Source organism: Panonychus citri, unplaced genomic scaffold (assembly GCF_014898815.1).
Source record: "Panonychus citri isolate SS breed McGregor unplaced genomic scaffold, ASM1489881v1 Contig00140, whole genome shotgun sequence".
NCBI classification, from domain to species: Eukaryota; Metazoa; Arthropoda; class Arachnida; order Trombidiformes; family Tetranychidae; genus Panonychus; species Panonychus citri.
Window position 1 is genome coordinate 1,430,486 of NW_026515545.1, and position 407,707 is coordinate 1,838,192.

General features: G+C 30.9%; 68 protein-coding genes, 3 long non-coding RNA genes and 2 pseudogenes across 85 annotated transcripts; 33 read left to right on the forward strand and 40 right to left on the reverse strand.

The window, feature by feature from the left end:
* Positions 1–2,571: 2,571 nt before the first annotated feature.
* LOC128395032 (uncharacterized) lies at positions 2,572–6,061 on the reverse strand. The gene is made up of 5 exons (XM_053355426.1): positions 5,348–6,061; positions 5,072–5,250; positions 3,539–5,011; positions 3,277–3,461; positions 2,572–3,210 (listed from the first exon to the last, which is right to left on the reverse strand). The coding sequence occupies exons 1-3, from the start codon at positions 5,582–5,584 to the stop codon at positions 4,792–4,794; spliced, it is 636 nt and encodes a 211-aa protein (XP_053211401.1). The 5' UTR covers positions 5,585–6,061; the 3' UTR covers positions 2,572–3,210; positions 3,277–3,461; positions 3,539–4,791.
* Positions 6,062–6,607: 546 nt separating this feature from the next.
* LOC128394883 (MAM and LDL-receptor class A domain-containing protein 1-like) lies at positions 6,608–7,559 on the forward strand (the record flags this gene model as incomplete). Its single annotated transcript, XM_053355254.1, has 2 exons — positions 6,608–6,755; positions 6,826–7,559. Coding segments are annotated over 2 exons (882 nt in total), but the record flags the coding sequence as incomplete, so codon positions are not given.
* A 1,617-nt stretch (positions 7,560–9,176) lies between these two features.
* LOC128394884 (MAM and LDL-receptor class A domain-containing protein 2-like) lies at positions 9,177–16,006 on the forward strand. The gene is given in 4 exon segments (XM_053355255.1): positions 9,177–9,381; positions 9,452–13,514; positions 13,517–15,661; positions 15,735–16,006. Coding segments are annotated over 3 exon segments (6,408 nt in total). The 5' UTR covers positions 9,177–9,381; positions 9,452–9,523.
* A 5,162-nt stretch (positions 16,007–21,168) lies between these two features.
* LOC128394625 (uncharacterized) lies at positions 21,169–50,805 on the forward strand. The gene is made up of 5 exons (XM_053354970.1): positions 21,169–22,180; positions 44,491–44,703; positions 47,460–48,084; positions 49,069–49,592; positions 50,043–50,805. The coding sequence occupies exons 1-5, from the start codon at positions 21,659–21,661 to the stop codon at positions 50,340–50,342; spliced, it is 2,184 nt and encodes a 727-aa protein (XP_053210945.1). The 5' UTR covers positions 21,169–21,658; the 3' UTR covers positions 50,343–50,805.
* LOC128394626 (uncharacterized) lies at positions 42,900–44,421 on the reverse strand. The gene is made up of 2 exons (XR_008326436.1): positions 44,091–44,421; positions 42,900–43,487 (listed from the first exon to the last, which is right to left on the reverse strand). It is a non-coding gene; the product is annotated as an uncharacterized LOC128394626 (long non-coding RNA).
* A 1,769-nt stretch (positions 50,806–52,574) lies between the features above and the next one.
* Positions 52,575–62,156, reverse strand: LOC128394789 (spectrin beta chain-like). Its single transcript, XM_053355158.1, is given in 7 exon segments — positions 52,575–54,736; positions 54,739–55,764; positions 55,767–57,067; positions 58,037–60,704; positions 60,865–61,057; positions 61,244–61,317; positions 61,999–62,156. Coding segments are annotated over 5 exon segments (6,912 nt in total). The 5' UTR covers positions 61,001–61,057; positions 61,244–61,317; positions 61,999–62,156; the 3' UTR covers positions 52,575–52,955.
* A 110-nt stretch (positions 62,157–62,266) lies between these two features.
* On the forward strand, positions 62,267–64,051 carry LOC128394795 (uncharacterized). The gene is made up of 2 exons (XM_053355163.1): positions 62,267–63,003; positions 63,079–64,051. Exons 1-2 carry the CDS (start codon positions 62,843–62,845, stop codon positions 63,959–63,961), a joined length of 1,044 nt encoding a protein of 347 aa, XP_053211138.1. The 5' UTR covers positions 62,267–62,842; the 3' UTR covers positions 63,962–64,051.
* Positions 64,052–64,252: 201 nt separating this feature from the next.
* On the reverse strand, positions 64,253–67,702 carry LOC128394791 (cilium assembly protein DZIP1L-like). The gene is given in 5 exon segments (XM_053355160.1): positions 64,253–65,407; positions 65,410–66,580; positions 66,691–66,898; positions 67,050–67,235; positions 67,412–67,702. Coding segments are annotated over 3 exon segments (2,367 nt in total). The 5' UTR covers positions 66,838–66,898; positions 67,050–67,235; positions 67,412–67,702; the 3' UTR covers positions 64,253–64,358.
* Positions 67,703–67,809: 107 nt separating this feature from the next.
* LOC128394793 (elongation factor G, mitochondrial-like) lies at positions 67,810–71,178 on the forward strand. Its single transcript, XM_053355161.1, has 6 exons — positions 67,810–68,008; positions 68,105–68,715; positions 68,808–68,958; positions 69,024–70,089; positions 70,190–70,350; positions 70,897–71,178. Exons 1-6 carry the CDS (start codon positions 67,949–67,951, stop codon positions 71,077–71,079), a joined length of 2,232 nt encoding a protein of 743 aa, XP_053211136.1. The 5' UTR covers positions 67,810–67,948; the 3' UTR covers positions 71,080–71,178.
* A 253-nt stretch (positions 71,179–71,431) lies between these two features.
* LOC128394794 (ribosomal protein S6 kinase beta-2-like) lies at positions 71,432–74,615 on the reverse strand. Its single transcript, XM_053355162.1, has 3 exons — positions 74,417–74,615; positions 72,851–74,203; positions 71,432–72,414 (listed from the first exon to the last, which is right to left on the reverse strand). The coding sequence occupies exons 1-3, from the start codon at positions 74,504–74,506 to the stop codon at positions 72,403–72,405; spliced, it is 1,455 nt and encodes a 484-aa protein (XP_053211137.1). The 5' UTR covers positions 74,507–74,615; the 3' UTR covers positions 71,432–72,402.
* Positions 74,616–74,846: 231 nt separating this feature from the next.
* Positions 74,847–76,960, forward strand: LOC128394796 (cyclin-dependent kinase 10-like). 2 transcript variants are annotated; one of them, XM_053355165.1, is made up of 6 exons: positions 74,847–75,120; positions 75,192–75,288; positions 75,370–75,442; positions 75,562–75,818; positions 75,906–76,473; positions 76,559–76,960. In XM_053355165.1, the coding sequence occupies exons 2-6, from the start codon at positions 75,217–75,219 to the stop codon at positions 76,624–76,626; spliced, it is 1,038 nt and encodes a 345-aa protein (XP_053211140.1). In that variant the 5' UTR covers positions 74,847–75,120; positions 75,192–75,216; the 3' UTR covers positions 76,627–76,960. The 2 variants fall into 2 exon arrangements, with proteins under 2 accessions (XP_053211140.1, XP_053211141.1); XM_053355166.1 differs by having other exon boundaries at positions 75,195–75,288.
* On the reverse strand, positions 76,961–81,735 carry LOC128394790 (solute carrier family 26 member 6-like). The gene is made up of 3 exons (XM_053355159.1): positions 80,466–81,735; positions 79,076–80,348; positions 76,961–78,074 (listed from the first exon to the last, which is right to left on the reverse strand). Exons 1-3 carry the CDS (start codon positions 81,286–81,288, stop codon positions 77,303–77,305), a joined length of 2,868 nt encoding a protein of 955 aa, XP_053211134.1. The 5' UTR covers positions 81,289–81,735; the 3' UTR covers positions 76,961–77,302.
* A 789-nt stretch (positions 81,736–82,524) lies between these two features.
* LOC128394639 (GATOR complex protein NPRL3-like) lies at positions 82,525–85,123 on the forward strand. Of its 2 annotated transcripts, none has more exons than XM_053354988.1 (3): positions 82,525–83,043; positions 83,262–84,442; positions 84,519–85,123. In XM_053354988.1, the coding sequence occupies exons 1-3, from the start codon at positions 82,752–82,754 to the stop codon at positions 85,101–85,103; spliced, it is 2,058 nt and encodes a 685-aa protein (XP_053210963.1). In that variant the 5' UTR covers positions 82,525–82,751; the 3' UTR covers positions 85,104–85,123. The 2 variants fall into 2 exon arrangements, with proteins under 2 accessions (XP_053210963.1, XP_053210964.1); XM_053354989.1 differs by having other exon boundaries at positions 83,283–84,442.
* A 16-nt stretch (positions 85,124–85,139) lies between these two features.
* On the reverse strand, positions 85,140–85,722 carry LOC128394640 (mediator of RNA polymerase II transcription subunit 11-like). The gene has a single exon (XM_053354990.1). The coding sequence runs from the start codon at positions 85,592–85,594 to the stop codon at positions 85,223–85,225; it is 372 nt and encodes a 123-aa protein (XP_053210965.1). The 5' UTR covers positions 85,595–85,722; the 3' UTR covers positions 85,140–85,222.
* An 809-nt stretch (positions 85,723–86,531) lies between these two features.
* Positions 86,532–94,780, forward strand: LOC128395028 (fatty acid synthase-like). The gene is given in 9 exon segments (XM_053355420.1): positions 86,532–87,160; positions 87,438–87,590; positions 87,678–88,716; positions 88,718–91,812; positions 91,908–92,138; positions 92,141–92,398; positions 92,494–94,452; positions 94,455–94,507; positions 94,601–94,780. Coding segments are annotated over 9 exon segments (7,038 nt in total). The 5' UTR covers positions 86,532–87,027; the 3' UTR covers positions 94,718–94,780.
* A 117-nt stretch (positions 94,781–94,897) lies between these two features.
* Positions 94,898–98,138, reverse strand: LOC128395030 (lysosomal acid phosphatase-like). Its single transcript, XM_053355423.1, has 6 exons — positions 98,051–98,138; positions 97,445–97,564; positions 97,260–97,358; positions 96,861–97,190; positions 96,583–96,796; positions 94,898–96,507 (listed from the first exon to the last, which is right to left on the reverse strand). Exons 1-6 carry the CDS (start codon positions 98,093–98,095, stop codon positions 96,020–96,022), a joined length of 1,296 nt encoding a protein of 431 aa, XP_053211398.1. The 5' UTR covers positions 98,096–98,138; the 3' UTR covers positions 94,898–96,019.
* A 293-nt stretch (positions 98,139–98,431) lies between these two features.
* On the forward strand, positions 98,432–125,775 carry LOC128395029 (uncharacterized). Its single transcript, XM_053355422.1, has 8 exons — positions 98,432–98,915; positions 115,366–115,583; positions 116,381–116,513; positions 118,599–118,732; positions 118,936–119,155; positions 119,245–119,393; positions 121,452–121,692; positions 125,201–125,775. Exons 1-8 carry the CDS (start codon positions 98,831–98,833, stop codon positions 125,323–125,325), a joined length of 1,305 nt encoding a protein of 434 aa, XP_053211397.1. The 5' UTR covers positions 98,432–98,830; the 3' UTR covers positions 125,326–125,775.
* A 4,662-nt stretch (positions 125,776–130,437) lies between these two features.
* Positions 130,438–131,609, forward strand: LOC128395002 (NADH dehydrogenase [ubiquinone] flavoprotein 2, mitochondrial-like). The gene is made up of 3 exons (XM_053355387.1): positions 130,438–130,705; positions 130,817–131,018; positions 131,121–131,609. Exons 1-3 carry the CDS (start codon positions 130,550–130,552, stop codon positions 131,471–131,473), a joined length of 711 nt encoding a protein of 236 aa, XP_053211362.1. The 5' UTR covers positions 130,438–130,549; the 3' UTR covers positions 131,474–131,609.
* A 154-nt stretch (positions 131,610–131,763) lies between these two features.
* LOC128395000 (3-methyl-2-oxobutanoate hydroxymethyltransferase-like) lies at positions 131,764–133,175 on the reverse strand. Its single transcript, XM_053355385.1, has 2 exons — positions 132,811–133,175; positions 131,764–132,732 (listed from the first exon to the last, which is right to left on the reverse strand). Exons 1-2 carry the CDS (start codon positions 132,865–132,867, stop codon positions 131,788–131,790), a joined length of 1,002 nt encoding a protein of 333 aa, XP_053211360.1. The 5' UTR covers positions 132,868–133,175; the 3' UTR covers positions 131,764–131,787.
* A 51-nt stretch (positions 133,176–133,226) lies between these two features.
* Positions 133,227–133,684, reverse strand: LOC128394885 (uncharacterized; the record flags this gene model as incomplete). The annotated part of the gene is made up of 1 exon (XM_053355257.1): positions 133,227–133,684. A coding segment is annotated over one exon (450 nt), but the record flags the coding sequence as incomplete, so codon positions are not given.
* A 102-nt stretch (positions 133,685–133,786) lies between these two features.
* LOC128394997 (protein farnesyltransferase subunit beta-like) lies at positions 133,787–135,553 on the reverse strand. Its single transcript, XM_053355380.1, has 4 exons — positions 135,392–135,553; positions 134,321–135,223; positions 134,025–134,239; positions 133,787–133,933 (listed from the first exon to the last, which is right to left on the reverse strand). Exons 1-4 carry the CDS (start codon positions 135,429–135,431, stop codon positions 133,829–133,831), a joined length of 1,263 nt encoding a protein of 420 aa, XP_053211355.1. The 5' UTR covers positions 135,432–135,553; the 3' UTR covers positions 133,787–133,828.
* A 152-nt stretch (positions 135,554–135,705) lies between these two features.
* LOC128394998 (basic salivary proline-rich protein 1-like) lies at positions 135,706–137,927 on the forward strand. The gene is made up of 3 exons (XM_053355382.1): positions 135,706–136,000; positions 136,291–136,513; positions 136,613–137,927. The coding sequence occupies exons 1-3, from the start codon at positions 135,935–135,937 to the stop codon at positions 137,503–137,505; spliced, it is 1,182 nt and encodes a 393-aa protein (XP_053211357.1). The 5' UTR covers positions 135,706–135,934; the 3' UTR covers positions 137,506–137,927.
* A 63-nt stretch (positions 137,928–137,990) lies between these two features.
* On the forward strand, positions 137,991–161,711 carry LOC128394996 (uncharacterized). The gene is made up of 8 exons (XM_053355379.1): positions 137,991–138,460; positions 145,277–145,494; positions 146,288–146,423; positions 150,857–150,990; positions 154,105–154,593; positions 159,503–159,655; positions 160,482–160,617; positions 161,270–161,711. The coding sequence occupies exons 1-8, from the start codon at positions 138,388–138,390 to the stop codon at positions 161,341–161,343; spliced, it is 1,413 nt and encodes a 470-aa protein (XP_053211354.1). The 5' UTR covers positions 137,991–138,387; the 3' UTR covers positions 161,344–161,711.
* On the reverse strand, positions 156,051–158,246 carry LOC128395001 (uncharacterized). Its single transcript, XM_053355386.1, has 2 exons — positions 156,543–158,246; positions 156,051–156,468 (listed from the first exon to the last, which is right to left on the reverse strand). Exon 1 carries the CDS (start codon positions 158,057–158,059, stop codon positions 157,067–157,069), a length of 993 nt encoding a protein of 330 aa, XP_053211361.1. The 5' UTR covers positions 158,060–158,246; the 3' UTR covers positions 156,051–156,468; positions 156,543–157,066.
* Positions 161,712–162,092: 381 nt separating the features above from the next.
* LOC128394999 (acyl-coenzyme A diphosphatase NUDT19-like) lies at positions 162,093–164,533 on the reverse strand. Of its 2 annotated transcripts, XM_053355384.1 has the most exons (4): positions 164,082–164,533; positions 162,829–163,868; positions 162,511–162,718; positions 162,093–162,416 (listed from the first exon to the last, which is right to left on the reverse strand). In XM_053355384.1, the coding sequence occupies exons 2-4, from the start codon at positions 163,504–163,506 to the stop codon at positions 162,202–162,204; spliced, it is 1,101 nt and encodes a 366-aa protein (XP_053211359.1). In that variant the 5' UTR covers positions 163,507–163,868; positions 164,082–164,533; the 3' UTR covers positions 162,093–162,201. The 2 variants fall into 2 exon arrangements, with proteins under 2 accessions (XP_053211359.1, XP_053211358.1); XM_053355383.1 differs by having other exon boundaries at positions 162,829–164,533.
* Positions 164,534–165,259: 726 nt separating this feature from the next.
* LOC128394739 (NADH dehydrogenase [ubiquinone] 1 alpha subcomplex assembly factor 2-like) lies at positions 165,260–166,140 on the forward strand. The gene is made up of 3 exons (XM_053355096.1): positions 165,260–165,417; positions 165,556–165,768; positions 165,841–166,140. Exons 1-3 carry the CDS (start codon positions 165,407–165,409, stop codon positions 166,061–166,063), a joined length of 447 nt encoding a protein of 148 aa, XP_053211071.1. The 5' UTR covers positions 165,260–165,406; the 3' UTR covers positions 166,064–166,140.
* On the reverse strand, positions 166,107–167,384 carry LOC128394736 (ER membrane protein complex subunit 7 homolog). Its single transcript, XM_053355094.1, has 3 exons — positions 166,966–167,384; positions 166,537–166,876; positions 166,107–166,459 (listed from the first exon to the last, which is right to left on the reverse strand). The coding sequence occupies exons 1-3, from the start codon at positions 167,190–167,192 to the stop codon at positions 166,322–166,324; spliced, it is 705 nt and encodes a 234-aa protein (XP_053211069.1). The 5' UTR covers positions 167,193–167,384; the 3' UTR covers positions 166,107–166,321.
* A 120-nt stretch (positions 167,385–167,504) lies between these two features.
* On the forward strand, positions 167,505–169,618 carry LOC128394730 (COP9 signalosome complex subunit 3-like). Its single transcript, XM_053355086.1, is given in 9 exon segments — positions 167,505–167,681; positions 167,840–167,969; positions 168,043–168,155; positions 168,250–168,345; positions 168,348–168,814; positions 168,879–168,906; positions 168,909–169,036; positions 169,125–169,238; positions 169,305–169,618. Coding segments are annotated over 9 exon segments (1,233 nt in total). The 5' UTR covers positions 167,505–167,626; the 3' UTR covers positions 169,407–169,618.
* A 283-nt stretch (positions 169,619–169,901) lies between these two features.
* On the forward strand, positions 169,902–171,842 carry LOC128394886 (chromatin assembly factor 1 subunit A-like). The gene is made up of 3 exons (XM_053355258.1): positions 169,902–170,005; positions 170,153–170,259; positions 170,307–171,842. Exons 1-3 carry the CDS (start codon positions 169,902–169,904, stop codon positions 171,512–171,514), a joined length of 1,419 nt encoding a protein of 472 aa, XP_053211233.1. The 3' UTR covers positions 171,515–171,842.
* Positions 171,843–171,977: 135 nt separating this feature from the next.
* On the forward strand, positions 171,978–191,040 carry LOC128394724 (mitogen-activated protein kinase kinase kinase 11-like). The gene is made up of 9 exons (XM_053355081.1): positions 171,978–172,468; positions 172,721–173,135; positions 173,436–173,774; positions 173,857–174,037; positions 174,114–174,262; positions 187,522–187,816; positions 187,999–188,258; positions 188,339–188,527; positions 188,671–191,040. Exons 2-9 carry the CDS (start codon positions 172,721–172,723, stop codon positions 189,639–189,641), a joined length of 2,799 nt encoding a protein of 932 aa, XP_053211056.1. The 5' UTR covers positions 171,978–172,468; the 3' UTR covers positions 189,642–191,040.
* Positions 191,041–191,080: 40 nt separating this feature from the next.
* LOC128394728 (calcium-independent phospholipase A2-gamma-like) lies at positions 191,081–193,251 on the reverse strand. The gene is made up of 2 exons (XM_053355084.1): positions 192,780–193,251; positions 191,081–192,663 (listed from the first exon to the last, which is right to left on the reverse strand). The coding sequence occupies exons 1-2, from the start codon at positions 193,075–193,077 to the stop codon at positions 191,261–191,263; spliced, it is 1,701 nt and encodes a 566-aa protein (XP_053211059.1). The 5' UTR covers positions 193,078–193,251; the 3' UTR covers positions 191,081–191,260.
* A 1,426-nt stretch (positions 193,252–194,677) lies between these two features.
* LOC128394732 (cysteine-rich with EGF-like domain protein 2) lies at positions 194,678–196,769 on the reverse strand. Its single transcript, XM_053355089.1, has 5 exons — positions 196,425–196,769; positions 196,227–196,358; positions 195,979–196,135; positions 195,089–195,445; positions 194,678–195,011 (listed from the first exon to the last, which is right to left on the reverse strand). The coding sequence occupies exons 1-5, from the start codon at positions 196,635–196,637 to the stop codon at positions 194,689–194,691; spliced, it is 1,182 nt and encodes a 393-aa protein (XP_053211064.1). The 5' UTR covers positions 196,638–196,769; the 3' UTR covers positions 194,678–194,688.
* A 179-nt stretch (positions 196,770–196,948) lies between these two features.
* LOC128394731 (reticulon-4-interacting protein 1, mitochondrial-like) lies at positions 196,949–198,503 on the forward strand. The gene is made up of 3 exons (XM_053355088.1): positions 196,949–197,451; positions 197,668–197,792; positions 197,857–198,503. Exons 1-3 carry the CDS (start codon positions 196,975–196,977, stop codon positions 198,431–198,433), a joined length of 1,179 nt encoding a protein of 392 aa, XP_053211063.1. The 5' UTR covers positions 196,949–196,974; the 3' UTR covers positions 198,434–198,503.
* Positions 198,426–202,010, reverse strand: LOC128394733 (protein FAM76A-like). 2 transcript variants are annotated; one of them, XM_053355090.1, is made up of 6 exons: positions 201,874–202,010; positions 201,337–201,716; positions 200,843–200,962; positions 200,403–200,707; positions 199,977–200,292; positions 198,426–199,875 (listed from the first exon to the last, which is right to left on the reverse strand). In XM_053355090.1, exons 2-6 carry the CDS (start codon positions 201,427–201,429, stop codon positions 199,660–199,662), a joined length of 1,050 nt encoding a protein of 349 aa, XP_053211065.1. In that variant the 5' UTR covers positions 201,430–201,716; positions 201,874–202,010; the 3' UTR covers positions 198,426–199,659. The 2 variants fall into 2 exon arrangements, with proteins under 2 accessions (XP_053211065.1, XP_053211066.1); XM_053355091.1 differs by having other exon boundaries at positions 201,337–201,512; positions 201,874–201,991.
* A 416-nt stretch (positions 202,011–202,426) lies between these two features.
* LOC128394726 (uncharacterized) lies at positions 202,427–205,518 on the forward strand. Its single transcript, XM_053355083.1, has 4 exons — positions 202,427–203,344; positions 203,437–203,682; positions 203,967–204,727; positions 204,840–205,518. The coding sequence occupies exons 1-4, from the start codon at positions 202,566–202,568 to the stop codon at positions 205,001–205,003; spliced, it is 1,950 nt and encodes a 649-aa protein (XP_053211058.1). The 5' UTR covers positions 202,427–202,565; the 3' UTR covers positions 205,004–205,518.
* A 26-nt stretch (positions 205,519–205,544) lies between these two features.
* On the reverse strand, positions 205,545–206,467 carry LOC128394737 (transcription initiation factor TFIID subunit 10b-like). The gene is made up of 2 exons (XM_053355095.1): positions 205,991–206,467; positions 205,545–205,907 (listed from the first exon to the last, which is right to left on the reverse strand). Exons 1-2 carry the CDS (start codon positions 206,345–206,347, stop codon positions 205,650–205,652), a joined length of 615 nt encoding a protein of 204 aa, XP_053211070.1. The 5' UTR covers positions 206,348–206,467; the 3' UTR covers positions 205,545–205,649.
* Positions 206,468–206,547: 80 nt separating this feature from the next.
* Positions 206,548–208,128, forward strand: LOC128394735 (proteasome subunit alpha type-7-like). Its single transcript, XM_053355093.1, has 4 exons — positions 206,548–206,760; positions 206,961–207,087; positions 207,284–207,511; positions 207,772–208,128. The coding sequence occupies exons 1-4, from the start codon at positions 206,656–206,658 to the stop codon at positions 208,059–208,061; spliced, it is 750 nt and encodes a 249-aa protein (XP_053211068.1). The 5' UTR covers positions 206,548–206,655; the 3' UTR covers positions 208,062–208,128.
* Positions 208,129–208,252: 124 nt separating this feature from the next.
* On the reverse strand, positions 208,253–209,545 carry LOC128394740 (uncharacterized). 2 transcript variants are annotated; one of them, XM_053355098.1, is made up of 3 exons: positions 209,237–209,545; positions 208,988–209,145; positions 208,253–208,869 (listed from the first exon to the last, which is right to left on the reverse strand). In XM_053355098.1, the coding sequence occupies exons 2-3, from the start codon at positions 209,094–209,096 to the stop codon at positions 208,538–208,540; spliced, it is 441 nt and encodes a 146-aa protein (XP_053211073.1). In that variant the 5' UTR covers positions 209,097–209,145; positions 209,237–209,545; the 3' UTR covers positions 208,253–208,537. The 2 variants fall into 2 exon arrangements, with proteins under 2 accessions (XP_053211073.1, XP_053211072.1); XM_053355097.1 differs by having other exon boundaries at positions 208,988–209,542.
* Positions 209,546–209,854: 309 nt separating this feature from the next.
* Positions 209,855–211,343, forward strand: LOC128394734 (vacuolar protein sorting-associated protein VTA1 homolog). Its single transcript, XM_053355092.1, has 4 exons — positions 209,855–210,195; positions 210,274–210,401; positions 210,600–211,060; positions 211,128–211,343. The coding sequence occupies exons 1-4, from the start codon at positions 209,986–209,988 to the stop codon at positions 211,277–211,279; spliced, it is 951 nt and encodes a 316-aa protein (XP_053211067.1). The 5' UTR covers positions 209,855–209,985; the 3' UTR covers positions 211,280–211,343.
* Positions 211,344–211,367: 24 nt separating this feature from the next.
* On the reverse strand, positions 211,368–213,825 carry LOC128394729 (equilibrative nucleoside transporter 3-like). The gene is made up of 6 exons (XM_053355085.1): positions 213,586–213,825; positions 213,420–213,501; positions 213,169–213,311; positions 213,010–213,104; positions 212,618–212,901; positions 211,368–212,520 (listed from the first exon to the last, which is right to left on the reverse strand). Exons 1-6 carry the CDS (start codon positions 213,735–213,737, stop codon positions 211,903–211,905), a joined length of 1,374 nt encoding a protein of 457 aa, XP_053211060.1. The 5' UTR covers positions 213,738–213,825; the 3' UTR covers positions 211,368–211,902.
* A 265-nt stretch (positions 213,826–214,090) lies between these two features.
* LOC128394725 (double-strand-break repair protein rad21 homolog) lies at positions 214,091–216,906 on the reverse strand. Its single transcript, XM_053355082.1, has 4 exons — positions 215,463–216,906; positions 214,838–215,383; positions 214,595–214,747; positions 214,091–214,526 (listed from the first exon to the last, which is right to left on the reverse strand). Exons 1-4 carry the CDS (start codon positions 216,750–216,752, stop codon positions 214,383–214,385), a joined length of 2,133 nt encoding a protein of 710 aa, XP_053211057.1. The 5' UTR covers positions 216,753–216,906; the 3' UTR covers positions 214,091–214,382.
* A 2,274-nt stretch (positions 216,907–219,180) lies between these two features.
* Positions 219,181–224,052, reverse strand: LOC128394591 (prostatic acid phosphatase-like). The gene is made up of 3 exons (XM_053354931.1): positions 223,678–224,052; positions 220,770–220,841; positions 219,181–220,699 (listed from the first exon to the last, which is right to left on the reverse strand). Exon 3 carries the CDS (start codon positions 220,603–220,605, stop codon positions 219,304–219,306), a length of 1,302 nt encoding a protein of 433 aa, XP_053210906.1. The 5' UTR covers positions 220,606–220,699; positions 220,770–220,841; positions 223,678–224,052; the 3' UTR covers positions 219,181–219,303.
* LOC128394592 (uncharacterized) lies at positions 222,671–224,950 on the forward strand. Its single transcript, XM_053354932.1, has 5 exons — positions 222,671–223,090; positions 224,144–224,239; positions 224,298–224,372; positions 224,487–224,580; positions 224,660–224,950. Exons 1-5 carry the CDS (start codon positions 223,068–223,070, stop codon positions 224,822–224,824), a joined length of 453 nt encoding a protein of 150 aa, XP_053210907.1. The 5' UTR covers positions 222,671–223,067; the 3' UTR covers positions 224,825–224,950.
* On the reverse strand, positions 224,401–226,416 carry LOC128394593 (uncharacterized). 2 transcript variants are annotated; one of them, XM_053354933.1, is made up of 3 exons: positions 226,277–226,416; positions 225,437–225,641; positions 224,401–225,169 (listed from the first exon to the last, which is right to left on the reverse strand). In XM_053354933.1, exons 2-3 carry the CDS (start codon positions 225,639–225,641, stop codon positions 224,955–224,957), a joined length of 420 nt encoding a protein of 139 aa, XP_053210908.1. In that variant the 5' UTR covers positions 226,277–226,416; the 3' UTR covers positions 224,401–224,954. The 2 variants fall into 2 exon arrangements, with proteins under 2 accessions (XP_053210908.1, XP_053210909.1); XM_053354934.1 differs by having other exon boundaries at positions 225,437–225,697; positions 226,277–226,414.
* Positions 226,417–227,449: 1,033 nt separating this feature from the next.
* On the reverse strand, positions 227,450–228,701 carry LOC128394615 (regucalcin-like; annotated as a pseudogene).
* Positions 228,702–230,176: 1,475 nt separating this feature from the next.
* Positions 230,177–231,343, forward strand: LOC128394887 (4-hydroxyphenylpyruvate dioxygenase-like). The gene has a single exon (XM_053355259.1). It carries the CDS (start codon positions 230,177–230,179, stop codon positions 231,341–231,343), a length of 1,167 nt encoding a protein of 388 aa, XP_053211234.1.
* A 22-nt stretch (positions 231,344–231,365) lies between these two features.
* Positions 231,366–232,448, forward strand: LOC128394616 (receptor expression-enhancing protein 5-like). The gene is made up of 2 exons (XM_053354960.1): positions 231,366–231,990; positions 232,050–232,448. Exons 1-2 carry the CDS (start codon positions 231,519–231,521, stop codon positions 232,136–232,138), a joined length of 561 nt encoding a protein of 186 aa, XP_053210935.1. The 5' UTR covers positions 231,366–231,518; the 3' UTR covers positions 232,139–232,448.
* Positions 232,449–232,488: 40 nt separating this feature from the next.
* Positions 232,489–233,266, forward strand: LOC128394888 (receptor expression-enhancing protein 5-like). The gene is made up of 2 exons (XM_053355260.1): positions 232,489–232,951; positions 233,031–233,266. The coding sequence occupies exons 1-2, from the start codon at positions 232,489–232,491 to the stop codon at positions 233,264–233,266; spliced, it is 699 nt and encodes a 232-aa protein (XP_053211235.1).
* LOC128394614 (ubiquitin carboxyl-terminal hydrolase 14-like) lies at positions 233,080–235,633 on the reverse strand. The gene is given in 9 exon segments (XM_053354959.1): positions 233,080–233,501; positions 233,579–233,653; positions 233,728–234,291; positions 234,367–234,597; positions 234,600–234,656; positions 234,659–234,711; positions 234,799–235,006; positions 235,102–235,281; positions 235,493–235,633. Coding segments are annotated over 9 exon segments (1,473 nt in total). The 5' UTR covers positions 235,509–235,633; the 3' UTR covers positions 233,080–233,412.
* A 9,240-nt stretch (positions 235,634–244,873) lies between these two features.
* Positions 244,874–247,585, forward strand: LOC128394598 (ornithine decarboxylase-like). Its single transcript, XM_053354938.1, has 3 exons — positions 244,874–245,319; positions 245,450–247,065; positions 247,229–247,585. Exons 1-2 carry the CDS (start codon positions 245,008–245,010, stop codon positions 246,578–246,580), a joined length of 1,443 nt encoding a protein of 480 aa, XP_053210913.1. The 5' UTR covers positions 244,874–245,007; the 3' UTR covers positions 246,581–247,065; positions 247,229–247,585.
* A 3,045-nt stretch (positions 247,586–250,630) lies between these two features.
* On the forward strand, positions 250,631–251,940 carry LOC128394542 (uncharacterized). Its single transcript, XM_053354866.1, has 3 exons — positions 250,631–251,082; positions 251,181–251,238; positions 251,359–251,940. Exons 1-3 carry the CDS (start codon positions 250,972–250,974, stop codon positions 251,574–251,576), a joined length of 387 nt encoding a protein of 128 aa, XP_053210841.1. The 5' UTR covers positions 250,631–250,971; the 3' UTR covers positions 251,577–251,940.
* A 1,109-nt stretch (positions 251,941–253,049) lies between these two features.
* On the forward strand, positions 253,050–254,796 carry LOC128394756 (torsin-1A-like). Its single transcript, XM_053355116.1, has 4 exons — positions 253,050–253,662; positions 253,737–253,906; positions 253,967–254,249; positions 254,325–254,796. The coding sequence occupies exons 1-4, from the start codon at positions 253,171–253,173 to the stop codon at positions 254,421–254,423; spliced, it is 1,044 nt and encodes a 347-aa protein (XP_053211091.1). The 5' UTR covers positions 253,050–253,170; the 3' UTR covers positions 254,424–254,796.
* Positions 254,797–255,413: 617 nt separating this feature from the next.
* LOC128394944 (uncharacterized) lies at positions 255,414–269,332 on the reverse strand. The gene is made up of 7 exons (XM_053355322.1): positions 269,082–269,332; positions 268,406–268,583; positions 268,229–268,313; positions 267,727–267,790; positions 267,443–267,575; positions 267,073–267,191; positions 255,414–256,287 (listed from the first exon to the last, which is right to left on the reverse strand). Exons 1-7 carry the CDS (start codon positions 269,175–269,177, stop codon positions 256,135–256,137), a joined length of 828 nt encoding a protein of 275 aa, XP_053211297.1. The 5' UTR covers positions 269,178–269,332; the 3' UTR covers positions 255,414–256,134.
* Positions 269,333–269,868: 536 nt separating this feature from the next.
* Positions 269,869–271,649, reverse strand: LOC128394943 (uncharacterized; annotated as a pseudogene).
* An 88-nt stretch (positions 271,650–271,737) lies between these two features.
* Positions 271,738–274,308, forward strand: LOC128394940 (putative lipid scramblase CLPTM1). The gene is made up of 5 exons (XM_053355318.1): positions 271,738–272,746; positions 272,844–273,082; positions 273,150–273,436; positions 273,517–273,652; positions 273,744–274,308. The coding sequence occupies exons 1-5, from the start codon at positions 271,890–271,892 to the stop codon at positions 274,118–274,120; spliced, it is 1,896 nt and encodes a 631-aa protein (XP_053211293.1). The 5' UTR covers positions 271,738–271,889; the 3' UTR covers positions 274,121–274,308.
* Positions 274,309–274,524: 216 nt separating this feature from the next.
* Positions 274,525–277,104, reverse strand: LOC128394941 (zinc metalloproteinase nas-6-like). Its single transcript, XM_053355320.1, has 5 exons — positions 276,394–277,104; positions 276,124–276,223; positions 275,919–276,039; positions 274,961–275,843; positions 274,525–274,881 (listed from the first exon to the last, which is right to left on the reverse strand). Exons 1-5 carry the CDS (start codon positions 276,577–276,579, stop codon positions 274,813–274,815), a joined length of 1,359 nt encoding a protein of 452 aa, XP_053211295.1. The 5' UTR covers positions 276,580–277,104; the 3' UTR covers positions 274,525–274,812.
* Positions 277,105–278,058: 954 nt separating this feature from the next.
* Positions 278,059–280,791, reverse strand: LOC128394942 (alkylglycerol monooxygenase-like). The gene is made up of 4 exons (XM_053355321.1): positions 280,331–280,791; positions 279,800–279,948; positions 279,047–279,150; positions 278,059–278,968 (listed from the first exon to the last, which is right to left on the reverse strand). Exons 1-4 carry the CDS (start codon positions 280,567–280,569, stop codon positions 278,123–278,125), a joined length of 1,338 nt encoding a protein of 445 aa, XP_053211296.1. The 5' UTR covers positions 280,570–280,791; the 3' UTR covers positions 278,059–278,122.
* Positions 280,792–280,926: 135 nt separating this feature from the next.
* Positions 280,927–282,350, reverse strand: LOC128394946 (40S ribosomal protein S3a-like). The gene is made up of 2 exons (XM_053355324.1): positions 281,899–282,350; positions 280,927–281,708 (listed from the first exon to the last, which is right to left on the reverse strand). Exons 1-2 carry the CDS (start codon positions 282,218–282,220, stop codon positions 281,209–281,211), a joined length of 822 nt encoding a protein of 273 aa, XP_053211299.1. The 5' UTR covers positions 282,221–282,350; the 3' UTR covers positions 280,927–281,208.
* A 325-nt stretch (positions 282,351–282,675) lies between these two features.
* Positions 282,676–284,080, forward strand: LOC128394945 (40S ribosomal protein S3a-like). Its single transcript, XM_053355323.1, has 2 exons — positions 282,676–283,133; positions 283,318–284,080. The coding sequence occupies exons 1-2, from the start codon at positions 282,812–282,814 to the stop codon at positions 283,815–283,817; spliced, it is 822 nt and encodes a 273-aa protein (XP_053211298.1). The 5' UTR covers positions 282,676–282,811; the 3' UTR covers positions 283,818–284,080.
* Positions 284,081–284,186: 106 nt separating this feature from the next.
* LOC128394947 (ubiquitin-conjugating enzyme E2 A) lies at positions 284,187–285,225 on the reverse strand. Its single transcript, XM_053355325.1, has one exon. It carries the CDS (start codon positions 284,770–284,772, stop codon positions 284,257–284,259), a length of 516 nt encoding a protein of 171 aa, XP_053211300.1. The 5' UTR covers positions 284,773–285,225; the 3' UTR covers positions 284,187–284,256.
* A 9,316-nt stretch (positions 285,226–294,541) lies between these two features.
* On the reverse strand, positions 294,542–297,264 carry LOC128394965 (zinc transporter 9-like). The gene is made up of 6 exons (XM_053355345.1): positions 296,861–297,264; positions 296,065–296,762; positions 295,896–296,007; positions 295,403–295,806; positions 294,931–295,044; positions 294,542–294,848 (listed from the first exon to the last, which is right to left on the reverse strand). The coding sequence occupies exons 1-6, from the start codon at positions 297,141–297,143 to the stop codon at positions 294,804–294,806; spliced, it is 1,656 nt and encodes a 551-aa protein (XP_053211320.1). The 5' UTR covers positions 297,144–297,264; the 3' UTR covers positions 294,542–294,803.
* A 445-nt stretch (positions 297,265–297,709) lies between these two features.
* Positions 297,710–301,308, reverse strand: LOC128394964 (catenin alpha-like). The gene is given in 6 exon segments (XM_053355344.1): positions 297,710–298,247; positions 298,355–298,378; positions 298,517–298,609; positions 298,703–298,956; positions 298,959–301,032; positions 301,140–301,308. Coding segments are annotated over 6 exon segments (2,664 nt in total). The 5' UTR covers positions 301,200–301,308; the 3' UTR covers positions 297,710–298,088.
* Positions 301,309–301,610: 302 nt separating this feature from the next.
* Positions 301,611–303,839, reverse strand: LOC128394967 (uncharacterized). Its single transcript, XM_053355347.1, has 5 exons — positions 302,923–303,839; positions 302,749–302,841; positions 302,403–302,687; positions 302,185–302,329; positions 301,611–302,083 (listed from the first exon to the last, which is right to left on the reverse strand). The coding sequence occupies exons 1-5, from the start codon at positions 302,975–302,977 to the stop codon at positions 301,858–301,860; spliced, it is 804 nt and encodes a 267-aa protein (XP_053211322.1). The 5' UTR covers positions 302,978–303,839; the 3' UTR covers positions 301,611–301,857.
* Positions 303,840–304,283: 444 nt separating this feature from the next.
* On the reverse strand, positions 304,284–306,302 carry LOC128394966 (TAR DNA-binding protein 43-like). Its single transcript, XM_053355346.1, has 2 exons — positions 305,840–306,302; positions 304,284–305,565 (listed from the first exon to the last, which is right to left on the reverse strand). The coding sequence occupies exons 1-2, from the start codon at positions 306,078–306,080 to the stop codon at positions 304,781–304,783; spliced, it is 1,026 nt and encodes a 341-aa protein (XP_053211321.1). The 5' UTR covers positions 306,081–306,302; the 3' UTR covers positions 304,284–304,780.
* A 2,490-nt stretch (positions 306,303–308,792) lies between these two features.
* LOC128394963 (uncharacterized) lies at positions 308,793–321,390 on the reverse strand. Of its 4 annotated transcripts, none has more exons than XM_053355341.1 (13): positions 321,214–321,390; positions 320,921–321,111; positions 320,281–320,542; positions 319,194–319,914; positions 318,910–319,073; positions 317,340–318,175; positions 314,181–314,270; positions 312,800–313,642; positions 310,992–311,326; positions 310,736–310,900; positions 309,984–310,110; positions 309,590–309,694; positions 308,793–309,484 (listed from the first exon to the last, which is right to left on the reverse strand). In XM_053355341.1, exons 6-13 carry the CDS (start codon positions 318,120–318,122, stop codon positions 309,029–309,031), a joined length of 2,904 nt encoding a protein of 967 aa, XP_053211316.1. In that variant the 5' UTR covers positions 318,123–318,175; positions 318,910–319,073; positions 319,194–319,914; positions 320,281–320,542; positions 320,921–321,111; positions 321,214–321,390; the 3' UTR covers positions 308,793–309,028. The 4 variants fall into 4 exon arrangements, with proteins under 4 accessions (XP_053211316.1, XP_053211315.1, XP_053211317.1 ...); XM_053355340.1 differs by having other exon boundaries at positions 320,831–321,111; XM_053355342.1 differs by having other exon boundaries at positions 320,255–320,542; positions 320,831–321,111.
* Positions 321,391–325,175: 3,785 nt separating this feature from the next.
* On the reverse strand, positions 325,176–370,037 carry LOC128394605 (eyes absent homolog 3-like). Of its 2 annotated transcripts, none has more exons than XM_053354950.1 (12): positions 369,481–370,037; positions 360,650–360,784; positions 360,050–360,562; positions 358,117–358,203; positions 357,191–358,045; positions 355,605–355,765; positions 329,023–329,112; positions 328,719–328,777; positions 328,468–328,634; positions 326,873–326,984; positions 326,557–326,779; positions 325,176–326,029 (listed from the first exon to the last, which is right to left on the reverse strand). In XM_053354950.1, the coding sequence occupies exons 2-12, from the start codon at positions 360,729–360,731 to the stop codon at positions 325,952–325,954; spliced, it is 2,427 nt and encodes an 808-aa protein (XP_053210925.1). In that variant the 5' UTR covers positions 360,732–360,784; positions 369,481–370,037; the 3' UTR covers positions 325,176–325,951. The 2 variants fall into 2 exon arrangements, with proteins under 2 accessions (XP_053210925.1, XP_053210926.1); XM_053354951.1 differs by having other exon boundaries at positions 360,344–360,562; positions 369,481–370,033.
* On the forward strand, positions 357,915–359,364 carry LOC128394606 (uncharacterized). Of its 2 annotated transcripts, XR_008326429.1 has the most exons (3): positions 357,915–358,054; positions 358,138–358,328; positions 358,398–359,364. It is a non-coding gene; the product is annotated as an uncharacterized LOC128394606 (long non-coding RNA). The 2 variants fall into 2 exon arrangements; XR_008326428.1 differs by having other exon boundaries at positions 358,138–359,364.
* Positions 370,038–372,458: 2,421 nt separating the features above from the next.
* LOC128394589 (uncharacterized) lies at positions 372,459–373,137 on the reverse strand. Its single transcript, XR_008326425.1, has 2 exons — positions 372,985–373,137; positions 372,459–372,867 (listed from the first exon to the last, which is right to left on the reverse strand). It is a non-coding gene; the product is annotated as an uncharacterized LOC128394589 (long non-coding RNA).
* A 17-nt stretch (positions 373,138–373,154) lies between these two features.
* On the forward strand, positions 373,155–374,645 carry LOC128394588 (glutaredoxin-related protein 5, mitochondrial-like). 3 transcript variants are annotated; one of them, XM_053354929.1, is made up of 3 exons: positions 373,155–373,496; positions 373,714–373,956; positions 374,379–374,645. In XM_053354929.1, exons 1-2 carry the CDS (start codon positions 373,296–373,298, stop codon positions 373,945–373,947), a joined length of 435 nt encoding a protein of 144 aa, XP_053210904.1. In that variant the 5' UTR covers positions 373,155–373,295; the 3' UTR covers positions 373,948–373,956; positions 374,379–374,645. The 3 variants fall into 3 exon arrangements, with proteins under 3 accessions (XP_053210904.1, XP_053210902.1, XP_053210903.1); XM_053354927.1 differs by having other exon boundaries at positions 373,714–373,909; XM_053354928.1 differs by having other exon boundaries at positions 373,714–374,645.
* LOC128394587 (F-box/LRR-repeat protein 15-like) lies at positions 374,448–376,689 on the reverse strand. Of its 2 annotated transcripts, XM_053354925.1 has the most exons (3): positions 375,982–376,684; positions 375,069–375,891; positions 374,448–374,874 (listed from the first exon to the last, which is right to left on the reverse strand). In XM_053354925.1, exons 2-3 carry the CDS (start codon positions 375,821–375,823, stop codon positions 374,694–374,696), a joined length of 936 nt encoding a protein of 311 aa, XP_053210900.1. In that variant the 5' UTR covers positions 375,824–375,891; positions 375,982–376,684; the 3' UTR covers positions 374,448–374,693. The 2 variants fall into 2 exon arrangements, with proteins under 2 accessions (XP_053210900.1, XP_053210899.1); XM_053354924.1 differs by having other exon boundaries at positions 375,069–376,689.
* A 17,233-nt stretch (positions 376,690–393,922) lies between these two features.
* LOC128394889 (uncharacterized) lies at positions 393,923–403,435 on the forward strand. Its single transcript, XM_053355261.1, has 10 exons — positions 393,923–394,550; positions 397,831–397,908; positions 397,987–398,156; positions 398,593–399,720; positions 399,788–400,411; positions 400,798–401,231; positions 401,308–402,015; positions 402,104–402,497; positions 402,634–402,888; positions 402,976–403,435. The coding sequence occupies exons 1-10, from the start codon at positions 394,539–394,541 to the stop codon at positions 403,178–403,180; spliced, it is 4,008 nt and encodes a 1,335-aa protein (XP_053211236.1). The 5' UTR covers positions 393,923–394,538; the 3' UTR covers positions 403,181–403,435.
* LOC128394563 (dynactin subunit 4-like) lies at positions 403,272–406,293 on the reverse strand. Its single transcript, XM_053354898.1, has 6 exons — positions 406,078–406,293; positions 405,834–405,904; positions 405,276–405,454; positions 404,609–405,140; positions 404,215–404,475; positions 403,272–403,737 (listed from the first exon to the last, which is right to left on the reverse strand). Exons 1-6 carry the CDS (start codon positions 406,213–406,215, stop codon positions 403,512–403,514), a joined length of 1,407 nt encoding a protein of 468 aa, XP_053210873.1. The 5' UTR covers positions 406,216–406,293; the 3' UTR covers positions 403,272–403,511.
* Positions 406,294–406,479: 186 nt separating this feature from the next.
* LOC128395044 (uncharacterized) lies at positions 406,480–407,503 on the forward strand. Its single transcript, XM_053355435.1, has one exon. It carries the CDS (start codon positions 406,563–406,565, stop codon positions 407,256–407,258), a length of 696 nt encoding a protein of 231 aa, XP_053211410.1. The 5' UTR covers positions 406,480–406,562; the 3' UTR covers positions 407,259–407,503.
* The last annotated feature ends 204 nt before the right edge of the window (positions 407,504–407,707 follow it).

Sequence of the window (407,707 nt, forward strand, 5' to 3'; positions counted from 1 at the left end):
AACTTGATTTAGTTCATTTTGATGTTTGTGGTCCAATGAAATTTGAATCTCTCGGTGGAAATTATTATTATATTGTATTTCTTGATGATTATTCCCATTACTCTTTCATTTATTTCATGAGAGAAAGGAAAGAAGTTCCTGAAATATTGATCAGATTTGTTAATTTCGTTGAAAATCAAACAAATAAGAAAGTAAAAATAATAAGAAGTGATGGTGCTCGTGAGAATACAAGTAATAAAGTCACTGAATTTCTGAGTTCAAAGGGTATTAAGCATGAAAAATCTTGTCCCTACACACCAGAGCAAAATGGTAAGGCTGAACGATTAAATCGAACCATACAAGAAATTGTTCGATGTTTGTTACATGAATCTAAGTTGGATCAAAAGTTCTGGGCCGAAGCGGCTCATACCGCTAATTATATTCTTAATTTAAGACCTTGTTCATGTATCGATTACAAAGTCCCATTCGATCTTTGGACTGGGAGAAAATTTGATTATAATCGATTGAAAGTTTTTGGTTGTAAATGTTTTGTTCATATACCGAAAATATTTCGAGATAAGTTTGGTGATAAAACCAAGGAAAGTATTTTCATTGGTTATTCAGATGATCACAAAGGTTACAAAGTTTATGATCCAATCGACAACAAAGTATCAATTTCAAATGATGTCGAGTTTATTGAAAATTATATAAGTGAAATTCATGAAATTGATCAAAGTAATGTCGCTAAAACTGAACAAAATTTTCCAAGAACTTTCTCAGAAGCAATGGAAAGAGATGATGCTAGTGAGTGGAAGAAAGCGACTGTTCAAGAATTAGAATCATTGAAAGATAAACAAACATGGACATTAGTTGATCGAACTGATGAAATGAAGTTGATCGGTAATAAGTGGGTATATTGTATCAAGTACCATGGTGATGGTAGTGTTGACCGATACAAAGCTAGACTTGTAGCAAAGGGTTATACTCAGACTGAAAATATCGATTATCATGAAACTTTTGCTCCTGTTTCAAAATTAACTTCAATGCGATTGATAATGAAATTATCATTGATAAACAAAATGGTTATCAAACAATTGGACATTAAGACGGCATTTTTAAACGGTATTATTACTGAAAATTTGTACATGAAACAACCTGAAGGATTTGATGATGGAAGTGGGAGAGTTTGTAAATTAAATCGAAGTCTGTATGGACTTAAACAAGCTTCTCACAATTGGAATCAAGAAATTGATAACTTTTTCAGATCAAATGATTTCATCAAATGCAATGCTGATAATTGTATATATTATTATTCAAATGGTAAAATCAAATCATTTATTATTCTTTATGTTGATGATTTGATTATATCAGCAAACGACGAACAATTTATTGATGATCTCATAAAGAAAATTGGAGAAAATTCAAGTGAAAATTAATGAAAATTTTGATTATTTTCTTGGTATTAATATTATTAATAATATTGATGAACAATCAATAGACTTGAATCAATCAAAATATATTAATGAAATACTTGCAAAATTCAATATGACTGATTGTAAATCAGTCGTTACACCAATTGATCCCAATACCAAGTTAATTAAAAATGAAACTGAAGGTGATGTTGATTTGAAATCAAAATATCAACAAATTGTTGGATCATTACACTATTTAGTTACCTGTACTCGACCTGATCTTGCTATTTGTACAAGTACTTTAGCTCAGTTCAATCAAAATCCCTCTGATGAACACATGACTGCAGCTAAACGGGTACTCAGGTATCTTAAAGGAACCTCTAAATATGGTGTTCATATTGATTCTGATCATAATGGTGATTTATTGAAACTAACATGTTATGTTGATGCTGATTGGGGTGGAAATTATGAAGATAGAAAATCAACAAGTGGATACTTGTTCTATTTGAATGATAATTTGATCTCTTGGTCAACCAGAAAGCAACAAACGGTTGCATTGTCCACCACTGAAGCTGAGTACATGGCTGAATCTGAAGCTGGTAAAGAAGCTATTTGGTTGCAAATGTTTATTAATGAACTTGGTTATCAAATCGAATTGCCAATTATTATTAATTGTGATAATCAAGGCGCAATTAAACTAGCCAAGAATCCAGTGTTTCATTCTCGTACCAAACACATTGACTTTAAGCATCATTTTATCAGAGATCATGTTGCAAGTGGTTTATTTGAATTGAATTATGTTCAAACTGAATTCAATTTAGCTGATTTGATGACTAAACCATTACCTGGCCCAAGATTTAGGAAATTAACTGATTCAATTTTAATGAAAAATTAATTTAAATGATCAACAAGAGAGGGTGTTGAGGATTATGTTAATTGTTAATCATTTAACTTAATCATTTACTAAATTTATTAGAATATTAATCATTTGTTTTCGTTATAAAATCTTAATTATTAATTTGATTGCTTAATCACAATTAACTAATCCAGTTTAAACTGAGACTAGACAATTACTAAATTGTCAGGATAATAATTAATCATCTAATTGTTACAATTTATACTTAAACCATTACAATTAAATAATAAAAATTAATTAGAGTTGAATCTCAATTCAGTAAACATCAACGATTCTTACAACATAAACAATACATAATTACGATTAATCAATAATAATTAATGATCTATCAGGTGGCCTTAAACAAGTGAGGTTCATCATCAAAATTATCTCGATAACTATAAAGGTCAATCAAATTGGTGCTGTAAATGGCTCTATGTTGACTGACACGTCGCTGGTTTATATTGATAATAGCGATTAATTAATGAATTACAATCTAACAAACACTAAGTCTCACACATTTATTGATACAATTATCATTAATTATCATTAATTATCAAAGGCACGATTACAATTACCATCGCCATCTCTTGTTACACTACTAAATTATCATGTTTCGAGATATTTTCAAGTTGAAAACTTGAAACAATTATTAGTATTTATCTAGAATCTATTAGATTATTTTGTATCAATAGATAAACGAAAGGTCAATTCACTTGTATTCCTAAAAGTTCTGATATCAATTGGGAATGGAACATTTTGCACTTTGTAGTGACCAGAACTTTTTGTCTTCCATTGAACAATTTGAGAAAATTGCTCATCTCATAAATGAAGTTCTTGATTTCCTGATTAGCTTGTTCTATGGTCATTCCATTTTGCTCCAAATACTTTTGCAATAAGTGAACGGTCACAATATATTCCTTTCTAAATTAGAACAGTAAATTAATGAACAGTTTATCGAATTATTGAAAATAAATTTGTTCGATTTACCTGACTGTGTAATGTGACTTTAACTCGGGCATGTTGGCATCAAACATGAAGATGAATACAATAAGTAAATTGACAACCGGATCCGACCGAAAAAGTTTATTCATAGATGATAATAGTCGATTAAATAGAGGATTCGTAAATAATGGACATTTACTCATTCTATTGGTCAAGTCGATCCTATTCATCTGAAAGACAATCAACAATTAATGGTGTAAACGATTGATCTTCAATTGAAATGATTAACTTGATTCGCTTATATTACCTTTAGATGGAGACTAAGTAAGCTTCTGATTATGTACAAGTCGACGTAATTTATTTTCAGGCACGAAATTTGATCATCGACGCAGATATTTCTGAACGAGGAGACTTTTTTCAATGATAGAATCCAATTTGTCTCCTGATTGTGAAGATGATCCATAATAAACTTGTATTCTTTGAGCTGAATGATTTCCACTGTTTTCCTTTCATTAAATTGATCAACAAATTGATTTAGCTCTTCAAACTTTTGCTGTTCGAACTGTCTCATTTCGATTCCAAGAGCTAAAACTTCATCATGAAAGCTGATTGTTAGAAAATTGTCCTCCACCAATTTAGCGAAAATGTTGGAATTGTATGAGCTGACACGATTACGATCACTTTTTGAGTGGCCAAGTTTCCGTGATTTAATTGGCGATGACGATAAATTTGTTTCCTCCAAATCATCTGATTCGGTAAGATCAATAACTGTCACATTTGTTGGACTTTTCGAGGTTTTCAAAGGATTTCCTCTAATTGGTTCATCTTGTACCTTTCCAACGAGATGTCTATTCACTTGATCATGGTGACAATTACATGAACACTTATCGCTGAAAAGATTCAAGGATTTTGAGTTGTCACCTTTCGATTCAAACTTATTAGAACTCATTTCTCAATTTCTACCGTTGTAATTTAATAGGAATAAACCTTAAAAACACACTTTCTTCACTTTGCTAAGAAAACAACGAGAACTATGAACAACCAGCAAACAAGTAATATACTAAAGTTAACCTCCGACATTAAGCTATTTTATATAAGAAAATTTTCGACTGCAATATTCACTCTGAAAAAAGCTATAATATTACCTTTGTTAGTCGACTTGATTTCTTTTTAAGTGTATCAATATCAGCGGTTTGTTTACTAAGTTCAATTTATTATCAAAACTTTTATGATCTGCTACTAATTTGTTATATGTATATCTTGATATCACTTAATCCAACCTTGATAATTTCAGTCTATTACATGATAGATGTGGTGGCAATAAATTTAGGGACAGGTATCTTTTTGTGATGATCTTTATGGATGATTATACAAAACTTATTCTTTATATATATTTGGATAGAGATTTATAATTTGTATCTATTGGTATAAAATACTTCCACCAACTAATTATGAAAGGAAAATAAATGAAAACTGACCTGGCAAAAGTGATAGAGACAAAAATTATCATGAATGAAACAGATTTTACTTAATCTTTAAGGATTGATGCTCCTAACAATATTAATCGATTATTTCTAAAATCTCCGACAATAACTGCGACTGACGTTTAATTGTTTTCAGTGAAACTGAAATAACTTTTTGTTTGCCCTTGAATATAATGAGAAAATTGTTTAAGGAACCAATGAGCTTTGATATTTCAAGATTGGCCTGATGAGGGGATAAGCCTCGAACCTCTTCAAGATACTTTTGTAGTAAATGAACGGTAATTATGTATTCCTTTCTAAGAGAAAATGAAAATGAATTAGGTCAATAATAATAATCGATATGAATTTCTATTTACCTTATATTGTAATTAGAAGTTAGATTTGGTGTAGAGGAGTTAAAGAGATGGATTAATACAAGAAGAATGTTAATTATTGGATCCATACGAAGATTAGAATCCATTGAGGATAATAAGTTGATGAATCTTTGATCCCTCATCATTGGACATTTTTCCATACTGAAGTTGATTCCATTTCTCTGTAATAAGAATAGGATTTAATTATTGAATCATGAATATATCCTATGAGAGTCAACTTTATCTGATTCTTAATTTGAATTCGAGTTTGAATTTTACCTGAATCGATTTTGTCTCTGGATTAATGATCCCAAGACTACTGACAATACACAGATTAACGAATTGTGATTTAATACACAAAACTTGATCATCCAGACAAATATTGTTAAAAGATGAAATAAACTTTAATGATTTAATCCATTTCTCTGTATGACTTTGGATCCTTTCAATGGTCAATTTCAAGATACTATTTGATTGATTACCATTGGAAATTGCTGGTTGTGTCTCATTGAACATATTCACTACTTGTCTCAACTCTTGATATTTGTTGTGCTCAAATTGTCGTAATCCAATACCAAGAGCTAAAAGTTCATCTTCAAGATTAATTTTAACAAAATTATCCTCAATCAATTGCTCAAAAACAGAGGAATTAAATAATCCGCTTGGTTTACTATTGGATGGAGACAAAGGATTATTATCCTTTTCTGAGCTGGTTAATTGTCGTTGTTCAGGTAAGTTCCTACGAACTGATGTCGAAATGTCCAATAAATCATGAATCGACTTGGATTTTATGCCGTGTTGTGTGTTATCCGCAATTGTCACATGTTTTTTTTGAATATTCGATGTTCCAGCTCTTGAAATTTGTCCATGTACACATGATGGTAAATGGTTGAATCCTACACCTCGGTGAGATTTGTTGGTACCAATACAGGTTTCGAATCGTTTTTGAGCGTTTTTGTTCACTTTGCTATTCTTTTGCTTCCAAGTGCGCGAATTCAATTTGATTATTGTCACTCTTAATTGTCTCTAGTAAGCTTAATTGTTACAAAAACAAATGATTTTCAGGTTTGAATCTGTTACAATTGTTTTAATCAATATATTCATAGTTGCTGATTTCAAGATAATTACAATTAACAACCAACAATTAAATTAGATTATGTTATTAGTTATTGATTGTTTTCTTTTGTTTATCTTGTTTTCATTACTTTCCTAATCTCGTAACAATTAAGGTTATCAAAACTAATCAGTAAAAAATCAATATCACAGTTAAACACTACAGTAGCTAATCTAATCTTTGATTAATAATCAAGATTTAATTTAATTTTTTTCCTAATCAAGTGCTTTAATCAGTGTCAATGAATCTGAATTAATTTTAATTTGATAGAAAATCAATCTCATGATTTCATTATAATCTAATCATTAGTATTGAATCAAATTTTCAAGTACAACTCAAAGTCATTTGATTGTTACAATAATAACACACAAACCAATGATGAATTAAAACTCTAATTGTAACTGTTGCTAATTAATTTCTAACAATTAATAGATGGATTTGCTACTGGTATCAAAGGATTAGAATGTCAATTTACCGATGGATTATGTGATTGGTTAAATGATACCAATAGTTGGCTACTTGGTGATTATAATGATGTTTCCTTTGGTAAACCAATTGAAGCCTCTTTGAGTGGTGAGTTGATTGATTAATTAGTTTGTTTAATGATTGATTTTGATTTAATTAACTTTCCAAATCTTTGCAGGAGGTTATGTTTATGTTGGTGAAGATAATGTCAACCATTTCCATCAACTGGTGTCACCCATAATAGAGGAAGATGTTGGTCCTTTTTGCTTCTCATTCGGATATTATATGTTCGGGTCAAGTGTTGGTCAACTTTCCCTAAGGCTGATTGATGATAATGGGTCAAAGTCTCAATGGATTGAGGTTGATGATGATGTTTGGAAGAGGCAAGGTTCACAATTTGATGACTGGTCCATTGGTAAATATCATTTTGACCCAAAGAAAAAGGTGAAAGTCCGAATCGCTTTCGTAGCTACAACCCCAAACATTGCTATTGGTCCCATTAAGGTCACACCAGGTTCATGTGATTATGAAGATTTTTGTGATTTCGAAGATTTATCTTCATGCTTTTGGACTATCGAACCAGATTATCGAAGTAACTTTGCCTGGTATATTTCGGATGGTAAATCAAGAGATTCGGTGAAAGTTGTAGACACAACAACCTTAACGGACTCAGGAAAATATCTAAGAACACCTAATGATGGTCAGAAAGATAGTAAAAGTATACTGGCCACAAACGTCAAGATGAGTTCGAATAATGCAAAATGTTTAACCTTCAATTTAGCCAAACCACATCAAGATTCTGATCTTGTAGAGGTCAGCATTTCGAGAGGCAATCAATCCGATACGGAGTTTATCTGGACTTCAAGTTCAATCAAAGCTGAATCTAAATGGTTGCCCATTGAAATTGATTAATTAATAGTTGTCTACAATTAACGCCCTTCACATGTAACATATGAAATCTAACAATAATAATCTAACGTTTGAGTAAAAAAACTGAACAACAAATGAATTTAAAATATTTTTTAGCTAAAAGTGAATCATGATCAAGCTAATTAGGTCAAATTTGTTACAATTAACCTTCTCATCATTGTAAAAGATTCAAATTAGTCAAGCTAAACAATAATCAGCTAAATTGATCAACAAGCACGTCATTCAAGTAAAAGCCAATAATAATCTAACGTTTGAGTAAAAAAACTGAACAACAAATGAATTTAAAATATTTTTTAGCTAAAAGTGAATCATGATCAAGCTAATTAGGTCAAATTTGTTACAATTAACCTTCTCATCATTGTAAAAGATTCAAATTAGTCAAGCTAAACAATAATCAGCTAAATTGATCAACAAGCACGTCATTCAGAAGTAAAAGCTTCCATTGAACTTATCGATCAATAAATTTTAAAATTCAATCAAAACTTGTACAATCAAATTAATTTCAATTGTGTACCTTAAAGAAACAGGTAAATCAGGCAAAAGCTAAAGATCAAGAGGATCAAACTCAATTCTGAACATTCATACCTCAGAAATTCAGAGACTCCGATTACAGAAAATGACCAGAAATTTTATCAATAGAATTCTGATTCTCTCATTGATTAGCCAAATTTCGCGCGTTTTTTCTTCCCTCTCTTGATTTTTCACGAAAAATGGACTGTTCGAGTTTACCTTCGTTCAGATACTACGATTTTTATACAATTTTCAGATAGAAAAGATTGGAAAAAGTAACAATTAAACTTTGATTAGAGAGGAAAATTTTATCAAAATATCTCTTTCCCCACTAGAAATTGAATAATTTTGTTGAAATCAACAATTAATTTACATAAATCGTCATCGATTGTTAATCAATGAAAAAAAAAATCAAAACTAATCAGGTACACAAGAGGTACCATCATAGTTATTAATTGTTGTTAACTTTTACTATTAATTGGTTGACTAATTATCAACCAATTTGTTTGGATTATCTCCTATTATTATTAATTTGCTAATTGTTTTAACCATCGGAATCAAAGGTAAGCCAATGTCTTTATTATTAATAATTGCGACAAATTGTGTTTAAAATTTGATTATTGTCACTCTTAATTGTCTCTAGTAAGCTTAATTGTTACAAAAACAAATGATTTTCAGGTTTGAATCTGTTGCAATTGTTTTGTTCAATATATTCATAGTTGCTGATTTCAAGATAATTACAATTAACAACCAACAATTAAATTAGATTATGATATTAGTTATTGATTGTTTTCTTTTGTTTTCATTACTTTCCTAATCTCGTAACAATTAAGGTTATCAAAACTAATCAGTAAAAAATCAATATCACAGTTAAACACTACAGTAGCTAATCTAATCTTTGATTAATAATCAAGATTCAATTTAATTTTTTTCCTACTAATCAAGTGCTTTAATCAGTGTCAATGAATCTGAATTAATTTTAATTTGATAGAAAATCAATCTCATGATTTCATTATAATCTAATCATTAGTATTGAATCAAATTTTCAAGTACAACTCAAAGTCATTTGATTGTTACAATAATAACACACAAACCAATGATGAATTAAAACTCTAATTGTAACTGTTGCTAATTAATTTCTAACAATTAATAGATGGATTTGCTACTGGTATCAAAGGATTAGAATGTCAATTTACCGATGGATTATGTGATTGGTTAAATGATACCAATAGTTGGCTACTTGGTGATTATAATGATGTTTCCTTTGGTAAACCAATTGAAGCCTCTCTAAGTGGTGAGTTGATTGATTAATTAGTTTGCTTAATGATTGATTTTGATTTAATTAACTTTCCAAATCTTTGCAGGAGGTTATGTTTATGTTGGTGAAGATAATGTCAACCATTTCCATCAACTGGTGTCACCCATAATAGAGGAAGATGTTGGTCCTTTTTGCTTCTCATTCGGATATTATATGTTCGGGTCAAGTGTTGGTCAACCTAAGGCTGATTGATGATAATGGGTCAAAGTCTCAATGGATTGAGGTTGATGATGATGTTTGGAAGAGGCAAGGTTCACAATTTGATGACTGGTCCATTGGTAAATATCATTTTGACCCAAAGAAAAAGGTGAAAGTCCGAATCGCTTTCGTAGCTACAACCCCAAACATTGCTATTGGTCCCATTAAGGTCACACCAGGTTCATGTGATTATGAAGATTTTTGTGATTTCGAAGATTTATCTTCATGCTTTTGGACTATCGAACCAGATTATCGAAGTAACTTTGCCTGGTATATTTCGGATGGTAAATCAAGAGATTCGGTGAAAGTTGTAGACACAACAACCTTAACGGACTCAGGAAAATATCTAAGAACACCTAATGATGGTCAGAAAGATAGTAAAAGTATACTGGCCACAAACGTCAAGATGAGTTCGAATAATGCAAAATGTTTAACCTTCAATTTAGCCAAACCACATCAAGATTCTGATCTTGTAGAGGTCAGCATTTCGAGAGGCAATCAATCCGATACGGAGTTTATCTGGACTTCAAGTTCAATCAAAGCTGAATCTAAATGGTTGCCCATTGAAATTGATTTAAAAGACGAACCTGATAACTTTGATATCTTGATTACTGCTCACAAACAATCAGACGGAGTTCTAACTCAGATCGCTATTGATGATCTTCGAGTTAGTCCAAGCCCATGTAAAAGTACCATTGATTGTACATTCGATAATATTAACTGTCACATGAACATAATGTCAGGGCCGTTGCTCGTTGGTTTCGGGCGTTTATCTAATAGTCAAGCTCTGAATTACTCGATAACATCAGCTGATCAAGATAACTTTTTCCTCTACACTGATACACCCGTTGAAGATAAATCAGTTAATTATAAATTCGTCAGTCAAATTGTTCCTAAAACTAATGTCGCCTGTTTATCATTACGATATTTAATTGATTCAATCGATTCCAAAGCGATCGCCAACTATTTGTTTGAAATTAACGTTCTAACGGCTGAAGGCTCATCCAGAATAAAGTACGAACCAGCGGTCATTTTCGGACAATGGTCACAAGTCGAATACACGGTTTCTGATCCTTATCAAATTGAATTCAGCCTAATTGCTGAATCTAAACTGTTCGCCGGTTTCGATGATATTAAATTAGTTGATGGTGTTTGTGATCCACAGATCAAACCAGATGAGCCCAATATTTACCTTCGAGAAAATTTCAACGACAAAACCAATTGGGTAATATGGAAAACAGCGGAGATAAAAAAATATAGCAATACACTAAAAGATAACTATCGAGGTTATCCCCGGGCTGATCCGTTCGGCGACATCTCTGGTAATTACATCTCACTTTATGGGGACATCGTTGGTGTTAAACAGGCGAAAATTGAATCGAAACAACTTGAGAGTGGATCTTATTGCTTTTCTATTTGGTCGTGGTGCACATCTCTCAGTAATAGTCGAATCTTTATCAGTTTAATTGATTCATCTTCCGGCAAATGGACTCCAATATTGGACCGATCTTGTGATTATCCTAATCATTGGAAGATTTTACAAGCAAGTTACCATTCTAATAACAATTATTCCATCAATATTATCGCTGAAAGTTCAGAGGGTTTGGTTGCTCTCGAAGAGATGACAATTTTCAAAGGTCCATGTTATCAGGATCATGTTATCGATGAGACTTGTACCTTTGACGATGGCACTGATTGTGGTGTTGATGTTGTCACTTCACCATTTTACAATTGGCGGATCGAGAAAGGTTCATCTTTGTCAACACCGATTGTCGATAAATCAACAAATACCTTGAATGGAAAATCATTGATTCTTGATTTGAATCCGACGTCAAAAGTTAATTCAACTTCTTACTTTTACTTGGCTAATTTAAGAAAAGAGGACAGTTATTGTATCTCATTTGCATATATGATTAAAGGTGAACACAGTTTGAGCATTTGGAAAACGGAACGAGAGGAAATTGACCTTTTAGCTGATCCATTGGTCATTTATGATGGCAGTTTTGGTCCAAATTGGTTTCAAGTTTTATTTCAGGTTAACTCAGTTAATCTCGAGTCAGACATTGTCTTTGGTGGTTCTTATTCAGTTGGATCTTCCGGTTTAATTGCCATCGATGATTTAAAAGTATCACAAGGAGAGTGTATTTCATCAGGAGTTCATAACTTTGACAATTTGTTCCATTGGACTAATCTGGACTTAGGGACAACTTTGAATGTCGAAGGTCTCGATATTGGATATAAAGTTGCAAACATAATATTAACTAGCACAGCTGAAAACGCTAAGACACTTGGCTACCCAAGAAAAGATCACACTCTTGGTACATCTGATGGTGTTTATGGGTTTTTATCATCTATGGAAGATCATCGGACGATAATGGCTTCTCCTTTGATCTATCTTGGGACTAATGAACCAACACTCTGTCTAAAATTTGCTTATGCTGGTGAAGAAAATAACATTGAAATATTGGTTGAACAACAAGAGGATAAAGCTTATATTTTCAAGACTCTTGATGCTAAGGAAATGAGAACCTGGACAGAGGCTAGTTTGACCATTCAACTTCGACCAAGTCCATCACGAATGGCTCGAGTGTACATTGTCTCATCGTCTAAGGGATTATTAGCTCTTGACGATTTATCTATTCAGGTTGGCTCATGTTCAACGGGTGATACATTTTTCACCTGTTCCGATGCAACCAAAATTCATGGTTATTATCAATGCGATTACAAGAAAGATTGTCCTAAAGGTGAAGATGAAATCAATTGTGGTGGTTGTGAGTTTGATTCCGATGCTTGTGGATATGGAAGTATAAATGCTTTTGCAGCAAATTGGAAGGTTAGAAACAATTACATTGAATTGGAGCAAAATCGACTGACCTTTGGCATTGAGGCTACTAGTAGTATCGCGAGTCCACCTATTCAAGAGACTTCATCATCTTGCAAGATTAACTTTAATTATGTTAAACATTCAGCTGATTTGTTGGTTGTTTATCTTTCAATGAATTCAAAAGAAATCCAAATTTGGGACAGTTCGATAGCAATTGAGCATTCTGGTTGGAATCAGGTCACAATTGAACTTGGAAGAATTCGAAATGAATTTCAACTTGTCTTTAAGGGAACAACTTCTTACCGAGTATTTGAATATCAACCGTTTTCCATTGATTATGTTAGATTTGTTGATTGCGATTTCAAGTCAACTGATTTAGAAGATCCAAAAATTTTCGTCTGTTCTGATGGTCAACGTCTATTGTCCAGTTCAGTTTGTGATTCTACTTTAGATTGTCGTTCAGGAGAAGATGAAGATAATTGTAATAATCAAGTTTATTCTTTTGAAAATGGAATATTATCCCCATGGTTCAATGGAATAAGCCCTGATAGTAAAAATCTATGGTCAGTCTCTTCAGGTAATGGGCTTGTCTCCAATAAGCCAACACTCGATCACTCAAGAAGACTACCTGATGGTTCATTTGCTTATGTAACTGCAATAGCGATTTCACTTGGTGCAACTGAGCCATTTATTGGACCTCAACTTAATTCAACTGAAAATTGTATCATCACTTTTTATTATTATTTGTCTTCTTCATTATTCCAACTCAAAGTTTTCCTTGCGAACTCTGAAAATGAAGTTTATCTTCAAACGATCAGCCAACCATCTGATTTTGGTTTCAAAAAGATTTCAATTCCCTTGGAATCTAAAATTATTGAGCCACCATTTCAAGTTAAATTCATCGGAGATTCTAAATATCCTTCATCATATAGTTATATCGCTCTTGATGATATCACATTCAACGAAGGTTGTTATGGTATTAAACCAGTTGAACCATCGCCTGGACCTAAGCCCGAACCTGAACCTGAAAAGTATTGCAAGGGAAATGAATTTCATTGTAAAATCGATGGTAAATGTATTCCTATTGAGATTCATGTAACTATATCTCCGACTGTTCTGATGGTGAAGATGAAAAATATTGTGGCTCTTGTACTTTCGATAATAATAATCTTTGTAATTGGATCAACGAAGGTTCTAACCAATGGATTCCAATGAATCTTTCAACAGCACAACAAGAAGGTTTTTCTAATGAGATAAAAGCACCTAATAATTTACTCGTGGCAACGGGCTCATCATTGGCGGGATCAGCGGCTATAAGATCACCCTTGTTGGGGAAAACAAGTTCGATTTGTGTCTTCAAATTCAAATATCATTTATCCGGAGAATCCAAGCTAACACTGAGAATAAGACAGGAAAATTCTGCTGTATCAAAAGTTATCGAAGAGCTTAAACATCATTCATCATCAGATTCAAATGAATGGCTCGAGGGTCTAATAGAATTACCTTCTCTCACCTTTGGTCATTATCTCCAATTCGTTCTTGACACTCCACCTTCAGATACATTCTTGACCTCTTCAGGCTTATCAGATTTCGAGATGTCACATTGTGACCCTGGAAAAGTTAATTTGGACTCATTTAACTGTCTCTTCGATGAGAACTCCTGTGGTTGGACTGATTCGGGTTCCAAAGGACTTTCTTGGAGTCTAACGACGAACACTAGTCATCAAGATGATCACAAATTCGGCTTCGGTTCTTATAGTAATAAAGATCATCCCAATTTCCTTAATCTCGACATCTCAAATGATCTTACTACTCGATCGATGCAAACTTTGACCTCACCCTGGCAATATGCGACTGATATATTCTGTTTTTCTTTCGATTACCGTCTATTGGCTTTCGATGAGACTAAATTTATGCTGATAATCAACGACGGCTCAATATTACGAACTCTTTATATGAAGAACGGTGAACCCAATTATGGTTGGAATCATGGTAGTGTCACAATTAAGGGTGTCAGCGAATTCCGTTTGATTTTCCAAATTGAATTGAGTGCCAACTCAGAAGACACAGTAGTCTCTATTGATAATCTCGCTCTTTCAACGGGATCGTGTAAGGAACATCAATCGTCGTGTGACTTTTCAACTGGAACTTGTGATTGGATAAATGATGGTTGGTCGATTGTTGAAAAGCAGCAAGTTCCTTCAGCCGATGGTCTGAATCGTGAATACTATCTAAGAAACTATGGCTCTCGTTCATCAAGTTTGGTACTTAAGGCCAATAACGATGAAGCGAAGGATAAATGTCTATCTTTCTGGTATTTGCACACATTCAATTTAACTTCAGATCTTGTGGTTAGCTCAATGGAAAAAGAGGAAATTTCCGCTTCAGAAATTGTTCCAAATCATGAATTGGCCAATATTTGGTCTTATTATCGAACCTCAGTTATGACTGGAGGCGATTATGGAGTTGAAATTCAAGCTGGACCTTTAGAATCATCTTTCGATACAACCGCAATCGATGATGTGACAATTTACAACGAACCCTGTAAACCTCCGGGTAATTGTGACTTCGAATATGATTCATGTGGTTGGCAGAGTAAAAATGTCATTAAATGGAGACGTAACTTGGGTGTCACTCCATCAACTGATAATTCACTTGCTGATAAAATGAACTTCGATTCAAGAAAATGGTTTATATTTGTTCGAGCAGCTGATTTGATCAATGGACAAATATCGACACTAGAAAGTATCAGGTTAACATTCACCTCACCTTATTGTATTTCATTCAATTACCTATTCACTTCTGGTACCTTGAGTGACACTAAAATCTCAGTCAAAATCCTCGATACTCTTACCGATAAAACTAACGAATTATTTATTTTACCTGATCATGGTACAAACGAATGGCAAACAGTTGAGAAGACAATTAGACAAATCAATCCATTTAAAGTACAAATCATTGCCTCCAGCAAGGAAAATCAATCAGGTGATATTGCAATAGACGATATTAAGTTTACACAAGGTAAATGTTCAAGTGATGTAGAGACAACAACACCACCACCAGCACCAACAACAAAACCTTCAACAACCCGACAAGAATCAACAACTCGAACCATTGAATCGACAACAATCAATGAACCAACCATAAAACCATCAACTGAATCAACGAATCATTCAGAAAATCGTTCAGCCTCCGTGTTAACAGCTAACACAATTATGTACATAATCAAGCAAAGTAAGTTGATTGTGGATATAAAACTTTGATTAACTATTGCTTACTCATTAATACAAATTGATTTTATTTACAGACTCTCACATTATAATTGGTACAGTTGTCGCTGCGATCATGTTACTTTTCCCAATGGTTTTTGTTGCTCGAAGCTTAATGAGGACAAAGAAAACGTATCAACCTAATGAATCAATCTCTGCGAGTAATAAAGTCTATGATATTATTTTAGGAAATACCAAAAGTTTAGATCAAATCTATGAGGAAGTTGATTCTTCAGGTTCACCAGTTCAATTTGAGATGCGAAACATTTCATGAGCTCAACGATTTCCAACTCATTGTAATATATATTAATACCCTGAATGTACAGATTATTTTATTCGTATTGTAATCAAAATAATACTCCAATCAAAAGTTAATCGTTAATCTGATTAAGTCTAATGTAGCACATTAATTATTAAACGTTTTTCATCATGAATCTCATGAAGATTGATTTGATTGTTATTCTTGAGTATCATTGAGATTCATCAGATGGAGCCAGATTTTTGGTTGTCTCCAATGTGATTGATCAGATAAAGTTTTCCCCAATCAGCTGATCTTAACTTGATTCAGTAATTTATCACGATATTGAGGGTGAATAAGAGTAGTAAATCTTGAGAAATTGACAAAAATTATCCGTTAGATGCTTCATATGAATGACCCAACGTGGTTCCATTTAGATAACTGTTCTTGAAGTTGAATATGAGTCTACATTTAAGATGGGATAATCTTACATTTTCCTAATCGTTTCGAGTGAATCTTGAACTTTTCGTGATGGTTAACGATTTGCCTCATGTAAATCTACAATTACCATTGCAATTTAATTTACATAAACATGCAACGTAATCATAATACTTGAATTCTGAAAGTATTAACACAGGAAGATCAGCAATTCACCAACCAGGAAAAAGAAACTCAACGAGTAACAAAATAGCAAAATAATCCAAGGAAAATGTCAGAACTGAAATGGGAATAAAAAAATGCGAACCAAATGAACGATAAATGGTAAAAAAAAGTGATAGAAAAAGAGAAACTTTTGTTTACTGTTGATCTGAACTTTGAAAATTCGGATTCATCACAATTCTCACAGGAATCGGATGTAAAGTTCTGATACTTTTGCAAATGTGTCTCCTTTTTTGGTAAATAGAAACAAAGAGAAAAAAAGTTTCTTTCAAATGGTAAGACCAATAAGATTCAGATTCCATTATCATTTGTGTGAGTATATTTTTTCCTCCTTGGATCATGTTTATCATGAAATAACAATCAACTGAACTTGATTCATTTCCATTTTATCCCGAATAATAATAATAATGATAATAATAGTTTCATTCAAACCCTCAAAGGCATAGTCTCACCTTTTGTTGCTATTGTCATTACTTTAAATGGTATATGTGTCTCTCCAGAATCTGAATCAGAATATAACCAGGAATTTGTGCTTATACACCATGAACAAGATCCAGGATGAGGGAGGGAAAAATTTGATGAGTCTATGTGAAAAAAAATATCATCATTTAACCAGTAGAAGCGACAACAACAACATCAAGAGAATCGCATTTTCATTATCCAATCCATTCAAACTTTACCCTCAAGTCTCATACATGATAATAGTTTCATCGTTTCAAAAATATCATCCATTAAATTATGATTACATTATAATCGCCATCATAAAGGGTAATTGACTTACTTTAGATACTTAATATACTTTTTCATGATAACAATCAACTTGATGATATTCACTTAAATCAATTGTCCTACCGCATAAACTTCAGTATCTAATTAAAGTATCATAATTGTGGGATTAGATTTTCTCACCATTTCCATGACCAGGATTCTCGAAGGAGATGAAATTTCAAGAGACATTTAATAATAATAACAATTTAATGAACTATTCTCGGAGAATCCAAGACCAATATTTGACTAATTCAAGTTCATAGTTACATTTTAACTCACCGATTCAAAGATTATCACATGCAAACGCTAATTATGCGACAATTTTCTGGTATAAAGGATATTATGTATTAATATATTCGTAGTATCAATTATCAGCACTTTGCGAGCGATTTGAAATTGAGCTTAAATTGAAATTGATGTCTATTAGTAACACATTTAGGTTTCATGTCTGACTCATTTGATTGAAGATTGTGATTATTTTTACATGATATATATAAGGATGATGGCGATGAAACAAAAAATAATCAGAATTTCAATGAAATTTTTGCTTCATCATCATGATTACCATGATGATCACCACCATGAACATCAAACAACATATTTCTTTACATCCTCTATCCACTCAAATCTCCCTTACTTTGCATTCCCAAACTCTAATATGTTGACATATAATTTGATGGATTATCCTTTGGCTCACAATTGACTTTCATGAGATTCTCAACCTTTTCATATTCACATGCATTAGATTATTTTTTTTTATTCTCATACATTGTCTACCCTTATTATTATTAATCTAAAGCAATCAACACCATGCTCATGATGATGATGATGATATTTACTATATATAATCATGTACAAAGTTCAGTATAATGATTGTCAACAATTACAATGTTAATGGTTGAGAAAAAGGTTCCGTAAATTGTTGCTAAAGTTTAGATTGAAATTATATTTGTGCAACAATCAATCAAAAAAATATTTACGAATAAAATTGATCCTTAATTTTGGCTCTAATTTATTTCCATAGAGATTTTTTTTTCACTCGCTCTTGAACTTTATCCATGTTAACATCCATTTGTGGTCTCATCATAAATCACATTTTTCAACTGAATCAAATTATTCAAATTAGATTGTTAAATCAGAACTTTATTTTTAGCTACGATACTGAAAAAAAGTTCAGTAAACAAAGTTAACTGATTTCATCCAGAATCTCAGCTAATAATCAGCACTTTCATCAAAGGTTGATCATTGAATAGATGAATTTACATATTCAGTTTATTCAGGGAATTTGAATTTTCACATTTTATCCATAGAAGGAAATGTTTACTATGGTTAATTGCAATTAAGTCTCACTGATCCTGAATGTGAATTAGCGAGCAAAAAAAAGTATTTGGATCGATCGGTTTTTCATCATTTCTTTAAATTATCATCATCATGATTCTGAAATGTTTTCTCATGGATTTTAACTCTTGCCATGAATAGGAACCTGTGAGATAATATTATAACTATGGTGGTTTATGAAATAAAAGAGAATATAAAACTGAATTTAGAACAAGTAACAAAGAGAGAGAGAGAGAGACAATACTCTGGCTTTCTTGAACCTTTTTCGCCATTACATGCTGAATGTTGAACAATATTCTGTGGTATTAGGATAAGGTTGAAAAAAGAGGAGATGTTGGAATAATAAGAATTGGTTGATGATGATAATGATGAGAATGAGAATGATCATATAAAGGGAAGATAAGTGTAAGAATGAGTCCATGTTATGCTTAACATGCAATTTACTTGTGATTTATGGTGATGATGATATTAAGGTGCAAAGGGAATGGGTGAAAATGCTCGTTGACAGTGAAACTTTAAAGGTTATCATTCACTCCCAGGGTGAAAATTTTGATTCAAGATTGTTGAGATAAATTGTATCAAACAATTTCATCATCACCATGATCGCCAATTTCATCATTTAACTCAAGTTTCATATTTCATATTATCATTAGCAAGTAAACTGTTCATTGTGATTCGATTGCGATTCAATCAGAAGTTTTCCAAATTTTCGCGAAAGAAGCAAGAAACTTTTACTACATTTTGATTATTGATTCGCGATGACCACAATTCCAAGAGTAATTAGTCAGGACCACTAATTGGTACCAAAAGAATTTAAATTAAAAACCTCATAGACAGTGAAAAGAAGATGAGAAACAATTAAATCATTCGAAATCATTTAATCATCTAATTGTTTTCTCTTCAACAAGTAATTCAATCCCAATTGATTTCATACGATAATTTTGACTGAATTTTTGTTTACCATTAGCACAACTTCATAATCAGTGTAGCTAAAAAAGTTGAACACTAATTATTATTAAGACTAATAATTTAATTTTCTTGGCTTAATTGTTTCAACAATATAATAAACTGCCTGTTAATTAACCAGAAAAATGATAAAAAATTGATTAAGATGCAAAATACCAGCAGAGATGTTTTTGTTGGCTCTTAGCTCATTTTCATCATAAAGGTAACATTAAATTAAAAGTTCATATCAGAGATAAATATTTAATTATCTTCAGTTTTCATGGAGATGAGGAAGTAGGTGATAAATATTAGCAACAATACACCAACGAGATAATATCAAAATTAATAAGATAATAATAATGTCTATCTAATGAGAGTTGTAGTAGTTTTCATGTGATAGTTTCTATTAGATTTTTTTTTCACTCTTGGTTGAACTTTATTATCTTTCTCATGTTATTATTATCATTATCATCATCATCTCTATCATTATCCTCCCTTTTCATTCACCTTATCATCTTTATTAGAATAATTTTTTGCTTCTCTCTTCTTCTTCCTCTTATCATCTTTCAATCATTTTCTGTTCACATTAAAACCATGAAGATGATACCATGATGTGTCTTCATTATCATCACTATCACTTTCATGTTTCGTCCCAATATTAGCTTAGCACAGCATTATTTTATCTAAGGTTAAGCTCAATGCTGAGCTTTTTTATTCAGTTCTCCCTGTAGGGTTGGGCGATTGTTGGTTTGGCTGTTTTTTTACTCTTACTTGTAACTGGAATTGACAATCAATCAAACACAGATATTGGAAATTATTAATATATCTGATATCATATCACAGAAATTGTAGCATTATATGTTTACTCTTGATAATTGCGATCATAATTGGGCGTGAAAGGTATGGAAAGAGAAATGCTCAAGAAAAGTTGAGCTGAACATTTTTCTTAACCTTTCATTTTCAATTTTCACCCAATTCTGATTCTAGAGAAATTCCTTGATAATATTTTTATCGAATTCTTTTTCTTACCTGATTGATAAGTTTCTTTTCATTAGGGAAAAGTGATTAAGCTTTTGTACTATTTTCACTTCGATCCAATTGAGATGAATTAATATTGTTCTAATAGTGGAAAAATAATATTCTCTTGATTATTATCATTTTCTTTTTTTGTAACAACTTTAACCTCAGGTTATTTCGTTATCATGGACAGAATTATTTTCTTCTTCACCATGATTACATTCTCAATGAATATTATGATAACTGATATGAGTTCTCTCTCTCTCTCTCTCTCTCTTTGTAGTAATAGTATTCCAGTTGATAACCAGCATTGTTGAGCAGAATCTGTTATTAATTTTCATCATATTGATTTGATGAAAATTCCGATAGGAAAATTTTTCCATTCATATTCTCAACGTGATACTAGAAGTAAAAAAGAATCGTCGAGAGTAGAGGTCACCACTGTACAGAAAGTTTCCACTCCTGTATTGATGTTTTTCTGAGATGATTCTGATTCTGAGTGAGAAAAAATTTCATGGAAAGGAAGAAAGTAAACATTGTACTCATGAGATAGAAAAGCAGTCACTTGTTCAATAGAAACAGGGAAATGTTCAATATTATCAAGGAATTTTGCTCTGATTCAAACTCGAAACTTTGCAACTAAACAATAAAGAGAAATCATCTTCTCATCAACTCAACTCTCTTTAATTCATCTAATCCTTTCCTCTTTAATCTTCATCTTCTAATAATCCATAATCTATCTTCATTCATGATCCATTCTTTGTTTATCTTCATGTAAATTCAAATTCTAAAGTAAATTATATACACACACACTTCCAAAGGAACTTCATTTCTTTACTAGTGTTCATCATCTTCTTCATCTAAATCATCAACTTGTGAATCAATCAGAACTTTTTTCTTTGTACTAATTTCTTGAATTTCATATTTCGATTTCGTTTACGAAAACAAAAACAGCTGATTAAGTTCAATTTAAGTTATTCTCAGTTTCAATTCTCAATGAGAGACGATTCAAGTGAAAATATGTCTCTATTAGCAAATTACCGTTCGTCTCGTGGTGAAGTTAACGATGGATACCGAAGTGGTTCAATGGATGCGAATCTTTTTACATTCAACCAACCATTACAACCACCACCATTTAGTACATCATCTTATTTTGCAACATCATCATCATCATCATCACCATCAACTGTTTCCTCTCCTTCATCAACATCCAAACCATCATCAACATTATCACCTCAGGATAACTCAGGATCATCATCAATGTTTGCAAAACTATCTAAAGCAATACCTTTAACTATAACCATAATGCTGATATTATCAATGATTGGTGTGATTACTTTAACAAAACATAATTCATCATCATCTCATGTCCCCCAATCTTTACATGATGCATCATCAGCATCCCTTCAGGCTCAATCTGATCAGCTATTTGAATCCACTTGGAATGAAAGTCTTGTCGTTAAAACTGAATGTGGTCAATATTTGGGTCTATCTGATGACGATGGCTTTGAGTTTCGGGTAAGAATCTCATGAAAAAGTTCATACAAATTGAAATTCTCTCAATATAAAGACACTGGCCAAATAGAAAATTTATCTTTAAAGTAAATTCATAAATATATATATCAAGGATTAAGTAGAATGAAAATTTTCATGATAAACTCTGAAAATGAAACAATAGTTTCTTCAGAACAGTTCAAAGATAATCCATCATTATGGTTGATTAATCTTTTTTTTCTGTTTATTTCTACTATTTCTGTTTCTATGAAATACACTCAATTCTGTCAGAATCATGAAAAAACATGGAAACAATTATTATTATATAACAAAGTATCAATTCTATCAAATTAATGTAATATAATCCAATTAAGGTTATGTAATAACTGTGTTTTCTGTTAACATCATGAAACTTAATCAAACCAGAAGCAAGATGAAAAAACTTCCCATGTAATTACAATTGAGATGAGGAATATAATTCAGTAAAAATGAATAAGTATGAGCCTGAAGAAAAGAAAGAAATTTCAATCATCATCATCATTCTGATTTACAAGTTCATCAACCGGAAGAGGGTGGTGATGATTTTTTCTTCATCAAATTATAAGAGATAAAAAAGTTTTGCAAAATATTTTGGAAAATTTGATAAACAGATAAAAGCTGAATAATCTCAGTTCCATCATCTGAACAATTTGGATGTAAAGAGAAAAAGATTTGATTGAAATATTTAACTCTTAATGAGGATAATTTATAATGAATCAAATGTATTAGTGATGAATGATGATGATGAAAGTAAACTTTGACAATAGAATGAAATTGGCTCCGAATTACGGATATTAAGTAGTTTCCCATGTTCTCTGAATTCATTGGGAATCATTATTATCATCATCACCAGTATCTCTTTATATAACTTTCTTATCATCTTACACTCAACTAACAATTTGTTGAGTCAACCTTTTATCCAGATCGTTACCTGGTTTTCAAATATTTACGAACTCTTCTTATGTTCTAGTTCATTCTCAATGTTATCTTTTCTTTCACATTTTTACTCAGAACTTTTTCTCTCGATTTTCTTTGGTATCATCAGTTTTACCTTTTTTTTACCTTCCTTCATCTTCCAATGTTATTGATGCTTTTTCTGTCTTTTGTATCGTTATATTTGTTTTCCTTTTCCTTTTTTCCTCTTTCAACTTCCACCAACATTTTTCTCAGAACATCCTCTCTCTCTCTCTCTCTCTCTCTCTCTCTCTCTCTCTTCTTTACTTGATCCAATATCTTCAATAGTTCTGGTTTCTACCATGAATACTTTTGAAGATGCAAATTCATCATGAAGGCAAAATAAAAGTTAACATTATCACCTTTACCATTAATGATCTGGAAGTATTTCTTATTCTTAATTCAAAAAAAAGTGTCAAAAATTAACTAATTAATAAAAGCTGGAAAAATTAAATCAATTGATTATCTTGAAACTTATCATGAAAGATATCATTAAAATCGTTAGTGAAATGATGATGAAAAAAACGAGTAAAACTTTTGGTGAATTGTCATCATGATTTACTAAAACTATTTGATTGTCTAAGTGTATAATTATAATCGTTAACACCTTATAACTTACATATGAAAATAATAATAATAATAATTCATCAGCTAATTAATTATGCAAAATGATTAAGAGCCCAATGTCATCAGGATAATAATAACAATCTAATATAATATTCATATGTATATGGAAACATTAACATGCTTCATTCATGATATTATCTCATTCTGGTAATTCAATAAAATCTGATAAATACCATCATCATCATCGTCATGATAATATCATCATCACATTCAAGCTTTGCAGTTTTTTATCACTTTCATGATGTGTTAAGTGTTGCCTGTTAACATGAACTCCTTTTTGCTCAGATTCATTTCTTATCTTTCATTTTTTTTGAAGTAAAACAAATTGTCATTCAGAATTTTCAATAAATCAAAAAATTTCCAATTTCGATATCAAGATATCTTCCATTCTCATATATAAATAATATTTATCTGTAAACAGAATTGTTGTTTACAGAACTCAACTGATTAAGTTGAGTGTGTATATAAGAAGTGCTGAAATTATCATGATGATGTTGATTATTATCCCTAGACTAATGTTGAACTTGTCAGAACTGAATTTTGTCTGAATAAATATATGCATGAATAATATGTTAAGGTTTTTTTTTGTTGTGAGAAAAATAATATTAAAAGAATAAAGTTTTCAGCAATAAACATGATGATTGTCATGGTAAAAAAAGGAAGGTAAACAGAATAGAAAGAATTTTTCTTCTTCATCTCGAAAAACAAACTATACGAATTTAAATAATATTCTGATTAAGAATAGAATACTTGATTTTTAGATATTCTTTAAGATGAATAACATGATAATGAGTTTTCAATCTTCAACTAAACTTTTTGTAATCAGAATTTTATATAAAAAATTCAGTCAACATTCATCACCATTCTTATTTATTGTCATGGAGATTAAAACAGCAGATTATCAATAATCATGAGAGGATTACACATGAAAATAACTGGACAGGTAAATAGACTTTGATTAGATCACATCGATCAAAGGTAATGAAAAAAAAAGAAATTGAATTTACCAGAATTTATCATGAAAATAATATCTCATTGGTGGTAACTTATCATGTAACCTGTCAAGGGTTAATTTAATTGAGTTTGAATCTAAATTCCATATCCACCTTAATCATTTCTGATTTTTTTCCTCCTCCTCATCATCATTTTTTATTCATTATCTCATTTAAGGTTATTCATCATTATTTATTTATACTCATTCCAACAGGAGGATATTCACAACTATTTCATAACTCTTATAAACATCATGAAAAGATGGTGATGAGCATTTTTTTTTGCCTCTTCTTATTTGAATTAAACTGCAAGTGTGACAACCTTGTGTCATACAAGTTGAACATAACTGAATCTCCCCTGAGACCTCGGTGACTTAATGAATACTGAACATCAAAATTTTTCCTAAGCAATAGATTGAGTTGATACAGAATAGAGAGCCAAATTATTATTAGATATTTTCTTCATTCAACTCCAATGAATTACAGTAATGTCTTGACAATCTATTTAGTAACATAATGAGCATCCATCAGAGAGAATTAGTTAAAAGAGAATAAATAAAGAACGAAAATGAAATTATTCTCAAAATTGTGTTGATAGAGAGAAAGTTCTGGTTTCCATCATGATTAATTCTACAGAAAGAAATCCAATCACCATTATAATTATGTATTCAATTTTCTCTTTCTCTATTGAATGGAATAAAATTTTCGTTAGTTGGTTTCGAAATTCTGATTTTATTTGTTTTGTTCAATATTCCAAATTTTCTGTACCAAAAAGGTAATAACTTTCATAAATTCTGGCTAATTTCAAGTGCATTCTATTAATAATTTCAGCCAGAGGCTTAACAAAATGTTCTGATGATGAAAATTTTGTGTATCAAATTTTTCTGGTTCATAATTTATTGCATTCCTAATGTGTTTTTATTGGATTATCAGAACTTTTGGAACTTTTATCTTTCTTTGCTCAGATTCATGTTCCAAGTTGTTTATTTCTCTCTCCATTACTTTTAACATTTATATAAATGCACGAAGCCGGAATAAGAAATATCCATTTACTAGGAAATCCGGTTAAGTCTATAGACGGAAATTCATTTTTGACCAGAACGGAAATGAACAGTAGCTCATATTTGTGTATAAAAAGTGCCATCATGATGTAAAATAGTAATAATGTTTCATGCACTTAGAGTATTCTGATGAAAGATACTTTTGATTCTGATAGTTTGAATTGTCTATTGTAAGGTATATATATTTGTGAATGGATGAAGAAAATGTTGTATGAGTTTATTTTTCTTCTTTTTTCTCCATTTTTATTCCAAGTCAAAATGTTCCATTAGAACTTTACTTTTACTCTTCGATAGTAATGATAGTTTTTTGTTTTTTTCCTTCTTTCCTTTTGTTATTACTGAAAAATTCTAACAGTACAATGATGATGATAATTCTTGAATTGAACCAATTAAAATTGTAATCAGAAAAAATCTCGATGCTCTAACCGGATATCCTGTTATCTTTACAGTTTCACCATCTCTTTGCAATAGAAATCAAATGTTTCCATTCTGATAATGATGATTAAGATGATTCTGTTTCTCTCTTTTTTTCAATCTTTTTTTTTCATCTTCTTCCTCCTCAGTTAATCTTGTAAATGTTACCAAGTCTGTTTACTTTTCTCACTCATTTTCAACATGATGAGAATCATGTTGATACAATTTGAAACAAGAAGAATAAGAAAATAAAACCGTTAAAGAAAATGAAGATGGAGAAACTTTTTTCATCTCTTTGATTCAATTCTTAGGAATCATCATCTAGAGATGAAGTAAGACAGAAAGATGATTCCGATAATAGTTATTAAAAGGTAGATAACAAAGGTAACTCAATATCAATGATGAAAATGATGATGATTGGGGAAGAAGAAAGTGGGTGAGGATAAAAGTTCCGTTATAAGAAGACAAAAGTATCCAAAGAAAGAGAGAGAAAATATTAATTCTAGAGAAGATGAAGAGAAAAAAATTCTTTTCCTATTATCATTATTACTTGAAGATTCTGAGAATTATTTCTTATTCTTTTTGAATCGAAGTATTCTCATCAATGTTTCATTCATCTATCATGCTGGTTGAGAGAGAGAGAGAGAGAGAGAGAGAGAGAGAGAGAGAGAGAGTAGTTATATACATTTATTCAAGAATTGATACTTTGTTATATTGAATTTGATGATGAGAAAAAAATGGAATGAAAATATTATCAATATCAGATTATCAAAAGTTCATTGTTGTCATTTCATCATCATCATGCTAACAAGGTTATCAAATTTCAATCAGAGTAAAAGGTATGTTGTTAAGGTTATTATTAATCAGAAGGTGCAATGAACAGAGTATAAATATCATGTTCATCATGGTGAATCCTTGAAATGCAATTTCAATTTTGAACCATGTCTATTTGAAAAGATAATCCTGAGAAACTTCCTGAGCATGTATCTTCTGGGAATAAAAGAAAGTAATAAAAAAATTCTGGTAATTAAAATCTCTACGAGTTCTGGTGAGTTTTCATGAATTTCAGAAGAAAAAATAACCTTCTTAATCTATTACGTATACGAGATTATTGCTATTCATTGAGAAAACTTTTTCTCTCGTTCTCAAAGTTTCGTTCTAAATATTAGTCCATTTATCTTAATCCTTCCTGAATCTGGTTTCACCCTTATTCCAGAAAATGCTCTTATCGATAATCAAATCGGCTTAATATTTTGGTTAGTTGACATTTCATTACCTGGGGCTATCATGGAAAGTCAATTATAACTTCATTGGTTTATTTTAAACTCAGAGATAAAACCAAGAAATGATTAATATCGACACAGTAAATGGATAAACAGTCAACCTCAGAAACTTTCACACTGATCCTCATGAATTTCATATGACATTAATTGTTACATGAGCTATTTTTCATTCAGTTGCATCAAAATTTGACACCTAAATTTCAAAGCAATTACATCAACTGAAATTGCTATTAAAATTAACTCGACAAATTTGTAAATTTCAAATTTGTCTCAATCGAAAAAGGATAAAAATAATAAACATTGACAGATTAAAAGTTCTGTGGATGATTTTGTCAACAGAAAATATTAGAAATTCATTGCAACAATCAATAAGTAAATTATTGAAACTTTTGACCATAAAATTACATATTTCATAGAATTGGAAAGAAAGAATAAAAATCAAATAAAGTTGAACTTTTCCATTGAATCGATATTCCAAAGTTCATGAAAATGTAGTGATGGACAATTCATATGAGTGAGAGAGGAAATGAAATACCCTGAAGCTTTATGAATACCCTTGCAAAATATTGGCCTCTTTTGCACTTACACATCATTATTACATATTTTATGTACACTGAGGATAATAAATATGATGATGATGATAGAGATATCATCAAATGGATAACCGTTATTACTTGGGATGGAAATTTAAATCATCATGGACAATGATGATAATATATCATGAATTGAAAATGAGATTGAATAGACATCACAACTTAAAATCTTGTCCATTCCAAGATGAAATTTGATTATCATAATCATCTCAGTTGGTATTATGTATTCACCCATGATGAATATTTCTTTTCCAAGTAATAATAATAATACTATTGGAAAATTTGTAAATTTCTCCATCGAAAATGTTGAGAGAAAAAAATTTCCTTTCATGATATCACATTTCTTTTTCTTTATAATGTTTGCGTGACAATCAATTATGAATATCAAATACCCTCTGAAAGAGACCAAGAGAAATGTCATTTCAAAATACAAAAATGCTATCATTTGAATACATAAAGAACTAAAATGAACTTACAAAAAAAATGTGAGAATACTTTTTTGTCTCTAGTCAATTTTTTCATGATAATTTTTTGTTTCTGCTGAAGTACAATTTATATTCTGAATGGGAATTGTTTTCATATCTCACTCAGAATTCATATAAATACATTTATATGAATATATTTTCACAGTATTGGTAGGGAGACAGTAAAGAAATGACATATTAACATTCACACTGTATATTGATGAATGATTGTGATTACATGAATAAATTGTACAGGATTTCCTTAAAATCAGACAGCCTAAATATTAATAATAGTAACAAAATTATGGCATAGAAATCAATTTTTATAACTGATTAATATAATCCAAGTTACTGAAAATGAGAAAATGAATGAAAATTATATAACCTGAGGTAATTAGTTACTTTCTTCGACTCTGAGTTTTCACCAATTTATTAATCATTTGCGACGGTCATTTCATCAGTAAGAGATGAGTTCAGATCTGGATTACCAGCACAGTTCGTAGGAACAAAAAAGGTCACAGTGACTTTTTAGACATTATGATCAAACGCATAATCGAGCTTCAAACATGGCCGTGTTTAGTTTTTTTTCTATTGGCACATCTCCTATGATGTCAATTAGGCCATTAACGGAACCAATTCGTTCGTCATTATTTTCAATCAGTCAGTTTTCAGGGATAGATTTCGGGTTATCACGTCGTTTCGCCTTGATTTTCAAAGTTGAGGGTTCCGGACAAATTTTTTCAGAATTTTTCGGCACAAAAATGCAAAAAAGTGAAAAGTTTAATATGTTAAGTTTCACTTCGATATCAAATGACTTTTAATAGTTCGTATAATTGACTCAAATCCCATGATAGCTGAATCGAATGCTATCTACAAGAGAGAGAGAGAGAGAGAGAGAAGTGAGTAAAAAGTGAGTGATTGAGTAAGTTGTAAAAGTCAGGTGTCTATTTCAGCTCATGTTAATCAGAAAAAGGAAAACAAAAGTTTGATTTTCAATTTGTATTCTCAACAGAATTTCCCATCTCTTTTACAATTGAACATTTACTGTTATTCAGTTTCATAGTCATGTAACTATGGAATAAATAGTGAAATGTTTCAATGGAAGATATTCAATCGCTGGGTGAAAGCGAAAAAACTAAGCATTCCCAGGAAGAGAAGAATGGAAAAAAAATCTGTTATCATTGTTGAAAATTCTTCATTTGACCAAGCAACCTACTCCCAGGGAATTCTGGATATGATAGAATTGGAAAGTTTGTTGATGAAAGAAATCAAATAAACACATAAGTTCAGCAACAGGGAAGTTACTAAAGTGGAGAGAAAAATTGTCAAAAGTTCTGTAATCATTTTTTTCACAAGATGATTCAGATTCTCCACATGATATTTGCTGATTAAAACATCAAACAAAAAAAAAGCTGAGCTGAAATTTAGATGATATTATAGTTGACAAGTAGCTTAGATTATTATTATAATCATGAAACAATGTTATCATTTAGTAGAGTGAGAAAAAGAGACAAAAGCATCATGACAACAGTATTATCGTTTTCATGGAGATGATTCAATTCTGTTTATTTAACCTTATAAGATGATAAGAAAATAATCAAGAAGCAATAACTCATAATTTCAGGGTAATAACATGGTATTAGTAGGAGAAAATACTTTAATGATAAGTTTTATTTAAAGTGATGTTTATCTTAATGATTAAGATATTAATGGAACTCAAGTTTAAATCTGTCAAAATTATACACTCACCATGAAGTATTCGTGCTGATTTGGAATGAATTTCATTCTGAATTTATACTGAAAATTGATGAAACTTTTGATGACAAAATTAATGGTAAACATTAAAACTTTGTCTCATAATTTTGGATTCATTTTTTACCTCTAAATTTATTCACAATAATATCAAAGGTGTTGGTCCAATGAACTTTTTTTTCACTCCAGTTCTGTGTGCTAATAAACCTCAATAAACCAACCGGAAGTGGTAAGATGATGATAGAGATGATTATTATGATAAAGGGGAAAAAATTGCAACTGATTCCAATTGATGAAGCAAATAACATAGCGTGTAAATATACACACAGTGAACACAAGATTTCAATAAGGAACATGAAATAATATCATCTCCATGCTGTAGAGAGGCTGATTCATCATCTTTATACTCATCTTCCACTTTCTTTCTCTCTTTCTCTCTCAGTTTCTCATCTCTTTTTGCTTTGCTTTTTTTTCTCATCATCTTCATCTTGGATGGAAGTTTCTTCCAAGTTAATTAGATTGATATCGATCGCCTTGAAATTACAATTCCACAAAACTAACCAGAAACATTTATCATGCTAAAAGTTCAGAGTTCTATCAAAAATGATGATAAGAATGAAGATGATTGAGTAAACAAACCGAGTGAGTCGTGGAGGAAATAAAAACAATCATCTTGAAACTTAATCTAAACACTGGAAGAGAAAGAGATATTAATTTAACCTCTTTTTTTACCATGATAATGATTAGATAATTTCCATTAATTGAATTCTATTGAATCAATTTATTGGTGTATTTTGTTGGTGAAAATCAGCTTCATCTTATCGAGTAAAACTGAACAATTATCTTGCTGATCTGTTGATGAGAAACTGTTTCATTACATAAAAATAATTACGATTAAATCGATATAATATTAATACCTATTCTCAGGATAATATTTTACTCCATAAATGGTGATCATTATTGTTATTGAATTAGTATTTGGATGATAAATATTAATAATGGAATATGAGTATTGTGTCTCCTTCAGTAATTCATGTGAATTCTGAATGTTACTTAAAGTTTCTCAACACGGGAAACCTTATATTCTGTTAATAATAATGATGATAATGATTATCATGATTCTCAGCTGAGCCCATGGCTTTGATGTTCAATTTAGAGAAACTTGGAATTGGAGGAGAAAAAGTGTTATAAGATAGCTAATAAAAAGAGGGTGGATAAGAACAGAATGAAGAAAATAATAATATCTTCAGCCTGGGAATTTATTGGCCCGAAAGAATCCATTAGAATTCCTTGTTCATTTCACCATGTTGTTGATTCATCGAACTAACAATTCTCCTTTTCCGGAATCAGTTGTTTTTTCTCTCTCACTTTTCTTACCTTTAAGGTGGAAAACTTTCCTTCCTCTTCTCGATTCTTGTTCAGAGTACAAACGAACTTTTTTTAACGTTTTCACGAAGAAATTAGAACGAGGTAGAGTTTCGAATTTGAACTGTTCAATCTAAAAGAATTGAAGTTCTCCAAGTATATGAGTTTCCCGTGCTTCGAGTTTATATCTTTATGAAAGCTAATAAATCGAACTGAGTTTCGAACTTGATCTAATTGAATATAATAGTATATTGATCAGGATAATTGAGTTAACTTTAATTTTTCATGGTCTTTCATGGCATTTGAACTTTTTTGTTGTTGATCAAATAAAAGAAGATGATAGAGAAAAAAAATTCTTATACAACGAACTGAATGTTTCCTATTTCATTTCAATAATCATACATTTTTCCTCGAGTAATAATATTTACCCTGAAATGTCAAAATAACTTTCAAAATTCACTCCCATTTATTTGATCATATTTATTATTTGGGTTATTTATCATGAGATATCATTTGAAATAATAAATGAAAACTGAGAGAAGGGTGAAATGTTATGGATAATATTTAAATTGATATTGAATTTTAATCATAATACTAAGTCATATCATGCATGTAACATCATATATACATCATGGTAACAATGTGATCATCAAATGAAATGAGTTGACTGTTGAAATGTGAAAAACAAGTTTACCAGTAGTTAAGTTTAATTGAACAAATTATTTTCATGTAATTCAAGTTCAGTGTATCATTTAATGTCTCGAAATGAGTTTGATTCCCTGAAATTATGAGAGGTCAGAACTTTTTCCCTGACAGAATATCATTACAAGTAACTTAGACTTTCTTTCTCCCTCTAAGGTTATTGAACATTTTCAGCTTGAACAATTAACGCAATGTACTTTAGCTCTTTGTATGGTGTGGATATTTATGGTCATCATGATACTTGAAAGAGGGAGTAGGAGGTGATATTATATAATGATTGTGTCTCAATTGATGGACTCAATGGTCTGAATGAAATGTAATGGCAATGAAAGTGGAAACCATGAAAAACAGGCAACAAGAAACAACCAGAAGAAAAAAAATATAACATTGAATTCTGGTGACATTTAATGTTTCAAAGTATCTACACCATGTAATCGTATTCCATTGGGATCATTTATATAAATAAATTTATTACCGTTATTTTTTTCTCAACACCTAAAGTTTTGTCACTTTAATAAATTGCCCTCACCCCTTTGTCCACTTTTCTCAGTCGTGGTCATCTTTTATTTTACCTCGTTTTCTCATACCCTTTGTGAAATTGATCCATATAAGATAAACTTATTATCTATCACAGTTGATTTCCATTGGGTTATTTATCGTTATCGAGGTTTCATTTGCACCCAATGTTCAGATTCTGATTCATGTTCGATAACGACATGGAAACAAGACCAGAAAGTAATGGAAAATTGTTGTAGTTATGTAACTATCATAATTCAAACTTTTCTTTCTTTCCTTTTCTTTTTCCATCTAAATGAAATTCGATGTTAGTTTTTTCTTGTCATTCAGTCTCTTGACCATAGCCTGTTGGCTATAACATCAATTTATACCAATCTAATGATCATCGATTCATCAGCTGAACTTATTCCAGTTCTATTGATGTGTTTTCTAGTTATATCTTTATGAGTTCATTTCCTGGTGATGATAACATGGATTCACAAAACCATGAAGATGAATGAAAAAAGCTGAAAGTTTAGCTGATTTGTTTTTGCCTGGTAATGATTAAATAATGACAATAATAAGTAATAATAATGTCCAAGAGTTATTATTATTTCCAATTGAACTCAATCAACTGAAGAAAATAGAGATTGAATTGTTGAATTATTATGAAAATTTCATGCGATTATCATGATAATTTAACTGAGGAAAAGTAATAAATTGTTTCTGTTATAGTAAATACCAATAATTAGGTTTGATGGTCACACAATTAACTACAGTAAAGTTGATTACTATTAATAAGTTAAAACGATTATCCAATGGACACACCTTAGATTGTTTATCAGGAAACGGAAATGAGGATACATGAGCTATGTTGTGACTCACAATCATCATTTATCATCTCTATCTCTTTTCCCTTACAAAAGCATAATATAAAATGGTGAACATGTAAAAACATTCAAGTCCTAATCGGATTTCATGGCGATTTCCATGGAACCGGAAATATTGTTTCAAATGTTCATGAGATTATTTTTCATTAATCTTTATCCATGTACATTTATCATCCTCATCACCATCATGAAACTAATAATGATTACTTGATAGGAACCTGGAGGGAACAGTAAAAGAGAGCAAAAAAGTTCAGAATATAAATTCTGAGTTTTCATGAAAAGAATGAAAAAATATTGAAATATTATCACATTCTATCATTCTAGCATTCAATCTGTGACATTTTCATATTGAGATAATTTTTTTATTTAAAAGAATTGAAAATGAATGTAAATATTAACAGAGAATAATATTTTCAAATATCATTATAATCACTATTATTATTACATATTATTCAGAGTTTGAAACTTATCGAGATATTTACTTGTCTATTACCACCCAATTCATGATGATATTCATTTGAAATTCAGAATACAGATTATCATTTATATATTTAATTCATACCTTGATTTTGTAATGACATTTCATCCAGACTGAAAAGTATTCATAAAGTTTGCATGTAAATTATTCCGGAGTTCATATTAACTTTTAAATTTTCATCTAATTCCGGTTGAAATTTTTTTTTTCATTCTTTTCCCATCTTAACATTAAAACTGGTCCAAATAATGGTTAATTAATTAAAGTCCAGACTTTGATAGTTTAATCAAATGCATATTAATGAACTTAATTAATTGTGTGCAAGTTAATTTCCCACTCAACCTCCTCATCCTCATGATTTTTGATAATATCAAAATTGCTTTACATTTGTATTCACAGTCCATTCTGATAACTTATTTTCCTACAAAATCATGGTAACTTTTTCATTCCCTACCTCTAGTTAACTGTATTCATGATAGTTTATCGTAAATACAATTCTGAGTTAATTCAACATTTTCCTCGGAGTTTTCTGCTTGTTATTATCCTTTCAACATTTCTTTATCTTTTCTGTAAACTCTTATAATTGATAACTACCAACAACAATCTAGATAAATTCTGATGAATAGTGAATCAAATTATTCTGATGGATAATATTTTCTAACAAATTTCCAGAATTTTTCAGTTTCCTCTGGAAACTTATCATGTCTTTCTTATGGAAAAGTGAGAACATTTTTTCATGTTCTCAAATTTTTTTTTCTTTTTCGTAGTTTAGATGACTAGTTTCTCTCTCACTCTCTCATGAATTACCTAATATTCATGACGATGAAATAGATTCAGTAAAAAGAAAATAATTTCATGATAACATATAATTTCAAATCCTGAACCTTAATCAATCTTGTTCACAATCAACTATCAACAAATTTTGAAAATGCTGCTCTTCAGTCTTGAACTTTTTGTAGGAAAAGATGATAAATCTGAAATAACTTTTTCTCCCTTTTTCATTTCCTCGGGATTCCCATGTTACCCATACATGTTCAGTAGTCATGATCTCATGTAATGGTCAGTTTGATTTGAAGGGAAAAAGATGAAACATTTTTATGAGAAAACTTTGAAATCTATCAAATTATATGAGAAAGAAATTATTCCTCACAAGGAGAAAAATAATATTACCGTTATCCCTTAGAATTTCATCTTCTTCGTCTCTCACTGACCTCTTTCCAACCTTAAACTGACCCTCGACTCTTTTCCCTCGTTTTTCCCCATATTCTTATTTGTTAACATTTCCACTCTTCTCATAAGTAACAACCGCCATAAGAAAAAAAATATGAAAGATGATTTTTCATATTCTTTTCCCCTGAAAATATGATTTCATGCATGATCAATCATTACAATCATCTCAATGTACATGAAAATTTATATTTATGAAGTTTTTTTTTCATCTTCTTGTCTGTCCTTTCATGATGCTGATGAAGTTTCCACTGAATTTGTCCACTGAATATTCAGAATCTAGTAGATAAGCCTGAGAATGATTTTTTTGTTGTTGTTGTTGTTGAATTCATCTCAATATCAAACCAGAAAAACGATATTAGCTTTTTAATATCAAACGATTGATCGTCAAGTCTAATCAGTCAATCAAAATGTTTTGATGTAATATTTTTCAATAAATCATGACGATGATGATATTATCATGGTAATCGAGTGAATCTATTCAGTGTTTGGTATGAAGGAATAGAAAGAGATAACTTTGTATCTTTTGTAGGTTTTTCTTTGCTTCCCCTTTCATTATGTTGTTTCTTATTTCATCTTCAATGAATTCATTTGGAATCAAAAGGTGAGCCAGGGTCAGGGAGAGTAGAGAATCCAAATGATCATGAAGATATAATGATGATGAGTAGGATGATGGTGAATAGGAAATAAATCTTTCTCTTGAAAATGTTATCTTATTTTTAGCTTCCCATTGTATGAGAATAGAGGTTTCACCTTACAAGGTTGGTCAAATTTCATTTTCACTCCCAAGAATAATCATTATCATTCCCTGTTACTTGTTAGTTTTCCCTGTTTTTCTTGTTATTTTCATCATTCTCAGCATCTTGAGACTCAACTTTTCTTTCACTCATCCAATTCCTATTTTCACCATAATGTCAAATGTATAAACACATTGGAAAATAAAAGGTATCAAACCAAGTGAAACAAAGCACACAAGATGAAAACCTGATGATGATTATAAGGCTTTTTTAGCTGACCAAAAGTGGACAGTAGACTGAACCAAGATAAACACTAAAGACCTCAAATAAGAATGGAAACTTTTTTGTATCTTAAAGAAATTTTGACCAGAAAATCATTGTTATAAGGTTCGAAAATAACAAAGTTCTCAAAGAGAAACTTCCAAAAAATCTTTCAAAATTCGTAATATGATGATAGATAAGAAGAAATTTTCTTTCTCATGATATGGACAATTCTCGTTTTTTCAGGACTTTCAGTTCGCACGGAACTTAAATTATTCATGGAAGTTGTGGAAAAAATAACACGACCGTTTTGATTGAACTGTTCTGAACTTTTGTGCTTGTTAGGTGTTTCGTTAAGAATACCCAGAGTTAATTTCAGGGCCAAGGCTAACTCAAACAAGATCTTTAATAGATCAAGTATCTCAAACCAGAATAAAGTCAAAGACTTTTAAGGTTAACTGACCACATATACAAAGGAGGGCAGAACGTAAAACTTATTAATTCAAATGTAAATTTAATAACACAAAGGTAATTGAGCACAGAATTGAAACAGAACTAAGGTGATGATTATAACAGTAATTAAGGAAAATAAAGCTAATTGTAATTGTAAGGAAAATGAGTAAAATAATAGAAAGGGCAAGTGACAAGTAAGACTTGTGTGACTTATCAGAGGGTGAGAGAGTAAGTGTTTTGTTAAGAGAATAGAATTTTTTTATATTCTATTCTAAATGGCAGTTAAGAGCGAAATTTAAAATGATTAACAAATCAGATTTAAATGAGATAATAAAGAGAAGGGGTCGAAAACAGTCAGATGACTGTACATCCCTTACATGCTAAATAAAATCCATTTTTCATCCTACAATTAACCTCTAATCATGAGATGAATATTAATTCTTGATATAAAGTTAAATCAAATGGATTTTGGTCTCAAATCAACAATCAATTTGATCAATGAAAAAAACTTCCTTCTAATCATAACCTAACATATTACTTGATTATCATATGAATCTCATGGGTAATCATCACCATCATCGTTATGATGATGAAATGATTGAGATAATTTTAGTTTTCTCTTGTAATATAATCATGAATAATTAACATCTTAATCGCCCTGAAAATTGCTAAGAAATTAAATTAACAGAATATTAATTGTTTACAATCAATGAACTAGAAACAGTTAGGAAAAAAACTTTCATTTGATTAACATAAACAACAAAGTAGTTTTTTTTTCACTCGACTCATAGACTAATATTGATCTAATCAAATTGTTGTTAATCATTTCTGATTAATGTTTAACATGTTCACTAATCATTGAGACAATTAATTATCATGATTATGAAATTAAATATTCAATGTATCTAATGATAAGAAGATTATCTTTGGGATAAAATAGAAATTTTTTTCATTCGATTCATTGAAATTCATCAAGATCAACATGATGATAATTATAATGAAAAGATTTGACTACTAATGAGATTAATTAAATCAAATTAAGTAAAATTAATGAAATAAATTGTTTTGATTGAAGATTGAATTGAATAAAAATCAGTCAAATTGGAACTTAAGTTGAGTTAAGATTCAGTTTGTTCTGAAATTCTGATTGAATTTGTTCAGATGAATTGCCCTGTAAATCAGTTGATCATTAGGAATCTAAATTATTAACAATCGTAAACATTTATTATTTAAGTGCCATTAAATTGCTCACCTGAATATTTCATCCAATTAGAATATTGTTTTAATCATAATCACGGAATCAATCAATGAGAATCGTTATTGATTTTGTTGATTCTTAAAAAAATCGTGGTGGTTATTTGTTTTTTCCCCTGTCATTTGATTCAATATTTTCCTTCCTGTATATTCAATCAAATTGAGTTCATTTTTATTTCATCTCCCATCATGATGATCATCATATACTATTACTTATCATTCACTTGAATTCAACTTTTGAATTTGTTTGAATTCAATTGAATTTCATTTGGAACCATGATGATGATGAAAGAAAACTCTATCAACTGTAAGAAGAGAGATAAATGTAAAGGGAGAAAGAGATGAGGAAACACCATGATAAGTTCAATGAGATGATGAAGAAACCAATTCAGATGATACATAATTTATTCAATTTGATTTGATCAGGAAAATGTTTATGTTGTCTTGATGAAGCCAATCTATTTGTAGGAATGTTCAGTTTATGTAAATGAATAGCATACATGGTGAGAGAGAGAGAGAGAGAGAGAGAGAGAGAGAGAGAGAGGGGAGAGAATAAAAAAGTTCTGAAGAAACTCAGAAGAGATGAACAAGTCGAACTACTTTTGCTTTCTCATTAGTGAAAATTCTGTTTAATTTCTTAACGTTATTCATCAAACTTGGACTCTTTACAATTCGAATCAGAACTTTTTTCTCCTTCTTCGATTTCGAATTAGTTTCATCATCAATCTCTAATTGTGGTTATCATTTTAATTCCAAGAGATTATCGATCGAAAAACTTTCTCTGTATCTCTCTCCTTTCATCCATCTCTTAATTTGTTTCTCGTTCAATGATAATAATCAATTCTAACTGTCCATGTAATTCAGTTTAATTCTGTAATCCTAATTATCTTAAATGCTTAAAATAACAATCATCTGAGCCTCTTGATTATTTTTCATTGGAAACAATTAACTTTTCCCTTGTAAAATAATTATCCATGATAAAACATCAAGTTAATGAAGCTAAAAGTATCAAGTAAATGAGATTTGGATGCGCTAGTATCACAATTAGCTTGGAGAAAATTATTCTCAGCCGATAATTGATATTATGATATTATTTCAGACTCATTGATTCTCAATCTGCTGAGGAACCATGAGCTCAAGATGATGATGATGATGATATTCATTGAAATAGAATCAATGGAAATCGATTAACGATTTTCATGTAAATTTCATTTTCTTCATTTTTCTAATGATACAATTTTTCTTCCAGCATAAATGCTCATATTCAGATTGATTATTATTGCAAATAATAATAAAGATAATGATGAGGATAATTGTTATTTGGAAATGATTTGAATACTTTCTCGAATATGTTGCATACAAAATGATGTATTCTTATGTATTATCTTATATTGAGAATGATTTGATCATGATTACGATTACTGTTTCTTCAGGATTCTCTTTGTAAATAATAATCGTTATATCCTGATGACTTGGGAAGAGTGAAGATTATTCAAGATAAACTGAATCATCATCAAGAATTTCCTCCTGATCCATGAATCTCACCCCTTTTCCCATGATGTATTTTCATGATTATTACTGTTGAAGGTAAATAAATGTATTCATCCATAGAAGTTATTATTTTGTTTCATCTGATGCTCATGTTATTCTTGGTTTATCATTATTATTATTTTCCATCATGGTAACAGCCGGTTCTTGATTGAGGGAAACAAAATCATCACAATCAACGAGGTTCATGTAATACTTGAGACTACTCAAGATCCTGAATACGAGCCATGGTGAAAATATTATTAACTGGCCAGTTTCAAGTAGATGATTGAAAAATAATCTGTTAATTTTCATGATGGAGTAAAAGATTTTGCTCAACATTCAAGAAGTTCAATAAGTTGATAAGTTTCAAAGTAATTTTCAATTATGCTCATATTTGCTTGAGGGGCAATGAAACTGAAGCATTGATAGTGATGATTATTGTTATTATCATGGTGAATTGATAGTTATAAACATGAGTTCAACATGATTATCAATTTGCTTTTCATGAGATAAAAAATGAATGCTAATGAATCTCATGAGGAAAATGAATCAACTTATGAAAAATTATCATCATCATCATCTTCTTATCATAGATGATAATAGTTGATATTATCTTTTGATGTTCATTTCTTTCATATTTTCATCACCATGACTTAGTTATGTTTACTTAGGGGAGAAAATAATTTCTCGTTAGGCAAAAAAGTCATTAACACATTCTCATGTTAATCATGTTGATCACCATGATGATTACAACCACAGGGATTTAAGATTATTATTATCTATGATCATGGTGATGATTATAATCATGATAATTTTCCAGTTAATTAATATCATGTCCAAAGAGATCAAGCTTTATGTTTCCAAGGTATTGCGATTGTACATTTTGTTAAATCCTTTGAATCTGAGTCTTCAGGTATCAGAACTTTTCAATTTTCAAGATTGGAAACTTTTTTTTTCCTTCAAATTCAGAGCTTTATCATGATAAGTTATGAGTATTTCTGTTTCTTTATCATCTCCAGGAATTGAATTGAGTTGGAAATGAAAAGTTTACAATGTGAAAAGTTTCATGAGATGTTTCAGAGATTCCTATGAATTGTTATTCACAAGCTTCCAATTGATTTTATCGCTGAACTGTTGATAAATGTGATTGAAACTTGGATGAACTTTTTTATTTCTCAAATGTAATTGTGTATAAAGTTGATATTGATAAACATTCATGAAAAACTGTTGATATCTGATGTCCATCCATGAATCTATTGGAATCAATTCAAAGATTCATTTGGTTCAGTCTCATGATATTAATACAATTCTTGATGGGAGATTATTTTTTTGTTCTCCCATCAGTTCAACTATTGAAAATGAAAGACAAACTCATGATGATAACGAATGAATTTTGTTGATTTAACTTCGTCTTCTTTTTCCTCTGAATCAAGAATCATGAGAGTTTCGGTTATATTGGATTTTTTTCTTCTTTTTGTTCCTTGTTCTCATTAATTCTGATCAACATTACGAATCAAATCACGAAATCAGAGTCCCTTTTTTGCTTTCAGAACTTTCTTAGAACTCGAAGAGCTTCATTGAACACTTTTGAATACTGTTTACTTTCTGAAATTTTTGCCTCAGATTCTGATAATTTTTCATGGGCTCATGATGAAAAATATGATTCAATCAACGAGAAATGCTTGGTAAACACAAGATGAAAGTTCAGTTGAAACTTCAGCTCATGATCCAAAATGAGAACAAGAATCTAAAAGAAGAAGCTAAAAGGTAACGATAGGTCAATATAATAAAGTGAATGCTAATCAATAAACGATGATGATTTAATAAATTGTTCTGATGATAGAGATAAGTAATGATTCAGATTTCAATCTCTTCCTTTACAGGGGGACATTTTTTTTCTTCCATTTTACAGTAATTGACTTTTCACCCTTGTCTTTCTGTCAGAACTTTTTTTTCTCTTGCTTCTTGTCTTTCTTTTCACTTTTTTCAACTTGTTCTGGTTTTTCTATTGTTCTGAATCTGAAATTCTCTCTTCGAATCTGCTTAAGGCTCACATGATTGAGTGTTCAATCAAGAATTTTTTCCATCTCTCTCTCACTCATTCATTCACTCTATTTTTCCATCTATCTTTTTTCTTGACTTGAGAATTCAGTGGAAGATGAAAAAAAGTTCATCTTAACATGTTCATCCCCTGAAAGCACATAAGTTATCATCTTTTAGAGGCCTGATGAAGATGATCATGGAAAGTTCATTCCCTGAGGGCTGAATAAACAAAGTCAACTGAGCAAAAGGAAAGAAAGAGAGAGAGAGAGAAAGAGGATAAAAAGATGATAAAGTTTCGTTCTCTTTTTGTTTTGTTCTTCTTTTCATCATCATTATCTTTCGTCAGATTTTTCATCCTCATCTTTTATAATTTTTCCTTCTCCTCATATATACATTATCACTTACGATTTAGCGAAAATTTATTGATTGCAATTATAATAGTAAATGGAACTTTTCATCGTCCTGATGATAAATGATGAGACGACAAAGAAGATGAGAAAAAGTTCTGATCGTATGAATTTATCTTCATTTTCGAAAAAGAAAACGAACAAAAAAAAGAGAATAAGAAAAAGTTCTGACAAACAAAAAGTTCAAATCTCTAAGAAATGAATCACAACTTATTTTCCCTTCGTTCCAACGGAGATAAATTCATATTAATTTGATTGCACCAAGAGAATTGGAACCCTTTCTATTTAATTTAATTGTCTCTCATCATCACAATCATGTTTCTTAATTCAGTTATTTTGATAACTGAAATAAAGAGCAAGTTAATCAAGTCGATATCGTTTACAGTTTACAATTAAATTTACATGATGATATCAATGTCTCAATGAATTGAACTAATTTTTAAACTAATCAATTATGACAAAGTAAATTTGTAACAATCAGATCAAATTAATTCAACTACAAATCAACATAACAAAATAATAATAGTAAAACTTTTTTACGTTTCAATCAGTTGATTTAAACTCAACTTTTTGTTTCATAATTGATTCAATTAACTTTAACAATTGTTTTATACTCTTCCGATTATTGTTAATCATGATAATATTATTATAAATATATTATATAATATATATCGAGTGAAAAACAATTGATTTATATATTGAATTTAGTTGATTATCATCGTAAATATTGGGTGAAGTGTTATTACTCCTCATGGTTGGTATTATTTACGATAATGTAAACACTAAATCAATTATTAACAATAATGAAAGGATATTAATACAACTCAAATCTATGGAGTTAAAAACAAACCCTTTGGATTAGAGGTTCAGTGTTGGTGTTGATGTTGGGAGGCAGATGTTGAACTCATCATTTGCCATTCATCATCATCATCATCATAATCATAATCATCCATTGTAATAACCATTTAATCCATAGGAAGTGTTATTATGAGAGAGTGGAGGTGGAAATGTTGTTGGAAATATTGGAAAAGTAGGAAAATGATATAATAATGATAAAGGAACAGAATATAATCTATGGATAAGAAATGGAATAGAACACAATTGAAATAGGGATTTGATTAAAAAGGAATGAGGGTATTAGAATTATGATGATGATGATGATGATGAAAAGATGATATTCTTTTCTTTTCTGGCTTGTGTTCCCTTCAGTCTTGGTGTGTTGGTGAATTTGTATCAATTGGGCCTTGGATTTTGGTGTTATTGTTTTAAACTTGGTTCCTTTTGTCCCATGTACCTAGAAGGATATTAATGATCTTGAAAACAATGGAATTAAATTAATGTTGTTGTTGTTGTAATATTAAAAATATAACAGAGGAAGATAAAGAAGGCAAATGATGATGATGATGATGAGAAAGATCTTTTCTTTTGTTCTTGATAAATGTTAAGATAAATTCTTTGATATCTGATTGTAGTAAACAAGGCAAAGGGAGAGATGAGAAGGATGATGATGATGACGAAAAGAATGAGGGAGGATAATGGCGATGATGATTTTTCTCCAATATAATCACTACAAGTAGAGTTAAAATCAGAGAAGAAAATTCTTTTCTCCTGATCACCCAAAATCTACGCCTTCTTCATTTTTTGTTACTCTCTTTTTCTCATCTTTCTCCTTCTTTGTATCACAAACATTTCCTTTTCCATCCTTTAGCTTGATCATTTTTTCTCCATAGTCATCAAAGATCATCTTTCTTCCTGGTCTGACCTTTTGAACCATTTTTAATCGATAAATTTACAAAACACAGGGCAAAAACCATTGATTTCTTCCTTCAACACAACCATGGAGATATGTTTACATGAACTTAGATGCTGAAAACAGGAGGAGAAGAACAAAAAAAAAGAAAAAGAGAAAAACTTACAATAGCCTAAAGCTATAAATCATTAACCATGTAGATATTACAAGAGGAACAACAATCAGAATCTCAATTCTGGTTGTTGATGTTGTTATTTGGGTTTAATCTTGTTCTTTGTTGATCAAAACAATTAGACAATTGAAACAGTAAAACAGTTGAATATACACAAATATATATATTTATAAAAAAAAAGGAAGGATCCAAATTAATTAGAATCAATTAATTATCAAAAAAGAAACAGAAAATCAAATGTTTACAAAAACGAAAAGTGTTAATTACTTTAGTTCGATAACGTTACCGGTAGAGGGCGAAAAAGAAATTCTCTTAATTGTGATTGGTCAGTTTGTCTTTATTATTAATTTTGAATTAATTAATTAATTTCTTTTCGTTAATTTTTGTTGTTCAGGGAATTCGTTATGGTTTACCTCCGATTGATTCTCTTCGCTGGTCACCAACTCAACCTGTTTGGAATGATAGTAAATATTGTGATCCGTTGGTGAAAAAAAGAGCAACCAAATTTGGATCATCATGTTTCCAGATTAATCCATATACCAAAAAGTATCAAGGATTAGAGGATTGTCTTTATATCAATATTTGGACACCGACATTAAATGAGACAGTAAGTTTGATTTATTGTTTATTGTTCTTCATCTCTCTATTTAATTTGTTACAATTAACAATTAACTACAGAGCATTTCACCGAGTTTCCAACGATATATCTCTGCGACAAAAATGTTCAGAAGCTGTAAACTTGTTAGGAGCCTTATGATTGCAAGTATATTTGATTGTGACCATCAAATGACCTTGAAACTGTAATATGACAATCTTAGTGTAACGGTTGTTAATGTTAATATTTCACTCTCCAGCTTAACCTGAAGGCTTAAACATTATCATCAAGTTTAAATATACATGTAGTTAGATTTGATTGTGTGTTCTTGTGTTATCCTGAGTAAATTATGTTAATCAATCAATAATCTAAATATACTTAGTTTAAGGAGTGAAAGTGAGAGAGTGAATTCAGTTGATTGTTGAATCATTAAAAAAAGATTTAAGTATCTCCCTTGAAGTGTTGGTTAAGGTTAAACCAAAGAAAAAGAATAGAATTTTTTTTTCTTCTCTCTAAACCAACATGAGAAAATTTTCTATTCTAATTGAGGTTTAATTTGCTTTAACCCTTTTTACTCTAATTTTTTAAACAGTAATAATCATTAATCAAGCTAAAGAAACAAAAAAACTAAAGACACAATCTAGAGAGAAACTTAAAGTCATTAAAAAGATCAATATACTCACCAATTTAGTTGGAATCAATTAATTAGAATGTCAAATGTAAATGAATTAATGTTGTTTCTTCCTCTTTTCTTATTCTTTTCCCTGTTTGTTACTTTTTCGAAATTGTAATATTATAATAATATAATGAGAATTAGAATTAGAATTCTCTCACATGCTGGTGGAACATTTAATCTACAAAATGGATTATCGCATGAGAAGAGAAACAAAAGATAATCGTTTCTCTTATATTTTCTTAACTCATTGTTCTATCAATAATGAGAGAACATTTATCCTCTGTTCAAATTAATTTTCTCGTTCATCCAATGTTGACATTTACTATTAAATCATGGAAATAGAGAGATAAAAATCAAAGATGAAAATTCTATTTGCAGATGAAACGTTCATCTCATTCGTTAAGAATTAACCTTCAGGTGAATTACCTGAGAATAAGATCATCTCCATTATATAAAATGAGAAATGGTTGATTATCATTAAAGAATCTCTCTCATCTATTTCATCTTGATCATCTTTCCTTTTTCATGGTTAGATGAACATTCAAACTTTGTCATGGTGATAATGATAACCAGGGAGTGTGAGAATTGATATTGATTCCAATTGTATTCTCAACCAATTGTTAACAGTTAATCAACTGAAAGTTATCATTGATAAAACCAATTCTAGAACCAATTTATTCCTAACAGGTGAATCTCTCTCTCTCTCTCTTTCCGTTTCCTTTTACAATAACTGTAATTCTGTTGCTCAGTGATTATTAATCCAAGCATTAATCTTATTCATGGTTAACCATTAAAACTGTGTAATTGGTTTTATTTATATTGTTACCTTTCTATTTGATTATTGGCGATGATTAATATCATGTAACATGGTAAATTTTCTCGTGTCTTGATTACCCTGAAATCATGTCACATTTTCTTGCAAAATTATAATATAATTTACGTTGATTACGATGTGTAAACATTATTAATGTCAAGATTTTTTTTCTTCTGCTCTTCTTTATCCATGTAACAAAATACAAGGATAAAAAACAAGGTTAAATCTCTTCAGTTAATCCAATTTATTTGATTCTTATTTTTACTCTTCCTCTTGTTGTATCGTCCATTGAGATGAATTTATGTTCATATACACGAGATTCAGTAACCTGGAAAAATTGGAATACAGTAACAGACAAAAGAGAAACAGTATTACAAGATTGTCAGAACAATTAGATTCACCATTGGAAGATATAAGATTTTCAGTGGATAGAAAAAATCATATATAACTGATTTATCTCTGATTAAATATGATGAGCTCAAGAAAGATTATCTTCTCTGGTGTCTGGTTAAATTACTCTGTTGATTAACTTTTAATTGATCTGTATCATTATTCATATGAAATATAATAATGATTCCAAGTCAAGAATGAAAGTAGGTTCATTTTTTCTCTCTCTTTTCTTAATCTGTTCCAAAGATGAGAAACAAATCCAAGATTAATGTGTAGTCTCTTTTTTTTGCTTCGTTTTCTGAAGGGTTAAAGGTTCAACTTTTCGATATTGTTCTTGGTTAAAGAGAGAAAGTGATCAATTGAAGATTATAATTCTCATCATGATGTATAAACAATAATAGTTGAATTCTGAAGGATTGAAGCGTTGGAGGATCGACAGACAAAGGAAGATTTGGAACTTTGGAAATGTATATAAAGTAAAGATTTCAGGGAAAAGAATGACGAACAATAAGATGAAGTGGAAAATTAAGGATGAAATGAGAAAATGAGAGAAAAAGAATCTATTTTTCTCAGGTATTAATTCGATGATGGATTGAGTGAGACAACTTGTTCTTCATCAACCTGGAGAATCAGGGATTCATGATGAAAGAAAAGGTAGACGGAATCTGAGAGATTCCAACATGAAATATACTTTACAATAGATGAGAAAATGTTACAGGGATCAACTTTTCTCACCACTGAGATATTATGATTATCTGGATCTTCTCGTGTTTGAAAGATGACGAAGGAAAAAGGAACTGTCCGAATAACGGATTTAGAGGTCACTCATTGGAGATTATCTTGGTTCATTTTGATCTTACTAATAATTGTTTTTTTTTTCTTTTTCAGGCTAATCTTGATGTTATGGTCTGGATTCATGGAGGATTCTTACAGTTCGGAAGTGGCCATGATCCTGGTTTACGTCCGTCAACTCGTTTAGCTGTTAACATGAATACGGTTTTCGTTTCATTAAATTATCGTTTATATGCTTTAGGATTTTTAAATCTCGCTGATTTACCTGGAACAAGTAATTCAAATTCAACAAAAGATTTAGATAATTTAAAATCTATTACTGGTAATTATGGTTTATCTGATCAACTGATTGCTTTCCAATGGATTCAACGTAATATTGGTAAATTTGGTGGATCTCCTGAAAAGATAATCACTTTTGGCTCGGATGCTGGTGCTGCATCAATATTAGCTCATCTTACCAATTCGATTGCCTCCAAAATAATAACTAAAGCTTGGATAATTGGACCTACTCTATTTATGAATAGAACTGCTGATTCAATAAGTCACATTCAACATTTTGTTAATCGAACTGGATGTAAAACTATTGATTGCCTGAAATTCATGTCCCCTGAAAAGATAACCCAATGTTGGCTTGGTGATAATGATCCTTCATTTAGGATTATTGATCAAAATGATTTACCAATTATTGGTATTTATCCTGAACAACTTATCCATGTTGATGGTAAATGCAATTTACTTTTCTATTTTGTCTGTTTGCTTTTATAACTAAATAGATTTGAACTTTTTTCTTTTCTTTGTGAATACCCTTCATTTGACCCAAGGTGATAACCTTTTAGATTTAATTTTGGAAACATGAATTTAAAATGAAGGAAATGATTTATTTTCTCAATTGAAAATCATTTGATCATGAAAATGTTCATCTTCCCATAATGTAGCTTCATATCTGTGTATCCTCATGCTATTCAACTTCTCGTCTTTCCAGCAATTTAATTATCACTTTGAAAAGGAAAAGATGAAAATAATAATAGATTCCAATGTATCATAATGATGGTTTTTCTGAGGATAATATATCAAGAATTTTCACCCTGAAAACGATAAGAATCCATATGATTACTACCTTATCTTTTTCTCTTTCCTTCCTAAATTTACCTTTTTTTTCTTATTCTTTTTCTTGGATCAGATCACTCTCTCTCACTCTCGTTTCATTATCTTTCTACTTGTTATAGTCACAGAAAAGCTCAGAGATTCGAAAATCCTGAATCCGGAAGTGGTAAGATGACAATAGATTGCAATTGATTAGTTCTCGACAGTTTCCTGGATAAGTTTTTTTCTCTCTTCTCCTTCTACTTTCAGATTGGATTAGCTAAAGAAATAGGATGTTATTATCTTCCTTATTTTCTTTCCTCATCATTATGACGATGGTGATAAGTATTATCTTCATCATCTCGATCAACAATAAGCATCATTGAAACGGAACAGAGAGAGAGATAGAGATAGATATCATCGAAAGAAAATCAGCTTAAAGTTACAAATTATCTATGATTAACGATAATAATAGTTAATGAGAACAGTTGATAACAGAATAATAAAAATCCTCTTGAATCAATTCCTTAGTAATCATATTAATCTTTTGAAAATTATTCGAAATCTTAATTATTATCACAATCTTATTAATTTGCTTATTAATTTTCATCAAATTTCGTAGGTTCAACAATAACTGATTGGCTTCCCTTTCATAAGATGGATTCAATTAATCAAATTCCCTTGCTTGTTGGAACGGCAGCTCAATCGATTGAACTTTGGCCTGGAATTGAACAACTTCGTAATTGGACCTGGGATGAATATAAGAAATACGTTACAACTTCATTGGACAGTTTCGGTCCAAATTTAACTGAATTAACTTTACGACTTTACCCAATTCCCGAGAAAAGATCAGAATCAAACAATAACATGGACGATAATACAATTGAAAATTCTGCCATATTAACACAATCCAATTCCAATTATAATAACGATAGTAATAACATCACTGTTAATAATCATCTTAATCATAATAATAGTAGTTCCTCTAATGTTAATAGTAATAATTTAACACCCGAATTGTTATATGCAACAATGGTGTCCGATATAAGACAAAACTGTCCAGTCGATGCCGTTTTTGAACAATTGTCCAAAAAGTGGAAAAATGATATTTATCGATATGTAAGCTCTGGTCAACCTTCGTGCCCTGTAAGTAACAATTAACTGTCATTCATTTATTAATAGATTGATATTCATCCCCTATTGTTGTTGATGTTCAATCCACTAATCAGCTTAACATTTAACATGATTAGCTAATTAATCAAATAAACATGAAGAAAGAGGCAGAAAAAAATATATACACCAATAGATTGAATTAGTTTCACTCTAATTGATTACGAGTAAAGACTGAGAAATATCATTACTCTTAATTGAGTTACATTATTGTTGATTAATTTGGTTAATTATATAAGATGTAATCTAATCTATTGATTAGTAATTACTGATATTCTTGATGACAAATTGCTATCTATTTGTTATCATTATTATTATTATTGTATTAATCTGATCAACATTAATCATTGGCAACTTGTAATTGTATTAGTTATCTAATTGTTTCATTGATTTTGATTTTTTTTCTTCTTCTTTTTAATTATTTAGATTCGTGTTTATGAATATGAAAGTCAATTCAGTTTCCATCTTTGGGATGCAATCGTATTTTTTGACACAATTAATCAATTTATTCATCATCCAAGTTCAGATGATCTTAATTATCGTGATATTGTTCAAGAGATGGTTAAAAATTTTATTTCCAATAACAAATCACTTCTTCCTAAACCATATCCTGGTTCAGTGGCGATTTTATCAGCAATTAATCAAACAATTGTCTCTTCCTATTCAACTGAGAGATGTAATTTCTGGAAAAAGCAAGGGTTAAATTCATACGTTTGGACTGGTTGATTAATACAATCAATTTCTTAATCATTGTGACCATTTCTCCATCTTCATCAATAATCAACATGTTAATTGTTTCATTTTACTTTTGCTCATTCTCTCTCTCTCTCTCTCTCTCTCTTTCTACCAGTGATTAACTTAATTTAATTATTGTACAGTTAACAATTCTTACCATAACAATCATCGTTGTAAACAGAATCAAAGAAATCAACATTTTTGTATAAAATTAATTAATCAAAATCTTACAGTTGTGAACAACAATACAAATTGTAACATAAATAACCCAACAATTTAAATTTGCTCTTCCCTCTTTGAATTCATTTACCTATTAATTACCTTTAATTGTACAAATGATGAAACACAAAATCAAACAAAAATTGTTATAAAAATTAAAACTTTCCCGTTTACAGAAACAAGCACTTTGATAAGTTTAATTAAATTGCGATTTTAATTACAACCATAAGATCATTTTCCGAATCCAATTCAAGTTCGTGTTTGAATTAAAAATAAGTTACAATAAATGATCTTAAGTATTGAAGATTGATTATTTCGCTAAATTACCGGCGACAATTCCACAATTAATCAAGGGTAATAATCGAACAACGTATTCGCAATAAGCTTCATCTATACAGACCTATTCAACTTCACTTTACGCAGATTTTCAGTTATACCACAAACGACCTAACTCGCTTTAAGAATGATCTTATCTAATCGAACCGATATCGCAATACAGTCCCTAAACTAAGCCCGCCTCCAACCATCATCTAATAGTATTTAATGTGAAAACATCAATTACATTTGCAACAATGACTTATGAATTTTGTTCCAATCTTCACTCTGTTCATATTTCCTCAACAGTCCTAAATTCAATTGACTTTACAAAGCTAAAGAAGGAAATGCCTTATCCATTAAAAAAGGTTCAAGTGAAGATGGCCTGTATATGGTTCACCAGAGATACGATAGATATGTTTAACACCAAAACTGATCATGAGATAATTTTTTGTTCTTTTTTTCAAAGAAAAACCTTCAAATGACCTCTAAATGGGTTTATCGTAGAATGACCTCAATGACCTTGAAACTTTCTACACGTTTAATTGTAACGATTAGGTGCAATGAATTGGACAGCTATTCGAGATCTATTCTATTCATTTTTTATAATCATGCGACATCATTACAAAAATTTGCTCTCCACCAAGAGTTTAATTTAATCTTTTTTTGTCTCTGCAGGATTGGTCGATATATTAACCAATGGTTGACTTCTGTTAAGAAGTCAAAAGATTTAAAGTCATATAAACTATGTATTTTCATCACTTTCAGTCATTAACTCTCATCATAATTCACTCATCATTTCTCATAACTCTAATCTCAAATTCTTTCATTATGAGTTCAAGCTAGTCTCGTGAGTTCCCCTTTTTCAACCACGTGTATCGCTCATATTGTTGAGTTTTTTTCAATTATTTCGATCATCCTGAAAATGAAGATCAATATTATAGTGAACTAATTTAAGTGTTTGCAACTCAATGAGTGAATTATAGCCAGAAACAGATACGTGAATTCTTATCCCAGGTTAAATTGATCTTGAGACTTTTCGTATGGGTAACACGTTCATTAGATGAGTTTTTCTTTAAAGGCACAGCTTTAACGGTATGGATTCTAATACAACTTCAACCTCATCTCCATCTTCACCTAATGGAAGGGACTTCGGTCTTTTCGAGGTGGAGAGAGGTGTAAGGCCTGGAAAAAGGTATAAACTTTATCGATTTAATCCAGAAACTCTAAGAAAATGTAAATAGTAATCATCGGAATCAGGATGAATTTAAGATTGAGATTAGGTCCTATCGACTTAAAGCAATTTACAATTTGTAATTATATAAAATGATGGGCAAAAAGCTGCTGATTAAACCCATAAATTAACCTAATTAACGTCAAGTTTTATGATAATTTATTATCAGACCCTGGACTGACGATCATTATGTCAGACCCTTAATATTAAATTATGACATTTATCACATTGATTTGTTGTCAGGTGAAAACGTTTGATCTATGAATCTAGTGCGAAATTTTTACGAATTGGTTATTGCCACTTATTTACAGACCTTATTTTATTTGTTCCAAACTCAATTTGATTTTTTCATCGCCCCAGTTGACCTTTAGATTGTTGTCTATGAGAAAGAAATTGATATTTGGAAAGTTGATTAAAGTTAGAATTGTGATTAATTTTATTGGAAACAATTAAGCTTTAAAGTGCATATATTTTATTTTAATAACTTTTGACTTGTAATAGAGGGAAATAATTATATTTCTTGTCTCCTCAGTGTCTTTCAGGAGAATCAACTGGTTGGTGGGTGAAAGGGAAATGATTTGGTGGGAGGTTGGGTGTATATTATCATTACGATTAGACTTGTCATGGAATAAAAGTTTTCTTGATTTCTTGTCCCCATGTTAGTAATGAATTATTTGCATTTGGGTCTCAGGATTAGAGCGGGAAGATTAGACAAAGAGAGAGAGAATAAGGAGAATAGAATAAAATTTTGAATGCTAGAATTAAATTGTTGGTAAATGGTGAACGAAATTTAGTTAAAGATGAACGAAGGTGAAAATAATCATAATAATAATCAATTATGTTTTCTTGATTAGAGTGAAAAATCCGCGCTTCTTAGGCTCATCTTTAGGGGCTCCACGACCGGCGGGTAGAGTTTGTGATCGTGATGTTTGCTGTTCTGAAGCACTTTGATTAATCTTGTTGATCCAAGAATTCAAGTCCTCAGAATTGGCAGCTTCATAAAGATATTCTCCACCATCAGGTAATTTTAATCTAAATACATTCTTTCGTTTAGTATAATCGGCAGGAATTTCAGCGATTGCTTGCTTGAGATCTACGGGCTTTTCGTTACGAAGATATCTATCTGGTTCTTGTCTGAAATGCTTTTGGTCCTTGAAAACGCACAAAGATGAGCCTCTGAGTACCACATAGGTTCCCTTTTCCCAGGATCTATTGGAGGCTTTTTTGGTTGTTGATTCCCAAACATGTTTACGATTGAGAATAGATTCAAAAACAATATCTTCATCGCTTGTACCAGCCGATGTTCCGGCACGTTCTTTGGATTCCAATTCGGATAAGGCTTCTGAAAGTGGTCCTGCACTTCGATCGGAAACATCTCCTTCACCATCAAGTCGATCGGATGGAGGTTCATCGGGAGAAGGCGTTTTCTGTGCTATTAACTCCGCCAGTTCTTCTTGTCTCCTACGTTCTTCCATTTCTTCTTCTTCTCTACGTTTTAATTCACGCATTTCAAAGGTGGTCAGTCTTACAAGAGCTGCGAATCTTTCCTCTTGGGCAGCTGCGGATTTTTCAAATGCTTCATGTTTCTTAATGAGTTGATCAACTTCATCAATCGTATGTCCAAGTTCACGACTTAACAGGTATGGTTCTTGTGCGATTAGCCAGGCTTCGGCCACTGCTGCATCTCTTGCGAACTGATAAACTTCTAGGATAAGTTGTAAATGATCCCATCTTTCCTCCCATCTTTGCATCATTGAACCTCTTTGATTGTTTAGAATTAACAGTTTATCTGAAATCTCTTCTGAGGCATAATGATTACGTTTCAACAATTCTGTACCCAATTCTATACAGGTAGCGAAATTATCTTCTCGAGCATCAATCTCTGCTTTTAAGCTTTGGTGATTGTTCATAAGTAATTCAACACCAGATACATCTCGAGGTTTCTCCGAGGTGTTCATTTGTCTTACTACATCTTCCATCCAGGCGATCAAATCACGAACCATGTTAAAGAATTTAAAGAGATCACCTGTATCGGCAAGTTTCTGTTTACGAGCCTCACAGTTGTTCAACAACTTGTACCACGAATTGACTACTTCACCTTCCCTACCAACAATATCTCGAGCCTGTTCACCGGCATAAGCAGTTTGAAGTTTAGCTGATTCCTCTTGGATACCCTGTACAGCCGATCGAAGTGTTGCCAGGTCTTTTTCGAAGTTAACATGTTTCCTTTGTAGATTAGATACCGATTGGGCATCTCGTCCCAATTCATCTGACATAGAATTATATTTCTCCTGGATTCGAGTTAAAACATCTTTACAATCATGGAAGAATTTAAATTTCTCCCAAGAAGCTGCAAGTAGTAAATCTCGAGTCTTAATCAATTCTTGAAGGTCATCCCAAGCTTCATTCAAACTATCCTTCCATTCAGCAATCTGCGCCGAATCTGAGTGACCAGCATTGATTAATGAATCAGCTGCACTATTAACTGTTGATACTCTCTCTTTACCAAGGGACTCAGTGTCACGAGCGAATACCTTAAAACGTTCACGAAGTGTTGTAACAAGGTCATAATCTTGTCCCAATTCATGAGAACCTGCGATAACTTCCCTTTCTTGATCCAAAGCATAACATCATCAAACTCTCGACTAAGAGAGTAGAGAGATAATGCTTCGTCCAATTTGGATTGACGTTCGTTGGCTAAATCTTTTAGACCAGCGTAAAGTTTATCCACTTGTGATTGTCGAACAGCTATTTGGTCAGCTTGAGGATGACCTTCAGCAACAAGTTGCCTTGAAGTTTCACCTAGTTGACGAACGGTAGCTGCATAATCTTCAACAGCATTTTCTAGACTTTCGTGTTTCTTCATCAAATTTTGAACACTTGGTTCGTCTTTTCCTCGGTCTTCAACCATCATGTATAACTCTTGTTCACTCATCCAGGCTTCGGCCTCGGATGCATCAAAGTAGTATTGTTGTGCTCTCTCAGATTCGAGGAGTTTATTGCGACGATGATCCATTTTGTTCTTAAGATCCTCCCAATCGCTTAGTAATTCATCAATTAATCTTTCAAATTCAGCTGAATCAGCATGACCATCTTTGATTAATTTATTTCCATTGTCACAAATGTTTTTAATTCGAGGTTCATGATTATCGATTTCAGTTCGAAGTGATTGATTCTTTTTGATCAACATTTGAACGCTGAATAAACTGTTACCATAATCGGTTGAAGTGGCAAGAGGTTCTTTCTCTTTTATCCAGAGTTTCTCATCCTCGACATCTCGTCGGAATTGGAAGGCTTCTTTTTTCTTCATCAATTCCTTCTTCTTTTCTTCCAGAGGAGCTTGAAGTTTCTGGAACTTTTCGACAACAACTGCCTTCTTAGCTTGAATAACTTCCTTTTTAGCTGGATCAATTTTCTCGAATTTACTTGCAATAGCTTCCAATTCATTAAGCTGCTTGGATTTGGTTTCAATTTGTTGTTCAATATTTTGCTGCTTCTGAAGGAAATGATTAACTGTTGTCAAATCTTGACCAGTTTCTGGCTGCATAACTTGACTCTCCAATGATCGCATCCATTCATCGAGCTCATCGTAAGCATGAACACAGAGCTCCTCCTTTTTACCTTCAAACAGACGAGAACCTTTTCTTTGGTAGTCTTTTCAAGGGCATCGAATGAATTTTGTAGCTCATCAAGTTTAGGTTGAATCACATTAATAAGCTCAGGTTTTTCTCTTACAAGTTCTTGACCTCCTTGCATTACATCATCGAGCCTATCCTTATTAGAAGCAATTTCAGCTTCGAAGGCTTGATGACGAGTCCATTTAGAGTGAATTGTTTTAGCGCTTCGGTAAGTTTCATCTTGGGCAATGATGTATTTCTCTTGGATCCAATCTTGTAGCTGCTCAACATTTTGTAGAAACTGTTGGGTTCGAAGTTCATCTTTCAATTTATCGGCATATTCATCGGCTCTTCGGCGATTAGAGTCACGTCTAGCTGCAATATCATCAGCCTTTCTACGAACTTTATCAGCGTTGATGATATTATTTTCACAAAGTGAGTGGGCAAATTTGATGACGGCATTGATTTTCTCATCATTGGCTTCCATTGTTGTTTCGAAAGCATCATGTCTTTTACAAAGTTCTTCTGCTTGTTCAAGACTAGTTGGTGTCTCATCTTTGGATAAGAAGTTTTCTTGTTGACTAAGCAATACTTCTGCTTGTTTGGCGTCACGATAGAACACTTGCAAATTAAGGTTCTGTGACAGGAAGAGCTGTCGGTTTTCATACATTTGATGCAGCTCCTCCCAACCATTCTTCAAGGCTCTTAGTCTCTCTCGGAGGAACATATATTGTGGATCAGTTTGTCCTTGAGTAACTTTCTCTCCATATTCCATCATAGAATTGTAATCTTCGGTGTAATTTCTTATTTCATCTTCAATTTGTTTATGTTGATTTAATAATTTTTCTGCTTCAGCAAGACTTGTGGGTGTATCTTCAGAAGCGACATCAGTCTGAGTCTTTGTAAGCCAAGCTTGGAAGTGATCAAGATCTCGTAAGAAACGATGTAGGTCACCAGCTTCTTCCAATTTAGTCTCTTTGGCCTTTAATACTTGAGTTAATTTATCCCAAACTGAACGTATTTGTGCTGTTCTTTCTTCAATCAATGGAACCTCTTCAGGATGATCACGTCGAATCTTTTCAGACTCATTTTCAAGTGTATTCAATTTATCTTCAATAGCGGCAAGATCTCTTTCCATGCCACTAAGACGTCGTTGTAAGGTCATTATTCCAGTTAAATCATCACCAAGTTCTTCAGTAGCTTGAAGAAGTTTAGTCTTCTCTTCAATCCAGGTAATAGTTTCTCGGCATTCAATATGATAAGTTTGAACTCCATGAGCAGAATCAATTTCTTCTCTCTTCTTTTCAGCCTTATCTCGAAGTTCAGCCCATCTAATGAAACATTGATTGAAATAGGGAGAAAAAAAGTAGACAAGACACAATTAAATGGAGAGTAGAAGAAAAAAAAATACAATAAAGTATATATATTCCGTGAAAGGTCAATAATCTGTATCATATATTGGAAGAGACTAATAATAATATATCACTGACTTTCCTTTTTTTGCTTTTCCTCAATTAATAAACACGCAAGGATCAACCCTTAACAAAACAAAGTCTATGTGTTATGTTTTCCTCTTCATCTAAACCTAACTATTTATAATACTAAACAAAATAATAGTTTCCAGTGTCAAGATGATATAAATGAAATGATAAAATATCCCTTTCTATCATAATATATATTTACTTTATAGAAGATGAATTCAAAACGATTAAGGGTAGAAAACTATCAACAAAAGGAAAATCAATCAAGGTGTCGATATAAACAAAAGCATATCTTTATATTGCCGAATCATGGTTGATTAACTGGTGGGAATAAATTTTTTCTTTCTCTTATTGCATCAAAACAACAAATCAGGATTTGAAATATGAGTTAATCATCTGAAACACAATTTCAAAATCTAACGGTAAACAAAGAAGTGCATAAAGAGAAAGAAAAAAAAACAAGAAAATAATTGTACTGACATAAGCAGAAAGAGAGTTAGACAGAGAAATGATAAAACATTAATGAAATCGCTGATAGAAAGAGGCGAAAAAGATTAGTAATAAAATATAATGAACCATTCAGCTAATACTAAATATTGAGTGTGAAATCATCATCTTGTTGATTAGTTTATATTAATAAGATTCTAAACGGAATGACGTTAATCAATGATTCTATAGATTTATAATTTATCAAGGATAACACTAACACAAGCGAATGTATAAAAAAGTGTTTACCATATCAACAAGTACAATTTATCCGAATTAAGAGATTATTGGTGAATGGATAGAGAAAAATAATAAATTGTTTTAATAAAATACCTTTGGTTTAGCTGATTCTGTCTTGAAACTATCTTTTCAGAGTCTGGATGTTCAACTGCAAGTAATTGTCGAGCGATTTGATTGACAGCGGCCACTTTAGAGGCGTTTGCATTCATTTCTTGGTCAAATGTTTCGAAACGATGTTTCATTACTTCAATATCTTCCATGTCACGATTTAAGCTCATTGAATCAAGCATTTTCTCTTTTTCTGCAATCCATTGTTCAACACCATCGGCTTCAGTAAATAATTTAAATAATGAGATGGCATCACCAAGACGAGATTTTCTCATCTTGGCAAGTTCATTAAGATCTTTGTGACGAGAATCAATTATTGCCAATCTTTCTAATACTTCGGGTGCCTCTCTATCTGCAACACCCAAATTACGGGCTTGCTCTTTAAGACTTTCAATGACAGCTTCGTGTTTTCTCAATTCTTCAGCTGCCTCATTATGTTTCTTTGACAGAGCTTGTGCGTGAGGCTCGTCAAAACCAACATCTTCGCTTGAGATCAATTTAGCTGAATCTAACATGTAAGCGTCGACATCATCAGCATCGGTAAAGAATTGATGATATTCAATTGCCTCTGTTAGACGGGATGTTCTTAATGCTTGAAGTTCCTTCAATTTGTCCCACAAATCTTCAATCTCTTTAATACGTTGACTAATCTCTTCAGAGCCAAAGTGTCCTGCATGAATTAAATCTTCACCAGCACGAATTACATTAAGAAGTTGATGTTCATGTGCACCTAATTCATCTTCAAGAGCCTTATTTTTGCTAATTAAAAGATGGACGGTTGTCAAATCGTGACCAATCTCAGCTGAGGAAAGAATTTGCTCTTTCTCTTTAATCCAAGCCTCTTCTTCTGCCATATCCCAATAGAATTGCCAAAGTTTCTTGGATTCTTCAAGTCGATTTTTACGTTGATCAGCAAGAGCAACTAATTCAGCATAAGATGATTCCAATTTTTTGATGCGATGTTGAATTGCTTCAGGTTCCATTGGTCTATATCCAGTAACTTCAAAGTTTTCAATAAACCTTTTAGCTGATTGGGTATTTAGGCGGACACGTTCACCAATTACATGGATATCAGCCTCTAATAAACTATGCTTCTGGAGTAGGTCAACAACGCCCATGAGATGTTTACCATAATCTGGTGACTCGAAGCGACTTTTGAGAGCTTTCATATCATCTTCAATGTATAACATTTCTTGAAGAGCTTGTTGTAGAGACAAAGCACTTTCCAGGCGAGTTCGCCGATTCTTAAGTAATTCAAGAAGATAATTCCATAGACGTAGAACATTGTCTTTTCGGGCATTAATTCGATCAATATCATGGTAATTTTCAGCTTCTAATTCCTGAGCAACAGCAACAACCGCTTGAACTCTTTCTTCATAAGCAAAGATATCAGTTTCAATTGCTTCATGTTTCTTAGCAGCAGCTTCAACTGCCGGAAGATCATAGCCAAAGTTATCTTGAGAAACCAATCTTTGATTCTCACTCAGCCATGTCTCTCTCATTCCAGCTTTACGATCAAATCGGGCAGCAAGTTGCTCAAGCTTCTCTTGGCGAATAAGTTCTTCTCTTAATGCCAATTCTCTTTCATGTTCAGCTTTCTCTAACCGCTCCCAGGCTTTGTTGACATCAGAAATCATTTTACCTTCTTTTGGTGTATAAGCTTTCTGATTATTTGCTCGCATCTTTGATTGAAGAGAAAATAATAACATTTCCAGATTACTTTTTTCCTCAAATTTCTGAGGTTTCTCAATAGTTCGGTAATTGTTAAATTGGAGAAGTTGTTGTTGAACACCTTGTAGACTGTTGGTAAACTGTCGATCACCAAGGGTATCAATTGTTTCTTCAATCCATTTCAATAGGTCAGAGGTCAATTTTTCATAGTCATCAACCATTCTATCGGTTTCCATGGCTTCACCGACAACTTTAGCAATTCGACGACCTTGTACAGTTTCTGCCTTCATCTTGGAGAAGTAGTGGTAATAAGTTACTACATAGGTAATGATAGATTTCTCATCGGGATTATCGGTGTAAACATCTTCAGCGTCAAGTAGTCTCATTAGACCAAGCTCTTTTTCGGCAACATTGAAAGCATTGTTGAGATTGTGAATAGGATTGGCTTTGCTTAATTTGTCATATTGGATGAGATCAGGACGATGTTTATGAATGAGAGCATTAAATGCTAACCCATCCCTCCAAGAAGTTGTAAAGTTTCGCACATTGACACTATGATAGCCGGCAGTTTTCATTTGACACCATAAAAGAAGTGCATCTTTGGCAGATTTTGTTTCCTGGTTGTCAACCTCTTCAACCATAATATCTTGAATTTGGAATCTAAGGATAATTGTCCAAATTAAACCAAGAGTTAATCTTGAATTACCATCGACAACATCATGAGAGCCCATATTTTCCAGGTGAACTCGTTGTTCTCTCAAAAGAAATTGTAAAGCTTTGTCAACATTTTCTAAACAATGAATCCTCATTTTACCCTTTGTTGGTTTGGGTAGACGTTCACCTGATAAAATTTCTAACAGTTTGAGTAACATTTTACCATCACGTAAATCAACGTATAGATCATTAATGCGGCAGTTAGCTCGAACTAGGTGTGAGTTGACCCATTTAGTGAAGGTCTTTTTCTGTACTGATTCTCTTTCATCTAAAGACAGATAAAAAGATACACAAAGAGAAAGGAAAGAAAGTAGATAGAAACAAAAAAAAACCATATTAGAAAAATAGGGTAAAAATTGATAAAATAGACGAAAAAATAATTATTGATTATCTAAAAATATACAAAATGGAAAAACAAGACAACATACCAGCTAATGCTTTGATTCTTGATCTTTCAAACAATCTGGACGAAGAGTTTCCACCATCGTATTCATAATCTTCCATGAGAATTTCTTGTTGGGTCACCGGGTCCCAACGGGGACCAACCGAAATATCGGTAGTCATTTTTAATTGTTTTAACCTTTAATTAACTTCAGGTATCACAAGTAAATCAAGCAAAGACTATTGAAGAAGAAGAAGAAAAAAAACAGAAAATATGAAAGGGAGAGAGAAAAAGAAACAGACATTCAGTGATTGATGTATACACTTTTCTATGTGAATTATTGGAAATAGATACAAGGGGGTTAGGGGAAAGGTGGGTAATAAAAAATAATTAGACAATATGAGAGAAGAAAATGTTATAATTACCAGGTAACAGAGAGACACAAGAAAAAAAACAGGTTAAAATTCACACTTAAATCTAATCAATTTGATGGTCACGCCTGGAGAAGTGATGATGATGATCCAACCATTGGAAATATGAAAGAAACAATCAGACGAGAGAGATGGATTAATGTCGATTAAGATACCATTGTCAGGGGGAGAAGGAAGAAAATGATGATGAATAAAATGATAGAGGAAAAAAAGAAATGAATAAGATGGGCATGTCACACATAAATAGAATATATATATAAAACAGAGAGATAGAATTTAAAACAAGTATAGCAATAGAAGTAGATGAAGATGAAGAAGAAAAAAATTCTACGGCAGTGAAAAGGCAAAGAGAACAAGAAGAAAAAAAAGGTTGATTAAACAATTGAATAGAATTTAAATTGGTGAAAATAAAATGATAACAATCCAAGGGTTGATTGGGAATTAGAGATGAGATGATGAACCAAATTATCCAATATTATTGTCCCAATATAATTAATCTGAAAGATTTAAGCTTGGGTGTGGCCGGTACATTACAAGGTTACAGGAAGATTTTTTCATTCACTATAACATATACAAACATGATATTTTTCATACATAAAAACTTAATAGAGATGATGATGAGTAAGAAAGAGAGAGAGAGAGAGGAAGAGAAAGAAAAAAGAATGGGAAGAGAGAGAAAAAAACAGAAAGAAAGAGAAGAAAAAAATAGAATAGAATAGAAAATAGAAGAGAATAGAAAAAGACTTTACCTGATGATTGGAAAATAATTTTTCGATTGTAATCCAATTGTATCAATTAAATTATTTCTAATTCGAGAGACAGAGTTGATCATGTAAAGGGAATGATTAATTGTTGATGGTTAAAGATGATCAGTTAATTGGCGCTTCATGAATAGTTAACTTTAAACAACCGATTCTCATTTAGAGTTTCAACTCAATGAGAGAGAGAGAAAAGGAAAAGAGAAAAAGAGAGAAAATGAAAGAGAGAGAAAAACAGAGAGAAAGGTAACCTTGTATCTCTTTCTAACCTCACCCAATTCTCTTTCTTTTTCTCTTTCTTTAGTCGCTATTCATCTGCTTCCAATTAACTTATTATCTCAATTTTGTGGTTCCATTGTTTTAATCATCATCGTAACCATCATCGTCTCTCTCAATTGTTAATCAACAATTAACGATTATTTCCATTTTTCTTACTCTTTTATTACTCACCAATTGTTTTCATTTTTCCATTTTCGTTTTAATTGTAAACTATTCATCAACAATTAACTCTAACCTTTCTCTTCACTGACAGAATTATTTCTCAGAAACAAAACATCAAATTTAATTACAATTCTTTCCGACTAATTAACCGTCTTTCTGTTTACATTTTAATTGATTCATTTTAATTGTCAAAATTTGACCCGAAAATCATTAGCCAAAGATCAATAAGTGAGTCGATTTAATCGGCTTAGAATTTTCTCTCTTTTAGTTACAATAGAAATCGATAGATGTCACTAGTTTTTATTCCAAGCCAATCAACTGATCGGTCAATCTAATTGTCTTCATGTGTTTTTGATTTGATTTAAATTTGTTTGTTTCGTTTTAATTGTTCATTATGTCATCGGGATTTTTTAGAGTAATTAATAGATGGAAAGTTCCTGTTGTGATTTCCTTTACTTCAGCTTATGTAGCTGTTGACACTTATCGTATGAAAATGAGGAAAGAATCAGAAATTTGTGTTAATTTAAATGGTAAACCAGTGATTGGTGTTCTTGGGTAAGGTAATTTGATTTATTTGTGTTGATTGTTCACTTTAATTAGTTTAATTTTGATTTAATTTACATTTTCCAGAGATGTACCATGTGTATCACCCAAATTACAAGAGATAATAGATGATGTTAAATCAACATTAAATCTACCCCAATCCAAGAAGAGTGTATTGAATTACTATGTGACTCCTTATCCGAAGCCAATAATTAATGGTTACTATTCATCTTATTCAACCATTGATGTATTTTTACCTGATTATTTAAACATCTCCAGTGGTGAACAATTAACTGCATTAGCCATTTGTAATATCATCGGATTAATGGGTGAAAACTTTGAATCACTAGCAGCGGATGATTGGTTAACCCCGGATGGTAAATCTTTCATCAATTCTTTCCTTCTCAGTGAAAGAGCAAAGAAATACCTGGTCACCCAAACATCTTATTCAAATCTAAATCCTGAATATCATTTGAAATATATTGTTTTCTCCCTGGTATCAGCTGTATTTCTCGTTTGCATGGCCATGGTTGATGAAAGAGCTAAAGGAGGTATCGCTAAAATTGGTCTCCTTCTATTGTTGGCCATTCCAATGGGTTTACTTAAGAATTTACTTTCTGGTCATTCTCGACTTTTATGTGAATCAAATGGAGTCGCTCAGGCGATTTCGAGGAACATGTTAACTTGGAGAGAAATGATTAAAACCCAAGATGAATCGCTAATCGATGAGGAGATGTTACTTGGAGCATTGGAATATTATTCTAAATTACTTCAGAGGAACAAAGCTTCTTATAGATTATTTAGTTCTGGATTTAGAATCTCTAGAATTTTAAATGATGATGGTGAAGATGTTAATCCATTCAACTTAGAATTACCTAGAGCTGAACTTATTAGACAATTACAAAGAATTCAAACTCTATTGAATTCTAAAAAATCACTTGATAGCTCATCAAATGTTGATTCTCAATGAGATTCAATTAAATCAACTGTTTTCATAGTTTAATCCAAACTGTAGATTTACAATTTGTTACCATGGAAATAAATGGCAGCGAGTTTTTGATTTTTCGCTAATATTTATTATTAATTCTCACCAAGAGTTGATTAACCTCTAAATATGTTTTCTCCCACCAATTGATTGTAATTGTGAGAATTATTTGATAAACAATTAAGTTCTTTTCTTCCTTTTTTCTCATTCTCAATTTTTCCAATTCCGTTGACATTGAACTTTTCAGCAATCAAATCAATGAGAATTTGTGAGAGATATGAGAAGGAGGAATATCAATTTATCTGTTAATTGTTGTACGATTGCACACGAAGATATTTAAGTGATACATTTGGTTGACTGTTGATCATAAATTGTCGATAATTTAATCCGAATCAGAGTCGTAATTAAGTGTCCCAATTGCTTTAACATCGTAACTGTTTTTGCTATTAGAACTTTTAACTTTTCCAGTTACAGTATCAACAGAATTAATTAGATTAGGTTTAGTTTGACGATTGTGTAATTGCTCCTCGATTATTTTAGTTAATTCAGTTACACTGATTCGTTGATCATCCGGTTGATTGTCAACATTATTCAATATTGTGGTTGAATTGAATCTACCAGTTTCCAAATTGTCTCTATGGTTGATGTTGACATTTTTATCTGATTTAGATGTTGATTGTGCCTTTTGATTGTCATAATTAATTTCGTCTTCACTTTCATCTGAATCAAACCATTTTAAATCAGCAGTTGATAAATGATCATCAAGAGTTAAAGCCTTTGAGTGTCTAGGCTTAGGTAAAGGAGGAATTGGGTCATATTGTTGTAGATTAATTTCAACTTTTTCTTGTGATTTATTAGATGAAATTGATGAATGAGAATCTTTTTCATCTTCAATTGTTTCCAATGATGAATTTAATTGTTCAACCTTTAGGTCTTTATCTGGTTCCATTGGTGCTGTTTGAATTTCACTGGACATCATTTGATCAAAATCGTCGTCATCACTTGAATATTCTGGACTAATTTCAATTCGAGTATCACTGAAACTGATTCGTCTTTGTGGTTCTTTCCAATTTGAATGGTTACCAATTCTATTTCCTTCAGCATCTCTACGAATTAGAACTGATTTAGGTTCATGAAATTGTCTTTTAATTGCTTTGTCTTTATTGATTTGAGTTTTTCGACTTTCATCCAATTCTCGAATAGTTATCCCTCCAAAATGAACTCGAGTTTGTTTCTCTTGTTTCTCTTGTTGTTTTTGTTGATGTTTCGATGAAGTTTCTTCTAAACTGTTCTTAGCAATTAACCAAAGTGATTTGGATGTTGGTCTTTTTGAATCGGCATTTAATTGCGCCAAAGTTTGTCCAATCCCGCGAGTTCGTATCTCGTAATCAATTGCGTCTTTTAATGAATTAACTTTCTCCTGAAACCATTTCGTCGACGTCTCTCCTTAATTACCTTCATTGCCTCAACAAATTCACTGCTTCCGATGTTAATTTTATCCTGGATTCCAAGAGCCTCCATGTATCTATCCAGGTAAGATAGAACTTGATTTCCTTGATTCTTTTGGTAATCTATTTCTTCATCATTATCAAAATCATCACTTTGATCTGATTTATCGGAACGCGTTTCCTTTGGCATTGGCGATGAACCGATTAAACTTCCTGACTTAATCCTTTTGTCTCTAAGCTTAACCAGATCACTTGTTGAATTATCATCAACCTTTTGTGTCAAATTTTCCTGACTATTAACGGAATCATTGGACCACAGTTTGTCGACTAATTTTTCCAATCGAACACCAAGATTACGAACTTCTTGAGTGTGAACCATCAACAATTCAGTTAAATCTTTAGGTTCATCCAAATTTGAAGCCATTCCTTCAGATTGTAACTGTTCATCATCATCCTCATAATTACTCTGATCATGAACATCAATTTCTGTTACCCTTTGAACATTTAGGTCTCTGATCATTTGATCATTTTGATTTTTCTTATTACGATTGACTAGTTGTTCAACAGTTTCATCGTTTTGATTCATTTTCAACAGTGAAGTTAATTGTTTCACCTTGACTTCCAATTCTGAATCCATTCGCTCCTGTAAAGCAAGTCGAGATTGTTTCTCTTCGGTTAATTGTTTCTCCGTCTTTTTCAATTCGTCCTTTAGAATAGTCAATTCTTTCTTTACATCATCAACAGCACCATTTGATGGAATCAGAGCCGATTGGTATTGATTAATTCGTTGGGTCAATGGGAATAAACCTTTCGATAGAATTGAGTTTTCCGGATGACGACGATAGATGTGACTTTGAAGATACATTGAATTACCGAAAGCTTTTGGACAATCAGGGCATTGGAATAGGAGAGAAGAGTCAGAATTATCGGTTTCAGAATTGATGGAACGAGAAAAAGTTGCACCAAAGGTGAATGCTTGTTTGTAGACACCAAGTAATTTGCGTAATTTCCGATTCTCCTCAACAATATCCTTCACTTTGTCAACTTTGTCTTTCAAATTCTCATATTGATTGTAATAAATTTCCAGTAGATAGGCGATCAAAATTTGGCTCAATTTAAATAGTTTGACAAAATTGGTGTCGACCGAATGTAAGTCCTGGTGAAAAGAAACACAACAATTGAACATTTCAGAACTTTAGACCATTTTACCGGAAGAAGATAATCAATCAATAAGAATAGAAAATAAATTTTAAACGTTGTACATACAAATTCGGAATCGATGAACGAATAGGCGATCATTGGACCGATTTCGGAGATTGGCCACCGATTAGAATGAAGCTCCGATTCAAATGTATTCACATCAATGGCTGACAATTTACGCCAATCAATTCGAGTCAAAGTTTGACTTGGCATTTTATAAGGTGAGAAAAAGGAGAATCTAAAGATTCAATTAAAAAAAAGGAAGAGAAAAGATCTGAAGAGAAATACCAGGAAATTAGAAATCAATAAAGTACAAAAGGAAAATTGATTCGAAAAAAAGAAATGACAATTAGATGGAATATCCAATCTAACCGAACATAAGAAATTGAGCCTTCAACCATTGGAATTAGAGTGATTTCACTTACGCTGATAGAACGGACTGAAGAAAATGAAAATTAATCAATGAAAGATTAAATTTAATCCACAATTGCAGAATCAAGTTCACTTATTGTCACCATAATTGTAACTATGATTTGTTTTTGTTTTGGTTCCTCTTTGGTATCCGAGGAGATTCAACTTGACAATATCACAAAGAACCGACATCATGATAACTTTACATGGAGTAGAAGATTAGAAGAAACAAAGAATTGATCAAAGAATAGAATTTAAATTGTGTTTAAATGGAATCAGAATAATCCAAGTGCTGATTAGCAATTAAACTAATTAAATATTAGAATCTGATAGTTGATGATATTGTATAAATAATAATAAGGAAAAGAGACTTTACCTGATGATTGGAAAATAATTTTTCGATTGTAATCCAATTGTATCAATTAAATTATTTCTAATTGAGAGACAGAGTTGATCATGTAAAGGGAATGATTAATTGTTGATGGTTAAAGATGATCAGTTAATTGGCGCTTCATGAATAGTTAACTTTAAACAACTGATTCTCATTTAGAGTTTCAACTCAATGAGAGAGAGAAAAGGAAAAGAGAAAAAGAGAGAAAATGAAAGAGAGAGAAAAACAGAGAGAAAGGTAACCTTGTATCTCTTTCTCTATTACCTATTCATCCTCTCCCAATTAACTAATTGTCTCTAAATCATCAGTTAATTGTGATTCCATCATCAACTTGAAGATCCAGTAGATGTCACTACGAACGAGTATTGCAACATATGATTGGAAACACATGTAATCCTCAATCTCGTGTTGATTGTTTTTCTTTTATTATGGTTAATTGTAATTAGATTTGTTGATTAATGGAACTTTTTTTTACTCTATTTAGGTTGATTAAGTGATTCTCTATTTGGTGATCAGTTGAAAATGATCATTTCACGGTTTAGAAATTTAATTTCTCCTTTTAATTGTAGTCACATTTACCGGGTAAGTTTCGTTTGATTTTCTGTTGACATTTTTTTCTTTCTTGAAATTAGAATTTATTATTTTCTTATTAATTGTGTATTTTGTTGTATTGTTTAGGTTTCGAAAAGGTTTGCAAGTAATCCACGTTTTCAAGAATGGAAAAATGTTGAAGATATTCGCAATATCGGTATTTCGGCTCATATTGATTCTGGGAAAACAACGTTAACTGAAAGGTTATTGTTTTATTCTGGTAAAATTGATGAGATGCATGAGGTTAAAGGAAAGGATAAAGTTGGTGCTGTTATGGATAGTATGGAATTGGAAAGAGAAAGAGGAATTACCATCCAATCAGCTGCTACTTATGTTCTATGGAAGGGAAAAAATATCAATATTATTGATACTCCAGGGCATGTTGACTTTACGGTTGAAGTTGAAAGAGCTTTAAGAGTTCTTGATGGGGCAGTTCTGGTTCTTTGTGGTGTTGGTGGTGTTCAGGCTCAAACATTTACAGTAACACGACAAATGGCTCGTTACAATATTCCAACAATCAGTTTTATCAATAAATTAGATCGTAGAGGAGCTGATCCATTTAGAGTATTAAAACAAGTTCGAGAGAAACTTAATTTTACAGCAGCTTTGACACATATTCCTATTGGAATTGAAGATAATTTAAAAGGAATCATTGATCTGATAGAGGAGAAAGCAATTTACTTTGATGGGCCAAATGGGTAATAAAACAAGGATCGATCATTTGTCCGTTAGTTGGCCTCATCTGTCAATTTTTATTCTAATGATTTGAATATTTGCGTTTTTACTTTAGGGAAAAGGTTCGATATGATGAAGTGCCAAAAGAAATGAGAAGCGAAACTAATGATCGAAGGCAAGAATTGGTGGAAAATGTATCGAATGTAGATGATTTATTAGGAGAAATGTTCTTAGAGGATAAAACGCCAACGAATCAAGATATTAAGGTGATTAATTGTTGACTTGATCTCGAATTTGATTTACTCAATCAACTCTTCTTTTCCTTTAATAGGCTGCAATCAGAAGGAATGTAATTGCAAGGAAATTTGTTCCAGTCATTGTTGGTTCAGCGTTAAAAAATAGAGGAGTTCAGCCTCTCATGGATTCTGTTATTGAATATCTACCGAATCCTTCTGAAGTTCCCAATTATGCTTTTAGAGAAAAGGCTGACGGCAGTGAACCTGATAAAGTTTTATTGAATCCCGCTCGTGAAAAAGGTCATCCCTTTGTTGGTTTAGCGTTTAAAATGGAACAGACAAAATTTGGCCAATTGACTTACATTCGAACTTATCAAGGAAACGTTGGCAAGGGTGACATCATTTTTAATGTTCGAACAGGTCGTAAGATTAAAATACCTCGATTGGCTCGAATGCATTCAAATAACATGGAAGATATTGAGGAAAGTTTCGCTGGTGACATTTGTGCCTTTTTCGGTGTTGAATGTGCTTCTGGTGACACTTTTGTCACTGATCCTAGTCTAAAATTATCAATGGAATCGATTCATGTTCCAGATCCTGTTGTTTCAATGGCCGTTAAAGTAAAAGACAAGAATCGAGTTCAAAATTTTACCAAAGGTATTACTCGATTTGTTAAAGAAGATCCAACCTTTCATTATGTTTGGGATGTTGATTCAAAGGAGATGATCATCTCTGGAATGGGTGAACTTCATTTAGAAATTTATGGCCAACGAATGGCCAATGAATACGATTGTCCAGTTGAATTGGGTAAACCAAAGGTTGCCTTTAGAGAAACATTAATTGCTCCATGTAAATTTGACTATTTCCATAGAAAACAGTCTGGAGGTGCTGGTCAGTTTGGACGAGTTGTCGGTATTCTGGAGCCAATGGGTTCACCACGGAACACTGAGCTCATCTTTTCACCCGAAATCGTTGGTAACAATATACCAAAGCAATTTTTAGCCTCCATTGAAAGAGGTTTCCGAATGATGTGTGAAAAAGGTCATCTAACGGGAAACAAAATTCGTGGGGTCAGATTTCGTTTAAAAGATGGACAAAGTCACAGTGTCGATTCCAATGATATCGCTTTTGCCTGTGCCGCTGTTGGAGCAATTAAACAAAGTAACTTTTCAACTTTTTCTTTCAATCAACAATCAAAATTCAGAAAAAAATTCATTCTAATTTTCCAATTTCTTTCCTTTCTCTCTTCAATATCTTTTAGCTCAAACACTCGGTAAATGGCATCTAATTGAACCAATCATGAAAATCGAAGTGACCGTTCCTTATGAAGATAGTGGGTCAGTTATCGCTGCAATTTGTAAACGATTTGGTGTCATTACCAACACCGAGGAATCATCTGGATACATGGCAATTTCAGCTGAAGTAAATTACGCTTTCGTTATTAACACGAATAAACTTGTTAACTTCTATCAATCAATTAACTTACAATTCTAATTAGATTAGATTAGATTTAATTAACAAATATTCATTCACTTATTATAAGTGTTTCCCAATAACCTCAGCTAATTACAAGTTGAATACAATTTCTTGATTTTCACTTTTATACACTTCGCAACTAACCTTAATTTGATCAACTTTTGTCTGTTTTTGTACTTACTTTCAGACAAGGCTTTTCTTTTATTAGAAAATGATTTAATCATGAAGGTTGATTAGCAATTAGTAATTTGAGAAATACATAAAAATTTAGTTTAAGGATAGAATTGATAAAATTCAATCTTATCATCTAATCATTATCTTAAATTGATTCTCAGTTTTCACTTTTTAGTTGCTTGTCAAGTTTTTTTTCGCATTTTCTGGTTTCTTTATTTTTCTGCCTTCAAATGATATTAATAATTTCAATTTTCTTTAAAAAGAATCATTAATTAACTAATTATTTCACAATAATCTTGTTTTTCTCATCATCTTTAGGCTCCTCTTAGTGACATGTTCGGATTTACCACCGAGTTAAGAACCTTATCCCAGGGAAAAGGGGAATTCACCATGGAATATTCTAAATATGCTCCAGTTCGAGGTGATGTTCAACAAAAGTTAATGTCTCAATATAACGATAGTGAACCCGATTCGCACTTGGAAAGAAATATTATATTATAATAGAAATTTTTATTATTAGAGAATAAGTTTCATTTAATTTGTCTTTGTAACTTGAAGAGATTGATTAAATTAATTGTTCTCTTTTGTTTTTTCCATTAACGTACTTACAAGTTCATCATTGACAACGTTAATTATCATTTGTCATAACCTCGGACAATTGTTGTGATGGTAACAAGATATACATTTAATAATTCAACAATCATGTTATCTGATTAACTTATCATCAGTAGCATCGTAAATATAAGTGTTTCCATTAATCAACTGATTAATATAATCAAATGATTTAAAGAGTTTTTCTTTTCGCAATTGATTGTTTCACTTATTCACCTTAATTGATATAATTTTCTCATGATTGGTAAATAATATCAAATTTATTAGAATAAAAATGAAAAGAGAAACAAATTACTACGTATTAGATTAACAATCAAAACAAAAAAAAACTCTTGTTAACCCAATTTAATAAGGTTGTGTTAATTTTTTATAATCACGCTTGTTAAATTGTTCAACCTTGAAAATTTTGTTTCAGTTTCAGCACTTTTTAGTTATCAACAATGATTACAATTTTTGTTTAAATGAACAAAATCAGAAATGATAATCAACAAAAAAAGGTAACATTTTTGATAATCATGATTTGATCTGATTTTTCTGATGAAATGATTGATTTCTGCCTCTTAAATGATTGTTAAATTGGTAAATTAAATATATAGAATGATAATTAAAGTGGTAAATAGTTTTGGTAAGATGAAAAGTATTACGATGTAGTTAATTAATGTGTGAGTGATAGTAAATATATATTATATTGCAGTTTGTGTTGATGGACCAAGTGAGAAAAGCTAAAGCAATTGTTTTTTTCATGGCTTAGTAAGGTACCATGGTTATGTTATGTATTAATATTTTAATTACATCGCCAATTTCATCAATTAGTTGATTAACTGTTAAGAATTAGGCACTTTAATGTGTGTTTTCTTGTTGTTATCCTTCGCTTGATTGCTCCGCCATTTTTTTTGAGGTGTTTAAATTTAGTGATAGTTTGGTGTTTTCGATGAATTGGTAAAATGTATGAGAGAAAGAAGCAGAATCATTTTTGTGTCTTTTTCTGCTTCAGACATTTCAATCTATCTCATCACCATGAATCCTCGTATCACATAGGGAAGCATATGGAAAGAGATTGCAAAGTTTGATTTGTTAGTATGTGTGTGTGTTGGTTGATTGGTGTAGGTTGAATGATTACATATATTTATGATTAATATAATAAATATTGTCACAAAAAGGTAAAGTATTTTTATATGTTCTTCTAAATTGCCAATCTAAGTTCTATTTTGGTCAAATTTGGATCTAAGAAATAGATGAGAAAAGAGAGAAATGATAAAAATGAATTAGCTATGGTTTCGGGTTTTTTTTGCTTTGTTGATATAAAAACAAGAGATGAATTGATTTGGTTTTCTTGAGGATGAACGAAAGATTAGTTCAAATGGACTGGATGAATGAGAGAGATAATAACAAGAAAGAGAATAGAAAAAGAAAAGGGTGAGAGAGTTAATGATATCGACTGTAATCAGAGCAATACAATTGTACCAATAATTCACTTAACGGTAAAGAGAGAGAAAATGAAATGATTGATGATGATGATGATGTAATAGTAAAGATAATCTTGAAAAATCTACAGGTAATAGATTCAATTACCAGGTGAGAAGAATAAATAATTTCTTTTCTCTCTCTCTCTTGTTTCTCAATCAAGATAATTAAAGAGTGAAAATATAAGCTGTCATACCTTTCTCATTTGTTTAACTGGTAACGATGGAGACCTTAATGTAGGTGCAATTGATTCACTATTCTCATTATTATTAGATGATTGTTGTTGTTGATCATTGATACTTGTTGCTAATGGAGGTGTATTGGTAATGTCCATTTGCTCAATTGTTTCACATAAAAAGGGTGCACAACTTTGAGAATTTGCAGGTATCGATGATGAAAATGTATTTCTACGTGGTGACCTAGAGGTTTGCTGATTCATTTTATGAGCGTCATCTAATAGGGAGGGAGCAACATAGGTAAAACCAAGGAAGGATCGATTGAAACTTTCACTGATTGACGATTCATCTGGACTATCAATTGGTGGTTGACGAGTAAACCTTGTATCAAATAATGATGTATCCTCTTCACTTGTTAACATTGGTTTAATTGGTGGTTCACATCTTTTGGCAAGAACATCTTCCCAATTAACATTGGAAAAAAATGGATGCCTTCTAATTGGCTCGGCATCTTCAGTATTTGAGCAAAGCCTAATTTGGGGTTTTCGTTGTAATAATTTACGAATTAAATCTTTAGCATCGGGTGTAAGGTATGGTGGTAAAATTAGTTTGCCTTTCAATATTTTATCAATTGTTTTACGCCTTGAATCAGCTGTAAATGGTGGATGTCCAACCAACATATCATACATAAGAGCACCTAAAGACCACCAATCGACTCCTCTTGCATGTCCAGTTCGAGTTAATATTTCGGGTGCCATATATTCAATGGTTCCACAAAAGGTATGAGTAATCTTGTCATTGTTAAGTGTCTCTTTACAAAGACCAAAATCAGTCAATTTAATGTGTCCTTTAACATCTAAAAGTATATTCTCAGGTTTAAGGTCTCGATAAATGATACCACCTCGATGAAGATGTTCCAAGGCAAGAACTATCTCAGATAGATAGAAACATGCGGTATCTTCCAAGAAAATACCTTCCCTTTCAAGGTGCATAAAAAGTTCACCGCCAGAAAGATATTCCAAGATAAGATATAACTTATTGCCCGTTTGAAATGCGTAAATCAGGTCAACAATAAATGGATGTTTAACTGATTCAAGAATACTTCGTTCAGCCTTGGTATGAGCAGTATCCTTTTGACTTCGGCATAAAGTTGCCTTTTTAAGGACTTTCATGGCAAATATTTTCCCGCTCTCTTTACCATTAATTTTACGAACCTGGAAAACTTTACCATAACCTCCACGACCAAGAACTTTTAATAGTTCAAAATCTTGTGGTCCAGTTTTTTCTTTACCAACATTAACCGTATGTTCATTTAGTTGAACCTTTTCCATGTCAGCATCTTCTAGGATAGCACTCATGTCCGGTTCACTTATCTGTGAGTCACCCAAGGGAGGTAAAAGAAGCATTTAGAAAAGAAGAACAAGAGAAAAGGTAAAAAGAACAAGAAAAAGTTGGAAAGAAAAAAAAAACCAGAAGAAAAAAAGAAAATGAAAGGAGTAAAAGGGTAAAATCTGAATGTTGTGAGAATGGAAGAGAGAGAGAGAAAAAAGCAAAAGAGAAAAAAAATTCTAAATGAAATATGTTACCTCCTGATCATCAACATCAATGGAATCCTCATCAGAATAATCATCCTTTGAGTTGGCCTCATTCAGTTCTAAATCAAAGACACCAGCCATTTCTTATTTCGTGAACAAACGTAAAAAAACACGTAAATACAATAAGAACTGGAGTCAATTTATCAACAACCGACACGAAATTAAAAAAGACAAACAGAATTCAGGAAGATGAAAACTGAATCGAAATAGAATTTGATTAAAATCGATTGTTGGAAAATCGTAGGAAAAAAGAAAAACAAATGAAAGAGAAAAAAAGAGAAACCGATTAATTGGAATCGATTTCGAAAAGAGAATCTAATGAATCGAATGTTTATTTTCGAAAATCGAACGTCAATTTGAACAAATTAGAAAAGCGAATCGAGTCGATTCGTGTTAATTCAGCCGATGTTTCAACTAATCAGTTAAGCTGATGGTTTGTTGTCATAAGTAACAAGCTTAGTTTATTCAATTCAAATGTTAATTGCACTTTGCTATTTGTTTAATTGTTCCTCTTTTTTTGTTAATTGAACAATTTGTTTGTTTAATTGGTTAATTTGTTCCGGTAGATTCAGTTTAGAATCTGAAAAATCTAAGCTTCTATTTTTTTTTCTTTCATAGCAAACATTTGATATTTTTAGCTTTTTCTATTCTTGGTGATGGATCAATTTACCATTTGGCTTATTTATTAATCATCGGTAAGTTTTACCTCCAATTTTCATGCTAAAAATTGAATTAATTGATTGGTTATTATTTTCCATTTATTTAGAAGCTTAACTGGTCCAATATTTATCATGGAAGAGGAAAAGTCTCTTAGGTTAACTACGTTCTTTGGCCAAACAATTGAAATACCTAATAATCAGCTGGTAAGTTTGGTAGAGCTTTAGAAATTTAATATTTTATTGTAGAATTTTGATTTTTTGTTCTTTTCTCTTTTCTTTCTCAAGGCTGGACTATCAAGATCAATCCATGAATTTGATAAACTTGATAGAGTTGGAGAAGGAACTTATGGAATCGTTTGTGAGTCTCTAAGTGAAAATAAAAACGTTTCGAATTGGAGTCTTTTCTATTTTTTTCGTTCGTTTTTGTTTTGTCATGTTAAAAATAGATACTAAACATATTCGGCCTCTTCATCATAGATCGAGCTAAGGACAAGATTACAAATGAAATTGTGGCCATCAAAAAGATTCGAATGGAAAGAGAAAAAGATGGAGCACCGATCAGTGGTATTCGTGAGATTAGTATTCTCAAGAATGTTCGACATGAGAATGTTGTCCATTTGAAAGACGTTGTCGTCGGTCGAAGTCTAGATTCAATTTTCTTGGTGATGGAATATTGTGAACAAGATTTAGCTTCTCTATTGGACAATATGCCAAATACATTCTCAGAAGCTCAGGTAATAAATTGAATCTACTCGTGTCAAACTAATACAAAAACTCGTATTAAGATAGTTCTCTTTCAATCTTTCACTTTCATCTTCTAGATAAAATGTATAACTATTCAACTTTTCCGTGGACTTGCTCATCTTCATCAAAATTTCATCGTCCATCGTGACCTGAAAGTTTCTAATCTCCTATTAACCGACAAAGGTTTCGTAAAAATCGCCGATCTCGGGTTAGCACGTAGATGTAGTGTTCCAGCTCAACAAATGACACCTCAAGTGGTTACCCTTTGGTATCGAGCTCCTGAACTATTGTTACAATCAAAGATACAGACAACAGCTATCGATATGTGGGCAGCGGGTTGTATTCTTGGGGAGCTTTTCCTTCATAAACCAATGTTCCCTGGTAAAACTGAGATTCATCAACTGGAATTGATTGTTGATCTTCTTGGAACACCCAATGATCAAATTTGGAACGGATTCTCTGATCTTCCAGTTCTTCGTAATTTTAGCCTTAAAAGGCAACCTTATAATAACATTAAACATGTTTTCCATTGGTTATCACCGGCGGGTCTTCGGATACTCAATTTCCTCTTCATGTATGACCCAACTAGAAGAGCAACCGCTGAGGAAGCGCTACAAAGTTCTTACTTTAAAGAGCAGCCACTTCGTAAGTTTCCCTAAACCGATAGATTGTTATCCTTTTCCTGAAATTTTCTAATCAAATTATCTACATATTGGAATTGATATTATAGCCTGTGAGCCCGAAATGATGCCATCATTCCCTCAACATCGAATCCGTCGAAAGCGGAATATTAAATGATTCCAAAATCCAGACAAACGGAAGAGGAAGAGGAAGCGGAAGAAACTAGAAAAAAGGAAAATAATATTTATTTTCTTTACTAAATTGTTTCATTTCCTTTCCATGATAAATTTTATACCAGAACGAGAAACGAAGCGCAAAAGTATATTGGAGAAAACAATAATTCTCAATGATTGTCAACAATCAACAGATCGATAACATTTTACCTGTGTCATGATCTAATGAATTACTAGATTAATCATTGAAATTACATGGAAACAAAAGACAAAAGGGCAAATCGAAACAAAAGTTTCTAAACCGGAATGATGGGAAATAAATTTCGATTGCCGGTTAATTAATGATAATAATAATTAATTTTCTATTACCAAAACAAATCGAGTAAAACAATTAATTGTGATCAATTAATTACAAAACAGAAACGTGACATATCATTCGTGAGGCGATTGATTTACAAATTAAAACAATTAAAGTGAATCGAAAAAAATAAAGAACCAAAATAAAAGATAATACAAATGGGCGAAAATAAAGAAGAGAAGAAAAAAAAAGTACAATCAATCAACTCGATCGTAAATAATTGAATTAACGAGCAACTAATTGATATGGATAATTAATCTGTGACAATTTAACCTTCGCAATTAAATTTCTTTCTTTTCCTTCAATGGTTAATTGTTTGTTCCTAAGGGGAATGAGCTTTTGGACAGCAAAGAAATTTACTTTTCTCGCTGAGATCATCTTCATTAGAATGATTTTCATGGTCCAAATGATCATTTCGATTGGGAAGGCGTTTCAATGATCGCTGATTATGGTAATTAATTGGATGATAATCTGGTAATTGTTGTGATTGGTTATGATTCTTGTTGTTGTTTATTTCACTTTTACCTTTAAAAGGTTTTTCATCAATCTTTTCCTTAACCTGATCGATTATATCATTGGAATCAACAGCAACATCATCGTTGGGTGAATGATGATGATGATGGTGATCATCATGGTTCAGGGTGAATGTTGAGCAAGAGGCTGAACCCTCATTAAGAGATGAACTTTGGGATCCTTTGAACGCTGATTTAAATCGTGACTGTCTCACTTTCAGGGCATTGTCAACAGCATCATGAATGGTAAGGTAAACATGAGAAGGTGGGACTTGGATGAAGAATCCATCTTTCTCTAGCATCTTCTGGACATGAGTGGCCACACAGGCGAGAAAAGTTTCAACCCCAATGTGAGCGTACTCTTGGATTGTTGACCTTAACTGACGGACACCGGCAACGTCAATGTAGGAAAACATTGAACAATCAATGATTATATGAGATAAATGAACTGGAATTACGCTGTTCAATGAACCATCAAACCCATTCAAACCTGGAACGAGATCCAGTCTATGGGCTACTTCACATGTTGACCATTTCTTATCTCGTTTCCGTTTCCGTCGTTTCTTTTCAGTTAAAACTCCCCTGAGGCGAAATAAATATAAATAAAGAAAACAATTAGTTCCATCTAATAGTAATTATAATAATAAAGTGACCAATGGATCGAAATCATTTTCTGAAATATTGTATTAGAAGAAGAAGAGAAAAGTTTTCTTCCTTTTTTGATGGTCAACTAATATTGACCATAGTATTTTAATTTAACTGACCAATAGAAAGAAAATTGAATTCAAGTTAATTGTCATCAGTAGATTGTTGAAATGAATACAAGGTTAACTTTTTATATCTATTTCTATGTATCTGTTATCGTTTTTTTTTTCATAAAGAATTTTTCTTTCGCAATGAGAGGGAGGTACAATTTGGAGATGGACAATAGTGGACAGTTGATGAATATAAACATCGAAAAGATGAACAACAACAACAACAAAAAGTTCTTTTAAAACCTAGAATATTGAATATCTCTGTAGATCTGAATTCTCATATAATCAATATCAAGATTCTTTGCTCTAATTTACATCATCGACTCTTCTTTGCTTTTCTCTCTTTCTCATCTTGACATGATAACAATATGAAAGATGATGAGGATGATAAAGACCAATACTGTTTCCTAAAAATAATATTCATCTCTCATCATCATTATCTTCTTTTCTTATATTCGAAAAGTCGCAAAAAAAGAACCTTGAAAATCTTTTGAAGGGACTTTTCTTTCAGGGGAACATTTTAAATACCACTCGAAACGAACTCCCACTTTACTCCCTTTTGCACTCTCTCTCTCTCTCCTCTCTTCCTTGAACTGGATGATTCTCAAGAGACTTGGAACTTTATTCCCCATGTGATGAAAGAAATTAAAAATAATATTGAAAAGAAAATGAGAAAAGAAAAATTCATCTAAAAGTAAGTTATTTTCGCTTTTCGTCACATGTCAGAGGTTTTACTCTGACGAAAAGAAATGATCGCTAATCAATAGCTAATTAGTTGATTAGTTGATTAGTGTTTTAATCTGCAGGATGATCAAATTAATTTCTTACTTTACTGAGACTCCGGTTTTTCGTGTTAATCCTTTGTGAAAGTATTCGATGTTAGCGAAATGAAGTGGACCACAGAATTGATAGATTTTGACCCCTGGGATTTCATTGGCGGAAGCGTAACGATTGATGGGAACGTAAACATCGGAATTGTTAACGAAACCAAGAAGGTACATTTTGGGCCTTTGTGATTTGTAGATAAGAGTGAGTAAAGAGTATCCTAGGCCAACGTAAAGGCCAATGTCAACATCGAGTAAAAGGACAGCGAAAAAAGTTGTCAACCAAATGGAAGCGTCAAGTTTTGAGATTCGCCAATAGTTAGCGAAATCTTTAACCTGAGCGAGAAGAGTTTTCAACGCGACAACAATGATCGCTGCTAGAACACAATTGGGTAATTGTGAGAGAAGTGGACCTGCATAGAGAAGGACAAATAATAGGCCGACACAGTTGACCAATGAAACCAATTGTGTTCGTCCACCTGAACTTTCCTGAACAGCTGATCGAGAGAGAGACGCTGCTGATGGGATGCACGAGAAAAAGCAACTGATCAAATTTGTGGTTCCAAGTGCAAGAAGCTCTTGATTAGGATCAACCTTATACTTATGACGATTGGCAAATATCTTGCCCACTGAGATGGTCAAAGTATAAGCGACAATAGCCAAAGGTATGGTTGAGATTGAAAGTTCACGGATCAGATCAAACCTTGGATGTCGAGGTAAAGGTATTCCCCTTGGAATGGGGCCAACTATTTGGACACCCCAACGATCATAAATGGACAGAAAGTGTGAGAAAACTGTTGATAAAATGACCAAAACCAATTCAATTGGAAAGGGTATTGAAAGGTTAGTGTGTCGTGCGAGAAGCGGATTGATTACAAATTTAAATGCTAAAATGATGAGACAACAGGTAACCGAGATGATTAAGGTTGGACCATTGATGGAATCAAGTGAATAAAATAAATCTCTGTAAGTGTAGATCAATGCCAATGGGCCTGATCGATATGGTAAATGAAGGCCAAAAAGGTAGGATATTTGGGAGGTGAAAACGTAAAATGAACAAGCGGTGGTAAAACCGGAGATCAATTGTTCAGACATGTAAACGGAGAAAAATCCAAGGCGAAAAATACCAAAGACCAGTTGATAAAGTCCAATTAGAAATGAAATGGCCATGGCAATTTCGACCGCTTCTTCGGGCTTATCAACAGGTCGAAAACCCTGAGACTCGAGAACTTGGGATATAAGACTACCCGTCATAAGAGAAACGACAGCAAAAGTCCCTGAAGAAAAAGATAGAGAGAAAAAGAAAGAACAAGAAAAGATTATCTAATAATCGAAGAAGAAAAATAATAACAATAGAATTGCGAAATAAGTTCGAATGTTCAAACTTCTCTTACCGACAGCACAATGTCTCGATGTTCCCATGAAAGAGTAAACCAAAGCGGGAAAGAAGCTCGTGTATAAACCATGAACCGGTGGAACTCTAGCAATTAACGAATAGCCCATTGATTGTGGAACTTGGAAAACCAGAATAGTCAGTCCAGCGATCAAATCGACGATCAAATTTTTACGAACATTATAATTACGAAGCCAGGCAAGAATTGGGAACAATTTAACTACTTTATGATTGATATAATCAATTGAGAAATGAGGCTTAATGAAGGAAATGAACTTATTTCCCATCTTAAGGCTTGTCTTATGGGAAGAACCTTTAATAACCTCATAATGTTCATTAAATTCTGGTAAATTGTAAGACTGTCGATTAGAGTTACATTTAATTTCTGCCAACGATGAGCCAGTGTTCATTTCAATTGTCGATTCAAACAAAACACCAGGTCGAGGTTCAGCTGATCCTGGTCGGGTGATTGAGCCTCGAGGCTGTTTAAGAATCGGTGATAAACCAATATGATTATTACCTTGATCATGTTGATTTTGTTTTCTAATATCAATGTTAACCTGATCATCATCAATTATCTTGTGATAATTGTAACAATTAGTTGATTGCTGTAAATGACCTTCACTAGAAAATTTTCTGGTCAATTTACCAGCATTTGGTGATGGTGATGATGATGATTTAGATGATGATCCATCCTGATTACCCAAATTTAATTGGCTTGTTGGTGAAGTTACATAATTATTGGTAATTGTTTTTCTGACACTATTGTTGACATTTAATGATACCAAAGAGTTGATTGTTTTATCATTGTCACTATTATCCATTTGATTTGAATCACTGGGATGATTAGATTTACGATACGATCAAAATTATCATTGATACCAATTGGAGATATGATTTAGATTAATCTAATTGATGATATTGTTAGATGATGAGAGGAGAAAAAAAATAAGAGAAAGTTAAATCACAACAATTAAGAGAGGAAAACAATTTGATTGATTGGGGAACTCTCTTGCTTTATGTTAACACATAGAGAGAAATGTAATTACTGATGAAGAGATGAGAAAGTGTTGGACAATTAAAGGGAAATAATTAAGAGAATCAATTAATTGTGGGGAAAGAAACAATTGATTAATGATAATTAACAACCGAATGTGTTAATTGTTTAAAATTCATTTAGAATTTATAAAAATTAAAAGACAATCAGGTAACAATTACAATTAGATTGATTAACTTGGTGTGTTAACTGTTGATCATCAACTGTTGATATAAAATAATCAAAAATGATCAAGATGATCAAGATGATGACGATAATGACAATGATGATGATGATGATGATGATGCTAAGGGGGAGATGCGCAAAAATTGACAATTTAATAAGAAAATTATATTGACTAAATTGTTTACAATTTATCGATACAATTTAAATTATTCAAGCAATTTAATTATTTTCCTATCTCTTGACGATAATTGTTGATAATCTGTGTGAATAATTAAAACAATTGATTTTGATTACATTCACATCATTTCATGGTTGATTAATTGTTGTTTTTTTTAAAGGTAATTGTTTAGTCAATTAATTAATTTCATTGATTGTAGTAAGTGAAGTTGCTAATTTTTTGATTCATTTTCATTAACTCAATTAACTTTTTTGTTTAAATTAATTTATTATTGAATTTGATTTTTTATTTTGCTTAAACAATTAATTTTCATGTTCAATTGGTGTGTTCAAATTGGTTACACTGATTTTTAATCACAATTAATTCAACATTACCTCGGATTTTTAATCACAATTAATTGTTTACAATCAATTAATTTATTCATTTTCTTTTGCTCTTGAAGAATTAATTTAATTAATTTCTGCCTCTTATCCACTTATGCCTTTTAAATTGTTTCTTAATTTTGCATAAATTTTTTACTCCAATTAAATTCACTCAATTAAAGTTACTAATTGTTTGGAAAAAAATTAAAATTAAAATTTTTCATTTTCTTTTCGCTCATAACCGCCACCAGATGGCGTTCGTCTCAATTTCTCAATCTTTGTTTACTAATTTTTTGATAATCTGTTAATTAATTTAATCCTTAATTAGGATTTATTATTTTTTTTTAATCTCTTTTTTTTACTCTAATCAGTTGATTAACTTGTTAATTAACCATCTTAGAACATAAACTCTGTGATCTGAATCTATTCTTTACTTTACAGAACCATTTTTTTTTCTTCTCTTTTTTTTGTTGGATTTGTTGTTTTATCTTCAATTGATCAAATTGTGTTTTTGTTTTTCTCTCAATGTCTTCATCCTGTAATCGCAATCAAACTGATTATGGTTCAAATTTAAATTCTGATCGTGATGATTTTCTTTTAGGAATTTTTCTAGTTAAAGCAGGTTCAATTGGCGATAGTCTATTATTCCGATATCCATATACAATTGACGATGAAACCACAACCACAACTCCCAATGGAATCGGAGTATCACCATCAAGACAGGATAAGAAGAGTAAAAATCCATTCGCTTTAATTGTGGAAAATGTAAACACTGATTCCAATTCTTCAGGTCCCGGTGAAGATAACTGTCGAACAGGTAAAATTAAATTCACTTCTCCAATGCGATTAATTGTCCTGATATATTATCTTTTGCCTCATTATCTCTCATGTATTCATTTGTATATGTGTTTGTCTTGGGCTTTTGTTTTCTCTCTCTCTCTCTCTCTCATTTATTTTTTATTTGAAAAAAATTCTTTTCATTTGGTTTGTTTTATGCTTTAAATTAATTGTTTCTTGTTGCATTTATAATCAAAGTTTTCACACATTACACTTTAGGTCCCTCATCGAGACCCAATAAACCTTCAGCCACTTATTGTTTTGAATTGGACCCGGTCTCAACCGTGGCTACAACCACGACCGATGTTAACTTGGAAACGGTTGTTAAACTACCCGATCGTGTGGTGTCCACTTTATTTGCCGTTAAAAATGAGCTTTGTGGTAAAAAGATTGAGATTAAAATAAACGATGTTCGTTTTGTTGGTCATCCTTTATCAATTGGTGGTCCATCATCACATCAAACAACAACAACACCACAAGATCAACAACATTCATCCTCATCATCATCTTCCTCATCTTCTACATCAACAACCCCACAACCAACATCTAAAAGCAAAGATATTGTCGCTTTTAATGTTGTCTTTGCTTTAAGAGCCAATGCTAGTCATGAAGTTGTCAATAGTTTCCATAAATGTAGTAGTGCAATTGCCGCTGCATTAAAGAAAGAGGAAGATGAAAAAGCTTTTCTTAGTAAAGAAGCTAAAGGAATATTAACTGTTTTCGATGAAATTTCATCTCCTTCCGATGAATTACAGACCTCACCCTACTCAATGATCCTCGAGAAAAGCCGCCTTGCCATTGATTTGAAAAAAATTTTCGAAGATCTTAAAAACCTTGGAACCGTACAATTGAAATTGAACAAATCAACCGATTTAAACCTTTGTATACCTCAAATTGTTCACCGTTTAACTTTACAATATCATCGATCAGTACCATTAATTGGACCAAGAGAATTGACTGCAAGCTTTGGTACTCTTCGACCTTATCATGCACTTCTACTTTTAAGAGATCCTGTTACCATCTTAAGTTCAATATCAGATAATCGTTTGATCTTTAAGAAAATACTTTCCGTTGTAAATCCGACAAAAAATCTGATCACAATCGCTCGTGAAGCCCAATTAACCTACGAAAATGTTATGAAAGCAACTTGTCAACTCGTTTATTGGGCAAAAGCAACATTAATCTTTCCATTAGCTGAAAGTAATGTCTATGTAATTCATCCATTAGCTCCAACTCAGGTTGATTGTCCTTTGGTGGAAAAATTTAAACAAGCTTTCACCGATTCTAATTTACTTCGATTTTTAAGTGAATTTAGTCTTGGTACAAGTATTGATCAACTGCGAAATCCTCTTCACAATTCAGATCAACATATTCAATTGGTAAGGTAACTTAATTTCTCCATTTAAATTGTTTATCCTAATATTTTCTTTTTCTTTTCTTTTTCAATCTTTTCAGGTCAATCAAATTATTTGGCTTCTAAAGCATCGGCTAATTACTCAATTACACACTTATGTTTATTTGTTACCAGTTGATTCTAGTTCCAGTGTCAAAAAGAAATCTAATATCGTCAGGAGCACCAATGACACCGTTAACAGCGACGATCATAATCATCATCAAATTGCTTCGAATGATACCTTTAATAATCGACGATTTTCCAATTTTCACTCAAATGATTCTCCAAATAATTTCTCTGGCATTGATGAGACCAATGAAGATTCGGATTATTTGATGAATGATGCATCATCTTTATCGATTAACTATGAGAGAGCGATTCACCTCTTAAGGGAACTCGGTCTTCGAGATTATGAATGTGAATCAATCTGTCAAGTTCCAGCTTCTAAAAAGCATGAAGATCTTACAATGTTTGCCAAATTATTTCGTTTTTTTGATGGAAAACATCATCTTGAACATATAATGCATTACGAGAATGTTAAACGTTCACAACTTTTGGCGATAATTGATAAATTTCGTGATGTCCTTTTCACTTGTCAACACGAAGATAAAACTATTTTTCAATTGTGTCCTTATCTTTACGAATAAATTGAAATATTAAACAAAAAGTTTTAAGCTTGACGATTATTTTGCTTCAAAGATTAACATTTAATCGATTGAGCTGGTTAATACAAACAGAAAATGAAAAAGAATACAATTAAATCATATCAATTTGGAGAGATTTTAATCTTGTTCAATTCACTTGTGACATGAGAAAGTCTATGAAAAGCCATGTTGTTGACCTTTTTAACTGAATAAACGGAACCTTCGTGAGTTTGTCCAGTTGAAATTTGATTTATTCCAACCAAATGTTGACACAAATTGGCTTCAACTGACTGTAAACTCTTCATGAAAGCATTTGTATTCAGTTCAACTTGCTTCAAACTCGGTTTATCTTTTGCTAATTCCTGAAGTGCACTACTTGCCGATTGCAGGCCATTACAAAGCTCTTGTTCAATATGTCCCAAAGCTCTGATTGAATCCTGAGTGAAACCGGAATCAAAGTTCATTGGATTGAAACGACCTCTTGTTGGATCCATGGCTAGAAAACAGCTAATCACTAAATCAAACAAAAAATGAAAAAGAAAAAGTAAAAGATTTCAAATTGATGATACAAAGAGACAATCAGACAAAACAACAACAATTAAGAAAAAAAATTCAAAAAAGTAAACAAATGATTCTGATCGATAGTTACGCCATCTCTTATTCTCGAATGGAACTATTTTCTGTAAAGTAATTAGTTAATCTCTTTTATTAATTGTCGATAATTTGATGAATAGTGATTAGTATTTTTAAAATTTTTCAAAAATTATTCGGTATATTTGAGTAGAAATGAAAATTTTCATTCAATTTAAATCAAATTTCAACGATAACCTTTTTTTTCTGATCGTTTATCGTTTACAATTAACTACAATTTACAGCAATTGCAAAAGTTGATTGTACAATTAAACATAAATCAAAAAAAGATTATGCAAAGTTAGAAATGAAAAATTAATCAATGACAGTTAAAACAAATCATAATCATGATCATTTACTGATTTGATATTAAAATAAAAAATCAAACCTATTTTTCAATGAAAAATGATCCAATTACAATTAACTGAATTAATATAATTTTCAGTTAATTGTGTCAAATGATATGATAAACACAATTTCCTCATTCTAATAATATTCATCTTGTTGTTAAACTCGTGAAGTGATCAAATTTTAATAGTGATCATAATTAATAATCAAATGATAAAATAATGTTAACACTTTTGGTAAAATTTGTCAACAATTAAAAATTCATTTTTTACCGGAAAAAGTTTCAATTCTGAGACTCTTTTAATCAGTACAAAAGTAAAGATTAAAAGTATCTCAATATAATCGTAACAATTAACATGAGATTGATTAGTTGACCAATTGATTAGAATGATTTTCTTTTCATTTATTAATATTGAGTATCATTAATTGTGGTCCAATAAGGATAATTAAAGGTTGAATTGTTTAAAGTTAATTAGTCTCTCTGATATGTTTAAAGTTAACCAAGAGGAGGATCAATTTTGTAATCAACTAATTTAGTAATTTAACTAACTAATAACAAGTCAATTAACTCATCATCGGCAGCCAATGAATGGATTACCTTTTAAATCATTGGAATGGAAAAAAAAATTAAATGAATTGTTGTGAGAATTCAGAACTTTTTTTTCCTCCTTCATTGATTAACAATTTATTAGACACAGGAAGAGACAATTAAACAATTGTTTCGACTTCAGGTAACATCAAGTTTCGAGTTGAAAACTTTTTTTTTTCTGTTTTTGTTTTATTCTTTCACCAAAAGTTTCTCATTAATTAGTTTTGTAATTTAGAGACAATTTATCAATAGTTAATTGCAATTCAATTGTTTACCTTTCTGTTAGAAAAGTGATAATAATTAGTAAATTGATAAAATACAATTTCTTTGGTTGAAATAAGTTTAAACAATTTGATAATCATGAAAGATAATCAGGTAATTATATCCGGTGTTTCTGGTCGATTCCCTAAATCTGATAATGTTGAAAAGTTTTGGTCAAATTTGTTCAGTGGTCAACCACTTTATGGACCGGATACTTTTCCATATCCCAAAAGTAAGTCAATTGTTACAACAATTAAGATCACAATTAGAGATTATTGGTGATCAATTGATTCGATTCATTGGTCAGTTCAATGGAAATGGTCATCGATCCCTGAGCTTAAGTGTTGATTGTTTTGTTTTATTTTCATCACTCCGAATGTGCAAATATTAGTTTCAATAGATTTAAATTCAGCTAATTGTTCATTGAGAATGATCAATCTTATGATAGAATATGATTCAATTAAGAATGAGAAAAGTTATTTAGTTAATTTGTTGTTTTTACTAATTAGTCTTTTCCAGGTTACCCAAATCCAGAGGCGCTCTTAATGATACCAGATTATTTGATAACACTTTTTTCAATTACACAATTAAGGAAGCAAATACCCTTGACCCACAGATCAGAATACTCTTGGAGGTTGTTTATGAATCTCTTTGGGATGCTGGTGAGTATTGATTAGAGAATAAAATTGTTCGATATTTTTGAAATTTTATTCTCTTCTCTTCAACGATATTATAATCCGCTAAATCAGGAATACGACCTGAAGAATGGAGAGGTACTCGAACGGGATTTTTTCTCGGCTCTGCTTTCGATGATACCGGATTATCTGTTCGTTGGGATTATAAGCTCGATTTGCCTCAATATTTTGCTCAACGGGTTTCCTATTATTATGATTGGAGAGGACCGACAATGATAGTGGACACTGCGTGTGCTGCAAGTTTAAATGCCCTTCATTCAGCCTACTGGTCAATAATGAAAGGTGAATGTGATCAAGCCGTTGTTGCCGGAATATCAATCCACTTGAAGCCAAGTATAACCGTTTGTTTTGGTGAACTTGAGATGCTTTCAAAATCCGGTGTTTCTTGGTGTTTAGATGAAAAAGCTGATGGTTATATACGAAGTGAGGCCATTGTTGCCGTTGTCCTACAGAGAAAGCCCAATGCCCGACGTGTTTATGCCTCAATTTTAAACAGTTGCACCTCATCCGATGGATACACCAAGGAGGGTATTACTTTCCCTCGACGAGAGGTACAAGTTGAAACAATGAAGCAAACAATCAAACAATCGGGTGTTAATCCATTTGATGTTACCTATGTTGAAGCTCATATAACGGGAACCGCTGCCGGTGATCCAATTGAATCTTCAGCCATTATGGAGGCTTATCGAGCCAATTCTGATCGACCGCTCATGTTGGGATGTTTAAAGTCCAATATCGGCCATTCCGAGGCATCAGCTGGTCTTTGCGCTTTAACAAAGGTCCTGAAAATTTTCCAAACCCAATTAATCCCTCCAAACATCAACATGATCAATTGTAATCCACGAATTGAAACTCTTAGAGAGGGAAGACTAAAACCCGTCACTAAACCGACCATTTTTACCGATGAAATAATTTCCGTTGATGCTTTTGGCTTTGGTGGTTCCAACACTCATGTTATCCTTAAAGGGCCAAGAAATAAATCATCACCAAGTAAACAATTACCACCATCGCTATCAACTGATTATTATCCACGATTAACTTTAATCTGTAATCGTACCAAGGAAGGGATTAACGAGATGATCAAGACAATTGAAAAATGTAAACAAACTGACCAATGGCTATTTAACTATGTTAACTAATCTTGGTTACAGTTCAATTGAAACTGGTTTTCATTATCGGTCATTTGTTTTAATTGATTCTAATCAAAAGGTTTACAGTGAATCAAATTTAGCAATTAAACAGAAACCTTTGTGTTTACTTTTTGATGATTTGGATAATTTTAATTCTGGTGATCAACATAACAACAATTTAACAATTTTAACTGATTTTGTGACCAAAGCTAAATTGTTTATCAATCAAAATGCTGGTAAATCTTTCCAAGTATCTAAATCAATGGATAAACAAATTGATTTGGTTATCAATCAAATGGCTTATGCTTTTCTCATTAAATCACTTGGCCTGATTCCCGATTTAATTGTTGGCATTGGTATTGGTAAAATAGCCGCTCAATATACCGCTGATCAGATCACTTGGGAAAAAGGATTAACCTTAGCTGTTAATTACTCTAATCAGATGACCAGTGGAAAAGGTAATCAACAATCATCAATGGGAACCAATTGTCCAGATAAAAATGGTAAATTGTCTGACCTTTTAAAATGGATACAAATACAATCAACACAATTAACCTGTAACAACAATGGTAATTGTAAACTATCAACATCAATCAATGACGATTACTATTTCCATATTAATCAAGAGGCTAATAATTTATTGAGATCATCATCAATCAATGACTGGACAATGGTTCGTCTCAATACAAACATGTTGACCTTTAACTTGACCAATAATTTAAAATTAACCAGCAATCAATTGGATTCTAAATCAGTTCTAATCAGTATTGGAAATTTGTATCTTAATGGTTATAATCCAAGAATTAATATTCTTTACCCATGTAATTATCCAGTTGAAGCTGATTGTCCATCAATAGGTCATCTTATTGAATGGAAACACGATATTCACTTCGATAACATGGTCTATCCCGAGTTCTTCCGAGATTCTTTCCGAACCAATCATCGAATTGACCTGGTTGATTCCAACTATTCTTACCTTGCCGATTACCTTGTCGACGGTTCGGTTACCCTTCCAATCGCTGGTTATATCTGGATAATTTGGGAACATTTAGTTAAGATGAGATGTTCTGATCAACATGTTCGATACCATTCATTTGAACTTTGGTCCACTCAGATTCACCGGTTAACCTGTATAAAAGATCCAGTTGAATTCCGAATAGGATCAAACCCGGTAACCCATGAATTCATTGTTAAATTGGGTGAAGATATTTGTGTAACTGGATTCGCTAAAATAGTTGATGATTTACCTTTCGATTATAATCTTGGTCACCTTGATTTACCATCAAAATCACCCAATGAACAGCTCACACTGACCTCGGAAGATTTTTACACGGAAATGTCAATCCGAGGATTAACCGTTAAACCAAATTGTCAAGCGATTAATTCAGTTACCGCTGATGGTTTACAATCTAAAATTAAATTCACTGGAAATTGGATTGTCTTTTTTGAATCTTGTCTACTTGTACCTCTATTGGGAGACTTGGATAGATGTTTGAAAACAGTTACCTCATTAGATTGGTTCCGTTGTGATCCAATTATGATTAACGATCAATTTAAGGCTTCCAAGAAGATTAAAAATGATCCTGGACTTAATCTAGTTCACAATACAAGTCTGGGTACTTTTGGTACCCATGGATTAGTTTTCAAAGTTCCTAATTATAATTCAATTGGACGATCATTGGATATCAATAATTTACACCATAAATTTCAAACTTGGATTCCCTATTTTGGCTCATTGCCAATGGATCATGTTGATTATCAATCTCAGGGAAGAGTTAATTATCTTAATGCTGTTGATAGGATGTTAAATGCTCTCGATAATCCAAGAGATTGGATTAATGTTCCAACCCTGATGGGTTCAAATGATGTTTTACTTAATCTACTCTGGGAAACATATAAAAATCCTCGACCAGTTGATCATCTCCGAGAACAATTTATCTCAAATAGAGTGAAATTAAATCAGGATAGATTAATTTATGAGCAGCAAACTCAATTGTTACTTCAACATTTGGCTATTTTCGAGGAAAATGTCAAACCAAATGGAACAATTAACATTAAATCAATGGGATTATCTGGTTATCCATTTGAGGATATTTGCTATAACTCATTCCGTCGTATCCGTAATCGTTATTCATTTGCATCGGAATCAACACCAATCAAAAATTTAGATTTAATCATCTACAATCATGAGAGTATGAGTTTACTGCCAAGTCTAGATGATGAGCAAAGTATTCAACAATTAACTGATCATCTCTCATCAATGGAATCATCGTCATTTGTTATCGTTCAATTAAGAGATTCAGTGTTACCCTTGGAAAATAAATTATCGGCTTATACCAAGATTGAAATGATTAAATCAATGGATCGTAATCGAGTTAATATCAACAAATTGTTGATTGAACAAAACTTTATTCCAATATCTGAATATTCAATTGCCAATGGGCAAATGTATTCATTGTTATTTAGGAAGAAAGTTCAATTTAATTCAGAGAAATCAATTTGTCACTTTACAATTAAGGATCGTTCCTATGAATGGATTACTGAATTACAAAAGGAAATTGCTAATCCAAATTATGAGAGGATTTGGTTGATCGCGGATAAAACTGATCGAAGTGGAATCATTGGTCTAATTAATTCACTTAAAGAGGAACAATTTGGAAATAAAGTTCGATGTATATTCAGTCCTGGTTCTAAAATTGATCTCAATTCTGAAATTTGCTCAGAATTACAATCGAAAGATTTAGTTATCAATGTTCTGAGCAATCAAACATGGGGATCATTCCGACACTTTGGATTATCAAATGAACAAATTTTCACTAATCATAAGCAAGTTTACCTTGATTGGAGTGGTGATAATGAGGATAAAGAGATTAGTAGCAAATTGGTTTGGTGTAAATTGCCCAATTTAATTGTTAAAGATGATTATGTTGTTAATCATTATGCTCCATTAGATTTTACAATTAAATCTGTCCATAGACAGTCAATTAAATCAACTGATTGTGCCCAAGGAATTGGTAATGAATTTGCTGGTCAAACCAAGAATGGAATCAAAGTATTGGGTAAGTGATTAAAAATTCAATTCGAAACTCAATGATTACAATTAAATCTAATCCAATACATTTCTCTCTCTCTCTCTTAATTGTTAATTAAATAGGACTTTGCACTAATCAAGGTGTTTCCAATATAATTAAACCTGAACAATTAATCTTTGCTCTTCCAGTTCCAAACAATTGGAATCTAAAAGATGCCTCATCAATTGTATTACCTTATACAATTGCTTATTACTCGTTAATTGTTAGAGGTTCATTAAAATACAAATCAACTGTCTTATTATACAATTTGACTGATGGTTTAATTGAAGCTTCGGTGACAATCTTAACCTCACTTGGTGTAATGTTATCATTTATCATGATAATTTATCGACCGCTAATCTGATTGCTCTTGATGGTATATCCAAGAATCAATTGTTATCACCAAAAGTTGATTTACTTAAACAAATTGGTTCTCATACTGATTATCAAGGATTAGATTATATCTTTTCAATGGATTCAACTGATAAACTTGAAAATTTATCAACTTGTCTCTCTCTTAATGGTAAATTAATCCATCTGATTTCGGGTATTCAATCACAGAATCAAGTTTTCGGTGAGTTAATTACTAATATATTTACATTAGAATTTGCTGATTTTTTCCCTCATCTAATTGATTTAATTTATTGCCCATTCAACAACAATTAACAGAGTCTTCATGGTTACCTGTAAATTCAAGTTTAGAGTCAATTGTTTGGCCTGAAGTAATTAAAGCTTGGAGTTGCAAATCAGATTCGAGGAGTTTAAAACATCTCGATTTAGTTGTAGATTATTTGAAAAAAGGTTTGACCAATGGTCAAATTAAGCCAATCAAGAAAGTGAACCTTTTCAAACGAGTGGATCTTATAAAAGCAATAAATCAATTATCTTCATCTAATCCATTGGGTAGAGTTGTAATTCAATTGATTGACAATGAGGGTCAAGCTAAACAATCAGTTGATTGTCTGGATTTGGTTCCATGTGAGGCAAGGACTAAATTCAATAGTGATAAATGTTACCTAATCTTTGGTGGATTAGGAGGAGTTGGACTTCAACTCGGACAATGGATCGTTGAACATGGAGGTAGAAAGATAATCCTAATCTCACGAAAAGGAGTAACTAAAAATTTCCAACGATTTATGATCCATAAAATGATGACATGGCCCGATAAGGTTAATCCAGTTATGGTGAAAACCTTTGAATTACCTGAGAATCCAGGTTACAATGAGTGTCTATCACTGATTGAGAAAATACAGTCAACAATTAGTCTAATTGGTGGTGTCTTCAATTTAGCGGGAACATTGGCAAGTGGACTATTTGAAAATCAAACAATCGACAATTATAATCTTGTCTGTTCATCTAAAGTTGAATTAACTGAGCATCTTGATGTGATTACCCGTTCATATTGTTCATCATTAGATTATTTTGTTTGCTTCTCATCAATTGGATCAACTGGTATTCTTGGTGAATCAAATTATTGTTATGCTAATTCATACATGGAAAGGATTTGTGAGGCTCGATGGTCATCTGGTCATCCTGCTTGTGCCATTCAATATGGAGCCATTGGTGATGTAGGTATGGCCACCGATAATTCATTAACTGTAATTGCTGGATCAGTACCACAGCCAATATTTAGCTGTTTACAAAGTTTGGATAAATTTTTACAGCTTAATTATCCAGTCATGTATTCAGCGATTAGCGCTGAGAAATCAGGTTCAGCTGATGGTTCCAAGGGTGGATTCATTCAGCATATTGAACATATTCTGGGCTTACAGAATTTGGATACTCTGGATGAGACAATTACTCTTGGTGATCTTGGTCTTGATTCACTTCAGTCAATTGAAGTTAAAGATTTGATTGATAAAACTTATGGAGTAACTTTACAGAACATTGCAATTGGTAAATTGTCCATTGGAAGTTTATTACGATTCAAGGAGGAACATGCAAATTCTGGTGGTTCTGAGGGAGGAAATTACACCGAAGAGGTTATAATCAATCTAACCGATAAAGGGAAAGCTCCAGTTTTCTTTTTCCCTCCGGCGTTATTTGATTTCCTTTCTATGAAAGCATTGGCTGAATCGTTACAACGAACTGTTATCGGTGTTGATCTACCAGATTCTGTTCGTCAAATTGGTAATTTACATAAAATCGCTGAATTTTATGCAAATAAAATATTGGAAAAATTTCCTGACGAGAGTAAATATTATTTCGTTGGTTATTCGTATGGTTGTTTAATTGCCTTCGAAGTGGCCAAAGTTTTACAGCAAATTGTTGGTCCAAGTAAGATGAATTGTCTGTGTTTTATTGATGCAACACCTTATGGACTTAAAAGACTGGGACAGATCACTACCAAGGCCGCTTTACTTGGACTTCCTGGTTCGGAGGTTTTTTGTATTGCAATGGATCATCTTGGTGTTCATTTTGATGAGCCAACTCGACAACGTTTATTGGAAGCCGAAGATGATGATGAACGATACATAGAACTTGTCACCGAACTAATGGCCTCCGCTGGGATGAACGGACCTGCAGAGGGATTACTTCATAATCCAGTGGCCAATATTGACAGAGGTTATTATCTAACCCACATGGATGATCTTGGTAAATTCAATGGTGATGCTCTATTCATTAGAGTGCTAGTAAGACTAATCATGGAAAACCATCAACAGTTTGTGAAGGATTATCCAAGGTGAGAAACAGTTTAAATGGCAACAATTTACACGACAATTAGCATTGATTTATATGAATAATTTTCTCTCTCTCTCTCTCTCAATACAATTAGATTATCACTGGAAAAATCAAGGAAGTGCTTTACAATGCTTCTCATTTCGATGTGCTCAAAGTCTATGCCAAGGAAATTGCTCAAGAAATTGAAGAGATGATGCCTCCGGATATATGATAATTATTTGGAACAATTTTTTATTTCTTTAATTTGGAAAAAGATAAATTTAACTATTCTCAATTTATTCGAGTTTAATTTTCTTTCAATTATTCTCTCTCTATTTGATTTACTTTCAAGTTCAATTTGAATTGTGGTTAATCACATTGATGATACTTTTAAGTGTTGTTGATAATAAGTTTAAAGTTTATTCAATTTAAGGGATAATCAGATAGATAGACACAGAGAAAACATTGTTGGAATAGTAGTGAAATTTTCCCAAAAAGGAAGAGGAAACAAAATGAGAATTATGGTTTATAAGCTTCCGTGAGATGTCAACTGAGTAAAACATCAATTAAATTTGATTTGATTTATGATTGACTTGAAAAAATCCAATGGATTTCAAATATATCTACTTAACATGTAATAATAATGATTTAATAGGTTGGGTATTGACGGTGGGGTGGGTGGACATTTTCATCTGCTCTTGTCTTTCCTCCTCATGGATATGAATTGTTGAGGTGATGATTGGATTTATGAGATGATGATACTGACCATTGGAGGATGATTTTGTGTAGAGACAATAAGAGGATGATTTTAGTAATGATGATGAAAGGAAAGTGTAACTTTTGCCTGTCATCACCAAAGAAAATTGTCACACTGAGAGTGGAAAATGGAAGAAATTTTTTTCAGACAAAATGCGAAATATTTTTCTTTTTCAAATATGAATTCTCTGAATTATTATTATTATCTAATAATATAAATAAACAATATCATCATAAATTTTATTCCATAGATAAACAATCAGAATTGATGAAGAAAATGAAAGTAACAAATTTTTTGTTCCAAACTTTCAGTGTCTAGCCAATTTTCATCTGTCATCTTTCATCATCATCATAAATATCATCCTCATCCCTCTTGATGATCTGACAGAGGAGAGGAAAGAGGATGGAGAAGAGGATGAGAATGCAAAGAGTGAGCTGGACTCACGGGGTAGATTTAAGGATCTTCATCTTTACTTAATAGTAAACATAAGGACCAATAAATGTAAACCATAAATCAAATGAAGGCAATGATGGGGATGAGGATGAGGATGAGGATGAGGACTGATCATGATCGTAAATCAACTGGACTATCGTCCTTTCAATAGCAGGACCCATATACTTATAGTGGGTGGTATTGGTGAATGGGGTGGACAAGTTGATCTTTCATTCATTTTTGAGAGTATTTTTGTCTTTACTTTGGGTGATTTGAGAGTTAATCAACTGATTGTCAACACGACCAATGATTATATGAATTGTCGGTTGAATGGTTGTTTACTAATTACCAATCTGATTGTTTCATAGTTTCACCACATTCTTTGTACCAATTTTTAGGAATCAAGGTTGAAATGTATTCCATGAACGTGGTGAACTCACAAACTGTTGATTGTTGACAAAAAGGTAATTTAAGTTTGATTAAATTCTCAGAGTAACTGTCTTTAAGATAATAGACTGATATTAATTGTTGATTTTCGTTCTGATTCGAGCGATACAATTCAAATATTACACTTGCTCCATAGTCTGGATTCTGTTTATCAAATGACTTTAAAGATGATAAAATTGCGGCGATCATTGAATCGTGAGTCGAATAGAAGAAAACTTTTTTTCGATCTAAATTGCTCGCTGTCGACGAACGAGTTGATTTTGATCTTTGCGATAGTAAATTGGAAAATAATAACCACTTTTTCGGTTTTAAAGACGAATAACTTTTCTTTCTATCGAAATCAGCTTCAGGGCTGAATCTACTTGAAAGGTCTTTGAAAAAGGGTCCTAATGAATAGACGATTCATATGATTAGAACTTTTTTTTTATCCAGACAATAAGAAATGTCCGTAAATGTTATACCTGTTCGTATTCGTTGGACAGGTTTGGTTAGATATCGAAAGTGGTACTTTAAGTTGTGCATTTCCTTGAGATTTTCGAGGACCAAATCAGTGGCCCACAAAGGCAACGTTAAATTGTTTTCCTTTTCGCATTTCAATGTACCATAAATCATGAGAGCTTTTTCCATGGATTTTATTTTTTCTCCAGTAACAAACGATAACATTGGATACAATTTCTGAGAAAATATTGAATTAGTGAGGATTTAGGGTCACTAGGAATTATGAGTTCGAAAAATTTACCGAATATTTTTTCTCACAGTCCTGATATTCAACCGATTGTCGAATTGACTTAAACTCTTTTTCGGCATTTGGACAATAAACTGAAGGATTAAGTAGCTTATCCCTTGGTCTCGGTACAGTATGAACGGCAATCGGAACCCAATTCAGATTCTCAGACCAAACCCATGGACCGGTTGGTCGAAATGCTCCAGCAAGGACAAGATAAGCGCTTTCAAGACAACGATCAGCGTCTGAACTTTGAGCATAAAATTCACGAATATTGTCAGGCCAAAAGTCACCATAATATCTAGCGAAAAATTCACCAAGGATAAACATCCTTTCCTTTCCAACCTTACAAATAAAATTAAATGGTAACAATTAAAATTAAAATTCTTCAAATCGTCTGATTGATTAACTCACTGAAGTTAATTGTCCCCAACCATCAGGCCAAAATGTTGGATCGCGATAGGTATCAGTTGGAAATGAACGAACTGGAGTTCGATCGCCGTGTCGATGAGCCTTAAATTCACATTCGAGAAAAGGAAAAAAAAAGTTTAGAAACAAAAACTTGACCATTAACCAGATCGCCCAAGGGCAAAACTTACAATCGCCACTGACCAAAGCCTGTAACCGGCAGGAACATTATCTTTATATGAGTTAATCAATTGACCAGCATGTGAGAAAATTAATAAATGTATTAACAGTAAGGATGAGATCAAATTAATCTATTAAATTGATGAAATAAATCAAAGAAAAATTTATGATTAAAAAAAACAAATTAAATCAAGTTTGGATTTAACTTAATCACGATGATTAGGTAACAAATTATTCAAATTTTCACAATTAAAGCCATAATCAGTGGTGATACAAAGCTGATGATGACCACAAGGATTAGTAGTAAAATCGTTACATGTTTTAACTCCTGTTGATTATAAAGAGAAAAAATTAGTTTAATTGTTAGTTAATTGTGAGATAATCAACTTACTAGTTTCACAAAATTTACCAGCAAATCCTGGTTGACAAATACAATTAACAATAGTTACTTTCTTAATTAGCATACTACTGATAATCCAATCATTATTTTCAACACAATCACCATAATTAAGACAAGGCTCATCAGAACAATGAATTTCTTGATTGGTCTCAACAATTAGCCCAAAAGTTGCAATAAGAATCAAATTAATTGTGATCATTTTAATAAAAATATTTACCTTAATCAATTGAACATTGAGAGATGATCTTTGTAAATTAACCATTGAACAATTGGATTGTAAACAATTAAAGAAAAACAAATTTACCTTAACCAACTGATCGTCAATTAATTAATAGAAATCAAGGATTCGAAATACAATTAATCAAAATTAGTATAAAATCCTAAAAACAGTTAACAAGGAAAAAGAAAAGTGAATCAATTTAGTTAATTATCTTCGTTAATTGTGATTCGATCATTTGATTGTTTTCTTTGAACTTCCTCAAGATGGCGACTCGTTTTCATCATCAGTTCGAACTCAGAATTGGAAGAAAAGAATTTCCTATAATAGAATTGATGTATAGAACTTTGTTCTAACTGTTATTCGTGAACTTATTCTCGATCCAGTAACTTTACAATTGATCTCGACTTGGACATCGAAATTTACCAAAAAGTAAAACTTTTTCTTTCGAAACAAAAACCAACATAAGTTTCGATATCGTAAATATTATCGACAATATTATCAATTGAACCATCACAATCATCAGTTAATTGTTGCTAATCAGTAAATTTTTTCTCTCTAAACAGACAATTTAAACAATGGATACAAATCTTCAATCACTATCATTGGAAACAATTAACTTACTGTGTTTTCATCATTGGGAACTGATAATCAACTGATTTTTAATCATCTTTGTGTGTGTTTTGGTTTAAACGTTCAAATATAATACAATTAGTTAAATTGTTCACTTGTTATTGTTAATTTTAATTCAACATCTTAACTTATTGAATCAAATTCATAATGATTCAATTAAAACAAATCACCAACCTAATTAATTCATCATCATTAATCATATTGTACATCATCATCATCTTAATTACTTTAGGTAAGTACAATTAAACATAATCTAATTATTAACTATTAATCCAACTGACATGGAATGATTTAATTGTACTCGATTGATTAACTCTTAATTGTTACTTTTGTTTTTCATTAATTGGCTCAATTGTCAATTGATTGATAAAGTAAATCAATTGTGAAAATATTGGGATCATTTAAATGATCAACAATTAATCCACTTACACCTGAGTTCCAACAATCAATAACTGGATTACCAGAAAAACTATTGCAACAATTTATCTGAATGATAATAAATTATATTCCAATTAATCCTGATTAAATGCTGAATCAATCATGTAACCAACTATTAACATGAACTCAATCACAATCAATAGCGTAACAATTAACTGGATAGTAAAAAATTTCAATACAATTAACTTGAACCAATTGATTACTTGAAACAAAGCAATTAATTCAAAACGGTAATTCAACAGTTAATTGTTATATGTTAATGATAATTGAAAATTAATTATCCTCAAAGTTTGATTAACAAGAAGCAAACAAAAAGTCAATACAATCATTTGTATTTGCTAACAAATCTTAAATTTGATTTAATCGATTGATTAATCAAAGATTAAGCCAATAAGGATAATACATAATCCATAATCTAATTCAGTTACCAAGTTAATCAGCTAATCATAGTTTCACTTGATCATTAAATTAATACAGATAATATTATATGTAAATCAGATTATGATTGTTTCACAATTGAATATAAGATTATCCCTGTTGACAATTTGTCCTTAACTTATATATAAAAATTATCTGTATATTAAGATATTAGCTGATTATTACCAAATGGTTTTACCAACAATTTCAATTGCTAGTTGATTGTTAAGGTGAATTATTGATTTGTATCCACAGGAATAGACAATTGATAAAAGCTGAAAAAAAAGTTTCCATTTTGAGTAACAAAATCAATTGGATTTGAAATGAAAAAACATGAATTGAGAAACAAAAAGTTCCAAGGGTAATATTAACATGATAATAGCGATGATAATGATGATATTGTTGAGGGAATGATGATAATCAGGTAAAAAGATGATGATGATGATGATCCAAAATGGATTTACCATTAAATTGTATGTTAAATTGTTGGCAACAAAATTGAAAGTCTTTTCAAGTGGTTAACAAGTGGATTGGAGGGTATTTGTTATATACCAAAGAAAATGTTAAGAATTTGTAGTTAATTAGATTGATTATTATGGTTCTGTTCATGATGATGAGGATGAACAAGATGAAGATGAAGATGAAGATAAGGATAAGTAATAATAAGCTTGATGATTTATTAGTGATTAAAATGAATCCATAACTTTGCATCATCATGAATTGAAGGGAACACATTGAAAAGATGAACAGTTGATTAAGATTAAGTTTATGATTAATTGTAAACAGAGATTTGTTTAGATAATCTAACTGTTAATGGAGATAATTTGTTGATCATTGTTAGAGTTTAAATGATTAACATTTTATTTCATTCATTTATCATTATTTGATTAAAATCCAATATCTTAATCTGATGATATTTGATTCCTTTATCTGTGATTACATGGTAACAATATAATGTATTTATCATGTTTTCATCGTCATTGATTATGTAATATAATTTGTTAATAACACTGTCATTATCTTAATAATGATGATTATTGTCCGAGACAATTAGCTGATCATGTTGAGTAAATAGTTGAATCATAAATTGTGATCATTGTGGTGTTTATATTGTATTGAATCTCAGGTATCATTTGATTATCTTGGATGAAAATTCAAGACTATTAACTGATTGTCGATGATTAACTAGTGTTGATTACTCAGTTCATTCATTGGGCTTAATTATTGAGACTTTACTTTTCGCTTGGATTATGTGTATTATATATCCTGGAATTGGAATTTCATCATGAATGAATTTCAAGAAAATCAAGATAGAAAATCTCATCAGGGATGATAAAACCTCATGAATTCTAACCCATTCTCTTACATTCTGATAATACTCATGAAGTCATGATGATTCATTGATTCCTCACTGATTTTCCAAACTTGAATCAAACATATTCCTAAATCTAATTCTTCAGTGTTAATAAGAGATTTTCTTTTAATACAAAAGATTCATCGTTCCTTATATACCTCTTGCTCTCTCTCTCACTCATTTTCTCCTGTTAATCAGCATCTCCATCTTATCACCAGCATCATCACCAACTTACCTTTTCCTTCACTTCCGGTTCAATTGTTTCGTTAACCATGTTGTTGTTATCATCGATTAATACCATGTAGCATATACGGGCCACTCTATTGTCGACAGAGTTACTACAAGAATTGATGAGATGATGAAAACCGACAGCCAACCCAACAACAACAAACAGATAACATAATTAGAGTCACTCTGTTCACCATGAGAATAACCTACTTACATGATGAAATCTGAATAATATCATCTCAACAACCCTTATAAATATTAGTTAACCTTTACTTTTATCATCTTCAAGTAACATCTCAATTATCATTGAGAAAGTGAATCTGTTTATATGTGTTATTTAAGTGCATTAATTAAAAGCTAATCAATAAATTATAGCTGGTAAAACACAAAAAGATAACAATTAAAATTAAGGTAACGACTGTACTTCGAGTATTGTAAATCTTTTGTTTAATTCAATCCTTTAATCATCATCAAGATAATTACAACTATTGATCAACCTTTTCATGCTACAACAATTTAAATTTAGATTAACATTTGTCTTCCAACAATTTGGTTTGCCAATTCATCAATTAATCATTTGAATAGCATCATTAAATAATAGCCTAAGGGTAATTTTTAGTACCAACATCGCTTTTGAAACAATCAAAGTAAATTACAGGGCATTTCACCAAATTTTCAGCAAGTTTTTCTTGAATACTTTATTGTTTTTGAGTATTCAGACTCCCAAAGTGACCCCGAACTCCACATCATGACCGGAATGACCTTGATATAAAATTATGCCAATTGAATATCGCCCAAACTTCCGAAACTCGAGTCTGGAGTCTGAATACATAAAAACAATAAAGCTATTGAAAAACTCGTTGGAAACTCGGGAAATGCCCTTTAGTTTAAAGAATTGACCTTGAAGATTCTTGTTTTTCTATTTTGATTAAATAATCTTTTTTTATGCAATCAAATTATCATGATTAGTTGATTATTTTGATGTTATGGTAAAAATTTGGCAACAATCAGCTTACTAATTGTAAATTGTTAATCAATAGTATTGATAATAAATAAATTCCCTTGGGATTTTGGTTTACATAATTTCAGGGTGAAAATTCAACTTGTAATCATTATCATCACTAATAGACACAATTGTGTCAGGTAATTTTAATTGTGTCTAAATTGTTACAATCAAAATACAATACACACACACACACACTTACATATAACAATAGTTTAATATTCAATATGTACTTGAATTTTTCCAATTGTTAATCAACAATTGATTTGCTAACTGTAAAAATGAAAAAATAATTGTGACAAAAAAACACATCGTTGATTAGATTGAAACAATTTGTGATATTAAATCATGATGATTGATGTGACAAAATGAATGATGAATTAGTGTTAATCGTGAGTGGATTTTTTTTTGTCAAAATACAACAATTGAGTGTTAATCTTGTCTAAAATTCAGTCAGAACTTTTTTTCCTCTGAGTTTTCATCAGAATCAAATATATACACGGAAGTGGAGAAACTTTTTTTCCCACCACAAAGTTTTATGAATGTGTGACTATGTGTGTGTGTAAATGGTGATGATTTGGTTTGTGATAGCAGTTAATTGTAATTGAGTGACTTGATTTATCCAACAATTGAATTGACAGTCATGCTAGAAAATGATTAAACATGATGGTCAGTGAATGGTTTGTGTGTGAGTGGTCAAGTCTTTGGGAATCTTTTTTTTTGTCTGTATATTGAATTCAACTCAAATCATTTTCATTATCAAAAAAAAAATCTGAAATAATCTCTGGTCAACTTATCGGTTCTTCATCAACTGAACTTCATTGCCTGTCCAGTAAATTGACCAGAGTGAAGCAACATTGAAGTGGTCAACACAACAGGATCATCATCACCCTGATAATTTACATTTACATTGTCCATCTCTTGGTCATTTTATCAACAACTTTACCACTTGACTTGTACATTATTACAATTGTGTCTCTTTTTGTTATATCAACTCCCAGTAGATGATAATAATAACATTATGATAATATTTATCACTTAGATTAAGATGATATTTTTTTCATCTTCTTACATTTAAACCCCTCAGGCTAAATGTTCATCGTGGTGTAAATATTTGTTTTAACACCTTTTCCAACCCTGATTCCTCATCATCATCAACAGAAACTGAACCTTATTCATGTTTACAATTGATTAAATTGTTTGAAATGATCAATCTTATCAAGTAGCCATTTTTGTTTCACTAATCAAACAATACAAATAGTCAAACAATTAACATCATCATCACAATCTCAATGATAATATTATCATCCTTGATTTCATCCTTCAGGGTTTGGACATTCATCATGAAAATTCATTCAGTTATCACTTGGAGTGAAAATCAGTTAATGAGTTACTAATGATGAAAGAAATGGTTTTTTGATTACATTGAAATGATTAGTTGATTCAATTGTAAATTCACCAAATAAACAAGTAAAAAAATGAATGTTTCCTTTTTCATAAGAAATTTAATAATGTTGAAAATTAGTGTAAAACTAATTAAACAGTCAAACTTATATTCCTTTGAAAATATTATCATCATTAACCATCCTCATCCTCATCTTCATCCTCATCATCACCTCATCTTCAACCTTTACCCATTCATTACGACCAAATATTTACACTGAATCTTTACCCTCTTCCTGTCTAACTAACTACAATCAGAATTGTTAACATTATCATAATCAAGTCTTATTATTATGTGCATATGATGATTGTTTTTATCATCATCATCATCATCATCATAATCATTATTTAGATTCATATTATCAATAGGGAAAAAAATCCTAAATGTATTTTATGTGAATCTCTGGGTAAATATGATTCGATGAAGTAAATATGGTTTTCCAACAATGATTCTGAGTTTATTATTATACTCGAGATGATGATGATGATGATCATCATCATCATGATTAGCTGATGAAGATGATGAGGATGATAATGTAATTTCCAGTGAATATGCTTCTTAATCATGGTTACTTTTTTTACGTAATTTATATGTTTATGTAATTTCAATCTGGTTTATGTTATGACATTTGAATATCATTTCATAAAAACTTTTACCTTTCCAATGGTTTTTTTTCATTACATTTAAAACATTAACATTTAAAAATTTTCTCTTCCATTATCATCATCATCATCTTTATCTATCTAGAATTTAATAGTTGTAACAAGAGAGAGAGAGAGAGAAACAAAATCTGTGAGTAAAAGTTTCTCATTCATCATCTTGATGATAATAATGAATAAAAAGTTTGGTGTGAGTTTCCCGGTTCACCTTTGTGATGAGCATTCATGATCATGTTGATCATTCAACCTTCTCGTGCTTCCATCAAGTTGATCATGTTTTTACATTTCTACCACCTCTGTCTCTCCCTTATCATCCCTACCACTCCCATCATCATCATCATCATCATCTGCTCCTCATCCCAGCGAATGACCCTCATCAGTTTCAATTTTTACATTCCAAGTTGAACAAATTTTTTCTTCATCTTCTTCTGTTATCTTTTTTGTTATGTGGAGATTTTTTTCCTCCATCACTTCCCTGCGAGATTTGACTTCCCACCGCCTCCACTAGTGTCACATACTTGTCTTATATTTACATTCTATGTACCTCCATCCACTTCCCACCTTGTGTATACATTTTCTCTACATGTTGTAATTTCTTTCCATCTTCACATCACATTCCACCGGTGATATTATCTAGTAAAAATCTTTCACTTTAACTTATTCAATTTATATACTATCAAAATGGATAAATGTTTTTCCCACTCTCATCTTCTCCTCCGCCCTAAGGTGAAACTCAGATTAATACCTCTGTTAGATTATATCTCAACAGATTAAACAACTACTCCTCCTCCTTTTCTCCTCCTTGTTAAGTTCAATTTCGAATCATTTTCGAAGTTCATCAGATATTCGAAATTTTCTTTATCACTTATTTTCTTAATATTTTCCACCACCCATCTCTCTCTCTCTCTCTCTCTCTCTTTTCCATCTCTATCAAACACTCTTACCTCTTTTTCCTTGTTTATATTGAGATCTGTATCCGGTAATTTTAAGCACGTACATAATACGTGATAACTTCCTACCAATGAGTCCACAATCTGACTCAAACTACCCCCACCTCCACAACTACCATAACTTGATCCTCTTCTTAATCTTCTTACAATTGTTAATATTATGATTGTTGTTGTAAGCCAAAGATAGAGAGTGAGAGAGTGAGAGAGATGAGGATGCGGAGGTAAACCATTTGTATGTACAAAGGTAATTACAAAATGCTTGTTATGCTTTTTTTATATCACATCATATGTTTTCCTCATCCCCATTTTCACTGTTGATGTAAGTGTCCACCCTTTTTCATCTTTATCTTCATCATCATCATCAAAAATACTTTCTGATGTTTTCTCATGAAGAATCCTCATGAACTCTATATATTATATGCTTTTCCAATCTAGTTGATTACATCTCTCTCTCTCTTTTATCCCTTTCACTCTTCATCTTGAAACAGCAACAAATTTCTGCTTTTGCCTCTGACCAATGGTCAGTATTAATGCTTTGGTCGTCACTTAACGCGCGTTTATATCTAATTCCCTGTGAGATTTTATATATATTTTCATCTTCATCCATCTCTTTCTTTCCTCTCTTATCATCAACCAGATACATTATCATTTTCTCATCATCTTTTACCTTTTATATTCAAAATGATGATTATGATCATTATCTTGATAAACGTGTTACAAATGATCAACTTTCTCATTCTTAATCTTAATCATCATCATTATAAGATTAAGATTCTTAAAGTAACACAGTCAAGGTCATAATGAATATCTTTACATTCAATTCAATATCAAACATTATAATCAATGTTATGATTACTTATCATTTGCTTGTTTCTAATGATGATACAGTTATGTTGATGATGTTAATGATTAGGATGATGTTTTATCATGTAATATTAATAATGTTATCTCAATGTACAGAAGAAACAAAAATCAAATAATAATAGTATCTCACTCGATTTTACCTGGATCATAATAATTTTATCCTCATCATGTTTATCCCAAACATCATCTTGTTCAACCTTTATCATCAATTGTTACATTTAATTTATTACCTTGATAACTTTACCATTGTTTCATTTAGGAAGTTATCATCTATAAGTTATCATTTTTACATCTTCTCTCTCTCTCTCTCATCTTCATCATCAAATTTATCCTCTTTGTCAGGTTATCAATCTCATTTTCCTGTTCATTTTCAACCTAATACAAAACAAACTCCCTCAGGGTTTATTATCTGAGATCACATCATCACCTTAGTCATGGACATTGCTGATAATAGTCATAAACAATACATTTATTTGGATAAATACAATGAATCAATTTTCAGATGATCTAGTTAATTGTTGGAAATTATGGAAAAGTTGTTCAACTCAATCGAGTGGAAAAAAATTGTTTCATTTTGCTAACCTGAATTTCATTGAAATTTACATTCAATTTCAATATATTGTAACTTAAAGGTTACAACAAATAATACAAATGAAATTGAGCAACAATAATCATGGATAATGATCATTATCCCCCCAAGAATATCTCTTCCTCTACTTTTCCTCATCATCTTCATCATCATTATTCAAGAAAATACCATATGAATTGTTTCATTTTTTTCGAAAATTTCTCTTTCTCTCTCTATTTTTTTTTCTCTTCTCTTTATTGCCTAATTTTCCATCGATTGTTTCCCATGTAAATCTCCCTCCTTCATCTTCTTAAAAAACTCCCACTCCAAATTCAACCCTAGACTTAGCCCTCAACCCACCCTTCCAAGTATCTTCCACCCTGGTAATCTTTTACCTGCCCATGTAACATGCAAGTATATCGATCATTTTTTTCTGACATTTTACAAGAAGATAGAGAAGAAGAAAAAAGTTTCTCCTTCGAATCCCATGTAACAATAATGTAAGAACACCAAGAGATAAAAATTCAAATGAAAAACAAAAAGGAAAACAACAACAACAAAGAGAACAGATAATTGAAAAAAAAAGTTCCAACTTATTCAGTAGAACTTTTTTTCTCTTCTAATCACTTAACATCAACACATGATTCAGATTAATCTCATTCTGTAGATGGTTACCTGTGACTCTTGACCATGTTAAGTGTATGATTATTACCTTGATTATCATGAGTAAACCACCGGTAACCATTTTTTTAACTAATCAATTTCAATGCACGTTATCACGTATCCATAATAATCATATGATAACAATAAAAAAACCAGAGAATAGAACTTTTTTCAAGTAAATAGAATTAGTTGAAAGACCATGTAAGTGAGAGAGAGAGAGTTAAAAGTTATGTATTAATAATAAAAAGAAATAGTAATCATCATCATCGTCTTTCATGGTAATCGTAATAATATGGAAGTGGGTGGTTGATGAGGGTGGGAAAACCCGTTCCAATAGGAAAGCCATGAAAAAAATATTCCAACTTGAAGTTCATCATGGGAACCATTGGAAATCAACTATTATTATATGTGAATCTGATGTTTATCACCATTGGAACCAACATGATAACTGAACATTATCATTTACTATCAATCGATTATTTTACTTTTCTCTCTCTTTCTCTCGTTCGAAATCTTCTTTGCATCATCATCTTATCTTCCACCTCTCTCTCTCTCTCCTCTTCTTCCCACTGGCTATCTTTATAATGGTCATCATCAATTTCCAATCATTTAACGAGTCCCACCAATGACCCTTTCCAACAATCAGCTAATGAGTTAGTGATTACTTTGCAAAATTGAATAATTTAATCGTAAATGATCAACGTAAATAATTTAATTGTGAATAGTTAACAGTTACCATTGTGATATTTTTATTACTCACTGTTAATGATAATTGCTCTTCTTATCACAATTAAATTAATTTACTTACATCATTATTATTATGTTAATCTTCATGTCGAAACAGTTTCATCAGATTAATATAATCAATGAACTAATAATATCATTTAAATGGATTGTTGTTCAATTGAAAGTGTAACCAGTTGATGTTTCCATTATTGTATAATCCATTGAATGTGTTAAGGTTAACAATCAATAGTAACAATTAAAATGGTCAAGTTTACAGGGAATCATTTACCATCATTAGGTTAATCTCAGAGTAATCATTTCATTGATGAATTTCATTTTCAACGAGGTCAAAGGTTGTCAACATGGTTCCATCTCAATTCTATCCAGTGACTACTAATGATGGAATAACTTTCTGTTGTTTCCCTCCGAGTCTCTTGATTGTGGTTCCACTTTGTGATTCAGCTCCAGTCCAGGGTGGGAACTGGAAAGAAACCACCGAGAATCAGAGTTACCTTTTTTTTTATTTGTTCCTCTCATCATTTAGATTCTTTGTAGACTTTTCCATCGATATCATATTCTAATATTATAATAGTTTTAGTTGAGGTTTTCTCACTCCCACCCTGACCTTTTTGTCCAATTCCACGTTTAGAGATATTTTAATCATTCACATTTAGAATCATAAATTTTTTTCCACCAGGTAACTTTTCTCTCTCTCTCTCTCTTTATCATTTTATCTCTTTTGTTCATTCATGTTCCTGGTCACTGAATTATCAGAACTTTATTTTCCTGTTTCCACTCACTTGACCAAACAATACCATCCAACCATGACTCTGATTGTTCATTGCTATTTATACTAATAGTTTGTTGTTTTTTTTTCATTATCATATTTACCATGAAAACCTCAATAAAAATACATAGACTTTATGATTGATATTAATTGTCAGGGTATTTGAACTGAGATTTCAGACTCTGATTTGAGATAATCTCAGCCTGGAATCACTATGATTAATCAATATTTTATCAATGAACTCCAAGTTATTTATTTATATCTATCTAATTGTCGTCATGATTGTTAAACAATCAACAATCAAGATGAGATTTCCCAAGTATCCTCTCTCTGTGTGTGTGAATTATCATCTGCCAGAACTTTTGTTTCCCGTATATAACCATGAAACTATTATCATGAATTTCCGTATCTCTTTTCAAGCATGAAAAACAATCAGTCAATTGTGTACAATTATGACAATCATCATAATGAAGACAATTAGCCAACTTAATTGAGCCTAAATCTAATGTACAGCTAATCAAACAATCAAAGAACAACAACAATTAAATAGAAGCCAAAAATAACCATGAATCTAATCATCAGAATCATCCATATGATGGTAAATTATATAAGATCATGAATTAATGAATAACAATCAACTCTAAGTGATTAAGGGAATTGTGATCAGTCATCAAAAGGACAGTTTAATCAAACCTTTTCAACTGACCAATATGGACATAGACTGATGACTCTGATTATATTGTCAATTGATTTTCCTCTTGTTTTCCTCCTACAAATTTCATCATGATTATGATTTCTAGTTAATATAAAATTCTGAATACTCATGAGTTTTCATGGGTAAAAATCAAATAAAAAAGTAACAGTCTCCTAGTTAAGAATGGGAAATATACAGAAATGATTTCGGTTCCTGTTGGTTGATTACTCAAGTAATTAGCTGTGATATTATGATACACACACAGAGATAATATGAGATTTTCAAAAAAATTCAGAATATAATCATGAGAAAATGAATCTGATATGAAATTTCAAGTTCTCATTTCAAATGAATTCATTTTTTATTATTATCAATCATTAAAAATCATCTGATTGTTGAGCTTGAAGTTATCATTTAACTGTTTGGTTTGGTTTTAGCTAATTGCTGATTAATTTATCTCCATGGTTATTGTTGATTATTATTGTTTTAATTGATAGAACTGAATTAAATTGGTTCCTATTTAAAAATAGTCCAACTGTCATTTACTGACAATTACGTTTAATTGTGATACATTGTAACTAGTGACAGTTTATGAATGAATTGTTATTATATTATTCTGATCATTTATTTCCTAGGTGTGGTTAATATTAATTTCTTATTGATTTTTATACCAATTTACTGGATTAATTTAGTTAAACAATTTGAATAAGATCAGCTGATTATCTGTTGTGTTTTGTGGCAAATTTGTTGCATTAATATTGATCGTAATTAGGTTTCGATCTGGAATTTAATTGATTGTGTGTTAACAATTTGATTACCTTTTTTTTTTAAATTGTCTTACAATTACGAAGCCCTTGAAGTTGCTAAATCAACGAGTGATTAAATTGATCAGACAATTAAATTTGATTAGTGATTATAAATAATTCCCAATGTGAATATTAAATTGTTATTTGATGGAAAGTGACAGTTAATAAATTTTTTTATGTATTAACAATCAACATGAATTAAGTAAACATTTAATAACAATATACTCATCAAATGAGTTGATTAACTGAACTGAATCTGTAAATATTAATTTAAACTTTAATTATTATTTACAAATCAATTAAATGGTTGAACCGGAAATTCAAAATCAAAAGTTGAAATGTCCAATAATAATAATAAATGGGATGAGTTTGAAGAAACCGGAAAAGGATTTGATGAGAGTGAGCAAACTTCCGGTTGCTTGAGTGAAAAAAAACTTGAAATCTCAAAGTTGTTCAAAATCATGCATATATACAAATGATAATTATAAATACAATTTACCTTGACCATTACAAAAATACACTTGACCTTTTCAATGAGTCACTAATTACTAGAGGAAGAAAAAAAAAGAAATGCTAACTAACAATTAATCAGCAGAAAAAAGTAACATTTCTATACATATTGATTAACGATTGAAATACACAAATCACCCTGAGGGTATTTGGTTAATGATATCCAACTGATTCATGAATAATTAAAAGATCAACTTAACAATTAACCCTAATGAACTATATATAAATACATTTTATGAGAGTGAAGGTAAAATAATAAAAATAATCTTGCCCTCGATTAACCTAAAATCGTTGGAGGGTAAAAAATATGAGAGAGAGCTGAAAGTTATCCTGTTTAAATTGACATCATCATATTATCATCATGTACTTGGAAGGATATGATTGAAATAGTGAGTAAGAAAGAAAAGGATTCAGGTAACATTTAAATTACGATCTGAATGAAATCCAGTTCTCTATGAAAAGTTCACAATCGAATCATTTTTTTCATTCTCTCTTTCTCACTCCTCTCTCTCTCTCAATGATAATAACAAATAGGAATTACTAATTCATGGAGGATGAAATATCTCCCTGGTTTCTCATCATCATCAACAATATAACAACTCCACCCAAAAATCATTTGATCAATAAAAACTACAAACTCAAATCAAACAGTTTCGGGTTAATAATGAGACCAAAATTCTGGTCAACTAATGATGACCATGGTTAGCATTTTATTATCCTAAAGAAATAAACTGTTAACTATTAACTTTTAATCTACTCTGTGATTATCATGATGATTAATCTCTCATCGAAACAATTTAGATGAAATCTTAAATGTTTGCATAAACAATGAACGATTCTCATTTTTACTTGTGACAATTGTTTCACTTTGATTGTTGTGACAATGACAATTGATTATCATTGCTTTAGATTACAATCAAATCTTGATAATGGTAAGGAAAAGGTTTAGTTTCAGCTCGATAGTAAATGTCAACCTTGCTTTTTATTATTATCATTTTCAAACTGAATATTTATCAATATGAAACCGGAATCATCATCATGAATACTTAAACTTTCATCGTTTGAAATAAGTTATCATGATGATGGTGATGATAGCTCATTGACAATACAAATAATATGCTCAAGATTATATCATGGAAACTGAAAATAATCTCAATAATAGTTAAGCTATTAGGGTAAAGTAAATTATGTTTCCTATGGGAATTTAACTAAACTTGTTTAAGATGAAAAGTAGACCCAAGAAAATCAGAATTATCTGAATAAAAGAGCCCAGAATTATCATGATTACTTTCCATGAATTTGTTTCCATCCTCTTAGATTAGATTGGAAATTTTTTCTCCTTCAAGTTCAATGTTTCCAACGGGAATCACACCTTCAACTATTGTCTAGCCAAATTCTGTACTCCTGGATTACCTGAGATTCTGAGAACGGGGATGAATTTTACTGAATAATCTTTACTCCAATTTTTGTCGATTATTTCGAAAATAATAAATATAAATTTCGCAATAAATGTTGCATATTGTTTATTATATTCATCATTTAGATTAAAATCCAATGATGATGCTTTTCTATCAGTTGAATGTTGAACTCGTTTCATGATAAGCTCATGAATATTTCTGAATTGGCTCAATAGTTTTATTTTTGCTTCTCATCGTATTCTGATTTATCTTTAGATACTTGGTGAGGGTTCATCATGATGTTTAGGAAGATGTTTCATCTTGATGATAAAAAGCTAAAACTAATGATGATGAGGAAATTTTCTTACTTCTTGGTGATATTTTTTACTCAAATATTGTCAACCCTTGAATTGCGTGATTCTGAGTAATCAGAATAAACTTACGATAAAACTCATGAACAGTTTCAGAACTTATGTTTTTTTCTCTTCTCTTATTTTCTCATCATCTTTTCAATTCATATTCAACATTTACTACAACGTTTTTCCTTTTACTCTCTCTCTCTCTCTCAGTTTCTCCATCTTATCATCATGCTTATCTTCATCATGAACTTCAATCTCTCTCATTATTTTTTTCTCTCTTCAGAAATGAGTATCACGAATCCAAAGGTAACTTTGAGATGAAGAAAATGTTACTCTTACTCTCTAACCTCTGATACTTGAAGATGTTTCAATGATACCTGAAGATTCATGATGTTGAGAGCATTTCCACCATGAATGATGAACTTTTGTCGTGTTCAGTTATCCATCTAGTGTCCATCTATTGCTCTCTATTGATTCATTAAAAGCTAAACAATCAAATTAAATCTCTTGACTTTTAATGGATTTAAATAAAACCATTTACTTGTTTCATTCTTTGTTTCGATCAGGGTGATAACGTTTTTATAATCATATTCAGATTTTATCGAGAAACGTGAAAAGTTTCACAACTATTTCCATGAAAATTTAATCTAAAATATGTAATATTAAGATTCCAACTTTTCTTAATGATTTATCAATTGATCTGATTGGAAATACATGTATTGATATACATGTATATCTGAGCCCAAGTTACGACATTCGAACTGAAAAAAAACTTTGTCCCTCGGTCCAAACTTCTGACCAGTTAGATTGTTATGATCGAAAAAAAAACTTCAGGTGACCTTGAATAACCTTGGTACTGGATAAACCTTAAGATATAAGTCCTAAAAGCGGCATTTACACAGAATCGCAATGACCTCTAACGAAAGTCCTTTCGTTTCAAACTAATTGTCTGAATGGAAATAATTTTGATAATATAAAATTAATGATAAAACAACAATCAAATTGATTTTTTTTTCATTTGTGACAATTTCATAATCAATTGAGCAACTTTTCAATAACTATCAGTATCATTAATTAATTATTCATCTTAATGGTTATTGGATTAATGGTTTATCATCGTAAATATTAATAATAACAATCAAAAATGATTATATTTAGGTTGTTGATTGTTTACATTTTCTTGTGGTATTGATTTGTCTGCTCGTCTCTTTGCAAGGACAATTAATCATTAATTTGAATTTACAATCACTTTATTAACATGTGATGGTCTTAATCATGATTAGTTAGTTTATTTACATGATGATTACAGGTAAAAGTTTAAGATAATCTCTTGGATTCTGATGACAGGGGAATATGATTGATTCATAATCAATCTTAATCACTCAATGACAACCATCATGTTGTGGGTGATTCATGAAGATAAGATGAGCATCAAATATGAATTATAATAATCTAACGTATTCAGAATTCTTGGGAATTGAGAAAACGAAAATTTTCCCATAAATTATTTTCGACAATTCTATTGGTCAAATATTGAATATTTTCATTCTAAATTCGGTAAATTATTTATCGATTGATTTGTATTGGGAAAGAGAATTAATTTTTTCTTCTCTATCTAATTGATTCACTTTTAACAAGATGATTTGTTAATTCACTTTTTCCATTGAACCATTAAACTATCGTTAAGAGTAAATTATTGTCGGTTAACAATTTAAACTAAGCACTTTAATATTGATGAACAATTTAAATTGTAAAACATTTGCCTCAGTTTGAAAACAATCAATAAATTCAAATGATTTGTCAAAATGGTTCATACCTATTAATTAACTTTAATCATGACTTACAATCCTAATCATTAAGTGATTAAAAATCATCATCAACTTAAACATGATCAAATTAATTGTCTTAAGGATTAGATAACTAACCAATATCAATACTTATTACAATCAAATTTTGTTGATACAATTACAAATTGATTATTACAATGATTTTGAGACAATAACATTTACCAAGTAAATTGAGTTACAATTTTTTTTACCTTCAACAATTTAGCAAATTCAGTTAAATTGTGATCAACTAAATTGCTGTAAAGAATCAATATTAATGGGTGAGTTTATATATTAGTAGGATAAATTATCATTATCTCAGATTATTATTACATCACAATGTATTTACCTTTGAACAGGTAGATAAGTATGAAAGAAAAGTGGATGAAAGGTTGAAATATCCTAAGGGTAACATTCATTATTAGAACTATTTTTTTCCAAAGTTCTAACAATAAAAATAATGATAATATACTTTTAGATGTTGATACATTTTGATATCGTTGATGAAAGAGAAAGTGGGAATTGGATTGTAACGATTTCCAAGTAAATAAGTGATCTCATGGTAATGGTATCACTTTACACGGTGGGAGTTGATGGTTGATGACGGTGGGTGAAACTATTAACCCCAATTGACTTGTGTCTCTTTGTAATATTATCAACATAACCCTCCGTCATAATCAAGGTGAATAAGTTTTACTATAATAATATTGATAATCTGATTCTGTTGGCAACAACTTCCGATTTATTATCAAAAATAGTCAACTTGAGTTTCCATCATCAATCATGTTATCCTGTCTTCCTGTTGTCATCTTATCTTTACATGTTCATTATCAATTGATTGTGAATGAAAATTTAAGTCACATTTATTGTGTTGAATTATGAGAGAGTAATTAAATCATCCATTTGGTTTTAGTTAATCATCAACAATTTCGATCGTTTTTAATAATATTCAAGTGATAATTGGGTTTTCCATTTCTTTTTCCGTTCAGGTTATCACATTGGAGTTGATGGACTAAGGATAAACAGAATTGAAGTTCCCTCATCGGTTCCTAATGGTTCCCGTGTAGTTTTATACTGTGATTATGATCTCGAAGGTCTTGGCCTGTATTCCGTTAAATGGTATAAGAATTATGTTGAATTTTTCCGATTCATTCCTTCAGGATCGGAGCCAGAAGCTACATTTCCACTCGAAGGTGCCTATGTTGATGTAAGTACGAACAAAAAAAAAGCTCGAACAACCGATTAGAACCGAACTTCAATCGAAAATTTTATTTCATGATTCATCTCCGTTCGTATCAAGTACAATCAATAAATCATCGATATTCATCATAATTAACGACAATTTAGTTGACAATATTGGTTGATTAACATTCTGATTAAGATCAACTGAAAGATTATCATGTTAATGAAACATTTTCTTAGGTCGAGAAGTTTAAATTAGCTACCAACTATTGATTAATGTTAATTTACCAACAACTAATTTAGTTAAATTTAAATTAACTCAAATCACGTTATCATGTTTAGTGATTAATATGAAACATTAATTTTTTTTCCTTTTTTCTTTACATTTAATTCACTGATTAACTTATCAAGTAATAACAAAGATGATCTGATTTTTTAATTGTTACAACAAATTATCAGTATTGTGTTAATTAACATTTAATAATGAAAGGTTACCTGATTAACTGTTTCGTGTTGTTAAACTTTTAATTGATCTAATTAATTGTTAACCAATCATGCTAATTGTAGTTGTGTTGTTAATTATAAACTTTATAAGCCAACCCTTTAAATCATTAATCAGACTGTGAACATAAACTAACTCATCAGATTTATAATTAGTACAGAAAAAAAAAGAATCACAATTAACTTTTTAATTGTTTGCCTGTTCTGAGGATAAGGGAAAGAATAGTTAATTACGGGTGTGTTAAATTACTAACAAAGAATCATAATGATCACAATTAAATTAATTAATTACCATTTTGTTTGTTTTTTTCTTTCTCTCAGATTTCAAACTCAAATGCTACTCATGTGACTCTCACTCGAACTGATCTTAATTCTGAAGGTTCATATGCCTGCGAAGTGTCAACTGATCAAATGTACACCACAATTAGAGCGGAGAGACAAATGAAAATCTATGGTAAATTAACAATCAACCAATTCCCCGATAATTAGCAATCGATTTGAGCCCAATTGAGCCGATCAACATTTCCAATTCTAATTGTTATCAAAATAATTACATCTCCTTCCGGATAATCAATATTATGAATGTGATTCGTTGAAATTATTTACCAATAAGATGTTAATTGTATAATTATCCAAAGACAGCCTAATTGTTGGTGTAACAATTAGTAATTAGTATTATTTTCTCCGGTAATTTTTAATTGTTAGGGAGTGAATTGTGACTAGGGTCGTTCTTTAATTGTTAAAGATCGTTCTTATCGAATTTTCGTCTTTAGAACTTTTTTCGAGAAACTTTTTGTTTCGGCGAAAAAGTTTCAACTCCATCTTATCATCGGTTTCAATTGTGATTGTAATTAGTGAGATAACTTGATAACTCTGATGGAGGAAACAGTTTACTTGATTACTGAGAGATATTCAGATGATTTGTAAGGAAAGATTCAGGAGATTGTTATAAGATGATGATGACAGGGAGTGTGAATTGGAAAGGAGGAAATTGAGAGAGTGGAAGATAATCTGATGTATCTCCTCTTGAAACATTCTCATCCCCTGAAAGTAAATGCTACAGTTAAATGGATAGAAAATACTTTTGTCCTCTGTCAATGGTCAATATAAAGGTAACACTTGTTTAATGAGATCTACTGATGAAGATGAAGAGCTGATGATGGTCAAAGATAATAGCGTGTGGGTCAAATTGTAAGGAGAAGAGGATGATAAGGTTAAGGTTAAGGGAGGAAATGATGATAAAGATTTCAGGTGATTGTTGAGATTCAAAAGTCATGTTACTTGTTTTAGATAGCGGGGAAAAATAACAATCCAAAGATATATAACTAAAGAGATTTGAAAAGAAGGGAAAAAAAGGAAACATCATTTAATGACCAATAGAAAGATAAGTCCAAGTGGATGGACATTAGTTTTATCGGAATTAAGGTTGACCCAATCTCGAACTAGATTTAACCATTATTACTGAATTATCTGAATTTATCATCATCATCATCAGAGAACTTGAAATATTCAGATGAATTCTTGACTGTCCTTTCAAACAATCAAATGGAAATCAAAGTTTCTCTCACCAATAGGGATTCGAGTAACTATTGTAAAATCAACCATTCAGAATCTGATTAATCATTCAGGATGAAATTCAATGAATTTCGAGTAACTTTTATACCATGTTAACCAACTTTCATCTATTAACATGGTATACCTTTTACTCTTTGTCCGAGTAAAGATATTGGAACATTGTTTTTATCTCCAAGCATTTGATACTTTCTATCGAAAAGTTATCATGAGAGAGAGAGAGAGATACAGGGAGATTCATCTTTGGAATAATTTTTTTCTCTTCTTTTGGTGCTAATTTTTTATTCTAGTTCCGGGTTCTGTGTATATTCCCTATTTCAGTTTTTTTCCTGTTGCTGATTCCTCAAGTCAATCATTGAACTCTCAGGGAATGAAAGCTGAAGCTTAATATATGAAGATGATAAAAGAGGAACCACCTCCTTTTCCCTGAAGTTTTTTTTTCTACTTCCTATTCTTACCTTGAGGGTATATATATCTTCATTTTTTAACCACTTTCATCTTCAGAAATAATCATGAAGCATTCTGGTTGAAAGTTAGATAGTATATGCTTTGGGGAGTTTGCGAGAAAACTTGAAGACTTGGTCAGTTGAATTGCTGATGATGAAAAGTTAATAGTTACAAGTTGATTAACACCATCAAGGTATCTGAATACCCTGAATGTAGTATATAAATAAACCTGAATAATGTTTATTTTTCTCATAAGTTAATGAATTGAAGATGAGACTGAAACAAACAGATGATGAAATTTACCTTGACCATTTAAATGGTCAATTTGTCCATTGAAATTAAAATTTTTACTTTTTTCCTCACATTTACCAGACACAACATATTGATTAACTTTTTTAATTTAGTTTGTCCATCTCTCTCTCTCTCTCTTGGTCAAATCAAACAAGTTGCTATGAAATAACAAATGATTGACCCAATTCATGAATTTTCAATTAACTTACGATTTTTATTTCATGTCCAGTTTTACCTGATGAAAAGATGACCATTGAAGGAAAGGAGCTCGAATATGACATTGGTCACATTATCAATTTAACTTGTATTTCAGGTCCATCTAAACCAGCAGCACGATTATCTTGGTATATTAATGACCGAAAGGTTAGTTAACCTAAACAATTAACCTTCTTCAAGATTGATTAAGATTAGAGATGATTTTTCTCGTTAATGAATTGACTCATCTCAATATCTCAAATGATCTCAAAAAGCCCGAAAATCAAAACCGACTAACAACCTAATCCTTTAAATTTACCTTTTCTCCCCTTCAATGGCTCCAATAACTTAATCACCTTCTAATTGTCCAGCCAACGTCCGGTGAAAAGCTCACTAAATCTGTACATAATACAACCAATGGTCTTTTTGTTACGAAATTAGGATTAGTCTTCCATAGTCATACAAGTTACTTTGAAAAGGGTTTACTCAGAATCCAATGTAGAGCAAATTTAATCCTTGCTTTTCAATTTGAATCATCTGAATATCCACTTGGTGATAGTTCAAGAAGTAAATCTCATAAGCATCTCTATGGTAAGTGAAGCTCTTAATAACTGACCATAATCAACTTAAAATAGAATTCAGAATTTTTGATAAAACGGAAACTTTATTTTCTTTTCCAGGAGCTGAAGTAAAGGTTGAAAAAGAGGCTCCGTTAATCCTTAAAAGAGATAATCTTGTTAATAAGTATCGAGTCAATGATACACTTTATCTTAATTGTACATCTCATTCTAAACTTGCTCATCTTAGTTGGTTCATCAATGAAGACAAGGTAATTATCATCATCATCTTAATCTAATATAAAAATAAATTGATGGTTAAATTGTAATATATTAGCATGAAAGGATAATTGATCAATCATCAATCAAGAATAAAATCAATTGGATTATGTATGTTAACTCGTTGAATATTGAAAAGATTGAAACAGATGAAGAGATTGAATGATTTTTTCATGAGAATCGGAATTAGATTGGAAGATGAAAAATTGTGATTGATTTTTACGCCAGGTAAGAAATGGTTTCATGGCTGATTGGGTAAAGAAAATATCTATGGGTATTTATTATTGTATTTTCCATGAAGATAAACATATAAGAATATCTGATATCAGGTAGATGAATCGGTTCCATGGGCTGATTGTAAATTTTGTTTTCTCTCGATTCATTTTTACCTTCACTTGATTTCCTATGGTGTATATATACGCTTATTTGGCTTCAATTTCATTCAGAATTCATTCATAGAGATATTAATACATTTATCTGTAGATGAGAAGGGATAAAATTCTGATGGGAATATCCTTAGGGTGAAAAAGAAAGAGAAATACAAAGAAAAGTGGATAACAAGAATTTCTTTCTCTCTCTCTCTTCTCTCTCTCTCAACTTTAGATAGAAACTGGGCTTGGTTGATATAAGGGTGGGAAGAAAAATTTACCGTTAACTTTCAAAGGAAAATGTTTACAGAGATAAATGATAATCTGATATCATGGAAAATGAATACTTTGTAAACTGATCACATTTCACTTACAACTATTAACAATATCATTAACTGACCGATTTCATGATAATTAGTTATGAATTTTCAATCATATTCGTTAAGTGAGTTGATTTGTGTGTTCCATTGTTTGCTTTGATGATTTGATAATTGATGAAATTTTCTATTGATTTACTAATTGATTCTATCGTTTAATTGTTATGATGGGTTTTCTCTTTTACCGTTATATTGACTTGCATGATAACTTTTCCATGATGATGATCAATCGATATGCATCAATGATCATGTAGATTCACCTGAGAGATTGAATTGAAAAAAGGAAAACTAATTTCAATTGTTATTGTTACTTGGAAATTGTAACTTTCTATTATAAGATTAAGACTAACCCCACCCAAAGGTAACTTATTATCAAGGTGAAAATGATGGAAGGTGATGAAAGGAGATTGTAGAGGAATACATAAATTTTATCAGGTAAAAGAATCATAATAATCCATATTATCATCATGATGATGTTTTTTGTATGAATATATTTGAATGAGGGATTTGGTGGTGATGATAAAAAAAGCAAATATTACAAAGTATCACAAAAGACAAATATATATATTTGTGTGTGATATAAAAGTTACATTGGAAAAGGAAAACAAAGATGATGATGAGGATGGAGAAAGTCAAAAATGAATATGAGAAGATGAAGAAAAAATCAGATATAAACAAATATTAAGGAGGAAGAAAAAAAAATGGATGAATGGTGATAGTAAACTTGCTCGTGACTATTGATAGGAAACTGTTATCAAAGGTTGTTTAAAGTGGCATGTTCAGGGTGAGGGATGAAAAAGATGAGGATGAAGATGAAGATGAAGATGAAGATGATCAGGATGAGGATGAGGATGATAATGGTTCATCAAACAAATAGGGTAACATTAGATTTGGGTTTTGAGTGGTTGAGAAATGGAGAGAGGAAGAGAGGGAGAGAGGGAGAGGATGATGATGAGAAAATGTTCTTTGGATAAAAATGGAAAGTATTTGGATCTAAATTGGATCATCTCAAGAGTGAAGGTTGAGAAAGAAGATGAAGATAAAGATAGAAATTGCATGATAAAAGATGATGAAAAATGATGATAAAGATTCATCATTAAATAGATCATCAATAATGAGGAGTTGAAAGAGAGAGAGAGAGAGAGAGATGATATTATAAATTACCTTTATATCAAATAGTAAAGATTGACCATCACAAACTTGACCATAATAATTGTATCACCTGTAAGTTTTATCTTTACTTTTTTTCATCTTCTTTTTTGTTTTTTTTTCTATTTCATTGACTAACAAATAAATTGACCAATAGGCCAACGAATCTCAAATAAGACTGTACAGTGGCCGTAAACCAGGACTCCAAATTCTTGGACTTATCTTGACCATTGAACAGCAACATTTTCAGTTACCTGAATTTAAGGTTAGATGTGTTGCCACCATAGATGAGAAGGTGGTTGATTATAATTCAGAAGAGATTCAAATTCGGACGGAAAGACAAATAGCTGAATCTTCATCATCTTATCATCCAAACTATGCCAATTACGCCAATAAAGGTAACCCACAAATGTTTCCTCTTGATGAATACAATTTTCCACCCTCATCATTATACCAACACAAAAGTCCCACCACCTCCCATCATATCTTATTATATTTTCATCCATAAGCAATATATCAATCTCTATGTGTCTATGTATGTTTATATTCATTTCCTTCCTTCCTTCCTTATTTCAATTCCTTATCCCATCTCCTTGCCATGTTTTACCCTCTCACATATCACCTCAATCATCATCATTATCATCACTATTATTTGCCTGTGATTTTTTCGTGTCTGTTTACTTTAGGGATGCTGAGAGAGAGAGAGAGCTACTATTATTATCTTAATACTGTTTCAACTTTCCCTTAGGATTTCACATTGAGTCTCATCCAATTCCAAGGGTATTATCCATCCATACTCTTTACATACATGATAACAAATTTAAGCTCAACAAGAAACTAGAAACAGGGAAAAGTTCAGTTATAATGGTTTATAATCAGGAATTAGGATCATTGGTAAAAAGGTAAAAATCATCATCAGAATTGACACTTAACTTATTGTGTTTTGTTACAACATTTTATTTAGAAAATCAAATCATTGAGATTTTAACAACAATTTCAAATGATTTCACATTTATCACATTAACAGAAATCACGACAATACGATTCCAATATAATAGTAAATATATTTTTCCATCCAACTTAAAAAATTTTGGAAAATAAGAAAAAAAAAGTTTCGAAAACTTTGTCTCCTCATCTGACCAAGTGATGGTCAAGTATTATTTTGATTTAATTTGTTTGTGGAATAAGTTAATTGTTGTGATAATGAGACAGAAATTAGAAAATAATCAGAATAAAAAGTTTCAACTATCATCAAGTTAGATTTAAGTTGAGAATGAAATTTTATTCTGATTGTAACATTTAATGATTAGACTGATTAGATTGGTCATCTATTAATGAGAAACATGAGTAGGTGTGGTATTCATCATCATCATTGATGATTTGTCTGGATGATAATGATTGATACTATTTCTGAAAATGATGATAATTGCTAATGATTTGCAATTGATACTCATTGTCATATTCACAATCTAATGATCAGTCACGTCAAATACAATGATCATCATGATGATGACACTCCTTTCATTTTGATTGTGTAAATGATGAGATTCAATTCATAGGACATGATGATAATCATCATCATCATCATCATGATAATGATGATATTTTATTCAAAATGATAAACAACCTCAACTTGTACTAATCCTTTCTCACTTATATATATAACTATTGCCATTTAAATTATTAATATTAGTAAATGATGATTACCATTGATGATAAACCAAATTGTGAATAATTAGTTTAATATCATATTATTAGTTGGGTTATTATATTATCAAGTTAACTGCCAATTAAGTTACAATACAACCAATCAATTGTTATCAATATGGTTTAACAATTTAACTGATTGTTATTGTTACTGTTATTTGATTGCTGTTTTGATTGTTGATTGAATAAATTACCTTTCTATTAATATTTTCAATTCATTGATCAGATTTACATTCAACTGATTAGTTGATTGTAATAACTATTAATATTTCAATTATTCATATGGATAAGCTTATCAAGTTAATCATAAGTATTAAATGTTAATCATTGTTTTTGAATAAATATAATTAGAACCGGAAATTGATCTAGATTTATTATAATTAACGGGAAATTTTAATCATCATCATAATCATTTACTAATTGAGTTCAATTAACGTTATTATTATTTTAACAATGACAATGACCTTTTAATTGGGCTCAGTGATTAACTAATTTTAAGCGTAATTAGTTGTGTATAAAGATATTAATTAATATTAATTGTTACTTTTTAATGGTAACAACATAATTATAATTTATATAAACTATCATAAGTTAATTGTTGAGATAATATATTTAAATTATCATCATCTTTATATGTAATATAACAGTTTGAATCAACTGAATTAACTAATCCATGTGTATTTCAATTGGATTAACTAAACAGAATCTAATCTTGTAAAGATTAAACCTTTTCCTGTTAATGATAATCAATATAAACTTGATGATTACAATGTTGATACTTAAATGATTAAGTTAATTGTCCTGTTAGTTTGTTTTTTTTTCCTGGTCCATCATTGTGATAATAGTAATTGCTTTTCAAACCTTATTATTAACTGATTGAAATGTTGTCATGGTTTTATATATTTAATTGTCAATAATCAGTTTTGGTGATTAGTAACCTTACCATGAATGAGATACCCTTTCATTTTATTGGGATTAACTTAATCCACTCTTAATGACTTTCCCAATCTAATCTTACACCTTGTAACAATTTAATCTCATCAGATAATCATCATTGAGTAATCAGAAAAAAGCAAAATCATCTAATCATCACAGTGAACAATTAATTTCAAATTAGATTAGATAATAATATTAAAAATGATGATAGAAACACCAACAGCAATTTATTGATTATGATTATGATAACAATAATTTGTATGATGATATTTGATTCTCATGACAATTAAAGTTAATTCATAATTTTTTATGCAACAATAATAATCTGGTCATCAGAATCATCAAATACAAATAATAATATTACTGAAATTGATTAGTAAACAATTAACAATTTATTAATTATTATCATGTCAATATTAATTTATTAATTGGTAATGATAATAACTGAACCAAAATTGTGAATATTAATTTAATTACTATCATTTGATTATAAATTATTTTATTATGTTTCTCAATCATTGATTATAATTAAACAATGATAATGATGATGATGATTTAATATAAACATTGAGAGTTGATTTTACTCAAGAGTTAATTTAATTTTCCCCTGATATATATCATGATGATGATTAACATGATGATTACTAATGAAATGTGAATGTAATTCATGAATAAGGTTAAATGATTATCAGTTTCATCATCATTATTATCATTTTAATTATAATCACTAATGATAATGTATCTTATGTATTATCATTACCGTTATGTACATATAGATTACTATTAATTCAGTTACTAATTGTAACCTGATTGTATTAGTCTAAACTTTAAATAGAAAGTCAAACAAACAAGAAAGTTTTAAAACTCAATTGTGTTAATCAATAACGAAAAGTATTTTAACAATCAAACTTGAATCTAAATTTTCAAAATAATCAACGGTTAAAACAATTGATTAACCTTAATTATCCTCAAGTTTTAACGTATTTTTATAATCCTATCCAATCCTAATCACTTAATCCTAATCACCTGATTTGATGATAACCTTATCCCTCTCATCAACACAATTGAGTTGATTCCGTTTCCAAATATCTCCCAAAGTACCGTTACTTTCAATGTCCAATCATCTGCGGGCATTGGTCAGTTTGTTGTTGCTACAAAAATGATTATCATTTGATTGTTCATCTCAATCATCTCTCTCTCTCTCTCTCTCTCTCTCTCTCTCTCTCTCTCTTCATCTTCCATCTCTTGGTCAATATCATTCAGTAACGGAGAGTGGCCTTATCTCACACTGGACTCAAATAGTGGTAACCATCATGTTCATCATCTTTTTCAAATTAATAGTTACAATGTTTACACAATTTCCTAGCCAATGTAAACAAAATGATTAACTTAATTTAATCTCTTTTCTCATCCTCATCATTGTTTTTTTTCATCACTTTTTGTTGGTCATCTTTTGCTCCCTATCTTCTTACCACTTCTATTTGTCTCCCACACTATCAAAGTTTAAGGAAAATAAAAAATTTTCAGATGAAACTTATGCTTTTTTATATTATTGAGAAAATGTATCAGTTTTTTTATTGTTTCCTGGAAAATAAAATACCGGACAAAACAAATAGATGGACAAACAACTGGACATTAGATGTAATTACATGGAAAAGTAAACAAAAGTGTTTCAAGTAAATAGATCATCAGTCTGTTTGTTTTAACTGGATTATAATTGTTTCAGATGATTAATTAAAGAGATCGTTTTATTTGTTGATTGTTGATCGTTTTTGCTTTGAAAAATTAAGATTCAATTGTTCAGGAAAATTATGAACGTTTCTTGATGAGATTTTAAATGTCTCTCTAGTGGACACTGGTCATCTCAAAATGATACTATCAACAGTTGATTATCATTACACTTGAATGACTTTATCATCATCATATCTTCCTCATCTCATATCATCTAACTCATCATCTTTAACCCCCTTTTCTCATGGTCATCAGTTTCTTGTGATCATATCAGTATGATTACCGGACATTACCCAGAGAGAGAGAGAGAGAGAGAGAGTCTGATGATAATGATGGTTAAACGATTCGAGGCACAAGATGTAAGATGATAATCCAACATATCAAGTAGATTGGGAGTAAAGGGCGAGGCCAAATGAACGGAAGCTTCAAACTGACCCTTTTAAAAGGACAACTAATCAACTCTAATGGGTGATAATTGAACTCCTATAGATAATCAATTAAATTGTTAACCAATATTGATTCAAACAATCAAACCATTGACATTAAAACAACATGAGATCCAAATGACAAGATCAATCATTCATTTATCAAACTTGAATTCAAATTAATTGTCAAATGTTTCATTTCATTGATAAGATACATTTTCAATCTAATTAGATTATTTTTACTCACAATATTAATAATACATTTTAATAACTCTTCCGAATACCATGTTGGGTGGATGCTTAGAATCATTCAAATTGTACTAAATTAGCATGAAAAGTTAATAAAATAATTACTGAAAGAAAGAGAGAGACTCGGAATTCATTTAATAAGAAGAGAAAAAAAGTTCGACTTGATCTGGTTTTCTCTCTCGAACTATCAAAAGCCCACTAACTACGCCCTTTGGTTATCACATTAACTTAATCCTTTATCATCATTTCCATGATGATAATGATGATGAAAAATCGATTGTTTCTCTCTAATCATCATCATTATCATCATCGTCGTTTGTTAATGAATCATTTTCCCGCCTTCTCAATGGTCTTTATACATATGGATAACATTGGAAATGCTATTCTCAATTTAATCCATTAAATGATGAAAGTAAAATGACCCAGGGTCAGTTAACAAACAATAACAACAATACTGTTAACCTTTTCACTGGACCTTGATGGACATCATTATGTAAGCTATTTTTATATATATTGTTAAGGGTCAAGAAAAAATAATTCAATGGCCTTTTCATTATTGTTATGATTATATTACATTTGTTTGTCTCCATTATTTTTGCAACAATTAGTTTATTATAAAATGATAATGATGATGATATGAAGTGAGGATGGTCATCAATGGTCATCACCCATTAACATGAAAGAAATTGGTCTGGTCAATGGTCAAGAGGTTTAGTCTATCTCTTCACTGTTTTTATTACTCTTAACCAAACAACATCAGGTTTCCTCTTAATAGTCAATTTTATTTTCATCTTGCTGGTCAATAAGTCACCAGACACATCATCATCATCATCATCATCATCATTATCATCATCATCTTGAGCTATTATTTCAAGATCACTCCATGTTATTAGATGATGATGATGATAATGATGATTCAGAAGATGCTGAAACTTATTATCCACTCAAAATAATCTTTATCAATGATTAACTTAATCTCTTGATATTCATTTGATGTTAATCAACAATCAGCATTAATCTTTTATTTTGTATCGTCCAAGAAACGATAATAATTATATACCAAACAACAACAACAACAATTAACACTAATCAGTCGTATTATAATTACAATTAAACAAAACATTCAACACTAATAATTACATCACGATTCTTAATCAAATATAATCCAGGAGACAATTTATATTATATTTGAATTTGAAAAGTTTTCCTTTGAAAATCTTAAAGTTTTGATGGATTAACATGAAATCCCTGATGAAGACAACTCCCAAAGTAGGAAGTGGTTATCTAATTTTACCTGATATCGTGATAATTAGATAAGTGTCAGGTAAGATGTTGAACTTTTAATGAAAAATGAGACTGAATTTTGAAAGAAATTTGAATCTTGAGATTCATAATTATCATGGGAATTCAAAGTATAAGAAGCAAGAAAAAAGTAATTTCAGAAAAACGGAAAAAATGTTGAATCGAGAATCTAAAATCTTAATTGTTTGGCAAAAGTTTTATTGGTTAACCGATATAACAACAAATGGAAAGAAATTATCTACTGATTAATATGGAATCGAAGTTCATTATGATGATGATAATGATTTAAAGTTAATCAGATTAGAGTGTAAATTGTTGTAGTAGTAAATTTTTTTTCTTCCTCTCAAATGGTAATGATGAAAAGTACCGTTAACTTTTTTCTTCCTCTATGTAAGCTAATGTTATCAGAGTTAAATTCTGTCTCCTAATCATTAATAATCTAACAGAATGCTAACAGTTTCCATGGTTACCCAAATGACTATTCATTTATATGAATGTTCATTGGGTTTAGTTTTCAGTTGAGAATTTTTTTCTTCTCATTTTATTTTATTTTATTTTTTTATTTTTCTCTTTCAAATTTAGTGTCAAAAGGTAAGTTACAGGTAAATGTACAGGTAATTGTCTCAAAGGAGACTCATTATTACATCTATTTAAGTTTACAACTTTGTCTTTTGCTTTTCTCTCAAAATGGTTTGACATTTGACCTCCTTAATATATAGACAATAATTCAGTTGAATCTCAGTCTGAATCTCATCATGATTCATGGTGATTTTTTCATGGAATCAAAAGTTTTTCTCATATTATTCACTATGAGAAACTTTTATCATTAACAATTCTGTCTGTATATCTACTTGGGACTCTGATATATTGTAATGATTACAATTTAAATTGAACAATTTATTTGCATTACTATTGATTAGTATTAATCATCTTTGATCATCAACAGTTTTGTGAAAAAAGTTTTTCTATTTATTTACTTTTAAATTGTGATTTCAATGAGTTAATTGTTCATCGTCAATTGTTACCAGTTTAATTTAGTTTATTACTGAAGAGTTGGTAACAATTTAATTTGGATTTTATATTTCAATTGGTTAACCAACTTAACCCTTAAGGGTTTTTGTCATTTAATTTTTGCTTTTTCAAAAACACTTTTCTTCAGGTTTAGTCTTGTTATTATTAAATTGTTTCAATTAAATTGTAATAGAATCAAAGATAAATTTTAATTAAGAGAGTTGATTTAGTTACGTTTAAATTTGATATGTTATTAATAGATTCATAGCTTTAAGGTGTAGTCACAATTAACTTTTTCTTGATTTGGATTAGCAAATTGTAAATCATGGTGAAACTTTTAATCACTTGGAAACAGTTGAAAAGTTAATTATCTTGATGGTTGATTTTTTAATCAACCATCAATTTAATGATAAAGAATCAGAATTAAGGTTGAAATTGAGAAGAGAGTAAAAAGTTTACCGATAATCCTTGATTTCCTTAATATGGATTAACATGATTTAAAGTGTTCACCTTTGAAAGATGATAGATTTATCATCTTTTATCATGAACCATCTTAAATCCACTGAATTCTGGTGAAAATGAATTCATAACTGTTTCCGTTTCAAAGTTTCCACTTCCGTTACGTTAGTTTTTCAAAATCGAAAAGAATAAGATTCAATTGAAATTCAGATTTTTCTCTTCTTCTTTCATCCTGAATCATATCAATCTCTCGAAAGATTTTCACAGGAAAAGTTTCAAAAATTCTGATCCATGAGATAAATCCAAGTTTCCCCATGAAAAGTGAAAGGCGGTAAATTCTGTCAATATGAACAGAAATCTCTCTCTCTTGATAATCATCTTAATCTTGGACTAATAAAACAAAACAATATATTAACCTCTGGTTTCCGATAAGATTGTCATCTTCAAGCTCATCATCATCATCATCATATTATCATGATAAAAGTTCAGTGATGACATTGATAATGTTATTATATTGGAAAGACTCAGTATCATAATCTTGAAATTCATGAGTTTTTATCAGTTTAAATCTTTTGTTTATGATAATTTGTTAAATGTTTATTGTATCAGAATATTATTATTATTATATTTTTTTGATTGAAAGTTATCATCAAATGTTTATGATCAACAATCAGTTGATAAATTGTTATCGTTATCATGCTGATCAATCTCAACTTTTTATATATATTTGGAAATCTTTTATTGTATTAATAAATTATCAACACTTTACCAAGTAAATTGTATTGGACAGTTTAACCTCGTAAATTTTGTTTCCTTTTGTTAACAATTTTTGATTGCTAACAATAAATGGTCAACAATTTAAATTGTAAATTGGTCAATTTGTTTAACCTGCTTCTTTTGATCTAAATTTAGTTCTGATCATTTTACTGAATCACCTTAGTTTCTGTACTCTTACAATATAAAAATGGTAAGATGATTAAAGATCAATATCTAAATTATTTTCAATCTATTTGATTTCTTATTGTTTACAATCAATTTTTTACCAATTCCCAACTTGGAATCAACATGAAAGCGAGAAAATTTGATCAACTAGGCAGAGAACTAAGTAAATGATGGATAGATTAAACGATGGAAATTCAATTAGATTAGCAATTTTGTTGATGAAAAAGATTTTAACAGATTTCGGCTAATCACAATTAAGAAAAATAATTTAATTGTTTCCATCAAGTTCGTATAGTGATTGAGCGCCATCTTTTGTTTTCTATTTCAACTATTTTCATTTTCGCAAGCGGGAAAATAATCGATCCGGTTATCATTCTCGATTTCGGTTTCGGTTTTGTGATTGTTTTGATTTGAGATTTTTTTTCTTCATGTTTTCTTAATTGTTTGAGGTTTGGTTTTTAATTGTTAATTGCAACATTTTGATTAATCAATCATGTCTCTTTATCGTGGATTCAGTTTAATTGCTCGAGGTTTGACTTCAAAGCGTTTCTTGACAACTTCAGCTCCAAGATTAAGTGATAATCTATTTGTCCATAGGAATAATGATCCTGATGTTGATAAATTTGATTGGAATTCTGAAAATAAAAAGGTTTGTATTAATTTAAAGTTTTCTTTTTTTTCTAATCATCCATACTATTGTTGATCATCTTTCTCTTAATCTTGCGACAATCGCCCTTCTTTTATTTCCAAACATATATAGAAAGCTGAAGAAATAACAAAAATCTATCCTGAAGGACATAAAGCAGGAGCGATTATGCCTTTACTTGATTTAGCTCAGCGTCAACATGATAATTGGTTACCATTAAAAGCGATGAATTTTGTAGCTGATTATCTGAAGGTACCTCGAATGAGAGTATACGAGGTCGCAACATTTTACACAATGTACAATCGTCAACCAGTTGGTAAGTGTAAGGTTTTAATCTTAACCATTTTGATCATCTTTCTGTGTTTGATTATTTTCAAATTGATTTGGTTTTTTTTTCTTACTATTTTTTTTCACATAGGAAAATATTTCGTTCAAGTTTGTACTACAACTCCATGTATGCTTCGAGGGGCTGATGATTTGTTCAATCATGTTAAAGAATTGTGTAAAGATGACAAGCTATTCACCGTGATTGAAGTTGAGTGTCTAGGTGCTTGTGTTAATGCACCAATGATGCAAATCAATGATGATTATTATGAAGATTTAACATTAGATGAAGCCACACAGGTTATAAATGACCTTAAAGCCGGAAAGAAACCAAAGATTGGTCCAGCAGCGAGTAGCGGTCGACAAAATTGTGAGCCTAAAGGAGGTTTAACATCGTTAACATCCCCACCGCCTGGACCTGGTTTCAAAATTAGGCCTGATCTTTGAGCGAAATTCAGAAAACAGCAAAAAAATTGTTATCTATTTAGCCAATAGAGTTGTAAGTTAATTGCAAATATTACATCAAGTGTACGGTAATGAGATACCGTTCAAATAAATCATAATTGTACATTTAACAAAACAAGATGATTGTTTTTAATGATCACAAATCATTTCAATTTGTAAATCGATTGGCAGAGAGAGAGAGAGAGAGAGAGAGAGAGAGTATAAGTTATAATCAGAAACTTAAACTGTAGATTCAATTATATAAAAAAGAACGAGATTAACAAAGTTATGCATCTTAATTGTTTGTCGTCATTTCATTAAATTGGTTCACTTGTACCATTATCAACTTCTTCACAGTAGCGATTAACTGCCGTTCTAATTTCTTCCTCTAAATTGGCAAATGTTTTCAGAAATTTAGGTTTAAAGCCGATGTTCATTCCCAGCATATCTTGAATGACCAAAATGTTTCCGTCACAAGAATTACCTGCACCAATGCCGATTGTTGGTATATTGACTGATTTAGTAATTTTATCAGCAACCGAGGGATCGGTTAATTCAATTACCATACTGAAACAACCTGCACTTTCCAGGTCTTTAGCTCGTTGTACCAATTGGTTGGAAGCTTTTTCATTTTTCCCTTGAATTTTAAAACCACCATAGGAATGAACCGCCTGAGGCTGCATTCCAATATGACCCATAACTGGTACACCAGAGGAAACAAGGAATTCAATTTGTTTACACAGGGTGGCCGAAGCTCCTTCAATTTTAATACCTTCAGCACCAGCAGCAAGTAAAGTTGCAACATTGACACAGGTCAATTCTAAACTTGGACCAACCGTCATAAAGGGCATGTCAGCAATTAGCAAAGGTCGCCTTATTGCAGCGGCGACACATTCAACATGGTACTTGATGTGATCCAAAGTAACTGAGAGAGTATTTGATTTACCCTGCATTACATGTCCAGCCGAATCACCGACTAGAACAATATCGATATTGGTTCGATCCAATATCGTGGCAAATGTATAATCGTAACATGTTAAACATTTTATTCGTTTTCCCTTTTCCTTCATCGTCACAATATCCACGGTTCTGACCTTTTTCCTGCCCGAAGCTGAATCACTAACAGCATAACCAACTACAGATTTTTTACCCGACTCTGAATTACCAGTTCCTTTGATACTTTTACCATCGCTAGATGATAATCTAATTGTCTGGAGAGGAAGATTGGTAGTTAATTTTGAACATGGAAAATTAAATCGCATCTGAATTATGAATAAGAAAAAGTAGAAAAAATAAATGGAATTGAGTAAAATTATTCACTTAATTACTGATTAACTTACCAATTTACTGATGCAAGATAATTGTTTGAATATTCGGTAGTTTGAATTTCGTAGCATTTTTGATGAATTAGCTTGACGATTAGAATGACTGAGAAATTGCTTCACTGTCACAATACAATCACTATTGTGATTATCTAAACAATCAAAATTGATTAAGGAAAACACGTAGTCATGGTTACCATTTTGAGGTAACTATTGAATCCTCACTGTTTGAATTGCAGTAATTTAGCCAATGGATCCTCCGATTTCATGATTCCGCTTCCGACAATTATAATATCCGCTCTTCGGTTGATAACTGCTTCTTCTGATGATACGTATTGTTGTCTCAAAGTACCGCAATTTACATCGATATTCACACCAAGAGTGAACCAGGATCATTGGTTACAGGTGATTGACTAATAAACCTGAGACACAATTGGGAAATTTATCGCCAATTTTCAATCTCATCCAATTTAATGTCTTTAAATGACATTTTCGCGATCAACAAACAACCTCTTGGACCACCACACGAATTGACACCTTTAATCAAAGCCTCGATAGCTCCAGATCCAGAGTTAAGATGAGCAGTAATTAAGTCAGCCCAATCTTGAATTCGAAACATGCCTCCAACGTATAATTGTTGATTAGGTGAACCAATGTCGGCAAATTTAAAATCTTCAAATACAAGGAACGAGTGTTTCTTTTTCAATCTTCCAATATTCTCAGTAAATTGTTGATAATCAAAGTCTTCAATAATGCACACTAGTAATTTAAGAGCCACAATATGAGGTCCAAGTCGATCGGCAATGTCCAGAATATCAGCTGATCGAGTTAAACAACAGAAAAGCAAAGAATTGTAGCAAACACTTGTTAACCTTATTAAGTTGTCTTTTCTTCATTTGTATCCAACTTTGAATTGTAACTTAAAAATAGATTTTCATTCAATGTAATAAAACTGTCGTGAGCACGCTGAGAACGATGAAATAAACCATAATTGTACATTTTACAACAATACTAATTGTTTTAATGACAAATTATCTCAATTTTGTACATCGGTTGGTAACGAAAAAGGATAATCTTTGAAATATTCATTGGCAAAAGTTATTGATTTCATGGTGAGATTATAAACAGGATGAACAGGAATCTGGAATTAGAGATAATTTTAAATATTAGTCGAAATTTTGACTTGAAGACTGAAAGTTTTTTTGGTCGAGATAATCAGAGTTAATATTTACCAATTTATTGGATTGAGAACCAACAACCATATCAGCTCCAAACGCAAATTGGGAAACCGAAAGTCCAGATAAATCATAACAGGTATGATAAAAATCGGGAATTCGACCTGGTTTATCAATTAGACCTCCTCGATTGGCTTGACAACAGACCAAAAGATATTCTTGTAATGCTTGTTGATTAAAAGTCCATTTTCTAAAATTTAATAGATGAGGATCTAAATAGGAAAATATAAAGAAGAGAGAATTTATTAATTAGCAAATTTAAATGGTTCTCGAAATTTTGGAATAATTTATACTTTGTTTCGATAAATGTGATTCAATGATTGCAATTGCTCCCGCTTGCCAGAAAGAGTAACAACCATCGACTAATTTATTGGTTCGACCACAGAATCCACCTTCAATCGGTTTCTGTTTCATCACAGTCCATCTTAGTAAAGATTTAAGGTCACATCTATGAGCTTGACCGAAAAGGGTTAAAGCTGCAAGAGCACAAAAAGAGTAACCCCCATGGGCTTCCTCATCTGGCATGGCACCGAATCCACCTTCATATGTTTGACATTTTAACAGCCATTCTGCTGAACCTTCAAAAAGTTCATTAGTATTAATACCCGTCATGTAAGCTACAGCAGCAGCACAATAAATTCCCCTGACATCACTTTCACCATCTTCATGCATGACAAATGATCCATCGGGTTGACGCATTTTCATCAGATATTTATACAAAGCTAATCTATCAATAGAAGCCAAAGCATCTTCATGAGATAGAGTTAGTAAAGCGCTTATTGCTCCGTAAGTTGTTGCTAAATGAGGAATTTGATCTGGTCCACCTCCGTATCCTCCATCAAGTCGGCAACATCTATTTAGAAAGGTAACTATATCATTGCGAGATTCATCTAATAATGATTCATCGCCTAACAATGAGATCGAATGTACAATCCAATAAACCATCCAGGGTTGGGCAGCATCTAAAGATTGATAGCCAACATCAGGATTAAAGAGACCTTCAATAAGCCATCTTAAGTGTAAAGATCGATTGAGTTCAAGAGAATCAATTTTCGCAGCATATTTAGATCTCGCTAGTCGATAACTTTTCAATATTTTAATTTGTACCTTCTCCTCCTCAATACTTGTTTTAGTCGGGAAACCATACGAATTATGAAAAAGAGGAAAATCGGCTTGACAAAATCTCAACGAATCAACTAAAAACCAATAAATGAGTAAGAACAGAAAAACCACAAGAAAAACAGAGATTAACAGAAAACAATTAAGATCAAATTGGTAAATTTCAAAAAAAGAACAAAAAAAAAATAATTTGGACAAATGGAAAATCAAACAGAAAATAGAACCAAAAAAACGAAATCTCTTACCATTACTCTTCCATTGATCACAGTTATTAACAGAAGACATAATTTAGAATTAGAATAGAATTAATTAGATTTAATTAAACGTATTTACAATTAAATAAAATGGCAAGAAAATGATGAAAGATGAATAAACCAAAAGCGAGACAATTTTGTTAACCAAACAAAAACATAATCTAAATGTCACATTAATCTAACCAATAGAAACTCTTAATTCGGTTGCCATGGAAACAGTTTCAATCTCTTATAAGGTTAACACTTGGAGAATATTTTTCACCATTGGTTCGAAGAGTGTGACAAATAGCATCTGATGAATTCTAAGCTGTGACATTGTTCTGGTTTTCTAATCTCTCAATTGTTTTTGTCTGTTCACTTTTATCTGATTGTTTATTTTTTCTTAAAAAGTACTAATTAATTAATCACTTTTTGTTCATCCTATAGGATTGAGATTATTTATTTTAAATTCGTTATTTTATTTAACATTCATCATAACAATTAACCTTTTTTTCCCTTCTTCTGATCGGTCGCTGGTTACCTGGTTAAGGCAAGATGTCGGTTGCTTTCTTACCCAATCAACGTGCCCGTGGCCCTACAAATCAATCGCAAATTCTTAAGGTAAACTTTTAATTGTTATTCTTAATTGTCTTTCAATGGATTAATAATTGATCCCCGTTTTTCAATCTTTAAGTTGCATGTAAAATTTACATTAGTTATTTTACTCTTAATTCATTTAGCATTTAATGTGTCTCTTTTTTATTTTAGAATCTTTTGTTTTTCCTAATATGTGAGAACAAAATTGAATCTTTTTTTTCGATTATTTTGTTATTTTCTTTTTACCCTATTGATGTTTATTTTGTTCTAATTGATTGAACTTGTTGTTTTTCCATTTCGATTTGTATTTGTAGATGCTTGATGAAAACTGTCAACTTATCCAGGCCATTGTGGATGCTCAAAGTAAAGGAAAATCGTCTGAAAGTATACACTTTCAAAATATTCTTCATCGTAATTTAACCTATTTGGCTTCATTGGCTGATCCTAATCCAAATTTACAAGCAATCATTCCAGCTCCACAATCATTTGGACAAAATCAACCAATAAAACATGAAAACATGCCACCTCAACCTTCTGGTGTGTATTTATTTTCTTTGCAAAATATCCTATTCTTTTTACATTTTGTTCTGGTAATTAAAACATTCTCCTAATCTCAACTTACAATTTATATTGCAGAGTGTATGCCACCACCTCCTCCACCAGCACCTCATTCGCAAGGACCTCCAACAAGTTCAGCAACTGGTCAACCAGCCATTCCTAATCCAAATACTGGTCCACCTCAACCAACTACATCTCCACCTTCATCCAGTGCTGGACCAAATGTTCCACCTCATCAGTATGGAAACATGATGCCACCTCCTAGACCACCGGCATCTACTCCTCAACCTCCTAATTCTTATGGTAACTATCAAATGCCTTCAAATCAACAACAATACAACCAGGGACAATATCCTCCAACATCAGGCTATTCTGGTTATGGAAATTACAACCAAGGACCTCCAGCATCTCCACAAGGACCAGCTCAGGCACCAAATTCCCCTTACCCAACTCCACCGCCCTCTCAACAATATGGATCTTATCCCAATTATCCTCAGCCAGGTTACACCAATGCTCCTCCTCAGCCACCTCCCAGTCCAGCTCAAGGTTCAGGTCCCACAAACTGGTATCCACCGACTGGCTCACAACAAACTCCTGGTTACTCTGCAGCCAATCCAGTTCATCCAGGTACCGCTGGACCTGGTGCTGGTCAACCTCCTGCAGCCGGTCCTCAACAAAGCTACCCTGGATATGGTGCTTATAATCAAGGTTCACAATATTCCCAACCAGGATATGGGGCCAACTATGGTTCACCAAATCCCGGTCCGTCCTCACCAGCAAGTGGAGGTTATGTTTCACCAGCTCCTTCCGCATCACCTCAAGCACCCGGAGCACAAACTCGTCCAGGGTATCATCAGCAAGCTGGTTATGGTCACTTTTCGGCTCGTGGTCCTGCACCCATGGGAGCTTATCCAGGTTATGATCAATCTTCACAAGGTTATCCAGGTTATGGTCCACCTCAGCCTCAATAGATTAAATTTAGACAAAAGAAAATCTAATCCTTCCCATTGATCCAACAAAAATAAATGGCGACTAACCGACTATTTCTGTTACCATTTTTGGAAATATCTTATCATTATCATTATCATACTTTAAATATAATTGTTTACAAATTGCATGTGTAATGTGAAAACAAAAACAAAAACAAAAAACCGCACTAAACGCTATTCATCTTAAATGTCTCGACGAAACAAAAACAAAACAAAAAAACATCAGATAATTAATGTAAATTCTGATAAATTTAATTTTGATGTGTGAATTGATTTCAGATAATATCTCAATAAATGAATCCTAAAATTTTTGACTCGTCCATTCAAACAAAATGAATGACCATTTTCTCATGTAAAACTGATCAATGATTAAAACACAATTAAAGATGAACAATTAAAATCCATAGATGGCGTCAATTCTTCCATAGAGATAAAATAATATAGAAAAAAAATATCATGAAGATAAAGAAGATAATATTCCAACATGAATTCCCTTTATAGTTACCACAACATTGAAGAATCTACTTTCACTTTCTCAGTTACTCTCGATTGCCTTTTAAATTATCAAACTTTACATAACTTTTAGTGCTCATCAAGAGTTAATTAATTGTCCCATAAGTGTAAACAACATTAACCTCAGATGATACAATATCAACGACAATTAACAGTTAATCAACTGATCAATTGGACTGAGTGAAACAAGAAAAGTTTCATTTTTTAGTTCAACAGTGATAAAAGTTTGTTTGTTTGTATTTTTTTTTTGGTGAAACAATCAGAAACTATTGAACAATTTAAATTGTAATCAAATCTCATCCATAGGAAGAGAAATCTGATCTTTGTTAATCTTTCCAACTAAAAGTGAAAATGGGATTAAACATAAGACAATTTGTGGGCAAATTAATCTCCTTCATAATATACTCAACACTATTACACACAGGTAAGTCTCTATTATCAGATAATTAGATAAGTAAATGTTGGTTTTCAATGTTTAATCATTTCTGATGATCAGAATTTTTTTCGCCATCAAAATGGTCAAAAAGTGAACCTCCATTGCTTTTGTAGATACACAAACTAATCTCCATATATATTCATTGTTATATATTAACAGTTAATATAAATTTAGATTAACTAATTATGATGATTAGAGTATGAAAAAAACGACAACGAAATTAACACAGAATCTCAATTTGTTTATAGTAAATTCAGCTCACAAAAAAAATACACTTTCTCTTCATGGTAACATGATGATTATGGTTAAAGGTTATAATCTAATTAAGGATTATAAGTATAAGACTAATGTAATAAAATATATATCAATGTTTATAAATTATGATCATTACATTAGTCACAATGATTATCATGATGATGATTAACAACAACTTACCTTTTTTAGATTCAGATCTCTCTCTCTCACTCATTATGTTTATTTAATAAGGTGAAGATGATAAAGTTGATAATCAGAAAGGAATCACGTTCACAATTCAATGAATTTATATGAAACTGTTTCTGTTGAATAATTAAAACAATTTTTAAAAAGAAAACATGAAAAACTAATCACAATTGAAAAGGGAAAAAACTGTTGACTTTATTTTCCATAAACTAGAATAGAGACAAAAAAGAATAGAATTTTTTTTTGCTTAAAAAGAATAGAACAAAATTGAAAAAGAGAAAAATTATCAACACAATCATCAGTTTCTCTTTCAATGGCTTCTTAAAGTCTGTGGAATTTTTTTCTTCCGTTAAAAAAGAGGTAAATCTAAACTCTTTCTCATCATCATCATCATCATTTTCTCTTTCTTTTCATCTTCATCACCGTTTCTCTCTCATCTTTAAGTGACTTTTACATTTGTGGAAATTAAATTAAATGTTATGTGTATTAGAAAAATTAACCTTTCCTGTTGGTCGATCTAAATTGTTAACCCTTTTTTGGTAAATCAGATTACATTTGATTAGAATTTGTGTGATTAACAAGATGAATTAGTTTCTTGATTGTTACAATTAACTGTTCACTTTTTTGGAGATTACAAAATGGACGATCACAATTTAGAAAACTCTGTTTTCTTAATTTTGTTATTGTGAATTCTGTTCAAAGAGTAACCGACTTGTGATCTCTTTGATTCTGTTGCCATGGTCGCCATTTTGGATTCTTATTGTTTTCCTCTTCTTCTTCTTACCTGTTATTATCATTTCTTTTGTGGTTTATCAATGTTAAATTATACAAGAATAACATTGTTAAAATGATGATTATTGTAAATATTGTTTAACTTGTGTGTGTTAATCATATCATGGATTTGTAACCCATGGTAAGTAAAAAAATGGAAACAGTGTGTGCTCAATGTTTACTTTTCTTCAATTGGTATTGCGTTTTTTTTGCCCCCAAGCTACGAAATCTAAATTGTACTGAGTCATGTGGATGGAAATATACTTAAAGGTGTGGTACTCATTTGATTAAATGCCTTCTCGATAATATCATAGGAAAACTTTCAAGAGAAAATTCCACAACAATAACATTAGTCAATCATCATTCTCATTAACTTATTACTCTACTTTTGGATTCTTTGTTGGTTCTTGTGTATATTCATCAATGGGACCATGTAAATTTTCATCTTCATCTCTTTTAATTCATCTGTTCGTTTTACTTGAAAGTAAACTTTATCTTCATCTTCATTATTATCAACATCTAGCCTACTACAACAACAACATTCGTATCTACAATTGAAATGGATTATTCCATCTGAATATTCACCTTAAAGGAATTGAATATCTAAAATAACATCTCTCTCTTCCTCCCAACATGATTATCATCGTCATCTTTACTTTAACAAATTTTCACCTTTTTCTCATGCAAAAATAGGCAATATTTTGAAATAACATGTCAAAACCAAATAATCTAACCCAATTCCTTTCACACTATTATATTATTACCTGGAGGTTAAATTGCGATTTCCAAACACACCAGGTAAATGTAATCAACCAATCAACAAACCAATCAGCAGGGATGTAAATATATAAATTTTCAAAGCAATAATCACCCACAGGTAGAGATAAATCCACTACAATCGACCATACATAATAATATATAAATATGATGATTATTAACACTAACCGTTAAATAATTATCGTATAAATAGCTAACTGCTAATATTTTTATCCATCATCATAATATATATTGATTGTTTATATTGACTGATAGATACTAACCTTGATCAACCTAATCAGACTGGATGTTAATCTAATTGTTGATTTTTTTCGTGTATCTCGTTAATTGTGTAAGTATAATACATAGATATTCATATTCATTCAGGGATAAGGTTTTCAACCTTGTAGTATCTTTGAAAACTTAATAAGTTTATGTGATATAATGAATTACCATGAGCTCACTGAATCCCAATTACATGGAATCGTGTCGATCTACACTCGTAAGAGTAAAGGACCAGTAGACTGATTTTACGTCAAGTTCATCAGTGAATGAGACTTCGAGATTCGAGAGTAAATTATATGAGGCTTGATTGATTCTCTCTCTCCCTTCATCCCTCTCTCTCTCTCTCTCTCTCTTGATCATTTGTTGTAATTTCTTGGTGACTTTGCAATTTGTTAAATTGTGATAAAACCTGATCATCTTTTAATCCTCTTAATCTTTGATATCCTCAAGCCTTTTTATAATCTTATCTTATTTAACAGATTTTCATCTCTTCTTAACTTTCACCTAATCCTAAGCTGACAATTAGAAATCTACTTCTAATCAACTAATAATAACAAAATAAATTGTCACTTGATTGGTCACTATTTAGTTTAACAATTAACTTTCAACACAAACAAGAAAACTTTTCAACTAACTATTCATATATACAGGCAATTCCAACTAATTGAAACATGATAATTGTTAAATCTAATTAACTGATCAACATTGAATTCACTTATTTTGAAAGATAAATAAGACAAAAATGAAACTGTAACAATCAACAAATTGTTTACTAAAACATGGTAATCAATTTTTCATGGAAACTCTAAATGTCAACAATTTCGTGTTGAACTTTAATAATGTTGATTATCAATGAGAAAACAACAAACATGATGATAATCATATTAATCATGACAATGATTAAGGAACAACAATCAAGGTAAATGGTGTCCACAATTATTATCGAACCTCTGATCACACTCCCAATTGTGACTCCCAGAGAATTGATTTAATCATGATTATCATCAACCTCCATCATCATAATCATGATGGAAAATATTAAATCACTGTAATCACGCCCCTGATATTATCGCTCCATTCAATTGACTATTTTCATCATCACCATAATCATCATGCAACTATTAACATTATCATCATTATCCAATTTAACTAACAATTTAATTCAGTTATTAAAATAACTTTCAATCAACTTTTCCTCTCCAACATCCAACAAGTAAACGTTTCTACCAATTCAATTTACATTTCAATCTAATTTCAATTCAATTCATTTTCATGGTTTCTTTTGATTGAGAGATTGAAAAAACTTTTTCTTCTTCCTTTAAATCATAATCATGATTAACTAATTTACCAATTGATTAACTTTCAATTGTAAATAATGTAATATTTCAATGATTACATTCATCTAATCAACATTTCTCATAACTTTCAATTTCTAACTGATTAACTTGATCATTTTAATTCATGATCACAATCAATTTAAATGTAGTAATTGTTTCCCTGGAAATTTCAATTTACAAATTGAATTTATTACCAAATTAATTATTAATTGTAATTGACTCAATTTCTTGTGCTTTTTTTTATGATTTAAACGTGTGTTGGTCAAGCAAATTTTTCTTGACCATTTTTCAATTTACATTCATTTGAATGTTAAATTGTTTGGCAATTTAAGTTAATCAACATGATGATGATGATGATTAAATTTAATTCTTAAACAATACCAAATCCATTAGCTTAATTTAGTTTTTTTTTAAAAAAAACTTTTACCTTGTTACTTAATCATGATGATCACAATTTAATAATCTAATTGATAATATATTTAATTTACTAAATTGAAGTTAACTTTTTTTGCTCAGTTGAAGGAAAAAATTTTGCCAACAATTTAAATCAACTTACTAAATAGATTGAGTTAATTTCCATGTCGTATCAATAATTAAACATGATTAATGGTAAATAATGATGGAAACATAATCAATGACAATTAACTGATGATGATGATAATCAACTGAACCTTTGATATATAAAAATGTTGCCAATGGTTAAATCAAAGTGATTAATAAATAATCATAATGATAGACATTGATTGTTGTTTCTGTTTATAAGTTAAATCAATGTAACAATCAAAGGTATTGGAATCCATTGAAACCTTTTAAAAGGTAAATTGTTGTAAATTGTTATTGATTGTTGAACATTTAATGTAACCTTTAATCAATCACAATCAAGTTTACAATTTAATGTTGATTAGAAACCCATTTATCTGAAATGATTGAGAAAAAGTTACAATTAAACTAATAACTAACGGGGAAACAATTGAAAATTAACTTCTACTAATAATCTAATATTATTATCAACTAGTTAATCAGTTAATTATATAAGACAATGTTAATCAAATTAGGTTAGTTAGTTTATTAAATTGTTCATCAATCCATGAAAATATATTATGACAATATATTAATTCAACCTTAACACTGTTTGAACAATTTATTTTTTTTCTTGTTTATCATCATCAACATGTTATTAAATTAACTAACTATGTAATTATTAAATCGTAACAATTAACTAAATTATTTAAATAAATTTGTAGAAACAAAAAGTTGACATTAGTTTGATTAATGAAACAATTTACTCATTCTTACTGTTGATTTGTTGAGTGTGAAAATTTTTCTAAATTGTAGATTCACCTGATTAACTGATTACTTTGGTGTATTAATAACAATCAGCTTGATTACTGTTTGCTTAATTGTTGTTATATGTGTAAATTAAGTTTTCCATTGGTAATTTCAATCAATTATTAATATTCAGACTTTGAAAATGATTGTATCATGTTAACATTATAATTGTTAATAGTTAGCATATTGTTAACACGCATATGATGATGATGATGATGATGATAATTTGATAACAATCAAGTATTATCATGATTATCATCATGCTGATTCCTGAATAATAATAATTTTCAGGGTGAAAAGTAAAAGGTTTTCAAAGTGAATCAGGTTCATCAATATAATAGCGATTCAGCAAAAAGAAAAATGAAAAAAACTTTTATATACTTGAAATTGTGCTGATTTCATCACAATTAAGACAACAATCAACTAAATCATTGTGATTATGTATCATTATCAACATGCAATGTCTTTTGCTTTCCAGTCTCGAGGTAATTAACTTTAATTAACTAATTCTAAACTACAGTTTCTCTCACCTAATAAGTTACACTTCTTGGTTTTTTTTTCTTATTCCTTTAATCATAGTAGTTAATTTAATTTACTTTCTTTGGGATTGATTGTTGGAGAGTGAAAGGAAAAACTTGATTCAGTTGTTAATTGTTGTTATCGAAAAATAGTATTTTTCTTAATTGTCTGTTTGTCCATTCAAAAGGTATGACACACTTTTGATTGTTGCAATAGTATTTAACTGGTCCAATGGTTTATTGTTATTAATCCTTAATGTGTAACAATCAATTGATTGTTACAATCGATTCTGTTATCATTATTATTATCATCATCATCTTAATCATCTTGGTTCATTGTTAAAACTCTGGGTGTGTGGTAAATTTTTATCAAACAATTAACTATTACCTGGGTTATTGTTATTATCATTATTTATCTAATTCTTAACATTATCAACTTTTCACAATTAACTTAATCACTATTATCATTAGTTGATAGGAGAAGAAAAAAATTTATTATTATCAAAATACAAAAAAAGGTTATTGATTTGATTCGTATGATTTACTGATGATTAACAATTAGTTTCTTGCTTTCTTTTCAAACTAAATTTCACACTTAATCAATTGTAATTGTTAATGATTAAGCAAAGTAATTAAAAAATAGGCTTAATTTTGGGTTGATTATTGTTTAAGGTTCCAATTTTAATGAGATTGATTTTACTTTGTGAATACTAATTATATTGTTATTAGGTAATAATTGATGATTGCGTGATTATAATCAATTTTTTCACATTGACTTTGGTATTTAATTGTCACAGATTCTGGTTGATATAATTTTTCCTGGTTAATTGTTATTTTCATCATGATCAACATCATGTTAATCATGTTAATCATTTTCACAATTTCCATTCACCCAATCATCAGACAAAATTGTCAATAGCAACAATTAACCAAAACTATTCACTAATTCAGTTAAATTGTGACTTATCATATAAACAATTAACGCAACTACTAAATCTTATCCAAAACCAAATGAAGACAATTTAATTTTGTTAAATTTCAAAATGATAAAACAATTAATTCATTGAATTAATCAGGAAGGCAAGAGGAAAAAAAAATAAGAAACTGACATTTAATTAACCTAAAAGTAAATGTTAATCATCAGCTGATAATCAAGAAGCGTTATTTTAATCACATCAAGTTAAAGATGATAATGATAAACTGTTGACAATTAATTAATTATCAAGAAGCTGAGAGGAAGAAAAAAAAATCAGAATCTCAATCAATACATTGAAATAAGTTGGTTGTCATTTTTTTTCACTCTGCTAATCCAATTGAACGTTTTAAATTAACAAAGTGATTGATTGTTACTCTTTCTGTTTGAACAGATTTAATTGTCGCAATTAAATTACGTAGATTTGGTGTTCCCGGTGCAGTTTCAAATGGCTCATCAGTTTGGCTTCATTGTGACTACGATTTAGAAGGTGATTCCTTGTATTCAGTCAAATGGTACAAAAACTACGAGGAGTTTTATGGATATTTACCTTTGAACTCTCATTCGGAGGTTGAACATAAAACTTATTATCAACGAGGAATCAACATAGATGTGAGTAAATCAGCTAATTATTTTAATCTATGGAAACAATCAGCCAGATTTGTTAAGAGAAAAACTCAACTTTAATACATATTGATATAATAATAACGGTAAACAAGATACAGATAATATTATATTAATACTTTATATGCTTTTTCATTGACACTATTTTTCACTATAAGGATGATTATGATGATGATGATGATTATTATTATTATTATGAAGATAACATATTGTCCTCATCTTCTAGCATGATTGGTGAAACAGCCGTTGTGTCACCTTAAGAAAATAATGTTTACTCATCTTTTATCCTTCCTGTTATCATCTTTCCTCATCATCTTTTATTTGTCTTACGTGTTCTCTATCTAATCAGGAATATCTTATCTCACCGATCTTATCACATCCTCATCAATCCTTTTTTTTCATCATCATCATCATCATCCTTATATTATCTTCCAGTACATGTCAATGTCAATAGCATCATTGTCTTGTCTTTTTATCTTCATCATTATCATCATCATCATCTTCTCCATCCTCATCCTCTTCATGAGAAAGGGAAACGTATCTCTGAACCATTTACCATGGTAAACAAAATTGGTAACATGAATAAGATTCACAATTTTCATGGCAAAAACTTTGTCTCCATCGTTTATGATTATCATCATTAGCTGATTGTTTGATTATCACTGTTTTCAATTAAGAATAACAACAATTTAGATTATCAACCATATTTGTCCATGGATATAAAAACATTGATTATTAATTATCTTCTCTTGATTTTCTCTCTCTCTCTCTTTCTCTGTAGTTGTTAAGGTCAAATGCCACTCATGTTCACCTTGATTGGACTGATTTAAACACCGAGGGGACATTTGGTTGTGAGGTTTCAACGGAAGCTCCAGTTTTCCGAACCGTTAAAGCGGAAAAAGATCTTAGGATTTATGGTGAGCTACATCATTCTCACAGAGATTATCCAATCCTTATCAGATTAGCGTTAATCTATTATCATTTGAATACTAAACTTAATGAATACTACGACTTATGAATGCAGAATCATCAACAATATGAAATCAATGAACAAATTGTGATCGTTGAAAATGATAAAATGTTATAATTACCTCTACATTGAAAGTATCATTTTCCTAGGAAAATATTTCCCTCGGGAATTTTATCCTTGATTATTAACTCTATTGTATTGTTTACGTATCAATATTATACTTAGAAAACAATATTAACATTGGAATATAATTGCAAAGTTGATTTAATGATCGGAACAATCAAGTCAAGGGAGTTATTAGTTGAAGTATTGGGAGTGATTTTTTCCCGCGTCTAAAATAATAATGATAACTAATTAAGTTCTTATGCAGTTTGTTAATCGATGAGCTTTCTGAGCCTCGAGTTTCCTCCAGTTTTATAATGAATTATATTCCCATGAAAAGCAAATCAAGTTTCAGATAAATTGTTTACCCTTAAAGTCTGCATTGGACATGTTAATTTAATCATTGATTAAGAGATACAACTTTTGGTCAACTTGTCAAAATGTTGATTATCAACATCATCTGATTGATACATGATGATGAGTATCATCAGAATTATGTCACAGAATTGTTCAGTTGAATGGGGATCAGTTTTTTTCCCTCTTTTCATTTTATTTTCTTTGCTCGATTATGAAAGAAAAACTATTCGATTCAATTTTATTAGTATAAAAACCATTTCACGGTTCGATTTACCTGAGTAGGTTGAATTGAATTTGAAATAGATTAACTATCTTACGTTTCATAGGGATGAATATGAATTTAGAGCATTTTAAACAGACCAGATTAGCTAATCGGATTAAATATCATCTGTCTTACAACTTGATAGATATATTATCAGGGAGGGAAGAAAATTGTAAAGTTGAAAGGTGGGTGAGGTGTAGAAGTGGGAGTTTCGATGCTCTATTACATGGGAATAGTTTTGTTACTCTTGTTTGTCTGTGAATTGACCGGCATTGGGTGGGGTATGAGAGAGAGAGAGAGAGAAGAGAAAGTTTCTAGGTTGGGAGAGAAAAAACTTTTTCTTATTCTTCCTCTGGAATAGATACTTTCGATTTCAGTTCTTATTCTGATTCCCTGAATCTCTGACCAACACCAACAACAAACTAATATAAAAACAAATTCTGATTCCATTGAATTCATGATCGATCCAAATGGTTAACCTTATATGTATTGACTGAAGGGCAATTTCAAGATAAACAGAGATAAATATTACCCTGATTCATTCATTTCAAATTCCCTCTCACAGAATGAGGTGGATTCATGGGAGGAGGAGGAGGTTCAGGTTAACCTATTGTATTGCCTTCACTCTTTCACACTGTTTAATTGATTAATTGTGACCAATCATCAATCTGACCTTCACGATCAATTCACTATCATTACCCTGGAAAGAAACGAAGAAATAATCAGAAAGAAGTGAGAGAAGAAAAAAAATCTCTCATTCAGATTAAACTCAAAGAACTTTTAATTTCCCATCTAAATCGATTGATTCTCATCAGTTTCGACATGATGATGATAATAGAACCTCGAACCATCATTACATTATCGAGAAGGAAAAAGTTCCAAGTATTTATTCAAATTCATTACCTGGCAAATTTTTTATTTCCACTTGAATTTTTTTCGTGTTTTTTTTAATCATGTTGATTTTTTCTACTAATCATTTTGTAACAATTTGTTTATTTTACTGTAATGATAATACAATGAGAATACAAATTGAGTATATTTGTTTGTTAATCTAATCAATAATAATTTACTTATGACTTGATGATCTTCACCAATTGTCATGAAAACAATTAGTTACAATCTAATATTAACTTTACCATTTAAATTGTTTCGAAAAGAGTAAATTTTTTTGTTTCTAATTAAATCAAATTGTTGTTTCATTGGATTAATCAATAGACTTGAATTTGGCTGGTTGGGGTTAATTTTTTTTTTTCATCAAAAGCTGATATTTGGTTGATCAGATCAATCAAATTGGTTAATTTAGTTGCCCTAGAGGTAAATAATTTAACTATTGATTAATATTGATCAATGATCCAATGATGGTGATGACATTCAAATGATTTATTGGATTGCGGTTAACAATTTGTGTTTGCCAATCTAATTTGAAAACTTTGCTTCATTTGCTTCATTTGATCCTTTTGAAATTGCCTTGCAGCATTTATTGATTAAACAGTAATCAATATTTGGTTATTGATGATTAAATCTTACAACTTTTAAATATAAATTAAAATATCATTTAGTGTAGAAGATAGTTAATTGGTTGTTTACCGCTAATTTTCATCAGATACTTTAAATTTTACATAATTTGTCATTCCAATTCATCTGAGTGCCCTGAATTTCTTGACTCAGCAAAGAAAAAAGCATCTCTGCAACTAAATATGGCCCGAACTTGGTACCTCGTTAGAAGCCTCGTCTTTGCTCGTAACCTTGATTTTGAACATCAAATGACCTTGATTTTAAAATATGAAAATTGATTATCGTCCATGAAGTACTGGTTATAATTTCGGCAACGCGATGAAGAAAGCTAAGCATAATTTTAGCTAAAGAGTTAATTTTATTGATAAATGGCTAATAGATGATTGATGTATGAAAAAAGTTAAGGTGCTAACTATCATTACAATAAGACTAATAGCCAATCGCTTCTTTGACTACATTTTGTTACTGAGATTAAACAATTACGACACTGAATTTAAATCATAATCAATTTAATTGGTTCTCAATCTCTGTCAAGACGGTAAGCCATTTGCTCACCCCATCAATTAGATATAAAAGAGTAGTCGATGAGTTGTCTAGTGTCATTCTACCATAACGTTTGGATACAGTAGAATATTCAAGCCAATACAACTTTATTATCTAAACTGCAACCTAAGATAATGAATGGAATGACCTTGATATTAAAATATGGAAGTTACCTTCAAATGACCTCTAAATAAGCTTTTGAGAAATCCCTTTAATGACCTTGAAACTTTTTTTGCGAAATTCATCAAATCTGAAATGTATATGATATCTATACGAGATTTGATCTTTGTAGGGTCAATGGTTCATGACTAGATTGAAGTTGAGTAGCCATGTATAATGATTTGTCATCTAACATACAAATCAAACTGAGCAACAGAAACAGGACAATCAAGAATTACCATTAATTAACCTAGTAACTGTGTCCAATGAATTTAGTAATCACAATTTTATTGAACAGTTAAACTTATCAGTCCATGTTAATTATGATAAACCACTAAACTTAGACAATAATAATAAGTTTAATTGTTGATGATCATTAATTGTAACAATCAATTGAACTCAAATATATTTATAAACCTAAATGATAATAATAATTATAGTTGATCGATTGATAATTATTCAAGGTAGATAGCACATTAATCCAGAGTACGATTATATTAATTAATCAAGTTTAGATCATCATCATGATAATAATGATACACATTCAATTGGTGATAACAAAAAAAATTGCTCCAATTGCTGTTGGCCATTGATCAAAGGTTCCATAGTTAGTTGATTGTTCAATTGGGGAAATTATTTGTTTCTCTTGGATTAAAAATTCTGACCACTATCAGCACGAATAAGCATTTTAAATGGTAACATGAAATTTTGTTTTTCACCATGAAAATTTTTTGTCTATTTTGATTCTGATTCTGTGAGTGAGCAAGATAAATATTATCATTTTACTGTTAATCAAATTAAAGGGATTGAATCAAATTGATCAAGTTTTTACTGTTACTGCTGACCAAGAATGCAAAAATTGTTGCTGATAGTGGTCAAACAAATACACTACTGGACATATATGTGATATAAAATTCAGAGTTATATATCCCTGAATGTATATTCATGGTTAGAATTCATAATGAGTCTTGAGGAAAGAGTCATGATGATGATGGTCATCAAATAAAATGAATTCAGAATTGATCAGGATGAGATGGGAACCACAGGATAAGAATAGGATATTCACCATGAATCCATGATAATGATGGATATACATGAGAATGGGAAAAGATAAATAATATACTGATTATCTACCACCCACCATAAAGTAAGAGAGAGTTGAAATTTGATGATGTTTCAATGTTCAATTTGAATATTGTGGGTCAATTGTTATTATATTAATGGTTTAAGTTCAATTGAAGTGGACATTGTCCACTAGTAGAAAGTTGATTGATTGATACTCGATCAACTATCAAACATTTGATCAAATTACCAAGGTGATAATGCCTCAAGCAGAAATGTTAATAGATTTACACTTCATTTTGAATTATAAATGTACTAAAAATTGGAACTGTTTTTTTTGGCTCATCGAATTTTTTTTCTCGAATTTTTTTCCTGAACAGTTGCACCAATCTCAGAACTGAAAATTAATGGAATCGAGGAGAGATATAATATTGAAGATACAGTTACTCTGACCTGTATTGGTGGACCTTCAAAACCTCCCATGATATTATCATGGTCAATTAATCATAAACAGGTAAGTTCAATTTTCGTGGTTCTGTCAAACTGTGAACTTGTTCATTAGAATTAATCTAATAACAATTATGATAACAATTTAATCATATGTTTGAATATTGATTTCGCATTTTCTGTTACAACAAATTGTTTCAATTTCAATTGTCATTGTCTTGTCACCAATCAGAGACTTTTAATTTTACCTTAACACAATCAGTTTAAACTTTGTCTTCGTCAATTAATTTACTCTTGTTGTTAACAATCAACACATGAATGGTTACATTAATTTCATTAGTGATTAACTCGTTTTAAGCCTCAGGCTAATTGTTTCCTTGTGATGAAATTAGACTTTAATCATTAATTTGACTAAGAGACAGTTTAACTGAATAAATTGACTTAATTTTCAGATTAAATTGTACCTTGTCTTGTAATTAACTCTTTTATTATCAGCGTAAATTAGACAATTAAATCAACACCTATGGAAATACCTGAGGGCAGGTAAATAAGAGCTCTCAACCATTGTAATAATGATCTAATCTTAATCAGGACAAATTTAATATCACAGGTAAAATTAGCAGTAGATTGTTACAATTAGATTTGATTTCTGTTTCTGATTCTCATTACAAATCAAAAGTCACCATCACCTGAAGAGGATAAGATGATAGGAAGATAAGGTTGATGCAAGTTAAGGAAGATGAGGAAGAAGAGGAAGTGAGATGAATGAAAGATTTTACTTCCATTCTCATTGTAATATAATGTTTATGTTACCTTTGGGAAAATTGTTCTAAGAAAAACAAAAGAAAAAAAAATCGACGAATCGTAAATCTTTTTTTACTTTCTGACCAATCACACTGACCATTCATTGACCATGTTGATCCAGATCAATGAATGGGCCGAGTAATTGACCGTTAATACATTTTTGTAATACATTTTGTTTACTTTGTAATAAAAACATAATCACTTTGATCACTTGTTCAATTCAACTTATATCAATATCACAATTAAGATGCCGATCAACTTTTCGTATCTTAATTGTTGATATTTTTTCATTAGCATTTGTCTTAATCATTTCAATATGTTTCTCATCAATTTCCAGATATTTAAATAAACTTAATTGTTATACCAACAAACCAGTGGCAAAAATTTAATTTGATTGCTTCTGTTAAAATGTTTCTCCTCTTAATTGTTATTAACCAAATTTTTTAACAATCAATCAATTTAGAAATTGAAGTTTTTACTTAACATTAATCAGCTCGAATTAATTTTTACATCTCAATCTAATTTCTTAACTGTTATTGATTCAGCTCTTAATCATTTAAGTTTCGTTTGATTTGTTTTTCTTTCTCGCTCCAATTCAATAACTATTAATGTTAATTGTGATTAAATTTTCATTACCAATTCAAATCAATTTGCATAAAAACAGGGATTCAATTAATGGAGTAAACAGATTACCTTTGAATTGCTGTTCGGTTTCCAGATGAAAATGATGATCATGATAATAGTTAATTGTAGATTGAATTTGATTATCGGTGAGAAAAGTTCAACAGTAATTGTTGATTAACTTTCTCCAACAACAGAAACAATCAGAAGATTTTAAATTAATCAGTTAACAGTAAAAAAAGAGTTGCTGTTCAAATGGTATCATGGAAATTTCTTTACATGGTAATGATTAATTTCCTTCATTTTAATGATATGATTAAATTATTCAGCTGATTAATCGATGAATAATTAATAATCTCAATAGTGAATTTTAATGTTGCAAGAAGAAAAATTTCATTTTAAATTGGTAACAATTTAAATCTCTGGTTAAAGATTAACGCTGGATTTGATTTGATTATTTAGCAACAATTAACAAATGAACTAAATTACTTTCTACACCATTAACAAACTTGAATGATTTACCTTTCTAATTGTGAACAGTATTTAAAATCCAATGGATTTGCAAATGATTACCTGGGAGTGAAAAATATTATCAATAGGAATTTTTTTCTTCTTCTTTTTTTACCTTTTCCTCATGATAATTGTAATTCCATGTGATTTTTATCGGTAGTTATTCATAGTAACTTCGTGATTCTGTTCCGGTCTAGTTGAAAAATCATCATAATTGTGATCATCATCACAATCGTGATTATAATCATCTTATAAACAGTTAATTGTACTCTACAAGAAGGAAATATAATATCATAACTCAGATAATAAACTTAACTAAAAGTTTATCGATATTATTTTCATATAATCTCAGAAAAGGTCAACCTAACGACCTAATTACAATTATTTCAGTTAATTACACGCAATCAATACCAATTAAACCTTTTCGATTCATTAATAATCACCTTGATTATCATACGAAATCAATAGTGAAAGTCACATTTCCTCTGGAATTAAACTGATTATCTTTATCCATATTAATTGAATATTCAGATGACCATTGTAAATATTGTTTCCTTGTCTCTTGTGAAAGTCAATAGGAAAAAGACTTTAGCATCCTCATCCTTAACTTCTCTCTCTCTCTCTCTCTCTTTCAATATGATCATCATCATCTCTTGACCATCAATAAAGATCCAGGTAAATATGATGAGGAAAAAAAGACAAAACTGGACAATAGTGTTAATCTGTTTTCTTACTTCAACTGATGTTAATTAAATTGTATTTTTTTACGCCAAGTTGATTGTTGATCAAAAAGTAACAATAGTCAAAGACAACAAGAAGAAAAATTAATCAATCAACCAATAAATCAATAACAATAAAGTTGATTCCTGATCATGATTCAATGTAACTCAACAATTGAAATAAAATTAACCCAAAAGTAAACAAGAGAAATGAGTAAATTGCTGGTGAAATGTCACTTTGATTGTTTACAATTAAAAGTAACAATTACAATAGTTAACTTACATTTCTTTCCGATAATAATAATAATTGACTGTCTAACTGATTAAATTGTCCATCATTTGGTTACGATTGGTTTTCTATCAATAAATTTATAAGATTTTGTTGATTGTCGATGATGATTAAGTTTCGGGTGTTTTGTTTTTTGTCTTGATTGTTTATGATTGTTGTAATTTAACGTTGATTAACTTAATTGTCACCATTATATTTAATGTCCTAACTGATTAACGTTAACTTTTACTTTCTCCAGGTTTATCCTTCACTTGATTTCCACATATCAATAAACACAAGCCAAGATTTTGATGGACTTTCACTTTCAACCTCTACATTGACCTTTCCCCTCAAGTCGACCTTAATATCAACCGGTGATCTGATTATCAGTTGTGAAGCTTTATTCACAACCATTAACGGTGTAACCTACAAGGAACTTATTATCGAAGAGAAAAGTTCATCTTCTTCCTCTTCATCTGATAATGATGAACATGATTCTTACTCATCTTCCTCATCCTCATCATCGCATCATCATCATCATAATCATCATCTTCATTCACTTGACACAGATTATCCTGTTACCTCTGAGAGTTATATTGATTCAAATGAAGAATCACAATTCCTGAGATCACCAACAATCAATGGTTACTCACATATCTATTCAATTGGAACCATTTTACAAGTTAATTGTTCAACCGAACCCTTTTACCCACCAGCTTATCTTGAATGGTATATCAATGATAAAGAGGTAAGTGTAACAATCAGTTAATTGTTTAAATCAACAAATCAATCAACAAGGACAAAATTACACGATTATTGTTTCAATATCATTTTCATATTTTATACAGGGCAATTCAGTTAGCTTTACCGATGTTTTTTGCGATTTTCTCAGCAACTAAGAGTCGTAAAGACACGAGGCTTGATTGGTATGAGTTTGAGCGATACTTGTTTGTCATATCAAAAGATCAAGGTCATTCAGGTCATCGGTAAAATAACACGTTTCAAGGTCATCTGAAGGTAATGCAATAAAGAAGAATATTCAGAGACACTACTGACAAGTTTTGAGGTTTCTATGAGCCTTGCAATGCACGTTAGGATAAATTTATTGCATAAAAGATTTTCAACAGTTATTCAATTGAACAGTAATATCTCAAGATCATTATTTTTGCAATTATGACTTATGACTTTTGTTCCGTGGTTAACTCTGATGATATCTCTTCGCCAGTTGATGTCAATTCATTTGATTTCAAAATTAGAAGATAAAATGCCATATCCGTTCGAGAAAATCCAAGTGAAGTTGGCCTGTCTTTGGTTTACTAGGGATGCCAGATATCATTTTGATTGGATCAAACTCCAATCAGATCTACAATACACTAAATCTCTGGATTGTTTAGATTATAATTTATCTAATGACCATAAATATTACAAGTTGATGGACTAATTACATTTTTCAATCAATCAACAATTTAAATGTGTGTGTGTGTATCATCAAATAATTAGCTGATATAAACAATTAACTTGTTAATTGAACCGGATATTTGTTGGACTAAAAGTTTTAAAGTAAATTTCCTGTTCTTATAATTTGAATACATTAGTGAGTTTCAATTGATTATTGGAAATTGATTTAATTTAATCATTAAATTTGAAATCAATCTACTTTTAGATCAATAATTTGAATAGTTTATCCATTAGAGTTTCAACAAAAATGACAATTAAGTTGATGAATAAATTTGATTTTTATCAATTCAAATCAAATCGCATTTAATTATCCATAATACTCATGATAATCTAATATCTACTATTATCTTTGGTCACCTTTGATTTTTGACAATTAATCTTGATTATCTTCAGTTATCATAAATAATATCATCTCTTTGTCTTTTTCATTTCCGTTTCCGGATCATCTTCAGGTATCATCATTATAAGTTATTATTATTATCAATAGTAATCAAAAGTATCCAATTGAAATAACTTTTTATTTATTACTTTTAATATCCTGATCTTCATGCTGAGTGAATCATCGTCAGAATCGTCATGAAATTACTATTAAGAACCACGAACATTTGATAACAATTAGAAAACTGATCAGAAATGTTATTGGAAAGAATTTCAAAATTTCTATCAATACCATAGGTGATTATTATTGTTAATTTTTGAAAGGAAAATGTTGATATGAGATAGAAATTAATGGAAAATCAATTGGAATCAAATTGTCAATCACTTGAAGACATTTAATCTCATCAATCTCGATCACGTCACTTGAAATTACACTTAGATAAATGGTAAGGGGATTCGATGAAGAAAAAACAACGATAATGATGATTAAGATGATTAGTTAATTCGACCTCATATTGTACTTGTTGAGTTCGATTCTTGAGCAAATATGACCGATGGTCATTCAGAGAAATTGTTCCTTTGGTGTTCCACTTTTTCTTCATGATTAGTAATGAAATATTCTCATGAAAAGATTGAATAGATTCCAATGGTGAAGGTGATTAATTTCGTCATTGGAAAATCATTAGTCAAGTTTCAAGAAATTATTCCATGAAAAGGTTGATCAGTATTTTGAATTCTCTGTGGAAAATGAATGACATGGAAATGTTCACATTCGAAATCAATCATTCTGTAAATGAAGAAGAAAAAAAGAATTACAATTTTATCGAAATCGAAACTTGGAAAATTGAAATCATATTTTACCTTTAAATCTGTTGATTGTTCAATCGAAACGATGTAAAGTCGATTCATTTGCATGATGGAAAGTTAAATGGTTCCAATGGATTAAAAGTAGAATTAAAATTTACACCAAAACGAAATTAATTGTGACGATAATTAGAGTGAGAAAAGTCATCAAATGATTTACATAGAAATGACCTTGTCAGTTGTGAATATAAACACGATCATTCATGTGAATTTATATATATATTATTTTGTAATGGAAAAGAGAAAGTAATTGTCTGATTATTATATCTAAATCATGGCCATTAAGATGATTCCAATTAATTGTAAACATGATAAATTGAACTTTTTCCTTGAAACTGTTGTTCGGGAACAAATTCATCTCAAGGTTTTCCCTCGGTGGTAAAAGTGAAGGCATCACATTGATGCGTAATTATAACAACATGATACAGTAAAAGTTGAATGTTGGAGATAAAGTAAACCTCCGATTAAGATGAATATGAAATTTTGATGATATTTACATGAAATTTTCCTTTTAAAATGAGTTAATAAGTTAGACCATAATGGCCCATCTTATAACCGTAGACACTTCCGCAACTCGAGTAACTGTAATAACGATCTGACCCATAGTAAGGAGGGTAAACGTTATAAATGCCATCATAAGTTACCGGCATTGGAATATCGTTATAAGGTGTCATTGGGGAAATCATTTGAGCTCCATAGCCGAGATATCGACAGGTCCGAATGGCGAATTTTCGAACTTTTTTAGTCCATTTAACGGGAACTTTCGTCTCTTCTTCATTTGGACCATCGGGTTTTCCAGTTTCAACCTTTACATCTGATAGATTTTTCTTGCTAACTTTACATTTCCTCATCTTCTTTGCCCAAGTAACTATTTTGAGTTGACTTTTGGGATCTATCGAGATCGGTGGTTGGACTGATGATGAGCTCGAAGTTGCTGCTGGTAAACTTTGGGTTAAATCTTGAGCGAATCTGGTTTTCTTTTTCTTTCTCTTGGACATTTGGATTAGTGACAATCTACGATAAGATGTTGTCTTAATCTCAACCACTGGTTCATCAATCTCGGTACTTGAATCGATATTTATTATCGCTGGACCTTCACTGGGCAAAGTGCTTTCTGTCTGTCTAATAGACTCTTCATCGATTTGCTGATAATATTGACCATCGGCATTTGGTTTCCATTTATTTTCCGACTCAAATTGTTCCGGTTCCTTTTCACTCAAGGTTGAAGGCTCATCTTTTTTACACTTTTTGGATTTCGCCTCTTTTTGAGCCGATGAAGATTTAGATGAAAACACACTCGCTAGATTAAGATTACTGGTGCTCTTGAGGAGGGAAGACATCTCTTCCTTGGTGGCTTTGAATAGCTTCCTCTTGACATAATCACGGATCAAATTACCTGAGGCTATGAAAGGAAATGAAGATTTACCCTTAGTCGGTGTCGATTCACTCGTTTTAACACTGACAATTGTTTCGTTGTTGGTTGAATCATATTTCACAAAACCTAATTTCACCATTTTTATAACAATTTGATCAATTGAATTGCTAGTTAATTGTTGAGATGAATGAAGAGATGAAACTTGGGACAATTCAAGGAAATTGAAAATCACATTGACACTAAGAAAAGTGAATTGATCAAAGCAGAAATTAATCTAATCATAAGACTCAACAAGTTGTTGATTTATTTACAATCTTATCTTCTTGTTGATAACAATTTACTGATTCAGTTAAGGAATAAGGTTTAATTGTATATCTACAGAGTGCTAGTGCTGCTTAGACAGATTTGTTTTCCTCTGTTCAATTTAATTGTAATTGTGATTTGATACGAAACATAAATTAAGTGATACAATTAGTTTTATCATAATAATTTTGATATTTATCCTTAATTCAACTCAACTGATTAACGATCACAATTTAAGGGGTGAGGGTCACAATTGGATTAAGCCCTTTTCTTAATCACAATTTGATAATAACCATAATAATAATAACAATTTAACATCATTTTTCATTAACTGTGATCAATTTGATTGCTGTTACCTTAATTTTTTGTTTTGTTTTGACACTAATTGTGATTAAATGTTGATTGATTGGTTGGCAATGGTGAAAATAAAGTCTACCAATCAATAGACTGTACGATTACAATTAAATTTGATTGTAGACTCAAATTGTTCACATCTTAACTGTTGATTTACTTTAATCTAATCATTAATAATTATATATTTGATTAGGTTAATGATGGTAACTGTTTCTAATGGTAATTGTCAATATTAGTTAATAAATGATCATTTCCAAATATGTATTGATACAATTAACTAATTTTTTTTTCTTCTATCAAAATTATAACAACATTTTAATTGTAGTTTGATTGTTAATCAGCTGATTTGATGGTGATTAAAACCATGATTAGTGAATGTTTTCTGTAATTGTTTTCAGTATTTAATTTCTGATCATTATTATCACTTGAAACTAAATTAACTAAGTTAACTAAAGTAACTAATCAACAATCAACAATCTAATTTTAGTCTAAATTAATGACAAGATGAAGAGATGAAAATTAAATGATGTTGAGTAAATTAAAGTAAAGGCTTTTGTAAGATTCTTGGTGACATGATTTGAATTTTGATTAGTCGCAATTAAATTAACCTCATCTCATTTATCATAACAATCCAACATCATCATCACTACATAATCATAATTATAATTATAATTGTAATAATCAACTACAATTTAGGTCTTCACTTAATCATTAATTCATTGAAAAGTAGATCATAAATTGTTAATCATGTTACATCAATTACAATCTAAATGAATACATTTCTTTGTTAATTTACAATTAGTCTGATTGTGTCAACTGATTGTTGTTGTCTTTTGAAGTTGATTGATTTTAACAATTAATTTCCTTGGAGATGGGATACTAATTTAATCGTTAATTGTTACCCTTTGATTGTTGATTGTTTCAGGCTTCAAGGGAGGAATTGGTTTACTTTAATCACAATCAACCTGTCATCAGATATGATCCCTCATCAACTAATTATGCTGATTTGTTTGGTGACACTTCAGCTAAATCATCACAATTAGGATTACAATTAAAAATTACCAAGGAACACTATCAGGTGAGAACTGAATTTAATTTAATTTAGTTAATTTAATTTCTTCTCTCTTGTTAATTTACTTTCAATTTAAGTTAAATGTTTAACCTCAAGAGGATTAATAGTAAATTATTATTACTATTCAAGCAACGATTAACTTTTAATTAAAGTTTTTGTGGTTCAAATCAATTCTCAAGTGAGATAAAGTTTTTAATTAAATCATTTAGTTTATCAATTGTTAATCAATCTAAATTGTCATTGACATGATGAAACTTTTGCACTCAAATTGGTTATCTAATTAGTATCATGATTAGTTAATTAAAATAAGATGTTATTGTTTGTTATAATATTTTCATGAGTTGATTTTAGTTGTAATATTTTAGGATTTCATTGATTGTTGTTTATTGTTACAATTTAATCATTGATGATGATTAACATTAACACCATGGTGATTGTAATCATTGAAAGTGATTGGAATTCATCATTTGGGTGTGGTTTTCAGTCAGATAACAATGAGAATGATGAAAATTCTGATTGTTATCATGATTGTTATCCCCACAAATCAATATATCAATGATTTCCTTCATATAATCAACACTTTTCATGATTTAACATTCAATCAATTGAATCAATTTAACTAATCATCATCATTAAATTGATTACAATTTGATTATAGTGATGAGACTATTCAGATAAATAAACTGAAAGTAACTTTAATTAACCAGAAAATTAATTTCCAGAGTGAATTTTTCATATCACAATTAGTGTATATGAAATAGTTAACAAATCATTGAACACAATCAACTAATTATTTACCCTTTTCTTTGCTTGATTATCGTTAATCACTTAGACCTCTGATGGTTTCTTAAGGGTCCGATGTAAGGCCACTTATATTAAGATAATTAAACGAGTTAAATCACAATTAACCATCTCTAATGATGGTAAACATAGTTCACAATTATATGCATCACATCCAGTTTTATCAGGTAAGAGCAATTTATTAATTGTTATCTTTTTTGTTAATCATGATCATTGAAACAAAAGGTAAATGAGATGATTAATCCATAGGATTTTGATTCTTTACATGAAATAAATCACTTAAATTGTTAAGATTAAGATGATTAGGGGATTGAAGATGATGATGATTAGTGTTGTGTTGGTATAATTTATCACAATTAAGCAAATGATTTGAAGTCAATTGATGGAACCAGCAATTAATTGATGATAATATTTACATGTCAAAGAGCAAATTATTTCATTTAGATTAATCTTATTTACCTTTTCAACTGATTGTTGTTTTTGTTGGTGATTTAATGACAATTTACTTTCTGTTAATCATAATTAACTTGATCATCTCATTAATTGTACTTTAAAAGTCAATCCTTGTTTTAACTAAATTAACTTAATGTGTTAATCATTACTATTATTTAGTTGGATTTGATTGTTGAAGGTTCTCAGTTAATTTTAATGGAAAACAATTTATTATCATTGTTGATTGTAAAAATTTTCACTTGATACTATTAACTAAATTGTCAACTATTAACATCAATCCTTTGGTTAATTTCTTAACAATTTAAACCTTTGTGGTTTCTTTAATTTATCTTAATCACTAATCATTTGGTTACGCTTTTAATTTAGGTTGCTTGATGATCAATGGCCCATCATTGTTAATTGTGATTCTAATCATGATTCCTTTGGATTTTTTCACTTGATTGTTAACTTAATTTTCACCTTACTTTTAATTTTCTTCCTTCGATTCATTTAATTAAAATCCGCCCAACATTACAACAATTTAGATTAATTAATTTCTATTCAAATGCCTTGATGGTTAATCACTCATTAAGATCTTAATTGTTTTCCCCTTTAACTTTTTTTCTCTTTCTAATATTTAGTTAATCATTTAGATTATCAATTTATGGTCCAATGTTATTGCTCACTTTTAACCTTTTCTATCATTACAATTAGTAATTAAATTGTCTAACAATTAACTTGATGATTACTTTTATTGTACACAAATTGTTTCCCTTTAATTTTTAAAAGTAATCAAACAATTAGTTAATTGTAAATATATATAACTTATTAATCTGGTTCATTGTACTTCCTATGAAATTGATTGTAATTTTAATTGTAAATATTATTTGATTGTAAAAATTTGATTAGACCCAAAAATCAAATCAATCTATTTTTTGTACAAATTATTAAATAAATAAAGTTAATACAATTTTTAAATACTTTAAACATGATTCCATTTAATTAGTTAGGTTGAAATAATCAATAATTAGCAAAATTGTTCAAAAAATTTTGTGACAATTAACGTTTAGTTCAAATGAGTTTCACTAGATGGCGCCAGCGAGTTGAATGAAGATTTTAATTGTTATTTTAAAAGTTAATTGTTTAATTGGATTAAACCTTGATTTTCTGATTTATTTGAGTGCAGGACAATTAAGTTTAAGATTAAAAAGTGAAGGATATGAAATCTTATTTAATGTATTGAGTTTGATATGATAGATTTGTAGTAATAAATGTTAATGGTTATTTGACAGAAAGTTAATTGTCCCAGCAAATTGTGGTTAAAGTGATGATTTTAAAATGTTTGATGAAAAAGTTAATGGTGAAATTTGGCCACAATTAAGTTTAATATTACAAAAAGCTTGAAAAATGGGAACTCGAAATTCAATACGATTCAAATTAGTTACAGAGCTTCGAGCTTGTTCAAGGGTTGGCATCGATCTGATACTTTGATTGTCATTTGATTTTGTTTTGATTGTTTCGTACATATCATCACCTAGATAAGAATATGATGATTATAATAGTTTATTAGATTAAGAATAATGGTTAGAGATTAATAATTAATGAGAATAATCAACTGATTTACTTACCAGGAAGAAACAAAGTCGAGCCGTCTTGATATCCATTCATTAAGGGAATCCAACGTTCGACTCCATTTGGTTCACGATCAGATGAAAACTTCATGAGTTCTTGATAATCAGTGAAGTTACTCAGACGAGAGAGCTCATAGACCTGAGGTGGAGCCAGAAAAGCCTTTTTTTGCATATGTAATTCAAGAAGTTCATTTGGTGTGTACCACTGAAGATGAGAGAGAGAGAGAGATTAATAATTAATTACTCTCTTCAATTGATCACAATTTCTCAAGTAAATCGTGTATGCAATTAAAATGATTGTAACAATTAACTTACCTCAATATCTGAAACTTCTTTTTGGTCAGAATTTGCTTTTGGTCTAATTGTAGTACAATAAATGTAAAACATTGTATCAAACCTACGATGCCCTAAGGCGTTTGGAGTTAACCAATTCCACCATTCATAAAGATCCCAAATATTTGGAGCGATTTTCATCTCGTAACAAAATTGAATAAAATTTTCAGACGATTCTCTAACTTTAGGTCTCCATTTCTCAAGTAATTCACTGTCTAAATTAATTGATTCAGTTGAATTTGAAGCAATTAGAACTCCGGTTTCCTCAAAAGTCTCACGAATGGCACAAATACGAAGACCAATGTCCGCTGGTAGTAGATTGGATTCTGTTGATGAAGTTAATTGTTCCCGAGCAGCTGATTGAGTTTGACACTCGCTGATTATTGGTGATCGTAATCCATTAATCCGATTGGTAACTAGATTAACTTTAGAGTGATTAAAGCCTGCTTGATTAAAGACTGTCCACCATTTTGGTGAGAAATCAGATGATTCAAGATGACCACCAGGAAAGACAAAGGCAGAGGCAAGAAATGATGATTTTGCACTTCTCTTGGTCATCAGAATACTAAACGACTGAGATGATGAAGATAATGATGATGAGGATGATGATTTATCGTCAACGATGATAATCAATGATGCAGCTTCTTTCCATGAATCCATGATTGTGAACAATTAAAAAAACGTCAACTAAATTGTTGCGTGTTATTAAAATCCAATGTTGTCAAAATATAAGAAAATAATATTTACACTAAGTGAAGAAACTTTTTTTTTGTGTTACTTTTTGATTGTTAACAGTTTAATTTGATTGCGTGTCGATACCAGGAATAGTCCATTGGAAGAGGAATTAATTAATACTGTGATTGTTGTTAAGATGATTAAGATAATTGTTGACACAAAATGAAAACAAAATGAACACAATCAAGAAAGGATCGAAAGTGGTTACAGTTGAATCAATGCTCCAATCGCTTGTGATGGTTTGAGCTTGATTGTTGATGACGATTCTAAATTGTGATTTAAATTAACTACAAGTAGATGGATAATAAAAGTAGGTGAACATGTTGGTAGCTGGTTCATTATCGGGTATCCAACAGCTCATGAAAATGAGCACAATTCAGGGAGGAGGAAAGTTAATAACAACAATTTACTTCTCAGGTTGATTGTTGGAAACAACTTGAATTAAGTTGATTTTGTTGATTCTCTTCTTTTAGCAATTTAATTAATTTTAATTCTCTTACCTTTTTCTCTTTCTTTCCTTTTAAATGTAACAATTAAATTGTTGAGAAAGGTGAACAATCAATAGAATCAAAATTACAAGAAAGATGGTCATTTTGATCAATCAAGTTGATCAAATATTGAACATAATTGTTGAGATTCATTTTGATTACAATCAAAGTTGATGAGAAAATTTTCTGTTGTTGATTGATTATTTTGTTACAATCAATCACAGTTAATTGTTAGTTTGTTAGAGAGACTAAATTAACATAACTTTTTAGGGGAAAATTATATTTCCATCTTCTACAATTAACTATTAATTGCGAAGATAATGATTACTGGTTTTATTTTTGATTTTATTTTCTTTTGACGTATTTACTTGTTTGGTTGTGTCTCTTTTACAATTAGATAATTGTTGGTAATTTAAGGATAAAAAATTAACAATTCTAATCAGTCAAGGTTAATCATGACACTTTCACTTGTAATTGTTATTGTTGTTGTTGTTGTTGTTGATTAGATTGAGAGTTTAACATTAGCGGGAGAAATTAAAAATATGTTGAAATGAGAAAACAATCAATTTAATTGCAATTAAATACTATGATTAATAAATTGTTTCTTTCTCTCTTATTGTCAACCCTTATTAACTAATAATACTCGAGTTAATTAATTAACCGTTACCTTTAATAATTGTAATGTTCTTGATTGTTACTGTTTAATTTTGTCTACAAACCTTTAATCAACGGTTCATTGGGTTTTATAATTATCATTTGAAGGTTAAATATATCAACAATTTAAATAAAATTACTAAATTGTGTTGGAAATTATCATTTATTTATACTGATTAAGTTTTGCTTGTTAATTGTTTGTAGTTGGTAAACTTTGATTGTCGCAAGAAATTTGTTTAAACATTTTGTTTTAGTGTTAATTGTTTGTACGGAGAAATGGGTAAATTGTTCAATAATTAGTTAATTGTTTGATCAAAATGTTTCCAATTGAATTGGTTTCTCATCTATGGAAATCAATCAAATTTTCAATGAGAATCAATTCTGACTCTCTCTCAGCAAAAATCAATCGAATATTTAATTTAGATGAAAAATGTCAGATTTGAATTGATTGTTAATTGTTCACTCGACTAATTGTTGAACTGATTAATTATTTGAGAAAATCGCAATTAAATTGTGAATCTAAATTCCCGCTTTTTTATTTTTCCAAATGTTAAGTCATGTGTTTGTTTGTTTATGTTTTTTCAAAATGAAAATTTCATTTGAATCGTTTTCAACAATTTAATTGTTGTGGTTCAATCACTGATTGTTTATCCCTTTTAATTGTGACAATTTAATCTTCAAATATGAGTAACAGGTAAGAAAATAAAAGCTAATCAAATAGTCTTTAGATTATTTTGTTCATAACTGAATATAAATTCAATCGACTAACCAAAGTGATTTAATTGGTAACATTTTCTTAATTTTTTTTTGATTTTCTCTCTGATTATCATAGACCTGGATTGTTTTCTATTATTTGGCAACAATTAACGAAAATTATTAAATATCAACCTACCAAAGAAAAGATTGTCGGTAAAGATATTTATGGAAATATATTCTATGAGAATGATAAAGTTAATTTCAGAGGACAATTGTCTAGATATCATTGTCCTCCAGGAAATTCTGATATTCTGAATAAAATATCACCTGAATGGGATGCATGGTTAAGGTAAGTATTTTAAATTGTTGGAAAGAAAATCAACTGATTTAATTTGATTTGTTCTTCTACAATTACCAACAGATACAGAAGAAAAGATCCTCCAAGTGAAGCTGAAGTTCTGAAAAATTTGAAAATTAGTGAGATGAAGAAAATGAATGCCGATAATAAGCAAAAGGAACAATTGAATAAAAAATATTCTTTCATGGGGAAAAGTTCTGGAGAAAATATCGTTACCAATGAATTTAATGAGAGTTTCCCTAAACATAAAGGTATGGAAACTGTTCCAGGAGCGGAGAAAAAGTAATTTGATTGTAAATCGAAATTTTTAATTCTTGTTCAGACAAAAATTAATGTAAATAAAAGTTCAATTAAATAGTTTAATTGTTAAGTATTCAATTAGATGAGAATATGTTACACATTTTAATTGTGTGTAACATTTTAAATGACTTGTTGTGATAATTGATTTCTATCAATTCGAGATACGATTTTTTTGTTTCTTCTTCGGTATATAAAGACTAGTGTTCGCAATTATTGACTTAGAAGTTGTAATTTGATGAGATTATTATTTTTTTCTGGACAATTTTTTGGTACTTGAAGAATCGGGTTTACTAGCACCAGGAGATCCACCGGTAAACCAATTGGTCATCATTTCGGACAATTCGGGGACATCATATTTTGGTATTTGTCTATTCTGTAATTCCTGTTGGTGAATGGAAAGAAGATTAAATTTTTGGAATTGTGAATTGTGAAGATTTGATTCGTTTAGATTATACTTACTCGCTGAGTTTCTGAATCAGCGGCATTCATCATTTTCGGCAAGACCATGATTAAGATTAAAGGTAAAACCATCATTAAAACCATAGGGTTAAAGAGGAAATCGGTGATCCTCCAGGTTTCTCTTGTTTGGAAGTATTTAAATGGAGATTGAGGTCGATATCTCAGTGGATAAGTAACTTGCTGAACGGCTGAACTTTGAATATAATTGACTTTTCGAGCTCGAATTTTTCCTTTTGAATTTATATCGACTCTTGTTGGCTTGTAAAATAGATCAGGATTTGTCACTTCAACCAGATAGGAACCCGGTGGTACTTGTCCTATTTCAAAGGTTCCATCTTTCCTGCGAATAGAAAACCGAAAAACACAATTAAATTGAAATTGAAATTAAGATAAAAAGATAGAAAATACAATATAGAAGATTTAATTTACTTCATAAAACCAAGAAATTGTCCATAATTGACAATAATCCTTGTCGCAGTAAACCAAGATGAAGAAATTGAGACATTTGGAGCTGGGAAAATTTTTCCCTCAATAGAGTATAAACCTGAAGATTTTACAGTCGGTGGTTGTTCATTTATGTGAACAACACCTTCTTGAGTCCAACAAAATGAAGGTAAAATTAAAAACAACAAAGAAATCATGACAATTAAACCCATGGAATTAATTTAATTATCACAATATCCACCGAGAAAATAAAAACTATGGTCACATCATCCGAAAAGAAACATCATTAAAAACTTAATGGAAACCTTACATTTCTCAGGTTTACTACAAATCAATAAGATTGTTAATTGATTAAAACCACTAAATAAAATTAATAAATTGAAAAAAGATAATCAATTAAATGGCGATAATAAAATCAATGGATCAAGAAGAGTAAAAATAACAAATCGATTCAGGAAATTTTAGAATTTCCATAATTTTTTTACTTCTCACCAGATGGCAGCTCCATTCGAGATTCTATTCACATCATGTGTTGACTGTTGATCTTTTGATTTGATCATTTTTTAACCTGAACATTGGTTTAATTTTTGTTAATTAATTTATTGTGATTGAAGTATTTAAAGGGCAACAAACGTTGATCAACAAAATGACATCTTCATTAGACCAATTTGCAACTAGTGTTTGTAATTTATCTGCGAACGGTTAGTAGATTTTCCTTGTCAATATTGATACTCTTTGTTTTATTTTCCACATTTGTGTCTTTATGTTTTTTTTCAAATTCAATCTAATTTTTAATCAATTAATTTGCTTTTCTCACTATTTTCACATAATTTAAAAATTTTCTACTCTTCATCCATAGGTAATTTCGATAAATTAAATGAAATATGTAATAAGAATAAGGATCTTCTAAGTAAAAATTATTCCTCTCTGGATGATATTCTGCAAACATTTGATTTACAAGAACACTCTCTTGGAGTATTAATGATTTTGTAAGTATAATTTCTGTTCAATTGATTATAATTATTTCTTTATTATTGATTAAATCTTTTGTATTCTTCGTAGGGTTTGCAAATCAGGTCTAGAAGGAGCCAAAGATAATGAATCTTTATTGAACATGATTGAAGACTTCATCTCTGGCTGTACTGCTGAACAAGTTAGATCTGCTCTTGATAATTGTAAGCATCTTTGACCTTTATTATTGTGGTTGATTAGATGAAATTATGTTTCTATTTTAATTTTACCTTTTACCTTTTAACTTTAAATTTACAGATAACTCATTGATTCATTCTTATACTAATTTTCTGGTCCATAAAAAACAAGCTATACGAGGAATTGTTCACCTGCAAAAAGCTATAACCAAAATTCAAATTCACCAGAATCATTAACTTTCATTCACGCTGATCTTTGTCAATTGTGTATCTTGGCTAAATGTTTTAAACCAGCGTTAAAGTTTCTAGATGTTGAGGTTAACAGTATTGCCAAAGATATGGGACAAGCTGAAGTTAAATACTTTCTACTTTACTATTACTATGGTGGTATGATTTATGCCGCTCTCAAGAATTGGGACAGATCGTTATACTTTTTTGAAGTTTGTCTCACAACTCCAGCCATGGCTGTTAGTATGATCATGATGGAAGCTTATAAAAAATATGTCCTCGTATCACTTATACTGGATGGTAAATTTCCCAATCTTCCAAAATATACTTCAAGCATCGTTGTCCGATTTAGTAAAACTTTGAGTGTCCCTTATAAAAGTGTAGCAAATGCTTACGTTTCTCACGATTCAAATGAACTTTCAAATGTCATTCAAAAGTATTTTTCATCTTTCACCACAGTAAGTTGATGTAAATGACAAAATTCAATTCTGTTTAATCATTAATTCAAATCTCTTCTTTAAGGATAACAATATGGGATTAGTTAAACAATGTTTGGTGCCTTGCATAAGAAAAACATTCAACGGCTTACGAAAACCTTTTTAACCCTTTCTCTCATTGATATGGCTGATCGAGTTCAACTTTCTAGTGCCAAAGAGGCTGAATTTTATGTACTCAAAATGGTTCGTTGATCTTTGATAAAAGAGTTTTTTTTTCACTTTCTCCGACAATCAGTTAATTTTGTCTTTTTTTCCCCAATGATTGACTTAGATTGAAGATGGAGAAATATTTGCCTCTATCAATCAAAAGGATGGTATGGTTGTTTTCTTGGATAATCCTGAAAAGTTCAACACAGCAAAAGTTTTCCGAAAACTTGAAGAAGAGGTAAAATTACTTTAATCATCTTAAATTGTGAGAAATTAATTTTCATTAACTATTCATTTTTGACAGATGAAAACTTGTATTGCATTGGATGAAAATCTTCGTAAAATGAACCATGAGATTGCAATTAATCCAAAATATCTACATAAAATTCGAGTTGAACCCGAATAAGCTAATATATCAATATCAATATTCCAATTATCAATCAACATCATAATTAATCTTTATATTCGTCAAATTAAATTGTAATAAATGAATGGCTTTTCCTTATGCTATCTCTCAAAACACAAACAATACAAACAAATTCTCATCGAATTTAAAAATTTTTCCATTTATTCTAAACAAAATCAACCTCAAATATAACCTGAAATTTAAAATTTTTCCATTTCTAATTCTCCAAATTCATTGATTACAATTAACCACATGAACAATTAACATGAAAGAAAAAAAATTCTCTCATTAGTTAATCTATTATCTAACAGATGGAGTTACTTTCGTTTTCTATTTAAAGATAACTTTATGTGCGAATAGCCTTTGTTTATGTTCGGCGGGAATTTGTTTAAATGCTTCTTTCTTCTTGTGACAAGAATCTTGTCTAATTTGGTTATTGTTTACTGTTCTTTAATCTAATTGATTTTAATTTTTAATTGTTGTTAATTTCTTAGCATGGAAGCTATTAAAGAAGTGTGGGTCTCTTGTGATCCAATTATTCCATTGGAAAGAGTTAAAATACCTTCACCTTGTGTTACCCCTGAAAAGAATGGATCTTGGTAAGTTTATCACTTTTTTCTTATCTCAGGTTTGGGGTTTTTATCGTATTTTTGTTTGTTCTTTTTTTTATTTTTTTCTCTTTGGTGATTTTTTTATTTGATTTTGTTTGTTTTTTCTTTTTCTTTTTGTTATTTGTATTGTTTCAGTGATTCTTCGGACTCTGGTGATAATGAAAAGTGTTCTAGTGGCCGGCGAAAAGTCAGAGAAGAGGAAAGGATCAGAAGAGAAGAGGAGAAGAGGAAACGGTTAGAGGGTATTGAAGAAGCTAAGAGGAAAAAAGAAGAGGAGAAGAAACGTAAAGAAGAGGAGCGAAAAAACGTGAAGAAGAAAAGAAAAAGAAAGAAGAGGAGAAAGAGGAAGAGAAAAAACGTCGAGAAGAAGAACGTAAAAAACGAGAGGAAGAGAAAAAGAAAAAAGAAGAAGAAAAAGAAGAGGAGAAAAAACGCCGAGAAGAGGAACGTAAGAAACGAGAAGAGGAAAAAGAAGAAGAGAGAAAACGTAAAGAAGAAGAAAAACGCCAGAAAGAGGAAGAAAGAAAAAAGAAAGAGGCTGAAAAAGAGGAAGAAAAACGTAAAAGAGAGGAAGAAAGGAAAAAGAAAGAAGAAGAACGACTCAAAGCCCTAGAAGAGAAAAAGAAACAAGTTGAAGCTGAAGAGCGTAAGAAAGCCCGAGTGTCACAGAGTTTCATCAGTTTCTTTAAACGAACGTCAACCGGATCGGAAAGTGCCACCAAAAAACCTCGAATCGAACCCGAAACAGCGACAGCAAATTCCATCTTCAAACCATTCCAATTAAAACCCTTCCAAACATTAGCTGTTTACGTGCCATCATTTTCTAAACAGCGTTTTGATTGTGACCAATTTGAAGACTTAGTTACTTCTCAAAGTTCAAATGCTCAAGATTGTTACATAAATCAACTTAAATCTGGTAAAATTAATCCTATTAAGTTGAGTAAAGATGATTTAGAACAAATTAAAGAGGAAAATTCATCCGCTCTTATAATCGAAGAACCAACACCAAAGAAAACATACAAGGCCAAATTCTTTGATCTTTCCGATATTCGACCAGCTTATTATGGTACATGGAGAAAACGAAGTAAAATCATAAACGGGCGAAAACCATGGGCAAGAGATAGCCAATTTTTCGATTATGATGTTGACAGTGAAGAAGAATGGGACGGTGAAGATGAAGAAGGTGAATCAATTGCTTCTTCCGGTTCAGATTCTTCTCGAAATGGTGTCGATGATTTCGAAATGGATGATTTTCTAGTTCCACATGGTCATCTTTCCGGTGACGAAGAAGCAAGTGAAGGTGAAGAAGAAGACGAAGACGAAGCCCCAAAGAAACATATCACCCTAATAAAAGAAGAAGATCTACTCAAAGCTCGAAGTAAAAAAGTGTCCAAATTAAAACCAATCGTCATCGGACCTTATTGGACAACCGATGACCACAAAGATGCAGATATTTGTAAACTTTTGGAACCTTTCAGAATCATCCAAAACTATTGATTCTTAGATATTTAAATAATTTCATTTTTCTTTTAAACCAACAAACGAAAAAATCAACCTCCTACTCTTAATAGCCAATGTAATATTCATTCACACAATTTACTTATTTATATACATAATATTAAGCTAACAAACTTTTTCTCCCATTTAAAAAACAAAATTAACTTTAATCTTGTCCAAGAACAAAAATCAAAACCAAAATCATTGTTATGCTTTTCAAATTGGTTTAGTTTTCCATTTATAACCATTGTCACCAATTATTTTGAAGGTTAAAACGATGTACAAGATATGAGAAAGTTATATTGTCCATTAAATCAATTTATATTTAGATGATTAGAAAAACAATTGTTCAATTGATTAGAGAGACGAAAAAGAAAATTCAATTTTCCAATTGAAGTGTTTACCTTTTCTCAGCCGAGAAAATGGAATCGGCTGAATGAGCCGCCGCTCTCGGAGAAAGAAAGAGAAAGAGAAAATGTTTTTCTCTCTTTTAATTCAGTTTATTTGTGAGAGAGAAAGAGTCAAATTATTAATCCTTAATTTGGTTTGATTAATTTTCCACCTTTGATGGTTTAAATTCACTGTTTTCAATTGTTTCACTTTAATTGTCTTCTTTTATTTTGTTAATTGTTCTTCACCTGATTTTCTGTGATTTAATTAAATTCTGTGAATCCAAATGTTTCCATCTAAGAATTAGAATTGATTCTCTTGAGTATTTTCATTTGTTTCTTTTTTGTTTTTGAATCTGAAGAGAATCTCTATTATTATTTATTCTTTTTCTTTTTTTTAATGTTTATTTTCTTTGCCCAATTGATGTTTTCTTTTATTTTCTCCATTGGTTTATCATCGCTAATCTGATAGATATTTTATACTTTTCTTAATTGTGATCGTGATTCAACTCTAATCCTGTGATATAATCAGATTGGTTTTTCTATTTTGAGATTATCCATCAAGGTTTGTGACATATTAACTTTGCTTTTTTTATCCTACATTCTCATCACTTGTTATGATTGTGATTTCTTTTTTATTTCTCTTTACCTTTTCTATTTAGTTATTTTGATATAATTTCTATTCCATTGATTCTCCTTTTTCATCACCTTCTCTATAAATATAATCATTTGTGTAGTTCTTGTTCTCACCTTACTTTTTTCACCCTTCTCCATCCGATTGTTATCTCACTTTTTTTCCTCTCTCTCTTCTTATTAGATGGATAAATTCAAAGCGAGACATAAAAATGAGAATAAAAATTCTTATACCAATGGTCGTGATCATGGTTATGCCTCAATAGCTCAACTTCGAAATTATAACAATAACAATATTTATACTGCTATTTTCGATTATAGTGCCTCAGGGCAAGATGAACTTACTCTTCGTAAAGGTCAAAAAGTTCAGGTTTTATCAAAAGATGTCACAATTTCTGGTGATGAGGGCTGGTGGACTGGTAAAATCGGCGAAAACGTCGGTATATTTCCAGCTGAATTCGTTAAACCTCTCGCCTCTTCAAGCTCCTTGTTATCACCTGAGAGGAATAGCTGCTTATCTGTTATGAATATCATTCGATTCGATGAGATTGAGCTCAAGGAGGTTATCGGCATCGGAGGTTTCGGTAAAGTTCATCGAGGTAAGATATCAAAAGGAAAGAAGAAGAGTAAAAATAATCACAATAATCTATTCATGTGATTGATTAATTTCTTTATCCTTATATTTGTTTATTAGTTTTTTTACTCCATTTTCTTTAATACCAATACTCAAGATTTCCCTTTTTTAAGTGGGAATTAAATAAGTTTCGGTGTGTCTCTATGTTGATACAACTAATAATACATTTGATTTTATCATTTCCTCTCTTTTCTCACCCCTTCTCTCTCTCGCTCTCTCCCTTCATACCTCTCTCGTATTCTGTACTTTTCATCTTGTCACTTAGGTACTTATGAGCATAGAGAAGTTGCCGTCAAAGCGGCTCGTCGGGAGCAAGATGATGATGCAAAAGTAGTCATGGACAACGTTCTCCAAGAAGCAAAATTATTTCGTCTTTTAAAACATCCAAATATCGTCTCATTAATCGGAGTTTGTTTAGATGAACCGAATCTCTGTTTGGTACTTGAATACTGTCGAGGTGGACCATTAAATCGTGTTCTAGCTGGACGGAAGATACCACCAGATATAATTGTCGATTGGGCGATTCAGATTGCATCAGGAATGGATTATCTTCATTGTAAAGCTCCGATTCCATTAATACACCGAGATTTAAAGTCAGGCAATGGTAATAATATTAATACAAATTTGTTTTCACTCTTAAAACAAAATCAAATTTATCAATGAAATGTTTTTCTTTTATTTCCTAGTTCTCCTTAATGAAACAATTGTGGATCAATATTGGAGAGGAAAAGAATTGAAAATCACCGATTTTGGACTTGCTCGTGAAATTTACAAAACATCTCGTATGTCACAGGCTGGAACCTATGCTTGGATGGCACCCGAAGTAATTAAAACATCAACATTTTCTAAATCTAGTGATGTCTGGAGGTAACAATTGAGATTTAGGTTATAAATGAATAACCAAATTTTAATTCTTCCCCTAATCTATATTTTTTAATTCTAGTTTTGGTGTAGTCCTTTGGGAACTATTAACAGGAGAAGTTCCTTACAGAGGAATCGATCCTCTGGCCGTAGCCTACGGAGTAGCGATTAATAAACTCACCCTACACATACCATCAACTTGTCCAAAAGCATTTAGTGATCTTCTCAAGCGTAAGTTTCTAAATCAATCATATCATCATCATGTCTCGTAGAATTTATTATCAACCATTGCAATCACCTTTGAAATAATATCATCACAATCAACAAGCTCTCTCTCTCTCTTTCTCTTCTCTCTCTCTCTCTCTCTCGCTCTTTATTTTCTTTTACTTCATATACTCTGGCAAGTATTTCTTTTCTCTCCTTTATCTCACTCTATTATCTTTTTTTTTACTCTTTTCATCTCTCTCTTATGCTTCTGCTAAATCATTCATATCTATGATACTAATGATGATGACAAGGAATTAAAAGTCACTTCATGATTTGTTGTTCCCTTGTTAGAAACAGTTTAAATTCACTCATACTCTCTCCTCTCCCTCTCATCTTTATCCTCTCACTTGTAAAAGACAGTGGAAAGTTTGTCAGATGACTTTAAGAAATTTAATATTAACACTAATTTCATCCTCTTCTTGTTGATCAACCTCAAATTTGTTGTTGTTTTTGTTTGTTGATGCTACATCCTTTCAAGGATCTTCCTTCAATTAATCGTGACCTATTTAACTTTCTTTCCTTTTTTGTTTCCTTTCTCCATCTCTTTCTTTACCTTTTATCTTAATTCTTAATTCTTAATTCATATATTCCTTTTAATTTTCATTCTCTTTTTCTTATGTTTCGCAATTATTACAATCAAAACCTGTAAAAGATACACATCCTATCCATCACCTCTTTTTTTTCCCGATAATCTAATAGTTATCATTAAACACTGATTCCAAAGAATGACAAGAAAAACAATAGACAAGATCATCTACTCATATTGATTTAATCCTTTTCTCTCTAACTGATTACCGTTTGATTACTTATTCCCACAATTATAATCATAACATAACTATTGCAATGAATCTCAGTTGTTTTGATCACAACCTTGATTAAGGTTATCCTGTTTTAAGTCAAATAGCAATATACTGATTAGTATTATTATTATCGATGTGGGTCTTGAGTTAATTTTTTTTTCTTTCAACTTAAAAATTATCATAATAACAATTTTTTAACCTTGAACACTATTCAATTGAAATGGAAACAATTATTATTATCATTTTATATCAGTTAAAATATATTTTAATCTTCCATCTTAACTTTTTTTTACTGATTCGCCGAAAAAAAAAAATTTGATTCATTATAATGTTTTAAACCTGAATAATATTTGAAACATTGAACAAAGAGATACCTTAGAGATGGTATAAGAAAAAGGGGTAAAAAGTTATTAATTCATTGCCTGAGGGCGATTATTATGTTATATCATTTTGGTTATCATGTTGTGACCAGTTAAAGATGAGTTCATTTATCTTTTGAATTTATCTTTGCCTCATCATTATTATCTTCATCTTCATCATCTTCTTCTTCCATCATTCACTTTTACTTTCTTTTAAAAAGGAGTATCAGCTCATTCCTAGATTTCTCTCTCTCTCTCTTCTTAATGATCTTTTTTCTCTTCTTTTTAATGATACAATCAACTTGATATTATGTGAACAATTTAATCAATGAAAACCGGCGATCAAAAATGATGGTTACTCACAATTAGCGCGTTAAAAACTTACATAACAACAATTTAAAATTGTTTCAAGGGTTATATAAGTTTTCATATCATGTTAATTGTTGATCAAAAGTTATCAATTTCTGATCACTTGAACATTTCATTTTAATCATTTACTTGTTATCCCAAAACTAATCAACTCTTGTTTATTTATCTTCTCCTTTTTTTTCATAATAATAAGTTGAGACTTTAATTTTATCTTAATTGTTGATAATTACACCGACTTTATATGTTTAAAGATAAGCTCGATGGTTACAGTAATGTTATAATTATGATGATGATTAACTTATTGCTAAGTTTGTTTGTGATGATAATATAATTGTACAGACAAATTGTGACGTTTATATAACTATTGTTTTGTTGATTGTGCCACAATTTGATAATAATATCCTTATTATTATTGTAAGGACAACATTGACAATAGATCGAATCAGTTTGAAATGTAGATTTTAATAAACGAAAGGTAATTATTTCAAAAGGTACACAAAAGCTTAATGATTATTGGATAGGATTAGAGGTTAGTAAAGGTTGAATCAAAAGTAATTAAGGTGATTAGTGAAACATAATTGAAGTACAAAGGGTAATTGTATATTAAAGGGTAACTCGGAAGTGGATTGAGTTGTCAATCCAATTCACCCTTAATATATACAAGAGTTTACGTAAAAATGATTACAAAGGTGTCGCTGTGTTCTAAGCGCGTATATTTAAAGATAATTACAACACAAATAAAGCCTAATCCCTTAACAGAGCCCCCTGCTTGATGATGACCTAGGGTGTCGAATCAGAGACAAGGTCATTTTGCCGTCTCGAACGTCTAAATTTCCTTGGATCAATCGCCTCCTTGGTCTTCATTTCCTTAAGGCTTTAATTGGGTTGTTCTTCTCTGTTGATTTGAATGAATTTGTTGAATAAACGAATATCAATTTCGGAAAACGGTGGTCTCAATTCAACTCCTTCCGTATCTACGAGTGTATCCTCTCTGAAGGATGGAGATGCCTTCCATCCTTGTTGAACTGGTTTCCTTAATTCCCATGGCCAATCATTGATAATGTTCATTATTCTTCTTATTAATTCGGCCATTTGTTTGTTCGGTTCATATTCAACTCTTGGTAACGGGTTGACAAATCGTGAATTCTTTTGAGCTGCCAGTTCATGAGCTTTTTCAAACTCCTTATAATCAATTAGATACGATAAAAGTGTGTAACCAGCATCAATAAAAGGTGAATGACAACCTTCTTGAATAATTGTTCCAAATAAAGTAAAGGTGATTAACTTTAAACCAATCATTTCATCAACCTCTCTATTAGATCGTTTACACGTGTAATAGTAGTTGACGTCTCTGATTTTCGGTCTTATTATATTCCAATCGTGCCAATCAAATCCAAGGGATAGAAAATCTCCATGCCCTCCGGCTACGATTATACGATCATACTGAATAAGAATGCTGATAATTTCTTTTCTCTCTTTACTCAAACTTCCACATCCTTTGGTATGTTCGTATTTAACACCATGGAAAATAGTTTTCATATCATGAATTGAAGCTTTCGGATATCGAATCAATTTGTTGTATCTTGTTTTGGCTTCTGTATCGATGATTGTAACCCAAACCGGTAAATCCTTGATTCCACTTCTTGTTTTTATTTGACACTTTTCAACATCAATCGCACAGATTTTGATGTTTTGTTCATCCAACTCTTTGTAAGTTTTGTATATTCGAGCAAGGTGAATATTTGATTTGACTCTAAACGTTCCATTCTTATTTGTATTTTCTAACAAGAAATTGTTAGTAATTTCCATTCGCCTTTTATCTTGACCTCGTAACGTTCCTTCTCGATCGCGTTTCTCTTGTTGTCTTTTATTGTGAATAGCTTGTCTTCTTTGTTTAGCTGTCAATGTCCTATCAGCTCTGATCTCGGCTTCAGTCTTTTTGCGATTTGGTTTGGCTGCAATAGGTTCCATTTCTCTTCTCAGATTGAGTTCAATTTGTTTTCTTTTTGATTCTGATGTCCATTCATCTTCTGAATCATACTCATCTGGAACCATTAATCGACCAATGGTGCTAGTTGATGTTGATGGAGTAACTCCATCAGCCCAATTAATGAATTCTGGTGGTGACGAAACCTTAGCTGCTATTGGTACTGATGATTCCCAATTATCTTTTTCTGCTATTTTCGGCTGACTTTTTCCAATTGGTGAACAATTCCAACTCTCCTCCGATGGTTTTTCCACGACATTGTTTTTCTTTATGATGCTTTTTACCCAAATCGTCTTACGAATCGGTGATTTTCGTTTCTTCGATTCAGCATCACTTTCTTGGCTACTTTTGTTCTGACTAGATCCACTCTCACTGCTGTAGATTAATTCATCGTTGCATGGATACCAAAACGAGGCTCCTTCTAATGGATTCGATGGAGTAACTCCACTCGAATTTGATCTTTGAAGAGCATTGGAAATTCCAATTCTAGTTGTTTTCGTTTTATTTTTATCATATGGATCTCTTGTTACTTTTTCGGCTGTGAATCCTGATGGTGGTACGAACAATTCAGGATTTTGAATCATTAATCTAACGTCCAAAGCTTTTACAAACTCTTCTTTGTTAGCTAATGATCTGTGATCGAGTTTCTCTATCACGGATCCTTCTTTTTCCATTTCTTTCATTTTGAAATAATACAAATTCAATAGTGAAACTATTTTGAAATTGTTAGATTTACAATTTTGAAGATGTTTTAAAACGTCATAATAGTTTCCAACATAATCATATTCATATGAACGGCACTTCACGATTAGCTTACTTAACATTAGCGTTTCATCGCTATTTAAGCGTAATGATTTGGTTAAAGTTGATGATGGACACACCATACAAAAGAATTGCTTGTTCAAAATTTCATCCATATTGGGTTCTGGGTTTCCTTTTGAATGTTCGCGAATGCAATATAATAGGAAGAAACAAGCACGACAGTAGAATGCTTTGCATTCACAACACTTGATCGGGTTGATTGGGATATGGTTGCAGAACCTACATCCAATATCCATCACACGTTTCTCTTGATCATAATTTGGTTCTTCATGTAAAATGAGTCCAGGTACGAAAGGCTCTAAACTTAACCAATTAGTTTCATCTGGAAAAATGTCCTTTAATTTGCCTTTCACCATAATCATCAATGACTTTTTATCCACTTTCCAAATTTTCTCAGTCAAATCCATTTTTATTCTTGGTGGGGGTTTGGTGGGGGTATTTTCACTTTGCTTTTATTTGTATTTTAAATGATGAATTTGTCCAAAATATCACTTTTCAAGCTTGGTGGGGGTTTGGTGGGGGTATTTGAGATGGAGTAACTCCAATCTCAATTGATGTTGGTGGTTGAATTTTTGTTGATTTTTAACAATTTCACTTTGATTTGGAATACAATTAATTAGATAGAGTTTCTCTATCTGATTAATCTCACTAATTCAGGTGATGAATCAAATTTGGAAAGTTGTAACAATAGAGATGGAGGATCTCCAATCTCAAAATTGATTCTTTTTTCTTTTCACAATTTTAGATGTTTAAATTGGTTGTTGAAATTCACTAGAATAGATGGAGATTCTCTATCTATTCAACACTACAATTTAATTGTAAATTCACAAAATTAATTAATTGAAACTAATTAATTAAAATTCACAGAGACAAATTGTTAAAACAAGCGTTGAAAGAACGGTGTTAACTCATGTGTTAAAATAGAATAGAATTCAATTGGCTTTTTCTTTTCTGCTTCTGCGCGTTTCCATAGTGATTGGTTTCTATGGTTAAGGTTGAGAGATGAAGTTACTTCATCTTTCTAGTGTTTTCTTTTTCACCCTTTTGACTTTTAATTGTCGTGTTAGTAATGTTTTAAAATTTGTTAGAGTTTAAAAGAAGTGATCAGAGATTGAGTTACTCAATCTCTAATTAGATCATTTAGTTTAAAAGTTAATTGTTAATTTGATTTCTTGACCTTCTCTCCATTGTATGAGACACTGGAATGTTAGTCATCTTTTGCTTTGTTGACCCTTTAGGTCTACCAGGACCTCTTTTAATTGTTATGTTACTCTGAGTAATTTCTGGTTCTTCATTGATCAAGGTTTTATTTAGATCGATGATTGATGATGGAGTTGCTCCATCTTCATCTCTTTCTTTTTCCCTTTCTTTACTCATTGTAACTTCTTGTTCACTTTCAGCTGATTCAAATTCTTCTTCTTTCTCTGTTTCAATTTCTGTTTCATTGTCACTTTCTGGTTCAGAATCAATTTCAGTTTCTTCGTCTTCTAATTCATCTACTTTCTTCATTCTTTCTTGTTCAGGCTGAATATGGACTTGATTGGATGAAGTGACTTCATCCATTTCGGTCTTAACTGGATTTTTGTTTAATAGCCTTTCGAAATTTCTTGGTTTCTTACTCACACTCAACTTGATTCTGTCATAATTAAATACTTTCACTTTTCCTGTTTCAACGTCGACCAATTTTGCTGTAGATGAATAAGGTTGAAGGACAATGTATTTTCCTGTGAATTGTTTCTTAGATAATTTCGGTCCAGTAGTATAAGGAACTGGTTTCACTTTGACGATGTCACCTCTCTTATAACTTGGTTCTTTTAGAAATTGATTTCTTTTATCAGCTGATTGTTGACTTAGTTTTTCAAGTTCATTTGTTGCTTCTTCTCTTGCTTTTTCAATATCTTTCCCTTGAAATATTGGATCGATATCCCATTGGTTATGAATTGATGTTCTTGGTTCGTAGTTGTAGAGGAGTCTGAATGGTGATGATTTTAGTCCACTTTTAATTGATTTATTGTAACTAAACATCATCGCTTGTAGATCTTTATCCCATTCATTGTCTTTTTCCGTGTACATGTTGATTCTCTTTTTCAAGGTTTGATTGAGTCTCTCAACCATTCCATTTGATTGAGGATGATAGGCTGTTGTTCTAACTAAAGTGATACCTCTTCTTGCTGCGAATTCTTTAACTTCTTTAGCCACAAAATTTTGACCATTATCAGTTTGGATTAACTTCGGTTCCCCATACTGATAGATAATACTTTGCAGAAAATTGATAACATCTTTAGCTGAACCTCTTTTGTAAGCCTTAGCGATTCCAAATCTTGTTGTTGTATCAATAGCGACAAGAGCATATTGATTACCTGATTTAGATACTGGGAACTTGCCAATCATGTCGATTTGTAGTCGAGTGAACGGTTGTTTCGGTACTTTCGTCGATTGGGCTTTACCTTCAGCTATTGTTTTCACTTTGTATTCTTGGCACTTTTCACATCCTGCGATTTTTTGTTGAATTATTTCATCCATCATTGGAAACCAAAAATCACTTTTAATTTTGTCTATTGTAGGTTTAGCTCCAAAATGTCCTGCTTCTAACGACGAATGATATTGATCGAAAACTCGATCAATAAGACTGTCTGGAAGATAATATCGAAAACTTTTATCATTTTTTATTCTCAAAAAAATACCATCACGAATTTCATAATAATTTCTTAATTTTCCTTCTGCCAATTCTTCTTTGAGTTTATTAATTCTGGTGTCTTTCAGTTGATGTTCTAACAACTCCGATTTCTTTCCATCCTTCAGCTTCGGTGTTCTTAATGATCTTATGAAATGAGCGGTTTGAGCTGAATCAAGAAAGTCAAAACTTTTTATACAATTTAGTAGCACTTTTTGAGTATCTTTTTCGATTATACTCTCGATTTCTTGTTGTTCACAATCTTCAGGTTCTTCCTCTTCAATGATTGAAGATGGAGTAACTCCATCTTTCATTGATTTGCACCCATTTAAATATTTGTCGAAATGATCATCACTCATTTCTCCTTGTTTTCTGTGAGCCCACTCATTTGATCGAGAAAAGCAATCAGCTGGATGTAGATAACCTTTTAAATATTCAATGTCGAAATCGAATTCAGCTAAATCACTTTGCCATCTCATGATTCGAGTGACTTTGAATCTTTTCTTTTTCAACTCACAAAGAGCATGATGATCGGTGACAACTGTGAATTTCTTGTGTCTGAGGAAATGTGAGAATTTTTGACACGCATAAACTACTGCTGCACATTCTTTTTCTGTAACACGATAAGAATATTGATGTTTCGCCAATTTAGATCCAAAGAAATAAATTGGATTCCAAGTATCATTTTCATCTTTTTGTGTTAACACACCACCAATTGCGACTGCTGATGCATCCACTAGTAATCTTGTTTCTCTCTCCGGATAGAAATGAGATAACATACAACGTTTAGTTAACTCTGATTTCAATTTATTCCAAGCTTCCAGTGATTTTCCTTCTACGTGAATTGGCGCAGATTTATATTGCTTTTTCACTAGATCTTGTAAAGGTGCTGCTATTATCGAATAGTCTTTGATGAATCTTGAGAAATAGTTGAAAAGTCCGAGATGAGATCGGATCTGAGCTTGAGAAGTAGGAGGATTAAGGGCCTTAATCCTCGCTACTTTCTTCGGATCTGGTCGAACAGTTTTTCCTGAGACTAAATGTCCAAGACAAACAAATTCTGTTACTCCTGCTTTTAATTTTTCCACTCGATTTTTAAATCCATAGACGGAAAGTGCGTTAATTACTTTTCTTGTATTATCACACAATTGATCAATTGTTTTTCCATATATCACGATGTCGTCGAAATATCCAAAACAACATGTATATCTTAATTCACCTAAGATTTTGCATATAACTTCCACGAAATATGAAGGTGCGTCTGCTAAACCCATTGGCAAACGTTTGTATCGATAGCATCCATCTTCAGTTACAAAACTCGTTTTGTCTCTTTCTTCTTCAGGTATTTCTAATTGGTAATAGCCTTGAGCTAAATCCAATGTTGTGAAATAATTGTTTCCTTTCAATTGATTGATGGCATCATCAATGTTTGGAACTGGAAATTGTCTTTTGTTTACCATTTTATTTAAATCGATGTACGAAGTGACCATCCTCCAGGTACCATCGGGTTTGGGGACTACGAAGGCTGGAGCACCTCCACCCATATCGGAGTCCTCAATAATACCATTCTCTTTGAATTCTTTAATTATTTTTCTAATTTCGGTTTTCATCTTCTCGCTTGAACGAAAAGGTTTTGATTTTGGAATCTCTTTGTTACCAATATCGATTTTAAATTTTGTGACAGAGGCTGGAACACATCCAATGTCGAATTTATGTTTCGAAAATGAATTTGATGATTCGATTAACACTCGATAAATTTTTCTTTTATCTTCTTCACTCAATTCAGGATTAATTTGAGTCCATAATTTTTGTTTAATATCGGGAACAAATTCTGGAAGATCGATTGAAGTTTCTTTAAACTCTTCCACCAGATTAATCATTTTATCTTTTTCTTCTGGATATTCAGTTTCCACAAATTTCACTGTGTTTATCCTGAAGACTCTTTCTTCAAGTAAACTTTCATTTGATGATTGAGGTAAATAGAAAATTTTGGACATGTCAGCTTTCTCTCCATACCAATTGACAATTAACCTTTCGAAATCATTTCGATTCGGTTGTTGGATAATTAATTCATAATTTTGATTATTGTTGAACTGTAATAGTTGATACGGTTTCTTTGGCCCATTTGCCTTGATAATAAGTTCTGTGTACTTTATGATATTTTCACCAATGATAATATCATTCGATAGATCCTTTATCACATAAGCGGCCATTATCGTAGATTCATTCCCTTTATAAACTTGTAACGGGATAAAAGCATCACATTGAACAGGAGAAGAATCAATTGCTTGAAACTTGAGACTGAAAGGATAAGCTGGAAATCCCAATTTACTTGCGATATCGAAATTAATTAAAGTCGTACAAGCTCCGGTATCAATGAGACCTCTTATCGTTGTTACCTGGTTGTTCAGTACCCTGATATCGATCATTGGATGACGTCCGTCATCCGATGATCTGGTAGCACTGAACAACTTCGCTACTCCCATAGTATTTTTATCATCTTCATCGTTAACTTGATCATCATAATTAGCATAACTCACGTTATTTTGCCTTTGGTTAGTTGATTGATTATGATTTGGATAGTTTCGTTGTTGATTGTTGGTTTGTTGGATTTGATTGTTGACTTGATTTGGATTAGAACTTTGTTCTTGTTTATTCGGAACCTTTTGTCCCTCTTCTTCCATTCGTTTCCAACAATTTGCTTCATTGTGACCATTTTTATTACACCTTGGACAGTATTTAACATAACCATTTGAACTTTGGGGTCTTGGTTGATAACCTTGATTACCTTTTGGTTGATAACCTTGATTACTTCCCCAAGGTCTTGACCCTTTATAATTTGGTGATATTGGTCGTTGTTGTTGATTTTGCCCTTGAGTTCGTGACTCATTGACATTTGTACTTTTATTCAAATTTTTCACTTTCTGCCAATACCCAATTATTTTGCTTTTCAACGCTTCTAAATCCATCACAATCTTTTCTGGAATGACTTCGTTTTGAAGATCAATTGGAAGTGTTGTAGCTAATAAAAGCGATTTCACTTTATCATCCACATTCGGATAGACGATTTTTGTTGCACTTTCAAATTTCTTGAAAAATTCCATAGGATTTTCTGTTAACATGTATTTCTTTTGGAGAATAACATACAAAGCTTCAGTTACATCCGAAGTTGATATTGTTGATCCTCGAACTGCTTCTTTCCATTCATTATAAGATAAAAATGGAGATTTTTGTCTTAGCGACTCAGCCACTCTTCTCGGTTCACCTTGTAGTAAAACTGTTGTATATTCGATCCACGATTCTTTCGTTGGATCTAAAATTCTCAAATCATATTCAACTGCTTCGAGAAATTCAGAAAACGTACAATTTCTTGACGGGAATTCTCTCTTATTTAAACGATCACGAGCCAACATCGCTGCCATTGATAATTTGTTTTCCTTTTCGTTGTTGGGTCTGAAATTCATTCTTGAAAATCGATCCATTGTAGAGAATTGATTTGCCAACATTGTTGCTTGCGGTAAACTTATTTCAAGATCCATGAATTGATCTCTTGTGTATAAACTTAAAGATTCAATAGCTGTTACCTTTGCTTCAATTAACCTTGTTAACGTTTCAAAGGTATAACCATCTCTTCTTAACTTTATACCATCCTGCCACTTTATTGGAACATCTCTCTTTATATCGATCTGATCAGGAATATCGGCGTTTTCGTATAAATATTGAACAACATGAGCTTCGATTAACTCTTGTCCCAACATCTCATTCGTTTTACTATTCACTTTGATGATTCCCCATTCATTTGCTGCTGTAACTAATTGCTCGCGATTGAGTCCCTCAATCGCGGCTTTTAGCCTTTGAGACGACGATGAGCTACCTTCACTGGCTTGCATTTTAATACAATGAATTTTGTATTTGATTAACAATTGCTTTTTATCTCTTTAAATTGATGAGTAATGTTCAAACTTGTGACTTGTAAAGATGATGTAGATTTTGATGATTAATAGTTGGTTTATACTTGTGACTTTAAAGTTGACTTTGATTTCTCATGAATGAGAGTTTGATATTTGGCTTTTTTTTTTGTGATTTTGAAAACGTGGTTTCAGAAAATTCAATTGGAAATATAAAACTGATAAAGGTTTATATTTATTTGGGTTTGGTTGATTCTTCCTGAATTCACCTTCCAAACCTACCAATACATATATAGCTTTATTGTCTAAGACACGTGCACCTGAGATAGAGTAACTCTATCTCTCAATTGAAGTTATAGGATAAAGTAACTTTATCCTAACCTTTGTTATTGCTGGTTGATGAAGGTCAAAAGGTTTGGATGAAGTAACTTCATCCAATCCAAAACTGAACCTTAATCTTTAGCACCGCCTGATCACTGCGACAAAATAACACTTCACTGAAACACGAGGCATCTCCACCATTTGTAAGGACAACATTGACAATAGATCGAATCAGTTTGAAATGTAGATTTTAATAAACGAAAGGTAATTATTTCAAAAGGTACACAAAAGCTTAATGATTATTGGATAGGATTAGAGGTTAGTAAAGGTTGAATCAAAAGTAATTAAGGTGATTAGTGAAACATAATTGAAGTACAAAGGGTAATTGTATATTAAAGGGTAACTCGGAAGTGGATTGAGTTGTCAATCCAATTCACCCTTAATATATACAAGAGTTTACGTAAAAATGATTACAAAGGTGTCGCTGTGTTCTAAGCGCGTATATTTAAAGATAATTACAACACAAATAAAGCCTAATCCCTTAACAATTATTATTATTTTTATTAAACTGATTGTTTAGTTTTTCTCTCATCTAACAATCAATTGAATAATTATCATGATAGAAAACGATTACCTTAAATAAATTAATGGGTTAAACTAATTGTGACAACAATTTGATTTAATCAAAATTAAGATGTTCTCCTACTTCGATTGACAAGTTTCATTCATTAAATTAACTTGACAATAATAATAATACGTTTTTCTTTTATCATTATTATCATTTTACATTAATGATGATTATGATTATTACCATTGGAATAGTCTATTAAAATTCATGTTTCCTTGCAGTCGCTTTTATATAAATTTTCTTGCCTCATTTCAGTTCATATTTATCATTTAGATTGAACAGTTTGAATTGTTCACAATTTGAAGATTGATGATGATGATTTCGTTTTAATTTACTTATTACCAACATGATATTATTACCATAATATCCCTGTTATCTACTTCCCCCTTGCTCATGATCAAAACTAAACAAAATCAACCAACTAATTGTTAAATATTATTGCGAATTAACTTGTAATAGGATTAACGTGTAAATAATTTAGTGTATATTAGATTGAAATGACTTCTCCCTTTAACTATTTCATTACAACTCGTCCTCTTTTTTCATTTCATCTCCTGGCATTTGAACTTGCTTTTTTCTCATCCTTCTCTCATCTTCTTTATCTTCATATTTATCCCCTTTCATCTTCCGGAATTGAATTCAGGTCTTCCAGTAATCATTCAGTTTTCTTTTTTTTTCACAATCGACATCACCAAGGCCGAAGTTGCCTCTTCATCTTATCATCTCATCATCATTTTCATCTTTAGTGTTCATTTCTTTTCATTTGCATTTTTTTTGGCTAACACACCGACTCTTTTATCCATGAAATCTTAATCCTATCCTTCATGAAGCAATAAAGTCTGAAACGAGTTTCTTGGTTATATGAAATTTTGAGATTATATTTCGTTATCATGTTTTGCTAGATTCTCTGTTTTCATTGATACCATGATAATATTTTGTCTAGAAAACATATTAATTGTTTCAACTATTCAATTGTTATATGAAAAAAATTGAACTCAATCGAACCAGGTTTTAAATTGTCGATTAATTAAGATTATCTAATCAGCTCTTTATTAATCATCTTAATTTAGCTTAATAGTATCAATTATTTATCTTAATTCTCATGATAATGATTGATATTAGGAAGATTTAATTACAAATGATGAAACAAACAAAATCCAACCAGTTGATATTTAATTCGTGACAGTTTTTATATTTTATTTACCATAATTATGAATTTAAATCGATGAGTTTTTGTATATTTGATTGTGATATTAATATTATTTAATCGTGAGATAATCATGTTTATTTAAATTTGTTACCTTTATAATTGGTTCACAAATTAATCATTTATTTATCTTGTCCTCTATTTACAGTTTGCTGGAATACGGATTCACATTCTAGGCCAAGTTTTGGGGATATTTTAAATCAGCTGGAAAGCATATCAAAATCTCAGTTTACTGTAACAACTCAAGAATCATTTGATGAACTTCAGGATAGCTGGAAAAATGAAATCAAAGAGATTTTAGAACAATTAAAGTGCAAAGAAAAAGAACTACGAAATCGTGAAGAAGAAATATCGAAAGCAATAACTCGGCAGAAAATTCAAGATGAGCAACTTCGTCAGCGAGAAAAGGAGATTCGTGAACGAGAATTTCAATTATTGGAAAGGTATTCAATCAAAATGATCGTTTTCTTTTCATAATTATTATTATGATTCTTCTTGTTTACTTGTTAATTGTAAAAGAAAGAGAACTAACATGTGATTATTTATTCTTGTTTCTTTTTCACTTTATATATATAAAAAATCTTTCATGGTGCTTATCTACTTTGCTATTTGATTGACAACTAAGAGAGTTAAATATCATCATTGCTACGCAACAATTACCTGTACCGACACGAAGGAAAGGAAAATTTGCCGAGAAAAAGTTGATAAAACTGTTGAAATCTTCCGGTGCTGGGCAGCATGCGTTTATCAGCACCCCGAGTGATTTCAGACACAACATAACAGTCCAACCTGAACACCCTTCACCTTATCGTTTACAATGTTCACCCTCTAGCCCGGAATCACCTCCTTCATCTCCCTCAGTTCTTAGACTCAGAGCTTATGCTCGTAAGTGATTTATTTGCTTTATCCTGTTTTTCCTCAAGATTATTCATCTTGATTCTAAATTATTTTTCTCTTCTTCCCAGTTCCCCAAAGTGGACCTAAAGGAAAAACATGGGGACCAAGTAGTTGCCATCAAAAAGAACGGGTCACTTTACATCCGCATAAAGTTTTCGTTGATCAATCCGCTCAAATAAAAGGTTCAAAAAGTGCACCAAATCTGGATAAATCTAGAATACTTGTCACTCCGTCAAGGATATCATCTGATGACTCGAGTAAGTAACTGTAATTAAATTTAATGGTGAGGATTAAACAACAATTTCCCTTTTCCATATTTGTAAATAACTGATTTTTTTTTCTTTTTAAATCAATCTAATGGAATCTCTTACCTTTCTTTTCGTTTCTTTGTTCGATTCAGGCGAAGGCTGTAATGTTGGCACTTATACAAATGAAACAAATTATCATCGTTCAGATAAAAAGTCCAAAAAAAGCTCCTTTATTAAAGCTGGGATAAAATTGGCTGGTTCAATTGGATTGGATTTACGATCTCGTATTTTTGATAAGAAAGGTGGAAACTCACCAATCGAGTCTCGAAATGATCACCATGGTATCTATGATAGGAAGGGTTCATCTAATGGAACCAGTGTCGGTGGAATCTACGCTAAACATGCAACGTACCATGGAACAACAAAAAATTCATTACGACCTTCGTTGATGACAACATTAAACGCTTATGCTGATAATAATGAACGGATAACCAGTAATGGATCGAACGATGTTGATTGTGCCAATAATTACATCCAAGTGACCAAGAATAGTGATCTCAAAAATAACCCGAACTCCTCTTACAATATTACCTTTGATAGACGTAAATCATCAACTACAAGTACTGACAGTGATTTTCTAGCTCAAAGTCATGCTCCATCTCCAAGAATATACAGATCCTACCATCGAACCTCGTCTAGTGCTTCAATCAGTTCATCCTCTGTGAATCCATCTTTCGATCCTGGTGAAGGTGATTGTGTCGATGTGATCAATCCGAACACGGTAACTTTCAATCTAGTTACTAGCCAAGGACTTCAAAGACCAACGACATTAAATTTAACCAACTCATCAATTCAACCCAACGAACGAAACCATCATCATCACTGTGATTGTCATAAATCATCCTCATGCTCACCATCAACTCCCATCTCCCAGACCAGTCAATGTATTGATAGTTACAATACTCCCTCGGGCTCATCATCACCTCACAAGACTGTTTGGTTCAAAATTAAAGATCCTAAAGTCACTCTATTGGATATTCCCACTGAAGGTCAATCTCAAGACGGAACAGTTCCTTTGGCCGCTTTACTTTCGGAAGAAAAAACCAAAACAAGCTCCTTATGACTCTCTTACTAGAAGTCACAATTTACCCACAAACGACAATTAATTATAAATTTGAAGCAAAATAATTATCACAATTACCAAGTCACAAAATTCAAAGGCAACTAATAATTAATCCGATGTCAATTTCATCTTATACAAACTACTCTAAGTGTCAGATAAACATAAACATGAGGCGATTTAACTTAAATTTAACTACAATTAGTTTTAACAATGATGATGATTTGCAAATCATTAATTTGATTCAACTATTAAGCTACTATTTTCATACTAATTTTATTGATACCAATTTAATTTGATTGATAAACTCAAATTATCAAGTATCTAAAAGATTCAGTCATATTTAATTATTCAACAGTCAATTTAACCTAATTAGTTAATCACACACAATTAGTTTTGATAACTTTCACAATTGAAACAAAAAAATTATTTTACTAACAATTATTATCATTAATGATTCTGCAAATCAATTATCATCTTATATTTTTCAATCACTATCTAAATTTTTCAATTGTAAACCGTCCGGAGAAATGTAATCTACAATTTATAGATTATTTTTAAATTATTATGAAATGATTAACTAATTGTAGAAATGATTCTACAAGAAAACAATCAGATCATATATTTACACTTCTCCTAACGGTAAATTTATATTTATACACTTTACTAACTTAATGCATTTCAATTGACTGATCAACAAAATTTTCTTACCCCACAACTATATTTAAATCCGGTTAACTATCAATTGCTGTGTTTAATTTTTTTGTCAATTTTTAATTATTTACGTTTGTTTCTCAATCTCTTAGCAATCAAAATAGATTCTACTTGAATATGTAATTAAGTTAATTGATGTAATCAGCTCATCACCTTTTCATTGTCATTCAGATTATTTCCTCCTCTGATTTTAATTGTTTTGTTAATTTCGAATCAAAATCTATCTTAATTGTTCATCTTTCGTTTACACCAAATTGTTTTTTTTTGTTTTCTCTGCTCATTTTCCCCTTTCCATTCCAAATCGCAATCAATGTGTAATCAGCAATTGAATTTTAATCAATGACAATCAACAAATTGCCAACTTAAAACCCATTCCAATGATTCTAGTTTCTCTTTTTAATCGCATTTAAAAGTTTTAATTTTCTTTTCTAATTATGTTATTTTCTCTCTCTCTCAACCATCATCATTTCATCTGCATATTCATCAATCGATTACCGATAATCAACTAATTATTTTCACTGATTTTCCTTAATTTTTGTTTTCTTTTAATGTGATATTTTCCCCTGACTAACTTGAAGTAAATTCATGATTCTGATCATCGACTCTTCAACTAATCAACAAGTAATTCAACTTTTATTTAATGTAAATCGAGTCAAAATAAAGAAAATGCAAGTTCACAATTTGTAAATTGTCTCAATGTTTATCAAATTAACTTATATATATAACAATTAAGATGGACTTTGATTTATTGCTTTAAAAAAAACATTGTCTAAACGTACAATAGATTGTTTCAATTATCGTATTTACAATCAACAAATTCTTAAATTAATATAATACACTGATTGTGGATGGTTGATATTACAGAGGATTTAGAATTGCATTAATATATTTATATAAATTATTGGTGATTAGACTTTGAGATCAGATCTCAACTGATCCATAATCAATTGAAAGGGTGACCTTTTCTCGTTTAGTGCTTTTGCCGCTTTGTTCAATTTGTATTCGTTTTTTCTTAGGTACATCGTAGCATCGGTTTGCATTTGTGTTAATTTCTCGGGACGATTCTCATCAAGTGAGTACCATTGAGATAAGGCTGGATTGAAACGGAAATAAGTTCCAGGTTTGAGAAGATCTTGTAACAATCGATGAGGTCCTTCGGTGTCAGTTGCCGAATCGATTACTCGACTTATTTTTGTTCTTAAACTGGTTATAGCGGCTTTTTCCTCTTTCTTCAGGTTTAATGGTGAATATTTTCCACTTCCAATTGAGACACATACGTGAATAGGCTCATTAGGCCAAAGAAGTTGAGCTTCGTGAATGGCAACGGGCGTCGGATTGTTTACTAAAACTCCACCATCTTGGTGGACATAATTGTCCAAAAGAAACTCTTCAAAATAACCTGGAGCAGCAGCTGAGGCTCTAATTGCTTGCCAAATTGCGTATTTACATGAACCCTCATAGTAGCTTAAAAATTTATCCGAGTGGTTATAGTTACGAAAAACAAAAGGCTGAATACTTGGAGTGTTGATCAATGCGGAAACGGTGACAAGTTTCGGCATATTTTCTTTTTGTGCCGTTTCGATTAAAGCTTTTTCCGGATAAACAGAACGTAATATTTTCTCCCAAACTGCAGTATCGTAATAGGCATGAGTCCAAAGAAGTCGACCAGCACCTCGAAGGACATCCTTTTGAAACATTTGCTCGGAACACTTTTGATACAATCGGATACACTCATCGATGTTTGTTTGAAGAGCTCCAAGTAACATTGCTATAATTGCTCCGGTACTAACACCACAAATCAGGTCAAACAGTTGATGTATTGGTTTACCAGTGACTTTTTCCAATTGTCTCAGGATTTCAATGATTACGATTCCTTTGGTTCCGCCGCCGTCGATACTTAATATTCGGATACCTCGACCTTTGGGTGGTGCAGCATATCCAAGTAGAGCAAGCGCTTGGCGAGCGTAGGCTTTCACTTTATTATCTTTGGTTTCATTAGCTAATTTAATGATGGACGTTGAAGCTCCTTCCTGAAGGCTGAATCCACAAGCTTCAGGATAATTTATGAGATGACGACACAGCTCTTGAAGAGCAACTGTTTGATTAATTGGTGTTTTAGCTTGTGACAAACTGACTATTAATTGACGACTTTTACTGGCCACTGAGCTACGACTTAACCTGGGTAAAGTAACATCAGGTGAGAGAACCGTTTTTTCTTGTTTATCACTAGATGATGGTGAAGATGAAGACGAGGATGAAGGTGGAGGTGTTGATGAAGGCAAAGATTGTGACGCTGGGGAGGATGTAGAATCTGTAAGAGCAATAAATAGACAAAAAAATGAGTCAAATAACAATCAATTAAAGTAAATTGGCTAATAAAAAAAAAGATCAACAAGTGATTACATTAGATGAAAGAGAAAAACTTACCTTCAGTTTGCATCCATTCAATAAATTGGCTATTCAAATCTTCATTAGCTGAAATTGCAACCGATTCATCAGATTCAGGGTTAACACCAGATTGTTCATCTTTAACCCTTTCATCCAATTGTTTAGTAATTTTAACCGAGAATAATTTTGACTGTATAGAAACATCGTTATTCCAATTATCAGATTTGGTTAACCGTTTAATCAACTTATCCCAAGGTAAATTGAACCGATTAGTTGAGCTTCTCAATAATTCACGTAAGAACAAACCATTTGTAACCAATTTACCAGTTTTCATCATTTGAAAACAAGCAAAATCAATGGCGAAGAAAACAAAAATCAAAGAATTAAATTAACACAGAATTAAATTAAATTAAGATGAGACCAGAAAAAGAAAACAACAATTAACTTTCTCTTTGATTCCATTTTCTGACTAAGAGAAAAACGAAAACAACATCAGGTGATTTTCTCCTGATTGGTTAGAATCCTGATAACATGTTCTAAACTCCGCCTTCTGAATGTCAGTCATTTTCTTTTCTCTTTCACTCAATCCTTTAATTGTTGTTGTTCTTATTGATTGTCATCAATTTACTCCTTTCTATTTATTTAATTGTAACAATTTAGAACCATCATCAGCACGAGAGTCACTGGATCGCTTTATCTAATGTGTGTCATCATTTGGATTCCTTTTTTTGGTTGGAAAATTGGAAAGATTAATTTTTCCATCATGACAATTTAATCTGATTATGTTTTTTTTTCATCGTTTTGATTATTATTTTTTTGGCTAATTAATTGGTTGGTTTAATTGGCGATGAGCTTTTTTGAGTATTTTTGAGTATTTCTAATGGTCGTGATTTATATTCAAGAATTAATGTGAATTAAGAGTTTGGGTTAATCAACTTTTTTCTTCTTCCTTTTGTCTTGGAAAAGGTTAATGTTATTGCTGTTACGTTTTCTTTTTTTCTTCCTGGTTGTTTAAACTCTTTGGTTACCATGTAATTGAATTCGTTTGAATTTATTTTATGATGAGATGAATTTCTGGATCTCTGAATCTATGTTTATCTGATAAGAAGGGAAAATATTCTGGTTTACCTTGTGATGAGAAAAGAAGTGAAAAAATTTTTCCTTGGATTCAACTCTAAATGTTTTTAATGTTTCTAAAAACATTCATTGTCGCAACAATTAACTAATCGTATCAATATTATCAACTTGATATTGTGATGGAAAAAAAATTAGATAAATTGTAATCTAATAATGGAAATCATAAGATGATCAGAGGTGTGGCAGTTGTAATTTCCATTCATTGATTAGTTTCCTCGGTTATTTCGTTTAATTGTTTAGATAAACTGAGATTCTAAACAATCGAATCTGCTTTTTTTCATCTTTTACTCTTAATTGGTTCACAATTTGGAACAATTAAGCTTATTATTTACTTTTTACTCTAATGTGAACAATCAGAACTGAATAAATATCCGAATGAGATGTTAAGTTAATCGTATGATTATTGTTTTCAACTAGAACAATTTAGCAGCTCATCTTTTCCTATGATAATTACAATTAACCTTGAATTTAACGTAATTCTTTCGTCATCAATTCTCAAGGTTGGGATATAACATGAGATTCTGTTTATGTTCAATTAATCATCAACTGATTTCTACCATGAAATTTTCCTAAATTGTTTGAGAAACTTTTTCCTCTTAACTTAATCATCAACTGATCTAATTTGATCCAGTTAATTTCATCTTCTTATGATTCTTCAAGGATATAATCACAGGGAGGAATTGATATAAACTATTGAGATGTTTTGTTTAGATTAACTGAGAATCAGAAACCATGTAAACAGAATCAGTTGATTGTGTTATTGAATAAAAAAAAAGTGTAAACAATTAAAATTAGATGATGATGATGATCCTCATTGTCCAAACAATTTATTAACAGCGTTTTCAAGAGGATGAGGAGATGAGGCTATTTCTCTGACCGTGTATTCGGCCGCTCCGATGTAAAGAGCAACCAATAGGCCAATAGCCGAAGCGATGTAAATATTTTTCTGGAAAATTATACAAGTAGCGAAACATAAGCCCACGTAGGTTATGTAACGGGACTTTTCGAGGTTCGATTCTCGATCTCGTAGCTTGGTGTCAACACAAATTCCGTCTTTCAGGGTGAAATCGTTAGCGCACTTGGTACAACTATCGGGACCATCACCATGACATCCATCACATGATTTATCACATTCTGAAGGGAAGATTAAATTGATTGATTAGTTTTGATTAAATCAAAGAGAGGAAACAATTTAAAGAGAAACAATTTACCATAACATAAATATGAACCATCGGTATTGACACAGAATGTGTTACCTTTACATGGATTCTTAGGTAACTCAATACACTCGTCGACATCGAGACAACCATAATCAGAGTCCCAAGTGTAACCTTCCTTGCAAACATGACATCCTTTTGGACCGGAACCTTTACATTGCCCGAGACAAGATTTGTCACATTTTTCACACTCTTGGAGGTCATTTTTCTCGGAAATGACGTAAGTTCCGGTTCCACATTTCTCACAAAGATCACCTTTGTACATTATATGGCAAACACACTGACCGTTTCCTTTTCGAGTGCCATTGCCTTTACAACTTCCACGGCCATTGCAAATGTCTTCAGGGTAACCTGGAGATCCGTTGAAATTGAAACATTAATTTAACAACAATTTAAGGGTCAATTGATTAAACAATTATCTTTAGAAAAACAATAATCAATCAATCATCACGAAATCAATATAATATTGTATCGTATTATTCACATAGATTATCAACAATTATCGTGAAGAATAAAAAAATAATCAAATTACCTGAATAATTCAAAATGTATCAATATAATTTTCTTATTAAATTGTCAATTCTTACATATCTCCCCCTCAGAATCATCTTTGATTGTTTCTGATTAATCGATATCACTGCTGATGAACAACAGTTAACACTCCGAGTTGATTATTCTACTTGTTATTGTTACCTGATTGTCTATTAATTATATAAATTCTGACTGAATTTCCAGCAATTAACACATTCGATTGTTAGTTATCATTGATTGATTGATGATCTTTTTCCCTGCTTAACTAAATCGTATGCTGGCTCTTATTCTGATTTTTTTTATTCGTTTCCCTTTAATTGTTGATTGATGATAGAAGATAATTTATTAATTACCAGGACAAGGTGAACAATCAGGTCCAAACATCCCATCAGGACAACAGACTTTACCTTTGTCTATACAAAGGTAATCATAGATGCCGATTCCTTCCTTACGTTCAACTGACCACCATTGATTAATTATCTCCTCATGCTGGATGGAAAATTTTTTACACTATAATAGAAATTGATGGAAAATTGATTAACTCGAATTAGAATAAATTTCATTTGAATTAATAATGAATCTATTGCTAATCCAAACAAACCTGATCTTCATATTGCTTTGAATCTGAACACAGTAACCCAATAATCTGAGCCAATCTTTTATCCGAATCTTTGTAATCATCTAATTTAGATGATTCGTGAGTAACAGAACTGTAATCAGTCTCACGTAAGCACTAATAGTAATCAAAATAATCAGATTAAATTAGAAAAATAATCAATTGAATGATTTGTTTACTTACCCATTCAAAAGATCTGACAACCTCTCGACACAATTGACAAGGTCCAAGTAGTCGGATTTTACCATTTGACTTGATCGAGTCTAAATTTGGTTCTTTAATTACCTGAGGTAATTGTGGATCAGGTGAAGATGCTAATATCAACTTGATTGTTGTAAAAAAATTTAAAAAAAGTACAAAATTATTAAAAATCAATGACAATCTAATTGATTCCATGTTACCTAATGTTGACTAGATGAGAACCAAAAATAGACTGAGTTGGTTCATCATCTTTCATGAAAAGTCAAAGAAAAACATTTTATAAATCAATTGTTAATCATTGGAGAAGAGAATCAACCAAAGTATATTTACTTAATTACGATAATCAAATTAGAATCTTTTTTTTCAGCCAATTATTTCAATTGATTAGAATTTAATTGTTTCGATCAATTGTTAATCATAAATTCGAAAAAACCGCTTCACCGTTAAATGAACAAACGACCAATCAGATGTCGACTCAATCGATGAATCAATTTTTTTGATGAATTTTTTTCTTATTGTTATTGTTTATAAAATGGCGTTTTCTTTGACTAAATTGCTGTTAAATAATAGATGTTTTCTTGGATCTTTGAAGACAATTAATGTTAATTGCTGTTCCTCTTCTACTTACAGTGCTTGGCAAATTGATGGATTTTCATCTGATTTGACAGATTCTCTTAGATTGAGAGATGACCTTTTAACTCCAACTATACGATCACCAGATGAGGTGTTAATCTCTGTGAATGGTTCCAGTGTTAATCCATTAGATGTTATCATGTGTAAAGGATATGGTAATGAATTATTGGAGAAAATCGATCTATTAACTCAATGTAAAGCTCCTCTTGTTTCCTATGATCGATTTCCGTTAACATTGGGACGTGATTTTAGTGGTACCATTGTTGCCAAAGGATCTAAAGTTGATTCTCTTGAAATTGGTGATCATGTTTGGGGAGCAATTCCTCCTTATAGCCAAGGAACTCATGGTCAATATACAATTGCCAAGGATTCTCAGGTTAGAGATTAATTTTCTATTCTGTTACTTTAAATATGGAATCATTTTTGAGGAATATTTCCTTTTTCATTAACCTTAGTGTTAACCTTGTTACTTTCTGTTAATCTTTTCACTGAAAGTCCACTTTTACCTTAGCTCTCCCATTCTTAATCCTAAACCTTAATCCGGGATATTAAATTTCTCCATCTATCAGGGAATTTCCTTGTGTTTCAACAGATTTCGCTGAAACCTAGAAATTTGAATCATGATGAAGCTGCTTCACTTCCTTACGTCTCTTTGACGGCTCTCGCTGCTATTCAAACCTTTGGAGGTTTAAATGAATTAAATTGTGCTGGAAAAAGGTGATTAATCTTTCAAACGAAATATTTGTTTTCAGTTTTTAATTGTGGATTCTTTTTTCTACAGAATTTTAGTTCTTGGAGGATCAGGTGGCGTTGGATCGATCGCTATACAAATTCTTAAACATTGGGGATCTTATGTAGCGACAACTTGTTCATCCGATGCTATCCCATGGATTCAAGAATTAACTGATGTTGACCAGGCCATTGATTATCGTTCAAATGATCTATCTGGTTTCACTGAATCGTTTGATTATGTTTTCGATTTTGCTAAACGAAGTGATCGTTCATCCATCGACCAAACTGCTTATAAATGTTTGAAAAAGAGTTTCACCTCAGCCTATGTCACTTTAACATCTCCTCTTCTTCAAAATATCGATGAAAAAGGACTTGCACTTGGTTTAACCTCTAATCTAATATTTGCTGCTCGTGATACAATTAATGGACTAACAGAAGGACGAACCATTCGATGGGCCTTCTATCATCCAAGTCGAAGTGGCCTTTTAACGTTGAAAAAACTGGTCGAAGATGAAAAAGTAAAACCAATCGTGGATAAAAAATTCACCTTTGACCAATTACCACAAGCTTATTTAAATGTTCAAGATGGTCATTTACGAGGTAAAACAGTTATTCAAATTCAATGATTGATAAAAATACTTTATTGATTCAGGTATTAAATACATAATTACATATATACATTTATAATAATTTAAATACACTGTATTTGTCCACATTAACCTCTTCATCTCGTGCTCTTTGTCGTGTAAACATTAAAAAATTCAATTGTTTCATGCGGAGGAATTGAACGGTTTTAGGTTTCTAATTACAATTTAAGAGCAAATCAATTGATCACAATTTAAATTTCTCGAAAAATGTTCAAATACCGCTACAGATAAGCCTCGATTAAGTTGACCACAATTCTAATAGTCTTAATTTTTATCCGACAAATAATTTCAAAACTAATTATTATTCAATCACCATTTGTAATTGGTTGATTGTTATTGTTTCCAATTATTTAAATGTTAACAATTAATCATGCAAATTGAACATCAACTTAAATTAGGCTTATCTGTAAAATGAATTAATATGTTTCAATTAAATGAAAACAATGAGATAATGATCAAATTAATTTTATCCATTCAAGAAATGATTTGAAATTGTAATAACATATATAATTATAATTAATGATCAGATTGTTGATTGATGTTGCATGAAGAGGATGATTGGTTAAAAATATGAAGACAATTGTTTGATTCAATTATGATGAAATCATTTGAATTATCTGATTCGATTCATGAACCTTTTTAAACCAAAGTTTAATCAACTATTGAAAGTTTTCAACTCCTTGAGTGGGTATGGATAATTTTTTTTTCCACATTACATTGATTAATGTCTTCATACAATCAAAATAACTCTAGAAATGTTGATATCTCTATTATCTTGATCTGAAAGTAGATGAAATTAAAGATGAGGTCGATGAGATATCGTTGATATTGTTATTGATGAATTGATGAAAACCAAAATAATGTTTGTCTTGGGTAACCATTTAGTCTAGTAACGTAGATTCCAAGCGCAATGTATTAATTTAAACTGCAGTCATTAGTTAATTTATCGAGATGAATGTTGAAAGTCCATAACAATTAAGGATTGTTCTTAAATTTGAGTTGCCGCTTGTAAAGGGAATGAATCGTCGTTGGAGAGAGAGAGAGAGAGAGAGATGATCATGAAAAGAAGAAGAAAAATGATCAAAACAAAATAGGGATTGTATTTGGAGAAAGAGGAAAAGAGACCAAAGTTTGAACCATAGTAGTTGATTTGGTCTCTTAAATTTGAATTATTGTCTAAATTGTTGATTAATTTAATTGCTCGATCATAGAATAGGACTGTCACTTGGTGTATTATTAGTGTTATTGTTGTTGCTTATTGATTTTTTGCTCGCCTTAGCTAAAGATGCATTTTGTTTCAGAAGTTGAGATATTTTCTGTTGTAATTGTGTAGTTTTCTCTGAGCTGCTCTTTTGGTTGGTTGTCAATTTTTCTCTCCATTCACGTTCCTCTCGACTTAATTGGGATCTTAATTCAGCAATCTAAAAAATAAGAAAGAAGAAAGGATATAAGTTATGAAAGAAGAGGTTAAATTAGAATCCAATGGATATGATTAGTTTAAATTTTCTTTGGATTATCTTACTCTTTTATCCTTTTCTAATAATTCTTGATCCTTTTTAGATAATTGTTTCTGAAGCGATGCCATTTGCTCTCTTAATTGTGTAACGGCAACCACATGATCGCTATTATTTAAATCCATCATAGTACTTTCGTTGACCGTGTTTGTTGTCGTAACTGAGGGAATCTTTAAACTTCCATTGGAAGTTTTAATTCCTATCTCAAGGCGAGGTTTCTTATTGTTTGATGATGAACCAGAAGGATTACCGATCAGATTTGAAGAACTATTGTGATGTGACCTGTGATGATGAGAATGATGATGATGCGATCGTGATTCTCCTCTGTTTAAATGAGAACATTTATTTAGAATTAGATATGTAATTGAGAATAATCAATGAGATTTAGTTTCATTATCTCATTTTTTTTCCATAAATGTGTAATCGTAACTTACTTTTGTCTGTTTGATGAAGATGATCGGCTTCCACTTTTATGAACCGATATGGAAGTGTGACGAATCGAAGTGTCGTTTTGCTTTGCTTTGGCAAGAGCTCTTTTGTATGATAAAGTACATAACCAGCATAGTAATTTACCATCGACTTTTTTTCTACTCTCTGGATCTTTACGATCAAAAGCACATCTCTGTTTACATTGTTCACAAGCTAAGGGTGGACCATATTTTTTCTCAGAATTGGTACATCTTTGGCACTTATTTCCAATGAATGCAGCTATGATGTTACAGTATTCACAAGCAGAGGGCTATTGAGATTATCATCATTCCAGGTAAAAATCGGATAAGAGAGTATGGAAGAAGAAAAAAAATGAACGATAGATTACAGATCGCAATTTTAAACTGTACAATTTGATACGAGAAAAATCTTAATCAACACCAACCTTTCCATATAACTTAACGTTTTGTTCACACTTTTTGCAAATAGTATTCAAATTAGATTTATTCTCTTGTTGAAATTCTGTTCGACAATAAGTACATTTAACCAACGCTCCACGACATTCCTACAATTAGAAGAAAACATTCGAAAACATGAGAGAGAAAGAGAAAGAGAAGAAAAAAAAAGGTTATTCAAATAAAGATACAAGAGTATTTGTTGAATCAGAACAAATAGAAGTGTTAAAAAAAGAGTGACATGTTAACATTTTTGATGTTCAACGTTTATTCTTGTACTTTAACCAGAATAGATTGAAAATAAGATAACTGAGCAAGAAGCATGAAAAGCAAAGATTCAATGTTATCCACAAAAAAATAATGATAAAAAATAGTGATAACCAATATATCAACTATAGACAGGTTGGTTAATGTATACGATTGAACAAATTTATATAAAAGATGAAAAAAGTGACCATCTCAATTGAAATGGAAACCTACATACCTTACATAGTTGCTGACCGGAAGATAATTCTTCAAATGGATGCCGTGAATTACACCGAGTACATGCAAATAAAGGTCCGGTGCTTGTTGACATGATGGTAACTCTTTCTCACTTTTTTTTGTTTCTCTAAACAATTTGGTTTCAGTAATAGTAACAATTGTAAATATTTAACAGGACTAATGGGATTAAATAGGCACCAGCAAAAGACAAAAGAAAAGAGAAAATTATAAGATAAAAATAAAATGATGAAGCGAAACAAAAAATGGTTACAAAAAAGAAAACAAGACTAGGATGATGATGATGATGATGTTATTTGATGATGATGGTGATGGTGATGGTGATGAGGAGAAAATAACATTCACAGAATATAAACTGAGAACCTGAGAAGAGAAAATAAAAAATGAATGTGAAGAGTTAAGAGTAAATTTGGATCTTTTTAAATGGAAACTATAAGATCAACCTAAAGAGTTTATATTAGTTAAACTAATTAACCACTTCAAGTCACAATAATCCTGATTAACAATGACCGTGACTCACCCGTAAAAATTAAAGATAATGATTTTAACCACAATTAAAGAGTCACTTAATTATTTTAAATTATCATTCATCTAAGAGCAGCACAATAGCTCACAAGGAATCGAATGGTGCAGATGATTAGCGATCCGCCTTTTTTTCGTTTGCGCGGTAAATTCAAATCTTAGAACTTTTCTTTCATTTTTTCCAATCAATCGATTTTCTCGCAATTATAATCAATTTTCATCCAATTTTTTAACCATCAACGAATTTCCATTAATCAGTTCAATGGAATTTCATTTCTTTGCTTCTTTTTGTTAACTTATTTTTTTGTTTTAATCGAAAAGCAAATTTTTGGTTAATTTTTCATTTAATTTTCCTCAAATTCGTTTGCTAATTGTTGTGTATTAAATTATCGTTGGATTTGTGGGATTTTTTTTTGGTTGAATAAGAAAAGTAATTAACTATTAGCTGATTATTTTTAATTTGAGAATTAAAATTAAATTTAAATTTTGATTTTCGTCTAATTTGGTTGTTTTTTTCTCTACGAGATGGCACAACTTGTTTTCTATTTTGACCTCAGTTGTTTTTTTTTTCTCGTTGAAAATTTTTGTTTTTTACTTTTGATTGACTAATTAATCCGTTTACTGAATGTTTTTAAATTATTTTTTTCCAATATTTGACAGTCTTAATTTGCTTAAAGTGACCTGAAAGCTATGTCACCCATAGCAGATGCGTATGCTTGTAAACCGTGTTCTGTTGTTGTTCACAAATTGTCTGCTGAATTTGTTGATGATGCACTAAAAGGTAGGATCAAATGGAAAGGTTTGTTCAAAGGAAAATCATACCGTCGATATGGAACCGATACGGAAAGTTTTATAAGATCAAAACTTGCCGGTAAAGTGAAACATGAGAAAGAGGTGATTGATGTTTGTGAGCGACCCCAAAGGAAACCATTGATAGATATTAGTGAAGAGCCTGAAGAGGAGCCTGAATTAAACTCACCCGAAGAAGAAGATGAAAAAGACAAAGAATTCACTTTACCTACGAGTGGAAGGCAATTAAGAGCTCGAAAACCTAGAAAAGTGATAACATTTACGTGCAAAGAATGTGACTTCACAACTTCGGAACAAGAAACGTTACTACTTCATTCAGCTGCTCATAAAAGTGTTTGTGATGATTGTAATTTAACGTTTGAGAATAAGTTTAAATACCAGTTGCATGTTTATGAAACTCACGAGCCTCCAGTTGAATTAACTCGATACATAGTCTATGGATGTAAAGTTTGCCATCACTTTTTTGATCAAGAAACTGATGCTTATAATCATTTAACCTCTCACGCAAATATAATTGAAGGTGGCAAATATGCTTGTGCTTTATGCCGGTCAACCTATTTTAAAGAGGCCAGTTTGAACACTCACTTGACCACCAAACACATTTCATATAAATGTACATTTTGTGATTTTCTTGGCTCCTCTTTTGACATTTTGGAAAGGTAACATTTTTCTTTTCTCTTCTAAATCATCTTCTTTTCAATTTGAAACAATTTTTCTTATATCTTATTCCAATCTCTTTTCTATCTTCTAGACATTCGCTCAATACCCATGCTGCTTATGGAAAACCTTATCCATGTAATTTATGTGATTTTCGTAGTTCCACCTTTGGGGCTTTATCTCTTCACCGGAAACATAACCATGCACTTGAAGATGATGGGAATATTGAAAGATGTCGATTATGTTTCACTCAACTTGAATCAGAGAAGCAAATTTTATTGGAACATCTCATAAGTCATGTTGATCATTGTCTAATTAGCTGTAACATTTGTGACTATAGGTAAGTCTAATTTTGTCTATGGTAAAATTGTTTCATTGGCGCTTTTAAAGCTCATAACTTTTGTTTATTTGTATCAGAAGATATCAGAGTTTATTGATCCTTATTATTCATCAATATTTGCCTGGATTCTGATGCTACAATAGTTTCACTCTAATTATCGATGAAAGTATTTTACCAATGATTAGAATGTCTTTTTTTTGTTCTTATTCAAATTTTTTATTAATTCTGTTCTTATGTTTGTTTTTTTTCTCTCTCTCTCCAATCTCTTCATTTTCTCTTTAAAGATGTAATTCTTTTCAACTTATGACCAATCATGGTTTGGAATTTCATGGACTTCAAGGTCTTGATGTATTCGCTAATTTAATTGATCCTGATGTTCTGTCAAAATATGTGAAAGCGGCTCTTGATTCTCAATATGGTTCAGCGAAAAAAAAAGGTACCCGATCTAAACCAACATGTACAGAAACCAACATGGCCATTGCAGGTATTTCCGCCAGCGGGTACATGGGTCTTGATCCAATCATGGATTCACCGGTTAAAGTTGTACCCATGGAAAGTAGTGCATTGAATATTCAAGGTGTCATGGCTGATCAAGATCCTTTCTTAGGTGGTTACTCTGTTTTACATACACCATTGGATCCAATGATATCGTTTAGTAATTCAGTTAATGAAGAAGAGACCGAACAAAATGATTTACTTGATTCAACTCATGGTTTTCCTATGCAAGTTTTTTCTAACCAATCTGATCATATGAATATGAATAATAATATGAATAATAATATGAATAGTAATATGAATATGCATATGAATATGAATACGAATATGAGTATGAATATCAACTCAAATATGAATATTCAAGAGAATGTTATGGAAAATCAAGATCATTCTGATCCACAAACAAGTGTCACTGTTCATCCATCATGTGACCCCTTGGGTATGGCTTTCGAATCGACCGTTTCTCATGCTTCGATGCAATCACAAATTCCTATTCCATCTGAAGGTATTCTATCAGTTGATCCTGAAACTGGTCAATTATTCCTACAAGGTACGTACTATATTCTTAATTGGACAAAAATTTGACACCTTGAAACCTAAAATATGTTAATATCTAAATTCTTTTGATAATATTGCCACCAATTTGCCTAATTGTCAATCAGGATACCCTGTTTTCGACGAGAAAGGACAAGCAATTTACGTTGCCATCCATGAATCGGTACAACCAAATCTTGATAACGATTCAATAGCTAAAAACGTTAAAGATTGTGTACAAACGGCCAACGAAGAATCAACCGAACCAGTGCCGAACGGAGATATCTCCTGATTCCACATCTTGAAGCACAAACCCAATCAAATTTTCATATTTATACGAATATACAATAAATCAAACAATTTCTAATCTTTAATAATCAGATTGATTGTTGGACTTTCTCTTTGGGAAAACAATTCAATCTCTTTTTTATCGGTTACAAAAATTGTCGATCATTTTTTCTTTCCCTCTTTCTATCTAATCTTTAAATATTTTCTCATTTTCTAACAATTAAGATGTTACAGAAAAAAAAAATATTTTCAATCGCTGTTCACATCATCAAATTGAACGAAACTAAATTTTGTGTTAATTTTATTATGTACAAAACCTAAAACTCGTACCAAGTTTCGACTGTATTAAAATACTTAACATTAACTTGAATTCATTAATAATCTTCAATTGTCATCTCTTCCCAATCGATTGCCAAATCAAATCAAATCCATTGGGTTGATTAACAGAGAATTTTTGTTTTTCTAACTTCCTTTATAATTTACATTATTAAAATAAATTTTCCTTTTTAAGTAAAACTATTTGAAAATCTTGTAACATTATTGAGTTATTGAGTAATCAATTTATTTAGAGATTGGTTTGAATAATTATTTAGATGTAAAGAATTTAGAAAGAGGAGAGTGAGAAGTGAGAGAGAGAGAGAAATAGTTGGTTAATTGAAATAAAAAGGTTTCTTGATATTAATTCCATAATCAGCCACAGCGGGTATTAGATCTTCCATGGTTAATGTATATCGTTTATCTTTGGTGATTTTTTTGGACGCTGAACGCATTTTGCAATGTTGAAGTGCATCATTGACGATATCAGAGATGAATTTTTGAGCTGATAGGGAAATTAATCTAATTATACGTTTATCTGATGTCTCGAAACCAGAAGTATTCAAATAATGAGTGGTAACTGCATCAGGAATCTAGGGAGAGAGAGAGAGAGATGGAGATGGAAAAAGAAAGTTAATAAAGAACGAAATTGAAAATGGAAAATGTAGAAACTTACGGTCGGTGTATAATCTTCTAATTGTACCAAGAAATCTGTCAATGGTTTGAATTCTCGTTCAGGTGAGTCGGGATCTCTTGACTGTCCACCTTGACAAGTGGCCGAATCTGAAGCTGATGCATCAATATCATCAGACATTTTACTATTCTCTCCATCAACTTCCATTTCTGGTGATACAGGAGATGGTTCATCTATTTTCTCCTCCGATGGTAAAGGAGACTCTTCATCATTCATTTTCTCTGGTGTTGTTATTGAATTTTCTCCATTTCCTTCATCTTCTTCAGGAGGTAATGGAGCCTCGTCAGGTTTGGAAACAGCAGGTTGGTCAGTTGGAAGATCCAAAGGAGGTGAAGACATAATTGAGCAACAATTTAAACCAAATTAAGGAAAAAAAGACAAAATGATTCCAAACAAAATGATGACAAATCGACAACAACCAAAAATTGACTAAACATAAACAAAGATTTTATGAAGAATTAGCTTTTGTCACGTGACCGAAGACATTTCGATTCGCCCCTCCAGATGTCTCGCTTTCGTTTCCATGGTTACCTTCCCTCTAATGACTTGCATCTATTTGGATTTAGAAGAGACAAAATTGTTAATTTCTCCTTTTGTTTAATTACTTGGTTTAAATTGATTAATTAAGTTTTTAACACTAACTGCTGATGGGGTCAGCAAGATATGATCGAGCTATCACTGTTTTCTCTCCTGATGGTCATCTTTTCCAAGTTGAATATGCTCAAGAAGCAGTGAAAAAAGGTTCAACTGCGGTAAGAATTTTTCTCTTTTCTTTTTTGTATTATTATTCTCTCAATACATTTGTTTAATCTTTGGTTACTCATCTTTCATCTTCATCTTCATCTTCTTCTTCTCTCCTCCTTTTCATCCTCCTTCTCCCTTTTTTTTTGTTTTCCCCTTTTTACATGTGCTTTAAATTGACTGACTTTGCTTCCGTTTCCTTCATTCGCAGGTTGGTGTCAGAGGTGATAATGTTGTAGTTCTTGCTGTTGAAAAAAAATCGGTTGCTAAACTTCAAGAGGAAAGAACTGTTCGTAAAATATGTCTCATCGACAATCATTGTGTAATGGCATTTGCCGGTAAGTTAATTTATCTTTTATTTTACATCTGCTTTGTTCCTTAAATGATGAAAACCTTAACGAGCTTTTAATTTTATAATATGATTAAAGTGATTACATTAAATCCAACGCTGAAATCTATCTTCATCTTATGACTGATATCTTGTTTTATTGATCTTTACATAATTATCTCTTTTTCTTTTATCTATATTTGCAGGATTAACGGCCGATGCAAGAATTTTAATAGATCGAGCAAGAGTTGAATGTCAATCTCACAAACTTACGGTTGAAGATCCGGTTACTATTGAATATATTACCCGTTTCATTGCCCAATTGAAGCAAAAGTATACCCAATCTAATGGTCGTCGTCCATTTGGTATTTCTTGCCTAATCGCTGGTTTTGATGACGATGGCATACCTCGCCTTTTCCAAACAGATCCTTCAGGTATAATATCAACCCTTTTTTTAGATAATCTTAAAGCTTGTATTCTTTTCGGGTTAGATTGTTGGTTTTCCGCATATTTTTATTCACACCATGCGGTTTTTTTTATTGTCAATGATGAGAAAACAGACCTGTAATGAGATCTAATGATTAACTCTCAATCTCTGAGACATTGGTTAGCTTTAAAAAAAATTAATTCCATCAATGATCAACTGATTTTTTGTCGACACAATTAATTCATCTCTATTTGGCTCTACTTTCAGGTGTCTATCACGAATGGAAAGCCAATGCCACCGGAAGAAATGGTAAAACCGTGAAAGAGTATTTGGAGAAAAATTATAGCAAGGAAAGTGCTGCCGATGATGATAAAACAATCAAATTGGCTCTACGTGCTTTGATGGAGGTTGTTCAAGGAAAAAACTTGGAAGTCGCCATTTTAAGGCGAAATCAACCCTTGATGACTCTAGATGAGGAAACTCTTAATAAATACATTGTTGAAATTGATAAAGAAAAGGCTGAAGAGGTTGAAAGTAAAAAGAAGATAAAAAAATGATTTTGTAAATTTACTGGAATTGAAACATTTTCATAATTAAAAGTTGACTTGGTCATTATAATCTTAACTTTATATCAACTCTAATTTCAATCAAACTACTCATTTCTTTTCAATCAACTTGTTTCTCACAATTAAGATGATTCAACAAGTTGAATTATCTGAGAAAATAAAACTTGAGCTGATGATTAACATTTCAGTGGTCAAGAGTTTTTTTTTATTTAAAAGAATCAAAATAATTTACAATAATCGGTTAATTCCAATCATTTGTTGATTGTGCGATTCTCAATGATTGTTAATATGAAATTCAATCGACACCGATTGTTTTTCCTTTAAAATGTGAAAACAATTCAATCTCTGAGATGATTAATAGTCAGAATCCTCAGTGTTTAAAGTGACAATGATTAAATGCGAAGAGATCATAATTAGATTTCCTAATTTTCATCATAATGAAATAAATTGTCGATCCAATAGCCTGTTCAAGAAGACAGAAATTGGTACAAAAAAGAAACCAACAAGACTATAGACAAAGAGTTGACATTAGCGTTGACAGAAAGTGTCCCATGATTACAAAGGTGACCTCGACAGAAGCACATGAACAATGGTTCCCGTTTATTTTGGTACAGAGTTTCGGCACATCGCTCTTCCTGATCAGTCGGAGGTCGCTGAAGGCACATCCGTTCAGTGGCAATAATCGGATCTCCCTCTTTACCCTCAATGGCCTTACCACACCAGCCCGATGGACAAGGAGTAGCCTCAACTCCTTTATAATCTTTGACCGTCGTTTGATTTAAATAAAACGGATCAGCACCTTAAATACAACAAAAAGGATAGAAAACAATTAACCAAAACACACAACACACACACAAAACAATTAAATCAAATGAAAATAGAAAAGAAAATGATCCAAATCAATTGATTATACGTACAGTCACCAAGAGGCCCACGTGAACGGCAAACGTAACAATATTTGACTCTATTTTGAGCCTCAGTGAAAGAGAAGCTCAAACAGATTAAAACTATCACAGAATAGAACATTTTATCGATTAAATGGAGGCACTTGCAGGTTAATTAATCGATTGATTTGCTAAAATTTACAAGTTCAAGTTGAAAAAGAAACAAAAAATGAAAGAAAATTTTGAGAACCGATGAGCCGACAAAGTGGATCAGCTTCTTACCTGAACAACAAGTGACTCACTTCAAGTACAAACTAAGGATCAGATACTTAGGCTGTTCACTGGTCAGTCTTTTCTTGTCCGATCGACACAATCACAATCCCCTTGGGCGTTTCTCACTTGATCCAAGGATAAACCAATAACACCCTCGGATTAATTGGCTGTTTGTAATTAATTTACTTTCGTAATTCATTACAAGGTTAAATTGCTTTTCCAATGAAAGTTAATTGTTCATTTTTAGTTCTCTGGTTAAACTTATTCAGAATAAATTGTCGTTTGATCACATCGAGTTGTTCAAATTGTTAATCTAATTGTATCATAGCAATTTGTGTTTAATTAGTTGAATAAATAGAGATAATCTATAGAATCAAATTTCAATTGAATTTATTGAGAGAGAAAAAAAAATCAAGCAAAAAGTTGAACATTTAAATTTTTTATTTTCTTTTTATCAATGAAAATCTTAATGAATGAAAAGAAATTGGTTCAACTGTTTTATAGTAACAATTTGTTTACGAGAATTAATTTTCTACTGATTAGATTAATTTAAAAACTGTTGATTGTTTCATCAATCTTTGAAAGAGTTGACAAATTTTGTCTCTTACTAAGTTTGCTTTTTATTATACTAACCCTGAACATCAGCTGATCACTTCAATTGTCAAAACATTTGCTTTTGTTTTGTTGAGATTTTGTCACAATTTTATTGATCATTTGATTGATTATTTTATTTTTATCTTTTAATTTGATTGTTAATCATGGCTTCAACACCTTTGGACCTTCCACCTATGCCTCCAGCCCTGAAGCCTTTGCTGGGAATCCTGAAGGCAGCGAGTGACCATGAAAAGGTTGATCCAATTGTCACCTATTGGTGTCGTCTCTATGCCTTTCAATTGGGCCTTGATATCGATAAGAAATCTCCTGATTGTCTTAATTTCCTAACTACAATCATGGCCTGGCTGGAAAAGGTTCGTATTGATTATGTTGTCATTAGATTTCGTTTCATTTGCTACAACCATTTGTTTACGTTTTCATTCATTCCCTAGGAAAAGGTTGTTCATAAAGACAATGAAGCGATGAGCAATGAATTAGTCGCTCAGGCTCATATTGAAAATCATGCGATGAAATTGTTCACCTTAGCTGATTCTCAGGACAGAAGTTCCAAGGCTGGAAGGTAAGAGTTAATTGATTGTGTGAACCATTGAATCATTTCATCTTACATCCTGTTAATGTTTACATAGATTCATCATTATCTTTCAGTTCTCAGAGTTGCTCATTTCAAAGGATTCTATTTCCGAAACAATTGTTATCGGATTAGAAATCAATTCTTTGTATATTATTAACGTTATTGTTTTTTATCTTCTAATCACAGGAATACAATTAAACTTTTTTTCACTGCATCTCAATTGTTTGATACTCTTAATGTTTTTGGTGATACAAGTGAAGAAGTGGCTCAAAAGTCAAAATATGCCAAATGGAGAGCCGCTTATATAACTCGATGTATTAAAAATGGAGAGACTCCATTGGCACCGGAAGATGAAGGAAATGGAGATGAAGGTAAAGTTCCTGATGATGTCGGTGGTTCATCTTCAATTGCAACCACTTCGCAAGATGGAAAACCAAATTCACTAGACTTTCCAACTCAACCTCCTTCTAATATTCCTGGAAACTATTATAATCAGTATCCTGGTTACTATCCACCTCCACCAGGAACACCCATTCAACCACCTTACACACCACCGAGTCAACCAAATCCTCAGGTTCCAACAAGTTCACCTTATGTCCCACCAAGTGTACCAACAGCAACAACCAATCAACCGACACCAACTACTGGTAAATATTAACTCTTACACCAACTAAATTTAATCTCTAATTCAATTTTCCTAATTCTAATCAACAGGTTCCACTCGACAATTAGATGCCGATTCCCTGATTCAGGCTCAAAAATACTGCAAATACGCTGGAAGTGCTTTACAATTTGAAGATATTAACACCGCCGTTTCTAATTTGGAAAAGGCTTTAGCTCTGTTGAAAACTGGTCAACAATCGTAATCCAATTGTTGTGATTATATTTTCAAATCTCATTAACTGATTAAAACATTTCTTTTTTCTTAAATCATTTGAGACACTTTAACATAAGTAATTTAAATCAAAACGATTTTTATTAAAATTGTTCGCATATTAAAGGTGAACAGTTTAAATATTTTCGATAATAGAAAAAGAGGTGAACTTGCTGTGATTTAATTAAGAAGTTAATTAGTTCGATAAGAAAAAAAAAGGATTGAAAATATATAATTAGATGAGATTTTGTTTTGTCACTTGAATGGGGAATTAGAAACCAATGATTTACACAACGAAAGAGATTTTTGGACAAAAATGCAATCAAATACACTGGCGTTGAATTTCGGGTGGATCGATCGTCGTATTATTGTGATGATCAATGGAATTACAATAATATAGATTTGATAAATAGCAATTTAATATAAAAGGAGAGAGAGAAAATGATCAAATTAAATGATTGTTTTAGTTACTTGGTGTTGGGGACTTTTTTTTTTGGTTAACCAAATGCACGTTTTTCTTTCATTTCTTTCACATTTTTTGTTTAATGCTCACTATAAGTTCAACACGATGAAGTGTGAAAATTATTATGCTGATTATGTCCATTTGAAAATAATCTAGATTAGTCGGAGAACCACATTGGAAGCTATTGACCCGGCGAAAACTCCCAAACCCAGAGCAGCAGAGATAATGAATCCCGTCTTCTCCTGCAACTCAGGTTTCACAGATAAAGGCGCTTGGAACATGCTGACTGTGAGTACATATCCATTAGATAAACCCAACAACATTACCAATATGGCATAAATATATTCAGATTCAAATAAAACAGGAAGATAATTTCTGGGATGAATATTACAAACCATAAGGCCAAACACTAATAGTAACCGACTGAGTGATAATATGATTAAATAGATTGGCTTTGATTGGGGGAAGGGGAACCATTTGCCGACCAAACGACCCAGTAAATCGTTGATATTAAATAAGAGGAAACAGAAAACGGGTAAAAATAGTTCACCCGAAATTATGAGAGAATCTTTGTTCTTTGGTGCAACCAGAACCATAAGCGGAGGATAAACAGCAAAAGTTATACCTAAGACCAGGAATTCTGATAATAAATGCGGCCATATAGCTCGAGAAATTGCAATAAGATCTGACCTTCGGGCAATCGATCTTTCTGAGATATTATCAATTGATAATGTAAACATACCTCGTTTACGATAATATCTATAATAAGGCTATAATAAGGAATTGGATAGAATAAGAATAAGATGAGAATTAGGAAAAATTACCTTAATATTTTTGGCAAAGAATCAACAAAGATTTGTGACTCACCGTTTTACGTGCAATTAAATACGCAACAAATGCTATTGCTAATAACATATCAGCACAGATAAAATAATACATGGCTGAGGCTCGGGGATCACTATGAGCACTTAACGAAACAATTTGACAAATCACAGCAAAAATGCCAGAAATGGCTTGACCGAGAACAACGGCTTGAATGCATTTAGATGGGAAAGAAGACACTACACCAGAGATACTCGAGGCCAAAATGCCGGTACATAAACCGAGGATCAACGCATTGAATATGATTAACCAAAAGAAGGCATCTTGCCCTGGAAGATAAAAAAGTGCAAAGAACAACCTGTTACTGAGTGACTCCTTTGTTATTTGATAGTTAATCACATGCCTGTCATTGGGAATTAAAGATAAAAAACACTTACAATTATCACTGTCAACCTTAACAAGAACTGTGGATGTGATCATCAGCACCATTATTATCAACATGGAAGTAACACTTCTTATTGTGGCTGTAATTCTGTTAAAAAGAGAACGTATTAAATAAATAGATTACAGGTAGATAACAGGTAGTAAATTCTTACTTATGGCCAAAGAAAATCATGAATAAAACCACCAATATATTTGGAACATTGTTTGCCATTGAAAGGTAACTATTAAAATAAACTTGAATTGGGGTGGGACCAGAGGTGGAATTGTTGACATTACGAAATTTATAATTCCAACACTATAAAAGATTGTGCAATAACAAAAAGACATTAAATGAAAGTCATAATTTGAGAGAGTTGAAATTTCTCTGGAAAAGAAAACCCAAAGAATAGAAAATGACACTCACATCAGTTGCTGTGATGAAAACGTTCCAAGGAATACAACAGATTAAACCAAGTAATCCAGAGATGAGTTCAATCATCCGATATCTGGTAATTAATGCAAAAAAGAAAAGAGATTTTAAAATTACAAAATTAATTGTTAATCAATTCAAGAGAATGAAAAAAACTTACTTATCATGTAGATGTGGAGATGCTGTTGCTGGTTGAGAATCAATCAGAGAGTCATCACTTGATTCATCGTTATCCGAGTGAAGTAAATTATCCTCTTCCACGGCCTCATCTTCGTCAACAGGTAGCGGATTATAATCATCACCAATCGCCATCTTAATCACTTGTTAACTAACTAACGAAACCTAAATTAGCATTGTGAATAAAAACAATCAAAGTTCACCACAGGAGTCTAGAAAACAAAAGAATCGTCACTCAGCGCATGCGCGTACGCATGCGCACAAAGGTTTCTCCAATTCTCTAATGTCATTTTAAAATCAATAAAACTTTTTAAGTTAAATTTGATTGTTTAAAACCTTTTCTCTGTCATCTAAAATGAAACTTGATTAGTTTCACTTCGCAATTACATAATAATTGAACCTCTAACCTAATTTACATCATCAAATGGGTTATGTACTCAAAATCCACGTGATTTTATGGACCGATGAATTGGATTGATCACTTTTAATTTTGTTTGATTTTTGTTTGGTTGTTTCTTTTATTTTGACAATGTTAGGTTACAATGTTGTGTATTACTTATTATACAGACGATGTGATTAATCAAAAGATGAACACTTTTGATGCTTAAATGTTTGATATTAGGTTGGTTAGTAAAAAAAAGTGAAGATATCAATCAATGTGATCCTAGTCCATTTGTTTGTGATGAAGGAAGTAAGTTAATTGGATTGGTTTTTGTTTGCTTGTTTGTGGGGAAATTGTTAATTATGAATAAATTGTGTGCGATTAACTTTTTGCTTCTTTTACGAAGCACATGCCGCTAATGCTTCATCATAACGATAACCTTTAGAGATTGCGATCTCTCCGTATGGAACTGATATGTCTTGCGTCAGTTCGACTGCTTGTTGCTTTTTAAGGACCAGAAGAGAGAAAAATTTCTGTGCAACCTGAGGAAAAAGAGGAAAATTGATTAATATGATTGTTTAAAATATTTAAATTCTCTTTGTTAACTTACTTGTTTACGTCTATTGTGAGACACTAATCGACCGAATGATGTTCCTCCATCTTCTAATTGTTTGGACATCAAACGAAGAAGAACATTGGTTCGCTTATTTCTCATACGTTCTTCATATTGCTCCGCTGTTTCATCAGGCATCATTTCCTCGGGCTATTATTAGATTGGAATTACAATTTTAGTTAACTTTATAATTGTAAAAAATGTTCCACTTTGATGGTGAGAAAATATTTGACTACTTACCGGTCCTACAGACATTGGTTGTTCGTATTGGTCGAAAGGTTCATCTTCTTCAAAGTCGTTCTGGTGAATTGAGGGATTGCTTGATCGAGCGAATGAGAAACTTGGTAAATTTCCTGCTCTTTCTGGGCTTTGGATGGAACCTTCTCTTAACTCAGAGAGATCTGTATCGTTGATATGGTCTGGAATATTATTTGGTAATTTTTCGGCGGGAGGTTCATGTGAAACGGCTTTTGATTTATTTCGCTCTTTTTTCTCTGTTTCCCGTTCATCGGCGGTTTTCCTCTTCTTTTTGACTGGAGATTTATGTTCTGTTGCCTCTCTCCTCGGTGTTCTTGGGGTTTTGGGAGGTTGAATTTCTTTAAGGGGTGAAATTGGTGGAACAATAGGTTCATACAATTCTTCAGGTTGTTCTTTTTGTACATGCTCATGCATATCTCGAAGTTCTTCTTGAGGTTGCTGTTCTTCCATATTTGATTCTTGAATCATATCTTCAGGTAATTCTTCTTCAACTGAGATACGAGTTGTAACAAGATGTCGAGTATAATACTGTACCAAAAGGGGGTGGAAAGCATAATGTTAGAACGATGTTGAGAATAATAATAAAAAGAGTTAAATTTTCACTTACGACTAATAAAACTTTAGATGGAATGGGTTTTTCAGAGAGTGCGAATAGTTTTTCACTACCACCAGTTCGCTTCCAGTGCATCAACTTTTTGGTCGGAGGAGCGATGTCCAAGGTTGTGACAATATCGGAAGTATCTGAAAGTTGAGATTTCATCTCTTCACCGGATAAAGTTTTAACTTCATCGATAATAATTCCAAGCTTCTTTCGCCTTTTACGTTTCCTCTCGAATCCAGGTCCCTCTAAGGGCTCTAGAACCATTGATTCTTGCTGTGTTTCTGGTCTTCGGAAGATACTCTGTTCTGCTCTTATTGCCTCTGGGTCCTCTGGTCCTTGTAGGTCATCAATTCCTTGTTTATCTTCACTAGGTACAGGATTTTCATCAATTATTGGTGCAATATCTTGAATATCTTGAATATCTTGATCTTGGGGTATCATGGGAGGTGGAGAACCGGGAGATGATGGTCCAGAAGGTGCAATAGAAGGTGGAGCTCCATATGACATGCTAGATCTATCACTTCTATCACTTAATCTGGATAAAGGTCTTTCTGGTTCTTCTCCTTTTTCTCTTTCTTCGGCTGCATCAGCCTCTGCTTGCATCTGTTGTTGTGCTTCAGGAGGGACAGGTAAGGCAAACATATCATCTACATCAGTCAAACCAACGGGACCACCAAAACCATCATCAATTGTAGGTCGATCAAAAATATCCAAAGGATGTGATGTTTGTTTTTGACTTATATCTAAAATTGATGAATCACTCATCTTTGAAGCACTGGACACTTGAATAGAGCTAAACTCATTCCAATCTTTACCTTCACCAAAGAGAGGAACATCAACAGGCATACTAGCAATATCTTCAACTAGAGTAATACTACGAATATTGGTATTGGTTTGAAGAGGTTCAATTTGAACTGGTTGTTCAGCAAGTAGATCAAAATCATTTACAAAATCCAACATCTCGGGAAGAGTGATGGCAGAAATTGCAGCCTCTGTTTTACCATCAGGCAAGTCAACAGCTCCAGGCCTGAAAGCAGATTTTATTTTGAAAGCAGCATCCTGACAATCTTGTAAAAGGTAAAGAGTTTTTCTAGCATAAATACGCACAATACCAAGTAGAAGATGTGAAGATGTTCGAAGAGATAATTTAACACGAGGTTGAAGAATAGAATCAACTGATTCAACAATATTTGTCTCCAATATTTGAGCTTTAGTAATCTTTTTGTCCCAATGAGCAGCCAACCAAACCCGAGCAAGGGGACCCTTTTTACCGAGCACAAAAACGGAATAAAACATTTTCCACTAATAGACGCGGATATTAACCAAAAATGGTTACACAATCAATTAAATAAATTATTATATAAAAACAAGCAACACACCAATTAAATAATTAATAAGAATTAAAATAAAATAAATTGATCAAGACAAACAGAAAATACTTATTATTTTTTGCTGTCATTAAGATGAAATTACATTGAATCTAACCAATCAGAGAACGTTCACCGAGCGCCATCTCGCGGAATTTCGGGTCAAATTCTTTTTGGCGGCAAAAAACCCGCGATAATAAGTCAATCGTGTTTACCTTTATATCCGCGCCTTTTTTTACTCGACTCGGAACAATTGATTGTGACAATTATTTTGCCGAAAAGTTTTAATTGTTTGTCCAATTACCATTAATAAGTGGATGTTTGATTAGTCTGATTGTGTTTTCAATTTCTCTCGTAAAATTGATTATCATTTTATAAATTTGGCTCTTGAATTGATATTAATCATTTTTGTTTTATTTGGTTAACTGTTAATTCAATTGTTATTGATTTTATTGAATTAATTTTTTTTTCTTCTTTATTTAGTTAATTGTTTGGATTTTATTCTAGTTATTGGTCTATTATTCTGGGTTTCATTTTGATGAGATAATTGTTTATGTCTAATATCATTTTGTTTCTCGGTTGATTTAGATTACATTCTGTATATTGGAAGGCGGAAAAAAGTATTTAAAACTTTGTTGGTAAAGACAAATTTAAATTGAATCGATCAGTTAATCAAAAAGTTTATTTGATAAATTAAATGGAAGAAAATTTTGACAACATGTAAATTAGTTGATTGTCATTAAATGTCAACAATCAGATGATTGTAATCTATTCTAAAGAGGAATTGATTGTGTTCTAATTATCATTTGGCTCCTTCTCTCTCAGGCTCTTCTCGTAAAATTGATCATCTCTTCCGCTAACAATTAGTTAATTGGAAAGCAGAATAATTAATGAAATACATGTAATGATCAATAAACCTTAAAATCAAATTGGAAGCAAAAAATTTACTAATCATCATGATCACAATTAACAAGACAAAATGAGATTTTCAAAAGTTACAATTTAAAAGCTTACAAATTGACTCAAATATACAAAATTTAACTAGAAAACAAGATTAACTGTAATCAAATCAACGATCAAATTTGTACGATAATTAAAGTTATCAAAGTTTTAAAAGTGAGATACTAATCCAACATGGTGGTCCAACAATTAAAATCAATTGATCAACAGCAAGGAATCAAACAAAACAACCAAAATCCTCTAGGTTGTTATTATTTATAATTAAGATTAAGACTAATTAATTATTATCAATGTTATCATGAGAAATATGATTAAGAAACTATTGTTTTAACATTATCATCTTTTGTTATCATTAACAAGACAACAATTAATATTATGTTTTATGCTCTTCTCTGGTCATCATCGTTATAATCACAATCATAATCATCATCATCTTGATCATCTTCTTTGCCAAGTAGTAATATTTTTCTATTGCTAACAATTAATATTAATTGTAGAAAAAAGTAACCAAATGATTGAGATACAAAGTGAAACCTATTAGAAGGTTCGATTAAATCAAATTAACTGATCATTTGACAATTAACAAAGAACAACAATTATCATTACTGTTTCCTTTTCCTGTTTCCATTTTCTTTTCACAGTTACCTTGATTTAAATTGATCACCAATCAAATTTTAATATCGCTAATTGTTGTTACTCTTTAAGGAATCAATTGAAAAACAAAAATCGAAACAATTAAAAGTAATTCCAACTAAATGCTCATCTCTTCCTCCCACTTTTCATCAACCTCCATCCAAACCATTTCCTCTTCCTGTTTGTCCCTTTCTCTGTGAATAATAGACTGAATCTAGAAAAACACCATTTCTCTTCCTCATCTTGTCATCATTATCATCTTCTTCTGTCTATCACCGATTCACTATGATAATAATAAGAATAAGTGTCTAATCTCCTCCCCCTCCTCTCTCTCTCTCTCTCTCTTTGAATTTCTCACTCTGTTCATTTCCTTTTCCTCTGCCTATTGTTTATCCATCTCGTCGATAATAATAACTGCGATTTCAATCATGTTGATTAACTTTGATTGTTACACCAACAATAGTATCAACGAAACACTGTTAATACTAAACAATTAAGAAATCAAAAAATGTTATGACTGTCAAATGAACGTAAAACAAGCAAAAACTAGTTGAACAATTAGTTAATTATTCAAGTACATGCATCCAACTTCCTCAATTAGTATTTGATCAGTACTATTTTGGTGGCATAAACTTTCTTGGTCATTTGATTGGTAATTTAAACTCTAAACCATAAACTGACCATTAATCAATAGAATAGATCAACTTGTTCATAGTATCTCATGAATCTCGTTCTTGAAGGTCAAGGGAAGGAAATGTTTACAATTCATTAGAATGATTTAGAGTTTTATTGTTAGAACAATGGAAATGCAATTTACAAATGAATGGATTTTTTTTTGTTCATTTTACCAAAACGAAAATAACAATTTCCATTATTTTTGGTTCATTTCAGAGAACTGGTAACATTTGGTAAACATAAGCATCTTTACCTTTCTTCTTAATTGCAAAGTAAATTAAAGTTAGGGAAACGAGAACAGAGATTACGATAAATGTTAATAAATTCAACGATAATGTCACCAAATCCTCTTCACAATGAATTCCTTCAAGGCCACATTCACTTCTCCAATTTTCGGGTAAATAAACAAAAATTTGGTGGTAAAACTGTTCGATATCACAGAATTTGGTATCATCACATTCGGGGAGATTAAGGTAATGAGGTTGCTTAGAATAAGTGTCATTTAGATAGAGAAGTGATAATTTGAAATGATTAGTTGATTTTTCTTGGTACAACTCGAAAATTATACTTGATCCATAGGGTGGACTGAGTTTATCGAAAACTTTTAAAGTACTTAGGGTTATGGACAGTTGTGAATCGTGGGTTGAATAGAAAAAGATTTTCTTGGAAACATCATCAACAATAGGGATTGACTCATCTTGAGATTTTAATGATTGTTTCATGATTGTTGTGAAATGTGATTTCAAATCTTTTAAAAATTCTCCACCTCGAAGTCTTTGAATTAAATATGTTGAATAATCCAAAGTAAAGGTGAGATCAGAGATTCTCTTTAGTCTATTCATTACATCAGTTGTTGCCCATGAAGGTAAAGTGTAATTGTTTTCCGCTTGAATTTTGAGTGTATCGTGAATACGTTGGGCTGAGAATAGATCAGTTATATTCATACCTGTGTATTTGGTCAGGTAATGAAAGAGATCATGAAATTCAACTTCATGTTGCTTGTATTCGGGTGACTTTTTCAATCTCTCTTCCTCTTTCTCACATACTGGACAAGCAGCTGATGGATTATTTATATTATCATAAGTTCGAGGTGCAGTATGAATAGGAAATGGTTGCCAATGCAACTTGTTAGACCAGATCCACCTTCCAGAGGGTGGAAAAGCACCAGCAAGGACAAGAGCGGAACTTTCGAGACACCTATTTACATCTGAACTGCGAACTTCAACTTCACGCACATTTAAAGGCCAAAAGTCACCGTATCTTTCACGGAAATATTGCCCAAGAGCAAACATACGAGCTTTACCAGCAGAGGTCAATTCACCAGGACCATCAAGCCAAAAAGAGGCATTAGCATAACTGTCGGTTGGAAAGGTGGAAATTGGTGTTCGATCACCATGTCGATGAACAATGGCAACACTTTTGAGAATCAAATTATCACTAGATTGCTGAGAAATCGTCCATAAATCAGCCAATATAAAGGTGGTCAAAGTAAATGCAATCAATCCTGATTCCATGTTAATACAAGATTAAATTAGATTTGGTATCAACGAAATAAACAGAAATTCCAATAATTATTATGAGATCTGTAACCTTAATAGATTTTATCAACTAAATGATTGTCAGAAAATGAAATTTCATCAGACTTGCTGAATATTGCAAAGCAATAGTTTCTAATTACCAAAATAGAGACAAAAAATCAACGATAAATCAAGTTGCTTAATTATCACACACAATTGTAAATTATTTGGTTCTGTGAAAGAGAAAAAAGACAAGATGACACTTTAATTAATCAAAACGAATAACAATAATCAAATTGAAAATAGAAAAATAAACAACATGAGAAATTTTATTCTAAAAATTCAAAGTTGATCGGTTTTCTTATCCACCAGATGGCGGAACAAACGATTAACCGAAAAGTTGGATTATCTTTTTTTCCAATTTCTTTTCAAGCTCTTCCATTTTACTTTTTTATGATTAGTATTTGTTTCTAATTGATTAACAGCCTATTATAGTTAATTGGTGACAATCATTATTTCTCTTAATTGTCTATTCAAATTGTCACAATCAATTCTATTCCTTATCATATATTTTATTCCATAGAAACAGGTAACTTATATTTTTTTTGCTCTATTTTGGTGTTACCATTGGAAAAGAATAATTTATGTTTATAATTTAAGTTCTTCCGTTAGTTTTAATCAAGTTACATTGTAATGAGAATTATGTTTAATATGATATCGGGAAAGTGTTTCCAAATCGATCATCAGATTACCTTGTAACCACCAGATTACCATCAGATTTTATGTGATTCAAGGATTTACAGGTTTCAAATCAACAGAACAAAAAAAAGTAAAATCTATATACAGTCAAGCCGCTTAGGTTTGAATCCATTTTCTATTAATGTTAAGTAAATGAATTCGCCATCGGCTAATCCAACGGGTTAATCCGAATTCACATTAAGTGGAATAGATTCTGAGCTTAATGGAAAATGGATTCTAACCAAAAAGAAATTTGTTCCAACATGAATATTCATGTTCATGTTCTTGTTCATGTTTAGAGATATAGTTTGACCATCACGGTGTCTTCGTCCATGGGTGGCGATCATTACAATTAGTTGGTTACGGTGGTTGAATCTGGTTCCTCAAATTTGGTTAAATAGCTTTATGATGTTAGTATGAGCAATCAAGCTAAATAACCAAAGATAAGGAATCAGAGAACAATTTAATCACTTGAGCTTACCTTTTTTTTTTCTATTGATTGGAAATTTTAATAATAAGAGATGAAAACGAAGGTAAACACGTTGGCATTAGTTTGATGATGATTATGATTAGTATGATGATGTAGCAATTCACTAGACACTCCGATAGCGAAGAATCAAGAAGAAGAAGTGATGAGAATTCCGGGGAGAGACAGAGAAAAAGAGAGAGAAAATAAGAGAGAGAAAAAGAGAGAGAGAGAGTTGAAAGAGCTAAAGCTTTCCTTCTTTCTGTCTGTTTTATCTTTTACTCTCTTCCTCTCTCTCTCTCACTTTTGGTTATCGTTCTCTCTTCTTCTCCCTCTGATGATGCTAGAGAAACAACTTGAGAGATCGTTGATTTCTACCAATAGAAAATGCCAATAGTCACGTGATCAACTATGGAACTTTTCCTTTTTCTCTTTCTTTTATCTCTGTCTCTCTCTTTCTCTTCGGTCTGTCTACAGGTTGATTTTCTAGTTTATCAATACCAAATAATACCAAAGAAAAAAAAACTGGTTTTCCTTTGAAGTCTCTAAAGGGAAAGTAAAATAAAATTGAAGAGAAAAAATTGTGGATTTGTGGCTTAGGCTTAAGTATTTGCTAAGGTAATAAAGAGCCTTGATTTTTGATGAAGATGAAAAAAAGTGATGGCGAAACCAGTTTATCAACATAAACTTAAGTTCGTTTCCTCATCAAGATTGCGGCCTCAGGGGTTCATAGGGATGAAGAAAAGAAGATGACCTTAACTTATTCCCGGGTTCACCTTAACTTCAGGACATTTTTAAGCTTTTTGAGCTTCATTTTCTCTCTCTCTCTCTCTCTATTTTCTCTCTCTCTCATTTTCTCTGTCTCTCCCCGGAATTCTCATCACTTCTTCTTCTTGATTCTTCGCTATCGGAGTGTCTAGTGAATTGCTACATCATCATACTAATCATAATCATCATCAAACTAATGCCAACGTGTTTACCTTCGTTTTCATCTCTTATTATTAAAATTTCCAATCAATAGAAAAAAACAAAAAGGTAAGCTCAAGTGATTAAATTGTTCTCTGGATTCCTTATCTTTGGTTATTTAGCTTTCTGATTGCTCATACTAACATCATAAAGCTATTTAACCAAATTTGAGGAACCAGATTCAACCACCGTAACCAACTAATTGTAATGATCGCCACCCATGGACGAAGACACCGTGATGGTCAAACTATATCTCTAAATATGAACAAGAACATGAACATGAATATTCATGTTGGAACAAATTTCTTTTTGGTTAGAATCCATTTTCCATTAAGCTCAGAATCTATTCCACTTGATGTGAATTCGGATTAACCCGTTGGATTAGCCGATGGCGAATTCATTTACTTAACATTAATAGAAAATGGATTCAAACCTAAGCGGCTTGACTGTATATAGATTTTACTTTTTTTTGTTCTGTTGATTTGAAACCTGTAAATCCTTGAATCACATAAAATCTGATGGTAATCTGGTGGTTACAAGGTAATCTGATGATCGATTTGGAAACACTTTCCCGATATCATATTAAACATAATTCTCATTACAATGTAACTTGATTAAAACTAACGGAAGAACTTAAATTATAAACATAAATTATTCTTTTCCAATGGTAACACCAAAATAGAGCAAAAAAAAATATAAGTTACCTGTTTCTATGGAGTAAAATATATGATAAGGAATAGAAATGATTGTGACAATTTGAATAGACAATTAAGAGAAATAATGATTGTCACCAATTAACTATAATAGGCTGTTAATCAATTAGAAACAAATACTAATCATAGAAAAAAAGTAAAATGGAGGAAGAAAAATAAAAGAGACATGAAGAAAATGGTTGTTACCTTTAAGTAGATTCAATGGAATTGATTAGATGAATTTTTCCAACACGATCGGTGATTAGAATATTGATTGTCACAATTAGAATTTAAATTGTCCACATCGTCAGATTAATTTGTTGGCGAATTGTGAAACATTAATTAAAGAAATGAAGTGAAGATCAACTGAACCAGAAAAGAAAAGAAAAGAACACAAATAAAACTACTGACAAAGATTCTTTTTCTCAGCTGATCCATTTATCACCTTTTTGGAAAAAGAATCGATTTTGAAAGAAATGTTTATCGATCATCGAATCCTAAAGTTAATTATTGAAGGATATAAAAGAGAAGGAGAAAGAACTGGATAAAGAAATTGTTAATAAACTTGATGCTGTAGATGAAAATGATGATGATGGACTTCGTTCACAGCGTAACTATTGCTCTTAATTGTGATTGATTTTCATTTGATTCCATTTCTCAATTCTGTTATTAGTCAACTTTGGACTATCGTTTTATCACAAATAACTTTACATATCGGCCTAGCGATCGCATTTGTCGGTACATTTGATGGGGCAATGAAAGCTCATGGGTATATATTAACCTAATTTCTTAATTGTTAGTCGCTAATTGTTATTTCTATTATTTAGACGGAGTGAATATTGTGACGATCCATTGATACCACGGACAATTAGTAGTATTTTCGTTGCTTTCTATTGCTTTGGGTAAATAATACTTTTACTCTATGATAAATTTGAATATACTAATTGTTCAATTTAATGAGTAAAATCAAAAGTCAACAACAATTAACTTTTACAATTTGTTTTTTTTTTCATCAGAAATGGAGTGGGTCCTGCATTGGCTGGCTTTCTCGTTGAAAATATGGGCTATCGTAAAGCTGGATGGCCATTGGTCTGCCTTGGACTTGCTACGGTAAATTTGATCAACAATTAACAATCAAATTCACGTGTAGATTAACCAATAACCATTTTTATCTTGAGGGATATTACAGGGAATTGCCTTATGGATATCAGGATTTGCTGCTAAACAACATCAACCCGACTGGACACAAGTAGCCAAAGATGAGACGCCCTTTTACCGTCGCATTTCAATAAGCAAAAGTACCCACATCAAATGTGTCACAACGGCTCAAGAACCAATAGAGGAAAATCAATAAAGGAAAAACAATTTCGATTATAAAACAATTATGAAGGAAACGGGTAATCAAAGGCACACCAATCAACCTCTAAGGATTAATTGTATTTCTGCTACTGTAACAATTAAAGGATACACAGAAAATCAATCAATTATTTTTGACATAAACTTGATATTTCAGTTGATGATCGGTAACAAAACGTAGCCAATTTTTTTGAAATCAAATTGAGTCGCGATACCATAACTTGTAAAGAGTTGGCCGATTGCAGTTCAATGTCCTCTGTCTCGTTGTAGTTCTGGGCCAAGGGTGCCATCCAATCAGGGTAAATGACGGCTAAAAAGCCACCATAATAAATGGGATACAAAACTAGTGAGAAAAAAATCAAAAAAATTAAACAATTTGATTCAATTGTTGATTACCGTGTTAAATAAGCGCTTATAGCCGAGGGAATCTCCTCTTTAAGTTGATTTGTCGCTTAGGATGTTTTTTCCCAAAACCTGAGCTCAAAGCTTAATTTAAGCACACAGATCACTTTGAGCTCGCTAAAAAAACGTTTAAAATTTAGTCTAAGACCAAGTTCCCTCGTTTTCCAGCCCAATGCTTATTTGCACGCAAACAATTATTACTACTTACATACTGCATTGACAATTGCCAAGATTAATAACGAAACTGTTATCAAAGTGTCACAATAAGTGTTGGAAATATCTTCTAGGCCACTTCCAATTTTAGATAAGCGACTTGATCGAGACGAGAAAACTGATTTAATTGCTTTAAGTTTAGCTTTCGCTCTATCAGCAAATCGTCCTCTCGGTTTGACTGATCCATCAACACTAATCATCTTGGTGGAGAAACAATAATTATAACTTATCAATTAAAATTGATCATTTAATGTATCTAAATTGCAAACAGAAAACATTTAATTTATATGCTTTTGGAAAAGCAACAAAACACAATCAAGATAATTGATTATACAGTGATTCCTTTCAATATGGTCCATCGTTATGGTAACATTAGATTTGGAAGATTTTTAAGTTTTAATTAAGATTAAATCTCATCAAATTGGTCTAAAAAATGAAAATTAATAATTTCGCTTCAAGTTCAGATTGTTTTGAGGATTATAATTCATAATTATTTGTGTTTAGTATTTTTTTTCAATCAAAATAATTGATTAATTTTAACCCTTTCGAATCACCTACTCTACAAATCGCTGTCACCATGATGGGTCATTTTGAAAGGCATCACTGTACACCAAAATAGAGCAAAAAAAATATAAGTTACCTGTTTCTATAGAGTAAAATATATGATAAGGAATAGAATTGATTGTGACAATTTGAATAGACAATTAAGAGAAATGTTGATTGTCACCAATTAACTATAATAGGCTGTTAATCAATTAGAAACAAATACTAATCATAGAAAAAAAGTAAAATGGAGGAAGAAAAATAAAAGAGACATGAAGAAAATGGTTGTTACCTTTAAGTAATAGATTCAATGGAATTGATTAGATGAATTTTTCCAACACGATCGGTGATTAGAATATTGATTGTCACAATTAGAATTTAAATTGTCCACATCGTCAGATTAATTTGTTGGCGAATTGTGAAACATTAATTAAAGAAATGAAGTGAAGATCAACTGAACCAGAAAAGAAAAGAAAAGAACACAAATAAAACTACTGACAAAGATTCTTTTTCTCAGCTGATCCATTTATCACCTTTTTGGAAAAAGAATCGATTTTGAAAGAAATGTTTATCGATCATCGAATCCTAAAGTTAATTGTTCTAATTAAAAAATCTTATTACAATTAAGATTATTTTTCTTTTTTTCTTTATTGCAAATTCAATTATATTTGTTAAATTTTCTATTCTGAGAAAATTAGAGTTAATCAACTATTAATTAGTCGATTTAGTCGATATTAATTATTAGCAATTTCTTTTTTTCTTAATCCAAGTTAATCAAGTTCAGAGTTGTCTTTTTCTCTTCGTTAATTGTTAATCATTTAATCAATTGTATAGTGAAAATTTTAATCCTGATGAGGAAAAAGAGAAAATCATTATTATAACACAATTAAAGTGTAAATTGTGATGTAAATTGGATTACAATTTAGTGACCGTAAACCAAATCAGATTAAGATGAACAGGTCAGGGTGACATTCAGCATAATCAATGAAACAATCAGCTAATCAATGTGATGATTTGTGGAAAATTGGATCAACTAAACACACACACAATCAAAATATTAAGTAAATCAAATGATAATCTTTACGAATGAAATTATTAGACATTGAAACAATTAATTTACTGTTACTTTAGCTCTAATACAATTTACAATCAACTAATTGTATTTAATTTATTTAATTTATTTACCCCAACCCCCGAATACTGATTCATATCGATTACATTTTCATATCGATTTACATCCTTTATTGACATGTAATTAATAATGTTTTCAATTCTCATTTATTAATTGACTAATTGTAAAGAGTAAATTACTGATTAGAAAAAACTTTGCCAATTAGTACATTTCTGAAACATCAGATGGCGTTGGTTATGAATTTCATCATTTTTGCTTCGAAAATGCTGCCATCTATTGGAATCGAAATGAACTAATTTCGAGAAAGTTTTTTTTTCAAATTTTGGTTTTCGGTTGTAATGGAACGAAATTAGAATCGTTTATCATTATTGTAAATGGTTTTGTTTGTTTTCATTTTCAATTAAGTTTGAATGAATGATTTTTTGAGCCACGAATGTTTTCCTGTTCAAATGTAACCGAGAAAACGGCACCAGCATCGGGTTGTAGAAAGTTCATCTTTCGAAGCACCAAAAGTGGCCGATGTTAAATAGAGAGTTCGAAAATCATCTCCACCCCATGTAGCCGAAGTTGTTTTACTTGCAGGGGTTTTAATTATACCAAGAACTTTACCTGTTTCCGGATCGAAACGAGTCACCTTTCCACCATCAAATGAAGTTACCCAAAGTTTGTCATGTAAATCAATTGTCATACCATCAGGAACTTCATTGGAAACGAAATCAGATAAACCATTGTAATCGAAACAAGTTTTACGATTACCTGTAGATAATTAAAAGTTAATTGCTCTTGTTTTAGATCATAAAAATAACATTTCACAGTTTATTATCTCTCTCTCTCTCTCTCTCTCTCTCTCTCTCTCTCTCTCTTTCTTTCTCTGTCTTTACTCACTTATATTTCCAGTTTCATGGTCATAATCGTAAGCCCAAACTTGACGTTCAATTGAATCAATGAAAAAAAATTTTCTATTATCAGATGACCAGGCTAATCCATTGGAAATGGTTAGATTATCTTGTTTCCGGGTCAATTTGCGATCAGAATCAATTAAATAAAGATTACCAATACCACGTTCAAAGTAACCAGGTTTACGTTCCCAATTCATTGTACCAAACCAGAGTCTACCTTTAGAATCACATTTACCATCGTTGACCCGAGTATCTTGACCCGAATCGACACAAGTAATAAACTCAAGTCCTTTTGTTGACCAGTCCAATGAGAAAAGTGACTGATTTTGAGTGATGACAAATTTATCCTTTTTACCTTCAATTGGAACAATTAAAGCTAAACCAGGGGCGAAATATATTGATTCATAAGTTCCCGTTTTCGTATCAAGGTAATAACATCCACCTTTAATTAGATCAACATGATACAATCGACCAGTTTTCTCATCGTAATGTGGACCTTCACCAAGTTCAACGGTATAAGGAGAGACACGTTTGAGTTTACAACACAAGTCACTCATGATGATGATCAATTTAATAGTAACAATTAAACAGAAATAAGTACAATCAAATTGAAATGGACAAATTTTCGTCTACAACAAACTTTATATAAAAGGTGTAAATGATTTGCTATCCAATTTATATGCTTTTGGAAAAGCAACAAAACACAATCAAGATAATTGATTATACAGTGATTCCTTTCAATATGGTCCATCGTTATGGTAACATTAGATTTGGAAGATTTTAAGTTTTAATTAAGATTAAATCTCATCAAATTGTTCTAAAAAATGAAAATTAATAATTTCGCTTCAAGTTCAGATTGTTTTGAGGATTATAATTCATAATTATTTGTGTTTAGTATTTTTTTTCAATCAAAATAATTGATTAATTTTAACCCTTTCGAATCACCTATTCTACAAATCGCTGTCACCATGATGGGTCATTTTGAAAGGCATCACTGTACACCAAAATAGAGCAAAAAATATAAGTTACCTGTTTCTATAGAGTAAAATATGTGATAAGGAATAGAATTGATTGTGACAATTTGAATAGACAATTAAGAGAAATAATGATTGTCACCAATTAACTATAATAGGCTGTTAATCAATTAGAAACAAATACTAATCATAGAAAAAAAGTAAAATGGAGGAAGAAAAATAAAAGAGACATGAAGAAAATGGTTGTTACCTTTAAGTAATAGATTCAATGGAATTGATTAGATGAATTTTTCCAACACGATCGGTGATTAGAATATTGATTGTCACAATTAGAATTTAAATTGTACACATCGTCAGATTAATTTGTTGGTGAATTGTGAAACATTAATTAAAGAAATGAAGTGAAGATCAACTGAGCCAATTTTAAAAAGAATCCGTTTTGAAAGAAATGTTTATTGATCATCAAATCCTAAAGTTAATTGTTCTAAAAAAATCTTAAAATCTAAAAATCTTATTATAATTAAAATTGTTTTTCTTTTTTTCTTTTATTGCAAATTCAATTGTATTTATTAAATTTTCTATTCTGAGAAAATTAGAATTAATCAATCATTAATTGGTCGATATTAATTATTAGCAATTTCGCAATTTCTTTGTTTCTTAATCCAAGTTAATCAAGTTTAGAATTTTCTTTTTCTCTTCGCTAATTGTTAATCATTTAATCAATTGTATAGTGAAAATTTTAATCCTGATGAGGGAAAAAAGAGAAAATTAAAGTGTAAATTGTGATGTAAATCGGATTACAATTTAGTGACCGTAAACCAAATCAGATTAAGATGAACAGGTCAGGGTGACATTCAGCATAATCAATGAAACAATCAGCTAATCAATGTGATGATTTGTTGAAAATTGGATCAACTAAACACATACACACAATCAAAATATTAAGTAAATCAAATGATAATCGTAACGAATGAAATTAACCAAAAAAGTGAACCTTGTTTACCCATTTAAATTGTCATCAAGTTAAGATCAAAATCGATTGATTAAGATTAGGTGTGAGTGCGACATTTAAATCAAACCAGATTAACGATTTAAGTTATCATTCGGTGCTAATCAACAAACAATCAACAAGAAATAAACTTTTCCAATTAACGCTTAAATGTATTTATGATTTAATAGTACAAATCATGGTTTTAACTCAAGTTAATTCAATTACAACTGAATTAAATAAATTCTCAGGGATAATTAGTCTTGATCATGTAACTTTCTATGTTTCCAATGCCAAATATGCGGCCGCTTATTTCACCCGTTTCTTTGGGTTCAAGTTAATCGGTTATAAGGGTTTGGAAACTGGAAGCCGATCAACGTGTTCATATGTTGTGACCTCAGATGACATTGTTCTGGTTTTAAGTTCAACTTATCAATATGGTTCGGGTGACCTTTGGTCAATTGTTTCCTCCAGAGGTGATATGGTCAAAGATGTCGCCTTTACAGTTGATAATTTGGACAACTACCTGACTCGATTGACCGCAAGTGGAATTAAGATTGTCCAACAGCCAAGGACCGAAAGTGATCAAAATGGTTCCGTTAAAATGGCCGTTATTTCACCTTTCGGTGATATAACTCATACATTGATCGAGAGAACTCGATATTCTGGACCTTTTCTTCCCTCTTATCATTTGCCCCTTGAGTCGGATAATTTCGAGGGACCAATGGACATTTCACCAGAACTTCGAATATCTCTTAAAGCTATTGACCATTTTGTTCCTGTTCTAAATGTCGGACAATTGGATGAAGCTTTTGATTTCTACAATAAATTGGGACTGGAAACTTTTTATTCCGTTGACGATTTTAATGTCAAAACGGAAACAAGTCGATTGAAAATGGTTGTGGTCGCAAACAAATCGAAAGAGGTGATAATCAATTTAGTCGAACCATCGGCCGAAGATAAAGTGTCCCAGTTACATGAATTTCTTCAATACAATAATGGATCGGGAATTCAACATATCGCCCTTCGAACAGATAATATCGTCTCTACGGTAAGTGGCCTAAGAGAACGTGGAATTCAATTTCTTGATATTCCATCAGGATATTATGAAAAATTACGAGAGCGTTTGGACTCATCGAAGGTCACAATCAAAGAACCAATCGAAGTTTTAGAAAAACTTCAAATTCTTTGCGATTTCAATGAAAACGGTTACATCCTTCAGCTATTCACGAAGCCGCTTTTTGACCGGCCGACAACTTACCTCGAAATAATTCAGCGTAATAACCATTCTGGTTTCGGCGCTGGAAATGTTCAGGCTCTTTATGAGGCCGTTGAAAGGTTACAAAAACAACGAGGTAATTTGTAACCATACATCGAATTCAAATTGACAATTAAACTAAAACTTGAAATCATTTTCTTTCGCCAACAATTAACCAATCAATTGTTTTCTTTGTTCGTTTCTTAACGAATCCTTAATTATAACATCGGGTTGTCTTTTAGAACATAAATAAAACTCAATTATCTTAATTCTGTTCGTCGATATGTCCAAATATCTTGAAAAACTGGACGATGCTCTGGACACGGTGTTTACCGGTTCACCAAAGACCGATAAGGTTTTCAATTGTTTGGAGATTGTTACTCATTTGGAAAAGTTAAAAATCGCCAAATTTTTTCTCATCATCATATCGATTTATATGATCTTTGGTGCTTTCGCTGAGTTAATTTGTAACGGTGTCGGTTTTATTTATCCAGCGATTTGTTCACTCGACGCTCTTGAAACTCACCAACCGGAAGATGATACCAAATGGTTAATATATTGGGTCGTTTTTGCGACTTTTTCATTAATCGAATTTTTTTCCGATAAAATATTCCATGTTTTCCCTGTTTATTATTTGGCGAAACTAATTTTTCTTATTTGGTGCTTTTGGCCTACCGCAGAAAATGGTTCCATGCGAATTTATAAGAAAATTATCAGGCCATATTACCTGAAGAAAAGAGATTCAATTATATCGAGTAAGTTGCTGGTCGAAATTTTAATAGAAATAAAATTAAATCAATATAATAAATCTTAGAACCAGAGGATCCCGAACCTGACCCATCAGAACGAACTCAGGGAAGTCCAACTAGAGGATCGATAAGTTCAATGGGAAAAGAAGATTGAAATTCCGATATTCGAATGGTTTTTTGCTTCGAGAATCGAGAGCGAAAATCGTAGTAACACTTAATTGAATCGCTTTTGTTTAACCAAGGAAACTATTTCAATCTAATCAACATTTCAGAGTTTTGAATGATCACAATTAACGAGGTTCAAGTTGAAAAAGCAAAGAACAGAATTTACATGTAAATTAGTGAATAAAAGTAATTAAAGTAAAGGAATTATTTTAATAATCGATCAATTTGTTTCTCGCAATTCAATGTTTCCTTTGTCGAATCCTTCAATTTACAACAATACACTTTAATTACTTCGAGTAATTAACAGTCAATTAGAGATGATTTTCTTTTTGTTTCGAAATGACTTCACAATTTCTTGGAAGACTGGACAATGTTGTGGACACAGTATTCAGCGGTTCCCCTGTAACTCAGAGGGTATTCAACGGTTTAGAAACAGTTACTCGTCTGGAGAAACGTAAAATCGCTAAATGTTTTTTCATTTTGTTCGCTATTTATATGACCTTTGGTGCTTTCGCTGAATTGATTTGTAATGCAGTTGGATTCGTCTACCCTGCAATTCAGTCATTAGAAGCTCTTGAAACTCATGATTCTGAGGACGATCGTCAATGGTTAACCTATTGGGTTGTTTTCGCCTTCTTTTCAGTAATCGAATTTTTTTCCGATAAAATATTTTATGTTTTTCCCGTTTACTATTTGGCGAAACTAATTTTTCTCGTTTGGTGCTTTTGGCCTACCGAGCAAAATGGTTCCATTAGAATTTACAATCAAATCATTAGACCTTATTATCTAAAGAAAAGATCAGGTAAGTTGCTAATTTGTCGAAATTGTTGTAGATGAAAATCAGGTTAATTCTAAATTTTTTTTGTTCATGTTAATCAAAGAAAAAGAAGAAGAGAAAGATGCTGAAACTGGAAGAAAATCAATCAGTAATCAAGGTGAGAAACAATTTTATTCGAGGCCAGGATCAATCGTAGAAACACCAGTTCTAACTCAGGCAATGGTTGGAACGAGGATAAGGTCATTATTGAAGGATATAAAAGAGAAGGAGAAAGAACTGGATAAAGAAATTGTTAATAAACTTGATGCTGTAGATGAAAATGATGATGAGGATGATTAATTTATCTCGTATTGAATTTTGACTTTGTATTAAAAGATAATTTTAATTTTTCAAGTTCCCATTATTGTTGTTGGTATATAAGGTAATCATTTGACTGATCAAATCAATATTCTTCTCTTTCAATTAGTTAATATTAGAATAATTTTCTAAGCAATTGAATCCAAATCATCAGGTTTAACATCAACTTCCAATACTCGTGGACCATATAAAAGTAAATAAGCACAATGCCAATCACCTGAGAGATAAATTAAAAAATTGAATAGCAAATTAATAATCAATTAGTGAGAAATGTTTTATTTGTGATTTCATTACCTCCACCGGCCAGTTTTAAAATGTCATCAGTGGTCACTTGAGTAACATTATCATCATCACATTGGAACCATTCATCTTTGGGGAAAAAGAGATAAAATCATCAATATTTAATGTCTAATTGTGGTAACAATTTGTGATAAACTTATTACCTTTACTACGTCTAATCCAAGCTAGATAATGACCACTGGCGATGTTTCTTCCTTTATGAGTTAGAACAGCTTGAAGCTCATAGTAGCCGCTGTTGTTGGAACCGGGATCATCTTTGAAATAATATGGATAAGCAAATTTGGGCTTTTCGTCGGTTTTGTCACCTTTTTTTGTCAGGTCAGGCTTTTGGCTTAGGGCTAACATTTTATCATCATATTCCTTGAATTTGTTTCTCATTGGATTTAACTTTTCCTGTAATTCTGGTGTACACATCTCGTAAACATCCAACTTGAAACCGAATTTAATTTCTTTCAAAATTTTCGCTTCACGTCCTTTATATTCAAATCTCATTATTTGAATTGTAAGATAAGCAGGTAATCGGCCCAATAGACTTTTCTTGGTGTAAATACAATCTCTTTGGAGGTTTGGTGAAAATTTGGTTAAATTTTCTTCTAGGATGGAATATTTTAAGCCAGATTGAAGATATTTAACTTCATGGTTGGAAATAAAGCAACTAAGATGTAAAAATTTCTCTACAGTTTTAGCTTCTTCTTCTTCTTCATTTTCTGTATTAAAGAGAAATAACAAAAATGATAGATTGTTAATTTACAAGTGATAATAATAGAAGAAATAATGATTACCTGTGTTTTTCATGGTAACAGAGAATTTTCCTTCAAAATATTGTTCAATGAAATTATCACTCTTAATGGCTTGAGCTGCACTAATATTATCACCAGTTCCTTGATTATCAGCAGTTTTCAGATCTTGTTGTAATGATCTCATCAAACTTGTCCAGCATTCGGCTGCATCATGTTGAATGAGATTACCATCAGCGGATTTCTCGGCAAACCGAGGAAATGCTAAATGAAAACCGTCAAGAAAACCATTGGAGCAATAACAGATTTATGTTCCATTGAGATGAAAAGATCCGCAAAGAGACAGTAACATTGGGTTGTAACATAAGATCCGAACGCTTAGGGATAAACCTATTGAAATGGAGAAAATAAAATTGAATAAATTAAGATCATCTTTTTGTTTCTCAATTTGATCTATGATAGGTAATAAATACTTACTTGGCTATTGCTTCTCGTAACTCAGGTATGGTATACAAACATTGTACCGTAGCATTTAGATAGCAAGTATTACCTAAATTGGTTAAGCCTGAGGGAAGATCAAGAACTGTGCTTAATTCACTTTCAGTCATATCCTCGATAAATTTAGGTTTCTCTTGAGGTTCTTCAGGAATCTTGTCAACGTTTCCCATCATCAAAAAAGTGATACCTGGTAAAAACAAGAAATATAAAAATCATTCAAACACATGATGATGACAAAAGATTTATAAATAGACACCAATGATAATTGATTAAATAACTATACATCTTTTAACTGAATTCCATCCCATGTAGGTCCAGAGATGACTTTTCCCTTGAACATGAGTTTCTGCCTTTCAATTGAAACCGAAGTGAGAGCAAACAATTGAGCCTTAAAAACGGTTGTCTCCAAATCAGTATCCAAATCAATATCATTGTAAATCTCTTTACCCCATTTAACCTTAACTATAATCAAATAATCAAATAAAACAAAATTAAACAAAATGACAAAAAATACAAGACATAAATAGAAAAAAAAACCAAAGGTATAAAACAAAAACAACGGATTAAGATTATACAGAGAAAAGAATATAAAAAAAGAGTTGATTGGAAAATAGAAAAAGAAAATACAATAAATGTTGACTAATTAAACCAATTAGAGTCACAATTAACTTACCTTTGTAAATCGGCATCTTTCTTGACAATATTGACAAACCGTTACAATTAAATGACAAAGTAATTAACCAAAGACAATGATAATTAAAAAGTGATAACCAAATTAATTACAATTGAGAAAAATTCAAAACCAAATGAATCTGTTTATTACCCTGAGGGATCTTTACGATCGTTTATACAACTGAGCAGACTCGAGTTCTGCCCTCTCACGGTTGCATATCTAACCGTTTACAAAGGTAATAAGCTTCATTTCTATTGTCAATTAAAATGAGAATTTGGTTAATTAATTTAGTATCAGTGATTGTCCATTCTTTGACGTGTTTCAGTCTTAAGTTGATTATTTGTGGGTAATGATTTTCTATCCATTTACAGTCCTACCAGAAGTGTAATCGGCTTGGTGTTTCGAGGCCACAACATTCTATCGCCATTCTTTGTCTCATCATCTTTTCTATGGTCCTAATCTGATGTTGTTTTAGTTTGTCGCCAATTTTATGTTGAGTTCAGCTAGAGGTGATTTTGATTTCCTGAAGTTTGATTCAGTTTTCTCTCTTTCCTTTCTTTTAATTTCATTGTATTGAGCTCTTACGTTGGTGGGTTTCTCCTGTCGAGGTAAAATCCATTTAATCTCCCTCTCGCACCAATCTTCCCTTGATGATTGTGTTGTTTTGATTTGCCATTGTCCTGGTCTGAGGAGAATTCTTCTAATATCATCACCAAAATCTGAAAGTGAGTAAATTAATTTTGCTGTTTCTGGCTCTAACTCTATTGTAACTTTGTGCCCGCCCCATATTTTTATAATCATTTCTACTATTATTAATTTGAATTCATATCTTTCTGTTTTTTCTTTCAGGTTTACTTGCCACAGGTGATCAGAATTGTTGTGACATATTAATGCACTTTGCGAATTCATAATCTTGTATTGGATCAAGTGATCATCGTTATTCGACATCCTGTCCATGATCCATTCTATCGGCACTGGATGTCTTTCTATCCATCCTGTTGGTCTCGTAATTTGGTTGTTGAAATTATGAATAGTCGTTTCTATTCGATAATTCTCTAGCCAAAAGGGTAATTTATGTATTATCATGTGACTCCATCTCGTTCTTGTTTTTGTTCCGATGAATTTGTTTATGATTGATCCAATTAGCTCATTTATTTCATTTTCATTCTCTAGGTCATTCATCGCAATCGGAATCATCTCATAAATCATTGGCCACAGATAATTTGTGATTAACAACTTCTGGATCTTAATCGGTAGCTTGATAATTTTCGGCCAGGTAATTCGTCGTTTGGTGACAATAATATTTCTTAGTCGCTGTTCCAGTTCATTTTTAAATCTCTTAATGGACATTTTCCTTCTGGAATACTGAAAACCTAGTATTTTGATAAAACTGTTGTCATTTGGATGGATGATTTTGGTTTTTCGTGGTTGATTTTTAGATCTCTAATAGAATCTTTTCTAATGTTTTCATTATTGTTTCAACTCTCCACAGGCTATTCGGTGGGATAATGATGACCATATCATCAGCAAATGCGTAAATCATGATGTTGATGTTCCAACATTTTTTGATGCAGTGGTTGAGGGCCAAAATAAAGAGGAGAGGTCCAATCGATGTTCCTTGGGAGACTTCTGAAGGTGATTTTTTATATAATTTGGTTCCATTATCAAAGTAAGTCAGGTAATCATTTTCCTGAATTGAGTCTATCAGTGTCATTGTTGATTCACCGATGATTTGTGTCAGCTGAGCTCGGATTGGAGTTAGGCTGACATCGTCAAACGCTGTTGACACATCGACAAATATCATTGTTGATTCTTCTCTATTCTTTTTTATTAGGAGTTTCCTAAAGAGATCTTCTCTTTTACTTCCTCGTATAAAACCAAATTGTGTTTCAGGTACCAGAAGTTTGGGTGCTGTTGATTGGAGTCTTGCTGCTATTACCATGTCGATCATTTTCAATAGATGATTTGGAGTTCGGATCATTCGAACTCTACCATCCGGTTTAGGTACGAACCCGCAGCCAAAGACATTTAAAACATTTGGAACGTGTGATATTGAAAATATCATTTCGATTACTTCAAACTTTTCCTTGTTGTTTTCAGAAATTTATTCCATGTTTTATTCATGAAATTGTCTGCTGTGAGACTTGAACTTTTGGCCCGGTATTTTAAAATCATTTGTTTCTCATGTTGGTACAGTTGGCCTTTGATTAATTTCGGTGCATCTTTAAATTGTGGTTTATTCTTTGTGAAGCCTTCTAACCATTTTAATTTGCTCTCATTCGTCACCGGGTTTTCCAATTTATCCATTCTTTATCATCAAAGAGGTGTTGGTGGATGAGATTCCATGTTACTTTTGAATCTTTACTTTCTTTTAACATCTTGTAAGGTCGAAAGACTGAATCTTTCTGTCAATTTCCATGGTGAGTTCGTTTATTTCTCTTTTCTCTCTCTCTGTTGGGTTTCTAACTCGTTGTTTTTCTTCTTGCCTTGATTAATCTCTGTAATTTGTTTCTCTTTTTCATCTTTGTTATCCAGATTCCATGATTATCTGGGAAATGAACAATTTCTAAACATCTCTTGATGAGTGGGTGATTTTTATTCCATTGATTGTTAACGAGATGATAACTTGGTTTCAACCTCCAAGAACCGAATTTGATTATTTTAATATCTTTTTCGTTCCTGGTATCAATTTGTTAGTGTCTATTTCACATGCCAATGTCCAATGATCTGAATCATCGAGATTTTTCCTTGGATTTACTATTACCATGGTTGAGGATGTTAATATCATGTCTATTACCCTGTTTGATCTGATGAATGTTGTACCGAATTCACGACTTATTGGAATCAAGTTAAACTGGTGAAGCGAATTTGTCAATTGAGTGAATTGTTTTCTTCTTCTGAGTTTATTTGGCCTGATTGCCAATAGCTCAAAGAAGCATTAAAATCTCCCATTAAGATTATTTGGCTTTCCAGGTTTTCGACAATTAACCGATGTATTGTTGCTAATTGTTGTATGAAGATTTCATTTGATCGCCACGGTTTAAGGTACACCGAGATTACAACAATGTTTAATTTTCTTATGATTATCGCCGCGATATCTTGGCAACCGACTCTTAATTTTACAGGTTTAAGGTCTCTGGACACAACCAGTGATTGGGCTCCATTGATGATAAGACGTTCGGTGTTAAAAGTTTCACTAATTTTAGAGATATTTGGGTCGGATAACGATGTTACACTAAGGTCACTAAATAGAGTTTTCTAATCATAAATTCCGTTGTTTCTGGTTTTTGGGCGACATTACAGTGAGTAATATTTAACATGATTGTTTGATAAGTAATGAGTTAACTTGTTTTTATTTCATTACCACCTTTTATCCCGCCTTTTCATTTATTAACTGTTTATTTCATCTCTTGTTTACTCATAGTTTGTTTCGTCATGGAGAAGAAACCAGCCGAATTTGAATTTGTTAAGTTGAATCCTCCCGTTCGTGAAAGTATCTGGAAACGTTTTAATGATCAACCTTTTCTTGTTGGATCGAAGGCCAATTTCAGTCGCGAGTTTGTTAGTGTCCATGAGGATGATTTTAAGTTGATAAGCAGTGTTTATAGTCACAAAATCGTGAACAATGAGACTTATATTTTGACTAAGGTTGAGGTTCAATTCAAGGAGATTATTATAATTGGGTTTGGTTGCCATTTGCAGTTTCGAAAGGCTATTGATATGAGTTATCATCATATAATTGATCGTATTCTAAAGGATTTTCCAGTTATTTATATGGTAAGTTAAGTTAGTGAACTCAGATCGGAATTAGCTAATTTTTGTTTTCTTTATTTCAGCCACAGCAGATCATGAAATTGCCTAATTGGCAAGGTTTCTGTTATTTAAATTCTGCATTAATACCTTTATTTCATTCGCAATTTTTTGTTAAGGAGTTGATGACTTCTTATATGGTGCTGGCCAGTCGCATAGGTACTGGACAAGTGAAAAATCCACTTCGGTGTCTTAAAGATTCTCCTGCGACAGGGTCTTGGTCTGTGGTGTACTCTCTGTATAATTTCTATAGAGTTTGTTAAAGCTGCTCGGATTGAAGGTTTTCAAATTCGTAATTTTCCCAGGTTATTACAATTGAAGACTGATCCTGATGACCCTTACGAGGAGCCGACCAAGAGCCGACCATTGAATGACCTGAGTTGAATTCTCAGCAGCTACATTCTTAAGCATCTACGAAGGTTTTGTTCTGAGCGATATGGAGTGTTGAATCGGTGGTGTTTCAGGATTTGTTGCGGAAGTTAGGAAATGACGATATTCGATTTCATCAGAAATTTCTTTTTCATGTCAGTGGTAAATTCAGTGTCGATTTTGTCCTGTTGACGGGAAGATTTTCGAGTACAGTTTTCCTGTTTTAAATTTGCCCGGAAAGGCCTGCGAGGGTTATCATATAGTGCGTCTCTCAGATATAATTATGCGAGTTGGTTACTGGGGTGATAATTTTCCTCTGACGTGTTCTCGTATCGTGAATGGGTCGATTTGTGGGGAAGTTTAGACTTGATATAAAAGTACTGAGACTACCTGATTTGATGGCCATAAATTTGTGTGGGTCGATGATGAAGCGAGATGATCTTTTCATAGAAATGGAGGAAAATTTTACATTGAAGCTCAATGGTGAGGATTTTGCTTATCATCGTCTTGCTTTCAGCAGTGTGATTAAGCTTTGGAAAGATTGTTTTGATCGTTCTCTTGGTGATCGATTTATCAAGCCACAGGATCATTATGTCTTTGATGGGTGGCATTCATGCGTTCATTTACTCACCAGAAACGATTTTGTGGAAGTGAATAATGGTGAGGTTTTTGAGCCCACTGAGTGGCTCTCTGGTAATTACACGGATGGGTCGTTGATTTTCTATCAATCAGATAAATATAAGTGGTTGGTTAATGAGGAGAAACGCTAGTTACAATCTTAATTCACGTTTATTCTTGTTTCTAAGAGACGCTAGTTACAATCTTAATTCACGTTTTATTTATGTTTCTGATGATAACCCGTGTAGGTGATCGAGCATTGGTTACAAAATTTAATTCGAGCCATTCCTACGAAGTTAACTGTATCTTCTTTTGTCAGGATCTCACTCTTATGTTTTTTCATTTCGTCATAAATCTCATAATCTTTAATAAACATCAAAGTTTTAGCATCGGTAAACCTGAAGAAAACATTTACATCTTTGAATTTATCCAGTAATTCCTTTTTTTGATTCTCGGTGATTAAATTCTTCGATTCCATTACATACCAATCGATAAAGGGCGATTTCAATCTCTTTATTGTTGTCCAAGAAGATTTGTTTCAGGGTAGATTTCGGAATTGGATTCTGTAGTTGATGATAACTTTTCTTGATTCCTACAGTTTGTTTTATTGTAACATTCTTAAATGTTGTCAGGTTTTGCCAGTTGTATGATTTTTGGGTGATTATAACTGTGACTCTATCAAATCTTCAATCTCTTCTTCATCTGAAGTGTCAAGTTCAGTTCTATTCTTGACCAGTTCAATAAGCTTTGTAATGCTGAGATTGTGTCAGCATTTGGGGTTTGTTGTACGAAAATTGCACCGATCATCATTAGTCCGGTTAAAACTTGGGTTGGGAGGTCATTTGTATTATCGGGATTTTCGATATCACTTTTACTCAATGTCGAAAAAGCTTCTAACACGGTATCAACGTCGTTATCTGTCCATTGAATAAATTCATGGTTTAATAGTTTTTCTTTTAAAAGTTTATTAATCAGTTCACTTGGATCAAGGTCCATTTCAATACAAAGGTCACTTTAATTATGGTTCAGTTATAAAATTTAAAAGGTGAAAAAGTTTTATTTAGGTGGACAATAACATTAAGTAAGTAAAAGCATGAGAAAGAAATCAGAAGATAATGTTGTTGTCATGGTGACTTTACGATGCGGGCTTTTTCAATCGTGACTCCAGTTCGGGATTAGCGATTTTACATTAGAAGATACTCGTAATCGTAGTCGATTTCCGAGATTGCTTGAATAAGTTCGTTTCTGAACATAAGGCATTCACGGCTGTAAGCCTCATGACCTTCCTTTTCACATGAAGGACATCGTTTTATTTGCGATTTACAGTTTCGGGCCAAATGTTGGCCTGAGCACTTGTCGCATCTTAGCTGATTTCGACAATAAGTACGTGAGTGGCCGAATCGATGACAAAGTTTACAGCTGAGTATTCGAAAATCATCTTTAACTTTGTGGAATGAGTAGCCTGTGGACAATCTGCCTTCCAATCTTATTTCAATTTGCGATCTAATGGCCGGGCTGACTTCCATTATTATTCCATAGCGATCATCGTTCAATCCCATGGGGAAGGTTTGGATTATTTTGAATTGGTTATGCTCATGGAAACCATTCAAAGCCATTATTTTTCTTATATAACTCTCCCAATCTTCATTAATCGGTGGTCTCACGTAGGCTATTTTAATTCTTGGTTTTTGCCATTCTACCGGTTCAACGGTAAGCTCTGGAATCGAAAATTTTTTAATCAAATCGATTCTTTCTTCTTCTTGGTTTAAAAATTATCGAGTAATTCCTGTAGGTTAAGACTCGAAAGGTGTATTTGAGTCTGGCGGCGAGTAAGTGGTTGGTGATTTGTTGTACGGTTCAATTGGTTGGGGTCCTTTTATTTTAACCTTATAATATCTCTTATTGTCTAACCATTGCCACCACTCTGGAGGGGCTGGTCTGGTTCTTTTAAGGATATTATAAGATTCACGGACTCTTTTCTTTTTCGGTTCCGATGGTTGATTATCGATTTCAAAGATTATCTCTGGTGATTGTTGATTAGCTTCCGCTTGTGGTTGATTTGTATTCTCGCCCGTGAGCACAGATTCGGTGTTAGCGGGTTTGATCTTTGAAGCTTCTTTATCGCTCGATCGAGGATGAGGATATACTTCTTAAGCCATGGTAATTCTTTTTAGGAATCGTTTGAAGCTGTTCATCAACACCATTTGCGTAAGCTTTACGCAAAATTCTAGCGTCTTCTACCAAACGGTTTTTATCCACGTGGAAAGCACGTTTTGTAGTATAGCTCGTGGTTCTCCTTCGATTCCATATTTTATTAATTCCAGGGTCCGGTTACGAATTTCTTCATATTTATTTTTCTCTTCAGCACTGTTCGTAATCAGGCCTGGAAGGTTATCTATTTTAGAGGAGAAAGAAATGTTTAATTCAACTTTTTTAAATTTTTCAGTTTGGGTTGTTCTGTTTTGGTTGTTCCTTTTGTTAAAATTTTGTTTTATAATTATTTCTCTTACCTTTTCGATGTTTTTTGGTACTTGGGTATCATTTTGATCCCCGGGATTAGCACTTTCAAAATTTTCACTCATTTTTTATGAAATATATTTGTTTTCAGGATAATAAGGAATTTCAGGGTAAGAAAATTTCGCTCAATCACGACCAGAATCCAAAGTTTATTTATCCCTAAGGGCAAGCGCAGTGGTGGAATTAAAATGAGCGCCATTTTTGGATTGGAAAATTGAACAAATTAAGCAACAATTAAGGATTAAGATTAATCAGTGAAACTTTTGATTAAAGGGTTGGCGAGTTTCTGTTGATTAGCTTTAATCCAGTGATTGGAATGGTTTAGCTTTAGTTTTTGTTAGAGGTTTGTTAATCTCTTTTGTGAGATCTATTAATTGTGTTGTTTGGTTAATTTTAATTTCTTTTTGTAATTGATTGATAAACTATTAGACAGAATTAATTTAATTTTGACAAATCATTTACAGTGAATCGTGTTAAATTGTTTTGTCAGGTTTGAGGAAGTGATTTAATGTCCAATTAAGTTGAGATTAAAGTCACTAGAGTTAATTATATTACTAATCACGATTGTCGATTCGGACAATGACCTCTGGTAATTAATAATATTAAACAATTATCACGGCTAATTATTAATCCAATTGTTGATTGTTGTTGTTGTTGTTTTTTGCTAATCATTTCCTTAGATTTTGAAAAGTTTATTTAAGTCAACAGATCTCAAGTTAATCAAAACTGGACAAACTTGATCAACATCAACAGTGGGAAAATGTTATCAACTGAAATTAATTTTCATTTAGTGTTGAAATTAACTGTTATTTTAATTGTTCATCTAATTTCCAGTGATCTTGGATTAACTGTTAATCCACAGGGAAATATCAGTGCTACAGATGATAATGGAACCTTATTAAATCTTGATTTCTCGGACATTGAATACTATCCAGTGTCCACTTCATCCTTGTCCCTTTACACTTCAACTTTATATGGAAATCATAATAATATTAATCTAAATAAACAATTTAGTTCAAATGAATCTTCAATCGATCAATTTAATGGTGAATCTGATCAAGAATCAACTATAGTTATTCATCTAATTGATACAGTTAAATTTGATTCGGTTGACGATGATCGACCTCGAACATTGACCAATGCGAAATATATTGGAAGCTTGCGAAGACGATTTTCGACCTCCGACCTGTCCAAATATCTATTGATCTACACTGGTAAAAACACTTCTCGAAATCGTGAATTTAATAATTACTCAATCGAAAGGACCATTGGTCAAGAGAAAAAGTTATTAGCTTCGTTAAATGTTCAACGAAAAGCGCCAATCGGCAGGAAGATCATTCGATTAGCTTTGGCCCAATCTTATAATCGAGGGAAACAAAGGTCAATTTGGTTGACCTATGATTCCATTTGGAAAGGGTCACCGTTAAAGCACCTTGGTCAAGCTCGGACACTCGATGGTTGGGCAATGATGTGGACAGATCCATGAGACAATTAAACCAAGGAATCAATAAATAGCTCATCGATTGGTTAAATCATGTTGTCTATTTGTTTATCAATACAAATCAATTTCATTGAGAATTTATTTTTACACAATTACTTTTTTGTCCAATTAACCAGAATCAATAATTTAATTTGTTGGTTTGGTTGAAATAGTTAATCAACAATTAAAATGACAGAGAAATAAATATTGCTTGCAATTAACAAGATTTAATTTGATTGCTTTTAATTATTACAACGATTGTTAGTAAATAAGAGTGAAACTGTCACAGAAAAATAAAGCTGGTTAATTGTTCATTGTTAATTGTTTGCTGATTCATCAATTGTATTAATCCACAAATATCATGTTGATTGTTTGTTTATGAGTGTGATGATTAATTTAAATTAATGGAAGAGGAAAAATTAATACAACCACCTGATGAAGATGAAAAAAAAACAACAACAATTAATTACCAACAATCAGGTAGTAATTAGTGCTAAACAAATCACGAATGAGACAATTAATTATCTTTCATGTCACTTGTTGAATAGAATCAACAATTTAATTGTAATTTGATATTAAATTGTTATTCTCTCTCATTGAATTAAACATTTCCCTTTAATTTCTGGTTTAATTTTCTTCATAATCAAATGTAATGTAAACTTTTAAATACTTTGATTGTGTAAATTTAGTTAAATCATTAATCTGATTGTGTGAAGTGTCAATGCCTAAATTGAATAAATCAATTTGTCCTAAATTGTTTAGTCCGATCAAATTTTGGAAACGTAATCCATTAGCTAAATGTTCAATTAAATCAATTATGGACAAGGAGTTTAATCATTTTCTAATTGATCTTGCTACAAGTAATGTCGATTCCCCAATGGTCATAATCAATGTCGATGAAATTATCAAACGGATTGAGCGCTGGTCAGAAAAATTGAAAGTTGACCCTTACTATTATGTCCATTGTAATGCCCACCCTTTAATCATCAAAATCATGTCGGCATTTGATTTGCCATTTAGCTGTTCATCAGTCGTAAGTACAATTAACTACACCAACAATTAATTGACACACTCGAGATGTAGATATGAAATTAGGTCACAAATTAATTTACTTACGAGAGATTAGTAGTTGATTAATTGGATGAATTTATCTTCCGATTTAGGCTGAAATTGAACGGGTTCTTTCAATTACTACTAATAAATGGCCTGACAAGTTCCGTTCGGATAAATCGGGTAGATCAGATAAAGGTCGAATTATTGTTTCCGTTCCTCATAAAACTCAAGATCTATTGAAGACTTCGTGTAAACATAATGTTGAATTCGTGGTCGCCGATAGTGAATTTGAACTGGTAAAGATCAAATCGATGGCACCGAAGGCGAGTGTCCTCATTAGAATTCAAATTCCTCGAAAGAAAACCGAGAAAACTTATATGGAAACTTATATGTGTACCAAAGATTCAAAGTATGGAGTTTCCAATAGGTCACAAGTCGATCAGATGTTACATATCGCCAAAGAATCGAGCATTGAAATCGTTGGGGTTACATTCAATGTTGGAACTAATTGTCAAGACCCGGAAGCATTTGAATTAGCGGTGGACGAAGCAATCAAAGTGATCGAAGTTGGAACAGAAAAACAATTCGATATGTTTCTGCTCAATATCGGCGGTGGATTTCCAAGTAGCTTTAATTATCACACTGAGAACGAATATATGTCCAGATTAAGTCGAGTAATTGAGAGAGCAAACAAGAAGGAGAAATTGAAAATTATCGCCGAACCAGGTCGATATTTCGTCGAATCCTCTGTTTGGCTAATGGTTCGTATTATCGGTAAACGGGTAATCGAAACTCTCAATGGCGAACAGATTTGTCACTACCATGTGAATGAAAGTCGATTTGGTTTACTTACCGTTTATGCTTCTCGAGAATCACTTCCGATGCCATTTCCCTTTTACGATAAACAATCACCTCGAAATAATTACAAATCAATGGTCTGGGGTAAATCGGGTTCACTTGATGATTTAATCATGTCCAACATTGAATTACCTGAGTTGGTTATCGGTGAATATTTGGCCTTCCAACAGTGTGGAGCTTATTTACCTCACACCAATTTAATTGGATTACCAAATGATCGCGATTCTCAGCCCATTTACCGATACTTTGCCTCTGAAAAAGTTCAAAAAGTTCTGGAAGCAAAAGGAATCATTTGGACTGATTTGATTAAAAAGATGGAAAATTATGGTTGTGATAAAAGACTTTCAACCGATTGTAAATTTAACAATAATCCTACCGTTTGAGTTCAATTCCATTGTTAACAATTAACAATAAATGTTACAATTCAATTGAATGTTTCAAATCTCACAAAAACAAATCAAAACAAAACAATAAAAATAAAAAACAAAAACAATTAAATCCTAAATCATTTCATCATATTGATTACACAAAAACAAAGTCAAACAATCAACAAAATCAATTGACATTCTATTCTAATTACAAGACAAGTTAAACAACAATTAAAGGCGATGATGATTTGAGAGTCGAAACAATTAAATTTAGAAATTAATTCGCCACCAGCGTCACGAGATGTCGTTGATTTCGCGATTCGGAAGGTGAATTGACAAAAGCGTTTTTGTTTTTGCCTCTCAATCAGTTTCATTGTTTTTCTTTGTTTCATTCTTCATTTTTGATTCTAAATTCTAATTCTGTTTTGATTTGAACAACTCTAATGGCTGAATTGTACAATGTAGCGTGTGCTGAATGTTCAAAGGACCCATTCATCATGGTGAGTCCAGTTTTGCGCCTCTTTTGGTACTAAATCCAACAAGTGGCCAGTAGCTTTTTTTGTTTCTCTTTGTACTTAAACCTTTTTTTGTCTTTCTCTTTCTTGTTTCTCTTTCCCTCTCTCTCTCTCTCTTTCTCTCTATTTTCTTTTTTGTCTTCATTAGAAGCTATTGACTGATAGAAACTGGCCTGCAGTTCGAAGGAAAATGCTAGAGATGCACGGAGGTGGACGAACAGTGACCAAAGGGCAAATAATTCAAGCAATGCTTGAGCATAACCTAAACAACAACAAGTAAACTGACCAGCCAAACACGTTGCAATTGGGTCGTTCAGCTATTATGTTCCTACGATGCCTTACAAAGTGATCTCTAGGTCGACTTCTTATAAATTTTTTTCTCCAAAATAATCCAATCTCCCTTGTGCGGCCTTACAATTTGGCCATAAAAAGCCAACCCATCTTTTCATTTACTTAATTGTATCAATATTATATCTAAAAAATGAATCAAATTATCTAAATTCTATCAATTGACTAGATGATTTAATTTCTTTTCCAGATATTTCTTTTCCGAGTTACTTTTTCTACCTGTTGTAGATATGGAAACAATATCTAATTCTATCGATGATCATGATGCAAAACCTTTAGGAACAACTCATTTATATCAACTATTACATTGCAACATATAAATGAATCATCATGAGACCATTTCAGTGTCAACAATTTACTCACTCATTTCCTGAACCCTTTCAACCAACTACAATAGTGTCAAAGTAAAAAAGTGTCAAGTGTCAAAATGAAATTGAATTGATTTCACCCACTGATTCAATATTCATAATTTGTCAGACTCCAACTATAAAGTGTAAAGATTTGCCAACTAATACGTAAAAAACAAAACAACAACATCAACCGATGATGTTAAACAAATTTAATATTCAAAATTAGTTCAAACATATCAACAACATGTAAAGGTGAAGAGCTTCATCATGGAGGTATAAATAATATCTCTCTCTCTCTCTCCTTGGTCAACATAAAAAGAGAAGCAAGAAAAACAAAGAGGAAAAGGAAACCGAATCAAAAGAAGGAACAAAATTGATGTTTAAATCAATCTCTTGGGTTAAACAAACACCAGGAAGGAAAACATTGCCATAGGAAAAGAAAATGGTTTAAATATTCATAAAGAAATTGTTTGGATAATGATGAGGAAAAGACCCAAGTGTTAAAGCCAAGACGAGGAAAGACATTGATGATGATGATGAAGATGAAGATGAAAATGGCGATGGAAAAATATTCGAGGATCAAATGAGATTAAATTTTACATTTTAATGGTTCCTTGTTAAAATAATCATTGCCTGTAAAGAAAACATGATATTGATCATGATGATAACACAGAAAATGAATTATCAAGGTTATCTTAAATGGCTCCTATTCACTTATAATAATCATCTTGATGATAATCAAAGGGATCAATATGATTACCATATCAATTTGAACTTTCCAACAATCAAATTAGATTGACCATCAAGTCTAAATTTGTTTTTTTTCCTCTTGTTCTCTCTCTCTCTCTTTCTGCTGATCAAAATTTTTCATCTACTTTCCTATTTACCTAATCAATTGATTGTAATGATCAATTTGCTGATCAATGACATCAAGTGTATATTTCATTATATCAACTCAATGATACTTATTGGTTATAATATTGTATCTATACAATTGATTGTCATATTGTAATCATCTTAATCCAGTTAACTAGCAACAGATGAAATTAATTTTCACCTACTTATAGTTTTTGTAACAGTTTCATTAAAACTGCTTATCAAAATTGAGTATCAAAAATTAATAAGCAACAACAATAATATGTATTATTAAATTGTCAACAGTTTTATAGATTAACCTAATCAATTTTGATATTTAATTGATCACAAAAGTTAACCTAATTATCAGTGTTTAGACTCAAAGATGATTCCAAAAAAATTAGATATTAACAGTTGATCAATGAAATGAAACTCAACAGATTAATATAATTTAAACCAATCTAAACTAGAAATCTACTATAAACTAAATTGTAAGCCCTAGACTGCCCAATGTCCATCGGGTTCGATCTGTTGATCGAACCCGTCAACTGTCGCTTGAAATTGTCGCAAATTCCTTTCTTAAAGTCGCTAATTAATCGTAAAAATAATCTGATTGTTTCATATTGATAATACAAAAGAAACACTTTCTTTTTGATGATCGTGTTTTCCGTTTTTCGAGCATTAGATTAATCAGTAACTCAAATTTATCGTAAACTAGCAAATTATTAGGAACTAAGATCATTTAGAATAATTTTAATTTTCTTTAATTAAGGTCGAACAAAAAATGAAGGCTTAAAATCGAAGAAAAATAGTCTGATCGAAGATTGAAAAAAGAGCAACAATATAGTGAGACTTTCGATTTTTTTTGGACTAATCGAGACTTCGATAACCGGTCGACATTTCCAATCGACGAAACAACCAGTTAGTATAATTACGTCAACAGTTTTCTCGTTCAACATGGATGAAATAGCCAATCAAGTCGCCTCGAAGCAATTTATCAATGGAATGGGTCAATGGGTCAATACAAATGTTTGATTCCTTACAACGGTGCTGATACTGGTGGTTAAAATCGTGATCAAGATCAGAAACTTGAACAGTTCGGAGAGTCGATCGTTAAAATTGAACTAAAAATTGTTTTCCCTTCGTATTGTGCTTATAACATAAAACTGAATTTAATTTGATTTCTTTATTCGGTCAACAATTCATAGAAATCTATGATTAAGCTTCAATTTGGTTTAATTATGATTCGATCAAAAATGATTAAGAAAACAATTAAATCTCTGATTATGTTTGCATTTCTTTCCATGAAAACTTTCACTTTCAATACTGAAGCAAAGGTAAACTCATTTCTCTGATTGAATATTAATACATTTAATTGTCATCGAAATTATAATTTAGTGTTTATCAAATTCATCTTAATTAATTTACTCCAATTATTATTATAGTTTCCATTGTAATGACTCAATAATCATAATTGATTCAATTAAAATTTCTCAGGTTTATTAGCTTTAATTTAGAATCACGTTCATTTTATGATTACGATTGTTATTACTAATTGTCATCAACTAAATTACTCTAATCATGAGATTGTAATAATGATAATTAATTTAGGAATTGGCGATGATTATGATGATGTTGAATTTTAATTATCTTCATTAAAAAAAACTTTATTCTCAAAGTTAATTTACTCTAAATGGCTTCATAAATCATCACAATTAAGTTAAACTATCTTGAAGATGATTTTTATTCAAGAAAAGACAATTAAACAAAATTGATTCGTCAACAATTAACATGATAAAGAAAACAAATGGAATTGATCAATTGAATTGTTCCATTAATCATTTTTCTCAAATGAATTAACTATTATTAGATTGTTGCGTTAATCATTTAACTGTAACCGGACTTCCGATTAACCTTTGATAAATGTTGATTCACTTTTAATTCGGTTCCATAGACTAATCGTAATCGTTGATTCGTTGATTGTTGTCAGAAAAAATTAACATAAGAATAAGAAATTATATCATAAAAAGTGTAAAATTTTTGCGCAGAAAAAGTTGATTATTATCATTCCCTGATCATCACCATGAAACTGAATCATCTTCATGGAGAAAAGGAAAATCCTATAATATAGTAACCATTATCTTCAACAATTCAGTTAATTGTTAACAATACAATATCGTGGTTAAGATCAGAAACCTGAACAATTTAGAAAGTAAATCGTTTCAATTGAAAATTGTTTTTTTCCATTTGTTTTGTGCTTATAACAAATAACCAAATTCAATTCAATTTCCTTGAAACAATCAACAATCCATAGAAAACTATTTCATTTGATTTAGTTATGATTCAATTAAAAATGATTAAGGGAACAATTAAATCTTTGATTATGTTTTTATTTCTTTCATTTTTGTTTCTTCTCCTGATAACTTTCACTTGCAATGTTGAAGCAAAGGTAAAATCGTTTTCCTAATTGAATATGTTGCCAATTATCAATCGACAATTGTAATTAAGTGCTGATCCAATTCATCTAAATTAATTTAATTGTTACAGGAAGAAGCTTATGGTAAAGATACCATTGGAAATTACCTTCGAATCCCAATAAGAAGAGGTAAGTCGATCATTTCAAGTTTTCGTTTTCGTTTTCTTTTTCCAATCCTAATCCTAATTGGTATTCTAATTGTTTGTTGTTGTGTGTTTACAATTAAATTGATGATCAACTAATTGTTAGCTGGTTTCATGAGACCCTGGAAATTTTTATATCGCTCACAAGATAATGATTATGATGGTGAACGGGAAATCGGCTGGCCATTTATACCGAAAAGATCAGGAGTCGATCCGTTATTTGGTGTAACTGTTGGCAAAAGATCAATCATTCAATTACCTTTATCATCCTCATCTTCATCTTTATCATCCTCATTATCTTCATCAGATGATCAGGTTGATTAATTGATTGGTTGACAATAAAAATCTAAAACAACAATTCATTCAAATCTGTAGTTGTATCAATCAAATCAACCAATGGTTTCAATCATCATTCATCATTTAAGATCAAACTTTCATTGGAAATTAATTAATCTCATCAAATTACAACAAATAAAAATCAATGCAAATCCAATTGAGTTAATTGTTTTGTCCATATTGAAATAATCAACAATCATCTTGATAATAATAATTAAGTTAATCGGTTAAACTTTTTGCTTTGTTCATTTCATTAATAACCATTTAATTCAATCATTTAATTGCTTCAATCATGATTTTAATTGAAAATTTGATTTACCAATATTATTTTAAATTTTAATAAAGAAAACATTATAATTAAAAACAATTAACGAATCAGATTTACTTAACAATTAACTTGAGATGAGAAAAATTAATTAGAGATTAAAATTTAAATTGGCCAATCATATTAATGAATTAACTCTTGATTTTGTTATTCTTATTTACTTGTTAATTAATCGTTAAATGTCAATGTTAATTATTAACAATTAATTTACATCGTAATGTAAATTTCGTGTTTGATATTTAAAGTACAATTTAAATTGTTGGTATAATAAAATACTCAATTAAGGTAAGAGTAAATAGAATGACATTTAATTTGATTTTCATAACACTTAAGAATCAAAATAAATTGTTAGGTAAATAGTTAACAATCAAGAAAACATGGAAAACCTCAAGTTAATTGTATTATTATTAAAATAATTCCAAGAGTTTTTTATTCACAATTTATTTTGATTACATTTACATAACCAGAGAATTGAATTTACACCAATTTAAGATGAACAATTTGCCAATTGTTGATTTTTAGGTGATATTTTCTAGTGGTTAATTTAATTGAAATTGATAAGGTTAGAGTTGATTTAAATTGTTTCCTAATTTTCAACCACAATTTATTGTAATGTAAACAAATTAATTATCCTCGTTTGATTATCAATGAAAATTGATCAAAACTAAAACAACTTAATCATAATAGTCTTGATAAAATTACTCAACTCTGCTTCTTAATTTGATTGTCTAGTAAACAATTTAATGATGATGATACCAAATACCTAACTAGATTAACTAATACAATTAATAAAATTACATTTTCACCAACAACATTTAATTTTCCCTTGCAAACAATCAACTAATTTAAAAGTATTTCCATTCTTATTGATTGTATCAAAAAAGTTTCTCAATTCCTTAGACAATTTAAATCAACAATTAGATTAATTCCACGGACAATCACCAAAAATAATCAACATCGATATTTCAATCATCCAACTCGAAGGATTATCTAGATCATCGAAGATTAAACACAATTCCGCCTTAATTGTTGATAAATTTTCTTTGATTGTTAATGATTAGATCATTTGATTAGAATTTCGTATTTGGCGCTTTTCTTAAGAAAGTTGTTCGGTTAACTCATTTTCTTGTGAATTTTGGTAAACATTTGTTTTCAATTCACTTTTTTTTCGTATTTTTTTTTGATTATTATTCTTTTTATTCTCGATATTTTAAATTTGATGACGTTAATAATTACACCATTGATGATTATAGTTCGATGATGACCTGTACTCCTCTCTTTCTGTGCTATCTGCTCTCTCTGTCCTACTGTTTATGCCTTGAACCCATTTCCATAAGCACTGGCGTCTATTTTGGTGCCACCGCTGGTTTAGCTGCAATTTATGCTTCATCCAGTTGGATGAAATGTGCTGTTTACGAATGTTGTAATCAGGCCTTAGATCCAATTGTTGCAAGAAATTCCATAAAATATGATTTTGGTGATAAATTGAAAAGTGATTTTAAGAAAAAACTTCACGGGCAACATATTGCTGAGTCTATTGTTGCTAACGCGCTAATTAAACACATGAAAGACAAAGAACCTCGTAAGGCTTTGGTCTTCTCGTTTCATGGTTGGACTGGTGGTGGTAAAAATTTTGTTTCCTATCTGATTGCTCGTAACATTTACTTCAAAGGAATGAAAAGTTCATATGTACATCTAATTACAGCTACAGAAAAGTTCCCTGATCCAACTAAAGCACCACAATATAAGGTAAGTTATTATCGCGCTCAAGCTACTTTTTTTTGTTCTAATTCTAATAATTCTCTCTCTCTCTCTCTTTTCAGCTCGAATTGATTGAATTTATTAAGTCTAAATTATCTGAATGTGGTCGACAATTATTCATATTCGATGAGATCGACAAAGTACCCAGCGGAATCATAGAAGGTCTTACACAATTCTTAGAATATTCAATTGAACCTAAGGAGCAAAGTAAAGCAATTTACTTATTTTTAAGGTACTTTTTCACTAATTTATACATTGGATCTTAATTGTAATATTATTTTCTTATTCTCAGTAATATTGGCGGCAGTGAAATTGCTCGAGTCACTTATAACTTTTATATGAACGGTATGAATCGTGAAGAAATTGAGCTTCGTGATATCGAATCGCTGATGAATCTTCACGCATTCAACGAGGAAGGTGGCCTTAAGAAAAGCTCTCTAATTCATAAAAGTATGATCGATTTTTTCATTCCATTTCTCCCTTTGGAAAAGAAACATGTACAAAGATGTGTAGTCGATTATTTCCAAGAAAAGTATAACATAACAAAGAAAGTTAATGATAGACTTGTTATAGAGGTAAGACAATTATTATTATTCACCATTTAGATTCAATTCTAATCTGTTGATTGTGATTCTATTTCCCTTTTTTAGATAGCCGATGAGCTAGATTATTTTCCAGTTGATGCCAAAGTCTATTCAAAGTCTGGCTGTAAAAAAGTGGCTCGAAAAGTTGACATGAGGGTTGATTAGTTGACCACGAATCTTTCGCCCCAGTCCCCAAACTTTGCCATTTTAAACCACTGCTGTTGTCGAGCTGTTTGCATTTTAAACAATTAGTACAATTGGAAGGTTAAATCTACACCAAAAGCTTAATTACCTGGTCCTTACAAAAGTAACTCTGTGATAACGATTACGATATTTTTGCTAATTACTTGAAAACGTTGTTACCTCATGTCAAACAATCAAAGTTTCATCATCTTTCATGGTCACAACAAATGATAATTAAACTAATTAAATGAACAATCAGCGTCAATATCAATTGTAATCATCCATCATGTCCATTAATAAAACTAAAAGAAAAAGGTATTAGCCTGATTAAGACTAATCGTCTAATTAGAATTAACTTAATTTAGTTAATTTCTCAAATTTCCGGTTATTCAATTTAAATGTAATCCATTTATTGCGATCACGAATATTATCAAATAATTAAAGTCCAATATCATCAAACTTATCGATGGACGATTGACCATTAACTATCATTAACTACAATTAACTTCGTGGCATTAATTATGTCAAACGATTCTCATTAACTAATCAGTTTGTCATCAGAAAAACAAAAATAATTTGAATGGGTTAAAGTCACGTTTGTATCAAGTCAACAATTTAGACTGATCAAGTTTGATTGATTGTTTATAATTAAGATTGACTGAGTTTTGTTTGTTTTTCATTCATCTAATTACCTAAATTTAAATAGCTCCAATTGTCATTGAATTGTTATCCTAATCATAATCATTTCTATTTGTATTTGATAAAATTTACATTAATTATCTTATATTTAAAACCACAATTAACATAACAATTAAGTGAACAAAGTAGATTTCAATTATTTTGATTGTTTACAATTAATGGTCAACTAAATGAATCAAATTCAAAGTTTTCAATTTAAATTGTTATAAATAAATAATAAGCCAAACCTTAATTGTAGTCGAAATTGAAATAAATTGTAATTGTAATAGTTGATTAACATGGAAGAAATTTTTTTAATGTAATATTTTTACATAATCAGATTGAAGAGATTACAATTAAGTTAATAGAAAGACAAATTGATTGGATTTACATAGAAAAAAAAATTGATTAACTAATCAAGAAGAAATATTGATGAGTTCAAATTGATTGAACTGGCAGTTAATCAACAATTGAAGTTAATTGTTAAGCTTTGAGGTAAACAAAAGGTTCACAAGTCAATGGATTAATTGTTGATCAAGCAAGTGGATCAATAGATAATTGGATTAACTATTGTTATGAAAACATAAACATAAACGATCAATGAGATATTTTTGATTGTAATTAAAGGACAATCAATTGTTGTTCATCCAGTTGATTTGATTGATAAGAAAGATGATTAAATAATAATGATGATAATCAAATGAGTCCAAAATGATGATAATACAAATTAATTAAGTTTTGAATATGAAAACAGGACTAGCAGCAAATCAAAACCTCCAATTAAATTGATTACAATTAAGCTTAACAATCATCAGGTAGCAGAAGAAGAGAGAGAGAGAGAGAGAGAGAGAGAATCAAACACAATCAAAGTTTAATCAAGAATTAAATTGATCATTTAATTATTTAACAGTCGAAACGATCGGTTTTATGGTTAATCCAAAATTGATATAAACCATTGATTAACTTTTGATTAAATTGTTTTGTCCATTGATTGGATTAGTCGATTGGAGTTAATTTAAACGTAAAAGTAAGTATCGATGTGATATTGATTGTACATTTGGACTGGACTCGAACTGGTCGACGAGGGTCTCGAATCGTCTTTGAAATCGTAACAAAATGATGTATTTTGTGAAGAGGATGATGAAGTTGAACTGCGAATCCAATTAACCTAAGAATTGAGAATAGAGAGAAAAATTAAATTAGTAAATTGTACAACAATTAATAGAATAATTTTCTAACAGTTAATCCTATTAAACTGTATCATCATCTGTCTTTATAAAAGATAAACAAAAAAAAGATGAAGGAAGTTATTGTAAAATAGATGATGGGAGATGGAAGATGCTGAGGAGATGCTGATGAAGTTTCATCAACCATTTATCATTATCTTTCACCCTCATTATTCAAGGTGGGAAAATATCACACAGGGTCAATTCTGAGGTTTCCATAACCTGTATTTCATTGAAGAGGAAAACAAATGAATCAACAACAAAACAAAGTGTCAACAATAAACATCAACAGGTTGAGAAAATCTTTTCAACAAATTATCATGATAAACAAAAAAAAGAGATGATGAGATAAGATGAACCAAGAGGAAGAATGAAAAATAAGATGGAGAGGTCAAGAAGATTGACCACAATCAGAAAGACAATGGAAATAACAATTTTCTGGTACAATTAATGAGTAACCACCACATATACATCTAGGTACAGGTTGTTCAAGTTTACCTTTAAATCCCAAGTGAGAGTCGTAAGAGTGATTAGTTTTCATGCCTTTACAACAATAAAGAGCAATTAACCTTGACCGTTGGTCAGTTTGCAATTTTTTTCCCATTTTCTGTCAAAATGATTACAAAGTGTGTATTTCCCATAATGATAATACGGTAGTGAGATTTTGTTTACAGGGAAGGGAACAACAGCAAAAACCTAATCTGTTTACATGGAGTAAACAAAAAGTAACTCATCATCACCATCAAAGGAAGATGGTAAATGTTGATTAACAGTAACAATTGATATTAAACAGCAATTGAATGTATATTAATAACCACGCGACTTGGAAACAGCAAAAATGTTTCAACCATCAAAATGAATTGTTGACAATTTGTAAGTTTAACTTTTTCCTATTTCCTCAATTCTCATGACAATCAACCATCAAGATAATCAACAAGAGTAACACAAAAGTGATCCCCTAAGGGGTTGTCAGCATTTTCAGTTGTCTTTTCATAAGATGAACCCTTTTACCAAGCTCGTTTTTTCAAAGATCAGCTCAAGAAATGGGCTTGAGTGTACACACAGCTTGACCATTATGGACAATTGAAATAACTAATGAGCATATTTTGAATACTTTGCATACAAGCAAATCTAGAACTGCAAACAGATTAATACATTTTTGCAACACGTTCAGCAAAAAGGGATCAAGTTGATTATTGCCGATTGCTTTTAATTGCAACTTATTTGCAAACATATTAATGGATCTTCAAAGTCTTTGTAAACAGTAAGAAACTAGTATTGGTAAAGTGAATCTCATAAGAATGAAACAAATTCGTTGGAAGAAAAAAAAACTAACAGGTAAGAGAAACAAACTAATAACAATCAAGCATCAATAAATTGTTAACCATTTAACTTTCCACTGATTCTCTTATTGCTTTGCTAATGTGATTCCGTTTTTTTTTATGTTTCTCTACGTGTATATGCATCAATTTAAGCTGAATTGGAAAAAGCAATTTATGATAAATCAAGGTAATCATACAGAGAGAGATGAAGGTGATTCGAGGTGGGGTTTTCATCCTCATCCCTCCCACCATCTTAGGTACAATAATAATAACAAGGGACAGGTTGAAATGACTCTCGATGGTTTGTTTCATCATCTATCAGGTTCATGGAGTGTTAATGGGAGTGAGATTGGAAACTGATTGTGATAATCACAGCAAGAAGTTGAAAATTGAGGTAAATCATCATCTATTTAAACAACAATCAAATCATTTTCATCATCATTATCATCCATGTTCAGTTCAATTTACAGTTTATATTTATATTATGTTTCCAATCTTATTTCATGTTGATGGTCATTTTTGTTTACTTCAAGATGAAAGGTCAATACATATACTTATAATCAGGAAAAGTGACTTAAATTGCTACTAATAAAATGGCAAACAATTTAACATCCACAAAATAAAATGATTAACCGTGAAAGTCAATTGTTGCTGTTTAATTTTAATAGAATAACAAAAAGTTCAATCACCATATAACAAGAAATATAATCATCAAATTCAAGATCAATTCAATTCTGTTGATCAATTTTGAGTAAACAAAAACTATGAAAAATTAACTAATTTTTTTGGGTTGATTGTGAAAACCTTGCTAATCAATATATGAAAAAAAACAACCAACTAATTAGTAAATTATCCTGTCGATTATTAAACCTTGTATGTTGTTGTTATTACAATTAACTTCCTCAGTAATAATGTAACAATTTATATATATAAAGAAATTAGCAATTAACTAATTTAGGAAAATTCAATGATGACTTTCCTTTTTAAGTAATTAAATGATTACCATCAATAATTAGAAGATTAATTGAAATGATTTAAAGGATTGTTGAAGGATTAGGATTATCACCAACAAGGTTAATTTCATCTCGATGAAATTGATTGGATAAATAAAGAAACAATCAAATTTAAATCATCTCTTTAAAGTCAAATTGCAAGTGAAAGAAATTAATTAACAATTAATAATCAAACCAATGAATCTCACGGTTTATTTAAAATACTCAGTTAGTTAATCATAATGACAGAAACATCAACAAACAAACAATCAATTAATAATTTAAGTTGATTAATATTATGATTCATGTTTGATGTTAATCATTTGTTTACCTAATCATTAATGAGCTAAATCGTGATAATCAAAAGCGGATCATTGGATTTATTTATTTTTTCATTTAACTAGTAGGTTATTTTCATTGACTAGTTAAGGGAATAAATTAATTGGACAATCAAAATAGATTGTTAATTTTAATGAGATACTTTTTCACGATAATAGATTTAAATTCACCTTAAATTGTTCAAGGTTTTAAAATTAAGAGGCAACAACAACAAGAAAACAATAACCATAATTTATGAATGACTGGGTAATAATAATAAGGAACCAAGATATTGGTGATGAGGATCAAGATGAAGACGATGATGATGATCAACAAGATGATCAAGATAAACAGGTAAAGGTAATTGATATTACAATTTAGATTATTATTATTTTAGATTAACAAGGATGAAAGTTAATTCGTGATGAGACCAAATATCTTGTTCATCATCAAGTTAAATCAATTCAACAATTGATCAATTAGGTGTTGGCAAAGGTAAGAAACAAAGTAACAAGGTAAATAAGCATGTTACAGGTAAGTTACCTGTAAGAATCAGCACTTTGGTTAAGGGAAAGTCTCACAGTTTCCCTTTCTTCCTCTTTCTCTTGAAAATATTGCCCTCGGGGCATTTTCTGCGTTTTTTTTTCACAGGTAACTTTGCAAAGAATTTGCAATAAGCAGTAATCATTGCAATGGGAAGATGAAAGGTTAGAGAAACAAAATTTGAGCCAAAAAAAAAGGCCAAAGGTCATTGGTTTTTTTAAGAATCAAATTTTTTTTATTCATCTTTTTAACTCTCAAAACAATTTTCAAATCAGTTAATCCACTTAATCCAATGTAATCCAGATTATGACACACATTTAACTTGTTGACACTTGGTGTATCTTCAGGTATATATATTACCCCACCCAGCCTGAGGGTGATTTATCATTGAGTTGATTCATTAAATTGTGATCAACTTGAGATAAACCAGTTTACATTAATTTAAGTTTGGCAAATAAATTGTTACACAAACACTTAAATAAGGTAATCAAATTAACTAATTTTTTTTTACCACTTATATTTTTGATTCAATTATATTGATTATTGAATTGTATCAGTGAAAATTAAATTGAATCCAAGTTGTAACTTATCAACAAGAGGTTTCATTTGATTGTGATTAACTTTTCTTTCTTTACCTTCAGGTAATTAAAAAGTATTAATTTACTTTGAGATTTCATCAGCATTATCATGATTATCATTTCATGATAAAATTCATGTCATCATCATCATGTACAATCAACACAAAACATAGATACATGTAGTATTTGTATTGGATTACATTCAATTCTCATTCATTAATCAGTTAATTACTAATTGATACAATATTATTTAAAAATAAATACCAAGAAATGGTGTCAAAAATTCATTAATTCATTGATGATAAACAAGAAAATTTCATCTCAACTTGGGATAAAAAAAACAAACACAATCAGGAATTGAAATGATTCAGTTGATGGTCATCCTCATTAAGATGATGATACACTTGATTGTTGTAAACTGAATAAAATCATGATAAAATTTAATCAAATTAGATCGATTACTCTAATTATTATTAGTTGACTCGAATGGTTAATTACCATTAAAGTAGATAGACCGATAAACCTACAATATAATCATGAGAAATATAAAAAAACATTCAGGTATGAATTAGATTGTCAACCAAATAGATTTGATTTTTTTTTTCTCAAGCAATCAACCAATGGTGGTAATAGAGTTCTGAAAAAATCATTAATTTAAGGATGTAATGTTTAGATTAAGATAAAGTTAATTTTAAGATTAAATTTCAATTGGAAGGTAATCAATTTAATCATTATGATAACCATGGGAAATCAAGACTTTCCCTTTCATTTTTGAAAAATTCAATTTTCTCATGAGATATTGGTTTTATTACTGTTGCTAAAATATTGTAACAATTAACAATCTATTGTATTATTATCTATCTGTTAATCATCATCTTGAATCATTAATCAGTAATCAAGTGAGTTTATGATATATTGAAAACATCATAGTGGAAGAGGAAAAAAAGTAATAACAATTCAAATGAATCTTTGTTAACCTAATTGTTAACTGATTGTTATTATCTTTGAATCTTTCACCATGAAGATTAACATGAGTTAATCATTTGAAAATCAATTGCATGGATCAATATCTTTCAGCTCATTTGGAAAGGTTAACAAGGGTCAGGCTTAAACTGAATAGTAGATTAATGTATTTATTTCTGGGTACATTTTGATTATGCAAATCACCTGAATCACAGATTAATTAGCATCACTTATATTGCATCATTTTTACATGAAAATTTTCATGAACTTTTCTTGGTAAAAATTTGCATATCTTATTAATATTACTGTTCGCAAGAGGCAAGTGAGAGAGAGAGAGAAAAAAGTTCTGAATAATTAGATATTCCTGATGGAACTTGTAATTTGTTTTCTTTGTTTATTATCTTATATTTGTGTGTCTCTCTATTTGGAAAATTAGTGAAAACTTTCAACAATCAGTTGGTGAAAATGATTTTCATGGTGAATCTTTGGTTAAATTATCTAAATTATCGTCAGGTAGTAAAAGTAATCAACATGATTGTTGTTGAAAGGTAGCTGAGTTCATTATCATATCTGTAACTTATCTCATTATATGGTTACTTTTGAAAAGCTTGTCTCCTGGATTCTAAGGTAATTTAAGTTAATACTGTTTGACCATTGGATGGACACAACAGGTAATGGCATCGAAATTGATTCCCTGGAAACCACAGATTTATGGTAATCCAATAATACTATGTGATTATCTCTGTTAATGTGATTTGGTCAATTTTCAAAATCTTGGACGAAAAGTTTATTATACTGGCTAACCAACGATTATGTTGTAATAACTATTACGACAATTAGTATACTAACAATTTAAATTACTGGACAATTAAACCTATAAATATAAAGATTAGTAATCTATTTATGTCACAATTATAATTTTGGTTGATTCTTATTTGTTAAGTTGTTGCTGATTGTTATGAGCTGTTGATTACTTTCAGATTTAAGATTATGAGATTACATTGTTGTTTGGATTGAAATTGATAAAATTGTTTTGTAATAATGAGATTAGATTATTGTGATTAAGAAATAAGCAGAAAGAAAACCGGAAGAGGGTGAAAATGGCGGGCTAATTTTTTACTTCTTCTTCTTCTTGTTGATTAGGATTAAACATCCGGTGCCCTTCAAAATTTATCAGAAACACTAATTACTGAGTCAATTTGAGAGTGACAATCAACCCCCTCTAGGTTTGTTCATTGATTACAAAGAGGGAAAGGGACACTGGTTAAGAATCAAATTAGTGTGATTTTGCCATTTACTTAGCATTGGCAATCCAAGATAATGTTGATGGTGATGATGATAACAAGAAATAACATAAATACAAAAGAGGAGAGGCTCAAATCAACGAAATAGCCTCGAGGGGTTAACAGATTACGAAGGTAAAGTTAATAGATAAGGATGACGGTTGTAGTTACATAGACAAATGAAGAAGCTTCAACATTGGAGAAAATTTTCTTCAAGTTAAGGTGATGATTTTTACCCAAATTTTTCGCTCCCAAAAAGAAAGAGAGAGAGAGAGAAAGGAAATTAGTGTGCAAGTTTTACACTCTTAATGGTGATCATGAAAAAAAAAGACTTGATGCCTGAAGGCAAACGAAAAATAACTTAAATAGACTTTGGTCCATTCCCTGAACACAAAGGAAACTCTGTTTATGTTTAACATTAATTTTTTGGCTTCAGTTTCCGAGAAATATGATTCAGTGGAGGAAGATGATGATTATACTAATCATCATGATGAATATGGAGGTGGAGGAAGTGGAAGGAAGTAAGAGAGAGAGAGAGAAGATGCCAAAAAATTGTTAATTTCAAGAGAAACTCTGAAAGTTTAATTGATGTTGAATGAAGAGTAGAAAGATCAACATTCAAGATAAGAAAGTGATGTAACGTTTTGTGAGGAAATTAAAGTCACAATTAAGGAAAAGGAAATGAATTTAAAGTGTCCCCTAAGAGGGTCCAGGGTTAAATTGTAACAATTAGAAGCAACTACAAGAATATATATTAAAATTCCGGTCAAACTTGCGTTGATATCTTTTTTCATTGTTTTGGTCAAAACTGTTTACCAACAGTAAGATGAAAACAAATGGACATTCATTATAATCTAAATCATCATCATCATTAATTATTGTCATGAAACAGAAACACACTCATTCATTATAAACTGAATTCCTTAATCTTATTAGGGGGTAAAAATATTGATGTTACAAAAATGATGAGGATGCTTCATTTTCAAGGTTATTCACCAATTTATCTTTAGTCTGATTCACACACACAATCAGGAGTGAGGATGATAAATATTATCACTCTTTCTTAAGTCTTTCTTTTCATCTTCATCTTTTCCCGCTTTCAATTCTGTCCCTGATCAAAGATAATCATGAAATGGATTGAAAAAAACAAGAAACATGAAAAAAAGGAGATTCCCTAATTCCCAAGTCTCGATTAAGATTAAGATGAAAAGTCTTCTCCAATTTCAATGATAAAGATGAAAAATAATAAAATATCTTCTTCTTCATCTTCATCTTCATCTCTCTCTCCTTACCTGACCTCTGTATGATCCAATTTCCTGTCAGATTGATGAGAAAGTAAGAGAGAAAAGTAAGAGAAAAATCAACAGAATGTTTGAAGAAAAAATCAGAAAGATGAAAGAGAATCGGGAGAAGATATTTATCAATAGAAAACTAGTTACTGTTGTTATTTACAGTGAGAAGATGAAGATCAGGTTGATCAGAATCATTTTTTATCATCTTCTCTTGTTATTATTATTACTCTCTCTCTCTCTCTCTCTCTTTTCATCCCAAAGAAAAAGTTTTAAGTTCTAAGAAATATTTTCTTCAAGGTAACTCCCATTTACCTGTTAAAATATTTGGCTAACCAGACACATTTACTATATAAACTATGTGATTGAAATAACTCCCATTCACTCATATTAAATATCTGAATGTTGATTTATTTATGATGGTGAGAGAGAGAGAGAGAGAGAGAGAGAGAGAGAAAACAATCACAATTAGTTAATCACACAAGAAAATTTAATCTCAATGAGCTACTTGCATGAGTTGTTTCAAAGTAAAACTAACATGATATTAACGGATAATGATTATGATTAAGGTTATATTGTGACAGAATTTTAAATATTCTCACAGGTTAATCATCACTGAAGATGATTAACATTATCTTCTCATTGAATTTCTGAAAAAAAAGATTCATCCATAGATGATGAGAAGAGTAAATTATTATCATCATCATCATTCATCAAAATGTTTGACATTGTAGACTTACCTGTTTTCCTCAGTGTAAAATGTTGGTCCAATTGCTATTGAAAATTATCATCTAAATGATGATTAAGAAGATGATGATGATAATAATACCTTAGGAATCTGTTAACTTGTTAGTAAATTGTTTCCAATTGTTCAGAGTGAGAGGTTTACAATCATTTTATCATTTCTTCCTGAACTTGAATCTTATTTTCTTCATTATTATTTATGATAAATAGTAATTGTTATCTTGTCATTCAATTTACAATCAAAATCTATTGCTTATCATTATCAACAATCAAAGATACACTTAATCACAATCAAAATATTCCAATAAAATTTTCAAGGTTTTAAGTTGAGAGTATGCCTGGAGTAAGATTATTTAAATCATTTGCTGATTGATTGTCAATATTGATTAAATATCTTTTGCTAATCTTGAGCAAATCAGGGATTATCATAGATTTTCATTGTTAAATCTGATGTGATGATTTATCAACAATTAACTTGATTGTTTGTTAATCAAAAGTGTATCAATCGTTTGAAGAAATCATAATATTGAGCAAAAGTGATTCAATCTCCCTGGTGAATCATGATTAAAATGACCAATCAAATTGCTTCTGTTTAGTTAATTGTTACTAATTTAAAGACTGATTAATTGTTATTGTATCTTTTAAATTGTAATTGATAAGATTTATGTATAAATGAAAACAAGTTTAACAAGTGACAGTGTTTTGGAAAATCAATACACTGGGTGTAATTGATATCATCTAATTACAATTAACGGACAATTAAAATAAATTGACGGCCTCTTCCTTATTTCTTTGTAACAATTGTAATTATATATTATATCATATCAATTTATTAATATCCAATTCAGAGTAACAACAATCAACTGATTGTGGATAATTGATTACAAGGAAACCTTAAACAATTTTGTTTCCACAAAGTAGCAAAAAGTTAATTGTTGATGATAATCAGTGAAAACTAACATTTTAAATCAATTGTTACAATTACTTTTTTTTGATTGAACTCAAATTAATTACATTTATCTGAGATTTTAATTATCTCTGTGGTTTCAGGGTAACAATAAATGTAAATAAGATGATTACAAGTGTATCTTAATTGTAACAGACCAGAAAAAAAATTAGTTTATCAACAACAATCAATGACTAATTAGCTAAATAGAAACAATAATCTTGTTAAGGTGACACTTCCGCTAATAACAATTAGCTTTGTCATTTAATTACAATGTGAGAGGTTAATTAGTGTTACAAGGAAGCGATGTAATCAACAGTAAACAGAAACTAGATCAGAAAGTAAAGATTAACAATCAGAAATTGAGAGTTAATCACTTATTGGATTGCAAAGTTAAATATGATTGAAAACAATTGAAAGTGAGAGTTAATTTTAATCAAGAAGAAAAAAAAATCAAATCGTGAATATGATTTTGTGTGTTAGGAATTGAAATTGAAGAGCGGCTTTGATGGGAGTCGGGGAAAAAAGGTTGGCCTGAAAGTGGCCTCAAGAGATAGGGAACAAAGAAGCTTGTTTATTAAGAGCTAAGAATCAACAATCAACAATCAACAATCAAACAGCAACTTTTTTTGCGAGAAAAAGGAAATTTTTTTCTTCAACTTCTGTAACAGAAACTACTTTCAATTGAGACAATCAACAGGTAATAACATTTAAATTGTAATCACAACATGATTTAGTAATTTAAATCACTTATCATCATATGAATGATAAAGAAAATGATTTTCCATTTCATCAATATTATCATCATTGTGTATCTTCATTGATTATGATGATGATTATGATGATGGCTGATCAATAGAGTCTTCATTAGGAAATAATTTAATCAACAATTTAAATCAAATTGCAATTATATGTATGATTAAATAACAAGAAAAAAAAGGGAAAGTGTATTTCTCAATACAATGCTGTCAATTAAATCACCAGTATAATCAGATTTAAATTGTTGTCTAATTGTGTGAAAGCTTTTAAATTATTTTTTTGCGCTCTGACGTTGATTGGTAATCGTTGATGATTATCAATGAATTCAAATCAAATTTAGATGCAATTTAACTCAGCGTGAACTTTTTTGCTTCATTATATTCAACTGAAATATACCTTTAACAGTAAAAAAGATTCACAATTAACTAATTAACTAATTAAATCACTTGATTGTCACTATATTCACTAATTTAATACAACGACCTTTTAATAAGGTATAAAAAAAGGTTATGGTTAATGAGATGATGATGTTAAATGTATTATTACAATTTGAATATCTAATGATAATTAAACTGTTATATTATTTTTATATGATTTAGTTAATTGTTGATAGAAAAAAAAATAGTAAAATAAATCAACTAATTGTCATTTCAATGTCAAAATAAAATGAGGATCATCTTGATAACTTGAGTGGGTTTGTAATATTTGATTGTATTATTAATAAAATGGAACGAGAAGAAAATAACAATCAACTAATTGTAAACAAGAAAATAAATGAAGGACAATTTAAATTGATGTTATGATCGTTTTTTCATCTCAAATTGTTGTGAAACAACAACTCAATTAATCAACATAATCAACAATTGACCATCATAATTAAGATGAAATGTAGTAATGAAAAAATTTTCGAATCAAAATTGTGACAATTAAAAGACGATGATACAGTTAATTGTTTGCTGGGAAGAAAAGAAATTAATCAAATTAACTTACCTTTCTTCGTTGGATTTGTTCCTCATAATTAAGTCGTAATTGGAAATAATATATTTCTCCTGATGTCCATTCTTTCTGAATCATCAAGGGTAATTCGTTCTCATGTAATCTCCTCTCCCCTGAAAGAAACAAAACCAAATTAACTTAATTGTTATTCAAATGATTGATTAAACTAATTGAATGTTTTACATAAAAACAAAGTATCAAAAGGATAAGTGATTTAATATCAACGTAAGGATAAAATGTTTTTATTTCATTTCAATGGGATAACTAATCTAATTGAAATTGTTCATTCGTTTGGATAGATATAAAGATAATTAAATGTTTGTTTTTCTGACAACAATTAGAACAATTTAAATTGTTAACTTACACTTTTTCTGAGGACAAACTTCATATAATGCAAATGAAGAGACCAATGAATCTGAATCGTAACAATGAAGTAACAATTGGATAAGCTCAGCGACATTGGTGTAATCCGATATTAGAAGACTTTTATAAAGAGACTTTAAGAGAAGAAAAGTTTTTTTTTCAATTAGAATCACAATTAATCATTAATTTAAGAAAGAGACAATTTAATAATTTATATTATTTTTATGGTAAATTGTTTCAAATTGAGCAAATATAAATGTTATCAAGTAAATTATGATAACTTACCGCTGACATTAGGCAACTGTCATAGACTTTGACCAATCCACCTCTTCGGGTTACAAGTGAGAATCTAGAAGTTGGGAAACAAACAATTAATAAATTGTTACAAATAATTAGTGTCACTAAAATTTAAGACAAAAAAATTGTTTTATCGGGTGAACAAAAAAAAACGGGACAAAAATGGTCACAATTTTATCTATCTCTTAACTGGACCATCAAGTATGTCAAGCAATTACACTTGGTCGAGTCTAAGATTAAGATATGATCCTGTTTCCTGTTATATGATCATCATCTTCATCATCTTCATCTTCATTCTCATACTGAAATTGTTATACTAAGAATGTAAGAGAGATGAAAAAACAAAAGAAGATGCGACAAAAAGATGAGGATGATAAAGTTTAAAAGGATAATTTAGAAAAGGAAGAAGCCCATTTAGAGATTATCTCTAAAGATGAAGATTTATCTTCTTCTTCCTTGTGGGTGTTATATTGTCACTTATCGTATTTACTTGATATCTTGGTGTGGATACGATTCTTGAATCTGAGCTGGACAACTCAGATCATCCAGAACAATAACAGTTCTAATGGGTGTTCCTGATGAAAGAGAAAACATTTTATCGATTAGATTTTAATTGCTATTATTAGAACAAGTATTGATCTCTTAATATTGGAAATGTTCTCATTACCTGTTCGACGAATTGTTATTTCCATGGTAAAGTAAAATAGATTAGGGTCTGTGTGTTTCATTCGGAATTTATTCAGTAACATGGTGACCATTTCACGACATGTTGTTACTTTTGACACTGAAAGAGTTTTATATTCAACGTCAGGGCACAAAACTTTTGCATAAACTTTCACAACAAACTGTAAATTTAATTGAGATACAACAAGTAGAGAGAAAAAAATTAATTAACTTAATAAAAGTGACTTGTTAATTGTTTAAGAGTAATGTCAACGGTGAGAAAGTTAATATTTCATTTGAAACCACTTCATGAGCAATTAATTTAAAAGATTGACCCAACGAGGTAAATAGTAACTGGTCAGTTGCCCACACATCATAGAGAGATGGTTAATTGTGTAAACTCAAGCTAATTGTTATCACACTTTAACAAACTATATCAATTTAGCTGGTCATTACTCTCAATTAAAATTACTCAGAGACAAATTAATAAATGACTTGTAAGTAAGATTAAGTTAGTAATTTGTATTAATGGAAAAATATAACTAATTGTTTGGGATTAATTTTAGGTATTGAAGTTGATGGACAATTTTGTTTCTTTTTCATTTAATTTCCCTTTAAATTAATGTCAAGTTAAACAATTAGAATCACAATTAAGCGGTAAAAGAACAACAAATTGTTACCTGTTCATTGAGGGTCACTGAGATTCTGTCCATGTCCAATTCCAGAGAATCAGCTGAAGAATTGAGTGAATCTTTTTTACTCTTTCTTGGTGTCATTTTTTTCCTCAGTATTATTTCACTTGAACACACTAATTGTTGACAGTTAAAGTTGCAATTAAATTTAATTCACAATTAGAAGCAAAAAAAAACAGTAAAAAAGAAAAAAGAAATTTTTTGTTGTTGCTCATTCAGGTTCTCAATTTAATTTGAATTCCAAAAATTTAAACGAAAAAGAATAAAAAATTCAAACTCCTCCTTCTTTTCTCAGCGACATCTAGTGACCTTTTCAGGAGAGTTTCTCTCGTGAGTGGTGAGTTTTTCCAACGATCATTTTCTGATATTAATAATAATCGTTGGTACTTTTAATTTTGAATGTATATGGTGGAAAGTAATAGAATTGTTGAAATCAAAAACTCGAAAACATGATAAAAATATCAGAAAATAAGCTCATGTAAGGTGAATGTTCAATTCGGGGCCGTAGACTACCAATTCAGTGGTAAAAATGTACAACGAGTTTTTCCCTCGGATGCTAAATGAAAACTGAGATTTTATTTTCTCTTTAATTGCTACGAATTTTTTGTTAGAATTTTCTTTTTGGTGATTCGAAATCGTTTAGATTGTTAAAGTAGAGAGTGTGTGTGTGTCTCTATTTGTTTATATGACATAAATGTCGTAAGTAAATATGTACTTGAGATAGAAAAGAATCAAAAGAAAAAAGGAAAAGTAAATGATAGTTTGGGTTCGTGAATAAGTTGATTACAATTGTTGAGATTTAATTTGATTACATTGATTAATAATTAGAATAATTCTTGTGAATTTTTGTCAGAATGTTAAACATAGGATGTAATAGTTTTCAATCCTTTTAAAGGATAATTCAAATGAATAAGAAGTTTTTAAATGATTGCAATTTTAAGGAAATAATTGAATTTTGATTGCGTTAAGTTATGATTTAAATGTGGAAAATTGATTAATGATTAAATTAGAATCTCCCATTTCCCTGATAACACATTTGTATCACCCGATGATTTCAAGACATGAACAATACAGAGATTCGTCACTGATTAGAATGGGTCAACTAACAATTAAATATGAATTTTTTCTCTTCTTCTTCTAATCATTTGATTAGTTGAAATTAAATGAAATTTTGTTGCACTGGAGAGATTTAGTTATATGTGAAGATGATAGTTGATGATGATGGTTGGGAAATGATTGATGATTGATTAAGTTTCATTGGTGAAAAGCCAATCAGAGTTTTGATTCGATTTCTTTAGTTTGGACCAAGTTTTCTTGTTCAGCGGTAATCGAGCAGGTCGCAATTTAAAACTCGACGAATGCTTTATAACGGGTTGAGGTATTGGACTCTGAGAATCTGAAGATGCAATTGATTTCTCTTTGGAACGATTAAGTCTGTCTTTCCATTGGCTTTTTAGAATTCGATCAATCTTATTTTTAACAACATTACAATCTTCATCAAATTGATCATCACAACAGTTCATCATGATGTTTGTGTAATGTTTGATCAAAGAATGATGAGAACATGATGATGAGAGTGATGATGATGATGAACAACGAGAAATTTGACCACCACTATCTCCAGCATCTTCCCAATCACAATTCAATCTATTAAGATGATCTTCACTTTCACCAGTTGCATCGTTAATTTTGTTGGTGTTAATTAATTTACTTTCATCTTCTTCTTTAACAATAGTTGAACTTTCTTGAGGATACATTTTTTTGATCGACGACCAAATCGTTTCTTTCGAGCTTTCTTTTTGGTTATATGAAGATCACCTGTGGATGCTTCACTTAAACCCTTTTCATCAGCTATTTCATCATCATCATTATAACCTCCATCATCTGATTTATCATCCAATTTATCTGATCCATCTGACAATGGTGAATTACTTGATTGATCACTTATTGGTTTTACATTTCGTCTCTTTCTACCACGATTACTTTTCTTTTCAAAATTAGAAGTTTTCTTTTTATCACCACCTTGTTTACTCGAAGACGAATTATTCTAATGAAAAAGTTTAGAAGAAAAAAAAAATAAAGATACAAATTAGAAAATGATATAAATTTAAAAAGACAAAGAAAAATAAAACAATAGATTCAATTTAAGGTTTGAATGTTTACAAGGAACAAAACAAGACTAACCTTTGTCTTTGACCCTTTACTCTGGGTCTCTTTTGATGACACCTCTAATTAACAATTAATAAAAATTAATTAATAATCAAATTAGTTAAAAACAATCGAAAAGACAATTAAAGTTAAAGAGAAAAATAAAATTAACAAAATATTTGTTTACCTTTTTTTGGTTGATCTTCAACTGTATCAACAGTAACATCGTTAAGTTTTTCAGGTGGTCGCCAAACAACACGAACCCGTTGGACTCGCCTATTACGATTTGAGAAAATACCCTTACCAGGCCAAAAAGACATTGCTAATTAATTAATTCTCTCAATTAAAACAAAGGAAAACAATTAAATTAAACAAAAAATTTATCCACGAAGTATCAAAATAAATCAAAAAAAGATCCAAAAATATCTGATCCTAAAAACGAATCCAAAAGAATCGCAAACAGCGACACCTGGCGATCTTTCACTTAACCGAGATTCTTTTCCCTTTCTTATTGTGATTCATGTCTTTTTGTTTCCTTGATTAGATTTAATTGATTGGTTATTTTTTCATTGATTATTGATTTTTTTCTTCTAAATTTAGTTTGTCTTTTAATTAGTTACCCTAATTAGTTGCTGTTGAATCGTAATCATGTGTAATCCTCGGTCAGAAGTTGCTAATCAGCAACAGGCTGGCAATGTGGATAACGGTGGAGAGGCTGGTCAGAGGCAAGGTAACTCTTTTTGGGGAATTGCTCGTGATATTGTTGTCAGATGTGTCATTATGTATTTTGTCGTAAGCTTTTTCACCAAGATGCAACAACCTAAATCACCCTCATCATCATCATCATCATCATCATCATCGGGAGGTCCAGGAATAAGTCATGAACCCTCAACAAATTTATTCCGTAATGGAACCTTAATGGATCTTTATGTATTTATAAATGAAAATCCATCTAAAGTAAATTTTGATAATCCTGGTGAATTAAAATGGATTCAAAAGGAATTAATTTTTGGTGATTGGAATATTGGCCCTAATCAGCAAGGTTTCATTGAATTTGATACAGATTTACCACTTTCAACTAGAGTCCAAAACAATGGTACCATTTACCTTCATGTTTATGTAACCAAAGCTGGACATCATCCTAATCCAAAGGATCCAAAATATTCGGAATTTTTTACTATCCATACAAGTCACCAATTAAATAAATATAAAAAGCGTCGCTACTCAAGTACGCACAACTTATTAACTGGTCAAACATCAGCTTCCAAAGAATCCATTGAAAAGGTTGCCCAGAATATCAAGGAAGAGATAATCTCCCATTGGCATCCCAATTTAACCATCAGTGTAATTTACGATCAAACACCTTGGGTACAAGGTCGAGTTCCGTCACCTTTTGATCAATATATTAAATTTGAACCCACGTCAGGTAAATATTTTCCAGTTATTTACCTAAATGACTATTGGAATCTTCAACGAGAGTATCAACCTATCAATACAACCTTGAAGTAAGTAAAGCTTATTAATCCTCAAGTTGCTTCATTAATTAATCATTCAAAGAATCAATTTCTAATTCATTTTTATTTTTTCTCATTTATTCCTCAGGTCAATTCCTCTTCATCTCACTTTCCAACCTTTATCTATGTTTAAATGGCAACTTTACATTACTCAGTCTATGAAATCTCAATGGAACAGCATTTTGGGTGCTGACATGATGGAAGAGTCTGATAGTAGTCAAGACAGTGTTAAAGAAGCTCTTCTTGAAACATCGCCCATTCTTTTAGCTTTAACTATAATTGTTTCCATAACTCACAGTATTTTTGAATTTTTAGCTTTCAAAAATGGTAATATTTTCCTTTATTTAATGGTCGATTTTATCTAAATATTCAAACTTTCATTTATCTTCGATAGATATTCAATTTTGGCGTAATCGTGAATCTTTGGAAGGTCTTTCAGTCCGATCGGTATTTTTCAATGTTTTCCAATCTGTTGTTGTATTTCTCTATGTTCTGGACAATGATACCAATACAGTTGTCAGAATTTCCATTGGAATTGGTTTACTCATTGAAATATGGAAATTACCTAAAGTAACTAACATTCAAATAGATTATCAAAATAAACTATTCAACATCATTCCAAGAATCAAGATCGCCGATAAAGGATCTTACGTTGAATCGTCTACAAGACAATATGATACAGTAAGTTAATCTTTCTTAATAATTGTAATAATTTAGCATAAATTTCTAATTGTTTCATTCAATTTTCTTTAAATCTTTAGTTGGCTTTTAAATATCTTTCTTGGGTTGTGTTCCCATTATTTGTCGGTTACGCTGTCTACTCATTATTATATGAAGAGCACAAAGGATGGTATTCATGGGTTCTGGGTATGGTTTACGGTTTTCTATTAACATTTGGTAAGGATAATTTTTGAGAAAATATCAAATATAAAATCAATCAATAACTTTACTAATCTATTGTATATTTTTTTTCCTCTAATCTAAATAGGTTTCATTAGTATGACTCCTCAACTTTTCATCAATTATAAATTGAAATCTGTTGCTCATCTTCCATGGAGAATGTTAACTTATAAGTTTCTCAATACCTTCATCGATGATATATTTGCCTTCGTCATTAAGATGCCCACCATGTATCGAATTGGTTGTTTCCGAGATGATATCATTTTCTTAATCTATTTATATCAACGGTGGATCTATAGAGTTGATCTTAAACGGGTTAACGAATTTGGAGTTTCCGGTGAAGTGATGGATAAAAAATCTAACGAATTAAAAGATAAACCAATGGCTGCAATAAAAGACAAAGATGAAGATGAAAAGGAAAAGGAAAATGTCAACAAACCAGAAGAAAGCAAAAAAGACCAATGATAAAATCTCTAACATCAAAACTAATATTAACCATGTTTCCAATTATCATTGATTAGATGATGATAGTCATAAGAAAATCAAATCAATTTGCTTTTTGAAATATCTACACACCGGAGGATAACAATTAACTATCCTCGATTATCCTGTGAAAATCTTGAATTTAAATAAAGACAAGAAAATCAACTGAACTAGTCAGTTTGTCATTGTAAAGATTTCTTTTTTTTCTCATGTAACGATTTGCTAATTGTGAATTTAAACCTTAATGTCCCTTTAATTGTGATTTGAAATTATAAATTATTGTGGTTTATAACTAATCCAGTTTCTCTCTTTCTCTCTCGAAAACTTTATTACCTTCTAATTGTCATGAAAAGTAATTGGAGAAAAAAAAAATGGAAACGAAAAAATTATTTGCAAAGTAATTTGAATAATGTTTTTTAATCCAATTTATAAATTGCGAAGAAATAAATTATTGTATTGATTTAATTGATTGTTTTGGTACGAAAAAGATCCCAAAGTAGAAACGGCACAAAAAGTTTTCGACAATTTGTTATAATCGGTGGGAAAATGATCTAACAAGAAGAGAATGACAGAGTAAAATGATCAGTTTACCAACGAGATGATCAGTTAATTATCATTTCTAATTGTAAATCATTTTCGATTCCAATTTATGTACATTGAAGTTTTAATTGCAATCAGAACGAGTACTTTTGATGAACTTTTTTATCGGCATTCATTGTATCATCGTGAGGGATTTCATTTGCCTATTGAAGAGATGGAAGCAAACACAAATTAGATAATCAAATTGATTGTTGGCCAAAGAAATTGATTAATTCAACTTACCCAGACTGTTTTTTCAACTGGGTGGGGAAACGGTGGGACTGGATGAGGTATTTCAGGCTCAGGTAATTCTGCCCCGGGCGGTGGAGGTGTTAAGATCTTTCCTGATCCCGGAATTGTGATCCCAGTGAAAGTGGTTTCGGTTGATAAATCATCGGGTTGTTCAGTTGAATGATCAATGATACTTGGAATTGATGGAATACCAATGATTGGACTAATTGTCGGTAAATTGGGTTGGCGAGTTGAGTAATCTGAGGTCACAACTTTCGGGTCAACTGTTTGAGTGGTCCATGAAATGATTGGTTGATGGGTACTTGTTGAGTCGACAATTGGTTTAATTGTTGTTTCCTCACCATCTTCATTGTTATTATCATTTTCATCATCTAAATCAGTTGGTGTCATTGTCGTTGTTTGATCGAGAGGCCAAACACCGCCGCCGATTTCAATCTTCTTCTTTTCATTTGTTCCGTCGATTGAAATTTTGTCACATTTGTATAACTTTTTAAGAGAGGAAATGTCACTTGGGGTCATCACATATTTATAACCAGGATCTTGAATTGTTGTGCCCGAAGGGTTGATTGGTGTCATCGTTTGTGAATAACCATCACGAGAGAAAGCGGTTGACCCATAGATCATGATTGAATTATAATCGAAATCTGTGAATAACTGATTCTCCCAATCATTGAGCTTCTGGAATTGAGGATAAGCTTGAGGATCAATATTCTGATAATTAATACGAAGGAAGCGATCACGATCCGATCTACTATGGTGATGGAAAAACCCTAAGGCATGAAGAAGTTCATGAATAACGACACCGGGTACATGACAACCTCTTCCTAGAGACAATTCCTGAGAACCACCTTGACGTCCAACTTGTGAATAGCATCTAAATATTAAAAACAATTAGCGAATAATCAATCAAATTAACTAATTTTCTCTCAATCTTCTTTTATCAACTAACCCTTGAGATTGGTACATGAAGACGAAATCAGATTCGTGAGTCTTTTCCTTGAATTTTATACAACCCGAAGTCATTTGGGTTATGTGGTCCATGGCTTGTTTGATTAGTGAACGTTGATTCTCTGGATAATTAAAACAACAATTAGATAGATATCAAGAAAGAAACGGGAATAGTTTAGATGAAACAAAAAATCCAAGTCACTTACGAAGAGAAGAGTCGATTGTGTAAACGACTTCGCCGTTAGGCCAAAGGTAGCCCGTGTCAACGATTGCATGATAAGGTGAAGCTTCAGATGATATATTTGTCTGTAAACAGAAATTAAATCAATGGATTACTAATCAAATAGAATTACAATTCGAAATGAGAGATAATCTTATTTGTAAAAGAGGAGAGAATATGAGACGATAGGGAAAAGAGATGATTGAGAAAGGAGAGTAACAATTAAGAGAAATTAGCGAAAATTAAACGAACTTACCGATGGATAAGAGCCCAAAATGTCACCTTCGAACTTGTCCAAACTGTAGAAAGCCTTAGGATCGTAAAGTCCATTTGTACTTTCGACGAGATTTAATTTTCCTTGTTGATTGTTTTCCTTTAAAATCGGTGCTCCAAAAGAGGTAAAGGTTAAAGTACAAATAATTACGATAATTAACTCGATCATATTGTGATTAGTTAATTGTTAGACTGAAGAGATAGTTGACCAAGAAAAAGAGATTAGAACAATATTTTCGGTAAAATCTTCGTTTCGAGAAATCAATCAGAGAGTTTGAACCTTAGGACGACAATTAATTTGGTGGGGAAAAAATTCGAGAAGAAAAAATTTACAATTAGAAAGAGTTAATTTCTCTGTCTAAAATCAGGAGATTATTTCTTTTCTTCGTTTCATAAATACGAAAATCGTTAATTGTTGATGTTACTCCAATCGAGTGACATTCTAAATTAATTGTTCCAATGTCTCTTGATTGGATATATATTGTCAATTAAATCATTTGCTCCTTGACAAAGATTATCGGGAGTATGAGAGAGTCGAGAACACATAATATGATAAATCACAAGGAACAGAGAGGAAAAGAAAAAGAAGAAGAAAAAAGTAACAATTAGAATTGATTGTTGATCATAATGGTGGATAGTTAATTAATTAGAGTACAATAAGCGGGTCATTATTGAATCATGGGTAAAGGTAAACCCATGGTATGAATAAAATTAATAATCAAATCAATAGACTGAATCACAATTAAAGTGAATGAAAATCACGAGTTGTTTTGATTTTGTTTTTGATTTCTCCATGAAATTACCTTTAACAATTAACTTAATCATCATCATCAACAACCAATCAAACCGAATCGTCTCTCACATTGAACTGTCTCCTTGTGTCCCTGAATAACAATGTTTAATCATCATCTAATTAACAATCAAATACATAATCATTATCATGATAATAAACAACGCAATTAGATAAATTTTGGTAATCATCTTGTCAACTAATTAACTTTTAAGACAATTAACTTTATCAAACATAATGCTAATCATAATTGGGATTAAATTGTGTGTGTGTGTGTATTTCAATCTGCTAATTGATTACAATTATGAATAATCAATTTACGATTATTTTAATAGTTCAGGTTAAGGTCCTTCTTAATTGTTTCCAATTTAATAATAATTGACGAGGTTGTAACAATTTACTCTTTTGATTCCCAATCAAAATTAACCATTGGAAACCTTGATTTTGTTTTCCCTCTCTCACTGACCCAATAAATTAGTTGATTGTTTGTCATTAGTCAATACAAATCTCGGCTAATCAATTTTAATTGCTGCAGTTATTATTTTCTAATTCATCATCGTAATTGTTGTTGTTATTTTGTGTTTTCTTTACATCATTTAACTCATCAACAAACAATTTAACTTGTAATTAATTAATTCTAACCGCTCTTTGACCTCAAAATAAATGATTAAACAATTTACTCAGAAATTTATATAATTATTTCATTGAAGAAAAAAAAAATCCATAACAATTAACTAACTAACTATAAATTATAAATAGGAATCAATTATAATTGTCCAAGGCCTGAAACAGGAACAAATAATTAATGGCAATTAATGTTGTATTAATAACTAAATCAAAGTGACAATTAACTGTAAATTGTAATTTGACATGTTGATGATTGAGTTTGTTAATTTATTTGGCAATGTTTTCTTGAGACAATTTAACTTGATTTAAATTGTTTGACAATATTTTTCATCTTGATAACTTTACTTGTCCAATATAATGTTGACAAGAAAAATATTAATCTAGTTAATCCTGGTAAACCATATTGGATTAACAATTTATCCATAAATTGTTGATTAAACGTTGATTGTAGAGGGAAAAATAGTAAACATCTGATTAATTCTTGTTTACTCCAATCACGGCCATTCATTAATTTGGAAAGACAAACAATTGAAAAGGTAAGGTAACCAATGAACAGGTAAGTTAATGGATTGTTAATTGTTGCCATTGTCACCATATTCATGTGGAAAATTAAAACAGCACCAAAGTGAATCATGAAGTAAAGGTTAATTGCGATTGAATGTTTCGGATCGTATTTGGTTGATGTTGAATAATCAACTTCAGGAATATCATTGGGATCACCTAATCTTGGTTTTCCTTCATCCCAACCTGGACCTTTAAAGATTATTGATAAACTATGGATTAAACCTTTAGATGATTTCAATCGATTCCAAATATCGATCCAGCCCGAATTTTGAACAGTCCAAACGTCGAAGGTGTTGATTGGATGGACAAGACCGTAGACAATTGGATCTTTTTCCGATTCAAATGTACCAAATAAATGATCCCAAATGGTTAAAAATCCGGCGTAATTTTTATCGATACAATAACGATTACGTCCATGGTGGACACGATGGACACTCGGTGTGTTGAATATCCACTCGATTGGACCCAAACTCGGAATTAGTTCAGTGTGAAGCCAAAACTGGTAAAGTACATTGAGCTGAAGATGAACCAGAAACATTGGCGGAGGGAAAAACAAAGCCATCGGAACGAACCAAAACTGTTGATTAACGAAATTGAAAAAAATCCAAAATTGAACAATTAACTTTCCCTTTTCTAATTGTTACATTTTTCTTACCGCATGGAAATAAACTTGAAGGATTGATTGTCGCGAGGCCGTTGACAAATTGTAATCCTCTGAACTGTGGTGAGTTTGATGAATTGCCCAAAGGAAATTAACCTCTGAAAAGTAAATTGTTGATTATAATCAGAAATCAGAGCAATCATCTTCATGTTTGCCAATCAATTGATTAACTTTCCATTAAATTATTAAATATATGACATGAAAACCAATTTAACTTGTTGTTGTTGTTGTTGCTTCAATAATCTGGTTAATTTGATTTTATTGGTTTGTTGTGTTGAAACAACAATTTAAAATTAAAAGTTTTTCCTGTTAATTGTGTTATTAACTGTAAATAAACTGATTGATTGTTTCTGGTCAAGTCTATTTATGAAGGGAAAGTAATCAAATCCAATTAAGTGAGTAGTCTAAAAGTTAAATTGGCTTCTGTGAAATTAATCATGTAAATGATTATGATGATTAGCACAACATGAAAAATTGATTAACATCACACTAATCATGATAACATGCAAACAACAATCTGAGAGCAACAATAATAAGATTTGACCTCATCTCCGTTTTCAGGTTACTTTTGATATTAATAGAACTTTAATCTTCCTCTTCCCTGTTTATCATCATCATGTTGATTCAGTTTGAAAATGATGCGGATAAAGATAAAAGCTGATGAAAGTTTATTGTCAGAAATTGAAACTTGATTGTAATCAATTGTTTCTCTCTCTCTTTCTTTCCAATTAAATTGTTCATAATTACCATGACTTGCTCGATGGAACCAATAATATGTAAAGTCGAGAGCGACCAATGCAATGAGCCAAGAAGTTACATCTCCATTCAATGAAAATAGAGCAAAATTTTCATGGAAATAAACGTAGAACACAATTAAAAGGCTTCTCATGATAATCCTGTTATATAATTAAGAGAATAATTAATTTCATCTTTCAACTAATTGGAAGAATTCAAATTAAAAGTCAATTGAGGTGAAAGTAAAAAAAAATAAGATGAAACAATCAATATAACGGAACTTATTTTGTTACATTTCTTTAAGCAAATTGACCTGTTTGGCCTCACATTGCATAACATTTCCTTAATTGTCGTATTACATCATTAAAATTGTTAATTACTTATGATTGTCATACTTTAGGTTATTGATTTAATTTCTTATTCGAGTGAAATTATTTTTCACCTTTCTATTTTTTCATCGACTCTGAGATATTAGTTTACTATCAATAATATTAGATGAGATTCAATTTTCAAGTCAAACGATTTAATTAATTGTTAACTTACTTTGATTGTTCCATGAGGATTCCAGCGGCAATCGATGTAAAACTGTCCGTTATTCGAGCCAATTTATAGCCTCTGATTGCGGCGACAATTTGTTCCAATGCCATGAAACATGAAAAATAAGGAATCACTTTCGACACATAATCGGGAACATCTTCGACTCGATGGTAAATATGTTTACGAGGATCAACGAGATAGAAAAGGTAACCGATTTGTTCAATTGTAGTAACAATTAAGTCCATCGTTTTATTGATTAGAATAGTTGATTAGAAAGAGACGAGAAAAAGTCAATGTTGTTTTACAAATTTTCTGATCGTTGATTATTTAGAGCACTTTTTCGTTGGTATTACATGATTAAGAAGAACTGACCTGCACTTCGGTGCGACTAAATTGCGATTTAATTTCAGTTTTCTAAATGTTTATGTTCTCATTTTCAGTTTTCTCACTTGATTAAAACCCGTTTTAAGTGAATCGCGTTTTTTTACTGTTATGCCGATAAACTTAGACTTTCAGGTCAAGCGTGGCCATCTACTGACGACGATATGTTACTACGGGGACCGCGATTGTCAACTAATATTAAGACCTTACAATTAGCTGAATTGAGATTTTTTTTGACCATTTTATTTGCGTAGATAAAGATAGAGATGTTTTCATCATTTTCAAAGCAATGATCTTATTTAGCTTTAAAGATCCCACAATTTGATTGCTCTTTGTATTCCCCTTATATCAAAATGTGATGTTATGAGAAAACAAAATTATAACAATTTTCATTTTTTTTCCAAGTTGTTATTATTATTATTATATTGATGTTGTTGTTGTTGTTTTTTTGTTGTTGTTGTTGTTGTAATTAGCAATTGTAAATTGTGGCAATTTTAAACATTTTAAACAGATTCTAAGACTGGTGGTTCATATTTATCATCTGGTCGATCTACAGCCATTGGCTCTGTTCCTGCACCGGCAGCTCCACTTGCACCAGCGGTACCGGTAGTACCTCCTTTACCATGTCCATGAAGCTCTAATAATTTTGGTAAATCAAATTTAGGTCTCTTCAGCACTTTAACCTTTCGAATACAAACATCATGTAATGGATAAATACGATGACAATTTTTCTCTATATCTTTTGCCATTGAATCAGGAATTAACTTGTTTACAACTTCTTTAAGGTCAGAATCTTTAACCTCTTTTGTAATAATATCCATCATCTTTTTACGAATTGCTCGTACTTGAGTGTGTTGAGCATATGATGTTTTCCTTTTTTGATCAGATGGTTTACGGGTAAATCCTATACAGAAGACTCGTAGCAAATAACCATCGGTTGTCTTTACATCAATGCTCGCCTCAATAAGAGTTTGCCATTTTCTCACCATTGATCGAAGTTTATCTACAACAAACCAAAAGAAAGAAAGACAGAAATATTATTATTAACTTATTAATAAATATAAACAAGATAAATTGATAAATTGATAGAAAGAATCTAAAGAATCTAAAATAAAAGAAAATAAAAGAATATAAAAAGATGATATTCACATCAAACGTGTACACAATGTGAGTAAAGAGTTTTGTTTACGTACCTGTGGTTAAATTCATTCCATGAAAATTGGTCAAAACATTTTTTCCTTGAACTTCTTCGGCAACCAAACGAAATTTACGGAAAGCAACCTCATCATTTTGAAGATCAGCAAGAGAACATTCAAACACTCGTCCCTTTAATCCTTCACTAGCAATTTTAGTTCCTTGTGTCCGATTAACAATTGTTTTACCAATGTGAGGAACCGAGAACATGGAAGGAGCTTTGACATCATACCATTCTTTTCTGGTAAATGGATCAACAATCTTCTTCTTGGCTCCTTTCTTACCACTTTTGGCTAATCCCTTATTCTTACCAACAGCCATATTAACTTATTATATTAATTATTCCTAATTACAATTAAATTTAACAAAACTAAATAAGAAAAAAACACTGATTTAACTAAACAAGTTACATTGGTCAAAAACAATTTTCCAAACACACGGCAAGAAATTCAAGTAAAGAAGGAAACGGAAGCATAAGAAAAGGGAAAATATACTAATCACATTCGGTAAAAAACCGCAAAAATTCTTTTTCTTCAAAATTTTTATTCTCAATTTTTCATCAAAAATTAAATTCTTCAATATTGTCAATTGCTTTTCTTTTTCAAATTGATTTCTGTTAGATTTTCCTCTTAACGATAACCGGAACAATTAATTCAAATTCAAATTTGACTAGAGGTTCAAATCAATTGATCAAACTAATCGGTTAATTGAAGCATCGGTTTTTTGCCGAATGTGATTAGTATATTTTCCCTTTTCTTATGCTTCCGTTTCCTTCTTTACTTGAATTTCTTGCCGTGTGTTTGGAAAATTGTTTTTGACCAATGTAACTTGTTTAGTTAAATCAGTGTTTTTTTCTTATTTAGTTTTGTTAAATTTAATTGTAATTAGGAATAATTAATATAATAAGTTAATATGGCTGTTGGTAAGAATAAGGGATTAGCCAAAAGTGGTAAGAAAGGAGCCAAGAAGAAGATTGTTGATCCATTTACCAGAAAAGAATGGTATGATGTCAAAGCTCCTTCCATGTTCTCGGTTCCTCACATTGGTAAAACAATTGTTAATCGGACACAAGGAACTAAAATTGCTAGTGAAGGATTAAAGGGACGAGTGTTTGAATGTTCTCTTGCTGATCTTCAAAATGATGAGGTTGCTTTCCGTAAATTTCGTTTGGTTGCCGAAGAAGTTCAAGGAAAAAATGTTTTGACCAATTTTCATGGAATGAATTTAACCACAGGTACGTAAACAAAACTCTTTACTCACATTGTGTACACGTTTGATGTGAATATCATCTCTTTTTATATTCTTTTATTTTAGATTCGTTTAGATTCTTTCTATCAATCTATCAATTTATCTTGTTTATATTTAATTAATTAGTTAATAATAATATTTCTGTCTTTCTTTCTTTTGGTTTGTTGTAGATAAACTTCGATCAATGGTGAGAAAATGGCAAACTCTTATTGAGGCGAGCATTGATGTAAAGACAACCGATGGTTATTTGCTACGAGTCTTCTGTATAGGATTTACCCGTAAACCATCTGATCAAAAAAGGAAAACATCATATGCTCAACACACTCAAGTACGAGCAATTCGTAAAAAGATGATGGATATTATTACAAAAGAGGTTAAAGATTCTGACCTTAAAGAAGTTGTAAACAAGTTAATTCCTGATTCAATGGCAAAAGATATAGAGAAAAATTGTCATCGTATTTATCCATTACATGATGTTTGTATTCGAAAGGTTAAAGTGCTGAAGAGACCTAAATTTGATTTACCAAAATTATTAGAGCTTCATGGACATGGTAAAGGAGGTACTACCGGTACCGCTGGTGCAAGTGGAGCTGCCGGTGCAGGAACAGAGCCAATGGCTGTAGATCGACCAGATGATAAATATGAACCACCAGTCTTAGAATCTGTTTAAAATGTTTAAAATTGCCACAATTTACAATTGCTAATTACAACAACAACAACAAAAACATCAATATAATAATAATAACAACTTGGAAAAAAAAATGAAAATTGTTATAATTTTGTTTTCTCATAACATCACATTTTGATATAAGGGGAATACAAAGAGCAATCAAATTGTGGGATCTTTAAAGCTAAATAAGATCATTGCTTTGAAAATGATGAAAACATCTCTATCTTTATCTACGCAAATAAAATGGTCAAAAAAAATCTCAATTCAGCTAATTGTAAAAATTCGGATTCAACTCAAACGCGATCAACAATTAAATCATAATATCATATCTTAAGTAAAACGTCGGCAAATGAATCGCAAATGTTTAAATTCAGTTTTAATGAGTCGAGAAGTTTATTTTCTGTTTCTTTTTCCTTTGCCTTTTACTTGTGATTTATGCCTATGAATTACCAGGTGTTGAGGGCGATGGATTAGCCTTTTTTGACTCTTCCTCTTCGTTGAAATTAAGCCAACTTTGTTCAACTATGGCTGCTACTCTTTTCTCATATTCTCTACGATTCTCTTGGTACAATTGGGCTGCCAATGAGTTTGCTGGTGAGTTAGGATTAGGTTCGTCTAAGAGCGATTGAATAGAGGTTAGAATGGCTGAAACATCATAAGTGGGTGACCATCGATTTTGTAGAATATCTAAACATATACTTCCATCAGCATAGACGTTTGGATGAAACATTTTGGACACAAAGCGAACGGTAGGAGGCTTATTGGGATATTCTTCAGTGAATTCAAGAGTTAACTTGAAGGTTCCATCTTCGAATGGGGTGTCATGAGGCCCGAATATAACAGCATTCCAGATCATTATGTTATTGTCTGTGGGTGCACCAGAAACACCAGCAGGAGGATCTTCTTGAAGCCTCTTAAAATCTCTCATTAGTCTTCTTCTAGCTGGAGTTGACATCAGTGAAGGTTGATTAGACTTTTGATGATTGGCCTTTAATTTAAATCACAAAAACAAAAACAGAAAAAGAGACAGAAGGAGCGAGAGCTAAACAAAGGAGAGAATGTAAAATAAAGAGAGAGGGAGAGAGAGAGAGAATAGATGAAGATACAGAAAAGGGAGAGAGAGAAAAAAAGAGAAAGAGAGAGAGAAAGAAAGAAACAGTTGTATATCAATGACGATGCAAGACTCGATTTGAGTGATGAATTTTCTCAATCCAAATTTCCTTCTTTTCTTTATTATTATTATTGTTCTTTTGATTGTTTAGTTGATTAATTTAATTGTTCTTTCTATTAATCAAATTAAATCAAATTCACTTTAGATTTTGAATAAACACCAACAGGTTAAAATGAAGAAAACAAAACACAAACAGTAAAAAAATATCAGTGATGCAAAAATATTTTGAAGAGCTTTTGCTCCGCTGACTTAACAGCTGCTCCCACTTTACGTGGCTCCTGCATTAGGAGTCGACCGTTGGTCTTCGAGCTACCCCGTAGGCTTTGAATCGGCTGTCAGTTGCTTCTATTTCCATAGCCATTTTCTTCACATGATTAGTTATTTCTCGATAATTTGTTTTCTTAATTATCCAACCTTTTTTCGGTTTCCAGTCTTTGCACTTCTTTAAGTGTGTAATGTTCATTTCATTCGGACATTTGTGTTCTAGTTGGTTAATGTTGATTTCTACTAATCTTATATTTCTCATAAATGTTCGCATGTACTTGAATTTCCCATTTCTCATGAAAATCCATTTGTTTCCATTGAATATCATCTTCATTAGTCCGTGTAGTGATGATTTAAACAAAGCTTTCTCTCGGTTTTGTAAGTCTTTTTTCACCATATTTTTGATTTGTTTCGATGTTTTTAGGGTGTTCAATTTCTTTGTCGCTTTTATCTCATCACATTTATCATGATCGGTTAACAACTGTACTTCAATCGACGCGTTCATGGTTATTTTGTTCAGTTCTTCTTTACAATATCGACCCATTTTTAGATTCGTTTTGATCAGCTGCGGACATGGTTTACCTGTCTCACCTTTCTCAGTTACCAGTGTGATTATAGTCATTTCTTTATCAAAATTTGATTTGATTCCATTTACTTCATAATGTTCGTGTTCATTATTGTATTTCCAACAGTATACGTTGTTTGATATTTCCGTAATTGTCCCCTCTTCTCGTTCTTTAACTGCAACCTTTAGCGTTTTTTGCCAATAATCAATTCTTATGTGTTGTTTGATGTTTGGCATCATATCGGCTAGTGGGAACTTTGATCCCTCGCATTCATTTCGCCAGAGGCTCATGATGATCCTTGTAATGTAGTTAATCGCCGGATTGGGTAGCCCATAGATGAACTCAAACCATGGATTTCTGTATGAACCATTATCAATTATCTTCATCGTCAGAATTCGTCCCATTTTGAGTATTAGATCAATTCTATATTTGGTGAAGTTGTTTTTGTACCATGGTGATAATCCGAGGCTCATCATTATCGGATCAAGGTATGCATAGTATATTGTACTCATTTGTTTCAGGTTCATCTGTCTAATCATTTTCTTCATCTGGTTATTTAGCTTGCACCTACCACATAATCTATTTATCACTTTGTCATGGTCTGCGTGAAATTTGAGGTCAAAGCCTAGCAAGGTCTCAGGTTGACCTGGTAATCCTGTCATGTTGATTTTGAAGTGTTTCGTCTTCTTTTCATTGAGCGATAGATTGATTTGTTGTATGGCATTTTTGATTTCTATTAACGATTCTTCTCTGTTGTTTGTTAGGACGATTATGTCATCAGCGTAGCTGATGATCATTTGATTACTCGGATTTCGGTTCAACCAGCGCATTGTGTTGTCCATCCCGATGGCGAATAGAAGCGGTCCAAGACCATATCCTTGTAGACCTTCAGGGTCGCAACTAACCTTAAGATTACCATTTTCAAAGCAGCGGATCTTTCTCTGTAATACAAATTGTTTAATCATTCGTTGTGTTTTTAGGTCTAGACCATTCAGTCTTTCAAGTATCGCTTTTCTTGAGATTTTGTCGAAAGCTTGTGTGATGTCAGTGATCATTTTAAAGGTGTATTCATCTTCGTATTCATGTAGCTTAATCAGTAGGTCCAGTCTATCTTGATTAAGGTATGCGAATTGTAAGTCACTACAAATTATGTCATTTGTACTAATCCATTTTTTCACCCTGTGTAGCAGTATTGTATCCAGCATTTTCGATAGAAAACATTGAGTCCTAACGGTTCTCGTGCGTCCATCGCCTTTTGGAATTAAGGTACCCCCACTTATCAGCAGACAATTCGGAATTCGATTGGTCTTGAAGATATCGTTAACCAGCCTGATTATACCTGCATGATATTTCTCCCAGACGAAATTCCACCTTCGTTTTGAAAAGGCATCAGCCCATCCCGAGCTTGTTTTAAACCTCATTTTCTTCAGTATGGTTATTTCGTCTTCTTCAAGGCCATTCATCATTTCCCATCCAGGTGATTCAGATGATGTCTCCCTCATCCATGGGATCAACAGTTGCTTTTCTTTAATCATATTGTCCATGTCGCCAAGCTCACTTCTCAGGCGTCCAAAAATCTTGTATATTGATGTCATATCCATTTCCGCAATAGGTATCGGTTTGTTTTGTCTGTTTCGGTAATCGTTCAGTTCGCTTCTAATTTTCTTTTTGTCCTCTTTATCTTTTGCCATCTTTAGTCTTTTCCGTATTCGCCTTTCTTTTCTGTTGCAGTGTAACCATTTTCTTTTATTTGTTGCTTTCCCAAGGTTCATTAATCCTGATACTCTTTCCGCAACACTGCCTCTGTCCGTCCATATATCGGAGTATCTGTAACACCACGTTCTGAACAGCTGATCGGTTTTGGTGCTGAATTTGATTTTGAGAGTTGCAGAGATTATTTTGTGATCGAGGTAGTTTACATCTTTGTATTCCGGTTTACACTCAAAGAATTTACCGTTGAAGAGGATGACGTCGATCATGGATCTGCATGTGCCTTTTTTGTTTATTCGTGTCGTACCTTCAGCTCTGTCTTTTTTCATCAGCGAATAGAATTGTTTGGCTTCAAGGGCGTTGATCAATTTGTTTACTTGCTCTAATGGTATCTTATAATCCCACCTACGTGGATTTTCAGCCCAAATTTTCGTCTCTAGATTCAGGTCTCCCACAAGAAACGTGGGAATTCCCGTTTTTAGATTTTTCAGAGATTCTGTGAGTTCTCTCATTGTTGTCGTATTGCTCGGAGAGATATAGCAACTTATTAGTCCTATCACACATTGTTTTTTCCTCCAATATGTTATAATCACATTATCACCGCCTCTAATCGTTTTAGTTAAGTGCCAGTCGTATGTAGCGTATATAGCTATTCGTTGTCCCCTGATTATGTTTGGCGACAAATTTGTTCCCTCGTCTTCGCTGGTCACCACAAAACAACTTGTTTGTTTCAGCATATCCCTTATTATGGTGTACGAATCTTTTTCATTCTTCCGCATTAGGTTCACACAATTAATTTTGATTTCCATTATAATAAAGTTTAATTGTCACAATGTAATACAAGTACATTAATTATTGTCACTGTTACAAGAAATGTTTTCTTCCAGTTTGAATTTTGACTCGTTGTTTGTCACTTGAACAAAAGATTTAAACTGAGTCTTCGCGTTCTTGACCCAAAAGAAAGACTTTATATCAGTTTGTTTCCAGATTTCCATCGTTAAGTTGCCATCGACCATGACTTCTATCCAGTTTGCAATGGTGACCTTTGCTCCTCTGTTAACTGCTTCACTTATCCATCTTAACTGCGGGAGATGTTCAAACTCATCAACTGCGACAATAACTGAGGCACCATTGTCATCGATCTTGTGCCAAACATTGATTTCATCTGTTAGAGTGAGGAAGTTTTCCAATGTCAATCTGCAATGAAAAAATACAACATCAAGATTATCATAAGAAAAGCAGAGTTTTTCATTGTCAAAGAACATTTTGTTTTGTCAGTTCTATATTCTGGTTCAGTTATCTATACTCTAGTGACTAAAAGTTTCTGTCGTCTTGCTTATAAAGGTTACTTTTTGCCATTTATCTCGTTAAGAGAGGAAGAGAAATGAAAATGACAAGTCAAGGATTTACGATGGTTTTAATGGTTTTATTGGTAGTAATTTCGTGTTACAATACTGGGTTAATATAAGTTTGTTAGTCGGACAGTCGAGTTTTCTCTTTCATTTATCTGCTTGGGTTAGTTTATTTTTTATTTTACGAGCGTGATTGGATAAGGTCTCTTCTAGTAGTGATACATTTTTCCTATTAGTCTCATCTCTGACAAAAAGTCTTTTCTTCTCTCCCTTGATCAGAAAGTATTCTTCACATATAACGTTCAAAAGTTCTTCTCCAATTTCAATGTCTTCCAGATCAATTTCTAGCCAATTCCAGATTGTTGTCTTCGCGCCCTCCATTATTAGTCTTTCCATCAGTTCGATTTGTTGTTCGAGCACATTTTTGTCTTTCTCAATAGCGATCAGCGTTTCCAAATCACCACTTTCCTCTTTAATGCACCAAACACTTGTCGTTGATTCACTTATTTCGATTGTCTTTTCCAGCACAAATTTGAGCACAACTAATGGTTTATTTTTTCCTAGTTTGAATGAGAGCCAGTCACGTAAGTAAAGTATCATTTTACGATGAAATGTGTTAACGGTAGAGGTTAAATATTTTTAAGTTGTAAGTAGGTTGAGTCATCCACTTATGAGAGATTTGAGCGAGAGTCTCGCTTAAATAGTCCCATTGTGTTTGCTCTAAATTTAATTTTTATAATAAGCCGGGACTTGATTGTTTGTTTAGCTGGTTAAATAGAAGTACCAGGTCAACCCCTTTTACAGTCCCATCGCATTATTGACCTTCTCTCCTTGGAGTATCTTCAATGACCGGTGGAGCAAAAGAGCTCACTCTGATTGTAGGGTAGGTGATCGAGGAATTTCTCAAGGCGAATTGTCGATGTATGTTGATCGTTCTGCATTTTAGATAGTGATTTGATGGATGATTTGCTGGTCTCGTGGTTCTGGCACAGTCAGCGCATTTGGGAACACCATTGCAGTAACCATTTCTTCGAAATCTGTGACAGACAATTTCTCCACAAACGCTGCAATGAGGACGTGAACATTCATGTACTTGATCAGCAAAGAAGTGGACGCAGCAAAGTGGACATTGCTCTAATCCAAGATTGTCAGCAATCTGATATTCTTCTCCTTCTATCACTACCGACCAGTCGTAGGCGGCCAGTTCATCACGAGAGTTACTACATGTGAATGTGACTCTGATCATTCCGTCAACCATGATATCAACTGCAGAGACCTTGAGATCGTCCCAATTTATCTGAGAGCCCATCATCCATTCTTCAGTTTCTTTGGGAGTGTTTAATTCAGGGTTGGTGTGATAGACGAGAAATGAGGGGCTTCTATCGTTGCATATAACACATGAGAAAGCATTGCTTCGCCACCATTCGCTTTCAATTATTGTCTTTTGAAAATCCTCAAACTTGTCCAGAATGACACATACCATGATGTAGTTGTTGATAACTTTGGGTCGTGTCATCGCCCATGTTTGAAAACCTATTGTTGTTGCAATCAGTTCAGCGAGAGTGTTGAGCTCATTGATGTTATTTTTCTTAGATAAGAAACGTACTTCCACAACTTGCTCAAAACTGGATTCGCATATAATACGTTTTCCAAGTATACCGACTTTAAGTCCTTGTTCACTTAATTGGGCTGATTCATCCATTCTTCTCGTTGATATTCAAATGATGTAACAAACGGTTGTTGTTGAGATGTAGTTTAATGAACTTGATGAAGACGTGATTGTAGGAGACTCGTAGAGGTGATAGAGTTTAATTTGATGTTAGAGAGAGATAATAGGATAAGTGAAGATAAGAATCAAGCAGAATAATGTAAATTGTATTTGATTGTGGGTTAGTGAAATAGAGTGTAACTAATATTAATGTGTTCAAAGTGTGATTAAGGGTTCAAGTTGATTACTGGAGGATTAATGAGAAGAACATTCTATTCTTTTCTATTAATCACTCTGATGGTGGCGCCACCTTTAATTAGAGTTTAATCGAGAGCCTCATCGCCTTTTTATCCCCTTTGGCGAAGGTCTCTTTGTTGATAAGTCGATTGACGAGATTTTTGTTGATCTGCTGCATGTCTTCGACTTCTAGGTAGATAAGATGTTTAAGCTTCTTACAGTTCTTGAGGCGATTCATCAATTTAAGAACTTTAGTGTTATTGTCTTCCTTCTGAAGATCTTCAATAGCATCAAGTCCATTATAGAAGGATTCTTTGTATTTAATCATCAGACTCAAGTCTTTGGTGAGATTATTACGAGTTGTTCGTTTCATACCGATGTCAATCCTATTACATTTCTCATTGAATCGAGTCATTCTCACACATCCAATCTCCTCCTCATGCCATTTGTTGAAATGAAGTAGTTGTCGTTTGATGACCGAGGGTACTGAGCAGTCATAGGTAGACACATAAACATAAACGTTGACCTCATCTAGTTCCATTTCCAGTGGATTCGTATCTACGTAGTTCTCCAGTTCGGGTTCACATAGCGACAATGGTAGTTCAAAGGCCATGTTTTCTCCTGTTAGTTGTCTCATTAATTCTTGATATCTTTCCTTTGAGGGTAACTTGAGCTTTGATCTATCAAAGAGATCCAATGTTTCTTCCATGTTAACGCTCTTGGTGTTTTGGTTTCTGATGTTTAAGAAGAGTTTTATTTTAAACACAACACAGTTCAGATGACAAAATTTAAGTTTATTTTTATTAGATTGTTGAGTTTGGTTACAATTTAGAGGATAAATAATGAGGTTATCAATGGATATCAGTTGAGTATTGAAGATTTGATAAAATAACTATGACACGTAGAATCAGGTTTGTTTACATTTGATCCGCTTGTGTCTCCATCTCTGGGTCATATCATTCTTCTAGAGTTAGATGTCTTAGAATTACCGCCGAATATGAGTGATTAACTCGTAAAAGTGACATTTTTAGTTGTCTTTTGAGTTCTGGACAAGATTTGTCCCAGGCGTTGTGACCAGGTTTGCCTCCACATGGTTGGCAGCGATGTAGGTCTTTCTCTTTTTTGTTCGGGCATTCGAATGATCTGTGTGGTTTGCAGCAGTAAGAGCATGTGATAAGTGCTTTGCACTTGTTTGTCTTATGCCCCCATCTTGAGCATTGGTAACATAATGAGAGATCTAGATGATCAAAGAATGGGATCTTCTTCCAACCTACACTGATCATCCCTCTCATTTTATTTGAGTCCAGTGCTGAGCGAATATGAGATGGAATTTGAATGATCATTCTCGTGGTTTTAGGTCTCTGTTCTATGTATACCAGCTTCATTTCCTCCTCCGATGTCCAGTCATTCCATCGTTTTAATTTCTCAAACCAGCTTCGACATTCTTCATCTTTCCCGAATTTCTTTTCAATGTCAATATTAATTTTTGGGTGTGTAAGTTTGGGTATTTCAATTTTGAAATCATCAGTTGTATTCGTGATGTTGAATAATTTTTTGAGGTCTTCGATCACTTTGTCTCTTATTGTGGTATTAGATACGATGATCTTACAGCATGATCTCGCTGGCTCCATTGAGACAATATCAAGATTGATTTCCGAGTTTTCTACCAGTTTTTTAAGTCGATCCCTTGTAATTAGTCCGTTCTCTATGACAGTTTCTTTCATCGATGCAATCAGTATGAGCGGTTGTAGTTCGATGTCTTCCGTGTTCAGCCACCACTTCGGTTTTGTCCAATTGTTGACATATCTAATGTTTAGTTCGTTCTTGTTTTTTCCTTGTTGTTCGATAGAGTCCATCGTATTGAAATTTGATCTTACGCTGGACTTTCGTTGTAGTGGTGTTGTGAGCAGATTTATCCAGCGGTGAATCTCCTCTTGTTGTTGATGATTAGATTCACGACTCAGAATTGATATTATCTCGTCTATTTCTTCAAAGGAGGAACTTTCTTGGATGACTTTGAGATAGTTTTCCGGTTCTTCTCCTTTGATCAGTTCATTAAAGTACGAGAGAATGGTGTTTGTATCTGGTGATTCAAGTGATCTACATGTTTCGCTTTCTTCAGTAATGGCATTCGAATCCAGTAGTAGCGAGTTGGTTTTTTTGGGTTTTTTCGTAGGAGCCATTCAATTGTTGTGTCAAACACTTTTATTATGTATAAGCACTTGTACAGAGATAAGGAAGAGGTAAGAGGAGAATTATGTTACAAGTCAATGTTGATTAAATTCAATAACATTAAGGTTGTTGTGATTCACAGATGTTCATTATAGTTAGTGACCAGATTTAGTTAGTACTTGTTTATATAAGGTTCATAACATCATTGTTCTTGCCTCTTTTCTATAAGAATTGTTTTGTAGACAAATTCCATTTTCTCAAGTCTACTTAGTAACCGTGCTTGAAAATTCCTGCAATAAAAGTAATAGGCTGAGTGTCCATAGGCAAGACATGAAGGGCACCGCCATTTATTTGGTTGATTCTTGAGATCACAGCAGAGATAGTGATGTTTACCACTGCATCTTGCACATTTTATGTTACCATCGCATTTCCTGCTGGTGTGAGAATATGAATAGCAGATTTCGCATCTTTCTATTTGAAAGAAGTCAGAGAAAGGAAATTCTCTGCCATAAAGTTTAATAGTTTTCACAAGTTTCTGTCGATCTTCATTAGATAGCATTATAATAGCCGCATCCACCTGGTTCCCTGAGTGTATCCTCAAAAGGCTGGTCTTATCATCAAATTTATTATCTGCCTTTAGGTCATCCATCGCCTTGCCAATGTTAAGGCCTTTTTCTATATAGACTTTGATCATTGGCATTCTCGAGAAAGGTAAGCTAAGTATCCAATTAACTTTGTTCGGGATCGTGTTGAGCAGTTTTACATTATCATCTGTGACCAATCTGACGCAATTTCTGCCATAAAGTATTTTCTTAATTCCAGGGTGTGTAGATAGTGAAGGTTTTACTATCGCTTTTGTCCTATATGCATCTAAAAAGCCTCCGTTGTCATCCTGTATGCGAAGCACTATAATCCTACTCGGTGTGATTTTTGGAGCACTGACTTCCACAATATCAATTGGCACTTTCATTATTTGAGTTATACTTAGATTTTCAATTAATTTTCAATTTATATTAATTTTATATTAAACAGTAAAAGTAGACAGAGAAGATAAACAAAAAGAGAGAGAGAGCAGTTGATTAGCTCTTATGAGAAAATTTACAAAAATCAACAGATGGAGACACAAGTAAATTTGAGAATTTGTAACAATAAAATATTCTGATGCTCTTACGATTCCTTTGATCGTTCGGACACAATTCCATCAAGGGATCCGACGATTCTTCTTGGTAGAGATCCTCAGGTTGCTAAAAGTAAATTCTATCACTGGTTGGATGTCGAAAGATTCGAGGAAATAATCAGTGAATCTTTAGTTCTCAAGGCCATTTCCAAGGTTCGATATCGAAAACGGGTTGAGAATATTGGAGAGCAAGTCGAGAATTCTAATATCAACAAATATGCTCGAACGAAAATTTTCTCTGATTAACTGAATATGAATTCTAAAGAACAGTGTGACGAACAAGTTAATCGCAATAATTAAGTGGCTTTGATTACATTTAATTAGATTAACGGTTAACCGAGTTATGTAAATGACAAACAGTTAAACGTGAAACGAAATATTTTTTGCTTTTAATTGTAATTGATTATTGAACATTTGATGCAGATTGCGAGTTAAGAGTGAACTTGATACATAATTAGCTTAAATGCTATTAATTAAATCGTATTAAGAATATATAATTATAGCAAATAATGTGAGGATTCAAATTAAATCATTTTAAATTGAATGTTTAACGTTTATAATAACATCAATCCGTTAATTTTTGGAACTGACTTAGGAAATGAAAGTATTCCAATGATAATTTACTTTAATTACAAAACTTCCAGATCTACATGACGAAGTTGAGGATGTTTTTTCTGAAACAAATAGAAATTGAAAAGAGAATATTAAAATTAATGACTAATTGTGAGTTAATTTAAAGAATAGAATGTTAATTACTTTTAATTCTTTCTCAACTCGATCGATTTCAGCTCCAAGAAGATCGACAATATTTTCACCATGTTTAAGGAAAAACGTTTCAACCTGATCGATGTTTTTCAATTCTTGCATTTCCTAGAAAAGAGATTGAGAAAAGCAAACAATTAGTAAATTGTGCAAATTAAAACTCTCTGGTTAATTATATTCAATGGGAAATTTTCATTCAATTTCATGAAAGAACCTTGAACAACGAGAATAATATTAATAATAATCTGTTATTCAAGGTTAATCTTATTGTTATTTTCATCTTAATGTTGAGTACTAATCAAAATCTAATTTTAACTGATTAACAGATGGATTGGCAGACAGTTGATTATTGATTACGTGAGTCACGAAAATTTTGTTTCGATTAGAGGATAATCCGAACCAAGAACGAAAAGCTAAATAACAATAAGATTAAAAAGCGATTGTAACAAAAAAATAATTAATTTACTTGAAGAACCGCTTCTAAATCAATAGCATCCAGATAGTGTCGAGTTAATTGTCTACCATCAATATCAACTTCGGCCTTATAACGGACCATCCCGTTACCCAGATCAGTCGCTTTTACATCATGAATCGCTCTTATCATAACATCACTTTCCATCATCTTATTGATTGCATCCAATTTATAATTAGGAATTGATCGACCAACCAAAGCACCACTATTGGTGTAAATAATGAACGAGGCCACTGAGGCCAGTAATCCGCTGACTAGAAGTGATCCAACTGCATCATAAAGTGGATTACCTGTGTAAGCAGTTAATCCCATCATACCCCCGGCGATAGCAACACCCAAAACGGCAGCAGTGTCTTCCAATAAAACAACATTGATACTTGGATCTTGACCTCGAAGAACTGAAATTTGGGAAGAAACCAGAAAACAATTGTACAAATTAACTTAATTTTCCATCTTTCGAAAGTAAAAAAAAAGCAAATCAACTAACTGTAATCTTTCATTGTAGTTCCAGCTCTTTGAGCTCCTTTATTTAATCCTTTGAAGGCGACAATTAGAGTAGCACTTTCAGATAAAAGTGATCCAAAGAGAATGAGATAAGCCTGAAAATAGAATAGATTTTTAATTGAATTTTCCAATCAAGAAATGACGTTAATTACCCAATAAAATGATTGAAATGTCTCTGGATGAAGAATCCCTTGCATCCCATGATAAAATGAAAGACCAGAACCAACACAGAAAATACCAACTCCAGAAATGAGAGATGCGATATATTGAGCTGAATGATAACCATAAGGATGCTCAGCATTTGGTCGTTGAATTGATTTTCTTATTCCAAAGTAAAGGATTAGCTGATTAACTGTATCAGCTAGGGAATGAATGGCTTCAGCGAATAGAGAATGTGATCCAGTATGGAACCAGGCCATTGTTTTGAGTAGAAAATTTGTTGAGTTAATTACGACCGCTGTCCAAACAACATGGCCACTTTCTCGTAAGGATAAATCACGTTCTTGGGCAACTGGATCATTAAGACGACGATAATCTTTAAGAATCCGTTTAACATTGAGAATTGATTCCCTGGCATCAGCTTCTATTTGTTTCCTTTTTTTCCTCTCCTTTTCAAGAACTTCGATACTGCCCCATATTTGTAAAGCTCTCGCCTCAACATCCCTCCTCAAATAAACGGTCAACGGTGGGGTGTCTTCAAATGGACTTCGTCGGATAAATTTCCTCAAATCTTGTAAATCCAATGGTTTCAATAGATATTCATTCATTGCTCTCACTGGTGTAACAAAATTACGTTCTGTTGTTGCCTGAGTCAAGTCCAATTTCTTTCTCTCCTTTGCTTTAGGAATAACTAACAATAAGAAAATACAAAAAAAGAAAAAGAAAAAGAAAACTCAAAATTAGAATTGCGAATATTAAACAATAATCATGAGAGAATTGAGTGTTCACCTTTTATAACTGGTTCTGAGAAAATTGGTTTAACCTCTTTGGTTTCATTTTCTTTTTCCGAATCATTTGATGGAGATGATGTTGAAGAAGATGAAGATTTAATTGAATCTGATGGACCATTTTTAATAGAATCACTAAAATGAGAAATGGAAATTTTTTCACATAAAATACAAGGTGAACAGCTGATTAGTGGTACAAATTTTTTATCACATTTGAAACGATTAACATGTCTCACAGCGAGACCAATTAAACTTAGCCTATTGGTTATACATGCTGTAGACATTATGATGACCAATGGTCAATAATTAAAACAAATTAACTTAAATTAACAAAACAATCATTAAATAAAATACATTGAGAAAGGACTAAAACTGTTACACAATCAAATCGGTTTGTTGACAAAACAACAAAATCGGAATAGTTGGTAAAGTGTCTCATAGATGGAGCGACTTGTGGCTCAATTAGTTGATCATTTGAACAACAATTAAATTTACTGTTAAATGATTTTCTTAATTACTTTGTTCAACCAATTGTATTTTACTCTCAAGGTGATTCGATGTGGTTTCAAATAGTGAAATTGATGAACAATTAAACGGTTCTTATTACCTATTAACTCATTTGGTGTGAAAACAATTGTTTTTTTTTTGATTTAATTGTAAGTTAATTGTTAACTTTAATTAGCGAGTTTATAATTAGAACTAATCGTCTTTTTATAATTTATTAATTGGTAAGTAAATGTGGTTTCAATTTTCATAAGAAATCATGATTTTGTCAGATGATCGTTTTAAGAATATTGAAACGAATAGTAATTGTCAATTACTTATTGTTTTAGTGAGATTTTTGATTGCCAAATTATTTAGTTCATTTTAAATATTATTGGTCTTTAATTTTGTATTTATAAGGCATTTAAATAATTGTTTGTGTCATGGATAGATAATGTATAATATTATAAAAAGGATTTAAATTGAAATCGAAAGGGTTAAAAACTATCATTTAAAAGCACAATGTGAATGAGGATTTAAGAAAATATGAAATTTTGATTATTATAAAAAGAGGACTTTTCCTTGGGTGATCGTAAATGAGATTTATCAGATTAACGGCACAATTGGATTGTAGAAATTCAGATCATTAGTGAGATAATGGAAGACTTATGTAAATGCATCAGGTAAATGTGGTGGTTTTGATTGATTGTATTTCCAACCGTAGTTAAGAATTAATTTATGTAAGATCATAAATCGTCCGTTTGGAATTGACTTAAGGCTTTAAGAGGAGAATCGGTTCGTTTTTGTGAACCTTTACGAACTTTGGCTCTAACCTCTTCCGGCTTTTCTCGACGAACCAAAGGTTTCTTTTCGGGAGCTCGCATCTTCCAAACAACAAGAGGAGTCTAAAAGCCAAAAAAAGAGAAACAATTTAATGATTACAATTAACAAGTTACAAAAAAATCAAGTTGTATCAACTGTTAGATACGATAAATTTGTAAATAAAACTTACACTGATGATTCCTCCTCGTGGATACTAAAAGTATAGAATGAGAAAGCAATTGAAAAAAAAGTAAAGAGATAAAATTGATAATTAATGAAACAAGATTCTAAATTAACTATTGAATTATTAATGTATTGTAGTTGAGAGTTAAATTATAACGGTTTAAATTACCTTGGTGGAGGCAACATAGGAAGCTTTAACTGTTAAGACCACAGCATTCATCAGATTTTTAGCTGCCTGGATAAGAGATGTAGCCGAATCCAACTGTAATGATTAAGCAAATTTTATATTAAATTGAGTGATTAAAGGTTCGCATGGGAATTGTTAACGGAATCAAAAATAAAGATTTCAACTTACCCCTGAAACAATCAAGTTTCCTGAAATGTTTTGAACATCAGCTTTTACTTTTGATGTGATGTTTAATTGTTGACAATATAATTCAATCCTTTTAAGATAAGCAACCAAATCTTTCTTGGTATCTGATTCTGGACATTGTTCAGCAATTAGACCAGCTAATTTGTCCAAGGTTGTTCCAAGTTCAGAGATCTCTTTTGCTTTACCGATCACATCCATGGTTGTTTTCAATGGTCCTTTACCTCGAGTGAATTCGTCATTTCGATCATAATGTAACACATCTTCTTGGCGATCACAATTATATCGTTACCCTTTTCGTCCCATTTAGCAACCTCTCGATCGAATCGAACCTTTTCAGTTCTAAATGTTTCAAATTGAGCTGCAATTTTTTGCTTCTCCTCTTCGGAAATCATTCTATAAGCTTCTCTGGTGTTACTGATTCCATTAACATCGGGATATTCATCGAAATCGGTTATAACACTTGATTTACTTCGAGTTTCATAAGTATTATCTTCATATTCCATTTCTGTTTCAGAATCCATTTCTTCAACGGCTCGGTCAAACAGAACAGCTCTTCGTATCTCTCTTACTCCATCATAAACCATTCGCGAGGAATCAATAAATTGATTATCGTCCAAGTCTTTCAATTGATTGTTACTTAAAAGTTCAACAGCCTTTTCCACTTTACCAGCAAACGAAGGCATAATTGTATTTCTTAGTTCATTAACTGCTGCCAAAACCCGTTCGGTGTATTCATTAGGCTCATAATTGTCCATTTCTGCTGTAACAACATTACAAACACGAGCAGCACGTCCTCTGATAGCTCCAGCCATTCGGTCAAGATTGTCACCATCATGTTCCCCAAGTGCAGAAACACATTCTTTAACATCTTCGAGAATATGACTTTCAGAAACGGCTAAAAAGTCATCGATCGTTGTAATGTCATCAACGGCTTCGGTTAAGATTCTAACCTGAGTTTCCCAAAGGTTTTTGAAAGCGTCCATATTTTCAATGGCTACTTTTGAATTAGGTCGAGCTGCAAGAATCTTGGCTGCATTTATGACCTGCGGGCAAAGATTTTTTATCTGTAAGGCTGCGTATCTGACCATTCTAACACCTTCCTCGTTATTGGACATACTACAGGCAAGATTTGCGACTTCAACCAATTTGTTTGCGTGTTCCTCAAACATGGCTTGATAAGTTTCCACCTCATTGATGTCTCCACGACGAGCAGCAGCATCCAAGACCAGTAGCGGAACATTAGTTTCCAAGAATGAATCGGAAACATGATCGATAATCGCTTTTCTCAATTGTCTCCTTAAATCTTTTGTCTTTTGTGTCATATGTTCAACAGCTCTTTCCAAATTATCGGATGGCTCATGAGAACCAACATTGGCAAGATATTCGGAAAGAAGATCCTGAAGAGCTTGACGAACAGCATTACACTCGGCGACGATTCTCTCTCTTCTTATATCACGAGTACAAGATGAATCTGCCATTAAAGCTGCTCCACTGATGATACTTTCCAACTGTCTCTCTAAATCGGGTCGAGTGGTTGATTCATTGTAAGTCAATGGCTCCATCACTACTCTCTCATCAAAATCATCCAAAGCCGCTGCCATTTCTCCGGGTATATCATAAGGATCGGTCAGAGTTTTGGGTTTGTTACCCTTAGCAACATCTCTGACAGTGTTAACAGCCTCACAAACTTGTTTAAATATGAAATCACGATTCTCTTTGGCAGCGGATAATTCAGGGTGACGGACAAACACCTTAGATGCGGTTAGAAGCATCATACTGTTTTTCTTGAGAACAGCTCGAGCAGCACCAAGATCATCTCTTAATTTTGAATCTTTAAGCTCATTTTGACGTTTAGCAGCATGATAGAACATGTTATTAGCATTAAGTCCAAATTTATTAAAATGCTCAAGAAGCTCTTCTTGATTGTTAGCATTTGCCACATTATTGAGATCACCTTCAACTGCTTCCAAAGATTTGAGTAAAGATTTTACGTCAATTTTATCGGCAAGAATTATCAGCTCAGCGACACGATAGAGTAAATTTCTTGAATTTTGCACCATTTTATTTCTTTTAACAGAAGAAAATGGATCATCGGCAAATTCTCTAGAAGCCTCTGACATATTCTTACCCGCTTCACGAATCTTATCAATACAACCATTCATTTCTTCTTGAAATTCATCATTTTCACGGGCGATCTCTTCGGCAACGGTGATAAAATTTTCAGTCGCCTTTTCAATCGTAGCCACCAGAACTTGAGGTCTAGTTGATCGCCCACCTTTCTTTCTTTCCGATGTATTGACAAGTGTAGTTACCTTTAGAAGAAAAATAAAATGAGATTAAAAGTCAAATAGAAAAGAAAAAAAAAAATGGAAAATGAAAAAAGAAAAAAAAAAAGAAAACAAAAAGATACAACACATACCTGGAGAACCAAAGGAGCCAATGTTTCTTCGATCGATCGCGTTTCTATTCTCAAGGCCATATTTTAATTAAAAATGTAACAATTAACTAATTAAATAATAGAAAACAATAAATAATCAAACATTCAACTGACAAAAGAAAAAATCAAACAAAAGTTTCATCACAAATGAGAAATTCAAACAGCTGTTTCATAAAATTCTCCACAGATGGAGCCACGATCGAAGAATTAACAATCAACAATTAACCGAATTGACTTAATTAAAGTTTAATTTAGACAACTAATTGAGTTGTAATTGTATCTCAATTTTAGCATGAGTATCCCAGTGATCGATTAACTTCAAGAGATTTACTAATTACTCAGACTATTTGAATACTTTTCTTTTTCCATTGAAAACTTAATTGTAACAATCAAACAAAAAGTCAAATAAATGATTGGCAATGTTGATAATTTATTGGATAAATAATTTATATTTATAATTTTTATCTATGGTTATGAGTTATGAGATAGAGAGAAAGCAAGAAAAAGGGTAAAAGGAGAAATACAATTTATAATGTTGATGATTTGGCTTTGAGACAATTAGACAAATATATTTAAACTAATTGAAAAATTATGATTCCAATTGTGATTAATGTTTGGTAACAATAAAAAAAACAAAGATAGAGATGAATTAATATGACAATTAATGTATTACACAGATTACAGAGAACAGTTTAAATATCTAAATCAATAGAAAGTAAACAACTAATATCAAAGAAATTGTTGAAAATAAGTTAATTGTAATTTGATTTGATCCATTACATTGGTCTCTTGTTTGAGTGCGACAATTAATTACCATTTCACGACGACGATTCTCTGGCATAACAAGATTAACGACCATTGGACTCGCATCTCGACAATGCTGGACAACCACTTTACTTAAACAATCGTGATAAAAGTAAAGTGAACTAAACAAGAAAAGATAAAAAATCAAATTAATCAAATTATAATTGTAATTGTAATGGAAAATGTGAAAAAGAATCAACAATTAATCCAATTAATCTCTTACCAACAAAGTCTTCTTTGAATATCGGGGGCAGTTCGAGCATTTCGAGTGTCCCTTTGTCGCTGTAGAAGAGCATCTTCACAAGAGGCCATATAATATCTTAATTTCTGATAGCAATTATCTCCAAGCATTCCAGGCATATGTCGATCTAACAATTAAAAGAGTAACAATTAACTCGACAATCAAATTAGCAAAACTTAAGATTCGTATTCACGTCTTACCGATGTTACTCATTCCTGGCTGAATGGGAATTCCTGGTACTGGAAGATCACCGGGGAAATTGCCCCCAGGCTGAATTCGCGATCCCATTGAATCAACTGGACCGTTAATTTGATAATTAGTGTCCATTGATTGAAATGATTGCTGTTGTTGTTGCCGTTGGTATGAAGATTCAATTGGATCATAATTACCAGCGCCTTGTTGTAACATCGGTACATTTTGGATCACTTGTTGACCTGAATTCATTGGTGACATATTGTTTTCATCCATAGGTCGTAAAATCCTATCTAAAGTAATTAGAAATTAAATTAAAATCGTCAACCATCAGTAAATCAACAATTAACTGACCTGTTTTCTGAATACGATTCTCATTAATATTTGAAGTATCTTCATTTTTACCAAATTCAATTGATGATTGATTGTAAGATAAAACAGTTAAACCTAATTAAAAAAGAGAGGATCAACAATTAGAGACAATTGGAGTGATTTAGTAAACATGATTAAGAAAAATGATTAACTTACTTAAGATAATTGAGAGTATAAAAATTAAATCCATTGGATTGATTAACTTAAACATGATTGAGTCGACTAATTGTAACCAATTGGTGGACAATTAGTGAGATTAATTGTTTCTAATCCGATGAAAGGTTAAAGGCAATAGACTAATACACATTTAAGAAAATTGTTGAGAGTAAAAAAAATAATTTCGATCACTTGATTTACTTGATTGTTTAACAATTTAAACAGAGAAATAAACTAAATTAGATGATTATTGTTGACTGATTGTTGATGATGATGATGAAGAAGGAAGTTGATTACGTTCAAATCCAGAAATCGCCGGTCATCATCATCATCAATTGGGGAATCAACTAAATTTGATCACAGTGAATTAACAATAAATTAATTCTGTTAAGTGGAAAATACAATTTACAGGTTAGGCCTGTAATTTAGTTTACTCTTAATTGTGTGTCTCTAATTGTTTCTGGGTCACTTTTACCTGTGAATATAAAATTACCGTTATAAGAATAAAAAGATTCAATAGATTAATTGATTGTCATTGATTTAGAAAAAACAATTTAATCAATATAACTCAATGTAGACAGAAAGTTAAATTAATTGTTTACAAGTTTTTCTTTTTAATTACCAATTGATTGTTAATAAATTGTTTACATTTGATTAGTAACCGATTATGATGATTTGACGAAAAACAAATATTTTCAAAATTCAATTCCATCGTTAATCATTCATTAAATTGACAATTAGATAATTGTTACAATTCAATAATCATCTTACCTTGATTATTATTATAATCGTTTGAGTTGATTAAAGGTTTTCAGAATAATAATTAAATATTGTTGATAATTTGATTCTTGATAATCACCAAGTTAATTTCCAATTACAATTAGAGGTAAATTTCTAGTTAATTAATGTTTAATTGTTGTTAGAATCAAGTTGAGTATTGAAAATACGCTTTTCTTGTTAATTAATTGTTTAGTTTTTCAAATCTCTCTCTCAATGATTAATAATCTATTATCAATATTAAATCAATATACTGTTGATATATCAATTGATTGTAATATAATTGAGACTAATTAATGTTTGGCTTTTTAATTGATTGTTATGATAATAATACTTAATTGGTGTTTTTGCTTTTATCGGAATGGAAAACTGTTCATTCACACAATTAGATTTATCCGTACATTCATCAATTGGTTGTTAATCAATTTGCTCAATGACAATTAACAAATTAATTTCTCATTAATTAGAGTAACAATTAGTTTGTTGTCCAAATTGTTACAATTTACATTCTTTGGTCTTGAAAGTCGTTTCATTTCAAAATTGATTCTCTCTTCAGGATAAACTAAATTGACAAACAAAGTCCGTAAATATTATATAATGTGTGTGTTGTTGGTGCCCTTTGGTCAGTTACAATTTAAAGGGAAATTGAGATAATAATAATTATTTCATCAAGAAAAAAAAGGTCATAGAGTTTAAAGGGCAAAAGTGAGTAGATTGTTGTTGTTGAAATCGTTTTTGGGGTATCAATGGATGATTACGAGGGGAACAATTAAATATGAATGTGGAAAAAAATGTCGAAAAAATCGGTTACAATGGATGCAAAACTGGACAATGGTCAAGGGAGGGAAGAGAGAGAAAGAGAGATGAGCGATTATTGGGAAAAAAAGAAAAGAGAGGAAATAGAAAATTTTTGAATGAGTTGCGAAAAGGGAAAAGATGATGAGGTGGTAAATGAAATGTCTTTCTTGTTGTTGGATGTGTGGTGGTTGTGTAAGGGTGGGAGAGAAATTGGTAATTGGGTGGGTTCATGATTGTTTTGTCTGTTTGACCGATTCAATTATTTTCTCTTTTCTCTCTTCTCTTAATCGAGTCTTCGGGGTAAAGGTTGGGATCCATAGGTTGCTCGGCGAGCAGCATAAGATGAATAATAGGGTTGATGGGAGTAACGAGAGGTGGGATTACTCATTGGTGGTAAACCTCCACCATGGTGGTTCATTTTACCACCACCACCACCGCCTCCACCCATAGAATTAGCTTGACCATAGGGATTGAAATGATTATGATTATGATTAACATAGGGTCGGTTTGAGCTCATCTCACTTTTTGGCACAGCATTACTGACATGCAGGGAGACACCTTTCACAATATGATCTCCACAGATATTCTGGGAAACTTCCGACTCATAAGTAACGAAAGCAAATGCTCGGAATGGCCTTGGTATAAAAACATCAGTAATATCACCAAATTTGGAGAAATATTCACGCAAATCATCAATTGAAATATCCTCTGTCAAACGACCAACAAAAATCTTGCGATCATACTCTGTACTGTAAGCATCACCTTTCGACAACGGAACTCGCACATCACACCAACGTCCACCGATACTGTGACGTTTGGTTATAACCTGCCTTTGGGTATCATAATCGGCAAATCTAATAAAACCAAATCCTTTGGAAAGACCAGTTTCAGGATCTTTTTTAATTTGAGCCATTAAAAGCTCACCAAATTGTTCAAAATATTCTCTCAACTCAGTCTCAGATGTTTTCCACGGTAAACCAAGCACAATCAGATCAGTACATTTGGTAGCCTTTTTCCTCACACTTGACTCTTCATCAGAAACATCATCATTCTTTCTTTTGTTATCACCTGAAGAAGATTAATAATAAAGGAAAATAGAATAAAATATGAGAGGATTGGAAAAAGAAAGAGAGAGAGAGAAAGAAAAGAGATGAAAAAATGATAGACCAAGAGAAATGTTCGCAATGGAAAAAAAAGGAAAGGGGAAACCGGTAGAAATATATACAAGAGAATATGTAAAAAAGGGAAGAGAAAGAGAAACGGTGATGGAAAGAGCAGGAAAGAAAGAAAGATGGAAGATAGGATAGGTTTTTTTTGATAGAAATGATGTTAGGAAGGCTACCTTTAGGAAAGACAACATAGTAAACTGAAATTTTCGACCATCCCTTATCAGGAGCTTGAAACTTATTATCAACCAAACTCACAGCTCTCATCGTACCAGTCTCCTCATTTCGATATCTTAACCCGGAGGCACCGGGAAATTGAGAAGTTAAAGTTGTCAACAGCATGGTTCCATCTTCTTGAATAGGTAATTCAATAGGCTCAGATGTTTCATTCTCACAAACCTGAACATAACAAGCCATTTTTATAGATAAAAGATTAATTTGTCTTGTTCTTTCTCCTTTTTTTATAGTATTTTACCAGTCAAACAAATTTAAAGTCACAACAACAGTCAACCAATTTGAATATCACACACAATAAATTAATTGTCGTCGTTAATAAAAATAAATAAGAATAATTAATTTACTAAATTAATAATTTATCAATTTGATCATCAACCAAATCTCACAAAAACCCAAAAAATTTATTCTTTCAAGAATCTTCGCTCACCCAATAGGAAGAGAAAAGAATTGCATAAGTGCTGCCATCTAACGGAAGCTTCGACTAACAAATCATCGAAATTGTTATGGCGGTAAAAACGAAATTGACTTTTTTGGTTCTCGATTTTTTTTCTTGATTCATTATTGATTAATTGAGAATTAAGTTGAACAATTAGATTTATTGTGAATTTTTTTGTAAAGAAAATCAAATCAAATCAAATTTGTTACAATTTTTGTTTAGTTGAAGAAAAACTTTTACTTGGCCTTGAAAACTGTCAACAAAATTGTAATGATTGATTAATATAATTGACAATTAAGTAAATTAAATCATTACCAATAAATGATTAACCTTATTGGGAGATTAACAAATTAACACTATTAGAATTAGAAACAACAATTAACAATTTAAAGGTAGAAAAGTAAAGAGCAAGAGTAAAACTCATTTATCCATCACATTACAAAAGTTAATTGATGCTTAATCATGTTCAATTCAATGATTAATCATTAATTCATCAAAATGTTCATATGTTATTTACACTTGACAGAAAGAAAAAATCAACAACAATTGACTGATTATCAGATTATTGTGAATAAATCAAGATAAATTATCATATAACCAATACAACATGCACCGAGATGTATTCATCAATGGACTCATAATGTGAATTAGTTATAAAGGGTTAATCAGTAAGTAAATTGAAACAAGAAAAAAAAATCGCAATGAATTGAAATCTAAAGAAAAAGATGAGGATGAAGATGAAGATGAAGATAAAATTGATGATGATGATGACGATAAGAGATTAATAGTAGGAGATTAAGAAGGAGGAGATTATCTCATGTTCGTGAGATGGAAACCGCAATAACAGAATTTGATTTGGTTGCTGTTCTTTGATTGTTGATTACTGATTGCTGATTGTTACTCTTATTGTGATGTTGATTGTTACTACTGTTGGGGTGATAATTTTAAGATGACTTGAGAAATCAGGATTAACAAATAAAGTCACTTGGTTTGCTTTGCTTATCCGACCATTAACAACCATTTTGTCAACTGTATTAATGGTAAACAAGTTTACGAGATTAAGACAACAAACTGTAAATATATAAAAATATATAAACAGTAACAATTTAATCGCAATTAAGAAGAAGGGATCTAAAATGAAACAAGTTAAATAATAACAATAATCAAGAAGTAATAACGAAATCAATTGCAATTAACATCAATTTGATCATCTTTTTTTTTCTTCTCCTTTCTTTTTACTTGAATGGGATTAATTTCATTTCGAAACAATTAGATGAATTAAATCAATGAACAATCAGTGAAAATGTAGTCAAATTGTTGGTTGAAAATCACAATTTATTGATCATCATCGATTTAGTGGTAAAAATGAAACAATCAAGGCTAATATTAGATGATTAACTGATTATCTTATTAATCATCATCACCATATTATCAATTTAGTGAATCACATTTTCATGTATTTACCTGACAATTAAGTTAAAAAGGAGATGAATTTGGCTAAACAATCAATTTTCACGAAAAATGTCAATGTTGAGTTGATTAAAGGATGAGGATTGTAACAATTAAATGATGTTCAGTAAATGAAGCAAACAATTAAAAATCAAGTTGGCGTGTTAACCGTTAATCTCATACAACAACAACAACAAGGATAAAGATGATAATCATCAAGGATAAATAGATGAATAAATGAATGAATATCAATTGATGGTAAAGATAATCAATAGATTAATCTGACAATTAAAGAAAAGAAAAAGTAACAAATGAAGAATCATAATCATCATGGAAAAAGATGAAGAAGAGATAAAAGAAGTTCGAAAGACCATGTCTTCCAAATTTCCATCATCATTATAATCAAGATGATGATGAAAAAGAAGAGAAAAAAACTTAAATCATTCTGTAGATCATCATCATCATCATCATCATCATCATCATCGTTATTATTATTACCCCTCAATGAATTAACCAGAAAACAAGTCAGTTCAACAAAGCAGAATATTTTTCAATCAAATTTACCTGAACAAGACCAAACCCACAATTGATTGTTTCCAAGAAAATAGATTGAACATTTATCCTTCATCATAATCAGGTAAAAAGAATCTTTTTCAGACAATCAATAACAAAAAGAATTTCTCAAAAAAGAACATGATCATCAACAAGAAGAAGATGTTACAGTAAATGTATTGGTAGATCAACAGGTAACAGTAGTTGTGATGTGTAAATGTAGTAGTTGGGGAAAGTTTTTCAGAAAGAAAAGTTCTAACGTTACAACGAAGTGAAAAAAAAGCAAAAATAATCGTACGAACTGTTTGATAACTACGATTGTTTCATTGTCTTCAATTACCTTTTTATGTGCATTCATGATGATGATGATGATGATGATTGTTATTGGGAAGAGTCCAAAGGGTTAGTAGATATATAAATTAATGAAATAAACTGATAACAATTAAATAGATCAGTTAAAATATTGACATCAAAATATATTCACTTTTTAAAATTGTAACTTTAAATAAGGAAACAGAATAGAGAGAGAGAGAGAGAGAGAGAGAGAGAAAGATAGATTAAGAGAGAGAGAGAGAGGAAAAAAAGGTTAAGAGAGTGAGAGGAAGATAATAATTAAATAATAATTAAATTGACAACAATATTAATTGGATGATAGGCAGCACAATTAAAAAGGACAAATTTGGCCAGTTAATTACTCTGGATTACAGAGGAGTGCATGAGATGCACAGCAATGGCGTTTAACATAGTTATGATTACAGTAACGGTAACTATATTTTTCAAGAAACTGTGCACAACTCATTGAACCGCCAATTTTTTCAACATTATCCTGACAATCAGGTGATCCAGGTGAAAGATTGTCAAGATTGGGTGATGATGATGATGATTGAGTTGGAAGATTAACTCCTGGTGATGAAACATCAGAGGAACCATCTATTGATGAGGTTGATGATGATCTTTGATTGACAAAATTTGATCGACTTCGTGGACGACCAGCTGAACTACGACGGGATATTGTTGGAACGGAATTGTCATTATTACTATTACCATTTGCACGAGAATTTGGTGATCGGCTAATTGTCTGAGTTACATGGGTATAATCAGGAATAATATTTTCCAGTTCAGCTGTACATTTACCATTTCGACAAACCTATCAAATGGCATGAGAAGAGAGAGAAAAAAAAAGAAACGAAAATACTCAATCAATAAAAAAAACGATAAGACAATCAATCCAAATCAATTGACCGAAACTTACTTGACCATCACCACAAGGAGATCCTTCAGCAGCAGGACGATAAGAGACACAATAACCAGAGGCCGAATCGAAGCAAAAAAGTTGAGCACAAACACGAGCGTCTTTCTGTAAATACGGAAGAAGAAAACAAAAAACAACCAAATTAAAATTAATCACAATAAAAAAGTGTAAATAATACAATCATATGATGACCATAATCATGTTAATTATCATTTAATAGTAATTATGATCATCGTAAAGATGATGAATAATGTTGATAATGTTGAGTTAAGGCTGAAACTTTGTTTACATATTTATGATAACATGAAGAAAAAAAAAGTTATTCAAATATTGTTATTGTATTTTACTTGATTATCATCATTATGATGATGATGATAATTATTATTATACTTACAAAGCAAGCATTGGTTCCTCTATCTCGTTTGCATTGTTCATCAAGCGTGAGCATGGTGCCAGGTAGGACTCTTGGAAGGAGCTGGTTTTCGTGCGGATAATTGTACAAACAGGTCGCTGTTTCGCCGCTAAATATATTGAAACGGGAGAATCAACAATTGGACATAACAGTGAATAACAATAACGTTTAGTCACTTCATTTTTTTTTCTTTCTCCATCACGTATTAAATGTACATAAAAAAAACACCAACAAACGAACTGAACCCTTTCGTACATCGATGTACTCTCTCTTTCATCCTACCATCATCCTCATCTTTCATCTTCATCTTCATCCCACTATTTAACTTTCTCTCTCTCTTTCTTTCTTTCTAATACTTTACTCTTTTGCTACTTGACTTTATTTTTATCATCTTCATCTTTTTCAAATCAACTATTTACTCTGTGTGACAACAGTAAACAAAAAAATTTCAATCATCAATTGTAAACAATGATTACATGGTAGTAAATGTCATAACGGAAAAGATGAATTGAAAAGTTTCATATTCGCATGTCACAATTTTTTGACATCTTTTTTTATTCCGACATCAATTTTATCTTCCTTTTTCTTTCTATAACTTTCTTTTTTTTTCCTATTCTTTTCTTTTTTGTCACTTTCTCTCTCTCTCTCTCTCATCATTATTACAATTAAAGAAAAAGAAAAACCAATAATAATAATAATAAGATTGATTGTTAATCAATCGCAAGTTAACTTACTTTAGAAAATGTTTGAACTGTTCAACACTACATGAAGACCAACGGAAACCTCGTTCAGTATGACGAAGATCACTCATAATGAAACCATCTTCCCATGGGCATCGAGTAGCTCCAGGTCCACCTAAATAGCTTGGCGGTGGAGATCCATCATGGACACATCCCAATCTAGAAATTGAAATACAATTACAATTACAGTTACAAATTAATCTCACAACAATTTAACTCTCAATTTAAGGAGGGAAACAATTAAACTTACAAATGACCAACTTCATGTGCAGCAACAATAATACCAGAAAATCCTCCACTATCTTCAATAATGGCAACCGAATTGACCTTTTCAAGCCTTTTATTAACAACACAAGCTCCGCCGACATAAGCAAAACCAGCGGTACCTCGATTACATCGGCCACCCTCGTATCGGCGTCGACACATATCAAGCTTGGTAATTACCACGGCTAAATCATAGGTTGGTAGTCTATCCTCTCGATACAGATATTTACCCATATCGGTTAAAGCGCCCGCGGCATCAACGGCATCGGCATTTGGAGGACGAAGTCGATTCCGTTCCAGATAGGGAGTTGCATCTCGATCCTGTGAATTGATTTGAAAGACAACAACAAATGAAAACAAAAAAGAAAAAGTTAATCACTGACAATAAAAAAATAACAATCGAATTATATTCAACAATTTAAAACCTAAAATTAACTAATTAACTTTATATACTTTATCTAATTTAAACTCTCAAGACAGATAATATATTCAAATGTAAGCCCAACCTTGATCAATTAGATTAACGATAATAATTAAAATAATTGCTGTAAAAATGAGATTATCCTGAAAACAATGTAAGATACATTTCTGTAAATTACAATTAAATAACAATTAAATATGAATCAAGTAATTAGACCCACACACACTCTCTCTCTCTCTCACTCTCCCTCATCTAATTAACGTTAATTGTCAATCTTTCACTCTCATTCTCTCCCTTGATTGCTTCTAATTTTAAAGAAATTTATTGATTGCTACTCTAATTGATTTTCTCACTTTATCTTTTCGAGTTAACTAACTTTTCAAACAAACTAATTGTAACTATTTTAGAAATTCAAATTTATAACAATTTAACATGATGATTAAGTTGATTTAATAACAATTCAAATTCTGTATCTTCCTCATGTAAAACAAACTGGGTGACAAAGTTTTCATATTATTATTTACCAAGTAATTAATGTTTGTTAATCTCAACCAATCAAATCAAGCAAATTGACAATAATCATTAATTCATTGATTGCAATTAACATGAAACTTTTTTGAAACAATCATAATCATCATCTTAATCCATTAAATCAATGCATTAACCATTAACATTATAATCATTATGATTTACTAAACAAGAGCTAATTAAGATTCATTGGCTAACCTTTAATTTGATTTTTTTTATTGCAATCAAAAGTGTTACATTTGATTGTTAACCTTAAAATAATAGCCCTTCCTAAATACTATCAAGTTAATTGTCAAAGTTAATTGTCATTTGATTATTTGGAAAAAGTTTCATCACTTACAATTGATAATTGTAAGTGTTGTTAATGTTGATTAAATAGATGATCTTGATTGTGATAATTGTGCTAACGAGGTAATTTATATGATAACAATGAAATAAATCAGTGTGATTAAAGTTATCATTTAACACAATTAACAATCAAAAGGTCCATTTGATTTGGTAAATGAGCAGAATCAAATCAAACAGTTGATCATTATTCATTCATCATTGATGTAGTTAATCAACAATTAAGGTTTTTCTTTCATTCATTTTTACAATTAAGCAAAATTAACCCACAAAATAACAACAATCTAATTGATGATTAAGAAAACAATCATTTAAAAGTTAAGGAAGTTAAATTGTTGGACATGATTATTGGGTCGTAAGCTGTTTGATTACCACGATAATGGACACAATCATTACATCGTAATAACAACGATGACAATCAAAGACAATTAACTTGATCACAATTTAGATTTTCATCAAACATATAAAAACCCAAATTTTTTTAGTGCAGTTTTATTTACCTTAGCAACGATCATTCCCGCTAAACTGACCCGGATGGTTGGATGGGACAATAACTTATATCGTAGGTCAACCCCGTTCCAAAAACTGATGAAATAACGTTTAACATCACGACTATTGGCTCCATGTAAAATGTAGGAATCGTAATCAACAACCAGAAGTACCTCAGGCCACACGGTATCGGGCGCTTGACGTTTTGATCGATGGTGATGATTACCATTATCATTTGAGGTGTTAAAGGAAGACGATGTAGATGATGATAAGGAAGATGCAGTTGATAATGAAGGTTCATTTGATACTTTTGATGATGAAGATGATGATCGCAATTGTGAAGCATTTAAACTTAATAAACTTAAACCCGGTTCCAATTCAAGGTAATCCGAGTGACTTTCGGGTTCATGGCGAGCCTTTTTATATACAATATGGGCATTTTTATGGGCATACAAAGATTTCCGTTTCCGGTTCTTAGTATTATTATTGGTACTTGAAGAAGATGTTGTTTTGGGTATCCGATAGTATGGTGAATATTTACTTATCCATGTGGTTACATTGTTATTGTTCAATTGATTTAAACTTGATGATTTAAATAGCAAGGAATCATCACCATTCGGTGAGCTATTGGTATTATTGTAACTATTTTTCATGTAATTGGTGTTAATTTGATTTGATTGTTGATTTTGTTTATTGTTATTGTTTCCATTATGAAAAGCTTCATCAGCTTCATCATCATCTAGAAACATTTCATCATCATCACGATTATAATCACCATAGAAAGTTTCAGATAATTTGCTTGATAATTTTTCTGGAATTGGTTTGATTACTAAACTATTACCCAATGTACCATCCTGATTAATATAACAGTTTAATGTAATCATTATCATCGTCATCATAAATTAATATAATTCAACAGGTAACGAGTTGTAAACAATTTGCATTTTCATTTTCATGCGCAAATAATTTTACCAATAATTCGTAATTTAATTAAACGTCAATTTGATATTCAGTGATGTTTCCGGTTTAATTAGTATGTAAAATAAGAGAAAAGAGAGAGAGAAGATGAAGAAAAGAGAATAAGAGAGAAAAAAAGAAAATAGGAAAAAGAATTAACAATTATGATTATCACTATTACGATTTGTAATGATGCGTGATCAACGTTTTGGTTGGAAGCTCAGGTTGATGGCGAAAAGAAGGGAATTGTAATATGGAGAAAAAGGGTTATTCGGTTACCGTTTTGTATAATTAAGATAATCAACACTATCGAGATTGTTAGAGAGAGAGAGAGAGAGAGGATAAAGTGAGGAGGTGGAGGAGGATTGGTGATGATGAAGATGGAAAAGGATGACTGAAATAAAGAGTAAATATTTTTAGAGAGTAATATATTACCATTTGAAGTCTTCCTTCCGGATCATGGCTCACTAATACAGCAGCCATGTTGAGATGATCATGATAAGGTTTTCCAAGTTCAGGTGATTCCTGATAATTAGATTAGTTGTCAATTAAGTTGCAAATTGATGATAAAGAGATGATGCCAAGGATTAATCCCAAAGGTAGATAATATTAGGGATTTAAATTGATCCAAATTGGTTTGATTTGGAAGAAAAAAAGAAAATTAAATGATTGCGATTAGTAAGTTTTGTAAAATTAAATTTGTTGTACCAAATGCAATTAGTAAGTTAAAGGCTCTGTTGATTGTTGTTAATTAGAGAAAGTTGATTATCAGATTAACAAGAGAAAGAAAAGTTTTTGTTTTTTGTTTTGAAAAGAAAAGTGAATCAAGTCTGTAAATAGATATTGGAATCAATTGAAGAAGAAAAATCGAGGTTTGGTTCGTTTTCGTTGTTTTTAAAGCCGGAATTGAATACGACGACAAACGAAGTAAAGTGAGAACGAAAGAGAGAATAAAAGAAGATAAAAGTGCGATAATAGGGAAATGAGGGAGAGAAAGAAAAGTGAAAGAAAATAAAAGAAAGAGGGAGACCCCCACGATTAGAACATGTCGAAGAGTCGAAAGTATATTGAGACCATCAAATAGAATCAACTTTTTTTCCGGTTAATCTACTTGTGAGCTATTCGATTTAACTGATCATTTTCTTTTTCTTCTCCATCATCATCATCATCATTCTCACTGAACAACTCGCCTGGTAAGAACTTTCAAGATGATGATGAGAAAAAAAGAGTGAGTCAGAAGGATGGTGAGAGAGAAGAGACAGCGGAAACGATTTTCTATCGGCACTTCAAGTCCAGGAGAAACTTTTCCTTCCTATTTATCATCTTTCACTTTTTTTTCCTCCTTCATCATCTTAGAAAACAAGTGATACCTCAAAAAATATTATATCATCATCATAATCGCAATAATAACAACGAATCATCATGAAAAAAAAGCTTATCTTCACCAAGATCGTTACAACAGTTTACCTGAATTCATCTTTTCTTTCTGAATCAATTTCACTCTAACCGAGTGACCTGAACAAAAGGAGAGATACTCTTGAATCAATCTAAATCTCAATCTCTTTTTTCAACCATAAAGATCATGTCAATTTCCAACTACCATGAATATATATTCTCAGCCTTGGAACAAAACAAAATTCTGGTTCAACTGAAATCCAGGTAAACATATATAATATATAAAAATACTCTCATCTCTTTCTGGTTTCATGAATTTGTATCTGAAAAAAATTCTTTTTTTCTAAGTTATCATAATTGTCATCATGATAATCATTAGATTTACATTATCTTTTTACAGGTAGAGAGACAAAAAATTAAGATGCTTACGTAAAAATCAAATATTGCAAACTTTTTGAAAAGATTAACCTTTTTATCAATTGATTATCTGATTACCTGTTATTTTTTTTCTGTTGATTGTTGTTTGTTAACCAACAACAATTGTAACAGTTAATTGTTTGTTGATTGTCACTTTAATTTTCTCACAATCAATACACACACACACACAAAAAACAAATTAATTGTCATGAGATCTTGACAATCTTTTCCTCGGCTTTTTGTTTTAACAAACTGACAATTTTCATGCTCGAAATGATCAACATTTCCTATCAACATTAAATCATTTTCATTCATTTTTAATCTCAAATTTTTTCGTGTCTTCATTTGTCATTGCAGTTTTCTAATTGTAAACTTTTTGATTGGTTGAAAGTTTAATCGCTAATCAACAATCAAAATTAAATAAATGTTAGTAGTTAATGATTAAAAGCCAATTAGCATGGAGAACTGAATTTTTTTCTTACTTCAATATGCTGAAAAAAAGGTAAGATTTGGAAAAAGAAAAAAAAATTGTTGCAATCTGAACTCTTTTAACTGTTAATTTCACTTCCAATTCACAATTAAATTTGAAAATTGTTGATACTCATGATTTTTTTCTCTCTCTCTCTCTCTCTCTCTCTCATCAACAATTTACTTTCTCTCAACCAAATAGTATTTAAAAATATCAGAAGCAAAATTAAGCAAATTGTTTGGCTGATTGTTGAACATAATCAAGGCAAACCCAATTCACATACAGAACAACAATTGAAAAAAAAGGTAAAATTATAAATTAATAATCAAAATGAAATTAATCAAAATTTAAATGCAAATTTAACTGTAAATTAAGCAACAACATTTTCTGAGGTAAATGATATTTAATGAAGCTTAATCAATAGAAATCAAAGTTTACCCTGAAGTTTTGGGTTCGAAAAGAAGAGAAAAAAGTTTCCTGAATTCGGAAAAACGATTAAATCGCAATAAACGCAAACACACACACACAAAATGCTCGAGCAAAAAAAAGCAACAACAACAACAACTACAAACAGATAATAAACTAATCAGTAGTAGTAAGATAATGATAAAATTTTCAGATGATGTTGTGAGATGCTGATGTTTTGATGGTGATGATGATGAAGGAGAAATGAAAAAGCAACAACATTAAGAAAAAAAAACAACATCAACATGAATGAACAGTAAGAAAACAACAGAAAAGATTGAACAATCAGTTGAACTCAACTTTTAGCGACTTCGCCTCACTCTGTTAACCTCAATCAAATAGTAACAATCAAGAGGCGAAAACTAGAACAACATTCAACTACTACGACAAGATGAGCACGGCGTAAACTGATAAAGAGGGCTGACAGATCAACGGATGATCAAGGAGGTCGGATTAGATTAGTTATTATTATATAACAGAATCAATGATAAAAAAACGACTTCATCTCAACAGACTAACAAACTATACAATATATGAAACAAAAACTAAATTCATTAACAATAAACTACCAATAACAACAAAAAAATCAACAACATTAACCGTTTAATCAGTAAAACTATAAAGTTTTTCATCAAAATCAGGTAAAAATTGCTTATTATTGTTTGTATGAGAGAGAGAGAGAGAGAGAAACATATTGGAAGCAAGAAAGAAAATATTGATTGAATATGTTGATTAGAAACGGAAATACTTTGAGGAGATTAAGGGATAAGGAGATAATCTTAATTTTGGTGTAATTTTAAAACGATTTGCCTTTTTGTTTATCTATTCAATGAGAATGATGAATTTACCTTAAGAGTTGCATCTTCTTGGTAACTTAATTTTCCGTTAGGTTTTGTTTCAGCGATGAAAACTTTCATATCTTTAATCCTTTCACTAAAATCACTGTTTGGGTGTAAATTAAGATCGTAATCTTGACCAAACACTTTTAATTGTATCCGTTTGGAATCACCATTAGAATTTTTATTCGATGATTTTGTTTTTCTTCTTGTTGGTGGTAAATTTGACGAGGATTGTGAAGGTGAATTATTTGATAAAGGTGATGAGGTTGATGTGGAAAGTGTAGATGGCGAAGAGGATGAAGATTTTGTTTGTTTTGTTGTTGTTTTTGTTGTTGTTGTTGTTGTGGTTGAAGATGCTGATGATGGTGATGAAGAAGAGGAAGATGTTGGAGCCTCTCTTTTCGGGAGTACTCGCACATGGACGAGATCATACTCGGGCACTTTATCATGTGATTCAACTTGAAATACCCTACGAAGGTCACTTACATCCATAGAATGGTGAATGTTACGAGTATTTGGGTTAACATTATTATTCTTATAATCATGATTATCGCTGTTACTTGTGTGTTGTGTTGCACCCAAGCCAGCACCTTGGGCCAACCCTATGGGACAACAAAGGGTAATAAACACATTAAGGAAAACGACTAGTTGAACAATTGATGAAGAGGAAAAGGTTTGGTGGTGGTGAGAATGGTGATTATGTGTTAATGATTTTGATGGTGATCGTGAAGATGAAGATGATCCTCGTAAATTAACCAGGTTATATAGATGAGAGAGGTAACAAAAATTCATATCGATTATAACACCTCAGTAACATGAGAGGTTACCATTGGGATCACTGGAGACTTTGATGATGATGAAGAAGAAGAAAAATTTTGATAAATTGTAATAAGAAGACGTTGATAAGATTGTTGATAACAAATTGTTGTTATTGGTGTTAAAAGGTGATGATGATGATGATGAACAATCAATTAGTGAAACAAACAACGAGTCAATCCAAAATCCAACCATCGGTCCATAAATGATACCAAAAAGTGTTCAGTAGTCGTTATCGTTATCGAACCAAATGAAGAATTGAAAGAAAAAAAAACTAGAAACTTTTTCAAAAAAGAAACAAAAATGTTCGAAAGTTGGACTTTTCGTTAACAACAATCAACTCTCATTCGAATTAGTTTTTCTCCCTCTCCCTATCGTACGATTAGTTAATCCTTCTTGCAAGCTTAACTTTCTTTTCGCTAATCGTTGGTCGATTCGTTGGTTTTTTTTTCTCTCTCTTCACTTTCGTTCTCTATTGTACTCTAATTTTCCAGGTAAAAATGATAATAATTAAAAAAAAAATCTCTCTCAAAGACTAAAACACTAAGCAGAAACACTCACAATAATATATATATATTTATACTTATAAACTTATATATATATTTACAAGTAAACGCACACAACTAATCCGACCGACTAATACCTAAACTGTTGGTACTTTCAAGTTTTCAACGAAACGTAAATCTCATCTCTCTCTCTCCCTCTTTCTCTTATGCTCCCTCCCTTTTATCTTCTCTTTCTTTATCATCATCTCCTCCCTTACTTTCTCTCTCTTTTTCTTATCATCTTGTGTCTGTTGTTTCAGTGACATCTATTGGTAACTTTTTTCTCTTTCAGTGAAACGAATCTTTTTTTTTCGGTTTTCTTTGGGTTTCCGTTTGGTTTTCCCTTCCTTTTTGGTGGATTGAAATTTCCAATTGTAATCAACTAATTATGAATAGAGAGAACAAAAAGAAACAAAGCAATAGATTAGAATCAAGGGTAATCTAAAAAAGAGATTAGCTAATTAACTTAATCCAGTTGTTTCTCAATGGATATGCAAATTACCTTTAAGGTACAATCGATACAACGAATTAGCTTTCCGTGTGTTTTCATTGAGATTAACTGGTGATTTTGGATGATCGTCTTTCATTTTCTCGATTGATTTGGTTCGTTTACGTTTTGACCATCGCATCGGGAGTTAACCTGGTCATCACCTTTGACAACGAAAGAGAGAGAGAGAAACTTGTTGCTCAACCTTTTTAACGAATTTTTCTTCTTTCCTCTTTTGGCCTCGAGCTTTTGGTCCTTTTAATGTGTATCATCTGATTTCGTTTTTTCTTTTCTTTTCTTTTCCAAGTCTTCAAGTTGATCTTTTTTTCTCTCTCTAACTGTAAGCAGAATTTCATGTTTTCTTTACCATCATTACCATTTTATTTCTTTATTTCGTCTTCATCTTCATCTTTTTTTTTTTCTTTTCTCTCCATCAGCTTCTTCTCTTGTTCTTCTTTTCTTATTACTTTCCTTTTCATCTTCATCTTCATCATCCTCCTCCTCCTTCTTCGTCTTATTATTATCATCATTTTTCTTTCTTCTTTAGCTTCTTTTCATCTTCTCCCTACACATCATCCGACGGCTTGATTTCTTCATGCTGATTGAAAAGATGTTTGGTAACATCCAACAACAATTTTCTCTTCATCATCAATTATATCTTCAGTTAGGCGATACTTTTGGTGTTACAGTTTCTTCCCAAGTTCTGTTAGCCATCAAAACATGAGCATCGAATATCCTGAAAATAAAAAGAATATATAATAAAACATGAGAATAGCGCAGAAAGAAAAAAAAAATGAAAACTCAACATTTCCTGAAGGAAAATGAAGTGAAAGTGATGTGTAAGGTCACAAAGGTCTAAGGCTAAAGGTCAGCAAAAGGGGGAAACGGGTTAAAAATCGTAAATATATATAAATAATATTTGTCTTATTCTTAAATATATTTGTTGAGATCAACGATTTTGATTGCGATTTCGTCAGAACGATTGTCCATCTCTCCTTTTTCCTGATTTCATTTTTTTTTACAGCTAAACACTGACCAGTACCAACCATTAGGAAGATTATTGTAATAAAGCTTACACGTAAATGACTGTGATTGTTATTACCGATAAATCAATTCATCAATCATCATCATGATAGGTCTTATTTTATATAAAAATATAACCAAAAAAAAACTTTTCCTTTACTGTCCGAAAATCATTAAATCCAACCAACCGAGTTGATCTTAATCAAGTTAACCTCAATCCCTCTGTGACTCTAATTGTCTAATTGACCTTGGTCTTATTGTTATAAAATCACCAATTAATGAAGCAAATCTTATATATAGATATCATCTATTGGCTATCTCTTAATCACTCTCCATATCAGCTGAGTGTCCAACCTAAAATGAGAGAGAGAGAGTTGTTGTTGTTGTTGTTTGAAAAGAAAAAGGAAAAAAGAAAGAATATTAATAATCTGATATTATGAATTAAATAAGTACTTACGGTAATGATCAAGAATATAACAACAACAGGTTAAAGGTAGAAAAGAATAAATATAAAAAAAAGAATTAGAAATAGACATGAGATGAAATAAGTGCGGGGGTTGAGTTTCTATTGTTCAATTAATCATGTTTTCACTTTTCCTCTTATCCTGGTGGAGATAATTAAAAGATACCTTTTAACAATCAGCTCAATGTAAAGGTGAATACATGGTGATTACAATTAATTGATTAGATTGTAATGGTAAATTGCAATTAGAGGTTACCCTTTTGATTGAATAGCAAATATCTGGTATCAGTTGATAGAAAACCAGTTGAATGTTGTCATTTATAGGAAAAGTGTTTCGCTCTATTGGAATAAGGTTTTCTTTTCCAAAATCCGATTGACAATTAGTTAATTTGGTTGAAGTGGTGATTGAAGATGTTGACAAATAATCCATGGTTAATTGTTAATTGTCTAAATTTGACAAAAAAAAGAGAGAGAGAGAAAATAATAACAATTAAAATGAGAGATATGTTTGATTAAGAGGAAAACCTGATAACCGGTTTGTTGTTTTACCTTTTAACTGACACTTTCACTTTGATTAAACCAGAATTATCAATCATCTTCTATTAATATATTTATCTGATAAATGGATGGTGATTAAGGATTAATCAAAAGATAAAAAGGAACACAATTAAATTAAAGAGAGAAACAAATTAAATTATTAAAAGAAAAACAATTAAACGTTAATCCGATTGATCAACTTAAAGGGTTAAAGTTAATTCAACCAGAGACCAATGATTTAAATCTGTCGCCATCTGATGGACTTTGTTGAAATCGAAAAACTTTTTCTTAATTGTGATCAATTCTCTCATTAATTAACTAATCAAACTTTCTGTTAAATGTTAATCATGTTTCTCAACTTAAGTAACCTTAATGGTTGACATTAATTTGTTAATTTCTAGGGGTAAAGTTAATCAATGAGAATTTGTTAGTTTAATTGTTTTCTCGTTTCTTTTTTCATTTGACTTTGAATTTGATTTTTAGATTAATTGATGATTTGTTAATTAAAGTTTCTCTTTATTAGTTGATTGTTTTAATTGTTAATATGATTAAGTTTGAGTTTCTATTGGATTAAATGACCAATAAGTAACAATTTGGTTTTTAATTGTCAAGGAAAAGTAAGTTGATTAATTGTTTGTTAATTGTTTTGATTATTATCAACAGACGAAGTTAATTAGATTTAATTGTTTCACAAGCAATTGGTAAACAATCAATTTACTTATGAAAATAAAAACAAATTCAATCAAATTAGCAATCGTTTCCATGATTTACAACAATTTAAACGATGAAACAATTAAAAAGTTTCCATTAAATGATTGAAACAATTTAAAGTCTTTCAATTGTAATCAAAATTGAGAAATTAAATCTAACTAAAAGTTTGACAAACAATTTAACTTTCAATTGTGGATAAATTTTGTTAACTACAATTAAGATTAAGATTAACTTATCGTAACAATTAAAAAGATGAAAAAGTTTAATTGATTACGAAAAACAATTGAAACTATTGAATATAAATCGATTTAATTTATCGAACTTGTTGATTAGAACAATTAGAAAATTTTCTTTCTTAATTTTTTCTTCCTAATTAAATTAACTCAATTACTTTTGTTTAGTTCCTTTTAATCATCTAAGAATCAATTGTAACAATAATTAACAGAACAACAATTTACTTTCCATTTTTAATTGTTATTGTTGTTGATTAGGAATAAAAGTTTATCATTAACTTATCAACATTAATAAAGAGAAAAACTTTTTTTCGTTAATCATAATTAACTGATTTACAATTAATTATAATAAATTTTGATTGCATAAGACAAAAACAAGTTAACTAATTAATAAGGTAAAAAAATTTTAGGTAGTTAATTATAATTATTTATTGTTATCATTGAAATAATTAGTTAATTGTTATATCGTACATACAAATATAATATAACATCACTGTCCCGATAAACTTGATTATCACTGATTAATAATAATCATGATTAAGTTAATTGTTGAAAAATTGTTAACTTTCCAATACCGTGACAATGAGTGAACAACATTAACAATTAACAACAGGAAATAATATCAACAATCAACTAATCATTAAGCAAGAAAATTAAAAAATTAAAACCATTTTAAGATTAGAAAAAAAAATGAGTAAATTGAGAAAAGGAAGTTGATTAAGATTAACCAATTATTATATTAATCATATCCGGTTAAGATTAACCAACCAGTAAGACAATTAACTATTAACTATCAAATTAACGGGTTAGATTGAAAATTAATTACAATCAAATTTAATCGTATGAAACTTAATCACAATGCCTTGACCTTTAAAGAGTAATATAAATGGATTAACCAAGAAAATTAAGAAAAGTAATTACAATTAAAGGTCTAATCAAAGTTAATCAAGGTAATCAGGCAATTGTCTAATCCGTTGATTAATAATTAAATTAAATGTTTTCAATTCAATTGCTATTATAATTTATTCATTGGGCTACGATAAATCAAAAATGATTAAGTTAATTGTGTTGCTGGTTGGCGATTAAGTTAATCCAATTTAGGCCAATGATCACAATTAATTGTTATCGTTGTGATCAAATTTAACAACAATTAACATTGATCACTTGGTGTATATTTAAATTGTGATTAAAAGTGAAAACAATAAAATTAAGGTTTGTTATCATTAAGGTGTGCAATTGAACAACAACAATTAAAAGTTGATCATATTAAGTGAATGTAACTTACAGCAATTAGATTGATTTAATTACAATCTAATAATAATGATGACAATTAAAATGAATCAATGAATAACATTAATAAGATTGATTAAAACAAAAGTTTTCATCTTTTGTTTTATTGACAAAAATCAAGAGTTAATCAACAATTAGTTAACAATTTAGCACCAACGTGATGATTAGCCAATCTTAATAACAATTAACTAATTTTTTATCCTTGAAGATGAAGAAAACAAACCAGCAGCAATTAAATAAATTGTCTCTTAACTAATAGACATATTCCTTGACAATTAACTGCAAACAACAACAATTTAAATCATAAATAAATGGCTGTTTAATTTTGCTTTTACCTCTCATATCCCTGATCCCAAATGATTAACTATCAACAATTAAAAGTGAAAGTGATTAAACTGCAATTGCAAATTATGATTAAAATATTTAATCTCAACATAAAATCAAAATGATGATCAATATGATTAGTTAGAGATTTGAATCAACAATCAACTGAATACACACAAGAAAAGCAATCAAATTAATCTTAATCTTTTAATCACGTTAAAGTCAATGATCCAATCAAGATGATCATGATTAAGATTTTAATCATTTTCATATGTTAACAATTTAATAACGAAATTAAGTTCATCGTTCTAATCATTGATCTAGAGTTAATCACTTTCATTGATTTCTCTGTGTAAACATAATGTTGTTGACTTTTCAACGATAATCAGTAAATCAGTAATAAGAAAAACGTTTAATCATGACAATTACAATCAATTGATTAATAATAATAATTTAATCACAGAGAGAGAGAGAAAGAAATGAAAAGTTATTATTATTAATTAAATCAAGAAGAAAATTAATTTCGCCTTTGAAACTTTGATTGTTGGTAACAATTTAACCCTTTATACTTGGGAGAATTGACAAATTATGGATTACGAAAGTTAATCAGAATGATTAACATGATTTAATCACTTGTTAGTTCACAGTTTTATTTGACTAACATCACAATTTAATCATCGAGTTAATCCAGTTTTAATCATTATCATTTTCTTACAAGACAACTTATTACCTTAGGCTTGATAATCTCGATGGGAATTTAATTTATCGTTGATTGTTATGTCTAAAAAAAGAGATTATCACAATTAATAATCGTGATTAACTTCTTAACTTGTTCCTAAATTGTTGACAATCAAAATCAATCAAAAAGGTTAAATCAATCTAATCATAGAGATCACTGATCTATGGTAATTTATTTTGATTCAGTTTAAATCATTAACCCTGACAAGTCATTGACAATCAAATATTAACAATCCAATCAATCAACAGTTAATCATTAATCCTTATAAATTAATTGTACGTTAGTTGAAACAAATCAACAGAAATAATTTTGCAACCGTTAATTAGTTGATTGTGACAATTTACCAATAATTTGAATCAACAATTACAATTAAGAAAGAGGGCAAAAAAAACCAAATCGAAAATCTAACTTTTTGATTAACTAATCAAGTAAATTGGTCACAATTAACTGGAAAATTCTGAATCACATGAAAAACTATCTTTAGATTAAGACAATTAGTGACAATTACCAAACAATTTAATCAATTTAAACCAAAATGATAGAAAGTATTGTAACTCAATTAGCCAAATTGAATGAGTTTTGATTGTAATTACAATCAAAACGTGGTTCTTATTGTGTTAATGATAACGAGGTTAATTGTTGATGATATAACAATAATAATACACCAAAGGTAAAGTTAATTGCTTTTAATTGTGATGATTATTTTAATAGTAATAATGATGATAATAAAAAACGATGTCAGATTTTGTTTGTTTGTGTTAATACAATCAGTTTGGTGTTGATCAATTATATAATTATTATATTGTCAAGACTTGATTTAAATTTGGTGATGAAGATGAAGATGAAGATGATGATTAGTGAAGATGAAATTGATGATCATTTTATCCAGAATCTTTTTCGTTATTATTTTCCACCAGAATCCTGAGAGAAAACAAAAAAAGTTCTGAGTTGATTGGGTTAACATTTCCATGGTGAATATTTGAAGTTTTAAAAAGGAAAAGGAAATAGATCAAGATAAATATATAATATGATGATAATCATGAGAAAATGAGAGTCTGAGATAATTAACCTAACAATTAGTTAACTAATGTTGATTACAATTTGTTTTTTTGACAATAAATTAAATTCTTGTCAACTTGAATTAGCAATACAATTAAAAGTTTTAAGATCTGGTTGGGTTGTTTATATGGTTGATTGTTGTTGGTGTTAAATTGTTGAAATGGTTTAACCTTTTTCCCCTGGTTGTTAATTGTTAACCTTGTTAATTGTTGGAGTATCAACGGGAACAAATTTCTCCTTAATTGTTGTAATTTTAATACAACTTTTAATCATTTTTTCCCCAACACATTGTACTTTTTCAATGAACAATTTATCAACTCTTCCATTGAGATTAACCTTTTGTTGCTTTCTCCGAAAATCAAATTAGTTAATTGTTGCCACAGGTAATTGTTGATTAAACGAAATGTTCAAGTGCATGGTGAAGATTAACCAGATCAGCGTGATCATTAACTGGCCAGTAAGGAAAACCAAGCTTAATTGTGATGGACAATCGAGGAAAAGAAAAGAAAGAGACACAAACAATTAATATCATCATTAAATCAGAGTAATTGATTTGTTAAGATAATAAGTTAATTTTATTTTTCTTTTTCTGTTCAAATTCATAATGTTCACATTTCTCTTCCTGGATTAGTATTCTACCTTTTATATGATTACGATAATTACCATTTGATTCAGGTAATAATATAAAAGATTATCATGAGAAATATAATCAATAATATAATCATTATAATAAATAACAATGTAAACTCGTAGGATGATAAATGTGATTTTAGTGTTAATAATAATCGTAATCATGAAAATCAGTTAAAGAAAATAATCAAATTAAAAGTGAAAGGGTTTCACAGAAGATTTAATTGTATTATGATTATTTAATCAGGTTAGTTAAGTTATATAAGCAAGCGAGAATGAGAGAGAGAGAGAGAATTTAGAATATCAAAAGAAAAAATATTCGAAATTCGGTAAATTGTTATTTATGGAGTTCGATGATTTAAAACTTACCGACTTCTTTGCTGAAGATTTCTCATATTGACTATCACCGATTACAACGTAAGAGCAATTACCGAATCTTTCCTTGATCTTATTGAGACAAGTTTCTTTACCGACCTTAGCCGATGAATAGATATTATCAACGGGAAAGAATGGACCTAATCTATGGAGTAACAATTTACACAGAGCAGGAACTAATTGAGTATCAGTTACAAGAACGTTAACACAATCGGGCCTAATTGAGAAACGAAGAAGAAGAAAAAAAGTTAATCGATTAAAAATTGATATTCACAATATTGACCATTCAAATGACCATTGGAAAGCTCACCTATCGTTGATGATTGTTAAACATTTAATCGCAAAATTCAGCCAATTGTCAGTTAGATTTTCTATTTGATTACGGACATGCATCCAATCAGCGGCTTTATTTCCTAGGAGAGCTGTCAAATGGATTAAGATGATAAAGAGAGAGAGAGAGAATGATGATTAAGTCACTTATTATTATTAGAAGGAGGAAGATAAAGAGAGAGGATAATGATTATCATCATCATTGGTATTAATGGAATCAAATTGCAATGAACCTCAACTGTAATTTGATTAGATAGTAAAAGTAACAGTATTGAAAGAAAAATACTAAAAACAAACAAACAGTTATAACAACACGTTAATCGCCTTAGGCCTTAATCATCATTATAATTGATAGACCCTTAGGTGAACACAATTGACCAGAATTATCTATTATAATCAAGATAATCTCTATCATAATGATAATCATTATTATTATAAGAGTAAAAGTGATTTAATGACCATCCCTTATAACTAGTAATTTAGGTGAGGTTGTTTATCTGATTTTGATTCCTTGTTGATTCCTGCTGTGATTTAGATCAATTTAATAATCTAAAGTACTTGTTTGTTTATTAAAATCATTAATTTTACTATTATATTAATAATAATATTTGGTGTAATCAGTAAATCAACTTATCCCTCCAAACAATTAACTGTCCATAGTTTTTTCTTTCCTGATTTTGTGTATTTACTTTAAATTATTGTAGTTGATGATTTAGATTAAGATTGAATCTTTTATGAATTGTTGTTATATTTTAGTTGATTTAGTTTTTTACAACAATTATAATAATAGGTATTCTGATTAACTTTAATCATCAACCATCATCTAACTTTTTGGTCTATTGTGGGTTTGATTATACAACAATTTAGCCCGCAAGCTAATTTAGGTTTGATTTAAATTCTCATCACAACAATTAGTCTAAATCAATCTTAAAGTGTGTAATTTGTTTCCCTATTTTTCACTAATTGGTCTTGTCACTTTTAATTGTTGTAAGATTAGTTGAAAAGATATTCTCATAATTAAATCAGATTGTAATCAAATTGATCATGATAATCATGATACCAATAACCATTTATTAACTAACTTTGTTGTTTTAATCAACTTTTTTTAATTTATTTACCCAAATTTAATCCTGAAACTTTTCAAAATCAGGTAAACAATTAAATTAACACAAACAAAAAAGTTAACCAAAAAACATTTAGAGTTGATTAATTAGTTAATTAGTTGAAAAATTTAATTAAGATTAGCTCAAGGATAAAGTAACCTTAATTAGTGAATAAGTTTGATTTAATAATAATGATTAGTAAACAATTAGTCGACCATTTACCAAATCAATTAATCAATTAACTAATTAAATGAAATTTTGTTACAATTTAAAAATTTTAGTATTAAAATTGATCAGCAAACAAGAACAACAACAACAAATGACAATTAAATCAATTTGTTTGCCAAACTAAACATGACACAACTCGTATTGATTTACATAATCAGATCAAATCCAATTAATTGTTGAAACAATTTGATTAAACCACTTTAATTGTCTAGACTAATTAAATATCTCTAACTAATCGGATTACCTGAAACATTAGTACGATATTGATCGTAAATCTCCTTAATCCGACGATATCGAAAAGCCAATTTTCTCATCCAATCGATTCCACTTCGAGTTCCAGCCGATGGTAAACATCCCATGCTAGTGCTTCGAGTTGCCTCATTGAATCCATCGGTGCTGAAATTATATTTACTGTTGGAGAAGAAAAAAGAAAAAAATTAAACAACAATTAAACCACAAAAAGTCACATCGATAAATCAATCAATCAATAATTACCTTAAATCTTCACCATTATCATCGGAGGAAACATCGTCAATATGAATTTGATCACAATGCTAAAAGAATTGGGGAAAAAAAGAGAAAATATAATTAGCTGATTGTCATAGCAATTAAAAACTCAAAATGAAAACAATTGAAAACTCTAAATAGCAATTCGGTAATTGTTATTGCTGATTTGAGAAAAAGATAATAAGACAAGTAGTAAGTAGGAAGAAGAAATCAAATTATTGAATTAGAGGATTAATTAATTAACTTGATTAGTTGAGAATTGATGGAGAATGAAAAAAAATTAACCAATTACCTCTAAATCATTGAAAAAGAAATGGATATCAGCCAAGCTAAGCATCATTTGCTCAATCAATAATCCTAATTGTGTTAACGTATCGGTATCCTATTGTTTCAACAATTAAGAGTTAAATTGTTACAATCATGAAAAGGAAGGAGAAAAAAGAAAAGATAATCAATGATTAGTACAATCGATAATCAATCGAAGAAAAAAACAATAGATAATTATAATCAACATGTTAACCATCATTAGCCCCAATGATCATAATAATAACAGATTGTCCCAATTTCCGGCAATGTCACTAAATAGTAACAACAATTAACTCTTGTAATAGTAAAAAAAAACTGAATAATCAACAGTAAATAGAATAGCTAATCTATCTAATCCAATCCGTTTGATTCAATGTTAAATTAAGATTATAATGTGTAATTAACGTTGACGGCCAATTTGAGGTCAATTTAAGTGAAAGTGATAAGGAAATGATGATCAAGATTAAGATAAAGATAATCAAATGATGATGATGATGATGATTAACCTGAGGATATTATTGATTTATCAACATACATACACTCAACTGAGACCCTAAGGTAATCAAACTTTTACCTTCTAACTTTTTTCTTAAAAATTTTTTGATTATCAAAATGGTAAAAGTTATTAACCGGAAATTGTTACTACAACTAATCCAGTTGGGTTGTCAGTTATTTCCGGTGTAACCTTGTGAAACAAGGGTGACCTACAATTAAAATTAATTACCCAACAATGAATCATTTGATTTACGTTAATTAAACCGTAAAAATTTTGAACAAGTTGTTGATTTGAAATGACATAAAAAACACTTAATTATTTCACTTGGACTCAAAAATTAAATCGATCAGGCTTGTTGTTGGTCAAGTAACAATTAACTTTGCTCACTATCAACGTTAATCTATAAATAAGTTGATCATGATAATTGAGAAACCGTTATCATGTTAATTACTAATCTCAACAATCAATGATTCAACTAAAATCTTAATTTGTTTTCACCTAACAATTATCAAGGAGAGAGAGAGAGACTTGTAAAGTCACAATTAAATCACAGTTGCGGAAATGTAATCAATTTACCTGAACCTAATATCTTAATTGTAAACATTAATCATCATTGTTAAGGTTCACACTAGTCATGAAATCGGAATCGTCGTTTAAGAGTAATCAAAACTTCTTTAATACACAACACATAGAATTACAAGATTAATGAGTTCACAACGGTCTAACGAGAAGCAGATTTAAGGGACAAGGGTCAAAAGGGTTAGCTTAATTTAGCTTAAAGGGGGTAGACTAATGTGACTGTAACAAATAGTACAAGTAATGTGTAATTACTGTCTTTGGCTGTTGGTAAGACAATTGTATTTAAACCATTGGCTTAACAACGCCCCTATTGATTAAATGAAATACTTGAGATTAAGATTAGGGAAAGTTACAAAATTGAATAAAGTTATATGATTAATAGCATATCCCTAACAGAGCCCCCTCCTTGACGTTGATTGGGGTGTCAAAGAGTGACTTTATAAAATTTGACGTCCTGGATGTCGGGTTTTTCCAAAGTCCAAATGCCTCCGATCAACGCTTTCGTTGGAATCCTTGAGATTGAACTTTCGAAACAGTCGAACGAATCTTTCGGAACTTCATGAACCAGTTAATATTCACTTCTGAATATGGTGCCACCAATTGAACCGAATCGGTATCAATGATCTTATATGGATCGAATGATGGTGACCATTGCCAACTCTTCACAGGTTTTCGTCTTAAATCATCTGGCCAATCGTTAATTACTTCCATGATATCCATTAGTAACTTAGCCATTTGTTCATTAGGCGGGTAGACGATATGAGGAAATGGTTTGACCGACACGATTCGTGTTAGCGCAGCGCCATAAACTTCCTCAAATCTCTCAAAGTCGATTAAATAAGCTAAAAGCGTGTAGAAAGCATCGACTATCGGTGAATGATCACTTTCTTGAATTACTCTTCCAAATAATGTAAAGGTGATGTACTTGAGAGCAATTTGATCATTTTCAATTCGGCAATTATAATAATAATTTACATCTCGAACCTTCGGTGCAATGATATTCCAATCATCGGTTGTGAAATCCATGGCATCGAAATCAGTTAATCCACCAGCAACAACGATGATGTCGAAATCAGATAAGATTTCAACAACTTTTCGTCTTACGATTCCATAGTGTTTAGCTCCTTTAATCTCATTCCAAGTTAGTCCATGGAATAACGTGTTGAGATTATCAATCGTTTTCTTTGGATATCGACAGATTTCATTCAGAATAACATTTCCTTCCATGTCCACGATTCCAAACCAAAGTGGCATTGACTTAATTACTCCATTTTCTCTGATAACATTACATTTTTCAATGTCCATAGCACAAACTTTTATTTGTTGTTGTTTCAACTTCTTCCACGAATCAAAGATTCTTTGATCATGGGGAAGATCTTCAACATTTAATCCAGCCTTTGGAATCGAATTCGATTTCAACCATTCAATGATGTTCTTTTCTCGTTTTACATCTTGGCTTCTTACTCTTCCTTGTTCAATTCGATTCTTTTCCAACATTCGCTTTCTAATTGCTCGTCTTTTTGCTTCTTTTGACATATTTGGATCAGCTTTTATTTCTTCAATTGTTCTCTTTTGTTGTTCAATTTTCAATGATGATTTTGGAAGTTGATCAGGTTTGAGATTTGGATCAATTTCCTTTTGAATTTTGATTTCTCCAATCGATTGAGATGGTCGAGTCGACGAATCGTCGTCATCAGGCCATACAATTCGATCTGGAGCACTGACTTTAGCAGCGATTGCTGACCATGAACCCCAACTTGGCCAATCATCGAATTCAACATTTGATTTCGAAGTACTCGGTCTTGGTGGTGTTCCTGGAGGAGTATACGAGCGACTTGATTTCTTCTTTGGATGAATTGTTGTTGCACTTCTTTTCTCTTGACTTGATTTACTTGATTGACTTGATTGGCTTGATTGTTTTGACTTAGAAGATTCTTCATCAGAATAGATTAGATCTTCTTTATTCAAGTCATGCCAGAAATTCTGTTCTGATTGATGAGAGGTTGAGGGCAAAGATTCTTTGCTCTGGCCTCCCATCACATGAACAGTATAACTTTTCGATGGATCATTTCGATCTGTAACAACTTTCTTAGCATAGAACGGAGTTTCACTTTGATGATATTGAATCATCAATCGTCGATCCAATGCTTTATAAAATTCGAGGCCATTGATGAATGGTTCTTTTTCCGATTCTAATTGAGGCACTTCGATATGTTTAGGATTCTTTTTCAAATGGAACAAATAGTTTAGAATAGAATTGATTTTAAATTCATTTCCTTGGCAAGTCATGATGTGTTTTAGAACTTCCCAATATGGACCAGCAACAGGGCAATTGTAATTTCGGCACTTGACTTTTAATTTTCCAAATTTGGTCACTTCGTCACTGTTGATACCAAGAATCTTGGTTAACCGTGACGGAGGACAAACCATACACTTGAATCTTTTATCTAAAAGATCATCGACATTTGGTTGCCAATTTCCTCTTTCTCGATTTTCCATGATGTACAAAACAATGGTACAGAATCGACAGTAATAGTGTTTACATTGAGAACACATTAATGGATTCACGGCAACATGATTACAGAAGGCACAAGATATTGAGATTAACGACTTTGGATCATCACGTTCAGGATTTTCTTCCAAGATTAATCCAGGTAAATACGATTCGATCGCCAAATCAGCCCATTTTTCACCAAATGTTTCTTTCAATTTCTCCTTTACGATTTGGATTAGTACGGATTTGGATATAGAAAAATAGCCATCCAAAGTGTCCATCTTGGTTCGATGACTCAGATTGATTTAGCTTAATTAATCACTCAAGCTTTTTATTGCCAAATCCTTTTTAATTGTTGACTAATTTGGTTTCTTTTACACAAATTTAACCTAATTGTTGGTTAATTGTTAGGGAAAGGAGAGTGAGTCTACGAATCGTGGATTCTTCTCTTCCTTTTCTTCCTTAACAATTGATGAAATCACTTTGAATTTGATTGTTACTGATTGTTGAAAATTTGACTTTACACACTTACAACAATTTGAGCAACAAAATCACAGAATAAGATCACAAGTTTTGAATTAGAATATAACTTTGAGTTACAGGTAATAATGGCACAGAAAAATCACAGATGAAAAGACAAAGAGTTTCACTTGACTTTCTTTGTTTCAATTCGGTTCACAATCACTGAACTTTTTGTTGTTCAGAAGAGAGTGACCCTGCGAATCGCAGGTTCTTCTCTCTCTGGGTCAACAAAATCACAATTAAAATAAAACATAATTAAAATTTTAAACAAAATGAAATAGAAATTAAATCTAATTAAGAGAAATTGACCTTAATCAGTCAGAACGAGAAAGTAAAATGATTGATTGATTGATTGTTAGGGGTCATCTCAAAATATTTAAAACAAAAAGGGTTACCAATGGTGACAAAGACGGTCCCCTAGTGGTAGCTTTTTCTTTAATTAAAATTTGTTCTTTTTATAATTAAGTTAATTATAATTAATCAATTGTGTTTATTTGATTAATTCAATTAATTAATTTTGTTGGTTGTTTAACTTTTGGTTGTCCTCATGGATCCGCGATTCGTGGATCCTTTGGATGACCAATTGTGACACAATAGACTTCGTTTAATTGTAAAATGTGATAGTTGTTAGCAATCCCATTTCTTCACTTGTGTTGTTAATCAAATTTGGTGTTTTAATTTGATCAGTTACTCAGTTTACTCTTATTATATTAACTTGTTAATTTGTTAGTAAAATAATTTGTTTGTAAATTTACTTGGTAATCAATTGATGCGGGACTTAGATTCTAAGTTCCAATCAATTGATTAACTTGATTAATTAAAATTATTAGTAAAAGGTTAATAAGAGACTTAGATTCTAGGTCTCGATTATCCCTCTTGTGTTCATCACCATGTTGATACCATGACGATTCACCAATTCAAGGAAAAGGACAACCAGGATTATCTAGTTTCCAAGTCGATTTAAAACGCTATTTAACTTTACGATTTTATTTGGTGGTTTTGTTTTGTTGGTCAACTGGCTTTCGATTACGTGTTGACATTTGATGAGGAGCCCATTTCCGCTTATTATAACTTCTCTTTTTCTTCTCCGCTTTTTCCTTTGGTTCCTCAATTTCTGTGTCCTTTTCACTCTCTGAATCTCTTTCACTAAATGTTAATTGTTGATTGTTCACAATTTCATCACTTAATTGTTTCTCTTCATTCACTGAAATTGTTAATTGTTCACTTTCACTTGTTAACCGTTTCTCTTTACCACTTAATTGTTGTTCTTTTTCACTGTAATTAGTTAATTGTTGAGAGACGGGAAGAGGACTCGAAGAATCTTTGAGTCGCTTCTCCTCTTGGTTAGATTTCGTTTCTAACGGAACCCAAAACACTTCACTGTTTTTACGTTGATTGTTTTGTTTTGATGAATTTAAATCTCTAGTCACTGATTCACTTTCACTTTTTGATGAATGAATTGATTGTTCGTCAATAATTGTTTTCTCAGAATCACTTGTTTCACTTTTCTCTTTAGTAGTTGATTGAATTTTCGTTGGTTTAGTTGATTGTTCTTGGTTGACCCTTCGATTCGAAGGTTCATCAAGAACAGTTTCATCCTCCTTTTCCTTTTCTTCGGGATTTTTATCCAACAATTTACTGTAATTGTAAGGTGGCATACCCATCGCTAATTTCATTCTGTCATAATTCACCACTTTTATCTTTTTATCATAAACGTCAATGATTCTTGCAGAAGAATCGAATGTTTGTAAAACGATAAATTTACCAGAAAATTTCTTTTTCTTGATTCCAGGGCCAGTTGTATATGGAATCGGTTTCACTTTCACGATATCTCCTCTTTTAAAACTCGGTTCTTTTAGATTTTTATTTCTGTTGTAGGCACTGATTTCACTGTTTCTCTCGAATTTTTGTTTAGCTTCTAATCTCGCTTGAATAACGTCATCCTTTTTGTATAAAGGGTTAATGTTGAATTGATTATGGACCACGACTCGTGGTTCATAATTGTACAACAGTTGAAAAGGTGATTTTCCTAAATCACTTTTAATCGCCACGTTATAACTGAAAACATTTTTCTGAAGATCTTTATCCCAATCTCGATCATCTTCATTGTAGATTTGCATTCGCTTTTTAATGATTCCATTTATTCTCTCCACTAATCCATTACTCTGAGGGTGATAAGGTGTCGAATTGATTAACTTGATTTGATTTTTAGAAGCATACTCTTTAACCTCCTTGGCGGTAAAAATTTTACCGTTATCCGATTGAACTTCTTTCGGAACTCCAAATTTCGCACTTATAATTTCCAGGAAAGTTACTGTATCTTTCGCATTACCATTTCTCACTGGCTTGACAACTCCAAATCTTGTCAAAACATCCACGATAACTAGAACATTTCTGTTCCCATTCTTGGTCGGTGTAAACGGACCAATCATATCAATTTGAATTCGCTCGAAAGGATTGTCAGGCACTTTCATTGCTCTCGCTTTTCCTTCCTTATGAGTTTTCTCTTTAAACTCTTGACACTTAACACACGAACTTATTTTATCACTTATTATTTCCTTCATATCAGGAAACCAAAAGTCTTGTTTAATTTTCTGCATCGTCGGTTTAAAACCAAAGTGTCCAGCTTCGATTGCATTGTGGTATTGACGAAACACTTTATCGATTAAGGAGTCGGGCAAATAGAATCTATTACCCTTATCCTTATTTAATCGATATAAAATACCATCGATCACTTCATAGTTTTTCTTCAATAGACCTTTTCTTAGTTCTTCCTTAATGTTATTACACCTTGAATCACTTTGTTGATGCTCTTTTAATTCACTTTGTTTTTCACTTTCGATTCTTGGGCCTTTACAAGCGAGTAAGAATCGTTTCTCTTGGCTTCGGTCTAAGTAGTCGAACTCTTTGATCATACTGAGTAACACTTTCTCAGTTTCGAACTTGATTATTCGTTCTTCCTCTCTCAGTTCTTCATCTTTGATGATTAGATCATCTTCACTTAGCACTGCATTTAAATATTTATCGAAATGTCCTTCTTCGATCTCTCCTTGTTGGCGATGAGACCATTCATTTGATCTCGAGAAACAATCAGCAGGATGTTTCTCACCTTTTAAATATTCCACGTCAAAATCGAACTCTGAAAGGTCTCGTTGCCATCTTACGATTCGTAAGACTTTGAAACTCTTTTTCTTTAATTCACACAAAGCACAATGATCGGTAACCACAGTAAATTTCTTATGCCTCAGGAAATGAGCAAATTTCCTGCAAGCAAACACAATAGCAGCACACTCTTTCTCTGTTGTTTGATAACTGTATTGGTATTTCTGTAATTTGCACCCAAAGAAATACACAGGATTCCAAATTCCTTCTTCATCTTTTTGAGTTAAAATTCCTCCAATTGCACAACTCGATGCATCAACAACCAACTTCGTCTCCCGATTCGGGTAGAAGTGGGTTAGCATACATCGTTTAGCTAAAGCATTTTTCAGCTTATTCCAGCTCTCCAATTGTACCGCATTTAACGCAAAGTTTATTCCTTTGTATATATTTTTCACCAACTCTTGTAGAGGGGCAGCAATGATCGCATAATTTTCAATGAACCTGGAAAAATAGTTAAATAAACCCAAATGAGATCTCACCTGAGTGTGAGATGTCGGTGGTGCCAAGTTCTTTATCCTCTCTATTTTCTTTGGATCAGGACCAACATTTTTCCCTGAAACCAAATGACCCAAACAAACAAATGATGTTACTCCCGCTTGGAGCTTTTCGACTCGATTTTTGAACCCGTAGGCTTTTAATGCATTAATTACTCTCTCCATGTTGAAACACAATTCAGCAATTGATCTTCCATAGATCACGATGTCGTCGAAATACCCGAAACAACATGAGTATTTCAACTCACCCAGTACCTTGTTAATTACCTCTTGAAAGTATGATGGTGCATCAGCCAATCCCATTGGCAATCTCTTATATCGGTAGCATCCATCTTCCGTCACAAAACTTGTTTTGTTTCTCTCTTCCTCCGGTATTTCTAATTGATAGTAGCCTTGGGCCAAATCCAAGGTTGTGAAATACTTATTTCCCTTTAGTTGATTAATCGCATCATCAATGTTCGGCATAGGGAACGCTCTCTTTTGAATTAATTTGTTTAATTCAATGTACGATGTGACCATCCTCCAAGTACCGTTAGGTTTTGGAACCACAAATGCTGGAGCTCCTCCTCCTGCATCAGAATCTTCAATAATTCCATTTTCCTTAAACTCTTTAATGATTTTTCTCATTTCCGCTCTCATCTTCTCACTCGATCGAAATGGTTTTAATTTCGGAATTGGTTTATCGCCAATGTCGATTTTAAACTTCGTAACTGATGATGGTACACAACCCAAGTCAAATTTATGGGCGGAAAAAGAATCTTTTTCCCGGACTAAAATTTGATGAATTTTGTTTTCTTCCTCTGTTAATTCAGGATTTATTTGATTGTATAATCTTTGAGACAAATTTGTTATGTTCTCAGGTAGATCAGGACTTGATTCACAAAACTCTTCCACTCTGTTGATTAATCTATCCGCGTCTTCCGGATAAGCTTCTCGAAAGAACTTCACTAGATTCACTTTAAATTGTTCTCTTTCCTTTTGTTCCTTCGAATCGAGGGAACTAATTGGAATTCGAAATAGTTTGTTCATATCATAATGTTCACCAAACCATTTTTTCAAAAGAATTTCAATTTCCTCTCTTGTTGGGGCTTCCATTGCCAATTTGTATTCTTTTGATAAATCAAATTGATACAATGAGTAAGGTTGATCACTTCCATTTGCCTTAATGATTAAATTTGTATATTTGATTATGTTTTCACCAATGACTATATCGTTTGATAGCCATGGGATTACATAAACTCCCATCACTTTAACTCGGTCACCCATCCTGACCTTAATTGGTAACACCGCTTCACAATTTACTCTTGATGAGTTAACAGTTTGAAAGTTAACATCAATTGGATAGGCTAATAGTCCAAGTTTAGCCGCCATCTTTTTATTAATTAAAGTTGTACACGCTCCAGTGTCAATTAACATCCATTTCGATGCCCAATTTATTCACAATCACTTTTATCATCGGATATCTTACACTATCCGGAACACTAATTACACTTTGATTCACCCACAAATTTGTTGAAGAAATTGTTCGATCATTTACCACATGATCCACATCGAAACAAGCAACGGAACTTCGATTCGAAGTACCTTGTTGTTGTTTCTCTCGTTGTTCCGCTCTCTCCTTAAGCATCTTTGCTTTTAATTCACATTCCATGATGCATGACCATATTCATTACATGCATTACATGTTAACTTGGTTGTATCTCTTTCTCTCCTTTGGTCTCTTCTCTGATAAGAGCCTTGATCTCGATTTCCACTTCGAGGTGACATTGAAGGGTTACCTGATTGTCCTTTATCACTATAACCTTTGTCACCATAACCTTTGTCGTCACTTCCTTTTGGATACCTTTGACCTGGAGGACCTCTTTGTCCTCTATCACCTTGATTTAACCTCTTGTCATTGGAGGCCTTAGATTCTAAGGTCTCCTTTGACTCTTTTTCCTCCTTGTGTTTTTGCCAATAACCAATTAGCTTCGTTTTTAATCTCTCCGTTGAAAATACAGCCTTTGCCGGAATCAACTCATTTTGAATTTCCTTTGGCAAGGTCGTAGCAATTAGAATGGCAATACCTTTATCATCCAATTCAGGATAAATTACCTTTATAGCTGATTCCACCTTCTTTACATGGTCTTTGGATTCTCTTTTACCTCGTATCTCTTTTGAAATAGCACATATAATGCCTCTGAAATGTCGGTTGCTGTTATATTTGATTCGTTCAAATAGTATTTCCACTCGTCCCATGATAAATTTGGTTGATCACGATTTAATTTTTCAGCTATTTTCCTCGCTTCACCTTCGAATAAAACTGTTGTAGTTTTTATCCATAATTGTTCAGTTGGATCGTAGTCTTTCAAATCGAACTCGAGACTCTCGATCCAATCAGTAAACGTTATCTTTCCATCAGGCCACTTCTTTTTGTTGATTCGGCGATATGCCTGTTGTGTTGGACTCATCTCTCCACTCGTAGTTGGAACCGAAATACTTATATTTTTAGTTTTCGATCCACTCGTATACGCATTCATGATGATTGCTGTTTGAGCAATTGAAATTCCCAGTTGTAGTAATGTGTCTCTCTCGGTGAATAGCAGCGAGTCGATTGATTTGATATCGCCTGCTATTAATTTACACAAACTCTCATAGTTCACACCAATTTGTCTCATCGTGATACCGTCACCCCATTTGTAACGTATCTCCTCGAAAATGTTAACCTTATTAATATCACTTACTGGATTGTTCGTTGAGTAATATTTCTGCACGGCAATGGCTTCTTTTATTTCTCAGTAACATCTCATCATCCTTGAAATTTGTTTTAGGTATACCCCAATCTTCACTCAATTTAATTAGATCGGCTCGTGTAACCTCATCAAGGGCCCTCGATTTCGAAGGTCCTGGTTCACTCATCTCTTTATGAGTCTCTAAAATTTCGCACCACTTAAATCACCAATTGATTTATCACTAAAATTTTATGTTGATTTCTCTTTAAATCAGCACCACAAAATTTTCTCTAAATTACCACTTGAACTTTGGTTGATTTCTCTTTTTAAATCGATACCAAATTATCACCAAGATTCTTGGTTGATTTCTCTTTAAATCAGAACCAAGGCTTTTCTCTAAATTACCACTGGACTTTGGTTGATTTCTCTTTTTAAATCGATACCAAATTTCCACCAAGATTCTTGGTTGATTTCTCTTTAAATCAGAACCAAGAATTGACCACTTTTGCTTTTAAAAGCTCTCTCTTTTAGAGTCTTTTATTAGCCACCAATTCCAATTGATTTCTCTGTTAAATCACTTATGGAATTATCACAAAATTTTCACTCACTCACCTTAGGAAATGTTTCACCTGAAACAACTAAATGACCTTTGTGTCCTTGACTGACCTCTATAGACTTTGAATTGTGACAACAAGTTGTAGAAACTCGTTTAATCTTCTCGTATCTAAAAACAGGAACTGCACTTTTAGGGAACGGAAGTAAAGTTGTAATTCAAAACCAGTATGGTTACCAGTTGAAAAATAAAAAACGTGTTGATTTTACCAACAGCAGAAACTTGGCAAGGGGTTTCCTATGTAGGACAACAATTGAGCTTTATCCACGAATCGTGGACAAGAGCTCAATAGTTTCTGTTGTTGTTCCGGCCGGAGAAATTAAAGAACTTAAAGACGCACTGATTAGGTTTACTTAAAGACGATGAAGCATCTCCACCAAATCTGTTAAGGTTCACACTAGTCATGAAATCGGAATCGTCGTTTAAGAGTAATCAAAACTTCTTTAATACACAACACATAGAATTACAAGATTAATGAGTTCACAACGGTCTAACGAGAAGCAGATTTAAGGGACAAGGGTCAAAAGGGTTAGCTTAATTTAGCTTAAAGGGGGTAGACTAATGTGACTGTAACAAATAGTACAAGTAATGTGTAATTACTGTCTGTGGCTGTTGGTAAGACAATTGTATTTAAACCATTGAAACAACGCCTAATTGATTAAATGAAATACTTGAGATTAAGATTAGGAAAGTTACAAAATTGAATAAAGTTATATGATTAATAGCATATCCCTAACAATCATCATGATAACAAGTCTAGTTAATTGTGATAACTAATTTTTGAGATTAAATATCAGTTAAAATCGTTTGATTATCTTTCACTTTCACTTTAATTGTAGAAACACAATTTTAATTGTTATTAGTTGTGTATGTTGAAAGCACAAACAATTCAATGATGATATCATTGAATTTTCATCATTATCCTTTAATCATCATCATGATTAAAACCTACTTTCATTAATTTATTTTCATCAGAATCATTAAAAACCCTTAAATCTTAATCATCTTCATTGTTTATCATCATAGTTAATCATTTATCATCATTTAAATCAACATCATCATATTTAATAATCAAAACTATTATCTTCTTATTAATCATTAATAGAAATGATGATTTACTGATTCGGTTAATCATTGAGAAAGATAATCATTAACTATTTTTAGGTAAAGATATTTGATTCATTTGCATTTACCAATTTTTCTGTTGCCGTTGATTGTAATGATTTAATGCTGATCAAAATGGCAACAACAACAATTATCAACATGATAATGATAAACAGAAAACTCTAAGGTGAACAATTAACCAAGAGATTTAACAATTAAGATTAACCTTGCCAACTAATTTAGCCAAAAAATTGGAAATTATAATCAAATGATATATTAATAGTTAACCATTAAGAATATAATAAAATTTAAAATATTCAAGGATAACTATTGACAATTAAAGTTAATCACAATAATTAAAGTTTCGAAGAGACTTGGAAAATACAATTTAAATACTAAGTTATCATGAGGGAATAAATTAGTTAATCAAAAATTTAATTATCGAGACTTAATTTAGAATTGAAATATTTACAACATGATTAAGGTGATAATAGTTTCCAAAGTGAGATATTGTCTTAATTCATAAGGTGTGGTTGATTTGATTATGTTGATAATTAAAAGTGAGAGAGAGAGATGATACTAAAATCCAATCAAATTGTTATCATGATTAACAATCCAGTCCAAACAATTAGGACTTTAATTTACTTTTGACAAATTACAATTGATCAAGTCAATCAGATAATACTGATGACAAATTACCACCAGGAAAAAAAAGTACAAGATTAAGTTAACCAAATAAGATTAGATTAACTCAATTTTCATTCCTGGATTAAGGAAAAGGTTGTAGCTCAGTTTTGTTTTTCTTTTGCATTCATTTCAAAGATTTCAGATAATGATAACTTTAAATTCATTTCATTTACATGAAACGATGATGATGATTATTAAGATAAACATGATGGTGAATTGAAACAAAAGGAGGAAATGAATTACGAGCTATACTATTAGTTGATCAATTGTTAATTCACCTCACATGGTTATTTTTATTACTTGTTTTTATCATCATTATCATCATCATCATCAGATGGGAATAATAAGAGATGAGGGTGGTAGGGATGAGGATGATGAGGAAAAAAGATCAAATTTCAAGCCTAAAAATCAATAGACTGAAAAGCTTTCAAGAAATAAAAGGTTCCCTATGAGTAAACTCCCTTGACACTACGAACTCGATGGAAAAAAAAAAAAGTGATTATCACAATAAGCAAACAACAATTGATTTAATTTAAACGGATAGCAATCAATTCACGATTATTGATCATCAATCTATCAAGATGGTCAATATAATGACCATAATCAAAATGAAGTGAGAAAAAAAAATTCAGAACGAAATGAAAAAAAAAGTAGCTCAGTTGAACTACTGGAGATTCTGATATAATTGTAACAGTTTAACCACAACAATTTAGAGGTCAAGTTATGGTGAGAGTTTGTTAATTATTAATTATTTAAAGATGTAGACTTAATTTTCTTATTCTGCTAATTAGATAAATGGTCAGTTTATCTTGTGTGACCTTAGGTGAGAGAAAAGGTAAGTAAAGAACGAAAAAAAAAGTAAAAGTGTTTTCTGTTTGAAACGCAATTAGAAGAGAGAGAAAATGAGAACAATCACAATTTCGAATTCAGACAATTTAATGATAATCATGCTAATTATGATGATGATGGAAGACAGAAAGTGATGGAAAAATCATGGAGAACAAAAGGAAGATGAGAAGAGAATAGAAAAACGTTAAGCTTTTCTATTGTAACAAAAACGTTTTGTTTTAGAAAAGAAGAGAAAAAGTAAACCAACAGAAATATGAGGTTAATATAATGGAAATCAATGGTCATCCGCCCTTGACCCAGTGACCTCGATATGGTTAATGTTGAATGAAATGAGAGAAAGTTAAATGGTTGACAGAAGAAAGTAAAAGTCGTTGCAACGAACGCGGCAAAAAAACTTTTGTGTTCGTTGTAACGAAACAAGGAGAGAATAAGAAAAAAAAAGTTCTAACATTTTTGTTTATCGTTTAAATGTTATTGATATAAAAAACTGATAATGTTAATAATTAAGTTGATATAATTAAGTTTAAATTAACGATGCGATAAAGGTTGGCCGATTTGATTGTGATTAAATATTATCGTTGATTGTTAACTGTGATTGTTGTGGTTGTAAGTTGTATTGTTAAAACATCCAATTGTAACGATAATTTAAATTGTAATTTAATCTGATAAATTGTTTGTTCCTATTGTAATAAAGGATTTTTTTTTTAAAATATAAATATATTTGTCCCAAAGAATTAGTAAATTGTTGTTATTACAATCAGATAAACTATTATCTTCAGTTTCAAGTGCTTAGTCTGATTAATACGTTTTGCTTGCACAATTAAATGCTCAATTTTTCAGCTTCTTCAGGTATGTTCTTGATTGTTGTAAAGTGTGTAAGCTCATTTCAAATGACAATTTAAATAGATTGTTAATTGTGATTGATAATAATAATAAGTTTAGAGTAAGGTAATTGTTTAGCTTGCATTCAAAACGGAAAGCAATGATCTTGAGTCCAAATGAATGAAAAACAAGGTAACTTCCGTTTTTTTTATAGCGTTAAGAATGTGAATCAATGAATAGTTAAAGTGAGAGAGTGAAAATAATAGGATTTACAGTTCATTTAAATTGTTAACAATCAACTGTCCTTGTCTAACAATACTAATGATCACCTTAATTGTTTGGTTCAATTTACTAATCATTAAAAAAGAACAATAAAATTCTGCCCAATTTCATAGTAAAAAACAATCAGTTGATTGTAGAGTAATTTTTGCTCAATGATTGTAATTAAAAATCGTAAATAATTACCATCGTAATTACAATTAACCAAAGAAAAGGTCATGTTATCATGATAGTAATTAATCAATCGATTATTGGTGACCAATAACAAAGAAAATTATTGATTATTAAAACTAACTTTCTATCAATTTAGATTGTGTGTCAATTTAATTAGTATAAATCACTATCATCAACATGTACTAGAAATCACAGTTATCACAATTTTCACTTTTCCTTTAATCATGATGAGCTTTTAAGTAATTGATGACCTCAATTGTTAATCATTTAACTTGATAACTGTACCTAATCAATATTTAATCATTTATCCGGAAATGATTAACAAGTTAAATCTACTTACGAGAGGATTAATCATTTCAACTGGAAATGATGAAATGATTAAATCATGATAATCCAATCAGTCCAATCAATAATATATGAAACCAAATGAAGGTCAAGGTAAAAAATCATCATCTTAAATGATAATAAGTATCATCATCATAATCGATAATTAGAAAGCAAAATGTCAATCAATAAATATTAAAGACAAAATCATCAACTAATTGTAATCATTTCCTCATGACAATTAACAAAAATTTTCCTCTATCAAAAAAGCTATAACCAGTTAAATTAATCAATTTGTAAATGTGTTAATCATAATCGTAAACAATTAACAATCAAAGACACTAATTAAATGATAATGAGAAAAGATCAACAATCTAAAAGGATAAAAAAGATGAACAGAACAATTTGTCAACAGTAAACAATTTAATCGGTTGATTAACAATAATAATAAAAATCTTTTCTCAATTTGAAAGGTAAGCAAAGAGTTGAAAGTGTGTCTTAATAGCCGCAGGGCGATTAAGCTTAATTGTGGATTTAACTTTGATTAAGAAAGCGAAAGCAAAAAAAAACTCTTATGCTTATATATTTTTCATTAATCTGGTGATGATGAATAAGCTTTAAAAACCAGTCAAAACCTTTAACCTGATCATTTACAATTAACTTTGAAAAAAAAGAGCTAAATTAATGTTAATGTTAATTGTTGTAGTGATAAGTGAATACAATTTAATGGATAATCAGGTGAAATGATGTCGCCAAGAGATGAAGATGAAGAGGAAACAATTTCCGCATCACTTTTTTTTTCTTCATCATCATCATTATCTTATATTCAACTTCCGCATCACTTTCACTTCTCAAATGCTGATCATCAACAGAAGTAATAATAATAATGATAATAATAATAATCGCATGTTAACTAATCTTAATTCACTTTCTCTTTTTCTCTTTCTTTAATCTTCTTAATCTCACCAATCATTAATGGATTACAATGGTAACAATAATTATCTTCATCATAATAGTTATCATTACAATTGACATGCAATTGGCATTAATCAGATTCAATTAGATGTTAAATAATCATCATTTCTCCTTCAATTATTTTCCAATATTACGAAATTATCACTATTATTGTTAAATTTAAAAATAATCATCAAATAAATTTTTTCCTTTGATTGTTAGTAGTAATTAACTAATCTCTAATTTCAATCCAATTAGCTTTTCATTTCTTATTTTTTTTCATTCACAATCAATAAAAATACAAATCCTTTCATTGTAACAATTTGATTTTTATTTTTAACTCATCAACTAACTGGTAACAATTTAAATCAACCGGTAAAATATATTTAAAGATCACAATCAAGGTTAAAAACTTTGACTTTGTGAACAATTAATGAAAAATAATCACATTTTTGATCAACAATTAACTAAAATCAAAGACAATCAAGGTTTTTCTTTACTTCGTTGTCACAATTGTGTATTAATCAAAAAGATTAATCTTCATATGGATTAATACAACATTGGGTAAAGTCAATTAATCATCATTTTCAATTATCATCATTTGATTGATTAATATTATTTTAAACTTATTTTTTTGTATACATAATTTAAATTTAGATTATCATGAGATTACCTTGAAAATCAATTTATAAAAACAATCATAATCTTTTGATTTACATATAAATGAAAAAAAGTTAACTACTGACAATCAAAAACTAATAATTAACAATCATATTTGCATTCATGGTAATCAATTGATTGTATTACTCTTAGGATCCAGCAAAATCCAATGAACTTTAATCATTAGATAAATTATCATGATTATTAGTGATTAATCAACAATTTAAATGACCGAGGTAATTGACCAAAAGTTAAGTGAAAGTTAATCAATATTAGTTGGAAACTTTAAATTGATTAACAGTGGTTACATTTATTATTTAAGTTGATTATTAACACTTGATCATGTCAATTGTTGATTATAATCAATTAATTAAATACACACCAAAGTTGCCATTGTATTAATCAAAACATGAAGAATAAGATGAAATCAAATTAAATCCAATTATTGATTACCATGAATGAAAAGAGCAAAAGTTTTATGATTAAAAGGATAAATTTTTAATGAGAAATCAACAAATTAACACACAAAGAGAGAGATGCAATCAAATTAAACGATAAGAAGTGATGATAATTAAAAGATGATTTATGAAACCATGATAATTTGATTACAGAACAATTAAAATTAAGTTAATTACTAGAATTTGGTTAATCAAAAAGGAAAATATTAACTCCTTAGTAACTAATGGCTCCTCTTCCTGAGGCAATTAAGATGGAGAGCAAAATAAAAGCATAATCTTAACCAAATCAACTCAATTAATTGGAATTGAAATATTTTTAATTAGTCTTTTAACTCTTTTTCACCACAATCAGATTAAATCAGGGAGTAAAACTAATTAACTTACGTTTAAAATTGTCTGTGTGAGAAATAAAAGTTAATTACTAATCAATAATTAGTGGATAACTTTTTCTCCCCTTTCAATTGATACAGAAAAAAAGAGAGAGAGAAAAAGAAAATCTCTCAAACTAATCAACAATAATAATCGATTGTGATTACTGTTGATTGTTAATCAATCTGATTTTAACTCACATCTCTCAGGATAATATTGATTGAAATACAATTTATTGGAAACCATCAACTAATTACGGATGACATTAAATCCACAGCAACAAAAATAAGGATTTATATATAAATATCTCAGGTAAGATAATTATGATTGTAATTAAGGTCAAAGAAATTGAATTAGAGAATCAAAATAAATTTTAATCGTTTAAAATCAAATCAAAATGATCACAAAAATCACCATGAAAATCAACATTGACATGGAGAGAATCAAATTGCGTAGGTTGTTAATTTTAAATCATCTTAATCATGATCATTAATTTGATTATCGTTTTTACAGGTTACAGAGGGTATAAAATGTCCAAATTGATTGCGTGATTAACAATCAATTGATTTAACTCTTTCTAGTATCGTAAACTTATATCATTTAGGTTCCCATGTTATTATTATTATATATTGACATTATCAGAATATTCATCTCATCTCATTTTTTGTTGACAGTTTTTAATCTCTTAAACTATTAATCCATTAAAAAAAAAGGGGTTATATAGATTAGTGGATAATAGCCTTAGGGTAAATTATTATCTTAAGAATATGATTGCAAACTGAATTAAGATTTTAATTCACTTCTCTTTGCTTTCTTTAATGAATTGGATGATCAGCCCATTGGTAAAATGTAATAAAACGATTAAACTTTTTTTCTGCTTACTTACAATTATTAATACAAATGATTGACGATTAACTGATTATGACATTTAACTATTATAATTAATAATTATCATCATCATCGTTTACTATTTAACAACTAGACTTAAAATCCAACATATTATTCAATCAACTAGATGATTACATAATATACTCGTTATTCAATCATAATCACCTTGAATTGTTAGCTAATTGTAATCAAAGTTACCTTGTTTTCTACTTATCAACTATTAACCATCGCAACGATTAATTGTTTCATCTTTGATTGGTAAAATTGTGAGAAATTAATCTTCCTTTCCATTGAGAATTAACTAATTGTTGATTAGATAAGAAAGTTGTATTCAAGGTTGGGCATTGATTTAATTCAACATGCAAAAAATTAAACAATTTGATAACAATCAATTCTCACAGTCGATACATATTAATACCTTTTTTTTTGCAATAAAACTAATCAATTACAGGTAACCTGTTAATAGCAAACAATTTGTTGATTAGTTTAAAGTTAATGGGTTTTGATTTAAATGTTATTTTTACTACAGTTTCCATTGAAAAAAAAACAGTCACAGTGATAATAAAAATGATTTAAAAGGCTAATCAATATAAATTTAAGTTTGATTAATTGATTGATAGATTAATTTAAGAGAAATTAATTTCATAGATTAAGTGAAATAACCTCATGAAATAAAGGATTAAAATTCATTGAGAGTTGAGATCAATCAATAGGGATTCTCATTGGAAATCATCAAAATATTAAACTAACAACACATGATATTGTTAAGTTAATTGTTGAGATGAAACGGAAATTAAGCACAATCAGATATCAACAATTATGTATAAAAATACATGTACAAGTTTCAATTGATGCTCGAAGAAAAAACAAATTGATTGAAAACAATAGAAAAAGAGAGAAACTTTTATATGAATGGGATGAGGATGCTAAAAGTTTTCTAGATAAAAGGCTAGCAGGGAATCGGTTTTAACATCATTTGTTGACACAATACAAACAGAATATCAACAACTGGGAGTGAGAATATATTTTTACCTCCTCTGGTTAAATATAATATTATAGGTCGACAATAGAATCGATAGAACTTTTCATATTCGATGATAATATTCGAGAATCATGAATTAAACGGAAATCGTATCAATACAATTTTCCTTCTTGGGATCATGACATAAAATGAATGAAAGTTAATTGTTTACAATCAGTGTTTTATATCTGATTAATGGTTGATTGTTCAAATTAATTAACTTTTAAGAGAAAATTATATTGATTCTCATCAACACAGGAAATTAATTGTAATTGAATATTTGGTTAAATTAAAATCATCATCATCATGATTGGGTTTAATTAACTTTGATCACTATTTTGTATTACAAATGATTTAAAACCTATCAATGATTAATTTAATGGTAAATATTAAATTACCTGGGTAAGTTTGTCATTTAACAATCAATAATAATAATCAAAATTGATTACGGTTCAACAAATAATGCTTGGCAATTATCAATGACCATTAATGTTTCATGTTTTCATTGTGATCAAATTTTAATCATTTAGGAGACAATTAAGATCAATAATTAATTTGAAGAGAAAAAAAATCGAAAGTTAATCAAATGTTAACCAAGCCTTTGATTGTTTACAATTTAACATTGCTTTCTGATCAATAATCATTTGATTCTCATTGATTAATTGTTGGGTCAAAGGTTCAAGAGATTATTATTATAAAAAATTGACTTCTACTATTTGATTATCAAAGATAATTACAATTAAATAAATTTTCAAGAATCAATCAAACAAATAATTCATTGATTCAACTCGTTGTTAAACTTTTTGATTACTCAACTTTTTTACGTGTTGATTGATTATTTCATCAAATTAATCAGCCACACCTTTAATGATTAATTGTATTAATCATTATTAGAAAAGTAAACATTTAAAACAATTGACATTTAACAATCAATAGCAATTTAATTCACCCTAATAGCCCTGAGAAAGTAGTAAAAAGTTAATTGTAAGTGAAGATTTTCAATTGAAACCTTGCAAATTAACTTAGGATAAAAGGTATCAAGTAATCAACAATTAACGACAATGATTAATATATATATCGATTACAGTTTAAATGAATTTAAATCCTTATATGTAGAGAGTGAGAGAGGAAAAACCTTCCGTTCTTGGTAATTGTCCAATGTTGTGGAAACAATTAGACAGGAAAAAGGTAATTAAATTACCTTGGACAATCAATGTTATATTCAAAAAGTTAATTGTGAAACCAGAATGACAATTTGACCTCAAATAGCCTAGACAATTAACAATTGGATATAGTCAAGTAATAGAGGCTTTTTTGTGTGTGTTTGTAAGCGACACAAATCAATTGTTGGTTGTGATTAGTTTAACTAACAATGTTAATTGTCCCTTTACCATCAAGATTGGTCATAAATTGTGTGAAAAGTATAATACAAAAAGTAACTATTTAATCAAGTTAATTGTTATAATGTTAATCAAATGATCAATATCAAGATTACTATTATTATTGTTAATCATAAAACTCTGGTAATAACAATTGTAATTGTCAAAAGTTAATTGCGATTAGTTTAACAGTTTGGGAAAAATTTGAAAGAAGGTGAATTAATTGGTAACAATTTAGTCACAAATCAAGTGAATATTATCATTCACAATTAACTAAATTAAATCTTCTCGATTATTAGATATTTTTCTTCATGAGAATCAGGTTAATCAATGATAATCACAATTTCTTTCTTTTTATATGATTAGTTAATTGTAAGTTAATTTCTCAATCAAATCATTCACATTAAATGGTAAGAAAAAAATCAAAACTTTTCTTGTTAATAAATGGACACAAACATAATTAATGCCACAATTTACAATCAAATTATGAGAAATGTTAATTATTATCAACTAACTTTATGAATTAATCACAACAGTAACAATCAAGACTGAATTAAGAATCTAAATTACAATAGAATACCGATTAACAATTGATAAATGATTAGCAATTCAATGAACCTTTTCTGTAAGAAAAATGGTAAACAATCAAGAAAATTGTTCGTTAATCAAATTAAATCTTATTGTTAATTGTTAATAAGACACATAAACATTTTAATCAAGGTAACAATTAAAAGAAAACAAGAGAAACAATCAAACAATGTTCAAATCTTTGGCTTAAAAGATTAACCTTGTAATCCTTTGTTGTGAAGATTAACTGATGAGATGAATTCTGATTAGTAGTAGATAATTAAAAAGAATCGAGAATACAATTAGAGAAAAAAATAAATAATATTATCAAGATTGGATTACAAGGTTAAACTAATTGTCAGAGTATTAAAAATAAGATTAATTCAAATTATTTGAGGTTAAATAGGTAAATTGTATTGGGAAAAAGAGAGATTAGTACAATTTGAATTGATTTTTATCCATAAAAAGTAATCAATTTTAACAGATTATATCAAAATGATAATTAAATTTGAATTTGACCCATTGTAATTAACAAAAGAAAAGACAAAATCAGGTTAATACAAAGTAAATTATCAAACAAATAGTGATTAGTAAATTGCTGCCAATCAACTAATGTGTATTTCAATTCTAATCAGTATCACATAAATTTCATTTTTTGATGATAAGTTTACTTAGTCAACACTGAATTGATTAGTTAATGATGGATGCTACTTGCCAATCATCAATAATCACAATCAACAATCAAAAAGTTAAACTGATTTGAACCATTTCCTTTAGGCAATTTAAAGGCAATAGAAAAAAAAAACCTTAATTGTAAACCACGAAGATGAATCAACATGTTCCCATCGGCAGTAATCATAATCATCACCACCAAACAAGCAAAAGTTTTTTTCTCTCTCTTGATTATGATTAACTTTTCAATTTCGTTTTTTTCGCAGTTTTAATAACAATTAACATTAATCTAAACATTTAATTAACTTTCTCTTTCTTTAAGAGTTACTAATCAAATAATCATCAAATCATTATTACTTTTCCAATGATCAGTTTGATTGTGATTTAATAATAATTGAAAGTAAATTGAATATTATTCTTGATAATTGGTTAATCAGGACAATCGAGGTCAATTGATTATTGCTTCAATAGCTATTACCTAAAACTTTTGATTTCCCTGTTAATCAACAATCAAGAGAGAGAGAAAAAAATTGATTCAATTAACAAAAAGGTAATAAAATTCATCATGATTAACAATCTAATTGTGATGAAGATTCCAAATCAAATTAAATTTGAATTTACATTTACTATGAATACACACACATACATTAAAAAAATCAATCAAATCAGTAACAAAGTAACAGATTATAATTAATTGATTTCAGTAATTAATTGTTAACAATACAAGTTTTTAAAATGAACACAATGTTACAATTACAATAATGTTTAAAATAAATCGAGAAAGTGATTCGTTCAAAAGCAAAAGAAGAAGAAAAAAATCAACAACAATTAACAATCGAGTGAATCAAAGTGATCAGGTTAGTGATAGTAAATACAACACAATTCAATGAATAGGTTAATTGTTTCCTCTCTCTCTCTCTCTCTCTCTCTCTCTCTCTCTCTCTCTCTCTCTCTCTGTAACAATTAACGGCTAATTGTTGCATATGGTTAATTAATAATATCGGATCACTTTGAAATCTTGACTCTGTTTACGTTTTGGGTCATTTCCTGTTGATTTTCAATTGTGATAGTAAAACAAGACAAGGTATTCACATCTTAATTGTTAATAACAATTTAGAGAATGCTAAACATTCAAATATGAGTTTTTCTTTGTGTTAGATATTATGTAAACACCCAAAGTAGCAGTTAATTGTTGTTATTGTTTCTGGTGTAATTAAAACACAACAAAATATACACACTAACTTATGAGCGTTTTTTTGTTGTTGAATAACTTAATGCTTTTCAACGCTTGAGCGCTGACCTAATAATCATCATGCTAATTATTATTAGTACTAGTAGATGGGGAATAAAAATTAATATATTACACGAAACGGAAGTAATCAAGGCATCAAGTAAGAAAAAAAGTTAATTCTTAAAAAGGAAGTTGATAGTTAACCTATCAACACAGAATTGGAAACCTAATGAATATAAAGAGCAAACATCTAATCAAGATTTACCGTTAATCATGATTAGATGATCAATTTGAAGAAATTAATTAATTAACAAAAAAAACAAAGATTGAACGATTTACAGTTCTGGTTAAACTTAAACGAAATCAACGAAAAGTGAGTCGCCATCTATCGTTAACAATCAAAGTCGTACAAGATTTTTAATCAAATCATTGGAAACTTTTTGATGACTTATGATTAATTTAAGTTAATTAATCATGTTTTATAAATCACAATTAAGCTATTAAAGTAATTTAGTAAACACCATCGGTGTGTGATCGGTCTTGGTGGTTTAAATCATTGTGATTTATTTGGTTTATCATTGAATTGATCAGATAAAATGAGAAAATTGTGATTCTGATCATGATCAAGGTGGCTAATAATCAATAATAATCAAGGCTAATAAATTGTGAATGGTGGTTATTATAAACAAGTAAAAAGTTAACCTCAATAAATAATATTAATAATAAGAATAGTAATAAACTCTCATAGGAATATAATTGAAATCAATTGATATTGACATTTAAATGGAAACGATAATAATAGGAAATAATAATAATCACCAACAATCAACAATCTGATTTGATTCAATGTCATTAAATTTTGGGTACAATAAACAAACAGAAAAAAACTACACTCGTTAAATCAATTTGATCAGTCAAGTGTCACTAACAATTCCCAATAGGTAGTTACCACAATTTATTATGTTATCATTATTAACAATTGTCACAATGAAGATTTTATCACAATCAAGTCTCTTAACCTTTATCATCATCTCTCTTTCATCCTCATCCTTTTTCCTACATCCCCATCTCCTATCTTCCATCTTCATCTTAGCATCTTCTTTGTCTTTCTCTCTCTTTTTTTTCTCTTCATCTTCACCTTCTTGTCAATCATCATCTTTTTTTTTCACTAAGATACAATTGACAATGATGAAGATGAAGATGATGATTCTGAATCTATTATATTATTATCATGCAAGTGATAAACAATATTGATAATTAACTATAATATTGATTAAAAAAATGATCAACTTTGTGTTTGAGTAAAAAAAAAATGTTGATCATCAATCAAATTGCAAATGACCATTTATGTCAATGTCATTTAATTGCAAGCTAATGATGATAATGGTCAAGATCTTAAAAGAGAGAGTCCAGTTGAAGAAGAATATTAGTATTTTCCTCTCTCTCTCTCTCTCTCCATCTCAATGTGTTCGTTGTTTTCGTTGCAGGAAGAGAAAAAAACGAAATAGCAAATGATGATGATGATGATTTAGTAATTATGGTTAACCGTTTATAATCAGCTAATTGTTAGTGGAAAAAGTTTTAACCAAATTAAGTTAAAAATGGTAGAGGAAAAAAGATGAAATATCTTCTCACAAGAGAGAACATGGATTTTTCTTTTCTCTCTCTCTCTCTCTCATATCTTCATCTGATTCTCTTTTCATCTCATCAACATTCATCTCAATTCATCTTTTCTTTCATTTCCATGTCATCCTTATCATCTTCATCCTTTGACAATTTTTCAATCATCATCAAAATCAACAAAACAATCAGTGTATCATTTTCAACGAAAACAAGTTAATCTTAATAACAAAAATCATCTAAACCTCCCAAATTATCAACAAGTTAAACCACAAAATTAACAGTTAGTTAATTTTACCTTCAAGGTAATTTAGCCTTTTAGATAATTAGGTTTATTATAAAGTTGTTAATCGGTTAATCACTCTGGATTATCAATGAAATAATCTTTTCAAGTGCAAACACTAATGGCAAAAAAGTCAATTGAAATTTGAAGAAAAACAAAAATTATTCTTCCTCTCAATTAACTTTTCTATTGGGGTGTTAATGTTTAAATCACATTCAACAAATCACTAGAATGATTGTATAATAATAATTAAGAAATCAATTAAATAGATAGTATAGTTAATAATAATCAAGATAATAATAATAATTTCTAACAAGATAATTAACGATTCCGAGAAAATTTAACATCAACATCATGATAAACAGTAAGGAGTTATAACTCTTAATGTTTTCACTGGATTTAGAGATGATTAGATCAATCATCATGTGTTGATATTGATTGTTATTCTGAGTGTATGTTGAATTTGATTGCAGTAAATTGTTGTACACTAAACACAATAGGGATGAGATAATTGTATCTGAAAATAAATGGAAATTTAATTATGTGGCTGTGTGAGAAAACAGTTAGATGTGAATAATCAAATGATATTTACAACATTGGAATGTAATGTTGACATAAAAATATTTCTCACAGAATATGAACCCATGTTTATCATGGAGAATGAGAGAGAGAGAGAGAGACAAAGATAATGATGGAAATGATGATCAACAGTGGAGATTTTAACTGAGATGATGAACAAGATGAAATTCTGAATAAATGTTGATTAGTACATGATGATGATGATGATGATTAGGGTGGAGAGAATATAAAAAACAGATGAAAAGAAATCTTTCTTTTTCTTTTCTGGGCTAAGACCCAAAATAATCATCAACTTCATCATTACACATTTAATTAACCAGACATCACATATTCTCAGCTCGAAAAAGTATCAAAAAAGAGAAAGACACCAAAAAAAACATGGAGAATATGAGAGATATAGAAAAGAACAAAAAAAAATTCCAAAGCACAGAAATGACTCCATTTTTCCGCAGAGAACAGAAATGAATCTCTTTTCATGGATTCTCTTTATAACTTGCAAATTTATCCCATGTAATAAATGCTTATAGATGGTTATTGTCGATTATAATTAACAAAAGAAATCAATTAATTAACTTACCTTTCCAGCTTTACTTGCAAATGAACCAGTTAAAAGGCTATTGTAGATTATAATTGTCTCATCTAAATCCCAGATAAAAACTCTTTCCAAATGATTGGGAAGTTGATCTGGAGATTGAGTTGGTTGACGACGACCTCGTCCACGACCAGCCTTAGATGAACCTTTCGAGGAAAATTAATAAAAAACACCAAACAATTAAACCATTTTAATAATAAAAAAGAGAAAACAATTTCATTGGAACAAAAGAAGAAAAAAATTTGAATGAATAAGAACAAAAAAAGCATAACCAGCTGATTGGAATTGGAGGGAAAACGATTAATCGATTAATTTGATTACGTTGATTGGAAATTTGATTAGAAACAATTAAAGAATTAATCAGGGAATTTAGTTGATGGATGATCAAGATGAAGAACATTAAAATTAACTAATTAATGAAATAAAAACAATAGAATTTTACATAATTTGTTTTTTTTTCTTTTTCTATTTTATGCTTTTTATGCTTTTCGGTTCTATTGAATCGGCGAATTAAAAATTCTTCATTTGAGTTTTTCCATTTTCTTGTGTATTCTTCATCTTTTATCTTATATTGTGTGTCTTTTATTTTTTATTATTGTTAATATATTGACAAGAGATGGAGATGAAGATGATAAGAGAGAGAGAGAGATCAAAATGGATGATGAGGAGAGAGAGAGAGAAAAATATGACAAACCATTAGAAAACAAATATTGTTATAATCAAGTTGAGAGCAAAAGTGGTTTGAATATCTCTTTCTTTTTCTCTTTCTTCATCATCTTCTGTCTTTTTTCTCTCTCTCTCATCCTGTCAGGGATGATTCTCGACACTCAGCATCTCATGTTACACAGGATGATAAAAAGAGACAGAGAAAAGGTAGACAATGGTTCCAATGAAGCGAATAGACAGACTCAGGAGGAAGAGAAGACATGAAAAGACAGTTTTCTTTTTTTCTTCTATATTTCTCAATGTTAAACCAAATTCACTTTCTCTTTTTTTACCATCTCCGTTCTTTCTCTCTCTCTCTTTTTTTCTGTTACTTTTTTATTCTATTCTATTCTATCATCATCATCTTCTTCCAGTGTATCTTCATCTTCTTATAAAACATTTTGTATTTCTTCCAATCCAAAGAATTAATCTTGCTCAGTAAATTTGTTGCTTTTTCATCTGTTCTAATCTGTGTTAACATCAACAACCAACCCTATTGACTTGACATGATTATCAACCTAAAGTAGCTTAAAGTAGATTAAAACTAGTAGCTTTTCAACTAGTTAATCCTCTTCATCTTCTTATCCAATGATTACAATAACAATTCAATAACGGAAATCCGGGGATTCTCTTTTTCAACAAAATCTAAAATTCAACACTCAACGATATGATTATCATCATAATCATCCTGATCTCTAACCTTTCTCTCTCTCTCTCTCTACAAATAGATATTGGAAATTGCAAATGGAGGCCAAGAAGATGATGGAAAAGAAAACAAATTTAAGGCTAAGGTCAAGTATCTTAGACGAAAATCAGCTGACACTTGATACTAATTAGAATTTTTTTGTTTGTTTTTCAGAATTTACCTTTTTTTGATGGATTAGATTGACTTGTAATTAATTCAACTGTTGGCTTGGGTGTTGTCGTAATCATCTGATTAGTATCCAATGGAAGATGTTGAAGTGAAGGATAATGAAGTGTAGTTGGATTTTCATTCAAATAATGAGCACAATGTTTCTTACTACTATTTCCAATTGAATTGGAATTAGTTGTATTACTACTGTTACTATTAGAATTACTATTAACACAGTTATTAGAAGATGAATTAGTATTATTACTATTCGTGGCACCTCCACCACCACCACCACTATTGACAGTATTTATCGTTGATGAGTTGCTATTGTTTACATTTCCATTAGCAACATTACTGGTATTCCCATTGCTTGAATTATTAGTCTCAATATGATTAGAGTTACTTGAATTTGATGTTGCATTTGAATTACTTGTTGTTGTAGTGATTGTTGATGTTGTTGTCGAGTTATTAACAGAACTATTGTTATTATTATCATTGTTATTTGTATTATTAACATTGCTTGCTGATGATGATGATGATGATGATGAAGGTAAATGTTGTTTAGATGATGGTGATGCTGAAGATGAGGCTGTTGTTATTGATTTGATGTCCTGGTCAATTGAACCTTCCCATGAACCTGATGTGGTCAATAAGGATCCCATGGGTGTTGCTGTTGTCGATGAAGGTGGGATGTGTGCTAATGGATATAAAGACGAAGCTGAACTCGAACCGTAACCTTGATTAGCGTAATAATTAGCGTACCAAGGACTCGCTTGATTATAAGGATTATATGCATATTCAAGACCACCTTGGGAACAATTAGCCATCGGATTAACAGATGAATTGGATAATCCACTTGCCCCAAATCCTGTTAAAGGTAAAATAGAAAATCATTTAAATGGATTGTTGATTTGTTGTGACGTTTTAATTGTTTATTACCTGAATTGTCTTCGGCTGTAGGAACATAATAATAATAACTTGGTGCTTGGGCTGTTGTGTTGTTATTTCCCATCGATGTCAATGAACCTGATGATTAAAAGTAAACAATTAAAAGGATTAGGATAATTAACAGTTACCGTTTAAAAAATGGACACCAACCAACAACAACAACCAGTTGACTGTTTCTTTTTAGTTATTAATCACTTACAATGGTAATTTTTCATTGGGACTCGATCTAACTGTAATCCACACCAATCCATTTCTTTAATTATTATTTGCAGAACAATTTAATCAAAGAAATATGTATATTACTAAATTAACTCAATTAATGGACAAAATGGTCAAGTGTTAACACGGAATTATGATTATCGTTGGTCAGTGGAAACTAAAAACTTAGTGAAATTTTCAAGTTCAGAGCAAAAACAAAAGGGAGATGCAAAGAGAAAACAAGTGATTGATGTGGAAAAGAAAACTTTTTCCACCCCTCCCTTGGAATGGAAGATGAGAAAAGGAAGAGAGAGAGAGAGAGAGAGAGAGAGAGAGAGAGAGAGAGAGAGAGAGAGAGAGAGAGAGAGAGAGAGATGAAGAGGAGGAGGATGATGATGATGGATGAAAAGAAAGAGTAGAACGATTGCAAATGACCTTTGGCCGAACAGAGAGAAAAAAAAGAAACACAAGAAAACCCAAAGTTCCACAAAGATTTTTCTTCTCTTTTTTTCTGGAATAAAAATGAAGATTAAAAAGGTTCATCCTCTCATCATCATCTTCTCCTCCTTCTTATCCTATCTTCACATTCTCTCTCTCTCTCTATCCACCTCTTCATCTTCATCATCTTTACGTTTTGTATTCTCCCCTTTGGTGATGGACAAATGATATTCTCAATGGTTGACCGGAAACTTAATGCTAATGTAATGAACAGAAAGAACAAAAAAAAACACAAAGACTTGACCATTCGATGACCTTAAACAAAACGACCTTAAAACATGAAAAGATTGGAGTAATTTCTTGGTAACAATCAACAGAAAAGAGGAGAAAAGAAAAAGAAAAAGTTAATTAAATGAAAGAAAAAATCAGTTACCATGGAAACCTGTGGATTCTCATCACTTTGAATAAATTAACTGATAATTAACATCGAAAGAGACTAATAACCTTTTAGAATCTAATTGTTGTGTTACCCTATCTTACTGATTTTAGTTAATATTTGATTACTGATTAACATTAATTAAAGTTAATTAGTCATCATTGTAACATCATCTATGAATCTCCTTTTTATATATAAATGATTAACTAAATCATCATTTACCAAATTTACAATAAGATAATAATATTAGTTTTCCCTTTTAAAATTTTCTTCAACAATTAACATCAATTAAACCATTTTCATTAATTTAGATTAATAAATAAACATTATTACTGATTGTCTCATTGATTGTAAACGTTGATTATTTCATTTTTGGTTTGTTTGGTTGATTATTATTATGGGCTAATGTATTTAGTTAATTGTTAGTTAAATATCAAATTTCAAACAATCTTATTGACTTGGAAACAACTATTTTCCTTTCATCTTTTTTTTTCCCAATCCATAAGCTATTAATCAAATCTAATCAACAATTTACTTGATTATGATTTTGATGATGATGATGAGGAAGAAAAATATTTCCTCCTTTATGTAACCAATTTACTACAAGCATACAAAATGATTAACTAATTGCAATGAAAGTGCAATTAACCAAAATATAACAACAATCATCTTAAGTTAATCAATGATTTTTTTCTTGCAAATTGCAGATTGATTGTTATTTAAACTAATCACTACAATTTGATATATAATATATATTGGATTGTATTGGATTGGATTGTTGTTGTTGTTAATTGTAGTTTTGTTTTTGTTGTTTTGATTAACTATTATGGTGAATTTGATGTTAATTGTTACCTTTTTTTGATGATGAATTTGAATGATGATGAAGTAAATCAACCTTAGATGATGAACTTGAATCAAAATGTGAATGATAAGCTGATTCACTTAAAGGATAATGACAATTTTTCTTAATTGCTGTTGATGATGATGTTAATTTAGTTGATGATTTACTATTATTATTATTATTATTCTGATTGTTGGTGGTTGTGGTTGTGGTTGTGTTGTTGTTGGTTGGGTTTAAACAATCATCATCAATTGCTGATGATGATGTTTGTTGATCCCATGAAATTAATTGAGCCATAGCCGAACCTGAAGTTAATTGTTGATACAAAGTGGCCCCAGCCGAGGTTGAACCAACTGACCCATAGTGATGATGTGAACCCGAACCAACTGAATAATATGAACCAGGATAACCAGTTGATCCCGTTGAATAAGCGCTGTGACCATAATCAAAACTTGCGGCCGCTTGTTGACAATTAGTTAAACTTTGATTAGTCGTTGAACTGTTAACATTTGGTGAATTAAAACCTTTCGAGAATTGAGAAGAAAAATAGATTTACAATTTACTAATTGTTTCACTTTGTTTGACAATCAATTTAATTGTGTTCTCATTACCTGAATTGTCCTCTGAAGGAATCATTGTTGGCCAGTAATTAGTGAAATTTGTTGCTCCTTGTGAAGTTGTTGTACTTGCCATTTCAATACTGATTATTGATTGTTAACAATTAACGAAAAGCAAAAACAATTTACCTAATAAATTGTTGTAAAGATAAATAGTGATTTGGTTAATTTTCATTACGATTAATTCAATTGTCTCAATTTTATCCCTTCATCATTAAACTAATCTTACTCTCCATTATGATTACTTAGATTTTGTTAACAATTAACCTTTAAACTCAGCTAATTAAATCACTTCCGTTATATTAATTGCAAACAATTAAAACAGTAATTAAAATATTATAAATAGTAAGAAGGATTTAATGAAAAAAAAAATCAGATTCTGTTCATTTTTGATCATTTAAATTACTTTACGTTAATTACTTTGAATATGAATTGAATCAACTTGATTGTGCAAGCAATTAATGCACAAAAATACTGGTAAATTTTAGCCAATTAAAATTAATTGCAATTGATACAAGAGAGAGGTTATTGCAAAGCTAAATTAACTGTAACCATTGTTATTAATGCTGATCAAACAATCAAATTAAAAGGATGATAAAAGTTTAACAATCAACCGCCTACTAATCAATCAAAATCAAAACCTCCATAAGCCTAATTTAATCATCATCACCATTGATGAAGTGTTAATAGCTAACAATTTGATTATAATCTGTTTGTCAAACAGTAAATCAAATCAAATTAAATCACTTTAAAACCAAATGATCACAAAAAAAGTAGGAAAAAGTGTAATCATCTCAGGAGAGATTGAGAGTTAATCAAGTTAATCATGTGAATTAGGAATTGAAATTGGATCATACTAATCAATAATAACAATCATGGTAATGATCATAACGGTTAATCATAATAACCCAAGAAAAAAAAAGGTTGATGAAAACAAACAATCAACTGATTGTTGAGAAGAAAAAATAAATTCTAATCAACCAAATTTTGCTTTTTTCTCTATGTTATTTACTTTCCCATGAGAGTTAATTTAAACTAAATTAAGGAAGTAAATTAAGCTAATAAAACAATGAGTTTGTGATTTATTTATAGATTATGATCAACGATTAATGATCACAATTAACAAATGAATGATAATCTGGCCAATTTAACATTTGAATTTGTACAAAACAATTTAAATTGTTTACAAACAATCAACCATTAAATTAAAGTCTCAGGTCAATGGCAATTAAATGTTAATTATGATTAATATTATTAATTGTTTCGAGTTGTGGTTGCTTTTTATTTACCTTTTTTTGCTTCCGTATTTAAATTTAAATCACAATTAAATATTAGAAAACAGAAATGATGGAAAATCATTATTACCAAGCTTATGATTAGAAAAGCAATTAACTAATTGTCTCGGATTTGTAATTAAAAACTTTTTTTGTTTCGAGGTGAAAATAAAATGAAAGTTATAAATAATATTTTAAACATCTCGATCTAGTTAATTGTTTATGAGCTTTTAATGGGTTAACGGTTTAATTAACAGTAGACAAATTAAAATGGATTGGTAAATTAAATGAAACTTATCAACAATTAAAAGGTTAATTGTTTTAACAAATAATCTTAATTGTTTGTAATGTGTTGGGGGAAATTTTGTCATTGAGAAAAACGAAAAACTTTTTCTTTTCAAGGTTAATTGTTAAGATCTTTCCGGAACTGGATTAAATTTCTTCCTACCGATTGTGATGATTATCGTTGATCTCAGGTTGATGAGATGATGAAAGTTAAATGATTGATTGTGATTATTGATTGTTAATTAAGAGAGAGAAAAATAATCATTTCGAAGGGAGAGAAAAAAAAAATTATTCTAACCAATTGGTAAGTTAATTTAGACTTTAAAATGAACCAGAATTGAAATTTGATTCCAAGATTTGAACAGGAATCTTTTTCCACTGATTCTTGATTCTTACGTGAGTTAAAACATAATCAGTTTTTGATTATTAAACAATCAACTGTTAATCAATGAATGACTGGCAACAATTTCCAATCACAACAATCAAACACAACCAAATCAACAAACCAGCAATTAATAGAAAGCAAAACACAGATTGAAACAATTTAACCTTGAAAATAACAAATCACAATCAAGACAAACACACGCATAGGTAATACAAGGTAACTGAAACAAAGTGAACAAAATCAGTCAACAATTAACGAGAAAATTAATCAACAATAATCAACAGTAGAAATTATTAATTGTCTAAATATTTTCATCATCATCATCAACAATAAAACTTGGATCAACGTCAAGTTATAATGAAGATAATGATAATGATGATGATGATCATCATCATCAGTGTATTATCATTGTATTATTTGAATGATGTAAGTAAAGATGCTGATGATAATGATGAAGATGAAGATGAGGATGATGATGATAACAAAAAATGAAGAAATGAAATGTGATATTTTAACTTTATCTACAGGTTATCAGCAACTGACACCGGAAACCATCAAATTATCAATTCTCATCAATGAATTACTCATCAAATGGTTTTATATAACAATGAAACATGAAAGTAACAGATATATTCATATTATATCATCAATTATCATCATCATTATCATCATTTACCTTTAAAGATGATGAATGAATGAATTGTAAGGAGACAACAAATGATTAAGACAAGACAACAACAATTAATTTACTTTAATCAATTTGAAATTCAAACTATTCTCAAGAAACCTAAACCTTTAAAAACTTGTAATCTAATTTGAAATCATTAATGAAAATCTTATTATCATTACTATTACCATGGATCATTTAATTACTCACTTAATTGACGATTTGAAAAGTTGATTTAACAATTAACAACAAAACTATTATGTTTATTATTTACATTTGGGAAAGTTACTCAATAACTAAGAGGTAAAGTGAGTGGTCAGTGTGTAAATCGGTTGAAAGATTGACCTAAACTAAATGAAGCAATTTAATGTTTGATTACAATTGATTGTGTGTACAATTGTGATAATAGTAAAGCTAATAATTGATAATCATGTTAATCATAATGATAAATAATGAAAAGAACCCATGGAAAGATATTTATCTAAGTAAAAATAACAATGACCAGTGAAGATGAAAAGGTTTGAAGGGTCAGTTGATGTTTAAGTACAAAGGGAGGTAAAGGGCTACTCTTTTTTTTCAATGGTTTCCTTTTCCTATTATTTGTTTATGGTCAAGGTAAAAACATGAAAAAGGGAAAGGGTCAAAAATGACCATTCCAATTAGATTGTGTCTCCATTACCTCAAAAAGGATGGAGAGGAGGAGGAGGAGAAGGAGAAGGAGGAAGATGAGGGATGATAAGGATGAGGAAGAGTAAACAACTTTCAAGGGAAGAGAGAAAAGGTTTATCAATATAAACGGTAAAGGTTTCACCCAATTGTAAGCAAAAAGAAAGAGGTAAAAGAAAGGAGAACCCCTTTTGTCATCATTATCATCATCATTATCGTAATCATCATCTTTTAGATTGCAATTACTTGACTTGCTGATGGTTATCACCTTAAAAATATGACAAGAAAACGTTTGATAGAGTAACATTTGACCAAGAAAAAAGGTTAAACATTTAGATACCTTTGAGAAAAAGAAAGTTAAATAACTGACCAATGGTCAAAAGTTGAGACCAATATGTTGACAATAACAAGAAACGACAACATGGGTCACTCTCCCTCTCTCTCTCTCTCTCTCTCTCTCTCTCTCTCTCTCTCTCTCTCTCTCTCTCTATCCAACTGAGAGAGAGAAAGAAAAAAACAATTGTTCTTCAATGGAGATTGAAATGTATTCAGAATCATGATGATGGTTTTTACCTTTAAGGTGACATATTCATTGAGATAATATCTGTTGATAGTGTCAACAGATTTTTCTTCTTGACCATCAACAAAGAAGTAAAAAAAACTCATCATCATCTTGACCATTCTCTTTCTTACCTTATCATCCAGTGTCTTTCAATCATCATCATCATCAACAACAACTTGTTTACAATGAAGAGAAATTCATTTGTATGTTTTTTTTATCAACATCTTCAACAAGATTCTTGAAGAGAAAAAGAAAAAAAAATTGAACAAGAAAATATTTCATCTTATCATCATTATTTTAAGATGATGTGGAAATATTTTCACCATTATCATCATCAAACAAGAAATAAGGTAAACAATCAAGCTAATCATCATCATGATTACAACCATTCATTGATTGAGATGAAAATTCATTGAGATGAATCATTTGAATCAGTGAAAGAACAAAAAAAAAACTTTTTTCTTTCTTTTTCTTTGGAAACCAAATTACTTATATAGGAATAATACAGGATATAGAATCTGAATTCAAGGGGATGAAGTTCAGATGATGAGGGTGATGATAAAATGGATGAAGATGTAGGGATGCTCAAGATAATATTAAGGTTAACCTATAAAAAAATATTATCCAAAATAAAAGAAAATCTTGTTGAAAAACTTTTTCTTCTTCTTCTTTTTCCTAATCGATGCACATATTGTCATTTTCATCATCATCTAAACTTCATCTTCTTCCTCCTTCACATCTTAACATCATCACTCCCACAAGATGGAAAACATGAAAACCCACAGAGTGAGAGAGAGACAATTGTAACCTAGGTAATAATATTATCCAACTCTCAGGTAAAAACCTCATTACAATAGATGGAGATACGCAACTAGCATCATTTCCCGTTCCTCTTATCATCATCATCATTATTATTCAAATGATAATAATACTTTGTTCATACTCTCTCTCTCTCTCTCTCTCTCTCTCTCTCTCTCTCTCTCTCTCTCTCTCTCTCTCTCAAGGTTCACTTTCGAAAATTATTGTTACAATTATCATCGAAAATGATAACAATTGAATTTCATATATAATTCAATGTAAATGCTGTCCAAAGGTGGAGGGTATTCATTGCAATATAGGTTGAATTTTACATTTATCTTCATCTTAAAACGCATCTTATGTTGGTCTTTTACTTTTTTGCTCATTTTTTTTTCATCTCTTCCTTTTCTTATTACATATTAAAGTCTATGGATCTAAATCTTGATCCTTCGTGTGCCCGAGTTGTAGCATTATTATTATCATCTACATAGATCGAGCATCGGACTAGTGCTGTTCAATTGAAGAAGAAGAAAAAAAGTAATAACAATTGATTCAGATCAAGATGATAATCTAACAATAAAATATCTTTATCATTATTATTTAGTTTGCGATATTTTCATATAACAATAACATTCACTTTCCAATGTTTACATCGATAAAAAGGAGAAGCACAAGAATCGGGTTATTGGTGAGATGAAGACTCTTTCAAGTCACCAAACATAAACACATCAGGGGTTACATCAGGGAGGGAACAATGAAGACCTAAGACTTTACTAATGCTTCCGTTTTTATCTTCATTATCATCTCTCTCTCTCTCTCTCTCTCTCTCTCTCTCTCTCTCTCTCTCTCTCTCTCTCTCTCTCTCTCTGCTCTTCATCTGTCTAATGCCAAAAGTGAACAAAAAGATGAACAAGAAGATGATGAGTAAAAAAAGAGGAATCAAAATGATGAAAAGAAACCAATGTTGATTTAAAAGAAAAACATCGAAAATTTTGCTTTTCCATCTTCATCTTTTTCTGATGATTAAACTATTGAATATTTTATAAATTTACTGTTTAATTAGCATTTGTAAATATTAATTGTTCCTGTTAAGGGTTTGGTACAATTACGATTGCATTTTTTTCAATGGTTTTAATGTGCTGATGTTGTTTTCTTTCAAAATCTCAAAAGCATCTTCCGTTTATTTACTTTATTGTGATTTCTATCTTCATCTTGAGAGAGAGAGAGAGAGAGAGAGAGAGATGACAAAACTGCATCACTTGACCGTGTTAAGAGTCAAAAGGTGGGGTTAAGATGAGGCCACTTAACTGGACAAAAAGCATCTTAAACAACAACAATGGTCAGTACAATTTTTTTTCCTTCCACAATCAACTAAATGTACTTTTGATTTTCTATTGGATTTGACTGGAGAAAGAGACTAAAGTAATCTCGAAGTGTAATTGCAATTATTTAACATAGACTATTGGTGTTGGAAAAACAATTAAATTACTAATTGAAACAATTTAGTTAAAAGTAAAGCTTGTAAATGATCAACTGTTAACAACAAAAACACGGCAAAGAAAAGATTCAAGTTAATTGGGATTAAAAGATGTTGGTGTTAACAGTAATTTGTTAACACTTCAACTCTTGTAATGTTGTTTAACAGCCGAAGAGACAATTAATTGTTGTGATGCGAACAGAGTGATAACTTTTAATTGTCCATCACAATCAGACTCTAATCAGTAGATTAGCATAAATGGACAACATTATAACAGAAAAAATTGTAACAATTAACTTTAAACATAGAAAAAAGATTAACATCAACTTGATTATCTTAGGAAAAGTGTAACAAGAGTAGGAGGTTGAGGGTGGGGTGGGTTGAGCTTCTTAAGGAGGAAATGATCAAAATAATCATTGAGTACGTGTAACGAGCTTGAGGGCTACTTAAAGAGAAAAAAAGTTCTAATCAACATCAACAATCGAGATGAAGCTAAAATCTAGTTACCATAATCATCTTATATATTTTGACTTCTCGCAGTTAACTAATCTTGCCAACAACAACAACAACAAGATGATGATGATGATGATATTTATAATAGTTATATGAGGAAGATAAAGTTGATAAAGATGATTAAGATTAGTATCAAGATTAACTGATGCTTCTGCTCATCATCTTCATCTTTTAATCATAATGAATTTTAAGGAAAATGAGGAAAAAAACATTCCAGTCATTCTTATCCATCTTAACTATAATTATCATCATGTTCATCATCAGGAAATATAATCACGTGGCTTCCTGTCACATTGACGATAATTACAATGATAAATCAACGATAATCATGATTAGTGAAACAAATTTTCATCTAATTTTCTACTAATTGAATCAAATGTATTGGGGAAAATTATTCCAGTCAAAATATTGATCATTTTGTCAGTTCGATTGGAGTCTTTTCCAGTCCTCTTTCAATAAGGTTTGTTTTGCTTTCTTGTCGAGTGTGTGTGTGTGTGTTTGTATAATGACCTTAAAAAGGCCACAAAAGGCCACCAGAAAAAGACGACATTAAGAACGGATATTTGTTGTATTGTATTGTTATCACAAAAAGTGTGTAACAACGCCTTAAATTTGAATTCATATTGTTGCGAGATTCATTTTAAAGGCTCACGTCTTTTTCTGTCCATAATGTAAATTCAATGCTTTCTCCCTATTGTTAAATATCAAACACTCATTGACATCTTTCCCTCCCTCCTTAAAAAGCCACCCTCTCACTCTGGTCTCTCACAGCTCGATCATCTCTCCTCCTCGGTCTTCAGCTCACTGATCTCTCTCTCTCTCTTTCTCCATCCCTGTGATTATTACATGCAATTGATTGCTATCAAGCCACGAGAATTACAAAATTATCAATATGATGATAATACTAAAAGAGTAGAAAAAATTGAAAACAATTAACTTATATGATTTAACATTCCCTCCATCTCCCATTATCACCGCATCACCACCATGTAATATTATAATCTGCCAACAGATTAATCTGTTAATCCGAAAAGTTTTTTTTTTCTTCAGAAAATCTAAATTAGTTGGAAAGTGAAGTTAATCAAGAATTTTAAATATGACATAAAATTATCACAATGATACTTGTGTAAAAGAGATGACAATTGATGATGATTATGATGTACTAAAATCCGTGAGAAGAGGAGTCACAACAGCTAATGTACTAATGTTAACACGCGTTTTTTCACGTACTCAAAGAAGCAAAAAAAAACAACTATTGGAACATTTTTCCCTCGAACAAGATGATAAGATTATAACACGAGTGTTTTTCTTTGTTAGAATAACATAAATACACAAGGTGAACCCTTAACATTTTCAAGTTTAGAGGTCAAACCTCGAAGAGGCTCCATTATCGTCAAGATGATGTCGATCGAGAGAGAGAGAGAGAGAGAGAAATAAAAAAGAGAGATGAAGATGAAAAGGAAGAGAGTGTTAAAAAAGAGAGCAAAATTCAAATTGAAAAGTTGCTCTAGTTTTTTTTTCTCTTCCACTTCATATTCAACTAGTAACTATTACGAAATTATTATATTGTAAGATTGATTGATTTAGGAAGTATATTCAATAATAATGTTAGTTTGTAATATAACTGATATATCAAGAGGAGGAGAGGAGGCAGAGGGCAGAGGGTGGGGTGGGTAAGGTTTACATTGAATTGAATGGTTGTGGTGGAAAAAAAGTTTCGACAATTTGAATTAACTAACAAGAGATTCTACTTTTCCTCTCCATCACCTTTGTTGATTGTTGTTGATTAAGATTGTTATTGATTATGATCGTTAATTCACAATTTCTCGTAATTGTTAACAGTTTTTACCCACCTTATTGATTGTTATTAACATTTTCGAGGGCGTTTTATTAACTATATTAATCACAATCAAGAGGAAAACCACTTCTGTTTAATTTTCCTATGATAATAAATCACAATCAACAATGTTATCGTCATCATCATCTTGGATCATACAAATTGTAAGATTTATTAGTTAATTGTTACTCAGTTATCTTCAATATTGGTGGTTAACCAAACTGGATTGTAATCACTTAATATTGGAAATTTATCAATTTGATTTGATCATTTCAATATATAAATCGGATGATGATTAGAGGAAATTTAGACAATTGAATTGAACTGAATTTAATTATTAGATTGAATTGATTGAACTTACCTTTTTATATTGCAATTGGGAACAATTTAAATTTAATTTTTCAATCTTATTGATAATCCTTTTGATTTGATTATTGTTGTTGGTCCATTGGTGATATATATTTATTGTTGATTGTTAATTAACTTCACGATCACACACACAATGAACACAATTAAACAAAATTATCCTTAGATGAGTAAATTAAAAAATATAAAAAGAAAACAATTAAGTTAATCAATATAAATGTAACTAAACATGATTAGTAAACCACCTTGATTAAAGTGAAAGGATTAAATTGATGATAATCATGATGAAGATGATGAAGATGATGATGATGATGAACAATTAATAAAACAATTACGATTAAATAAATTTAAAAGGAAAACAATTGAATGTTAATGTTGTTAATGAAGATGATAATTAAAAGTGATTTGATTGTTGATTGATTATCCGGATGAAGATGAGAGAGCGAGAGAGACACAACTCACAGAGAGAGAGAGAGACACAGATTATGATTGTAATTACAATTAATATAAATTGTTGTTGTTTAGTTTTTCTTGTTAATCATAATAATGATAATCTACTATTCCGTTACCAAGAAAGGAGGAGGAGATGCTGATGCTTTTAGCTTGAAAGAGGAGGAGGAGGTGGAGATAAATTATTATTATTATCAACTGATGATGATGATGATGATGATGATGGAGGATGAGGGATGAGGGATGATGAGAATGCGTCTTAATCTTAGGCTTGAGGTGGAGTTTAAATGTACAGGTAATCCGCCTCGTAACCAATCAGATCAACTGATTCCTTCGAGATGGGAGGAAACTTTGTTATTATTATTATTCTGTTTATCATGTTAATCATGATCAAACTCAATTCAATTGAATTAACATTGATGCTTTTGTTTTTCATCATCAATCTTATCATCCTCATCATTTTCATCTTCCTCCTCCCCTTCATCTATATTTCATATCAATTTCAATTGATTTGGCCTCCATTTCATCCTAATGACACAATTACAATTAATTTTCTTGATTATTATTATTATTTTATTATTTTTGTTGATTTTGTTTTTTATTTGTCAACATCATTAAACATTAACTCATCATCAATTTAAATTAAAGTTAATGTTAAGGTTAAAGTTTTTAATTACAATTAATTACAATTAGTTGGTTGTTTTTGATGATTTTTGTTTGCAATTTGATTTATTAATTGTCTCCAATTTGAAATAATGTTTCATTTTTGTCAATAATTTGAGTAGTCAAGTTAATTGTTTATATTTTAAATTGAAAATAGTCTAATTTGTTGTTAACAATTAGATCTTGTTAATTAGTCTTTGTAATTAGAGGGTTGTGATTACTTTTTTTGAACAATTGATTCAATCATCATAAGGAGCTGAGTTAATTTTAGGAAACAATTTCATCATTTTTATCATCTAATTGGATTTGTTGATGATGATGATGATCAATTAGATTAAAGTTTAATTGTTTGGTGATGATTAAAAGGAAATGATTGAAAATGATGTAAGAAAAAGGTTTGATTGTAATGTAATATTTTAAAGGTGAAATTGATGACAGGGAGGTTGTTATTTTGGGAGGATCTTGGTGATGATAATGATGAGGATGAGGATGAGGATGAGGAGAAAGAGGGAGAGAGGATGAAGATAAAGATGAAAAAGTTACGTCTTGATAATATTGATTTTCTCTTTTCTCTTTTTCTTATTGACCTTTAAATAACCAAATGAGAAGAAGAAGAAAATATAATGACAATGGAATAAGAGAATAGGATTAACAAGAAGATGATAATGATAATAATGAAAGAAGAAGATACATTAGATGATGAGGATGAGAAAGAAACAAAAGGAAGACAGAAGGTAAATAGAAAGAAGAGAAAAATATGATAACGATATTGATGATGAAGATAAAGATAACAATAAAGGTGAAGACAGGTAAGATTATTGGGAAGAAGTGATGATGAGAGATGGAAAGGTAAGATAAGGAGTTAATTTTATCTCTTTTTTTCATCGAAATTTTTTTTTCTTTTGCATTGTCGAGGAGAAAACAAAAAATTCGCAGAAATTGGAAACCATTGGATGAGAATTTCAAATTTTCCGCTCAATGGGATCATCGATTTTGACTCTTTGTTTATTTTTCTCCCTTTTAAATATCACATTTCATTTGTTTCAAAGATCATCAATCGATGACCAGATAGACCCATAAACTGATCGTAAAGTGATAATTAAGAGTAACAATTAATCAAATTTCATTTTGGAACAAAAAAATTGATCAAAATCCGAACGTTACAAGTTGAAATTCGGTGATGGTCCCTGAGAATTTTTTTTCATTTTGTTTACATTTTTCTCTTTCTAGATTTTGTTTTGGTTTAATTGTTTACGAATTTAATTAATTAAAGGTTAGTAAATTCTTTCGATAATTTGGTTATTTTTAGGATTTGATTGTGTTAATTGTCTCCGTTGAAACTTTGTTCTGATTATGGTTGGTTAACTTTGATTGTTTTCTTAATCTCTTTTCTATTTCTTTTGGTTTAGGTTATCATGTTATCATCAATGTTAACAAGACAAATTCTGAGGCGAAGTCTTAATTTTACTTCGGTTATTACTCGATTACAAGTGCGAGGGGCTCAACGATCTTCTACTACTACCACTGGATTTGATAGAATGACCTTCCCTGCTTTGGAGAATCTTCGTAAAGTTAAGGAACCACCAGAAGTTGAAAGAAGAAGACTAATCTGGCTTGTTAGATCAATCGTAATTTATGCTACTCTTTACATTACATTTATAACTGCTTTTTGGTTTATTTTTCCTCGAGCATTTTTCCCTCATGGAGAGGTAATCGAATATTAAATGTGTACCCTTAATTTCTATGATTTGAGAATTTAGAGTCTGTGTAAAATTGTGTAGAAATAAGAACACTTCAACTTGTCAAGATTCAAATTAAAAGGTAAAAAGAGAACAATAAAATAAATGTAGACATTTTAACTTATTTATACAAGTTTGATGTTTTAATTTTCTAATTTAATCAACATTTATATTATATTGACAATTAATCTTCGCAATTTCTAAAAAGAAGAAGAAACAAAAATGAAATTGATGAAATTAAAGCGAGGTTTTTTTTTTAGTTAAATTACTAATCTATTCAAATTTTTTTCCCTTAAGGTTAGCAATGGCTCCATATCAGCTCGATAATCTTCATAAATTTCTGAAGGCCTAACAAACCACATTGAATAGAAAGCCAATCCAATAATAGGTATCGCAGGCCAGAGTAATTTCTCACTAAAAATGGGTAATAATCGTTTCTTTCCTCGAGTCTGTTGATGTCGACTAACCATTGGAACTAAATTGAGACCTCGTCTCATCATCTCCTTACCAATCAATGACATTGGGATAACCTACATGACAAAAAGAACCAAAAAAAAGGTCAAATATTAATCCACAGTAACCAAAGAGTTTAAATCTCAATCAATCAACAAATAGCGCAGTTCAAATAATCCATTTAAAATACTCACGTTTAATTAATTGTCCAGAAACAAATTGAACGAAAACAATTAAATCTAATTCAAAACAATTGAAAGAAAAATCAATTCTCTGAAAAAGGGATCGTTCATATAATACGATGAGAGAAATTCTACTCGGTTTGGATTCGATATTCGGATTGGACTCAAATGGAATCGATATTTTTTCTCTTTGGCAACAAATGTGTTGAAAAGATTTCGTCTTAAATTGTTTGAATATTTATTATCTCCTTGATTGTGATAATTTAATTGTCCATTTTAGTTGATGTTAATTTTTCGTTGATTGACTTGACAATTGTTCCATTATGTCTCTACTTTCATCTTTTATCAGAACAGCGAGTCGAGTACCGACCAGTATCTCCCGAACCCAATTCAATGCTTTATTTTCAACTAGTCCCGAATGGAAGGAGAAACTTGATAAAATGGTTTCATCTAATAAGGTTGTTGTTTTCATGAAAGGAGTTCCAAATGCTCCTAGATGTGGTTTCTCAAATGCTGTTACTCAGGTAAAGATAATTTGTCACGTAATCATTAAGAATAATTAATGTCCTCCCATCTCTAAGAAATTTCTCCTTTAAGAATAATTTTTTGCTTTCCAAATTCTAAAGAGAATTTTTTTCATTTTCTTTTTTTTCTTTCCCTTTTCTTTTCCCTTTGTTCTTTTGTTTTTCTTTTTCTCATCATCTCTTTTTCCATCATATCTTTTTGTTTTCTTTCTCGTAGGTTCTTCGGATGCATGGAGTTGATTATGATGCACATGACGTTCTAAGTGATGAGGATCTTAGACAAGCGATTAAAGATTACACCAATTGGCCTACTATACCTCAAATCTACATAAATGGACAGTTTGTCGGTGGATGTGATATTATACTTCAAATGCACAAAACTGGTGAACTAATTGATATGCTCAAAACAATTGGTATAAAATCAGCTTTAAGTGAAACAGAATCCCAATGACATTTACTTGTTAGTTTATAATTATCACTTAGTGTATTTATGATGAGCCAAAATCCATGTTTCTACAATCGGCCATTTTGCTCACTACTTTTTTGTTTTGCCTTCTTCGTACTCGAAACAGCAAAAGAAAGAGAGAGAATCAATTATCTCTCTTCCTCATCTCTCTGATATATATTTTCATCAAAGAGATAATCTTGATTCATATATATTCAAAAAAATGTTGCAAAATAGCAATTGTAACTATACCAAACTGAGTAAATCAAAATTGATCAAGTTAAATCAACAAATCAAACCAAAAACTTAGTTATTTAACCTGATAAATTGTGTAGTTTTAGTCAACAATTGTAATACCAAACCAACGATTGTGATTTTGATTTAAAGATCAATCTAAATCTCCCACTAAATCAAAGTTTACTTTTTATTGTATTCAGATAAATTACCATTAGGAAAGAGACTTGTTGAGGCTCATTGAAATTCATTGTATCATAATTAGACTCAAATTGTAGCTGTTATATATTTTAATTAATTTCTAAATTTGTGGAAACCAACAAAACAAAAAAAGGAAAAGAGATGACCAGGAGAGAGGAATCATCATCAAAAAGGAAAAGTAACCAAGGATAAAGACAAAGATAAAAGTGCCAATGCTGTTTACAGGAAGGAAAAAGAATTAAATTGTCAAGTCCAGTTTACATCGAAAATTTTAAATTGTTATAAATACGGTAGATAAATTAATAGATTCGATATGATCACATTTGAGGTCGTAACATCTCAAGACTCCTAATGAATAGATTGATCCGAGGCCTTGGAGGTAATGGTACATCAACGTTAATCCCTTTGCTCCTCAAAAAGGTTAAACTTTCCTCTGAAACATCACGACAATCACCAACCTTAATCGTCTTTAAATTGTTACAATAATCACCAATCATTCTGTTAATTTAAGGAGAAAAAAAAGAAGACAAAAAGAGGAATCAAAATTAACAATCCAATCACAACAATTTAGTCTTAGTATTAACATTTGTCTGTTTATGTAAAACATTAGAGTAAGAATTTTGTTTACTCTAATTAAACAAAATTTCATATTTTCCTTGTTAATTACTATTAATTGTTATTCTCTCTCTCACCTAACACCATGATCAGTTACTCTCCAACACCCTGAGATATTGAGATATTCAAGATACTTGGAGTGCGACGAAAGGGCCAACAGAACTCGATCTGTGATTCCATAAATCTTGGAAAGTGACAATCGCCTTAATTTGGTACAACGAAAGATCATCTCAATTGCAGCATCATCACTAATCTCCCAGCAACTGGTTAAATCAACTTCCTCCAAATTGGGACAATTAATAACCAAATGTGTAACAGCGATCGCATTAATCCAATGGCAATCCTTTAATCCAATTGATTTAAGACCCTTACAAGTGACCGCGAGTCTTTGAAGGCAATTGTTTGTCACATCGAAACAAGATGAGATATTTAAACTAGTTAAATTTGGATTTTGTTCAATTAAATTTTGTAATTGATCATTTGAAATCCATTTACAATTGGATAGATTGAGAATCCGTAAATTGTAACAATCAACCGTTAGAATGTTAAACGCTTGAGATGTGAAACGATTTGACAATTGAGATAAATCAATCATCAATAGAGATGAAAAATAATCATTGATCAACATTAACATCGAACGGGAAACTGATCTTAATCGATAAAGATCCTTCCATGATAATCGATCCAAAATATATGGGAATAGAATATCATCCCATGGAATTGTAAATAGATTGTTAATTGATTGCTTGGAACAATTAATTTCACCATCACAATTGTCAACAGTTTGTTGATTAGTTAATTCACCAGCAGTTAGATCATTTTCTTTGGTCATTTTCAGAGTTTTGTTTTGGTCACTTGTTTTGGTCACTTCAAGTTGTTGATTTGTCTCCTTTAATTGCTCTGTCATGATTCAATTTGATTGTTACCATCAATATTGATTGTTGATTAGTGTAAAAAAAAAGGATTTCAAATCAACGAGATAATAATTACCAAATTACAATATTTACAACAGTTATGAGCAATTGGATTGATTAATCATATCCATAGATATCAACCAGTTGATTTTACCAGTTAATTGTTTCAATGGTCAAGGATTAAAACGAGGAATATATATTTATTTATAAATTATCACTAATTGTCGATTGGTGGTTTAAAAGGTCATCAGGAATCAGTTAATCACTAATGTAAACAATTGAAATGATTTGTTGTTATTGAAGACACTTGATGATTAGAGACAATGTTTCACTTTAATTGAGGATTAAATTGTAAATAGAAAGTCAATTTCTGGCTAAATTTGGTTAATCTGTCAACGAGATGATTAAATAAAATGGTGACAATCATTATATTTATCAACTGACTCACGAATATTTATCATGTTTATGGTGAAAATTGAGTTGATTCTGTTGATGTTTTCCAGTGATGACGATTTGTTACCTTCGAAAATGGTAAATGTACAAAAAAAGAAATTGAAATAATATCAATTCGAAATCTCGAGAAGAGAGAGAATGAAACAAATTCGAATTGAGTTTGCTCGAGTTTTTCTGTTCTCTTTATTCATTCAATTTACTCATGGAAATTGTGATCAAATGAGCTTGACCAGTCGATCGATTCGATTACACAATCAATTGGTCATTCTATTAATTCGAGTGATATTCTGGTGGGTGGTGAATGTCCATCTATTATTTAGTTCCAGATTTAAACATGACAACAATTAAGAGGTTGAGATACAACTCGAAAACTATTCAGATTAATAATTTAACTGATTAACATTGATGATTAACGATCATCATTATGATTACCAAGATTTCCAACAATTAGTGTTAATATTAAGATTTTGTTATTTTGTTTTAACATTAATTCTGAGTCTTAATTGTAATAGTAACTAATTTATATTGATTATCCAAATTAACTAGACAAAACTTTACTTAGCTGAAGTAAATTGTTTATCTGATAGTCGATAATTAAAATTAAGTTGATCAAACTGTTTGAAACAATTAAGCTCACAAATGTTGATGAGGTGAAGTGAAATTTGTAACAATTAACTTATTGTCATTTCCTAGTTGATAGGAAATTAAACTACTTCATTAAATTGTTGTCGTTTCCTTAATTGTCCTTGTTTAAGGTCTATGAGTTTAGTTACCTGGAAATTTACAGATTACAGTTGCAATTAAATGAGACCTTTAATTGTTATCTAATCAATTTTAGATTCTGTTCACAATTTAAACAATTTGTTTACACATTGAAGAGCCAATTTATGAATAACAATTAATCTCCAATGACAACAATTAACACGAAAACCATGAAAATCATTGTAATCATAAGACAATGGTAACAATTAACAAGTTAATTAATTCACATGAAAAACTTTGATCATATTAGATTGTAATTAATGATTAATTAACTTTGTCTTTACTTTTAATTCAATTAGACCAAGGCTTGAGTAAATGTTTTTAATTTACTAAATGACATCAAGCCAATTAGTAGTTAATATTGATAAATTAAGCTAATTATCAACTATTATTACAATTAAAATTAACTTCTTATCAAAATTGTTAACATAATAATAATCAAGGTAATCAAAGTGTAAAAATATTGAACATGATAAACAATTAGTTAATCATCAATGGATTAATTTTGTTTGAGAAAAACTTTGATTAACTTTTAAACAACAACAACAACAACAACAATTAATGAAACAATAAAGTAATTAAAGTTAATCAAAGGTTATCTTTTAATCATGATAAACAAACAAACAGCTAATTAATTCATAACAATCAACCAAAATGATAAAGTAAAACCAACAATTAGATATGAAAAAAAAATCAATTTACCATTATCAATATAACTCATTGAAGATGATTGATTACCAGTTGATTAGACTAATTAACACAATTAAATTTTATATAGGTGATTATGATTATGATTAAGTTGATTGTAGAAATAGTAATTAAAATAATAATAATACGATAATCAAGACAAATCAACGAGAAACAATTAAATAAATAAAAGAAGGAGAAAAAAAAATCAACAATAAACAGAAAAATGATCAATTGGAAAACCTTGTTTTCTGTTGATTTTTACTTGTTACCTGATGATTAGTTTGTAATACTTTTGGTCAGTGATTCTCATTTGTTGATTGATCTTTCATGATGAGATGACCATTGAAGGAGTTTGATTGTAAAACAAATTAACTCTCAACTGAGAGTAATCAAAACTTCAAGTACACAATTAGGTTAATTAAACACGTATTGAGCACGGAACCAGAAACAAAAAAGTTTTGTTCGTGAACAACATAACCAAAAACACTGATATTTACAAATAACAAATCAAATTGTTAATTATTGGCTAATCAATGTTCAAAAAAGGGTCAACAATTAGTTTACCGTTAATCTAATAGTTAATTAATTGGGAATGAAAGTGGATTAATAGTGGAGGCAGGAGATATCAGTGTACAAATTTGATTAGAATTGGATTATCTTATTCTGTTATTCAATATTTGAGAAGAGCTTGTTGATTATCAAGATCATCAAGGTAACAATTAAGGATTAACGATCATGGGAAGTAGTTTATTTGTCGAGATGAAGGATAACAGGTTAATAAGTACAGTTTGTGAACAAAATTAAGAAGAGGGATTAAGAAGTGACCAGACAAACGATTATCCATCAATGAGAAATGATTTTCTCTTGGTGTGTTTGTCCAGTTCAAAGATGAGATAGTTAATTGTCCAGGTCAATTAGGAACAATTAAAAGAGTCCAAGAGAGTAGCAAATTAAACTGAAGAGAAAAAGTTAATTGTAAATTGTTTACATGAAATCAAAGTGACAATCAAAGGTGTTAATTGTTATAATCGCGAGGCAATTAAAAAACACTTTCTATTAACAAGTTAATAGATTAATAAGGTTAATTAAATTGAATCAAATCAATTAGAATTCTATCCAAACTGAATTAGTTTTAATTGTTGTTGTCGCCAAATTTGTTAATTAAAAAGTTTTCTTGTCAATATTCACATCCGATTTTATAATCCTGACACCAAATTAGATAATTAATCATAATTGTTAATCGTTTAATTATATAATCCAAGGTGACAGTTAATTGTAAGTTTCATGTAAATTAATTAGTTGATGTACTTTTTTTTGTTAATTGTCCAATTTAATTAGATTGTAATTAAAACTGATGAACCATTTTGAGAAATTTTTTCGCCACTAGTTAAACAGTAAATCATTTAATCCATTGATTCATATTTTTTAACTGGATTAAGTCAAAATGATTGTGTCTTTTACCTTGAAATTGTTTGATTGTTAATTGTTTTAACTGATTAATTAATTGCATCTTGTAAAGGTGAACAGAAACATTTGCTCAATTAAGATGGATTAAAGTTGATTGTGATTGATACACCTCTGGATTTACAAGATAGATTAACTAATCAACTTGATGATCATGTCAAGGTTTCAATTAACAAATGACCTAGAAACTTAATGAAAAGATTAGGATTGAGATTAGGATTAGCAGCAATTAAACTAGATTCAAGTGCAAAGGGAAAACAATTTAATTTAAATTATTTTAATCATCTTTTATAAATTTTTGATTAATCCATCTTCATCTTCATCTGCAATCTTTAATATGTCTTATTTATATTGTGGTGAAAGTTAATTGTGAACAATTAAACAACCATCGGTAACCCAGATCTCCATTGATTATTGATATTGTTTGTCATTGATTTTCACAAAGTTAATCCAACAGCAGATTAACATCAACTGAATCAAGATAATACAATTACATGACCACACCAAGATGATTAATCCTCATCTTAATCTTTTACCTTTACTGATGAGTAAAAATTGATGCGTACCAATGATTAGACAACATATAAGAACCAATATCGAGGTGAATTTATGTTTTTTTTTCATGTTCGTGCAAAATGATTAACCAAATTCAAAAAGTATTGCAACTAATTGCAATCAAAAGGTAAGAACAATAATAATTAATACCAGGTAAGCGTGACTCGAGCTTGAACAAGGTTCTAACCGTCTAATTAAAATAACGTCACAGTAACGATTTCGAAGAAAAGTTCTAACGAAACAACAATCGAAAACTGGTCAATCCAATAACAAGTCTCAGGTCAAAGATGATCTTTAACCGATCGTCATGATCGTTATTTCAATAATGTATCATTCGAGTAAATTGGAAGACGGTTCGATCTCTCTCTCTCTCTCTCTCTCTCTCAATTTCTCGATTTTAAGACTAAAAAGTCACGACATTAATTACGACGCTTACGAATCTTAATCACTAATTTACTCCTTTTGTCTTTAATAACTTTTAACTTCTTTTATTAACCATTAGAACTTTTCTTATTAATCATTTTCGCCTCTTCGAATCTAATTATTGTTATTACCTATTGAATATCGTTGTAAACAGTTGATTAGATGAAAAATTAATCTCTTAAATGTAGTAATTGTAAAATCTTATTAACAATCTAACTGAATCACTAATCATGATATTCAACTTTAAACCATCACATTGATTTATAATCTAATCTTTTTTGCTCTTTAAGCTTAATTGTACCTTTGATTACTACTATTATTTCAAATAATCTTATAAATAATAATAACCAATCAATAAATTTCAAAAAATTATCAATAATGATTAGTAAATGAACAATAATCACCAGATAAGTTTACAATTACTTTTGATTAGATACAAATTGATTTTTCATTCATTTACAAAAATTTCATGATAATTAACTTTAAATCCTGCTGATAATTAATCATCACCAATATCATGTTAACATTACAATTAATCATCACAGTGATAGTAGAACAATTAACTGAAATAAATTGTTTCGATATCGATAGGAAATCATATTGTTAACCATTGAGAGATGATTAATGAAAGTAGTGTAACAATAATGGATCATCTCATGGATTAAGATGCTGGTTCAATGAGAGGATAAGGGTTTTCTTTAGGGATGAAATCACTTACAATATTTATCGTGGTTCCTGAATATTTATCATTAGTTATATTTTCACGAATTGTGAACAATTGAATGAACAAGAAACGGAAACAGGAAAACCATTCAAAGTAACTGTTGACAAGTTTGATCATCAGGAAGTAAATTGTATCAAATACTAAAAATAGAAACTCTAATCATCACCATTACCACTTAATGGTCAATCTAATGGTCAATGGATAAGCAAACCTTTTAGACTTTATCTTGGTGGTGATAATATTTGGATAAAATTTCAAATTAATCAGCAATATTATCGGAGGAAGATTGAAAGATTACCATGAAATTAGCTAATGATAATATCTTGATTGTTAATCTCTTGTAAAATGATGCAAAGTTAATCGGTTACTGTTATAATCCTTGGTAATAATAGTTGCAATTATCCTAAGGGCTAAGGAAATGATTATCATCCTCAATCAAACTGATTAATTTTAAATATTAAATAAGATTTAAGAACCAAGAGAAATGTGAAAAAAAGTATCATGAACGTGATTCAATTCAATTCTGAGTGAATTACATGATATACTTTCACTTTTCATGATTCAACCTCATGTTTTTATATCTCAGGTGAAAGTGAAAAAATATATTCTTATTACAACTTTGCTTTCTATTATTATTATCATTCCAATTCCAATTCCATTATCATTATTATCTTCATCTCATTGAGAATTCACTTGTTTCACCAATTAACAGAATTTTCTTCATCATTTCCATCTTAGATTCTTTCTTTTTTTTTCTTATCCTTTTTATATGAGTTTTCTTTTTCCGTTTCCGATGAATAATAAATGTCGAATGATCAATGAATGGGATAAGCTCTTTTTATCACAATAACATTGAAAGAAAAACCTAATAAGTGGATAAAGGTCATAAAAGAGAAGAGAGAAAAACAAAATATTCGAAAGGAAAAAAGAAGAGGGATAAACGTAAATAGAACAAAATAAAAGGAGAAAATTCGTGAATTCTTCGAATTAATAATAAATGATGATAATATTTTATTCGAATAAAGTAAAGTACAACAGAGAATCATCATGATTTTGTATCGAACTTTTTTTCTTTCACTTTTCTTCCTCATTCATTTAAAGAGCAAACATATTACAGGTAATTGTTGTTGTATGTTAATCTTTTTACCGTTACAATCAACTTGAAACAAAGTACTAATTAAAATTAAAGGCTAAACAATTAGCGTGTAATTTGTTCATCTCACCTACAACATATAATTCACCATGATATGAATAAGACAAGAATCATACTCATTAGAATGACCAGAATTTGAGAGTCAATTTGAATACAGAATGAGAATCTTAATTGACTCAAGTTGAAATTGATCCAACTCAAGCTCTTCAAGAGATTAACCCAAGAGATTAACCCAATAGATCATTCAAAGATAATCGCTAATTGTAAACACTTCAAGTCTTTCATTTGATTGTTTGATGAGCTTTGGTGTAAAAAAAAAATCATTCATTTAATTGGACAATTAACATTGAAGTTACCGTAGTTTAATTATGATGATGGCTTTTAATTGTTCTTGTTTATTACCTGAATCAATCAGAAAGACAATACAAAAGTAAACATGATAATCCTTGGGATTATCAAGGATCCAAAGTTTACCAAATAGTCAAGAAAATTAAATCAATCAACCTTGAATGAACAAAGAAAAACAATCAGCTGATTTATTATTATTTTAATTGAACAAGATGAGGAAATGCTAAACAGTAGCAATCAATTTGTACACAACTTAATCTGTCTGGTAACAAGTTGATTAAAGATCATCATTAGTTAATCAACAATTTAATCAAGAAAAACCGAAAACAATGATTATCGATTTGATAGTAAATGAATTGAGATAATCAATTGATTTCTTTCATTTTCTCTACTCTTTTCTTGCGATTATCATCAATCCCAAACAACTTTCACTAACTCTAATTAACCATTTTAATCTTAATCCCTCTCCTATTAATAATACCCTGTATTGTTGAAGTATAATTGGAGAAACAATCATGAATCTTATACTGAACTTTTTAATGAGAAATGAAACTTTTTCATGTTTCGATACCTGAATTTTGCCCAATATTCAATGGACCATAGCATCAATTTTAAACGGATAACCTGTTGATTTCTGGTTATTTCATGTCTTAATTATTATTAACCAAGACAAACATCATCATGAAAGAAACAAACATTACATCATGTTGATAGTTTTACTATTACACCCTGAAAGAGGAAGGAAGATAAATACTGTCTCTCTCTCTCTGCTCTCTCTCACTCATTCATTCACTTTCTCATTTCAATTTTTCTGCTCAATTTATTGAGTAAAAAATGAACAACAGAAAAATGAAAAAATCTACATAACAACAATACAATTTTATCACCAAGAAAAATCATGAATTCATTTAATCAACAGGCCTGAACCTTGAATCGTAAAAAAAGTTTCCAGTTATTCCTGTTGATTAACCGTTAAGAATTTGAAACATTAAATTGTATTTGTTTGTCTATTAAATCAACAACATGATAATCATTTTAACATGACAATAACAAACAAACAACAATAAATGATAATTATTACCAACTACTACCATTAAACAACAAGATAATCATCTTCATCTACCTGAAGATACAAAATTTTACTTCCGGATTAACGGTTAATAGTTTTAATTAACATTTCCATTTTTTTATATTCTTTTTGTTTTCTTTTTCTTGGTTGGTACAAGATTAGTTAACAATGCTAATACTTTATCACTAATCAAGATTATCAAGATTAACACCTTTGGATTAGAGTTTTTTTTGTCGTTGTCTTGTAAAAATGACCATTCATCTAATGGAAAGAAAATGTTAATCATAATTATTATTAATCTAATCGGATTAATGAACAAATAAAGCGATAAATAAATGCTTAACTTTAGATAGTAAATGAATAAATCACAGCTAAATGATAATCTTTTGTTTTCTTTTTTGTTATTTATCATGAGTCAATCGCGATTTGATTTAATTGTTTTCTTTTCTGGTCACACTAATTAACTCTAATTGTGAAAGGTTTGTAGGTGTTTACATCATCATCATCTTCATCTTCATCCTCATCTTTATCTCCATCTCCATCTTCATCATGTTATTATTAATTCAGTGATAACATTTTCCATTGATAAAACTTACCTGTATCATCAAATTTAAAACTAATTTTAATCTTCAAGGAAGTGTATTAATAACTTCATCAATCAGACAACTTGTATTTATAATAATCGACAACAATTAGTTAATAATAATACCAATAACAGGGTGTGATAATTAACAATTTGATTTGTTCATTTAGATGAATAACTTTTTGCTTTCGCAAATTGTTCATGTATTATTGTTAAATCAGTTGGTGGTTGTCTGTTGATTTAAGGGTCAATCAGTTAATTAGCATCATTCTGATCAATTGTTGTATCTCTTACCTGGTTTCTTATTATATGATTTACCTTTAATTTGATAATTAAAATGATTAACATTACATATTCACATGTACGTATGTACTTAATTATAGCTGATTATTATTATTAATTGTCTATGACTTTACTAATCAGTAATCCTTTTGTTTAATCACAACAAACTTTTTATTAATTGTTTAAGTGTGTGACCTTAAATTTGATTATCAGAAATCAATTAACTTGTGTTTATCAGCAAAGTGTTAACTCAATTAATTAATGGTTAACAATTAATCATGCCTCAAGTCTCAAGATTAACAAGATTAAATTAATTCAATATCATTATTTTTTATTGATAATTATCAATCCTGATTAACTTGAAAGTTGATTAAATCATTTTAAAGTTGATTGGAGATGCATGAATAAATTGATTGTCTGTCTACAATCAACAATTAAGTGTGAATTTAAAATATCATAATAACTTATCAATCAAATTAATTGTTAACAGTAATCAATTATTTATAAGCTAATTAAACTAATTAACACACTTTTGTTCACATTGAAAATTTAATAATAAGACAATAAATGGACATTTGCATAAAAGTAATTGTTAAATTGTTACATTAGAGAAAAAGTAATCAAATTGATTAACTTAATTGTGATAGAAAAAGTTTTCTTTTCAATCATTTTAATACAACACTTTAATCAATTTTGACGATGAAAATATATTCAAATTAAAGGGAAAAGTTAACAATTAACTTGGATTAACTAACTAACAAGAAATTATCATCATCAACAATTTAATATCTACCAAATTGTTACATAATTTAAATCGTTAATCGTTAATCCTTGATTATCAGAGTAAATATGATTATGTACATTTTTGAATGATTATGATTAAGAATTAAGATAATGGGTTCAAATGGGGAAAATTAATAATAAGATGGAAATATAAATGATGATGATTAAAGTTAATTATTCACTTAATTTCAATTATTCACATAAGAGTTAACCAAATAATCATTTAAAACAATGATAATAACAATCAAATCCTTCCTCATGTTAATCATGAAAAGTGAAAACAATTTCAACAATCAAAACAATCAACTCTCAAAGACCTGTAGTGACCTTTCAAGGGTAAATTGCCTGAAGCAATAATCAGATTATATTAATTGTAATAATATAAAGATGATGATATTGTAAATATAATCAAAGAGTCAATCTTTTAAATTTATATATCGTGATGATCATTTTGTTTATTACAATCACATTTTCTGGACCTTGATTGTTAACAATCAACAACATCATATAAGTATATCAATCAAATTGAAGGAAGAATCAAAATATTTAAGTTAATTGAAAATTATCAAAATCTCATGTACACTATTAATTATTAATACGATTCACAATTAAAATGATCAACAACAATAACAACGATTCAAATTGAAACAATATCGTTGTCTTTTTGATCATCACAATCAATACGATATTATGATTAATACTGATTTGACCATTAATTGTGAACTGAAAATTAAATCAACCGAACATAATTAATTGATAATGATGATTTTTAATGATAGCAAACTGATCATGTTGATTGTGATTACCAAGATGAGGGCCAATTTATGGTTAATCCTTTTTAAATCCAGTTAAACACTTCGTGACGGTAACATTAATTGTTAGTATATTCTGACGATGATTAGGTTTAGTTAATTAATCATCAATATACGAGATTAGGATTACCACTTTCCCTTCAAATCTTGTATAACAATTAGATGAACAATAACAATCAAAGAGACTGATTTTTACCTGAAAATTGAAATTAATTCACTTTTCGAGATGATAATTAACGTTATTATCATTTCGATACGTATTAATATATTACAATCATTATAATTGTTATTATATATTGATGATATTATTTACTCAAATTAATATCTAATTGTTGTTGTTACAATTTGTATTGTGTGTCGGCTACTTGACATTAACCTGCCCATATCTTTTATATGATAACTGAATTAAATCAACTTCCGTATATCCTAAAATCTTATGTTATCATTTACAATTTACAAATTGTTAATACCTCTGATTGTCATGATTAACTATTGATAATTTAATTTTCCCTCTCTTTATACATAATACATTCCCGTGGCTAATTGTTGAGTTAATACTTATCGGACATTCAATTGAATTAATATAATCGGTAAGAATCATCAATGATACATGATAATCACATCATGTTTAATCACAACAATTAAATTATCATAAAAGATAATCATGTCAAGTAATTCACAACAATAATAAAAGTTAATTACCTTTTCATGTAATAGTCAATCTTTAACCATCTCTCTTAGTTTGTTAATTGTTTTGTCTTAATCACTATTGGATTAACTGATTATTATTACAATGTAACAAAATTTGTTGATCTTTTTTATTGTAAATCGTTAATTCAGATTAATGATCACCTTTTGTTTTCAATGTTAATCAAGATAAATTGATTGTTCATTGATAACTTTTTGATTGATCACAATTAACATTTAAACAATTGGTTTGTGTAACAATTATCCTTAAAATCACATTGATATTATTTGTGTTAATCAAAGGTTTTACAATTAAAAGTATTAATCATTGTAAACATATTTGATTAACCAAATTGATTAACACAAAATAACAATTGATTTTGTTGATATAAATTAAGTGTAAATATTATGATTAGTGAAACTTAAATTATTTATCCTTGATTGTGATATGTATTTTTTTTTATATAAAAATCAGTGTGAAAATAAGTTAAGTTTAATTAGTTAATTATTATTAAAAGAATTTTTGAAAATATTAATCAAACACATGAATTTTAATATAAACAATAAACAAATTTAACTAATCACAATTTAATGAATGAATTGATTTAAACAAACAGCCAAAAACGATTAGCAAACAATCAGGTATGAGAATCATAATCAACTGATAATATTAATCGTGAGATATTAATTGTAACCATGAAAAGATTCATCATTTTTTTTCCCATTTAAGTTACAATACAAATACAATAATAATCAGTCAGTTAATAGTAATAAATAATTAGTTAATCATAAGCAGCTTCCTTTTGATTAACAGCCAACGTTAATCAAGGTTATTTTTTCATGAAATTCACTTGAATTTAGATTTGGAATAACTTATCCAATGGTTAAATATGAATATCGTTTTCATATTAACCTTATTTTCAGGTAAAAAAAAAGGATTCCTATTCCTAAGCTAATCGTTAACAGCTGAATTGACCTGGAGGTCACATTTAAATTTGATTGTTCATTAATCAACAAGGTTAATATCTGTATCTTTTAATTTTCAAGACAATTTTAATTTCATATTTAATTGTTGTTTCATCATTACGATGATTTTAATTGATCACAACAAACTATTGTTAATTATTACTCGAAACCAACATGAGTTTCAAGATTCTGAACAATTTTCCCGCCATCAATTGAATTGAATCGGAGGGAAAACGATTAATCGATTAATTTGATTACGTTGATTGGAAACAATCAGATGATTTGATTAGATTTACTTGAATTTCATGTTGCATTTGAATTAATTGTTGTTGTACTGATTGTTGATGTTGTCATTTGTATTATTAATATTGATTGCTGGTGATGATGGTGATGATTAAGGTAAATGTTGTTTATAATAATACAACTTTACATAGCTAATTGTTCAGAAGGATTTAACAATTAGATTAATTTAATTTGATGATCAAGTATGGTAAATATTGATATTGAACTTTCAACCTGTTAACTGAATAAAATTTTCAGGATAACAAGTAATAATTTAATTGTTATTGAGATACAATAATTTAAATTTAAGCAAATCGATTTAACTTTTGATTGATAGATTATAATAATCAACCTTGAAAATTGATACAATTTAAATTTTGTAGTTTGACAATCAAACATAATTAATTGTTCACTCTTATTAAGGTAAGTAGTATAATGAATATTTATATAAACAATTAGAATCGTTTGATTGTTGATACAATTTAGTAATAATAAATTGTTTTGATCGATTTTTGACTTTTCTAATTGTCTTAAAATTGATTAATCGTAACTTTTTAACCAACATAAAAACTTTATAAGCGTAAATAAAATGTCTTGAAAGTGACCATCACAGTAGGTGACCATCAATTGATTATCCACTTGACCACTTGGAGTTACAATCAAAAAGTTTAAATTGTAAACTGAATCATCTTCATCCTCATCATCAGATTTCTCACTCTGCATGATAATCTGAATCAAGATTATCTTATAAGCTAATCTTTGATACGAATTATATTTAACAAAAAGTAAACAATTTAACAAGAAAACAAAATCAACATTAGTTAATCCAGTTCGTTGCAAGAGACACAATTTATAATTAAACTTTTTCAACTGATTCTTGTTACTTTTAACAATTTATGTGCTTGTTGATTGGTGATTTAATATTATAATATTAAATTATTACCATTAAGATGATCAACTTACCTTAAATGATATTCATTAATTACCATAAACCTAATCAACTAAATTAAACTAATCCAATGAGATATGACAAACTTGAATCTTGATGATAATCATTAATCACTCAAGGCTTTAGGTTAATTCAATACAATTAATTGTTTAACTACGGAAGTTAAATCAGTTTTTACTCATCATCATCATCATCATCATCAGTTGATTGTTTAAAATATATTTAAAATTAATAACATTAAACTTTATATATAATAATTGTTGCAAAAATTTTCTGTAAATTCAATTCACAATCATGATTAACTTAATCATTACAATTGTTTTGAACTTCATCATCTCTCCCTTTTAATCATCAGCTTCCTTAATCATCCAAGAATTGATAATAATCAATAATAATTGTTGATCCAGTTTCGATATATATTAAATACATTGTTTATCAATCAATGTAACTTAATTGACCTAAACAACAACAATTTAAATCACACACACACAAACATTTTGTTTCCAATTGTCTTTGAGTTTGATTGTCAATATCAACAATTTAATTGTTGTTGTTGTTGTTGATACCACCAAACAGCAATCAGTATATATCAGTGATTAATTTAATTGAAAGGTAAATCAATCTACTTCCTTAATTTTCAATGATTATATCAATCAAGTTAAACATTATGATTAAACTGTAATGAACTTGAAATTAATTAAAAAATCAAAATTCAACCAACAATTTAATTGATTTTACAATCAACTGGTAGTCTAGATTGTTTTGTTAATTAAATTGTTAACTTGAGTTAATATTCAGGTTTTGTTGATTGACCAAAGTTTTGATTGTCAAAAGTTTTATTAACAATTAAGTCAATTTTTACAAACGGACAATTGATTGTTCATCTGAGTTAATTAATAACAATAATCAGTTGATTATGAGTAAAGGATAATAATCAGATTATGATTAACTAATTGTTGTTAATGATTCTGGAATAATAATTGTCAACAGTAGACACAATTTAACACAATTTACAATAATCAAATTGTTATTATCTGATTGCGTTAATCAAATAATCATGATAACAATCAAGTTAATTATGATCATTATTATTGTCATCAGTTTCATGAATGTCATGATGACAATTTGGATTAACAATTAACTAATCATCTTCTTCTTTGATGTTTTAATTTGTATCAGTTTATTAATTTCTCTAGTGAATATAAACTATATTCAGATTTGATTATGACAATCAAGCAGACAATTGATAATCTTTTCCCATTAATTGAGTTAACAATTAATCTACAATCAATATAATCAAGATAATCAAGATGATGATGATTATGATGAGTTGAAGTCACGTTAATTCAATGATTAACCACAAGATAATCAAATTAAATTTAATATATTAATCAACATATTCAATTGTTGTTGTCAATGTTGATTAAGACACAAGTCATCCGGAAGTTGATTAACATGATTACTTGATTAGTTAATCATTACTTTAATCATCAACAGATGATCAGTTGATTCTCACGTTAATTGTTGTTGTCTTATTATTGTTTTTTTCTTGCAAAGTGTAAACACAATTAACCAACAATTTGAATTATAATAAAAAAAGTTTTACATTGATGAGACAATTTAATTCAATTTAATCATTTGAAACAATTAATTATCATCAGACAACAGTAACAATCATTTAGCAATTACTGATAATTGTCGTGATTAATAATTACAATCAAAAAGGTTAATTATAATAAGATGAACAAAATTAATTCACTTGATTTGTAAACAAGTTAAATTGTTAATGATGACGATTGAATTTGATTAACTGTCAATTGATTATCATCTTATTGATTAAATACTTTTTTTGATTGAAGTGTTAATTATAATTAAAAATGTTCCCTCCCTTATTAATCATGATTAAATTGTTAATTCGTTTATTAATAATGATTAAATAGTAACGATTGTAGTTAAACAATTAAAGTTTTTCCGGATTAAATGATGAATTGACAAATCTGATTAAATTTGATCAAGAAGATGATTAAGATTACAATTTGATCAACTTTAATCATCATTATCTTAATCATTCATCTTAATTAGTGTTTATCTTAATCACTTTTCTAATCACTAAAATTAAACTTTAATCAACAATCATTGTGTCTGTTGAGCTAATTACATAATTAACAAGTTTCCATTTGTGGGAATTGGCAATTTGTTACAATTATCTAATTGTTAATGAGTTAATTGTTTCCAATTGATTGATGAAATCCGATTAATTATCCACCTAAATCAAATAAACAATTGTGTTAATTACTAATTATTAAGGATACATAATGAACACAATTAAGATTATGATTAATCTTACTAATGAATCTTCAATTTAATTACCTGAATATTTAAATTGTAATAAATTAAACTAAATATTATTATTGTTGTTAATTGTAAGTTAATTGTTGAGAATTTAAAGATTATCATTTATATTATTACGGAACTGAATTAGCTAAATTAATAATAGTCACTGTATAATAATCAAAGGTGAATCCATAAGATACAAACACATTAAGCTTGAAGCAATTAAATCAACACAATTAGTTTTCACCTTGGTAACTAAATCAAAAAGTCAAACAATTAATACTGTTAATTATGCTAGTGGTCAATTGATAATCATATTCAATGTTAATCAATTACAACCAATATGATAACCTCACAATCAACTCATAATTAAGGTAAAAGTTTACCACCAAAAACATGATTACAATTAAATTTAATCAATTTACTTTTTTGATTGTTACAAACTAATTGTTATAATTTTTGCAAAAAAAAATACACCAAATCAAACAAGACTGATTATTATGATTACAACTACAAATTATCAACCTGGGTGGTTAATTGTAATCAGAGATACAATTAAAAGTTGAAATAATTAAAAGTGACAATGATTTAGTTTGAAATTGACCGGAAGTAGTTATCATGAAGATCATGATTATTATGATTTAAATTGAATTAATTGTTGATCAGAGAGAGAGAAGGGAAAAAGTTACAAGGGAAGATGATAATCAACAATTAATTACAATGAATATTAATTAAGATGATAAAAAGATGAAGGTGAAAGTAAATGATGATGATAAGAGAGGGAAAAAAGTGCATATTAATTAACTTAATCAAGAGAAAGTACCATTATCCTATTAGATTTAATTACAATTAAGAAAAAAATTAACTCTTTTTACGATTACATGACAATATACAGATACATATATTTATTTAATATCTTTGTCCTTTTACAATTAAGATCACAATCAAATGGTAATCAGTTAACTAACAACCTTCAAGGTTCAATTGGATTAGGATCTTTGCTAATTGTTAATTAATTGTTACCAGTATGTATCATCCAATCATTGAATGTTAATTTTGTCTTGGATTAAGATAATCGTTAATGAATCTTTGATTGTAATTTTGATTCATTGGATTGGTGAACTTGCCTCTTTAATTGTCACCTTGTTACTAAATCAATTGTCCTTGACAATTAAGTAACAATTAGAAAGTGATTTAAGTTTTTTTTTCATATCTAAACTGTTATCAACAGAAGCAAAAAGTTAGTTAATTAACTAACTAATTGTTGATTAACTTGGAAAATCCCTGATGTTATTAAAAGATGAGGTTATAATTAGTTAATTGTGACAATTATAATTATAACTTTTCTTACTGTTGATTCCGATTCTGTTATATTGTTAATTTGCTGATGTTAATATAATTATATTAGGATGATTAGTGATTAATCAATTGACCATTGACTGATTCCAACTAATTTGATTTAAATTGCTTCATCAATTTGAGAGTAAAAATTTAAGGACTATTTTGATTTTATCTGTTTAAATTTAAATTAAATCAAATTATTGGTTAAATAGTAACAATTTTGTTAATATTTAGATGATTACAAAATGATCAACATAATCAAATTAATGATTGTATTAAATTGTTTAGTTAAATCAATTACTAATGGAAACGGAAAATCATGCAAATCTAATACAGTTAATATATTAATCAAGATTAACACACAATTTAAATTGTTGATTGCATGTTTATCAGATATAATATAAACAGAGAATCAAATTAAATTGGTTGAATAAAATGTTTGATTTAAAATAAAGAAGCTGATTGTTGATGAAAATAACAATTTGCAAACTATCATTTAATAAACTAAATTATCTCAAGTGTTCAAGAAATAGAGAGATAGTAATTGATTAACCAGAATAATCAAATTGTTTAATCAACAATCAGAAATAATAATAACAATCTGAAAACAAGTAACAACAATCAGTTGACAATAGAAGACAATTAAACTTCAAAAATACATAATCCCAGGTAATCATTAACAATTAAGAATGAAAATTAAAACCTTAAATTGATACTGATTAAAATCTGAATGATGATGATGATGATTAACAGTAGACAACAAACAATTTACATTCATCGATTTGATTAATTTACAAACAACACAATCAATTTACAGTTTCATCTAAAAAAAGAAACAGAATCAAAAAAGTTTTGATAAAAAGTTCAATTGATCAAAATCTTTGAAGAACAATTTACTAATCATCTTGATCGTTAATTGTTGATTATTAACAGGTAACAGTTGAGGAATTGAGAAAGTGCTAAGGTTACAATCAAAAATAATAATAACGATAAATAATAAACAATACGGGCAAACGAATTCAAACTCGTGAATTTGAAATCGTAACAAATCAGCAACGAATTCGTTAGAACTTTTTCTTTTCGCTTCGCTCATTTTTCTGACCAATATCGTTATTAGAAAATAACTTCAACCTTCTTCTCCTCACAGACCACCTTCTTCTTCATCATCCTCATCATCTCTTTCTTTTATCTCATCACGTTCATCATCCTATTCTCATCCTTCCAGTCTCATCTCTCTCTCTCTCTCTCTCTCTCTCTCTTCGTTCTCTCTTTTATCTTCTTCTTCTTCTTCTTAACCACTTTCTCTTTTATCTTCATCATTTTCCCTGTCGCTTTCATTCGACCTCAAAAAGTCTTTTAAAAACTGCGAACAATTTTCATCTTCTTTTCACTTTAATGTTATTTTCTTGAAGACTTCGCTTCCTCATTTAGTCCTCTTGGTTTTGCATCCTCATCACCATCGAGTGTTAACTTTGTTTGTTAATAGACGAAAGAAACAAAGTTCTGAATATTATTCAGAATCTTTTTAGTATCTGAGGTTCGATAAGTGTTCAAAGTGCTTTCGATCCTTTTTTATTCTTGTCCTCCTCTCAATCGTCATAATATCGTGAAAAATTTTCTATTTCAAATTTGGAAGACATTCAGTATCATCTTCACTTTCTTCTTCTTCATCTTCATCATCATCATACTTTTCTTCATCTTGAGACAAAACTTTCTTCATTTTCAACCTTCCAACATCAAGTGATTTCCATCCCATTGGATTCAGTGTTTCAAACTTTTAATTCCGAGACTTAATTGTGTGCCAATCATTTAATAAAAAACGTTAGAAACAAAAACTTTCATTTCATCAACGTTCAAATCAATTCCTGATCGTTTGGATGATTAACTAATTGTTGCTATTTATTTGGAGAAAAACTTTTCAACGGATTAACAATTTTTCATTTTCAAATTCAACTGTTTACATCTTATGGATAATGAATTTCTTGGTAAGTAAACAACATTAATCACAATTTAATTTCCAAAATTTCAATCGACAAACAATTAAAAGATTACAAAAGTTTTCATCATGTTCGATATTTTCCCTTTTCCACCGATAGATGGAGCTTTTTTTCCCCCAACGATTTATATTCAATTAGAATTAATTTTGTTTCAATTAAAGTAGTTGATCAAAATTACTCAAATTCAGTTGAGTAAATTGATTAGTATCACTCTGTTAAAGTTAATTGTAATCAATTGATCATGTTAGCTGAAAGGTTAATTTGTTTGCGAACAGGAAAAAAAACTGTTTTCACTTTGAAGGTAAATTAATATAATTTTGATGATTAACTTGATGAGATTGATGAATATGGTTGTAACTTGTTGATTAAATTGTTGTAATTGAGAAGAAATCAAATTAATCAACAACAAGAAAACAAAAAAAGGAAGAGCAATTAACTAATTAGATATGAATTGATATCGAAAGGGATAATTATCATTTCGTGTTACAAGAAAAAGTTGATTGTTGATTGTTGATTGTTGATGAGAGTTAATTTGCTGATTATTAATCTAACTGGATTTAAATTAATCATCTTTTTATGCTCGGAAGTTGATCTTTCATTATGTATTAATATACACTTTTAATCATATTTAGTTGACGATAATAACGACAACAATTAACTTAATCAAATGGACAAACAAACGAGATAAAAAAAAAGTTATATTTATATTCAGTTGTCATCTTTTTTTTTGTTGTTAATTTTAATTGAACAATTTACAGTTAATTACGTTGACATTTTTCAATTAAGTTAGATGATGAGAATGATTAATTTATATAATAATAATTAACAACTAAATGAGTATCACAGTTTCCTGACAATTTGTTAATTCCTGATTACTTTTTTTTTCAACTAACATTCTGATTAGTATTGAGATTATTTAATTATTCACTTAATTGTAATTCTCATGTTTGTCTGATTATGAAAGTGGAAAAGTTAACAATTTATGTTAATTTAGTTATAGATTTAAATATTAATGTTAATCAGTGGAAATATTAGTTAATTAAACTTGATGATGATGATCAATTCTCTTCCTTTAATGATTAACATTGACTTTGAGTTTCGAAGCGAAAATTTTAATTTTCTTCTTGTTAATTGTTCCGTTGATTTGATTAACTGCAACATTTAAATTGAGGTGAAATCGTTAGAAATTAATTTTGATTGATTTACAATAATGTATGGAAAAAATAGGAAACAATTTAATCGGCTATCAATAATAATTAACTAATCCAGTTTCTAATTGTTCATCACTGATCATCATACTAACTAACTAGATCAACCAAATCAAACTGAAAACGATTTCAATTGAATTGAATTAAATTGTTGTTCCCCAAACAATTAAAAATTAACCATTAATAATCATCAATATTAACAAGTCTAATTTTCTGTGATTAACTTAATTTTCATCGTAATTAAAATCAAGATGAAAATATGATCCATCCGGAAGAAAGAGTTAACAATTTATATTGTCTATTATCACAATTAAAAGTTCATCGGAACGAATCAAGTGTTGATTGTTAATTTTAATAATATCATCAAACAACAATCAAGGAAACAATGATTATTGTCACCAAACAAAAAAAAACCAAATGATTAAAATGAACACAACAACAATTAACATATTGTTTATATGATTGTCATGATCATCTTAATCATCTTCCTAATTAAGTGATGATAAGATTCAGATAATCAACAATAAACACCATCAATTGTTAATTATTGTTCAGAAATAACAATTTCTGTTAATCTAATTGTTGAAATTTTCATTCTTATATTTTTTTTTCAATTAAATTGGATGAAGAAAAAAATTACAATAACAATTTAGTTAATTTAATAGATAATCATGATTATTATTAATACAATGGAAACTCGTACATAACAATTTACTAATCATCTTAATGATGATGTTAATTGTTGATAATTTTAATCACAATTTAACGTATCAATTGGTCAGTTAGTGGTCAAGAAATCGTTGTTGTTGTTGTTGTTGTTGTTTTTGCTGCACTTTGTTAACTTTAATTGATTCAAAGAAACTTTAATTATCGATCAACAATCAAAATTAATTCTTTGTCTCATCTTTAATCATCGTTATTAATCAAAATAAACTGCGATTGTCAAGAAAAAAACAACGACTTAATCATAATTTAGAATGAGAATTAAATTTAGAGGAATTAAATTTCTATTCGTAGAAATGAAAAGTTATCAATCATTTCCAATCAAAATGATTGTAATTAACATTTTATTTAATTCATCATCTTCTTATTCTTAATCATTGGCAATCAAATGATAGATTGGTAACAATTAACAGTTACTTTTGTTAACCAGTTAATTAGATTGCAATTAAAGAGTCAAAGGTTAATAGAGAAACTTTTTTCTCAATTTCTTTTCATTCAATTTTCTATTTATTTTTAAGCTTATCAATTGATGTTCACAATTTTCATTCATTTGATAATCAAATTAAATCACTAATTCAGTTGATTGATAATTGTAATCGTTTCCATTTCGTTGATTAGTAAACAAATTTAGTCTTTTCTAGTTAATTACTCAAGAGAAAAAGTTGATTTAGTTTGATCAATCGATAGAAAACCATTAGAACTTCAAAGTTTCTTATTAATATGAATTGATCATTGATTCAAGAAGATTCAACAATTAAGTTAATTGTTGAATTTCAAAGTCACTTGAATAAACTGCTCGAATCTGTAATTAACTTTGATTAGATTTTAGTTGTTAATTAGCTGAAACCTTGTTTTCATTTTGCATTTTGTGACAATCAATTTTCAAACAAGGTTTCTCAAATTGTTAATTGTTACCATTAAAATTATGATTAAAGTTAATTATCTTAATTTTGACAAGATGATGAAACTTGATTATGATGATTAAACTTTTTTTTTGTTATTATTATCAAGGTAATACTATTTTACCAAATGATTATAATCAGTGTAACAATTACAATCTAATCATGATCATTATTTATCATTAAAATTAAATTTGACCCTTGTCAAGATGATTTAATTGTATTCATATTGATACAATATCAAATTAATCTAATCACAATCAGTTAATCCAGTAGCTAAACTAATCCTAATTCCGATTAACGGTTTAAGGTTAAACGATGATAATTTAATGGAATCATTTTAATTGTTTGGATTATTGTTTTGAAACTTTGTTTTCTTCTCGAAAATGATTAAATTAGCTAATTAATCACATTTATTTTCTTAATTGTTACCAATAGAAACTCATATCTAGATTAATTACCTTCCTTTTGGTGTTAAACTTCATCAACTGTGATTCAAAACATGTAATAGTCAAGGTAAGTTTTTCCAAACTCTCATAACTATCTAAGTTAATTACTCTCTCGAATCTAATTAAATCTAATTGTTAATTACAGCGCCGTGCCAGAGTAAATGTTCAAGCACCCGAGTGGTGGAATGAGTGGTGGGGCAAATACATTCGAGATGCGATCGATCCAACGGTCAGGCCACTTTTACCCGCTTCCAATAGTTTAGATTATGATGTTCAAAGACCTGAAACTGATGAAGAGTTCAGACAATCACAAGGGTAAGTCTTTTAATTGCTAATTAATTATCATCAAGAAGAGAGAGAGAGATAATTATTGTTGATTGTTAAGAAAATGACGATATTAAATTATGATTACTGAGTTAACTTTAATTATAAATAACTTTTACCGCCTTCGTGTTTAAATTGTTAACTCAATTTATTAGTTGTATCAACTTGAAGGCGGAAGGTAAATTTAGTTACTATTAACTATTGACCGAGATCATTATGATTATTGAATGAAAATTAAATTAAATATTCGTGATTTGGTCAATCCAAAATTTAATGGTGATGATTTAGAATTGAATTGAATTAATTTTATTAAAGTTTGTAGTTGTAATTCAATTAATAGATGAAAGAAAAAAAAATTTCTTTATAAATTTATTATTCATTTAGGTTTTGTTGATTAACTTGCAATTTAATTTGATTGTGTTTACAGCCCTTCAACTCGTCGACCATCATTACCTGGACCCAGGCCACCATTTTCTCAAGTAACTGACCAACAAGGCTCAGGTCAAGTTGATGATTCTCGTTTCCGTGAGCCATCACAACCTCTCCAACCTCTTCCATCACCTCCACCCTCACCACCTCGTCGTCCAACTCCACAGAGGCCACAACAACAACAACAACCTGGTCCAGTAGTTTTTCCAAGACCAGATGACCAGGTCACAACTTTCAGTCCTCTTCCCGCTTTCCAAGAGCCAGAAACACCCGCGCCAAGACCACAATCTCCTTCCCCTCCTAGACCAAGACCTTTTCCACCACCAAGTAGACCAATTGTTAATTTCCGTCCTCAACCACAGCCCCAACCACGACCTCAACCCCAACCTCGGCCTCAATTCCAACCAAAACCACAACCTCAATTCCCACAACAGCCACAACCACAAGTGCCAACTTTAAGACCAATTAATCAAAATGAATTGCGTCCATCTCAACCTTCCCCACTTCCTCCACCATCTTCCTCATTCGTAAGGCCATCAGATCGTCCAAGACCAACTCCTCCCCGACCTACACAAGGCCAAGATTTCCGTCCAGCTCCAACACCTGGTCAACAGCTTCGTCCAGTCTCTCAAATCGACGCTTCCAGTGTTAAAGGAGGCCCACGACCTCGACCCACACCATCTCGATTTGTTCAACCAGGAACCAGTCCAAGACCCACTTTCTCCCCAGTTCCAACCTTTGCTCAAACACCAAGCCCATTTAGACCTCAACCCGTCTCACCCTCAGCACCTCTTCCCTCTCCTCCTCCAAGACAACCAACTCCATTGAGACCTCTTCCAGTACCAGGTTTTGAAGCTCGGCCCCCGTCACCTCGGTTACCTGTTCCCGCTCAGCCCAATCCATCGACTGCAGACATTGAACCAGAAATTGATTCAGAAGAGCCAGAATTGGAAGTCGTAGAGCCAACAGCTAGTCCAACTCTTCGTCCTTTCCCAGCACCAAGACCAATTCCTCAAGCCCCTCAACCCGCTCAACCTCGACCTGTCCCCTCATTCAGACCAGTTCCCCAACAGCCAAGACCAACCGCTCCTCCTCCAGTAAAAGGAAGACCAGTATTCGTTGAAAAGTAAGTACCCAAATTGGGCTAACAAACTAAATTAATTTACTAAACACTTTTCATCTCCCAATCTCAGCGATCGAAACAATGTTCAACAACCAACTTTCCGTCCAACTGTACGACCTGCAATAACAACAACCGTTGGTCCAACCCAAACTTTCCGACCTCGACCCGATGTTACTCTTGGTCCTCGCCCTGCAGTTACTTTCGCCCCAAGACCAGCAGTTACTTTCGCTCCTCGACCCGCTGTTACATTTGCCCCACGACCAGTTACCCAAACATTTGCCCCACGTCCAGTCACTCAAACTTTTGCTCCTCGACCTCAAATTGTCCAAGAATCAACAACTCGAGCACCACTTCAACCAAGACCTCAAGTATTCGAGGAACGGCCAGCTCCATTTAGACAGCCAACCGAACGACCAGCAACTAAAGGCGGTAGAAGACCACAACAACCTTTAGGTCCCGTTTTCCAACCACGACCCATCCAAACCACACAATCACCTACATTCCGAGATGTGTCCACTCTTAGACCTTTTCCCACTCCAGCGAAACCAGTTGATGATATTTTCGACACCGAGGAGCCAGAAGAGGTCACAGACCAAGAAGAACCAATCACTTCCTCTCCAGCACCAACCAGGCCAACTTTACCACCACGAAGGCCACAACCAACATTAGCACCAAGACCAACTTTCCCACAAAGGTACTTAAAATTATTGAGTTAACTCAAACGATTAATCAAATACTTTAAAATCAGATCAATCTTTCAATCAAAATGCTGACAGGTGATCAAAGATCTTAAAAGATCATTTTAATTGTTATCATATATCAATAACTGTTAATTAGTTAGATTATCAAGACCATTTAAAGATCAATTAGAACGATGATTGAAAAGTTAATCTCTTCCGATTGAGCTTTGATCAATTCATCATTTTTTTTTTCGGTTACACGATTCAAGGATTAAAAATGTTAACAATCAATTGATTGTCAATAATACTTTTCAACAATCTACTTAATCTTTAAATTGATAATAGAGATGAAAAATATTACAATTAACATTATTATCTTATTATCACGTTTTAAAATTAGACCCGCACCAAGACCTGCACCGACACGAGCACCAAAAGCTGAAGATACTGAAGACGATCAACAAGTTGATCAAGAACAATCGATAACAACATCCCGTCCAGTGGCCATTCCAAGTCGTCCTTCTGTTCCTTTGAGGCCAACACCATCTCCAGCTCGACCTTTCTTCCAGCCCACTTTCAGACCATCAACAGTAATCACAACAACAACAACAACCACGACAACCCAAAGTCCAATTGAACCTGAGCAAGATGAGGAGCAGCCCGAACAACCTGAACAACCTGAACAACCTCAGTCAACTTTTGGCCAACGAATTCCCCGACCTAGACCAGTATCGAATCCAACAACAACCACAACACCAGCACAACGACAACCTGACGGAGTTAAATTGCCACCCACTAGAAATCCTCGTCCTCAACCAGACAGTCAAATCAGAGGTATAATAATTAATAAGATCAATTTAGATCAATTAAGTTTACAATTTGTTTTTTTTTCTTCCTCTTCAATTTTCAGAACAAGTTCCGTTCCGACCTCGTCCAATCCCGACAACTACTCAGCCATCAGTCACTGTTACTCAACAAGAAGATGAGAACGAACCGGAAGAGGAAACAAGGGCACCATTCCAACCTCAACAACCCCAAACACCAAGTCCATTCCGTCCTCAGCAGCCCACTCAAGGTCCGGTTACTTTACGACCACAGCGACCAATTGAAATTGTAACAACTCAAAGGCCACCAATCAAAACACCAGTTCGTCCAACTCCAGGTCAAACAGTAAGACCTTTCCAACCAGCAACTTTCCGACCCCGACCAGTGTTTACAACAACATTGGCACCAACAACAACTATTCGTCCAGTTATAAGTACATCTCAAACTTTTGATGAAGATTATGAAGATACTCAAGCACCCGTTGAACCAAGTCAACGACCAGTACAAGAAGTTGTCACAACTCGACCTCGGCCACAGCAACCAGGTTTCACTAATCCCCCACGGCCATCAACGCAAACTTTTACACCAACAACATTGCGACCATCATTAGTACCCCAAGTACCAATCAGAGTAACAACAGAACGACCTGAAACAATTGCCCCGATTGATCAATCATCGGTTGATTATGATGATGGTTCAAATGAACAAGAATTCACTGCACCAGATTTTCAACCTACTCGACGTCCATCATCAGGTTCAAGTGAGCCAGATACTCAAATAATTACAAGGCCAGGTAACAATTAACAAGAATTAAATGATAAAAACATGATAGACAATAAAAGTACTAATAATTTGAACCTTTTCTTTCAAAACGTGAACAGAAACACCTCGACCTCAGCCACAACCACAGCCACAACCACAACCTCGACCCCAACCTCAACCCCAACAACCATTACAACCACAGTTGCCTCAACCCACTCGACCTCAACTTCCCGTGCCAAGTCGTCCCCAACAACCACGAGATGAGCCTGAACCTCGACCAAGGCCACAACTTCCCGCTCTTCCAAGTACACGACGACCAACAGGTCCACGAGTTCCCAGTGGCAAACGACCAACTGGTAAAACACCAAACACAAATGCAGCAATAGTTTACAATCCACCTCTTGGACCAGCGATTAGTATCGATAGACCTGATCGACCACTTCCAGATGGTTCGATGCCCGAATGTACATTATTAGGAACCAATTATTGTATTTTAACAAAAGATTATCCCATGTAAGTAAATTAAGATATCCAAGTGTTAACAAAACGGTTACAAGTAAAACCAAAACAACCGGACACCAATCAACTGACCATTAATGTTAATCGTTATTTTTTTTCCTTCTTTTCTTTCAACTAAATCACTAATTAGGGATGGAATTAATGAAGTAGTTAACCGAAGTTATTCCAGAATAAAACTTATGTACGAAGAATTACAAACAGTTGGTGATCCTGATCTATTTAAAAGTCATGTCGGCGATTCTCTTGCCGCTAAAGGTCAATTTGCTTGTGAAGTTGAGGCCAATACAATGAAACCCGGTTGGGCCAAGGATGAGATCACAAAGGAATGGATGATTATCGTTAACACTGACCTTTTCCCTCAACAAGTACGAACAGAAAGTTGCAAGTAAGTAACCCACAACTAGAAATGTCCAATCAATAACAATTTTCCCTAAACAATTAACGACAACAATTAATTTTCTCTTCCTTATAGACGGCCTAATGAACCTTGTTCCTTTGTTGCTCCTTATTATGAGTCCACTTGCCAACAACGATACAGTTTACATCGGCTGATTGCCGTTGATCCTCACGATCCAGGTAAAAGTCCGGTTGTCGCTTTGTTCAAATTCCCGGCTGGTTGTTCGTGTCGTGTTCATCCGGTACGAATTTCTCAGGTCGGAGAAAAATCTTCGAAATAGAAACTTTTTCAACTTTTTGTTATTCTAAAGAGAAAAAAAAATACACATATGATTAAATCATCACGAAAACAAATGAACAATTATAATTAAATCAAAAAAAAAAGTAATCATTTTCATTTTGTAAATTAGTTTTGTTGTAATGCAATTGATAATTAATTAAAAAAAGCATCACTTTTTATGCCTTAATTTCAATCACTTATTGATGATATTGAAAATAAAGATTTACCAAATTGTTTGTAACATAAAATTACAAAATTGATTGACTGTATATTAAATTTGATTAATAAATTAATTGGAATAATTTTCTCTCGTTAACAATTTAATGTAAAGATTAAGCGACACTTTCTCTTGATTCGATAACGGGTCCTAGGTTAATATAGATTTTATGATAAATCCATGAGACTTGAGGCTCTGATCCTCCAGTTGATTTAGTTTGGATAACACTGTTGACAAAATCGTGTTTCAATCGGAAACAAATCCTACAATCACCGGAACCAATTGTTGGTGAAACTTGTAACCTCAGTCCAATTTTGTTGCCCCGACGAAAAGTTATAAGTCTAAAGTTAATAATGATAATTAAAGAGAGAAAGAAAATAAAGATAAAGAAGATGATTAAGTCAAAAATAATGATATCCAAGTGTTAATCCAATTATAGAAATGAATTATAATATAGTCTCTCTATCTCTCTGTTTCTTTCTGAATCTCTCGATTGAAATGAATTAACTAATTTAGAGAAACAACTTTCAAGGCTTTTTAACTTATTGGGATTTCAGCTTATGTCTAAAAGGCGAAAGATTAACTATTCCTTTCCTGGTCTTAATCTTAATCTCTCTCTCTCTCTCTTCTTGGAAGATAAATAATAACGAGTCTTGTTTCTTTTTCTTCCTCTATCCTTTTGCCGCAAAATAAAAGCTTCTGGTTTCCACTGGTAATGTTAATTGTTTACTTCTTTTCCCACCGAGAGGACGATAGAGAGAGAGAGAGAGAGTGAGAGTTGATGAGAGTAGATAATCAGTAAAGTTGAATGCACTTACTGAGGATCATCATTGTAACGATTTTTCTGAGTAGAGTCCAATTCTAATTCAAGTGTATCATCTTTACATTCCAGGATAAACTCTGATTTTGGGAGGATCACTTTCCCTGTGATAGTTTCATTCATCTCATCTTCATTAAGAGGATGAAGTGAAATATTCATCCCGTATTGGTAAGGATTCTTGAAGGTTAATTCAACCGTTGATTCGGAAAATGGGTATAACTTTGGTTTAGATGCAATCTTAACTTCAGGAATATCATAACTGTCAAGAAGATGAGAGAAAAGAGAGAAACAAAACAAAACAATTAACTTTCTTTTTTTTTTGCCTTTTCTAGGTTATGATTAAGATAATCAGATTTAACTGATTGAGCATGAAGATGGGTTAATGTACTTACTAGGCGGACAATTGAATTTTAAATTTAATTGAAGATGAATTATATTCTGGTTTGATTAGATTGTGATCACATTCTTTACATCGAAGTGATCTTTTAACATAGAGCATTTTACTTATTGGATAAAACTTCTCAACGGGTCCAGGTTGAATTTCTATTTGCATTAATCTTTGCTCGATTGTACTAATCTCCATCTCATTTAAATCTCTATTGTAATAATCTTCAATTTTAAGTGGTTCCAATTGATCGGTTGCTATTGATGGTTCCAATTTAATGTCAGTTAAAGATTTAGACGTTGGCATATAGTTAGAACTTGTTCTACCCGCTTTAGTTCGTAAGCTTTCGGTTAATTTGGCTGAAAGGGAAGCCGATATTCCATATTTATCTAATAGATGAATAGCATGACCTGGTCTTGGATTAATTCGTTTCTTTTCCTTTTCCATTCTTTCTCTTTGAGCGATTACTCGATAATGTTCAACAAGACCTTCGATACGTTTCTTATTTGGAACTTCAACTTCAGGCCAACCACCAGAACCTTTAAGATAAATAGGAGAGAGAGAGAGAATTGAATGAATCAACAATAAAGGAGAAGAATAAAAGAGAAATGATTAAATTAGATACGGATGTCAATCATTATTGGAAAATCATCGTTCTGGTGAGTAATACAAACCTACTAATTGATCAGGAATCCCAACATCTTTTGAACTCCATTTACAATAAGAGCAAAGTAGAACCTGAGCTTTCCTGGTGGTCATCCCGTTTGGATCGGTTTCGCTGGGAACTGAGGCTAAAAATGTCCTCGGAGTAAATGTATGCATACAAACGGGACATTGGAAGCATGATGCACATCTAATGGGTTAATTGACATAACGAAAACGATTACAAATTTTGAAAGAAAAGGAGGACAGACAATATACATCATATACTATATTTATACAATAAAGTTAATTGTATCAATAGAGTACATAAAATTGAAATTAATTAACAACAGGAAGCTTTGAAATAGTAAAATCAATAGACTAACAGATATGTTAATCCAATAGAAACAACAAAAAAATAGTAATAGCCAATAATAGATGAGTCATAATGATTGAGGTCTCTCACTCTTTCTCTCTCTCTCTCTCTCTCTTTCAGGGAGGAGGATGGACAGGGAAATGAGAACTGTTGTTACAAAGTAAAAGAATATGAAGAAAAGATTTAATCAGTCGAATGAGATTAATTAGCTTACTTGTTTTTCTTTAATTTAGCATCAACCGTTGGAATATATTCTAAACAATGTTGACAATATTGGGAGTCAACCTAAAAAAAATAAAAGAAAAGGTTCATTTGAGATGTGAAAATTGTCATTGGAAGAGAAAAGAATAAAATTAATCAAATGATTAGAATGAAGATTGACAAGATGATTTGATTGTCACAATTAGAAACAATTGTAACAATCAAAAAAAGAGAAAAATAATTAAAACCATACAAACCTCATGAGAGACACAATCTTTACACCTTATCTTTAAACAGTAACGACAAAAGTAAATATGAGTCAATGGTTTACAATGGCCACATGAACACTCATAGAGAACCTTATTAGATGAGAATATTTCATTAATTATATCCATGGTAATTAGAATAAGAATAAATAATAACCAAAGTAAAAATTAAGAACATCAATTATTATGGAAAAATAAAAAGGAAGAACAGAAAAAAAAATGTAAACAAAAACCGAAAAATCGGCGAAAATCGATTAACTAACCGAAAGAAAATCGAAAATATCGATTTTCTCTCAAAAAAGAGTAAACGATTAATCGGAGGAAGGAAATGAGAAAAAAAATAAATAAAAACAAATCGATTTTTGAGAGAAAAAAAAACAAACTTTTTTTTGTACTTAGTTGGTACTTCCAACAACAACAACAACAACAAGTTAACAATTTGATATTAGTAAATTATAAAAAGTAATTATAAAAGCATGTCGACCAATTTATCAACAATTATCATGTTAATAATGGTTATTCCTAGTAAACTAATGTGTACACTTTTTTGGTATTGTTTAATTGTTTCAACCTTTTCAGCAATTAATGCCGCTTCAGCTTCACTTGGTTCCAATGGTGGTGGTGGTAAATCAATTGACCAACTAACCGGTGATATAAGTATCGGCGGAGGTTTAAGTGAAAACGGTGAAACTGAACCTGGAGGTGGAAATGTTAATAGTGCCGGTGGAGGTTTAATCAGTTACAGTGTCCGTTGTCCACCCTCACATTTAATTAAACCTTGTGATTGTGTTGAAATTGAGAAAGGTTTAGAAAGTGAATTCAATGAGAATGAATCTCTTGCTTTAACCAATGAAACCAATGAAAGTTCATCGTCATCCTCATCTAATCATCAGGGTGTAACCGGTGATGAAATAAATGTTAATAGTGAACCTCATCCCGATATTATTGAGACAGTTGTCTTTTGTAAACATATATATTCAAGGAAACAATTAATGGAGAGTATGAAAGCATTTAAACGCCATAGAATTAATTATCTTGTTATTGATTCTTGTTCCATTCCTCCATTTCCAACCAATATCTTCAATCAGATCAACATTTTATGGATGGAAGTGTTAAATTCAACGATCCAATTTCGAGAAAATTTCTTCGAGTGTGGTGCTGCCTGCCTATGAACAATCAAATCAACAATTCGAACATCGAACTTAATTTTTATCGAACTTTTTTTTTCTAATTTATTTGATTAAAATCTTATATTCTAAACAAAAAGAACTTTTTTTTTCTAAAAAGAAAAACTTTAATTATGATTAACTAATTTCTCTCTCTTTCTCTCATTCACTTTGCTGACATTTGTACAACTATTTTTCGTTTTTTTTTCTTAATCATCAAACAACAATTAAAATGATTATAACAATTTATATATTTTTCTTCATTGTAAATGATTCAATGATTAACAATCAACGACAATGTTAATTGAATGTCGTCATTTAATTGATTAACTTTCAAATGTCTTGGATTAAAAGTATTGTTTAAACTTTAATATTAAAGAGAAACTTTAATTACATTGTTAATAGTTAATTGTCTAAATAATAATTATTAACGATTAGACTTTACATGTATGGAT

Coding starts and splice junctions, on each gene's coding strand:
- LOC128395029 (XM_053355422.1), top strand. CDS start 98,831: ATGATTCAATTAAAACAAATCACCAACCTAATTAATTCATCATCATTA. Junction 118,733..118,935: donor GGTATATTAATGACCGAAAG/GTTAGTTAACCT, acceptor CTAATTGTCCAG/CCAACGTCCGGTGAAAAGCT. Junction 119,394..121,451: donor GGTTCATCAATGAAGACAAG/GTAATTATCATC, acceptor ATTGACCAATAG/GCCAACGAATCTCAAATAAG.
- LOC128395002 (XM_053355387.1), top strand. CDS start 130,550: ATGTCTCTTTATCGTGGATTCAGTTTAATTGCTCGAGGTTTGACTTCA. Junction 130,706..130,816: donor GGAATTCTGAAAATAAAAAG/GTTTGTATTAAT, acceptor AAACATATATAG/AAAGCTGAAGAAATAACAAA. Junction 131,019..131,120: donor GTACAATCGTCAACCAGTTG/GTAAGTGTAAGG, acceptor TTTTTCACATAG/GAAAATATTTCGTTCAAGTT.
- LOC128394639 (XM_053354988.1), top strand. CDS start 82,752: ATGTCTTCATCCTGTAATCGCAATCAAACTGATTATGGTTCAAATTTA. Junction 83,044..83,261: donor TGAAGATAACTGTCGAACAG/GTAAAATTAAAT, acceptor TTATAATCAAAG/TTTTCACACATTACACTTTA. Junction 84,443..84,518: donor CAGATCAACATATTCAATTG/GTAAGGTAACTT, acceptor CAATCTTTTCAG/GTCAATCAAATTATTTGGCT.
- LOC128394796 (XM_053355165.1), top strand. CDS start 75,217: ATGGAAGAGGAAAAGTCTCTTAGGTTAACTACGTTCTTTGGCCAAACA. Junction 75,289..75,369: donor AAATACCTAATAATCAGCTG/GTAAGTTTGGTA, acceptor TTCTTTCTCAAG/GCTGGACTATCAAGATCAAT. Junction 76,474..76,558: donor CTTTAAAGAGCAGCCACTTC/GTAAGTTTCCCT, acceptor TTGATATTATAG/CCTGTGAGCCCGAAATGATG.
- LOC128394728 (XM_053355084.1), bottom strand. CDS start 193,077: ATGATGAAAACTGGTAAATTGGTTACAAATGGTTTGTTCTTACGTGAA. Junction 192,664..192,779: donor TGAATGGATGCAAACTGAAG/GTAAGTTTTTCT, acceptor TTGCTCTTACAG/ATTCTACATCCTCCCCAGCG.
- LOC128394605 (XM_053354950.1), bottom strand. CDS start 360,731: ATGGCAAGTACAACAACTTCACAAGGAGCAACAAATTTCACTAATTAC. Junction 358,046..358,116: donor TACAGCCGAAGACAATTCAG/GTAATAAACAAT, acceptor TACCTTTAACAG/GATTTGGGGCAAGTGGATTA. Junction 329,113..355,604: donor TTGCAAGTAAAGCTGGAAAG/GTAAGTTAATTA, acceptor TTGAAACAATAG/GATACCGATACGTTAACACA.
- LOC128394734 (XM_053355092.1), top strand. CDS start 209,986: ATGGCTTCAACACCTTTGGACCTTCCACCTATGCCTCCAGCCCTGAAG. Junction 210,196..210,273: donor TCATGGCCTGGCTGGAAAAG/GTTCGTATTGAT, acceptor TTCATTCCCTAG/GAAAAGGTTGTTCATAAAGA. Junction 211,061..211,127: donor TCAACCGACACCAACTACTG/GTAAATATTAAC, acceptor TCTAATCAACAG/GTTCCACTCGACAATTAGAT.
- LOC128394732 (XM_053355089.1), bottom strand. CDS start 196,637: ATGGAATCAATTAGATTGTCATTGATTTTTAATAATTTTGTACTTTTT. Junction 196,359..196,424: donor TTGTCAGATCTTTTGAATGG/GTAAGTAAACAA, acceptor GATTACTATTAG/TGCTTACGTGAGACTGATTA. Junction 196,136..196,226: donor CAAAGCAATATGAAGATCAG/GTTTGTTTGGAT, acceptor TTTCTATTATAG/TGTAAAAAATTTTCCATCCA.
- LOC128394756 (XM_053355116.1), top strand. CDS start 253,171: ATGATGACCTGTACTCCTCTCTTTCTGTGCTATCTGCTCTCTCTGTCC. Junction 253,663..253,736: donor CTAAAGCACCACAATATAAG/GTAAGTTATTAT, acceptor CTCTCTTTTCAG/CTCGAATTGATTGAATTTAT. Junction 253,907..253,966: donor GCAATTTACTTATTTTTAAG/GTACTTTTTCAC, acceptor TCTTATTCTCAG/TAATATTGGCGGCAGTGAAA.
- LOC128394542 (XM_053354866.1), top strand. CDS start 250,972: ATGATTCAATTAAAAATGATTAAGGGAACAATTAAATCTTTGATTATG. Junction 251,083..251,180: donor CTTGCAATGTTGAAGCAAAG/GTAAAATCGTTT, acceptor TAATTGTTACAG/GAAGAAGCTTATGGTAAAGA. Junction 251,239..251,358: donor TCGAATCCCAATAAGAAGAG/GTAAGTCGATCA, acceptor ACTAATTGTTAG/CTGGTTTCATGAGACCCTGG.
- LOC128394588 (XM_053354927.1), top strand. CDS start 373,296: ATGTCTCTACTTTCATCTTTTATCAGAACAGCGAGTCGAGTACCGACC. Junction 373,497..373,713: donor TCTCAAATGCTGTTACTCAG/GTAAAGATAATT, acceptor TCTTTCTCGTAG/GTTCTTCGGATGCATGGAGT. Junction 373,910..374,378: donor TGATATGCTCAAAACAATTG/GTATAAAATCAG, acceptor TATTGTATTCAG/ATAAATTACCATTAGGAAAG.
- LOC128394794 (XM_053355162.1), bottom strand. CDS start 74,506: ATGGCTGGTGTCTTTGATTTAGAACTGAATGAGGCCAACTCAAAGGAT. Junction 74,204..74,416: donor TTGATGTTGATGATCAGGAG/GTAACATATTTC, acceptor GGTGACTCACAG/ATAAGTGAACCGGACATGAG.
- LOC128394563 (XM_053354898.1), bottom strand. CDS start 406,215: ATGGATATAATTAATGAAATATTCTCATCTAATAAGGTTCTCTATGAG. Junction 405,141..405,275: donor GATTCCTGATCAATTAGTAG/GTTTGTATTACT, acceptor TTTATCTTAAAG/GTTCTGGTGGTTGGCCTGAA. Junction 404,476..404,608: donor AAAATTCAATTGTCCGCCTA/GTAAGTACATTA, acceptor TCTTCTTGACAG/TTATGATATTCCTGAAGTTA.
- LOC128394965 (XM_053355345.1), bottom strand. CDS start 297,143: ATGTCTACAGCATGTATAACCAATAGGCTAAGTTTAATTGGTCTCGCT. Junction 296,008..296,064: donor CATTTCAATCATTTTATTGG/GTAATTAACGTC, acceptor TTCTATTTTCAG/GCTTATCTCATTCTCTTTGG. Junction 294,849..294,930: donor GAGTTGAGAAAGAATTAAAA/GTAATTAACATT, acceptor TATTTGTTTCAG/AAAAAACATCCTCAACTTCG.
- LOC128395001 (XM_053355386.1), bottom strand. CDS start 158,059: ATGGTGAAATTAGGTTTTGTGAAATATGATTCAACCAACAACGAAACA.
- LOC128394944 (XM_053355322.1), bottom strand. CDS start 269,177: ATGACACCAAGAAAGAGTAAAAAAGATTCACTCAATTCTTCAGCTGAT. Junction 267,192..267,442: donor AGTTTGTCCTCAGAAAAAGT/GTAAGTTAACAA, acceptor TGTTTCTTTCAG/GGGAGAGGAGATTACATGAG. Junction 256,288..267,072: donor AACAAATCCAACGAAGAAAG/GTAAGTTAATTT, acceptor CTCAATTCTTAG/GTTAATTGGATTCGCAGTTC.
- LOC128394966 (XM_053355346.1), bottom strand. CDS start 306,080: ATGGCTTGTTATGTTCAGGTTTGTGAGAATGAAACATCTGAGCCTATT. Junction 305,566..305,839: donor CTATGTTGTCTTTCCTAAAG/GTAGCCTTCCTA, acceptor AATCTTCTTCAG/GTGATAACAAAAGAAAGAAT.
- LOC128394739 (XM_053355096.1), top strand. Junction 165,769..165,840: donor GAATGGGATGCATGGTTAAG/GTAAGTATTTTA, acceptor AATTACCAACAG/ATACAGAAGAAAAGATCCTC.
- LOC128394726 (XM_053355083.1), top strand. CDS start 202,566: ATGTCACCCATAGCAGATGCGTATGCTTGTAAACCGTGTTCTGTTGTT. Junction 203,345..203,436: donor TCTTTTGACATTTTGGAAAG/GTAACATTTTTC, acceptor TCTATCTTCTAG/ACATTCGCTCAATACCCATG. Junction 204,728..204,839: donor TGGTCAATTATTCCTACAAG/GTACGTACTATA, acceptor ATTGTCAATCAG/GATACCCTGTTTTCGACGAG.
- LOC128394886 (XM_053355258.1), top strand. CDS start 169,902: ATGGAAGCTATTAAAGAAGTGTGGGTCTCTTGTGATCCAATTATTCCA. Junction 170,006..170,152: donor CCTGAAAAGAATGGATCTTG/GTAAGTTTATCA, acceptor GTATTGTTTCAG/TGATTCTTCGGACTCTGGTG. Junction 170,260..170,306: donor GAAGAGGAAACGGTTAGAGG/GTATTGAAGAAG, acceptor AAGAAACGTAAA/GAAGAGGAGCGAAAAAACGT.
- LOC128394616 (XM_053354960.1), top strand. CDS start 231,519: ATGTCCAAATATCTTGAAAAACTGGACGATGCTCTGGACACGGTGTTT. Junction 231,991..232,049: donor AAGAGATTCAATTATATCGA/GTAAGTTGCTGG, acceptor AATAAATCTTAG/AACCAGAGGATCCCGAACCT.
- LOC128394737 (XM_053355095.1), bottom strand. CDS start 206,347: ATGTCTTCACCTCCTTTGGATCTTCCAACTGACCAACCTGCTGTTTCC. Junction 205,908..205,990: donor TAGAAGATTATACACCGACC/GTAAGTTTCTAC, acceptor CTCTCTCCCTAG/ATTCCTGATGCAGTTACCAC.
- LOC128394724 (XM_053355081.1), top strand. CDS start 172,721: ATGGATAAATTCAAAGCGAGACATAAAAATGAGAATAAAAATTCTTAT. Junction 173,775..173,856: donor AGATTTAAAGTCAGGCAATG/GTAATAATATTA, acceptor TTTATTTCCTAG/TTCTCCTTAATGAAACAATT. Junction 174,038..174,113: donor AAATCTAGTGATGTCTGGAG/GTAACAATTGAG, acceptor TTTTAATTCTAG/TTTTGGTGTAGTCCTTTGGG.
- LOC128394587 (XM_053354924.1), bottom strand. CDS start 375,898: ATGACAGAGCAATTAAAGGAGACAAATCAACAACTTGAAGTGACCAAA. Junction 374,875..375,068: donor GTAACTGATCATGGTGTTAG/GTGAGAGAGAGA, acceptor TTAAATTAACAG/AATGATTGGTGATTATTGTA.
- LOC128394591 (XM_053354931.1), bottom strand. CDS start 220,605: ATGGAATCAGGATTGATTGCATTTACTTTGACCACCTTTATATTGGCT.
- LOC128394725 (XM_053355082.1), bottom strand. CDS start 216,752: ATGTTTTATTCCGTTTTTGTGCTCGGTAAAAAGGGTCCCCTTGCTCGG. Junction 215,384..215,462: donor CATCTAAAGTTTTATTAGTC/GTAAGTGAAAAT, acceptor CTTTTGGTACAG/TATTATACTCGACATCTTGT. Junction 214,527..214,594: donor CTCACAATAGACGTAAACAA/GTAAGTTAACAA, acceptor CTTTTTCCTCAG/GTTGCACAGAAATTTTTCTC.
- LOC128394625 (XM_053354970.1), top strand. CDS start 21,659: ATGAGAGACGATTCAAGTGAAAATATGTCTCTATTAGCAAATTACCGT. Junction 44,704..47,459: donor CACCGACATTAAATGAGACA/GTAAGTTTGATT, acceptor TTTCTTTTTCAG/GCTAATCTTGATGTTATGGT. Junction 48,085..49,068: donor ACAACTTATCCATGTTGATG/GTAAATGCAATT, acceptor CAAATTTCGTAG/GTTCAACAATAACTGATTGG.
- LOC128394729 (XM_053355085.1), bottom strand. CDS start 213,737: ATGGCGATTGGTGATGATTATAATCCGCTACCTGTTGACGAAGATGAG. Junction 212,902..213,009: donor TAAGGTTGACAGTGATAATT/GTAAGTGTTTTT, acceptor TTTATCTTCCAG/GGCAAGATGCCTTCTTTTGG. Junction 212,521..212,617: donor ATTTAATTGCACGTAAAACG/GTGAGTCACAAA, acceptor TCCTTATTATAG/CCTTATTATAGATATTATCG.
- LOC128395030 (XM_053355423.1), bottom strand. CDS start 98,095: ATGGTTAATTTACAAAGATCATCTCTCAATGTTCAATTGATTAAG. Junction 97,359..97,444: donor GGCTTTGGTCAGTGGCGATT/GTAAGTTTTGCC, acceptor TGTGAATTTAAG/GCTCATCGACACGGCGATCG. Junction 97,191..97,259: donor GTTGGGGACAATTAACTTCA/GTGAGTTAATCA, acceptor TTTATTTGTAAG/GTTGGAAAGGAAAGGATGTT.
- LOC128395032 (XM_053355426.1), bottom strand. CDS start 5,584: ATGTTCAATGAGACACAACCAGCAATTTCCAATGGTAATCAATCAAAT. Junction 5,251..5,347: donor CAGAGACAAAATCGATTCAG/GTAAAATTCAAA, acceptor TTCTTATTACAG/AGAAATGGAATCAACTTCAG. Junction 5,012..5,071: donor ACTTCTAATTACAATATAAG/GTAAATAGAAAT, acceptor ATTTTCTCTTAG/AAAGGAATACATAATTACCG.
- LOC128394945 (XM_053355323.1), top strand. CDS start 282,812: ATGGCTGTTGGTAAGAATAAGGGATTAGCCAAAAGTGGTAAGAAAGGA. Junction 283,134..283,317: donor TGGAATGAATTTAACCACAG/GTACGTAAACAA, acceptor GGTTTGTTGTAG/ATAAACTTCGATCAATGGTG.
- LOC128394887 (XM_053355259.1), top strand. CDS start 230,177: ATGGTTTTAACTCAAGTTAATTCAATTACAACTGAATTAAATAAATTC.
- LOC128395000 (XM_053355385.1), bottom strand. CDS start 132,867: ATGCTACGAAATTCAAACTACCGAATATTCAAACAATTATCTTGCATC. Junction 132,733..132,810: donor TATCTTGCATCAGTAAATTG/GTAAGTTAATCA, acceptor TTCATAATTCAG/ATGCGATTTAATTTTCCATG.
- LOC128394790 (XM_053355159.1), bottom strand. CDS start 81,288: ATGGATAATAGTGACAATGATAAAACAATCAACTCTTTGGTATCATTA. Junction 80,349..80,465: donor ATCGAGACATTGTGCTGTCG/GTAAGAGAAGTT, acceptor CTTTTTCTTCAG/GGACTTTTGCTGTCGTTTCT. Junction 78,075..79,075: donor AAAACCGGAGTCTCAGTAAA/GTAAGAAATTAA, acceptor ATTTCGCCTCAG/GGGAGTTTTAACTGAAAAGA.
- LOC128394793 (XM_053355161.1), top strand. CDS start 67,949: ATGATCATTTCACGGTTTAGAAATTTAATTTCTCCTTTTAATTGTAGT. Junction 68,716..68,807: donor TACTTTGATGGGCCAAATGG/GTAATAAAACAA, acceptor TTTTTACTTTAG/GGAAAAGGTTCGATATGATG. Junction 68,959..69,023: donor CAACGAATCAAGATATTAAG/GTGATTAATTGT, acceptor TTCCTTTAATAG/GCTGCAATCAGAAGGAATGT.
- LOC128394598 (XM_053354938.1), top strand. CDS start 245,008: ATGCCTAAATTGAATAAATCAATTTGTCCTAAATTGTTTAGTCCGATC. Junction 245,320..245,449: donor CATTTAGCTGTTCATCAGTC/GTAAGTACAATT, acceptor CTTCCGATTTAG/GCTGAAATTGAACGGGTTCT.
- LOC128394740 (XM_053355098.1), bottom strand. CDS start 209,096: ATGTTCTATTCTGTGATAGTTTTAATCTGTTTGAGCTTCTCTTTCACT. Junction 208,870..208,987: donor ACGTGGGCCTCTTGGTGACT/GTACGTATAATC, acceptor GTTGTATTTAAG/GTGCTGATCCGTTTTATTTA.
- LOC128394997 (XM_053355380.1), bottom strand. CDS start 135,431: ATGTCTTCTGTTAATAACTGTGATCAATGGAAGAGTAATG. Junction 134,240..134,320: donor ATCACATTTATCGAAACAAA/GTATAAATTATT, acceptor TTTCCTATTTAG/ATCCTCATCTATTAAATTTT. Junction 133,934..134,024: donor GTTCTCAATCCAATAAATTG/GTAAATATTAAC, acceptor CTCTAATTCCAG/ATTCCTGTTCATCCTGTTTA.
- LOC128394967 (XM_053355347.1), bottom strand. CDS start 302,977: ATGTTTAAGTTAATCAATCCAATGGATTTAATTTTTATACTCTCAATT. Junction 302,688..302,748: donor GAATCGTATTCAGAAAACAG/GTCAGTTAATTG, acceptor TAATTACTTTAG/ATAGGATTTTACGACCTATG. Junction 302,084..302,184: donor ATTCAAAGAAGACTTTGTTG/GTAAGAGATTAA, acceptor TTTCTTGTTTAG/TTCACTTTACTTTTATCACG.
- LOC128394998 (XM_053355382.1), top strand. CDS start 135,935: ATGTCGGTTGCTTTCTTACCCAATCAACGTGCCCGTGGCCCTACAAAT. Junction 136,001..136,290: donor ATCAATCGCAAATTCTTAAG/GTAAACTTTTAA, acceptor TTGTATTTGTAG/ATGCTTGATGAAAACTGTCA. Junction 136,514..136,612: donor CATGCCACCTCAACCTTCTG/GTGTGTATTTAT, acceptor TTTATATTGCAG/AGTGTATGCCACCACCTCCT.
- LOC128394947 (XM_053355325.1), bottom strand. CDS start 284,772: ATGTCAACTCCAGCTAGAAGAAGACTAATGAGAGATTTTAAGAGGCTT.
- LOC128394592 (XM_053354932.1), top strand. CDS start 223,068: ATGTTGGAACAAATTTCTTTTTG. Junction 223,091..224,143: donor TTGGAACAAATTTCTTTTTG/GTTAGAATCCAT, acceptor TTCTGTTATTAG/TCAACTTTGGACTATCGTTT. Junction 224,373..224,486: donor GTTGCTTTCTATTGCTTTGG/GTAAATAATACT, acceptor TTTTTTCATCAG/AAATGGAGTGGGTCCTGCAT.
- LOC128394795 (XM_053355163.1), top strand. CDS start 62,843: ATGTCATCGGGATTTTTTAGAGTAATTAATAGATGGAAAGTTCCTGTT. Junction 63,004..63,078: donor CCAGTGATTGGTGTTCTTGG/GTAAGGTAATTT, acceptor TACATTTTCCAG/AGATGTACCATGTGTATCAC.
- LOC128394731 (XM_053355088.1), top strand. CDS start 196,975: ATGGCGTTTTCTTTGACTAAATTGCTGTTAAATAATAGATGTTTTCTT. Junction 197,452..197,667: donor CAATTGCCAAGGATTCTCAG/GTTAGAGATTAA, acceptor GTGTTTCAACAG/ATTTCGCTGAAACCTAGAAA. Junction 197,793..197,856: donor TTAAATTGTGCTGGAAAAAG/GTGATTAATCTT, acceptor TTTTTTCTACAG/AATTTTAGTTCTTGGAGGAT.
- LOC128394733 (XM_053355090.1), bottom strand. CDS start 201,429: ATGTCAACAAGCACCGGACCTTTATTTGCATGTACTCGGTGTAATTCA. Junction 200,708..200,842: donor ACGTTAAGTTATATGGAAAG/GTTGGTGTTGAT, acceptor TAATCTCAATAG/CCCTCTGCTTGTGAATACTG. Junction 200,293..200,402: donor TCTTCATCAAACAGACAAAA/GTAAGTTACGAT, acceptor TCATTTAAACAG/AGGAGAATCACGATCGCATC.
- LOC128394889 (XM_053355261.1), top strand. Junction 399,721..399,787: donor AGACCAGTATTCGTTGAAAA/GTAAGTACCCAA, acceptor TCCCAATCTCAG/CGATCGAAACAATGTTCAAC. Junction 402,016..402,103: donor TCAAATAATTACAAGGCCAG/GTAACAATTAAC, acceptor AAACGTGAACAG/AAACACCTCGACCTCAGCCA.
- LOC128395044 (XM_053355435.1), top strand. CDS start 406,563: ATGTCGACCAATTTATCAACAATTATCATGTTAATAATGGTTATTCCT.
- LOC128394946 (XM_053355324.1), bottom strand. CDS start 282,220: ATGGCTGTTGGTAAGAATAAGGGATTAGCCAAAAGTGGTAAGAAAGGA. Junction 281,709..281,898: donor TGGAATGAATTTAACCACAG/GTACGTAAACAA, acceptor GGTTTGTTGTAG/ATAAACTTCGATCAATGGTG.
- LOC128394999 (XM_053355384.1), bottom strand. CDS start 163,506: ATGGATTCATGGAAAGAAGCTGCATCATTGATTATCATCGTTGACGAT. Junction 162,719..162,828: donor AAGAAGTTTCAGATATTGAG/GTAAGTTAATTG, acceptor TCTCATCTTCAG/TGGTACACACCAAATGAACT. Junction 162,417..162,510: donor CTCGACTTTGTTTCTTCCTG/GTAAGTAAATCA, acceptor ATTCTTATCTAG/GTGATGATATGTACGAAACA.
- LOC128394640 (XM_053354990.1), bottom strand. CDS start 85,594: ATGGATCCAACAAGAGGTCGTTTCAATCCAATGAACTTTGATTCCGGT.
- LOC128394593 (XM_053354933.1), bottom strand. CDS start 225,641: ATGATTAGTGTTGATGGATCAGTCAAACCGAGAGGACGATTTGCTGAT. Junction 225,170..225,436: donor GGCAATTGTCAATGCAGTAT/GTAAGTAGTAAT, acceptor TTTTCTCACTAG/TTTTGTATCCCATTTATTAT.
- LOC128394735 (XM_053355093.1), top strand. CDS start 206,656: ATGGGGTCAGCAAGATATGATCGAGCTATCACTGTTTTCTCTCCTGAT. Junction 207,088..207,283: donor TTGTGTAATGGCATTTGCCG/GTAAGTTAATTT, acceptor CTATATTTGCAG/GATTAACGGCCGATGCAAGA. Junction 207,512..207,771: donor TTTCCAAACAGATCCTTCAG/GTATAATATCAA, acceptor CTCTACTTTCAG/GTGTCTATCACGAATGGAAA.
- LOC128394963 (XM_053355341.1), bottom strand. CDS start 318,122: ATGAATTTTTGTTACCTCTCTCATCTATATAACCTGGTTAATTTACGA. Junction 311,327..312,799: donor CGGGAATGATCGTTGCTAAG/GTAAATAAAACT, acceptor ATCAATTCACAG/GATCGAGATGCAACTCCCTA. Junction 309,695..309,983: donor GAGGAACCAATGCTTGCTTT/GTAAGTATAATA, acceptor CCGTATTTACAG/AAAGACGCTCGTGTTTGTGC.
- LOC128394941 (XM_053355320.1), bottom strand. CDS start 276,579: ATGATCGAGTTAATTATCGTAATTATTTGTACTTTAACCTTTACCTCT. Junction 275,844..275,918: donor TTCATGTACCAATCTCAAGG/GTTAGTTGATAA, acceptor TTTAATATTTAG/ATGCTATTCACAAGTTGGAC. Junction 274,882..274,960: donor CAGTTGAAAAAACAGTCTGG/GTAAGTTGAATT, acceptor TCTCTTCAATAG/GCAAATGAAATCCCTCACGA.
- LOC128394736 (XM_053355094.1), bottom strand. CDS start 167,192: ATGGGTTTAATTGTCATGATTTCTTTGTTGTTTTTAATTTTACCTTCA. Junction 166,877..166,965: donor CAATTTCTTGGTTTTATGAA/GTAAATTAAATC, acceptor TTCTATTCGCAG/GAAAGATGGAACCTTTGAAA. Junction 166,460..166,536: donor CTGATTCAGAAACTCAGCGA/GTAAGTATAATC, acceptor ATTCACCAACAG/GAATTACAGAATAGACAAAT.
- LOC128394888 (XM_053355260.1), top strand. CDS start 232,489: ATGACTTCACAATTTCTTGGAAGACTGGACAATGTTGTGGACACAGTA. Junction 232,952..233,030: donor TTATCTAAAGAAAAGATCAG/GTAAGTTGCTAA, acceptor TGTTAATCAAAG/AAAAAGAAGAAGAGAAAGAT.
- LOC128394942 (XM_053355321.1), bottom strand. CDS start 280,569: ATGGACTTAATTGTTACTACAATTGAACAAATCGGTTACCTTTTCTAT. Junction 279,151..279,799: donor GTTCCATCGAGCAAGTCATG/GTAATTATGAAC, acceptor TTTACTTTTCAG/AGGTTAATTTCCTTTGGGCA. Junction 278,969..279,046: donor TTCAAGTTTATTTCCATGCG/GTAAGAAAAATG, acceptor GTTAATCAACAG/TTTTGGTTCGTTCCGATGGC.
- LOC128394996 (XM_053355379.1), top strand. CDS start 138,388: ATGGGATTAAACATAAGACAATTTGTGGGCAAATTAATCTCCTTCATA. Junction 154,594..159,502: donor GGTATATCAATGATAAAGAG/GTAAGTGTAACA, acceptor TGATTGTTTCAG/GCTTCAAGGGAGGAATTGGT. Junction 160,618..161,269: donor ATCACATCCAGTTTTATCAG/GTAAGAGCAATT, acceptor CTTTTAATTTAG/GTTGCTTGATGATCAATGGC.
- LOC128394940 (XM_053355318.1), top strand. CDS start 271,890: ATGTGTAATCCTCGGTCAGAAGTTGCTAATCAGCAACAGGCTGGCAAT. Junction 272,747..272,843: donor CCTATCAATACAACCTTGAA/GTAAGTAAAGCT, acceptor TTTATTCCTCAG/GTCAATTCCTCTTCATCTCA. Junction 273,083..273,149: donor ATTTTTAGCTTTCAAAAATG/GTAATATTTTCC, acceptor TATCTTCGATAG/ATATTCAATTTTGGCGTAAT.